Consider the following 545,587-nt stretch of genomic DNA (forward strand, 5'->3'; position numbering starts at 1 on the left):
AAATGTTCTGTCCTAGAGAGAGGCTCCTCTGCGCAGTGCAGATGTTCTGCTCTCCCTGAGTAGACCCTCTCCCCTCTTCCTTGGGCCTTTCACCACTGGCCAGTCACTTGCCCCATCTCTATGGGTTCCATTCACTCTATGAAATGAGGGTTCAATCAATGTCAGAGCCAACCAATTTTTAGACAGCACACCAGTGTTAATTGGGTCTCTAATCAGGGTTTACATTTGTTCATTAGCCTACAATTTTTGTAGGTTCAACTACCTGTGTAATTGAAATGAATGCAAAAGATGGAACTGACCCACTTCCTGTATAATTGCTTTATAAATACAAGGCACTAATTTAAGTCAACTCCTTTTGCTTTTAAATGCCTCACTGTCCACTTAAGTCTACTCGTTTTGATCATCAAACATTGGAGGAGCAGAGGATTCCTCCAGTAGGGCATCTCTTTTTAGAAGGAATATTTTTAGGGTGTCGTTTCAGTAGGTAGGAGACCTCCAGGCGGATTCACTTCCCAAGCAGAAAGTCACAGATCCCCATATGGGGGGCAGGGGCAGTTCAGTGTCAAAAGCCAGCTACGTCTCCAGAATGTCCATGTTGTCCAGCTCACTGCGTAGGTGGTCAACGTATTGGTTAATTTCCAACACACGATTTCGGTTTCTTTGAATTTCAGTCTTGTGAACCTGCAGGGATTGAAACAGTTGGTCCGGTTCACACTTAGCGCCAAGTCATGGTTTGTTTAACAAACCACAAGTTAGCCATAGATTGCCCCACGGACGGTCAAACAAATCATGGCTTGTTTCTGCAAAGTGTTCTGGTTTTTTGTCCCCCCCCCCAGCTGTGCTTGCCTCGTGCCTTTGTAGCTTGTTGGGTGCCTGGGGGGGGGGAATGTTAAAACAAACCATGGTTAAGGAAGGATGTTGGGTTTGCACATAATGCCAATCCATGGTTAAAACAAACCCACGTTCATAAGCCAACAAAAACCAGGGTTTTTATATCATGGTTTGTTGGCAGTAAACAAACTATAGTTCAGCTGCTGGGCAAGGTTTAATAAACAATGGCCTAGCATTCTACTGTATGTGAACCAGATTGTGTGCAGAACCTCGAAGGGGATTTCAGTGCTTGCCCATTCAAGGCAGATGCTTGAAACCTGAAGAGTCAAGTCACTAAGATGTGACTTCCCTCACTATCTTAGTTCCTCCCTCTGGGTAGCCAACCAGTGGTGCAGCTAGGTACTTTTAGGCCCTAAATTTAATGGATGCACAGCACTGCCCACCCACTCCCTTGCTTTAGATGGCCAAGTGTATTATTTCAGCTGTTACCATTTCTCTTCCCACTCCTCCCTTTCACGCTTTACAACTGCTGCTACATTTCTGCTATGTGGTGTGTTTTTTTAAAAGTTTCCAACCCTGATTTAAGAACCCAGTGGCTTTGCATTTAAAACTTAAATCATAGCCTCATCATGCCTAAAGGAATAAAAAGTCCTTAATGCTGGTTATTTACTTCTGTGAGAAGGCCTCCTACAGAGGGGCAGTGGGACTCTTCACTTACCTTCTCAACCAGTGTGGAAGCCCAGCCATTGGCTTTAGTGATAATTTCGTCTTCTCGGTTGTCAATCTTCAGGAGGTGAATGTCGTGAGAGGCGTTGACGGCGTTGACAATTGTGTCTTTGTCCACGAAAAGCTAGGAAGGAAACCAGGTGAGAGGAGGGCCATTTATTTTGGCTGTAGACAAACCACCATCCCACGAAGGGTCATCTCTTACTGATGAGTCACGCCAAGAGTGTTTTGCCTGTTCTGGTCTTAATGGCGAAAGGGGAGGAAGAGGAGGAGTTGGATCTCACCATACGAACGTCATCCGGCATCTCCTCATCAAACTCGCTCTTCACTATTTTCTCCAGTGTGTTGACGGATATCTCCAGGAGCTTCTCGTGGTGCTGATTCTCTAGATCCCGGCACTGAGCCATCGTAGGAGAAAAGGTTAAGAAGCAAAGAACAGGGATGCCTCTCAGCAACCCTTTCCTACTGTCCAGTGTTTGAACAAAAGGAGGCAGGGAAGGCTGGCCGAGGATAGAAACTAAGGCCGTGCACACATTGCCTGCTTAAAAAACAGTTCTCTCAATTCGGATCTAAGCTGGCTTGGGGGGAAGAACGCATCAAAACACAGTGGCTGGATCTACACTCACTTTTTAAACGTCATTTGAACGATATTAAACATGTTCTAAAACGTCCAGATATTTGTTTCTCCTCTGCTTCCTTTTCTGCAAGGTCTACCCGGTTTCTGGAAGGGGAGAGCTCTGCTATGAGGTATGCCTTGCAGGGCCACCCAAGATGGACATGTCATAGTGGAGAGTTTTGGCCAAACATGATCCACCTGGATCAGGAACCGGCAAGCCACTCCAGTATCCCTGCCAAGAAAACTCCATGGAGAAGACAGGAGTGCCTGGCGTGCTCTGGTCCATGGGGTCATGAAGAGTCGGACACGACTAAACAACAACAGCTCTGCAGCATTCTATGGTATCGCATTTTAATAACGCATTATTAACGTTTAAGAAGAACGTCACATGGCTATATGGTTATCAGAACCATTTTAAAACTCATTTTTAGCATTAAAAACAATGAGTGTAGATCCATTCAGTATTTCATAGAATCATAGAGTTGGAAGAGACCACAAGGGCCATCGAGTCCAACCCCCTGCCAAGCAGGAAACACCATCAGAGCACTCCTGACATATGGTTGTCAAGCCTCTGCTTAAAGACCTCCAAAGGAGGAGACTCCACCACACTCCTTGGCAGCAAATTCCACTGTCAAACAGCTCTTACTGTCAGGAAGTTCTTCCTAATGTTTAGGTGGAATCTTCTTTCTTGTAGTTTGGATCCATTGCTCCCTGTCCGCTTCTCTGGAGCAGCAGAAAACATTTCGTCAGATGTGACAGGGTAGGTTCAGGAGAGACATGGATCATGACTGATGTCATGAGTGCACCGATTCCCAAACCAGTGGTGGGAGCACACTGGATGCAGAGCACATAGGAATGTGCAGCCAGCCTCAGTTTGTGTACATTGTGACAGCAAGGACTCGGCCCTTCATGGCCCAACAAAGGTCCTTGAGTTAAACGCACTCCCCAGGAAGAGAAGAAGAAGAGTTTGGATTTGATATCCCGCCTTTCACTCCCCTTCAGGAGTCTCAAAGCGGCCAACATTCTCCTTTCCCTTCCTCCCCCACAACAAACACTCTGTGAGGTGAGTGGGGCTGAGAGACTTCAGAGAAGTGTGACTGGCCCAAGGTCACCCAGCAGCTGCATGTGGAGGAGCGGAGACTCGAACCCGGTTACCCAGATTACGAGACTACCGCTCTTAACCACTACACCACAGGGATGCTGCTTGGACACCCCAGCCCCAGTTCCCAAGCTTTTTGTACATCTGGTTGGCAGGAGTGGTCCCATGACAACAGAATTTCCTTTATGGGGTGGAAGTGTAGAGGCTCACCCCCCCTTGCTTCTCAGGGTTGTCCTCCAGGAAAGCAAAAATGCTAGCCCATTGTAATGGGTATGGGGTTACTCGTGCGTAAGTTGCCGCCTCTCCTGGCTATGTGCCTTGTCAAACCTTTCTGTCTGGACAGCCCTTCACTTCGTGGCTGCCTCAGTCGCTAGCAGAATCCGTCAGTGGGCGTTTCTTAAACCTCTTCCAACATAAAAGTTGTTTGACTCCCAGTCTCCTCCTACTCTCCCTGTGTGGAAGTCTTCTGCGCAGGGTGTGGATAGCGGAGGACCCGTACTCTCCCCGCTGGTGTCCGGTGAAGAGTCCTGGAGCCCTCTCGCCGATTCCCCCATCTGCCCCCCTTTATCCCTGGTGTTGCGCTGATTTGCTTCCCCATCTGCGGAGCTGCCTCTCTCCCTGCTGGGCCCTTCTCCAGCATCATTTGAGAGCCTCCCCTCCGCCTCAGGCTCCGATGTCAGTTCCCTGACACCCATGATTTTAGATCTTCTAAGACCTCTGAATGCGGATCTCTGAAGGACTCTGAACTATACTATCTTTGTCTTAGAGTGTAGAAGTGAGTATTAGCTAGTTATACTCTGCAACGTTATTATTTTATCTTTACTTGTAATCTACCAAAAGATGTGCCTGCTTTTTAGCATGTTCTTTATGTTTTAAAAATAAATTTTTAAGAAAGAAACTTTCTCTTGTACTGTGTGTGCCTATCCGGGGGAATAGCTAAATCCAACGCCTAACTTCTTGGTTGCGCTTTACTACAGAATTTCTGCCTGCAAGTTTGTGGAAGCAACTTGTAGTTTGGGGTTAACTGGTAACAAAGGAGCACAGCTGACTCCCTTGAGTTGTGGCTTCAGGTAACCCTGGGACGAGGGAGTGGTGGCAGCCTTACCAGTTCTGTTTTGTCCTGTTTCTGAAAAGTAAAAGGGCCTACCAGCCTTGCTTCAGAAACCTGCTCTGGACGGAGGGCAAAGGCAGGTGAGAGAAGGGCAAATGGTTGGGGACCCGGTTACTACATGGCCTCGGTCCAGGATATCTGAAGGAGCGTCTCCACCCCCATCGTTCTACCCGGACACTGAGGTCCAGCTCCGAGGGCCTTCTGGCGGTTCCCTCAGTGCGAGAAGCCAAGTTACAGGGAACCAGGCAGAGGGCCTTCTCGGTAGTGGCACCCGCCCTGTGGAACGCCCTCCCACCAGATGTCAAAGAGAACAACAACTACCAGACTTTTAGAAGACATCTGAAGGCAGCCCTGTTTAGGGAAGCTTTTGATGTTTGATGTATTACAGTATTTTAATATTTTTTTGGAAGCCGCCCAGAGTGGCTGGGGAAGCCCAGCCAGATGGGTGGGGTATAAATAATAAATTATTATTATTATTATTATTATTATTATTATTATTATTATTATTAGTGGAAATGCCGCTATTACATTATTATACCACAGCAGCTCTTCAGATAGGTCTTGGCACAAAGAGTGAATGGAGAGGAAAGTCCTGCAGTTCTTAGTGGCCTGAGAAATGCTTCCAAAACTGAAATCAATCCTGGCCCCTACCGCACAGTAATGAGAAGCAATTGAATGCCATACAGTGTGGACAAGCCAGCTCTGTTGATCCGAAGCAAAGCGCCCACCACCATTTGCAGCTCTGTGCAAGCGACAGCAAAAGGATATATTCCTTGTTCGTTTTCTATAAAGTTCGACACCAGGTCAGCGATGTTCCTTTCGAAATCCTTTATCACTTCCTTAGCAAGAAAAGAAAAAGGGAAATTAGAGGGCAAAACTGAGTTTAACTCAAAACAGTTTGACTCCCACAAGTTTTAGAAATTGGGCCTGAAACACACAGGAGAATCTACTTTCCTGTCATTTTTGCTGACTATTTAATTTATTTATTTTTATTAATGTAGTTAACCAAATATATATACAGATAATGCTTTAATGTAAGAAAAACTCACAGCGGTTTACAAAAATAGAAAACGAAGCATTAAGATTCTCAGCAAAAACCAGGTTGCAGCAGGCATTTAAAAACATTCAAAAGATGGTTAAAATCAGCTTTAGCTAAAAAGACATAAAACACATGTAACTTCCACATGTCCAGACAGGCTCACCTAAATAAAAATGTTTTAAGTAGACTCCAAAAAGAATATGGTGAAGGCACCTGCCTGATGTCAACCAGCAGGAAGTTCCAAAGCTGCCATCACACCAAAACATCAATTTCTTACAAGTGTGGAACAGGTATTACACGACACCTTTAACAGCGCCAATTCCACAGATCCAAGTGGTTGAGCAGGTACATATGGGGGAAAGTGATCCTGTAAGTACAGTGGTGCCCCGCAAGACGAATGCCTCGCAAGACGGAAAACTCGCTAGACGAAAGAGTTTTCCGTTTTGGAGGTGCTTCGCAAAACGAATCTCCTATGGGCTTGCTTCGGAAGACGAAAATGTCTTGCGAGTTCCTGCGGGTTTTTTCCCCTCCCCCCCCTTTCTAAGCTGCTAAGCCGCTTATCAGCTGATCCGATAAGCTGATAAGCCGCTAAAAGCTGCTAATAGCGCTAATCCGTCAATGGGCTTCCTTCGCAAGACGAAAAAACCGCTAGACGAAGAGAATCACAGAACGGATTCTTTTCGTCTTGCGAGGCACCACTGTAAACTGCTCCCACACTATTAATGGCTTTTTGCACTAACAGCAACACCTTGATCTTGGGCTGGTATCAAGTGGGCAAAACCAGTGCAGGTCTCACTCCTGCCAGCAACCACGCTAACTGCAGCTTCTGATACAGCACAGGGAGGCCCCACACAGAGCGCAGTACAGTAATCCAGCCTTGGAGTCCCCAGCACCCGAACGTCCGGCTCTGCCAGGTTCATACCTCCAGCTGATCAACCAGCAGCATCTCCTCAGACATCAGCACGTCCGAGAGCTTTGTGATTTCATAGTTGTATTCAGCCAGTTTGATCTCTATTACTTGGTTGTCGTTGAGGTTCTGAATCGTATCTATCACCTGTGTGCTCAGCAAGAGACAGAAGGTTAGCAGCTGTTGCCCTGTGGCAGAAATAGTTCATTTTATTCATCATTGGTGGTGGTGGTGATACTCTGGTGCACACAATGGGAATGTGAAGCAGTGACTAAGTTGTTAGAATTCCTGCTCCGTGATTGCAGTCATAGGATTGTTGTCTTTCACGTAACGGTGTATGTTTTGAAGTAGGAAGTGACGGAGACAGGATGTTTGTGTTACTGTGTTCCGTGAAGTGGGACTATTGTCCTTGTTCTTTTTCTCTTTGCTGTCTGATGCTAGAGAGAGAGGGAGCCATGTTGCAGTGCTCCGTGTGTATTTATATGTAAATAAAGTAGATTAGCCAAAATGCTGAGTTGCTGAGGTCTGTGACGCAAGCTGCAAAGACTCTGCGGATCCCTAAGTGTGCCAATGTCTGTTGGCATCGGTCACTGTGATGTTTGGGCTGAAGAAAGCTTTTGAAGCTCCCCAACGATCGACCAGGAGGGAGAGAACATGCCAGTCGGACATGTGTCTCTGCCAGGGTCCTACTCGAGTGTAGGCCGAGCTCCTGACATAAGTTCCCACAGGGATTTTCAAACTGTATTCTATGAAAGCCAGACGTTCCTTCTGAAGCTTATAAAGAGTTCCTCAATGTGGCCATGGTCCTGGGAAGGGTTTCTGCACAAGCCACAAGGCCTCTGCAGGCTCCCACTTGGCGTATATTTCACTTATGTGTGCGGGGAATGTGACCCCTGGGGTATAGTGTGCTTTGACTGGCTTAAATCTAGCTAAAAGTGTTTAGGGTTAGGTACAAGTCAATTGAAAACAAAATACATCAATTTAAACAGTTTGTTGCCTTGGTTTAAGTCAGCACCTGATGGTACTTTCAGGATGTGATCCTTTGCACAGTCACGGGGAACGGTTACTAATGACATTCTATCCTGCCTCCCCACTGTCCCCCAGAAGTTCAGGATGGTATACATGACTCCCCCCCCCATTAAGTCCTCACAACAATCCTGTGAGCTAGGTCAAGCATAGCGAGAAGGATTAAGAAGTAACATCCCATCTCGAGGATGTAGCTTCTTCATCAGATGTGGGGCTGACTCCCTGGTCGCTTTGCCTGCCTGAGAGGTTTAAGCCCTTGCTACAGTATTGACCAGGGATGCGGGTGGCGCTGTGGTCTAAACCACAGAGCCTAGGGCTTGCCGATCGGAAGGTCGGCAGTTCGAATCCCCGCGACGAGGTGAGCTCCCGTTGTTCAGTCCCAGCTCCTGCTCACCTAGCAGTTCGAAAGCACATCACAGTGCAAGTAGATAAATAGGTACCACTCCGGCGGGAAGATAAACAGCATTTCCATGCACTGCCAGAAGCGGCTTAGTCATGCTGGCCACATGATCTGGAAGCTGTCTGGGGACAAACGCCGGCTCCCTCGGCCTATAGAGCGAGATGAGCGCGCAACCCCAGAGTCGTCCGTGACTGGACCTAACGGTCAGTGGTACCTTTACCTTTACAGTATTGACCTGTAAAAAATCAGAACTAAATGGCTGCGGTGGAGCGATCCCGGTTTTAATCAAAGATGGCTCAGTTTTCTAATCACTTACAAGTGGCAAACCTATGGTCCTCCGAAGGTTGTGGGACTCCCAACTCCCATCATCCGCCTTATGCTCACTGGGGCTGATGGAAGTTGCGAGTCCAACTGCGTTCCCCATCCCTGACCCGAGGTCCCTTGTGTACCCCATGATTCTTCTCTTCAAAGTCCCGCAGGATTTTGGAACACTGCTGGTGGTTCTCTTCCAGGGCTTCGTTGAGGCACTCATAGAAGAGGGCGACCTCAGCCTCTCGCTTCTCGTATTGCTTCAGGCCGTACTCAAACAGGTTCTCGCAAATGGCCACAAATTTAGTCTTGTATGTGAAGCTGGAGTCAAGGAGAGAACTGAGTTGTGTTTGAAAAGGAAAGGAAAAAGGCTTGTGTCTGCTTCCGCTGCCTTGTTTGGGCTGTTGCCTCCTGTTGTTGGAGATCACTATGACTCACAGTAGCCCTCATAACAAACAAGAAACCCCACTCCAGAGAACATCCCATTCTCAAGGTTTATCACCAGTTCTGTCCCAAAGCAGAAAGGATGTATCTCAAAAATTTATAAAACTTGTTACAGTGGTGCCCCGCAAGACGAATGCCTCGCAAGACGAAAAACTCGCTAGACGAAAGAGTTTTCCGTTTTGGAGGTGCTTCGCAAAATGAATTTCCTATGGGCTTGCTTCGCAAGACAACAATGTCTTGCAAGTTCCTGCTGGTTTTTTTTTTCCTCCCCCCCCCTTTTTCTAAGCCGCTAAGCCGCTTATCAGCTGATCCGATCAGCAGATAAGCCGCTAAAAGCCGCTAATAGCGCTAATCCGCTAATCCGTCAATGGGCTTGCTTCGCAAGACGAAAAAACTGCTAGACGAAGAGAATCACAAAACGGATTCTTTTCGTCTTGCGAGGCACCACTGTACTGGCGTGGCAGACCAAAGATGAGATGGCAAAGGTGACAATGACAAAATGGGCCATAGATATCAGTTACAACATAGAATTGTCTGTATGGGAAAAATTATCGGCTGAAACCATGAATTTCTCTGCCTGTTATGTTATTAAGGAAAACCTACAAAAGATCATGTACCTGACACCTAGCACATTAGTGAAAATGTATTTAAAAGGGTCTAATTTATGCTGGAAATGCCACGAGGTGGAGGGAACCCTGATTCATATGTGGAAGTCGTGTAAATATATTAGAGAGTATTGGGAAATGTTCCGCACAGAATTAAAAAAAGATTCTAAAACTCACATTTCCCAAAAGACCAGAGGCCTTTCTATTAGGGATAATAGGTGATGCCATTCCAAAAAAGGCACCCAATATCTTTCTGTATGCAGCAGCTTCAGGTAGGATAGTACATGCGGAAGAAGAGATACTCACTAAGGAAATTTGGTAGAACAAATTGATAGAATACATAGAATTAGTAGCCATGATCGTGAAACTAAAGAATAAGGATTAGTTAAAGATAAGAGAAGAGTGGAGGTATTTGGGAGATTATCTTAGAGGGTACAATATACAATTTAACCTACAAGTAGGGGTTAACATATGAGCAGCAGATAACATAAAAAAAGGAAGACTTGAAATGATAATGGGAGAAATATCAGGATATGCAGCAGATCAAGATTCCCCTAGAATGCCACAGAGAGATGGATTAGGAAGTCTTAGGAAAAGAGATGGGCGATGAATACTGTATGATGTGTGTATAAAAACTGTTAACTTTTTTTTAAAAAAAAGTTGTGTGGTGTTTTTTTTTAAAAAAGGATATATCTCCAGTAGCTCTGGCACTCCAGGCAGGTAGAGCAGTTTGGCTGCTTCGGGATCGTCTGCAAACATGCTGTCAAAGAGGAAGCTTCCGTTCAGATACTCCACGTAAGCGCGCTGGAGAGAGAAGCAAGGAGGCAGGAGAGAAATAACAGGAGCGAGCTGGCAGTCAATCGCACCAAGCAAGCAGGAGTTAACTCTTCATTAGCACAGGCGTGTCCGGCCTAATGAGCGCAGCAACTCAGATCTTGCCCCCATGAAGTGGTTGCCACGACTAAAGGTCCCCGTCTCCCCACAAGCGTCTAGGTTCCCTTCTCTCCAGGGCTTTCCCACAGCAATTGGAGGCTGCACATGCATGGAGGCAACCTCTCCTCCACCCTTTTCATGCCTCTTCTGGTTCTGGGAGGGGAGCTTGTCACAGCAGAAGAGGGAGACGACACCCGTGACTCTTCAGCAGCCTGACTCATCTCTGCCTCTTGGTCTCTCTCCTCTCCTGCTTCAGCTTCTGCCTCTGATTCTGGGCTTCTCTCTGTCACAGACTCTCCCTGCTCACTAAGCTCTGTTACCTCTTCAGCTTCTGACACCTCCTGTCTTCTACCTTTGACCACTCCCTGGACTCTGGGTCTTCTTCCCTTGGGGGTTCCCCAGCTGGTTCCTCCCACCATTCCTCTGCGTCCAACCAGTCAATGACAGGGAATCAGAAGAAGATAGTTGCCCAAAGGAAATGGGGAGAATCTTATGCCTTAAATTCAGATGGTTCTGTGAGATGCTAAGAAGAAAAATAAAAGGGCCGGGGTCCCTTAAAATAAATAGCAGACCAGTTAACACAACGAAGAAATGCATATTGTGGAATATTTAAGAAAAGAACCACCTGTCTTCCAAAAATAACAAAATAAACAATGTATTCTTTCACAGTTCATCAACCCTCAGCAGACCATATTGACTTGGAGATCTGGTCATTTGAGGACAATAGGGCCAATGTGGTATAGTGGTTAGAGTGTTGGCCTAGCAGCTGGGAGAGCAGGGTTCAAATCCCCACTCGGCCATGAAGCTCACTGGGTGACTTTGGGCCAGTCGCTGCCTCTCAGCCTAACCTACTTCACAAGGCTGCTGTGGCTTAAAAATTGGGGGGTGGAGGGAGAACTATTATGCCACCTTGAGCTCCCTGGAGGAAAAGTGAGAGGCAATGTGAGACAAACATACATACATAGGTAAAACCAGAGGTTGGAGAGCTTCAAATGAACAGAAGAGAAGTTCAAACGGGTGTGGAGTTCAAATGAGGCCTTTTAGATCGCTCTCTGCCCCAGCCCCTGCCTCTTTCCTTAAAGGGAGTCTCCAGGCCTTGAACCGCACACTCAGTCTCTTCCATCTCCCTTCTAGGAGGTTCCTGTTCTCAGCTAAACACCTGCCCAAGTGGGGGTCAAGACATCCAGGCATCTATAAATCTCCCCATGATTCCCTCTGGCCAACTGAAGTCTTGTCAACAAGGTAGAAACTGATAATATTAACAGCAAGGAGCTGAGCCCTATGGAAAATGGCGCCAAAATTACAGAACCTTTTCCTCACTTTGGTTAGCTCTCCGGAGACAACCTCTTTCAAGCCATTAATTAATTAATTGAATTTATATACCTGGAGGTCTCAGGGCAGTTCACAGAAAAGATCACAATATAGAAAGTCAAAATAAAAACAACCCAATAACACACGCACCCTCCAAAAAAGAGCCACATTTTAAAAGGGTATAGGATGTCAATCAGGTCAACCAAAGGCCTGGTTAAAAAGGAACGTTTTTGCCTGGCGCCTAAAGGTGTATAATGAAGGCACCAGGCGAACTTCCCTGGGGAAAGCATTCCATGGATGGGGAGCCACTGCAGAGAAGGCCCCGTTCTCGTGTATGAACTGTTTTGTACGAACTGTTTGGTTTAGCTTTCCACTTTGTGTCTGTTGAATCCACAACTGTTTTCTTACTGGTTCTTATTTCATATATCAGTGTTCAGAGACCAACGCCTATTCAGGAGGCTGAAAGGGAATCCAGTATCTGTTGGGTTCTCTCAACATCCCTGCGATCTACATTCCTGCATTGCAGGGGGTTGGGCTACAACTCTATGATTCTACAGACGGCCCAAAAAGAACATACCTTGTGATATTCCACCTGTTTCTGTTGGGCATCCAGAACCTGCTGCTTGGCCAAGGCCAGAGTTTCCCCATGTCTCATCTCCTCGATGGCATACTGGTATTTTATCAGGGCCATCTCTCGCTGGGAAAAGAAAACGGGGACAGGCAGCTTAGAATCAATGGCCTAGCAACTGATGGACTATGCAGAATTGGCATAACTGACACACAAACTATGTGATAAGGATAACTGTGACTTTAAAGATGAATGGGAACCTTTTACGAAATATTTGAAGAGGCAACAAAACGAACTGGACTCTTTGGCAGCTTTTGAATACACATTCACAAACTCTTTATTATAATACATAGATCATTTGAGGATCTTTACAATTTTATAACATGCAGATAGAAAGATATGTTGAGAAACCAGAGAAAGGAGCTGAGGGAAGTCTGGGGTGGTGGTGGGAGGGTGGGTTTTCTGTCTAGGGGGGAGGGGGAGGGGAAAAATGGAGGAGGAAAAATGTGGATGATGTATTTTCTTAAAATTACTGTGTTGAAATTTATAATATTTTTTTTTTTATAAAAAAAGAATCAATGGCGTAGCTAGCCACTCGGGTGCCCAGGGCAGCGCACACACCCTGCACCTGGGGGCGGAGCAAGCCACCAGTGGGGGCAGGGCGAGCCAGCGCAGGGTGCAAAGCCCCTCCGCTGTCTCCCCCTCAGCTGTAGGATGGCTGAGGGAGAGGCGGTGGGCAGACGCAAGCCCCACGCTGCCGATTTAGGCAGCGCAGAGCCTGCAGGGGCCCAAGCAACCCCATCACTCCCAGGAGAGACACATAGCTCGGGCACACTGCAGGCCCCGCGGTAAGTGCCAGCCCCCACTGTGTGACGCCCAATGCCGGCCGCATTTCGTTGCATTTGTTGTGAGCCCTAAAAAGTTCCATGAGCCCAAATTTTATGTTTTTTATTTTAAAAACTCATATTTTTGCCCTTTTGTCACCCCCCCTCAGGGATGACACCCAGGACAGCCCGCATCTGCCGCATCCCTCTTCCTACTCCATTGCTTAGAGTAAAAAGGTAAAGGGACCCCTGACCGTTAGGTCCAGTTGTGACCGACTCTGGGGTTGCGGCGCTCATCTCGCTTTATTGGCCAAGGGAGCTGGCATACATGACTAAGCCGCTTCTGGCGAACCAGAGCAGCACACAGAAACACCGTTTACCTTTCCGCCGGAGCGGTACCTATTTATCTACTTGCACTCTGACGTGCTTTCGAACTGCTAGGTTGGCAGGAGCAGGGACCGAGAAACGGGAGCTAACCCCATCATGGGGATTCGAACCGCCGACCTTCTGATCGGCAAGCCCTAGGCTCTGTGGTTTAACCCACAGCGCCACCCGCGTTCCTACTGTTTAGAATAAGGGCTGTCAAATCTCAAGGCAGGCACCTGTATGGAGAGGAGTGAGGAGGCAGCCTCACCGGCTTTCTGGCACTTGGGGTAGATAGGAAAGCTAAAACAGCAAGAGATAAGGGGCTGAACTTTTCCATCCTTACCGAGTTGTCATCTACCAGTCTAAAATCCAGGTACACAAGGTCGGGGAGGTAAGCGGCGATGAATGCGGAATATACTTCATTTTCGCACACTGGGTTCCCAGTGAGGTTCAACGTGCGCAGGTTTTGGAACTTCCTGAGATAGATCACCTGTGGCAAGGTGACAGAGAAATAAAGAGAGCCATGAGGACAAAATATTTATGGGGGAAATTGAGATTTTCACAAAAGATGAACAAGAGGAAAGGGGGTGTTCTTTGTTGAAAAATGTCAAACTTGGAGTCATTAAATACTCGCAGACTCTTAGACTTTTTACTGAATGAGAACGAGATCCTGCTGAGGTATCTCTTGTGGTTGGTGGCCCCCTGGTTCAAAACACAAATGAACCCAGCAAAAATAAATTATTACACGCTGATGCACACAGCACACATTGTAACTTCTGGACCAAAAAAACCTGAGTACTGGTTTCTTTCTGAAAGCAGATCCATCCCAACAGACGGAACCATTAAAAGCAAGGATCTTTGCTGCACAGTTGCAGTTATGCCATAGGTTGTGAGGGAACCCTCCCCCCCCCCGCAAGTTTCTAAACCTCATGGATATCAAGGGAAGCTAAAACAACCAAAGTTTCATCTGCTGCAAGCATCACATCTATCCAGGTTCTGGGAAGGGCATCCTCAGGCAGTTTACTAGTCTAAAACTACAATCCACAGGAAAATGCATTTTTACTGTCTTGCAGTGAAATCCTATGTGTGTCTACTCAGAAGTTAAAGGGATACCACAGCAGTGGAATTCACTAAGAGGTAAGATTTAATATGGAAAACAATTTCCCCCATTTCCCCTTCTCCTGTTGAGCATGAAACAGCCTCCATGTACAGTGGCGTGGGTTGTCAGCACCCGGGGCAAGGCAAGTAATTTGCGCCCCCTAGCCCGTGGATTTGCACCCCCTAACCCGTGGATTTGCGCCCCCTAACCCTAACCCCCAGATGTTGCGCCCGGTGCGGCCGGCCCCCCCTGCACCCCCCACGCTACGCCACTGTCCATGTACACCCTTCCCCCCGCCTACACACACGCTTCACCAGGGGATGGGGAGAAAGATCACCACCACAGGTGTTCACTGGGGGTTAAGGTCAACTCCTTCAACCCCTTGGAGAGGCAGTGTGGTGTTGTGCTTAGAGTGTCAGACCCAGCAGGCCAGGGTTCAAATCCCCCTTCAGCCATGAAACTCACTGGGTGACTCCCTTAGGCCAGGCACTGCCTCTCAGCCTAACCTACCTCACAGGGATGTTGTAGAGGATAAAACGAGGATGGGGAAAACCATGTGTGCCACTTTGAGCTCCTTGGAGGGAAAAAAGTGGGATATAAATGAAATCCATCTATCCATAAAATCCTCATTTCCAACTGTAACCAAGTGATAAGTATGTGTAACAACATCTGCCGACACTGCTGTCTCTCTGCTCTTGACTTTCTTTCCCTCTCCCTATCTACTGCTGTAATTTCTATTTTAGATAACCTCTCACCATATGAGCCTACCTGGACCCTGCTGTCATCATCTTTTTTGTAAATAATAATAATAATAATTCATTTTCAATTAAAGACATTCAAATGAGTAACAAATTGGATTGAATCTCGACACATTAAAACACAAATAATAAAACCAATTATACAATCCGAATTAAAAAAATTCAGGGAGGCTTCCCACGTTCTGGATGTCGGGAGAAATTTTCTCACATTTTTCCCCTGCTTTCTGGACTGTGGTTTCCCCTGCAATCATCATCTGAGGCTGTTCTCTGCCCATGAGAAGTCCTTAGGGCTGCAACACAAGAGTGGGCCTTTTCTGTGGTGGCTCCCTGCTTGTGGAATGCTCCCTCCAGGGAGGTTTGCCTGGCACCTTCGTAACATGTCTTTAGGTGCCAGGAAAAATCATTCCTCTTCTCCCAGGCCTTTGGCTAACAATCTATGGCCTTTTAAGCTGTGTGTAGGGGCTTTTGTGTTTGTTTGTTATTGTGGTTTGTGTTTTTAGATTCTTAACTGCCATATGATCTTCGGATGAAGGATGGCGTAGAAATTTAATAAATAATAATAACAATAAGTTATGAGGTGGGTAGTAGGGAAGATTTGTCTGTGTTTTACGTTGCTTATGTAACTCTGTTAAGGCACCATGCATTGTGTGATATGAATAAAAACAGTGGGATACTTTTAAAGAAGAAAAAGGAAGAATTGGTTCACCGTTCACAAATTTTAGCCTCTCAAAGCCCATTCTCAGCCCCTCCGGTCCCTGTTTACTGGCAGACAGTTGCCTACAAGTCCTGTTTGCCCCTTCTCCTTTGTTGCATCCTTTAATTACTTCTTCCTCTTTACTGCACTGTGTTATGATTAGAACAGGGTACCTAAGAAGGCAATAGGGAGGTGGACAGTGCTGTTTCGGATAAACCGTGACTACTACTGGCACCAGATGTTATTTGGGCCTAGTGAAGCTACTGGAATTTAATTTGTTAGGCTAGTAGTTTCAATGGAGGACTGCTAAATGTCAAGGCAAGAGCTTTGAAGACAGACTGAACACCCCCTTGGCTGATTTAGCTCTCCTTGTAAATATGCAGCTACAAACAAGCATTGGGTGTGCCCTAGGGGCATGATTTCAGTCCACACAGGAGAGTTATATTCATTTAAAATACTGATACCCAGCCTTTTTTCAGTCTGCAACAAGGGGATAAAATGCTAGCCTACTGACAGTGATGTTGAATACTGTAAAACACTATATATCAATGTGGCTGCAGCACAGAATTCAGAATTCATGCCGGCCTTTTTCTGGATACTCTGTTCCATAACCACCCTGTTTTCTATCCATCTTCATCACCAGTAAGCATTCTGTGGCCAATTAGCACAATCAGTCTTTACTGAGCTGTTTTGCACACATCCACCCCCTTCAGAGTTTATCTTTCTAACCACCCTTTTTTGTCCTGCTTCAAACCTCTAGAGGAGTTCCTTCAGTGCTTGCTTATTCCTTCTTCTTGGGTGTAGATGGTGCTGTTTTGGAAACATAAGTACTGACACTGGGTGAATGAGTTCACTCTGATTGTACACTGAGCACAGATGTTTTCTACAGGGAACCAGGCAGAGGGCCTTCTCGGTAGTGGCGCCCGCCCTGTGGAATGCCCTTCCAGCAGATGTCAAAGCGATAAACAACTACCTGACATTCAGAAGACATCTTAAGGCAGCCCTGTTCAGGGAAGTTTTTAACGTGTGATATTTTACTGTATTTTTGGTTTCTATGGAAGCCGCCCAGAGTGGCTGGGGAGGCCCAGCCAGATGGGCGGGGTATAAATAAATTATTATTATTATTATTATTATTATTATTATTATTATTATTATTATTATTTCTAGTGATTACAACAGGAGATTTACAGTAGATGAAGAAAAAAATCCTGCTCCAACAGCGACTCACTAGATGGCCATGGGCATGTCACTCTCTAAGCTTCAGATCCTCGGCCATGAAATGGAAATGACCATCTCTGCCAGAGAGGTGTTGGAGGACAAAGAAAAGTAGCAGCTTCAGCCTCCATATGTCTACTTAGAAGTAAGTACCACTGAGTTCAGAAGAGAGTAACTACCGAGCGAGAGTACACAGGATTGCCACTAGAGACTTTATACGGCTTTATTAATTAAACTCTTACATTTTCCAGAGTTTGTATGTTATTATTTCCTATAGAGAAGACTTGAAGTTCTTGGAGCGTGTCCAGATTCTCGATCTTAGAAATCCTGTTGTTGTACAGACTAAGATCTTGCAATTTAACGAGCGCATCTAAGCCTTCAATGACTTCAATATTGTTGAAGGACAAATCTGGGGGAGCAGAAAAAGAATGTGGGAGGCAAGAGCTCTGAGAAGGAAACCATTCAAATCCTCTTAGGGAACTCTTTCCTATTCACAGAATCAGTTTTTCTCTCTGTTGGAATCAATAGGTAGGAGGTGACTTAGCCCTCCCTGGAACTTCTTGTCCCCTTTTAAGTATCCTATGTGCCTCTTCTCCAAGGGGAGCTGCCCTACATTTTGAGAACCACTGTTCTAACTAGAATGTTTCAAATGCATATAGGTTTCAGAAAAAAACATTATTTTCTATCCTGGTTCTGTTTTTCCCCCAACAGGAAATCATATATCTAGCAAATATGAGAAAGAGGGAAGACTCTGAAGAGAATGTTGTTTGGCCTTCTTCTAACAAAAGGCAAATTGATGAGGTCATTCTGTCTTTTCAAGGGGCTGGAGTGGAAACAAAGTGGAGGTCAGTTTGGCTGGGAACAAAAACCGTCTCTCATCAGGCAGTCTCAAATGCCATCTTCATTCTAGCTGCCATTTGATGGCTAGTATGGAATTACCGTATTTTTCGGCCCATAGGGCGCACCGGCCCATAGAGTGCACCTAGTTTTTTGAGTTCAGCGCCCCCCAGGCTTCGGGCTTCGCGCAGCTCTCTGCAAAGCCGTGGGAGGGCTGCACAACTTCTCAGCTTCCAGAGAGCTGCGCGAAGCCCGAAGCCTGGGGGGCGCTGAACTCAGCGCCCCCCAGGCTTCGGGGTGCAGGCAGCTCTCCACAAGCCGTGGGAGAGCTGCACGACTTCACGCAGCTCTCCCACGGCTTGCGGATAGCTTCCTGAAGCCTGGACAGTGAGAGGGGTCGGTGCACACCGACCCCTCTCGCTCTCCGGGCTTCAGCGAAAGCCTGCATTCACCCCATAGGACGCACACACATTTCCCCTTCATTTTTGGAGGGGGAAAGGTGCGTCCTATAGGGCGAAAAATACGGTATTATCTTCAGAGTTTACAGGTTCTATTCAACTAGGCTTTACTCAGTGTGGACCTATTAAAATTAATTGGCGTTCATTAATTTCAGTGGGTCTATTCTGAGTAAACCTTAGTTGAATGCCACCCTATGGCACCAGTCTCTATCCTGCACAGGCAAAATTCCTGATCAACACTCAAATAGAATTTGCGGTCAAACCCAACTAATGTCAACTTGGGAGGGGAAAGCTAGCCAAGGAAGCTTCAGGACCTTGTCTGGAGTAGCATATTGGGGGCTGCTTGACACATGATACAATTCCAACATGGAAATCACTTCCAAAATACACCAGGGTGCAGCCACCAGCTGGAATGAAGTGAAGGTTGCTCTTAATTCCTACACAAAAAATTCACAGCATTTGTTGTGACCCTGAATGCAACCATCTTACCCAGCCAGACCAGATGAACCAGAGTATCCAGTGCCTCTATCTTCTCAATGATGTTGTTGTCCAGCTGCAATTTTGTCAGGTTCTTGAACTGCCAGAGGTTGTCAATCTTCAGGATATCTGAAGCCACAGGAAGGGAGAAGTAGAATCATGCAGGTGTTCTGGGTGGCAGTTCCCACCATATGTAGAGATAGGGAAGAAATTTATTCAGCTTTCCTTTTAAAGCTAACCTACTTAATTCACACTTCCCAAACCAATATGTGGACCGAAATCTGCCTACCCTATGAAACTTGCACTTCTCCCAGTTTTGCAATGCAGGTCTCAACCCAAAAAGGCATACCAAAAAAGTGTAAATTAGGAAAGAGTGCCCACAAAAATGCATTACATTAGGGAAAACTGTGCACCAAAAATGCATTATATATGAGGAGAAATGCACACAGCAACAATGTTTTGTGCAGACTTTATTTTAAAAAAGCTCTGCACGATACTATCTGATGTGGAAATGGGGCAACCTAAACTTAAGATAGGAAATCTGAGACACTGGAATTCATGGATTTGTCCATCCCTTGGCATAAGTGGGAGGAGCAGAGAAAAGGGAGAGCTATGGGAGAGCAGGAGACTAATAGATAGCAGAGGGTGATGAAGCTGGAGGAGCAGAGATTAGTTCAAGTATCTTCACAATCCTGCCTAAAAGCGGATGTTCAACCACTGACTGTCCACATGGCAAATCTCCATGTTGCAAGGACTTTGTAGTAAGAGCCTTGATTTATTTTTTTAAAAAGTCCCTGTTTTGTATTCTGATCCTTACTTCTAAAATCAAGCTGCAGTGCCAAGACATCTTTGAAATTGATGCCCTCTTTTTTGGCCAGGAGGCCTGCTTCTTCTTGAGGTCCTTGCTCCTCGACGGCCTTCTGCAGCATCTCGTCATCGATTACATTGGGCTCTATGCTATCATACAGTCGACTCATCTTGAGCAGAAGACGTGCCCCGCAAGATTAGAACTCAAATGGATTGCCCTGGCCTGTCGCAGACACTGAAACAGAATGACACATAATGCCTCATTCACATAGTAGGAGCTTCCGGGAGCTGTCCACACCGTCCGCATAATGCCCACCTACCACGCCAACATACAGTCTACCAAACTATCCACTCTTCTACGCATATCCCCAGCTGGCGCCTCATTCTTCTTATATATGGAGATAGTACAGGCAGCTTTGTGTGAAAAAAGGGATAAATCATGGAAGACATGGATGTCAGTAATGGCAAGTGAACAGAACCTCCATATTCAGCAGCACTCTACCACTAAAAATAAGGCACTGTGGACAAGCAATGAAGGAAGGCTATTGCTTCCAGGCCCGCCCTCTGAACTTCACAGCTTCTGTCAGGAGTTGGCATCCTAGTGCCAATTCAGTGGGAGAGCTAACCCTGTTTTTGCTACTCCAGCTCTCTGCAGTTCATGCTGATTCCCTTTCAAAGTGTATGAACGGTGACAAGAGCAAGGACGACTAGCAGCCTCTGCACACTTTGCTCTCTCGCTTTGGGTGGCGGTGTGGGTTGAGCCCAAAGGGTGACAGCAAGTTAACGAGCAGTGGTGGCAGCAGCAAGAACCTAGGAAGAGCTTGCTGGATCAGGCCAATGGCCCATCTAGTCCAACATCCTGTTCTCACAGTGGCCAATCTGATGCCTGTGGGAAACCAGGAGAAAGAATTGAGCACAATAGCATTCTCTTGTCCTGTTGTCCCAAGCAACTGCTATTCAAATACAGTGGTGCCTCACAAGACGAAAAGAATCCGTTCTGTGATTCTCTTCGCCTAGCGGTTTTTTTCGTCTTGTGAAGCAAGCCCATTGACGGATTAGCGGCTTAGCGCTATTAGAGGCTATTAGAGGCTTTTAGCGGCTTTTAGCGGCTTATCTGCTGATCGGATCAGCTGATAAGCGGCTTAGCGCTATTAGCTGCTTATCTGCTGATCGGATCAGCTGATAAGCGGCTTAGTGCTATTAGCAGCTTTTAGCTGCTTTTAGCGGCTTATCTGCTGATCGGATCAGCTGATAAGCTGCTTAGCGGCTTAGAAAAAGGGGGGGAGGAGGAAAAAAACACCAGCAGGAACTCGCAAGACATTGTCGTCTTGCGAAGCAAGCCCATAGGAGATTCGTTTTGCGAAGCACCTCCAAAACGGAAAACTCTTTCGTCTAGTGAGTTTTCCGTCTTGCGAGGCCTTCGTCTTGCGGGGCACCACTGTACATTATTGCCTCCAACCGTGGAGGCAGAGAGTAGCCATTGTGGCTTGTAACCATTGATAGCCTTCTCCTTCGTGAATTTGTCCTTTAAAGCCATCAGGTTGCTGGCCTTCACTGCCTCCAGCGGAAGCGAATTCCATAGTTTAACCATGCACTGCATGAAGAAGCACTTTCTCTTTCCTGTCCTGAATCTTCCAACTTTGAGCTTCATTGGGTATCCATGAGTTCTAGGGACATGAGAGAGGCAGAAAAATTTTCTTCCATCTGCTTTCTCCATGCCATGCATAATAAACTACTGTCTTACTCACCTTTTCTCTGAACTAAGAGGTCCCAAGGACTGCAACCTTTCCTCATTAGGGAGTTTCTCCATCCCCTTGATCATTTTGGTGGGCCTTTTCTGAACCTTTCCCAGGGGCTCAACAATATCCTTGTTGAGCTGAGGCAACCAGAACTGTACACAGTTTTGGAGGAAGAGGAGGACCACAGTTGGCTGCCTTACACTGAGTCATAGAATGAAAGAATTGTAGAGTTGGAAGGGACCCCAAAGGTCAAGTCCAACCGCCTGCAATGCAGGAATCTCAGCTAAAGAATCTATGGCAGATGGCCAGCCAAACTCTGCTTTAAAATTTCCCATGGAGGAGAGGTCTATCTAGCTCAGTACACTGACTGGCAGCGGCTCTTCAGAATTTCAGGCAGGAGTCTCTCTCAGCCTTATCTAGCTGGGGTCGCCACCTGTCCTGTATAATACAGGATTGTCCCGTATTTCAATGTAAAATGCTACGTCCTGTATTGATACCGTTTTTTGCCCTATATTTCAGGACTTCTCGTCGGCCATATGGTGTTAAAGAAGGACAGAACTTTCTTTATGTATGCTACAACAGCAGCAAGAATACTCATCGCAAAGTATTGGAAGACACAAGATTTACCCACTCTGGAAGAATGGCAGATGAAAGTGATGGACTACATGGAATTGGCGGAAATGACTGGTAGAATCCGAGACCAGAGAGAAGAGTTGGTGGAAGAAGATTGGAAGAAATTTAAAGACTATTTACAAAAGTATTGCAAAATTAATGAATGTTAGAATGATGTTTGAATGAAGTTAAGCGGTTTCTAGCTGTAATGATATAAAAGAATATGGAAAAATAGGATTTTTAAATAGGTAAAAATTTAATGTTATAATATATTAAGATCAAAGATCAGGATAAAAGGAGGGAAAGAAATTGCTGAATTAATTAATTGAATTGGAATACAAAAAAGGGAGGTATGAGGAGGTCAGGGAAACAAGAATATGAATGTAAGCTATGGAAAGGTTGATTTTTTATTTTTCCTTTTTTATCTTTTTTCTGTAAGTGTACTCATTTTGTATTTTTATTTTTGTCTTTTATTCTTGTATTTTTTGTTTTTATGTAATTCCTTTTTCTGAAACTCTAATAAATATTTTATAAATATATATATATATATATTTCAGGACTTCTCTCTTTCTCTCTGCCAAGTTAGGGATCCTCTCCAAATGCATGTGTTTGAAAGGGTGTGAGACAGGTCATGTATTTGAGCTCTGGGGGGGCCAAGCACAGAGAGATCTACAAATTCATGTGTATCTGCATGTGCTTGTGACAAATTCCAGAGGGGCCATCCTGTGAGGCTGCAATAGAGCGTAATAGATTGCTTTGAAGTCACATCAGCATCAGATTAAAATAAAATAAAATCGCTCCAACCCATATTTTGCCGGAACAAAGGCGGAAAGGCTACCTGGAGATGCCATCGGGGACTGAATGTGGGCCCTTCTGCTTGCAAGGCAGACGTGCTGCCACAGTCCTGCCCTACTGAGGACCTACTAAGGGGGGGTGTCCACTTCAGACACCCTCCCACCTGTCAGTCTGGAGCTGGAATAGCTCTGCTCCCCCCCCCCCCAAGCTGGGCGCTGTTGGAAGCAAGATGCTGGCTTGGCTCACACAGAGGTGGAACTTCGACCTGCCATTCTTGCAGCTACACCGATAGAACTTCTGCCTGTCATACAAATATGAAAGGTGTAGGACAGCAAACAACGACAACACGTGTCATATCTACACATCCTATCCCAGAACGTCCCATGCCCAGAGGCACCGAAACCCCACCCAGCCCCGGATTGCTCAGCAGGTTACCAGCGCGTCACTTGACCAGCTCACACTGAACCCACAGCCGCCTTCCTCTAGCCTCCCCGAAGGTTAAAAGCTCGGATTAGGCCCCGTTGCTAGGGATGCAGCGGCCGTTGCTAGGGGCAGGTGGCGCTTCCCGCGCCGGCCCACCGGGCTTCCGTCGTCACGTGTGACGCAGGTCGGCCGGCGACAGCGGCAAGCAACCTCGACTCACGTTCGCGTGTTTGTGTGTGGGGGCGCGAGAGAGAAGGAACCAACCCGAACCAACTCGCCCAACCAATGACAGGGCGCATAAACAGCCATTCCCCCACCAGGATTGGCTACTCGATCCGAGCCTTCCAATAGGCCGCAAGGTTTATTATTATTTTTTTGAGAAGGCTTTGTCCAATAGGCTGTCTCCGGAGGCGGGACTTATCCCTCCCCTCGCTCCCACCCCTCGCCCTTTCCCTCCTCCTGCTTCCCCGACGCCCGACAGCATCGAGGCCGGGCAGCCTGGCCTGACAAGTGATTGGCGCTCGCGCTCGCTAATGAGCGCTCGGCCTTCGGGATCGGAGCCCGGGCGACGACATCGCGGGGCGGGCTCTGCTGTGGGGAAGCGGAGGTTCTGCTTGGCCGGCGAGGCCTGTCAGTCACGAGCCGGAGGCGGGGCTGAAGAGGTTTGGGCGGGGGGGGCATGAGGAGAGGAGGCTCCGAGAGGTGGAGCGGGCGGGGAGGCCGGTCGGGTTTGTTGTCATCCCAAGATGGAGTTTCTGTTGGGCAACCCTTTCAGCACCCCGGTGGGGCAGAGCCTCGGTAAGAGAGGGGGCGGCCGAGGGGAGCGGGGCAGGGGGGCAGGCCTGAGGCGACGGGGGGGGGAGACGGGGGGGGGAGAAGCCGCAAAGGCCCCTGTCAGCGGGCCAGGGGGGAATTTGGGCAGACGCAGCTTCTCCCTCCTGGGATGGCAGGAGAATTGCACCTGAAGATGCACCTGAAGCGGCTTCACGGCCCTCCCCGTCCTGGCCCCCTCTTGACCCACGAAGGGAGCCCCAGGCCTGCTTGGCGTCATTGGCCAACCCTGAACCAGGGATGGAGCTGGGAGGTGAAAGTCTTTCCTCTCCAGCGTCCTTGTATATATTTTATTTTAATTGCTGCCCTTGGTGAATCATTGCCTATGCTCTCCTTCCCAGCCTGTCAGTCTGCTAAGTTTGTCCCTGATGGCTCTCTCCCCCCCCATAAATATTATTATTATTATATATATAGCCATGTCATATGCCTCAACTTTAGTCTTTGCGGAGGGTAATTGTATTATTGGTGATTTTTTAAAATAAAATTAAGCAGTCTCTTCTTTTGCTGCAGCAGCAGCTCAAAAGTGACATGCAATATTTTAAGCAAAAAATAACAGTACAGACATTTTAATGCATACCAGGAGCCTTGTGAGTCACTCTGTGATGACAGCGTGTCCTAAAAGGTGCATTAAGGACCACTGAATGAACAGATAAAACTATCTGTCATCCCTGGTTCTTTTCCTCCTGGTAAAGCATTGGCCCCGTTTTGACCTTTTGACTGTGGATTTGAGATGAATAGATTGATATAGTTAGAACTACAATATATGGGTTCCTTTGTGGGTTCTAATGAATATAGGCCAGGCCATACTGTATCCTCTAGCTGTCCCTATTTTCTGGCCTGTGTACCATCACTGTGCTTATTTTCTCCCTGTGTTTGCATTTTGAGGATGCCTTGCCAAAATGTTATTAGCCTGAGGTTGTTAGTTTTGTTTGAAATATTTATATGCCATCTTTTAGGCCAAGTACCCTTTCAACGCAGCTTCTGTACAGTATTTAAATAATAAATAACAGCAATATGCCTCTTAGGAAATCATCATGCGATTCCCAAAAAATGAAACTGTAAAACTACCCGCCACAGCAGACCTAATCATATCAACAGAGTACTGTTGAAAACTAAGACTTAAACATCTTGTAGATAGTTAAAACCCTAGTTGACTGGAGTTATCACTAATTATGTTTTATTTGTTATTTACATGGTTCTCTCCTTCCACATCTTATTCTCACAACTATCCTTTGAGGTAGGTTAAGCTGAGAGAGAGTGACTGACTGACTCAAGGTCACCCAGTGAGCTTCATGGCTCATTGGGGATTTGAGCCCTGATTTCCTGGTTCAACACTAACTATGCTGCCACACTGACTCTCTATTATTCATGATCCAGCCCTCTTCCCTGGTCTTGTCCTCATGAACATAAATTTATGTGTGTGCACAGTAAAGTGTGCCTTACTGTGCACAACCTGTCATTACATACCTTGAAACCGCTGACATTTGTTTGAACTGTTGATAAAAGGTTACAGGAGGACTTTTGTTTTTCTAGTATATCTGCTTTTCTAGTATATCTGCAACTTAAAGAGCAAACACACCCGATCCTTAAAGAGAAAACACACCCAATTCAGGCAGCAAATGTTTGGGGTTGGAAGAGTGGCAGTGAGGTTGGGAGGTTAGAACTGTGTGTACAAGAATCCTGCCCTGTATACAGTAGAGACGATTGCTGGAGAATGGCAGAGCTTGTTTCATTCACAAATACTCCTGAAAGCCAAATACAGTGGTACCTCGGGTTACAGAAGCTTCAGGTTACAGACGCTTCAGGTTACAGACTCCGTTAACCCAGAAATAGTACCTTGGGTTAAGAACTTTGCTTCAGGATGAGAACAGAAATTGTGCAGCGGCAGCGCAAGGGCAGTGGGAGCCCCCATTAGCTAAAGTGGTACCTCAGGTTAAGAACAGTTTCAGGTTAAGAACAGACCTCCAGAATGAATTAAGTTATTAACCCGGGGTACCACTGTATATATTTTTGTATTTCTGTTAGCCGTTTACATGACCAAACATACAGCATACTTTAAGAAGCTGTTCTGTAAAACCCAATTAGGATCTCAGTTAAAGGTTGCATTAAACACAAAGTTCTTCATTGCTTGCGTAAATGGTTATACACATGGGGCAAGGCACAAGTCAATGGGAGTTCCATAGGGTTTGTTTTTTAACTACTCCTTTAAAGCAAGCCTACTGTTCTCCATTTTGCTAAAAGGCACTGTTCTGTCACCAGCATTAAAATAAGATTCAATTGCCAGTTTGAGTGGTTTCTGTATGCAGGACAGGGGAACCACCTCATCCTTTGCCTCAGGCAGTTAAAAACCTTAAGCTGGGATGTTATGTTCAAGGCCCTATTTTTAGCTGTGAAATGTTGGAAGATATTGGGGAGTAAAAGAGGAACTGAGGATGCCTAGGGTGCTCTGAGGTGGGGTGAGTCAAAGAATGAAACTGGGAGGAAAGGTGGGGTGGGGTCAGATAGGTCAACCTGACATGGAGGAATCTCAGGTGTGTGTGTGTGTAGTTTTTATCACCGAATCATCTCAAATAAGATCTCTTAGGAAGTACACCGAAAAGCATGTCTAAAATGATCAGAGAAGTTAAGAATGACTTCCTGACTGAGACACACTTGAGGAGAGGCTGAGGTTTTCTCGGCTTTGAAAAGCAATGACTAAGTGAAAGTATAGAACTATGATTGCAATAAAGAAGCCTTGTTTCAAAACACAAGAACCTGACTGGTGGCATTGATTTGCAATATGTGGTTGATTTTTTTAAAGGGAAGCATTGTTTTCATAATGCAGACTTTTACCTTACAGAACTGGTTGCCATAGGATGGGGGTGGTGGTTTGAGGTTGACAATTTAAAGATGACTTTAAAGAACCAAAGACTTTAGCAAATGGTGGATAATATTGCCTGCCAGTGGCTTTTACCCGTCGTAGAACTTCCATGTTCAGACTGATCCCTCATCATCCTTGAACCATCTTATTGGACTGGGGTTGTGAGAGAGGACTGTTTGACTCTCATAACCAAGGGGGGGAAATGAGGTGGAGGAAGTTGGGAGACAAGAGCAGGTCTGAGGAATATACAAACAGAGGAAGCCACCTTACAGCAAGTCAGACCACAGGCTATTTAGCTCAGCGACTACTGTGCCTTTCCAGGGTTTCATCAGAGACATTCTTAGCCCTTCCTGAAGATACCAGTGACTGAATCTGAGATATTCTGTGTTCAAAGCAGATGATATGGCTCAAGGAAAGTGAACATGATTGGGCTTCACCAACAGCATCCAGGTGGGCCCAGAGATGAGGCCTGAGTCTTGTGGCAACTGTTCCCCTCCATACCATGAGAATAAGATACTGGCCACTTTTGTGTTCTGGTTGTAATGGCAATGCTTGGCCTAAAGCATTATTGTGCAATAATGTGATTATTGGGGGCCCTGTTCCTGCGCTGTGCCTCTTCTCTGACTGCTAGGTTTTGTTGTGGGGAGCTGATTGTCCATGGGGCAATGTAGCCCCCTCAGTTGCTTGGGAAACAAATAGCAGATACTATCCCATACGTGACAGCCTAATAAAGGAACAGTCATTTTGTCATAGGGGTCCAAATAGTCTTAGACTCGCCTCTGGTAAACTGCTGCACTTTGTTTAGTGGGAAATTGCTGTCCAGCGGGGGGGCAAGGACTTAAGTGAGCATGCTGTTCAGTGTCAGGAATTTCAGTTTCCATCCTGGCTCTGGTGCTGACCTTTCCTGTGACCTTGAAAAAGGGGCTCTGAGAATCCATCTATTTAAACTGAGACGTTCCCATAGCTTTGAGGAGTTTTTGTTACAGTACAAGTACTGTTAAAAGTCGTGGGGTGTTCTGTGCTCAGTTGAAAGTCCCAAGGGCAGCTTGGGGAAAACTGAAAATCTCTGCGCAGTGCTAAGCCTAGATAAAAGTTGAGAAGTAGTTCTCTAGGCAGCTTTTTTTCTTCTTCAAACTTTCTGTCTTCAGGAAACACTTTCCACATCTATTATCTTCCAAGGACTCCCTGGGCATGTTCTTGGGTACATTCTCTTTTCAGTGGGCAGACTTGATGGTTCTCTCCATTAACCTATGGGAGCACACCCAACAGTTTCTTGCAGCTGCTTGCTGTCGATAATGCAATAGAGTAGAATTTTGCAATTGTTGTTGTGTAAGTCATCTTCTAGAGAAGCTTGTGTGCCCTTAATGTTTTTGCCCTTGAGATTTCAAGAAACCCCAGAGTTCCTGGGAACTTAGATTTAAAACCACTGCTGTGTGGTGGTGGTTGTTAATTCCTATTCCATTAGTAAGCAGCAATTCCAACCAAATCACCAGGCTGTGTTTTTTAAATGCTTCATGTGGTATTCAACTAATTTTTACTCAGAGTAGTCCTGCTGACATTAACAGACCTAACTGCTCTTTAATTTTGATAGCTCTGCTCTGAGTAAAAATGAGTTGAATGCCACTCTTATTTCTGTTTCAGTTTTGCACATATTCATCAAACAAAAGCAGTAAGAAAAACAGAGCATACATTCTGTTTTGTGTCCTAAGAATAAATTGTTCATCAGTCCAATAGCATAACATAAATAAAGGATTGTCCGATTTGTTATATCTTTTCCAAGATATGTTGGTAAAAAATTGTTCAGCCCAAAATATTTTTCCAAGGAAGTGTGTGTATGGTGGGTGGACTCCAGACATGCCTTTTCTTTGTAGGAGATGAAGCAAAATCATTGTTTTGTATTGTTCAGATAATAAACTTGTGCCTGTAAATGTTTTTTGTTGTTGAATAAAATGTTCAGTTCTTCTTGATGGTTCAGTTACTTGTTGCTTTTATTATAGACATAAATACAAAGTGTTGTGCTCATTCATTCATTCATCCATCCACCCATTCAATATTTCCAAGTTTATCTTTATTTCTGCATTGGTTGTATATTAATTCAATGAAGCCATTGTCTTTGTTTATCAAATTGTTAAAATTAGTCCCAGTGGTGGAAATACAGGTGGTTCAAGGAAGGGGGTAGTGGGAGACATCATTGCTAGGTTTTGTTCCTCCAGCTTACCCCCAGCACGAAAGACCAAGGAAGACATAGTTCTGTATTTTTTAAAAATACCCAAGTACCAAAGAGCAGTTTCGTTGACCCGTTCTGTTGCCAAGTGCATCCAATGAAGATGAATTTGAACCTGTTCAGGCTCAACCCTCGAATCGCTATGTCTTGCAACTTGGGTGGGGCAAAATGCTTGATCCTACTGTTGCTAAGACTTGAAAGGTTTTATATATTAACTATACCCCACCTTTTTTTGCTCCCCATTTGCTGCAAGCAAAATATAAGGTGCCCCTTATATTTATTATGAGACATTTTGATAGTGGGGTTTCGAGTGAGTTGTACATAATAAATTGGATGTTTGTCTCCAGTGGCAAAGATGCTAATGGCCTCAAAGAGAAGGGATTGTATGTTAAAAAATTCGGCCTAATTCTGGGGCTGCGTGATGACAGTTAAGCAGGCGGCCCCTTAGAAGAAGCAAAGTTGCCGCCTGTTTTATAATTGCCAATGGTGTTTTTCTGGAGCAAAACCTCAGCTGAAGTCTGTCTGGCTTCACAGTGCTTTGCTTGTCTGATGTTTCCATGGTTCTTCCTGCCTGAGTGTGTGAGGCACAATTATTTGGCTGTTGCATTCATTGGTGGCTCTCTTGATGCTGCGAAACACAGAGAATAGTTTCATTTGAGCATATTGCCTTGGTCTCAGCTTTGGTCTCTGCAGTCAAACTCCTGCGGCCTCCCATAATTTGAAAAATATATATTCAGGGCTGCAAATTCATCAGCATTGTAGTTTCTCTGCCAGGAAATAGCACTGGTTCACAGGAAAAAATAATTGGATGTAACAACGACTTTAGTTAAATGTGAGGCCTGCAAAACCCTTTTAGAGAAGTGTTTAGGAAGAGCTGAGACATATGAGACACATTTATTTTTGTTTCTGAAATGCCTTCCCACTCACAGGTTTTTGCAGTGTCTAACAGAAAGCAATAAAAAATTATATGAGGATCAGTTAACAATTAAAATACTTAATAGAAAATCACTTAACACAACAGCCTCTGGCAAGTTCACATCAGTGATGACAAAATTCTGCTCTTGCAAGATTTTTGAACAAAAAAGATCTGATAAAATTCCTGAAAAAGAGGGAGTTGGCCAGCTGGGCCTCATTTGTGTGGGGTCACAATGATGATACCACCGCTGAGAAACCCCTCTCCTTGGTAACTGTTTGCTGGGATTTAGCTGGTAAGAGCAGTCATAAGTCATCCTCAGCAGCTCTTAAAATATGTGGGGTTACGTTAAGGCAAAGATTCTTCTTCAGCTGTTCTGGAAATAAAGGAAGGTTGTGGAACCTGCCCTTCCAGATGTAAAGGGACTCCAAATCCCATCAGCTCTAGCCAGGATGGCCGCTGGTCAGGGATATTACATCAGAAGTAGAACAGGTGGATGGATGTACCTTGCCCAAAACAGCCTGATGGGACCAATGGTGGTGTGGATTAGGCCTGTGGGCCAGAGGTTCCTCACCCCATGTTACATTAATATCCTGTCACTCCCTATGGTAGAGCTACCACAGTGAAACAATCATTGGAGAGCTTTTTATATTTCCGATCGGGAAGCTGGAATTTTCATTGTTGCTGTATGATTTACAGAACTAGGGTTGCCTAATCTTCTACACGGAGATTAGCTTGCGTTTCTGCAGTGAATAAGGCAATGTTTTTCTGTTGTAAAGCACTTAAGTGACATTACGTTTGGGACACGATTTATGCTCAAAACTTGGCTTCCTAATATTCTTGTCGGCTGCTATTATAAGCGTACCCAAAATGTGCCTTGATCTTAAAGTGCTTTAAGTTGTTTAAGCTTTTTTCAGATCAGCTTTCAGTTCGTGATAATGGATTATGCTACAGAGGAAATCCTCGTGAATTGCAAATTAAATCTTTGTCAAATAATGGATTGGGTGGCTTTGGGGTGCATACATTTGAAAGGAAGCTGGCTGCTCAGTATTGTGTATGTTGTATCTCCAGTTAATACTATGTGTTTAAAGCTGGAATTAATTTGTAAAACTGATTGTGTTCTTTGGATTTTTCAGGCCACATAGTTGAGTAAGGTGGATGTTTTAGTTGTGGTGTGTGTGTGTGTGTGTGTGTGTGTGTGTGTGTGTGTATGTGCAATACCTACCCATCCTCTTAAAATTTGAGGACTGTCAACAGATTCCAGCCAAGCAGCTGCCATATTTGAATTAGTTTATTTCTATCAAAGTAAGTCATAATGCAGAAATCATGGAGAAGGCACACGGCTCAATGGAAGAGACCTGTTATGTGTGCAGAATGGCTTGCATCAGATCCATGGCACCTTCTGCTCAAAGGGCTAGATGAGCAGTCCTGCTGGATCAGGCCAAAGGCCTGCCATTGTTCAGGATTCTGCCATTGCCAACAGGATGTCTAGGTGAAGATCACACAGGGAGATCCGGGTGCAACAATACCTGTGATTCCCAGCTACAGCCATACCGAGGCATTCTGCCTTAGACAGTGGAGGTAGCCATTCATAACCTTACCCTCCACAAGGTACCAAGTGATGGAAAAAGCCAGTGTGGTGTAGTTGTTAAGAGCAGTAGATTCGTAATCTGGGGAACTGGGTTCGCATCTCCGCTCCTCCACATGCAGCTGCTGGGTGACCTTGGGCTAGTCACACTTCTCTGAAGTCTCTCAGCCTCACTCACCTCACAGAGTGTTTGTTGTTGGGGAGGAAGGGAAAGGAGAATGTTAGCCGCTTTGAGACTCCTTTGGGTAGTGATAAAGCGGGATATCAAATCCAAACTCTTCATCTTCTCTTCTTCTTCTTTCTGTGCCAGACAGTCTGCTGCCAGTCAGAATAAACAGTACTAGGCTAGTTGGACTCATGCTCTGACTCCCTGTTTTCCAATTATTTTCACTGGGCAAATCAGTGTCTCTATTTTACAGGGGGGGGGGTCTTTGAAGACATGGTTTTTAAAAATTCAGAATTGCCCAAAGATGACTGTAATAGTAATAGGGGTTGCTCGTGCGTAAGTTGCTGCCACTCCTGGCTATGTTGCCTGGTTGAACCTTTCTGTCTGGACAGCCCTTCACTTCGTGGCTGTCTCAGTCGCTAGCAGAATCTGTCAGTGGGCGTTTCTTAAACCTTTTCCAGCATAAAAGCTGTTTGACGCCAAGTCTCCTCCTACTCTCCCTGTGTGGAAGTCTTCTGCGCAGGGAGGGTGTGGGTAGCGGAGGACCCGTGCTCTCTCCGCTGGTCTCCGGCGAGGAGTCCTGGAGCCCCCTCGCCGATTCCCCCATCTGCCCCCCTTTATCCCTGGTGTTACGCTGATTTCCTTCCCCTGCTGATGAGCTGCCTCTCTCCCTGCTGGGCCCTTCTCCAGCATCACTCGGGAGCCTTGACTCCGCCTCTGGCTCCAATGTCAGTTCCCTGACAATGACTGAGCATACTTAGTGGCTACAGACAATTGTAAGAAAAAGGAAAGTGTGTGTGTATAATGGAGTTTCCTTTAAGAAGTTATGGTTGGCTGGCTGGAACCCTGAGCAGGAGCACTGTGCCTGGCAACATTTTGTTGCACTTAACATTTGTAGCTTACCATATCCAAGTTGACTTTTAGATGGCTTGTTTGTTGAGCTATACCCTGCTTTGTACCTAGTTTGCTGGCAAGTTTGAAGACATTGGTTATTATTATAATTATTGGCCTTAATTCCTGTTTGATTGTGGAGAGGTTATACAACACGGCATCAGTGCATTATCCAGTCCATTTTCCCATCACTTCCCTTATTGCAAAATGTTCCAATTTGGGGAAGGAAGTAGACTTGTTGCACAAGGGCAGTACATCGACTTTAATTGTGCAACCTGGTATGTGATCAACTGTCACTCGAAAATGCTGACATTCTCGAAGCACACTAGGCATGCAAAATTGTAATAATCATGCACCTTTTTGCCCCACCTCGATTTCCATGTCCTTCCTTTGTTGATTCCCTTGTCCCAGTTTCTGGATTGTAAACTGTGGAGCAGAGTGGAGCAGAACCCTAACTGTTCCCCCTAACTGTGAATAAATGTGACAAATGTGAACCCTAACTGTTCCCTCATTCTTTGTACATGAGTGGTGCTCTAGAAAAGAAATAAACTGTGGCACACCATTGGCCTGACAGCACTTAAGAGGAGAAGTAGAACTTCCTTCTTCTGGTTACCTGGAGGTAGTTCTCACATGACCGTGGGCGTGTGGCCATTGACCAGCCTGGTGCAAATCATTTTCTGAAGCTTGGCTTTTCATCTGGAAAAGAGTGAACAAATATTTTGCTTGCTCTGTTTTGTTTTAAATAGAAAAGGCTACAGATGGCTCCCTACAGAGTGAAGACTGGACACTTAACATGGAGATATGTGACATCATCAATGAGACAGAAGAAGGGTATGTCTGTCTTTGTCTGTCTGTGACTATGGATAGCACAGGGGGGGGGAGCAGAACTGCTTGCTGTGTGCTGGTGTGAGTGTTGTTGTTGTTGTTTTTAATCAGCTGGGTGTTACTGCGCTGGCATTCCTTTTCACCAGAAGGTGTTTACATGCAGTGTTATAGTTCATTTGTAGAATGCCTTATTTGTAAGGTTTGGTTTCCATAAATTCCAGGAGGGCAGAGCACTCTTCTGCTTATGTTCTGCTTGCGGGTTTCCCACAGGCACCTGTTTTACCACTGCAAGAACAGGATCCTGGACTAGGTGGGCCATTGGCCTGATTCTTATGTTACCATTATCCCCTCTTTCCCTTCCCCACATAAGGGGACAATATGTTCACCTGAGCACTCCAGGGAAATTATAAAGACTGCATGTTAAGGAAAAGCCACGCAGTTATCGACAAAGCATAGCTCGGCTTCTCTGCTTGTCACAGATGGTTCTGAGCTCCCCCTTCTGAGCACATTGATGGTGCCAGGGTCAGCAGAACAATCCCTTTCTTCTCATAACATTGTTTGCATCTCCGCTGCCACAACAACAACAACAACAACAATAACAAAATAAATTAAATAAATAAATACTTTTTTTTTTTATACCCCGCCCTTCCTGGCCAAGACCAGGCTCAGGGCGGCTAACACCAAATATAAACACAGTAAAAACATTAAAAACAAAACAAAAAACAAAATAAGCAGGTGATTAAAATATAAGTTAGAATACAGTTTAAAATGCAGCTTAAAATGCATCCTCGTTTTAGTGGTAGCCTATAGATCAAAGCCATAAGGAGAGAAAACGTCAAATATTCAGTGGGGCCAACTATCCATGCTGGTCCTACGTGGGCCAGCAAAAAGAGCCAAGGGAAAATTTATATATAAAATCCCATATAAGGGGTTCCATAAAAATAAAATTAATGAAGCGGGGGGGGGGGGGTTAGACTGAGTCCAGCCCAAAGGCCAAGTGGAACAGCTCCATCTTGCAGGCCCTGCAGAAAGATGTCAAATCCCGCAGGGCCCTAGTCTCTTGTGAAAGAGCGTTCCACCAGGCCAGGGCCAGAGCTGAAAAGGCCCTGGCCCTGGTTGAAGCCAATCTAACCTCCTTGGGGCTCGGGACTTCCAAAGTGTTGTTATTTATGGACCTTAAGGTCCTCCACGGGGCATACCAGGAGAGGCGGTCCCGTAGGTACAAGAGTCCTAGGCTGCAGTACTAGTCTGGTTGCATCTGCCTGGCCCAGAACAAACTCACTTGTTTTTCGTTGCATTTGAAGAGGTTCAAAAACTGTGGGAAAGGTACAGTCCTAGTTTTTTTAAGCACACTGACCTGCAGCTTAGGAGTCTCCTCTGCCCCTTCTCCTACATGTCTGGAAGGAGGCATTCATAAACTTTCCCTCTCACTCAACCAGTTTGACTTGCTGACCAGAGCAGCTAACTTTGGTTGTTTGAGACAAGCCAACTCCAAACCATGGTTTACAAAGCTGACTTTTTGAAACTTGGTTAATGTGAACCAAAGTTCCCAGTTTAGATTATTTGTTAAGCTGTAGTTAATGAGGAGCAGAAGCCCCCAAACTTCTCGTCCTGTGCAGCTGAAAAGCCAAAGAAGGGAGTGTTAAGCACAAGGGCTGAAGGATTGCTGCAGCTAATTTTTGCATGTGCATATAGCACTCAAGCATGGTCTCGGGTGATGTGCAAGTACAGTTTCTGTCTCCAAACCCTGAGGGTTCAAATAATGTGCACTTGAGCTAACATTAGAACTGCAGTATTGCCTTTACTGTGAGAAGTGCACTTACTTGTAGCTGTCCCTTATCTGTGGCCCTGTATTTTCCCCATCAGCCCAAAGGATGCCATCCGAGCACTTAAGAAGAGGTTGAATGGAAACAAAAACTACAGGGAAGTAATGCTGGCTCTAACGGTGAGTAGCATGTGCAAGTGGATGTGATTCAGGGGTCTGTGTTTGGGAGACCTCCAAAACAAATCTTCTCTCCCCCTCTTCCCCTTACCAACTTGGAACAAGAAAAGGTGTGCAGAAAGTGGCAGTCTTCTTAGACAGGCATGTGATTTATAACAATCTCATCTGCAGCATCGAGCTGCATGAAATACTAACAGGCTTCTGTAGCCACATTGAAGGAGGAAGATTTAAGGCCAGTGGTCCACAAATGATGATTATTATTCTACTTTTTATTAGGCTCCTGGGGCCGTAGGAGCCAACTCCTAGGGGCCCTTGGGGGCTTTGATCCCTCCATAATAAAATATTTGTGGGAGCTGAGCCCCCACAAAGTTGGTGGGCATTCCTATTCAAATGGTGTGTGTGCACTGTGTCATGTGATAGATTATGTGGGCCAGGGCTTAACCTGCGCCCCCACAATATTTTATTCAAGTTGCCTCCCTTACTGGAGCAGTTCATCGATATGAGATCCACTTGTATATTAGAGTTTTCATTAGGATAACCAAATTTTACTCATCAGTGCAGATAGGGAATTTTGTGACCAGTTCCAGAACTAAAAGTGAAAAGGTAAAGGACCCCTGGACAGTTAAGTCCAGTCAAAGGTGGTTATGGGGTTGCAGCGCTCATCTTGCCTCAGGCTGAGGGAGCCGGCGTTTGTCTGCAGGCAGCTTTCTGGGTCATGTGGCCAGCATGACTAAACCGCTTCTGGTGCAACGGAACACCGTGACGGAACCCAGAGTGCACGGAAATGCCATTTACCTTTGCACTGCAGCAGTACCTATTTATCTACTTTCACTGGTGTGCTTTCAAACTGCTAGGTTGGCAGGAGCTGGGACAGAGCAACAAGAGCTCACCACCATCATACAGATTCGAACCACCAACCTTCCGATCAGCAAGCCCAAGAGGTCTAAACCACAGTTCCAGAAGTATAAGAAGTAAAGCCCCACCATGTGGAATAAAAGTGCTCTAGTGCATCTGATCCACTAGAGACTTTCAAATTAAGAATAATATTTTCTGTGATTGCCAGGGCTCATGTCTTTTTGTTTCACAATTTTGACTGGCCTTTGGTGGACAGCCAAAACAGGTTGGGCACCAGGATTCTGTGGGTACCAGAATTCTGTGTCTCCAAAACACAAAGTGACATCAGGAGCAATTCCCCATTCACCCGGGGGGGACGGGACTATCTACACATGGAAGTGGGGTGGGCAGTTGTTGCTGCAGTGCTCCAAGCATTTCAGAAGTGCAGTGGGTGCACTTGGAGAAAAGCGGTAAGGATTTTTCCCTTCACAGCACTGAGCTTTGGAGGTAATCAGAAGCCTTGTGTGATTGTGGGGCAGTTCCCCACCTCCCCTCTCCAGGACTGAGCTTGTTCTTCTGCATTTACTGCACAGAGCTCCTATAAGAGCCAGTTTGGTGTAGTGGTTAAGAGCGGTAGATTCGTAATCTGGTGAACCGGGTTCGCGTCTCCGCTCCTCCACATGCAGCTGCTGGGTGACCTTGGGCTAGTCACACTTCTCTGAAGTCTCTCAGCCCCACTCACTTCAAAGAGTGTGTGTTGTGGGGGAGGAAGGGAAAGGAGAATGTTAGCCGCTTTGAGACTCCCTCGGATAGTGATAAAGTGGGATATCAAATCCAAACTCTTCTTCTTCTTCTTCTTTGAAACATAGTGCCCAAAGAAACCATAGTTTTTATCCCAGTTGGGGATGTCCCCCACCCCGAGCTGGGAGGAAGGCTAGGGACTCACCATGCTCCCTAGAAAATGGCAGAACACTGGCCATGGTGAGTGAAATGATTAATCCCCTGGACTAGCACCATGGGCTACTCCTTTCTCAAAGTGTCCCCACGCCCCTGGACATTAGCTACTGTCCATGGCAATGAATTTCTTCCTTGCATGCGTTCACCAGCTTTCTTTGCTCCACCAGTAATGATGTTTTTTCCCTACACACAGGTACTGGAAACGTGTGTAAAGAACTGTGGCCATCGCTTTCATGTCCTAGTAGCAAACCGTGACTTCATAGATGGTGTCCTGGTGAAAATCATCTCTCCCAAGAACAACCCACCCACCATTGTCCAGGATAAAGTACTTGCACTAATTCAGGTCTGTCACTGAGCTTTTGTTTCTGCCTTCTGAGTGATAAGCAATATTAGTCAAAAGTAGGTGCTCTCTTTCTCTCTATGTTTTAATTTTTATTATTATTGAAACAATACAAACAACAATTAATAGTTTATTGGTCACCAGATGCAAAGCAAAATACAGATGTGTATAAGGCAGAAAACAATTGCAACATGTGAAGTTAAATAGCCAAATCAAAAAGATGTTTGAGTTATAGGGGTCTAGGTTCCTCCAGGTGACAGTTAATAAAATAAACAAACATAAATCAATCAGCATTGAAAGTATCTTTTTAAAATTCCTCCTTGCATCACTCTACTGTGTTATGTAAGTTTATCAGCCAAAGCCAAGTACCATACTCTTAACTTACCTTTTGTGGGTAGTCCATCTGCTTGCATCCTTCCAATGTACCCCCGGCTCCACAAGGAGGGGGTTTATCAGATTCTTACAAGGGAGATCCCTGTTTGACCCTCTAAATAAAGAGAGCAAAGCTAATCCCTGTTCCGTTTCAAAACCTCTGCGAAGGAGATCAGTAAGGCTTGCAAAAATGTCCTGCCAACATTTCTGTGCTTTTTGACACTCCCTCCAGAGATGGATCAGCATACCAAGAATTTGACATCCTCTCCAACAAAGGGATGATTAATACTGTATTTTTCTCCCTATAGGACGCACTTTTTCCCCTCCAAAAATGAAGGGGAAATGTGTGTGCGTCCTATGGGGCGAATGCAGGCTTTCGCTGAAGCCTGGAGAGCGAGGGGGGTCGGTGCGCACCGACACGTCTCACTCTCCAGGCTTCAGGAGAGCCCCGTCGCCAGCCCCGCAAACTCGGGGGACAGCGGGAGAGGCGCAGCGCGCCTTTCCCACTGTCCCTCGACTTGGCTAGAAGGCTGGCGGGGGGGGAGAAGCCTGATCCTCCCCGTCGCCAACCCCGCAAACTCGGGGAACAGCAGGAGAGGCGCAGCGCACCTTTCCCACTGTCCCCCGACTTGGCTAGAAGGCTGGCAGGGGGGAGAAGCCTGCTCCTCCCCATCGCCAGCCCTGCAAACTCGGGGGACAGCGGGAGAGGCGCAGCGGGAGTCTTGGTTGACCACAAACTTGACATGAGCCAACAGTGTGACGCGGCAGCTAAAAAAGCCGATGCAATTCTGGGCTGCATCAATAGGAGTATAGCATCTAGATCAAGGTAAGTAATAGTGCCACTGTATTCTGCTCTGGTCAGACCTCACCTGGAGTACTGTGTCCAGTTCTGGGCACCACAATTCAAGAAGGACACTGACAAACTGGAACGTGTCCAGAGGAGGGCAACCAAAATGGTCAAAGGCCTGGAAACGATGCCTTATGAGGAACGGCTAAGGGAGCTGGGCATGTTTAGCCTGGAGAAGAGGAGGTTAAGGGGTGATATGATAGCCATGTTCAAATATATAAAAGGATGTCACATAGAGGAGGGAGAAAGGTTGTTTTCTGCTGCTCCAGAGAAGCGGACACGGAGCAATGGATCCAAACTACAAGAAAGAAGATTCCACCTAAACATTAGGAAGAACTTCCTGACAGTAAGAGCTGTTCGACAGTGGAATTTGCTGCCAAGGAGTGTGGTGGAGTCTCCTACTTTGGAGGTCTTTAAGCAGAGGCTTGACAACCATATGTCAGGAGTGCTCCGATGGTGTTTCCTGCTTGGCAGGGGGTTGGACTTGATGGCCCTTGTGGTCTCTTCCAACTCTATGATTCTATGATTCTATGAGAAGGGACTGTTTTCATCTTTTCCCTCCTGCACCATGGTCCCAATGAGAATCCTTTCTCTCCTCCCCAGCATCCTCCAACATTTGGGACCAGGGCAGGGGGTGGACTGCCCAGTTGGCTCCAGAATGTCATTTGGCTTCTAGAAGTCTGGAAGCAGCAGAGTTGCTATTTTTGCTTACAGCCTGAAGCAGAACATCAGTTACTGGCTGCTGCTAAATTGTCCGTGTCTGGAAGCAGCCCAAAATGCTGCTGTGCCGTTAACGTGTGCTTTTCCTGGCTTTTCGCTTGTAAATAAAAAATGGCACAACGCTCCAAGGCAGTGAGAATTGCTTCTGCAGGAAGGACGCCTTCTGCTGTAATTTAGGGACGATTCCTTGGAAACTGGCTTGGCCAATTCGGGTGGATCTTGCCAATCAAAGACCAAGTTCCCTCTGCTCAAGTGGGATTGGTGGCGGAGAATTGATGACTTTAATTACCGTATTTTTCGCTCTATAAGACGCACCAGACCACAAGACGCACCTAGTTTTTGGAGGAGGAAAACAAGAAAAAAAATATTCTGAATCTCAGAAGCCAGAACGACAAGAGGGATCGCTGCGCAGCGAAAGCAGCAATCCCTCTTGCTGTTCTGGCTTCTGGGATAGCTGCGCAGCCTGAATTTGCTCCATAAGACACACACACATTTCTCCTTACTTTTTAGGAGGGAAAAAGTGAGTCTTATAGAGCAAAAAATACGGTAACCTTGTTGGAAGATGTAAGAACACAAATAATGATGCACTCACACAGCAAGGCTTTATTTGTGTGCTTCCTGAGAAACCGATCCATGAGAATTTTCTTTTTTTGCCCTTAAGTGACATATAAATTTTATGAATTAAATGAATCGTGTACTTCTTATTTCATTCACAACTTTGTTTCCTTACCATTGATACATTCAGAATGTTTTTAACTGTAACTGCTTTTAGATGCTCTAATTCAGGCACAGGCAAACTCGGCCCTCCAGATGTTTTGAGACTACAACTCCCATGATCCCTAGCTAACAGGGCCAGTGGTCAAGGATGATGGGAATTGTAGTCTCAAAACATCTGGAGGGCCGAGTTTGCCTATGCCTGCTCTAATTGCTATTGTTTTTAGAATGTTCTTGCTTTCTTCTTGTTTTTACATTGTGTATCTTTTTGCTGCTCTGGGCTCCTTGGGGCAGGATATAAATTCAGTAAATAATTACATTTATTTACTACATTTAGTACATGTCCTGATGTGGCACCCTTGAACTTTCAGTTGACCCTTTGTGGCCTTATTAGAAACCTTTGGGGCTTTTCTCAGGCTTTCACCCCTCCCACAGTCACCATACAGCCCTGAGACAATGTGATTGAAGAAATACTGTTCACGTCTGTACAGTCGTGCCTTGGTTGTCAAAAGGAATCTGTTCCGGAAGTCCGTTCGACTTCTGAAAACGTTCGACAACCAAGCCACGGCTTTCGACTGGCTGCAGGAGCTTCCTGCACACAATCGGAAGCCGCGGAAGCCTCGTCGGATGTTCGGGTTCCAAAGAACGTTTGCAAATCAGAACACTCCCTTCCGTGTTTGCGGCGTTCAGGAGACAAAATGTTCGAGTCGCAAGTCTCCAAGGTACAACTGTACTGTATACTCTCAAGAAATGTGTACTCCTTTAGAGTAGAAATAACAGACCAAATTCCACAATAGAAGGGAACTGGATTGAGTTCCTTGTGACACTCTCTGTTTCTTTTGCAGGCCTGGGCTGATGCCTTTCGAAGCAGCCCTGATCTAACTGGGGTGGTCCACATTTATGAAGAACTCAAAAGAAAAGGGATTGAGTTTCCAATGGCTGATCTGGATGCTTTGTCTCCAATACACACACCGCAGAGAGTAAGTGGCAGTGTTGTCTGCTTTTCTTCCTTTTTTTTGTAGAGGAGGAGAAACAATTAAAGGATCCCTGCCTTCTGCCTTCCCTGCCCTTTTGGCTAAAGAGCATGATAACGACAGCAGCACAATCTTTCGGTGAATACTGTATATCTGAGTGTTTGCACATTGTTCTCTGCTAGAGCGTTCCTGAAGTTGACCCAGCTGCCAGCATGCACAGGTCCCAGTCTCAGCAACGGATGAACTCCAGTTCCTATTCATCTCCTTCTCCAACGGCGTACTCTGCTCCTCAGGCCCCAGCTTTGAATGTGACCGGCCCCATCACAGCAAATACAGAGCAGGTATTGTCTGAGCAGGTACTGTAGAAGGCATTCCCACCTCCAGAACCTTTTAAAAAATCAGACCGTGAAATGCATGCGGCTTCTGTAAAGGGTTGCATTTCTCTCCCCCCACTTTTAAAAATAGATTGCACGACTGCGGAGTGAACTGGATGTTGTTCGTGGAAACACCAAGGTGATGTCTGAAATGCTCACAGAAATGGTCCCTGGGCAAGAAGATTCATCAGACCTTGAGTTACTGCAGGTAAATGTGTTGTAACCAAAGTATAAACATAGTAGATTCAGGGCAGGAGAAAGGTTCCCCACCCCCATCCGTTTGCTGCCGCAAGGTATGATGATGGCTACTAGCTGAAAAGCCTTTTGAAATGAGTTTAGACATGTTTGCAGGTGGCCATTGGCCCTGGTGGCTAAACAAAGACTCCATGTTCTCTGAATACCAGTTACTGGGGATCGGGGGGGGGGGTCATGAGTAAGGGTGGGCTGTTTCCCTCATGTCCTGCTAGCAGACTTTTCAGAAACCTCTGCTATAAGAGGCAGAATGCTGAACTCATTGGATCTTCAGCCACAGCCACACCATACTTTTAAAGCACTCCTATGCTACTTTAACCACCATGGCTTTTTGCAATGAAAGCTGGGAACTGCTAGGGTGTTCAAGGGTCTATCAGCAACTCTCAGCACCCTTTACAGTGTCCAGGATTTGGGAGAAGCCATGGCTGTTAATGAGGACTAAGACTGGATGTCGTGGCTGAAGAAGACTGTTCCTGGCAACCTCAAAATCACTGGATGGAATAATCATTTTTAACTATAGCTGCTTTTTAATTGCAATCACTTTCAGAATGTTTTAACTGTTTTAGAACATTGTTGCTTTGTTCTGGTTTTTGAATTGTGTATCTGTTCACTGCTCTGGGCTCCTCAGAGAGCAAGGGTGAGATATAAATTCACTAAATAACAGTCTCTGTTCTGATCCAGCAGGGCTCCTCTGATTTTTTGTGTTCCAACCCCCTGCCAATAATAATAATAATAATAATAATAATAATAATAATAATAATAAATTTGTTCCCCAGCCACTCTGGGCAGCCTCCAACAAAATATTAAAAATACATTAAAATGTCAGACATTAAAAACTTCCCTAAACAGGGCTGCCTTCAGATGTTTTCTAAACATCAGATAGTTGTTTATTTCTTTGACATCAGATGGGAGGGTGTTCCACAGGGCGGGCGCCACTACTAAGAAGGCCCTCTGCCTGGTTCCCTGTAGCTTTGCTTCTCACAGGGAGAGAACCACCAGAAGGCCCTCGGAGGTGGACATCAGTGTCCGGGCCGAATGATGGGGGTGGAGACGCTCCTTCAGGTATACTGGGTCAAGGCTGTTTAGGGCTTTCAAGGTCAGCACCAACACTTTGAATTGTGCTTGGAAACGTAGTGGGAGGCAATGCAGAGTTGGAAGGGACCATTTTGTCCAACCCCCTGCAATGCAGGAATCTTTTCCCAACATGGGGCTTGAACTCACAACCCTGAGATTAAGAGTATCGTGCTCTACTGACTGAGCTATCAGTTCTGTTCTATCAGCTTACCTGGAAAAGGAAGGGGCAGTCTGGGAATCAGTGTAACAAGACGGTTGGTGGTTAGCAGTGCTATTTTTCTAGAAAAAGAGGTGCTGGAACTCACCATGAACGTCTTCGTCTTAGAATTCCAGTAGTGCCCATCTGATAGCTGCCAGAACTGAGTTCCGGCTGGAAAAAAAGCCCTGGTTGTTAGTTGTTACCCATCAGAAACCCAATAAGCAGCTAAATAAAAAGGAAAGGTTTTTAATGGCATGCAACCAGGCGCTGCAGCAGAATAGAGACAGACAGGCCCCGCCAGCCCTCTCCTCTCCATCTGAATCCAACCTTCTGAAATGTCACAATCTGGCTCTGAACTGATGGGATCAAAGCTGACATGGTAAACTCAGCCCTCAAGCTGTGAAAGCAGCTGCGGGAAGCACGAGGTGACACTTGTCCAGGTGCCGAGATGCCAGGTCAACGAGGCTTGTTTTTCTTCTCAGGGGTGGGGGTGCTGATACCACCAGCAGCATGGCTGTCCTCGAATGAATGTTTATTATTACGGCTAAACAGGCAGCATAGTAAAACCAGAGTTTCAGCACAATTTTTTACATAAACATTAAACTGGTCAAAGTGGAATTTAACAATCAATATACTAATTAAATGGATTGAAGATATGTATCCTTACATGGCTGTCCTTAATCATGAATTTCCACTCCGAAGGGGGAGGAATGCAAAGAAGGAGGAGGCTAATTCTTGTATTGAAGGCCAGGGCTTCTAAAAGTGGCAGCCTTGGGAAACACTGCTAGGTACAGCTTGGCTACGGAGGCTTGGCTGGATTTTGCAGTGGTTCAGAATTCTATGCTGCTAAAAGGCTGTATTCCATGGTATTATTTACCTTATGCAAATCTGTATGTATTTTAGCTTAATTTATCGTCCTTTAGTTAGTCACCTGGAGTTGCAAAGAGCTTCTTACGGCACTGATGCCCAGACCACAGGAAGTCTCTTGCCACTACTGTCACCCCTTAAGATCCTCTTGCCCATGAAGTTATATCTGCAGCCATAAGGACTAGAAACTTAATTTTTAAAGAATTGCTGAGATGTTTAAGAAGTTGAACTTTTGAGCTCAGTATTACACCCTGACCTGACCGTTTATGCGGAAGCCATGTCGCCCTGGCCCTAGAGCCTTACTGTGATGGCCTGGGAATCCGATTCAGAGGCTGAACCGGAGGAATCCCAGCCTGCACAGGAGTCCCCGCCTCCAGGGCTGGCTGAGCTGGGGCAGGGCCTTGATTCTGAAGCGCCTGCACCTGTGCCGGATCCTCAGGAGCAGGCACCAGGTGAATCCACTCTGGCTCCGGAGGTGGTTGAGGACTCAGTGCCTGCAGGTGAGTCTCCCCCTGGGTCCAGTAACCCTTCAGCCTCTCCTGAACTGCAGAGGCTCAGGGCAGAGAGGTGGAGGGAACTGGTTTCTCCCAGGAGGAGTGCTCGCCTTAAGGCCAGGAGAGGCGGGTCTCCTGGGGGCCGGGACCGCCCCTGGCCTCAGAGAAGATAAAGCCAGTCAGCCCGGTCCCAGGTTGCGGGAGCAAGCCCGGTCCCAGGTTGCGGGAGCAACGTCGTTGATGAGCTGTTTTGGCCAGCATCCAGTCCTGTTCCCCCAGAGTTCCTGTCCTTGCCTGGCTCCTCGCTTTAGATCCTGCTTCCCCCGTGGAGGACTGTCTGCCGACCCTCAACTCAGGTCCTGGACCTCGCCCCACAGTAACCTCCCCCCTGAACCAGCACACTTACGCTAGATATCTTGACAGATAACACAGGCCTTATAACCAGAATTAAATATATGGAGTTCTTGATTGTTCTGACCATCTGGCAAATGAGCATTCTGCCCTTCTTTTCTGCCTCCTTACAACACAAGGAAGGGGGTAATCTCTGCTGAAAATAAACCCACCTTTACCAGTACCCCCACCACAACTACATTGTAGAATAGCACTGTTAACCTTACTTGCGATAAGGCACCTTTTTGGCAAGGGCTGCCCCTACATGGCATGATGTAGTTAGTGTGAGCAGGCCTATTATATCTGGGCTCTGACGACTGAAGCTCCCCTGTGTTGTAACTCTTGGACATCATCTCTTCCCCTTGAAGTTGCAATGATTCATTTCTCCCAGGAGCTGAACCGCACCTGTCGAGCCATGCAGCAGAGGATCGTGGAGCTCATCTCCAGGGTGTCCAACGAAGAAGTCACAGAAGAGCTGCTTCATGTAAACGACGATCTGAACAACGTTTTCCTCCGATACGAGAGGTGGCTTGCTTTTCCTCAGAAGCTCAAATAGTTGCTTGCTTACCCTTAAGTGTGGCTTTCCCCCCCTCACCGAGTAGTTCCTAATCTTTTTGAAAATCAGCCTTTTTAAAGTCCAGGGTGTATCCTGTATCAAGAGCTTAAATTCATCTTGCTTGTTTCCCATACTCTGTGCATTAGTATAGAGACAACTGAAACCGTGAGTCATTCCTTCCAAATGCTTCTTTCTTGTAGTTACCTGCCCTTTAGCACATTTCTGGAGCTATTAACTATTAACTCCTGTACCAGGTATTCTCTTGTCGTCTGTAATATTGTCTTCCTCCCTCTCAGGATTTAGTTTAAAGCTCCTGATCATTATTTATTTATTTATTTATTTATTCATCTATTTGATTCATTAATTTAGTTCACTTACTCATTAGTTAGATATCTCTTTCAAATCAATCGTCCTGATTCCATGCTGTTGATGGAGCTAGAAGCCCCCTTTGATCCAATCTAGCTAAGAGAGCTGGAAACACCTGCTGCTGATTTCACTTGTGGGGCTCTGGCTGCAGGTTATCCACCCCTGACCTATACCAGCAGCCTTTTGTAACCCATGATATACTTGCAGATGTTTTGGACTGCAACTCCTGTCATTCTTGACCATGGGTCATACTGGCTCAGACTGATGGGAGCTGGAGTCCCAAACCTCTAGAGGGCACCAGGTTGAAGAAGGCTGGCCTTCAGCATTGTAATGGCAGGTTTTGGGGTGAGAAAGTTGGATGGGGTTGCTTCCAACCATTCCTAGAGGTGTGACAGTGCAGCAACCCTTGTGATCATATGCTGGTCTCTGTGGCTACAGTCGGCTTCCCACCACCCCAGCCGGAAAAAGACAGATCCTTCCTTGTGCATCCTGGGTTTTGTCATAAGGCTTGCACCTTTCAAAATTGCTACATGCCATTTTTAATCTCTCCTCTTTTTTTGTCTGCTGTAGATTTGAGCGATACAGGTTGGGTCGGTCTGCACAGAACGCAAGCAACGGGGTGAGTCCTCCTGCTGGGATTCTCTAATAAGACAGGACTGTCCAGTGCAAAATTGCTAACCTTGGGCTTGGCAAAACTCAACCTTGAAAGTGAGGTGCTACTGCTGCTGCAAAGTCCTTGCCAGAACACTTTCTGATATTTGTGATGAAGTTTGGAGCCCCTTTGCTCTTAAATCAATTGCATTTAAGTAGGTAAATGTGAGGTGGTTTGCTTGCAGGTTACAAAGACAGGAGCAAGCTGAGCTGAATGGGATATACAGAAATGATCCAGATATCAAGCTCTTGAGATGGTTTAAAGGGTTATATCTTGAAAATAAGCTGAGATAGGAATCGGTGTTTTCCCTTTGCATGAGCTTCAATTAAACCAGGATGCCTCTAATTAAACATAGTTTCTTGTTCCATCCAAACAGGGAAATCATGGTTTACCAACTTCAATATCCTGGCTTGTTCCGAAGCTGGTATCCATAGTTTCCCAGTTTGGAAACAATGGTTTGCTGAAGATTTTCTGGTTTGATGGTTCATACCATAAAGAGAAAGGTAAAATAACTGTCTGTGTGGGCAAAAGACTGACATTTAACTCAAATGCTATCAAATGTGTTTCATTAATCCCAACAAGACTGCCCATTTTATTTCTCCCCCTTTCCTCCCCACTGCTTCTTTTTTCTCCACTACCTCACCCAAATTCCATAAGCAGAAAACTCAAGTATATTAACTTTGCATTTTGGACAAGGAAAGGATTTTGCAGAACTTTGACCTCTTTGGCTGCAGTATGATCGGCGAGGAATTAAAAAATGGGTTTAGAGTATGAGGGTCTGTATAGTTAGTAAAAAAAAAAGAAGAAACACCACCCTGTATAGTATTAAAAAATTGACATCTTTCCTGATATGCTGTCAGAATAAATTATACAAATGAAGTAAATGTTGGACTAGAAATTCAAGAAGCCAAATTCCATACCTGGTGTTGGAGACAGAGAGGGAGGTAGATTCCCATAGCTTTCTCTGTTCTTAGATAGAGCAGCCTTCCCCAAACTTGTGCCTTCCAGATATTGTTGTGCTTCTGCCAGCTCAAGCCACCATGTCCAATGGTTCCCAATGATGGGGGTTGTTATCCAGTCACAGCTGGAGGACAGCAGGCTGGGGAAGGCTGGCGTAGGGCTTCCTGGATTGTAGCCGTGTTCGAGAAAGGCTCTGCCTCTCTGACTAGCACTGTCCCATGGAATGCATCTACCTTATGTGACCGCTTCTGGTGTCCCAATTGGCTCAGCAGGTTCTCAGTGAGGTGACTGAAGACAACTTAATAGACCTGGGGCCTGGCTCCCCGGCAGTGGTCAGTCCCATGGTTGGAAACACGGCGCCGGCATCCACACTTTCGACCCAACTCGCCGGGCTTGGTATGTGTTTTGCCTTTCCAGGGGTGCTGGGAACTGGAGTAGTATGGGGCTAGTCCACAGCACACTCCCCTGGAGTTTCTTCCATGTTTCAGGTTCCTGAAGAAGGTCACGTGGCTCTGACAAGTAGTGCTTGCAGTTAAGGGTGGCGTCCCATCTTGTCCTGGAAGCTTATGATGTCCACATCTGTCCATCTTATAAACAGAGTGGAGTCTACTGCTCTTTTAGCAATCCTGCTCAAATGGGATTGTCTGAGCCAAATTGCAGGTCATGATGCGCTGAGTGCTGAGTTAGGCTAACCCCCCCTCGCTGCATCTGCATCATACAGTTAATGCACTTCGCTTCCCCCCAATAGAATCTTGGGAACTGTAGTTTACCCATCACAGGGCTACAGTTTCTAGCATCTTTAACAAACTATAGTTCCCAGGAGTCTTTGGGTGAATCCATGTGCTTTAAATGTATGTTGTGGGTGTAACCTCTGTTGCAAAGCGCCCCTGGACATCAGAGGGGTGAGGAAGAATGGGGGTGCTTAACCCTTTCCCCTCCACTAACTCCCTTTCCTTTAGGGAAACATGTTGTCTTTTCTCTCTCCCCCTCCTTGCTGAAAAAAAGGGCTTCAGATCTATGTTTGCCACACAAGCCTAGATGTTGGGATTCTGTGGGGAGGTGGAGAGTGAGTTTCAAGGGCAAAGTAGCTGGTGGATGAAGCATCCCCTCCCCTCCCGCAGCTTCTCTGCTTCACATCATCCCCTCCAGAGAATATATAGCAATGGAGACGTAAGTAGCCAATCAGCCAACGTTTCACAAAGCTGTGCTTCCATGTTCAGTCTGATGCTTCCATCCACTGGAGATGCGTAGCTGTATGTCCAACTCTAGACTCGGTGGTTGGGAAAGGGTGCTGCAGGTGTGCCTAGAACCAGTCTTTGGGTCAGAGCAAAATGTTCAAAGCAAAAATGTGCCTTCTTCTATCTGGCTGGCTCATGTGGCGGCTCTGGCTTTCTCCTGCAGCAAGGATGGGGAATCGCAAGCGTGAAGGCCAAAAGCAGCCCCCGAGACACCTCTTATCTGGCCGCTGAGACTCTCACAGGCCAGCCCTGTTTTGAAGCCTTCTTGAGTGTTTCTGCTTGGCATGTGTCCTTGGAGTCTAGTAATGGCTCTTTCTTGCCTGAATGGAGGCTCGAGAGGGGAGTTTGGGAGTAGGAAGTATTCTCATTCATTGCTCTGCCCATTTTTGCCTCTTGCCTCACCCACCACTAGCATGTGATACTCCCCCCCCCCCCAATAAAAAGTTGCTTGAAATTAAATATGGCCCTTGGGGTTGAAAAGGGTTGTCCACTCCTATCCTTAGCCATATTGTTTCCTTTGTCTGCAGATATAGGCGCAAACAACGTGAGCGGAACACTCAGCTCCCTCCAGCACCCCAACCCCCGGGATGACTTCGACATGTTCGCACAGACGAGAGGCAGTTCACTGGCTGATCAACGCAAGACGTATGTTGGGCCTGAAGGAGGGAGGTGTGGGGGACTTGGGTGGTTCTCTTAAGCCCTCAGAACTGGCTCTGTGGGGCACAGGCTCAACACAGTCTGCTCTGAGCCAGGCTCCTGTGGGGGCAGAAATTAAGGCCAAGAGGACAGTGGCATCGTGGTCAAAGTGAGATTTGGAGCAGAGGCTCCCTGTTCCACAGATCAGTCTCTCAGCCACTAAGCTCCTTCAGTGCATTCGTTCTGCAGCCCACCTCAAGGGCCCAGAGAGGGTCAACCATGTGTTAGCTGCAGAATTCTGATTTACAATTCTTGCCCTATCCTGGGCCATCCAGAGTCTGTTTTAATAAACGGCCTGAACTGGTCCATTGTACAGTAACCCTGGCATGCCAATAATGCCCAGAGGGTGCAGGTTGTGTGTGTGTGTGTGTGTGTGTGTGTGTGTGTGTGTCTCAGGGTGACAGCTTTTCCATGTGGAACTGAATGCAGCATCTCCCCCTCACCAACCCATTATTTTGGAAGGCACGGTTAGTGTGCTTTCGCCACTACCCTGAAGGCTGGCTGGCTGAATCCTGGCCTCCAAAGGCCTACCTACCAGAGATGCCCTGGCATTCAGGCACCAGGGAGGAGATGGGTTATTGTCCTTGGTTCTTTAGCTCCACCCAGTGGCTGACTAATGGGCAGGTCTTCACGTAGTGAACTGCTTCTGTCCTTTTTGTGTGGCGATCCTAGGTTTTGTGAAATCTTTCAACCGTTTCCCCTCCCTGCTCCGATTTCCATCGGCTGTAGGGAATTCAGGAGTGGAGTTGAAATTAATGACGAGATCAACCATTTGCGATGCTGCTTCAGTTTAGCCTTTTTTGTGTGTGCGCGCGCTAAGCTGTTAGGCTGAAGGACCCTTCGGTGATGGTCAGTGGCTAGTTTTGCAGCCTGCATGAGATAAGATTGCACTCTCGACCAGGTTTGCAGCTTGGGATTACTCCTGGATCCGACACTTCTTCTAGACAGGTGGCGTCCACGGTCGCTTTTGACCAGCTTTGGCTGGAGCACCAGCAGCCGTCTCTTCTAGCACAATCTGACCTGGCTTTGGAGACCTTAGTGGTGCGCCATGACGTAGTCGTAGAGCCTATGTTTTATGTGCACACAAGGAAGGACCTCAGTGATGTTTTCATTGCATTTACATTTAAAATTGCAGAATTGGGCAGCGAGGAGCTTGGGCAAAGCCAATTTTAGAATTCCTTCTCCATCTAGGAGGAGAGACCTGCTTTGTTAATTTTTAGTCCGCAATTTCTTCAGGTGGAAAAAGGCTACTAGCTACAGAGGGAACGGGAAGGGGACTCTAGAGGGTAAGCACTTTTTTATTTTAAAAAACCCTTAAAAACACCCAATGCTTGAAAACGTAGGATCAGCTGCTCAAGCCTGAGGCTGCTGTTTGTTTTTGAAAAGAACAAATGACAAGAGAAACGTATAAATGACTGTGCTTGGGGCTTAATATTTTGCTCCTCAGCGTGAAACTCTTATATGGAGGCACTTGGCAACACTCCTGGGACTTCAATTTATAGATGACATTCCCGATGTCTTCCGTTCTTACTCTTGCATTTGCTGCTGCCTGGGTATTTGCAATGCTCATCGCATTGCCCCTCTTCTGTTTCAGCGTAACATACGAAGACCCCCAGGCTGTTAAAGGGCTGGCATCTGCCCTGGATGTTCGGAAACACAACGCAGGAGGGGTAAGTCGCTTCTCTGCCCTGTTGCATTGCAGACAAAGGGGGGTTGCTCTCAAGCTTTGCTGAGAGCGTTGAATGCGACTCATGTGTTTCCTTCAGTCCTATCCTGAGATTTTTGTGTGCGTCCAGCTTCAAATTGCAGAAAAGAGCTGTGAAGCACGTGTGGTCAGTGGTGCTAAATTGTGTTTTCCTAGAACTTTCTAAGGTTTGAATACTTCATGCTAATTTCTGGAGAGAACTGACAGGTATCTAGCCTGACGTTTCTCGAGAAGATTACCTGTTTCCCCCCAGTTACGTGTGTTAGCAGCACACTGAACACTGACCCAGAAAGCAAGCATAACTCTTAGATTCTCTGGCTTTGTATGGATAAATATAAATTATAACTTGTGGTCGGTGCAGGTAACCTGCTTCTTTCCAGTGATCTGAACTGGGAGCATGAATGGTCTTCACTGAAGACTACCCTCTATTTTTCTTTTTGGTCGGGGCAGTGATTCTCTCCCCATTCACCTCTCTGGATGAGGAATCCCGATCTCTCTGTACATTCCCATCCTTTGGGTGGCAACATTTGTCCTTTGAACTCATCTTCTCATCTTTAGTGTTCTGTTCTCTTGGGAGAGAGCACATACATTGCAGCAGCATTTGACCTGGCCTTATCCAGGGGTTTCCTTGCACTCCGGGTGGGGGCATGGCCTTCCTGGAGGGGTCCTAAGGTCTGAGTGTGTGTGTAGGAGTGGGAAGAGCTGTGGGGCATGATGGAGAGAAGGGATTTTTATTTAGATAAATAACCTATAAGAATACAATGTATGTTATGAATATCACTACTAGCATACATATAGAAATAATAAGCATGATACTTTTTTCAGAGATTGTTCCATTTATATTTCCTCCAGTATCATATAAGGGTTTATCTTGTATTCTCACACTCCAGTAAAATGTGTTTTCAGGTTTTGTTTTTGAATCAGCTTAACGTTTCTTGCAGGCGACCTTGGAAGGATATGTATCCTGAAAGGCGGGGTATAAATTATTCTATCGAGTCAATGAATGAGTAGTAGACAGGTGGAGTCTGGAAGCATTTCTGACTGGCATAGGCAAAGCATATTCTAGAATGTAGTCGTCAGTGTTCTTCAACCTTTTATTTGTAAACCCCCCGGGGAACTTTGTGATCAAGCAGTTTATAAATTTCTGGAAGCAGTGAAAGGCTGGCCGGGAGCCAAAACTAGGCTGAATCCTGATAAGACAGAGATGATGGGCAATTCCTGTGTCTGTGAATTAGGTGTACAAACTGTTTTGTGAGGGGTTGCACTGCCCTTGATGGAATAGGTTCTTAGTCTGGGAGTGCTTCTGGATTCTGATTTGTCACTGACTTGCCAGGTGGCTTCTGGTGTACTTAAGCTCAACTTACACTGGTCACCAGCTATGGCCATTCTCAGACCAGGATAGCCTGGACCCAGTTGCCCATGCTCTAGTGACATCCTGCTTAGACTGCTGCAATGCTCTATTTGCGGGGCTTCCCTTGAAGGCAGTCTGGAGGTTGCAGCTAGTGCAGAATGTGGCTGTCAGGTTGGTAAGAGGTGCAGCCTGATGGGCCCATGTGTCACCAGTCCTGACAGCTCTGTGCTAAAATGCTGGTGGATTGCCAAGCCCAATTCAAGGTGTTCATATTGGCAAGTACCTAAATGAGCAACTCCCCCAGTTTCAACCATCTTGGGCCCTGTGATCATCAGGGGGAGGCCCCTGTTGCTGGTGCCACCTCTGTCACTGACCTGTGAACAAGTCCTTCTCAGCGGCAGTTCCCTGTTTCTGGAATGCCTTCCCTAGCGAGGTGTTTCTGTTTCTACCCTTATTGACTTTCAGGAAAGATTTAAAAACCTTCCTGCTTACCCAGCAAATTTGATGGTTGAAATATACTGGCTATGGCAGCCTCGAAATCAGCTACTATGATGGGAGGGCTTTTAAATGTTTTTAAATGTTTTTAAGTATTTTAAGTTTGTTTTTGCTTTAATTCAAATTGCATTGCCATAACGCTTTGATGCCAGGCTCCTTTGGAAGGAAAGACAGGCTAGAAATGTAATAAATAATAATTCTGAGAAAGCTCGCACCTTGCAGCTGGATGAGCATCCTTCTCTATTAACCTGCGCTCCTGTTTGATTCATGCTTTGGTTCCCTGGGCTGCTTGTCTTTCCCCCATCAGTGTAGCTGTTATCAGCCTACAGCGTTGTCAGTTCAAAGGGCTCCTCTGAGTTAACCCAACAGGGTCAAAGTGTGCAAAGACGTGCATGTTTTCAGACTTCACCCTCCTGCCAAGGTGTCCTCTGGCCATTTTGCTCTCCAGTGTGTTCTCCAAGTGTTGGTGAACTGTAGCTCATTGTCAAAACAAAATAAAAAAATTCCTTCCAGTAGCACCTTAGAGACCAACTAAGTTTGTTATTGGTATGAGCTTCGGTGTGCATGCACATTTTCTGTCATCAGTGTTTTGTTAGAATATTCAGGAGGATCCCTAACAGATGAGAGAAAATACATTTCACAAGAATAATTGAAGCCGGTGCAGGGAGTTTACATTGCCTCTTGGTTTGGATAGGGATGCAAGGAGAAACTGCTTCCTGACTTTTCTAGAAAATACCACACATAGAGTCATTTAAAACATGTATGCTGACCTGTTCATTAATTGGCAGGCCTGTGGAGTGTGGAGGCCAAAAATGATTTTCTTCTGGCATGTTGTTTTTAAATCCTTGCAAACGGGATTACAGCCTAAATGTCCCATTGAATTTAGTAGGACTTACTCCTGAGGAGCCATTCATAAGGATTGCACTGTTAAAACCTTAAGCTGCCTGGGTTCTGGTCGCTTAAGGCAGTGCACAGCACCTTACTGTACCTCCCTGAACAAGCTTGATCTCATGAGATTTTAGAAGCTAAGCAGAGGCATACTTTAGTAATTGGTGTGGAGACCTTAGAACAGCAGTAGCTAACCCTATCTTATTGCTTTTATATTGTAAATTGCGGTGAGGGCGTGACTCCAGGCGAAAAGGCATGAATTTAGTAATATTGATGTATCTTCATATAAGGACGACTTGACAAGTAGTGTTTACCTGACCAGAAACTCATTTATTTGTCTGAAAAGAGTTTTTGCCTTGGTCAGAGGGTTCCAGGTGGGTAACTCAGACAGCCACAAGCTGCCACTTCCTGGGGCAGTGTGCACCCGAGGGGAAAAAAGCCCTCGAAAATTCTCCGGCACTCTCAGATCACAGTAGTTTGCTGGCCAGAAAACTGAGATTGTCACTTGGGAAGAGGATGAGACTTCCTTGCAAATCAAATACACACACACACACACACACACACACACACACACACACACACATTTTGCCAGCTTGTATGCCTTTACCTATCAGAAAGCATGGTGTGTTTCAGAAATGATCTACCTTTCCTTCCAAAAAAATTTCCGCTTGAAGATCTGAAAGTTGGTTTGGTTCGGGTTGTTGGTTTTTGTTTTTACTTGCCACAGGTGAGTAATAATTTACAGACCTGGGATGGGTGAAGTGGTATCTGAAGCCTGGAGGTCATGGGCTCGTCTTCAGGAAATGTTGTAATCTCTCCATCTCGCTGTTGCTTTGCCGTCTCCCTGTGTCCCCCCACCCCCCAACACACCTTTTGACTTTTTAATGGGAATTTCTGTTCTCAACACAGAGGAGAGGTAAAAGTGGCAGTTCAGACATGGATCCCATAGACAAGTGGCTAATGACGCAAGGAATGGTGAGGAGGATTTCGCCAGTCGAGTGACGCCCCACCCCCTTGTTGTCCTCACCCCCATCTCCTCCTCTAAATAGCATAACCACCCTCTGTTTACCTGTCACTCATCCTGTTGAAAGAACGCAAATTGGACAGTGCAAGGAGGTGGGGTCCCCACCTGTGAAGGGGTGGGGAAGTGGGACCACTGGCCAGGGTTAGGAGACCTGGGGATAGATATTTTTCAACGGGGATGTGTGGCAGCGAAGAAACATGTATGTTACCATGTTTGTTTCCAAAACTCACATGGACCTCTCCAGTTCCTTTCACTGTCCCAATTTTAAAAAGAGAGAAATATATATGTGCAGTATCCACATTTCCTCCAAAACACAAGTTCTGCTCGTTAAAATGGGGAGGGTTTGTGCTCGTTTTGCAAAAAATAAAATAAGCTTAATAGCCTGCCCCTGCAGCACTAAGCAGTATGACCAGAAGCTCAGACCATATTACACTGTTCAACGCTTCCCTGAATTTACTCTCGGCAAGAGTTCTGGAGCAGCGGAAACAGAAAGAGGCTTCCAAGTGGGTTTCCTGCAAAACAGAGGAGTGTATCTGCTGGACTAAATATGGCTGAACATAAATGCAAATATGTTGTTGGGGCATCCTCTTATTATTTTTTAAATTTATTTTTAATTTGTTAGATTTATATTCCACCCTTCATCCAAAGATCTCAGGGTGGTTCGCAAGATGAAAAACACAAGATAAAATCACAAATAAATAGTTAAAACAAAAAACAACAAAACAATAGCCCCCCCCAAAAAACATTTAAAAGTCTGTAGAATATTAATCACCCAAAGGCCTCATGGAAGAGCAGAGAGCAGAGCTTCCATGCTGTGCTGCATCTGGGAATTGATGGTTGAGCCATTTCCTCTAACCAGGGAATCTTGGGAACTGTAGTTGTCAGAGGGGAACTTAAGAGCTCTGCACCCCAGCACCCTTGCTGCACTACAATTCCCAGAGTTCTTGGGCTGTGATGGGGTGGAGCTATGACAGTCAAAGCCTTATATAGCCATTCTAGTGTAGATATACCCCTTGGGTGATTTTTCTCTTGGTGAAAGCATATTACTAGCTAAGGCTAAATGTAGTCTTACGTCCATGGGGACTTGGACTATACTTCCATAACCCCCCTTAAAGGTAAAGGAACCCCTGACCATTAGGTCCAGTCGTGGCTGACTCTGGGGTTGCGGTGCTCATCTCGCTTTACTGGCCAAGGGAGCCAGCGTACAGCTTCCAGGTCATGTGGCCAGCATGACTAAGCCGCTTCTGGTGAACCAGAGCAGTGCATGGAAATGCCGTTTACCTTCCCGCCGGAGTGGTACCTATTTATCTACAGTGGTGCCCCGCAAGACGAAATTAATTCGTTCCGCAATTTTTGTCGTCTAGCGAATTTTTCGTCTTGCGAAGCACGAAATCCCATAGGAATGCATTGAAAATCAATTAATGCGTTCCTATGGCCAAAAAAAGTTCAAACAAAGCCAAATTTGGTACAACAACAGTTTATTAACTGCTCTTTAAAGTCACACATACTGTAAAGAGCAGTTCAAAAATTTAAGGGAAAATAAATTAACTTTATAAACAAAACATGTCTTTGTTTTTAGTCATTGAAAAAAAGTCGCGAGACGTTTTCGTCTTGCGAAGCAAGCCCATAGGGGAAATTCGTCTTGCGAGGCAAATCGCGAACGGAAAAAACTTTCGTCTAGCGAGTTTTTTGTATTGCGAGGCATTCGTCTTGCGGGGCACCACTGTACTTGCACTTTGACATGCTTTTGAACTGCTAGGTTGGCAGGAGCTGGGACCAAGCAACGGGAGCTCACCCCATCACGAGGATTCGAACCGCTGACCTTCTGATCGGCAAGTCCTAGGCTCTGTAGTTTAACCCACAGCACCACCTGCGTCCCTAATCCCCCTTAGCTCCTCGGAAAACATGGCATCCTGGGAGCAAAGTATCCAAGCAGGGTGACAGTTTAATATAGTGAAGACAGAGCCCTTGACCCATCCTGGCAGAGGCCAAATGTGTGTTTTCCTTCAGCTCTGCAGTTCCGGTGCCACAATGGGAGCCAAGCAGGAAAAGCTTTGAAGGACCTTGCACCCTCACTTATGTTTAATGTGCCCTGAACTTGAGTAAGAAGCAAAGGGTGCCAAGCTGTGACTCTAGAGTGCGGGGAGGGTGTTTGGACTACAGCTCCCATCAGTCCCAAGCAGCGTAGCGAGTGGTCAGGGATTTGTATTCCTGCAACATCTAGAAAGCCATGGCTTCTTCATCTCTGCTTTAGAGTTCCCTTTCCTTAGACTTGCAACTCAGCTGCCTTGCAAGAGATAAAACGTGGGACTGAGTAGGGTTGAGGGCAGGGGAGTGCACACAACTGAGAGGCAAAACAGAGTATCACAGTGTTCCAGAAGCTTCTGCTGCCTCCCCAGGGAGAGAACAATCACTGTTGGTGAACACCTTAGGAATGAGGGGAGAAACTAGATTCAGTTAGCATTTAAAGGCGAAGCCTAATTTATACTTTTCAAAACAAATGCACAAAGCAAAACGCAGCCGTCCTTCCAAATTTGCACTTTTCCGAATTGCACAACGCAGTTCTCCAGCCCGGTAATGTGTGCAAAAATGCAGCTACTGTGGTAGTGTCCATAAAAAATGTATGTATTTGTCATAATAACATGAAAAAACTGCATTATATTAGGCAACAGTGCTTTGCAAAAAAAAAAAAAAAGTGAGCGCAGGAGATGTTTGCACAAACAAGCCGGTGAATTCCAATGAGGGCTTTTAACGAATTGCAAACTGGTGTGGCAATGTGGAGAACTGAACTTAAGATCTTAAAGATGATAAACTGAGTGAAACCAAAATTGACAAATTCAGCCACTCAAAGAGGGTATGTGCAACCCTCTGTATCCTGATGCCTCTGGGATAGCTCAGTCAGTAGAGCATGAGACTCTTAAACTGAGGGTTGCGGGTTCAAGCTCCACATTGGGCCAAAGATTCCTGCATTGCGGTCCTTCCAATTCTAGGATTCGATTCTCTATTCTCAAAAGGTGACAGCACCTCCCTTTTCCTGTCCAGGGAGATGAGTGGGTGCATGGGAAGATGCAGAAGAAGGAAGCAGAGAGCAATTCCATGCCTCAGTCCTTCTCTTACAAACATCAGGTGTGTTTAGGGAGTCTGTTTTCCAACTCTCCCCTATTGTCACTCATCCTACAATTTGGTTCTGCTTGGGTGCTGTTCCCAAGGGTCAGAGAAGCCCAGAGTATGTTTCTCTCGCTTTCTCTGCTCTATTTAAAATTGATGGGGGGAGAGTACAAAACTCTTCCTCCTGCCCTGCACATATTTGCTGCTGGCTTGTGTTTGTTCACTTTGGGAAAAAGGATACTGCAGCCTTTGTGTCGGCCATAACAACTGTAGGGGACTGGTTTATTCCCCCTTACAGGGCATTTTAACCTTGTTTGTTTTTAATACGGATGTATTTGGCATCCCTTTAGAATCTAACTAATCCGTAACACAGTTTTCTGTCTGAATTAGCGGTAGCTCTTAACCGTATCCATTAATAGAGTACGTAACAGAACTGACAAACTGCAGGAGTTACAAGTGGCCTAGTACAGATGGTTCTACTCAAGTATGGCATGGTTTTCTGCTGAGGTAAAGCAAAAAAGTTTATATTTTAATATTGTCTCTTGGACCAGAAATGTTGCTCAAAATACCCTCTTCTAAAATCAGACTTTGCCAAAGAAATTAAAAAGAATGCATTCCCCTCACCTTTGTAAACTTCAGTTTTTGGTGTCATTTCATTCCACCAAACTATACTAGAATTCACGTCCCCGGTTTTATCCCATATGGTGGTTCATTATGGACCTCATCGCAAACCAGATGTTGGGAAGCTGAAGCATAGTTTGCTGTGAGATCTGAACTGGCACACCATGGCTTGCACTTGGCCATGGAGCCTGAATCCAAAACCATTGTGTCAACAACGGCTTGGCATGATGTCTGAATTGGCAAGCCATGGTTTTGACCAGCAAATATCTGATACTGCAGCTTGACCCTGTTCTGCAACCCCAGATCTGCACAGGACAATAGCATTATTAAAGTGGTGGGAGTGCTCTTGCCACATTTCATCCGAGACAAATTGTTCCCTTTCCAGGGTTGAGCTTGGAGAAATGCCAGTCCTGTGAGTTTGCAATGCAAGCCAACTCTGCACAGCACTGAGTAGCTGGCACCCGTCCCTATATCTGGACCAGGTTTGGAATTCCTTTAAAGTAGCTGTCGATTAAAATGACAGCGAATGAATGTTTTTAAAAACTTTAGAGGGAATGATACAACCTGTTGGAAGGATGAGGAGAGTGTCAGGCTTGTAACCAAATCAGTATGCTATGTATGCATGTTATTTATATTGCGCAAGCTGGTAGAACCTGGGCTTGCAATCTCTTTTTCTCCTGCTTACTCCCACTTGGTTACTTTTTGCACAGCCTTAAGGTGAGGCTGGCACTGTCTTAAGAGCTGTTGCTTGCTGGCCCAATGTAGGTCACTATCAGGATATCAGTGCAATGCTTTCTAGAGCTTCCCTCTTCAGGTCATGCCAGTTGTCGGAGCCAAATGAGGATGCTGCTTTTGGAAGTGCATCTGGAAAAGCTGTATCCTGCAACCTGGATGAATTGTGCAAACAAGACAAAATTAGTTTTGGGTACTTGCCATATTTTATGTAGTTCTGCTGCTGCTGCTGCTAGTCACTCTAGCAGCTGGATCACACTGCTGGATCACACCAATAACCCGTCTAGTCTTGCATCCTGCTCTTACAGATGCCTCTGGCAAGCACATAATAATAATAATAATAATAATAATAATAATAATAATAATAATAATAATAAATTTTATTTATATCCCGCCCTCCCCAGCCGAAGCCGGGCTCAGGGCGGCTAACAACAATCAAAATAGTCCAACATTTTAAAACATTCATTATAAAATTAATTAAATCAAATTAAAATCAAATTAATGGCAACCATCAAGCAAGATTTTGTGCAGATTGCCAGAGGAGGGGGTCAGGCTGCGCCCTGACAAAAGGCCTGATGGAACAGCTCTGTCTTGCAGGCCCTGCGGAAGGATGTCAGGTCCTGCAGGGCCCTAGTCTCTTGTGACAGAGCGTTCCACCAGATTGGAGCCACGGCCGAGAAAGCCCTGGCTCAGCAGGACTTGAGCACATCAGCACTCTCCCTACTTGCGATTCCTAGCAAATGGTTTTCAGAGGCATCCTACCTCTGACAGTTGAAGTAAACCATAGCCATAGCCCTGTCCTTCTTTTCCAAAGCTATCTTAAGTTAGCAGCCCTTGCTACATCTTACGGAAGCAAATTCCACCTGGCAGAGCACATCTCCACTCCCAAGCCCAGGAAATTTCACCGGAGAGGCCTGGGCTCAATGGTATCTTCTCTTTATTCTCAAGGCCTAGAAGCTTGCATGCTTTACTTTTTAAATGGCCACGGTTCTACTCCGGAGTGGTGGAATTCACAGAGCCCTGTTTCATGGTTCTCTTAAAGAGATGTGTTGGGTTCCATGATGAAACATCACAAGCTCGGCTACTGCATATTTTGAAACTAAAGTGCCTTTCAAGTGTTACAGTGAAGAGGATGGCTAATCTGCAGTGGAATCGCACGAAACATTTGGCCCTTAAATGTTTGGGAGTTATCCATCATTGGGTCCATGTTGAAGCTGACAGCTTATCCAGTCTGACTCTGGTGATCTCAAGCAGCTGTTTTCAAAGCTGTGGGGTTTTTTTGGAGATCCCCATTATTCCTAAAGACCAGCTTTTCCCATTTTCCCTGCAGTGTTGAGCCACAAGAAAGTTTTGAGTAGATTTTGGTGAATACTTATGAAGTCCTACAGGGTGACCAGGACACTCCAGAGGCCTGGGCCCTGTTCTGTTTGAGCTGCCTATGTACCCTGGAACATAGGACCCAAAAATCCTTTGTAGCCCATGGAAGTTCTGTGGGAGACATGCAGAGGTTTCTTGTCTGCATAGAACATGGACTTCACCAGTCTAGCTCAGCATTGTTTACTTTGGCACTGGCTCTCCGGATCACAAGCAGGGAGCATTCTCAGCCCTACTGGAGATGCAAGGATTGAACCTATGCTCTCAGCCACAGAGTTGTAGCCTTTTCCGTGGAAAAGGTGCAAAGTTGGACGTTCCACTTGTCTAAAAGAACCCCTTTGGATATATATTTTTTTTTAAATCTGATATTGTCCTCTATGGATTTACTCAATTCACATGATTTTATTAGCATCATTATTAGGCAGCTTATATGCCAAACTGGTTTCTAAGTGGTTTATTCCTCTCCAAAACAGAGCTGGGAAAAATCCCAGCCACCCAATGTCTAATGGTAGCCCCAGTGAGAAAATGGCAGTGCGCTCTCCTCCAACGCAGGTCAGGGATAGCACCAGGAAGTGTGACGCTGGTGCCTGCAGTCCTACCCATGTTGACTCAGACATAAGCCTCATTGAATTTGACGGGGCTTACTTCCCGGTCATTTGGTGTGGGATTGCAGCCTGAATCATCCCTCTGAGACATTTGCAAACATGGACACAATGACTAGCAGAGGTACGCCCATAACTTTCGGTTCTAGCTTTCCATCCTAGTGCAATATAGCACTGGGAGCCTTTGCTTATGCAGAAAAATACTACTTCAGCAATATGAATACCACAAAAACACTTGGACCCATAGCTAAGTTTAGTAGCATTAAATATAAAAAAATCCAACTAAGGGACAGTTAAGTAAAGGCTCAGCTGAGCTAAGAAATGTTGGTGGATTCCTCCATCTATTTTAGTTCCTCACCTCACGCCTGCTTCTTCTATTCCCCCACTGGGATTCATAAGGGATTCCAATAATTCCTGTCTCTATAAGGCTTGAATATTGGACCTAATGCATTTCAAAAGCTTGGGGGGGGGGAGTCCTATTGCTATTCTTGTCTCTTCTCTCCTCACCTTATGCCCCTTCCTCAGCTGGTCCATCTTGCCAATGAAGCCCCAGGCATTTGTTCCTAAAAAGATCTATCCATTATTATCCCCGATTTGGAAATTTTGGAAGACCTGCAAATTTGCCATTTCCCCTCTTATCCCAGCCTTTTAAACACAACACATTTCTATTAATATACTAGCCCACCTGTAACCGGCAGAAGCTCTCTAGGGCTTCAGGCAGGAGTTTTTCCTAGCCCTACCTGGAAATGCTAGGAACTGAACCTGCGACCTTCTCCACGCAAGCCAAATTCTCAGCGACGAACGGAGGCTTAGTTCTACAGAAGAAATTGCCAGCCGCCTCCTTCCATGCACAGAGGAAGGAGTGTGCAAACCTCATCCCCGTAATGCTAAGCCACGTTTTCATGTTGCTTCTGAACCAGACCCAAGCCTTGCACCTGCAGACCAATGACCCTGTCATTGGTGCAACTCATTTCTCCCGTCTCCATTTCTTGATCTCTTGCGGTGAGCAATGGGGCATGTCACGGATACCTCTTTCTTTCATGTTTTGGATTTCACCTCCTATCCAGCTGTATCTAATATTCCAGCCTTAAGAGAACCAGGTACTTCAAACTCTGAGCCATGCTGGCCCTTCCCTCAGATACACAGCCAGACCCCGGCCATTTCACTCATCGCAACCTTTTTCGTTTGCCGAGATGTTTTCTTGCTTCGCTTGTTGCTTTATTTGTGGTGTTGTTGTTGTTGTTGTATTGCAATTCTTCACAGCAGTGATACATCTCACACAGCGTATGTTTTTTTTCTCCAACCCCCAACCCTCTTTTTTTTCCTTTCCTCTTTCCCTCTCATTCTGTGGCCATGATTGTGGATGTGTTGTGTGTCCTTGTTTTATTTTTTGCCTGCCTCGCTCTATCTCTTTGCTGCACTCCCTAGATTCCCGTCACACAGTCCTCTGTCATGGATGACATTGAGGAATGGCTCAGTACCGACGTGGTAAGACTCTCTTCTTTTGTTTTGCTACTTTTTAAAAATTTCCTTTGATATGTTTCTGCATAAGAGGCTGCGCACATCGCTCCTCTCAGTGGGAAAAAGCAACACCGTCTGTGAGCAGCTGTGTCCGTATTAGCGCTGTGGGATTCTATTCCGCGGCCCATCCAAGCGCCCCTATTTTCTAGGGACAGTCCCGGGTTTACAGAAGCCGACCTGGTTTCTGATTTGATCCCAGAATGTCCCACTTTCCCTTAGGACGTCCCTATTTTCATCAGAGAAATGTTGGAGCGCATGTAATTATGTGACCCCCCCAAGCCAAGGAGATAAGTAACTATGCAGCCTTTAGAAAGACATCTGAAGGCAGTCCTGTATAGGGTTTTTTAAAAAAAATGTTTCAAGAGAAGAAGAAAAGTTTGGATTTGATATCCCTCTTTATCACTACCCGAAGGAGTCTCAATGCGGCTAACATTCCCCTTTCCCTTCCTCCCCCACAACAAACACTCTGTGAGGTGAGTGGGGCTGAGAGACTTCAGAGAAGTGTGACTGGCCCAAGGTCATCCAGCAGCTGCATGTGGAATGGGAAAGCAGGCAGAGGGGGAGGACATGGAATGGAGTGTTCTGGAAAAGGGCATGGCTGGCTGGCTTGCATTCTGAACAGGAGCGCTCCAGCTTGCGATGTTTTGTTCCCAATCCTGCAGGGAACTGCAAGTGCATATTTACACATGAACACTCCATCCTACAATAATTAATAATAATAATAATAATAATAATAATAATAATAATAATAATAATAATAATAAATAATTCTTTATAGCCTGCCCTTCTGGCTGGGCCTCCCCAGTCACTCTGGGCGGCCTCCAACAAAATATTAAAATACAGTAATGCATCAAACATTAAAAGCTTCCCTAAACAGGGCTGCCTTCAGATGCCTTCTAAAAGTCTGGTAGTTGTTGTTCTCTTTGACATCTGGTGGGAGGGCGTTCCACAGGGTGGGTGCCACTACCAAGAAGGCCCTCTGCCTGGTTCCCTGTAACTTGGCTTCTCGCAGTGAGGGAACCACCAGAAGGCCCTTGGAGCTGGACCTCAGTGTCCGGGCAGAACGATGGGGGTGGAGACTCTCCTTCAGATATATTAGAATCTTATTTCCACTTGATTCTGCAGTGTAAGTAGACCAGACCATCCCCATGAATGAAACGGTAGAAGGGACTGCATCTCTAAAGGTGAAGAGCCATGAGCATCAATAGCCTCCTCTGTGCTGGGGTGGGGGGGGGAAGGAAGATTCCAAAAGCAGTCAAAATACCCACCTTATAAGGAGCAAGCCTATCATAACAGGGAGAGGGCTAGGCCGCAGCCTTTCTCTGTGGTGTGCTAGTTTCTACATGAGGTTTTGTTTTGCTTCTCTTTGAGGGGCATTCAGCAATCATGTTTATTTGCCTGACATGCTGTGCAGTCCATTCTGCTGCATGCATAGGCCAGGTCCAGGAGATACAGCCATAGGCGAGGCCATAGGCTGAGGTAGGGGAGGAAAGTCAGAGGTATGTGTAGGGATCATATTTATTCATTCCCTCCCTCCCTGCTGCTATGCAAGTAAGTAGCCCATCAGCAGGGAGGGGAGGGATTTTAACTTAGCCCTCTTTCAAACATACTAGTTTACCTAATGAGAACTCTCTCTCTCTCGCTCATGCACCCCCCTCTCTCAAGTGGTACCCGTATTTTTCGCTCTATAAGATGCATCAGACCATAAGACACACCTAGTTTTTGGAGAAGGAAAACAAGAAAAAAATATTCTGAATCCCAGAAGCCGGAACAGCAAGAGGGATCGCTGCACAGCGAAAGCAGCGATCCCTCTTGCTGTTCTGGCTTCTGGGATATCCTCACAGCCTGCATTCGCTCCATAAGACGCACACACATTTCCCCTTACTTTTTAGGAGGGAAAAAGTGAGTCTTAAAGAGCAAAAAATACGGTATATCCCAGAATCTGCTTAACCTCCCCTGCCCACCTGTTTAATTCGTAGAATGGCTCTCTAATTCAAATGTGTATTTGGTGGGTGGTATATATATATATATCTTTATATCTGCATATGGAGACTGATTTTGAAAAATAAACAGAGCAAAATATGGTCCCTCCCAGATATTTTGGGCTACAACTACCTTCAGCTCCAGCTACCATAGCCAATAATCAAGGATGATGGGAGTTGTCACCCAGAACATCTAGAGGGCAAAGCAACAGCTTTCCATGTGTGTGTTTTTAATTTATTTGTAATATTTTATTAAGGCTTTTTGCCATTGAATTGTTACTATTAGCAGTGGTTGCTCTGAATGTAGAGTCCCGAGCTGGCCAAAGAAAGGCAGGGAGGTGTGCCCGAGTTTTTGCACGTGGGCCGAAATGCTGGAGCTGGAGGTGGGACTGCCCTGGCTACTGCCCTGAGACGCCACCAGGCAGTAGGTCCACTGTGCTCTTGATCCAAATGATCATGCAGGGCCGGCCCTACAGTGAGGCAGAGTGAGGCAGCTGCATCAGCTGCCCTGTTCACCTCTAGGCTAGCCTGCTGCCTTCAAGTGCCATGGAAGACACTAGTCTTTCATCAGCACTGGAGTAAGATTCAACTGCCAGCCCAAGTGGCTTCTGTATGTTCCTTGTGGGAGGGCACCATCCTGTCCCTCAGCTCAGGCAGCAAAATGTCTTGAGCAGCCCTCAAGATGTAGCTCTGTTTGGATGTTCAAAGCATCAGGAATCTCCAGGCTGAGGGAGGAGAAAGTTTGGAAGAACACCACATGGATGAGGGGAAATTAAAAGAGGAACCAGGGATTCATAAACCACATTAAGCCGAGGTGTGGACAGACCCTATGATACCTCCCTCTCCCCCTGACCCAAATCCCTGGAGCAGGGGTCTGCAACCCGCAGCTCCGGAGCCGCATGTGGCTCTTTTACACCTTTGCCGCGGCTCCGGGGCGGATACTAGCGAGGGGAGGAGGCACATTGTGCGCCCCGACACTCCCTACTGTGGCGGGCACTGTACTGGCTGTGACGTCGCATGGGGGCGGTGCGTGCGTTAGTCACGCACCATCCCGACGTCACCTTCCCGCCCGCTGTCAGATCGCGGCTCCGGAGATATATTTGTTTTAAATGTCGCAATGGTTTTGTGGCTCCCAGGTTTTTTTTCCTTCGGAAACGGGTCCAAGTGGCTCTTTTTGTCTTAAAGGTTGCAGACCCCTGCCCTGGAGCAATCTACTTTGGGGTGGCGGAATGCAGCAAATGAAGACGCAGCTTTTAAAAATAAATGAGAAGAACTTAATTATTTTTTAAAGCCCTTCTATACTGCTTTTCGTTTATAAAGCAGTTCACAATCTTTACATGAAAACAAATAAATAAATAACAACAATTGAGCCATCCAAATAGTCATTACACATAATTACAGCAAACACAGTAGCTGTATAAAACAACAACAAACAAAGCAAAATCCTCAGTGTCGGCAGTCAGGAGATTCCAGGGCAAACATCAAGGTCTTTAGCTGTCTGCAAAAGCATCCCATTGCTGAGAATTGCCTAATCTACATAGGAAGCTTGTTCCAGAAAATGGGAAAACCAAACTTTAGTAGACCACGGTATGATCAGGAGGGCTCTCCCTGCAGATCACATGCCTGATAAATGCAAAAGAGGACAGAAGACCTATGGCTGCTCCAGCCTTTAATTTTGCTTGTGAAACTGCTTGCCGTTTTGTGCATGAAGGCTTTCAACCCACTGCTCAGGGGCACACTGTGGATTCTATTCCAACTTTTTACATCCTATTATTTTTCCTATAATTGATTTTTATTCCAGACCTTGGGCTGGAGTGGCGGTAGGTTGGGGAGTCACTTTTCCAGCAAATGTTTCTTAACGACTTCTTGGCTTGCCCGTGTGATGAAGAACTTGCTTGCATTCCTGTAGTAGTCCATCCATGGCCCCCTTTTTAGCGGAGGTGTAAGAAAAATGGTTATTTGGGGTCCCTGTTTTGGTGTGACCCTGACTTGAGTTGGAAAAGGCCTGTTCTCCTCCTCCTCTGATGGAAAGGACAAGATAGTGGAGACAGCCACTGCCTGTGGCACAATTGTATTTGTTCCTTTCAGAGAAGGAATATTGGTTGGTCTAGTTTTAAGGTGTGTACATCACACTAGCTGTGTACATGCCATCAACTGACTTTAATGGTGCACCTGGTTATTTTGATTGCTCCGTTCCAGTGTTGGAAGCACCTTAGAGGTATGAACTAAGCAGGGACTTTCTGAGCATGTGCTGATATTTCTTTTCTCTTCCCCACCCCCGCTTTCATTCCAACTGCAGAAAGGAGACGAACTGGAAGAAGGAGTGACGAGTGAAGGTAAACAAGCAAGCATGTGGGAGGGGGAAAACACACACACAAACTCAAGTAAAATTATTGCAAGGCACAAAGCCACCTGCAGGACTCTGTGTGTTGTGATACCTTGTGAATGCAGGGGAAAAGTTCAGAATGTGGCAGGCAGGATGGTCTTTAAAAGAACAAATACTTCTTAGTTGTTTTAAGAAACGGTGTATAACAGAATGAAAAATAAGGGAATTTTTTTTTTTTTAACAAATACAAAGTTGACATCCATGGCAGAGGTCGATTGATTCAGCTGGGAAAACTTGTCAGGACAAATATGTCTTAAATGGTTTCTGAAAAGTGCAGAGAGCGAGCAGTTTCCTGTTCTCCAAAACAACGTGGCCATGTGGGATACCTGCATACAGTGGTGCCTCACAAGACAAAAAGAATCAGTTCTGTGATTCTCTTCGTCTAGCGGTTTTTTCGTCTTGCGAAGCAAGCCCATTGACGGATTAGCAGATTAGCGCTTTTAGCGGCTTTTAGTGGCTTATCTGCTGATCGGATCAGATGATAAGCGGCTTAGCGGCTTAGAAAAAGGGGGGAAAGGGAAAAAAAACAGCAGGAACTCGCAAGACATTGTCGTCTTGCGAAGCAAGCCCATAGGAAATTCGTTTTGCGAAGCACCTCCAAAACGGAAAACTCTTTCGTCTAGCGAGTTTTCCGTCTTGCGAGGCATTAGTCTTGCGGGGCACCACTGTATTTCCTTGCCGCTCCCTAAAAGTTATGCAAAATGGGAGACATTTAATATTTTCTGCAGTATTCAGCTTTCTGCAGTATTCAGCTTTGGGGGCAGATGGGGCTCGTCAGCCTGGGAAGGAAGCCTGTCTAGGAGAAGGAAAACTTTGATCCTACGCCTCCGCTATACTTGCGGCTATACTCATTCGTGAGAAACCCCAAGAAAAGAAATCCATGCCTACTGCCTTGGAAGATATCTTCAGGAGAAGAAAAAGCTAAGGAGTAAACCCTACACAATTAGGGAGTGGAGTCCCTAAGGCAGTTGAATGGCATCTCGTATGCCTTCTTCCATTAACTCCTGCAGCCAAATGTACTCCTCTTCTTTCCTTTGGACCATATCAGCAAGGCCAAGAGGACCACATCAGCAGCCCAGGACCTTGCGCCCTGGAGAGGTCACTCTGCTGCTGCTGACACAGCAAAAACAATGTGGGAGCCAGCAGATACGAGTTACTGGTCTCTGCAGCCACAGCAGGTGCTGTGATTCTTCTGCAGTTTGACTTCACCCCCAGACGTGCACTTCATTGTCTCTCGAGACAGGTGGATGCCAACAAGTTGGGGGCAGAATTTTATTTGAGGCAGAGAACACACAGCCTAGGATGCATAAGAGCATACTGTTTTGTGTTTGTTTGTGTGCACAAGCAGTTTTTCCTAGGAGCCATTATCAGGGCAATCATCCCTTGGAGTTCAATCAAGCCCTTCTTGCAGAGAGCCAATGGGCTCTGATTTCTGACAAGGGAACAGTGGATCACACCCCACATTTTTTTTAGGTATCCCTGGCTACACTGGTGCCCTCCATGTATTTTGGACTAGCAACTCCCTGTTGGAGTTCATAGTCCACGTGCAGCTTGGCAAGTGAGCAATTAGTGTTTTGACTACAGGCTAGGGAGACAGAGCGCAGGAGAAATTTGCCTGGAGTAACAGCTCGGTGATTGGCTGAGGTCTTTCATATAGGCAGCATGACCTATGACATTGTTTGGCTAGTTAGGAGTATTCTGGAGTGCTTGGAGAGTGACGACGTTCATGTCTTTATATAGTAACTTGTATATAGCTTGTGAGTTTGCCGCCGTATATAATGAACTACAAAATCAAGTTGCTAGTCATCAGCTTTGTTGCTGATCATCGTCCCGACTGAGCAGTCTCGATCGTTGCCTGGGAAAAGCTGCACTACTCTGCTAAGTTGTGCATCATTGAAGAAGTTCAGAGTTGAAGAGACTGGTCCTAGCAGCATGCGAAAGGACTTCAGAAAGTGCTCACAGGCTTTGGAGTTTTAACACTCCCATCATCCTGTGCTGGCTGGGACTGATGGAAGCTGTAGTGCAGACCATCTGGAGACCACCAGATTGGCCAGGGATGTTTTGGGGCGGCCTGAGGGCCACACCCCCTTCTGGGTGACAGCAGTGGTGGGCATGGGCAGAGGTAAAAGTGGGTAGAGCAAAGAATGTGAAAGTGACCTTTTCCCAGTAGATTCATTTCATACATACATCCACACCCCTTTCTATCCTCCATTCAGGCAAGCAGGAAGCATAATCAGAATTCAAGGAAACATGGCTGAGGCTTGGGAGAGTCCTGAGGGCCCGACAGAGAGCCTTTGCCCCCCCCCAAGGCCTGAGGTTCTCCATTTCTGTTTTAGGGCATCTGCCACAGGAGGCCCTTTTGCAAGGGGGGGGGGAGGCAGTTTTGCAGAGCTGCATAGCCCCCGCAGGCATCCTCGTGCCATAGCTTGCGGCAAAGTTCCTTTAGCCCTAAATCGCAACGTAAACTCTTTATTATGTTTAAAAATCCTGCAGAGTTTGACAAATTCCTAGAGGAGCGCGCCAAAGCTGCTGAAAGGATCCCCAACCTGCCCTCGCCACCTCAGGAGGAGCCCACGCCACCGACGACGGCAAACCCCCCAAGCAAAAAGAAGCCGGAGCGCTCGGAAGATGCCCTCTTTGCCCTGTGACGCTCCTTCCTCGGCTCTTCTTCCCCGTGTGCGTGTGTGGAGGAAGGCAACCGCACAGTCCAGTGGCCTCCTTGTGCTCTCCAGCTAGCGACGAGCTCCCTTTGCCCCTCCTCGGTTCCATAGATGGCCTCTCGTACCTCTTGGAAGCGATCCAGCCCGAATAAGCTAACATTTCACAGAGTATTTACATCCAGCCTTGTCATTTCCATGGCTGTCCTTGCCCACTCGCTAAGCTCCTTCTCTCTCGCACCCACCCACCCAGGTCAATACCAAGACCCTCTCTCTTTTTTAATAATAATAATAATGCATGAATTCTTTCTCATCTCACCTCCCCACATTCCTGGCAGACCCAGAACAGAGTTGTGCAGAGGGCAGTCCTGTCTTTGATTTAAGCCAAAACCTCCTTTCTCCTGCAAGCCAGTCCAAAGTGCAACATGCTTGGTGCATCTCTGATAGTGTATAAGTATGTTTAGGTGCCTGTTTCTCAAGAACCGGCGTAGCCTTCCCATAGGTTGAACACAAAAGAAATTTATCGTCTTGCTACAGTCCCAGAATTTGGCGCCATGCATTGCCTGTTCCCCCTTCCCAGCTAGGTTGTGGATCTTTTTCGTGGGATGTTTGTTTGGCTTTCTGCCCTAAGGTGGTCAACTGCAGTGAGGATTGTGACCTGGCTCTGATAGGTAGGCCGTGTTTCTTAGCGGGTACACTGTCTCTACAAGGGAGAAGAAGCTCCCCCCCCCAAATGGGCAGTCTTTAAAGTGGTGTCCGTGTTTGTCAGGTGGACTCCTGGCACACACATACCAAAGGCCTGTTTTGCATGGGTGTATGTGAGACGCACACACGCACGGACGTGGAGAGGGGTTTAGAATAGATCCTCTGTCCTTGCCGCAGAGCTTCAGAAAGCAGAGGTGTCACTGAGAATCCTGGGAGTACGATCCGGCCACAGCTGGGCTGCTGCGTGCATTGCAAGGAATGTGCACTTTAAATTTTGAATGGGGAAGCTTCAATGAGTAGCAAAATACAGTGTGGTGCATAGTCTGGAATGACGACCCTTGTTGGCACCTCGGCTGCTGCGTTCTAAGTGATGGCTTTCCCCGTCTTGTCTGCGTGCCCCTCTGCCTCCGCTAGCACCCCTGAAGTTGCTGTCAGGATTTCCAGGCTGTGCCAAATTCTCGACAGCGTACTTGTCTTTGGCTTCTCTGGCCTTCCAACAAATCCCAAGTGGAGTTAGAGAAGGCAGAAGTGGCTCTTTTAGTATAGGAGTTGATCTTGCTTGCTGTTGCTTTGCTTTGCGACTGCCACTTTCTGGGCCTCCATACGACTGGTAACTTGGGGTGATGAACCTGTATGGGTGTTTTGCCTGGCGGAGAGAGGTGCTCTGAGCTGGGAGCACCCAACGCGATCCACTGACAATTTGGTGCGTGGTTTCAACCTGTCCAAGGGTCCACCCAGGAGGAAAGTAGCAACTGCCCCCCTTCCTGGGAACATGTCACGTATTTGTGCAAGATTAAATCAAACCACGGGAGTTGCGTTCTGCTTTGTGGTGGAACTGTCTGTCATATATGCTTCGACCTCCTGCCTTGCAGTTAGTTCTGCTGTTTTGATCCCAGGTCCTAGTCTTGATGATTGACTTGGTCCACCCCCATGCAGCAGGGTGATGTGGTAGAGACCTATGGTAGCTGAGTGGGCTGCACCACTTCTTTGTTTTAAATATTCCGTACAAATCAAAAGCCAGCGCAGCAAGGCAAAGGAGTGAGCTGGAATCTTTTCTTGTGACAGTGTTAGGTCTCTATTTGCTATGAATGTTTACAAGGAGGAGTATTCAAAAAGGGCCCTCTAACAGCCGCAGTCTGAAATGATATTGCCCCATTCTGTTACCTCTTGCACCGTCCGCTCAGCGGACGTATGCTTTTAAAAGCTCATGCAACCGGAAGCCCTGTTTTGGACGTGGCTGTTTGATGTGTTGTCTGGCCCCATGTCTAGTCCAGTTGAATGGTGGTTTCTCCACCTGCCTGTCTGGATATTGTGGCACTACTCCTAAGCAAGAATGTTTGGGTAACCTCTGTGTGTGTGTGTGTGTTGCATGTTGACCTTCTAACACTGTGATCTGGCTTCCTGGCTACTTTAAGAAGGAGGACCAGGTCTCTAGCACAGGGCTCTGTCTCTAGCATGTAGAGTAGAAACCAGTTGTGTCCATTCCATTGCTTTGTAGTAGCTCAGCACTGGGAAGCCTGGGACCCTCCAGATGTGACTGAACTGGAGCTCCCATTATCCCTGATCACTGACCGAGAGGGCTGGGGCTTATGGCCGTTGGATTCCCAGCAACAGCTCGAAGGACCACAGGTTCCCCATCCCTGTTCCAGCAGCGTTGAGATCCCTTTAATGGTGGATTTGTTGCAAGATACTATGCCAAGGAGGAGAAAAGCAGGCAGCCATTGCCGGCTGTTTTGGCAAAGCGGAGAAGAATCTCATCCAGTCTAGGCTTGGTGAGAAATGAAATGACTTAGTGTCAGAGAGGTGCGGACATTTTTGCTTCCACCCTGCCTAGGTGCTCCCCAACAGGGGCAGTTCCTGCTGCAGGAGGAAGGTCCCTTGGCTCAAGAGCCCTCGGTTGTTCCCGCGACGACCCAGCTCTTTCGCCTGCAGCTAGATGCCCTCGGAGCAAGTGAACTTAGGTTTCTGGCTATGTCCTAGCACAGCCTTCCCACAACCTGTTGCTTTCCAGATGTTTTGGACTGCAGCTCCCAGAACATCTGGAGGGGGACCAGGTTGGTCTGCAACACTCACCAAACACCTGCCAGAGCTTTTTTGGGAGTTTCCCTAGCGTCTCATATCCCAATGACCTCCCATTGCTTCCTTGTGATGCCCAAACTGGGAAGTTGAAATTTAAATATATTTCATCCCTTTGTCCTTATTTCTGCCCTCAGTTTTACTTCCTTGCTCTCCAACCATCTTCACCATTGCCGTATTCATAGGGGTGAAGAGAGAAGGGGCTGTCTATTGTATTAGAGGCCAAAAGTGAGGGAAGGCTCTTGACCCCAGGTGGCATAAATCCACGAGAATGTGGGACTATCCATTTAAAAAATAAATCCCTTATCTGTGTTAGGAATCACTAAATGACACTAAATTATTGTTGGGATCCTTGCTCAAACACTAATGAGGCCCATCATTTAGGCTTCAGATATTTATTTTTGGCCTGATCCTGTAGGAAGTTTCTTGGCATCACCTCCATTGAAGTGAGCGGGAACTTGTATGAGAGAAATCCCTGCTGGATTGGGACCTTAATTGTTACCTCCCTTCACCTGTTCCTTTTTTTTTTAAGAAACACATCTTCTACAGCATCTTTATTAACACCTCTGTGTTCTGAGGTGTCAGAACAAAGAAAATGAATTGTTTCCGTTTAAAATATATTCCATGTGTGAGGAGGTGCATAGCATGTTCCTTCTCTACCACCAACCCTCCCCCCTTTTTTTAAGTGTTATGTGTAGAATTCAAATCTGTATAAGCCTGGTGCAATAGCAAAACCTGTTACGAATTCTTAGGCTATGAAGAAATTGTTAAATAACCACGTGTGTGCCGGGGAGGAGAAAGCACCTTTAAATTATAACGAAGTTTCTTAGAAATGGAAAGTGACCATTTGGCCATTGTCCTGGCCATACAGCTGTGCGGTTGTCACCATCCTGGTTCCTTCCAGATGTTTTGTACTGCAACTCCCACCACCCATCTGGGTCTGATGGAAGTTTTAGCCCAAAACATCTGGAGCACACAAAGTTTCCAGAGACTGGCCTCCAGCATCTGTCTCTCTGTCCCCTATCTGCATTATACATTTAAAGCCGTATCATATCACTTTAAATAGTCATGGCTTCCCTCAAAAAATCTGGGAAGTGTAGTTTGTCCAGGGTGCTGAGAGGAGGCCCCTATTCTTACAGAGCTATGATTCCCAGAGTTCCCTGGGAAGAAGGAAGGGTTGTTCAACCAAACTGGGAACTGCAGCTTCGTGAGGGGATCAGGGGTCTCATAACACTTCTCAGCACCCTTAACAAACTGTATTTCCCGGGATTCTTCGGGGGAAGCCATGACTGTTTAAAGTGGAACGGCTGTGATTTAAACTAATAGTGTGGATGGGGCCATAGCCTTTGGGGGAAACAGTGAAACCTTCCAGCTTCCAGGAAGAATGGGGAAAGAATGAAACGGGGGCAAGGAGGCTTCCAGCCATAGCAAGAAGCCCACGTTCTTTCCCATTCCCTAGTCGGAGACCTTCCTCTCTGGAGCATTTGCTACCAGCTACTGTTGGCCCAGACCTCAAGCCTGCTGTCCACAGCCCGGAACTGGTTGTGCCAGCGCAATGGCTCTCTGTAGCTGCTGCATCTTGGTAATCTGGATAAGAAGATAGCCGTCCCGTTGACACTACTGTTACAGCAGGAGAAGCTGTGCCTGGCCTTTTCCTGTCACTCCCCATCCCTGTCCTGAGAGGACAGGCAGAGGAGGAACAAGAGGGGTCCAGGGATGGGGAAGCACTTTTTCCTTTGTAAATGAAGGTTGCTGGGGTTCTAGTTGGCTGCCAGCCCTTCATCTGGGTGGTGGCTGGCAGATCAGTAAAGAAAGCGTCTCCAACAGAGGAGATTGGGATATTTTAAACCTTTTCATTGCACTTTCCCCCTGCACAGACAAAAGACATCGAACCTTCGTTCAGTTTAGCATTTCCCAATCTGGAACCTTCCAGATGTTTCAAACTACATTGCCTCCAACCGGCTGGGGCTGATGGGAGTTGTCGTCTAAAACTGGGGAAGGTCTGATTCAGTCCCTGTGAGGATCAAAGAGAGGCGAAAGCATCCCCTACTGGTACTTACTGCCAGGATAAGGACAACTGGTGCAGGGCATGGGATCCCCCGATGAATGGCCTATTAACCCCACAAACTTTAAACCTTTGGCTCTGTTTTCGCTGCCGTGTCTCCCGCCCAAATGATCTCTGGGAAATGCCTGTCTGCAAAGAGGTGAGATGCATTCAGCACAATTCACGGCACTCTCCCAACGCAACAGTTCCCAGGGCTCTTTTTTTGCTGGGGGGGTGTGCAGATCATAAATGATGATTTTTGAAGTTTGAAGCGGTCTCAATCCAGTTTAAAATGTCTCATGTGGATAGGTGAGCTTGCCACTAAACCACAACTCCCATCATCCCTGACCATTGGCCATGCTGGCTGAGGCTGATGGGAGTCCCAGCAACGCCTGACATTGCCACAGGTTCCCGATTCTTAAATAGAAGTGAGGAACTTGGGTGTTTATTTGAGCCGTCTTTTCAGGCTTAGCCTGGAAAGCAAACTTAACATGGTCTCATGACCTTTCAGGAGAGCACAGAAGGTATGGAGGAAGTATGGACCCAATACTTTGCTCAACCCTCTGGTGTTAAATGCTGACTTTAAAGTTAATAGCTGCAGCCATAGAAGCATCAACACAGGACAGCTTTGGATGAATGGCAGCTGCAGGATAGCAGTCAAGAATTTGGCCCTTTTAATTATCCAGCATCTGGCGTGAACACTTGGCCTCCTTTTAACCTCCACCCTGCTTTGATACCTACAGAAGTGGGGACCACACCTGAATTTGTGATCCCACAACACCCTTTTATAATCTCACAGGAAGTGGCTTGCTTAGAAATTTCCAAATCTTCTGTACAGTCCTTTTGAACCTTAGGTATGCAGTGACTGAACCTGCTAACTATTTGGATTTTAAAACAAACCAAACACCAATCCTGGCCTTTTGTGGTCCTAGTTCCTCATATAACCCCACACTCTGTTTCCTGCTCTTATTTCTCCATGGCAAGCAAATGCTTCTACAGAACATCCTTATTCAGTGGGGTTCCTCTGCCCTCCGAGAAAATTAGTATGAGCCCCCCCCCCCCACGTCTGCTAACTGTTGCAATAGCATCACCCCACCATAACCTGTGTCATAGTGTCTCCATCTGTATATTTTTTAAAAAGCTCTAGGCGTCTCCAGATTAAAAGTGGATAATATTTATTTACTGAAAATATTTGTTTGTTTTGTTTGTTTGGGGGAGAAGGTTGGTGGGCAGGGAAAGGGAATTAATTGTTTTTTTAAAAATGTAAAGACAGCTATGTAAAAATTAATTCTTTAAATGCCTTTAAAACTATCCTGGCTTCTCTCTCTCTCTCTCTCTCTCCTTTTTAGTGATGGTGTTCTTTGTGTGAGCGAAAACCTGCTAAATGGTTTTTGCATCAGGATGTATTAATTAACCTGCTGTCACTTAACTCTTGTCTGTCCGTTGGTCTCTGTACATTTTTTTTCTCCTTTCATTCTTGCATGTGAAATACTCCAATAAAATACCGTTAGTGCAAACCTGTACAGCGATAACGACTAGACGTGAATGTTGGCCGTGTGGTGATGGATTGAATGTATCGCCCAGTCGCATCCCAGGATTTCGTGGGTTTTAAGGCAAAAGGATCTCAATCACCTAGAGCTTTGGACAGGTATCTTTAACCTTTTCAGACCCAGGACCCACTTTTAAACCCCAACTTGCTTTGGGGAACCAAATTCTTAATCTCCTGCTGCATATTTGCATGGTGGCAGTGTTCCTGTTGCAACCTATTTTGGATCAGGCTGTGTGACCCACAAGTGGTTCTCAATCCACAAGCTGGAGACCATTGGCTTTGAACATAAAAAGGAGCTTGATGGAAGAGACCAAAGACTTGTCTAGCTCGCTGTTCTTTTCTCCCATTGGTAAATCAGATGCTTATGGCAAGCTCCCCCCCCCCTTGATTGTGTTCCTAAATACCAGCAGTATTTACTGGATGACAGTTTTAAAAACATTGGGGGGGGAGTGAGAAAAAATACTCTCCCACACTACGCAAAAATTTATAACCCTCTTATCGTGATGACATCCTTCCCCTTCCAGATAAGTGTCTTTAAACTAAAAAGTCCAAAATACTTTTTCCTATATAAAATTAAATCCATGCACCCACCCTGAATTGGGCCAGGATGCTAGTTTTGGTTTAGTTTTTCATGACTGGCCAAACTTGCAGGGCGGGGAGGGGGGGAGAGAGATTTATGCTAAGAAACAGGGCGGTGGAGGTAGTGGAAGATAATCCGGCACCTTCTGGAGCAACTAGGTTCCAGGTCATTTCTCCCCTCCCGCTTCAAAGAACTCAAAGAATTCTCATTGGAATGAAGGTAGGAGTATTGGAAACAGGAGTGTTACTTAACGTAGGAGGTACAGAAAAATATGTCCGATTAAATTGCAAAAGGCCTGCTCTGCTGCCCACTTGTCATTGATGTTAAGCAGCTGAGTGAAACCTGCTAACATTGTAAGCATTTTTTAAAAAAAAATTCCCAGAGTTTCCTATCAAGAGGGACTGACTGTTAAGCCGCTCTGTGAGACGAATCGGAATCTGCTATTCATTTATTTCTCCCATGAGTGGTTTAGCAAAAAAGTCCCTCTTCCTATGAGACTCTGGGAATTGTATTTCTTTGCTGTGCTTTCCTTCTAGAAAAAGAAGTGCCGGTACTGCGTACCCTTGAGTGACCCCAGAAAGAAAAGCACTGGCTCTGTGATGGGAATAGGGAGCCTCTTAACAACTCTCAGCGTCCTTAACAAACTACAGCTCCCATAATTCTTTGGGAGGAAGTCCATTGCTGTTTAAGGGGGTATCATAATGCTTTAACTGTATGCCCCCCCCAATGTCCCAATTATAGTTACATTTCCCAGTGTGGTTTAACAAACCCTTTTCACAGGGAACTCTGGGAGTTGTAAGAGGGAAAAAAAAGGTAAAGGACCCCTGACAGTTAAGTCCAGTTGCAGACGACTCTGGGGTTGTGGCGCTCATCTCGCTTTACTGGCCAAGGAAGCTGGCATTTGTCTGCAGACAGTTTTCCCAGGTAATATGGTCAGCATGACTAAGCCGCTTCTGGCGTAACGGAACACTGAAACCAGAGCAGCGTCCAGAAATGCCGTTTAGCTTCCCGTAGAGCGGTACCTATTTTTCTACTTGCACTTTGATGTGCTTTCGAACTGCTAGGTTGGCAGGAGGAAGGACCGAGCAACGGGATCTCACCCCGTCGCAGGGATTCGAACCACCGACCTTCTGATCGGCAAGCCCAAGAGGCTCTGTGGTTTTAGGCCACAGCACCACCCGCGCCCCTTTGTAAGAGGAATAGGGGCCTCCTAACAACTCTCTGCACCCGTAAGAAACTACAGCTCCTAGAGTTCTTTGGGGAAAACCAGGACTGCTCAAGGTGGAGCTGCAGTGCTTTAAATGGATGGTGTGAAGATGTCCTTGGTCTGCATGAGCACCAGCTGCAATGTGACTGTCCAGTGACTTCTGTCTATTGGCTTTGTAGCCTTGTTTACTGCTGTTCTTTCCAGCGCATCATGTGCCTCCTGCGGCCTTTTGTCTGCCACAACATTCTAGTAAAATACAGTGCCAGCTTCTGTTTGGGAGGAAACTCGCTCTGACAGAGCAGAAAAGTGTGGAAAGGAACATGGGTTTAGCAAATTCCACACACAGCGAGAACAAAGCGATTGACGGCAGTAGTGCCATCCATGTACGTAACAGCTTTACAAAAGGTGTGGGTAGGTCCCTGCCCCAAGGAGCCTGCAATCTACAGCTGGGGTGGAGAACCTATCTGTCAAATATCAGATGTCATAACATGCGGTGATTGCCAGGTAGGTCCTTCCATCCATTGTGCAGCACGTCCCAAGCACCCAGCGGCTAGCTGGTTGCCGGGCGCTTGGGAACTGCGCCATCATTCTTGGCTGCTCCAATAGCACCAACTAGTTTCCACAGAGACTGTTGCAAAACAGCTCAATTTTAGCTGCTGCTTTCAGTGTTTTACATCAACTATGCATTTGCAGTTATCTATAAAAGTCAATAAAAAAAGAAATTCATCCAAAAAGAAATTCAAAATATAAATAAAACCAATTGTTGAAATTCTACACCTGTGGGTCCCAGAAGCTGTCAGCAGGCGACAGCAGCCCCACACTGGGGATGGCTTCCACTGGTCAGCTTAACCAGGTGAAGGTAGCTGATGGGTCTCTAACCCTCAGTGAGTTAGGGACTTGCCCTGCGTGCGAAGACAGGTTCCAGCGGATTCCACCTGGGAAAGTAGCCCATCTAGGAGAAGGACAACGCTGATCCTAAAGCTTCCCGCTTCCTTGCGCGATATCTTCAGGATAAGAAAACGAGTAAAATAAACACCTCTTAGCTGACAAATCAGGTGACAAATTAGCTGACGAAATCAACAGGCCTGTGGCGAAGTACTGTTACATTGCAACAAGAATAAGACGAACAATGATGACAGCAACGGAGTTCAAATTGCAAACATCGAAGGAATGATAATAAACAGTAATGACATTTGAATTGAATCCTCAAAACCTTAAAAGTCGAAACCTGGTCATAAACATAAGTACAATTTTTAAACATAAACAATTTTGTGATTTGGCCACATCTCTACTGTTATCTGTAGTACAATAGTACTTATATTGCCAATTTTATTTTATTTTATAAATTGCTTGTTGGTCATTGACCGTATTAAAGATATTTATTTATGAGTAAAATAAACAAATCCGGAGTGGAGTCCCTAAGGCAGTTGAATGGCGCCTTGCACTCCTCCTCCCGCCAACTCCTGCAGCCCAGCTGGTACCAAATGTCTTGCTCCGCTTTCCTTTGGACCACAACAGCGAGGTTGAGGGGGGCGGTCTTGTCGTCTGGGTGGCCCATGCCCTCCGTACTCCCTGCCCAGGCTTGCGCCCTGCAGAGGTTACTTTGATGCTGCTAATGCAGCAGTTTGACTTCACCCCTCTGCAAGGCAGTAATCCAACAGGTGCTGCTTTTCCTAGCACGCAGCTGCAGCAGTGAGGGAAACCTTCACCTACAGGTTCACTCTGTTCCATGCAGCTGGGGAAAGAGTGCTGAAGTTGGCACCCCACTCCCGCCCAGTGTGCATACGAGAAGGAAAAGCTTTCTGCTCATGTGCAGAGGAATTCTTGCGCGCCCGGCAAGACCCCTTAAAGTAAAAAAATTAAAAGGCCCGGAGATTTATGCTTGGTGGCGGCAGGCAGATTTGAAACGGGGAGTGTTGATGCACCTTTTAATATTATTTCATAAAATAATAGTATTTTATTACAGATAGGTAGCCGTGTTGGTCTGCCATAGTCAAAATAAAAAAATTCCTTCCAGTAGCACCTTAAAGACCAACTAAGTTAGTTCTTGGTATGAGCTTTCGTGTGCATGCACACTTCTTCAGATACATTTTATTAGTAATATTCTTTCCTTAATAGAAGAAATTTCAGCAGGTACGGCTTACATGGTTGTGCAAGAACCCTGTTGTTTTTTTCCCTTTTACATCTGGTCACCTGGTTAAGTCCTGATTAAGTCCCTGCGCTGCAGCATATTTAACACAAAGCTCCCGTTTCCGTCCCCAAACAACGGGGAACCGAACCTGAGCGGCTCCTTTAAATCCTTAACTCCGCCCCTCACGTCGACTCTGACTTTGGCAGCTCCTCGCCTTCCTCTCCACGTGGAGGAGGGGAATCCCCGCCCCCATGATGTAATCCTCGAGCCTGGGCCGTGACGCGATATCACTCCACTGCGGAGCCGCGCTGCCATTGGCTGAGCCGACTGGCACTACTGGAGGTGTTTCCCCGCTTGCTCAACTAAGCTTTCCCGCGGGGGCATTCCTGCCTTGGCCGCAGCCGATTGGCTGAGGTCGCAGCACGGCCCCGCCCACAGGAGCGGAACAAGTTTTAACTCTTTCCCTGCCTGTTTGTTTGCTCCCAGGGAGATCCTGATTGCAAAAGGCACGTTTGTGCGTGCAACGATAAACAGCCCTGCAAGGAAGTAAAGATTAAGTCTGGGTGGCTTAAAAAAACGGACATATTAATTAGGGGAGAAAGATGAGGCCTGTTGTTTATGAGAGCTAAATGGAACCTGCATGACCTAATTCAGTCTACCTCTGAATTTCAGGCATTGTGGGCAGAAAGTAGGAGAAGGACCTTCACTACTCACATGTTCAGAATGTGGCCAGCTTCTCTCCCCCCCAAATAATTTTAATTAAATTTTCCAAATTTTAAAACAAACATATCATCAAACATAAAAAGAAAACATCAAAGAACAAACAAACAGACAGACAGACAGACATATATCCTAACTATAGAAATTCCACTTTAGTTAACATTGTTAGATGACTTCCTTGACTTCCCTTGGCTGAATTTCCATATAAATCATTGTAGCAGTTTTCCAAAGCTAATTTTACATAAAATTTACTTAGTCCAATTAACATCTTTCTTTCTTTTCATTTTAACTTTTATCCATAGTATTCTACAGCATCACATATTTAAATCCTAGGCCGATTTGGTAAAGGTAAAGGTAAAGGTACCCCTGCCTGAACGGGCCAGTCTTGACAGACTCTGGGGTTTGTGCGCCCATCTCACATCTATTGGCCGGGGGCCAGCGCTGTCCGGAGACACTTCCGGGTCACGTGGCCAGCGTGACAAGCTGCATCTGGCGAGCCAGAGCCGCACACGGAACGCCGTTTACCTTCCCGCTGGTAAGCGGTCCCTATTTATCTACTTGCACCCGGGGGTGCTTTCGAACTGCTAGGTTGGCAGGCGCTGGGACCGAGCAGCGGGAGCGCACCCCGCCGCGGGGATTCGAACCGCCGACCTTTCGATCGGCAAGTCCTAGGCGCTGAGGCTTTAACCCACAGCGCCACCCGCGTCCCTTAGGCCGATTTGGTACTCGCAAGTAATTCTATTTAAGTTTGTGGCCAACTTCTCACTGAGGAGACTTTGCCTAGGTCTTATCACTTAAGACTGCAGGCTGGGGTTTGAATGACTGCAGGCTTCCACCTTAAAAGAAATCCCTGCACATAGAAAAGTAGTGCGACAGGAAGATGCTCTTCTCCTTGAGCAGCTAATCTTCTATGAGCACAGATTGTTGTTGATTTAAAGGAGCATTCACTCAAGTGAGACCCTATCTGCACAAAAGTTGAAAATCCCATCTAGGCCAAATTGAGGCCATAAAGGCAAATGACTTTCTGCTGCTCTTTGTCCTCAACAGCTACTCTTCAGGTAGACAGCCTCTGAATAAGATGCCATCCTAAATTTAATGATACCCAGTGACTGACAACTCTTTTTCTGTGAAGAAGGTCGTGACAGTGGACCGTAAAACTAGCTGACGCTATCAAAGCAAAACCCACGTGTTGCCTCTAGCCCTGCCCACCACTGGCAGGTAACTGACCCCCCCCCCAAGCCAATGTTGCCCAGAAGAGAATGTGGCCATTGAGATGAAAGAGTTTTCCCCACCCTCGTAGCAGAGCATCATGTTCAGAGGCAGTCTACCTCGGAACAGCAGGGCCATTAAGCAGTGAAATGGAATATGCTGAAAGCAGGCATGCTTATTTGACTCCTTGAGGAGGGACATTGCAACGTTTTTTGTTTTGTTTTTTAGACAGATAAAACTTTATTCACATTAGCCAATGGCCATAGCAACAGTAAAACGTTACAGTATACGCAGAAAAGGAAATTTGGTATAAGAGTACAATTTAAAGTCCTGAATCAGCCGTCAGTTAGTGGCCCTTATTCTGATTGCCCCTGATCATTACAACGGTTTATTGCTGGTTTCCCTTTGTCCCCCTATAAAGTCATCTAAGGTAGTGGCTATAGCCACATCCTCCAGCAGTGAGTTCCAGAAGTTAATTTCTGCTTTATTTGCTTGCTTGTTTTCTTTAAAAAAAAGCTTTGGGTGTAGTTTAACTCTTTAATTGTATAGAATAAAACTGTAGAGATGGAATGGGCTGAGGATGATCTACTCCAACCCCTAATTGAATGATTGATTGAATCTTTCTTTCCTCTATCATATATATATATGATTGTTCCAGTAACAAGATATTGTTCCAGTAACAAGAAGCCGAAAGCACCAGCCTGAAGATGACGAGTGAGACCTCGTCGAAACGTCGCACAGACACCCCGACTCTTACACGGGAAGACACCCGAAGACACCAAAACCTGCATTCCTATACCCGTGAAAATCTACGAAAGCATATATATATATATATATATGCAGGTTTTGGTGTCTTCGGGTGTCTTCCCGTGTAAGAGTCGGGGTGTCTAGGCGACGTTTCGACGAGGTCTCACTCGTCATCTTCAGGCTGGTGCTTTCGGCTTCTTGTTACTGGAACAGAGCAGAATCTGGTGTTTGAGTTCCTATAAATACTGTTGAGGGGTGTGGTGTATAGCCTCCAACGTTCTGGGCAGAGAGGAAGTTCCTAGATTAGTGTGCCTTTTCTTCTTTTGTTCTTTAATTACTTGAGGGATATCTTGAGTGATTTCATGAGTGATATTCTGAATACCACTGGGTGGGTCATTAAGTGTAGATTAGTTGCTAAAGCTTTCGTTCTCTGCCCAGAACGTTGGAGGCTATACACCACACCCCTCAACAGTATTTATAGGAACTCAAACACCAGATTCTGCTCTGTTCCAGTAACAAGAAGCCGAAAGCACCAGCCTGAAGATGACGAGTGAGACCTCGTCGAAACGTCGCCTAGACACCCCGACTCTTACACGGGAAGACACCCGAAGACACCAAAACCTGCATTCCTGTACCCGTGAAAATCTACGAAAGCATATATATATATATATATATATATATATATATATATATATGCTTTCGTATATTACACCCACACACACCATATATATATATATAGAGAGAGAGAGTCCATCTCTTCTGTGCTCTTGTACCTTTAAAGAGATGTGTAGAAGAGAGTTTCTGCAGGTATATCCTGTGCTGAAATTCCCTCTTCTGAGCAATTATCAATGGTGCAGGAGCCCTGACTAATTTTGCCATCTACCCTGCAAAGAGGATAAAGGAACAACCTTAATTGTAGTAAAAAAAAGCCACCTTTAGCAGATTTGACATTGGCTAAACATCTGGCTACCTAGGTAAGCTGAGGGGTGGCTCTGACCAATTCGATCAAGGGGGACTTCTCAGTGGACAGGGTGAGAATTACGCTGTTTGCCATTCTTAGCGCAGACCCTTTGCAATAAATGGGATGGTTAATTTCAGTGGTGAATATCTAGGGTTAATCATACTCGGAGAAGACTCATTCTGAATATGACTTAGTTGGGTAAATTACCCAATGGGTCTACCCCAATAATGACTGAAGTCTGGATCCAACTCTTTCTTACTTTAAGCAGTGGTTGGTTGGGCGATTTCCAGTTTCATTGTTTTTCTTTAGTTCATAGATCACAGAATTGTAGTTCGAATGCGAGAAACTCAGCTCGTTATTAGCATGTTTTAAAAATTGCACGGGTGTAATATTTTTAAGGGTGCGTAAACAAATCCTTTTAAATAAATAACCTCGTGCATTGTTTCCTTTATATAAAAAACCAGTTATGCTGAAGTTAATCTACTGTTACCAACGGTGTGGTTGAGAGTTGAGTGTCAGACCAGGAGAGCAGAATTCAGCTCCCCACTCAGCCATGAAGCCCACCGGGTATGACACTGGGCCAGTCACTGCCTCTTAGCCTAACCTACATACAGGGTTGTTGCACTGATGAAGTGTATAAAGCAGAGAACCATGTGCACCACCTTGAACTCTTTGGGGGAAAAACTGGGATATAAATGTAATAATAATAATAAATAATAATTCTTGCAAAATGATGCAAGGTGGTGTCAAATACCCCCCCTTTCCAAATTGCACATCCTTGGGTTCTGGGGCCTTCTGGGGTCCCCTTGATCAGACCACCCTCATGTCCCTCCCCTAACCCCCTTTGTGCGCAACAGGCAGAAATTCATCAGGTGCAACTTTCTGGGCATGCATGGTGGGGGCGAGGACACGACGTGTTGAATTTCCCTTTTCATCTGCTCCAAGGCCTTCCTCCGCCTCCAACACTGAGCCTGCAACCGTGCCAACATTTGCTCGGAAGTGATCCCCAGATTTCCTGCTAAGGAAGCGGAGCCTGGGACTCTTGCCGCCGGTGTTGTTGTGTCCCGCACACCCCTCCCGTCCATGTGGGGGGAGGCGGGCCGGCCAGCCCGTTCACTTCCCGGGAACTGCCAATCAAGAGAGCCAGGGTGCGTTCCCCAGTGCGGAGGCTCCTCCCCCTGCTCTCCCTCCCAGTAGCAGGTTTGAGCTCCACTTCGCAACTTGCTCTCCCTCCACCTTACAGAGCCTGCCATGGACGGGAGGGTGGCAGCCAGCAGCAGCAGCAGGCAGCTAGGAGCCACCAGCCCATAAACGCCGGGCCTCTTGGCTTCCCGATGCGCAGATGGCTTCTCTTTGCGCGGAGTCCCCGGCAGCCTAAGGAAGGCGCTTCCTCCTCCCAGCCTGTCATCCAGGCTCCTCCAGATTATTCAATCCCACATATTTTTATTTTTAAAATCAACTTCTTTTTGGCCTGCCCGCGGGGTGGGTAGGGTAGGGGTGCGTGCGTGCGTGGAGGGGGTTTCTCTAAGGAGGGGGTTGCGCGCGCCGTGGCCGAGATGAACAACCTCGCCTTCGAAGAGGCGTCTTTGGACGGCTTGGACCCTTCGCTGACTCTCCATGAATCCAGCGAGATTGACACGGCTCTGCTGAGCGACATTGACGGTGGGTAAAGGGTAGAGGGAGCGGGGGGGGGGCTGTTTCTCACGGTGCCAACCGGGGAGAAGGGAAGCAGCTTTTGCCCAGTTGGTACCTGCAAAAAAATGGGGTCTTGCATCATGGTGGAAGCCCTTTCTTGCTTGAGTTAAAGTCGGGATCTGTGGTTTGGGACGAGGGTCCTAATTTCTGTGCAAAGGGAGTGCAATTGTTTTTTTATTATTATTATTATTTCCAAAAGTGCCCTTTTGCCAAGATATATAAATATCCAGACAGCCTGTGATTTCAGCAAGAGTCAACTTCCAAATGATGTGTGCAATATTTCTCAAATCCTTTTTCCTAACCAGTTTGGATGAAGCGAGCGCGTCCTGAGCGCGCGCGCGCGCCTGGGAAGTGAGAGTTTGGGGAGCGTGTGTGTAGTCCTCTCCCACCGAGGGATCTGTTTCTCCTCAGGTGACGGGATCCCTTGAACGGATCCCGCCCCCCACTCTTGCCTTCGCGAGCCATGTGCTTTTGTACCCCGCTTGCCACCGCCTTTTGCCCATGGCAACATCACGCCGGGTGCATTTGTGGCAGGACGGGGGATCGCTGGCTTTTTGCAGAAGGGAGTCGCGAGGAGCCTGTGAGATTGCAAATATAATACCCAAAAATCCACCGCCTCCCCGTGTCCCTGGCGGGGAGCCAGCTGCTAAGGCTAAACGCCCCGCCCACTCCCCCCCGTCTGTGTGTGTGAGAGGGGAGGGGGAGGCTGACGTCACGCCTCGGGTTACTGTCGGTCATTCCCTCTTTCCGAAGAAAGTTCAGCGCGCCTTTCGCGAGGCGCCGAGGTTTGCGCGCTGGGGCGACGCTCCGCGGCTCCTGCGCTTTCGCAGCGCCTTGATGTGCAAGGTTTGCGTTGTTGTGCAACTAGGCTTGGCTTGCACCCAAGGGTGCCAACTTGAATAAAATATTGGGGAGGCCCAGGTATGCCTCGCCCCCCAGAATGGATCACAAGACGCGGTGCGCACAAAGGCAATGTACATCAACTTGGGGGGGGTGTGCCCCGGTCTCCTCAAATATTTTATGGGGGGGCGAAGGGACCTTAGCCCTGGTTGTCGTCTCCTATGATTGCACTCCACCGTCTTGCCCGCCCACCTCTTCTCTGCCTCGACTGCGCCTTTGCAGCGTGCTGGGTTTTCGTGCAAAGCACACCTCTTGTGTTTGCAGCTGTATAAGCATCTCTTAGTAATGCTATGGTGCTTTTAATGTCGCGTTGCAAAGTGCAAAGAGCGCAGGTCCCGACCTGGAGGCATATACAGTTTTTTGGTTTAGGTCCAGTTTCATTGATAACTTACCAAAAGAGAACTTTACAGTTCTGTGATTCCATGATCTATGCTCATAAATTACCACGTGCAAATTTTATGCCACTTCCTATTGTCTTTTTGCCATCTTATTGGGGGGTGATTTCTAGTGGTCATCCTGCTTCCAGAACTTCCCAGGTGAGAACAAGGGTAGAATAATATAATGCCCCTATTGATCAGCGCTGGATTTACGTACCGTATTTTTTTGCTATATAAGACTCACTTTTCCCCTCCTAAAAAGTATTGGGAAATGTGTGTGCACATTTTGGTTTAGGTCCAGTTTCATTGATAACTTACCAAAAGAGAGAGAAAAGTTCCTACCCAATACAAAGCATCTTTTCATACTACACCTGAGTAAAAAGAATACTTTCGAAATCTAATCTTAAAAAGAACAGAAGCAAAGAGAGAAAAGGAGTAAGAAAAGACGATGGATGGGAAAAGAAAAAGGCTTCTGATTCTCTGTCCGTCAGCTAAAGATAGTATTTACTCATTGACCTCCAACTATTATATTTTATATAAGCCAATAATTTTTCAATCTTCAGATCCAGATATTACATTTTCTCTTTCAAGCAGAAAAGTCCATAAGAAGTTTATAATCCTTAATAAATGTCAATAATGATTTTTCATTAATTAAGCACATTAACTTAACACCATTAACATGGAGTACATCTAAAGCACCCCGACACCACTTTAAACAGTCATGGCTTCCCAAAGAATTCTGGGAGCTGTAGCTTATTGAAGGGTGCTGCAGGCTGTTAAGAGGCCTGTTTCCCTCTCGCAGAACTACGATTCCCAGAGGTCCCTGTGAAGAGGGTTTGACTGTTGAACCAATTGAGAATGAAGTACATGGTATTGGGGCCTTTTCAGTGGTGGCTCCTCACATGTGGAACTCCCTCCTGAGGTACACCTCACCATCTCTGGTGGTTTTAGGTACCTGGTTAAGATGCACCTTTTAGGGGCAGGGGTTTGCAGGAAGAGAGACCTGATGAGATAAATGATTGCTAACGAATTCCTGTGTCTTAAGGGCTGCGTAATCCGTTGTTTTTTTTTTATCTTATTGGACCTGGTTGCAATCTGCCTTGTAACTTGTGCAAAGGAAAAAAATATCACCTAAATACATAAAACAAAATATACTGTGGAAGTAGCAACACTGGTCTACTGTGAATGGTTGTTGTAATAGTGCCTAAGGATCAGGGAACAATATCCAAGGCTGCGACTCATTGCATAAGAGGCAAGACTGCTCCAGTGCTCTGAGAGCTTAAGGGACGCATTAATTCTTGCTTTGGAGTTAGGATATTGTTGCAGTCAGGGAAAGGGCCCATCCCATTTTGCCACCTGAGCAAATTATGGAAGTCCCCCCCCCCCGTTGCCTCCCTACTGCTGCCCCACCACCATTTCTGGGGCTGCCAGAACGCCCTCTCCCCTATTGCAGAACTCGGCAGGAGCCAGGGTGTTCCACAATTTGGGTGGCAGAGCCGCATGCCAGAAGCAGTCTTGCACATCTGCCGCCTGAGGCCGGTGCTTCAACCTGCCTCATGGGTGGGCCAGCTCTGATATTACTGCCTTGGAAAAAGACATGCTTACCGTTTCCTAATGCAGGGGTAGGCAGCCTAAGGCCCGGGGGCCGGGTGCTGCCCAGTCTCCTTCTCAATCCGGCCCACGGACGGTCCAGGAACCAGCGTGTTTTCACATGAGTAGAATGTGTCCTTTTATTTAAAATGCATCTCTGGGTTATTTGTGGGGCCTGCCTGGTGTTTTTACACGAGTAGAATGTGTGCTTTTATTTAAAATGCATCTCTGGGTTATTTGTGGGGCATAGGAATTTGTTCATTTCTCCCCAAAAATATAGTTCAGCCCACCACATGGTCTGAAGAACGGTGGACTGGCCCATGGCTGAAAAAGGTTGCTGACCCCTGTTCTAATGCATGAAAAGCTGTGCCTCTGTAACAGGGATGTGGAATCTCAGGTCCAGGGGCCAAATGGGGCCCTTCAGGCCTCTAACTGGCTGTTGGGAGTCTCCCAGCCCACCCGATCCACAGGCCACACCACCACAGGTCCCGTGACAGTGTTTCTCCAACTTGGGTCCTCCAGCCACTGTTGGACTATAACTCCCATCATACCTACCTCGCAGGACCAGTGGTGATGGTTGATGGAAGTTGTAGTCCAGTGTTTCCCAAACTTGGGTCCCCAGCTGTTTTCTGACTGCAGTTTGCATCACCTCTGACACTAGTCTTGCTAGCCAGGGATGATGGGAGTTGTAGTCCGAAAACAGACCCAAGTTTGGGAAACCCTGTCCTATGGGAAGGTATGACAGACCCTCTGTTCCCATGCGTGGGGGGGATGAAGATGCTGTGCCCCCCAGCTGTTGCTGAACTCCTATCAGCCTCTGCCAGCGTAGCCAGTGGCTGAGGACAATGGGAGTTGTAGTGCTCTGAGACTGGCCTGTCCCAGAATATCTGGGCAGCTTGTGCAAATATTTTGCAAAGAAACAGGAATGGCAACAAATAAATAGATTCCGCTGCTCCCACAGAAAGCTCCTGGATAACAGACTCAGCAGATGCTGGGCTTGCCCACTATGGTGAGGTGCAACTATTTCTAAAGGGACATCTAAATGGATAGCTCAGTTGCTTAGAGCATGGTGTTGATTATACCAAGGTCACAGGTTTGATCCCCATGTGGGGCAGCTGCATATTCCTGCATTGATGATTGATTGACTCGATGATCCTCAGGTTTCCTTCCAACTTTACAGTTCTATGATTCCATGATCTATGCTCATAAATTACTACGTGCAATTTTTATGCCATTTCCTGTTGTCTTTTTGCCATCTTTTTTTTTTTTTTTGGGGGGGGTGATGTCTAGTGGACATTCTGCTTCCAGAACTTCTCAGGTGAGAATAAGGGTAGAATAATATAATGCCCCTATTGATCAGTGCTGGATTTACGTACCGTATTTTTTGCTCTACAAGACTCACTTTTTCCCTCCTAAAAAGTATTGCGAAATGTGTGTGCATCTTATGGAGCGAATGCAGGCTGCGCAGCTATCTCAGAAGCCAGAACAGCAAGAGGGATTGTTGCTTTCACTGCGCAGCGATCCCTCTTGCTGTTCTGGCTTCTGAGATTCAGAATATTTTTAATACGGTATAAGCTAAACAAGTTATAGCTTAGGGCCCCACTCTCTTGGGGGCCCTGCAAAAAAAAAATTAAAGGAAAAAAACCTGGATGTACATTTCCAAAATATAAGATAAAAAACAAATAAAATAAAACATACATACAGCAACCGTGTTTTGTGTTGTGTTGGCTCCTATGATGTAAGTCATGGGCCCCGCCTGCTCGCCTGCTCCTTAAAATATCACTGGTTTGCTCATTTCTTTATATAGGATGCCTACATTCTGCATGGACTGGTTGCAGGGCAACATGTGCAAATGGCTTTAGATACCTATTAGGCCCATAAATTACCATATAGCATATATTCAACACAAAAAAACAGTGACAATTTGTTGTTGACAAAGGACAGCTGGACATAGAAAGGGCCCCATTACCTTCAGTAGCTTAGGGCTTCATCAAACCCTTGATACAGCAGAGGGTCACTCTCAGCCCTTAGGCATTCCTGGTGGTCCTTCACTGTTGCCCTTATGCTGCTGCTTCTGCTGCTATTATTATTATTATTATTATTATTATTATTATTATTATTATTATAATACTGCCCTTCATCCAAAGATCTCAGGGCATAAAAATACAAAATAAAAACACAAAATACACAACAAGTGAGAGTAAAGAGTAAAGCGAGAGAAATTACTCCAAGGAAAATAAAACAATTCTGACCAGAAATACATCTACGCACCCCCATATTAATCAAAAGAAGAGATGGTTCCACGCCAGAAAATTCACACTTGCCATACAGGTAAATTCCTGACGAATGCAGATATATTTCATTTTGGAAATCAGTGCGCTGTACTGGCATTCAACTTTCACTAGGTAGATGTGGATTCAAACCCTTGCTCAGTCCATATGCCACACGGCTTATACCAGTTCCCTTTCTTTTAAAAATGTCAGAATGCTGGAAGAGGATATCTCTTGTCACCGTAGATCTGATCGCACTTGTTTTAAAACGGAGGCACTCAAAGGGGTTCTGCCAAGGTGGTGCTCTGGTTAGAGTATGTCAGGCTAAGACTTGGAAGACGAAGGTTCAAATCCCCCACTCAGCCATCAAACTCACTTGGGTGACCTTGGGAAAGTCACTGCCTCTCGCCTTAGCCTCCTTCACAGGGTTGTTGTGGAGACTGAATGGAGAGGGGGAGAACTTTGTACGCCACCTTGAGGTCCTTGGAGGAAAAGGTGGGATATAAATGCAATAAGTAAGGAAATAAACATTCGCTGCCTGAATAAATGGTTACTGAGTAGGTTAGCATACCAGAGAAACTCTTTGGGTCTATGCATCTGCATCCACATGAGAGCATGGCTATAATGCAGGGTTGAGGAACCCATGGGATGTTGGACTACAACTCCCATCATCCCTGGTGACATGGCCAGGGATGATGGGAGTTGTAGTCCAGCAACATCTGGAGGGCCAAATGTCCCCCGCCTTTCCCTGATTTGGGAAATGATAGCGGGTACAGGGGGTTGATAATGGTTATATGGTTAGAGTGTCAGGCTAGGACCAGGGAGACCCAGGTTCAAATTCAACCATGAATTTGTGCCTTGGTCTGCCCTACCTCCCAGGGTCATTTGAAGATTAAAGGGGAGGAGAGGCATGCATGCCACCTCAAGCTGCTTGGAGGAAGAGCTGAGTAAAAGTGTAACACATAAATAAAAATACACGCAGATTTGTTCAAGAGTCAAAATAACCCCACCCCAACACAGCATCTCTCCTCAAAGTAAAATACAGTGGTACCTCAGGTTAAGTACTTAATTCGTTCCGGAGGTCCGTACTTAACCTGAAACTGTTCTTAACCTGAAGCACCGCTTTAGCTAATGGGACCTCCTGCTGCCGCCATGCCGCTGGAGCACGATTTCTGTTCTCATCCTGAAGCAAAGTTCTTAACCTGAGGTACTATTTCTGGGTTAGCGGAGGCTGTAACCTGAAGCATCTGTAACCTGAGGTACCACTGTAAGGATGTTTGGAGACTGTGCAGACAGGCTGGTGGGCAGTAAAATCCCTATAGATTGGCCAGATCTGGGAAAATACTGGGAACCTCAGCCTGATCTTCGATCCTTAGCCCCATCTACACATAAATTTAAAGCAGTATCAAAGCACTATAAGCTGCCATGACTTCCCCCAAAGGATCCTGGGAGCTGTAGTTTGCTAAGGCTGCTGAAAGTTGATAGGAGACCCCAATTCCTCCCACAGAGCTACAATTCACCGAGTTCCTTGGGAAGAGGGCTTGACTGCTTCGCATCACAGAACTACAATTCCCAGAGTGGTTCATCTGCCTGCCCTTGTGAAATATAACAAATCTGTCTTTAATGCTCCCTCAGTAATTTGGCAGGCCTCTTTTGCAACCTGCACCTAAGAGCAACATTGGGTGTTACAGGACGCAGTTGGAATTAGGCGCCTGAGAGGGAGTGTCCAATTTGCTGCAGTCGTGTGTGTGTTGGATGGATTTGGTGCTAATCAAATAGGCTTGTTGCTTGGTTGGTAGAGTTGTGGTTTCAGTCCTGACAAAGTAGACCTGTTGTACTTTAGACTCCATTTTAGAACAATATCCTAAATATAACACACTGACAGAACAAGCACGGCTTGTTATGGGTGCCCCATAATATTCCACAATTGTAATAAATCAACCTTCTCATGTCTAATAGCTATACTTTGGAACTCCTTGCCTATTGACAGCAGGCAGGCACCATCGCTGAACTCCTTTTAGCTCCCACGTCAAATGGTTTTGCTTAGGCAATCCTTTTCAGACCTATAGAAGTTGCGTGTGTTCTCTTGCCTTCTAGCTAGTGCCGATTTTAATCTTTTAAATACTTTAATACCTGTTGTTAACTGTTTCTTAACAGATGATTTCAACGACTGAATGTTGCTTAGAACAGCTTAGAGGGGTTTTTCCTTGCAGTATATACATTTTATTAAATGAAATTTTTAAAATTGTTAAATATATCTTATCTGCAGGTAGAAAACCAGCGATGCAGCTCAGTCTTACTGCTGTACTAGCTTACTACACACAGGGAGGTTTTTCAATTATTATTATTATTATTTTAGTGAGAGGGAACATTTAAAAAGGAATCCGTCCACCTGCAATCCGAAGTTGAAATGTTCATCTGTCCAGAGTCCAGCCTCCCGGCAAGAGTAGCGATATGTCATTGGGCTCCAGCTGCCATCAACCCCAGGCTATCTTGGCCAATTTATTCTGTTTTGTTATCAGTATGAAAAGTGGGGAATTCGTGGAAGGGGATTTGGGTCGACTTTAGAAAAAAGGATTTAAGAATGAGTACTGAGGTATAAATTTTGAGGTTTATAAGGTAAAATTGGTTTTTAAAAATGAATTAAGTATAAAAAGGTTAAAAATCGGGGATAAGAACTTGTTGAATTTACAATTTGAATTGGAATATAAGAAGGGGAGGTGCGGGGAAGTCAGGGAAATATGTTATAGAAAATAAGGATTGTAAACTGTATATGTTGGGGGTTTTTTTGGCTTTTTAAAATGGAAAATTCTTAATAAATATTTATTTTTAAAAAAATATCTTGGCCAATACTCAGGAATTATGGGAGTTGTAGTCAAACATGCATCTGGTACCAATCTCTGACAGCAGAGGAGGTTGTCTCTGTTGGCAGGTTTGTATTGCCTATCAGCTGTTGTGAAAAGCCAAACACACCTTTGTGTTCTCAGGAGGTTACCTGGAGTCATCGCTTTTCTGGGGGCGGACTGTGACACGGGACAAAGGGCAGGTCCCATTTTTGGAAGCAGGGCAGTGTGTGTCTGGGGAGGCCGCCTCTGGCAGGACGGTGTGTTTGGGTGCTGCTGCTGCTGCTGCTGCCTGTGCCTAAGTTCATGTCTGCGTTCTTATTTTCCCCATCCCCTTTAGACAGATAATTCCTCTCGTTCCTTTCCACACACACCACAGTTTAACTTCTTTTATGCATCTCCTTTGCTCACCCTAAACAACACAAAAGGTCCATTGCAATAAATAAATTGTGGATTCCCAGCCTTTCAGTCTGTTCAAACTCTCTTCTTCCCACGCATTAGTAAAATACAGGTCCTTCAGTCTCTGGACCTTGCTTTGCTCAGTTTTCTTTGGTCAGTTTTAACTCGTCTATGAATGAACCTTCTCCCTAAATTTCCTGTAGCAGTAGAGAGTGTTGGCTGAGATGATTTTGGAGGACTATTCCAGCTCTTTGATTCTAGCAATACTCTTCCTATAATGAAAGGCCTGGAAACGATGCCTTATGAGGAACGGCTAAGGGAGCTGGGCATGTTTAGCCTGGAGAAGAGCAGGTGAAGGGGTGATATGATAGCCATGTTCAAAGATATAAAAGGATGTCACATAGAGGAGGGAGAAAGGTTGTTTTCTGCTGCTCCAGAGAAGCGGACACAGAGCAATGGATCCAAACTACAAGAAAGAAGATTCCACCTAAACATTAGGAAGAACTTCCTGACAGTAAGAGCTGTTCGACAGTGGAATTTGCTGCCAAGGAGTGTGGTGGAGTCTCCTACTTTGGAGGTCTTTAAGCAGAGTCTTGACAACCATATGTCAGGAGTGCTCTGATGGTGTTTCCTGCTTGGCAGGGGGTTGGACTCGATGGCCCTTGTGGTCGCTTCCAACTCTAGGATTCTATGATTCTATGAAAATGTTGATCTTCCGTCTTTCCTCCCAAAGGATCCCAGGGTGGCAAACACATCTGTAATAAAAAATACAGTTAGAAACAAAATATTTTCAAGCGGTTAAAAACATATGAAAACAAGGAAAAACAATAAACCGTGTAACCTCAAGGACTGCCTCTCCCCATTTGAAGTGCCCTGGACCCTGTGATCATCCTCTGAGGTCCTTCTTTGTATGCCTTCCCCCACTCCACCAGGTGGCAACTTGAGAACAGGGCCTTTTCTGCGATGGCTCCCTACTTGTGGAATGCTCTAGCCAGGGAGACTCACGTGATGCCTTCATTATACACCTTTAGACACCAGGCGAAAACATTCCTCTTCAACCAGGCCTTGGGCTGATTAACATTCAATGTGCTTTTTTAATGTATTTTTTGTTTTTATTTTGTATTTTTATGCTGGGGACTGCCCCAAGATCTTCAGATATACAAATTTAATAAACAACAACCAACCTTGTGTCTATATAGGCAAAGAAAGAATACAGTGATGGCATCTGCCTGGTGTCAAGTAGCAGGGAGTTCCAAAGTACAGACGCTGCAACGCCAAAGGCAGAAGAGACCTTTATTGGCTCTTTTAGGAGATTGAAATGATCTAATCGGCCTGTGTTGGATAAGCCAGTGTTTCCCAACCTTTTTTGGGCAAAGGCACACTTGTTTCATGAAAAAAATCTCAAGGCACACCACCATGCCAGATGGGGAAAGGTCACTTTTTACTTATGTAAAAAAAATTAAAAAAATAGTAACAGCATAGAAGGTCATGGTTAGGCTAGCATCCCTCTTCCAAATATGCTAGGTTTTTATTTGCAGGGACTGTTCTACATGGGAAAGCATTCAGCACTGTCATTCTCCCATCTGCCATCTGAATTGGTACTATTCTGGGTCAACTTACTCTGCTGCATGTGTAGATGAAAATGGCACCAAGTGTGGGGGAGGGGGCAGAACAGGTTTCAGATACAGGATATTAAGCATACACGTACTTCACATTGAACTGGTTGCTTGCTTTGCAAGCTTTCATTTCCCAAATGACTGCCTTGGCAAGCGCAATACCTACCAGGCTCAACGCCGGTCTCGCGCTGCCGCTTCCCGCGCTCTCAAGGACCCGGGAGGAGGAAGGCGTGAAGGGAATCCCGAAGGCGCGAAAACCTTGCGCATGCACAGGCCTTCCGCCTGCGACAGCCCAGTATGCCGGCCGAAGCGAGCGGCGATGGGATGTGGGAGGGAGCTCGCTCGCCGCCCCGCGTGTGCCTATGTGGGGCACGTTACAGCCCCGTGACGTCAGCGCCACGCAGGCAGCCAGGCAGGCAGACGGCGAGAGCCCCGCGCTGGGCGGCCTCTCCTCGCCGCCGCCGCCCCACCTCTCGCCGCCCGACTCGCCCGCCTCCCTCCCACGGCACACCAGGCAACGTCTCGCGGCACACTAGTGTGCCGCGGAACACCGGTTGGGAAACACTGGGATAAGCTAATCCTTTGGGGCGGGTGAGCAGAGAGATGACGGGCTGGTGCTAGTGGGATTGATCAACGTTTGCAACATCCTTGAAAAGGTGGAATTATATTCCCCGGATTATAATAATAAATTTTTATTTATACCCTGCCCTCTCCGGCAATAGCCGGGCTCAGGGCCGCTAACACCAGTAAAATCACAATAAAAACATAATAGGGGAGGGCGGGAAAAACCAATTTAAAATACGGGTTGAAATACAATTTTAAATGCATCCTCATTTTAATAGTAGCCCATAGATCAAAACCATAAGGGGAGGGAAACATAAGGGTCAGACTGAGTCCAAACCAAGGGCCAGGCAGAACAGCTCTGTCTTGCAGGCCCTGCAGAAAGATGTCAAGTCTCTTGGGACAGAGTGTTCCACCAAGTCGGGGCCAGTACTGAAAAGGCCCTGGCCCTAGTTGAGACCAATCTAACCACCTTGTGACTTGGGACCTCCAAAGTGTTGTCATTTGTGGACCTTAAGGTCCTCCACAGGGCATACCATATTAGAACTTGGAGCTGTTCAGAAATTGATCGGTCACAGAGGAAAGCAAGGAAAGTATTATTTCATACAACACATGATCAAGGGAAATAATGACTGCATGATTTCGGCTATGAAAATTGTTGTCAAGAGTTAAGCCATGGATGCTTTAGCTGAGATTCCAGCATTGCAGGGGGTTGGACTAGATGACCCCTTGCGTCCCTCCCAGCAATACAATTCTATGATTCTATGAAGGCAGTGTGTGTTGTGACAGAGACTCATGGAGGCAACATTTGCCTGGCAACCTTTTGCCCAAATTTAGGTCTGTAACAGTAAAAATGGTTCCTTCTTTTATTGCAGTACTTGGTGCAGCGATGGCTCAAGTGGCTTGAGGTTTGCTGGGATTGCCAGCTTTTTTTAACCACCCCAGCTCCTGTGCAGCTTAATCTGCAGAGGCTGGCTCAAAGTCGTGGGAGAAGGAAAGCTTCTTCCACTGGTTTTCGACACTGTGGACACAGGAATAAGCCAGAGTGGGTGTCTTTGTGGCCGTTTCACAACCTTGTGCAAGGCAGATGGAAGGGCTTTGTACAAAGTTTTGTTGTTGTACACCGAGCTGTTAAAAGCACAAGAGCAAGCCAGGAATTGGATTAAAGGCCCCTTCCGCACCAGACATTTGAAGTGCTGTTATGCCCCTTTAAACAGTCATGGCTTCCCCCAAAGAATCATGGGAAATGTAGTTCGTTAAAGATGCTGGGCGTTGTTAAAGGTAAAGGGACCCCTGACCGTTAGGTCCAGTCGTGGCCGACTCTGGGGTTGTGGCGCTCATCTCTCTTTACTGGCTGAGGGAGCCGGCGTACAGCTTCCAGGTCATGTGGCCAGAATGACTAAGCTGCTTCTGGCGAACCAGAGCAGCGCACGGAAATGCCGTTTACCTTCCCGCCGGAGTGGTACCTATTTATCTAATTGCACTTTGACGTGCTTTTGGTTTGCTAGGTTGGCAGGAGCTGGGAGTTGTTGGGAGTAGTTGTTACCAGAGCTACAATTCCCAGAGTTCCATCTGAAGGTAGCACAATGGGGGTCAGTGTGACTTGCTGTTAAGCAGAAGGTTGGTGGTTCGAGCCCACCCAGGGGCAGAGCTGTGGGCAGGATTCTTGCATTGCCGGGGTTGGACTAAATGACCCTCGGGGCCCCTTCCAACTTTATAATTTTATGACTCAGGGAATCAAGGTCAGGTCAATATATTTTGACACCCAAGGCAGACCCCAAAATGGTGTTTTGCCAGAAAATAAAGAATGAGTTAAGATCTACATCAGGAACAAGGGAGAGGCGGAATAAAGATCTACATTGGGATCTGTCGCTGCTGAGAATCCAGCTGCCTCCCCTTGCCTCATGGATGGGCTGTCCCTTCTGGGAGCTGTAGCTCTGTGAGGGGAATAGGAGCCTCCTAACACTCTGGGACGCGGGTGGCGCTGTGGGTAAAAGCCTCAGCGCCTAGGGCTTGCCGATCGAAAGGTCGGCGGTTCAAATCCCCGCGGCGGGGTGCGCTCCCGCTGCTCGGTCCCAGCGCCTGCCAACCTAGCAGTTCGAAAGCACCCCCGGGTGCAAGTAGATAAATAGGTACCGCTTACCAGCGGGAAGGTAAACGGCGTTCCGTGTGCTGTGCTGGCTCGCCAGATGCAGCTTTGTCACGCTGGCCACGTGACCCGGAAGTGTCTCCGGACAGCGCTGGCCCCCGGCCTCTTGAGTGAGATGGGCGCACAAACCCCAGAGTCTGTCAAGACTGGCCCGTTCGGGCAGGGGTACCTTTACCTTTACCTTTAACACTCTGTGAGGGGAATAGGAGGCTCCTAACAACGCTTGGTGGGACGCGGGTGGCATGGCGCTGTTGTCTAAACCACAGAGCCCAGGGCTTGCCAATCAGAAGGTCGGCAGTTCGAATCCCCCACGACGGGGTGAGCTCCCGTTGCTCGGTCCCTGCTCCTGCCAACCTAGCAGTTCGAAAGCACGTCAAAGTGCAAGTAGATAGATAGGTACCGCTCCGGCGGGAAGGTCAACGGCATTTCCGTGCGCTGCTCTGGTTCGCCAGAAGCGGCTTAGTCATGCTGGCCCCGTGACCTGGAAGCTGTACGCCGGCTCCCTCGGCCAGTAAAGAGAGATGAACGCCACAACCCCAGAGTCGTCTGTGACTCGACCTAACGGTCAGGGGTCCCTTTAGCTTTAACAATGCTCAGCACCCTTAACAAACTACAGTTCCCAGGATCCTCTGGAGGAAGTCAGGACTGTTCAAAGTGCTATGACAATGCTTGAAACATATGACGTGGATGTGGCCTGAGCGTGTGTCTGCGCGCATAGCTCAGTCGGTTGAGCGTGAGACTTTTTAATCTCAGGGTCCAGGGTTCGAGTTCCACGTCGGGAAAAAGATTCCTGCATTGCAGGGGGTTGGACTATGGTAGATGACCCTGGGGTGGGGGGGGGGGTGTCCCTTCCAACTCTTAACGATTCCTCTTGAAAAGGGTCCGGCTCCAGACGGGTTAAGCCTGTGCAGCTGACCTAGAGTAACCCCCCCCTCGGCCGGCAGGGAAAGCGTTAATCTGCCATGCCCGGCAGTAACCCCGGGTGCCATTCACCTTGGAGTCTGCAGCAAGGCTGAAAGACCCAGCGCCAGGGTGGTTGGCAGCCGGGCCGGCCCTGATTGGCCGAGCAGGATCACCTCATGCTAAATCCGTGATTCACAATTCCACCCTCTCATTCCAGCCAGGGAGGGGGGGGGGAGGGAAGAGGAGGAGGAGGAGGGGCGGGGGAAGAGGCTGGCCAGAAAAGAGGAGGGAGGAGGGAAGAGAGAGAGCTGGGTTTAAAAAAAAGAAAGAAAAAGAGCTAGCAATTCCCAGAGTTGTACTTTTTGCACAGCGAGGCTGCCAGACCAGGGCACTGTCTGCACGTCCCCCGCCCCCAAGGTGTGGAAGAAGGGTCAGGGGAGGGCTGCCTTTGGACCAGCCAGGAAGGATGGATTGCACTTTAGAAGGTACAACTTTCCTTTCCAGGTGTAGCTTCTGCTGCCTGCTTGGCCTCTTCTGCCCAGGTGGTGCGGCAGAAGGATGCCCGTGGAAGAGACGCTAGGATCCTTTCCACTCTCCCTCCGCCCTAGAGAACAACTCTGGATTTCAGGCGGAGGGGGCATAGCTGTCAACTTTTCCCTTTTCTTTGCGAGGAATCCTATTAGGCAGTGGCGTAGCGTGGGTTGTCAGCACCCGGGGCAAGGCAAGTAATTTGTGCCCCCTAACCCGTGGATTTGCGCCCCCTAACCCTAACCCCCAGATGTTGCGCCCGGTGCGGCCGACCCCCCCTGCACTCCCCACGCTACGCCACTGCTATTAGGAATAAGGGAATTTCCCTTAAATAAAGGGAAAAGTTGACAGCTATGGGAGGGGGCAGGGTGGGTGGGTGGTATAGCAAGGGCAGGCGAAGGAGTTTCATCTGAATTAGGAACTTTCCAGATTTGGTTACAGGTTGGTCTGCTGTAGTCGAAACAAAAAAGAAATAAATTCCTTCCAGTGGCGCCTTAGAGATCAACTAAGTTTGTTATTGGTATGAGCTTTTGTGTGCATGCACACTGAGGGTACAGATGCCAATGGAGGTGAAGGCGCTTCCTTTTCGCTCCTCAAAGTTGTCATGGTTTTCGGAAACTTACCTTCCTGTTTAACCCCTGAGAAGGAATGAAAACACATTTTTTTAAAAAAAGTTTTTATGAAACAATTGTTTCCATGCAATTTCCTGCAATTGTTTGCAGGCTGGGCTATAATATTTTTTTTAAAACAAACAAACAAAAAAACAAAACTGCAGGGCTTTTTGCTAAATTTGAATCTGCTTTAGTGTTTTAACTTTTCATATGTTTTAAAGTTGTGTTTCCCCTTGGTTTTCTTGTTTCTATCATTTTGTAAACTGCTTTCAGGTTTTTCAGCAGCGCATCGATTTTATGAAATAAATAAGAAATAAAATTTGCTTCTGCTTTTCAGAAGGGTGGAGAGCAGTACCAACCCTCTATTCTGAAGATGGGATGTGGCTCTGAGTGCTGTCACTCTGATAGCATCCATGTGGGCTGGCATTCCGATAAGTATCAGAAGTTTGCCTGAAGGGGTTTAATTTACATAGGGCTTTGTGGAGCATGTGCCTTAGTTCAGCGCTAGGTAGATTTGGATAATAGAGCTTTGCAAAATGGACTATTCTGTTGCACATAATTCCTCAGCCCTAGGATGGATGCCTGGATCTGCAGAATGCTTAATTCCCATCCTGCATCTTTGCAGAACCTTCCTGGATTTTTATTTTGGAGCAGCACTGAGCTGACTTTGGGTCCATCCACACTTTCGCTTGACCCGTGTACCAGTCAATTCTCCTGGGTCTGAGAGCTTTCCTTGTTGTTCTGCGGCTTTTCCTTGCCTAAACCCAATTTTACCTGCTTAATTGAAGCTAGGTTAAGCAACACCTCACTGTGGATTTTCCGATTTAGCAAGGTAAGATCAGGGTTTTGTTTTTTTTTGCAAAGCATAGCCGTTGAGCAATGAGAAAAGCTCCTGGTCCCAAGGGAATTACTCGATACGCAATGCATTCAACATATCGGTCAATCAAAAAAGTATGGATGAGCCCATTTGGGTGGTTCTGCTGGAAATTGCAGGTTGAGGTTTGCTGAAGTTCCTGAAATAAAATTTCCAGAGCAGTACATTGAAGACAGATTGACACCAGCACAGTTTCCTGAGGGCTGTATTGTGTTGTGAGTTACTTTCGTCAAGGTGTTGTGTGTGGCATAAAAAGCCGCATTATACCAGGCCAGGCTATTTGTCAACTCTGATGGGTTGCTCAATAAAGATGTCGACCCAGTGTGCAGCAGCAGCTGTAAAAAAAGGCAAATTCCATGCTAGGGATCATTAGGAAAGGAGCTTAAAACAAAACCACCAAAATTGTGCAAATCTATGACATGACAGCATTTGGAATACTGTGTGCAGTTCTGATTGCCTCACCTCAAATGGGATATTGTGGAGCTGGAAAAGGTTCAGAGAAGCGCAAGCAAGATGGTCAAGGGAGTGGAACAGCTCTGCTATGAAGGAAAAAAATGCAGCATTTGGAGTTTTTTAGTTTAGATAAGAGATGCCTAAGAAGTAATGTGATAGTTTGTGAAATTATACATGGCATAAGGTTTTTTTTCTTTCCACACAGTGCATAGTTAAACTGTGGAACTGCCTGCCACAGGAGGCAGTAGAGGCCACCAGCTTGGATGGCTTGCAAAGAGGATTAGACAAAATTCATGGGGGAGAATAAGGCTTTTGATGGCTACTAGCCATATTGGTTATGCTCTGAAACAATGCTTCTGAAGGTCAGTTGCTGGAAACCTTTGGGGGGGGGGAGGGAGAGGACTCTTGTGGCTGAATCCTGCATTCAGCTTTCCTTAGGGGGCATGTAGTTGGTCACAGTGAGGTCAGGATGCTGGAACTAGTTGGACTATCGGCCTCATCCAGTAGCCACCTGTTCTGTTCTGCCCCAATGGGTACTTTACTGCAATACTCCCCACCCCCCACCTGACATTCCAAATACAGTGGTACCTCGTGTTACAGATGCTTCAGGTTACAGATGCTTCAGGTTACACATTTTGCTAACCTAGAAATAGTACCTCGGGTTAAGAACTTTGCTTCAGGATGAGAACAGAAATTGTGCTCCGGCAGCGCAGCAGCAGCTGGAGGCCCCATTAGCTAAAGTGGTGCTTCAGGTTAAGAACAGTTTCAGGTTAAGAACGGACCTCCAGAACGAATTAAGTTCTTAACCCGAGGTACCACAGTATAGTCCTTTTCACGTAGTCTGAAATCCCGTTCTGGCTTGACCCAGACCTGGCTTAAACAGGGCTGCCTTTTCACAAACTTCCAGCCCCTATGCTGCTGGGCATGTGAGATGCAAAGAGCTATTGGTGCAGGATACTGATCTTGAGGGATGTGGGTGGTGCTGTGGTCTAAACCACAGAGCCTAGGGCTTGCTGATCAGAAGGTCGGCGGTTCGAATCCCCACGACGGGGTGAGCTCCCGTTGCTTGGTCCCTGCTCCTGCCCACCTAGCAGTTTGAAAGCACGTCAAAATGCAAGTAGATAAATAGGTACCGCTCCAGTGGGAAGGTAAACGGCATTTCTGTGCGCTGCTCTGGTTCGCCAGAAGCGGCTTAGTCATGCTGGCCACATGACCCGGAAGCTGTCTGCGGACAAACGCTGGCTCCCTCGGCCTATAGAGTGAGATGAGCGCGAAACCCCAGAGTCGTCCGCGACTGGACTTAACGGTCAGCGGTCCCTTTACCTTTACTGATCTTGAATGTGGAGTAGTTGGTGATGTGACCAAAGGTTGGGAGAACTGTGCTGCGGTTTCAATGCTGGAGGTTGGCACAGGTGGTCGTTAGCCACAGGAGGTCTTAACTCCATAGCAGTGATGGTTGAGAGAACGGATCCAGGCACTCCTGAGAGACCCACAATGCTATGTCTTGGGGTGATCCTGCCAAGCCTTGGCTCACACACTGAGCTTCAGCCCAGACGGGCATCTGTTTGCCATGTGATCTGCTGAACGGGAGTTGTGAAACTGGGTAACAGCCCAGGAGGCAGACATCCTAGAAAGAGGTGGCAAAGTTCTCTTTTGTGTCTGAATATAAAGAGTACCTGTCACATAGCCAAGGAGCTTTCTGAATTCTGTTTGAAGTGGTATCATACTGGTGAGAGCTGGGAGGGTCCACTCCCTTTTGTGTGAGACAAGGGCTAAGACAATTTTCTCTCCCTCTCATTCCTCTTTCTCAATTTGTTCTCTTTTGTTTCTCTTTTTCCATTTCCTCTTTATTTAAATTAGTTTTTTATTGTACTATATGTGGAAAAGTATCAATAATTGTTTAATTTTTTATTTTTTAAAAAGAGGGGTATCGCTATGCTATAAATGTATGGTGCAATTGCAGCCCTGGTCTGGCCTGTGTCCCCATTTCGCCCGTTCGTCAGGAAATTCTCACAGATCCCAGACTCCTAAGTACAAAGAAAACCCTGTCTCAAGGCTACCTTCCTTCTGTGTTTTCCAGACATGCTTCAGCTGATCAACACTGAAGATGGAGACTTCCCTGGTCTGTTCGAGGCGTCGTTCGGCACAACTGTCACCCCAGAGCCCAATCCCCATGGGCCCAGTTTGTTCAGCGGCTACCTGGAGGCCGCAAACTCACCTTCCTCCAGCTTGTTCCAGGTCCCAGCTCCACCCCCACCAAGCTTCCAACCAGTGACGGCAGCAAACTCGAACACAGAGCCCACTCCGATGGACATCAAGGAGGAGCCTGTCCCGCCGATGGCCAGCCAGCCTGCATCTCGGCTTCCGCCGACCAGGATGGCGGCTCAGAGTTTCGTCCCGGCACCCCAGACCCAATTCTCGGCGCAACCTATGGTGGGATTTCTGAATCAGAGCAGTGTTTCCGGTGAGGAGGGCGGCCCCCAGGCTTAACTGATTTCAAAAATTAAACTATTGATTTTTTAATTGTATCGTTTCTGTTTGTTGTTTTGGAGTGTGTGCCCTTTGAAGGTAGGATTTCTTGATTTTAGTTGTGCACAGAGCCAGGCAGATTGATGGTGCTATATAAATAAATGTTAATAGTAACAGTAATATACAATAAGAGGGGGCTGGGCTTGCCAACTGACCAAAAAGCAGCAGCTGGGTGTGCTCTTGTGCCCTTAGCAGCTGCCACATCTTCAGGAACTAGCAGGCGATGTTTTTCACACCAAGGAGACATCTGTCTTTCCCTGCTTGTATTGACCCACCAGGCAGCTGTTAAAGGCACAGCTACAGGGACCTGTTGAAAAGTTGGCAGCCCTAGAGGTGATTTGATGCTGCAGTGCTCCTTAGAAGTCAACGGATGACAGTCTCACTACTTCTTAAATGCACAGGGGCTTGTAATCGGGCCCCATATATAAATTAGGGATTAGGAAACTGTGGCCTAAAGATTTCAGAAGTAGAATTATTTGGAGGGGGAGGCAAAACAGACAAAAGAGACTGATCCATTTGTTGGAGGACAGACAGAAAATCGTGAGTGGTTGGGTGGGGAGCAGAGTTGCTGGAACCGTCAGCAGGAGCACTCGAGACTGCACCATTTTGTTGCAGTTGCCAATGATAAACAGAGCATTATCCTGATCTGGAGGACAGAAAGGGTTCTCAGAGGGCATCAGAATCTACTTTGGGAACCAAAATGGGTGAAGGCGTTCAGCGCTGGGGGTTTAAAATGTGCAAATGCTTTCTGTCTCGTTCTGTTCGTGGCCACTGGTCATGATAATTGCATGAAACCTCCCTTTTCAGTGGTGGTCTACCTGTGAATACCACTTGCCAGGGAACTTGGGGTCTTCCTGGAAGCTTTTCACAGGCTGGTGGGAGAAACGGAGGATGCCAAGTTACATATTCCTTGGTTCTGCTTCAGCAGGGCTGCTCTGCTGTGGTGCAGTGGTTAGAGCGTCAGACTTGGAGACCAGGGTTCAAATTGCCACTGGGCCCTGGAGCTCTCACTGGGGGATGTTGGGGGCCAGTCCTTTGCTTGCGACAACAGGGTTGTTGTGGGGATTAAATGACGGGGAGGACCATGAGCTGCTTGGAGAAGTGGATGGAATATGGATGCATTTTAGAAATAAAGACGTTTCTCTCTCAGCTCCCCAGCCAGGAGGGCATTCTCAGCCCCCTCCAAGCACCCAAGCCACGTCGCAGCAGAACCAGCCAGTGGCAATGCAAACCCAACTCCAGAACATCGCTCCCCAACAGATTCTGACTCCCCACAGTGGATCCCAAGTCGTTCAGCGCCAGATCCAGCAAGTGCCGGTGAGCAGGGGCTGCGGGGGCCCCGGATCTGTTAGTCCTCTCGTGGTGTAGTGGTTAAGAGTGGTAGACTTGTAATCTGGTGAACCGGGTTCGCTTCCCTGCTCCTCCACATGCAGCTGCTGGGTGACCTTGGGTCAGTTTACACTTCTCTGAAGTCTCTCAGCCCCACTCACCTCACAGAGTGTTTGTTGTGGGGGAGGAAGGGAAAGGAGAATGTTAGCCGCTTTGAGACTCCTTCGGGTAGTGATAAAGCGGGATATCAAAGCCAAACTCTTCTTCTTCGCGCTGACCCCTCCTCTCTTCCCGCAGGTCCTTCTGCAGCCTCACTTCATCAAAGCTGACTCTCTGCTTCTGACAACCGTCTCGGGAGCCCAGACCTCTGGCATCACCTCTCTGGGGACCACAACGGCCGTCCAGTCGACATCACTACAGATGCCGGTAATTAGTTAATGAATTTTTCCATCTCGAAATATGTGTGCACCGCTTGATGGTAAATAACAACAACCACCTCAACATGTTTTACAAAAAGATAAAACTATAAAATCGAGGGTTGCCCAAACTTGGGCAGTCCAGCTCTTTTTGGACTCCAGTTCCCATCATTCCTGACCATGGGTCCTGCTACCTAGGGGTGATGGGAGTTGTAGTCCAAAAGCAGCTGGGGACCCAAGTTTGGGAAACCCTGGGCTTAAATGCCCCACATGGTCCTTTCCATCTCTACAATTCTATGATTTACAGTACAGTCGTACCTTGGAAGTTGAACGGAATCCGTTCCAGAAGTCTGTTTGACTTCCAGAACGTTCGGAAACCAAAGTGCGGCTTCTGATTGGCTGCAGGAAACTCCTGCAACCAATCGGAAGCCGCAGAAGCCTTGCTGAACATTTGGCTTCCAAAAATCGTTCCAAAAACGGAACACTCACTTCCAGGTTTCGATTGTTCGGGAGCCGATTTGTTCAGGAGCCAAGGCATTCAGGATCCAAGGCACGACTGTACTAAAATAGTGAAATGGATTAAAATTGCCTCAGCTTTTTAAGCATCTGGGCAGGCTTGTCAAGATGAGGACAGTTTCTAACAGGTGCTGAAAAGTGTACAGTGAAGGCGCCTGTTTGATCTCAAGAGGCAGCAAGTTCTGCAGTGCAGTTGCTCCTGCAAGCCATGAGCCTTTTGTATCTTTAAGGAAATTTAATTTATTTGTGTGGTTTTTTTTAAAAAAATACTTTTAAAGTTTTTTTTGAAATTTCTGAAACCTGTTGTGGCAGCTAGACTGGTGACTGGGAGTGGCTGCTGAGACCACATAACACTAGTCCTGAAAGACCTGCATTGGCTCCCAGTATGTTTCTAAGCACAATTCAAAGTGTTGCTGCTGACCTTGAAAGCCCTAAACGGCCTCGGCTCAGTATACCTGAAGGAGTGTCTCCACCTCCATCATTCTACCCGGACACTGAGGTCCAGCTCCGAGGGCCTTCTGGCGGTTCCCTCACTGTGAGAAGTGAGGTTACAGGGAACCAGTCAGAGGGCCTTCTCGGTGGTGGCGCCCACCCTGTGGAACACCCTCCCACCAGATGTCAAAGAGATAAACAACTACCTGACTTTTAGAAGACATCTGAAGCCAGCCTTGTTTAGGGAAGTTTTTGATGTTTTATTGTGTTTTTATATTTTGCTGGAAGCTGCCCAGAGTGGCTGGGGAAACCCAGCCAGATGGACAGGGTATAAATAAATTATTATTATTATTATTATTATTATTATTATTATTATTATTATAACAGTAATAAGAAGAATGTATTGGGGGAGTGTCTTTGCCTGATTCAAGGAAAGGAATTACGTCCCCCCTGCAACTGCTCCTCCTCCCTTGCAGACACTGATGAGTGGGGGCACCATCCTGGCAACAGTTCCTCTGATGATGGATACAGACAAGCTGCCCATCAACCGCCTGACTGCCGGGAAGCCGCTGGGAAGCCACGGCAAGGGCGAAAAGCGCACAGCCCACAACGCCATCGAGAAACGGTATCGCTCCTCCATCAACGACAAGATCTCCGAGCTCAAGGACCTGGTGGTGGGGTCGGAAGCCAAGGTACGCCTGCAGGGGACCTTTATTTTGGGTGCACAGCTGTCCCCTGGTAGAGGGGGTCTCTTCCTAGAGAAGCCCGTCGGGCACCTATATTTGTGGCTTTGGTTTGGCACCGTTTGGGCAAATGTGCTTAGAAATAATTCTCTCAGGCTTTCTATTTATTTCATAAAATTTATATATTACTATTATTATTAGATTTGTATACAACCCTTCATCCAAAGATCACAAGGTGGTTCACAACCTATACCACTTGACTGTAAGAAAAATAATAAATCTCCAAGTGGGTTGCAAAAGTTATGAAGTTAAGAAACGGCTATTTACAACATTAAAAAAAAAAAATTGATGGTGAGCTAAAGACAAATTAAAACACATGCCAACATCGTTCTTAGCTGGGTAAGCTTGGTTAAACAAGCCTGCTTTTAGCAAGTGCTTTTAACATCTTTGAAAGGTTTTGTTTTAATCTCTTTGAAATATCGATATTAGTATTGTTAGCCGTTACCTTTGCTAGTGGGGGGTTAGTTTTAGGCTTTGTGAAGCTGCCTTAACCCCCTCTTTCTGAATTTGGTTATGGGTCTTTCATTGGCACTTTCACAAGTGCCCATAATACCTGTAACCGCACCTATAAGAACTTACTCGTTTAATGTGCCGACACCGACACTTTGCAACTCTGCCTGTTGATACCAGGCAGGCAACTCCCCAGTATTATTTTTGTCACCTGCTGAGGACATTCTTATTTAGACAAGCCTACCCAGATGTCTAGAAAGTTCATAGGAGTTCTAACTTGTTTTAGTGTACTCTGTGCTATTGCAGTTTTAACTTTCTGTACGTTTTAAAATTTGGCGGTCATTTTTTAGCGGTAATTTTTTGGCTTCATATCTTTATAAACCGCTTTGAGGTTTTCTGCAATCAAGTGGTATATAAATTATAGGAAGTAAGTAGGGGCCATATATTGAGTCAGTCCATACAGTCCATCTAGCTCAGTATTGTCTGCTCTGACCGGCAGTGACTCCTCAGAGTTTCTTTCCCAGCCCTTCTTGGAGATGCTGGGGGATTGAACCTGCGACCTTCTGGATGCTAAGCATGTGTTTTGCCACTGAGCTATGGTCCCTGCCTCCACTAGGTGAGCGGGTGGCACTGTGGTCTAAACCACTGAGCCTCTTGGGCCTGCCGATCGGAAGGTTGGCGGTTCGAATCTCCGCGATGGGCTGAGCTCCTGTTGCTTGGTCCCAGCTCCTGCCAACCTAGCAGTACAAAAGCACAATGTGCAAGTAGATAAATAAGTACCACTCCGGTGGAAAGGTGCACAGCGTTTCTGTGCGCTCTGGTTTCTGTCGCGGTGTTCCGTTGCACCAGAAGCGGTTTAGTCATGCTGACCCGGAAAGCTGTCTGTGGACAAACACCGGCTCCCTCAGCCTGAAAGCGAGATGAGCGCCACAACCCCAGAGTTGCCTTTGACTGGACTTAACTGTCCAGGGATCCTTTACCTCTAGGTTTCGCTCTCTGTTGGTTCTGGAGCTTAATTGGGGAGGTTCAGCCATTTTGGGTGGCGTCAGGGCCAGCTTTTGGTTTGACGAGGCCCTAAGCTACTGAAGGTAATATGTCCAGCTGTCCTTTGTCAACAACAAATTGTTGCTGTTTTTTGTTTTGAATGTATGCTATATGGTAATTTATGGACCTAATAGGTATCTAAAGCCATTTGCACATAACAGTCCATGCAGAATGTAGGCACCCTACATACAGAAATGAGCAAACCAGTGATATTTTAGGGAGCAGGCGAGCAGGCGGGGCCCATGACTTACATCATAGGAGCCCACACAACACAAAACACTGTTGCTGTACATAGGTTTTATTTTATTTGTTTTTTATCTTACATTTTGGAAATGTACATCCAGTTTTTTCCCCTTTAATTTTTTGGGGGCCCCCAAGAGAGTGGGTCCCTAAGCTATGGCTCGTTTAGCTTATACATAAATCCGGCACTGATGAAAATGTTTGCTGTTCCTGCCCACTCAGCCTATTTCTCCTTCGCTCGGATGATTCTGCTGCCATTTTGGGCAGCTGTCTCTGAGGCTTGGGCTTCCGAAAGGAAAGATGCCTCCTCTGCAGCTCTGGCCACTATGGCAAGTGGCTCTCTGGCAGTGCCCCAGGAAAGAGTTTGTGGCTCGGAGATTCTCTCGCCTGTTGGCCTCGACAGGGCTTGCGCAGGAGAACCTCCCTCCTGGGAAGAGGATAGGTCAAAGAGGAACCCCTCCGAGCCTGTCATTTCCCTCCGCTCACCCTCTAACCATGCCAACCTTTCCTGTCCGTTGGCAGCTGAACAAGTCGGCCATTTTGCGCAAAGCAATCGACCACATACGCTTCCTGAAGCAGGCCAACCAGAAGCTGAAGGCCGAGAACATGGCCCTCAAAATGGCGAGCCAGAACAACAGTGAGTTTCGCAGCCTTTGGCCCCTTTTGCAGATTGGAAACTGCAAAAGTTTGGACTTTTGGAGGGGAGGGAAGGAAAAAATTGTGAGGGACCCCCAGAACACGTGCTGGATCCTATCAATACAAGGATCCCAGGTGGTGGTCTCTCATTCATTGGTGGTTTTTAAACAGAGGTTGGGTGGCCATCTGCCAGGGGTTCTTTGCTGTGATTTGTGCATTGCAGGGGATTGGAATGGATGACCCACCCAGCGCTGCAATTCCATGATTCTGTGACTGTTGCAAGGAGCAAAAGCGTGGTTGCCCTGGGGGGAAACGCAAACAGCTGCCCCTTCCGAATCATTGATGTTTCTTGGGTGGAAGCAGAACTTAATAACAATATTATTATTATTATTATCATATGACTAGATTGCCCCAGCTACTCTGGGCGGCTTCCAGCAAAACATAAAAACACAATAAAACATCAAAAACTTTCCTAAACAAAGCTGCCTTCAGATGTCCTCTAAAAGTCAGACAGTTGTTTATTTCCTTGACATCTGGTGGCAGGGCATTCCGCAGGGTGGATGCCACTACTGAGAAGACCCTGTGCCTGGTTCCCTGTAACCTCACTTCTCGCAGTGAGGGAACCGCCAGAAGGCCCTTGGAGCTGAACTTGCTTTTGGGTGAAGCGCATTTCTCTCTGTGGTGACCATGGATTCTCCTTTTGCTCTTTCCGCCTGTCCTGCTTCTACAGAGTCCCTGAAGGACCTGGTAGCCACATGTGGTGGCAACACCCAGGACTCGAAGGAAGGGATCAAGCTAGTGGACACCCTGACGCCACCCCCATCGGACGCAGGCTCCCCGTTGCGCGGCAGCGGCAGCCCCCTCTCACTCAGCGGCACCAGTGGGAGCGACTCTGAGCCAGACAGCCCCTTCTATGAGGAGATCAAGGTGTGACCCCGAATGGGAGCAGGAGGCGGTGGAAGGGGGAATGCCTGGGAAGAGACCAGGGGGCTGGGGCTTCACCTCAGCGGAACCATGCAAAATACCATACGTCCATCTCGATATAAGTTCTGTGATGCCCTTGATCTAAGCCAATATTGCTTCCTCTGATTGGTAGCAGCTGTTCCAGGGCTTTTCCCACTTCCGAGTACCTTGATTTTTGCAAAATATTTGCACTAGGGTTGCAAAATGTTGCATTAGGGTCTTTGCACAGGAACTATCGCTGTTCCTGGAAACCCGAGGGGGGACCCCCTCCATCATTTTCTGTGTTCATGCCCCTCTTTCATTCACCACCTCTTTCCATAAAAAGAACAAAATGAAGAATTGGTTGCAGGTTCGATCACCGTATAGGACAGCTGCATATTCCTGCATTGCAATGTGTTGGACTACGTGATCCGCAGGGTTCCTTCCTTCTATGATTCCAAAGGGGTGGGAAATGATTAAAATAAAAAAGAGATAGCTTCTCTATCTGACAATTACTTGTGTATCAAAATTTCAAAATATTTAGCGTGTACACTCCAAAAATATCTAGCTCTAAAAGCAGCTGGAATCCACCTGGCTGAGAAGGCGGCAACTTGGTCCTCCCTCCACGCTGCCCCCAAACTCATCTGCTGTTGTCTGTGGCTGTTTCAGGTGAAGCAAGAGCATCAGGCGCTCTCGCCAGGCAGCCTGGGGATGCTGGATCGCTCGCGCATGGCCCTGTGCGCCTTCGTCTTCCTCTGCCTCTCCTTCAACCCCCTCTCCTCCCTTTTGGCGGGATCTCACTCGGCCAGCCCTTCGGATATCGATGGCTCCAGCCACTCCGGGCGCACCATTAAGAGCCAGAACGAGGCCGCAGGTGAGTGTGCGGCAGGGTCTTCGCCGGGGGTGAGAACCTGCAGGCCTGTGGGGCTTCTCTATACACCCTGCAGTCTCCTTTCCCCTACAGCGCCATATTTAGGCTTCCAAATCAGCCCTGTTGGAGCAAGCGCTCTCTGTTTGATGCCTGGATGTGGAGACCAAGTGTCCCTATTTTCCAGGAACAGTCCTTGGCTTTATAGAAGCTATCCCAGTTTCTGATTTGATCCCAGAATATCCCACTTTTCCTTAAAGGTAAAGGTAAAGGGACCCCTGACCATTAGGTCCACTCGCGGACGACTCTGGGGTTGAGGCGCTCATCTCGCTTTACTGGCCGAGGGAGCCGGCGTTTGTCTGCAGTTTTTCCGGGTCATGTGGCCAGCATGACTAAGCCGCTTCTGGGGAACCAGAGCAGCGCACGGAAACGCCGCCATTTACCTTCCTGCCGGAGCGGTACCTATTTATCTACTTGCACTTTGATGTGCTTTCGAACTGCTAGGTGGGCAGGAGCAGGGACCGAACAACGGGAGATCACCCCGTCACGGGGATTCGAACTGCCGACCTTCTGATTGGCAAGTCCTAGGCTCTGTGGTTTAACCCACAGCGCCACCCGCGTCCCCTCCCTTTTCCTTTGGATGTCCCTGTTTCCATGGGAGAAATTTTGGAGGGGACACCTCTATTTTCTTCGGAGAAGCGTTGGAGAGTATGAACTGTGTGTGTGTGTTTGGCCACATTCACAGGAGATGCTTGGAGCGCTGCGATACCACTTCAAACAGCTATGGCTCCGCCCAAGGAATTTTGGGAGCTGTAGTTTGTTGAAGGTGCTGAGAGTTGTTAGGGAGCCCCTATTCCCCTCACAGAGCTACAATTCCCAGAGTTCTCTGTTGTGAGGAAGAGAGACAGATTCCTAAACCGCAGTGCCTCGTGTCTTCATCCACAGACACCCCTATCGCTTGGTTCCAGTGGCTTCTCCCCACCTTGGTCTTCTGGCTAATCAACATGATGGTTGTTTTGGGAGCCTTTGTCCGGCTGTTCATTTATGGCGAGCCCGTCACACGCCCTCATTCAGAGGCTTCCATCCTTTTCTGGAGGCACCGCAAGCAGGCAGACCTCGACTTGGCGCGGGTGAGTGTGCGCATCTGTGATTTTCAGCGATTTTCATGGTTTTTAGCTTCCTGCGTTGTCTTGTCTAGCAAAGGTCCTGTGACGGAACTTCCGTGGGAGGCCCATTCTGTAAAGAAGTGTTCGTTGTGGTAGGGTTGTGGCACTGGGGACACAGGTTCAAGTAATCTGGGGTGTTGGCCAGACTTGCTGTTGACTCTTGTTCAGCTTAGTTCCCGTAGGTCAGGGGTCTGCAACCTGCGGCTCCAGAGCCGCATGTGGCTCTTTTACACCTTTGCCGCAGCTCCGGGGCGGATACTAGCGAGGGGAGGAGGCGCATTGTGCACCCCAACACTCCCCACTGTGGCGGGCGCTGTACTGGCTGTGACGTCGCATGGGGGCGGTGCGTGCGTTAGTCACGCACTGTCCTGACGTCACCTTCCCGCCCGCCACATTGTAAGGGGCATGTACGCTGGTCACTGTTTTGAACGGGAGTGAAGAACACACACACACACAAAAAAGGTAACTTGTTAATTTAACGTTTATTTCTATGAGGAGGATTAATTTTGAGGGGTCAAACAAAGAAATAATAAAAAGTGACAAAAAAAGTTATTTTTATAATGACGAGTTTTGCGGCTCCCAGTTTTTTCCCCCTTCGGAAACGGGTCCAAGTGGCTCTTTTTGTCTTAAAGGTTGCAGACCCCTGCCTTAGGTCATAGGTTTCCCAAACTTGGGTCTGCTGCTGTGGTTGGACTACGATTCCCATCATCCCAGACCAATGGTCCTGCTTGCTAAGCATGATGGGAGTTGGAGCCCAGGTTCGGGAAACCCTGCTTTAGGTCATAGGTCTTGAAGTGGTGGGTCGCGAGGCTATACCAGGTGGGTTGCGGCAATGTTGTTGCTGCCATGATGGGTTGTAGCTAAGGCTGACCAAGTCTGGGCTAGGCTCAGGGCCGGATTAAGACCTTTAGAGACCCTAAGCACTTATATATATGGGGGCACCGAAATATTTTATCTAATTCAAAATATAAACACTAATAAACAGTAAAATAAAATGGTGTTTTTTAAAATGAAATGAAACCTACAGTAAGATGGAAAATCATGTTTGTTTTTGTATACTTCCACTTTATTTATCTCCTACTTTTTCTAATCGCAAAGTCCTCGATCAGATCCTCAAAACTAATCCTGCGTGACACATCTGCTTCTATACTTAGCAAAGATAAGCAGGGCTTTCAAGTCCCAAGTTCAGAGGCAAGGCAGGTTCATCTGAAGATCAGTCCGTTTCAGAGGTGAATTGGTCCAAAGTTGTTGATAAGAGAGACAGGCACACCTCAACAGGGAAGGGCAGTCCATAAACTGGGAGCCACTGCTAAGAAGACCCTGTCTCAGGCAGCACACCGAGTTGCTCACCCTGGGGCCTTCTAGATGCAAAGCAGCCGCTCCACCATGTCCTTATAGCCTCTTTGTGCTCCCTCCTTTACAAGGCTTGTCCATTCTCTTCCGCATTTCCTCTTCAGGGAGATTTTGCTCAGGCCTCCCAGAACTTATGGACGGCGTTGAAAGCCCTCGGCCGCCCACTCCCGACCTCCAACCTCGACCTGACCTGCAGCCTTTTATGGAACTTGATCCGCCACGTCCTTCAGCGGCTCTGGGTGGGGCGTTGGCTGGCGGGAAGGGCTGGCGGCTTCTTCCGCGACCGGGAGCTCAAGGCTGACGTGCAGAAAAGCGCCTGCGACGCGGCCCTGGTGTACCACAAACTGCATCAGCTGCACATGACAGGTAGGCTTTGAGCAGAGGTCTTCAACCCTTTAGGGTCCACGGCTCCTTGGCTTAAAGTTCCAGGCATGGCCAGACAGCCCCCATCATCCCAGGCCACTGGTCCTGTTAGCTAGGGCAGTGTTTTTCAACCACTGTTCCACGGCACACTAGCGTGCCGCGAGATGTTGCCTGGTGTGCCTTGGGAAAAATTCGAAAGATTTTTTTTTTAAAAAAAAGTCAAATTTTCGCCCACTAGGCGGGCGCCGGACTGTGTCCACCCTATTTTCCATCCGTCCTGGGTGGGGATCAGATCGGATGGGATCGGATGAGAGCAGACAGGCCGTCCGCTCTCATCCGATTCCCCATAGAGAGCAGCGGGGCTCTGACATCTCCCTCTCCGCACACAGTGGTGGTGTGCCTCGTGATTTTTTTCATGAAACAAGTGTGCCTTTGCCCAAAAAAGGTTGAAAAACACTGAGCTAGGGATGATGGGAGTTGAAGTCCCAAAACAGCTGGAGGGCCAAGTCTGGCTATGTTTGGTTTAAACCAGGGGTCAGCAACCTTTTTTAGCTGTGGGCCGGTCCACCGTCCCTCAGACCATGTGGTGGGCTGGACTATTTTTTGGGGGGAAATGAACGAATTCCTATGCCCCACAAATAACCCAGAGATGCATTTTAAATAAAAGCACACATTCTACTCGTGTAAAAACACCAGGCAGGCCCCACAAATAACCCAGAGATGCATTTTAAACAAAAGGACACATTCTACTCATGTAAAAACATGCTGGTTCCCGGACCGTCTGCAGGCCGGATTGAAAAGGTGACTGGGCCGCATCCTGCCCCTGGGCCTTAGGTTTCCTACCCCTGGTAAACATCTTTGACTAAGGGTTTCGCCTCCTCCTCTTCCCACAGGGAAGCACGTGGCCGGTCACCTCTCAGCAATCAATATGGCGCTGAGTGCCGTGAACCTGGCCGAGTGCGCAGGCAACACCATCTCCGTGGCGACGCTGGCCGAGGTCTACGTGGCAGCGGCGCTGCGTGTGAAGACCAGTCTCCATCGCTGTTGTCACTTCCTGGCGGTAAGGCCGTGCGATGTGGGGTGCAGGATATTACCTCAGCTCTTCCATTTGGGCTAAGCTCGCCATCAGGTGTAGGGAACTTTGGGCTCTGCAGATGTCGCCGAACCACAGCTCCCATCATGGCTGCCCATTGACCCTGCTTTCTGAGGGTGAGGGGAATTGCAGTCCAACAGCACCTGGAGGTTGTTGTTGTTATTGCTATTTTTCTAGAAAAGAAAAAAAAACTTATTGCATTCTCTTTGAATGGCAATGGTGCAAATCTGAGAGGTGCCAGAATTGAGTTCAAGCAAGTTCCACTTGAAAAAAGCCCCATTAGTATTATTATTACTATTATTATTATTACTATTATTATATACAGTCCTTCATTGCAAGGTATCAGGGCGGTCTGCAGAATAAAATACAAGATAAAAACACAAGCAAATAATGCAAACCAAAACAACAGACACATTTAAAAGGCTGTAGAATATTAATCAGCCAGAGGCCTGGTTGAAAAGGAACGTTTTTGCCGGGCTACTAAAAATATATAATGAAGGCACCAGGCGAACCTCCTTAGGGAGAGCATTTCCACAAACAGGGAGCCACTGCAGAAAAGACCCTGTTCTCTTGTGTTGCCACCATCCCGACTTCTCATAGAGGAGGCGCATGACGAAGGGCCTCAAAATATTGATTGATCGCATTTACTTGGATGCCACAGTTCCACAACCAGCTGTGCCCAAAGCAGAATACAGCAAATATTCAAAATATATTATTGTTTTCGCAAACCACTTTGAGGGTTCTTGGTTTTTTTTACAGTCAAGTGGCATATAAATTTTATGGGGGAATTTTTTTTTTAAAAAAAACCAAGGCTTGCAAGTAGCCACTGGCCACTTTGCAAGTGGTAAGCACAGAATGCTGGAGTCACTCCCGGGGCTTCCCTGACTGGCTTTCCTTTCCCTCTTGTGGCGCAGCGCTTCTTCCTCAGCAGCGCCCGGCAGGTGTTGCTGTCCCACAGTGGGACCGTCCCGCCTGCCCTCCAGTGGCTCTGCCATCCTGTGGGTCACCGTTTCTTCGTGGACGGAGACTGGGCCGTGAAGAGCTGCCCTCGGGAGAGCATCTACAGTTCCACCAGTAATCCAGGTATGGAGAAGTGATGCGAGAGGGTGGAGCCCTGGACTTGGGGAGCAGCAGGGAAACCTGGGTTCAAATCCCTGCTTTGCTGAGAAGCTGACGGGCGACTTTCTCTCAGCCTAACCTTCCACACAAGGTTGTTGTGAGGATCAAATGGGCAGCGGCCCCTGATAGACAGGAATCATGGAATCATAAAAGACTTCGAGGGTGATCTAGTCCAACCCCTGCAATGCGGGAATCTCAGCTATGCCCAATGACCCACCTGCAGCATAAATTTGAAGCAGTGCCATTTAATCAGCCAAGGTTTCCTGCAAAGAATCCTGGGAGCCGTAGTTTCTTAAGGGTGCCGAGAGTTGTTAGGAGGTCCCTATTCCTCTTGCAGAACTACAACTCCCAGAGTTCCCTATAAGGAAGACAGATTGATTGTTTAGCCAGAATTGTAGTTCTGATCGATAGTAATCCACCTGCTTCACAATCTGTCTCCAGTTCCTTCCAGATGGACTCCCCAGCTCCATCAGCCCTTAACCATTGGCTGTGCTGCCTGGCCCTGATGGGAGTTTGTAGTCCAACAACTTCCAGGGGGCGCCATGTTGGCCAAGGGCTTCATGGGAAAGGGTTGTCCTTCAATCACGAGGGTATTTCATGGTGTGCTGTCAGGTGGTTGGCTGGCATCCCTCTGTCTCGGGAGATGGTGGAGGAGTTCACCTTTGTGAATGAAGTCAAGCTGTTGGAGAGTCACAGCGCCTGCTGCGGCTGTAGAGACCGATACGGGAGAGACATGTTTTGTTGCAGCTGAGGCAGATGAACACTGTCGACCCCATCAGAAAAGGATGTTCTTTCCCTTTCTCTCCCCTTCGCAGCGGACCCCCTGGCTCAAGTGACCCAGCTGTTCCGTGAGCATTTGCTGGAGAAAGCCCTTTCCTGTGTCTCTAGGCTGGAGAGTGAGGCGCCTGCCAGCCACGACGAGGGGTAAGAGAGGACCGGATTTCAGGTCTTGAAGCCCCTGTACATGCTGCTCTCTCTTGCCTTGGCTCCAACCAGTTCTGGTACCCCCCCCCCAAATTTATAGATGCTGAGTGAGAACATTTAAATGGTGTGTTTAATAATAATAATAATAATAATAATTTTTTATTTATACCCCGCCCATCTGGCTGGGTTTCCCCAGCCACTCTGGGCAGCTTCCAACAAAACACTAAAATACAATAACCTATTAAACATTAAAAGCTTCCCTAAACAGGGCTGCCTTCAGATGTCTTCTAAACGTTTGGTAGTTTTCTCTCTCTTTGACATCTGGTGGGAGGGTGTTCCACAGGGCGGGTGCCACTACCAAGAAGGCCCTTTGCCTGGTTCCCTGTAACTTGGCTTCTCACAGTGAGGGAACCGCCAGAAGGCCTTCGGCACTGGACCTCAGTGTCCAGGCAGAACGATGGAGGTAGAGACGCTCTTTCGGGTATACTGGACCGAGGCCGTTCGTACTGATTCTCCTTGTTGCAGATTTGGCCCAATCCCCCTTCAAACTGCCCTGGAGAGGGGATTCCCCCCCCCACCTCACTTGCTCCCAGTTTATCCCTTCCTATCCCCTTGGAACGCAGGGAGCTGCCTTATTCTGAATCGGACCACCCAGTATTTGCCCGCAGCTTTGGAGCAGCTTTGAAGGGTTTCGGTCTTTTCCCAGCCCAATCCCAGAGATGCGAGCCATTGAACAAGAACCTTTCCTGCCCTGAGCCACAGCCCTTTCCTAAGGACAGCTGCATCCATAATTTCCCGCTGAGTCGTAGGGCCTGCCGACAGGTTTTATAATCCCCACCGAGAAACGATAGGTGAGGTCTGCAATAGTCCTCTTCCCAGCTGTGATTCCCAGCATACTGCCTCCAACAGGGGAGGGAGAACATAGTTCTTGTGCCTTGTAGAGCCTTATCTTCCGCTAAGCAGAGGTCTAGTGGGTTCCTGCCTGCTTCCTGCCATTTGCAGCTGGTTTCCCAAGGGGAAGGGGGCTGTGGGTGCTTGCAGATGTGTGGGCGGAGGAGACCTTGATAGAGAATATCTGGGGAGTTCAATTTTGCAACACAGTGTTGGAAGGATAAAAAAATTCCTTCCAGTAGCACCTTAAAGACCAACTAAGTTAGTTCTTGGTATGAGCTTTCGTGTGCATGCACACTTCTTCAGATACCTTCAGATACCTGAAGAAGTGTGCATGCACACGAAAGCTCATACCAAGAACTAACTTAGTTGGTCTTTAAGGTGCTACTGGAAGGAATTTTTTTATTTTGACTATGGCAGACCAACACGGCCACTTATCTGTAACTAGTTTGGAAGGGTTTGTTGTTGATTGGGGAAACCCCAGAACTGGATGGTGCTGCTGATTTCAAATGGAATTGGTATTTGCAAAAAATGTCAAGGGGAACTTAGTTTTCTTTTGCCCCTGGAACAATGCTGCATCGTGATGCAAAAGCTTCTTGCGGGCAAAATGTGCAAGGAAAGATCCCACCTTCTTCCTGAATTACACAGGCCCCAGACTCTAAAGGAATATTTAGGGCTGAATTCTACTGGACACACCATTCACACAGCCAGGACTTGAGTGAATGGGTTTCTGGAGGAAATGGGAGACACTTGTCTGGTGTAAGGTCCAAACTGGATTGAGATGGGGCCTTGGAGAGGGTCTGGTCCTGATCTTTGGTGGTTGGGCAAGCTTTCAATTTAATGCTTTTTAAAATAAAAATAGTCATTCAATCGCATTAATAGTTTTGTGTCTCGCTTTGGGCCCTTGGAAGCACTGGCTTGGGGTACTGGGGAGGGGACTTCCTTTTGGCTGCCCCCTCCCCAACTAGAAGCCCAAACCTGGTTAAATTGCTGGAAACCGGAGCTCTGGCACCAGCGTTCATAGCAAAACTCATCCTGGTTTCCTCTGTTTGGCTGCAGGGAATTTTCTGACGCTCTGGAGTACCTGCATTTCCTCAACAGCTGTGCAGATGCCGTTCCCAGCCCAACGCCGTCCCTCAGCACCAGTCTGGATGCTGCCACAGGTGGGGAGCAACAAGCCAAGAGTTTCCTTAGGCGGGATGGGTCTGGAAGGGAACTGGAGACTTGTGGGACAGGGAGGAGAAGGAAACCAGAGGTTTATGCAGTTAAAGAGAGACTGGAGGACACTTTTGTTGTTGCCAGTGGTGTGGTCTTTCTGTGCAAATCAGGGCATTTTGCAGCGGGCGATTTGCATCAGAACATTTTCTGATTTCCTAGGGCACGCGGGTGGCGCTGTGGGTTAAACCACAGAGCCTAGGACTTGCCGATCAGAAAGTCGGCTGTTCAAATCCCTGCGACAGGGTGAGCTCCTGTTGCTCGGTCCCTGCTCCTGCCAGCCTAGCAGTTCGAAAGCATGTGAAAATGCAAGTAGATAAATAGGTACCGCTCCGGTGGGAAGGTAAACGGCGTTTCCGTGTGCTGCTCTGGTTCGCCAAAGCGGCTTAGTCATGCTGGCCACGTGACCTGGAAGCTGTACGCCGGCTCCGTAGGCTAGTAAAGCGAGATGAGATGGAGTTGTCAGGTGACTGGCAGCTGGGTATCTCTGCCCCTCCGGTCCACGGGGTTGGGGGGAAAGCTAAGGATCTGGCCCTCTGAGCCCCCCCCCCCACCTTGCCATAAGAGGTTCAGTGTTTCTGGCAGGATCCGCCTGACGCCATGTCCCTCTCCCTCCTCTAGGCACCGATCCCATTGCCCACTGGTGGGCATCTGTGGTTGCCATGGCGATCCACGGGCTGCAAGGGGATGACGAGGCTGTGGAGCGCCTGTACCCGCTGGTGGAATCGATGCCGAGGGCCCTCCAGGCCTCTGAGTAAGTGGGGTGGGGGAAAATATTAACGTGCCGTTGTTGTTTATATCCTACCTTTTTCCTCTGTGGAGCTTCGGGTGGCTCTGAGGTCTCCCTGTTCCCGTTTTGTCCCAACAACAACCCCTGTGAGGTAGCTCCCCTATGAGAGAGAGAGAGGGAGACCAGGTCAGCATCATACAATCATAGAGAGAGGGACCCCTGAGGGTCATCTAGTCCAACCCGCTGCAATGGAGGAATCTCGACTAAAGCATCCATGACAGATGCCTGTCCAACCTCTGCTTTAAAACCTTCAAGGAAGGAGAGTCCAGAATCTCCCAAGGGAAACGGGTCTTGCCGTCAGAAAGTTCTTCCTGATGTTTAGTCAGGATCTCCTTCCTTGGAACTTGAATCCATTGGTTCAGATACTACCCTCTGGAGCAGGAGAAAACAAGCTTGCTTCCTCTTCCATGTGACAGCCCTTGAGATATTTGAAGATGGCTATCATATTTCCTCTAAGTCTCCTCTTTTCCAGGCTAAACATACCTCACCTGGAGTACTGTGTCCAGTTCTGGGCACCACAGTTCAAGAAGGACACTGACAAACTGGAACGTGTCCAGAGGAGGGCAACCAAAATGGTCAAAGGCCTGGAAACGATGCTTTATGAGGAACGGCTAAGGGAGCTGGGCATGTTTAGCCTGGCGAAGAGGAGGTTAAGGGGTGATATGATAGCCATGTTCAAATATATAAAAGGATGTCACCTAGAGGAGGGAGAAAGGTTGTTTTCTGCTGCTCCAGAGAAGCGGACACGGAGCAATGGATCCAAACTACAAGAAAGAAGATTCCACCTAAACATTAGGAAGAACTTCCTGACAGTAAGAGCTGTTTGACAGTGGAATTTGCTGCCAAGGAGTGTGGTGGAGTCTCCTGCTTTGGAGGTCTTTAAGCAGAGGCTTGACAACCATATGTCAGGAGTGCTCTGATGGTGTTTCCTGCTTGGCAGGGGGTTGGACTCGATGGCCCTTGTGGTCTCTTCCACCTCTAGGATTCTATGATTCTAACTCCCTCAACCGTAAGGCTTGGTTTCCAGACCCTCTGTCATCTTGGTTGCCCTCCTCTGCACCCGTTCCAGCTTGTCAACATCCTCCTTAAATTGTGCCCAAGTGGGGATTTGAACCCTGGCCTCCCAGTCCCCAGCCTGACACCCTAACCACTATGCCAGACTGGCCAAAGACAGCAAAATCCTGCAAGGAGCTTGTAAGGAGTGTGATGGCAGCCAGGCTGCTCAGCGACATCGGCAGGGGGCTGAGTGTCGTCTCCTCCTAAAACAAACGAAGAAGAATCAAAATTGTGCAAAGCTGGGTTTTGCAACCCTCTGTGACACCTCTGTTGGCTATAGAGAACCTCCAGGTTCAGGGGAAGTCTACCTCTGAGTACTGGTTGCTGCTGTGACGTTCTTAAGCTCCGTCTTGGAGCTGGCTCCGCTAACTTCTCTCATTCCAGTCATTTTCAGAATGCATTGTTCCATAGTCATAGGGGCTAGGAACTTGAATTTAAGCAAACAAACCCTGAGCTTTTATTATTATTATTATTACTTAAAGGAAACTGGATTCTGTGGCCAAAGGCAAACCTTGCAGCTTTACCAGAGCTCTTCAGCCCACACAGAACTCTGCTGATATGGGGGGGCGGGCAGTTTCGCCCCTCCCCTGAAATGATAGGTTGGCAATTCATCCTGCTTCTCCTTTCTGCGCTGCAGGAATCCTCTTCCTCGCGCGGCGCTGCATACCTTCAAGGCTGCGCGCGTGCTGATGGGCAAGCTCGACTGCAGCTTGGGCCAGTGTGACAGAGCCGGCGACTACTTGCGAGACAGCTTGGCGGGGAACACGCCCCCCAGTGCCATCGACAGAGTGAGTTGTGGGGGCGGGGCCTGGAGGCCTGGGCGGGGCCAAGCGGGAGGCTGGGGTGGTGCTTAAAGGGGTGGGTGGAGCTAATATGTGTTTACTTGCCTCCTGGAGGCGGAGCCTGTTGCTGTTAAGGGGAGCGGGGGTAACGGCCCAGATCCGGAGGCTGGGATTCTGAATGAGGCTTTGGCGCAAGGCTAGGAGGTGGTGTTTAGTTTGCCTGGAGCAGGCACCCCAAATTCAGCCCTCCAGATGTTTTGGGACTACAATTCCCATCATCCCTGACCACTGGTCCTGTTAGTTGGGGATGATGGGAGTTGTAGTCCCAAAACATCTGGAGGGCCGAGTTTGTGGGTGCCTGGACTGGAGCTTCTGATTTGTCCTGGAGCTAAAGTGTTCCTAATGGAGCCTCAAGTTGTGTCCGCGGCTCTTGGCTGGTTGCCCAGGAAAGTGTAAAGACAAGGAAAAGTTTCTTACAGTCCTTTTTTATTTCAGTCTTTACAGAGAAAGGCTATAGAACCCGGCCTCTTGGATCATGTTGTTGTCCCGAGTGAATCTCCACCCTCTGCCTCTCCCACTTCCTCATTCTTCATTCTTATCACCTCCTCTATGTGCCCTCTGTCTTCGAGCTCTTTGCTCTCCTACTTTCAAGGCTCACCGGGTTCTGGGAGACGGAGGCTCTGGCCTGCTTTCTCATGACAACATGTCAGCCCGGTGTTGCTCTGGCTCTCCCATGATTTCCCAGCTTTCCCCCTCATCTGCCTCTGAGTTGCTCCCTCTCTCAAACCGCTGTTGTGAATCTATACTGTCTTTCTCTTCCTCCTCCTCCTCCTCCTCCCTGGAAGGGTCAGGATGGGCAGGTGGTCTCCACCATTCCTCCTCCTCCTCTGCTCAGCCCCTGACATCTTGTGGCTGAAGAGGAAAAATGTCTCCCCCTCTCCCAATTATCTGGACACCTTCCTTTCTTCAGGTTCAACCCACTTCTTGGGCACTTGTAATGGGTATGAGTTACTCGTGCGTAAACTGGTGCCTTTCTCGGTTAATTTGCCTTGTTAAACCTTTCTGACTGCACAGCCCCTTCTCATGGTGGCTGCCTCAGTCACTGGCAGAATCCGTCAGTGGGCGTTTCTTGAACCTCTTCCAACATAAAAGTTGTTTGACACCCAGTCTCCTCCTCCTCCCACTGCGCGGGAGTCTTCTGCGCAGGGAAGGCGTGGGTAGCGGAGGACCTGGGCTCTCCTCACTGATGTCCAGTGAAGAGTCCTGGAGCCCTCTCTCCAATTCCCCCGTCTGCCCCCCTTCATCCCCGGTGTTGCGCCGATTGGCTTCCCCCTCTACTGAGCTGTTTCTCCCCCTGCTGCTGGGTCCTTCGCCAGCATCATCTGGGAGCCTCCCCTTCACCTCTCGCTCCGATGTCAGTTCCCTGACAGCACCCTTCCTCCCTGCCCTTCAGTTCCAAAAATTCTGTAACTAAGAAAGAGTACTTGAGTTTTCTTTTTTTCTTTTCCTCCTCCCTCGCAGCTCCCTTTCCTTTAGTGCTGTGTCTTTTTGAGTGTAATCATGGAGGGCAGGGACTCTCTTCTGGTCAGTGACGTTTGCAAGCTGCCCTGGGAGCTTTTGTGTGTCTGAAGAGCAAGATTTGTTCATTTTGAATAAATGAACACCTTGGGGGGGGGGAGACAGTGGCTGAGGTACCTGGGTGATGGAGGTGTCCCAGCAACCCTTTAGCTCCTGCCCTCTGGGTGGAGTTTAGAATCAGGAGAGGTGCTAAGTGGGGAATGGGGTCTGCTTGAAAGACAATGAGTCTTAAGGGGGACGGTGTGGGTGGTCTGGGCCATGAGCAGTTGTCTGTCTTGGGATTTTTGCATCTGTGGGGTGAAGGGACTTTCTCAGCACAAGGGCCCATTCCCTTGTGATGAACCTTCTGGGGGCCACATGCTGAGGCAGTCGGGGGCCAGGGGTAAAAGGGGGCAGAGCAGCAGATAGCAGCATACACTAGTTTTCCGTCTATAAGACGAGCTTATTTTATTAAGAAATCTTGCAAAAAAATCAGGGGCGTCTTATACTAGGATAGTGGAGAGGTGGGACAGGTGATTGGTGGCTGCCACAAACTGGAGATTGTCAGTGCTGTTTTTGTGGATAGTTGGTTGGTGTGGCAAGGTCTACTGGCTATTGGCGTGCTATTGGCGATGTCCTCTGGCGAGCGTGCAGGCGATTGGGGGGTTCGTTGATGTGTTTGCGATTGTGCGGTTGGCTGTGGTGATGCTGTGGGTGAGCGATTTTCGGCAACCCCCCAAAAAAGCTCGACGCGTCTGGGCACTCCCCTCTGAAAATAAACTCAGCAACTGTGGACAATCCTCCTTTAAAGAAATTCAAAAACTATTGGCAATCTCCCCTCGAAAAAGCTCAACATCTCTGGGCAATCTCTCCCCGCTCCCCAAAAAAGCTGAACAACTCTGGGCAATCTCCCCCAATTTTCTCAATTTGGAGTCCCAAAAAATAGAGGCTGTCTTATACAAGGGGGCATGTTATACACGGAAAAATACGGTACCTTTGTACCCATAGACTGGATTCCAGCCACACACAAAATTCTACTGGCTCATCTCTCTCCATCCCATCATTCAAGGAGCCGTTAGTACAGCCCAGGCAGAAGTCCTCAGGGAGGGCTCAGAGCAGGGTTTCTGTGGGTCTCGACAGGGGCATGTGGTCTGTGGAGGGTCCAAGGGCTGGAGAGCAAGGTTCAAAGGGCCACATTTGGCCCCTGGTCCTGAAGTTCCCCACCTGTCTCTCTCTCTCTTTCCAAACATCCTGGTCTCGTTGTTTCTGAAGACAACCTTTCCCCACCTCTGGCGGCTGCGGAAACCGGGAGGCTGTGCAGAGGCGAGGTGGGCGGGCGTTGTGGTGGTGTCGGGGGTGCATTGTAGTTGCATTGCATGTGCAGCCAAAGTGTGCAATGCCCCTCCAGTGCAGCCCTGAGGCCGCTTCTCCCGGCGGAGGGTCGTGGCAGCAGCCCAGGGCTTGCGAAAAGAGGCAGGAGCAGGAGGTTGACTGGGAAAGACCTTGGGCTGTCACAGAGGGGTTGGACGCAGAGGAATGGTGGGAGGAACCAGCTGGGGAACCCCCAAGGGAAGAAGGCTCAGAGCCTGGGGAGGGGGGGTGGACTTCAGTGAGTGGTCAGAGGGAGAAGACTGGGAAGAGGAGGTGTCAGAAGCTGAAGAGGCAACAGGGCGAAGTGAGCGGGAGGAGTCTGTGGCAGAGAGCAGTTCAGACTCAGAGGCAGAAGCTGAAGCAGGAGAGGAGAGAGACCAAGAGGCAGAGATGAGTCAGGCTGCTGAAGAGTCCTGGGTGCCTCCCTTTCATGCGACAAGCTCCCCTCCCCACTTGCCTCCCAGAACCAGTAGAGGCATGAAAAGGGCAGAAGAGAAATTAGGGTTACACAGGCACAGTCTCAGATTGCTTGGAGAAAACCCTGGAGAGGAGGGGCTTAGGCAGCTGTGGGGAGGCAGAGATCTTCAGTCTCAGAAACTGCTTCATGGGGGCAAGACCTACTGGAGATGAGTTGCTCTGCTCATTAGGCCTGACACTCCTTTGCAGATCGTGTTTTTTCTAATAAAGAATCAACTCCAACCTGCACAGTGTGATTTACTGCTGGCTCGCTCCTGTCGTCAGCCCAACACCCTCCACCCACCAACTATCAACCCTTATTGTCTCTCAGTGACTCTTCTTCTTTGGCAATCCCTCGTAGCCAAGTAAGATTGTCTTCCATAAATATGGTTTTAACAATGAGTCCGTAAGTGATTGTGGAGGCCAATTCTGGATCCTCACGTCCTTCCACTGTGGAGACATAGGTTTCCAGGTGGGAGTTGATCACGGTGTGGATTTGCCAAGCGTGCCTTCCTCTTAGCACATTTCTCATTCGCGTCCTGAGTTTGAGTGTCTTCAAATCCCGTATTAGCTGCGGCCGGCAAAATTCTTGCAAGGATCTTAGCAAACTGTCTCTTACCAATATCCGAGGTGACCCTTCATGAATCCCAAAATGGTTTTCGGCCTTCTAGGGGGACAGTGGACATGATTTTCACCACTCAACAGCTTTCAGAAAAACGCAGAGAGCAAATCCAACCCCTGTATTTATTGATTTGACTAAGGCTTTCGACACTGTAAATCGCAATGCCCTGTGGACTGTCCTTCTGAAAATTGGCTGCCCAGATAAATTTGTGAACATCATTCGGCTCCTCCATGATAATGCGACAGCAACAATCGCAGATAGCAACGGCTCTCAAAGTGAACCATTCACAGTGGGATCAGGTGTTAAACAGGGTTGTGTTATTGCCCCAACTCTATTCATTATTTTCATTGCCATGAAATTGAAAAATCTACATAAGACATTCAAAAACAACAAGCCTGCTATCCCAGCTATCCCATCCTGGTTAGCCCCCTAAAAACTCTGATAGCCCATTTTTAAATACAATATACTCACATAGAGACTCCTTACACTGCGTTTAAAACCAAAATCGCATTTGGATAGAAACTGTTTCTCAGGCGGCTAGTCCTAGCTTTTATAACCCTGTACCTTCTTCCAGAAGGCAGAATCTGGAAGAGATCATTTCCAGGGTGCGCACTATCCTGCACTATCTCTGCAGCTTTCTTCTGGCACCTGGAAGCATAGATTTGATCCGAAGTGGGAAGAGTGCACCCAATTATTCTCTCCGCAGTCTTTACAACCCTGGACAGCATTGTTTTCCCCCTGACCGTGCAGCTCCCAAACCACACACACAGACCATCAGTTAATACACTCTCAGCAGTACAATGGTAGAATGCCATCAAGAGGTCCTTTGAGAGATGGTTTTTCTGCAGGATTCTCAGAAAATGTAACCTCTGCTTCCATCGAACAGATGGAAAGCTCTTGAATCCGCTCTTCCAGGATGCTAGACTAGGTGGGCCATGGGCCCGATCCAGGAGGTCTCTTCTCACTTTCTTGCGTTCTCTCTCTTTCTCAGGCTGTACAGTTCCTCTTGTGTGACCTCCTGCTCATCACCCGCACCAGGCTCTGGCAGCAGCAGATGCAAGCAGGGCAGCCACATGGCGCTCCCTACCAAGCCTCCACCCTGGAGCTCCGTGGCTTCCAGCAGGATCTCAGCAGCCTCCGGCGCCTGGCACAAGCGGACAAGGCTGCCATGCACAGGGTGAGTGCAGCGCTGGGCACTCTCTGCTCCCGTAAGCTCCTCATTGGCTCTGCATTGCGGCTGTCACTGTCGAGAGCGCTGGTTTTTAGTCACCCTATGAAGCTGTCTCACGCCGACTCAGAGACTTCTCCAGTCTGTTTATTTTATTTGTCCCATAAGAAGAATAGAATAGAATTTATTATTTATACCCCGCCCATCTGGCTGGGTTTCCCCAGCCACTCTGGGCGGCTTCCAACAGAAGATTAAAATACAGTGGTCTGTTAAACATTAAAAGCTTCCCTAAAGAGGGCTGCCTTCAGATGTCCTCTGAAAATCTGGTAGTTGTTCTTCTCTTTGACATCTGGAGGGCGTTCCACAGGGAGGATGCCACTACCAAGAAGGCCCTCTGCCCTGGTTCCCTGTAACTTGGCTTCTCGCAGCGAGGGAACCACCAGAAGGCCCTCGGTGCTGGACCTCAGTGTCTGGGCTGAACAATGGGGGTGGAGACGCTCCTTCAGGTCTACTGGGCCGAGGCCGTTTAGGGCTTTCAAGGTCAGCACCAACACTTTGAATTGTAATTGAAAACGTACTGGGAGCCAATGTAGGTCTTTCAAGACTGGTGTTATGTGGTCTTGGTGGCCGCCCCAAGTCACCAGTCTAGCTGCCGCATTCTGGATTAGTTGTAGTTTCCGGGTCACCTTCAAAGGTAGCCCCACATAGAGCACATTGCAGTAGTCCAAGCGGGAGATGACTAGAGCATGCACCACTCTGGCGAGGCAGTACACAGGCAGGGAGGGTCTCAGCCTGCGTACCAAATTTATATACAGCTCGATTGCTGTTGTTTTTTATTTAAAAAAACCTTCAAAGGGGTTAACCGGAAAGATAATACCATGAAATCAACAATAATTTAAAGCTTTCATAATGTTAACGTAGCAACGGACTAGAAAGTGGTCAGAACTCCCATCCGCTTTCTCAGCATCCGAATAGACTTGTCTGTGCAGGAATTGGAGATTACACTTGAAGGTACCTGCTTGCTATCAATAGGAAGGGAATTCCAAAGTGGAGGTGTTTCCACACTAAAATATCGAGTTCTTACAAATGTGGAATGGGTATTATGTGGCACCTCTAACAGTGCCGTTTCCACTGATCAGTTGGTCGAGTGGGCAGATCTTTTAATCAACTGGTCCCAAGCTGTTAAGGGCTTGACAATGTGGAATTTGCAGCCCTCTGCGTGTTATGAGGCTCTGAGGTCACATCTGCATCATATACCATGTTAAAAGTCAAGCCCCCCTCCCCGAATCCTGGGGGCTGTGGTCTGTTAAGGGTGCTAAGTTTCAAATTTTTGCTGAAATCCTCACAGGTGCAGGGTCTGTGTCATCCTTGCCTTCCTTTTGAGGGCCAAGGGGTGTTTGTTGTGAGCATCCCTTCTTTCATTCTGCAACTCATCTCGCTGGTGGTCTGTGCTCTGCAGCCTCCCTGGGTGCCCAGCCATCAATTAAACCAGATCAGGAAGTGCAGGCAGCTGGGGAGGCTGCAAATTGCCAGAGAAATATTTCCTGTAAAGAAAAGCACACATCCGTGTGAGAGTTGGCTGCCTTGCCACGGGGAAGTCTGCTCGAAAGCCTTTGGCCACCAGAATTCTGACGGATTTCTAAATAAGTGCTCTGAGAACAAGGCAGGGAACCTGAAGCCTCTTTTGCAGAGGACAGAAACTTTAGAGACCCTGGGAGACAGATCTCGACACAGCGCTGGTTTTCGTGGCGGTTTTGGTGGGAGGCAGCGGTGGGTGGTGCTGGGGGGAGTGTGGTGGTTCCTGACTCTCTGGCCTGCCCCCCCCCAGGTGTTCCTCCATGAGGCGACGGCCCGGCTGATGGCCCGAGCCAGCCCCACCCGGACCCACCAGCTGCTGGACCGCAGCCTGCGCAGGAGAGTTGCATCGAGCATCAAAGGAGGTGAGTGACAGGGGTGTGGGCTTGGTCCATGCATGAACCACCGTAAGCTGCCTTACTCAGAATCAGACCCACTGGTCCATCCAGCTCAGTACTGCCTCCACTGATCGGCAGTGACTCTTTGGGGAGATTCCCAGCCCCACCTGGAGATGTCTTTGGGGATTGAACCTTCTGCATTCAAGGCAGGTGTTCTGCAACTGAGCTACAGCCTTTCCCTCTGAATGCGGGTGATTTCATAGAATCATAGTTAGAATGGGATCCCTAGGGCCATCTAGTCCAACCCCCTGCCATGCAGGAATCTTTCACCCAATGTGGGGCTCAAACCCACGACCCTCCGATTAAGAGTCTCATGCTCTGCCAAGTGAGCTATGTTTTGCTCTTCACACCTGAATGCCTCTTCCGCCTTGGGGCCCTGCTTGCCTCCTCTCTGGACCACCTGTAAGAAGGCAGAGAGGTGGGGGCTAGCTGAGTACATGCCCCATTTGCCCTAAGGGGCCAGTCTCCACCGCAGCACCCCACCCCAATCATAACACCTGAGAGGGTCTGTAGGGAGGGATAGTTGAAAGGGTAAAGGTGAAGGGACCATTAGGTCCAGTCGTGGCCGACTCTGGGGTTGTGGCGCTCATCTCGCTTTATTGGCCAAGGGAGCCAGCGTACAGCTTCCAGGTCATGTGGCCAGCATGACTAAGGTCATGTGGCCAGCATGACTAAGGTCATGTGGCCAGCATGACTAAGCCGCTTCTGGCGAACCAGAGCAGCACACAGAAACGGCGTTTACTGTCCCTCTGGAGCGGTACCTATTTATCTACTTGCACTTTGACGTGCTTTTGAACTGCTAGGTAGGCAGGAGAAGGGACCCCGCAACGGGAGCTCACCTTGTCGCGGGGATTCAAACCGCCGACCTTCTGATCGGCAAGTCCTAGGCTCTGTGGTTTAACCCACAGCGCCACCCGCGTCCCTAGTTGAAAGGGTAGAGCTCAGCATTAGGAGTGAAAATAAGCTGTGGGTCTCTGAATTGGTCCTGGTGCTAGACAGTGATGCAGCCTTATTAATCCATTCATTGCATTTACATCCCCACCCCATTCCTCCCCCCCCCAGGTGTCTTACATGGTTCTTCCCCTCCTATTTAATCCCCCAGACCACCCAGTGAGGTAGGTTAGGTTTAGAGAGGTGGTGACTGGCTCCCAAGGTCCCCCGGTGAGCTTCATGGCCGTGTGGGGGATTCGAACCCTGGACTCTCTCCAACATGCTAACCATTGCACCATGCTGCCTTCAGGGGGGGAATGGCCAGTGCCGGATTTACATATTAGCTAAACAATTTAGCTTTTAAATTGAAAAAAAATGGATGTACATTTCCAAAATATAAGATGAAAAACAAATAAAATAAAACTTACATACAGTTAGAGCTTAATAATTATTTCACTATTAATATATTACTTCTTAATTGTATTTCACTGTTAATATACTTCTTAATTGTATTTCAGTTCAACAATTACTTTGATAAAATACATATTTTGTTATGTGCAAATGGCTTTAGATGCTTCATAAATGACCTTATAGCATATATTCAACCCACAAAACAGCAACAATTTGTTGTTGACAAAGGACAGCTGGCCATAGAAAGGGCCCCATTACCTTCAGTAGCTTAGGGCCTCATCAAACCTCAATCTGGCCCTGGGGGTGGCCTGTCCTTTTGCGCAGGGCCACCTCTTCCTTCCGTGCCCCATCCCGCTGAGCTTCCGACATTGTTTTCCTTTCCAGCCAGCGACCACGAGAGCCAGCCGACTGCGCGAGAGCAGGCCGAGGCCCTCCTCCTCGCCTGCTCTTACCTGCCCCCCGCCTTCCTTCTGGGTCCCGGTCAGAGGATGGGCATGTTGGCGGAAGCGGCCCGATCCCTGGAGAAGCTGGGGGACAAAAGGACACTTCACGAGTGCCAGCAGATGATCATCCGGCTGGGAAGCGGGTCCACTGTCACCTCCAGCTAGAGAGAGGGGGCACCGAGGAGGACTTGTGGGGAGGAGGAAGAGAGGGAAGGCGACCCCTCTAAGCACATGGCGTGTGTGTTCTCCTGGACTCTGGCAGGCGAGACAAAGGATCTGGCGTGGCCTGCAGAAGCCTGGCCTTCCCCCCTCTTTCTCTCTCTCTAGGTAATCATTACTCTGCAGGGCTACTCTCTCATCTCCCCCTAAGTTCTGTGGGGGGAGCCCCTCTCCTTGTGGCTGTGTGTGCTGAGCAGACCTATGTGACTTGGGGGGTGGGGAGCGCAAGCAAGCAAGTGGTGTTTTCCGAGAAGGTGAGCGTGCTTATCCTGCTGTCGAAATTGGGGAGAAAGGAGATTGATCGCTGGCTGCATTGAGGCAGTGTTGGAAAAACCGGACGTCCTTGACAGCACTGGTTTTTCGACTGGCGGGCAGGGAGAAGCTAGCGAGTCCAGCGTGGGTTGCAACAGGAGCAGCGCCACCATGCAAATAAATGAGGAAAGGTTAGGAATTGGGTCCCTAAATGCATGCTTGGGTCAGAAGTATGTCCCTGGGTCTGAAAAGGCTGGAGATAACCTGCTTTTTAGAGCCATTCTGGTTGGGATGCAAGTGCATTTTGTTCAGTTTCTTGCAACTAGATTCTGCATTTTGAGACACACACACACCCTTGCAAATGCACACATGGCTTGTGGTGGCTCATTGCACTTCCATTGTAGCACCCCTATGGGGGGGCTGGCGGCTTTGCAATTGCCCAGTTTCCCATTGGCTGGCCTCTGTTCTTCTCTCTTGTCTCCACCTCCCCTGATAGTCTCCCCTACTTCCTGCCAGCAGCCCATGACAAGGCAAAGGGGACCCCTGGTGGCAAACCACCAGCACTGCAGGATGCCCCTCCATCTCTCTGGCCAGATGTGAGCAGCTTAGATGTGAATTCCTTTTCTCCAGAGCCGTCTCTGCTGTCAGACGCCTCCCGCTTTGCTCCTCCTCCGTCCTCTGAGGGCAGATGGGGACTCCTGTCAAGGGGCAGAGTGCTATGGGTCTGGGATTTTCTGGAGATGGGCCATGGGTTTTCCCAAGGCAACCGTCCCCTTGGATATTCACATGGTGGAATTGTCTCCAGGAGAAACTTTGTGCTTCAGTTACAGAAGAAAGTTCTCCTCCTCTCCACCCTTTGTAGTGGCTCCCTGTGAATGATTTGGCTATATTTTGGTGGGCTGGGAATTGTGGATTCTGGCTTGGGTGTTCTGGACCCCCATGCTAGCATGCGGTCACTGTCTTGTTACCACACCGCAGGGCGTGTGTGCATGGATTTCTAAGAAAGTTTTGCCACATGTATATTCCACCCACTCCTTTTCTGGCAGGCTTCCCCCAAAGTAGAATTCACACACAAACACATGTCACTGCCCTAATTCTTGGAGCTGCTGGCTGTGGGCACTTCATCGGTTGAATTTCTGCCTGCCGATCAGCTGTTAAAAGGCACCGGAGTCCTGCTAGAAAAGGCGGCCAGCCCATTTAAGAAAAAGCAGACTATTCTCTCTGGGGTTTTTTATTTTGTTTCACGAGTGTACAGGGAAACGATGAAAGGTCAGAGGGGCAGTCTGCTTCATTTTCTATCCCTCCAAATAGATTTTTGGTCCTAACAGCAAGCACCCCCAGTGTTGGTTCCATCACGCTGTCTGCGTTAAGGATGTTGTTGCTATGGAGAAATTTCCTCTTGCGGGGCGCAGGTGTGATGGGAGAGGCAGGAAGGTCCGGCCTAATCATGGTGGGAATATGAACTGTGCCCTCTTCAGGGCTTCTGTTGCAAGAGCATTTCGGGGGTGTTTCTGTGTGAGAGAGAGATATTAGCGCGCCCCACCCCTCCTCAATCTGCATTGCTCAGCCACGCCTCTTCCATTTAAAAGTTATTTTCATAGCGTGAGGTTTTTTTGTACAGATGATAAAATAAAAGACCTACTTATTTATACCTCTTTTGTCTGTGGCACTTTATTGAAGGAGTGGGAAAGGAATAGAGTATGCTTGAGCGGGGCTCAGCAGGTCACGGAGAGGAGTGGGAAAGAGACCCACGTGCCTCCGTTCAAATCCATGGGTGGACCAAAGACAAGTTTGCCAATGGCGGTTCGTTACGGTGGTTTGTATGAAGTCTCCAGGTTCAGAGAGGCTGTGCTCTAGTGAAGACCCAGGTCTCCAGGAGCACCAGTGGTCTTGCTTTGACGCCTTGCCTGAAAGCGTCTGGCTGGCCACTGAATGCAAGACTGAAAAGGAGGATGCGAGACTGGATGCAGCTTCCCTTTGATCCAGAAAGGCTATGCTTGGCCAAAGCAACTTTGTGCTGTCCAAACAGGCAAACCTTCTTTTCTTATAAAGACCCCTATTTGCACCCACTTCGCACTAGATTGTGCAAATTGACTCCCATAAAAGGGTTGGAACGTTGATACATCATCTGTAATGACCCAATAGTCTGTGCAAACATTCCTTTGGTAGTATAGTTGTTGAGTAGCGAAGATGTGTGAACGCACCTTCCGTGTTTAAACCAAGGGTGTGGAGCTTCTGGTCTTCCAGTTCCTGTGGACTGCGACTCCCGTCAGCCCCAGACAGCATGAACCCAAAGTCAGGGGCGATGGGGGTTGTAGTCCAACAACTAGGAGGCAACAGGTTCCACATCCCTTAGTTAAAACAGTGGATGTGATCGCTGTTGCATGGGCGTCTTCTCCTTCCTCCAAGCAGAGACGCTGGTCAGGTCCCTTGGCGGTCAATTATTCGGGTACCAGTGGGGACCATGCATATAGCATCGTTCTTCCTCTGGCGGGTTTCTGTATATGTTCACGCACACTCTCACATGTCTGCGCACAGGCTGCCTCTCTCGTTCCCATCCTGACCTTGAAATCTGCACTGCAGTCCTCGTACCTGTTACGCTGCTGCTGTTTCAAATCTTCCTCTGCCTGGAAAGAGACACTTTCCTCCGATCGATGGCTTGCCATCGTAGGTCTCAGGTGTGAGGATTTTCTAGGGGAGCCTAGTACGCTACCTCGGACTGAGGGACGCCTGAATTGATTGGATTGGCAGGCGATTGGCTCAAGTTTATTGGGCACTTACTGAATTGGGTGATTAGAGCAACTGGTTAATCTATCCTTACTCCCTCAATGGATGGGGGTGGCAGAAAAATAGTTTACTAGGGGACTCTGCAAACATCCAAAACAATTATTGAATCTTTATTGATGTTTTTGAATGCAATGACCTGATTTTTTCTCTCTCTTTTTTTTAACTCTTAAGGAAAATAAACTTCTTTTAGAAACAGCTTGTTACACACAATCTTCAGTGTGAAGCAATATACTAAATAAGAACACTAGTTTTAACATTTACAGTCTTTCATATATATTATATATATGTATATGTATACATATATATACACTATAGAATGAGGCAATATATAATACACACGATTCGCCATTTTACAGTCATTATGTACAGGATGCTATTCAAAGACAGCCAAGATCGTCGGGGTCACGATGCCGTGTGGTGGGGGGGTGGCGGGGCATGGGGTGGGGTGGACAGGGATTTCCCCAGCCTGCCCTCATAAGGTGTGCTTCTGAAACAGGCCAGCCAAACCTTGCGGGGCAAGCTGTGAGAGTAGCAATGGCGACGGCAGAGAGCGCAGGGTACCATGAAACAGACAGGTTACAAGCGTGAATCTGCGTGGTCTCTCTTAACAGGGCAAAGGAAGCCAACAGGATGCTGTTACTGATCCCATTGGATGGGTAGACATGAGAGCTTCATGGGAGCAGAGAGGGCCCAGATGTACTCCTCTTTCTGGACTGGGCAACACCAATATGGAATTTCGAAACATAGCAGCACATTCATGGTCCTTGCGCATATTCTGTACCTGTTAATTTCTGGGTCCTGTTAATAAGCGGGGAGATGATACAGCTGCTCCACGGGCGACTGCAACCAGAATACTGAACCAACGCTCCCCTCCAGGCTGACTTTCCACCCTGGAGCTGTGTAGACGGGTGTTCTGATTTCATAGCTAAGCAGAAAGAGTCCTCTAAGATCCCTTCTGTTCAGGGGATACCCTCAAAAGCAGGAGTAACTAATGTGGGAACTCTCCGTAAGTTGCTGGACTTCCAATTCCCACCAACCCCAGTCAGGGATGATGGAAGTTGCAGTTAGCATCATTTGGAAGGTGCCCTATTGGCTATGCTTGCATGTATGCACAGGAAAAAAAACCGGGCAGGTGCAACCACAGCTCAGCTTCTGTGCAAAGGAAGTAAGTGCTCAAACTTACGCTAGAAGCCTCTCTCCCATCCTCCCCCACTGCCTTTTTAGGCATTGCTGTCCACATTTCTGGTCTCATCAAAGTCCTGGACCAAAGATGTGGGAAGCTGCCCTGTGGACATCGTTGAAAGTGCTGCTCAAAGGACAAGTGAGAACCTGCTTATGGGATGGAACAAAATGATGATGTGTGTTGGTGTGCAAGCCCATTGACGGAAGGCCTTGGACTGGGCCCAGCTGCAAAGAAGAGGTCTGAGCCCGTCTGGCAGGGTGGGACCAAGGCAAGAGGCCATCTCCAAGGAAGATGATGGTGCCACCTCAAGCGAGCGACACCTTTGCTTCCCAAGAGACTTATCTTATGCTACATGAGTTTTCACAGCCCTCTGCAAACCATGGCTCTGATCTAATCCTTATCCTCAGGCGTGTGGAGGGGTGGCTTACTGGTCCTTTGGCGGTGGCTGAAACCATGGTTCTGGTGGCACACGGTGAGGTCCAGAGAGAGCTGCTTCCCCTATAGGTATACTGACTGCCCCAGGCATGCCAGACTCCCTTTAGCAGGAGCTAGGGTGAAATGGGGGTGTATGGTGGAAGCTTTTCCCCCTCCCCACTTCACCAGGAAAAGCTTCAGCTGCTAAAAAGGTGTTGAGGCAGCTCTGGGTTGGAATCATTTAACAGGTTTGGGGAGGCAGCAACAGGGTCCCTTCAGAGTGCCTAGCTCCCCATCCGGGTCAGGCGCTGAAGGGAAATGCCTTGGGCCTCAGCCGAGCCAGGATCTGCTCAAATTCTGGACACGCCTGCCACAAACTCCAATGGAAGGTGAGATGCACTGGCATGGCTAAAGCACCAGGAGGGAGGAGTGTGCCCAACCGTCTCTGTATGTTCCCTGTTCCCAGAAACCACCCAGAGGAACAGAGAAATATTCCCATCCCAAAGAAGTGCCAATGTGCGTTTGGGAGTCGGTGAAACCCAGCGGGGAATCTGCTTGGAAAGTGTGTGGCGAAACCCCTGCGCAGGCCGGCAGAGGCGTGCGAAACTCTCCCTCCCGCCCCGATCGAACTTCGCTAGTGTTCCGCGAAACTCGTTCCCCCTTTCCTTTAAATCCCGCAGAGCCTGCAAGCTGCCTCGCGAGTTTCGCTGCTGGTGAATGGCGGGGGCGAATCCCAATCGAACTGAGCTAGTTTTTCTCCAAGACGACCTTCCTGGGTGCCTGAGCCGCCTTTTCCGCGCTGGGCAGGAGGGCCGAGATGGGGGTCGGCCCCAGATGGGGACTGCAAATGGGGTCGGAGGGAAGGAGGGAGGGGCGGCGAGGGGAGGACGGGGGGACAAAAGCCAAACGAAGGAGCAAACGAACCAAAGCAACGCGGCATTGTTTCAAAAAAACATCGGGGCGCTTCTTTTTACAAGCTGATCACAGATATATACAAACACGCACACGCACACGCACGCACACCATGAGGTTTGAAGGCAAAAATAGATCAGATCAGAAAAAAGAGACGGAGGAGGAGGACGAGGCGGGCTCGGAGAGTCCGGCGTCTGGGGGAGAAAGGCAAGGCGACCTGGCGGGATGCTTCGCAGGAGCCTTTCTCCCCGGCTGGCCTCCCCCCTCGCCCGCACCTTTCCCGTGCGGAGAAAGTCTGGAAAGGTGAACTCGGACCGGTGCTGTTGGGATTTCAGATTTCCGATGAAATCTGGCCGAAGGATTGCAAGTTCCAAAGGGTGGTGCGCAGGTAAGAGCCTCGAGATTCACTGCGAGGAGGAGAAACGCAAAAGGGAGAGGGGGAAAAAAGAAAAAGAAACCCCCCCTAACAAACTCCAGGCCAGGTTTTGTCAGTAGCCGTGTCCCAGGTGGAAGATGTTAGCTTATCAGTATTGGTTACAGCTCCTAAGTAAGGGAACCGGGGGAGGCGGGGAAGGAGGAATGAAAACGTGGAGCCGGAGTTTCTCTTCTCTCCTGAACCGGCTCTGGGTTGCTTTCAAGAGAAGGGCGGGAGGTGCAGCGAGGATCAGAACCTGCAAGTGGGTTTTGGTTTCGGTGCCAACCTGGAGAGGCTCTTGGAAAATGCCAGAGGAGGAGGAGGAGATCGGGAACCGGAGCCGAGGTCCTGCGCCCCCCCCCCCCCGGCTGAACGCCAGGAGATGCTTAGGAGTTGGGCTGGAGTTCTGTGCCTTTCGGGGGTGGGGTGTCGTCTCGGTGAGAAACTGCAGGCACCTAAGCGAGCTGGAGCGAGGGGCTCTTCCGCGCGGCGGCCGGGGCGGGGGGGTCCCCATCCTAGAGTACTATTGCAAAGGAGGGCGGATGGGCTGGAGGGTCGGGCAACCGGGCCGAAATACATTCGCTTTGCCTCTCCCCTGCAGAGTTCATCTTGGCTGCAGCCGCTGCCCGAGGCTGGCGACCGGGTGGAGGCGACGGGTTTCCCTGCTCCGCATTACAACGGCTGCTTCTGCAAAAAAATAAAATAAAAATAAGAGAACGAAAGGTGGGTTTATCCTTTGCACAGCTGGCCCCTTTCTGCACCTCCAAAGGCATATATATAATATAATAAGCTCATATAAGCAACGCTTAACGCCTCCCCCACCCCATAAATCCGGTCCGGGCTTTTGTGGCCGCCGATTGGCTGGCGGGCGGGGGCAGCCCGGTGGTCTTGACGCAGCCCGGGCTGGTGGCTGACAGCTAGAGGACTCCCTTGGTTCATTCATGGGGAATAATTCATGTTGCTAAGGCTCGCCGTGCACCTCCCGCAGCCCCGGATAAAATAAATAAATAAAAGCACAGCCCTTGACAGTCTGCAGAGATGTGTTTATGGCCCCCTCCCCTGACTTTCCTCCCTCCCTCCCCTCCTTTCTTTCCTTTTTTTTAAAAAAGGAATCCAGTCTGGTGGTTTTTACGCATCGCGAGGGGGCAGCAAAAAACGCATCCATCTCTCGCGCAAGCTGGCTGCTGTGGAGGCGAGCTCACAATAGCACTTGCCTTGCCAGTTTCTCTCCGGGCGAGTTCCCGGGTGTCTTATTCCTAACCCCCCTTTCCGCCCCCCCGCCTCCTTCCGCTTGGCCTGCATTAATTGGTACCGCGAGGCCCCCGGGCCTGCCAGACGCCCACGACTTCTCACCCCACCCCACTCTTGACACCGCAAGCGCTTTGCAGCCTCCCGTGTGCTATTTGTGTGCAGGCATAAAAATGCACACGGCAAAAATAGGAAACAGGCAGGAAGAAGGAAAGGGGCTTGGGGTTTTTCCCTCCTCCCCTCCCCCCCTTTTAAAGTAAAAATAGAATGGATGTTGCAGCCAAGAAGCCAATGTTGCGTAGCCGCTAATGGAGATCAGGGGCATTTTTGCACATTGCAGCAGTGGCACGCTTGGGGGATGCCTCAGATAGTGCGGAAGGGGCGCCCAAGGCCTGTATCCCCTTGCAGGCAAGGCAGGCATCCCTCCTTCTGCTGCGTGCTGGTGGAGGGCAGGGCCAGAGGGGAAAGGGGCTGGAGCTGCCTGTGGCTCTTCCCTTTGGGCAATTGGCTGTGTTCCCAGCCATGCAAAAGGCAGAGGATTTTACACCCAGCAATGCCTGCCTTGCCAACCTCTGGCCAGGCAAGCAAGAGGCATTGTCAATGCCCAAGGACACATTCTGGCCAGGCAAAACCACCCAAGGAGCAGGGCTGGTAAAGGGTTGGCTTGGGGAGAGTTCTGAGGGCCGCATGGAAAGGCTAGAGGGCCAACACAAGTTTGTTCCAATTTACTTTTTCAAGCGTACACTGCAAACATCTTAACTGTACTCTTAAAAACCGCACTATGTGAATTGGCCCATGTGAGTTGCTGTGTCCTTGACTGAAAATTCATCCCAGCTATGGATAAACAAGGGAGGCTCCTTATCTCTAAACTCCAGCCTGCCCCCTCCACCATCTGCTCGCATACAAGGAGGCAGTGTGGGAGAATAAAATCACAGAATTGTATAGTTGGAAGAGACCACAAGGGTCATCTAGTCCAACCCCCTGCAAGGCAGGAATCTTTTGCCCAACAGGGGGCTTGAACATAAGACCCTGAGATCAAGAGTTTCATGCTCTACTGACTTGAGTTATCCCAGCTGACAAAAACTACTATCTTACCTTATAGGGTGGTTGTAAGGGTTGCATGTGGGATAAGGTTTAGGTAGTGCTTTGAACGCTTAGAAAAAGTGCTGTGCAAATTCAAAGTATTATGACAACGTAGGCATCACAAGGTCGAGAAATGCAAAGCTAAAAGGGTGTAGAGATTTAAGCACCACAGTCCTGTGAGGAGCAACTCCCGGCAGAGGCTTTGTGGGGTGGGCTATTCTATGTTCAACTTGTTTAACTTTTCAAAGCAACAACAGAACATATGGAAAAAGGTCTTCACAGAAGCTGCACGCAAACACAAATTAATCTGAAGGGGAAATTTATGACAGACAGAATAGTCTGACTCCATGCTTGAATAACAATGTGGAGAGGGGTGCTGTGAGTGCCACCGCCCTTACTTTCAAAAAAGTTTTTTTGGGTGTTTGTGTGTGTGTGTACTGGCTTGGTTAAAACGGGGGAAGGAATTGGCAGAGGGGCTTGCAGATTTCATTAAGCCCCTTCTCCAAATTAATGGGTTCGCACATTCACTGGGAAGGGAAAACAAAGGAAGAAGGGCGTTCTGATTCTCCTTGTTTTAAAAGTTTTTTTTTTTAAAAAAAAAAAGCTTTGAGGCCCATGCCTTTGTGGAAGTCGGTGGAATTCCAGGTGGACTGTAGCTTTTGTCAGATTTGCGGAGGGGAGTGTGTGTGTGTGTGTGTGTGTGTGGAGACCCCCGCCCCCTGCAAACAGGTCAGGCTCATAACGGCTGCCGTGGGGGTCAAGGTGAGGCCTATGATGTTCAGCCGCTGGACTTCTTTCCTGCCTGAGCTGACAAGGGAGAGACACCCCTCAGCCTCTCGATTTTCTGTCTCAGGAATGCCTGCCAGCCTGCCTCCCCAGATCCCCACCTGGGTCTCCCTCTCTCCTCCTTCTCCCACAGCACCATCTGCTTCAAATTGCAGATAACCAGGTGCAACCCTTGGCGTGGTGTTGGGAGGGTGGGGAGGAGGAAGGGGGAGAAGGCAGGAAGCCCTCGCCATGGTGATTAAATTATGTCAGAGGCCTGGTCAGCGGTTACTAAGGCAAGACAAAAGGCCTTTGCTCCAAAAGGCTGTCTCCTGTTTCCTTGACGGTGGGGAAGGAGGAGGAGGAGGAATAGGACGTGGCAGGAACTGCAGCAGGCGGTGTGAAGGAATGGCGTCCGCCTCTCCACAGCCGTGGCCAGCTTGCTCCCCGTCCTGACAGGGATGGGAGGCGAGAGAGGGTGTTGCTTGCAAACACAAGCTGCCAAGAGGAATACTGCAAACGCTGCTGACGTCGGGCATGCAAACCCGCTCCTGAGAGGCAGACAGGCGTGTTTGGGGAGCTGGCTGTGATGTGGGTAACAGCCACCCAAAGACTTCTGGGTGCTGGCCTTAGCGCGACGGAGGCCTAATCCTGATGGCAGGCAGGCAGGCAGGCTCAAGCCAAGGAGGAAGGCAGCCTTTGGAGCTGAGAGGTGCCCGAGCTCCCCTTGGCCCAGAGGGTTGCTGCTACTTGTTTTGCCCAAAGTAGTTTCCGGCTGCTCGGACTGAGAGTGCAGGGTTTGAACACGCGCAGAGTTCCCTCCACCCCGCATCCCTAATACTAGAACTCTGAATCACCGAGAGAAGTTGATGGGAAGGATATTCAGGGAGGATGAAAGAAAGGAGGTCTTTCCGCGAGGCATGATTAAGTCACGGCGTTTGCCATAACAGGATGTGGACTGGCTTAGACAGGTTTAGAAAGGGGATTAGACAAATTTGTGGAGGAGGAGGAGGAGATTTAAAAAAAATTGGGACAGATTTATCAATCTGCATACACAATGTACCTTTAGAGCACATTATTTCCCTCAAGGAATTCTGGGCGCTGTAGTTTCCCCCTCACACAGAATCCCCATCAACCTCAAACTAAGCACACATAATTCTTTAGAGGTGCAAAAATGTGCTTTGAAGGTGCTTTAAAGATATACTGCGTATGCAGCCTTAGTCATGTTGCTAATACAGAGCCCTCATAGTCAGAAGCATATCCCCGAAAACCAGTTTCTAGGCTGCAACAGTGGGAATATACCACTTCCATTCTCTGCTCGAGGGCTTCCCAAAGGCTTTTGGTTCACCACTCCTGAAAACTGGAGTTAGAAGGACCTTTGTCCTAATGCTGAAGAACCACTCGCATTTTCTTTGTCCTGAGCAGAACAAGGCAGAGTGTGTTGTGTTTATTTTAAAGCGTCTAGGGGCAGAGACGCTGCACAGTGCCTCCTTTCCCGAAAGGAAGCAGTTTCCAAAACACATCAGTTTCAAGAACAGGAGCGCTTTGAGCACATGCAAAGTGCCCCCCTCTTCCAACTGTAAAAAAACACACCGAATTCTTAGGGAGAGTGGAAAAACAAATGCAAATGTTAACATGCAAACCCACACAGCCCGGGCACACACATTTTTACACCCTTCTGTTCTGGCAGCTGGCCAGGAGGATGAAATTGTGGTCAAGCCAGCCTGATCTTCTCCGGTCATGCGGAGGGTTTGAGAAGGCCCTGGGCGATGTGTCATATGGTGCACCCCTTCCTTCGAGGGCTCTGGAAGGCTCACCTAGGGGCAGTGGCTGTGCTCCAGGAAGCTGAACCTAGTGGTTCGCCAGCTGTTTAATTTATCACAATACCCCAGAGCGGTTTTAGGTTGGAGGCACTGTAGGGAATTAAATGGGTAGCCAGGCCCAGCTGCCTGGGGCTGTTTGGAGTGATTAGCCAGGGGGGGGGGGAAATAGAATAAATTAAGGGAAACCCAGGGCAGGCATCAGCCATGGGACCTGCCAGGGTGCTGGGATCCTGGCTGCTGCCAGGAGATGCCAGGTGCCGTTGCCAGCTCTGGCCAGGTGGCAGCTCCAATTGCCTGGATAGGGAAGATAGCAGCACGGCCCCTGCTGCCAGCATGTGTGTCCGTGCATATAAAGCACCCAGAGAGAGACACATCAGAATCCTCTGCCAACGTAACCCTTTCTGTGCAGAGGAAAGCAAAACGCTGCAAACTTATTCCCTGCGTTCCTGGGAGAAAGGGGCATTTGGAACAGGCAGGAACTGCCTTCTACCAGCTGAGCACTGTCTACACTAGAGATGGGCGAACTTCAGTTTCTCATTTTCCCAATCTTCTGTCCAGTTCTGCACATTTCCATACCAGTTTGCCATTTTTTTAAAATTAAAAAAATGAGTCCTCATGAAAAGTCACCAGGGTTTAAGTGTGAATTACTCCTAACACTTTTTTATTATTATTAAAAAAAGAGATTTCCCCAAGTTTACACACACAAATGAGGGGGGTATTTGTTTGTTTGTTTTTCTTCTTGTTTTTATTATGTATTTTGTGTGCTTTTTTAATGTTGTATTTCTGTGTTGTGAACCTCCCTGAGATCTACAGATGGAGGGCGGTATACAAATTTAATGACTAATAATAAAAACTGAGAAATAACTCACAGTCTTGCAAGGCAATACCACAAACAAAACATATCTTTTCGTAGGAAGTTTTCCCCTAGTTTACACGCTAGTAGGCAATTTCTCCCACTATAATGTATTTTTGTAGATATGAAAATACTAATCTTTTTTCTGTATTCTTTTTGGGTGTTTTATCTTCTTTTTTTCTATTCTGTTAACTGTTTTTTATTGTGTACTTTTATGTGTTTTGTTTTGTATTTTCCCATTTTTGTAGTTTTTTTTGGTTTTTGTATTCTATGTTTAAATTTTGAAGCTTTTGATTGTTTAATAAATATTATTTTAAAAAAACATATAATGTATTTTTGAAAGTTTTTTTGCGAGCATTTCTATGCACACTTTTCCTTACTATGTTACTATGTTCATTTTTGTACACGTTACTTGGCTGGAGAACCGCAACGCAAAATTTGGAGAGGCGTGAATTCCAAAGGCAGCTCTGTCTTGGTTCGGTTTGTGTGTATTGTTTGGGTAGTGCAAAAAGTAGTTTCACCTTTAAAAGGTAAACTGAATCTTTTTTTCTACCCCATCCTTACACTACGCAGACTCTGACTGGCAGCTGGTCTCCAGGATTTCAGACAGGGATCTCTCCCAGCCATACCTGGAAATGCTAGAGTTGAACCTGAAACCTTCTGCATATAAAACAGCAGCTTTATCACCAAGCTATTCAATGCGCTACTCAATGGAACGTACTACTGTGTAGACTTGTGTAGGATTGTGAACTTGAACAGAGAGGGGCAGAGAAATTACCGTATTTTTCGCTCTATAACACGCAGCCGACCATAACACGCACATAATTTTTAGAGGAGGAAAATCTGTAGGCATGCCACCCGTAGGCATTCCCTCCATAACACGCACAGACATTTCCCCTTACTTTTTAGGAGGAAAAAAGTGAGTGTTATGGTGCAAAAAATACGGTACATCATGGAAATTCTACTCAACCTTGTCCCTGACTTCTGAGATTTCAACTGGCAATGCCTACAGAGTTTCCCCAAGGCAATCTTTGCAAATTTAAGGAGTAGAAACTTGCTTTTTTCTTTTTTAAAGGAAGGGCAGGGGAGAAGAAAGGTAAGCAATCTGAGCGCCTAAGAGGTTGCTGATTTCTGCATCTAGTACAACTTTGTGCATAATCTCAAGCGCAGAAACTCACCCCCTGGGCCACAGAACCGGGACAGAGAACCTGATTTGCACACAGAAAACTTCAGATTCAAATTCTGGGTGTATCTGTTTCTAAAAAGCTTGGAATTGAGAAGGCATCGTTGCCAGAGCGCCTCTGCCAGCCAGTTGACCATCCTTCGTTTTGCTGACTTACGCTGGTCTGATTTAGTGGAAGGCAGCTCCTGATGGCCACAGCCAGGAGGGCAGAGAGCAACAAACCCCCAGAGATTTCCCCTTGTTGCTGAAGGTCCGCTCACCTACCTTATGTCTAGGGCAGTTCAGCAAGAAGGTCTCTTCACTTAACAAACAACCTGCAAACAGAGCAGAGGAGCAGTAGTGAATGGGGATCCCTGTCTTGCACTCGAAGCTCATCGCATCCATTAGACACATCCGTGTTTCTTTCCCTGTTTTATCTTCCCTCCCAACCTTCTCTGCTAACGTGGCCTCTCATGCACAACTCTTAAAAGCATGCTTTTCAGCCCTCAAAACCAGGCCCCTTCAAGCAAAAAGGGTGGGGCCGGGATTGCAATTTCTCCCCACTCCAATCCGTTTTGTTATTGAACCCATGGTGGGTTTCAGCCATCTTTCTATTGTGATGATCAATGGCTGCATTCTCTCCCTTGGCAAACTAAGAGTGGTGGCCGGGGCAGATAATAATAATAATAATAATAATTTTATTTATACCCCGCCCTCCCCAGCCAAGACCAGGCTCAGGGTGGCTAACACCCAAAATAAAATAATTGATTGAAATACAACTTAAAAAACAAGATTAAAATATAACATTAAAACATTAAAATGCAGCCTCATTTCAGTAGAAACTCAAATCAAAAACTTTTTTGGGGATGAAAACGTCAAGTCTTCACCAAGGCTAACTATCCAGACTGGTCCTACACGGGCCAGAAAAAAGCCAGGGAAGTCCCTAAATAGGAGTTCCATCACAGAAGGAGAAAGGAAAAAAGAAAAATGGGGAGGGAATCAAATTGGCCCCAAGCCAAAGGCCAGGCGGAACAACTCTGTCTTACAGGCCCTGTGGAAAGAAATCAGATCCTGCAGGGCCCTGGTCTCATGAGACAGAGCATTCCACCAGGCCGGAGCCAGTGTTGAAAAGGCCCTGGCTCTGGTTGAAGCTAATCTAACTTCCTTAGGGCCCGGGACCTCTAGGGTGTTGCTATTTATGGACCTTAAGGTCCTGCGTGGGAGGATAGATGACATCCTGCAGAACAGCAGCGACCAACAGCTGGTTTGGGAGCAACATCTGGGGCACAGCCCGGCCTGCGACAGGTCGCACCAGGGGCACCACTCCAATTTTCAATGTCGCTTTTTTTTTTTTAAAGGGGGGTTGTTGTCTTTTTTTTAAGGAGAGAGAGAATTCAGATAACCATATCTTGGTATAGTATGCCCAGATGTGAATTAGCATTGTGGGTGTATGCAATCCACGCCACCCGCTTGTGCAAGTCAAGAAACATGCGGGGAATTCTTCCACTAACGTGCTGCCTTCAGGATGTTGTGGTGGCTAGTTCCCATCAGTCCCAGCCAGCATGCCCAATGGTCAGGGGTGATGGGAGTTGTAGTCCAGCAGTATCTGGAGGGCCCCACATTGGCTACATCTGAACTACAGACCCCCCCCCCATTTTGTTTGAAACAGGAAACGATGGTTAATGGCTTTGGGACAAGCCAAGATGTGAACCTGTGCTTTGAAGATGCCGTAATATCCTGGGACTTGTTCCAAAGCCATTAACTGGAGTTTCTTGATTTGGGTGCAATGGGAAACCGTAGTTAATTGAGAAGTTTGTTGGCTGCAGCCACACCTGCAAGGCTCATTTATAGCTGAGATAGACTCAACCAAACCAGAGCAAGGAGAGTAAGAGGCAAAGTTGGCTAAATGTTTAAAAAATGCATCACATGTTGCAGGTTCAGATGTTGACACATGATGTTGGAAGTCTGAGGTCAGGATTTCTCAGGATTTATATATAAATATAAATAACCCCAAACAGGAGTTGTGGGGTGGGGTTGACTGTATTTTCCTGAATTTCCTCCTCTTCAAGTTGCTGTTTGCACTGAAAAAAGGTGTGTGTCAGGTACAATGGAACTTCGGAAGCTGAACACCTGTAATCTCAACTGTTTCGGCTCCCAAATGATTGAAAACCGGAAGTGACTGTTCCGGCATTTGAATGATTTTCGGAAGCTGAATGTCCAGTGCGACTTCTGCAGCTTCCGACTGGCTGCAGGACGCTCCAGCCAATTGGAAGCCACACCTTGGAAGTCGAACATTTTGGAAGTCAAATGGACTTCCAGAATGGATTCCGTTTGACTTCCAAGGTATGTCTGTATTTTGTTCTAAATGAAGAAGTTTCCTTAGCTGCGAGTGTATTCTATAGTAGACAAAAGGTGAAGTACTTCCATCTTCCCCTGCCCCAGAACCTGACATGTGATGCAAAATCTGTTGCTCCCAGTGGGAATCTTACCTGTATCAATGGCACATATGTAGTGAAAGGTTTGGGCACACCCCTTATGGCAGCAGCCAATGGTTGCTCCTACTTGCTGACAACTGGAGCATCTCTGCGGTCAGCAGGCGAGGGGAAGAAAAAGGGAAAAAAGAGGACCCCATGAGATCTAGCATCATGGCTGTTTGATTTCACAAAGGTAGCTTTAGTTTCGTTTCAGCAGGGAGGTCATCCTTAGGCCACATGCTTCCCCGTTGCTTGCGGGAAGGTGGAGCTTGTTAGCTGTGCCCCCAGATAGTTCTCCCTGCCCCAATCGCACACACATTTCTATATTCCCTCAAGAGGGAGTGCTGATTCTCATCCTGCCACTGTGGGGCAGAAAGTGCATTTTATTACGCAGCCCTAGCCTGTCGTAGGTGGTTAGCCCCCATATGAACGACAGCAACACTTATCCCAACACTAATGCCACAATTTTATGTGTGTTGTGTGTTGCATCATTGTGACCCCTTTCCTTCTCTGGGGGCTGCTTGTCACGACCATTTCCCTCCTCTCTTTCCCTTGCTGCTGTTTGTTTTGATTTGGATAGCTCAGTTGGTTAGAGCAGGCATAGGCAAACCTGGCCCTCCAGATGTTTTGGGACTACAACTCCCATCATCCCTGACCACTGGTCCTGTTAGCTGAGGATGATGGGTGTTGTAGTCCCAAAACATCTGGAGGGCCGAGTTTGCCTTTGCCTGGGTTAGAGCATGGTGCTGGTCATGCCAAGGGTGCGGGCTCGATCCCTGTATGGGGCGGCTGCCCACTCCTACACTGCAGAGGGTTGGGACTCGGTGATCCTCAGAATCCCCCAAAACTCTACAGTTCTATGAATGATGTAATATATGTTGTTGTTGTTTGCTGATCAAGTCGCACGATGATGTCATACACACTCAGAATCAAAATTTACATGGCTCACTGCAGAGAAGCAGAAGGTGGGAAACGGTAACTGAGAAACAGATCCAGACCTGGGAACAAAACAAGCAGATGATGCCAGCCAGCACTGAAGCAACACAGCTCAATAATACATTTTGCAACCTGGAATGCAGACCAACTGGTGCCCAACCAGCCATCTCAATGTATCATTCAGGTCCCAGTGCCTGCCTTCATCTATCCCCCCACAGGTCACTTCACCTTGCGGCCTAGTGGTGATAGATAATGAACATTCAGCTCAGCCTCTATGCATAAACCTATTGAAACAAATTCTGTCTCCGTCAAATCTGTGCATGCACAGAGCTCTTGGTCACGAGAATCGGAGGTTAAGATCACATACTGTTCTCCTACCGGGCTTAAGGTGCGTTTCATTGGTGCCTGACCATCGTTTGCGCAGCAGAGAGGATTCTGCAATGCATGTAAGCATTCTCATCTGCTACTGCAGATCCAGGTTCAAGGTCCTCGTATCAATCTACAAAGCCCTGAACAGCTCAGGTCTAGGGAACCTCAAAGGCCGCCTGAGCTGTTGTATCCCAGCTCCATCACTGAGATCACCTGCAGGAGCATCGTTGGTCATCCTCCAGGCAGGTAAGGCTCATTTGAAAGTGTCCTTCAGTGTCCTTGGATGAGTCTTGTGGAATAATGCTCTGCCAAGAGCGGTTCAGCAGGCACCTTCTGTTTCTACTTTCAGTAGAAAACGGCTGAAAACTTTCCCATTCCATCAGTCCTATGCAGGCAACGAAGAATTCATCTTTCCAGAACAGCTGTTTTGCAGTTTAATTTTTTTTTTAATGGCATTTATTGCAGGGTTTTATGTACAATTGTTGTAAACAGCTCTGATTCCTTAAGAAATAAATTCTGGCCATTGTAAGTCCTACAGCATTCACATTGCATGACTGACGGGAAGAAGGTGAGCTAAAAGCCTGAACAGCAAAAACATCCAAGGGGTTGTTACCTTGGAATAAGCAAAGTTCCATGTGTGCAAGCAAGCAGGGGCATTGCAAGGTACGTAGAAGGACCTGGAAGGGCACACGACCACAACACATAAATGTGTGCAGTGCCTGTGTGCAAGTGAAGATGGAGGCTGACTGGGGCCTTGTTGGCTGTGCACTTTGCAGCAGGCTCAGCTACCCAGTAAGCAAAGAAAAAAGGGTTTTTTAAAGTTTATTAAAAAAGCAGTGGGGGAAGGGGCATGGATTTGAGGCTTACAAAGAAAACCCGAACCTCGACGTGCCTTTAATAATCTTCCTGAATAGAAGATAATGCCACATGTTTCAGCTAGAACCGCCTGCTTGACTCACTCACAGGTCGCTGAGTTCCTTATGGACATAGGCCACATCTGCACAATCGATTTAAAGAGCTTGGCTTCCCCCAAAGAATTCTGGGAGCTGTAGTTTAAGGATGCCGGGGAGAACTCCAGTTCCCAGAATTCTCTGGGGGAGCCATGGATTTTAAACGTATGGTGTCGATGTGCTTCAGCACTGTTGGTGGGCAGGAGGGTCTCTTGGGGCGCATGGCAGGCTAGGCCATCTCTAGCACCTCACCGCTGTTGCTCTGCCCCGCAACGTGTGCCACCTTGAGGCAGCTGCCTTAGCCTGCCTAGTGGTCGGGAAGGCCCTGGTCTTGCTGATGTTTCTTTTTCACTTTGCCATTGCTTCAGATTCCTCTGAGGTTTTCGGTAATGCTTTGGCTTTTCTAAATGTATGCATGCAGCACTAGGAAGTGCTTTTTGAGAGGATAATAATAATAATAATAATAATTTATTTGTACCCTGCCCATTTGCCTGGGTTGCCCCAGCCACTCTGGGCGGCTTCCAACATATATAAAAACATGATAAAACATTAAAAAGCTTCCCTATACAGGGTTACCTTCAGATGTCTTTTAAAGATTGTATAGTTACCGTAGTTTTCGCCCTATAGGACACACTTTTCCCCCTCCAAAAATGAAGGGGAAATGTGTGTGCGTCCTATGGGGCGAATGCAGGCTTTCGCTGAAGCTTGGGTGCTTCCCCCGCCCCAGCCCCACGCCTGGGGGAAAAAATAATCCCCCCCCTTTATTCCCCCCCCAAAAAAACTAGATGCGTCTTATGGGCCGGTGCGTCCTATAGGGCGAAAAATGCGGTACTTATCTCCTTGACATTCGATGGGAGGGTGTTCCAAAGGCACAGCTGTCAACTTTTCCCTTTTCTTGCGAGGAATCCTATTCAGAATAAGGGAATTTCCCTTTAGAAAAGGGAAACATTGACAGCTATGTCCAAAGGGTGGGCACCACTGCTGCGGAGGCCCTCTGCCTGGCTGTATGAAAAGTTTGCCTTGGAGAAGTAACCTCTGTCCTCTGCTCCTAAGGTATCCCAGTCTTTCGAAGGCCACGTGACCTTGAGGTTCAAGAAGCGTCTGAAGTGTCACAGTCACAAGAGTTTCTACTTGACAAGGTGGAGTGCTCATTTGTGGGGTTAGAAGTAGACTTCTTCCGGAAGAGTCAGAAATCAGGAAGACCAAAATTTTAACAAGGAATAGGAAAAAATTGTAACTTGTATACAGTTAAAATTGTTAGTAGGACTGGAATATCACTTGTAGTCTGAGGTCGATTTTTGGATACAATGGAGATATAAAAGATTTGGATCATCATAAAAGCTGCGGGAGGAAATGATTAATAATAGGACCCACAAAGGGGAGGATGGAAGTCCAGGCAAACCCTTGGTATCTTGTTTTTATGATTTATGTTTGATATATCTCTCTAAAACTTTAACTTGAAAAACCAAATAAATAAATTAAAAAGAAGTAGAACACTATGTCAGATCTAGAACCAGATCTAGAAGGGGGGAGGCAAGCTTTCTAGGTTTCCATTCAACTTAGGACAGAATGTGGGACTTGGTGGAACTTTAGCTTGAACTAAAAGAGACAAGCCTTGTGTTCTTATGTTCTCACACCGGGAGGCTACACCTCCCATTTAAGAGTAGCCATGAAACATCCTGGAGTTAGCACCGTAAGGCTCATAATCTATAATCCACTAAACCTGGAGTGGAACGCTGGAGTGGCAGGCTGCAGAATAAGCAATCCCATATTCTCTCCCATGAGAAGTTAGACTGGCTCCCTCTCGCTTATCTTTCTGCCGGCAGCCTAAGACCTTCCTGTTGCAGGTCTTTGAAAACTTAGGTGCAGGTGATGCTGATCGCTGGTCTGCTGTCAGCTCAGGCTGGATTTTAATGCCAGTTCTAAATGTGTTTTAACTATTGCTCTTATCTAGTTCATGTTTATTATGTTGAGCTCTACAATGATGTTTTTAGATGCTGCAAGCCTCCTTGAATCCCAACTTGGGAGAATGCCAGGATATAAATACGTTTAAATCATCATCACTGTCCACTGCATGACTTACTAGCACCATGTGTGAACCAAGTTCTTGAAGATGAAACCATTTGAATCAAATGGAAACCAAACAAAGACTGCAAGAACAGGTCACTGTCAGCCCAAGGGAACAAAACGCAGTGGGCACAGAATGTTGAAGGGCTGCTGGGAGAGGAAGGAAAGGGACGACTGGGCAAAAGGGGGATGGAATGGAGTATCCTGGACAGGGACACTTCAAGCTGCAGCCTGTTGTTGAAGGCCCCACTTGTCCGTAATTTCCTGAACCGCAGCATCTCTTGTAAAGACTGATTTTTCTCGGATTCTGCTCACCAGCCTTTTCACGACGAGTTGAGCGGTACAGCTGCAATACTCAGGAGGTGGGTTGTCGATTTCATGCAAAAATGGTTTGGCAGCAAGCAGGGACAAGGTGGGAGGAGCAAATACTATGTGAGAATGTGCCTGGGAACAGAGGCTGATAGAATGCAGACTGAGGCTGCGTGCGGACCAAACGTTTAAAGCGCGTGACTTCTGCTCAAGAAAGGGGGAAATGCAGCTCTGTAAGGGGGAAATGATAGTTGCCAGGATCCTGCGGGGAGAGCCACGCACTTTAAATGTACGGTGCATGCACAGAATGAGAACGCAAGCCAAACCGCTTCTGGGAATGTGCTGGACCACAACACGATGTTGACCGGTGGTGGGTGAAATGGCAAGGGAAGAAGATATCCAAGGTTCCTGATTGAAAGGCTGGGAGATTATCCAGCCAAACGGCCTGGACAAAGGTCAACTCTTAAGAGAGATCACAGATCACAGAATGGGAAGGTACCACAAGGGCCATCTAGTCCAAGCCCCTGCAATGCAGGAACCTTTTGGCCAATGTGGGGTTCGAACCCACAACCCAGGGATTAAGAGATGCATGGCTGCTGTGGATGCCAAGGAACCTCATGTCCTCTTCTCCCCAATGAACAAAGGTGTATGGCACCATGGTAACCTGGCCCTTCTTCCCAATCCTTTGCCTTCTGCTCCCCTGCAGACAGAGGACTTCTGAGTGTGATGACATTGCCTCCTGTTGCCTCTTTCCATCAGACACAGGGGTCCTGCTCTGGGTGCCAACCACAGATCCCTCAGAACATCTCATTTGGCTTTCATAAGTAGAGGAAGGCAGGAAGGGGATGAAGCCACGCAGCAAAACCCCCAAATGGCATCTTCCCAGCAGCAGCAACATAATCACTGTTTGGATGCTAGGAAAATGAGGGTGCCCTGTTGTACAATGGATAATTGGCACACAGATTTCACTGACCCAAGCTAGCCTGAGCGGCTTTTGTATGAATGAAAGGAATGCACAGAACGTAGAGCTGCCAGGAGCTAGTAACCATGCTGGCTAAATGGAACTTCCATGTACAAGGGAAGTATACCCCTGTATACCAAATGCTGGGGACAAGCAGCACAGAGAAGGCAATCGTTTGTAAGGCCCACGTTTGTGCTTTCCAGGTGCATTAGCCACTGGAAAGGTCTTTGGGCAGCAGCCCATAAATATAGTAACCAGATCATCACTGGTGGTGACTAGAAACTGAATGCAGGGGAAGCCTCTGGGGGTGTCATTGTCGGAGTAACCATATTTCTTAAACACAAACAGCAACACAGGGAGGCTCTGCTCAAAATGGTGCCAGGCTCCATCTTATCCTGGGGCGCAATATTCGATTCAAGGGTTGGGGGGAATCGCTTGCTGCAAACACACGGACCCTGTTCCTCCCCAGTACGCTGCTCCCGCTAAGCAATGGGTATCAAAAGGGGCACATCTACTCTGCAGGTAGCAAGAAACCCAGGCCCCATTGTCTGCTGGGAAAAGATGGGGAACTACCCAAGGCAAATGTGGAGACCCCTGGTATTTGAGCGTTCTCCTTACCCAGGCATGACAACAAACCTCTTCATCCCAGGCATGAAAATTAACCTGACTGAAAGTAGACTGAACGGCAAAAGCAGCCAAGGACCCTGCAACCCTCTAGGACTAATTTACAGTTGGCCAAGAGGCAGCATTGGGGTGAGACAGATCAGACTGTTGACTGGGCTACTTTGCTTCTTCCAGGAAAGGTTTCCCCGTAACTTCCAAGTAGGAACCAAATGCCCAACCAAACACATCCAAATCATACAGCTTTGGCCTCTTGGTCAGGATGCCCTGACCACCTCCCCAGAGCCCTGCAACCCCAAACCTTGTCATTCCTGCTTTTGCAAAGTGGTGTTGGCTTTTGGCGTACGGCAGGCGGTTCTGTCGGCGCCTGCGCCCGTGGCCTGCTCCAAGCGGAGTTTACGCTAAGGGGCGGACTCTTACCACGTCAGCAGCCATCTTTATTGCCTCCTGCAGTCCATAGAGCTTTCCCGCCACCAGGTAAACCCCAGCTGTCCACACAGCGCAGGCCTCATGGACCCAGTGCTCCTGCGTGTCCCCGGCAGGGTCCGGAGGTGGCGGCTCCGCTTTGCCGCATTCGTGCCTCCTGGGCTTCTCGGCGGCTGCGGCTGCTGCTGCCGCCACCGCCGCCTCCTCTCCCTCTGTCCTCTCATCGCAGCAGTAACAGCTTTGTAGTTTCCTAAACATCCCCCTCGAACTGGAGCGGAGAGCGCTCTGTTTCGCTGAGTCAGCGCCACTGTCCAACCTTGGCGGCTTTCCACCCGGCGTACTAGTTGCACAATTATTATCTGTCGCTTTGAGCAGCCTTTCCGCCGGAGACGGAGGCTCCTCGCCCAGCCCCTCCACTTTGATCTTCTCTTTCAGCCGCGACTTCTTCTTCGGAAGGCAGTCCTCGGGGTAGTACGGCCCGCAAAGGTCCCCCTGGTCCTTGTAGTTGGCCGGGTTCCGGCACAGGCAGCAGACCAGGCAGGTGGCGTTGAGGGCCTTGGAGACCACCGGGCCGAGGTGCATGGTGGACGACAGAGGCAGGGCGGCCCGCGGCTGCTGGAGGGACGCGGCCCCCGAAAGCCCGGCCTGGGCAGACGGAGACGAGGAGGAGCGCTCGCTATTGTGCAGCCGGGCCTCTTCGGCGGGAGAGTTGACGACAGTGCAGGTGGTGACGAACTCATCCTGCTTCTCCACCCGGACGTACGGCGAGAAGGGGGGCGCCCGGCTGTCCGACCGCAGCCGCTTGCACGACACGTACTTGAGCCGGATTTCGGGCTCGGCCGGGCTCAGCAGGGGAGCCTGTTGCGGGTGCTGCCTCTTGGTCCTGCTCTTGCACCTCGAGGGCACGCTGGGGGCCTTGCGGCGGCTGAGCCGCTTCCTTTGTCTCTTGGTGTAGCCGTTGTAGTTGGAATGGTTGGCACGCTGCTTCTGGGCCCTGGTCTGGGCCTGCGAGGACCTCCCCTCGGAGCTCTCGGCGCTGCTGAAGCCTTTGTCCTCGGCCTTTGGCTTCTTCGCCTCCCTTTGTCCCTCCTCGCCTTTCCCTGCTGCCGCTGCTGCAGCCGCCGCCGCCTTTTCTCTGGATGCATAAAGCAGAGCAGGGCTCAGGTGAGGGCACTTCTCCAGGCTATTTTTGGCCGTTCGGAAGGCCGCCACTTTCCCTTTTCGGTTCCTCTTCTTGGGCAGCAGGCCGGTGCCGCTGGCAGCCATGCCGTCACCGCTGTGCTGCAACGTCTCGGGAGATGAATAGGCCTCACCCTTGAAACAGTTGGAGGACAGTTTCTTACTGTTCATTAGTTTTCCTCTGAAGGATCTGTTGTTCGGGCTTCTGCATAATTGCTCGGCTGCTGGAGCGGCGGGAGCCTTTTGTGACAAGGCCTGGTTTAATGGCCTGGCTTCCCCCGCCGCTGGGGCTGCGCCTGCATTCTTTGAGGCCTGCTCCCTCTCCGGTGGCAGGGACGGGCTGAGGGGATTACTGTGGGAGGTGGCGGCAGGGACGGTGAAGGAGACGGTGGCTGTTCGGCAGGCAAACTTTTTCAGGTTGGGAGAGGTGATCTTCTGGACGATGGCTTCCAGCTTCAGGCCCCGGCCTTTCCTTGGGGGAAGCACTTTCGTCTTCATCGCTCCCTGGAAGGCGGCCCGAGAGGTGATCTTGATGCAGACGTCGGGGTTCTCCTTCACCTGAGGGGACTTGAGCACCACTTCGCAGGAGTTCTTAGGGGACAGCTTAGCCTTCGCCTTTTTAGCCAGCGGCATCCTCTTGAACAGGCCGGCAGAAGCTTCCGGCTTCTCGTCCTTCGCGTTGCTGCCGCTGTGACTGTTGCTCCTCAGGACCAAGTTCCTCTTTTTCGCAGGAACCGGTGGGATGAAGGCTGACTTCCTCTTCAGGCTGTGAAGCGGCTGCTCGGACATCTTGCCACCCATTCCAGGCCGGGCTTTCGGGAGTGCCAGCCTTTTGCTCTCCCTCTCAGACCTGCTTTGGGGGCTGACCTTGAAGGAACCGGGGAAGTGGTTGTTTGGCAGAACCTTCTTGGGTGGCTTGCCCTCCTTGAGCCCTGCATCCATGGCACTCTTCTCTCTCCTCCGCTTGCTGTAGAAGACCTCCTGGGTCCTGGTCCTGGAACGAAGGATCATGGACTGCTGGTCTTTGGCTTCCGTTTCAACGCCATCGGCTTCTTTCGCCTTGTGACCAGAGTCTTCGCTCTGTTCCAAATTTGAGACCGGAGGGGAAGCAGAGTTGCTGGGCTTTGGAGAAGGTTTGCCATTGGCCTTCCTAGCCTTGAAAGCGGCTCTCTGTTTCAGGACGCACGCTGTCTTCTTGCCTGACTTCTCTTGAGGGGTTGAGGCCTTTGCACCTTCCAAAGGATCTGGCATCCTGGGCTCAGTCAACGCAGTGAACGAGCGGGTACACATCCTCGCGGGCAAGCCTTCTGCTGGAAACCGGGGAGTTTGGCCATGGGCGCTCTTACTTGGCATTTCAATCAGGTTGTTTGGACCTGGGCATTTGCTGGCCACCATGCCAGCTGCCTGGTTGCCCGTGCATGGGCTTGACATGGGTTGGACGGCTTCCTCGCCTCCTGACAGCCTGCAGTGGACCTTCTTACTGCGAAGGCTCTTGCCCCTAGATGTTGGTTCTGAGGTTATTGGCACCTGCTCAAGAGAGGCTTGGTTAGTCACCAGCGAAGCTGCCAGCGTCTCGGCCTTATCTGGAAGGGTGTTTTCACTTCCCGCCACCTCCTCTTCAGGCTTCAGGTGGTGCAGGGAAGATTCAAACCAACTTTTCACTTTTGTCTCTGTGCCAACGGCTGGGCCCAAGAGGATAACGGACTGATCAGATAAGTGCGAAGGAGGAGTGGCACTCTCTTTCTCGGCCGCGTTTGCCATTTCTTCTGCTGAACCTGGCGTGTCTTGCAGGGAGAGGGCCGGGGCGTTCTCCGCTGGCTTAGGTGTAAAAGCATCATAGGTCAAAGACTTTTGTTCAGAAGCCGCTAGTTCACACAAAGAGGAGTACTCTTCAGGTTCCAAATCGGATTCTTTCAGGTCTGGAGAGGACATCATGGGGAGTTCACTGAAGTCTCCTCCTGAGCAGGACTGCCTGGTGGTGTCTTCCAGCCATCGCTCACTGTCTGCTCTGGTGGCCTCGTCGTAAGTCAGATTCTCTCCCTTGCTTGCCTCCTGCGGCTGATCGAAGCCCTCTGCTTGCTGGGGCGCCTGCTCCGCATCGCAGAGACTCAGGCAGCAAGCATTTTTTTTATCCTCGGACGTCTCGCTCAGTTTGCCAGAGAACAAACTCTTGGAAAGGTCTGATCCTTGGAGGCTCGACCCCAGCTCTTTCCACGTGTCGCTGAGGTTTTCGTCCGGCCAGTCGAAGTTCTCCATGGCGTTTTCAGAACCCACCGAATTGGCCGTGGCATTTGAGTAGCAGCTGAAGCTCGTGGCCTCGGAGCTGGAAGTGGCAGCCGAGATGTTGGGTTTGGAATTGTAGCCCACAGAGCTGGTCGTTTTCAGGGTATTTTTCGTCTCTGCTGTTGTAAACACCACCTGGGAGTTGTTGTAGACTTCCTCTGTGAAATTCTTCCCGTTATTCCCCCCCAGAGCTTTGTCCAACTTCAAGGGCTCAGCGAGGGCATTTGAGTCCCCCTGATTGGACCACGGGCTTTTGACTATGGAATCCAGGCAGGTTCTGTGGTTCTCTAAGTGGAAAGGGGATTTGTCAGGGTCTTTGTTTGGAGCAGGGGGGCTGGCCCAGCCTTTGTCTGCTTTCTCGTTGATAGCATCTTGCAAACCGATGATCTCAGAGGCGAGCTCCTCCTGAGACAGGGCGCTGAGGAGCAGTCTGGGGCAATCCCTCTCGTTGGTCACAAACTTGGTGAAGCTCTCCAGCGGCAAGCTGGTGTGGATGCTTTGGAAAGAATCGTCCGACTTGGTGGACATATCGTCCGGAGAAGTCACCGAGCACGTGGATACGGACTCGGGCTTCGCCTTGGAGTTGCTGTTGACGCGAGCTGGGCTGCGGCTCTGGTTGCAGTAAAGGAAGCTCCTTTCCAGCTGCTCCTCAGATCCACTCAGGTAATCCCCATCCTGGGTTTCAGCGTGGACCGACTGCGGGGTGCTCAGGGGGTCCGAAAGGGGAGTCCCCGCCTGCTCAGCAGAGTAACTGTTGCCTTCGGGGCTGCAGTGCTGACCCTTGAGCTGCTCTGGGGTCCTTGGCGGGTTCTTGATGCCTTTCTTCTGGGCCATCCCCGTGGACTTGGAGAGGAGAAGCTGCTGGACGGTGTTGGAAATGTTTTCGACTTGGGAGGTGAGCGCCGTGAGGCTCTGCAGGCTGAGATCGGACAAGAGGTTCTCAGGCATCTTCTCCTTCGGCATGCTCTTGCAGTTTGCGGGCGGCTGGGCATCCGGGCTCGCCCCGTCGGTCGGCGAAGGGTTCAACAAAGGCATAAAATGGCTATGGTCGGAGAGGCTGGCTGGGAAGTTCCCCGTGCTCAGAGACTGCTGGCTGTATTGGAAATTCTCCAAGTTGGGCATCAACGGGGAAGGCGTTGAACTGTACGAGGGAGACCTACCAACCGAACGAGCCGGGGAATGGCTGGAACTGGGGCTGAACGTTTGGTAATACTGGTCTGGAGTCCGCACAGGGGCATCGGCTTGACAGTAGCTCTGTCCCGGCTGGTTGTAATGTTGGTATTTTGCAAGGTTTTGATAGTGAAGGGTTTCCTGGGCATGGTGTCTTCCTTGAATGGACTGCTGCTGCTGCTGCTGTTGTTGCTGTTGCTGCTGCTGCTGGTCGTAGCTGATTCGGTTAGGCTGATAGCCATGTAGGCCCTGGACCCGCTGCCCAGAGGGCAGGCTGGTGGCATTCCCCAGAGTCCTTTCGTGCTGTGGTGGCGCTGAGGGAGCGTTGCAGCTTTTGTAGGAATGCGCGGCCTGGCTCCCGCTCTGGACAGATGTGTACGTCGAGGAGGCCGGGAACGACTGGGAATGCTGGGTGAAGTGGGCGCCCTGCGGGAACGACATGGGGGAGGCCACATCATTTTGGATCTTCTGTCTCGGGAGCTTTGGGTAGGTCAAGGTGGGCTGCTGCTGCTGCTGCTGCTGCTGGAGGTGCAGGGAGTGAGTTCGGAATGGGAGCTGAGGGGCCTGCTCATGGTATTGCCTGGTGCCAGAGGAGGCGGCTGTCTTTTTCAACAAGTTCTCCTCATATTTAGCCACCCCTCCTGGCAAGGGTTGCGGCGGCGGAGGCGGCTGTTGCTGCGGTGACCCCCAGGCTTGCAGGCCTTCCTCTCCGGAATAACGGGCCGGATAGGGACTGTTCTCTTGGACAGCGTAATTTGGGAAGGATGCCGGCCGGCCTGGGAGTTGCTGGCTGCGTAGCTGCTTATTCCCCCTGTGATATTTCTCCACGGTGCTGTTCTCCCCGTACCCCTGGTAAGGCATGGGGGGCTGCGGCTGCGGCGGCTGGGGCTGCTGCTGGCCGTAGTACTCCTTCGCCACCATCCTCTGACGCTCGCAGTGTGGCCCGGCCTGGCTTTGATGCCTGTAATTCTCCAGGCGTGATGAATCTTGCGAAGATGCCGGCTGGTAGTTCTGCTGGTTGCCATGGAAACCACACCTTTCGCGGAAGGATTGCATGGCTGGGCCTTGTTATCTGTGCAGAGCGGGGAGAGAGAGAGAGAAAGACAAGGGGGGGTTTCAAACAAATGGATTTTCTTCTTCCCTGCTTCCCACCTTTCCACCTTGCATCTCCCCCAGCCCGTCTCCCCTGTTTCCCTGTGCTTTAAAAGCAAATAAACAAACACATGAGGCGAATGCTTAAAATTATATACGTACGTGGGTGTGTACATACATAATGGATAGGCAGTATCCATTATACTGTACAGATAGCTAGATGGATAGATAGTAAACAACAACAACAACAAACTGTTCTTTCACAGCTGTAAAAAGCGTTATTCCGGTGCAACGTTCTGACTTTAAAGAAGGGATGAGGAGAGAATGGAGTCTCTCTTGTAACCCACTCCCCAAAAAACCAGGGAGAAAATTTGGCAAAAGGTAAAGCGATCAGCCTCAAGAGAATGGTGTGTGTGTGTGTGTGGACTCACAACAGCAGAAGGTGGTGGAACAATCCATACCATTTCATACTGCACCCCTTTTCTGAATGCTCCCCCGGTTAAAAAGCAAGCAACACCCCGAAGGAACAAGCATAGCACATCAGGGACAAAGGCCAGCCCCTGCGCGCTGAGCGGGTTTTCTCATTGCAGGGACCTTTTCCTGCACAGGGAACATATGAAACGCTCCACTTAGAAGTGATGCAGTCCATTCGAGGGCCTGTGCAAGGTGATTGGGAAGGTAGCAGCCAGCCAGCTGCAGGTGTGCCTAGAGGAAGCCAATTATCTAGATCCCTCCCCAAGTCCCAGGCTAGTGCACCAGAATTATTTTCAGCGGCACAGCTGAGGTTGGTAAAGAGGACATGCAACTAGGCTTTGCATGCACCAGCAAGCATGGGTCGGTCACCCATTCCGTGCTCTCTTCGAGTCAATACGAAGTCAGCAGTGGTGTCCTGGCTATGGAAGGCAGGGGTAGGGGTGGAGGAAGAAATTCGTTGTTGTTTGCATTTTGATGAGACGCAGCCTAATTTGCACTTCTTGCGCCACTATGTGAACTGAAACGCAGCTATCCTTCAAACGGTGCACCTCTCGAACCAAAGTGGACAAAAATGCTCATGGTAGGGGGAATTGCCCATAAAAATGCATATTTTTGTGGGGGAGAAGCATACAAAAATGTGGGGGAATTGCTTGCAAAGAAATGTGCTTATCAGATTGGAACAAAAAGGAGAAGCCGGAATTGACAGATTCACCCATCCTTAGCTGTATTTTTGCATCCCTCCTCCAGACATTTTCGTTGTTAAAACAGCAGAGAGATTATATCCTGATATTTCTGGCTCCTCTAATCTGGTTGCAAGGCCCAGGATCTGTCCCTTCCAGCATTTGATCCTGCAGTTTCTCAGCTCTCTGGCCTGGATGCTCCTCCTCGCCCTTCCCCCTCCTTCCCTCTCCCCATCCCCCCCCCCAATATCTCCCAAGCACCTCTCCGCAATTGCTGCAGCTCCATCTGGAATCTGTCTGCTCTTTACAACTGACGTCTATTAGGAAGGCAGCGGAGAACAGCAGTGATAAAACCATCCCGGGTTTCTGCAGTTCTCTGCTGCGCCGCCGAACAGCGAGAGCACCTGCTTTTGTGTGTTTTCAGCTGGGGATGTTGACAAGATGCAGGTTTTGCATTGAGCACGTCTTGGCTCAGGAGTGATGTGTGCTCTCCTCCCACCAACTCTACAGATCTAAGGGGAGTCTCGATTCTGCTCGCTTGGCAACATCACCCAAAGATGCTGTTATCACCCAGCCGGTGGGCTATATTTAATACCTTTCCCCAGCACAACCTGAACTTCCTCCCTTGTGCTCCGTCGCAATCTGCTGGAAGTCATGTCCGTGCGGCGCACAGACAACACGCACAGGGCAATTCTGTGCATGCCTGATGGTTTGAGCATGTGCAGATTGTGTCCTCCCGTAAAAACCTGCCTGCACACGAGAAGGCCTGCTCTGTGTCCCCACACCTTCAGGGATTAAACAAGGGGTGGGAAGAAAGCGCACAGAACAGATCCTTGCCGACCTTTGCACTCTGGCTTTCAAACTCTCTCCCCCCTGGGGTTTTCTCTTGACCTCCTTGCTATTGACCTTTTGAGGCACTACTGATTTTTTGTGTGTGTGTCTTGGATTTCTTTTTCTTTTGCATGGTTGGGAAGAATTAAGAGGGCTGGTCTGTTCTGCTGTTGCCATGATGCTGGTCCTGCCCCCCCCCCCAACTGATCACAGAATCATAGAATTGGAAGGGACCAAAAGGAGCACCTAGTTCAACTCCCAGAAATGCAGGAATCTTTCACCCAATGGGGGGCTTGAACCCACAATCCTGAAATTATGCTCTCATGCTCTACCGACTTGAGCTATCCTTTGGTGTGGTTGTGCTTCTTTGTGTGGCCCTTGCTGGGTTTTTTAAAATGTATTTTAATTGCTTTCTTAATGAGCTGCTTCAGGTGTTTTGACTTTTGAGAGGGAATATTTTAAGGCGGGAGGCGGTTAGATTGCGCCCCTGCGCTGCCCCTGCACACATGCACATCTGTATGGGCAGTGGCATCAGGATCCCTTGTTTGTATGTTGGAGATCCACAGTTCAGAGAAGGGCGACCAAAACGGTCAAGGGGGTGGAGTGACTCTCCCATGAAAAATGTTTGCAGCGTTTGGGACTCTTTAGTTTAGAGAAAAGCTGAGTTAAGAGGCAGCACCGATATAGGTTTCTTAAATTATACATGACATGGGGAAAATGGGCAGAGAAAAATCCTTCTCCCTGTTTCCAAAACATGAGAACTCGTGGATATCCAATGAAGCTGAAGGGTTGGAAGATTCAGGGGAAATAAAAGGAAGTACTTCATTATGTGACACATAGTTAAACTTTGGCACTCGCTGCCACAAGAGGCGGTGATGGCCACCAACCTAGGTGGCTTCAGAAGAGGATCCAGCAAATTCATGGACGATAAGGCTGTCAACGGCTATGAGCTACAATGGCTCGGCTCTGCTTCAATGGTCAGAGACAGAAATGCTCCTGAATGTCAGCTGCTGGGAATTACAGCAAAGAAGGTTGTTCTTGGGCTCACATCCTGCTTGCAGGTTTCCCGCAAGCATCTGGTTGGACTAGATGGGCCATTGGCTTCATCCCGCAGGCTCTTATTATTTTCTAATAATAATAATAATAATAATAATAATAATAATAATAATAATAGTCATACCTCGAGTTAAAGACGCTTCAGGTTGAGCGTTTTCAGGTTGCGTCCCGCGGCGACCCGGAAGTACCGGAAAGGGTTACTTCTGGGTTTCGCCGCTCGCGCATGCGCAGATGCTCACAATGATGGCATGCGCAGAAGCAACGAATCACAACCAGCGCACGCGCAGACGCAGGTTGCATTCTGCTCAGGTTGCGAACGGGGCTCCAGAACGGATTCCGTTCGCAACCAGAGGTACCACTGTAAAATAGCAATTTTATTATTTGTACCCCGCCCATCTGACTGGCTTGCCCCAGCCACTCTGGGCGGCTTCCAACATATATAAAAACCATAATAAAACATCACGCATTATAATGATGCTCCCACCCTTTTTCCTCGCCGCTTCTCGGAATGTTTTCTTTTCTTTTCCATGCGCACATGCACACCCTGACTGGGGGAAGAGAATGTAGCTGCCTGGGTTGGAACCCGACCAGTCATCCTCTAGCTTTGCTGAAGCCCGCAGGCTAGATGCGAGCTACGCCCGCCTGCCGCAAAAGATGTGCCCACACCTGCACGAACATTTGCACACAGAACAAGGTAGGTCGCGCTTGACACCCAGACTGTGGGCAGCAGCCAACTGAGCACTGCCATGCAAAATGCCGCGAGTCCCGAGGTATCGCTGGGATGGATGAACAGGAGGGAACAGGAGGTTGGCGTGGAAGAGGAGGTGAGGCTGGGGAATAGAGGCTGGAGGAGGGAGGGGTGTCTCCCTGCCAGGATCTGGCTGCCTCGGTTGAAGAAGCAGGACTCCCACCACGCTCCTTCCTTCCTGGGGAAAGGAGAGCAGCAACAGAATCTGGGAAGGGTGTCAGCCCACCGCTAGGGATGGAGCAAACAGAGTCAGAAAAGGGAGGCACAACCTGGTGTCAGAAGAAACAGATACAGTGGTACCTCGGGTTAAGAACTTAATTCATTCTGGAGGTCCATTCTTAACCTGAAACTGTTCTTAACCTGAGGTACCACTTTAGCTAATGGGGCCTCCCGCTGCCACCGCACGATTTCTGTTCTCATCCTGAAGCAAAGTTCTTAACTTGAGGTACTATTTCTGGGTTAGCAGAGTCTGTAACCTGAAGCGCCTGTAACCTGTAGCGTCTGTAACCCGAGGTACCACTGTACATTCTTCCTGGTGCAGCAAGCATCTTACAAGGTCAGCAATCCTGCACGGCGAGAGACTTTTGGAAAAGAATGTGCTTTGCCCAGTCTTTAAAAGCTTGGCGATTGGGTGTGCCATCTCATTGGGACAATGTTGTTGCTACTGTGCAGTTCTGATCTCCTTGCCCTGATCTTGGGATTTATTGAATAACAGAATTGTAGAGTGGGAAGGGACCCCAAGGGTCATCTAGCCCAACGCCCTGCAATGCAGGAATCTCAACTAAAGCACCCATGACAGATTGGGCCTCCAACACCTGCTTAAAAACCTCCAATGAATTGCACATTGACTCCTTAAGACGTGGACCTCTGCTTCTCGCTTGGCTGGCCTCACTTTCCTTGGCCTCTAGCCTGAGTAGAGCAGCTGCAGGAAGTCATCAACTCCTGCTGAGCCTTCTCTGCCTCAGTAAATACCTCTAAGCAGAGGTTGGGTCCTGTATACCTAAAGGAGCGTCTCCACCCCAATCATCCAGCCTAGACACTGAGATCCAGCACCGAGGGCCTTCTGGTGGTTCCCTCGCTGTGAGAAGTGAAGTTACAGGGAACCAGGCAGAGGGCCTTTTCGGTAGTGGCGCCTGCCCTGTCGAATGCCCTCCCAGCAGATGTCAAGGCAATAAATAACTATTTTACTTTTAAAAGACACCTGAAGGCAGCCCTATTTAGGGAAGTTTTTAATGTCTGACGCTGTATTGTTTTTGATATTTAGTTGGAAGCCGTCTAGAGTGGCTGGGGAGACCCAGTCAGATGGGCGGGGTATAAATAAATAAATAAAATAATAATAATAATAATAATAATAATAATAATAATAATAATAATTATTATTAGGTGGCTATCCGTCATGCTTTAGCTGAGATTCCTGCATTGCAGGGGGTTGGTCTAGATGACCCTTGGGATCCCTTCCAACTCTGTGATCCTTCCTTACTCTCAAGTAAGGGGTCTGGGTGGGAGCCAGGATGCAAACACGCTTTCTGCTTGCACACACAGGAATGCTTCACTATATGTGCTCTCCATGACACAGACATGCAAACACGCACTCATGGATTGTATGGCTGCTTGCCAGGGCTTGTAGCCCACACACAGCCTCATTGCTGTCAACACAGACCACAAGTGTACATACACCCACAAAGCAGCTCATCCCCCACAAAATTTGCCTTTGGCTAAAAACTGCTTAAAGTTCTTAGCTTAAAGAAGGCTGATCGCCGAAGAATTGATGCTTTTGAATTACAGTGCTGGAGGAGACTCTTGAGAGTCCCATGGACTGCAAGAAGATCAAACCTATCCATTCTGAAGGAAATCAGCCCTGAGTGCTCACTGGAAGGACAGATCCTGAAGCTGAGGCTCCAAGACTTTGGCCACCTCATGAGAAGAGAAGACTCCCTGGAAAAGACCCTGATGTTGGGGAAGATGGAGGGCACAAGGAGAAGGGGACGACAGAGGACGAGATGGTTGGATAGTGTTCTCGAAGCTACCAGCATGAGTTTGACCAAACTGCAGGAGGCAGTGGAAGACAGGAGTGCCTGGCGTGCTCTGGTTCAGGGGGTCACGAAGAGTCGGACACGACTAAACAACTAAACAACAACAAAGAATTGCTGACTACACTCATAGACAAAAGCCACATCTCCTTGGGAAAGGCTGTGATGCCCTTTTGCCTGCTACCTAAGAACACAAGAAGCTGCCATATTCAGAATCAGACCACTGGTCCATCTAGGTCTGCACTGTTGACACGGAGAGGAAGCAGCTTCCCAGGGTATCACACACAGGGTTGTTCTCTCTCCCTCAAAGCATGCAAAACTCATGGACAGCCAGAGAAGTTGAATGTAGAAAAAATCAGGGCAGATAAAAGTAAAGACTTCTTCATGCAGCGAATCGTTAAACTATGGAACTCACTTCTGCAGGAAGATGTGATGGCTGCCAACATGGATGGCTGCAAAAGTGCTGGCAAATCTACATAGGAGAAGGCTGTCAATAGCTATTAGCCATGATGGATGTGCTCTGTCTCTACGGCTGGAGGCAGCAAACACTTCTGAATATCGGCTGCCGGAAACCAGAGGAGAAGAGAGCTCTCGGGTCCCGCTTGTGGGTTTTCCATTAGGACATCTGGTTGGCCACTGTGAGAACAGGATGCTGGCCTGGATTGGTCCTGATCCAGAACAACCTTCTTATGTTCCTAGGAAGCAGTGCTCTCCCCTACCTGGACACAGAACCTGGACCTCTTGCGTGGAAAGCCTGTGCTCTGCTACTGAGCTGAGGGCCTTTCCCAAAGGCTGTTTCGGTCCTTTTTTTGGGAGGAGGGGGGTTGCTACTGCTGGCCTGTCGCCAAAAGCCCGGCAGGTGCAAAACTTCGCCACGGGTCTAGGAGGGGGCCAGCTGCATTCTTCCCCTGCCTGGCGCGCATATCTGCAGAAATTAGGTTTTCTTCCTTTATTAGTCCCAGATTGCTTTCCCTTCCTGTTGAGTGTCCTATGGTGATCATTGGTATTTTGACATCCGCTTGCTTATTTATTTGCAAAAGTGAGTGGGAAGGAAGGAAGAAATGAAAGAAAGAAAGAAAGAAAGAAAGAAAGAAAGAAAGAAAGAAAGAAAGAAAGAAAGAAATCTGAAAGAGCCAGAGCGCTGTGGCACTTTGTGGAACGGCACGTTTATTATGGCATAAGCTCCCTGATGATGTCCGCTATGCTGCAATAAATCTGCTCCCCTCTGAAGGTGCCACCGTGCTGCTGTTTGGTGTTGCGACGACAGCCTTAAAACAAGGCAGCCTCTCTGGAGTTATCCTTATAACTGCAACGGAAGTGGCACAGATAATCAAAACCTACACACACACACACACACACACACACACACACACACACACACACACCCTATTCCTCTGGTCCGTCCATCAGTTCCCAGCCTCTCTCTCTCCCTCTGAGCTTCAAATGCATCTACGCTGCCTTACAGCTGGATCTCCTAACGCACACCAAGCAGTTGGAATGCGGAGCCAGGCATGTATCTCCCCGAAAAGACAGTTCAATTAAAAATACAGCACAGCCTCACAAGCCAGCAACCTGGTACCGGAGTGGGAGAAAGCCCTTCCTCCGCGCTCCGTGTCCCAGCCGAGAGTCGGGAGGGCGGAGGAAAGGATGTGCGTGTGAAAAGAGGCTCGGGGAACAAAGGCGGGCTGGAAATCAAAGGCAGACCCTCTGGGAGAGGAGGGCCCCGGAGCTCAGCACCAGGAGGGGCAGTGGGGCCCAGTGGCCAGCGCAGTTTGAGGGAAGGACAAGACGGGGCTCCCTTTAAAGAGCCCCACGTTTCTCTTCTCCCCGTTACAGATGCTTTTTCAAAGAGTTGAACCAATCACGGCCGAGGAGCGATGGAATGGATGGAGGTGAATGAGCAAAGGAGGGGTGAGGTGGGGAGGGGTCCAGATTGCTAAGAGGAACCATAGCTTTTGCTTTGTTGCAGCTGCCACACTGGGCTCTTTGGGCTCCTCTCTGCCCCTCTCTCCCCATTATTATCATTATTATTATTATTATTACAATTCAATTTGTAACTGCAGGTTTCAGGGCCGTTCACAACATAAAAACACAACATAAAAACACAGAATACGTAAAAACAATCCTTGCCTCCCCAACACATTTTATAAGGGCATTGTATGCCAATCAGCCAAAAGCCTGGTTATAGAAGAACGTTTCTGCCTGGCACCTAAAGGGCACCTAATGAAGGCGCCAGGCGAGTCTCTGTGGGGAGAGCATTCCACAAGCGGAATTGAGTTTCCATAAACATATTCAGAGTGGGAAGAGATGTGGAGGCCAGCAGGCAATTTGTCATTTTGTTTAGGTGCTCCAGAGCAGCCTAAACCTGCAACTCGCTTTTTATCTGCATCGTATTGTGCTTTTTTGTGGCGAAGTCTGATTGGTTGAGCTGGTGTCACGTTACAGAAAGTCATTCATGAACACTCCAGCTACTTAGGGAACAAAGCCATTAGAATATATGCTACTATGGGGGAAGGGGAAATTGGCTGGGATTAAAAGCTCACACAGGCCCTACTTAGTGAGGCAGGCAGAGCACTGAGAAATGGTCCCAGGAAGCAAGGAAATAAAGGTTTAGGGAGATACCGATAAGACTCAGACCCGATACAGAGACAGGGAGAGGTGGGAGGAAGCTGGAAAATGTTTGGGGTGTGTGGGCCAGGAAGCCAAGGGGGAACAGGGTTGCTAGGTCTGCATCCTGACAGGGCTAGAAAGAAGATTCCATTAGTTGTGGCTTGTGTGGCCACTGCAACATTGTGACCTGTCAATCCTAAGGAGCTATTGAGGCCCCAGAAGCAGCAAAAGGCAAGGCTCAGCTTTATGTATTGATCGGAGGCAACCTGCCCATCTTTTCAGGCCTTTGCTCACAAGTATATTTTTCCTCACTGGTTGGTGCTCCAGATTCGAGAAGTGAGCTGAAAAGGGACAGTGGCAACATTCACACCATATATTTATGCTCAGGACCCCAGTACCTCAAGGAATGCGCCTCCCCAAATGAACCGACCCGCACCCTGTGGTCAGCATCTATAGCCCTTCTGCATGTGCCCCCTTCACGAAAGGTCTAGAGCAGTGGCTCTCAAGCTGTGGGTCCCCAGATGTTGTTGGACTACAACTCCCATCATCCCTGAGCTCTGGCCTTGCTAGCTAGGGCTGATGGGAGTTGTAGTTCAACAACATCTGGGAACTAACAGGTTGAGAACCACTGGTCTAGAGGGTGGCAACATGAGAATGGGCCTTTTCTGCAGTGGCTCCCCATTTGTGGAACACTCTCCCCAGGAAGGCTCACCTGGCACCATCATTATATATTTTTAGGAGCCAGGCAAAGACTTTCCTCTATAACCAGGCCTTTGGCCTTAAAAATCTGTGGCCTTTTAGAAACGGGCGGGTATTTGTAATGTCACTTAGAAGATGGAGCAAACTTGGGTTTTTTCCTATTTCAGAGGGCAGGACCTAGAATCATAGAATCATAGAGTTGGAAGAGACCACAAGGGCCATCGAGTCCAACCCCCTGCCAAGCAGGAAACACCATCAGAGCACTCCTGACATATGGTTGTCAAGCCTCTGCTTAAAGACCTCCAAAGTAGGAGACTCCACCACACTCCTTGGCAGCAAATTCCACTGTCAAACAGCTCTTATTGTCAGGAAGTTCTTCCTAATGTTTAGGTGGAATCTTCTTTCTTGTAGTTTGGATCCATTGCTCCGTGTCCGCTTCTCTGGAGCAGCAGAAAACAACCTTTCTCCCTCCTCTATGTGACATCCTTTTATATATTTGAACATGGCTATCATATCACCCCTTAACCTCCTCTTCTCCAGGCTAAACATGCCCAGCTCCCTTAGCCGTTCCTCATAAGGCATCGTTTCCAGGCCTTTGACCATTTTGGTTGCCCTCCTCTGGACACGTTCCAGTTTGTCTGTGTCCTTCTTGAACTGTGGTGCCTGAACCAATGGCTTCGAGTTACAATAAAGAAGATTCTGACTAAACATCAAGAATAACTTTCTGACGTTAAGAGCTGTTTGATAGCGGAACAGACTCCCTTGGAAGGTGGTGAACTCTCCTTCCAAGTAGGTTTTTAAGCAGAGGTTGGATGGCCATCTGTAATAGATGCTTTAGCTGAGATTCATGCATAGGGATTAAATGACCCTCGGGGTCCCTTTCAACTCTACAATTCTGTGAACGTATTTCTTTTTCTTCTTGGTTTTAATGTATCTATGGGGGGGGTTGTGTGTCTGTGTTTGGTTGTAAACCACAATATAAAGTTACTATTAACTTTAATTATGATTAATAATAATAACATTTAAATCAGTGCAATATCTCTTTAAACAGCTATGGCTTCCCCCAAAGTTCCCCTGGGAGTTGCAGTTTCTTAAGGGATTTGAGAGTTGTTAGGAGACCCCCTATTCCCCTCGCAGAGCTACAATTCCCAGAGCTCTCTGTGAAGAGGGACTGATAAATCACTCTGAGAAGTGCATCTGTGGGAGGGGAAATAAAAAAATTCCTTCCAGTAGCACCTTAAAGACCAACTAAGTAAGTTCTTGGTATGAGCTTTCGTGTGCATGCACACTTCTTCAGATTTCGTGCATGCACACGAAAGCTCATACCAAGAACTTAGTTGGTCTTTAAGGTGCTACTGGAAGGAATTTTTTTATTTTGACTATGGCAGACCAACACGGCTACCTATCTGCTGCTGTGGGAGGGGAATAAGGGTCTCCAAACCACTCTCAGCACCCTTAAGAAACTATAGCTCCCAGGAACAGGTGTGAGGAACCTCAACCCTGGGGGTCAAATACAGTCTTCCAGGTGTCTCTCTCTATGTGGTCGGATTCTGAAATGTGCAAAGTGGGTGTATATATGTGGAGGGAATCCAATGAAAAATCCTCTTGTGTAAAGCCCAAAATACAGTTAACCACTAAATTAAGATTCTGTGTAAATCAGGAATCAACATGTTAGAATCTGGAGTCTACCTGGGGGAGGATTTGCTGAAACAAATTTGGAAACTGGGATGCAGAAAGGGGAGGTACGAGGAAGTTGGTGAAGTAAGGTTTAAGAAAAAAGGATTTGAAATTATACATGTTTGTTTATGTGTTTGTTTGTTTGTATTGTGTATTGTTTGTGTTTATATAAATTGTGAAAAACCAATAAAAAATTTATTAAAAAAAATAAAAATAGAATCTGGAGTCTACCAGAGAGGGCAGGCCCCAGCTTTGACGAAGACCTGGGCATGGCTGGGAACTGCCATTTTAATTTCCCACAATGCCCCAGCATGCCCAACGTAGTGTTGCCTCGGGGCATTCTGGGAAATTACAGTGAGGGCCCACAGACCCAGCAAGGTGGGTGCCAGTGCTGAAGTGCCCTGATGTGGCCTTGGGGTCTCGAGGGTTGCCAGCTGCTGACACCAGGCCTGCTGCCAATTTACCACTATCTGAATAAGTTCGCTGAGCTGCGGTTCTAGATCCCAGTTGATCCCATTCTAGATCCTATTCTAGCCCCTTCATGGATCACTGCCTTGCCGTGGCAAAGGGGCTTGAATAACTCAGAGAAGCTATGAGCTATGCCGTGCAGGGCCACCCAAGATGGACAGGTCATAGTGGAGAGTTTTGACCAAACGTGATCCACCTGGAGCAGGAACCGGCAAGCCACTCCAGTATCCCTGCCAAGAAAACTCCATGGACAAAGGCAACAGATCCCAGTTACTGAGAAATAAATAATCCAGTGGATTCATGTCTCCGTAGAACTGGATCCAGTCTGGCTGAGACACAATTTGCAAAGCTGCAGTCAACGCCGTAGATCCATGCTCCTTTCCACAGATTGCGATGCAGAGGAGCATTCTGAAATCTGGTCTCTTTGCAATGGCCTTATTCACACGTTGCAATAAGTCAGGGCTGCAAGGAGTTGGGGCGGCTGCAGGCCAAGAGGGGATACAATCACTGCAGCCTGGGCTAGCTGGAAAACAGAGCAGGCGTTCTGTCCTCCTGCGACTTGTCTGGAGATAACCACAGCCCTACAGTGGCGCCTGCACAGCAGCGGGGCCTTGGTCACCTGCCGTCACCATGGAGATGGCCTCTGGCCACTGGATGGGAAGACCAGTCTCTCTCTTTCTCTCTGTGTGAGCGTGGGGGTCGCTTGATGCTATTCTGCCTGCGCCCAGCCTCTCCCGGGCTTTGTTGATGGGGCCAGGGCAACTTTTCAAAGACGGCAATGCCTCGGAAGTTCACACGCCATCCCTGCTTGACCGTCACCCGGGCTTTTGCCGAGCGGAGACGAGAGCATTGTTCTCCACTCTTGCCTTTCTCAGAAAGGCCCAAAAAGAAGAAGAAGAAGAAGAAACCCCAAATAATAAAATAACTGGGAGTGGAGGAGCATGAAAGAACCACAAGGGATTCCCCCCAGCCCAGATTCTTCTGGGAGAAAGGCCAAGCCTGAGATAGCACGCTAAGAGACCACAGTTTAGAAAGCCCGATTCCTTTGAAAGCTGTCTTGGCAGGGGAGTCCGAGGCAGGCAGCATCCTCCTCCTTCTCTTGTGCATTATGTCACTTCCATGCTGAGCATCACTTTTGGGTCAGGGAGCATGTGAGGCAGTTGCCAGGCAACCAGCAACCCTCCTCTTTCCCCACCTGGGAGAGCAACTAACCCTTGGAGGTAAAGGGCAGAGTGGCAGGGAACTGGGGGGACGCGTCAACCCGGAGCACAATTTTGCCAAGTCATACGTGATGCTTCCGCTTCTGGGTAGGAATTAGCATGCCATTTCTGACAGTCACATGCTGTCTGATTTTCGAGGCAAGCACGCCCTGTTTATATACTCTCGAGACGGCACCACTTGCATTCTCCCTGTGTGCGTACAACTACTGCTATCAGGGTGCCGTAGTATAGAATCACAGAATGGTAGAGTCAGAAGGGACCCTAAGGATCGTCTAGTCCAACCCCCCTGCAATGTAGGGATATGCACCTGTCCTGTTCGGAGATCAAACCTGCAACCGTGCCATTATCAGCACCACACTCAACCAAGCTCAGTCCTGTAGTTAAGACAGGACCTAAGAGAGAAGTTGTGGGCATCCGGCTGTCTCGAGAGACAATGGAGTGTGTCTCAAGGGGTTAAGTCAAACTGCTGCATTAACCCCCGCAAGGCAGCAGAGGTTTGAGACCAGAGTTTTCCTTCTCCTGGTTGGGCTTCCTTCCAAACCCCATTTGCCCCTCACTTCCCTCTACAACACATGCAGAAACCACCTTCTCATCTGTTGGACCCATTATTGGTCTCATCCACTCAATCCGCCAGAGCTTTGGTTCCCTAGGAGACACAAGGGCTCAAGTCACAATTAATCCAGAAAGCAGCAGCTAGACTGGTGACTGGGAGAGGCCGCCGAGACCACATAACACTGGTCCTGAGAGATCTGCATTGGCTCCCAGTACGTTTCCGAGCACAATTCAAAGTGTTGGTGCTGACCTTTAAAGCCCTAAACGGCCTCGGTCCTGTATACCTGAAGCAGCGTCTCCACCTCCATTGTTATCTGGACACTGAGGTCCAGCGCCGAGGGCCTTCTGGCGGTTCCCTCACTGCAAGAAGCCAAGTTACAGGGAACCAGGCAGAGGGCCTTCTCGGTGGTGGCACCCGCCCTGTGGGACACCCTCCCATCAGATGTCAAGGCAATAAGCAACTATCTTACTTTTAGAAGACATCTGAAGGCAGCCCTGTTTAGGAAAAATTTTAATGTTTAATGCTGTATTGTGTTTTTAATATTCGGTTGGGAGCTGCCCAGAGTGGCTGGGGAAACCCAGCCAGATGGGCGGGTTATAAATAATAATAATAATAATTATTATTATTATTATTATTATTATTATTATTATTATTATTACTATTATTATTATTCTATATAATCCACAAATAATAAAAAGCCAACGTTAAAATCCAAAGCAAGGAAAAAGATTAGTGACGAAGAAGGTGGGTAAACCTAATGTATATATAAAGCTGCTGAATTTATTCCACACTGAAGAGACTGAGGGCGAAGTGGATTAAAAACAGGTGTCTAGAGGCTTTTTAGAGAATGCTCCCCAATTACAGGCATTTTTCGCTTATGCTCGCAGGGGCCTGGAACTTAACTCCCAGTTGGAGTCCAGTCTGGAGGGCCACAAGTTCCCCATCCTTGTCATAGGCTCACAATCCCAATGTCATGAGGTAACCAATGAGCACGCAGATCCTCTGCGTTTACTTAAATGATTGCTCTTATCCCCCAAATTCAATTTAACCAAAAAATGGTACAGGGTGAAAGGTGATAGAGGCAAGACCCGGCTCTACTGTTAGGCAAGGTGAGGCAACCACCTGCGGCGGAAGGGAGGCGGCCCTTGGCTGTTCCTCCCCCTCGATTGGAGGACAGAGCTCTGTATGCAACACAGCATGCCCTGCGACCCCAGAACAGACTTGTGATCTGGGGATGCAGTAGAGGACACTATCTTGTTGTTCAGTGTGACTGTACGCACCATTTTAGCCAAGATGCTTTTTCTGTGCCATTTCAGAAGGGCGCAAGGGCACACCAGCGAAACACTACCTGAAGAGGAACATTAGGGCGACGATGCATACGACTTGATGTGATGGTACACACCATTGAAAAACCCAGGTTGCATTTTTCTGTGGTGCTGAATCCATACAAAGGAGCGCACAGGCGCACCTGCTCTGCACCCGGAGGAATCTCAATGAGATGATGCACATTTATTGATTTTACAACGTTTTAACAATGCACATACAGTGGTACCTCGGCTTAAGTACTTAATTTGTTCCAGAGGTTCATTCTTAACCTGAAACTGTTCTTAACCTGAAGCACCACTTTAGCTAATGGGGCCGCCTGCTTCCATCGCACAATTTCTGTTCTCATCCTGAAGCAAAGTTCTTAACCCGAGGTACTATTTCTGGGTTAGCGGAGTCTATAACCTGAAGCGTATGTAACCTGCAGCATATGTAACCTGAAGCGTATGTAACCCGAGGTACCACTGTAGAGTGGTACCTTGGTTTTCGAACATCTCCGTTTTTGAACATTTTGGTTTTCGAACGCTGTAAACCCGGACGTAAATGCTTCAGTTTTCGAGCACGCCTCGGAAGTAGAACATGCCACACGGCTTCCGTATTGAGGCTTCGGTATTGAATTTTCGGGTTTTGAATGTTTCGGAACTCGAACGGTCTTCTGGAACGGATTACGTTCGGAAACCGAGGTACCACTGTACAGGGATCAGTAACGTGGTGGGGAACAGATGCAAAGCAACCCAGAGTTATGGAAGATCCAGCCGTGCTCCAGTTCCAGCACGGATTTGCAGAATTCTCCTTGCAAAACCAGAATTCAGGAAGAACAGAAGGCAGAGAGATGCGCAAAAGAAAGGAGCCGGACAGCGGATGGTATCTCTCATCCCTGCTTTCACATGAGCTGCCTGACCACCCCCCCCCATCACTGGTTGGGGTCCAGAAGGTCATCCCCTGAGGCTTGCCTGCAGCAGGTATCCTGTTGAGGTGACTCCCTCCCTTCCCTGGCCTCCTACTGGCCCTGTGGCACAGTCCTTGGCCTTGCCACCGCTGGGTCCTGAGCAGACGCGCCTACCTTTCGGCTGCTCCCTAGCCAATCTTTTAACAGCACCGAGTCAACTGTCTATGGCAGGGAGGTTAAAATCTTTCCTCCAGAGGTGGAAAGCCCTCGGGCTCCAGTTGATTTGTGCATGCAAGCCGGCTGCTGCTGCCGCCACCCCCACCCCAGGCACAAGCTCCATCCTGCAGCTCATCTCTCTCTCCACTCCCACAATTACCGGGAAATTGCTAGCCTATCTCCCAATTGCATTCGCAACGGAAATCGATAGCCCCTGCTCTCTTATGGAGTCTGAAGACCGGCCGACAGGAGAGAGACAGAAAGAGAATAAGAAATGTGGAGAGCGGGTGCCGGGCTCTTAAAAAGACCCCTGGGCCCAGGCCCATGCCAAAGACTGGCATACCATTTGCATATGCTAATTTGTTGCCTGCGTCCATGAAAATTCAAAATAAAAAAATTCCTTCCAGTAGCACCTTAGAGACCAACTAAGTTAGTTCTTGGTATGAGCTTTCGTGTGCATGCACACTTCTTCAGATACACTGAAACAGAAGTTGCCAGACCCTTCTATAATATAGTGAGAAGGTGGGGAGGGGTATTACTCAGAAGGGTGGTGGGAATGGGAGATTGGCAGATAGCTGAGATGAGCCTGTAGAAGCTCATACCAAGAACTAACTTAGTTGGTCTTTAAGGTGCTACTGGAAGGAATTTTTTTATTTTGACTATGGCAGACCAACACGGCTACCTATCTGTACATGAAAATTCAGACCAACTTTCAGAGGGAGGGGAAGCAAACTCACAGGGCTCCCTCTGAGCTTTGGGGGGTCAGTGAGTAGCATGTCCTGGGATGATGGTTTGAGCCCTGAAAGTCAGATGCAGAGGCCTGGAGCTCCACTGGCCCCTGAACCTGAGGTACCCAGCCTACTACCTAATGTGCGCCCCCCCCCCGGTAGTTAATTACAGCAGTTAGTCTGCTAAACCTTGTCAAGTCTTTCCCCAGCCGGCTTCACAGCTTGGAGAACTCCTTCAAATAATTACCAGGGGTTACAAAAACGTTTCTCAAAGTTTCAACGGATTCAGAGCCCTGCTAGGACTTCCTTTAGGGGTCCTGCGTTTCCTGGCTCACACGTGAGTTTGGCTGAAGGGGGACATTTTTTTGGGGAGGGGGGAATTGAGCCCTAGAGCTGCTTGGCCACCTGGAAAGAAAAGAAAAATCCCAGGGGCGACCCGCCCCCCCCAGCTCCTGTCTTGGAGCCGAAAGCTCAGGAGGAGGAGGAGGAGAGAGCAACTTTCAGAAATGTTAGCACAGGCATTCAGCTTTAATGCAAGGCAGAAAACATGTGGGTTTAAAAGAAAAGAAGTTCTGGGGTGAGACACGCACATCTCAGCTTTCAGCCACAGGGCTGCTACTTGTGGCAGAGGAAAAGAGATCTCTAGGGGAAGACATGTGTATGCTGCCCTTTCCTTTCCCTAACTTTCATGACAAGTAAATCTTAACAGTCAAGAGGCCTTTCTTCAAGGGTTGCATGACAACACGTGTTCTGCATCCGCCCATGACCCGAAACATGTGGGGCTGAATTTCAGATCAGCCATGGATGTACATTCCATGCTACTCAGTGGGTATCTCGTTGGCTGAGAAGATGCCTCTACGGATGAGATAATGTCACAAGCCACTTCAGTTCCCAGGATCCAAAATGAGGACAAGATAAGAGCCCGCTGGATTAGGCCAATGTCCCATCTAGTGCAGCATCCCATTCTCACAGTGGCCAACTAGATGTTTGAAATGGGATTTGCCAACCACTGTTAGCCAGCCTTCCTTCCCTGTTACCACACACACCACACACACACACACAGTGCCCAAACATTGGCTCCCAGTACATTTCTGAGCACAATTCAAAGTGTTGGTGCTGACCTTTAAAGCCCTAAACGGCCTCGGCCCAGTTTACTTGAAGGAGCGTCTCCACCCCCATTGTTCAGCCCGGACACTGAGGTCCAGCGCCGAGGGCCTTCTGGCGGTTCCCTCACTGCGAGAAGAGAAGTTACAGGGAACCAGGCAGAGGGCCTTCTTGGTAGTGGCGCCTTCCCTGTGGAACACCCTCTCACCAGATGTCAAAGAGAAGAACAACTACCAGACTTTTAGAAGACATCTGAAGGCAGCCCTGTTTAGGGAAGCTTTTAATGTCTGACATTTTAATGTATTTTTAATCTTTTGTTGGAAGCCGCCCAGAGTGGCTGGGGTAACTGAGCCAGATGGGCAGGATATAAGTAATAAATAATAACAACAACAACAACAACAACAACAACAACAACAACAACAACAATAATAATAATAATAATTCATACAAATAACACCTTTGCAAAGTGGGGAGGGGGTAATTCACAATGGGAAGGGTTTACTATGGATGGGATAAAGCTTCTCCTTAATCGGAAGTTATGCTCACGGGTGGCATTACCTTCTGGGGAGCATGGGATGTGTGGCTTCCCCTGCCTCCTGAACTGAGTCGGGAGGCAAGGGAATTCAAATCCCATGCTCCCCAGATGCTGTTTCCTACCAAGGAACGTGGAGCTGTAGGTTTCCAAGCATGGCTCTGCTTCCAGGTAGCCTATTGGCTCTTTGTTATTTGGCCTGCTTTAAAATACTTGGATCTTTTGCCTGGGCAACCATCTAGTTTGGGTCTTGCTTTATGGGCTCATGAGCGTCTGCATTCAACCTGCTTATGACCCTGCTACCTCCCCACACACTCCAGCTTCAACGCTGGGTCATGAAAAATACGGGACCTCTCTTTTCTGAGTGATGTCCTGAATGAAATTTGGGTGAATGGCTCCTGATTTTGGAGGTGCTCTAGCTGCACCCAGGCTGCATTTCCTCCCTTTTAATCTGGACTTTTCACCTCTTTTTGGACAAGGGAGGCCACACAGAGAAACCAGGTTACTGTCCGTGCTGGACAGTAACTGTCCGACTGCTCCAGCTTCAGCAGTTGAGCTTTGAAGATGTTCTCCCAGGTGTCGAGAAACGAGAAGCAAAACCCGACAGCACCAACCAAACCGCCACCCTGCAAATTGGCAATCTTGCTGTCTTTTCTCCAGCTGCTTACTGCTCTTTCGGGTGGGATTTCAACAGGGTCTTGTAAACTAAAAATAATATGTGCCATTGCCTGCCAATGATCTGCCTGGAGAGATCTCACCGTTAATATAGTGGTGCCAGAGCCATCCCTCCACAACCAGTTCTCTCTCTCTCTCTCTCTCTCTCTCTCTCTCTCTGTGTGTGTGTGTCTCCCTCTCTCCAAAGATGCTGCTCCAGAATGCAAAGCTCTTGCTAACCACAGGCTGCTCTGATGTGCCAGCTGCAAAGCCATCCACACACCAGCCGTGTCTGCCAGCATTCCAGCCTCTGACCACCCTGAAACCAGGTTATGGCAGCTTCTACCACCAACACAGCTCAGGCTTTTTTCCTCAACTTCTGATGGCAAAGGGCTGCAGCTCAGCGTTAGAACACCTGCTTTGCACCCCAGGTCCAATCCCATGTGGGATTTGCAGGTAGGGCTGGGAAGGAGCCCCTGCCGGAAACCCTGGAGAGCTGCTGCCAGCCAGTGCAGGCAATAATGTATTTTTAATCTTTGTTGGAAGCCGCCCAGAGTGGCTGGGGAAACCCAGCCAGATGGGCAGGGTACAAATAATAAATTATTGTTATTATTATTATTATTACTGAGCCAGATGGTAGAATCACAACATTGTAGAGTTGGAAGGGACCCCCCCGGTCATTTAGTCCAACCCCCTGCAATGCAGGAATCTTTGGCCCAACGTGGGGCTCGAACTCACGACCCCGAGATTAAAAGTCTCATGCTCTACCAACTGAGCTATCCCAGGAGTCTTATCCTTTCTGTTGTAAAGGTACAGCACAAGGTACTCTAACAGGGCAGTGGAAGCAAAGAGAAGACAGGTCCCTGTCCTCAGCAAGGGTGAAATCCAAGGGCTGAACTGATGCAACACAGGGGGATGCGAGGCTGACGAGTTTTCAGGAGGATTAAAATTTTAAAAATGAGGATCGCTGCAAAATGCGGAAAACTGGAAGAAGGAGAAAACTGAGAGGAGCAGAAATGGACATACCCTTTCACCCCTGACTGAGACCCTGGGGAGAAGCTGCCAGTCAGAGCAGACAATACTGGCCTAGATTGGTACACAGCCTGAACTGGTGTTGCGCAATGGCCTTGGAGAACAGGCTGTAGCTCAGTGGTAGAGCATCTGCTTTGTGTGCAGAAGGTTCCCGGTTCAATCCCTGGCACTTCCATGTAGGGCTGGGATAAGATTCCTGCCTAGAATCATGGAGAGCTGCTGCTAGTCAGTGTGGGCAATACTGGACTGCTTCTATCCCCATATGGCAGAGTTTTGCAACCTTTTTGAGCCCATGGCTCCCTTGACCAACTACATCCTTTCTGCGGCTCCCCTGTGGGGAAACGTGCCCTAAGTCTCAGGAGCTCAGTTAGGTCACCCATCCCTCGGGCTCCTCTCCTGTCCCCTCTTCCTTGGGAAACCTTGACTGCTTGCTTCAGCTCCAGGCAACCAGCACCCCCCTTGGCCAGGCCCAGAGACCCCATTTGCCTGGAGAACTTGTAGCCAGGGCTGATGAAACAAACAGCTGCACAGTATGTTTCCGAGCACAATTAAAAGTGTTGGTGCTGACCTTGAAAGCCCTAAATGGCCTCGGTCCAGTATACCCGAAGGAGCGTCTCCACCCCCATCGTTCTGGTCGGACACTGGGGTCCAGTGCCAAGGGCCTTCTGGTGGTTCCCTCACTGCGAGAAGCCAAGTTACAGGGAACCAGGCAGAGGGCCTTCTCGGTAGTGGCGCCTTCCCTGTGGAACACCCTCCCACCAGATGCCAAAGAGAAGAACAACTATCAGACTTTTAGAAGACATCTGAAGGCAGCCCCTTTAGGGAAGCGTTTAATGTTTAACAGGCCACTGTATTTTAATATTTTGTTGGAAGCCGCCCAGAGTAGCTGGGGAAACCCAGCCAGATGGGTGGGGTATAAATAATAAATTCTATTCTATTCTAATTCTATTCACATGTCTCTGGACGCGGAGATGTGAGAGGGCATCAGAGGGAGGGAGGGAAGGAAGGGGGGGCAGTGCTGCCCAGGGCACATCTGGCTACCATTCCATGCGCCCCAGGGTGCCAGGGCCCACTGGTTGAAACCCTCTGTCTTATGGGGCAGCCGCATATTCCCGCACTGCAGGGGGCTGGAGTAGATGATCCTCAGGATCCCTTCCAACTCTGTGATTCTATGCACCAATGATCTGAATCTGCCAGCTTGCCACATTCCTAAAACCGCTTGCGACCGCGCACAGGGAAACGTTTAACGGAGGATGCCTTCCTGGGGGGGACATGCCGCTGGCCCCAGTCACGGAAACGCTTTGCGTACAGATGTCTGCTAACAAGTGAAAAGAGGCAGGCCGGGCCGAGGGAGGGGGAGAGACAGACTTCTCCGTCCCTGACGCAGCAGCCAGATTTCGCACTCGTTCCTAAATTAAATTCCAAGCGGCGCTTCGACTTGGGAGCGGGTGGGGGACGTGAGAATGTGGCAGAGGCTGCCTGCCACATCCACCTCTCCTGCGCTCTGCTCTCCCTGCCACCACCCCGCTCTCGCGTCCCCCTTCCCCACACCACCAACTCCGAGAGCGTGAGCCTGTCAGCATGTCAGCTGCGGTGCTGCCTAATTGTGAGCTCCTGGAGTTTAAAGAAACCCTCTCTGGCCGACTGCCACGCTGCAAACGGCTTCGTATGATTTTATCATTAGGGAAGGGGGAAGGATGAGATGTGAGGGTGCGGCGGGAGGCGAAGATACGGGGAGCCAGAAAGGAGGGGTTTGCAAGGGGGGAAAACCACAACAACCTCCCAGCACCCAGGAAAATGGCTTTGAGACCAGGTTGACTGTATTGACTATGGTTGCGCACATTTAAAGTAAGTTATCCCTTGCAAAGGCTTCTGGGAACTGTAGTTCTCCCCTGGCAGAGCTGCAGTTCCCAGCGCCCTTCACAAACTACAGTTCTCAGGATTCTGGGGAAGAGGGCTTTAAACATGATTCAGAAGCATGTTGCCTGTGTCCAGGGATTACAGAATATCTCCAAATCAGGGGCGAGAAATTGGTTAGTCCAGGAGCCACGGTCCCCTATCAGCAACCTTCTGGGGGAGGAGCACATGTCAGGGGTGGGCGGGGCCAGAGGCAGAAGTGGGCGGAGTAAGGATCGTAGAACTGGAAGTCACCCCATGGGTCATCTAGTCCAACCCCCTGGCAATGCTAAAGCATCCAGGGCAGATGGCTATCCAAGCTCTGCTTAAAAACGACTCTGAACTTTGGTGCTGTACGCTACATTCCAGCCAGGAAAAAACGAGAGGTTCATGCACACAGGAACACAAACTTCTATCAGTGCCTACTAGCCGTGATAGTTCTGCTCAGCCTCCACAGTCAGTAATGCTTCTGAATACAGTGGTGCCTCGCAAGACGAAAATAATCCGTTCCGCGAGTCTCTTCGTCTAGCGGATTTTTCGTCTTGCGAAGCAACCCTATTAGCGGATTAACGCTATTAGCGGTTCAGCAGCTATTAAAGGCTTAGCGGCTTAGCGGCTAAAAGGCTATTAGCGGCTTAGCGGCTTACAAAAAGGGGGGGCGAAAAAAAATCGCAAGACTCGCAAGACGTTTTCGTCTTGCGAAGCAAGCCCATAGGGAAATTCGTCTTGCGAAGCGCATCGAAAAACGGAAAACCCTTTCGTCTAGCGGGTTTTCCGTCTTGTGAGGCATTCGTCTTGCAGGGCACCACTGTACTAGTTTCTGGAAAATGCAGAAGGGGAGAGGGCTCAGGCGCAGTGTTAGAAACTGAGATATGAAAGCTAGGAGCTAAACAGCACCTTAAACAGCATCTTTTGTAAGCTGCTCCAAAGAGCTTATTTGGCTAAAAGGGCAGACTATAAACGCCTTAAATATATAAAATAAAGATGAGAGAAGGTTAAAGGCAAAGGGACCCCTGACCATTAGGTCCAGCCGTGACCGACTCTGGGGTTGCGGCGCTCATCTCGCTTTATTGGCTGAGGGAGCCAGCGTCCAGCTTCCGGGTCATGTGGCCAGCATGACTAAGCCGCTTCTGGCGAACCAGAGCAGCGCACGGAAACGCCGTTTACCTTCCCGCCAGTGTGGTACCTATTTATCTACTTGCACTTTGACGTGCTTTCGAACTGCTAGGTTGGCAGGAGCAGGGACTGAGCAACGGGAGCTCACCCCGTCGCAGGGATTTGAACCACCGACCTTCTGATCGGCAAGCCCTAGGCTCTGTGGTTTAACTCACAGCGCCACCCGCGTCCCTCCTAATGAAATACCCTGTTGCAAAATGAGCCTAGAACAATGGGAGTTTCGAACACAGCTCAGGCACCACTTGTCAGCTTCCCATGGGTATCTGGATGCTGGACATGCTGGTCCACTGGTTTGATCCATCAGCTGGGCTCTACTTACACTCTTCTCTCTCCATCCTATGGGCAGGCAAGAAGTATCACTGTTCTGGAAGACATTCCAGCCAGGTCAAAGCACTTGAGGCAGCGGAGCTGTGGATGGGGGCCACGCACAGCCATAGTTAAGGACGGAGGAAAAATCTGAGTTGCTGGCTTGACTGCACTGGCTATCAATTAGTTTCTGGGCTTAAGTCAAAGTTTTGACTTATAAAGCCTTAAACCAGTGGTTTTCAACCAGTGTGCCGTGGCACCCTTGGGTGCCTTGAAAGATGGTCAGGGGTGCCATGGGCAACACTGGCCTCTGTCCCTCTTTCCTTTCCTCCCTCCTCTGATGCCCTCTTGCATCTCTGTCTCCCAAAGGCTTGTACAGCTGTTTATTGCAGCAGCCCTGGTTACAAGCTACCAGGCTGCTTGGAGGACTCCCAAGAAGAGGGGAGAGGAGGCTGAGAGAAGACTCCACAAAGGAGGGGGTTTGAAAAAGGGTGAGGGGCTACCAGTCCTGCAGGCAAGGGGTGACATAACTGAGCCCCACAGGGGTGCCACAGAAAGAATGTAGTTGATTAAGGGAGCCATGGACTCAGAAAGGTTGAAAACCTTTGCCTTAAACGGCTCAGGACCATAAAACTGCCTCTCTCCATATAAAGTAACCCGGTCTTTGGCTTTTAACTATCTATGGCCTTTTTGAGAGGGTGGGATGTTTTAATCTAGTTTTTTTAAACAAAAACAAAAAATCCCCGTATTTTAGATTTTTTTTTTTTAATTGCTGGTTTAAATTATTTATTTATTTATTAGATTTGTATGAAGCCCTTCATCCAAAGATCACAGGACAGGTTCACAACATAAAAACACAAAATGAAAATGCAAAATACATAATAAAAACAAACCAATAACCCTCTCCTCCCACAAACACATTTTAAAGGCCATAGTATTTATTTATATAAATGGTAATATATATGCATAGTATAAGGGACGTGGGTGGCGCTGTGGGTAAAACCTCAGTGCCTAGGACTTGCCGATCAGAAGGTCGGCGGTTCGAATCCCCGCGGCGGGGTGAGCTCCCATTGTTCGGTCCCAGCTCCTGCCCACCTAGCAGTGCGAAAGCACTCTTAAGTGCAAGTAGATAAATAGGTACCGCTCCGGCGGGAAGGTAAACGGCATTTCCGTGTGCTGCGCTGGTGCTGGCTTGCCAGAGCAGCTTTGTCACGCTGGCCACGTGACCCAGAAGTGTCTTGGGACAGCGCTGGCCCCCGGCCTCTTAAGCGAGATGGGCGCACAACCCTAGAGTCGGACACGACTGGCTCTGACGGGCAGGGGTACCTTTACCTTTATGCATAGTATATCTGTATGTATTCCTCTTTTTTTGCTTAAAATACTGTACGTTGCTTTGAGCTGCCACAGCAAAGAAAGTGACTAATAAATTTAATAAATAATAACAACAACAACAATAAAGTTGCATTTAAAGGAGAACTTAATTTTCATTTTGCAAAACAATACTGAAACACAGATCCAAACGCCTATGAATTTTGCAATGCAGCTCTCCAGCCAAGCAATGTGTATGATCATACATCCGTTAGGGTAGCATGGGCTGAAAAATGCAGCCACTGGCGAACACCACATGCAGAAGTGCAGAATGTCTGGCCAAACTGCAAACACAAATATTGGGAGAATTAACGCTAAAATGCTGGCGAATTTTCAAGACCACCTTTTTATTTTATTTTGAAGAATCTCCAATTGATGCAGGAACGTGGAGAACTGAACATAAAAGATTGGGGCGAATGAGAAAGGAAATCGAAACCGATATGCTTCGCCCCTCCCTCTTCCCGATTATCCGTCTCTCCCCCTTCTGCCTACATACCCATTGGTGGTTCTGCTGCAGAGGTGGCTATTGTGTTAACCGGCAACAAAGCCTCTCTCTCTTTCCCCCATTGCCGGCTCTCCAACCGGCTCTCCAATACTTGTGGGGCATGTCACTTCCCACCCATTCCAGACCTCCGCCCCCTCCCCAATTAGAATTAATTAGTGGCAGGGGAATTGAAAGAAGGAAAGGAGGAAGGAGACAGAGAGAGAGAGAGAGAGAGAATCAGGATCTGGTAAAAAAATATTCCAGCACTGCAGTGTACAGACAGGCCACAGCAGTCAGGCCTGACGTGCACAGGGACCTGGGGGGAAGGAAAAGGGGAGGGTGGCTGCATTTGAATTCTCTGTTTCTCTCTCTCTCTCTCTCTCTCTCTCTCTTTCTCCTCCACCTCTTGCAGGAGAAAAAAGGAGGAGCTGGCAGAGTCGTTTTCCCTCTCCCGGCCCTCCTCATTCATCTTCCCCGATCGCCCCTCCCAGCTGCACACGCTCTCTCGGAAATCAGCAGAGTGCAGCAGCTGTTCCTTGCACACTTCACTTGACCACAGATGATGATAAATGGAGCTGGGGTGGCGCCAAAATGGTGCGCGCGCAAAGGGGGGGACGGGGGTGAGCAAGAGGGATGTGCTGAGCGGGGGATCCCTGCTGGGTTTGGTTGAAGCTTTTCTGTGTGCTCCCAGAGTATGGGCGGCGGGTTGTGTAGGGAGAAGGGATTCCCAAAGATTCCCATCCGTTGTTGGCATCCCGTCTGCCTCGAGGGACAATGGAGCGCACCTCCGGGGGTGAAGTCAAACTGCAACACAAAAGTGACCTCCCCTGGGTGCCAGCCTGAACAGTGTGTACGGAGGTCCTGGGCTGCTCAGGCGACAAGACCCCCCTCTAGGCTTGGGAGATGTGGTCCAAAGGAAAGCAGAACAAGACGTTTGGCACCAGCTTGGAGTACAAGGCTCCACCCAACCGTCAGAGGGACTCCTCTTCAAATTTGCTGGGTTTTCCCCTTAGCCCAGTGTTCCAGTTACAGATAGGTAGCCGTGTTGGTCTGCCATAGTCAAAATAAAAAAAATCCTTCCAGTAGCACCTTAAAGACCAACTAAGTTAGTTCTTGGTATGAGCTTTCGTGTGCATGCACACTTCTTCAGATACACTGAAACAGAAGTTGCCAGAACAAAGACATTGGATTCTTATCTCATTATACATGACTAAGCCATTTTTCACCTTCTCACCCCTTGCCTTTTCCTGGAAGACCTATTGCAGTCGTTAAGAGTCATCAACAGGCTCATCTCAACTATCTGCCAATCTCCCATTCCCACCACCCTTCTGAGTAATACCCCTCCCAACCTTCTCACTATATAGAAGGATCTGGCAAATTCTGTTTCAGTGTATCTGAAGAAGTGTGCATGCACACGAAAGCTCATACCAAGAACTAACTTCGTTAGCCCAGTGTTGTAATGGTAAAAGTAGTGCAAAAGGGGAAGGGAAGGCCTTCTGGGATATATGCAGAGAGGGAGCAATGGTTTGAAAAGCTATCAGCCCTATTGGCCCTTGGACTGGCCACTTGCATGCCCAGCCTTGTTGCTCACATGTGAAATAATCAAATGACTCTCTCTCTCTCTCTCTCTCTCTCTCTCTCTCACACACACACACACACACACACAGGCAAGGGGAATCTCCATACCAGGACTCTGCCCCGAGGGCATTTGGAAAGGGTCCGTCAACTGCCATCCTGCCTCCCTCTTCCCTTGGAGAATGGAGAGATACTTATGTTTAGAAACCTCTGGCGTAGGTGAGGTTGGAATGTGGTCTGCTAGTTGCCAAGGTAAGAGTCCAAGGCCAGAATGAGACCCTTAGAGGTCGAAAGCACTGAAAAGATTATGGTACCCCCCCACCCACATAATACACTTCAGTTTTCACTAGGATATCCATTTCTATGCACGCTCTGCCAGAGTATACACATTTTTGCACACATTGCTGGGCTGGAGAGCTGCATTGCAAAATTCGGAGAAGTACGGATTTCAACAGACGGCTGCGTTTGGGTTCCCATGTACTGTTTCGGAAAGCGCAAACTGTACAAAGTCACCTTTAAATGTGAGCTGATCTGAAATTCTCCCCTCTCCCTACTTCAGCTTTAATCATCCTGCAGCAAGGTTTGAATGGAAAGAAAAATCTGCTTGCTTTTTCACCTGACTACGAGGCTCAGTGAAGAGGAAGGAATCCCGAAAGAAGGTTCTCTCCTTCGTGCCACGGGGAATGAAGCCAGTCATGTTTCTAAAACCTTTACCTCCTCTGAAGAGGACCGTGGCAACAAGCAGAACTCTGGTTGTCTTCTGGCCAAGTGTGATGCTCATTTCAGCCCCAGGAGGAATGTGGTTTTTAAAAAGGCCTGCATCTATCCAAAAGATCTCAGAAGCCCGCATAAACTGAGGTTACAGTGGTACCTCAGGTTAAGAATTTAATTCATTCCAGAGGTCCGTTCTTAACCTGAAACTGTTCTTAACCTGAGGTACCACTTTAGCTAATGGGGCCTCCTGCTGCCGCCACACGATTTCTGTTCTCATCCTGAAGCAAAGTTCTTAACCCGAGGTACTATTTCTGCGTTAGCTGAGTCTGTAACCTGAAACGTCTGTAACCTGAAGCGTCTGTAACCTGAGGTACCACTGTATTTGTTAGCATCTTATATCAACACTGTGAGTCTGTTGTTATAAAAGAGGAACACCTTAACAAGAGATTTGGTGCTTAGGATTCTAGACAATAAAGGCTTAACTCAGACGCTCCAAGTGTCCCTATTTTCCAGGGACAGCCACAGATTTACAGAGGACGTCCCCGTTTCTGATTTTTTCCTGGAATGTTGGAGGGGATGGAGTTACGCGACGTCCCAAGCCAAGGAGCTAAGTAACTATACAACCTTTAGAAGACATCTGAGGGCAGCCCTGTATAGAGAAGTTTTCTAATTATTATTATTATTATTATTATTATTATTATTATTATTATTATTATTATTATTGTCATTGAATGTATAATCTGCCCTTCCCTCCAAAGGAGCCTAGGCAGGCAAACAACAAGTGAGAAAACAATATTTTGAAACTTCTTAAAACCATTCTAGAACAGAAGCAGACTGGGAAAGATCTGAACTTACAAGGCTTGTCGGAAGTGGAAGGTCTTCAGCAAACACTGAAAAGACAACAGATAAGGCAGCCATGAAGCTCACTGCGTGCTCTTGGGTCAGTCAGTCACTCTCAGCCTTACCTACCTAACAGGGGTGTTGTGAGGAGAAAACGGGGAGGAGAAATATGTATACCATATTGGAGGAGAGGTGAGATGTAAATGCAATAAAATGCGACGCAATGCAATAAAATAAAAGGCCTGGTTTCTGTGTTGTGCAAAGCAGCCCTCCAGATATGATGGTATCTGCAGAAGGCGCTCAGCAGCAGAGTACAGATATCAATCAGATACAGAAGGGTTGAGACGATCTTTCAGGTATCCTGATCCCAGGTTGTATAGGGCTCTGTGCACCAAAACCAGCATCTTAGCCTGGTAGTTAACTGGCAGCCAGATCTTACGAATGCTGCAGAAGACGTAGACCAAATCAAGATGAAGCACGACACCCGTACCTAATAAACCCAGGGAAAGGCTAGCAGCTGATCTGTATGAATTGGGAGGTCAACCCGTTATACTGAGATACTCCTCTTTCCTAACCATTAATTCCCATGGTGTCGTTGCACAACCGAAGAACGTAATGGTCTGCTTCAGCACTCCAGATGAACTTGTGACTGACAATGAAACCCAATCCACAGAGGCAGAGTTCCACTCACTCCAGATACCTTTTGATTTTGTCCATATTACCACTAGCCCTATGGTTTTCCCAGTAGTGATGTATGGAACTGAGAGCTGGACCATAAGGAAGGCTGATCGCCGAAGAATTGATGCTTTTGAATTCTGGTGCTGGAGGAGACTCTTGAGAGTCCCATGGACAGCAAGAAGATCAAACCTCTCCATTCTGAAGGAAATCAGCCCTGAGTGCTCACTGGAAGGACAGATCCTGAAGCTGAGGCTCCAAGACTTTGGCCACCTCCTGAGAAGAGAAGACTCCCTGGAAAAGACCCTGATGTTGGGAAAGATGGAGGGCGCAAGGAGAAGGGGACGGCAGAAGATGAGATGGTGGGACACTGTTCTTGAAGCTACCAGCATGAGTTTGACCAAACTGTGGGAGGCAGTGGAAGACAGAAGTGCCTGGCGTGCTCTGGTCCATGGGGTCATGAAGAGTCGGACACGACTAAACAACAACAACAACCACTAGCCCTCACAGGTGGCAGCCAGTGACCATTCAAACTGGTAGGGTGAAAGGCAGGGAGGTCAACAGGAGGTGGCGCCAGAGCCAATGACAAGCAGAGCCACACCTTGGCTGAATGTAAGTCGGAAGGTAGGCAGGTGGGGGCTCACTGAGGGCAGACAGAGGTTGGTGGGGCAGAACTACATTTGCCCATATGGGTCAGCCTCCGCTGGTCCTGACTATACTCTTGCAAATGGGGCTGCAGAGAGAGAACTGCAGACTGCAAAGGAAATCTTGAGTCAGAATGCACCAGATATTGCTTTCTTAAGCCACAGATCAACATCGCTGAACACCCAGCGGAGAAGACTTTCATTCCAAAGCGGCTTGACCTGGAAAGAGATGCTGCTTCTGATTAAGTTGCGAATATTTCTACAACCAGCACAATTCAGTGCAGGAACGACCACGTTCCGAGTCAGGAGAGTTCCTGTCGAGCTTGGTGGGGGAAAGACAAGGGAGGGGATGGCTAATGCACAAAGAAGAAGAAAATGGAATGCCCCAATCAGATGAGACTGGGCCGGCCCTACCATTAGGGCCATTACTGGGCAGAATAAAGGCTGCCCACTCCCGAGCTACAGTCTCACACCTGAGAGAGCCAGATGTGACCTTGGACCAGTTGCTCTTTCGCAGCCTTAGCAACCTCCCAAGCCTGGTGCTGAGGATAAAGCAAGGGAAACGTTTGCAACGCCTTGAGCTCTTTGGTGGAAAGCCAGGGTGTGTGTTTTTTTTAAAGAAAAGAAAATGAAAAACATAAAAGTATAATGCAAGATGCCACTCTCTTGCAATTTTCTCTCCGGAGCAGGCAGGAGGCCTTGGCCACGGGGAGCGAAGGCCAATCTATTGTGTCTCGCTGTGCTGTCTTTTCTCATGCCTGCTCCTCCAATTCCATCTTTGAAGTCCCCCCCCTCACTTTGGTCCCCGCGGAGTCCCTCCTCCTCACGTCTCCAAGCCATTAGCCATTGTAAATAATGGCCCCTCCGCTCCCTCCCTTCCCCCTCTGCCTGCCCGGCTGTGAGGGGCGGCTGTCTGGGAAGGAGGCCGGGGCGAGGTTGTAGCAGGAGTTCACCCAGGCGGCCTTTCACAGCTCTCTCCGGGAAAAAGGCAGGGGGGCGGGCGGAGGTGGGGTGGGGGGTTGCCTCATTGCAGAGACTCATTCAGCAGCCGCCCTCAGTGAAATATTTATTCCTGGGCTGCCTAGTTCTTTCTTTTTCCAATGGGGGTGGGGAGGGAGGTTAAGAGGACAATGCGCTTTCAAGAGGGAATTATTGAGCTGAAATCACTGCAAACTATGGAAGAGAGAGGGGGGGGTGATATTTCGATTCAGAAGTTCATAACTGGCTGCACTGATCTCCACCTTCCCAGTTATCACCCTCCATCTTTCCAAGCGACTCAAAAGCGGCGGGGGGAGCTTTTCGAGGTGGGAGATCAATGATCCTATGTCTCATTGTGGGGGGTGGGGAGGTTAAAAAGGGCCAAGGCTTGAAAGAAAAGGTGTTTGCCTACATTGCAGCTGGCAAAGGGGCAGGAGTCGTTCCAAATAAGCCACCCGTTTGGTGCCAAGCGGAACCATGTCACTGCAAGGACCTGCTGGCTGGTGAAGCGGGCGTGCAATGCAGGTATTTCCTCCTAGTGAGGAGGGGTCTCAGTACAATGGTAGCTACAAGGACCGAGTGCGGGGCATGCCAAAGCACCCAAGTTCAGCCACTGGCATCTTCAAAGAAAAAGCATCCGACAGGAGGGAGTGGGAGAGACAAATGCTGGAGACTCCGGGAATCTGCTGCCAGTTACGGCCCATCCACACTTGCCCCCAAAATCCAGAGTTTCTGTGGTCAGTCGGTCAGCTTGAAGGCCATACCAGAGCACCTGGTACTCTGGTGCACAGCTTTCAAAATGTGCAATTTCTGCGCCCACCCTTAGGTTTCCCATTATTATTATTATTATTAATAATGCTATCAATGGCTACTAAAGTGGTGCCCCGCAAGACAAACGCCTCGCGAGACGAAAAACTCGCAAAACGAAAGGTTTTTTCGTTTTCGAGTTGCTTCACAAGACAAATTTCCCTATGGGCTTGCTTCGCAAAACGAAGCTTGCCCCGCAAGCTCCGGGGATAGCGGGAAGCGCAGCGCGTCTTCCCCGCTGTCCCCGGACCTCTTTTGAAGCAAGGGGCGACGGGGAGAAGATCGCTTCTCCCCGTTGCCAGCCCCGCAATCTCTTCCCCTCTCTCCCCGGACCCCTTTTGAACCAAGGGGCGGCAAGGGGGAGAAGCGATCTTCTCCCCTCCGCCCCTTGCTTCAAAAGAGGGGACAGAGGGGCGCTTCCCCTCTGTCCCCGGGCGGTCTCCATAGGAACGCATTGATTGATTTTCAATGCATTCCTATGGGAAACCGTGCTTCGCAAGACGAAAAACTCGCAAGAAGAAAAAACTTGCGGAACGAATTAATTTCGTCTTGCGAGGCACCACTGTAGTCGTGACACCTGTGTACTACCTTCGGTTTTGAATGTGGCATGGCTCTGATATTAGCTGCTGGCGATCACCACTAGGGGAATTTGCTGATGTGCTCAGATCCCGCTTGTGACGTTTCCCACAGGTATCTGGTTGGCCATGGGAAGAACAAGGTGCTGGGCTCTTGCCTGCACCAGCAATGCTCATCTTATGTTCTCGTATGCTTGTCTCAACATTTTCACAGAGCAGAACTGCATCACGAACTGAGAAATTAACAGGAGGAATGTTAAAAGGAAACCTGGCTTCGCTCGGCCAACGAACCACAGAACTGGGCGAGGGTTGTGGTTTTTGGTTTTAAACAAGTGTGGAATGAACAACACCGTCTTCAACAAAGGGAAGTCCTGCCTGTGAAGGCTGCTGTGATGGCTCTCCGCCTCCCCTCTTTGAATCATCCCCAACCTCTGTGGAGGTGTGGTGTGCAGAGGAGAGACAGAGGGAGGATCAGGAGACAGGAAATGGGACTGAGATTACATTGGGAGGTCCCATAAGCAATGTGGACAGCCAGATGCAAGGACATATGATAAGGTAGACTGGCCTTGGCTGCTGATTCCCAGGCTACACAAGGACCTTTCAGATCCTTTCCCAGAAAACAAAGAGGAAACTCTCCCCCCCCCCAAGTTTATGAAGGGCTTCCAAAGAGGACTAGACAAATTCATGGAGGACAAGAATTCTAGCTAGAATTGGCTCTGTTGCACCCCAAATGGATACCAGCTATGGCTATGCCTTCTAGTTGCTGGGAACCACATATGGGGAGAGTGGCTGTTGTCCTCAGATCCTGCCTACAGACATCTGGTTGGCCACTGTGAGAACAGGATGCTGGACTAGATGGGTCACTGGCCTGATCCAGGAGCCAAGCTCTTCTTAGGAAAAGAACAAGAGTGATTTTTAGAAAACCGAGTCTGGAGGCAAGGTTGTATTTTATACCACATACATAGTAAAGGCAAAGGGACCCCTGACCATTAGGTCCAGTCGTGGACGACTCTGGGGTTGCGGCGCTCATCTCGCTTTATTGGCCGAGGGAGCCGGCGTACAGCTTCTGGGTCATGTGGCCAGCATGTCTAAGCCACTTCTGGTGAACCAGAGCAGCTCACAGAAACGCCGTTTACCTTCCCGCCGGAGCGGTACCTATTGATCTACTTGCACTTTGACGTGCTTTTGAACTGCTAGGTGGGCAGAAGCAGGGACCGAGCAACGGGAGCTCACCCCGTTGCGGGGATTCGAACTGCCGACCTTCTGATCGGCAAGTCCTAGGCTCTGTGGTTTAACCCACAGTGCCACCCTTACCACATACATACCCCACATTTCAAGAAGGAAGGTTTCTAGCATGTCAAGTCCTCCAGCCCCATAAATCAGTAATAAAATATTACAAAGCAGTATTGAAACATCAAGAAACAAAGCAAGATCTGTGAGAAGCAGCATGTGTTATTCACGATTATCCTTATGAGATGGTCAAGTCTCTAGGACCTACTTAAAAGTGGGGAAGGAAGGGGCACGGTGTAGTTGACTGCCATCTTCCCAACTCAGGCTGGGTGGTATTTTCAACATCATGATATATCACCAGCTAAACATCACGATATACTGTTATATTACAATGTCTGAAATAAGGCTGAAGCTATGTAGAAGCATTGACTGGCTTCACGGTTTTTCCTGCGTTGTGATTTTTGCATAGCACACACACACACATCATGATTTTTGCCAGGTCAAAAATTATGAAACCGATATCATGATATGGACTTCAAACCTGTTTTGGACGACATATCGCTATATCACTCGGCCCTAGCCCCTACCCTCTAGGGCAGCGAACAAGGTCTCAAGAGTCTGATCTTACAACATGGGGAAGTTATGGGGAAGAGACGTATCTCAGTGGTAGAAGGTCTGCTTTGCAGCCTCAATTTCAATCCCTGGCCTCTTCAGGTGAGGCTCAAAAACTCCCTGGAGAGCTGCTGCCAGTGTTCACAATACTCAGCTAGATGAACCAATGGTCCGACTCAACAGCAATAAAACTGCCAGCACCTTTGCAAAGCCAAGCAGAGTCTGGTATGGTTTCAAATTGGATGGGGGACGGTGTGTTGAGATTCCTGCATCGCAGGGGGTTGGACAAGATGACCCTCAAGGTCCCTTCCAATCCTACAATTCTGAGATTCTATGAAGACAGCTACTAGTGTTCCCAAAAGTCCATCTGGGCAGAGGGGCTCCTGGGAGAGCTGTCGGAGGGGAGGGACATCGTTTCAGCCCAAGCCATGCTGTTCCTAGGATGGAAAGCCTTCCTGCATATCCTTATACAGTGGTACCTCGGGTTAAGTACTTAATTCGTTCCGGAGGTCTGTACTTAACCTGAAACTGTTCTTAACCTGAAGCACCACTTTAGCTAATGGGGCCTCCTGCTGCCGCCGCGCCGCCGGAGCCCGATTTCTGTTCTCATCCTGAAGCAAAGTTCTTAACCTGAAGCACTATTTCTGGGTAAGCGGAGTCTGTAAACTGAAGCATCTGTAACCTGAAGCGTATGTAACCTGAGGTACCACTGTATCTCAATTCAGCTAGCAAGAAACAAAACCAGTTTGAAATTGTGTGCATGCGCTTTTTCCCCTTAAGGTTACACTACACAATTATTTTGATTGATGAATGATCAATAAATGCATAGCTGGAGGTTGTGTGCTTCTGGATACCAGTGGCTGGAAGCCGGAGGAGGTGAGAGGGCTCTTTGTGTTCGAATCCTGCTTGTGGGTTCCCCACAGGAATCTGGTTGGCCACCATTGAGGACAGGACGGTGGATCACAGGCCTAATCCGGCAGGCTCTCCCTATGTCCTCATGAAGGATGGAAGCATGCTTATTTAGTTCTCGAACAAAGAGAGTTCTTACAGGGCTTCCACAGCCCTGCTCGTGAACCCTTCTACATCACCCAGTTCAAGGGGGCTCACTTCCCACAAGTCCCCTCTGCTTGCCTGCCCTTCTAAGGCCACCAGACCTCCACTTCCTGTGACCCCTTCCTGCTCCGACCTGGACCGTGCCTTACTTCCTGTCTGGATCTGATGTGGCTTTCCTTCCTGCTCCTCTGCAGTCCTGCCCATGTTGCATTCTTCGCCTCTCTCTGGGCAGCTCTGGGTCCTACTTGACAGACGACAGCCTTCCATGTCTGAAGAACCGTCAGAGGACAACCCTCTCTTGTTTGAAGCAGTCCTCTACTCAGAGGACTGTTCAGTTGAAAGACGAAAGACCACAAGGACAAAGGCACTGAAGTTGCCTATCCACAGCACCTGGCAACAGCTGTAACCCACCTGTTTAAAGGTAAAGGGACCCCTGACCATTAGGTCCAGTCGTGGCCGACTCTGGGGTTGCGGCGCTCATTTCGCTTTATTGGCTGAGGGAGCCGGCGTACAGCTTCCAGGTCATGTGGCCAGCATGACTTAGCCGCTTCTGGCAAACCAGAGCAGTGCACGGAAACAACATTTACCTTCCCGCCGGAGCGGTACCTATTTATCTACTTGCACTTTGATGTGCTTTCGAACTGCTAGGTTGGCAGGAGCAGGGACCGAGCAACAGGAGCTCACTCCGTCGCGGGGATTCGAACCGCCGACCTTCTGATCAGCAAGCCCTAGGCTCTGTGGTTTAACCCACAACGCCACCCGCGTCCCGTAACCCACCTGTTTAGAGTGTGCTTTTTTTCTAAATCTGCATGAATTATACCCTCCAACATTCCTTAAGATGAAAACAGGGACATTGCTCACACCCCCACAACTGATCCTCCTTGACACCCCCATTTTTTGCCCCGTCTCCTCCGCAGAGCATTTCCTATCAAAAGAAGGGCAAGTGCCACGACCAGAACAGCAAAATGACACAGCACACAAGCCCTCCACCAGCCTGAGAAAACCCCTTTATCTCTATTATATTCTACTCTTTGGTAGATTTACCAAAATGAAAACACACACCAATAAGTAAGTTTTAGGGCGGAAATGACTGGCAGAATCCGAGACCAGGGAGAAGAGTTGGTGGAAGAAGATTGGAGGAAATTTAAAACTTATTTACAGAAACATTGCAAAATTTTTGAATGTCGATGAAATGAATTGAAGGGGTTCTAGCAACAAGGTAAAATGTAAGATGGGATTGATAATAGATAAACTAAATTGGATATGAATTTGCTGAACCAATTTTAAAAAAGGGATACAAAAAAGGGAGGCGTGAGGAAGTCAGGAAAATAAGTTAACTAAAGATGAGTTTAAAAAAGAGGGAGTTTTGTTTTTTCTTTATGTGTTTTTCTTTTTTCTTCTTTTTTATGCTTATTGTTTGTATTTTTGTATTTTGACTCTGTATTTTTCTGTTTTTGTATTTTTTTGAATTTTCTTACTGATAAAACTTAATAAAATATTAATAATAATTAAAAAAAACAACAATAAGTAAGTTTTAGGAAGGGGCGAGATTAGACGCAGATGGCACAAAGCCACCCTCCTCTGTTCCCCCTTTCTTCCCGCCCAGGGAGGTCCTGCCCCCTGCCTGCCCCTCAGGGCCTGTGCGTCATGTGGGGCTGGGCCTTGGTGGTGGCGGCATCTCCCCCTCCTCACCTGCTCTCCCAAGGGAGGAGACCAGCAGCAGCAGCCAAGGAGAGGCCATGGAGAGGCTGCAGGGCGGTCCCTCGCAGTCGCCACTGCTGCTGCCACCGCTCAAGACAAGTACCAACTCATGCTCATCCCCAAGCTCGGCGGCAGCAACACTGGCAGGGGAAATACAGTGGTACCTCAGGATGCGAACGGGATCCGTTCCGGAGCCCCATTTGCATCCTGAATGGAATGTAAGACGCGGCGGCGCGTCTGCGGGTTGCGTTCTGCCGCGTGACATCATTTTGAGCATCTGCACATGCGCGAGCGGCGAAACCCGGAAGTAATGCGCTCCATTACTTCCGGGTTGCCGCAGAGCGCAACCCGAAAGCGCTCAACCTGAAGCACATTCAACTCGAGGTATGATTGGAGGGGCATTCCAGGATCAAATCAGAAGATGGGATGCATTTCGTAATTCCAGGGCTGTCCCTGGAAAGGCAGGACACTTGGAGGGTATGCATGTATACAAAGAAATAGCCAAATGCAATTTTTATGCAAATCAGCACTTTTTTTTTACCTATTTATGATGACGGTGCATTGCCTCAATTTGGGCCACCTTCACCTGTTCAGGCCCCTTCCTACCTTGTGATGCCCAAGACCTGATCCTGCAAAGCCCAGTTCCGGTGACCCTGCTAGCAGTCCAAGCTGCCGTCTTTGTCCCTTGGAAGCAACCAGCCAGATACTCTTTGCAGCTAGGACCACAGACATTCGGGCCCTTTTAATAATTAGGAAATGCACAAGCCTGCGTATTTCAAATGGATCAATGTAAGGCTTTCAGCACGACAGGATTTCCAAGACCAACAGAGCCACTGGCTCACCTTGTTGCTCAAGTTTCAAATGCACTCCCATGTCAGCGCACAATCGAACCAGGACCACAGCCGACCCTGCCAATTGGATCCATCTGGGGCTGGACGTTTAATCTGCAAAGTTTATTCAGCAGCACAGTTTGCCGAGATACAAAACGGAGGCTTTGCAATACAGTGGTGCCCCGCAAGACGAATGCCTCGCAAGACGGAAAACTCGCTAGACGAAAGAGTTTTCCATTTTGGAGGTGCTTCGCAAAACGAATCTCCTATGGGCTTGCTTTGCAAGACAAAAACGTCTTGCGAGTTCCTGCGGGTCCCCCCCCTTTTCTAAGCCGCTAAGCCACTTATCAGCTGATCCGATAAGCCGCTAAAAGCCGCTAAAAGCCGCTAATAGCGCTAATCCATCAATGGGCTTGCTTCGCAAGACGAAAAAACCGCTAGACGAAGAGAATCACAGAACGGATTATTTTCGTCTTGCGAGGCACCACTGTAGTTGGCTAAACAGAGGCAGCCTCCAAATTCATACACGCTTGTAAAAGGTTTTCAAGATATTTAGAACACAAAGGTGCTGGAAACCTTTTCATAAAGTGCTCCTCCACCCTGCGCCCGATATCAGACATAGGTTGGTGAGATCCAAAGTGCTTTTTTCTCAGTTAGTTGATACCGGCAAATGCCACCCCGATCGCTTGAGATAGCAGCCGCTTCGTTCTTACGCAAATGATCAGAGCCCCCTCCCCTTGCTCCTGGGCCGAGGCAGCTAAGGGGGTTCTGAAACAGCATTTTCCTGGTACTACTGCCAACCAGGGCAAGGCTAGTTGCCTTGTTGGAACCACACAAACAAAAACACAGCCTTGTTATTTGGGAGCAGGGGGAGCGGAGGCAAAGGAATTGATAAGACAGCATCGGCCAAGCTTGGTGTGTGAAATAATGCCACAAAGGCGGCGGCGAGAGAGGACTGTATACATTAGACGGTTCCCTGGTCCTCGCCTGCGTGAGGACACTTCACACACTCAGGCCAAAGTCACACCATACGTTTACAATGCCACTTTGAACAGCCATGGCTTCCCACAAAGGACCCTGGGAGATGTAGTTTGCTAAGGGGGTTGAGAGTTGTCAGAAGAACCCGTTTTCCTTGCAGAGCTACGATTCCCAGAGTGCTTTATCGCTCAATCCCTCTTCACGGGGGATAATGAAAAAGAAAGCGTGTTGCAAGCTCTCTCCCTCTCTCCCTCTCCCCCTCTACGTGTCTCAATGTGCATCCATCCCTCTTTCCCTGCTCTCTTCCATCCCTTCATCCTGCTTTTCAAACACTGGTGTGTGAATGTTTTCCTTTCCAGAGCAGGAAGCAAGGAATTCTTCCAACACCAGGGAGGTCTGGAGTGCAGAGACTGTGTTTCCTGTCCCTGTTCCCATTCTCTCTCTCTCTCCCCCCCGTCAATAAATTGCCCTCTCTGAAATGAAACCCACCCCCAGCCCTCTTGATCCTGAGGTTCACGGGACGAGAAGGGAGGGGACGACGACGACACCGAGCCCTCCGACCTCCATGTTTACGCCTTATCGCCGTTTCGCTCTCTTAATTTCCGCCTGTCACCCAGCGCCTGCTCTCGGCCTGGTGTTTTGCCTCTCCTGTCAGCCCCCTGATTACTTTCCGCTCCCTTGTTAGCCCCCACTCCCCACAAACCGTGTCAGTGTGTGGTGGGGATGGGAGCTCCTCCCTCCTGCCCCCCTCTCCACAGCTGTGCCCCGTGATTTATGTCCATCATTCCCAACCGCGTTATTAAATATTACCTGAATAACCTCCTCCACCTTCGACACCGCCTCCCCCTCCTTCACACATCCATGGGGCGAGCGGACCACCCCGGAGTGTATTTATAACGTAGCGCTCAGACCGTAACCCCTCTGGGCATAAATGGATTTACCTCTGAACATTCTCCATTTCCCCTCTGCGTCCTTTTTACTTTATTTCAATCAATTTCGCCCAACACGTCTCGCCGCGCTTTCAAAATGGGCCCCTGCTGGAATTCAAAAGAGGATTGATGCTGCCATCTATCACATGGGTGTATCATTAGCTTAGCTCTTGGAACAGAGAGGCTTAGCCCCTGATTTTACACCAGTGGGACTCAGACCGACAGGGGCTCAAAGCCTCCATTCAGTCCAACCCCACTCTGCCTCACGCCTCCGTTCCTCCATCTTTTGCTCCCCCATTCAGTCGATTTACTCCAATCATATCGCCTCCCCCAGCTCCATCAGATTATACTCTAAACCAGGGGAGGCGAGCATTGTGACCGCCAGATGTTAGCCGCCAACTTCCCACCATCTCTGACTAAGGATGGAGGAGAAATTGGATTCGCTTTCCATTTCTGGGTGAGCCCACCTAATCTACACTTCCCAAAACAATATGCAAACCGAAATGCAGCCATCAAACTTCACACCTCTCTGAATTTTGCAATGGGGTTCTCCAGACAAGGAAGGTGTGCAAAAAATGCATAGACCGGAGGTAAAGCGAGCTTATAAGTGCACAAATGAGCTGAAAATAGCAGACAGAAAATGCAGTATAGCAGGGCAAATTGCTTTGCAAAACCACGTTTGTCAGGCAAAATTGCATATGAAGATTTGCCTATTAAGAGAAATGTGCTTCAAATGCTGCTGAATCTTCGTGAGGACTTGTTTTTTTAAAAAAGAAAGTTGCAAACTAGTGGAGAAATGAACTTAAGATTGCAAAAAAGAAAAACTGAAATGGACAGATTCACTCATCTCTACCAGTGACCCATTGGTCATTCTGGTTGGGTGGAAAAGTTGCAGTCTACCAACAGCAATTGGCTACCCTTGGCCTAAACCCCAAAGGTCAGAACTGGACCCAAAAAGGCTAGAGGAAGATGCACAATATCAGATCAGATTCTTTGCACATGCAGGCCAGTGTTGTCTACTCCTGCCTTCGCAAACCTACTGCTCTCCAGATGTTTTGAACTACAACTGCCGTCACCCCCAGCAAACTCAGCTGTAGGGTGATGGAGCTGTGGAGTAAGTCTTGCCAGCACCTGATACCTGATCCTTTTTAACTGGAGGTGCAGGGATAGAACCCGGAACCCTTTGCCAATAAAGCATGTGGCTCAGTTACAGGGTTCTGGTCCGTCCTCCCCAAGTGTAGTGCATCATCCAAAATTGCAACCCAGTTACCCCTTGTCTCCCCAGAACTTTTAGTTCCTAAAATGTGCAAAATGGCGCAATCATAGAATGGAGACATGGAAAAGTCACAACCTTGTGACATCGCATCAGATGTTTCAGGTAGTGGAGGGTGGTCCATGAATACAGATGGGGCACTGTCCCACCAACCTCAGTCTGCCCTCCTCCATCTCCCACCTGCTGCCTTCTTATTTACATTCAGTCCAAGGGCTGCCCCTGGCTATCAGGGAGAAGAGGAGGAAGGGGACAAAACTAGAATTCTTTGGCTCTAGCTCCTACCTACTATTGATCTTCCAACCCACCAGTCCCAATGGTCACTGGAGAAGACCGGGACCCAGTAGATCACATACGTGGGGAGAGGAGTTGGAACTGGACCTAGAGCGACCATTGTCAGCAGCAAGCTGTGTGTGGCTGTGCATCTAGTCCTGCCCGAACAAGCTGAGAAATTTATTTATTTATTTAAATACCAATGGCACAAACTTTGGGCTCAGTCACAAACCACATAGGCAAACACACACAAATGCCCTACTCTCTCTCTCTCTCTCTCTAAGTTTGAATTTGAGTAACGTCACACATTCAGAGAAGATTGTTTTCTGTTTGAAAGCCACGATAGTTAGCATTATATTTAGCATGAACCAAACAGAGTGATTGACAGTGTGGCTTCCCCACTCCCTGCCCCCACCCCGCCACAATGCCTCACCATTTTCTGATTTTGCCTCCCCCGCCTCCAATGTGAAGCTTGCGTGCTCCGGAGCTCTGCTCTCCCAGTGGTGAAAATGAGCTCTGGATATTTTGCTTCCTGTTCCCACTGCTGCCGTGTCTTTTTCTCAGATCTACGACTCCCCGATGCCCACACACGGGTACTTATGGCTGCGTGTCCATCATTCATGCTTTGAGGATTTGTCGCAGGAAGCACTGGCAAAAGCACCAGGGTATCCACAGCAGACACGACTACAGAAGAAAGTGTGAAGCCACTAATCAAGCCCAGGCAGACGTAAGATTTAACGAGACGCCGCAAGGAGCTCTTCCTCCTAGTTTCGCAGTTTACATGGTGGATGCACATTCTGTCGGGTCGAATGCCATGTCAACCATTGATGTTACTCTCCAAGTCCCAAACCCACCCCATATTCCCACACGTAGGAGTATTCAGACAAGGTCTTTTGCTTAAAAATAAATAAATCAACACATTCATCCTTTTTTGTAGGTCAATATTTGAGCATCTCCTTTGCATGCAAAAGGCTCCAGGTTCAATCTCTGGCATCTCCAGGGAGGGCTGGGAAACCCCTGGAGAGACCATGCCGACCAGTGTGGATTATACTGAAATAAATGGATCTATGGTCTGAATCAGAATAAGGCAATTTCTTGTTTTATACATTTATTTATTAAATTTGTATCCCACCCTTTCTCCCAAAGGAGCTCAGGGAAGCAAACAACACATCTTAACAACAATTTCAATACTGATGCAAAGAGCTCAACTTAAAAGGCTTGTTGAAAAGAAGAAGGTCCTCAGCGAGGGCTTAGGAGAAGGTGCCTATTTAATATTCAAGAGGAAGGGATTCCCAAGGACAGGTTCCACCACACTAAAGACCCGATTCCTACAACGTGCGGAACAGATCTCCTGATACGATGGCATCTGGAGGGTGTTCTCACCTGCAGAGTGCACTGAAAGGTTGGGTATATAAAGCGTGAGACAATCTTTCAGGTATCCTGGTCCCAAGCCGCAAAGGGCTTTATGCACCAAAACCAGAACCTTGAACCTTGGTCTGGTGGCTGATTAGCAGCCATTAGCTACTATTTTTAGTAGCGGCATCCAAACACAAACATTTTAAAAAGAACAGTAGCCAAACTTCTCCAGGGATGGGACACGAGGAGATTTCTTGGTGACATCAAAGGCACCAGCTAATTGGCACTTTGCCACACACACAAAAACTAGTGGGAACATTTCCCCCAAAATGCAAGTGGTGTTATAGGGGCTAACCATTCAGCGATTTCTGCAGATAGCTTTTGGTGTGTACGTGCAGAACCCCCATCGAGAGGAATAGAAAAAATTCTCCTAAATGTGAAGAAATTGCTTTCGAACTCGCCCCACTGCTCTGCCTGGCTTCACTTCACCCTAAACGAGAGGGCTGGGTTATAAATCTGGAAAGAAATTAACGCACACACTCTTCTGTCATCAGAAATGTATAAAAGCAGCGCCACGCATCTGTCTGAACGTTGCTTGAGAGAAATGCATGTTCCGAGGAGTGGGGGGAATTTGCTTTGTTTTGCGCTGTGCAAATTGGTTGGAAGGGTGTGCATGTTCATAGCAGAGATTTTTCAAAGCCACAAAGGGCTCGCCTCTCCCCTCATTCCTTTCTTAATCTCCTCTCTTTGTGGGTGCATTTTTCAAGTGGGGGAAAAAAAGAGAAGAGAACAATACGCAACCCTGTAAAACATCTGTGGGCGACTTAACCCACACTGTATTTGTGAGATCGATCCAAGTTCCAGACGATTTAATCCATCGCAAAGCATTCTTCTCCAACACATCGCTCTGGGGGCTGGCCCCTACCCTGTTCCCGCCCCCACCCGCTCCAACACTCTGCAACCATTTCATCAAGAGGCGTTCCACCTCTTCTGTGAATGGAACAGCAGCTGCCAAAGACATACCCGTAGCTCAGACAAATGGAAAAGGGAGGCCAGGTGTGATTGCCAAAGCAGCAGCCTTTAAATCTTCTCCGGATAATACAAGGCTTGGGTGTACACCGTGCTCAAAAAAAATCACACGGAACTAAAGCTCTGCACGATGCAAAGCTGTATTCTCCACCCTATGCAAATTATGCAAATTGCACACATGTGAATGATTTCTCTTATTTTGCACAATTTATTCTGCTTTTGCTGGTCAGAGGGAAGAGCAATTTATTCTGCTTTTCTAATGATCTCGCGGAAGAATTGCTCCCGACGAGTGGAGAACTGAGCAGATCTTGGCAGCCCTGAGGGATAGGCACTTGATCCTTACACACACACAAAATAAATAATAATAATAAAATCCTGGCAATCGAGATGCTCAGGAAGCACAATCCTGAACAGTGACCTTGGGCTGCTTTTTCTCCTCTCCATTCAGAGATTGCAGTAACAGGATGTTGGGCAATGTCATGGAGCTGAACTGCCCCCCAGGCAAAATCTCCCCTGAGAAACTCTGAGCAACTTTGCTTAGGCTCAGGCAAGAGGACAGGAGTCCAAGCGTCTAGGTTGTGGTCTGAATACCATTTCTCCAGGAGTGCTCTATTGCAACGAGCTCACCTTGGGGGAGTGAGCGCCTGGAGGCGGTTGGAGGATGGATGGCAGCTAACAGATTGAGGTTGAATCCTGACAAGACAAAAGTAATGTTTTTGTGGGGACAGGGGGTGGGCAGGTGTGGAGGACTCCCTGGTCCTGAATGGGGTAACTGTGCCCCTGAAGGATCAGGTGTGCAGCATGGGAGTCATTTTGGACTCACAGCTATCCATGGAGGCGCAGGTCAATTCTATGTCCAGGGCAGCTGCCTACCAGCTCCATCTGGTATGCAGTCTGAGACCCTACCTGCCTGCAGACTGTCTCGCCAGAGTGGTACACGCTCTGGTTATCTCCTGCTTGGACTACTGCAATGTGCTCTACGTGGGGCTACCTTTGAAGGTGACCCAGAAACTACAACTAATCCAGAATGCGGTAGCTAGGCTGGTGACTAGGAGTGGCCAGTCCTGAAAGACCTACATTGGCTCCCAGTATGTTTCCGAGCACAATTCAAAGTGTTGGTGCTGACCTTTAAAGCCCTAAATGGCCTCGGCCCAGTATACCTGAAGGAGTGTCTCCACTCCCATCAGTCTTCCCGGACATTGTGGTCCACCTCCGAGGACCTTCTGGCGGTTCCCTCCCTGTGAGAAGTGAGGTTACAGGGAACCAGGCAGAGGGCCTTCTCGGTAGTGGCACCCGCCCTGTGGAACGCCCTCCCACCAGATGTCAAGGAAATAAACAACTATCTGACTTTCAGAAGACATCTGAAGACAGCCCTGTTTAGGGAAGTTTTTAATGTTTGGTGTTTTATCGTGTTTTTAATTCTCTTGGGAGCCGCCGCTGGAAAGACCCTGCCAGATGGGCAGGGTACAAGTAATAAATTAGTAGTAGTAGTAGTACCTGGGGAAAGAATAACATTGGCAGTGGCCTTATACTGAGTCAGACCACTGGTATATCTAATTCAGCATTGCTAACATTGACTGCCAGAAGCTTTCCAGGGGATATTCCTTCCCCACCTGGAGACACCGCAGTAACTGGGAACCATCTGAATGCAAAGTGTGACTGTGAGCTTCAGCCCTTCCTCAGGAACCCTGATGAAGAGAATGACACCTGAAAACAGTAGAGCATGAGACTCTTAACCTCAGGGTTGCAGGCTCAAGCCCCACGTTGGCCAAACGATTCCTGCACTGCAGGCAGTTGGACTCGATGAAGCTCGGGTTCCCTTCCAACTCTGCAATTCTATGGTTCCACTTCTGCTCTCAAGCACATGGCGTGCTCCTTTTACAGGGGCCATCCTTAATTCCAGCCTAGCTCAACGCAGCATCTTGGTGTCATCGTTTCAAAATATCTCAACTATATAGGCAGGCCAAGCGGATGGAACAGAGCGAGGTCATCCAATCTTTTGTGGTCCAGGGTTACATTTGGAAATGTAAGAAATTCCAGTAGGCACCACAAAACACCCGTTCAAAGATGAAAAATGGGCGGCGTTCAGAACTCCCACTTCCAAAACAGGAAAAACAGCTATACAAACTAATAAAGCAGAGACAAAAAGGCAGGCTACACCCCCCCAAAACAGCAATGCCCCCCAAGCAAAGAAAAAAGTACTCAAATTCAAAAAATCGGGAGGGGTATGCGCACACCGAGAGGGGGGGGGTCTAAGGGTGCTGTTTGCAACAGATTGGTAGAGGGTTGATTTGATTCCCAGTTCCAGAACCTCATGACATTTTGTGGCACCAGATTGTTCCACAGCAGCCCTCCCTCTGCACCCCAAATTAGGCTGTTGAAAGAAAGAGGGAGGGAGGGAGGTGAGTGGCAGAAAGCAAGAGAGAAGGGAATGGCAGAAAGATGGAGAAGAGGGGGGTAGACCAGCTCACCTGCAGTTCTGGCTCCACCTATCATTTTTATGTGGCCCTTGACAGATTACCAAGGAGGGAATGTGGCCCTTGATGGAAAGAAGGGGCTCAACCCACGTCAACCCAAGGGCACTCTCCAATAAGCAGCCAAGCCTACAGCTCCATCACTTAACAGAGGAATACAGGGATGTACCTCCTAACCACCCTATCCTCATCCCACGGGGCTTAGAGCCCAAACCTGATCCTACAGTTATACACGCCTGACGGTCTGCTCTGCCTGCTTTATCCTCTTCCTCTGCAGCAGCCGAGAAGGTGGCTTGCTCGGAAGCGCAAAGATATACTGGTAAAATATCATTCTCCCACAATCTGTTGTCAGTGGTTCAGAAATAGAGCTCTGCAGCTGTGCGATATGTCAGGCTGCGCATGGTGCTGCTCCTTAGTGTCCAAATCCTTGCGTTTATACACATGTGCACAAAAGACGAGGGCTGTGTATGCGCCAAACATTTAAAGCACACACACATACCCTGCAGCATTCTGGGAATGGTAGTATGTTAAGGGTTCAAGGAGCTGTAGTAAATACCAAGGGGTAAATAGCAATCCCCATAAAGAAGGCTGATCGCCGAAGAATTGATGCTTTTGAATTCTGGTGCTGGAGGAGACTCTTGAGAGTCCCATGGACTGCAAGAAGATCAAACCTCTCCATTCTGAAGGAAATCAGCCCTGAGTGCTCACTGGAAGGACAGATCCTGAAGCTGAGGCTCCAATACTCTGGCCACCTCATGAGAAGAGAAGACTCCCTGGAAAAGACCCTGATGTTGGGAAAGATGGAGGGTACAAGGAGAAGGGGGCGACAGAGGACGAGATGGTTGGACTGTGTTCTCGAAGATACAAACGTGAGTTTGACCAAACTGTGGGAGGCAGTGGAAGACAGCGGTGCCTGGCGTGCTCTGGTCCAGGGGGTCACGAAGCGTCGGACACGACTAAACGACTAAACAACAACAACAACAACAACAACAACAAATAGCAGTCCTCGGGATTCTTCGAGGGGAGGGGGAAATGTCCTATTCATGCAGGGGGGGTCCCATTTTTCATATCAAATGGGTGCAAGAGTACTTCGACATGAAACCTTCAGGCTAAACATTGGCTTGTCATGGCGGGTGAGGAGTGAGGCCAAAACTTGATGTCCCCATAGCCCTGAGCCACCTTCTCAAAATCTGCCCAGAGCGGCTGGGGAAACCCAGCCAGATGGGCGGGGTACAAATAATAAAATTTTTATTATTATGAATCCTATAAGCAAGGTGCTGGGCTTTGGGAAGGAGGTGTGGAACTCTGGCAGGGGCCTAGAGCCCTCATGTCTCCTTCCCAAAGCGAAGTATACCTGAAGGAGCATCTCCACCCTCATCGTTCAGCCCGGACACTGAGGTCCAGCTCCAAGGGCCTTCTGGTGGTTCCCTCCTTGCGAGAAGTGAGGCTACAGGGAGCCAGACAGAGGGCCTTCTCAGTGGTGGCACCTGCCCTGTGAAACGCCCTCCCACCAGATGTCAAGGAAATAAACAACTATCTGACTTTTAGAAGACATCTGAAGGCAGCCTGGCTCAGGGAAGTTTTTAATGTTTGATCGCATTTTTAATATTCTGTTGGGAGCCACCCAGAGTGGCTGGGGAAACCCAGCCAGATGGGCGGGGTATAAATAAATTATTATTATTATTATTATTATTATTATTATTATTATTATTACTACTACTACTACTACTACTACTCCTCCTCACCCGGCTTTGGGAAGGCAGCGTGAGGGCTGGAGGCATCAAATTTTGCCAAGGGCTATGAAAAAAGACCTTGAGGGTCGCACGCAGCCACCCTGGAATATATGGTGTTTGTGCAGTTATGGTGTATCCTGTTTTGCACACATGCATACACATAGGATTTTAAATTCAAAATGTCCCATAACAACATACGGACAGCCTACTGGATCAGGCCAGTGGCCCGCCCAGTCTGGCATCATGTTCTCACGGTGGCCAATCAGATGCCTGTGAGAAACGAGCCAGCAGGACCTGAGCACAAGAGATCTCTTCCCTCCTGTGGCCTCCAACAACTGGGAGCCATGCTGCCTCCATCCAACTGTGGAGGCAAAGCATAGCCTGCATGACCAGTAGCCATTGATAGCCCTTTCCGAGAATCTGTCTGAGCCTCTTTTATAGCCATCCAAGTTAGTGGCCATCACTGCCTCCCTGAGGAACAAGTTTCAAAGTCTGACTATGCGCTGCGTAAAGAACTTTTTCTTTTACCTGTTCAGAATCTTCCAACATGCAGCTTCACTGGATGCCCACATATTCTAGGGTTATGCGAGAGGAAGAAAAGCTTTTCTCTATCTGCTTTCTGCATGCCATGCATGACTTTATAAACGTCTATCACAGGCTTCCTCAACCTCGGCCCTCCATATGTTTTTGACCTACAACTCCCATGATCCCTAGCTAGCAGGACCAGTGGTCAGGGATGATGGGAATTGTAGTCTCAAAACATCTGGAAGGCCGAGGTTGAGGAAGCCTGGTCTATCACATTACCTCTTACTCGCCCGAACGCAACAACCTGCCTTCATAGCAGAGTCGCTCCAGCCCCAGGATCATTTTTGGTGGCCCTTTTTCAGAACCCTTTCCATCTCTACAACATCCTTTCTGAGAGGAGAGGAGCAGAACTGCGCACAGAACTCTCCAAATGCGGTAGCACCAGTGGCGTAACGTTGGTTGCCAGTGCCCGGGGCCATGCAGAGGAGGTAATAGGAGGGAGGGAAATGGATGGAGTATGCATGTGCATTCAACTGCCTAACAGTGTCTGCTTCACTCAAGAGATGGCAGCCACAGATTAAAAAAGGAAGAGTCATTTCGTTGTCCAGAGAGGTCACTTCCTGGTTCTCACGGAGAAGCCGTTTTCCACGAAGCCTAGCAATGGAAGCACACGGCTATATTGAGGCAGCACCAGGTGCTGAATTTTTGCACCCCTAACAATTTTGCGCCTGGGGCAAGTGCCCTTGTGGGCCCACCCTGCTACGCAACTGGGTCACACCAAAGACTTGTACAATGGCAGTATGATATTGCCAGTTTTATTTAAACTCCTTTCCTAATGAACACTAGCATGGGAATTGCCTTTTTTCACAGCCATCAAGCACTGGGGCAACATCTTCATTGAGCTCTCCACTATGACCCCAAGGTCCATCACCTCCAGTTCAGACCAGTTCCCCAACTCTTCCCAGTACTTAGAGACGATTGCAGTTAAGTGGTATATACTGTATTTTTTGCTCTATAGGGCGCAGCTTTTCCCCTCCAAAAATGAAGGGGAAATGTGCCTGCATCTTATGGGGCGAATGCAGGCTTTCGCTGAAGCCTGGAGAGCGAGAGGGGTCAGTGCGCACTGATTCCTCTCACTCTCCAGGCTTCAGGGATAGCCGCCTGAAGCCTTAGGAGTGCTGCGCGAGTTCCCGCTGCGCTCCGCAAGCTTCGGGTTCCTTTTGCTGAAGCCGGGAGAGCAAGACTCTCCTGGCTTCAGCAGAGAGGGGGAGCTGCGCAGCACCCCTTCAGCCAAGCGGGAGGAGAAATGGAAGGGGCCCCATTTCTCCTGCCGCTTTGCTGAAGGGGCGCTGAGCAGAGAGGAGGAGAATTTCCCCCCCCTTGTTCTCTCCCTCTAAAACAAGGTGCGTCCTATGGTCGGGTGCGTCCTATAGAGCGAAAAATACGGTGAATTATCAGAATAGAATAAACGCAGCGTCCTACAGTTGTTGCTGGAATAAAGCCCCCATAAACACTGACCACTGGACATGCTGGCTGGGATTGATGGAGCCCAGCAATATCGGGAGGCCGTCAAGTTTGGGGAGGTTGTTCTAGAGCACTGGACTTCAGTTGGTGGGTTGGGACCTTGTCCAAGGCGGGTTGCAACAGGAGCACTAACACCATGCAAATATATGGTAAAAGCAGTAGGTTCCCCCCCCCCCCAAGAAAAATAGGCACCAGAACTCACCATGAAGTTGTAACAGTAAGTTGCCGGACGACTTGGGGCAGCCCTGAAGAGTTGCTGGTTCGACAACAGCCACTTTCACCGCCCACAGAGGTGCTAAAAACTACGGCAAGCTGTCTCCATAGCTGGTTGTTGTTGGTTTTTTTGGGGGGGGGTGTCGTCCCTGGTTCTGGTGCAGGTCAACTAAATGCACCCTGCCTCGCTCATTCTTTTAGATTCAGGCGGCTGGCTAGGGCAGCTCTGAAGGGTCCTCATGCAATACGTGCGTGTCTAACAGTAGAGGTCTGGCTGGGAAGCTTGAAGTCTGCCACCATCACACGGGAGATGGATTGAAGAAAAGGAAATATGAATTGGCCCCGCCCCGTAGCTGACCGATCGTGGCTAGGAGCTAGGTAGAGTCATAGATTTTTAAAAAGTGTAGACTTGCACATGCTGGCCAGCTTCTGATTAGACTTGAAATGTTTGTTTGGGGCTTGTCAGAAGTACATAAAGGCAAGAAGGTGTTGGAGGGGGGAGCGCCGGCCCACAATGGCACCCACCTCAGAGGTGCCGGAGCTGTGGTATGGCTGAAAAAAAGCACTGGGCAAAAGTTATGCATCCCCAAATGCATGTTCAGGATAAAAGTGGTTCGTAGGTCTGGAAAGTTCGAAGATGCCTATTCCAGAGGATCTACGGAGGAAGCCAGACCCTGAGGGATCCAAGCCCTAGCACAATTTTAGCAAGCATTGGCCAAAGGGACAAACTGCAATTTGCCAGGAACCAGGAGCAAAAAACCAGATATGAACAGCTGGGGTGTATGACTGCCTGCCCGCTGCTCCTAGTGTGTTTTGCTCGGTCTTTGCATTCCAGAGACTCCCCTCCTTCGTAATCTCTTGCAGAAATCCTCTTCCTGCCTTTGCAGGCTTCTTGCCACCTCCTCCTCTCCCCACCGCGATTCTCCTTGCCCGCTTAGAGGTTGAGCTCTGGCAACGGACGGCCTACAGACAGGCCTGTGTGCCAGAGATGTATCCATCTGTACCGCTGCCAGGAGAGCCCGAGAGGAGCAGACAGCCCAGTAATGAAGCGTAATGCTCCGGCGCTCCCCGGAACAATGCCGCCCCAAACCAGCTGAGCCTCCGCTGATTCCCACAGCCCCATTTGCCTCCCTCTTAGGAGATGGGGAGAGGCAAAATCAACGCAGACCCGCGCATTTTGAGAAGCGGGTTTCGCCTCTGCGACGCAGGCCCTCGCCCTGCCGTCGAGAAAGTCACGCACCTTCGCCCACCAGGGAGGAAACAGAAAATGAAAACTCAAAACGCTAAATCTATCCTGCCGTAGAGATGCATTTCACGTGATGCAGCGACCGCGGGGGATCCTCGGTCCAAAGGGACTCAAGAGAGCTCCTGCGTGGAAAAATAGGAAGTGGGGGAAACCAGAAGCAGCGAGGCCAGGAAAAAGAGAGGAGGGAGAGAGGAGAGGGCAAGCGGAGGCCTAGCCAACGGCGGAAGCCACCGTCGTAGCGCATCTCCCTTCAGGAGCCCTTCGTGTGAGGGAGGCGTTGCCATGCGCTCTGCGGGCCCATCCATCTCCTTCAGCTCGTCATGGGGTGCAGTGGCACGCCAGCTCCGAGGGAACGCTTGTCGGGATCCGCGGGGAGCGCTGCCCGCACCTCTTTCACGCTAACAGGCCCAGTGGGGGAGCCACTTATTCTGCTGCGGCGCTCCAGTTCCAGCCTCCGCTTGCGAAACAGGCAGATTAACTCCATGAGGGAGCCACGGATGACGGCTCAGCCCATGGGGATGGGGATGGTCGTAGTTGCTGCTCCCTGCCATCGTCCCCACCCTGCAAAGGGCAGCCCCCTCCCTTCAAAAGATGGATTAATTGGAAGCGGGTTGCAAGGGAGAGAACTGTTTTCATGGGCGACTGGGTGGGAGTTTAGGGATTCGGGAGAATTGCTGCTGCGAAGTCTTGCGGCTGATGTCTGATCATCTTGGCTATATGTTTAAAGAACTATGATACCACTTGAAGCAGTCATGGCTTTCCCCAAAGGATTATGGGAGCAGCAGTTTGTCAAGGGTGCAGAGAGTTGTTAGCAGGGACGGTCCAGCCATTTGGTGGGGCAAAGCCACTGCCTCAGGCTGCGGAAGGCGGTGAAGCGCCGAAATCGCATGAGAAATGGGTGCCAATATTGGCGCCACGTCTCTGCCAGAGGCAGCAGCAGGCAGCCACAGCAGGGCAAGGCAGCACTTCCTATTTCACCTCAAGCAGTCAAATGGGACGTGCCACACCCATTTCTTTGGAAGACCCCTATTCCCCTCCCAGAGCTACAATTCCCACAGTGCTTTAACAGTCAGCCCCTCTTCCTAGGGAATTCTGGGAGCTATAGCTCTGGGAGGGGAATAAGGGGATCTTCCTAACAACTCTCAGCACTCTTCACAAACTATAACTCCCAGGATTCTTTGGAGGAAGCCATGACTGTTCAAGGGGGTTTTGCAGGGTTTTAAAGGTGTGGTGTAAACATACCCCTCACTTGGCATGCATTCTTATTCAAGATGAGGCAGGGAGACCTGAGGCTTAAAGAGCAGTGTATAGGCAGAGCACCAAGTGTGATTGTACCCAAAGAGAAACTGGAACAGAAGACCTGATGGCTCACTGCTCACACTCCTAACAACTTTGTTTCGTGGCTGAGTGGGGAGCTTAACCCTGGTCTCCCAGGTCCTAGTCCAACACTCTAACCACTACACCACATTGTCTCTCCATGCAGTCTCAACCTTGCCAGCCCTGCCCAGGTAAACTGCAAAGATGAGGGTGGCAGGAGGTATGCTGCCAAATCACTGACCGCTACTTCAGCCACCCTGTAAGCAAAGTAAAATATATTACCAAATCAGACCATTGGTCCATCCAGCTTAGTACTGTCTATATTGACTGGCAGCAGCTCCCCAGGGTTTCAGGCAGGGGGAAATGCCCAACCCTACCCAGGTATGCCATTGGGGACGGAACCGGGGACCTTCTGCATGCAAACCTGGGGCTCTAGCACTGAGCTAATGTTCTTCACCCGAGAGTGGGAGGGATGGGGCAGGAGATCTGGGAGCCTGTGCAAAAACAAACAGGGGCTCAGCCTCCCCGAGCCGCGCCCTAGCAACACCCTGGCTCAAAGTCCTGGGCAAATTAAAGCTTTTCTACTAGTGATGAAAATATCACAAATATGGTGCCAGGCAAACTTTGCAGGGGACACAGGTGGCACTGTGGGTTAAACCACAGAGCCTAGGACTTGCCGATCAGAAGGTCGGCGGTTCGAATCCCCGCAGCGGGGTGAGCTCCCGTTGCTTGGTCCCAGCTCCTGCCAACCTAGCAGTTCGAAAGCATGCCAGCGCAAGTAGATAAATAGGTACCGCTCTGGAGGGAAGGTAAACGGCGTTTCCGTGCGCTGCTCTGGTTTGTCAGAAGCGGCTTAGTCCTGCTGGCCACATGACCCGGAAGCTGTACGCCAGCTCCCTTGGCCAATAAAGCGAGATGAGCGCCACAACTCCAGAGTCGGTCATGACTGGACCTAATGGTCAGGGGTCCCTTTACCTTGAACTTTGCAGAGGGAGGGGATTTCAGAGGAGGGGTGTCACAACTGAATAGGCCCTGCACCTGGCCGCGGCCACCCCATCCCTTGGCCCAGGCAGTGGGGGAACAATGACAATCCTTTTCATATTTTGAGTTCTGCCATGTTTCCTATTGCTGGTGCGAATCATAATAAGCTGCCTTAGACCAAATCACGTTTCGCTCGGCTGTGCTTTCCCCTCAGCGCTGCGACGTCTCCTCCCAGCCCAGCTGGATCCTCCTAACTGCAGATGCTTAGGAAGTGGGGAAGGCTGAATGCAGGTCATTTCCCACTCAAATCATGGGCCTCAAGCCCTGCCCCACGGCTTCTCCTCAGCCACTTCCTGTCTGCTATGTACACAGGACTCCTTCCCCCCAACCCCCTCGCTGTTGTCCTAAAGAGAAAGTCAAAAGGAGGAGAGGCATCAGACGAGAGCGGGTGATAATTTTGGAACAGGGGAACTTCCAAAAAGGACGATTAAGGAGTTAATCTGCTAGTAATAGATAAGGAGCTTAAAGACGCCGGTATTTCATTTTCCCTGGCCAAGTCTGAGATCCAGTTGTGCCTTTAAACGCCAGGCTGGAATGTACTTAGATATGACCAAAGTACACGTCTCCCCGGGGGTATTACTCGGCTGCCAATTAGATTGGCTTCCCAGACTCATCCTCTTGCAAGCTTCTTCAGAGGAGGAAAAATTGCTGCCAATCCCTAGAGCAGTGGAAGGAAAGGATGCTGGGGCTAAAGGGGGGGGGGGAGAGAGAAGATAAAGAGGAGCAGGCGGGTAAGGCTCTCCAACGCACACAATAAGCTGTGCTGCCGTTTTCCTTATGAAGGGATAAATCAAGGCTGCTTGGAGACGCGTTTCGAGTGGAGGCAAGGGTGGCCGTGGGCACAGCGTGTGAGGAAGGGAGACTCCAGAACACCCCCACCCCACCCCACTGCTTCCAGTATGGCTTTCTCATTCTGCCAATCGAACACAAGAGCGCAGTGATGGGATTTGAGCTGAACTCCTCTGACCTCCCGACCTTGACAGGTCGTGGTCATGGCATGTGTCAAATGCCAGATGCTGTCGCAAATGGGGGGGGGGTGAGAGCCAGTGTGGTGTAGTGGTTAAGAGCGGTAGTCCCGTAATCTGGGGAACCGGGTTCGCGTCTCCGCTCCTCCACATGCAGCTGCTGGGTGACCTTGGGTCAGTCACACTTCTTTGAAGTCTCTCAGCCCCACTCACCTCACAGAGTGTTTGTTGTGGGGGAGGAAGGGAAAGGAGAATGTTAGCCGCTTTGAGACTCCTTAAAGGGAGCGAAAGGCGGGATATCAAATCCAAACTCTTCTTCTTCTTCTTCTTGTGTGCCTGGTGCCCAGTAGGCTTTTACAAGAGATAAGCCGTGGCCACGATGGGGGAAGAGATCGAATTCCCCCCCCTCCTCTCTCGGAGTAATGGGAGCTTAGCAGGAAGTCGATGCCAGGAGACTTGCAGATTTTCTGCACGATTGCCAGCCAGCAAATTCATGTTCCGGAAAAGCTGGTAAACTCCAGGTTCTGCCACAAATAATCTATCAGTCTTTATGTCAGCCTGGTTTGCATAAAACGCTACGTCGTGTTTTCTTGGCCCAGCCTAAGAAGCGGGCCGTGGTTTGTTTTCTGGCAACAAACCATGCTGCAAAGCCATGGTTGGTTGCTGTCTTGTTTTAACTGCAGCATGATGTCCAAGCCTTGCCTAACCACGGTTTCTGTGGACAATCCGCCCCAGAGAGTCGCCAAGATGCAACAGGCGTGAGGCAAGGAAACAAACCACATTGGTGTGCCTTTGCCACTGCAACCCCTCCACCTGACAGATCAAGGGCTTCTAATGGCCGCATCTGAAAGAGGGCCGCACCACACAAAAAACAGCATGAAACCAGCCAGTGCTCCTGAATTCTTGTTCCAGGGATGGAACATGGACCAGAAGATGTGCATGCAGGGCATATTTCTTTCCACTATGCTACAGGGTTTGGAGGATTGAAAGCACACACCACAGACACTTGGAAATCCTGGTCCAGCCTTCAGAGTGCTCAATTGTACCAGAATAAGCTATCCGGGCTACTTTGGCTCACCCTTCGCTGAGTTCCTGCGACTGTTCCCCCACTCCGCAAACTGGTACCCAGGTGTTGCTCTCGCCGGGCTTTGCCTAAGTCTCCATCATCCAGTGACCGCGCACGGTAAGATGGCAATCTGTTGGGAATGCCACACATGCAGGTGTGGGGCGTCTTGGAAACTGTTGCTATACAAAACATTCCAAGGTAGGTCTTACTGTCACGCTTAATGACAGGTGAAGGTTTTGGGGTTTCTGATGCTTTTACGCTTTAAGTGATTTGATTTGTAGGCTTTCAAAAGGAGAAGGAAGAGGAGAAGAGGAGAGAATCTAAAAGCATGGAGAGGGCAAAGAAGGAGAAACAGCACTGTAGCTGAGAGTATGGCCACATTCACACCATGTATTTAAAGCACTTGAGGCCTCTTTAAACCATCCTGGCGTCCCACAAAGAATTCTGGGAGATGTAGTTTCTTAATGGTGCTGAGGGTTGCTAGAAGACCCCCATCCCCCTGCGAGCTACAATTCCCTGAGTGGTTTAACAATCGATCCCTCTTCCCAGGGAACTCTGGGAATTACAGTCCTGCGAGGAAAATAGGGGACCCCTTATCCACTCTCAGCACCTGTAACAAAGCTCCCAGAATGCTTTGGCGGAGGCCGTGACAGTTTAAAGTGGTATAACAGCACTTCAAATGGAAGGTGTGAATGTGGCGGAGGTGGAGGGGCTCCAATGGTCGGCACCCAAGACTCCAAACTGGCTTTGACAGCCTTTCCAACTGAGGACTCCTTCAGAGAGAGGACTGTCCTCAGTTAAGTAGCGTGTATGGCCACCCAAGCAAAGTGCCCCACAAGGCTTTTAAGGTGCTGGGTTGGTGCTCTCAAAAAGCCCTGTTCCTTTTCAGGCTGACCTTTGGGCAGCAGGAATCCATCCCTGAAGTCATCTATCCAGGAGGGAACTCATCCCTTTCTGTGCCTGCTACTGTTTTTCCATGCAAGACCCTCCTTGCTCACCCACAGCAATGAATAAATCCTGAATCTGGACCTGGTGCTTTCAAGATACGTTCCTGCAAAATCAACAAGGAAGAAAAGTACTGTACTAAAGTCTTTTGTAAGCTGCTCCAAAGAGCTTATTTGGCTAAAAGGGCAGACTATAAATGCCTTAAATATATAAAATAAAGACGAGAGAAGGTTAAAGGCAAAGGGACCCCTGACCATTAGGTCCAGTCGTGGCCGACTCTGGGGTTGCAGCGCTCATCTCACTTTATTGGCTGAGGGAGCCGGCGTACAGCTTCCGGGTCATGTGGCCAGCATGACTAAGCCGCTTCTGGCGAACCAGAGCAGCGCACGGAAACACCGTTTACCTTCCCGCCGGAGCGGTACCTATTTATCTACTTGCACTTTGACATGCTTTCAAATTGCTAGGTTGGCAGGAGCAGGGACCGAGCAACGGGAGCTCACCCCGTCACGGGGATTCGAACCGCCGACCTTCTGATCGGCAAGTCCTAGGCTCAGTGGTTTAGACCACAGTGCCACCCAGGTCCCTTGAGAGAAGGTTAGTCGCTGTTAAAATAAAGCAGCTGGGAAGTCTTGCTAGAACTCCATGGAGGAAGGAGAGAACAACTCCGGCGATTGAGTGACCTGCACTCTCCTCCTGGGCTCCTAAGGACATTTCCACCCACCATTCCTCTTTCTAACTGCCAAAATTTGAAATCCCCCAGGTGCACCGGACTGAACGAACGAACCTTGTGATGTCTCAATTAGGGAAAGTATCCTGAGCTGTGCCTGATTTGCATATGCACAGGCCGTGGTGGGTGGCGTGCGTGCAGGGGGGCTTCTACGGGAATCTTTGCCCACAAGTGATAAATGCTCCTCTTGCATTAATGAGGAGGAATATTCTGCAAAAAAGAGAGATCCATTGCTAATGGCCTTTGGTACGGCTGGGGACGGGATGCCGCAAACCAACTTGATTATTTGGCTGCTCCTGGCCGTCATCTCCAATTCAATTAACGCTCGTGCGACGCCCTCCCTTAACGTCCCCTTGTTTCCATTTGTCATCCTTTTTTTGTGTGTGCGCGCGCAGTTTCAGATTCTTTGGCGTTTGGCGTTTTCAGACTGCCTTATCCTAGCCCCCCCCCATTTCCCAAGATGCAGCCTAATGGAATAACAGCAGCTAGCACCCCCTTTTGCACTGCCAAGAACATTAATCCTCTCCCCCCCCCGCCACCTCTGGTGCCATCAAAGCAGGGGGCTCCCTTCCTGCCGGATTTTGAAGGAACAAACAGGGTTATTTATACGATGCTTTAAGAGTTGCATTACCTGGAAACCCTCGCAACCACCCGGGGAAGAAAGATCAGCCCCACTGCCCTCAAGTTGCAACTCGGATGCCTTTAAAAGAGGATTAAACGAATTCACGGAGGAGAGGGCTATTGGTGGCTACTAGCCATGGTGGCTAAGAGGCATCAATGCTTCTGAATACCAGTTGCTGGAAACCACAGGAGGGAAGACTTCCTCTTGTGTTCGAATCCTGGTTGCAGGTTTCCCCTTGGGGCATCTGGGAACAGGATGCCGGACTAGATGGGCCATTGGCCTGATCCAGCTACAGGCTCTTCTTATGTTCTCAAGGGAGAACGAGGCACCACCACCCTCAGAAGTTCAGAGGATGCCAGAGGACGCTTAGAAGCCCAGGACATGGCCTTCTCAGGGGTGGCCCCTAAGTTGTTTAACTCCCTCCCCTCAGAAGTGTGTCTGGCGCCTTTACAGATTTTGGTGAACGCGGAAGGTGCACCTCTTCATCCTGGTTTGGGACACTTAGATGCATATGGACCCAAGTCTACACACAAGCAGTCAGCTAGGTCCTTTTTGCTGAGTCACTCATTAAGTACAATACATATGGCCTTTGCGATGCCTTCCCTTGCTCCTGTTAATAACAACAATAATAATTTATTATTTATATCCCGCCCATCTGGCTGGGTTTCCCCAGCCACTCTGGGTGGCTTCCAACAAAATATCAAAATACAGTGGTCTATTAAACGTTAAAAGCTTCCCTAAATAGGGCTGCCTTCAGATGTCTTCTGAAGTCTGGTAGTTGTTCTTCTCTTTGACATCTGGTGGGAGGGCGTTCCACAGGGTAGGTGCCACCACCGAGAAGGCCCTCTGCCTGGTTCCCTGTAACTTGGCTTCTCGCAGCGAGGGAACCGCCAGAAGGCCCTCAGTGCTGGACCTCAGTGTCCGGGCAGAACAATGGGGGTGGAGACGCTCCCTCATTTTCAAAAAGCGATGCTCACAGTGATTGTCTCACAGCATAGAAGCCAAGGTTCCCGCCACAGCGGTACCTATTTATCTACTTGCACTTTGACATGCTTTCAAACTGCTAGGTGGGCAGGAGCAGGGGCCAAGTAACAGGAGCTCACCCCATTGCGGGGATTCGGACCGCCAACCTTCTGATCGGCAAGTCCTAGGCTCTGTGGTTTAACCCACAGTGCCACCCACGTACATACTGGGCCCTTAAAGCAGAATTGAAGCACCAAATAATTTTGGTAACTGCAGTGGACCCTTCCTGGACCTACAATTCCCAGCACCCTTAAGAAACTAGAGCTCCCAGGGTTTTTGCAGACCAGGGCAGGGGATGTGCTTAAATGATCTGGTGCACACGCAACCCTGGAGATCGTGTCTGCTATGCAGTTCAGCCCACCCACACAAATGCGGTAATGTCCGAAAAGGGCCTCTGTGTCACTGAGCAACCCAAGCCGTCACTGTGCAAATGCACCTTGCAATTAATATCCCTGCCACAGCGTGACTGGACCGTTGCTGGTGCGACGCCTTGGGAGTGGAAGAGAGTTGAGTTCCATGTGGGGAATCCCTTTCCGGCCTCCTTTGTTTCCTTCATGGCTCCCAGGCAGCTTTAGCAGGAGCAGAGCCGCCTCTCCGCCAATTAATCAGAGGATTTTGGTGCGTGTGGCAGGGCTAATGGCACACCAGGTGGCAGCCTGCAGAGCGGGCTGAACTTAGCGGGGAAATGGAGGCAAATGCTAACCATGGATGCCGCAAAGGCAAATGCTGCTGTTTTTCAGGAAATGCTCAATGCAAAGACTTCCTGGCAATGCTCCCGTGCCCATTGAAACCGTACGGTGCAATGGATGGTGCCTGGTTAGGGATGGGTTTCAGTTTCCATCTAAAGGCCGACCTTCCTAAATCACACTCGGCAAAGCTATTCACAAAGCAGAACACAGCCGTCCTCTGAAATTTCCACGCCTCCGAATTTTGCACTATAGTTTATACGATCTGAGGTGAAACCAGAGTTGGTCTTTTGCTTATTTTGCTTTGGTTCTTGTCTGTTTTCTGTAAGTTTTTGGCTGTTTTAAATTTGGAGGTTTAAGTATATATATGTTGGTGGGAAACTGTCGTGTGACGGGCCAATGGCTGTAATAAATACCAATCAATCAATCAATTGCACTATAGTTCTTCAGCCAGTAATAAAAATAATAGTAATTTTATTATTTATACTCCGCCCATCTGGCTGGGATTCCCCAGTCCCTCTGGGAGGCTTCTAGCAAAACATAATAAAATGTCAAACGTTAAAAACCTCCCAATACAGGGCTGCCTTCAGATGTCTTCTAAAAGTTGTGTAGTTCATTATGTTCTTGACATCTGAAGGGAGGGTGTTCCACTGCCACTGGTTCCCTGTAACCTCACTTCTCGCAGTGAGGGAACTGCCACAAGACCCTCGGTGGTCAAGTAGGAAGCACAGAAATGAGTGTACCATAGCAACTTTTTGCCTTAAAGTGCATATGTTGCTGAGAATAGCATGCAAAAAATATTTTATATTAAGAAGTTGTTTTGCAAAATTGCACATGTGATAGGCAAAATTGCACACGGAAATGTGTATTTTAAGTGAAATTGGCACAAAAAATACTGATGAATTTTCATGAGGACTTGGAGCCCAATTCTGAACTTCTTACTTTGTTACTCAACTCCTGAATCATGACTCCTGAGCTTTGCATCTGCTGATGAGCCTGTGAGATCTTTTTCTTCCTTATAAATAAGAACCCCTGTCTGTGTTAGTTGGGCAGAAGCAGGGAATTTAGACTCAATGCGAATCTGGAGCCAATTCTGTCTGGCCAGTGAATTACAGAGTTGATATGACAGCATCCATAGGACAGGTTGCTGCCTAGGCTCTGCTTAAATCCTTCCAAGTGAATGAAGCTTTAACGGTTAGGAAGTCTATCTTAATGTGTAGTTGGAATCTGCTTCCCTAAAATTTCCACCCATTGAATGAATGAATGAATGAATGAATGGATTTCCGTCACTGACCAGAGTGCATTTCCACCCATTGATTCTAAGTCTCCCCTCAAGAGGAACAGTGAAGTCCGTTCCATCATCTGCTTGGTAGCCCTCCAGATACCTGAAGGCAGCTATTGTGTCTCCTTAATCCTCCCCTCTCCAGGCTGAACATACCCAGCTACTTCAACCTTTCTCCATAGGGCGTGGCTTTACAGACACCCCACAACATTCTGGGCACCCTCTCTATATTGGCTATGGAGTTGGTCTCATACATACAAGCACTCTATCTGTCTGTCTATGTGCCTATCTACTCACGAAACCAGAAGCCTTTCTCCTGGGCATGGTCGGCCAATTGGTGTTAAAGAAAGATAGAACTTTTTTCCTGTACGCAACAACGGCAGCAAGAATACTTATCGCAAAGTATTGGAAGACACAAGATCTACCCACTCTGGAAGAATGGCAGATGAAGGTGATGGACTATATGGTTCTGGCTGAGATGACCGGCAAAATCCGAGACCAGGGGAAGGAGACAGCGGAAGAAGATTGGAAGAAATTTAAAATTTATTTTAAGAAACATTGTAAAATTAATGAGTGCTAAAATGTTATGATTATAGAAAGTAAGAGGATTACAGCGGTAAAGATTAAGTAGAAGAAAAGAAAAGGAAAAATTAGATAAAATTAAGGGGGGGATTTGCTGAAATAAATTTTGGAATTGGAACGCAGAAAGGGGAGGTATGGGGAGGTCAGTGAAATAAGTTTCAAGAAAAAAGGGATTTGAAAGTATACATGTTTGTCTTTGTGTTTGTATGTTTGTATTGTGTATTGTGTGTGTTTATATAAATTGTGAAAACCCAATAAAAATTTTAAAAAAATAATATGTGCCTATCTACTCACACTCATATATTTTATATATTTAGGTGTATACTTGTAATCTGGCCCGAGTCTTTGATAGATGCTGCCCACAAAGTTCCAACCTTCCTTTCGCAACAATGAGGATTAGGAATTACTCTTTTAAAAACAACAACAAAAGCTTGGATTCTGCATCATAATACCAGGCTCCTTGCAGTGTTGCAGTATCAGGGCCAGATTTATTTTTACGACTGTTGGCAAAACCTGAAAGCCTTCTTCCCTGTCATTCAACTCTCCCTTTGCAACACACAACCTGAAACAAGCATAACAAAGAAAGGCAGATCTCCACAGAAGATGCTCAAATCTCAGACTAAACATTAACATGATTCTAAAAGGCAATAGCGAAGAAGATTCCTTGGCTGGGAGAGTAAATGAAGCTTGTGTATGCAAAAAATTAGTTTCTTCAAAACCTCTCTTGCTAATACCTAGCTTTCTATGTGCAGGGGATTGTTTGCCCCTATGGGGCATCGGTCTGCAGCTGGTCAGCTTGAGGCCTACAAACTTGAATATAAGAAGGAACCTGCTACATCAGATCAAGTCCCACCTGGTTTAGCATCCCACAACAGCCAAACAGATGCCTCCAGGAAGCTCCAAAGCTGGGCACAAATGCAATAGTCTGTCCTGGGTATCTGGTAGACTTCTCTTGAGCATTGAGGCACCATTTGGGGTTAACATGGCTAACCACATCTATAGAACTACCCTACCAAAGATGGATATAGATATAGATATAGATAGATATAGATATAGATATAGATATAGATATAGATATAGATATAGATATAGATATAGATATAGATATAGATATAGATGATATAGATATAGATATGTGGTTCCACCTAATCCTCCATCCCACAGTCTCTGAAAAGCCTACAAGCAGAGAATGAAAGCAACATAGGAAGGCACGTAACTTAATTTTGTAAGCACTGATTGGCAGATGCCAGATTTGAACCTTTGCTGCCCTCTCTAAAAAGTAAGATTCTAGTCCTCAGGATTCAAGGTGCTGAGTAAGGGGACTAAATTAAACAGGAACATAGGAAGCTGCCTTTAGGGATGGAGAAGAAATGGGCTTGGTTCACATCTTCACACAAACTTTAAAAATTTGCACTTCTTGCCCCAACCCGCAAAATGAAACACAGCTCTCCTCTGAAATTTGCACTTTCTGAATTTTGTGATGGGTGTAGTTTGGCAACCATGCACACAGAATGCATGCAAATAATTGTGTATCTCAGTGAACCGAAGGTATAAAAATGCATTCTGTGAGGGGGAACTTGCTTGCAAAACCGCACATGTGAAAATGTGTACGAAAACGCGTTCAACAGGAGAAATGCACAGAAAAGGCTGCAAGAATGTTCACATGGGGTTCCCCACCCCTCAAAAAAAATCACAGTTGTATGTAGAAATGGTGTACACTTAAAAACGAGAAACTGAGAGAAACGAACCCACCCATTCCTGCTATTGAGCCAGACTAGCTGAGACTAGCTGGGGACGCGGGTGGCGCTGTGGGTAAAACCTCAGTGCCTAGGACTTGCTGATCCTAAGGTCGGCGGTTCGAATTCCCGTGGGGATTCGTCGTTCGGTTCCAGCTCCTGCCCACCTAGCAGTTCAAAAGCACCCCAATAGGCACCGCTTTATAGCGGGAAGGTAAACGGCGTTTCCGTGTGAGGCACTGGTGCTGGCTCGCCAGTTGCAGCTTCGTCACGCTGGCCACGTGACCCGGAAGTGTCTTCGGACGGCGCCGGCTCCCGGCCTCTTGAGCGAAATGAGCGCGCAACCCTAGAGTCAGTCACGACTGGCCCGTATGGGCAGGGGTGTCTTTACCTTTACCTTAGCTGAGTTCAATACCTGGCAACAGCTCTCCAATATTTTGCAAGGAGACCTGGAGTCCCAGTCCTACCTGGAGATTTTGTGGACTCCACATGGTACCTTCTGCATTCTAAGCATGTGACTGAGCTCCTGCCCTCCCCTGCTGTCCTGCCCACCACCCCTTCAGCAACTGCTATTAAATCTGATAAAGAGTGTCATTTGACCTGGCCATCTGTCCCCCACACAGAGGGTGGTCAGCAACCAAAACACCCCCACAGCAGGCTTTCTAAACTCTAATCTGCGGAGAACGCCAGTTCTTGACAGCAGCTCCATTTGCAGGGCACCCTGTCAGACTTGGGGAAGATGGATGATCTAATGAGAAATTCATTCGCAAAGATGTCCCAGCCCTGCTTTTGACATCCTACAAATGGAAGGGGCGGGAGAATGGGAAGTGGGCCAACTCAGAAGGCCAGAAACCCAAAGAATCGCCAGCTCAGAAGAAGAAGTTCCCACCAAAGGAGAATGGACAACCAAGGTGATTGAGTATGTTGCATTGGCAAAACTGAAGAAACTTGCGATCAGGATTTGAACTAAGAGCAACAGAGGGAATTAGAGACTACAGCGGTACCTTGGTACCCAAACGGCTTGGCTCCCGAACAAATCGGCTCCCGAATGCCGCCAACCCGGAAGTGAGTGTTCCGGTTTGCGAACGTTTTTCGGAAGCCGAACATCCGACGCAGCTTCCGCGGCTTCTGATTGAGTGCAGGAAACTCCTGCAGCCAATCAGAAGCCGCGGCTTGGTTTTTGAATGGTTTCGGGAGTCGAACAGACTCCCAGAATGGATTAAGTTCGAGAAGCAAGGTACCACTATACAGTATTGTTTTATGTTATTAGAGATAGAAGATAAGGTGTACCAGAGAGGGAGAAATAAAAACACCATGGAAAAGGGGGATGGGGTGTCAACAAAACAAAATTTAAAATGACTGTATTGAAGTGCTTATGTTAAACTTTTGAAAATTTAATAAAACATAATTTGAAAACAAAAACGAATTGCTAGCTCTTTGTAGACCAAAACAGGGGCATGCTTGAAACAGCACAACTCTTCCTGACCTCCTTTCTGCTCACAACACACCTGTGGCTCAGTGAAAGAGCATCTGCTTGGTTTGCCAAGGGCCCCAGATTCAAACTCTGGCATCTCCAGGTAGAAGGTGGGATAGTTGGAGAGTCACTGCCATTTAGTGTAGATAATACTGAGCTAGATAAACCAGTGGTGTCACTTGGGGATAAGGCAGCTTCTGATGGTCCTAAAATTATGGTCCAAGCTTTTGGGGAAGACCAAAGCTCAGTGGTAGGACATCTGCTTTGATTGCAGAAGGTCCTAGTTTCAATCCCTGGGGTCTCTAGTAGGGCTGGGAATCTCCTCTATGAAAAACTGGAGAGTCAGTGAAGACCAGGGCTTCCCAAGCTTGGGTCCCCAGCTGTTTTTGGACTACCACTCCCATCATCCCTGACCACTAGTCCTGCTAGCTAAGGGTGATGGGAGTTGTAGTCCTTACAACAGCTGGAGACCCAGGTTTGGGCTAGATGGATCCAACCGTCTGAATCAGTAGAAGGCAATTTCCTATGATCCTGAAACTGCCTTCCTTCCTTCCACCCACCCATTTAAAAGCTTGATTGGTTAAACATATACAAGGGAGGGGTGTTCGTGTGGGGGGAAAGGAATCCTAAAATAGGTCGCTGACAGTTCAGAACATGCCTCAGAGCAGCCGCCGGATGTGCGAAGTGGCAGGTTGCGCACTGCACGGCCCCTATGTGCCCATGCGCACGCATTGTTTGACACTACAGATGGCTTCCCGCTTCAAGATGTAACTACTGGAGATCCTGGCGAGGGAGCAGAACCCGTTAAGATTGACAGTTCTAGCAGCCTGTGCCGAAATGTTAAAACCCTTTTTTTTAGCTTAGTGTCGTCTGACTGGCAGCGGATCGCCAGGATTTTAGGCAGGGAACATTTCCCTGGAATTGCCAGAGCATAGCCATTATATATAGTAGCCAATGATGGCCCTCTCCTCCCTGAATTTGTCCAGTCCTCTTTTAAAGCTGCCCAAGCTGGTGGCCAGCCCTGCCTACTGAGGCAGGGAGTTCCATAGTTTAACTCTGAGTGAAGAAGCGCTTTCTTCTATATCTGTCCAGAGTCTCCCAACATTCAGCTTCTCTGGATGTCCACGATTTCTGGACAATTTCCCTGCGGACGTGTTGCCTGCCTGGCTCTTTCCTTCCTTTTGTAGGTCTTTTGGCTGCTCAAAAGCCACTTTGACCTTTGCCTCATCTGGGAGGGAGCCCAATCCTGCCACTGTTTCCTGATCTCCCCCCTTCCCTCCCTGGGGCCAGCAGTAGGGCCTCCAACTCCCAACATGATCTGTGTACACTCCCCCCTGGCCTCCTCTGGCTGGTTTCCTCAAAGTTGTCCAACCAGACTAGCAAGCTGAATGAAGACCATGTCAAAATAAAACTCCCCCCTTCTTTTCTTAAAAAAATAAATATCTATTATAGCAACCCAACAGCAGACACTCAGGAATCTGCAATGCGAGTAAATAAGGCATGTCTACCAAGCCGAAGAGGATGCGGGTGGTGCTGTGGATTAAACCACGGAGCCTAGGACTTGCCGATCAGAAGGTTGGCGGTTCAAATCCCTGCGACAGGGTGAGCTCCCGTCGTTCGGTCCCTGCTCCTGCCAACCTAGCAGTTTGAAAGCACATCAAAGTGCAAGTAGATAAATAGGTACCACTCTGGCGGGAAGGTAAATAGTGTTTCCATGTGCTGTTCTGGTTCGCCAGAAGCGGCTTAGTCATGCTGGCCACATGACCCGGAAGCTGTACGCCGGCTCCCTCGGCCAGTAAAGTGAGATGAGTGCTGCAACCCCAGAGTTGGCCACGACTGGACCTAATGGTCAGGGGTCCCTTTACCTTTACCTTTATTGTCCAAGATACACAACAGTGCAAAGCAATGCCGAAGGAAGCTGTGATATTTGGTGATACAGTACCCTTACGCACATTGTGTCTGCACACAGAGGGAGACTTTTGCCTTCCTGCAAGGAGTTGAGCGCTGTATGTGCATATCTCGCTTCATTCCCACAACAACCCAGTGTGGTAGGTTTGGCCGAGAAATTGTGGCTGGCTGACAACCAACCCGGTGAGTTTCATGGGGTGCTTGAAGGTGGGTTTCCACCGTACAATCCCACCACTCTCACCTGAAGCACCAGAATTTACTCCAACTTCATCCATCCCCACAAGGTGATGATTCTGGCTACTTCAATTCAGGGTGGATAAAAATCAATGCTGTTGTTTTTTTAAAGGATTTTTTTTTAAAATAAGATTTTTAAAATAAAACACTTTGGGAGGAAAAATCTTTCTTAAAATAGTTTTCTATTTAAGTTACATTACAGTCCAAAGACTAATCATTGTTTTAAGTTTCTCATGTGTGCTAAAACTCTTAAGGTTTTTTTTTCAATTGTTTAACCACATCAGTTAACAAACATGGATACATATGCTATAATGTTATTGCTTTAGTTAAATAAATTGTTTAAGAAAATGGATATTTTTCTCCTTCCAATAAAGTACAGCAGAAAAGTTGTCCAAATATAAACAGTTAACGTATTAAGCCTCAAAATAAGTTCATAATTATCTGTCTATGTATTTCTAATAGTATAACCAAATCAGTAATTTTTGATATAACTGTAAAAACTACTCTAAAAAATTCTTATTCCAAAAATGAGACCTTCCTCTGGTTGTCAATATTAAGATTATTCCAGTAAGAATGAGGCTTTCTGTAAAAAAAAGATTTAAATCAAGTCTTACTGACTAGTGATTTAAATCGTGATTTAAATCGATTTGATTTAAATCAAATCCACCGTGCTTCAATTCCTTGGACAAAAAAAACAGTAAGAATAAGATAGGTTATGAGTCACCAACTTGGTGCCCACAAGTGATCACAAAGGCCTTTCCTATCACCCTTGGGGTCCTATTACTCCTCTGAAATTAGGAGCGAAATTAGGTAATGGAAGGTTATCCCCACAACTCTAAATTCACAGCATGGGGGCGACTGGAGGGGGTGTGCAACTGGGGAGGGATACGTTTGGGGCAAGCATGTGTAGCCCACAACAGTTCCTTTGGCTTTCAAATGTGCCCACAGGTTCAAAAGGATGAGCGAACCCTTGGACAGGAAAACATTCTACAGGGTGAAGATAAGACATAGCATTTTTAAAGCAAGTGAGGCTGGTCTGAAAGCATTCTCTTGGCATCCTCTCCCTCCCAGAGCGAGCGAGCTCTGAAAAACAGATTCTGCAAATTTGCAGTGTGGTCAGTTTGAACCGAGGAAGGATGGAAGGTGCCCATTGGCTAGTGCCTGGGACGTCACCAGTTCATTCTTCCTGATACTTAGAACAGTTGTACAAGATAGATAGATAGATAGATAGATAGATAGATAGATAGATAGATAGATAGATATGGTTATACTTTGCAAATGAACCAATTATGGGAGGTGGGGAACGGAGTGAACAGCAAATCTGATGATGAGGGGAAGGGCAAGATTGTTAGTTGACCAGGCATGCAACTTGCTGGAAAATAACGCTAGTTGAGAAGGCAGACTTTCACTTCCTGGGACCACTCGCAAAACCTTTGATGGTTTTGCTCTGAAAATCTTACGCTTGTCTTTTAGGGAAGAGACGAGGAGCTATGTGGAACCCGGAAACACCCACCCCATGCCACCTCTGGACAGCCAGACTCTCTGAGAAACCCCCCAACGCTTTTTCCAGGTACCTCGGCAGGTGGACTGGCCCATTCCACACCTGAGCAGCGTTTCCGCATCTGCACTTCGATCGCGGAATCCCACTTGTGCTTCCCGATTCTAACACAGTGGGCTGCGTGAGAGATCACCAGACCAGAGTCACGTGGTACGCAGGTTGTCAAGGGGCAGCCGCTCCCCCCCCCCACAAAAAGGACATTCAACACACCTTTAAATCACTTCCCTAAATAACCTTGGGAGCTGCCGCTTCCCCCTTGCGGAGCCATAATTTCCCAGTGCCCTGAACGAACGACAGCTCCCAGAATCCTCCGGGGAAAGCCACGTGCCCGAAAGGCGCACTGATTGTGCTTTTGATGCGCATGGTGCAGATGCGCCCAAGGTGTGCAGAGAACTGGATGGGTGGGGGAAGGGAAGCGCCCGCCCCCCCTGGTTGGCACGATGCCTGACCACAGCCTCCCCCACCCGCCCAGCTGCTTCTTCCAGGGGAATGTGGGCCCCTCCCTCTTATCGCCTCTGCTTCTGCTTTTGCAGCAGTGGCAATGAATGCGGGCACATACCTCTCTCCCCTCCACCGCGCGGGCTCCGTGTTTGCTCTTCCCTTCCTCGGCTGTGATTGATTAAAGGATCAGGGACATCTGAGAGCAGAGGCAGAGGCGGGACTGGCTCCCTTTAGACTTGAAGAGCTTCCGTGACGGCTGCTCCAACGCCTGCCGCTGGCTGTCAGTCCGCTTTTAATCAAGGTTTGCTTATATCCGCAAAGGCCTGTCCCAGAGGGAGGGGAGGGGAGGGGGGACGGTGGTGGCGGGACGGGCAGGCTGGGGGGGGCAGGAGTGCATTAGCATGCTAGCCTCCCCCCCCTTTGTTTATCACAAGGGCCAAGCCGTCTTTTGAAATTGCAAAGGATGTGCAAAGGTGCGATGGCCAACAGAAGTGTTCCTCCGGTCGAGGGGGCAAACGCCTGCAATCTTATTCATTCTTACTACATCTACTACGTCTCTTGATGACATTTCTAACCCTCTTTTCCTCCAAGCATCTCAAGGTAGCCTACAAGGTTCTCCACACACACCCCTCTCCGTTTCCATCCTCACAACAACCCGGTCAGGTAGGCTAGGCTGAGAGAGATGGCGGCTGACTTCCAAGGTCACCCAGGATTTGAACCCTGGCCTCCCAGGCCCTAGCCCGGCACTCTAACCACTGCACCACGCTGCCTCTTTAGGCCAGATTGCCACAAGCACAACACAAGCCCATGTGATGCTCCCTGCCCAAATACCAAGGTTACATTATTTGGTGCAAGAGATCTGCTGTTAACTTATGTTGTTTCCGTGCATTATATGATGGTTAGCGGGGTGTAAGCGTTTGAGGAGGGGCCATAGCTCAGCAACTCGGTGGCTGTCCAATGTTCCCACAGAGGTTCCTACATTTAAGGAATGAGCCACAAGGTCGAGGGCAGAGCACATGTGTTGCTGCGTCCAATCTTAGGCATGTTCAGTCAAGAACCTAAGGAGAAGCTACAGCTGGATTGAGCCAATGGCCCGTCTATCAACAACTAGATGCCTGTGGAAAGCCAGCAGGCGAGATTCGAAAACAAGACCAACTCTCCCCTCCTATGTTTTCCAGCAACTTGTACAGTCATACCTCATGTTACGTCCGGCTTCCCCCCAAAAAATTAAAATACTGTGATACATCAAACATTAAAAGCTTCCCTAAACAGGGCTGCCTTCAGATGTCTTCCAAATGTCATATAGTTGTTTATTTCTTTGACATCTGGTGGGAGGGCGTTCCACAGGGCGGGTGCCACCACCGAGAAGGCCCTCTGCCTGGTTCCCTGTAACTTGGCTTCTCGCAGTGAGGGAACTGCCAGAAGGCCCTCAGTGCTGGACCTCAGTGTCCGGGCAGAACAATGGGGGTGGAGACGCTCCTTCAGATATACTAGACCGAGGCCGTTTAGGGCTTTAAAGGTCAGCACCAACACATTGAACTGTGCTCGGAAACGTACTGGGAGCCAATGTAGGTCTTTCAAGACCGGATTTGACCTGTGCCTCCATGGACAGCTGTGAGTCCAGAATGACTCCCAGGCTGCGCACCTGGTCCTTCAGGGGCACAGTTACCCCATTCAGGACCAGGGAGTCCTCCACACCTGCCCGCCTCCTGTCTCCCAAAAACAGTACTTCTGTCTTGTCAGGATTCAACCTCAATCTGCTAGTTGCCTGTTGTTCTCTAGCGGAGAGGATTCCCTCCCACCCCAACCGCATTCCAGGATTTTGGGGAGGGTGGACACAGCAGATATTAAACCTAGGGATCACATGGCTATGCTAGACTCTGCCACAGAGACCTGTGTTTGCTGGCCTTCTCAATGGTCTTTCCGCACAAACGTTGAAAACAACCAGGCTTCTAGAGTTCCATAAAATCATGGAAGGGACCACGAGGGACATCTAGTCCAACCCCCCGCAACACAGGAATCGTTTGCCCAACGTGGGGCTCGAACCCATAATCTTGAGAATAAAAATCTCATGCTCTACTGACTGAGCTCGTGCTTGGCTTTTGAAAAGCAAGCTTCTGAGCCTTTGCTACGGCCGTGAAGGTTGGCTCTGAAGGAGGTGGGCGACGCTCAGGGAAATCTGAGATGCAGTGGCAGAAGGGTGGTGAACCTTTTTCAGGGCAACCTTCTGGGGGCCGCATGCCAGTAGAGGGCAGGGCCAGAGGGGAAAGTAGGCAGAGCACCAAATGCAGATTTTTACCTGAGTGCAGCAGACCAGTATCTACACGAGCTCACACACTTCTCCCCTTCCTGGTGGCATCAGAGTTCAAAGGCACATCCCAACCCACCAAGAGCACTGAAGGAGACCTGGGGGTACTTCCAAGGGCCAGACAGAGAGGCCTGGGGGCCACATTCTGCCCCCGGTTCTAAGATTCCCTACTCCCTCTGCAATGCGCTGCTGACTTATCGAGTGTAGGCAGATGCAATATAGAAAAAGGACACCCTAGCAGGTTTTTCACCTGCAGCATAAAGTCACCTGCTTCTTCCAAGCTCCATAATCTGCAGGTGATGAATGCTCACACACACCAGCAAAACTGTTTCATCCACCTGCCCCAGACCTCTTTTTATTTCAAAAGAGCCGCACTTCTATCCTGTGGTGCCAACTTCAATAAAATTTTGGGGTGGGGGGCCTGCCGTCCTGCCCCCCGCCGAAAGGACAGACAGAGGCCAGAGCCAAGCAAGCACAGCCCAGCGTGAGGCCCCCAGACCCGGACATTTTGTACACGACTATTTTTATTCCTGTGTTAGGCATTCCGACTCAGCGTCAGGAAGAATTTTCTGATGGTAAGGGCTGTTCAGCAGTGGAATGGAGTCCCACAAGAGGCGATGGGACTCTCCTTCACCAGAGGCTTTCAAGCAGAGATTGGGTGGCTGCCTGCTGAGGGTTCTTTTAGCTGTGATTCATACATTGTAGGGGGCTGGAATAGATGAGGTTGAAGGATGGATGGCGGCTAACAGATTGAGGTTGAAAACAGACAGAAGTACTGTTTTGGGGGGACAGGGGGCGGGCTGGTGTGGAGGACTCCCTGGTCCTGAATAGGGTAACTGTGCCTCTGAAGGACCAGGTACGCAGCCTGGGAGTCATTTTGGACTCACAGCTGTCCATGGAGGCGCAGGTCAATTCTGTGCCCAGGGCAGCTGTTTAACAGCTCCATCTGGTACGCAGGCTGAGACCCTACCTGCCTGTGGAATGTCTTGCCAGAGTGGTGCATGCTCTGGTTATCTCCCACTTGGACTACTGCAATGCGCTCTATGTGGAGCTACCTTTGAAGGTGACCCAAAAACTACAACTAATCCAGAATGTGGCAGCTAAAATGGTGACTGGGAGTGGCCGCTGAGACCTTTAAAGCCCTAAACGGCCTCAGTCCAGTATACCTGAAGGAGCGTCTCCACCTCCATCGTTCAGCCCAGTGCCAAGGCCCTTCTGGCAGTTCCGTCACTGCGCGAAGCCAAGTTACAGGGAACCAGGCAGAGGGCCTTCTCGGTGGTGGCACCCACCCTGTGGAACGCCCTCCAACCAGATGTCAAAGAGAAAAACAACTACCAGACTTTTAGAAGACATCTGAAGGCAGCCCTGTTTAGGGAAGCTTTTAATGTTTAATAGGTTATAGTATTTTAATATTTTGTTGGAAGCCGCCCAGAGTGTCTGGAAAAACCCAGCCAGATGGGTGGGGTATAAATAAATTATTATTATTATTATTATTATTATTATTATTATTATTATTATTATTACCCTTGGGGTCCCTTCCAGCTCTACAATTCTATGACTCTCTTCTGTTTAGTTTTAAGCTGCTAAAATTAGGTTGGTTTATTTTTAGTTTTCTACAAACTTGGGTTTTGGGGTATTTACTTATTGATGATATTATTTCCAGTTGTTTCTAACACACACACACGTGCCATCTCTGGTGGGCCCTGGGTGCTGAGGCAGCCACAAAATTGTCACTGTGTGTGCCCAGCCAGGCCACCCAACGTGTGATGTCACCTGATGTGTGATGTCACCTGACGCAAAGAGGCCCGACGGAGCTCGTTGCAACTGCGGGAGAGTGCAACGGAGCTTGGTATGCTGTGTGACGTCATGCGCACGATGTGCATAGCGCCACACACAGGTTGGGCGCCCCCGATGTGGGATGGGACCCAGCGCACCTGTGTACGTATACAGTGGTACCTGGGGTTAAGTACTTAATTCGTTCCGGAGGTCTGTTCTTAACCTGAAACTGTTCTTAACCTGAAGCAACACTTTAGCTAATGGGGCCTCCTGCTGCCGCCGCACTGCCGGAGCACGATTTCTGTTCTCATCCTGAAGCAAAGTTCTTAACCCGAGGTACTATTTCTGGGTTAGCAGAGTCTGTAACCTGAAGCGTGTGTAACCTGAAGCGTCTGTAATCTGAAGCGTATGTAACCCGAGGTGCCACTGTATACTGAATTGTTATACTTGCCCACTTGATGTGCTGTGAGCCACATTGGGCACAATTTAGTTGGAAAGCGGCATACAAATAAACAGATGGCGATGAGGCTGAGGCTGAGCTTGGTGGGGCCAGCTCCCTTGCACCCTTGGCAAGGAGATGTATTGGCACGTCCAAAGCCAGGAGAGACCATGGACCAGAATCTCAAAAAGTTTGCTTTTTGTCTGCTGGGTAAGGAGCCTCACAAGGCTGCTTCAACAGCCCACGCCGGCAGCGACTGGATCATAGCTGTCAACTCTCTTTTTTAAAGGGAAATTCCCTTATTCCGAATAGGATTCCTCGCAAGAAAAGGGAAAAGTTGACAGCTAAGGACCGGATCCATCTCCCTGCCTCGCCCAGATGCCCAGAACAGCAGAGGAACTGCCCAGGGTACAAGTGGATGGGCAGACAGGCTCTGAGCCACGGTATGGAGAAATGTTTTTTGAGCTGCCCTGGGCCTGCGCCCTTGGCAGGGGCCAACCTTGCCAGCCCCTATGTGCACCCCTCGATGGGGCAATGCCCCGTTTGCCCTAATGGGCCAGCCCAGATCTCCCAGATCTGCCCTACCCCACCTCCCTTCCCCGCCAGCCCTCTTTCCTCCAGCTTCCTCCAGCCGTGCTGGCATGGGCTGGCACTTCCATCACGACTGCTTGGGGCTGCTCATTCAGCAGCCAGGCACAGCTGCCTGCTGCCTCGCGCCAAAGCAGGTCTCCTGCCTGCCTGCCCGCCCCTCCCCTGTCAGCTGCTGTAACTACGCAGCAAGCTGACACCCCAGGGAGGCTCCGGGAAGCCAGGTAAATTGGATGCGTGAAACCCGGGGAGGAGGAAGTATGAGGAGGGGGGCAGGGGAAAGCTTGTTGCTGGCTTCTGCCTCTGTGGGTGGAATGTGTCAGAATCCATGATGTTCCCAGCAAGGGGCCACTAGAGCTGACATTCCTTCTTTTCCCCTCCTCTCCCTGCTTCACACACACACACACGCGCACACACAGACACAAGCTGGCTGGCTGGCTCAACGGCTGTTTAGTTACCTGCAGCTTTGGAAAGTTCCCATCACACCCACGGGGCGCCTCATGCGCAGCCTGCCATTAATAGCTCCCTTTATGGGTTCTGCATAGGAGCAATCCGGCAGCCAGCTCCCTCCTTGACGCTCCGCTGCGCCGTTTCAGCATCAAATCGGCTGCCCCTCTCTTCTCGTATCCAGCAGAAAGGACGGGCTGCGGTGAAGGCCCAAGGACCAAACCCTGGCCCCCGGAGGATCACCACCTGGCCCCTGGATCCCAAAGAGGCTCCTAAGTCATCGCTTGCCTTATTCCATGCAAGCCAAAATGCCAAGGGCATGTCAAAGCAACCTCTTACTCCCATGCAAGTCAGCGTAGAGGTCAAAGGGCTCCGAGAAGCATATAGGTTGCTGGAAGCGGAGTACAGAAGTTTCTAGATGAAATAAATGCATTAGTGGTTGCCCCATTTCTCCCACACTTGGTAAGACACAGGCAAAGGGCTCTGGGAGCTGCTCTCCTCCTTTCTTGAAAGGCACTCAAGACACAGGCAAAACACCACTATCGTTCTCCCACAAAAGCTGAGACACAGGCAAAGGGCTCCGTAAACTACCACCCTCCTTCTCTGACACAAGATGAGACAGAGGCAAAAGGTTCTTTGGGACTCTGTTCCTTTTCTCCCATGTAAACCAATTCATGGCCAAGGGGCTCTTTAAGTGATGCCCATGCAAGCAAAGACAAAGGGCTCTTTAAGTCAACGCCTCCTTTAAGCCACTCGAGCTGCAAGACAGGTAAAGGGCTTTTAAAGCTATTACTCCCCTTCTCCCATCCAAACAAAGATACAGGCAAAGGGCACTGTGAGCCCCTGGCCCCTTTCTTCCAAAGATGTTGATACATTGGGAAAGGGCTTCTTAATGCAAGCCAACAGATAAGGAAAGGCATCCTTATCTCCCCTTGCTCCCAGACAGGGGCAAAGGACTCCTTAGGCCTCTTTTCTCCTCCATGAGCCAAGAAACTAGTAAAGGGCTCTTTAAGCCAGTGTTTCCCAAACGTTTTTGGGCAACGGCACACCTGTTTACTGAAAAAAAATCTCGCGGCACACCACCATTAAAGCCCCGCCCCGTGACGTCAGCGCGCAGCGTCACGCCGGGAGGGACGCACAAAAGTGAAAGTTTTTTCCCTCGGCAGCTCCTCTCAGCTGCGCTCAATCCGCCTCAGAGCGCAGGAGCGATGCCTCTCTCTGGCTCTCCCTCCGCGCAGGCTGAGGGAGGGAGGGGCGCGTGTGACCCGTCTCTGCTGGGAGACCAAACCCAGCGAGGCAGAGTCGCGCGGAGGCGCCCAGGCAGCGCTGCCGGCTGCGAGGAGGAGCGCCAGGCAGCAGCAGGAGGCGCGGCCTCTCCTCGCCGCCGCCGCCCCGCCTCTCGCCGCCTGACTCGCCCGCCTCCCTCCAGGTATCTCGCGGCACACCAGCCGATGTCTCACGGCACACTCGTGTGCCGCGGAACACCGGTTGGGAAACACTGCTTTAAGCCACCTCTCCCGTCTGCCCCAATGTGAACAGCAACCGAGGGGGGAGTCAGAATTCACTTTTTTTGTCCTTGAGGCTAGGGATGTCGAATAATTCCAACAGAAGCAGGAGCAAAATTTGCCCATTTTCATTCATTCTTCCCATGTCCAGGACAAAAATAAGTCCAGCTAATACGACTGGTATTGATCACACGATTGTCCTCCCTCCTCTTGCATTGCACTTAGATGAATGAAGCAGAATAACCTAACCACAACGTAATTTGCACATTTAATTGTGTAAATTATGTAAATTGCATCATTTCACCACTGTGGACAACTAGGTGAATAAAGAAGCCAAGCACACCTGCTCCGAAGTCGAACTACAGTGGAACCATTTCTCACCCCAACCTACTTCACAATGTTGTTGGGACGATAAAATAGGATCATAACTATGTACACCACCTTGAATTCTTTGGAGGAGGGTCAACCGAGTCCAACCCCCTGAGGTGGCCACCCAACCTCTGCTTTAAAAGGAAGGAGAGTCCACCACCTCCCAAGGGAGAAAAAGAAGAAGAAGAGTTTGGATTTGATATCCTGCCTTTCACTCCCCTTCAGGAGTCTCAAAGCGGCTAACATTCTCCTTTCCCTTCCTCCCCCACAACAAACACTCTGTGAGGTGAGTGGGGCTGAGAGACTTCAGAGGTGTGACTGGCCCAAGGTCACCCAGCAGCTGCAGGTGGAGGAGCGGGGAAGCGAACCCGGTTCCCCAGATTACGTGACTACCGCTCTTAACCACTACACCACACTGGCTCTCCCTATCACTGTTCCCCTATCAAACAGTTCTTACTGTTAGAAAGTTCTTCCTGATGTTTAGTCAGAATCTCCTTCTTTGTAACCTGAAGCCATTGATTCAAGTCCTACCCTTCGGAGAAGGAGAAAACAAGCTTGCTCCATCTTCCATGTGATAGCCCTTTAGATATTTTAAGATGGCTATCAGAAGAAGAAGACGAAGGGACAAATTCTGGTCCAAACCAACTGTAATACAGAAGGTTCACCACCAGACACCCCAAAGTTTTGATCTGGACTAAAAAGCAGGTGACAGCAGTCACAAAATTAAAAGACGCCTGCTTCTTGGGAGAAAAGCAATGACAAACCTAGATAGCATCTTAAAAAGCAGAAATGTCACCTTGCCAACAAAGGTTCGTATTGTTAAAGCTATGGTTTTCCCAGTAGTGATGTATGGAAGAATTGATGCTTTTGAATTATGGTGCTGGAGGAGACTCTTGAGAGTCCCATGGACTGCAAGAAGATCAAACCTATCCATTCTGAAGGAAATCAGCCCTGAGGGCTCACTGGAAGGACACACCCTGAAGCTGAGGCTCCAATACTTTGGCCACCTCATGAGAAGAGAAGACTCCCTGGAAAAGACCCTGATGTTGGGAAAGATGGAGGGCACAAGGAGAAGGGGACGACAGAGGACGAGATGGTTGGACAGTGTTCTTGAAGTTACCAGCATGAGTTTGACCAAACTGCGGGAGGCAGTGGAAGACAGGAGTGCCTGGCGTGTTCTGGTCCAGGAGGTCACGAAGAGTCGGACACAACTAAACAACAAAAAAAGCAGGCTCAGATTTGGACCACAGCAGTGTTGCTGGGGCAATCTGCATCATATTCCTAAACACAAATCCTATATAAATCAGATTTCTGGCTCTCTGAATGTAGCTACTGCTGTTATTTAAACTGGGGGAAATGTAGGATGTGGGGCAGTAATGGGTCTTTAGCTCCTGGAGATGTTTCTGACTTTCCCCATCCATAGGTTTCAAATGCATGCGAGCATCTGTCTGAACAGAGACCAACTGCATTCCTTGGAGCGTGGGAATAGCTGGAGGGGAGGATGTGATGCATGGGTGGGTGGGAGGCACAGCGGGGGACGGCCCTGGAAGCTTGGCAGGACTTTACGGAGGTTGCAAAGTCGAGGTGTTTGTTTGGAGGCGGCGGGGGTGTGTGTGTTGTCCACATCTGGCCACCATCACAGTGCAAAGATGTGCAATTGCAGCCACTTCCCAGCTGTGTGAGTTTTCAGAATGTGCAAGGAAAGCACTCCTTTCCACGGGGGGCAGCCAACCTTTCTCAGGAACACTTGGCTTTTGAGAGAGCGCTGTGGGCGCCAGTCCTTCTGATCACTTCTCTGCCCAGTCCTCCGGATCAGTCCGGCCCACACACAGAGATACAGAGAGATAGAAAGTGTGTGTCTGTTAACTAGGCAAAACTATGTACGAAGTTGTGTATATCAGGAGATTCGCGTGGATTGCTATTTTTAAAAATTGCAGCCAAATGCAGAAACAGAATGAACTAATTTAGTACTGGGGGGGGGGATGATTAATTGGGAGAAACCAAATTGGACAGGGTTGTCCATCCTGAGTGTAGATCAGTGGTTCCCAGATTGTGTGATACAACCCCCTGGGGAGGGGCAGTGGGTTACCTAGGGAGGGGCGCTAAGAGGCAAGAAGGGCACTGGAGGTGTAAATGACGACCAGACTTTGAAAAGCTGGTAGCTTGGCATTGGATCGAGTTCAAACCTTTCATCAAATTAATTCAACTGAATAGTTTTAATTGGATTTTGAATAAACATGCAATTAATTGTTACTGTTTTGAATTTCATTGTGTTATTACCTTCCTTTGGTGGGTTGTGCAGAGAGCTATTCTGAGCCACGCTTTTTACAGGGTAGGGGGGACTAGCATGGAGCTTATGGAATCCAGGGGGTGGTGCCCTGAAAAAAATTGGGAACCACTGATGTAGACTTCGTCTCCCCCAGCCTGGAGCTATCTATCTGGTTTGAGGCTACTCCCTGATGAGAATCGTAGCCCCAAACACCCAGCCTCAAACATCTGCACCCAGGCTGGCGAAGATGGGTTCAGGCAGCATAGAGTTAAAGATGGGCAAATAACCACACCTAGTTTACGGCAGCTCCTAATGACTGTGCTTGCCCCCTTTTATTTGCACAGCTCTTCAACCTTAAGGAAATTCCGATTCCACATCAGGAAGAACTTTCTGACAGTAAGAGCTGTTCAACGGAAGAACAGACTCCCGCTCAGGCACACCGCCTTGCCCCCACAACAACAGAGGGTGTCCGGGGCACACTGGCGTCACTGTGGCATGTCGGCACATCCTGCAGTGTGCACCCACGGTGTGGTGATGTCACTCACACACATCAGGCGTGCATCATGGAGTGGAACTTTGGGGTGACCCAATCCCTTCATTGAAAATTTGTGGGTGCTTGGGCCCCCACAGCCCTGCATAGGTGGCACCTACGCTCCCACTAGAGGTGCTGGACTCTCCTGCACTGAATGTTTTTGAAGCAGATGTTGGATGGCCATCTGTTATGGATGATCTTTGAGATTCCTGCATTGCAGAGGGTTGGATAATAAATAATAATAATAATTTCAAACCTAGAGAGCATCTTAAAAAGCAGAGCCATCACCTTGCCAACAAAGGTCCGTATAGTTAAAGCTATGGTTTTCCCAGTGGTGAGGTATGGAAGTGAGAGCTGGACTATAAAGAAGGCTGATCGCTGAAGAATTGATGCTTTTGAATTATGGTGCTGGAGGAGACTCTTGAGAGTCCCATGGACTGCAAGAAGATCAAACCTATCCATTCTGAAGGAAATCAACCCTGAGTGCTCACTGGAAGGACAGGTCCTGAAGCTGAGGCTCCAATACTTTGGCCACCTCATGAGAAGAGAAGACTCCATGGAAAAGACCCTGATGTTGGGAAAGATGGAGGGCACAAGGAGAAGGGGACAACAGAGGACGAGATGGTTGGACAGGGTTCTTGAAGCTACCAAAATAAGTTTGACCAAACTGTGGGAGGCAGTGGAAGACAGGAGTGTCTGGCGTGCTCTGGTCCAGGGGGTCACGAAGAGTCGGACACGACTAAACGACTCAACAACAAAATAATAATTTTGTTTTGCACCCCGGCTCAACTGACTGGGTTGCCCCAGTCACTCTTGGCAGCTTCCAACATAATATACAAATGCACAACAACAGCAGCAGCACAGCAGCAACAGAACACCACACATTAAAAGCATCCCAATACAGGGCTGCCATCAGATGTCCCTTGAGGTCCCTTCCAACTCTACAATTCTAAATGCCACCTTCTGGTTTTCATTTGAAAGGAATCTCCCCCCTCCATGGACTGACCTCCCTCTGGCTCCCCACACCTGGACAGCTGTTTGCAGCCCCTGCTCAGGAGAGTCAATAAAGCAGCAATTAGAGGCATTTCTTTCCCCCTGCAAAGCCCCATGGCTGAGCCCAGCCCTGGCGAAAAATGTAAACGGAAAGCCAGGTGCAAGCTCAACGTGCAGCTTCCTGACACGCTGCAATGGGCAGCTCTGGGGAGCTGCAGATTCGGGAGCCATTGCGGCTAAGAGCCCATCCTCGCTCAGCAAGAGCTGTCTTCTCCAGTCATCCGCTTAATTTTGCAAATTATTTTGTGCTGGCTGAGGAAAGGCAGCCCGTCTGGTGCTCCCGTTACAAGGCAGTAATTGTTTGGAGCTGCTTATCACGCTGACGAGAGAGAGACAGAGAGAAAGAGGGAGTGAGAAAGAGAGAGAAAGAAAGAGCGCTACCAGGCAGCAGGTCTCGAGGAGACTTTAAAGGCAAGGGGATTAATAATATTATTGATGTTGTTTTTATTTCCTATCCTGCGATGCCAGGGGCATGTGCAGACCTCCCGGGAGTGACGGGGCACCAGCATGCTGCATTTTAAATAGAAAGAAAGCACACAAACACGTTTCTCGAATTCTGTTTATTGCCTTTTGTATCCCACCTTCTTCCCCAGTGGCATAGCGTGGGGGGTGCAGGGGGGGCCAGCCGCACTGGGCGCAACATCTGGGGGTTAGGGTGCGCAAATCCATGGGTTAGGGGGCGCAAATTACTTGCCTTGCCCCGGGTGCTGACAACCCACGCTACGCCACTGTTCTTCCCCCAAGGAGCTCCAGGGGTTTTCAGCTGCCCCATTTAATCCTCACAACAACCCTGTGATGTAGTTTAGGCTCAGGGGCAGGAACTGGGACAAAGCCACACGCAGTGAGTTTCATGGCTGACTGGGGATTCAAACCCTGGTTTCTCCTGGGTCCTAGTCGGACCCTCTGACGACGACAACACTCTGGATCTCAGGGATCAGACTGAATTCTGCAAATGCAATGTGGGCATTCGCATTTCACTCATTTTGGAATTTCTCCCCTCTCCTAAGTATTTGTTTCTTTGGCTCCTGCAAAGAATTTTGAATTCAATTCTACCACTTTTGCAGAGAAGGGATGAAAGAGAGGGCAGAAGGAAATCGATCGTGGTGTGTGTTTGTTTGTGTGTGTGTGTGGAGGGGAGAGGGGTGCCCACATAAGAACTAGCAACTTGCCTCTTTTTTTTTTAAAAAAAAATGAAACTTGAAGTACTTATCACTTGACCGCAGGTTCTGAATTTAGTGGTCTGTGGTCATTATTCTCCACATGGTGGGTTAGATCCAGGCTAAGTCTGCAAACCTATATACCAGCTGCCCTCTAAATGTCAGTCGCTGTCGGTTGCAGTTCAAACAGCATCTGGAGGGCACGGCATTGGCGATCCCTGCTATACACACTGACCTGAGAGTAGGTCCGCTGAATTCAGCGGGCTTTACTCCTGAGCAGGCAAGCATTAAGATCACGCTGTAAAAACTAGCCGTTGGACTCCGCTCCTGTCGAAATCAGTGGGAGCTAAGCCTGAACCAGCAGAGGCACTTCCGAAAGTCGGTATCCCGCAAGTCTGCAGCACTAAATAGTACAGCGCCATTTCGCCAGGATCCAATTACGGGGAGGAAATAAAAACGTTTCAGCGACAGAGAGCTGGAGATTCCTGCGGGAAAGCTTTGCTGCGTTGGCACAGATACCCCGGGGGCCCCTGCTCTAGCTTGCTGCCCCCTCTCCTCGCGCCCCCATTTCATAACAAAACAAAAATCCTTCCTTCCCTCCCACGCCTGCTCATTCCATAAGCAGTGATCCTCCAGGAACAGAGCTTTTGATCTTTCATCAATCACAGTCCAAATGCGGAGACATGCGCACGCACCACCAGACCTTGAGGTGCCTTGTTATTTTCTTTTCTTTCTTTCTTTTTTAATTTCAAGAGGCTTAAAGCCACCTGGTGGAACTTGTTTGGTCTCTGGGAGGAAAGGGGGGGAAAGAAAAATCTTTTATGGCTCTCTGCATAGGGGCTGTATGTGAGAGAAAAACAAACAGAACCTAGAATCTGCATTTCTTGCTCCCCTGTAGGACCGGCCGACTGTTGCAGGCTGCAAAATGCCCCTTGCTTTCCCACCGGCATTTCTACAGTCGTACCTTGGATCTCGAACGCCTTGGCTCCTGAACAAATCGGCTCCTGAACGATCGAAACCTGGAAGTGAGTGTTCCGGTTTTTGAACAAGTTTTGGAAGCCATACATCTGACGGGGCTTCCACGGCTTCCTGCAGCCAATCTGAAGCTGAGCTTTGGTTTTTGAACATTTTGGAAGTCGAACGGACTTCCAGAATGGATTCCGTTCGACTTCCGAGGTACAACTGTACTGCTGTTCTGAGCCATGGTTCAGGCCACTATGATAAACTGGGTGTCTTTTTTGGATCGGCCTGCTTTAGTCGCTGAGGGATTGGGGGAGGAAGAAGAAGAAGAAGAGGAGGAGTTTGGATTTGATATCCTGCTTTATCACTACCCTAAGGAGTCTCAAAGCAGCTAACCATCTCCTTTCCCTTCCTCCCCCACAACAAACACTCTGTGAGGTGAGTGGGGCTGAGAGACTTCAGAGAAGTGTGACTAGCCCAAGGTCACCCAGCAGCTGCATGTGGAGAGTGGAGACACGAACTGAGTTCACCAGATTACGAGTCCACCGCTCTGAACCACTACACCACACTGGCCCTCAAGGGAGAGATGTAGCTCTGCGGCAGAGCATCGGTTTAGCATGCAAGATCTCAGGGACTAGACAGATGAGGAGGTGTGCTGCCCGTCAGCTCCCTCGTGACACAAGGGGTCACAGGTTCAAACCCTGGCATCTCCAGGAGGGGCTGGGAATGTCCGCAATCTGAAACCCAGAGGCAGCACTTCCAGTCCATGTAGGCAATACTGAATTAGATGGACCAATGGACTGACTCAGTGTAAGGGAGCTTGAGGCTCAGTGTAGCGCAGTGGCACAGCATCAGCTAAGCATGCAGCGGGTTCTGGTCTCTATCCCCAGCATCTGCAAGTATTTTCCTCTTTTTGTAAAAATAAATAAATATTTTTATTAATAAAGTTTTCTTGGTTTGCAAAGGTATGCGCAATGTCTCTTTTTTCAAGTTACATTTTCCATAGGTCAGTTTCATTTGTTGAGACATTAGGGTTACATCAGGAAGAGAAAGGGGGGGAAGAGGCGGAGGGGGGAGTGGCGAGTGGGGGTGGGGGTCGGGAGGCGATGTTTCCAGTTTGCTTAATGTATGTGTGGGGTTTTGTGTCAGCATCGTTCGTGCGGGTTCTCTTTGCCATTCGCTTGTGTTCCTTTGGTGGTGAGAGAAATTGGGGTCGGTCTAGGGTGCTGTTGCTTGTTTGTGATTGGCTGCGGTGAACTTTGTTTTCGTGTGTGAGTGGGGTGGGTGTTTTTGAATCAGCTTAGCCATAAGGTGGGAAAGACCAGCGCTTTTCTCACTCTCTAGAAAAACAGGTGCTGAAACACACCAGGAAGTTGCTACAGAGACTCAACAAATGCCGGTTTGACAATTGCTGCATTCACTGCCTGCGGAGGTGCTAAAAACTATGGCAAGCTGTCTTCCTAGCTGGTTTGGGGGTTGCCCCCAGTTCTGGTGCAAGTCAAATAAATGCACCCCACCTCCCTCATTCTCTTAGATTCAGACGGATGGTTAGGGCAGCTTGGAAGCACCCTTGTGCACACATGCGCAATGGTACAGCATGGATGGAAAGCTTAAAGCCTGCTGCCGCTACACGGGAGACGGACTGAGGAAAAGGAAATACAAATTGGGCCCGCGCCGTAGCTGGACCAATTATGGTTAGGAGCGGCTAGGAGCTAGGTGGAGCCGTAGATCTAAAAAAAGAGGTCTTACACACCGAAATATACTCAGAGTCGAGAATGGATTTCATGCTCTTTATTCAGCTCATAGTGGTGAGGAGGAATGGAAGTTCCCCCCAGAATGTCTGCTTTATATACATTATTTACACAATGGGCTGCACGTGATTGGCTAATTCCGGAATTCTCCTGTAGGCCAATCAGGTTGTGGATTCGCTTCCACCTGGAGCTGGATTGGGTGGCTCCTGCAGACCAATCAGACTGCTGCATTGTTCTAGGACCAATCAGACTGCTGCATTTTGGATCCTATTTTTCTAGGACCAATCAGACTGCTGCATTTTGGATCCTATTCAATTCAGTACATAACACACACGCTGGCCAGTTTCCGTTTTGACTTGAAATGTTCGTTTGGGGCTTCTCAGAAGTATGTAAAAGGCAAGACGCAGGTGAAGGGAGCACTAGCCCACAATGGCGCACACATGAGACCTGACAGAACTGTGCTCTGGCGCTCTCCAGCTGAAAAAAAGCACCAGGTAAAAGACCTTTGTCTGGAACCTTGCAGAGCTTCTACTGCCGGCGACTGAAGCCAGATGGGCCAATGGTCCTCCTGCGTTCGTGTGTTTCCATGGCAACAGACCCCGATGGGCAAATTAGGCCCCTCTTTGTTTGAAACTGCTTTGGAATGTCGCTTGAGTCATGCCCATCGGCAGGGCAGCAGGTAATTAAGAGACGTGGGCCACACAGGCCTCCGGGCAAATTAAGATGGCAGTTGGCTGGGTTTTGCTGGCACCAGGGTTTGTAATGCACCCAGCCAACCCGTAAGCAGAGCAAAAAGGCAGCTGGGGTGAAAAGGGGGAGGGAAGGAGCAGGAGATCCGGGCCGGAGAGCAAAAGACCCAGGGCTAAAGACACACACAAACCCAGAGCCACCCCCTAACAAAGCCACTGCAAGCCAGGAGGTTACGAATCGTCCGATTGATGGGAAAAGGTTGTACCACAAAGGGAGGGTTTTGGCAAGAGCGCTTATCTAGAGGGATAAGGCTAGTGTTACTTCTGCCCTCATGCTGCCACCATGCCTGCCTCCTTGTCTCAATACCCGCTCAACCTGTATGTCTGCAGGAAACAGATCCTTGCAAATACATAACACCGGCTTGGTAGGAACCTCTGAGCTTCCACCAGTCTGAGTTTGATCTGAGCTTGGATTTATTCCTGCATGCCAGACAGGATCACCTAGTTTGGGGTGGGTGGGCAAATGCCCTTTTCAGAGGAGGGAAATGAGGCTGACGAATTGGGGAGAAACAGCACCGATAGCAGTTTAAATGAGCGATCACAGTCTGAGCTGCTTACGCTTATCCGGACTTTGGCCTCTGTAAACAGGTCTGGCGAATTTGTGTGCTGTTCTGAAATAAAACAGAAGCAGGGGCAAAATATGGGCAAAATAAACCCTCCAACTGCTGCCAGCCATACGTGCCAGCTCCTATACAGATCCCCCCTGATGTTTGGGGTTTGTTTTTTAGCGGACCGAGCCCCTTCAATATTCAGAGGACGTCTGACTCTGCCCCATAGTTCCTTGTGATGTCACCCTCTATCATCTCGAGATGGTTGTGCCTCTGCCACCCACCTAAAAAGGTAAAGGGTAAAGGGACCCCTGACCATTAGGTCCAGTCGTGACCGACTCTGGGGTTGCGGCGCTCATCTCGCTTTATTGGCCGAGGAAGCCGGTGTACAGCTTCCGGGTCATGTGGCCAGCATGACCAAGCCGCTTCTGGCGAACCAGAGCAGCGCACGGAAATGCCGTTTACCTTCCTGCTGGAGCGGTACCTATTTATCTACTTTCACTGGTGTGCTTTTGAACTGCTAGGTTAGCAGGAACTGGGACCGAGCAACGGGAGCTCACCCCATCCTGGGGATTCGAACCGCCAACCTTCTGATCGGCAAGTCCTAGGCTCTGTGGTTTAACCAGAAGGTTTTAAAACAGGATTAAGGCAAATCCATGGAGGATAATGGCTATCAATCCGAGGCAGCAATGCTTCTGAGCAGCAGTTGCTGGAAACCACAGGTGGGGAGAGTTGCTCTTGTGCTCGGATCCTGTTTGCAGGTTTGCTACAGGCATTTGGTTGGCCCCTGTGAGAACAAGATGCTGGGCTAGGTGGCCCATTGGCAGGATCTTTGTAAGGCTGGGATTGATGGGAGTCTAACAACATCCCAAGAGCACCACTCTGGCTACCCCTGGGCTTAACACCCCCCGAAGCGATGCTCCCAGCCATCCACTTCAGACTCTCTTTAAAAACCTTTGCTGTCTGTGTTCAGCCCAGGAGCTTTGTGGAATCCCAGGGGGGGGGGCACCCTGACGCTCGCCTGGGCTGGTCCCCCTCTTCTACTGCGTCCCTGGCTGCATGTGTGAACACCGATTACTGTTCTGTCTGAACGTTCTGTCTGATAACGCGCAAACACAAAGGCGGAAGGTGGAAGGCGGGGGGGGGGGAGCCATCTCCATCTCTCCCCAAAGAGGAAAGGTAACCATGACTACCTGGGACCTCATTTTAAAGCTGCACTGGCCGTGGGCTAGAGAGGCAGCACTTCCCCATTGTCGTACGTGGGGTTGTTTTTTTACCTTGACGGAACACTTTGAAAATGCTAAATCTCTGGGAAGTAGAGCTATGAAGAAGAGAAGGAAGGAGGGGAGAGAGAAATTAGAAAATGTATTAATTTTGTTTGCAAGCTCCCCTCTTATTTCTGCTCCCAGGAATGAAAGGTATTAGCTAGAAGTTCAATTGCACAGTTGTTGTTTTTTAATTTATAAAAAAAACCCTGACGACTTCTAAACCCTACCACCTTCAGAAAGCTGGAAAGGCTTCTGGCTACAATCGCTTCCCTCCCATCTCCAAGGAGGCGAAGGTGAGTGGGAGGGATGGGAAGAAATGTGGGCTGGAAAACAGGCTTACGCTCAAAAAATAAAAAAAATTAAAATGGCCAGGGGGGTTTCAAGCAACGCCGGCCAAATTATTCGCAAGGGAATAAATTACTGCGCCATTTAGCCACCTCTCCCCCCCAGATTCTAATTTCCGCAAACCCATTGGCTGGCGGAGAGTTGTTTGCTAATTAGTTTGGATAGACAGGTTTTGGGCTCCCAGGGGAGCTGTTCCCAAACTGATTACCCGTCCTTATTAAACGCTCCACGATAGGTCACTGTGATCGGATGCCTTGCTGGAAGGAACAAAGACCACAACCGCTGAAAAAACCACGGCGAGTCTGCGAGGCGCGGATGTGGTGGGTCAGGGGTACTGGTGGGTGCGTAAAAAGATTCGGGGCACACATTTCCATAAGATTTGCACATGCTAAATTACATGTGTATGTGCAAATCTGGGTCCCTGAGCAAATGAAGGTGGTGGGTGGCTGCTGCGTCTGTGTGACTGCAGTTGGCACAGAGCAGCCCTGTAATAAATGATGATGATGATGGAAGGGGTAGAGGAGATCTGGGGCCCAGTTCAAAAACCCAGGGCTTGGGACTGCTGCACCAACCCCCCCACCAAGCCCTTGCAATGGATGTTTCATACTGCGGAGAAAGAAAGATGCAGCGTTTTGTTGGATAAACAACAACAACCACCAAAACACCATGCATGCTCTGCCTACGCAGACTGTAAGTTGCACGAATCACCCAGATTTCATGGATGCCCAACGAAGCTGAACGTTGGAAGATTCAGGGCAGGTAAAATAAAGGACTTCTTCCCGCAGTCCATAGTTGATCTATAGAACCCGATCCTGCAGGTGGTTAGTGATGGCCACCAACTTGGATGGCTTTAACAGAGGATTCGAAAAATTCATGGAGGAGAAGGCCCCTGAGAAGGCTCTGCCCTGCTTCGAAGGTCAGAGGCAGAAAAGCTTCTGAATGTCAGTTGCTGGAAGCCACGGGAAGGAAGAGTGCTCTTGTGCACAGATCCTGCTTCCTGGTTTTCCTGCTTTTCTGGGTTTGCACTGGGAGAACAGGATGCCTGAAATAGATGGGCCACTGGCTTGATCCAGCCATCTTAAAATGTGCCTCTTCAGTGTGTGGGACCTGACTGGTGTGCTGGTGAGGCAGGGCATGCAATAAGAAGTCTCTTGCACTACTTCAGATCTGCTCCATTAATACTGAGAACAGGTGGCGCTGTGGTCTAATCCACTGAGCCTCTTGGGCTTGCCAATCGCAAGGTTGGTGGTTCAAATCCGCGCGACGGGGTGAGTTCCCGTTGCTCGGTCCCAGCTCCTGCCAACCTAGCAGTTTGAAAGCACACCAGCGTGAGCAAACAGGTACCACTGCAGCAGGAAGGTCAATGGCGTATCCATGCGCTCTGGCACTCGTCACAGTGTTCTGTGTGCCACAAGCGGTTCATTCATGCTGGCCACATGACCCGGAAAATCTGTCTGCAGACAAATTGTGGCTCTTTTGGCCTGAAAGCAGAGATGAGCACAGCACCCCATAGATGAATTTGACTTTACTTAAGCATCCAGGGGTCCTTTATCTTTACCTTATCATCTGTTGTTCGGGTGCTGGATGCCTTTGCCAAACTTTGGGCCTGGGTCTATGCCAGGCCATGCCACACCCTGGAGCTAGACATGCACCAAAGGCAAAAGTGGGTAGACCTTTGTCAAAACACATACTCCCTCCCATTCCTATCCTCCATCCAGGCGAGAAAGAAGCGTGATCAGAGTTCAGTGATGCTTTCCAGCAGGGCACAAAGACCCAAGGAGGGTGTGAAGCAAGGCTGGTCAGGGATGAGGCTCAGGAGGGCATGTGGCCTGGGGAGAGACCCAGGGGACAAATAAAGGAAGTCCAGAGGGCTGCATTTGGCCCTTGGTTTCCCATCTCTAGAGCAGACAGCATCGGGCCAACCGCCTGGCTCAGTGTATCACCCCCACCTGTAATATTTCCATAGAACAGGCCAAGAAACCCAAGTGGAACCTTCATGGCTAGAGGCAGTCTATCTTGGAATACCAGGCACAAAGAGCAGCAGCCACGGGCTGTCGCCTTCATCGTCACCCTTCCAGCTCCCTGGGAGAATCTGGCCGGCTGCCTCTCACAAGGAGAAAGCAGGGCGAGGTGGAATTGTTGGCCTGACTTGAGGACTTCTCCTTATCTCCTTAAATTAAATACAGGGGGCTTAATGGATAATGTTTTCAAGCCACATTCATCCTTGGCCAACCCTTTGGAGGCTTGCATGCAGGTGGCTCTCTTATGCACAAACTCCGTCATCCAGGTCAGCCAAGGAGAGGGAATTATTCCCCACCCCACCCCTGTTTAGGTAAAGGTAAAGGGACCCCTGACCATTAGGTCCAGTCGTGACCGACTCTGGGGTTGCGGTGCTCACCTCGTTTTATTGGCTGAGGGAGCCGGCGTACAGTCATGTGGCCAGCATGACTAAGCCGCTTCTGGAGAACCAGAGCAGCGCATGGAAACGCCGTTTACCTTCCCGCTGGAGTGGTACCTATTTATCTACCTGCACTTTGAGGTGCTTTTGAACTGCTAGGTTGGCAGGAGCAATGACTGAGCTCACCCCGTCACGGGGATTCAAACCGCCAACCTTCTGATCGGCAAGTCCTAGGCTCTGTGGTTTAACCCACAGCGCCACCTGCGTCCCACCCCTGTTTACCCGATGATTAATCTGATGTAGCCTTCATCCCCATCAGGGCACTGGGCAGGGACTGCCATTTAGCTTGATTTTTTTAAAAAAAGTATTCCTTCTTGCCTCCACCATCACAAAAATCACCTGTGCCCTGCTTGGAGAAGGGAAGAAGGGCCTGCCTTAGGCCAGTGGATCCCAAAGTGGGGGGCACTATCCCCAGGGGGAGGGGGTTGGCATTACCTAGAGGGATGCTAAGAGTCAAGCGGGTGGCAAGAGGTATAAATGACTGTCAGACTGGATCAAGTTCCTCGGTTTTGTTGAATTAATTAAACTAAATAGTTTTAATTGAAATTTGAATTAATTGCTTCCCGTTTTGAACGTGATTGTGCTGCTGTCTTCCTTAATGGGTTGTGCAAACCAATGTTCTGAACAATGCTTTTTACAGGGTAGGGTAGGGGATGAGTTTATGGAACTAAGGAAGGTGTGGCCCGAAAATGATCAAGAATCACTGCTTTAGGGGGGCTGGATTAGACACTACCCCTGCCATATAGCCACCCCAGGGCTTAAGATTGTGTTTGCATCACTTCTGCTCCTTGCAACATTTGGGTTATAGAACTTGTGGCGGCTTACCTGCATACAGTGGTACCTCGAGTTACAGATGCTTCAGGTTACAGACGCTTTAGGTTACAGACTCTGCTAACCCAGAAATAGTACCTCGGGTTAAGAACTTTGCTTCAGGATGAGAACAGAAATCGTGTGGCGGCGGCAGTGGGAGGCCCCATCAGCTAAAGTGGTACCTCAGGTTAAGGACAGTTTCAGGTTAAGAATGGACCTCCAGAACGAATTAAGTTCTTAGCCCGAGGTACCACTGTATCTGGTGATCCTTGTGCAATACAGTCATACTTCATGTTACGTCCGCTTTATATTATGTTCTTTCAGGTTACGTCCCGCAGCGACCCGGAAGTACCGGAAAGAGTTACTTCTGGATTTCACTGCTCGCGCATGCACAGAAGCACAAAATGACGTCACACGCATGTGCAGAAGTGGCGAATCGCAACCTCCGCGTGCGCAGATGCGCCACTGTGGGTTGTTTTCTTTTCATGTTGCGAACGGGCCTCCGGAACGGATCCCGTTCGCAACCAGAGGTACCACTGTACTACTCATCTAAGCATACAACTCGGATGTTTCACAGCTGTGAAAAGAGGGGTGCTTGTAGCACCCCGGGGTTTCCTGAGCACCTCTCCGCCTCCCCCTGTCTCATTCTACCTTGCTGCACTTCTTGCATGCATCATCTGCAGTAGCCTCTCCTGCCCTGATTTAAAAGCAAAGAGAGCATGCGACTGTTTCTCTGGTTAAAGATATACTACGAAAGGACACTTTAATTGTCCTATTGCACATTATCAACGGCTCAGGATGAAGTTCCATCAGCCACAGGGTGGGCACAGCAGGGGGATTTAGTATCTCACGGGTGCACATTTGAATGTACCTGTGCTAGAGAGGAGATGGAGAGGAGTATGGCAGACCATGGCTCAGGTGGTAGAGAGTCTGCTGTGCGTGCAGAAGGTCCCCGGTTCAATTCCCGACATCTCCAGTCAAAACAGGATCAGACAGCGGAGGATGGGGGATGGCCCTTCCAGGCCCAGGACCTTGGAGGGGCACTGCCAGTCAGAGCAGACTGTATTGGGCTAGATCAGCCTTTCTCAACCTGTGGGTCTCCAGATCTTGTTGAACTACAACTCCCATCACCCTTAGCTAGCAAGGCCAGAGCTCAGGAATGATGGGAGTTGTAGTCCAACAACATATGTGGACCCACAGGTTGAGAACTGCTGGGCTAGATGGACAGATCACAAAACCTGGGGTAAAGCAGGTTCCTATGGTAATCCTTTCTCATCTCTCTCCAACCCAGCACCAAGGTGAGACTCTTAATCTCAGGGTCATGGTTTCGAGCCCCACATTGGGCAAAGGGGGGGGGGTTGGACTAGATGACCCTCGGGTCCCTCCTGACTCTGCAACTCAACGATTCCATGGATTGAAATCACAGAGAGCAAACTTATCTTTCCATGCCCAAAAAGGTAAGAGGGATTTTCCTATATGCTACGGTCGCAGCAAAGGGTCTCATTGCAGCAAATTGGAAGAGTGACGAAGTTCCATCAAGATTAGAATGGATATAAAAACTGGCTGAATATGCGGAATTAGATAGCTTGTCAGAAAAAAATAAAAAATAAACCAAAACAGGTATTTATATCAAAATGGGAAGTCTTCAAAATTTATCTGGAAAATAATAATAGTAGCTTAAAGTCATTTGCAGCATTCGAATAACTTCAGTAGCAGCTTTAAGTATGATGTAAAACTTAAGATAGACTAAAGATTAGGAAACTTTAACTTGTTATGTGATGGCAGTGTACAACAGATGGGAAAGTGAAGTAGGGAGTAGATGGGCAGTTGGGTCTATAGAGAAAGACCATTTTTATTTTAAGGTTTTGAGATTATTATTTGATGAGTTAATGTTCTTTTTGCCTTACGTTTGCCTTACGTTTTGGTGTGCTTAAGTGGAAAAAACACACAAAAAACTTATCTTTCTATGCCCACATGCACAGAAAACAGGGGCAGTGATTTATCAGGAAACATGGACTGAACACAGGCACCTTCAGAGCCCGCTAAAAACCTTTTTGTTTTGACAAGCCTACCCAGACATGCAGAATGCAGACCTGTGTTTGAATCTGGATTTTATCTGACCATTGATTTTCATAATTATTTTTTAAAAAAATATGTTTCAGAATAGCTTTTTGAACGTCAACCCCTCCCCCCCCCCGGCCGATTATTTATTTCGTCTTTCTTTTTGTTAACTGCTTTCAGGTATATACATGGCATGAAATAAACACATGAATAAAATTCATTTTTGGATGAAGTGGATATTCTTTCTTTCTTTCTTTCCCCCCTTGCCTCTTTTAAACAAAAATAAATATGTTGAATAGGGGAGGGTGTGCAGTGAAATTGCGCACGGTCCAGTTCTAACATGAATCTTGAGATAAAAGTGGGGTTGTTGGCAGTGAACTAGTGAGATACTAAGGGGACACGAGAGAATCCCCCTACTCTTAGCTCCTGCCCTCCTCTGTGCAGAACAACCTTCATGCAGAGGAGCAAATGGCGAATTAGGAGAAGTGGGGAATCGATGGGCTTGCCACAGGCCTGCTCCCATTAAGCAATTCCCCCCAACCTACCCAGTTCCTTCCAACAATCTTTGCTTTACAACCCCGAAGGACCAACGCCTTCCTCGTTGCTCTCCATAATCGTTGGTTTCCAGGTAAATGCTGACAGCATCTCCTCCAAAATATCACCCCGAAACCTTCGCGAGACCTGCGCAGGCAATTACCAGAAGAAAGACAGGTATAAGGAGAGGCAATTACTGACAGAGAGATATAGATTACCCCCCAGCCATCGCACAAAAAGAGAGTATTAAAAAGACTCCTGGAGCGTTCCCCCGCCCCACCTCCTCCAAGGAGGCGGCTTCACCCTCCTCCTCCTCCGAAAAACCGCGAACAAGGGACTCTCTCTTATTAACGGGGCAATCTCCAGAGAATCCTTATACGCGTGAGGTGATGGGGCCCAGAAGCTGGAGTCATTAGAAACTGGGTAACTAAGGTAACCCGAGGAATCTAATTTTCCTCCTTCCCTTTAATGTCTGTCTCTTTCTTGGCAACCATCAGCCTCAGCCTCTCAGGTTTGGAAAGATGCGTCTAAAAGCTTGTTCTTTTCTCTGCTCTCGGTAATAACAGTGCCACACTCTCTCCCTCTATGTATCGGCGGGGCTTAATGGGACTGATGCACAATCCCTGCGCAAAGAAACAATCGGTGAGCTTTGATGCACGCCACGCATCGCAGGCTCCCTCTGAAAGCCAGAGACACCTCATGCGCCTGCAACAAAAGCAAGGCCTCCGAGCAGGGGCAGAGGGTGGCGAAGGGGGAGCTGGGACCCTCGGAGGATGTTCTAGATTTTTCCTCCGAAATCCTCCTTCCTTCCGGTATATCTCCAGTTCTTTTACTTAGGGTACAGGTAAAGGGACCCCTGACCATTAGGTCCAGTTGTGACCGACTCTGGGGTTGCGGCGCTCATCTCGCTTTATTGGCCGAGAGAGCCGGCGTACAGCTTCCGGGTCATGTGGCCAGCATGACCAAGCCGCTTCTGGCGAACCAGAGCAGCGCACAGAAACGTCGTTTACCTTCCCGTCAGAGCGGTACCTATTTATCTATTTGCACTTTGATGTGCTTTCGAACTGCTAGGTTGGCAGGAGCAGGGACCGAGTAACGGGAGCTCACCCTGTCACGGGGATTCAAACCGCCAACCTTCTGATCAGCAAGCCCTAGGCTCTGTGGTTTAACCCACAGCGCCACCTGTGTCCCTTTTACTTAGGGTAGAGGTGGGGAAATCGGTGGCTTCCCTGTTCTTCAATGCCATCAGCCCTGACCACTGGCCTTGCTGGCTGGGGCTGATGAGAGTTGGGAGAGCAACATCGAGATTGGCGGCGAAGGGGACCTTTGGTCTTTCACATTCAGCAGCAGCCTGTGCAAGGCCAAACTTTGGTGCCCCCCGCCTCTCACCTTCCATTCTACATATGCACTTAGTCATAGCTGTGGTGCCCTGTGGCCTAAATCCACCTCTTTCTGGAGGGCCACAATTAGCCATGTCTGGCTTATGGAGATGTAAGAGAGATAGTGTTAGAAAAGGATGCTGCGGTTTCTCAAGAACAGGTCATGCCAGACTTTTTTGATAGAGTTACAAGTCTGGTGGATCAGGGGAATGCAGTGGATGTATTGTATCTTGATTCCAGTCTGGCTTTTGACGTAGTTCCCCATGAAATTCTTGTGGAGAGGTGGGTAAAATGTGGAATGAATGATGCTAACCAGTAGGTTCAAGGAAGGAGGTTCCAATTAAACATTGGGAAGAACTTTCTGATGGTAAAAGCTGTTCGAAGGTGGAATGGACACCCCGGAAGAGGTTTTTAAACGGAGTTTGGATGGCCATCTGTCAGTGATTCTTTAGCTGTGACTCCTGCATTTGCAGCAAGTTGGACTAGATGATCCTAGTTACTAGGGCACCGCTGAGCCCATGTGTACCACATTGGTGAACTCTGAATTAGTTTAAAACGAGTAAGAGGTCTCTGCTGTGGACCTCCCCTCCAGAATCTGCAGAGCTGTGAGCAGGAATAGCAGAATCGCCAACCATCTCGGCTTTGATTCTGGGAACGAAAGGGTTTGGAGAACAAAACCTGAAGCAGTCAAATTCCTTCCACCTCAGAAAGTTGTGGGACCCAGGGGGATACGAGGAAAGAGAAGAGATCCCTTTCAATATCAGGACTGGAACGAAAGAGAAGGAAAGAAACTGGGCCTGAACATCCTGCGGCTGATGGATTTCTGCAAATGCGTATTTCTTTCGAAAGGACTTTGGATGGGAGAAGTCAATGGAGTGTATTGAATATTGGGGCTGCCACCTGATTAGCAAAATCTCTGTTAATTCATTGTATGAGTTTTGATTCATTGATTCTGAGTTAAAACAGCAGTGCTGAAGAGGGAGGAGAAGGAGAAAAGTGAACTGACTCTGCTTTTACAGCAGAGCTGGGGGAGCTAAGGCCATACAGGTATTGTTGAACTCTAACTCCCATCATCCCTGGCCAATGGTCTGGTCGTGCCAGTTGGGATGGTGGGAGTTGGGAGGCGAAAGGTTCCCCACTGCTATTTTTGAGGATTCTTATCTCATAGCTCACAGTAGAGTCTAGAAGAGGGATTCCACCCCACCCCCGCTTGGTGTCCTCCAGAATTTTTTGACCCAAACTCTGATCAACCCCTGCCAGAATAGCCAAAAGTCAAGGATGATGGAAGCTGTAATCCAAGTTCCCCCCATAAAAACAGCAGGAAAGAACCGCATGCTGGTGTGTCACCCCAAATCTCATCACTTTATTCCCATGATTTTCCCGGTTAAGGAGGCTGCAAACTGATTCCCCCCCCCCCACTCCCGGAATCAAATAAAACAGAAGTAACTGATGAACACGCACTGCAATCCATTAGTTTTCCAGAAGCGGTTTTTACGTCGTGTGAAAGCTCAGATATAGCACGGAAATTAACTGGGAAATGGGATAAATTGCCGTGTGAAGGCAGACTGAGCCAGCCGCGTTTTTTTTCCACCTGACCAAACTCACAGGGGGTCCTGCATGGATAAAATGGAGTAACATCCCATATATGTCACCCTGAACATCACAGGATTATAGAGTTGGAAGGGACACTGAGAATCATCTTGTCCAACCCACTTAAAATGAGGGAATATGCACCTGTACGGAACTCAAACCCACAACCTTGGCATTATCAGTACCACACTCTAATCAACTGAGGTATGCATTTTTAAAAAGTGGTTTATACTAAAATGCCATTTTTTTCAGTATCCCAACAAACAGAAAAGTGGCAAATGCATTTACAAATACAGTCATACCTCGGGTTGAAGTAGCTTTGGGTTGAGCATTTTTGGGTTGCGCTCCGCGGCGACCTGGAAGTAATGGAGTGCGTTACTTCCAGGTTTCGCCGCTCGCACATGTGCAAACGCTCAAAATGATGTCACGCGCATTCGCGGAAGCGGCGAATCGCAACCCGTGCAGATGCAGGTTGCGTTCACTTCAGGATGTGAATGGGGCTCCGGAACGGATCCCGTTCGCATCCAGAGGTAGCACTGTAAATAAAGCCATATTCAGTCAGCAAAGGGGCAATGCAAGCACAAAAGAGCAACATCTTAAGCCCTGCTCCTGTTGCCGTGTGGCTGTTTCCAGTTTCTCATATTTTAGGACAAACATCTGCAGTGGGAAAGCCTCTGTCAACTTCCTTCACAGGATTCTGGATCGAGCAAGGAGCCAGTGTGGGGAGTTGGAAGGAGCTGCGACCACATCCATGCCATACGTCGTCGAAAGCACCACAATGCCACTTTCAACAGTCGTGGCTTCCCCCAACTCATTCTGGGAGATGTCATTTGTGAAGGGCGCTGAGAGCTGTTTTGAGGCCCCTATTCGCAGTTCACAGAGTTCCCTGTGAAGAGGGACTGACTATTAAACCACGATGGGAACTGTAGGTCTGGGAGGCCTCCTAACAACTCTCAGCACCCTTAACAAACTACAACTCCCAGGATTCATGGTTGCTGAAAGTGGTATGATAATGCTACACAAATCTAGAGTGGAGCCTTGACTGTTGGGTGGAGCCTTGTATTTTTTTTTTTATAAAATTTTTTATTGGTTTTACAGATTTTTTAAGACAATACAAACATATAAAAAGACTCCTTCCGGCAACTCCTGCAGACCAGCTGGTGCCAAACATCTTGACCTGCTTTCCTTTCCTTTCCATCAGCGAGGACTTGGGGGGGGGCACTTTTCCTCTGGGCAATGCAGGATCTCCAGACACACTGCCCAAGCTTGCACCCCAGGGAGGTCACTTGGGTGCTGCTAACACAGCAGTTCTTGCCGACAAAGGTCCGTATAGTTAAAGCTATGATTTTCCCAGTAGTGATGTTGGGAAGTGAGAGCTGGACCATCAAGAAGGCTGATCACCGAAGAATTGATGCTTTTGAATTCTGGTGCTGGAGGAGACTCTTGAGAGTCCCATGGACTGCAAGAAGATCAGACCTCTCCATTCTGAAGGAAATCAGCCTTGAGTGCTCACTGGAAGGACAGATCCTGAAGCTGAGGCTCCAATACTTTGGCCACCTCATGAGAAGAGAAGACTCCCTGGAAAAGACCCTGATGTTGGGAAAGATGGAGGGCACAAGGAGAAGGGGACGACAGAGGACGAGATGGTTGGACAGTGTTCTCGAAGCTACAAACATGAGTCTGACCAAACTGCGGGAGGCAGTGGAAGACAGGAGTGCCTGGCGTGCTCTGGTCCATGGGGTCACGAAGAGTCGGACACGACTAAACGACTAAACAACAAGAACAACAACACAGCAGTTTACTTCACCCCTGGAGGCCCACTCAATTGTCTCTCAAGACAGTTGGATGCTAAAAAGTAATAGTAATAGTAATAGTAATTATAATTATTTTATTGTTTATACCCCGCCTAGCTGGTTGGGTTGCCCCAGCCACTCTGGGTGGATACTTTAAACATCAAGTGCAAATGGAGCCTTACACTGAGTCAGACCATGGATCCACCTGGCTCAGTGCTGCCCGCACTGACTGGCAGCTGCACTTCAGGCAAGGGGACATTCCCAGCCCCGAGTGGAGAAAACAGGGACTGAGCCTGAGCAAAGCAGATGCTCTGTGGTCCTTCTCAATTTCTAAAGAGGGATCTCCTAGCACCTCTTAGCACCCTTAACAAACTGCACTTCCCAGAATTCTCCTTTTTGGGGGGTGGGGACATACAATGACTGTTTATAGTGGTACCGCAGTGCTTCGATTGCATGGTGCCGAGGTGCATGTGAGAACAGAGGACTCATGTTTGTAAAAGGTAAAGGTAAAGGGACCCCTGACCCTTAGGTCCAGTCACGAATGACTCTGGGGTTGTGGCGCTCATCTCGCTTTACTGGCTGAGGGAGCCGGCGTACAGCTTCCGGGTCATGTGGCCAGCATGACTAAGCCGCTTCTGGTGAACCAGAGCAGCACGCGGAAACGCTGTTTGCCTTCTAGCCGTAGTGGTACCTATTTATCTACTTGCACTTTGACTTGCTTTCGAACTGCAAGGTTGGCAGGAGTAGGGACCAAGCAACGGGAGTTCACCCCGTCGCAGGGATTTGAACCGCCAACCTCCTGATCAGCAAGTCCTAGGCTCTGTGGTTTAACCCACAGCGCCACCCGTGTCCCATGTTTGAGGGGGGACCAAAAGGCCTCATTCCTTCCTATGCACTTCCCTCTTCAACCCCAGCCCCCCCCCCCCATAATCCTCTCCCCTTGGCTTGTCTGGACAATGTTAATGCATCTTAGCCCTCCCGGCATCCCTTGACGCCATACAGTTGGGCGGCTGCGCCACTGCAGACCGCTAAGCAAATGTAGTGCAAATGAGACGCCGGGTTTTCATTTGCACCCAATCTCCCTTTCTGCGGCACCCCCGAAGCTGACCTGTTCGGTCCTGCCCCCTCCTCTCCACCGCTGCTTCGACTCCTCCTTCCCCCTCACCATTGCTACGGGAAGAGCCTGCGACGCCACCTCCCCACTCCTCGGCCCCGCTACAAATCAACGTCCGCTCGCAGCGCCGTTAGACAGAGTCTCGCCGTACGTGCTCCTGATCTTAATGCCTTCCCAAGAGGAGGCCGGGGAGAAGCTCCTTCCAGCTGCCAGTCCAGGAAGGCCGCTGTTGCTACCACCCCAGTCGGTCGGTACCAGTTTGTGGCTGGGTGCTCTCTCCCTGGCTGTGGCCTCAGGCTCCAGAGAGCCAGGGTTGCACAGTGGTTGGAGCATCGGACTAGGACCTGGGAGGGACCAGAGTTCAAATCCCCACACGCAGCTGTGGAGCTCAGTGGGGCTCCATCTGCAACATACATTTAAAGCAGTACCACTTTGAACAGTCATGGCTCCCCTTCCCCCCCAAATAAAACAATCGTGGAAACTGTAGTTCATAAAGGGCGCTGAGAATTGTCAGGAGAGCCCTAATCCCCCATCAGAGAGTTGCAATTTATCTGTTGCTTTTATACCCAGAGAGGCTCACCTGGTGGCATCCTTACATGTCTTCAGCTGCCAGGGGAAAAACCCTCCTCTTTACCCAGGCCATTGGCCATTAAATAATCCATGGCCTATTAAAGCTGGGGGACGGCGACTGTTATTATGATTATTTTATCGTGTGCTATTTATTATTATACTTTTGTTATTATGCTCTGTAAAATGTGTTCTTAATGTTGTATACTGCCCTGGGATCTTTTGATAAAAGGTGGTATATAAATTAAAACAACAACAACACAACAACAACAACAACATCACACCCTCCCTTCCTCATTTAATTCCCTGCAACAACCCTGCAATGAGGTAGATTAGGCTGAGAGGCACTTTGCAGAGGGATGTATGTGTGTGTGTTGGTACTCAGGTGTGTGTTTCTGTACTCAGGTAATATTTACATCCATTGCTCTGCCCACATTCCCCTCTGGCCCCTGCCTCCACAAGCATGCGACCCTCAGAAGGCTGCTCAGAAAGGAACTCATCCCTCGCTCTAGAAAAGGTTCCCCGTCCGTCGTATTGGGATGTGCTGACTTCACCTTTGCAGCTGCCGACACAGCTATGAGTTTGCCGAGCCTATTTTTAGCCTGCCGCCTTTGCCACACTTCTTCCGCTGCGAGACAGGAAATGCTGATGAAGTTGCTAGAGGAGGAAGAAGAAGAAGAGGAGGAGGAGGAAGAAGAGGAGGAAGAAGAAAAAGAAAGGTTCGTTTGGTTCTTCCTCCACAATCCCAACCGTCTCCAGTGGGGTTTGAGTCCAGCATCGCAACGACCTCCGTCTCTGCTGCTCACGGTGATCATCTGGCCATGGATGGAAAATGGAATTGACTTGCCTTTCCCTGCCCAATGGGCCAAACCAGATGGTCAGCTGCAGTCGTGATCCTTTGCATGCACAACAGTACCAGGGCAGTCGTAGGTTGTCCTGTTTGCACTTGAAAAAGTCCCATGGTGGACACGCAGCTCTGTTTCCACGTCCTGTAACGGGCTGCTGAAATCCTGCAGCCTTTTGCATCACAAATATTCCAGAGATAGGTTGGCTTTCTCTTGCACCGTCGCAGGGGGGTGCCCTGCACCCCAAAAGATGGCAGTGATCAGCAACATTGGGGAAGCATTGCCGAACAACTGATGAAGAAGAATGATGTGTGGACGGTTCAGTAGAAACCCAGCACGAATGCGCTATCATTTGTAAGTGTTGTTTTTTTATTTAAACAATCAAGTGGTATATAAATTTACGAAATGCTTCAGTGCATGCTGCACAACATATATGCATTCAAAAAGCATCTGGAGGGACCCTTTCAACTGGATTCAGTTAATATATTCTGGGGATCTACCAATAAACAGAGTATCTCCTGCAGTCTGCCCTCCCCTGAACTAAATAGCAGCTTCCAGGAAGCCAGATCACATATCCTTCAAGCGTCCTGATTTTCCCAGGCCATTCCTGGAATGACAGAAGCCATCCTGGCTTCTGATTTGATCCTGGAATGTCCCGTTTTCCCCTTCCATTGCTGCCACTGAGTTTGGGGAGGAGGATGGGCTGGTGCTTGCAGCTATGAAGATGTTAGCCAAATGGAACTTCCATGTCCAGTGGCAGAGTACCTTTGAGTACAAGATGCTGGGACAGACAGCAGAGTGGAGGGGGGCTGTCAGGCATGTCCTGCTTGCAAGCTTCCCAAATAAAGGCTATTAGACCAGGGCCCTGTGGCCCTCCAGCTGCCACCCACCCCCGTTTATCACGCATTCTGGCTAGGTTTGATAGAGACTGGAGTGCCAATAACACTCCTGGAAGAGGGTGGCAGGTCCCCCAGCCCTGCAACAGAAAGAGGGATGCTGGTGCAGTGGCGTAGCGTGGGGGGTGCCAGGGGTGCCGGCCGCACCGGGCGCAACATTTTGGGGGGGCGCGTTTGGCCGGCCCTCCTCGAGGAAGCAGGAACCCCACTGTCCTCGGACCTCCTCCGAAGGCTGGCGGTGGGGCGGAGAGACCTCCTCCCGCCGCCAGGCTTCGGATGGCTGTCCTGAAGACTTGTGGTGGGAGCAGTGGCGTAGCATGGGGGTGGAGGGGGGGCCTGCCGCACCTGGCGCAACATCTGGGGAGGCATGGAAGAGACTCGAGTGCTAAAATCCACGGGTTAGGGGGCGCAAATTACTTGCCTTGCCCCGGGTGCTGAGAACCCACGCTACGCCACTGTGCTGGTGTACACATGGACCTCACTCTGATCCTGCCAGGAAACCGCTGTGGACCTGGGATAGCTCAGTCAGAAGAGCACGAGGCTCTGAATCTGAAGGTTGTGGGTTCGAGCCCCAGGTTGGGCAAAATATTGCAGGGGGCTGGACTAGATGACACTCGTGGCCACCTCCAACTCTACAATTCGATGTATTTTCATGTCGCAAGCAGCCCTCTGGAAACCGGGTGGGTCAGCCTTCCCTGTTTTGCCTTGGGCATATTTTCCTTCTCGTCCCGAGCATCAAGACATCTCGTTTGATTAAAGATGGGCACTGACCAAGCATGACTGCCATTATTAATGACACAACTGGAGAGTTCCAGTGGGGCCTTGGCAACGATGCCGGCCACTTGGTTTCTCCCCCCACTTCCTGGGAAAGGCTACGTCCTGCAGCCCCACTGCACGGATGCTACCCCGGGGATCCCATGGCCTTTCAGCAGACAGCAAGCGGAGCCGGCGGTGGCCGCCGTGGTGGGCGCCCATTGCTCCACCGCCAACACCTCATTTATATGTCTTGATTGCACCTTATCAGTCCTTCCCAGAGACGGGCTGACTGCGGGATGCCTCAAAGGTGGCGTCGCAAGCCCACTCCTGATTGTAATTCTACTTAATTGGCCCTCCTTGCCAAGGGTAGATAGGCACAGATATATAGATCCTGCTCCGAAACGTTTTGAAGAGGGCGCGTTTGTAATAAGAGTAATAATTCTCATGAAAGGATTGCACGTCAAGAACCCATCAGCGCCAGCAGGGGAGGAAATCTTACCCCGCCCTGGCTCTCTCCCGCCCCCCCCCCGTAGCCTCGAAGCAGCAGGCGGGCGGTGGCAGTGGGGAGAAGCGCCTGCTGACTGATCCCGCTGCGGCTGTGCCCTCGCATGAGTTATGAGATCATTTGCCAACCTGTGGAATCCATAAATCGAGGCTCCCTCTTGGCCCATTACGCGGTGCTCCGATGGTGTCACGTTCCTCCGTTCGCGCCCGTCCCTCGCCAGCTCCAGCAAATCGCAGAGGCCAACATTTTCAATTAAGGAAGAGGAATAATTGCAGGCAGGGCTCCAGGTTTCGAGTTGGGATGGGGAAAGGGGGCAAAAATGTTTCACTCCCCGCTTCGCAAGCTGCAAAATGTCTCCGGAGGGGGCGTTCCAGAGGCTCGCTGCCTCCCGATCTGTGGCTGATGTGCTAAAATCATCCAGGGGGAATCTTGAGGGATGCTGCTTTCGATAATGCTTATCATGTCAACTGCTGCTCAGGAGGCTTTGGTCCTGGGCTGCCCAAAGACCTTTGGACTCACTGAGTGGTAGCAAACTACACAGTGCCCCCACTCCCCGAAGAAAGTGCACGCAAATGTCTCTTGCAGGTGTGGGAACCTGGTGCCCTCCATAAAGTGCTAGACTACAACTCCCATTGTCTCTGATTGCACAGGCTAGCTGGGGCTGATGGGAGCTGGAGTCAAACAATATCTAGAGAGCCACTGGTTCCCCTACCTTAGAGACCTTTTGTACTGAACATACAATGAAACATGGAATCATAGAGCTGGAGGGACCTCAGACATTGTCTAGTCCAATGTGTCTCAAACTTGGGTGGACTACATCTCCCATGATCCCTGTCCACTGGTCCTGCTAGCTAGAGATGATGGGAAATATAGTCCAACAGCAGTTGGAGACCTGAGTTTGAGAAACACTGGTTTAGCCAAACCCCATGCCGTTGCAGGAAACTGACTGTGACCACATCCTTTAGAGGCAGCTGTGCAGCTTCTGTTTGAAAATGTCTGACTAAGGGTGGCCCACTACCTTTCAGGTAGACTTCTCCACCAACCACAGTTCCTCTGCCAAATAGCCATCAGAAGCATCTTCAGATTTTCATGATATTGGGTGAAAAATCCCCTTTCTTGTCATTTGGAGACCGCTGATTTGGGTCCTGCCTTCCGAAGCAGCAGAAAACAGATTTGCTCCAACATCTATATCAGGAACAAGGAAAGATTCTTCAGCCTGAGGGCCACATTCTCATCTGGATGACCTTCAGAGGGCCATGTGCCAGTGGTGGGCGGGGCCAGAGGCAAAAGTGGGAGGAGCAAAACATGTAAATATTACCTCTCTATGGTAGGCTAGTTTCTACATGTCCCTCTCTATTCTCCATCCAGACAAGCAAGAGGCACCTTCTATCCAGGCAAAAACTCTCAAGGAGGGCAGGAGGTAGGGCTACTGGGGTCTGTTGCCCAGGGAGGATTCTGAAGGCCAGATAGAAAGAATTGGAGGGCCACATCTGAGTTCCCCACCCTTGATCTAGATGAAAGGCCTTCAGAGATTGGATGATGGGTATCATATAAAGGTAAAGGACCCGTGACCATTAGGTCCAGTCGTGGCCGACTCTGGGGTTGCGGCGCTCATCTCGCTTTATTGGCCGAGGGAGACGGCGTACAGCTTCCGGGTCATGTGGCCAGCATGACTAAGCCGCTTCTGGTGAACCAGAGCAGCGCATGGAAACGCCGTTTACCTTCACGCTGGAGTGGTACCTATTTATCTACTTGCACTTTTGTGCTTTCGAACTGCTAGGTTGGCAGGAGCAGGGACCGAGCAACGGAAGCTCACCCCATCACGGGGATTCGAACCACCGACCTTCTGATCGGCAAGCCCTAGGCTCTGTGGTTTAACCTACAGTGCCACCTGCGTCCCGGGTATCATATGGCCTCTTGTTAATCTGACTTGGTATATAATCCTATAGCGGGTCCAACTCTTCGTCTGCCTAGCCCAGCACTGTCTGCTCTGACAGGGACACAGACAAAGATCCCCCACCACATTCTATCTGGAGAGGCTGGAGGTTGGACCCAGGACATTCTGCATGAAAAGCAGGTGTTCTACTGCTGCATCAAAGACCCTCCGCTCTGCTCTTCCATGGGCACCCCAAAGCCCAGGCAAGTGCTTTGCCCCTCTGCCCCTCCACCTATCTGAAAAGGAAACATAAGAGCTTACTCAAGGCGCACGAAAGGCAGCAAAGCTTTCTTTGGCTCCCTTGGGGAGAACTTTGCCAAGCTGGTTCTTCAAACAGGTTTCCCAGTCGCTGTCAGGCTGGAATTGGAGAATGCCGCTGCCTCCGAACTTCGCAGATGGATCCCTCGCCCCTGCAGCTAAACCGCAGGCACCGCCTTCCTTTCCCCCTTGCCGCTGGCTGCCACCCCACCCCCACCTCCTGCTTCCAAATGATAATTTATGACCCTCTGACCCGCTCCACCTTCTAAATCAAGCGGATCAATAGAGGAATCAGACAATCCTTTTAAGAAAGCAGCTCATCTGCTCATTTCCAGCTAATGATCCTTGGTCCTCATAGCGCCAATGTCTGGGCTCAGACTCAGAAGGGAGAGGGGGAAGAGAAGAAGATGGAGAGGGGGCTCAATGCCATCGGAGCTCACTCCCCCCCCCCAATTGCTGCAGAGATTTGCCACCCCTCTTGGAAAAGCAACCCTATCCTACAGGTTCTCACTGCTCTGAATGACTCTGCAAGCCTTCTCTCCCTTGCCGACTGGCGAGCTCCCGTCGTCCTGGAGGGTTCTCTCTCTCCAGAGTCCTCACCTCCTCATCAATCTCTCTGTTCCTCCCGATACCCTGGTTCCTTCTTGCCTTGAACCATCTTCCCTCCCCACCCCTCCTCGATCATCTTCTTGTTGTTTACGCCTCCCACAGCTGGCAATGCCTCAGCATCATCTTTCCCTTGCCAACAGAGAAAGAGAGAGAGAGAGAGAAATAATGATATCTATCCAGGGTTTCATTTGTGGCTGAGTTCCTGGTCCCAGAGGACACGAAGTGTTGCATCTGCGCAATCTCCCAGCCCCTGCCAGCTACGAGGATTTAAGGAGATGCCTTTAGCCGGATCGCATCTCCGATCTCCCTTAGCCTACGGTTCCCCAAATTTCTGATACTTAGGGGGAAGGTCACCTCCCAGCTGGGCTACAGCAATGCACTGCACATGGGGCTCTCTTGAAGACAATCCAGAAATGCTGATAACTGATTGACACCAGAAGAAAGGCTTTGACTAGATGACCCTTGGGACCCTTCCAACTCTACAATTCCATGATACTAGGGGGAGCCAAGTTGGCAATGTCCATATGTTGATGGACTACAACGCCCATCTTCCCAACCACTAGCCATGGTGGCTGGGACCAGGGTTAGTTGTAGTCCACCCAGCAACATCTGGAGGGCACAACATTTGCTAACCCTGGTCCATATTATGCCACCTTCGCATATTAAGTGGTGCCAATGTGCTTCTGGGCTCAATTCAAACTCTTGGTTTTAGACTCTAAATTCAGATACCTCAAGGGCTGCCACATGGAAGAGGGGGCAAGCTTGTTTTCTCCTGCTCCAGAGGGCAGGACGTGAACCAATGGCTTCAAGTTACAAGAAACAAGATTCCGACTAAACATCAGGAAGAACATTTTGACAGCAAGAGCAGTTTGACAATACAATGGTACCTCTGGTTACATACTTAATTCGTTCTGGAAGTCCGTTCTTAACCTGAAACTGTTCTTAACCTGAAGCACCACTTTAGCTAATGGGGCCTCCTGCTGCTGCTGCGCCACCGGAGCACATTTTCTGTTCTCATCCTGAAGCAAAGTTCTTAACCCGAGGTACTATTTCTGGGTTAGCGGGGTCTGTAACCTGAAGCGTATGTAACCTGAGGTACCACTGTAGAACGGATTCCCTCAGGAGGTTGTGGGCTCTCCTTCACTGGAGGTTTTTAAGCAGTGATTGGATGGCCTTCTGTCATGGATGCTCTAGCTGAGATTCCTGCATTGCAAGGGATTGGACTAGACGACCAGTTCTACAATTCTGTGATTCTAAATGGCGAGGCACCAGCCTGCCATCTTGGCTGTGAGTCCTGGAAGACCTGCTCTGTGCCTTGCTGGCCTTTTCCCACCCGGCCTGGGACAGCGGGGCCCGGACTGACTCCAGCTTCAAAAGCTGAGGCAGCTGAACAGACTCTTGGGGTGGAGTTTCATTTAGTGGGCTCTCTCCATGGGTTCCAACTGAGTGCCAAGGAGCGGTTTTCCTCAGGGGAAAGCAGCGGCTTGAGGGAAAGTGTGGGTGAGCCCTGAGAGAAATCAAAATCGACAGGTTTCCCTTTTGCTAAACCTGAGTACACCTTTGCTCCCTTGTGATTCTGCTGCTCATATTTTGAGCATGGGGGTGGGCAATCAGTGCCGCCCCAAGAAGCAGCGAGCAATGGGCACATCCAACATGGTGGTTCGTGTTTCCAAATTGTGCATAAACACAATTTGAGAATCACGGACATATGAAGCTGGCGGCTATTGGTTGTGTTCGCACGTAGCGCTAAGCCAGGGGCCACAGTTTTTTTTCAGAAGTGGTGTTTGCAACCCTTCTGTTTCCGGGTGATACAGGAAGGCACAACTCTCCAATCTTGTTCCACATACAGCCGTACCTTGGTTCTTGAACAGAATGTGTCCCGGGAGTCCATTTGACTCCTGGAACTGTTCAAAAACCAAGGCACAGCTTCCCATTGGCTGGAGGACCACGCCAGACATTCGGCTTCCGAAAACCGGAACACTCACTTCTGGGTTTCAATCGTTCGGGAGCCGATTTGTTTGGGAGCCAAGGCATTTGAGATCCAAGGTACGACTGTAAATTGAGATACAGCCCCTCCCTCTCCACTCACCTACAACGCACCTCAACTTCCCCTTCTCTAGGAATGTACCAGACTGCATTCGCTGGTCCCCACCGGAGCAAAGAGTGCAATACATCCTGCAATCTGGTCCTACAATGCAACATCCCCTTTGCACCTAAAATAACAGAACAGCCATCATCACGGCCAGGCTTTAATTTTGGCTTGGGCTTGTTTGCGACATCCGCTACTACCCATCCCAGAACATGAATCCTGTAATCAGGGTTATGTGCTGGGTTATGTACCAACAAGGAAGGAAAGAAGCTAGAAAACCAGAGATGATTCCCAGCAACACAACACACCGTGAATAAAATGGTGAGCTCGGGGGATGCAAACCAAAGGCCCATCAACTACAGTGGTGCCTCGCAAAACGAAAAGAATCTGTTCTGCGATTCTCTTCGTCTAGCGCTTTTTCGTTTTGCGAAGCAAGCCCATTGACGGATTAGCGGATTAGCGCTATTAGCGGCTTTTAGCGGCTTATCGGCTTATCGGATCAGCTGATAAGCGGCTTAGCGGCTTAGAAAAAGGGGGAAAAGGAAAAAAAACCCGCAGGAACTCGCAAGACATTTTCGTCTTGCGAAGCAAGCCCATAGGAGATTCGTTTTGCGAAGCACCTCCAAAACGGAAAACTCTTTCGTCTAGCGAGTTTTCCGTCTTGCGAGGCATTCGTCTTGCGGGGCACCACTGTACACTACCACGACCAGCTAGATGTTCCCCCTCTGGGCAGCTCACAGGCAAGAAGCACAACGCCGATAGCCTTCCTCTGTCGATACCTCCTAGCATCCGCGCTCAAAGGTATACTGCCTCTGGGAATGGAGGTTCTATTTATTCTATTTAGCTGTCATGGTTAATATTTATTTATTTCGAGTATTTGTATGCTGTTCTACAGCTGGAAAGTCTCCCAGACTGGCTTACATGCAAGACTGTCCCTGCCAGCAGGCTAACAATCTAAAACACGCAACACAAAAGGAAAAAGAGATGCGAGGGAAGAGGTGGGGAAGCAAACTCAAGCCCCAATTTTTGAAGTTAAATATTTGTTTTTGTAATATGGCTATAGCACGACCTATCCTCCATGAAGAATTGGTCAAACCCTTAAAAAAAAAAAAAAACCAAGGTAATTTTCTGCGTATGCCTATAAGGCTCTCTACATATGCTCAGGAACACAGACCAGATGAGATGGACACACACACACAGTAGATAGCAAGCTCCAGTGTGCAGAGAAAAGATCGGTTCCCGTTTTACCACACTTTCTGGGTGAACTGGGTCCTGTTCCGACAGCTCTCATTTAGTCCAGCACCCTGTCGTCCCAGTGGCCCGCCTGTGGAAAACTGGCAAGCAGGGTTCGGGCACGAGAGCGCTCTCCCTTCCTGTGGCTAGTAGGCCTTGGTAGCCCTCTCCTGCACGGATTTGTCTACTCCTCTTTTAAAGCCAACCAAAGTTGGTGTCCGTCCCTGCCTCCTGCGATGTTCTCCTCTCCTGTGGTTCCCAGGAACCAGCAGGCCCAAAGGGTATTGAAAGCAGGCTAGCACAGACCCCCATCCTGACTATCAGCAGCAATCACACAGAAGGGGGGAAAGGGTGCTTTGTGGGTATCTCAATGCTCCAGCCCCCCATGAACCCATTCCTCCTGCCCTGTACCCCTTCTCGCTGTTAACAAACAGGGATACTATTCAACTCCCGGTGATAGAGCACTGGCGACGAGGCATGGAGGAATGGGCAGAATAATAATAATAATAATAATAATAATAATAATAATAATAATAATTTATACCCCGCCCATCTGGCTGGGTTTCCCCAGCCACTCTGGGCAGCTTCCAGCAGAACACTAAAATACAATAACCTATTAAACATTAAAAGCTTCCCTAAACAGGGCTGCCTTCAGATGTCTTCTAAAAGTTTGGTAGTTATTTTTCTCTTTGACATCTGGTAGGAGGGCGTTCCACAGGGCGGGTGCCACCACCGAGAAGGCCCTCTGCCAGGTTCCCTGTAAGTTGGCTTCTTGCAGTGAGGGAACCACCAAAAGGCCCTCGGTGCTGGACCTCAGTGTCCAGGCAGAGCGATGGAGGTGAAGACACTCCTTCAGGTATACTGGACCAAGGCCGTTTAGGGCTTTAAAGGTCAACACCAACACTTGAAGGGCAGAAGACAACTGCATCTCTTCTTACCTTGCCAACGTCTTTGGGGAACAGGACACCGGGCAAGGCGGGCCTTTGGTGAGATCCTGCAGGCTTTCCCTTATGTTCTTAGACTTCGGAGCCTTTTCAACAAAAGGGACCAGAAGCATCTCTAGGCTGACAACTGGCAACCTTAAACTGAGCAACCCAGAGAGGCTCATGGGGGGGACAGGGGACAGACGAGGAAGGCTACAGGCACAGAGATCTATAAACGGACACCACTGCTTTCACAGCAAAGAATATTGGCATCCCATAGTTCCACACAGACCAAATTATGGTGCTTGTGTGAGTGGGGGGACACATTTCTCCCGGGACCCCCCTAAATACCTCTTTGTCGTTATCTTGAAAGGTTACAGGAACAGCTGCACTTGTCAGCTAAAACAGTATGTTACATGCAGGGGGTGAGGTGATAATTTGGGTATACTCCGCATGTCAGTCACACTAGAACACTGGGATGGAGATATTTTATCTATCATCTATCTATATATATATAATATGTGTGTGTGTGTATAATATATATTCCACACACTATATATAAATACTATACTATATATACACACATACATATACTTTCTATACAAACATACATGCACACACAATATCTGTAGGGCTACAGATTCCCCATTGTGCATACACACATACATACACACACACACATTTTTGTTTCATTTAACAAAACTGATATGCTGCTTGTACATCTAGAACCTCTAAGCAGTCTTTTAAAATCAAAACAAGCATTCAGATTGTCAATAAAATACAAAGTTAAAAACTGGTCTTTTAATAAAGAAAATACCATTAGAATAAACTAGAATACATATTTGGATAGAGTTGCCAGTACAATAACGTTTTTAGCAGCCCTTGAAAAGTAACACACACACACACACACACAGTGAATACCTGTGACCCTTCAGCTGTGGTGGACTCCATCTCCCATTATCTCTGACCATTGGCCAAACTTGCTGTGGTTGCTGGGAAATGTAGTCCCACAACAAATGAAGTGCCACAGGTTTGCCATCATCCATCCATCCATCCATCCATCCATCCCAGATGGATAGATAGATAGATAGCTAACAGGATATATAAATGCAGAGACAAATACAATGCACTGCCAGGGTTTCTAAGTGCCTTCCATGCATTATATTTACTGGAATAACTATCCAGAAACCCTTTAGCCATCCTACACTTGCAAAACGTACTTTATTAATCTAATAACGGGGCCAGAGAGAGCCCATTTAAGTCACAATTTTTAACACAACAAGGTGAGTTGGTCCCCCATTGTGAGATGGAACTGACCCTCGCAAAGGAGCTGAGCCCCAGAGAAGGACAGTGTGAGCAATGCACACTAGCAAGATTTTAACCAGGTGTCTCCCAAAGGCGCCATCAGGACAGTGATTATTCAGGGACAGGGACCAGAAACGGGGTGGGCAGTTGGAGTGCAAGGTGAGTTGAAAGCTGCCTGTGTAAAGAGGCAGTAGAGTGGTACTGCTTCTGCTGGCACAGCCAGGACGATAACTATTCAGGGGCTGGGACGAGAAACCAGGTGGAGGGTCCATGTGCACGTTGAGTTAAAAGCTCCTTGTTTTTTTAAAGCAGCAACAGGATGGTGATGTTGTTGCTGTTTCCAAACTGTTTCCCAGGCAGCTGTGGCTGCCAGAACCCAGCGGCGCTCTGAACGGCTGGCCTGCGAGAAGTTCAAGTACGCCGTAAAGCAGAAACCCAGCCTCCCTCTCAACCTCTTTTTTTTCTGAGGAGCTGGGCAAGGAGAGGGACGCCTCCTGGAAAGGAGAACAGCCTGGCGCAGAGAACTCCAAAGGCCCCCGTCTGACAACCGAGGATTGATGGATTGCCTGCCGCGGAAAAAACCCTCCCCCTCTTCCTTGCCCTCGCTCATTTCCCTTTGGTGTGCAGCAGAGAGAGATAGATAGCGCCTGTGTGTGTCTGTCTGTGTGTGTGTCTCCCTCTCCTCGTCCTGCTTGCTTCTGGAAGAGGCCGAGGCAGATGGAAAGCAAAATAAATCGGAGGCAGGAGGATTTTAATGATGATCATTTACAGGAGAATTGGAGGGTTCCCCCCCCCCCCAGTAGAGGGGAAAGGCTGGCCATCACTCCCTGACAGGGGAGGGAGACTAGCTAAGTGGCAGAGACCAGCTCTGCATGCAAAAAGCTCTCCTGTGATGTGATAGCCGTCTTGAAATATCAAGAGGGCTGCCACATGGAAGATGGAGCAAGCTGGTTTTCGGGCTGCTCTGCAGGGCCCAAACTAGTAGATTCAAACGGCAAAAAAAAAGGGGAGATTCCGACGAAACATCAGGAATAACTTTCTGAGGGCAAAGGCTTGTTTGGCTGCGGAACCGACCACCCCAGAAGATGGCGGACTCCCTTCGTTGGAAGTTTTTAAGCAAAGGTTGAGTGGCCATCTGACGGGAATTGGGGGTCTCTCTGAACTCTGTAGTTCTATGTTCAATCAGTGGCACCTCCAGTTAAAAGGATTTCATGTAGGATAAGAGGGCTGGGAAAGATACCCCTCACCGCCTAAGCCCTGGAGGCTGCGGTTGGCTATGGCTCCCTCACACAGCTACAATTCCCAGAGTTCCCTGGGGATTGACTACTATGGGAACCGCAGCTCTGTGAGGGGAGTCGGGGTTTCCAAGAAACTCTCAGCACCCTTAGCAAACTACACTTCCCAGGATTTGGGGGGGGGGCATAGGACTGTTTAAAGTGGCATGTTACTGCTTTAAATCATGCCCTGTATTGTCCCATTTTGGGTGCTGTGGTCTTGCTCCCCCCCCCGCCCCCCCCAAAGTGTGTCTTTTGAGCTCCGTGGTCTTGCATGGGTCACGTGACTCGTGCAGGACCACGGATGGGAAGATACACATCCCGGTTTGGGGACCCAACATGTTGGAGGTATGTTTTAAATGCATGGTGCAGATGGGGGCCTTATGCCAAGCCTATATTGTCCACACGGACTGGCAGAGGCTCTCCAGGACAAGCGACATTCTCGGCCCTAACTTGCCAAACCAGGGATCGAACCTGTGGCCTTCTGGGTGCACTCAGCTGCAGCTTTTCCTAAAGGGAGGCTATTAGATATTAAGCGACAATGGTTCCAATATTTCGAAAAGGCACCACCTGCATGTAAATTCAATCAATGGATTGCTTTGGAGGCTGATGGTGCAGGGCTATTTCACAGGGGTGACTTTTCCTGGGAGGGGTGGGGAGGGCAGGTTACTGGGAGGGAAGGCAAGGAGACCCCTTGGGTGGGTCTTTCGCCCCCCTGATGTGGCCTCCTTCATCAAAACAGCTGGCTTGGAGCAAGCCCCTTGTCCCCCGACAGAACGGCCAGCTCTGCCCGGATCAGGTCCCGCCACATCCTGGGATCTCCGGATGAAAGGCGCCAAGCCCTATTCTTATTCAGTGCAGCGGTGCCTGAAATTAAACCCTCTCTACCACTGTGGGCTCTCCTGATACCTTGTAATGGAATGGGGGCGGGAGAATCAATCACATACGGCCTGTACCTTCATTGTCATTGTCAATACGCATTCCTCTAAAGGGGCGGTAAAAGGCTCAGATCACCCGCTAGTCCTTTCTCGCTAGAAACCCGTTCCTCTTTTCTTAGCCTGGCATGCAATGATCAGAGCCAACACTTGGCCAGGGGCACCATCTTCTAGGGACCGAGCTCTTTCGCGCCCCCCCCCCATATTTTGGGGGTAAAGGTAAAGGGACCCCTGACCATTAGGTCCAGTCGTGGCCGACTCTGGGGTTGCGGCGCTCATCTCGCTTTATTGGCCGAGGGAGCCGGCTACAGCTTCCAGGTCATGTGGCCAGCATGACTAAACCGCTTCTGGCGAACCAGAGCAGCGCACGGAAACGCCGTTTACCTTCCCGCCGGAGCTGTACCTATTTATCTACTTGCACTTTGACGTGCTTTCGAACTGCTGGGTTGGCAGGAGCAGGGACCGAGCAACGGGAGCTCACCCCATCGCGGGGATTTGAACCGCCGACCTTCTGATCGGCAAGCCCCAGGCTCTGTGGTTTAACCCACAGCGCCACCAGCGTCCCATATTTTGGGGGAGGGCCCCCCATGTTCAAAAGAGGCAGAGGAGGCTGAGTGCAGAGCCAAGAGAGTCTTGACTTCAGTGGCCAGCTCCATCCCCTCCTGCTGTGAAGGGGAAGGAGGGAGGAAGCAGCCCCTGGTCTGTGGTGGCAGCCGGTAGAGGAGAAATCCCTGACCATAAGCTGGTGCCTCTGTTCCCTGTGTCTTATGGGCCCAGTACAGTGGCAGGGCTCATTGCTGGCATCTCTCCCCTCCTCTCCAGGGTTAGAAACTCAGATATATAAGCTCAAACCTCAAACCTGGGTTACGGTCACCACAATGGAATGATTGTTCCTTCCAACAGATTCCATACGTTCTCAACTACATTGTTTGACTGTAGCTTGCTCTTACAACAGTATGTTTGTCCCAATATGCAAGAAGGAGGAACACACACAAGGAGAATGGAAATGGTATTAACTATGGACCAAGGAAGAGGTTTTAAGACGGTGGTCACCAGGCTGACGACTGAAAATATCCACAAAGTTGCAGTAGGACCCACGTTAGTAGCAAAACGTACCTGGCTAGTTTCGAACAATGCTCCTCTCATCCACCTGCCCTTAACCTGGCATTCCAAGTGTCCGGATTCAACCCTCATTTCATAAGATTGTAGAGTTGGAGAGGACCCTGAGAATCATCCCGTCCAATGCCCTGCAATGCAGGAATATGCAGCTGTCCCATTCGGGGATCGAACCTGCAACCTTGGCGTTATCAGCACAACGCTCTAGCCAACTGAGCTATCTTGCAGTGTTCCCACAACCTCCATGAAAGGAATTGTCCTATTCAGGGTAATTAATGAACTTAAATGAGCTGTGACCATTAACTTCAATGGTTCTGCTCTGAGAAGGCCTTAGCAGAGCATGCAACCCCCTTTTATAAACTGCTTTCAAATGTTTTATTATAATATTAAGCGGACTATAGCTTGACCAAATCAATAAATGACGTAGCTTGACTCACTTGCATGAGTGATCTCACCAAAGGATTCTGGGGCAGTCCCTTGCTTTTTGCATCTAACCCCCCCTCCCGCCCCTTCTTATTTAAGGGGACCAATGGATGGTGCCTTATCCAACCTAATCCTCAAAGTCCTGATGCCAGCTCTGCCTGCAAAAGATGGCTAAGGGTCTTCTTGGCTAAGTTTTAATTACAGCTGCGGAACAGCAGGCGAGGTGAGGGAGGGAGGGAGGGACAGGGAGACGGTCTCAACTTGGAAAGGTCACAGCTAGAGCTCTGCATAAAAACAACACAAATGCTCAGACCCAGGCAGTCCAAGGCAAACCCATTTCTGCAATTTGTATAAAGGAGGCAAACACGATACATTTCCATTGCTGCATATTTCACATAGTTCATTCCGGTTTTGCCCATCACAAAGAGGGGGAAAGGTGCTGGAGTTGCTCTTGTCAAGCAATCTTTTCCAGGCCTTACTCAAGGCTTCAGTCGGTTTTGCCCATGTATCTTCCCAGCCATCCATGTGGGCTAGAAACTTGTGCTTTTAAAAAGGAGAAGGAGAAGAAGGAGGAGGAGGAGGAAGAAGAAGAAGACGAAGAGGAGGAGGAGGGCTGTGGTTCTCAGGAAGGTAGATGATCTCTGTACCCAGGACCACAACTGCTTTTTCTTTCCACTGACACAATCTCAGCATCCACACAACCCTGCTGCACTTTACAGGACAAGCAAAATCTGACCAGCATTGCCACAAGAAGACGGAGTGGAAGAAAGAAGTTCTCAGAAGCTGTCTTCTCATTTACAAACCAGTTGTTCATGAAAAGTGGCCTCGGAGGTCCTGCTCTCTCCATTGCTCACACAAGAGACGGGGCCTTTTCAGTGGTGGCACCATAAGCATGGAACTTCCTCCAGATGCAAATAGGAACACAGGGAGCTGCTTTACACCAAAGTCAGCTACTACTCAGGTATAGCCCTTCCTTTAAGTAAGATGCTAGTCATCATGGTCCTGAATGAAGAGTTGCTTTTAAACATGCTGCCTTTTACCACAGCAGCCCATCTAGCTCAGTATCATCTACTCAGACTGGCAGCAGCTCTCCATAGTGCCAAGCAAGGGCCTTCCCTATCCCCTACCTGGACATGCTGACAGGGGTGCAATCTGAGGCCCTCCGCATGCGTACCCTGCAAGTGTCCCGAAAAAACTGAGACACCCCTTTTTTCTCGCGAGAGAACAGCGGCCATTTTGGCTGCTGCGATCTCGCACAATTTCGTGACACCATTTCCCCTCAGAAAACATGGGGGGCACAATCTCGCGTGCCACTCAAAAATGCACGTTTTGGGGCACTGTGCCCCACAAAATAGGGTTTTTGGGGGAACCGCAGTGCGAAATCGTGCAAGATCACAGCAACTAAAATGGCCGCTGTGCCATCGCGATAAAAAAACCAGTAAGATGGCGTCTGGGAAGATGGCGTCCCGGATTTTGGTTTCAAAGTGTTGAGGGGTATGCTCCATGCAGACTTGACCTCTCAGCCACTTCTTAATTCTCCTGGCTTCTTCAGATCCCTTACACCAAGTTCAAGAAACACCCCTCTCTTCCGAAACGTAACCCTGGGGAGGGTGCTGGATCTCGAAGAACGAGAGCTCTAGCAACTCACTCTAATGAGTACCACACAGTGTTAACAAGGCCTTCTTACAAAGGCAAAAATAGAGTACAGGGCTCCGAAAATAGGGACTGTTGCTGGTAAACAGTGAGCAGTCGGAGCATCTGTTCTCGTTCTGCGGCTACCCTGCAATCCGCCAGAGCCCAGGGTGCCTCCAACAACTGCCTTCTCCCGTATAAAATCACTGGGCCACAAAAGTGGAAGGGACCTCGAAGGTCATCGACTCCAATCCCTGACTCAGTGCGGGTTCTGCAAGGCAAAATGCGACTGTGCTACAGCACCCCTGGCTGCCCGTCCTCTACTACCCTATACCTCCAGCCGAGAGCTCAGCATTTCCCAAAGAGCTTTCCACGTCGGGAGGTTTCTCTGAACGTGAGCCAAAATTCCATTTCCTGCCTTTTGCAGCCGTCGGTTCTGATCCTGAATCTACAGAGAACCAGTCTGCTCCGTCACCCGCACAGCAGCCCGTCGGATCTCTGAGGACAGCTTCCATAATCTTCTCTTCTCCAGCTCTTACACACCCAGCTCTTACAACCATCCCTTGTAGGATTTGGCTTACAGAACACTCCTCCTCCGGACGGTGCTCTGGTTTGCCAGCGTCCTTCTTAAAATGTGGTGCCTAGAACTCCAGATGTGGTCTGAACAGCGCAGAGCAGAGTGCAGCTACCACTTCGTTTCCGAGCACAATTCAAAGTGTTGGTGCTGACCTTTAAAGCCCTAAACGGCCTCAAAGGCTCAGAAGACCTGAAGGAGCGTCTCTACCCCCATTGTTACCTGGACACTGAGGTCCAGCGCTGAGGGCCTTCTGGTGGTTCCCTCACTGCAAGAAGCCAAGTTACAAGGAACCAGGCAGAGGGCCTTCTCGGTAGTGGCACCCGCCCTGTGGAACGCCCTCCCACCAGATGCCAAGGAAATAAGCAACTATCTGACTTTTAGAAGACATCTGAAGGCAGCCCTGCACAGGGAAGTTTTTAATGTTTGATGTTTTATCGTGTTTTTAATATTCTGTTGGGAGCCTCCCAGAGTGGCTGGGGAAACCCAACCAGATGGGCGGAATATAAATAAATTGTTGTTGTTGTTGTTGTTACATGCAAGTCCAGATTGCGTTGGCTTTTTTAACTGCTACATCACACCACTGGCTCATGTTTACTGGCATTACCTGCTTCAACATTTCCAGAGTCCTTCTCTGATTTCCCCTGCTGCCTGGGTTACGGCTAACGGTTGCCTGGGAACAGGCCACCCAAGCTGTTTTTTAAAGGTGATTCTTTTCCAGAGCACCTTTTGAGGCCTCTTGTTATGTCCGAGGTGGGGGGGGGGGGGATAGGGAGGGGGGCTGGAGTCTGCTTATGTTGTTTCCACTGCCTGGCTATTTATTGTGTATCTCCTTGTTTTTGTCCTTTCCCGGCTGCCTGGTTCCGATGCTATCTGTTTGGTTACGTTTTTCATCTGCGTTTGCTTCTGAATTTCAATTATTGGTTTGTGGGCTGCCTCCGTTAGACCCGCATGCCGAAAAGGCAAGGTACAAACATTTTTAATAACGCATTTCAGAGAATTGTGAAGCCACTGGATGCTGGGATTCTTCTCTGCGTCAAACTCTGCCTTATTGGAAATCAGATTTGCAAAAGAGGGGTTGGGAATTGCCCCGTGAATTGCCCCCTCTCTTCTCAGGGAACAGATATGGCAGCTATCTGGTCACTCAAGGGTCTTTCCAGATGATCTCCCCACAAAATAACAACCAGGTTTTAGTCTTAATGCTAAAGCGGCCTTCCCCAACTTGGTGTTGTGACCCCAGAATCCAGCAGCAATCCAGACATAGTGTCGGGTGTGTGTGTGCAGAGTTGCAATCTAAGGAGCCGGGACAAGGAGCAGGAATCAGTGGCGTAGCGTGGGTTGTCAGCACCCGGGGCAAGGCAACTAATTTGTGCCCCCTAACCCGTGGATTTGCGCCCCCTAACCCTAACCCCCAGATGTTGCGCCCGGTGCAGCCGGCCCCCCCTGCACCCCCCACGCTACGCCACTGGCAGGAATAGATCCAGGACTCTGGGCCTGCTGCTGAGGACTGGAGAGACTACCAAGACTAACGGACAGGAGACCCCCCAAGAAATCTCCTGTACAACCAGACCCAGGACCCTCACAGGCACCTTCCCCCCAGGAACCAAATGCCTCCCGCAGGATCTCACCGATCCAGCAGAACTGGGTGTGTATCAAAAGAGAGGCTGTGGAGTGGAGGACTGAGAGGCCAGAGGGGGCTTCTTACATTGTTAAGGCAAAGCAAGCAATTTCTGGTCTGCATATGCAGAGCACACATGTTGTTGTTGCTTGCTTGCCTGCCTGCCTGCATCATTTCATAATGTGTCTGACCTGAAAGATCGTATCTCCCTACACAAACCTGCCCAGGTGCTACAATCCTCAGGCGATTGCTCACCTTACTGTATTTATTTATTTATTTATTTATTTATTATTAAATTTACATACTGCCCTTCATCAAAAGATATCAGGGTGGTTCACAAGATAAAAATATAAGGAAAAAGCACAAATAAATAGTTGAACCAGAAACAACAAAACTTAGTTAAACCAGAAACAAAACCAAAAACAAGAAATAGTTAAACCAGAAACAACAAAACCTTCTTTGGAGGTCTTTAAGCAGAGGCTTGGCAACCCTATGTCAGGAGTGCTCTGATGGGGTTTCCTGCTTGGCAGGGGGTTGGACTCGATGGCCCTTGTGGTCTCTTCCAACTCTATGATTCTATGATTCTATAACACCCCCTACCCCTCACACACGAACATACTTAAAAGGCTGTAGAATATTAATCAGTCAAAGGCCTGGTTGAAGAGGAACGTTTTCGCCAGGCTCCTAATATATATATATATATATATATATATATATATATATATATATATATATATATATATATGCTTTCGTAGATTTTCACGGGTACAGGAATGCAGGTTTTGGTGTCTTCGGGTGTCTTCCCGTGTAAGAGTCGGGGTGTCTGGGCGACGTTTCGACGAGGTCTCACTCGTCATCTTCAGGCTGGTGCTTTCGGCTTCTTGTTACTGGAACAGAGCAAAATTAAGGAACAAAAGAAGAAAAGGCACACTAATCTAGGAACTTCCTCTCTGCCCAGAACGTTGGAGGCTATACACCACACCCCTCAACAGTATTTATAGGAACTCAAACACCAGATTCTGCTCTGTTCCAGTAACAAGAAGCCGAAAGCACCAGCCTGAAGATGACGAGTGAGACCTCGTCGAAACGTCGCCCAGACACCCCGACTCTTACACGGGAAGACACCCGAAGACACCAAAACCTGCATATATATATATATATATATATATATATATATATATATATATATATATATATATATATAGAAGGCGCCAAGTGAGCCTCCCTGGGGCCAGCATTCCACAAACGGGGAGCCACTGCACAGAAGGCCCTGTTCTTGCGTTGCCGCCCTCCGGACTTCACGGGGAGGAGGCACACGAAGAAGGGCCTCAGGTGATGAACGCAGAGTCTGGGTCAGTTTATATGGGGAGAGGTGGTCCTTCAGGTATTGCCATTTAAGGCCTTCTCTAGGTCCCATCAACATGAGAGCCATGCGTGGTGGTGACACGAGAGGCAGCTTTTTTTTTTGCTACCCCCAGATGGTGGGATTCCCTCCCAAGAGAGGCTAGACCAGTTCCTTCTCCGTGATCCTTCCGCCAGCTAGCTAGGACTCTCCCGTTCAGAGACGCCTTTGGAAACTAAGGTGTAGACTCGCTGTCAGGTCAAACTGGGTTTTAAATGTGCTGTGATGCCTTTGAATTATGGTTTGTTCACTAGCTTGTTTTCGTTAGATTGCATTTTTAAATTTTAAACCAGCTGCCTTGAATCCCAATTTGGGAGAGAGCCGGGACAGATTTGCGTTAAATAACAATAATAGAGATAGCACTGTTTAAACCCCCGTACCTTTTGAGTCTTGCACACTGACCACCGGCCTGCTCCGCCCCAGACAGAAAGCCACAGTCCAGTAGGAGTGAGAAACACAACCGTCAGTGAATGCAGATCCCACGAGGGTTACGCTCTTCAATTAGGGTCCTCATTATAAGACTAGAAAACTCCACTCTGTCGTCTGTGCACATAACACAGAAATCTCCCCCCCTCCCTCTTCCCCCTTTAAAAAGAAGAAAAGGAGGAAGGGGGAGGGAAGAGGAGCGAAGATGAGGAGAGCAGCATCTTTAATGCAAGAGACGGGTCTGCTGAGATTCAGTCTTATTTTGACTTTCATCTCGAAAAGCTGCCTTGGGAATCCATTAAGCCCAATTTAAATCGACTCTCCGCCCCCACAGTCCTCTCCCCGCCTCCCCTGCCGTTCTGGACTTCTGCTTCCCTACGAAACAACAACAAACAACGTCATTAAAATAAATAAACGGGGAGAGCGGGGGGGGGGAACCCTCCCTGAGCAGGTTTTTGCTCATCAGGTATTGGGGGGGTCAAACGGACCCCAAGTTCAGAGCAGTTTGAGGAAACAGTAACATGGGAGGTGCATTTGATGATTCCAGTTTAGGGCAAACAATATGGAACTGGGGTTTATGCTACAAGGGTGGAATCTGGAGCCTGTGATGCTCAACAGCCTCCCAGAGTTATGGACGACAAACACCATCAACATATGCAGTTACAATACGTCAGGGAAGGGCTGTAGCTCAGTGGTGGAGCATGTTTCTTGCATTGCAGAAGGTCACAGGTTCGATCCTCTAGCTGCTCCAGGTAGAGCTACAAAAAGGTTTTCTTTTTTGCCAAAGCCATTGTAGCAGCCATAGCAAACTGAATTGCGCTCCTTGGGTTCAGATCCTCACTCCGTGAAATTCCGTTGAGTAGCCTTGGGCCTGTCTGTTTCTTGCTCTTATAGCCTAACCTACCAGACTGGGTCGCTGTGAAGCTCAACATGGACTGACCCAGTATGCACGTACATTACCCATGAGCTCCCTGAAGTAAGAGATATCAGCGAGATTTTTAAACCTATCTAACTGCATAATATTAAAACTGTGACATCCTGTTTTGCGGCTTGGCAGGCATTTAGCAAGAGATTTGCATCTTTTCGGCCCCAGGTCTAAAGTCAGAGGCTGTTTTGGGTTTAAATGAGAAAGGGTAGGTTCAATTTAAGGTCCAAAGGCCAGTATATCCACGATTAAATTGCAAAAGACGAAAACAAACCCACCCCTCAAACAAACCGAAAACAGTGTGCTTTCAGAGCGTTTGTGGACTTTACTTTTTCCATGCCTTGCAGCACTCAGAAATTATATACTCCCTGAAGAATAACCACATGCAATCTGAAACACAATAGCAGGAGGCAGCTATTAACCTTGATAGCAAGAGATGGAACTGCCATGTTCAGAGGCAGTCTATCTCTGAACCCCAGGGGCTGAGGTCAAAACAACCAAGAAAGGCCACTTGTGCGATCCCTGCCTTGTGGGCTTCCTGGAGGCATCTGTCTGACTGCTATTAAAAAGAGGCTGCTGCTGGGCTAAACCTGGAGCAAAGAGCCTTTCCCCCACCTAACTGCACACAGCTGGCCTACAAACAGCAGTCTGTCCACTACGCCAAACACTGCAGCTCTGCCTTCCTCTCCTCATTCTGAAACCTGCCCACCTGTCTCCTTTGTCACAAACCCACCATTGCGACGATTTGTGCATGCCACAAAGTTTCGTCCCGCACCTTCTCCTTGCTGCCTCCCTGAACGGTGCATTTTCTGCGCCTTTCCATCGATGGATTTACATTTTTGTTTTGTTTTAAAAAAAGGTTCAATATTTGCAGGGTGAATTCCAAGCGAACTGATGCGCCCATCCGCACACAGCGACACAGGTGCAACAAACCTATCTGCTCCCATCCGGGTCGCCTCGCTTTGTTGGTTTTAATAGGGTTGCTCTGGAGTGGAGGCTTTTTGTGGATCTCAGCCACCACACCTGCGCCAAACGCACACAATTGCCTGCTCTGAGTAGCTCTTCAATGGCAGAGGGTGGACGGCATCCTGCTGCTATGTCATAGGCTGGCTGGCAGTTTGGCTCTAGCCGATTCCCAGCTCTCCTCCTGCAACAATACTTCAACACCCTGCATACATTTCCAGTTTCTTCCTTTTCGTTTTCTGCAACAGCAACAGCAGCAGAAAAAGAAAAAAGGAAGGAAGATCACGGAGGCTCTTTTGTAGGCTGGCGACGCTTCCTTGAGGGTCTGGAGAGCCCGTTTATTTATTAAAAAATAATAATCGTGTCAGTGGGCGGTTTCTGTCGGGAGGGGGCAAGGCATTTGTCATGGGAAAAAGAGAACCCCAGGGAGACCTCGAGAAAATCTCTCTCTCTCTCTCTCTCTCTCTCCCAGCATGCCCCCCCCGCCCTGGGGGGATTTCCAAATGAACCATCACAGCTGTACAGTACAAATGCTAGCTACAATTTATGGTCTTCCTAGCTCAGAGGAGAGACTGATTCTCTGGGAAAAGGAACCAATGGGGAAACACATCGATCAAAGCCACGCATGGAAACACTGGCGAGAGATAATGGGATGCTGGGTCTCCATCCGACAACTTTACTGAGACCTTACGAAGGCATCATCCAAAATAACCTTCAATCTCAGCCTTGCCACCAATTTAGCATTCTTTGAACTTCCGTTAGTTTTTTTTAAAAAGCCACTCTCCAGAGACACCAAACATCTCCCCCAACCCTGCATAAGAAAAGAAGCATCCCTCCCCAAAACCAAACTTCTTTTTCACGCCTGCACTTGTGCGTCCAACCAGATTTAGAAAGAACAAGCGAACACACGAAAGGAAAGAAGGAAGGAAGGAAGGAATGCTGCTTGCTCGGAATTCTGCAAGGAAAATCCAGAAGCCCTTTTCAAACAATCCACTTGGAGGGGAGACAATGCTCACCAACTCTGCCAAAGCCGAAAGACCAACGCGGCTGTCTCTGAAGTGCTCCCCCCCCCCCCAATCTCCCCAAAGCACAAATGGCGTAAGCAAGAAACATAAAACCAAGGGGAGAGGGAGGGCAGGGGACAGGGGCTGGGTGGGAAAGAAAGCGAAGGGAGCTGATGAATGGAGCGACCAGCGTGCAGCCCCCCCACCAAAGAGACATCAAAGCACCCCAAAGAAAGATCTCCTTTCGCCCTACCTGCAAGCTCTCCTCTTCTTCTCTTCCGTCTCCTCTTTGGCGCTCCCTCGCTCTTTTCCCTTGCCGTCCTCCCAGAGCAGAGTGGTCACAGATTTAGATCCTTTAGGAGGGGGGAAAAACGTGGGGAGAAAAATATGTATATAGCACAATTCTTTTTTGTTGTTTTTATTTTTTTGTTTCCCCCTTTTTCTCTCTCTCTCTCTTCTTAGCAACCTCTTTGAGCTCCTTCAGTAGTCATTATTCATAGACCACTAGGGGATAGGAGGTAATTAGGAACGGCCCCTTAGCCTGCAGTTTGAAAATTTAATGCCAGGGGTAGGAATGGTGAACATGTGTGTGGAAGAGGAAGGGAGGGCGCGCACGGCTGTGTGTGTCGTGGGGGGGGGCTGATTGGTTGGCTGCAGGCTGCTAAAAGGGTGGGGGGAGGTTGTGCTGATGGAGATGAGGGAGAGGTGGGGGGAAAGGAGGGGAGAGGATACGGAGGGAGTGGTTTCAGGGTCTCTCTCTCGGTGGCACTATAAAGACATCAGGATGTCCAAGGAGATTGAGGGACCAGCGGTGGCAGATTTTTCCTCTCTCTCTCTCTCTCTCTCTCCCCCCCCCCTCCTGTTTTGTGTTGTGAGTGGGTGGCAGCCTTGTCGCCGGTGTGTGATGTTTGTGATCCGTGTGTGTGCGTGCGTGTGTGTGTGCCAGGAATAGCAATCAGAAACAGAGGCAGCCTACGAAGCATAAAAGCGCCATCACGCAGGGTCAAGAAAAGCTACAGATTTAAAATATGAAATGGGAGAGAGAGAAGGAAACACCCTCCGCAGTAAGGAAGGGGAGGCAAAAAAGAAGAGGAGGAGGAGGAGGAATTTTTAAAAAGGAGGAGGAAGGTTGGGGGGGGGTTGGGGAGGGGGGGTTGCCCTCCATCAGTCTAATTTGGCCACAGCCATCCCTCCTCTCTGAAATGTAATCCCACGCATGCACAACAAAGCCACGGCGGTTGAATGAGCAGAGCGGTGTGAAAGCTTGAATGAGAGAGGTCTGGCTTAGGGAGGTGGGAGCTGCGTGGGAGTGTGCGCTGGGGAGGAGGGGGGGTTGCGATGGGGGAGAGGGAGGACCAAAATGGGGGAGGGAAGGGGCCTGGGGGAGAGGGAGGCATCCTCGTCCCTCCACACCGGGAGATTCTCCTAACTGCGCGCAGCTGCAGCCCAGGCAGAGACTGACACAGCAGGCGGAGGAGAGGGGAGCTTTTTGGGGGGTGGGGGTCCCTGCGTGGTGGTTGGGGGGGGGAGTCATGCGCGCAGCCCGCTGGCAAATGAGAGCCGAGGGCACCTGAATTCCCTTGGGTGGCTGCGGGGCATCAGGAAGGACTGAACGACAGAGGTTGAAAGCACAGAGCTGGAAGGGACCCCCAGGGTCATCTACTGCGCCCCCCCCCGGCAATGCAGGAATCTTTGGTCCCATATGGGGCTCGAACCCACAACCTAAGAGTCGCACGCTCTACCGACTGAGGAGGAATAGCCTTCAACCATTCTGGCCATTTCCTACCATGACCCACACAGAGCAGAGGGGTTTGCCCTCCTCACATCGTTTTTTACCGGGGGGGGGGTGTTGTAATTCAGACAAGTGCCCAGTTCCCTCTGGTGCCCCCAAAAGTGGCAGCTGCAACACACTAGCCAGAGCAGGGTCCGTCTGCTCACTGGCAGTGCACCCAGCTTTCCCAGAAGGCTCCCACAAAATCTGTCCGGCGTCTAACTTTCGTGCAACGATCGAAGTAATTGTTTCTGAGCCTTCGCCTTCCTGCAAAGAAACTGATGACCCCACCTTCCTGTTTCTAGTCATACAACAACACTGTATAAGGTACCTCAAGTCAGGCGTTCCCCAAACTGGAACCCTTGCCAGGCATTTTAAAGACTACAAATCCCATCAGCCACAGCCGGAAGATAGGCGTTCTGTGTTGGAGAGGTGGGTGTTGTAGTCCAAAAACATCCAGAGTGTACCAGGTTGTGGAAGGCTGCAACAGGGTGAGAAAAAGTGCTTGGCACATGGTCACTGAGTGAGAAGCAGGGGCGTAGGAAGGGGTGGGGTGGGGTGAGGCCCACCCCAGGTGTCATCCCTGAGGACGTGACAAAATGGCACGCCGCAGGGGGCGGCACTTACCGCGGGGCCTGGCCTGCAGTGTGCCCGCGCCACACTTCTCTTCTGGGAGTGACACAGTGGCTTGGGGCCCCGCGCTGCCCTAAACAGCAGCATGGGGCTTGCGTCTGCCAGGCGGACTCAATGGTCAGCTCGCTGCACTGCCCCCCTGGGCAGATTCCCTCGCCCCGCCCGCAGATCTCCCCCTGCCAGAGCAGCTAGCTACACCCCTGGTGAGAAGGAACTGGAACCCGGCTCTCTCTCCAACCCTCATCAGCCCTTCTGTTTGTTTATTACATTTATTCATCACCCACCCTCCTAGGAGCACAGGGTGCGTACAGCTCAAGATAAACAGCAAAATGTCCCGGTAAATAAGCACACATGCAAAATCACCATATTTATAAAATAATAATCATGGACTGCAAGAAGATCAAACTTATCCATTCTGAAGGAAATCAGCCCTGAGTGCTCACTGGAAGGACAGATCCTGAAGCTGAGGCTCTAAGAGAAGACTCCCTGGGAAAGACCCTGATGCTGGGAAAGATGGAGGGCACAAGGAGAAGGGGACGACAGAGGACGAGATGGTTGGACAGTGTTCTCAAAGCTACCAGCATGAGTTTGACTAAATTGCGGGAGGCAGTGGAAGACAGGAGTGCCTGGCGTGCTCTGATCCAGGGGGTCATGAAGAGTAGGACACGACTAAACAACTAAACAACAACAAAATTTATTCATTTATTCGAGTTCTGTCCCATCCGACAACATAAGAAGAGTGTGCTGAATCAGGCCAGTAGCCTATATAGGACAGCATCCTGGTCTCACAGTGGCCAAAGTGATGCCTGTGGGAATTGTGCAAGCAGGATTCAAGCACAAAAGCAACACTCTCTCCCCCTGTGGCTTCCAGCCACTGGCCTTCAGAAGCATTTCTACGCCCGGCTGTGGAGGCAAAGCTTAGCCATCAAGACTAGTAGCCACTGATAGCATTATCCTCTGTGAGTTTTTCTTGTCCCAATTTAAAGCCATCCAAGCTGGCTTTACTCCAAGGATCTCAAGGTGGCAGCAGATTTTTTATTCCCTCTCCCGGACCCCGTGAGATAGGTTAGGCTACGAGGCTCACCCAGAGAGCTTCATAAATGAGTGGGGATTTGAACCCTGGTTTCAGAGGACCTAGCCCATACCTCTAGCCACTGAAACCCATCAGCTCTCAAATTCACTTTGCATTTTAAGCCGAACCTGCCCCATTTGCAGTTCCTCAACCATACATGGTCCCATGTACCCGAAGGAGCACCTCCACCCCCATTGTTCAGCCCAGACACTAAGGTCCAGCTCCGAGGGCCTTCTGGTTGTTCCCTCACTGCAAGAAGCAAAGCTACAGGGAACCAGGAAGAGGGCCTTCTTGGTAGTGGCACCCGCCCTGTGGAATGCCCTCACATCAGATGTCAAGGAGATAAATAACTATCCAACTTTCAGAAGACATTCGAAGGCAGCCCTGTTTAGGGAAGTTTTTAATGTAAAGGTGCGCTGTGGCAATGTAATGCAAAAAAGGAAGGATATTAAGGAGCACGGCTTGTGGAAAATGTGCATGGTAGGCAAAATTGAATACCAAATGTGTATATTGGGATAAATATAAACTCAAATACTGACAATATTGTTGCGAGGACTTTTGAACAAAAATCACAAGTTGGTGTGGAAATGTGAAGAAGATTGGAAAGCAAGCAAGAGAAACTGGAATGGACAAATCGGTGCATCCCTGGGTAAACAAAAATATCTTCAGTTGATGTCTAAATCCCAACAGCAAAAGGGACAGGTGTCAACTTGAGTTGGAGACCACAGAAAACACATGGCCCAATGATCCTTAAGAGCACGGGCGTCTCGGCCTGTTTCGACTCCTGAGGCAGGAATATTCCACTTCCTGTCCCCTCCTGCCACCACACCCTGTACCACCACTTCTGCCACTATTGGCATGCCCACCCTTGACAAACTCAGTGAGAACCAGGGTGTTCCACAAGGCATTGCCACTCACCTCCTCTGCCCCAGGGGTGGGGGAAGATGACCAGCAATGTTGAGCACAGGAAAGCCTTCTTCCTGCTGGTGAGAAGGAGGTGTTCCGGTAGTGGCAGGGCGCTGCCTCTTGGGACTTCCACCGCCTGAGCCAGGGGCTTCACCCCACCTCATCAGTGGGCTGGCTCTGCTTGAGAGAATCATGAGCAGAGCATCCCTTATTGTTCTGGACACGGAGGTCCAGCTCTGAAGGCCTTCTGGCGGTCCCATCACTGCAAGAAGTGACGTTACAGGGAATGAGGCAGAGGGTTTTCTCAGTAGTGGTGCCTGCCTTGTGGAATACCCTCCCGTCAGATGTCAAGCATATAAACAGCTATCTGACTTTTAGAAGACATCTGGGAAGTTTTTTAATGTTTGATGTTTTGTTGTGTTTTTGAATATTTTGCTGGAAGCCGCCCAGAGTGACTGGGGCAACCCACTCGGATAGGCAGCATATAAATAAAAAAATATTATTATGTTACAGAATGGGTCAGCTGGTTTTGGGTGGGCGTTCCTGTGGATAGTTGGGCCCTAAGCCATTTTGGGCTTTATAAATCATTACCAGATCCTTGAATCTGCGAGCTAGTAGTTCACGCTGCCAGTGCAGGACCTTCACTTAACATCATAGTTGCTGCAATTCTGCCCTAGCTGCAGCTACTTCCAGACTGTTTTCAAAGGCTGAGCACATTGCAATCACCTATACATGTGGTCAGCAGAGCACAAGTGCCACTATAGTCACTATACCACACGACTCTCATGATTTAATGTAATAATGATGGTTTGCTACAGCAGCAAAGCACAAGGTGCTTTTCAGAGTAACGCATGTGAAAATGATGCAATCTGTGGAACATGAGCCTACGATCCAAAGAAACCACGGAACAAAAGCAGGGGGTTGGCGGGCTGCTGCAGGGCATCCCAATTCCAGTTCTATAGGAACTGGAGATCTCAGCCACCAGATGTCTGGCACACGAGCCATGTGGGCTGAGAACATGGAAACAGGAGCAGTGTCAAGTTTCAAAACAGGAGAATAGCAAAACCATAAAGTTTAGGTACAAAAGCTCTATTGGTTAGAACATGGTGCTGATAACACCAAGGTCGCAGGTTCGGTCCCTGCATATTCCTGCACTGCTCAGCAGTTCTCAACCTGTGGGTCCCCAGATGTTGTTGGACTACAACTCCCATCATCCCTGAGCTCTGGCCTTGCTAGCTAGGGGTGATGGGAGTTGTAGTTCAACAACATCTGGGGACCCATCCGTTGAGAAAGGCTGGATTAGATGGTGCCTTCCTACTTTACAATTCTATGGGTCTATGAACCCAGAGTCTTCCTACTTCCCCTTGGGGTCAAAGGCACCCAATCCTACTTCCTATACCAGTTGTGCGGCAGGTCGGATGCATCCCAGAGAGGTGATGGTGAGGACTGCAAAACGTTTTGCAAAACTTGGGAGCCAGCCAGATTTAGAACTCAAGGGAGAGGAAGGAAAGGGACCTAATATCTTAAGCTCACAGGTGAGGTCACTTTTCCAGCTTGCGGGAGGGGGAGGGGGCGCAGAGCGGTCAAGGACCAAATAGAGTTGTGGTCAGGGCCAAATGCAAAAGTAAGTGTGGCTACAGGCAAAAGTGGGTGAAGCAACAAATGCAACTCTTACCTTCGCACAGCTGGCCAGCTGCTACCCAAAGGCCCTAAGTTTCTATATATCCACACATACACCTCTGCATCCCCTGTCCAGGCAATCAGGACGCATTATTTTGACACAGCCCAGCCAGACAAAAGCCCTTGAGAAGGGTGAAGAATGTGGGCTTGGCAGAACCCCAAGGTCAGGAGAGAAGGGAGGGTGGAGGGCTACAATCAGCCATCAGGCCTGAGATTCCCCATCTTATTGGATCTCCTGGCACTGGTCCCCCCCACACCTTCTCTTCCCCACATGCATACAATCGAAAAGCAGTCAGGGAAGGCTCCAGTCTCAATGAGAAAAGTGGCGCTGGTGATGGGGGTTGATACTATCTCCCCGCACTGACTTTCCGATCAGAATCACTCACCCACCCACCTGCTGAAGCTGCTGTGAGCTCCTGCGACTATCAGCAGCGGAGGTGGGGGGGTTTGTAGGCACAATATCAGTACCCTTTTCTGCTTGGGGTCCTAGCAGTTTGGGTGGGGGGAGTCTGATCATGTAAATGCCATGGCAGGAAGGTTTAGACCCCCTTCTCCCAGCACCACTGTTTTGAACAACATTGGAGCCCATTTTGCCTGAGTTTTAGTGGAAGGAAGGAAGGAAGGAAGGAAGGAAGGAAGGAAGGAAGGAAGGAAGGAAGGAAGGATCAAGAGAACACCAGACTTCTCTGACCTGGTGTTCCTGGACAACAACAGTCTCTGCCACTGGCAGTGCTACCTGGCGCAGGTGGGAGTTCAGAGTCCAGTGACATCTGGAAGTCCACTAGTAGGGAGAGGATGTAGTGGACCATCTTGGCCTAGAGCTGGTGTGGGGATGCTTTGGCCAACCCAGATGTTGCTGGCTTGCAACTCTCATCACCACTGACCATTCTGGGGAGCCCAAGGTTCCCCACTCTTGGCTTAGAAGAAAGACTAGTATTGCTCTAAAGGAATAAGCACCACTTCTTCTACACCAAAAGGTATACTGAAATCTCAAAGGGGGAGTCCAACCATTTGGATTTCTACGGCGGCTGCGTATAGACTCACAGTGGGACAACTGTCAACTACGGGAGTAGACAGTTGGGTTTACCACCTGCGTATGTGGAAAGGGAAACTTTCTCATGCCCTTCTCAGCAGCTGACTGGAGACTTTGGAAACCGGATAAGTGGGGACACCCCCAATGCAGTTGCATTTGTTCCTAAGGTAAGTTTCTACAAAGGATGGAGAACCCTGTGGCTGGATCTGGCTGGAATACAACTCCCATCATTCCTGATTATTGGTTGTGCTGGCAGGGGCTGATTGGAGTTGGAGTCTGGACAACTCATGACTTTTCCCATTTATGCTGCTGTATTAACCAGCCCCAGGCAAATCTCCATCCCGATTTTGCCTCCTGTGGGACTGCTTTGTTCTTGGTTAACTTCCTCATTTCTACTGCCTTGCAGCCGTTTTTCAACATCCAGCTCTCTCTAGGGCAAATCTCAGAACTTAAGAAGCTGCCTTCTACTGAATCAGGCCATGGATCTAATTCAGTGTTGCCAACCTTGACCGGCAGCAGCTGTCCCAGGTTCCAGACAGTCTTTTCAAGCCCTGTCTGGATATGTCAGGGATTGAACCTGGGACATTCTGCAGACAAAGCATGAGATATGCCATAGAGTTGTAGCTCCACGCCTAAAACTAAAGTAAGACACCAGTCCTCATTGTTACGAATAAAAGAGTAAATCAAATGGAGCTGAGCCTAGCAAGTCAGGCCATTGTTCCAGCTAGCACATCATTGTGTGCACTGATTGGCATAGGATTTCATAGAATCATAGGGCTGCAGAGTTGGAAGGGACCCTGAGGATCATCTAGTCCAATCTTCTGCAATGCAGAAATATCTCTAACATTTGCATGGCTGCCAAATGACGTTCTCTGACCAACAATAACACATATTGCAAATCCCAGTCCCACCTGAAGATGCTGGGAATTGAAATTGGACCCTATTGAGTTCCACCATTGAAACTGAGCCCTCCTTCTGATGGGGTGCCATTGCAATGGATCGATGTTGCCTCTGCTGCACATGCAGGTGAACACATTAGCATAAACCCTAAAATGTCATGCCTAGAGCAACCTGCCATTCACACCCGCTGCAGCTGCTGAAGTAGCTTCTGACTGCAAGACAATTACGTTTTCCAAGCAGGTCATTAACCAAAGGGTTGCAGCTCTCTGGGCTTTTCAAATCAATGGCGGGAGGGCTGGGCCACGGAAGAGAAATTATCGCAGCAGAGAATGCTTGGAAGAAAGCTTTCAGCTGTAAGGAACAAGTTGGGCAAAAGCTGGGCCGCAATCTTTGGCTGAGAGAACGGGTGTGTTACAAACATGCCCCAGATCTCCTTCTGTGTGGAATATCGAGGGGTATGGCCCTCAAGGCTGCCTGCATGGAGTAGTGGTTGGAGTGTCAGGCTAGGGCTGAGGAGTTCCGAGTTCAAATCTCCATTCGACCACACAGCTCACTGGGTGGCCTATGTTTTCCCCTAACCTCCCTCACAGGGCTCTTGCAAGGATTAAAAAGGGTGACAGAGAGGAGGACTTTGGTTTTACTGGCTTCGTTTATTTATACCCCGCCCTTCATATAAATCCCAAGGCTGCCTTAAGCTTCCCAGAGGAAAGTAGAGGCAAATGCAACCCAATTTTTAAAATTAAAAATGGTTGCAGGCAGGCTAAGGAAAGATGGGGTCTTGACAGGGCCGGCTCTACCATTAGGCAAACTGAGGCAGGCGCCTCAGGCAACTGATTTTGGCTGGCACGATAGGGCAGCAAATTGCTGTCTACTTAATTTATTACTGGGGCATTTTTACTGCCGGAGAGAAGGTGAGGAACTCATGAGATACGTGCCTCAGCTGTTAAAATGACTTGGCTGGCCTTGGGTTATAGGCACCTTGACCCGGAATGGGAGGAAGCAAAAAATGACCTAGCCCACCTTGACCCAGAATGGGAGGAAGCAAAAAATGACCTAGCCCACCTTGACCCGGAATGGGAGAAAGCAAAAAATGACCTAGCCCACCTTGACCCGGAATGGGAGAAAGCAAAAAATGACCTAGCCCACCTTGACCTGGAATGGGAGGAAGCAAAAAATGACCTAGCCCACCTTGACCCGGAATGGGAGGAAGCAAAAAATGACCTAGCCCAGGCCTAGATCTGAAGAACAGATACATCTGCGCTATACATTTAAAGCCCAACTATATTGCTTTGAACAGTCATGTCTTCTCCCAAAAATTCTTGGGAGCTGCAATTCCCAATGTTTAGAAACCATTCCGGCAGCCATTTTGGCCAGGTGGCAGCTGGAGCACGTTGCTGTAATAAATGGCATTATAAGTAATTGGCCAATACCTGAATCTGTTTAGGAAACAACAACAACAGCCACCGCCATTCCTTCTTCCGAGGGAACGCTGGGAATTGTAGTTCTGTGAAGGGAGCAGGAGTGTCGTCACAACTCCCAGCACCCTTAACAAAGCAAGAGTTCCCAGAATCCTTTGGGTGGGTGGCGGGGAGCCACGACTGCCAAATGTGGCCTATTAGTGCTTCAAAATTATAGTGCAGATGCGGCTTTGCTCATGAGAAAAGCATGACACGGCGGGAGGCAAATGCAGGGAAATAAGCCTGGCCTCAGGCCATTTGCCATAGTGGTAGTCCCTCCTAACCTATTAGTTAAAGGCTTTGCTCCATGCAAGGCCAGATCTCTATGAAACTAAAGAAGCTCAAAAAAAAAAAAAAAGGGACAGGGGAAAAAAGAAACTAAAAAAGCTCACATTTCTTGGCCCCTAATCCTGAGGGGTCCCATAAATGACTTTAATCCACCTTGCTTGAAAATTGTGGGTCTGGTAGAGTCAATTTGAGTTGCACAACGCAAACTGACTCTTTTTTTGTTGCATCTATTTCAACCATCCCAAAGTTTGAGAGTCAGCAGCACAGACCCTTCAAATTTTCCTATTTTCCAGAGACAGTCCCAGATTTACAGAAGCTGTCCTGGTTTCTGACTTGAATTTTTAAATGATTTTCTAAAAAAAATATTAAACCTTCCCTTGCCATATGTCCAGGTTTTCCAGGACATTTTGCCAAAAATCCACCTGGACGCCATTTTCCAGCTGGAAACCCGGACGTACGGCAGCCCTAAGGATGTCGTATCCCAGGCCCTCCAAGTGTTCCTATTTTCCAGGGGCAGTCCCAGATTTACAGAAGCCGTCCCAGTTTCTGATTTGATCCCAGAATGCCCCGCTTTTCCTTAGTATGTCCCTATTTTCATCAGAGAAATGTTGGAGGGTATGGAGTTATGTGACCCACAAGCCAAGGAGATGATTGCCCAACCTTTAGAAGACTTCTGAAGGCAGCCCTGTATAGGGAAGTTTTTCAATGTTTTATTATGTTTTTATATATGTTGTAAGCTGCCCAGAGTGATGGGGACAACCCCGTCAGATGGATGGGGAATAATGATGATGATGATGATGATGGAACATGAGGTCCCTATTTTCACTGGATAAATGTTGGAGGGTATGGTACATATTTCAACAATCCCAAAGTTTGAGAGTCAGTAGCAGAGATATTGGAAAGGTGTGGCGATCTGTTGTGAAAAACCTTGTTGAAAAAGATAACAATGGTTACCCAGACCTCATTGCTGGTTGCAAAGGGGCCCACATGAAAGTCCAAGCTTCCTAATATTCTCTCTTAGGGCATTACATGCCGTGAATTTAATCCCGGTGAAAATGATGTACAGGTGGTACATGACTCCAGTCAAGCTTGCAAAAATATATCACTTGCCCGATAACAAATGTTGGAAATGTAAAGAAATTGAAGGCACATTTTTTCACCTTTGGTGGACGTGCCCAAGGATCAAGGCTTTCTGGGAAATGATATATAATGAACTGAAGAAGGTATTTAAATATACTTTCCCAAAGAAACCAGAGGCCTTTCTCCTGGGCATAGTTGGCCAATCGGTGTTAAAGAAGGATAGAACTTTTTTTATGTATGCTACAGCAGCAGCAAGAATTCTCATCGCAAAGCATTGGAGGACACAAGATCTACCCACCTTGGAAGAATGGCAGATGCAACTAATAGACTATATGGAGATGGAGGAAATGACTGGCAGAATCCGAGAGCAGGGAGAAGAGTTGGTGGAAGAAGATTGGAGGAAATTTAAAACTTATTTGCAGAAACATTGTAAAATTTTTGAATGCTGATGACATTGAAATGAATTGAAGGGGTTCTAGCAACAAGGTAAAATGTAAGATGGGATTAATAAATAGATAAACTAAATAGGACATGAATTTGCTGAACCAATTTTTAAAAGGGATACAAAAATGGGAGACGTGAGGAAGTCAGGAAAATAAGTTAACTAAAGATGAGAAATTAAGAAAGAGGGAATTTTTGTTTTCTTTCATATGTGTTTTTTCTTTTTCTTTTTTGTGTTTAATGTCTGTATTTCTGTATTTTGTAATTTTGTATCTTTTTCATTTTTGTATTTTTCTAAACTTTTCTATTGATAAAACCTAATAAAATAAGAAAGTCCAAGCTTCCAACATCTCTCCGATGAAAACAGAGACATCCTATTCCATCATCATCATCATCATCATCATCATCATCATCATCAAATGTTACTGATTATACTCTGCCCATCTGACTGGGACGACTTCTGTAAATTCAGGACTGTCCCTGGAAAATAGGGACACTTGGAGGGTCTGAATTTCAAGGCCCCCAAAATGCAGGTCCTGAAAAAAATCCCAACTCTACCTCTCTTTTGAACCAATGAAGGCAATGAAGGTCCTGTGTGAGTGCCTGGAGGCGGTTGGAGGATGGATGGCGGCTAACAGATTGAGGTTGAATCCTGACAAGATAGAAGTACTGTTCTTGGGGGACAGGAGGCGGGCGGGTGTGGAGGATTCCCTGGTCCTGTAACTGTGCCCCTGAAGGACCAGGTGTGCAGCCTGGGAGTCATTTTGGACTCACAGTTGTCCATGGAGGTGCAGGTCAATTCTATGTCCAGAGCAGCTGTCTACCAGCTTCATCTGGTACGCAGGCTGAGACCCTACCTGCCCATGGACTGCCTCGCCAGAGTGGTCTGGCTATTTCTGGCTATCTCTCGCTTGGACTACTGCAGTGCGCTCTGCATGGGGCTACCTTTGAAGGTGACCCAGAAACTACAACTAATCCAGAATGTGGCAGCTAGACTGGTGACTGGGAGCGGCCGCCAAGACCATATAACACCCGTCCTGAAAGACCTACATTGGCTCCCAGTACGTTTCTGAGCACAATTCAAAGTGTTGGTGTTGACCTTGAAAGCCATAAATGGCCTCGGTCCAGTATACCTGAAGGAGCATCTCCACCTCCATCGTTCTGCCCAGACACTAAGGTCCAGCTCCGAAGGCCTTCTGGTGGTTCCCTCCCTGTGAGAAGTGAGGTTACAGGGAACCAGGCAGAGGGCCTTCTCAGTGGTGGCACACACCTTGTGGAACACCCTTCCATCAGATTTCAAGGAAATAAACAACTATCTGACTTTTAGAAGACATCTGAAGGCAGCCCTGTTTAGGGACGTTTTTAATGTATGAAGTTTTATTCTGTTTAATATTCTGTTGGGAGCCACCCAAAGTGGCTGGGGAAACCCAGCCAGATGGGCAGGGTATAAATAATAAATTGTTATTATTATTAGGTCCACCACTGTCTCTACGCACACCTGCACCGCCACGGATGATGGCCCTTCCACCCAGGCCAGTCTCCAGTTCTGCAGGAGGAGGGAACCCCCTGACACCTCTGCTCTTCCACAGGCAGGAGAGGAAGAGAAAGGAATGCAATTGTCCTTCCTCCACCCCTCTTTCCCAAAGGTTTCTCTCTTCTGCAACAAAAAACCCACCTCCCTTTTCTTCCCCAGCCCCTCCTGCGGTGACCTGGGCCAAATCTCGAGTACAGCCCTCGTACCTCGTTTCCATGGAAAGGGTGAATGGCGGATCCTTGCCGGCAGCCTATTAGAATTCCTTTTATTCCTACGGAGGGGCAGCCAAGCGAAGGGAAAGGCTTTAGATGCGGGCCTAATGGAGCCCTGGGGAACGGGGGGGGGGGATTTGCACCTCCTTGCTCGAGGAAGAGCGGGGGGCAATTGAGGGGTGGGGGCTGCGTATTACCGAAAAACAAATTCCCATGCAGGTTGCTGCTCCTTCCCACCCAGACCTCATCCCACCCTGCTTTCCCTCCCTGAAGCCATCAGGAAGCATCAGGCTTGCAGATGAAAACCAGCCTTTATTTTTAAAAGATGTTGGGAGAGGCCTGCCAGCAACGTTCCCAAGCCAGGAGCAGCGGAAACCTCATTCACCTCTGGCGGCCTGCTCACTGGCCTTCCAACGCCTCGCTGCCTCTTCCCTCAGCCAAGAACACGGCTTGCTTCATGAACGGCAAAATGCACGCCTACCACGCAGCGAGGGGCCGCCCATGCTTGCCTACAAAATCCAGGGTTTCTGCAATTGGCTTGTCACTTTGAAGTCCATGCCTAAAAACTAAGGCAAGCTTGCAGGATCAGGCCAGTGGCCCATCTAGTCAGCATCCTGTTCTCACAGTGGCCAATCAGATGCCTACGGGAAACCAGCAAGCAGGCACTGAACACAAGATCATTCTTCCTTTCTGGGGTTTCCAGCAACTGATATTCAGAAACATTTGCTGCCTCCAGCTGTGAAGGAGAGGAAGTAACGGCTGGGGCTAGTTACCAGCAACAGCCCTCTCTTCCATGAATTTGTCTAACCCACTTCAAGAAGGCCATCTAAGCCGGTGGCCGTCACTGCCTCCGGTGGCAGTGAGTTCCACAGATTAACACTGTGCTTTTTATCTGTCCCGATTCTTCCAACATTCTGCTTCATTGGATCCCCACAGATTCTAGCGGTACGAAAGAGGGAATCTCTGGCACACCGTTTTTAAAATGTGGAGTTTCTGCATCGACCCTCGTGTTTTCCATTATTCCCTCTTTCCAGAAATGTTCACCTCCAATCCTCATGGACTGACTTTCCACTCATCGGAGGGGGCACTGGGTCAGACAAAAAACGTCCACACACTACATGTAGATGTGGTTTTAAGAAGACCAGAGTTCTTTTTTTTCTTCCTAAGAGAATCTGGCTTTAGTGCAGGGGTTGGGCTAGATGATTATCAGGGGGCCTTCCAACTCTACAATTCTATTAAAAGCTTTGTGGAAAAGATGGGAGGAAGGATTTCCACAGGGATGGGAGAATGAGTGTCAGTGTTTCCGAGAGGACTTCTGGTGGAGCATGGAAGAAAGCCTAGAGTCTATCAATGGAGAAATATGGGGTTCTGGGATGGGGTCCCCAGCATTAGGGGTGCATGAAAAAGGAGGATCAGAATTGGGGGGTGGGGGTGGGAAACCTTCCGTCCTCTCTGTTGTGCCAACCATCTAAATCTACCGTATTTCATTCCCCCTCTTTCTCAAGATCTCTAAAGCTCGTTCTTCCTGGCAACGGCTAATGCTTCCTAATAAATGCATTTCACATTTGACTAAAACACAGCGCCTCTCCACTCGCAGCTTCCTCGTTCTGGTTCAATACGCCCACCAGACCCTTCTGAAGCACCTTTTCCCTCTCTCTCCCTCTCCCTGACTTAGGAAGCTCTCTCTGTCTCTCTTGCTCCAGAGCCTCCCAGCTCTCACCGCTAGGAAGAGCTGACAAAAATCCAGGCAAAACCTCTCCGAGCGGCCCCCGCCAGATCTCATGTAGTGGCTTTCAAACCCTGCCCCTCTGGGGAACCCTTTGCACGTCAATTTCTCTGCCAAGGCGCATACGTCACAAGGCTGCTGCGCATTGCAGGAGGTTCTGGGGAGTGCAGCGGGGTGCATGCTCGGTTCACGGGGAGAGTGCACTCGCCTCTTGCACCTCACGGCCACGCCATGCGACCAGGAATCACTCTGCATTCATGCACCAGCTGTCCTCTGTTTACCAGGGGCTGCCCCTGTTTTCTGGAATGCTTCTATACTGCTCAGTGGCGTAGCGTGGGGGGTGCAGGGGGGCCCGGCCGCACCGGGCGCAACATCTGGGGGTTAGGGTTAGGAGACGCAAATCCACGTGTTAGGGGGCGCAAATCCATGGGTTAGGGGGCACAAATTACTTGCCTTGCCCCGGGTGCTGACAACCCACGCTATGCCACTGATACTGCTTTATATTTTAGGGAGGGGGGGAGAGAGAGAGAATCTCAAAGCGGTTTACAACACTTTAAGACATCAAATAAAACAATCCAGAACAAAAAAACAAATTATAAAATAATAGTCTTATGGCCCTTCAAAGCTTCAAGGAAAATATTTCAGATCCTTTTCCAAGTTTTGCTCTCCCCATATCTCTTTACCTACTTACTTCTGGCGGGGGGGGGGGAGGGGGGTGTAGGTCACAACCACTTCATGGATTCTGCCAAAGAATCGTGGGAACTTTAGTTTGCCCTTTGCAGAACTACACTTTTCAGCACCCTTAATGAATTACACATCCTGAAAGTTCTTTGGGGGAGACAATTGGCCTTAAATGTACTCTGAATGTGGATGTGTCCTAAATGATAGCATTTTGAATTTGTGCAAAGCACTTTTCGGGGGGCCCTGCAATTTTGCGAGGCACCCCAAAACACATGTGCCGTGCTTGCGTCTTCGGGGCTCTGTGATATCACGTGGGTCATGTGACTCGCACAGGAGCACAGCCGGAAAGATGTGCATCCCGGTTTGAGGATCCAACATGTTGGAGAATATGGCATCATCCTTATCATTGATTAAACCCCCCTTCACCCTAAGGTCCCAGGGCAGATCACAACATTAAAAAGCAATACTAAGACACAACCGACAACCATAAAAAGGAGGTTCCTTAAAATATACACCTCAAGTGTCAAAAGCCAGGGCAAAAAGGTGCGTGTTCAGCACTCGCCAGAAGCTGTACAATGAAGCTGCCATGCACACCCTCTTTAGTGAGGGAGTTCCACAGCTTAGGAGCCACCACAGAGAAGACCCTCTACTAGGCCACCCACCCTGAGCCTCTGAAGGCAGAGGAAGTAGTAAGGGGACCCCCTCTGCTGATCTCTGTAAGGAAAGAGGCAGTCTGGTTTGCTCCCTCGGACGGTTGTGAACTCTCCTTCCTAGGAGGTTTTTATGCAGAGGTTCGATGGCCATCTGTCATGGATGCTTTAGCTGGAATTCCTACACCGAAGGGGGTTGGACTACATGGCATTTGGGGACGCAGGTGGTGCTGTGGGTTAAACCACAGAGCCTAGGACTTGCCGATCAGAAGGTTGGCGGTTCGAATCCCCGCGACGGGGTGAGCTCCGGCGGGAAGGTAAACGGCGTTTCTGTGTGCTGCTCTGGTTTGCCAGAAGCGGCTTAGTCATGCTGGCCACATGACCCGGAAGCTGTACGCTGGCTCCCTTGGCCAGTAAAACGAGATGAGCACCGCAACCCCAGAGTCAGCTGCGACTGGACCTAATGGTCAGTGGTCCCTTTACCTTTACCCTTACCCAACTCTGCAATTCTTTTATTCTACTTCCCTGGAGAACTCCATTACGAAATTCGGAAAACTGAGGATTTCGGAGGGAGCTGACTGTGTTTCAGTTTGCAAAATTGTGTGCCGCCTTTTAAGTTTGAACTGCATCTAAATTCTCCCCCTTGCCTAATTCCTCCATCTAATCTCCTTTGACCCCAGGTAACTTTCCAGGTCACTGTCCCTTCCTGCCCCGCTTTCACCCCATATCCCAGTATCTCCCTCCTTCTCCATGTGCTCTCCTTCCCTTCCTCACTCTATTCATCACCCAGCCAGGATTTAAATGTTCTGGGTTCAAGTTCTCGATCCACCTCCTTTTACTGCCTCCAAGTCGCCCCACCGGTTATAATAATAAAAATAATTTATTATTTATACCCCGCCCATCTGGTTGCCAGCATCCGTGTTCGATGCCAACTGCAGGTGCCAGAGCTTGTGTCCAACGCAGAACGGCACTTAGGACACCGAGGAAGAGGCACAACGGATGCGGACGGCAGCTTTCAGGAGCATTGCATGATAATTAAAATGCTTCTTGAGATATTTAATTGATGAACCTGCTTAACTGATTAAACACTGCAGCCGTAAAAGTTATTGTTATTTACAGGCGACTCCACGCTTATGTGGGGGTCATGTTCTGGCCCTCTGTGCACATAATTGACATGTGCATAAAGAGGGGGGCGACCCACTGCACCTCTGGCTCGTGAGGAGACTGCCCCCAGAGCTCAAAAGGGACGTTCTCTTTGGCTCTGGGGAGGGTACCCTCATGAGCCAGAGGCACAGCGGGACTTTGTTGGGGCTCTTCCAGGTTTCTGGCACCATGCATATACATGGTTGCATGTGACTTGAATGTGGGGGAATGCCTGTATTTCCACCACGCTTTTCTCCCAAGCTGGGATTCGGGGCAGGCTACAACAGAGGGAGGGCTGGTGTGGAGGACTCCCTGGTCCTGAATTTTGGTAACTGTGCCCCTGAAGGACCAGGTGCGCAGCCTGGGAGTCATTTTGGGCTCACAGCTGTCCATGGAGGTGCAGGTCAATTCTGTGTCCAGGGCAGCTGTCTACCAGCTCCACCTGGTACACAGGCTGAGACCCTACCTGCCCACAGACTGTCTCGCCAGAGTGGGGCATGCTCTGCTTATCTCCCGCTTGGACTACTGCAGTGTGCTCTGCGTGGGGCTGCCTTTGAAGGTGACCCAGAAACTACAACTAATCCAGAATGCGGCAGCTAGACTAGTGACTGGAGTGGCTGCCGAGACCATATAACACCGGTCCTGAAAGACCTACATTGGCTCCCAGTATGTTTCCGAGCACAATTCAAAGTTTTGGTGTTGACCTTTAAAGCCCTAAATGGCCTCGGCTCAGTATACCTGAAGGAATGTCTCCACCCCCATCGTTCTACCCAGACACTGTGGTCCACCTCCTAGAATCTTCTGGTGGTTCCCTCCCTGCGAGAAGTGAGGTTACAGGGAACCAGGCAGAGGGCCTTCTTGGTAGTGGCACCCGCCCTGTGGAATGCCCTCCCATCAGATGCCAAGGAAATAAACAACTAACGTTTAGAAGCCCTGTTTAGGGAGGTTTTTAATATTTGATCTTTTATTGTGTTTTTAATATCCTGTTGGAAGCCGCCCAGAGAGGCTGGGGAGGCCCAGACAGATGGGCGGGATATAAGTAATAAATTATTATTTTTATTATAATTATTATTTTACAAACACCATTAAAAAATACAACATAATAAAAGCAAACTAGCTGAAAAGCAAGAGTTAAAATACGTTGAAACACATTTAGAGTCAGCAGTTAAAATCCATGTTGCCCTGACAGCAGCCTAATGTTAAAACACAATTCAAAACTGCAGTGCGATTTCTGTTCTCCTCCTGAAGCAAAGTTCTTAACCCAAGGTACTATTTCTGGGTTAGCGGAGTCTGTAACCTGAAGCATCTGTAACCTGAGGTACCACTGTACTGCATTTAACCCCTTTTTTGTACAATTAAGCATCGCCTTCGCCTTAGTTTCCAAAGGCCTGTCTGAACAGGAAGGTCTTTGCCTGCTGGCAGAAGATAACAAGGAGGAGGCCAGTCTAGCCTCTCTTGGGAGGGAATCCCACAATCTGGAGGCAGCCACGGAGAAGGCTCTCTCTTATGTCACCACCAGCCATGCCTCTGATGATGATGGGATTGAGAGAAGGTACTCAACTGAGGATCTCTGCGCCTTGGCAAGCTCATATAAGGAGATACTGTGGCACCTCGGGTTACAGACGCTTCAGGTTACAGACTCCACTAACCCAGAAATAGTACCTCGGGTTAAGAACTTTGCTTCAGGATGAGAACAGAAATCGTGCTCTGGCGGCGCGGCGGCAGCAGGAGACCCCATTAGCTAAAGAGGTGCCTCAGGTTAAGAACAGTTTCAGGTTAAGAACGGACCTCCGGAACAAATTAAGTTCTTAACCCGAGGTACCACTGTAATGATATTTCGGGGCATGGCATAGAGAGCTTTATGGGTCATAACCAGCACTTTGTATTATTGGAGATGTGACCCAGGATATCCTACGATGTCTGTTTCATCGCGGGGCAGAACGCAGAAGATCAGTTTACCCATGATGGTGCTGTAACACCACGACCACGACACTTTACTACTTGGTAAAACAATAGTCTTCCCACCCTCATCGGTACTAGGCCATTCCGAACGGGCTTGCGTTTGAGAGAATTAACGTGTGCAAATAGAGCGGCCCTCCCTCGGATGGATTCTGGCAACAACTCTCTGCCCCCAGGCGCCTCCTCTGCCGGCTTAAGCGGCAAGAGCCAGGTGCGAAATGGCTTGCCGCAAGCAAATCGCTCCGCAAAAGGAATTGCATCTGTGCCCTGTTCTGCAGCCCCACCTCACAGCCTTCGGAGCCATCCGCTGATCCCCATCAGCCCCAAGGGAGGCAGAGACAGGCACAGGATTGCTTGTACCGGGGACGTTGGCGGCCATGTATTCATAGGCCCCAGGAAACAGGGGTGGGAGGGAGACGCAGAAAGCTCTCTCCGGCTTCCGAGTCACGGCCAGCCACTAAGCCACCCTCCTCCTCCCCTCGACCTCTCTCCCCTATCTGAGCACTTTTGCCATGACAACAGGCCTGTTGCTCTTCTCTCTGCCATCTGTTCCGGCTTGGGCATCGGCAGAGATGCGATGGGCATTAGCCTCGGTCTGGCTTGGACACCTCTCTGGCTACTTGCCAAAGCCAGAGCATTAGGACCTCGGCTGCAGCTGCAGCCCTTGTGTTTTTCAAAGATTTGGGACATGCCTTTAAACCCATTCCTCCTACCTGCAAACTGACTTTTAATAGTTTTTTTTTTCCTTTGGCCTACCCCCCGCAAACCCGCAGGAGCATAGGGATACTGAGTTAGCCTATTAGCCCATCTGGCACAGTATTGCATTCGCTGACTAGCCCAGTGGTTCTCAAAGGGGGTGGCGTGTCCCCCCATAGCCTGCAAGTGTCCTGGGAAAAACGGGACACCCCATTTTTTCTAGAGAGAGAACAGCAGCCGTTTTGGACGAGAGCTTACCAGCACCCTACCCTATTGCAGGTAAGAAGAAGAGTGTGCAGTGACAGGATTAATAATAATAAATCTTATTATTCATACCCTGCCCATCTGACTGGGTTTCCCCAGCCACTCTGGGCAGCTTCCAGCATATATAAAAACATAATAAAACATTTAAAAAACTTCCCTATACAGGGCTGCCTTCAGATGTCTTCTAAAGGTTGTATAGTTACTTATCTCCTTGGCTTGAGGGCCGCGTAACTCCATAACCTCCAACATATCTCTGATAAAAATAGGGATGTCCTAAGGACATTCTGGGATCAAATCAGAAACCGGGACGGCTTCTGTAAATCTGGGACTGTCCCTGGAAAATAGGGATATTTGGAGGGTCTGAGATATGACATCATTAGGGCTGCCATACGTCCAGGTTTTCGGCCGGAAAATGGTGCCCAGGCGGATTTTCTGGAAATTGGCAAAATGTCCGGGGAAACGCAGACATATGGCATGGGGGGGGGGAGTAGTTAATATTTAACATTTAAAAATTTGAATAAAGGCTAAAACTTAGATTTTATGGGGAGAGGTTCCTCAAAAAGCTCAACAACTTTATATCCTTGAGAAAAAGCAGAAAAGCTTTTGGGAAGACAGTGTGGCAATCCTAGACGTCAAAGAGCCCCCTCTATACTGGTTCTGAAACTTGTGATTTGGCTGCAGATGCTTCCACACCAACCGCTGTCTGCTCTGCAGGAGAGGAGGGCACCTTGCAGATACCAATCCTGGCGCACCATGTCAGAATCAGGCCTTCGGTGTCACATGGGAGTTGGAGCTCCAGACATTGGGGGGCACCAAGTTGGGGAACGCTGCCCTGCACCATTTTAGCGATGGGTCATGTTATGCACTGAGTTGAATAGGATCCAAACTGCAGCAGTCTGATTGGTCCTAGAACAATAGGATCCAAATTGCAGCAGTCTGATTGGTCCTAGAACAATAGGATTCAGAATGCAGCAGTCTGATTGGTCCAAGAACAATGCAGCAGTATGATTGGTTGGCAGGAACCACCCAATCATGCTCCAGATATAAGTGAATCCACAACCTGATTGGCTTACAGTAGAATTCCAGAATTAACCAATCATGTGCAGCCCATTGTGTAAATAATGTATATAAAGCAGATACTTTGAGGGGACTTTCATTCATTCCTCCTCACCACTATGAGCTGAATAAAGAGCATGAAATCACTTTGCGACTCTGAGTATATTTCAGGTCAGAACCTGCACCCCCAAGCTGAAGAGTGTGAAATGACAAACGGTGTCTTAATGCTCAGGGCCTTAATGTTCCTGCTCATGGACTGAAAGCCCATGCTCATCAATGGGGCGCATGGGAGCAGCCATCTTTGCCGGCCCAGAATGCCCCAGGGAACAACATAACATCATGACATTTTGCTATATTCCCATGGTGTGATCTAGCTCATCTTTTCAAAGGGAGGGATAGCCGGACTGCTTTAAAAGTGAGGGAGAGAGATCACCGCCACGTCGAAAGGTACACCCACCCTTACCTAAACCTGCTTCAGTAGGTCCATCCTTCCACAAAGATTAATGCCCCAGAGCTACCTACTCCCCTTCCAGGCCCATCTGGGCCTCAGGACCTGGGATACCTCATTCAGGAGACCAGGAGACTCTTAATCTCTGGGTCGTAGGTTCAAGCACCGCGTTGGGCAAAAATAAAAAATACTGCAACACTATGCAGCCTAGGACCCATGTACCTATGGGACCGCCTCTCCTGGTATGCCCCGTGGAGGACCTTAAGGTCCACAAATGACAACACCTTGGAGGTCCCAAGTCGCAAGGTGGTTAGATTGGTCTCAACTAGGGCCAGGGCCTTTTCAGTACTGGCCCCAACTTGGTGGAACGCTCTGTCCCAAGAGACTAGGGCCCTGCGGGACTTGACATCTTTCTGCAGGGCCTGCAAAACAGAGATGTTCTGCCTGGCCTTTGGTTTGGACTCAGTCTGACCCTTATGTTTCCCTCCCCTTATGGTCTTGATCTATGGGCTACTTTTAAAATGAGGCTGCATTTTAAATTGCATTTTAACCTGTATTTTAAATTGCCCCCCCCCCATTATGTTTTTACTATAATTTTACTGGTGTTAGCCACTCTGAGCCCAGCTCTGGCCGGGGAGGGCAGGGTATAAATACAATTTATTATTATTATTATTATTATTATTATTATTAATTGCAAGGGGCTGGACTAGATGACCCTGAGTGTCCCTTCCAACTCTAAAATTCTATGAGCCATGGGGTGTCCTTCACAGGCCTTTTCTTGCTCTCCCGTTGCCTAGCTGAGATATGATGGTGCCTCTTCCTTGCCTGGATGGAAAGATGTGAGTTTGGATGTATAAAAGTACAGCGGTACCTCGGGTTACATACACCTCAGGTTACAGACTCCGCTAACCCAGAAATAGTAACTCGGGTTAAGAACTTTGCTTCAGGATGAGAACAGAAATCGTGCTTCGGCGGCACGGCAGCAGCAGGAGGCCCCCTTAGCTAAAGTGGTGCTTCAGGTTAAGAACAGTTCCAGGTTAAGTTCGGACCTCCAGAATGAATTAAGTACTTAACCCGAGGTACCACTGTACAGTGGTGCCCCGCAAGACGAATGCCTCGCAAGACGGAAAACTCGCTAGATGAAAGAGTTTTCCGTTTTGGAGGTGCTTCGCAAAACGAATCTCCTATGGGCTTGCTTTGCAAGACAAAAATGTCTTGCGAGTTCCTGCAGTTTTTTTCCCCCTTTCCCCCCTTTTTCTAAGCCGCTAAGACGCTTATCAGCTGATCCAATAAGCCAATAATCCGCTAAAAGCCACTAAAAGCCGCTAATAGCACTAATCCGTCAATGGGCTTGCTTCGCAAGACGAAAAAACCGCTAGACGAAGAGAATCACAGAACGGATTTTTTTCGTCTTGCGAGGCACCACTGTACCTGGGTTTTTTTTTTGTTTTTTTGCATGGCTGGACCGTAGCCGATGGCACTGATGTCTCTTCCCATGCCTGTTTTTTGCCTCTGGCCCCATCCGCCTCCTCCTGCCTTGTGGCACTACCCTCTGAACATTACCCGCAAGGCAAGGCACCCCTCGGACTATTAAAGGTTTCCCCATCGCCTATTCTGGAGAAACTCACCTGGCACTGAGAACGACGCCACTTGGTCACCAGCCAAATGTGTCTTTTTTCATCTCGGCCTTTAACAATGCCAACCAGTATGTGTCTACTCACAATAAAGCCTAGTTCAGTCTCCCAAGAAAATGTAGATATTCAGGATTGCGGCCTAAGCTGCCAGATTTGTGTACTGTTTTAAATGTGGTCTTCCTTGTTTTCCTGTTGGGGTTTTGTTTGTTTTTGGCCGGGGGCGGGGTGTTTTAGGAGGTTAACACATTGCTTTTATAATATATTTTTTAAAAACACACACACACACTGCAAAGCATTCTAAAGTCCACAGATATGGCAAGAAATGGAAGGGGGGAAAACTACAGTTGCCCTTCACAAAAAAAAATCACTTTTTTTTTGCAAGAGAAATGCAGTATCAAGGGAGGGAAACCTGAGGCGTCTGCACCCAGTGAGGAACATCTAAGCAAAACGACACCCTGAAATCTCATTTTAAAAGACTGTTAACAGACAACTGTGGGTGTATGTATGAAAAAAAACACATATGGGGGGAAAGAATGAGCACCGATAGAAAAAAAAAGGAGCAACGAGGGACGACAGATCCAGCCCCAATTGCACCCTGGTTTTTAAAAGTCATTCCGGTCTTAGTCTGTGTCCCCGCTCCCTGCAGCAGAGGGGAAGATGCGAGGGATCTGCCGATTTTATTCCATGCACGGTGCGCTGAGCAATTAGGAAGGCGCTGCAAATTCAAGCACACGGCAGACAGGACCGGATCCATCAAAGGAAGAAGGAAGGCCTATTGGGGAGTTTTTAAGGAGGGAGGGAGAAGGGGAGAGAGAGAAGCGATTGGAGAGGTGCTGGAGGATACACGCCAGCAATGACAGCAATAAAACTCCAGCGGCAGAGCAATCTGCTGGCACAAACCACCTTCTCTTTAGCGTGATGTACTGAAGCTAAATGGCCCCAGGCGTCCAAGCATAGATCCTTCCTCCTTTCCAACCTCATCAAGGAGCCAGCCAATATTTTTTTTAACAAAAAAAAAGGGGAACCCACCAACCCCTAGCCTCCCAGCAGATGTACCTCTGGGACTGTACTGCATCTTCCGGGTTTTTCTCTCCCCAAAAAACCTTCCTGTATTAGCAGCGACCTTGCAGGGGGACAAGCCTTTGTGCACAGCGCTGGATCTCGCCCGTCACGCTCAATTTGCACAAGGGGTTGAAAGCTCTTTTCCCCTGCCGAGGCTCAGCCGCGGACATCGCCTCCCACAAACGTGACTAAGCATCTCTGGGTTTGGTTGGTTTTTCAGAAATCGAGCCGCGGCAGAGACCGAACCTTCAGCGGTGCCCAGGAAAAAGCACTGTTTTCCTTTGCGCCCATGCCGCACTGTTTCCGCACTCCTGTGGTTCGCCTTCCTCCAAAAAAGCTTGAGTTGTTCGCTGTCTGCTGTGGCAAAACTGCGCAACTCGCAAAATGTACGTCGTTTTGTAAATTGCTCGAGTTACGTTGTTGTGTTCCTCTGCCCCACGCATCTCAACGCAGAAGGAAACACAACACAAATGGTGGCGAGGGAAGACGTACTCAGGTACGCATTGTTTGCAGAATGCAAGCGGCAACAGCAGCAAATACTGGTCCTTTTTGGTGGATAAGGACATAAGGAATGCCTTGCGTCAGGCTGGTGGCAGCCTTAGTCCAGCATTCTCTTGTCATAGTGCCCAACCAGATTCCCGGGCACAACAGAACTCTCCTCTCTGGTAACTGGCATTCAGAAGAATTAAAGTCTCCAGCGGTGGAGGCACAGCATAGCCACCGAGGTCTCTCTCCTCCAAGATAAAACTGCATTGGAAAACTTATCTGTGGGTCCTCCACGGTGCAACTAGGAAGGCAGGTGTGAAAGTTTTGCTAAAGGGGCACCCAAATTCGCACGGGCTACCAAGCCAAGTTCAGGGTCTTCCTACTAACATGTAATCCTTATACAACTCGGGACCAGGTTATTTGAGAGACCCCAAGTTGATCGCTGCAGTCTGCAGCACAATCTCTCCAGCAGAAGCTGCCCTGCAGCAGCTCAGAGCAGGGCTTTTAGTGCCGTTGCACCTGCCTTGTGGAATAGCATTCCTGTTGAGATATGTCAGCAGCTCCGTCTGTACTTTCCGGAAAAAGTTGAAGACCTTTTTGTTTCGACAGGCTCTATCTGCTGGGGGTCTTTAACGCAAGTGTCAGGGTTTTATTCTTGTTTTAAATATATTTGGGGTAGGGTTTTTTTTGCGGTTTTAACTGTTTTTAATCACCTTACATGTGAATTGCCTTAAGGCAGTGGTTTAGAAGGTGATTAATAAATTACAGCATTTTCCCATGTATCAGACTATATTTTTTCCTAAATTTTTGAAGCTTAAAATAAGGGGTCGCCTTATACACGGATGGTACACAGTGCATTTTCTTAATTTTGAGTCCCCCGAAATAGGGGGCAGCTTATACACGGGGGAGTCGTATACACGGAAAAATACGGTAATTGTACTAACAAGAATAACAACAACCCTCTTCATCTTTCCAAAGGAGGAGAGGGGAATGACAACTCTCCCCTGCCGTATTTCCACAGAGACTGGGCGACAAAGACATTTACGCAGGAAGAAGGCTGCCTCTCTCCATACACGCCCCCTTGGTTGGAAGCGCTGACCCCACGTAGAGGCCGTGCTTCTCCCCACAGCCCTTTGTTGCTTGGTAACAAAGAAGGAAAAATAATAATACAGCCAATGTTCCTTCTCTCCCTGTCCCTGCCTCTCTCTTCAGAAGAGTCTTTGATGCACAACCGCTGCCGTTCAGGCAGCCTAAACGTCACGTGGGACTCGCGCGTGTTTAAATTTCCAGGAGCATTTATTAGTGGCACTCAAGCAGGTCTGCCTGCCTGGACACCCCCAAGGGAAGAGAAACTGACTCCATTTGCAGAGTGGAGACTGGGTGGGACATGGGGGTGGCACACAGTCTTGCGAGGAAGGTGCCGTCCGAGGTCTTGACGGAAGCGCCATAAGCTCAGCTGCAGGTGCCAGCTCCCTGGAGCCCGGGGTGCCCCAGCACCCACAAAATTCCTCACGAAGGGCACCCACAAATTTCAGTGCCAAGGCCATGAACACTGCATGGCACCCAGGACCCGGGCACCCGCGGCTGCAGGGCCAAGCTGGCACTCCTGAGCTCAGCAGTGGAGCAGCTGCATGCAGATGGCCCCAGGTTCAGTCCTCAAATCATAGATCTGTAGAGTTGGAAGGAACCCTCAAGCATCATCTAGTCTGACCCTCTGAAGTGCAGGAATCTAAACTAAAGCACCCATGACAGATGGGCATCCAACCCGTGTACAGCTGGCAAAAATCCTCTGCCAGGCACCATTTACGACCGACGCGAGTCCAATTCTGCCCATGTGGAGATCTTTGGCTGCTGGCTTGGCGACTGATATCTCTGTTTGGCTGGCCTCTCCAGCTTTCTTTAGCAGTTGAGAGCTTATTTGCTGCATTTCTAGCCCACCTTTTTCTCCAGGGACTAAATGGTTCACCCTCCCCTCCTCAGTTAACCCCCACAACGACCCTGTGAGGGAGGTTAAGAGGCTGTGACTGGCCCAAGGTCACCCAGTGAACTTCAGGGTGGAGTGAGGATTCGAACCCTCATCTTCCAGTTCCTAGTCCAACACACTAACCGCTACACCACCCTGGCTTCCTAGCATTATTCTGCTTTGGGGCAGCTAAATAAATTAAGTAGGTAAATAAATATGGGGAAAGCAAAATGGCACTTAGAGAAGGATCTGAAATATTTTCCTTGATGTTTGAATCTGTTTTATTCTGGATTGTTTTATTTGATGTTTCAGTGTGTTGTAAACTGCTCTTAGATCTTTTTCCTTTACAATGTAAAGCAGTACAGAAGTGAAATTATTATTATTATTATTATTATTATTATTATTATTATTATTATTACTACAGTGGTACCTCGGGTTACAGACGCTTCAGGTTACAGACTCCGCTAACCCAGAAATATTACCTCGGGTTAAGAACTTTGCTTCAGGATGAGAACAGAAATTGTGTGGCGGCAGCGCTAGGCCCCATCAGCTAAAGTGGCATCTCAGGTTAAGAACAGTTTCAGGTTAAGAACGGACCTCCAGAACGAATTAAATTCTTAACCCGAGGGTACCACTGTATCATCATCATCATCATCATCATCATCATCATCATTAAATTCCAGTGCAAAAAAAAAAATGGTGAGGAGACCTTCCATTGTGACCATAACCAAGGTTGAAAGTGCCATTTGGAGATTAGCTTACCCATCTGAGTTTCTAACTCTGACCCCCTAACGGAAACCCTGGATTCAGACTGTTGCAGCATCCAGCTGTCAATGGTGTGGAAAGTGCAGAAGACTCCTGCTCTTCCAAGTTTGGTTTCTGGAACTATCGGTATACTTCTATAAGCCGAATCTTTTTATTAAAGAGCGGGGGGGGGGGGGCAGGGGCAAGAGAGAACAGACCCTCTGTTCTACATGCACCTCTACCAAGGCCAGGAAATGTGGCGTCGGTGACAGGCTAAATGAAACGAGCTGGAAGGAACTGTCATGGCGTTGTCTGAGTGTCTAGCAGTTGGGTGAGACTCCATATGCCACTTCCCAGGGCATCTGTACAGAGAGCTTCAAGGAAGAGGCAGCCATATGGCCCTATTCCTTGCCCCACCCCATCCCCTCTCATATCCTGCATCAAGCAACGAGAAGGTCCATTTCTACATGCCTTTTACGCCAGTGCTCGATTTCATTCTGATTCGTTGGGATCTCACCCAGTGAGGAATCACTCTGGAGCTATTGGGTGTGATCCCATGATCAGAAATACTCAACGACAAGGGAGTCCAAGAAGGATGGGAGTTTCTAAGAGGAGAAATATTGAAGGCCCGAATGCAGACATTACCAACAATAAAAGAAAAGTGGGAGGCAGAAAAGGAAACCAGTGTGGCTGCATAAGGAGCTTGCAGATGAGCTGAGGCTTAAAAAGGGCATGTATAAGAAATGGAAGAAAGGGGAAATCAAAAAGGAGGAATGTACACAAGTAGCCAACAGTTGCAGGGAGAAGGTCAGGAGCGCTAAAGCTCAGAATGAGCTCAGGCTTGCAAGAGAGGTTAAAAATAATAATAAAAGGTTTCTTTGGCTATGTTCGAAGTAAGAGGAAGAGCAAGCAAGTGGTAGGTCCTCTGCGTGGGGAACACGGAGAAATGCAATTGGGTGACAGAGAGAAGGTGGATCTATTCAAGACCTACTTTGCCTCTGTCTTTGCCCAAAAGAAAAAAATTCCTTCCAGTAGCACCTTAAAGACCAACTAAGTTAGTTCTTGGTATGAGCTTTCGTGTGCATGCACACTTCTTCTGATACACTGAGACAGAAGTTGCCAGATCCTTCTATATATAGAAGGATCCATATATATATATATATATATATATATATATATATATATATATATATATATAATATATATATATATATATATATATATATATATATATATATATATATATATATGCAGGTTTTGGTGTCTTCGGGTGTCTTCCCGTGTAAGAGTCGGGGTGTCTGGGCGACGTTTCGACGAGGTCTCACTCGTCATCTTCAGGCTGGAGCTTTCGGCTTCTTGTTACTGGAACAGAGATTCCAGTAACAAGAAGCCGAAAGCTCCAGCCTGAAGATGACGAGTGAGACCTCGTCGAAACGTCGCCCAGACACCCCGACTCTTACACGGGAAGACACCCGAAGACACCAAAACCTGCATTCCTGTACCCGTGAAAATCTACGAAAGCATATATATATATATATATATATATATATATATATATATATATATAAAATATATATATTTGCTTTCGTAGATTTTCACGGGTACAGGAATGCAGGTTTTGGTGTCTTCGGGTGTCTTCCCGTGTAAGAGTCGGGGTGTCTGTGCGACGTTTCGACGAGGTCTCACTCGTCATCTTCAGGCTATGAACACATCGGACTACCAAGCAAAACTATCAAATCTACACCAAGACCCTACCTACCAACCTATAAAAACAGATCCCACCACCTATCTGGAAAAAACCACCAAATCCAAAATAAAAGCCTCTCCTATCAGTGAAGAAATCCAGCTAAGAATCATCCCCAGAGAAAAATCATCCAGATGCCCCAAACTCTACGGTCTCCCCAAGATACACAAAGAAGGAACACCACTCAGACCAATAGTCAGCTCCATAGGCTCACCTCTACAAAATCTCGCTAAATTTCTCGCTAAGCAACTTCAGCCCTATGCAGAATCCATCGCTTCACACGTTACTAACTCCTTCCAGTTCATAGAAACAATAAAGAAACAATATCTACATCCCGATGACCTACTTGTGAGCTTCGATGTTGTATCTCTCTTCACTCAAGTGCCCATTAATGAAGCCTTGACAGCCATTCAAAACAAATACAACCCCCCCCCAAATACATCCTGGACCTGACCAACCACTGCCTAACCAACACGTACTTCATCCACAATGGACAAAGATACAAACAGATAGAAGGAGCACCTATGGGATCACCCCTCTCACCGGTCATCGCAAATTTGTACATGGAACACTTTGAAACCAATGCTTTAGACAAGTCAGAACACAAACCCAAACTTTGGCTCAGATATGTTGACGACACCTTTGTAATTTGGCCACACGGGAAAGAAAAACTAGATAGCTTCCTCACACATCTCAACAGCCTACACCCCAAAATACAATTCACTATGGAAATAGAAGACAACAACCAACTCCCCTTTCTTGACGTCCTAATCTACAAAAAACCTGATGGCTCCCTAGGACACACTATCTACCGGAAAAAAACACACACCAACCGCTACTTACATGCACAATCACACCACCACCCTGCACAAATAAACTCCGTAGCCAAGACTCTCATCTCCAGAACCAAACGCCTGGCTGACAAAGACCACTTGACAACTGAGTTACAGAATCTCTCAAATGTGTTAATCGCCAATGGATACCAGAAAAACAGGGTTACGAAGCTAATCCAAAAAGAAACACCCCCAAAAAACCAAGACACAGAAGAAAACAATGGCATGGCCCTCCTTCCTTATATCAAGGGCACTACAGACAAAATCAGCAAAATCCTCCATAAACACAATATCAAAACAGCCTTCTGCACCAACCAAAAAATAGCCAATATCCTCAGAAACCCAAAAGACAAAATCCAGCTGGAAAACCAAGGGGTCTATGAAATACCCTGCAAAGTCTGCCCAGCCACGTACATTGGACAAACAAACAGACGAATAAATGCACGTATCGCAGAACACAAGAATGCCGTCAAAAAAGAAGAAAAAACTTCCTCTCTTTTCCAACACATGAAAGAAACAGGACACGAAATTAATTTTGCAGATTCCAAATTGCTCTTTAACATGGAACATCACCACAAGAGAATAATCATGGAAGCCATCGAGATAGAGAAACACCCTCACAACATGAACAAGCGTGACGACACGTCCCGCCTGCCAGACATCTGGAAATTAGCCCTCCCCACAAAAACCGACACCAGAACCAGAGGCACACAGAACGCCGTCACCAATCAACCACACCAGACCCAAACCCAGACCCTCTCCACAGACATATTACAGATTCCATCCAGTAGCCAAACTATAGTGGCACCTCCGGATGCTGCACCCCCCTGCAATCCCTACACAGATCTGGCTGGCACAAGGCACAAAACCATAGCTCGCCCCTATACACGAAGCCAAGCCAGAGCACAACTAAATGCAGCACAGCCATCTTCTCAGAAAAACTCTTCATAAGCTCAAGAGGTCAAGACACGAAAGCTTTAGCAACTAATCTACACTTAATGACCCACCCAGTGATATTCAGAATATCACTCATGAAATCACCCAAGATATCCCTCAAGTAATTAAGGAACAAAAGAAGAAAAGGCACACTAATCTAGGAACTTCCTCTCTGCCCAGAATGTTGGAGGCTATACACCACACCCCTCAACAGTATTTATAGGAACTCAAACACCAGACTCTGCTCTGTTCCAGTAACAAGAAGCCGAAAGCACCAGCCTGAAGATGACGAGTGAGACCTCGTCGAAACGTCGCACAGACACCCCGACTCTTACACGGGAAGACACCCGAAGACACCAAAACCTGCAATATATATATATAATGTGTGTGTGTGTGCGCGCGCGCACACACACACACACTTCTTCAGATACACTGAGACAGAAGTTGCCAGATCCTTCTATATATAGTTGCCAGATCCTTCTATTATATAGAAGGATCTGGCAACTTCTGTCTCAGTGTATCTGAAGAAGTGTGCATGCACACGAAAGCTCATACCAAGAACTAACTTAGTTGGTCTTTAAGGTGCTACTGGAAGGAAATTTTTTTTATTTTGACTATGGCAGACCAACACGGCTACCTATCTGTAACTTTGCCCAAAAGGAAAGTGATGCCCAGCCCGGTGATAACAGAATAAATAATGTAAAGAGGGAGCTGCAGCCCAATATAGAAAAAGAGGTAGTAAGGGAACACCTAGCTACTTTAAATGAATTCAAATCTCCAGGGCCTGGTGTGTTGCATCCAAGGGTACCAAAGGAGCTTGTGGATGTACTTTCAGAGCCTTTGTCTATTATCGTTGAGAATTCTTGGAGAACAGGCGAGGTCCCTACAGACTGGAGACGGGCAAATGGTGTCCCCATCTTCAAAAGGGGGGGGAAGGAAGACCCAGGTAACTACCGACTGGAGTGAGCTTGACATTTGATACCAGGGAAGGTCCTAGAACAGATAATTCAACAGTTGGTCTGTGAGCATTTAGAAAAGGATGCTGTGATTACGAAGACCCAGCATGGGTTTCTTAAAACGAAGTCATGCCAGACCAATCTGATTTCTTTTTCTGGTGGAATTACGGACGTGGTGGATCAGGGAAATGCTGTGGACATAGTGTATCTTGATTTCAGTAAGGTTTTTGATAGAGTCCCCCATGATATTATTGCAAGGAAGCTGGTAAAATGTGGGTTGAATGAGGTAATGGTTAGGTGGATTTGTAGCTGGTTGACTGACCAAACACAAAGAGTACTCATTAATGGTTCCTCGTCATCCTGGAAAAAAGTGACAAGTGGGGTGCCGCAGGGTACTGTCCTGGGCCCATTGTTGTTCATATAATAATAATAATAATAATAATAATAATAATAATAATAATAATAATAAATTTATTTATACCCTGCCCAGCCAAGACTGGGCTCAGGGCAGCTAACAACCAATAATAAAAACAAGTTGATTAAAATACAATTTAAAAAACAAGATTAAAATACAACATTAAAACATTAGGATTCAGCCTCTTCACAGGAGGAGAAAGGAAAAAGAAAGAGGAGGAGGGGATTAAGTTGATTCGAAGCCAAAGGCCAGGTGGAACAACTCTGTCTTACAGGCCCTGCGGAAAGAAATCAGATCCTGCAGGGCCCTGGTCTCATGAGACAGAGCGTTCCACCAGACCGGAGCCAGTGTTGAAAAGGCCCTGGCTCTGGTTGAGGCTAATCTAACTTCCTTAGGGCCCGGGACCTCTAGGGTGTTGCTATTTATGCACCTTAAGGTCCTCCGTGAGGCATACCAGGAGAGACGATCCCATAGGTACGAGTGACTTGGATGAAGGAATTGAGGGGATGCTCATCAAATTTGCAGGTGACACCAAACTGGGAGGGGTAGTTAATGCTGCAGAAGGCAGAATCGAGATTCAATATGACCATAACAGACTGGAGAACTGGGTGCAAGCTAACAAAATGAATGTCAATAGGGACAAATATAAGGTTCTGCATTTAGGCAGGAAGAACCAGATGCACAAATATAGGATGGGGGAAACCTGGCTTAATGGCAGTACATGTGAAAAAGATCTAGGGGTCTTGGTGGACCACAAGCTTAACATGTGTCAACAGTGTGATGCAGCAGCCAGAAAAAGCTAACGCTATTCTAGGCTGCATCAACAGAAGTTTAGCGTCCAGATCAAGAGAAGTAATACTACCACTCTGTTCTGCCTTAGTCAGGCCACACTTGGAATACTGCGTCCAATTCTGGGCACCACAGTTTAAGAAGGATGTTGACAAGCTGAAACATGCGCAGAGGAGGGCAACCAAGATGATCAGGGGTCTGGAAACTAAGCCTTATGAGAAGAGCTTGAAGGAGCTCGGTATGTTTAGCCTGGAAAAAAGGAGACAGAGGAGATATGTAGCCATCTTTAAATATCTTAAGGGCTGTCACATGGAGGAGGGAGCATGCTTGTTTTCTCCTGCTCTGGAGGGTAGGACTCAGATCAATGGCTTCAAGTTGCAAGAAAAGAGATCCCAACTAAGCATTTGGAAAAACTTTCTGACAGTGAGAGATGTTCGGCAGTGGAACAGTCTCCCACGAGAGGTGATGGACTCTCCTTCTTTGGAAGTTTTTAAACCATCGTTCTCCCCGGACACTGAGGTCCAGCGCCGAGGGCCTTCTGGCGGTTCCCTCGCTGCAAGAAGCCAAGTTACAGGGAACCAGGCAGAGGGCCTTCTCGGTAGTGGCGCCCGCCCTGTGGAACGCCCTCCCACTAGATGTCAAAGAGAAAAACAACTACCAGACTTTTAGAAGACATCTGAAGGCAGCCCTGTTTATGGAAGCTTTTAATGTTTGATGCATTACTATATTTTAATATTCTGTTGGAAGCCGCCCAGAGTGGCTGGGGAAACCCAGCCAGATGAGCGGGGTATAAATAATAAATTATTATTATAATATTATATAACCTCCATCCATCTGTCATGGATGCTCTAGCTGAGATTCCTGCATTAAAGGGGGTTGGACTAGACGACGCTTGGGTCTCTTCTAACTCTTAGATTCTGTGATTCTAAGTGCTGATGGATTAAACGCCAACAACCGACATCTGAACAGCTGCAATGAAGACACAGAACGAAGCCTGGAGGAGTGGGGAGAGAATCTGGAAAATTATTGTTGTGATTTGGGTGGGTGGGGACCGCCCTAGGCCCTAGAAATTATTCAATTGTACAATTGTGATTATTTGGAGAATTGAAGGAAAGATTGCAGGCCAGTTGAAAAATTCACACTAAGCTTCCTTTCCAAGCCAGCACCTCACCTGACATAGAGGCGTTAACATGAGAAAAGGTGTTGATGGCCTATCTAAGAGCAGTCTTGGGCCTGGGCAGACAGAAGTTGCCAAGGTGATGGGGTGTGTGAGAGAGAGGTGACAGGAAAAGAATGCCTTGAGCTAGGTTTGTGGGAAAGAAGGGAGAATAAAGATTGAGATCCATCTTGGGCAGGCTGGCTGAAGGCTGGCTGGGAGAGATGCCTCGGACTCCATGGCTGCCCTGCTGTGGGGATCAAGCCCTTCTTGAGATGACCATGTTGTAAGCTCTGGAATCCCTCCATGCAGACTGAAGGCGTACAGACAATTCCCCATTTGTGCGGGGGTCAACATATGTTTAAGTGAAATCATGTGTATTTGAAACACCATTGAAAAAGCCTGCAAACACCCCACCGTTCCACCCCTTCTTGTGACATTTTTGGGTCACTTCCAGGTTTGGCACAATGCATGCAGTCATGGTTGCGACACACCTAAAATGGCTTCACCTGTAAATATGTGAGTAAACCACATTTCTTAAAGCTACGACAGTCTCTGCCGTATGCTCAGTTCTCCAAAGGAGCACAGAGCTTGGTTGAGGGTCCAAGACCCCTGGAATCCCATGCACAGTTCTGAAGGCACCGGGGTGGCCAGTAACATTTGTTGGGATCCCACCCAATGAGGAATAACTTTGGCAGGCGCTGCTGGATTAAATGCCAACAACCAGCACCTGAACAGCAGCAATGAAGACACAGAAAGAAGTTTGGAGGATGGGGGGAGAAACTGCAAAATCATCGTGTTATCACTATGTATTTGACATTTGTGCACTACCCTTCTGTGTGCCTACCAAAGGAGGCACCTGGAGAATATCTTAAAAGAAAGGCCAGGTTGAAAGGGGAAGGGCTACTCCTTGAGTTTTTGGGGTCCCCAAAAACTCTGGGGCTTTAACCGTAATAATAATAATAATAATAATAATAATAATAATAATAATAATAAAATAATTATTTATACCCTGCCCATCTGGCTGGGTTTCCCCAACCACTCTGGCTTCCAACAAAAATACATCAATGTCACACATTAAAAACTTCCCTTAACAGGGCTGCCTTCAGCAGTCTTCTAAATGTCAGGTAGTTGTTTATTTCCTTGACATCTGGTGGGAAGGCGTTCCACAGGGCGGGTGCCACTACCAAGAAGGCCCTCTGCCTGGTTCCCTGTAGCTTTGTTTCTCGCAGTGAGGGAACCACCAGAAGGCCCTCGGAGCTGGACCTCAGTGTCTGGGCAGAACGAGGGGGTGGAGACGCTCCTTCAGGTATACTGGGTCGATGTCATTTAGGGCTTTAAAGGTCAGCACCAACACTTTGAATTGTGCTCAGAAACATACCGGGAGCCAATGTAGGTCTTTCAGGACAGGTGTCATATGGTCTCGGCAGCTGCCCCCAGTCACCAATCTAGCTGCCACATTCTGGATTAGTTGTAGTTTCTGGGTCACCTTCAAAGGCAGCCCCACGTAGAGCGCATTGCAGTAGTCCAAGCAGGAGATAACCAGAGCATGCCCCACTCTGGCGAGACAGTCTGTGGGCAGGTAGGGTCTCAGCCTGAGTACCAGATGGAGCTGGTAGACAGCTGCCCTGGATACAGAATTGACCTGTCCCTCCATGGACAGCTGTGAGTCTAAAATAACTCCCAGGCTGCGCACCCGGTCCTTCAGCAGTATGTACCAGCACCTTGAACAGGGCCCAGAAGCAACCAAAAGCCAACAAAACATAGAATCATAGAATCGTAAAGTTGGAAGGGCCCAGGGTCATCTAGTCCAACCCCCAGTTATTTTTAAATGGTCAGAGAGTTAGACGTTTGTGCTAATCCCATGCCGCAAAACCTCAGGCGCATGTACAACACACCCATTTTAAATGTAAAAGTTTTAATTCAGGGTCAACTGCAAGCCTCATTTTTGGCTCGGACTTGATCCGCTCAGGGTCACTGTGAAGGACACATGGCAGGCGCCAGGAGACCAACAGAACTGGCGCTGCTACAAACATCTGGGGCTTTTAAAAACCGGAAGAACCTGGGATTTTGTTGCTGCTGCTAAGCTGTGCTCCTGGAAAAGTTATCCTCCCCCTGGAGAAATCCGGTGAAACGTCCGCAATTTCTCAGTCACAAACAGGGTGGAGAACCGAGAGGTCATTTGCGCAAAGCTTTAGTCCAAATGGCCTACTGAGGGAGAGATTAAGGGCATGCGTAAAAGTCATGGGACGTGGGTGGCGCTGTGGGTTAAACCACAGAGCCTAGGACTTGCTGATTGGAAGATTGGCGACGGGGTGAGCTCCCATTGCTAGGTCCCTGCTCCTGCCAACCTAGCAGTTTGAAATCACGTCAAAGTGCAAGTAGATAAATAGGTACCGCTCCGGCGGGAAGGTAAACGGTGTTTCCGTGCGCTGCTCTGGTTCGCCAGAAGCGGCTTAGTCATGCTGGCCACATGACCCGGAAGCTGTACGCCGGCTCCCTCGGCCAATAAAGCAAGATAAGCGCCACAACCCCAGAGTCGGCCACGACTGGACCTAATGGTCAGGGGTCCCTTTACCTTTACCTTAAAAGTCATAAACCACACGGAGGAGGAACAGGGAAGGAAATCTGGTGCCCTGGGGGGGTCCTCCTTCCTCCCCCCCAAAGGGAGCCCTTGCTACGCTTGCAGGCGAGCAGGAGAGCGCACCCCCCCAGCTTATAGCTGCAGACTGGAGCTGGAAATGAGCAGGTAACAGGATCCGCTAAGCGGCGGGCGCTGGAAGAATAAAAGCAACCATCTCAGAAGAGTCGTAATGAATCCGTAGCCCATTAGTGCACCATTAAAGATGTGGCGGAGGCGCACCTAGGGAGAGTGACATCCGATGGGAAGGCCTTCTTGTGGGGATCCGCCAGCCTTCGTGGCCAATTTATGTAGTGGCATGTAATCTGCTCCAGTTATAGGCGGCCCGTGTGGAAATGTCACTGTGCTTAGAAGTCATTAGCTGGGGACGCAGCTAGCGAGAGACAGAGGCTGGGGACGGCTGGCGGGGAGAGAAGGATGGGCGGGGAGATGAGGCAGAGATAGGGAAGGGAAGGAATTAATTTAATTAAAAAAACCTTTAGAGCCTGCCTCTCGATTTGTGCGGTTTTGGGGCTTGGCAGAGTTACCGAGAATATCAAGCAAGGAAAAGGAAGGTTACTGGATTCTTTTCTCTTTGAAAGGAATAAGAAGAAAAGAGGCGGGGGGGGGATACTTTTCATGTATGGGCAGATAAACCCCCTCACCAACTTTCTCAGTCTCAAGACAATCCAGTTATTTACTGACAGTTTTACTGTCCCCCCCTTCCTTTTTTAAAAGATCTCTCAAGCTCCTTTCAACTTGATCTCCATATCCTGAATATGATTAACACCCGTCATTTGCAGCCGACGTTCTGGCTAATAAATGTAACATTAGACAGAAAAAAAAAACATTTGGCTCCGTGGTGGCGTACCCGAGGAAATGTTTGTCGGCGGTTAGACTTCAGAGTTGGGCATGGAGGAGGAGGAGGGGTCGTGCTTTGTCCTCACTTCTACATGCCCCCCACCCAATATGGCAGTTTATTTTTCTCCTTGGGAGTAGATAACAATAGCTAGTTTTATATAGGATTTCTCCTATATAAAGGGTGCATCGCTATTGATAGGCACTAGACCCAAACTCTGATACTGGTGGCACAGCACTGCCTTGTGTTCTGTCTCTTGGTCACACTAGGATGTGACGGAACTGAGTTATGGAGAGAGAGGAGCCAATGGTGAATAGAGACTAGCTTTAGCACTGGATACATAGGATTTTGGTGGATTCCTCACCCCCACCCTTTAAAAAAAAAAAAAAAGCAGAGTCACATATCCTGTTCTGCAGCGATAACCAATGTTTACCACTTCCATGTGTGTGGCCGTCGCTGCAGCAGCCTCTCAGAACTTCCCAGACGCTGTAATAAAAATTGCTCTTGGATTGCAAAAGCCGGAACCGGGTTTATGTTTTTGTTTTGTTTTAAAGCTCTGGCCCTCCTCTCCAGTTGATGCAGAGTAAGGGCACGGAGAGGTCACCCTGCAGGGTCACATGGCCCACGACAACAACCGAAAAGCAGCTTCCCATTGGCTCCCTGCAAGAAACACTTTTAAGCAGAATGTCAGCACTGCTTTCTGTTAACCTTGACATCTGATCGATACATCTGTAATTGATTGTTACTGGCTGCCTCTGCATCGCTTGGGCATCCGGGCTGACTCCTGTGGTCCTGATGCTGGCCGAGAGCTTAGCATCTGCATGTGCCAGGACTGGCTACAGGTTTTTGGGGGCCCTTGGGCATGGGGTGCCAGGGGGGTCCTCACCCCCTGCTCAAACCACTCTCCTTCTGCACCCTTGGCCCTTCCCTTTTCCCTCTGTGCTTTTTTACGTTCTCAAATATTTCCACCCTTTCTCTAGATTAGCTAAATCTATTCTAGGCTGCATCAGCAGAAGTATAGTGCCCAGACCAAGGGGAGCAATAGTTCCACTCTGTTCTGCCTTGGTCAGACCACGCCTGGGGCACTGTGTCCAGTTCTGGGCGCCACAATTTAAGAAGGATGTTGACAAGCTGGAAGGTGGGCAGAGGAGGGAGGCCAAGAGGATCAAAGGTCAAGAAACCAAGCCTTATGAGGAGTGGTTGAAGGAGAGCTGGAGATGTTCAGCCTGGAAAAGAGGAGACTGAGAGGAGATATGAGAGCTATCTTCAAATATCTCAAGGGCTGTCACATGGAGGAGGGAGCATGCTTGTTTTCTCCTGCTCTGGAGGAGGGTAGGACTGGGACTGACTGGGGTTAAGTAGTTTTATCAATCACTAGCCAACCTGCATATTCGCCCTTTCTGAATCTGAATCACCTCTGCTGATCGAAATCCTGTGGCTGTTCCATGTTTCAATTTATTGTACAGTACTGTTGTTTTAGGGACGCGGGTGGCGCTGTGGGTTAAACCACAGAGCCTAGGCCTTGCCAATCAGAAGGTCGGCAGTTCGAATCCCTGCGACGGGGTGAGCTCCCGTTGCTCGGTCCCTGCTCCTGCCAACCTAGCAGTTCGAAAGCACCTCAAAGTGCAAGTAGATAAATAGGTACCGCTCCGGTGGGAGGGTAAACGGCGTTTCCGTGCGCTGCTCTGGTTCGCCAGAAGCGGCTTAGTCATGCTGGCCACATGATCCGGAAGCTGTACACCAGCTCCCTCAGCCAATAAAGCGAGATGAGCGTCGCAACCCCAGAGTCAGTCACGACTGGACCTAATGGTCAGGGGTCCCTTTACCTTTACTGTTGTTTTAACCAGGGCAACATTTGGGATAGAGAAGGCACTGTGGGGGGGGGGGAGAGGTTAAGCGAATGGGACAGAGCAAGGAAGAAGATGAAATAAGTTACATTTGTGGTTAACTGGTTGGCAGAGGAAGAACTGGGCCTGTTGACAGCTATGCAGAAGAGGAAAGTTTGCACAGAACAGCTTCTCAGCCCACCTGGCAAACTCTTCCACTCCACTGCTTAATTCGCAAGGGCCCTGCTGTCTTCGGTTGCACCTATTCACCTTGACTTAGTGCTTGTCCTAGTATCTGGGCGGAAGGCAAGGCAGAAGCAAGGCACTGAGAATCAAGAAGCCACGTTGGGTGAAAGATTCCTGCTTTTCAGGGGTGTTGGACTAAATAACCCATGTGACCCCTTTCCAACTCTGCAATTCTATGACTCTATGATAAGGTCGGCGGTTCGAATCCCCGCAATGGGGTGAGCTCCCGTTGCTCGGTCCCTGCTCCTGCCCACCTAGCAGTTCGAAAGCACGTCAAAGTGCAAGTAGATAAATAGGTACCACTCTGGCGGGAAGGTAAACGGCGTTTCTGTGCACTGCTCTGGTTCGCCAGAAGCGGCTTAGTCATACTGGCCACATGACCCAGAAGCTGTACGCCGGCTCCCTCAGCCAGTAAAGCGAGATGAGCACAGCAACACCAGAGTCGTCCGCGACTGGGCTTAACAGTCCAGGGTCCTTTCACCTTTTATGATAAGGCTCCACCCTCAGAGCTTCCCCTTAGCAAGAATAACTTGCATCTGGTGTGGAGGCAATGCCTTAGTAAGTGCTGGCTAAGTGTTCGTCCTGGTTCCTGCCCGTTTTTGACTATGCACCTGCATCTTGTGCCTTTGATCCTTGGGCATACAAACAACTTGCCTCGAAATCCGGATCCTTACTGCCTGGGAGCCTGAGGCTTAGGAGGAAGTCCTTTTTCACAGAGTACATAGGGAAACTATGGAACTCCCTCCCCCAAAAGGCAGCAATGGACACTAACTTGGAAGGCTTTAAAAGAAGATTAGACAAATTCAGGGGGAGGGCTATCAATGGCTATGCTCCAATCCCATTGTTTGGAAACCACAGGAGGGGAGAGTTGCTCTTGTGCTCAAATCCTGCTCACTGGTTTGCCACAGGCATTTGGTTGGCCACTGTGAGAACAGGGTGCTGGACTAGACGGGCCACTGGCCTGATCCAGCTACAGGCTCTTCTTATTTCCTTATGCCAACCTCATTCAAGGTGCAAGTTGGCAATTGGAATTATTATTATTATTATTATTTATTATTTGTACCCCATCCATCCGGCTGCGTTTCCCCAGCCACTCTGGGCGGCTTCCAACAAAAGATTAAAAATACATTAAAATGTCAGACATTAAAAACGTCCCTAAACAGGGCTGCCTTCAGATGTCTTCTAAGAGTCAGATAGTTGTTTATCTCTTTGACGTCTGATGGGAGGGTGTTCCACAGGGCAGGCGCCACCACTGAGAAGGCCCTCTGCCTGGTTCCCTGCAACCTCACTTCCCGCAGGGAGGGAACCGCCAGAAGGCCCTCGGAGCTGCACCTCAGTGTCTGGGCAGAACGATGGGGGTGGAGACGCTCCTTCAGATATACTGGACCGAGGCGATTTAGGGCTTCAAAGGTCAGCACCAACACTTTGAATTGTGCTTGGAAACGCACCGTACTGTATTAACCCAGATATAAGCAGCCCTTTTTTTCCAAATTCAGACCCTGAAAAGTTAAAGTGCGGCTTATATTCAAGACCTGACAAAACAGCGCAGCTCCCCCCCCCCCAGAAGCAGCCTGGGAGCACAGGGCAACAGCATGCAGTCCGCCTGCTGCTCCCAAGCCACTGGAAAGAAGGGGGAAGGGGGAAGCCCCCCCCCCAGGAAGCAGCCCAGGTGTCGTCTTTTTTTCTTTTTCCACCTTCAATTTTAAAGATACAGCTTATTTGCAGGTGTGGCTTATATTCGGGCCAATACGGTAATCTTGTCAAGCCCAGACATCACCGGATGACCCAGGAGTAGCTGGTTGCAGGTACCCCCTTCATTCCTTCCACAAAAGGTGCTTGCTTCTCAAAAACTTTTCTTTTTTTTTTTTAGTGACAAGAGAGCCACCTTCCCTTTCCGGCGCATCAAAGCCAAACAAATAACCGCAAGCTATCGAGCGTCATTAATTAGCGGCAGATGGCAAGCGATGACAGGTAGCACCATACCTGCGCGTTGCGTCCCCCTACTTAACAGACTTGCGCTCGGAGGGTCTCCCGGTTGCAGAGCTGGCTTTTTGCCGGCTGAACGGGGGGGCAGCCTCTGTCGCACGTTCCCGTTTTGCAACTTGGGGCAGCGCATGTAAAGGCATTAATGACAGATGAATGCCAAGCTGGGGTGGTTTTGCATTAGCACAACAGAGGGGAGGCAGGCAGGGAAAGGGGGGGCAGGCAAAAGAGCCCTTTGTAGCTCAGACAATCAGCCGCGTTTTCAAACGACGCTGGAGAGATAACACCGCAAAAGTGGGGGAGAGCCTTGTGTCTCGCTCCTTCTTCCCGCAAAGGATTTACTGGCGGCGCATTAATGGGGCTGTTCAGTATTCCGCTCCAGACGGCGGATAATGCCTTTGCCAAACTAACTGCAATAAATTAATTAAATTAATCTGCTGTGCTGCGCCTGTCCCCACCCGACGAGAAAGCTGTGGATGAGTAGAGCTTGCCACTTTCTCCTCTTGGCTGGCGAGCTCGGGAATCTGGCTTCACCTCCTTCTCTCCCCCCCCCCCCGCTGCCCCCCCCGTGCTCCCGAGTCTTCAGCCCGGTACGCCACCTGCCTCATTCAGCTAATCGCCGTCCTGGCAGTTTAGATCACATTAGTTTCCCGTGTAATTAAGACTGTCCAGGAGGGCACGCAGCTGCTTCGCCCGGCCGTTCCCTCTTACACGTCAACGTGCCTCCTGCACAGATAGGTGCAATTAACCAACCCTGTTCACAGTCATTAAGCATTAATGCACCTCATTAGCATAAGAACTGGAAGGAAGCTTTGATGCGGGGGGAAACCCCGTAGGAGAGAGAGAGAGAGAGAGAGAGAGAGAGAGAGAGAGAGAGAGGTACATGCAAGGCGGCAACGCAAAGGATCCGGCCCCCAAACCTCCTGATGAGGTCAAACAGACAATTCGGCTGCCTCTCCAGAGCAGAAAACGCCACCTTTGCCTTTATCCATCTGCACATGAGGGTTGGGCTCCCTAGATTTCCCTAATATTCAAGGAATATGGGCAACTGTTAAGCAAGGCAACTCGCAGAATATCATGGGCTTCTGTGTCCCTTTCGACATGCTAAACTCAGGGAGCATGGCACAGAAAGGTGAAACCAATGGCACCTCTGACAAAGAACTTCCTGCGTTGTCAAACTCAGCCATATCGCGAAGTTTACGTGTGTGCATTTGCGCGCTAAGCTCTCTCCGCGAAAACACCATGCCACATTCCTCCAGGAATTAGCTTCGCTTAGATGCAGAGACGCCGTGCAAGAAGAGTTCGAGACAGTTGCACCAATGCCCTTGGAAAATGGAAATCAAAATGGCCGCTGTTTCATCGGTCAGGATGGGCAAACCATGGTCCGGGTGGCCACTCTGCTCATCAGGACGCCAGCATAGCAGGGAGGGTGAAGGAAGCTGAATATTCTTCTTAACAGCTGTCCAGTTATTTAAGTAAAGTTGACCACACAGTCAAGGCTTCACAGTACGGAGCACAAAGCTTTGGGCAGTCGGTGGTTGTTGACTGCGGGGCTCAGGAACAAATGCACTCCCAGGAAGTTCTAAAGAGGGTTGATGAATGCTATCCTTCACCTTTCCATAACAAACAGAACACAGCAGTATGAACTCTTTACTGACGTCAATCACACGACTAGGAATGGGCAAATCTATCCATTTTGCCTTCTCATTTCCCCCCAGTCTTTAGCCCACTTCTCCAAATCTTCGCATCAGTTTGCTAATCTTCCCCATGAAAATTCATCAACCTTTTAGTGTGAATTTTCCCAGCCATACTTTTGTGTGTGTGTGTGTGCCTAGCAATTTCCCCCAATTAAAAGCATTTTTGCTATATCATTTTCTCTCTGCAGGGGCATATCAATGCACATTTCACTCTGTACCCATTTCGTACCTGTCGTTCAGCTGGAGAATTTGACGCTGCAAAATTCGAAAAGGTACAAATTTCGGAAGGGGGGGAGATGACGACCGTGTTTCACTTCGTGCACCGTTTCGGAAATTACGAACCAGGCAGGCTCCACCTTTAATGTGAACTGAATCAAATCCCCCACCCCCTTCCTTATGTTTTTGTTTTCAACATAGGGAACCAGCCCGTGTGCGTGTGTGTGTGTGCTTTCAGGGCCCTATCTGTGCAGCCGGCAGCCTTGACCTTGCAACTCTGTAAATGCTTAAGAGCTGTTCCAGATGCAGAAAGGAATCTGTGAAGGCCAGGGCAGAGACTGGTACTGGGACACTACCTCTCTTGCCTGCACCCAGTTATCCCCCCCACAAAATCACATCTGTAAAATGCAAATGAGATGAACATGGAACGCTATGGAGTATTGCATACCTATGTAAAACTGCACTCAATATGTGTTTGTGTTTTTTAAAGAACCAACACCTGGATTTCTAAAAAATGGGAGAGCTGAACGACCAAGCCAGCCCTAAGGAGAGGCACCCCCCCCACACACACCTTCATCCTGGGAGAATGATGGACACTGACCATGACCCGGCAGGGGCTGGTGGGTTTACATCGGCTTGCTCCTTTCAATTTGCTCTTGCTTTTTTCTTTTTTAATGGGGGGGGGGAGAGGCCTGCAATTACAATTAGCCAGGAGAGCAGCAGGGGTGGGCAACAGGAAAGCCAGCAGCTAAGGGAGGGGTGAGGCTCCCCCTTCCTCGGTTGCTTTTCTGAAAGGCCGGCTAGCAGCTTGTAGCATTTGCAGGTCTCTGCCTATTGTGCTGTAGAGAACATCTGAGCAGACACGTTCCTTCAGGCACTGGGGTTTTATTGTAAGCCGTTTCAATGGCAAACGAAGGGGGAAGGACGGAGGAGAGGCGGAGAAAGGGAGGAAGGGAAGGGGGTGGGCGGGGGGAGATGAAATACAGCCTTGGGAGAGGGAGAGAGAGGGAGAGAGAGGAAGAGAGAGATTGCACGCCAAAGAGAGAGAGGTGGAGAGGAGGTTTCGAAGGCAATCAATGACTCCTTGTTGCTATTACTCAGGTTATTGGAAGGCAGTATCCCTCCCGCGGCATCGCTTACCCCATAGCTGTGACTTTGCCGTAGCGCTTGGGGGGCTCGGCTCTCTCTATCTCTGGCACCAGCCGGGCTTCTTTGTCATTATTGGCTGAGATCGCAGAGGTAGCAGCCAGCTCTCTCGGTGCAGAGAGATTACTGCTTTCTCTTCCTCCCCGCCTCTCTCTCTCTCCGCCCCCCCCAGCCCGCACTGCCACTTTGGCAGAGTCGCTTTGCTAAAAAGTGGCGGGGAGCTAGGTAACCGGTTGTTGTTGTTGTTTTGTCTTCTCTTGCAAAGGCGAGAGGCAGGCAAACTATAGAGTTGCGGGCTGCTCAGGGCAAAAAGGTCTTGGCAGGATCTAGTAAGAACCCTGCTGGATCAGGCCCTTAGCTCGTCTAAGGTGACCAACCAGCAGGGTTGCCAGCTCAGGAGCATCCCAGACCCTAAGATTTCAGGGCGCAAACCTGAGACGTAGAAGCAGTCCCATGCGATATCACGGGCACAGGCCCTGGAGACGGAAGTTAATTGGGAGAGGCAACTGAAGGGGGGGGGAATCCCCCAGGGTATCAATGCTGTAATGCACAGCCTGTTTCTGCTGGGCTGATACCTGCAACCCGCATGAACAGTCTTCTTAACGTTTTTTTAAAAATAAAGGCACTCTCGCGCACCTGGAGACTCAAGCCCGACAACTGCCACCTGGAGGGCGGCAGGAAACCTGGAGACTTCAGGTCAGACCTGAAGGTCTAGCAATCCTACCAACCAGATAGATGCTTGTAGGAAACACAGAAGCAGAATTTGAGAACAAGAACACTCCCCACATAGTGTTTTTCCAGCCACTGGCATTCATAAACATTATGGCTCAGACCATCGAGGCAAAGCATAGCCATAGAAGCTATTCATAGCCATATCCTTCATCTATTTGTCCTGTCCTCTTCCAGAGCCACCCAAATTGGTGGCCATCACTTCCTACTGTGGGAGGGAGTTCCATAGTTTAACCAGGCACTGAGTGAAGAAGTACGCTCTTTCGTTTGTCCTGAATCTCCCAGCATTGAGCTTCGTAGGGTGTCCATGGATTCTAGTGTAACAAGAGGAGGAAAGCCTTTCTCTATCTACTTTCTCTGGACCATGCATGCTTCTACGAAGAGCGGGCTACGGGTTCCGCAACGGATTTCAGCAATCCGCACCAGGTCTTTCAGAAAAGCCCGCCCAGTGTGGCCAGGGCTTGTCAGCCTCGTCTTGAAAAAAATGCAGAATCAGTGCTGCCATCAACCAGTCCTTGGCCAGGCCTGGAAGGTTGCAAAAAGCCAGGCCTAGCCTCTGCTGGAGACCAATGTGCAGGCCGCACTAGGCCTCAGCTCATGTGCAGTTTTTGGAACGGAGCTGGAATCTTCCGGGTTCTGAAAGTCATGGTAGAAACTGGACCCTCCATTTCCAGATCAAATTCTACCTAGGTTGGGATCTCCCTTGTCCTAGTCCTGGCCTTCGACGGCAGTAGCTTTGTTCAGAGACCTACTGTATCTCAGGGGTTTTTTTTTTATTTTATTGGAGGAGAGTTCCTTCACACAGCTCCATCTACAGTAAGCGGTGTTGCAGCCCTCTGTAGAGCCTCCAGGTTCAAAGGCAGTTGCCAATGGAAATCGAGCTGTTGTTATTGCTGTTGTTGTTGTTGTTGCTGAAACAGCAGGAGAGGGCTACTGCCTTCTGACCTGCTTGTGAGCTTCCTGGAGTTGTATGGTTTGGCCATTGTGTGGGCTAGAGCAGGAGCAAGGAACCTTTTGCAGCCTCAGGGCCTCATTCCCTTGCAAGCGACCTTCTGAGGGCCGCATGCCGATGGAGGCCAGGCCAAGGGACAAAATATGCTGACAAAATGAACGTACAGTAGCCTGATTTCGACACACACTCACACAGCCCTCTCTGTCTTCCACCCAGGCAAGCGAGAGTCACCATCAGAGTTCAAGGACTTGCTCCAGTGTGGAGGAAACAATGAAAGATCTGGGCTGGTGAGAGAAGTGTCCTGGGAAGAGACCCGATGGCGAGACAGAGCAGCCTGGCAGACCACCTCTGGCTCCAGACTTGACGTTCCCTACTTTAGGACAACATGGCTTTGGCCCACTTTACCTGAAGGAGCGTCTCCACCCCCATCGTTACAGGGAACAAGGCAGAGGGGCCTTCTCGGTGGTGGCACCCTCCTTGTGGAACACCCTGCTTTCTGATGTCAAAGAAATAAATAATATTGACTTTTAGAAGACATCTGAAGGCAGCCCTGTCTAGGGAGGTTTTTAATGCTCGAGGTTTCATTCTATTTTTATGTGTGTTGGGCGGCATAAAATGAATAAAATTATTACTATTTGGGCCTGTTTCGTCCCGCCTCGCCCTCTGTTTGAGAGATATAAGCTTCCACCTTGAAGCTCCGCTGGCACTCAAGAGCCACCCGTCAAACGATGAGCAGGCTGCGGCAGCCGTTGGATGCCAAGCTGAAGCTTGGTTGACGGCAGGTCCCGACACGAGACTCTCCTTCTAATTCTTTTTTTCATCCGAGAAGGGGATCCCGGCGGAGCGCCGCATGCCGGGGCTTGCCGCCCCCGTCGGCTTTGGCCAGCTGTTAAAGGAGAGGCCGCCTCGCGGAGAGAGAGACCTTCACCACCCTGCGGCCTGCGCTGAGATTGGCAGGAGAGGCTTCCTTGCGCTCTTAACACCTGCAGGAAGGCGAGAGGCTGGATGGAAACAGGAGGGCTGGCAGATGATCTCCCCGTGCCAGAAAGCTTGAGCAAACGAGGGCTTTGAATCCTCTGCTCCGGCTTGGAAAGATACCAGCCCTTAATTCATGCGCTGGAGAGGGGAGAAGGGAACCGTAGCCGGACGCGGAGGGGGCTGCAAAGACGGGGAAAGGCAAAATCTCTCCCGTTTCGGTCGGGAGAGGAAAATTCTAAATGATCTCTCTTAGGCTGGCAGTTTGAGAAGAGAAGCGGGTGGCGGGGGGGGGAACACACCCAACCAATCCTATTGTGCCCGGCATAAATCTTTGCGCCAGGGCCTTCACGCCTCCGCGCTATTGATAAAGCGAAACAAGTCTTAAATGTTTAATGAGCAAATAAACCTGTTAAGGGGATATGATTAACGGCCTGCCTCGGCTCGACATTTAAAGCGTCCCTGCTGCACCTTTCGGTGGAGGTGGGCGGCTTTGGGCGGGGGAGGAAGCCGGTTTATTTTTTCAGGGGGGAGAGAAGCATTCCATGTGCCGCGCACGGAGGGAGACGGGAATTCTAACCATGTCCTTTTTGCTTGGGAGTCGTAAACGTGCCGGGCGAGTTTATGTTATTGCGGGGGGCAGGGAGGAGGCGTAAAGGGGAAAAAGAGAAGAGGCCTTCTTTTTCTTCTTTTCCCCTCTTTTGCAACGCGGGAAGGAGACCACACAGCAGAGGAAATTGCATAACAGGCAGGAGGTGCCAGCTTGCCGGTGGCTAAAGGAAGGGAGGCGAAATCTCTGCCCACATGCCAAAACTTCCATATTTACTCTTCTACCACCCTGCCTCCCAAGCAGACAGCAGGATTTCTGTCCGAGCTGCCAGTGCCCAGCGGCTCAGAGGGAAGGTATCTCCCTGGCTTTGCCCACCTGCCAGAGGCCTCAACAGCTGCGCCGATTGTCCGGCATTCTGGCTGGCCAACAGGATGCCCATCTGAACTGCCAGGGCCCGGTAGCTGGGGGAGAAAGCAAGCCGGGCTCTGCCTGAGGCTTCTACCGCTGCCCTCCCTTTTCCCAGAACCGCCAGAGTTTATGTGCCAGAGCCCTCAGCAGGGTAGCTGTCTGCACGAGCCTTTCTAGAGGCACTTGAACCGCAGCCAAGGAAGCTGGCAGCGGAATCGCTCGAGGAAGAAGCGCGTCGAAGGAGGCGCGCTGAGCATCAGCTGGAGATTGTGAAAAGTTCGGCACGTCAATTTGTGGCAGAGGCATTTTTGTTTTGAACGAGACTGCGTTGCTCCTTGCCGCAGGCAGAAGCGATACGTATGCGAGTACGGAGGAGAATTGCGCTGGGTGCACGTATTTAAGGAAACTGAGCTAGGCACCTACTGTTGTACCACTTTAAACCGCCATGGCTTCCCCCAAAGAATTCTGGGAGATGTAGTTTGGGAAGGGTGCTCATAGATGTTAGGAGACCCCTGTTCCCATCAAAGAGCTACAATTCCCAGAGTGGCTTAACCACCAATCTTTCTTGCCAAGGAACTCTGGGAATCGTAACTTTTGTGAGTGGAATATGGGGCCTCCTAATAAACCTCAGCTCACTTAACAAACGGCACTTCCCAGATTCTTTCTGTTTAAAGTGGTATGATCCTGCCTTAAATGTACAGTGGTACCTCAGGTTACATACACTTCAGGTTACAGACTCCGCTAACCCAGAAATAGTGCTTCAGTTTAAGAACTTTGCTTCAGGATGAGAACAGAAATCAGCTCTGGCGGCGCGGCAGCAGCAGGAGGCCCCATTAGCTAATGTGGTGCTTCAGGTTAAGTACGGACCTCTGGAACAAATTAAGTACTTAACCCGAGGTACCACTGTTTCGTGGTAATGTGGCCCTAATTCACACCTCTCAGATGAAAACATGGATCAGAACATAATTATCCTTCAGGTTTTGCACTTCTCCAAATAGTGCAATTGTTTTCTTCGTTCTCCCTCTCTCTCTCTCTCTCTCTCTCTCTCTCTCTCTCACACACACACACACACACACACACACACTTTCATAAATGTGTGTTTCAGGATAAAATATGTTTGAACTCGTAAGTGTTCTGGTATAGTGCAAGGGGCTGTAGCTTGGTAGCAGAGCACATGTTCTGCATGCAAAAGGTCTCAGGATCAACCCCTAGAATATCCAATTAGGAGGATCAGTTAACAGGTGGTGGGAAGGCCTGCTTTCTACCTAAAACCCCGGAAAGCCATTGCTAGGCGACTTGCTGGTATGAGGTATAACTGAGCTGTGCTCCCTGATGAGATGATAATGCCATTTGAAAGATCTCCATGGGGTTTGAGTGGGATTGCTCATCCACACATGCAAGTCATAACATGATGTTGAGCTCCGAACATGCCTGTGTGAATCTGCATTGTGTCGCTCCAAAGAAAGCTTAAATTTGAAGGAAGCCTTTCTTAAGAGCTCATAAACAGCTCTCCTCTGCCCTGCCTTCGCAAATACCCACACTGCCAATTCTAGATGTTGTTTGCATCTAAATTCTCCCATGGTGTCTGGTCCGCATTCTTCCTTGGTGAGAGGGAAAAATGGAACAAACTTAAAACTATCAGGAACACAACAGATTGCAAGCCATTCCATTCCCCCAAGTCTTTCCCAATTGATCTATGTTTCTTTAAACGCTGGTGCCCATATAGTGTGTGTCTCAGCTTTCCCTTACACTTGGGGGAACAAATTGCACTCTGTTTTCTGCTACGTGAGATCCACGCTCACAGACATACACTGCAAACAAACTTCGAAATGCAAAATCATTGCCTGCAGCAGAGAGGATTGATCAATAGAACATTCACACCTATGACAATGAACGGAATCAGAGTGTTTCACAAAACATCCCACAAAATGTCTAGGTTTCGTTTTTTTCAACGTTTTTGCTTTCATCACCCAAAACATAGGAACTTTGGAAGGAAGCTGCCTTATACAAAGGTTGACCATTGTTCCATCTAGGTCAATATTTGTGTAGGTTGATGGCAGTGGGTCTCCAGAGATTCAGACAGGGGGACTCCCACAGTTATTTCCTGGAAATGCCAGGGCTTGAACCTGCAACCTTCTGCAAGCAAAACTGATGTTTGGCCACTGAAAAACTACCCTTCCCCTTTCCTCTCACATTATCCTCCATTTCCCTTCACAATGGCAGTGCTGATGGGCAACTTCCCCTCTCAGAAGTTGGAATATGTATGAACATCCCATAGCAATCTTGGGGACAACTGACCACTTTCTGGTTTCAAATCCCTTTTCCAAACTCATCCTTAGCGCCGACAGCCCTGAGGAAGATGGATCAATGGTCTGACCGGATATTTATTTTATATTTTAGAAGAATTTATAGACAGCTTTATCAAGTAATACCTAAGGGGTGTACCTAGAAGAGCTTGAAACAACCATCCACATACAAATATAACGAGCGGAATTTAATCATGGCAGCTGCCTGTAATCTCACCATTTATTGGTTTATATCAAATTTATAGACCAGCCTTCCTCCAAGGGTCACAGGCGGTTTACAGCATAAAAATACATTAACACAATACCCACTGTGGCTCAGTTGGTCGGACTGTGGTGCTGAGAACACCAAGGTCACAGGTTTGATCCCCATATGGGGGAGCTGCATACTAATAATAATAATAAAAAAATTTATTTATACCTCGCCCTCCCCAGCCAAGACCGGGCTCAGGGCGGCTAACAACTGATATACAGTGGTACCTCGAGTTACATACGCTTCAGGTTACATATGCTTCAGGTTACAGACTCTGCTAACTCAGAAATAGTACCTCGGGTTAAGAACTTTGCTTCAGGATGAGAACAGAAATCGTGCTCCGGCGGTGCGGCAGCAGCAGGAGGCCCCATTAGCTAAAGTGGTGCTTCAGGTTAAGAACAGTTTCAGGTTAAGAATGTACTGCCGGAACGAATTAAGTACTTAACCCGAGATACCACTGTAAAAACAAATTGATTGAAATACAACTTAAAAACAAGATTAAAATACAACATTAAAACATTAAAATGCAGCCTCATTTCAATGGAAACTCAAATCAAAAACATTTTTGGGGGGATGAAAACGTCAAGTCTTCACCAAGGCTAACTATCCAGACTGGTCCTACGTGGGCCAGAAAAAAGCCAAGGAAGTCCCCAAATAGGAGTTCCATCACAGGAGGAGAAAGAAAAAAAGAAAGAGGGGAAGGGGATCAAGTTGATTCCAAGCCAAAGGCCAGGCGGAACAACTCTGTCTTACAGGCCCTGTGGAAAGAAATCAGATCCTGCAGGGCCCTGGTCTCATGAGGCAGAGCGTTCCACCAGGCCGGGGCCAGTGTTGAAAAGGCCCTGGCTCTGGCTGAGGCTAATCTAACTTCCTTCGGGCCTGGGACCTCTAGGATGTTGCTATTTGTGGACCTTAAGGTCCTCTGCGGGCCACAGTCCTGCATTGTGCACGTGTGTGTGTTTGGAATAGATGATCCTCAGGGTCCCTTCCAACTCTGCAATTCTATGAATCATCTATGAATTATAATACCATACGAAACAATAACCCTTACCATTTCACAGCAAGAACAAGGCTTCAAGAGGATCACCAGCTTTTTCCGCTGGAATACGAGAGCGCTCTCCCTTCCTGTGGCTGGTAGCTATCGATAGCCCTCTCCTCCATGAATCTGTCTAATCCTCTTTTAATGCCACCCAAGTGAGTGGCCATCACTGTCTCCTGTGGCAGGGAGTTCCGCAGTTTAGCTATGCACTTTGACCCCTAAACTCATGCCCCATTTTCTCTTGTTGCAAGAGTCGCCACATGACTTCTGCCTGTTTCCATTTGCAAGGAATTCCTGGCTTTCTGGTTCCTCAGCCTGGCAAATCATGGCCCATGTTTCTGTTTTCTTCTTCCTTCATTTTAGGGGATGTATGAGTTGTTCGGGAGAGTTGTTTAGCGTCGTCCAGATTCTACTCCAGGGAAGTTAAATTTCCATGGGGGGGAAGGGATGCATCTTCTCTCCCTAGCACGCACATTGCTAAACGCATGCGCACGAACGTGAGGGAGCCGTTCAGTACGCAGCCTGCCATTTCAAATCCTCCTGCAGCTGCCGAGGTGAATTCTGAACTGCTGGCAACACATCACAGGCCAATTACGATTTTCAAACATACTTTTAACCCAAAGAACTTTCGTCGTCCTGGATGTGAAATCGCTGAAGGGGAGCCTATCACAGAATAAATGAATCAGGGAGAGAGAGGACTGTAGCTCAGTGGCAGAGCACCTTGCAGGCAGAGGGTTCTGAGTTCAAATCTTGACACTTCCAGGTTCAAGGTTCAAGCAGAAGGTAGCAGGAAGGACCTCTGTGTGGGATGCTACCTATGAATGCAGCAGACAGCGGGAACTGGCCGGATTTCAAAACAGAAATCTGCTAAAGCTAGCAACTGAGAAAACACAGAAGGAACAGAGGAACAACCAGAACCAGCGGGACTTATGGACTGCACAGTTTTCATATGGCAGAACCCATGATGCAGTGTGACAGTCAGTGATAAAGCATGAGAAGAATGACGGTGCTTAGTTATACTGTAAATCCTATGATCCATTGTCCTGAAAGTTAAAGAACACGGACAAAAAACATCCAGGGCCTTAAGAAAAGTAACTGAAAGCAAGGAGAACCAGGCACACAGAATTTTAAAACAGAACTCTGCTAAAGTCATCAGTTGAGAAAACACCGGAGAAAGTGACTTACAACCAGAACCAGAAGAAATTAAAACTGGTGTTTGTGCAGCTTTAATACTGCAAAAGCCATGATGTAGGGTGACAGCCAGGGAGAAAGTGTAATGAGAATGGCTGTGCTCAGTTAAGACTACAAGTCCTATGATGCATTCCCCTGCAAGTGAAAGAGCATGCCCAAAAGACATTCTTGGGTTAAGGCCAACGACGGAAAACATGGAAAGAACAGACGCACAGCGAGAACCAGACAAATTTCGAAACAGAAATATGCTAAAGCCATTAACCGACAAAAACACGGGAGAAAGAGACGTACAACCAGAGCTGGCAGAAATCAAAACTGGGTAAGAGATTTCCTACGGCAGTCTACTGCTTGTCTACTTCTACCACCAACCGTCACCTGTGAGATCCTGCCAATCTGTGTACTCAACTAAGACCAGACAGCAAAGACCCTTAGGAGAATTTTGGTTTGGTGCAACTCCTTCTGCTGGGGGGTCAGGCTTTTAGACGGGATAGGAGAGAGAATAAATATAAGGGAAAATATATTTTTTTCGGAGTTCAAAATGGTAAACCTAGCGAGGGAGCCATGGAGACCACCTAGTTCCTGCATGCCTTGGATACAAGCAGATTGTTGTCTTGAGATAACAAGCTCGACATGCTGCCTTCCTGGTGCCGTAGGACTCCAGCTCCCATCAACCCCAGTCAGAACCGTCCTGGATGATGGGCTACCCCAGCACAGAGCCACACAACGAAGAGTCTTTAGCCATGTCATGGAGACGAGCTTGGAGAATTGGAGGGTGTTAAAGCACACCAGTACAAGTAGATAAATAGGTACCACTCCAGCGGGAAGGTAAATGGTGTTTCCATGCGCTGCTCTGGTTCGCCAGAAGCGGCTTAGTCATGCTGGCCACATGACCCGGAAGCTGTACGCCGGCTTCCTCGACCAGTAAAGCGAGATGAGCCCCAGAGTAGTCCACGAATGGACCTAATGGTCAGGGGTCCCTTTACCTTTAAGAACACATCTAGACAAACCAGTCTTTCCCAACCTTCCTCAATGCCTTCCAGATGTTTCAGACTACAATCTCCATTGGCCTCAGGTTGGGAAAGGTCAGTGTGGTGTAGTGGTTAAAGCGTCAGACTAGGACCCGGGAGACTTGGGTTCAAATCCCTCACTCGGCTACAAAGCTCACTGGGTGACCATGGAAGCCAGTCACTTCCTTTCAGCCTAACCAACCTCACGGGATTCTTGTGAGGATTAAATGAGGACAGGGAGAACAGAGGCGGAGACAGCTGCTCCAGTACCCGGAGCGGCGCAATGCTGTGCACCCATGAGGGGGGGCTGGCCGCCTGTGGCAAACAGTGAGCATATCGGGGGCTCCCGCCCACGGCAAGTGTCCCAGGGGTTCAGGGCAGCGATGCCAACCCCCCCAGGGATGACACCCGGGGCAGATCGCATCCACCGCACCCCCCCTTCCTCCGCCCGTGAGGGAGAACCATGTCTGCTACCTGGAGCACCTTGGTGAAAAAGATGGGATAAAACAAATTTAAGGCTGGTCTGCTTCCAGTCGTTATCACTTTCCTATGCAATCATCCACCAAGTCCACCCTGTGCCAATTCTACACTATTATTCACACTGGATTTTTAAACATACGGCCTAAACAGCCTTGGTCCTGTATACCTGAAGGAGCGTCTCCACCCCCATTGTTCAGCCCTGACACTGAAGTCCAGTGCAGATGGTCTTCTGGCGGTTCCCTCATTGCGAGAAGTGAGGTTACAGGAAACCAGACAGAGGGCCTTCCTGGTAGTGGCACCTGCCCTGTGGAACGCCCTCCCAGCTGATGTCAAGGAAATAAGCAACTATACAACCTTCAGAAGACATCTGAAGGCAGCCCTGTACAGGGAGGTTTTCCAACGTTTGATGTTTGTGTTTTTATATATGTTGGAAGCTGCGCAGAGTGGCTGGGGCAAACTAGTCAGATGGGCGGGGTACAAATAATAAAATAATAATAGTCAGAGCTATTTTTGTAGAAAAAGCGGTGCTGGAATTCACCACGAACACCTCCCTTGTTCTCTTATAATGGCAATGACTTCCAGATGGGGGGGAAAGCACTGATAATTTTTGTTGTTATATTTCCCTCTTAAACACACCTTTTAAAATAGACAGTGGTACCTCTGGTTATGAACTTAATTTGTTTCAGAGGTCCGTTCTTAACCTGAAACCATTCTTAACCTGAGGTACCACTTTAGCTAATGGGGCCTCCCGTTTCTGCCGCGTCGCTGGCGCACAATTTCTGTTTTCATCCTGAGGTAAAGTTCTTAACCCGAGGTACTACTACTGGGTTAGCGGAGTCTGTAACCTGAGGTGTTTGTAACCCGAGGTACCACTGTATTTGGGAGGTGTTTGTAAATCACTAAGAGACATAACCTTTGGGAAAGTCAAAATCCAGTGCAGAGTGAAGTTCTTATCTGGACAGAAGTGGTTGGGTTGGGTTAGGTTAGCCGGTCTCTGGATTTGCAGACCTTGAAATCCCCAGCATCTCTTCTTAGAAGATTTGTCCCTGCGAAATGTTGATATGCCAGCTGAGTGTTTGCTTCTCCTCCTCTTCTTTTATGTCTCCTTGCTTTTTGCAGCCGCCTCTTTCCACAGATCTTTCTTCTTGACCCCGGGGGGTGCGGCAGAGAGTGGTGGTCTCTGCTTTCCTCCAAAGCCACTAATTTGGAGTTGTCGCGTCTTGCGAACTCTCCGAGAAGGCGGCTTGGTTAAGCAGCCCCCTTTTAACTGACAGGGGTTGTCCGCTCTGGACAAGGTTGCCTTTAAAGTTCACTCATTATACAGCTCGCAGCCAGCCTCCCTGTCGGATGGCGATGCCGCTCCACAAAGGATGAAAAGCCCAGCAGTGGCCTTTCTCCGATTGGCTTGGCTAAGCACCACCAGGCAACCAGCCGCCATTTCCTTGATGGGAACTGAGAGAGGGCAGGGGGACAAGAGGTCAACAAAAAGGGCAATGAAGGAATTCTGGAGGGGCCGCCCTCCCCTCTCCCGGCTTTGATAGGGAAGGCGAAACCGGCAAGTGGGGAAGCGAGGAAGACATTTTCCAGCTTGGAAAAATCCCACTGGGTCCAGGTTGTTTAGCAGAGGATGCAGCAATGCATTCTCGGCTGTGTTGTTTGTCATACCCTCCAACATTTATCTGATGAAAACAGGGACATCCTGTTTAACAACAACAACAACAACTTTATTATTTATGCAACAACAACAGCAATTTTATTACTGATACCCTGCCCATCTGACTGGGTTGCCCCAGCTTCCAAACATATATAAAAACATAATAAAACATTAAACATTTTAAAACTTCCCTATACAGTGGATGCTCGGGTTGCAAATGTGATCCATGCGGGATCCGTGTGGGTTGCAATCTGGTGCATCTGCACATGTGCAAAGTGCAATTTAGCGCTTCTGCGCATGGGCGACCGCCAAAACCCGGAAGTAACCCGTTCCGGTACTTCCGGGTTTCAGCGGGTCCATAACCCCAAAAAACGCAAGTAACCCAAAGTATGACTGTACAAGGCTGCCATCAGATGTCTTCTAAAGGCTGTATAGTTATTTCTCTCCTTGGCTCAGGGGTCACATAACTCCATACCCTCCAACTTTTCTCCAATGAAAATAGGGACATCCAAAAGAAAAGCAGAACATTCTGGGATCAAATCAGAAACTGGGACGGCTTCTGTAAACCTGGGACTGTCCCCAGAAAATAGGGACAGTTGGGAGGGCCTTGTTTATAAGAACTTCTGGTCCACCATTCTGTTACAACAGGGACCGACCTGATGCTGCAGGAAACCTGCAAACAGGACCTCCCGGTGATGCAGAGATAAAACTGCTAGCACATTTGCAAAGCTAAGCAGGGTCTGGTATGGTTTCAAATTGGATGGGGCACAGTGTGTTGAGATCCCTGCATTGAAGGGGTTGGACTAGTTGACCCCCGGGGTCCCTTCTACGATTCTATACCTGCGCATAACAAGAGCATTCTCCGGTCCTGGGCTTTCCAGCAACCGGTATTCAGAAGCCCTACTTCCCTATATAGGGATGTTTTTAATGCTTGATGTTTTATTATGCTTTTATATTTCTTGGAAGCCACCCAGAGTGGTTGGGGCAACCCAGTCACATGGGCAGGGTACAAATAATAAAATTATTGTTGTTGTTGTTGTTTCTTCTTAGTACTGCCCCCCAACTGTGGAAGCAGCGCACAGCCATCACGGCTAGTAGAAAGCCTCCATTAATTTGTCCAATCCAATTCTAAAAAGGTGAAAGATTTATACGATCTGAAGAAAAACTCTAAAGTACAGTGGTACCTCGGGTTACATACACTTCAGGTTACACATGCTTCAGGTTACAGAATCCGCTAACCCAGAAATAATACCTCGGGTTAAGAACTTTGCTTCAGGATGAGAACAGAAATCGTGCTCTGGCGGCGCAGCGGCAGTGGGAGGCCCCATTAGCTAAAGTGGTTCTTCAGGTTAAGAACAGACCTCCGGAACGAATTAAGTACTTAACCAGAGGTACCAATGTATGTCTAGAATTGTCCAATCCAATTCTAAAGCCATTCCACTAGGTGGCCATCACTCCTCTTGTGGGAGTGAGTTCCACAGTTGAACAGTGCTGCGTGACAAAGTACTGCCTTTTATCTGCCCCAAATCTTCCAATATTCAGTTTCGTTGGATGTCTACCAGTTCCGGTGTAATGCGAGAGAGAAGAACGGCACTCTGGGGGTTTTTTTTGCCCCAGACTTTCTAGACACCTCCATGCTTTCAAGCTCCATATCTGAGCGCTGCCCCACATTTGTCTTCCCCAGGAAAAGCTGCTCTTTAGCGCTGAATCGGAACAAACAGCAATTGGGCTTTCCGTGGACTGCTGTTTGCTCTGATTCAGTGGTAAAGATTGGGTATTTTGCAGAGGAAGCACAGGCAAAAAAAAAAAAAAAATAGCACTCAGGCACTGATCTTTAAAGCATGGAAACACAGCACAAAATGAAACCTGGATGAGCCCTCAACTAAAGATAGCTTCTTGCAAAATAAGGAGAATCAGAACAAAGGTTTCCATCAAGTCTAGCATTCTGTTACCAACCCTGGTCAGGCAGATAATAACATTTAGGTCACCACTCTGGAGACTGTAGCTCTGCGAAGGGAACGGGAATTATTCATGTCTCTCCTGCTCCCCACGAGCGGTTTAACGTGCAATCCCTCTTCCCACGCAACTCTGGGAATTGTAGCTCTGCCGTGGGAGCAGGGGAGCCTGCTGACAACTCTCCACACCCCTACAAACTACAGCTCTTGTTGGGTGGGGTGGGGTGAGCCATGACTGTTTAAAACGGTTTCAGGGCACTTTCAATGTGCGGTGTGGACTCTACCAAAGGACCTCAGGGCTAGGCTTGGAACAAGACCCGTTCTCACAGGAGTTAGCAAGGGGGAATGGGAGGAGGGGGAAGCTAGGACCCTGGGAAAACTGCACCACTGTGGCAGAGGCAGAGCCTATAAAAGGGGCTGTGCAAAAGGCTGAGGAGAGCAGTGCGCTCAGCTCTCAGGCTCTGCAGGCTGGAACTGGCGGCTCTGAAAGGCAAAGATGAAGCAGCCACCATTGCACTGAGGGCCTCCATGCGGGGCTGATGGTACCATAATATGACTTACTGAAATTAGCACTTCTGAGTGCATAGCACATGATGTCACTGCATGATGTAATCGCAATAACTCTTACGACGAGCCTGCGAGGTAGGCTAAGGGGGCGATTCCCCATGTTGCAGGCAGCTGCCCTCCCACCCTGCTGGCTCCCTTGGGTGGTTGCGCTGTTCAGGGCACTTGGGAGTTGTGGCCCAAAAGATTCCGGGCAGAATGGGCACCCGGTTGGAGAAGATTGACAGGGTGAATTTGTGGCAGAGGCAAGGTTTGCACCCCAATTGCAAGAACGGCCCATGAGTAGACACTGGGAGAAAGCTGGTAGTGGAAGAAGGGACATCGTTAACCAGGACAAAACGAGGCTGAATGTCATGGAGAGAATACATCCTTCCTGGCATTTCGCCCTGGCCCTACCATTGGCAGGTGGGACATTTGTCCGGATCACAAGATCAGCAGTCGTGGGCAGCCAGCTCCTTGGCGGCTTGGCCAGGACAGTTGGGTGGGAAGAGGAAACGCTTAACGGGTACAACCGAGACTCCAAATTAAGAGCAGAAGCCTGGGGGGAGAAGCAGAACCCCGAAGATGGAGTGGGGGGAGAGAGAGTGAGCTCAGGCAGCGCTGAGATGCTGCATTTGCTGCCCCGGCTCTCCCCCGGTGGCTTTGCGGTATAATCTGGGGCTCGTTCCAGCTCCGCCGCAGCTGGAGGCAGCAGGTTTGTCAATGGCATTTGCTGCCGAGCGGCTGACATTGAACACAGCCAGTCAGAACATCTCACTGGCAGCAGGAGCAGAGGCACCATCAGCAGCGAGCGGGAGGGAGGTGTCGACTAGAAAGTGTCAGCCAGACAGCTGCTGCCTCCTCCTCCTCCTTTCTTCCTTCTTGGGGTGTGTGTGTGTGTTTCCACCACCCCCCTGTTTTGTTTGTCAATCAAACAGATTGCTTCTCTCTCCCTCTTCCTCCCTTGCCTTCCCCTTCTCCTTCCTGCAGCCCAATTGTTTCTGCTCCTGGAAGATAAGGGCTCAACGCTGGCTAGATTTGTATAGCTTAGCTGCATCGTGGAGAGATGTCGAAAAGCAAGGAATTGTGTGTTTTGGTGGCTTCCCTCTGTCTCTCCCCCTCCCGCTTCCCTGCCTTCCTTCGCACGCACCCCCAACCCGTCCCCCTCCTCCTCCTCCCCATCCTGATCTTTTGCCTTGAGCTACTTTAGCCTCACAGCTCTCTTGCTATTTAATCTCCATCTCTCCCTCTGGGCCCCGGGAGGGCTCTGTCGCATCCTTCTCTTCGCACCAGCTGTCTGGAGAGAGGAGTCCTTCTGACATCCCCTCGGCCCCTTGGTACCTCTTTCCCCCCTCCCTCCCTCCCTCTCTTCCCTTTCCTCACTTCTCCTTTCATCGTCCAAAGGAACAGTTCAAGGCAGAATCGTGAGGCAGGAATGAAAGCGAAGAGAAGGACAGAGCCTGTCTTAGGTACCAGGTTCAATCCGCCCACGTTCCCAGGTAGGGCTGCGGAAAGATCTGTCCCTGAGAACCTCTGCCAATCAGCAGACCAATGGTCCGTGTTTATTCTAAGACAGGTTCCTCGTGTTCCCACATCTCTGGGGAAGCACCGCAGCTCTGCGGGTTCAATTCTCGGTGCAGGGCTGGGAGAGGCACCCACCCACCCATTCGAAACCCTGGAAAGCCATTGCCAGTTAGGGGCCGTTCACAATTCCACTTTCCCTGCCACTTTCCTTTGCCCCTGCTCCCAATGCTGAAACGTCAGTTGGGTTTGCTGGGGGTTGATTTCTGGTCCAGTTCGAAGGTAAAAAGCAAGGGCGAATGGAAAATCACTCGGACCAGCGCCCCAAAAGCATGAGACAAGCAGAAAGCTTCTAGGACCTGTGGTTTTTTAGGCACTGGGCAACCAGAATAGTAGGTGTGAACACTACTGTATGCTTGTGAAACATGGGCCACTTATAAACGGCATCTCCAACTCCTTGAAAGATTCCATCAACAGTGTCTCCGAAAAATTCTACACATCACTTGGGAAGTCAGGTGAACTACTGCCAGTGTACTGGGAGAAACAAAGATCGCCAGTGTCGAAGCACTGATTCTTCAACATCAACTTCGTTGGACTGGTCATGTTGTGTGGATACCTGATGCTCGTCTTCCAAAGCAACTATGCTATTCCAAACTTAAAAATGGAAAGCGTAATGCTGGTGGTCAACAAAAGAGGTTTAAAGACTCTCTCAAGGCAAATCTAAAAATTGTAGTATAAACATTGACAACTAGGAAACACTGGTCTGTGAGCACTCCAGTTGGAGAACAGCCTTTACCAAAGGTGTCATGGGCTTTGAAGACGCTCGAACTCAGGACGAAAGGGAAAAATGAGCTAAGAGGAAGGCATGCTTGGAAAATCCCCACCATGATCAACTCCCATCTGGAAACCTATGTCCCCACTGTGGAAGGATGTGTGGATCCAGAATTGGCCTTCACAGTCACTTACGGACTCATTGTAAAAACCGTGCTTATGGAAGACAATCTTACTCGGCTATGAGGGATCGCCAAAGAAGACGTCTGAGCTAGATGAAGCAGCAGCCTGACTCAGGGCAAGGCAGTTCCGTACACTCAAATGCCAAATCCAGGAGACCAACCAGACTCCAATGTGTGCATGTCTTTGCCACTCTGCTCATGGTAACTGGCTGCCCTTGCCCCCATCTGCCATACCTTCAGGAGGGCCCATAACTCGGTGGAAGGGGCACATCCTTGGCATGCTAAAATTCTCAGGGTCAATCCTGCATTCCCAGTTGGAAGGGTCAAGGTAGCAGGTCATGGGAAAGACTTCCTAGAATGAGAACTGTAGAGTTGGAGAGTCCAGAGGGACAAATGCAACACAATTTCCTAAGTTATCAAAGACTATTCCAGGAAGCCCTAACCATGACCAAGGTGGCAACTCACATGAGTGTGGCACCGAGACCCTTTCCCCCCAGCCCAGTTTACCATGAGTCCCATGGAAACGTCCTGGCAGGAGGGGAAGGAGGGGTGGGAAAAGATTGGGGAACTGGAGGAGCCCAACCCAGGGGAGGAGACCTGGAGGAGTGGGAGGGGATCAGGACCTGGGGGAGGTCTCCTCTCTCATTGCACCAGAACTCCTGGAAGCTGAATGATGGAAGATTCGGGACAGGTAAAAGAAAGCAGCTCGTTCTCAAAATGTCTAGTGAAACTTTGGAACTCACTGCACCAGGAGGCAATGATGCCCACTGCCGTAGACTGGCTGGACGCAGAGGAATGGTGGGAGGAACCAGCTGGGGAACCACCACCACCCCAAGGGGAGAAGACTCAGAGCCCGGGGAGTGGTGGTGGGACAACGGTGAGAGGTCAGAGAGAGGAGAGGGAGAAGAGGAGGTGCCGGAAGATGAAGGGGTAACAAGGCTTCTATGCAATCCTACTTGGAGTAGGGGCTTGAACCTGCAACAACACTGAAGGCCCAAGAACCAATGGGATTTCTCCTTTGGCAGAAAGATCCTTCCTGTGGACTTGCTGGGTTCTGCATTAATTCTCCAGCCCCCGGGGAGCTGAGAAAAAGCAGCTCTCTCCTTTAACTCTGGAGCATGGCACCAAGTTAGGGACAACGCAGCTCCTGAACAAAGGGTGAGATCCAGTCAATTAATTATGCTCGGGGTGTGTGGGGAGAGCGAAAGCAGGGGGGAAAGTCTGTCTTTATTGCCCTTTCATGCCTCCAGTATAGATTTTCTCTGCTCGTCTCAAAGGGACAATAAAACCCAGCTTGGCCTTTTTACTTTTACTTTTAAAAAGCCTCCCCTTCGCCCTAGTCTGTCTGATTTTCTGCAAACTGCTGTGTTTTGCTGTGCAGAGATGTGCAGCAAGAGCTGTCAGAACCCAAGCCTTGGAGAGCAACACCTGAAATGGATGCAGTCAAGGTCACAGACGCCGGCCTATCTGGCAAAGTGGCGCAAACCGATGAGGCCTCTGCGCCCGACAAAAGCAATGTCTCCCGGCAGAAAACAACCCAGCCCGCCCGACTGAAAGCCCTTTCATGATGGTGGTGGCTGCTAACGTGGGTCGGCCCGGGCTGAGTAGACTACAACTCCCAGCAGGCCATGTGCCATCTTGATTTGAGCAGCTTCAGCAGCCGCCGAAATCAAGATGGCACATGGCCTGCTGGGACTTGCAGTCTCCGAGAGTCGGGGCACATCGAGACGGGTCCGCTTCCGTGCAAACAAAATGGCTGACTGGCAGGGTGCGATCGGGGCCTTAAACCTAGCCGGTCGGCTTGTTTCGACATCGACAAAAGCAATTAAAAAAAGAGATTCGCCGGTATTGTTTCAGCTGGCATTGATTTGCACCAGGAGATATCTGGAGAACGGTTTGCCTCTTTCATTTAAGGATGCCAAAGGAGTTGTACCGCCTAACATCTGAAAGCTGAAAAACAGACACACTCGCTTGGCTTGAGCGTTTTTTCAACTGTGTTCCGGGGACCTTGGGATTCCTTGAAATCTGCTCCTCCACAGCAAGGTCAACAACAGGAGACTCGCTTCCATCGCAGGTAGCCAGTCCACAGCTATTGATCCACCGCTGAAATGGAGGAGGTGCATGCCAGAGTGCACTCTTGAGGCCAGACAGCACGTGACATTAATTGCATGGAAGCAATTAGCATAGACATTAAAAGAAAAATAGCCACCAGAGAGACTTGTTAGGACGGAGGGGTGGGGTTGATTCTTTGCCCCTGGGATATGGCTCTATTAAAATATCCACTGCGCCACCCACACAATAGCTCCCTCCAGACCCATGTCACGTTTGAATCTTCTGCAAGCCACCTTGGAGATCACTGGATCGAAAGACGGAGTATAGATCTCCCAAGCAAATAAATGCAGCTGAAAAAGCATGAAGTGGGAGGCATGAAAGGGAGACGTCTCCTCAGCAGAGATGTCGACGTGGTTTTGAGCCGATTTATTATATTTCTTTGCCGCTTTCCCTTCAAATGAATCGCAAAGCGGCTTTCAAACAACAGAGCCATCACAAATATAGAAGTGTACACAGGATGGTGAACAAACCATCAGTAAAGCAATCACAAACATCGGAAGGGGTTTGCCAAAGGTATAGTGTCTGAAAATCGCTGCATTAGGAGAACAAGGAATTTCACCATTAGACGTGGATCTCAATTAGCAAAATGCAGAATTCAGGTTAAGTATCATGGTTCCTGCCTTGCTGAATCCTGCTGAATCTGGCAGTTGTAACAAAGTCAGCTTAAAAAAAAGAAAAATCTGTTGAAAACAACCACAGCAGGCTAGGAAATTTTCATCGTTGTCATGTTGAGAGGCACTGGATATTCTCACAAAAATCTGCATTATTGTTTATTATTATTATTTAGCAGCGTTTTCACAGTCTTATTCCTATCCATCTACATGTCCCCAGTGTTTTCTTTAGCCAGTCCTTGCCATCTCAAGTCCTACAATACAGGGTGCAAACGAGAACAAAAGATACGCATAGCTGAGAACTGTAAAACGACAGTGCAACTTCTATACTGCAAAACCCATCATGCACCGCGACAGCCAGCTAGAAAGCATAACAAGGACGACTGCGCTTAGTAAGGCTACAAACTCTATGATGCACCGACCTGCAAGTGAAAGAACATGCAGAGAAACATCTAGGGCCTTGAGTTAACGCAAATAGCTGAAAACAAGGTAAAACCAGACACCCTGCGGGAATCAGCCGAACGGAAATCTGCACAAGTCATCAACTTATAAAACATGGGAGAAACAGGCACACAGACATAACCAGCAGGAATTAAAATTGGGCGAGAGATTTTCTGCAGCCATCAACTGCCTTTCTACCTCCACCACCACCTGCTCTCCCCGGCAAGAGTTTGCCAGGCAGACCCCATGACTCTCAAAGCAATTAAGCCAGCTATGTAATCAACGAAGACCACCAAGTGAAGACCCTTAGGCAGGTACCTTGGCATTGTTGCAAGTGCCTCTGCTACACATGGATGGACCTTCTGTAAAACTCAGGCTGAAGACATCAATGTGAGCTCAAAAGGATAGGGGGAAGTAGGATGTAAGAAAACAAAGGAATGCTTAAAAATGCAAAATGGCAACTCTAGGATGGGAGCTCTTGAGGTCTGGCAAGACGTGGATATAATCAGATAGGATCTAAGTGCTTGCTATCTCAAGATAAGATACTCATGTCTGCAAGGAACCTTAGTAGGGCATTAATAAAGGTCCAGCGCTGAGGGCCTTTTGGTGGTTCTCTCGCTGCGAGAAGCCAAGTTACAGGGAACCAGGCAGAGGGCCTTCTCGGTGGTGGCACCCGCCCTGTGGAACGCCCTCCCACCAGATGTCAAAGAGAAGAACAACTACCAGACTTTTAGAAGACATCTGAAGGCAGCCCTGTTCAGGGAAGTTTTTAATGTTGAATAGGTTATTGTATTGTATGTTGGAAGCCGCCTGGAGTGGCTGGGGAAACTCAGCCAGATGGGCGGGGTATAAATAATAAATTATTATTATTATTATTATTATTATTATTATTATTATTATTATTATTATTATTATAGGAGGCCAGACATCTGCAGGCATGCTTCCCACCAAGCGCAGAAAGGAATAGTCAACATGGTACCCTTGGAATGTTGCTGGATTCCACCTCCTAACATGGCCAAGGGATCGGGAGTGATGGGAGTTGGGAGGAGGGATCAGGAGTAATCGGGAGATGGAGGAGGACACCAGGCTGTGGAAGGCTGATCTACTGGGAGGCTGATCTACTGGGGCAAAGACAGCCCCGCCCCGCCAATCTCAGTCTGGCCTTCAGCCACCTTCCTGGTTTCTGAATTGCACCCAGTCTAGGGGGTAGACTTGACTGCCAGCTTCCCCTTATTTCCTTGTTCTGGCATTGCCCCTTGCAGAACTCAGCAGCGAGCAGGAAGGGGGCCAAGCTAGAATCAGTGGACTCCAGAGCTCTGGATGGCATGGGCTCCACCAGTCAGAGTTGGAAGGGAACAACCCCCTGCAATGCAGGAATCTTTTGCCCAACGTGGGGCTTGAACCCACGACCCTGAGATTAAGAGTCGTCACCACTAAGGCTGGTTCGTGTCTCCAGGAGCATGGAGGATCCAAAACACTTTGACATCAACTAGTAGGATTTTTATTTCCTAGGTTACTTTGGGCTTAAGTTGCTAAGCATTCACCATCCACGCCAGCTCGGGTAAGATGAATGTGTCGATTTATATTGGCGCATCATTTCTGTCTCTTATTCTATACAGTGGTACCTTGGGTTACATACGCTTCAGGTTACAGACTCCACTAACCCAGAAAAAGTACCTCGGGTTAAGAACTTTGCTTCAGGATGAGAACAGAAATCGTGTGGTGGCAGCAGGAGGACCCATTAGCTAAAGTGGTGCTTCAGGTTAAGAACAGTTTCAGGTTAAGAACGGACCTCCAGAATGAATTAAGTTCTTAACCCAAGGTACCAGTGTACATTGCTTTTCAAACACCTTAGTTCTCAAACGTTTTGGCTCCCAAATTCCGCAAACCCGGAAATGACTGTTCCGGTTTGCGAACGTTCTTTGGAACCCGAACGTCTGACAGGGCTTCCGATTGGATGCAGGAGATTCCTGCAGCCAATCAGAAGCCGCACACTGGCTTCCGGACATTTTGGAAGTCGAACGGACTTCCGGAACATATTCCGTTTGACTTCCAAGGTACGACTGTGTATTGTTTGTTTGATTTGCATATGGCCTGATGAAATACCCTGCTGCTACACTTTTGGGTGATTAGTTTTTATTTTATTTTATTTTCAAGCAACCGTATATTGAACCAGATCTTTCTTCTGCCAAGCCCAGAATTCCCTGCTCTTAATTGGCAATGGCTTTCAGAGACTTGCGAGCCGCCTTTCCTAGCCCTGGACCCTTCTAATTACAGGTGCTCAGGGCTGAATCTGGGATCCTCTGTATGGGAAGCATGTATGATGACAACCGAGCGATGGTCCGTCGTCTTATTGCTTTTCAATGGCAGCATCAGCGATATTATTGTGTGTTGCCTAGACAGTGGTAAAATCCTGCCCGCTCTCCGCCTCGCCACCTTTTGCGACGCAGCCTGGCACTTCTAGGTCTCTTCCGGAGCGAGATCAGGCTGCTCTGCCGTGCCCTGCTGAGAGAACCCGATGCCTTGCTGCTTACATGCTGGGTGCGCAGCGCCTGCAGAGAGAGGGAGAATGTCTGCTGAGCTCCTGTCTCTTCACTGGTGCAGCCTGCGCACATAGGTCAGACAGCCTGTGCAAGGGAGGACGAGGGCAGCGAGCGGCAAACAGAAGGGACCTGGAATGAACAACGCCATCGGAGGCCATGCGGCCTGCATGGCTGCAGACATCTTGCTTTATGTATTTCTTTCAAAAGAAGGAATATACTGCATCCTCTAGTTATCTCCCGCTTGGACTATTGCAATGCGCTCTACGTGGGGCTACCTTTGAAGGTGACCTGGAAACTACAACTAATCCAGAATGCGGCAGCTAGACTGGGGGCTGGGAGTGGCCGCCGAGACCACATAACACTGGTCTTGAAAGACCTACACTGGCTCCCAGTATGTTTCGAAGCACAATTCAAAGTGTTGGTGCTGACCTTGAAAGCCCTAAAGAGCTTCGGTCCAGTATACCTGAAGGAGCGTCTCCACCCCCATCGTTCTGCCCGGACGCTGAGGTCCAGTTCCGAGGGCCTTCTGGTGGTTCCCTCACTGCAAGAAGCAAAGCTACAGCGAACCAGGCAGAGGGCCTTCTCGGTAGTGGCACCCGCCCTGTGGAACGCCCTCCCACCAGATGTCAAACAGAACAACAACTACCAGACTTTTAGAAGACATCTGAAGGCAGCCAGTTTAGGGAAGCTTTTAATGTTTAATAGACTATTGTATTTTAATATTCTGTTGGAAGCCGCCCAGAGTGGCTGGGGAAACCCCGCCGGATGGGCGGGGTATAAATAATAAACTATCATCATAATCATCATCATTGCAAATGAAAACAAAAACAAAGCCTCAAAGAGGTTTACTGGAAAAAATTAAGCAGTAAGGTTACCGGGGAAAACAGTTCATAGAATCGTAGAGTTGGAAGCACCCCAAATGTCATCTATTACAACACCCCTGCAGTGCAGGAATCTCAGCTAAAGCATCCATGACAGACGGTCACCCAACCTCTGCTTGGAAACCTTGAAGGAAGGAGAGTCCACAAGCTCCCGAGGGTCCCGTTCTACGGTCAAACAGCTCTTACTGTCAGAAAGTTTTAAAGCAACTTTTGAAAAGCATTCAGAATCAGTGAGAAGCTAAACACAGATCCGAGCACAGGTCACTGTTCTAGATATCTGGGTAAAGGTAAAGGTACCCCCTGACCATTAGGTCCAGTCATGGGCAACTCTGGGGTTGCAGCGCTCATCTCGCTCTATAGGCCGAGGGAGCCGACATTTGTCCGCAGACAGCTTCCAGGTCGTGTGGCCAGCATGACTAAGCCGCTTCTGGAGAACTAGAGCAGCCCACGGAAATGCCATTTACCTTATTGCCAGAGCAGTACCTATCTATCTACTTGCACTTTGACGTGCTTTCGAACTGCTAGGTTGGCAGGAGCAGGGACCGAGCAACGGGAGCTCACCCCGTCACGGGGATTCGAACCGCCGACCTTCTGATTAGCAAACCCTAGGCTCTGTCGTTTACACCACAGCGCCACCCGTGTCTGGGTAGGTTTGTCTAAAGAAAAATGTTTTTAGCGTGCAGTGAAGGCGCTTGCCTGATATCAAGAGCCAGGGAGTTCCACAGTATAGATGGACCATTAGGGGGCTGGAACAAAGAAGCTGCCTTATACCAGGTTAAACTATTTGTTCATCTCGCCCTGTAAGGTAAAGGTAAAGTACCTCTGGACAGTTAAATCCAGTCAAAGGCAACTATGGGGTTGCGGCGATTATCTCGCTTTCAGGCCGAGGGAGCCAGTGTTTGTCCACAGACAGCTTTCTGGGCCATGTGGCCAGCAGGACTAAACCACTTCTGGCATAATGGGACACTGTGACGAAAACCAGAGCGCACGGAAATGCCATTTACCTTCCCGCCACAGTGGTACCTATTTATCTATTTGCTTTTGAACTGCTAGGTTGGCAGGAGCTGGGACAGAGCAATGGGAACTCACCACCATCATGGGTATTCGAACCGCGACCTTCTGAATGGCAAGCCCAAGAGGCATGGTGGTTTAGACCACAGAACCACTGACGTTTAGCGCTGTGCCACATACCCTGACTGGCAGCAGCTTCCCAGCGTCTCAGGTAGAGTAGGGTCTTCCCTGCCCCCTGCTGTTTGACCCTTTGCGAAACATAGGCTCAGCACTGACCTACAGCCCCTCCTTAAGGAAGGCGACTAGGCGAAAACATGCTTTGGGGAACTTGATTAAGTGGGCGTTGCTAGGGGTACGTCCATGGGCCCCAGAATTTGTGTGTGTGCCCCAAATGTTTCTTGGTGCGCAATGAATTCAGAGGAAACCGAATAGAGAGGATGATCTCGGTTTCTGGGTAGGATATTAAGTTGGGGAAATAAATTAATTTAAGAGGACTTTATCTAGAGATGATTTGGGCTTAATGAATGGGACTAATTGAAAAGGAATTGAATTGATTTGGAGCAGGATCTGTTGGGAAATTAATTGGGGACAAATGAATTGAGTAGGAACTGATTTGGGATGATTTGGGGGTGGGGGGCAGATTAATTGTGCTTATCTGGGGCGATACGGATAGGAAATTAGCAGGCTCGCCTTGTGCCGCCATTCAAATTCTAAACCTGCGTCTGTGCATAGAAAATGGCAGCGGCAGATGGGATGCAAATTTTTGTCCCCTTGCCCCATGCCCGGCATCTTTCGATGCCCCTGGTGATTTGGAACGGAGAAATGGCAGATGGGGAAGGGTTAAGCACAGGCACTCCTACACAACTGCTTCTCACTTCAAATTCCACCTCCCCATGTGGCTTTGCACTTTAAGAATAAACACCGGAGTCCAGCTGCTCACGTTTGTTGCGACTCATAGTTATCCCCTGGCTCAGCAATTCCAAGTTCAGGACTGCATTCCCAACATTTCCCAAGAGAAAACAGGGATACCCTTGTAGCGTCACTGCTCTCATGCCCAGGGCCTCTACACTGTGCTTTCCCAAAGGCTCTCCTCCAACCACGGCAGGCTGTATTCATGGACTCTGATCTGCAGTAACACTGTCCTGTGCTGATTTTCAAAGCGGCTCCTCTTTCTTTGGGTTAAAAGGTACACCAAAAAGTGAACGTTCTTGTCCCGTACTTCGTTAACAGCAGATTGAAATTGACCTACCCGGCTGAGGGGTGAGAAATGACAGGCTGCATACAGCACATTGCTCCTTGGGGCTCGCGTGCATGAATTTATGCACACGTCCACTAGAGGGGAGCTGAAGCCTCTCCACACTGGCGGGTGCTGCTGCCGGCACAGGGATGGCAAACCTGGGGCGCCCCAGACTCCAGCTCCCATCTGCCCCAGCCAGCAATGACAATGGTCAGGTATAGGACTTAGAATCATAGAATTGCGGAGTTGGAAGAGATTATGAGGGTCATCAAATCCAACCCCCTGCAAGGCTGGAATATGCCGCTATCCCATTCAGGGATCGAACCTGCAACCCTGGCGTTATCAACACCACGCTCTGACCAACTGAGCTATCCAGGGAGCTTTCGCCTAGCAAAAACTTTGAGAACCTAAAGAAGAAAAGTCACTTTATCCAGGGACCGCCTGCATTTATATTGGACTATTCCTACCTCTTTTTCTTAATGGTGCCTGCTCTTGCGCAGGCTGCGCAGAAAAAGCATTTTGCTTCTTGAAATTCGTTCCGATTGTGCAGATAAAACATAACTGATCGAATTCTACAGTAGGGTTACCAGACGTTCCCGGGAACAGTCTCCAGATTTGCAAATCTGTCCCCGGACAAATTCCGTCCCCGGAATGTCCCCAGATTTGCAAATCTGTCCCCGGGAAACATGGCAGTGGCAGCCTCATAGAATCATAGAGTTGGAAGAGACCACAAGGGCCATCGAGTCCAACCCCCTGCCAAGCAGGAAACACCATCAGAGCACTCCTGACATATGGTTGTCAAGCCTCTGCTTAAAGACCTCCAAAGTAGGAGACTCCACCACACTCCTTGGCAGCAAATTCCACTGTCAAACAGCTCTTACTGTCAGGCAGTTCTTCCTAATGTTTCGGTGGAATCTTCTTTCTTGTAGTTTGGATCCATTGCTCCGTGTCTGCTTCTCTGGAGCAGCAGAAAACAACCTTTCTCCCTCTTCTATGTGACATCCTTTTATATATTTGAACATGGCTATCATATCACCCCTTAACCTCCTCTTCTCCAGGCTAAACATGCCCAGCTCCCTTAGCCGTTCCTCATAAGGCATTGTTTCCAGGCCTTTGACCATTTTGGTTGCCCTCCTCTGGACACGTTCCAGTTTGTCAGTGTCCTTCTTGAATTGTGGTGCCCAGAACTGGACACAGTACTCCAGGTGAGGTCTGACCAGAGCAGAATACAGTGGCACTATTACTTCCCTTGATCTAGATGCTATACTCCTATTGATGCAGCCCAGAATTGCATTGGCTTTTTTAGCTGCCGCGTCACACTGTTGGCTCATGTCAAGTTTGTGGTCAACCAAGACTCCTAGATCCTTTTCTCAGCAGCCCGGAGCCAGCCTAGTAGTGCAGCTGGCTCTGGCTGGCTTCAGGAACTGCTCGCTGCTGTGGCACCCGCCATTTTTCCTCGCCGGAAGTCCCCATATGATGTGCCTTGTGCGCAACAGAACATATGAGGATTTCCGGCAAGGAAAAATAGCGGGCAACATGGCAGCGAGCAGCTCCTGAAGCCAGCCAGAGCCAACTGCGCTACCAGGCTGGCTCCGGGCTGCTGACTGCCGCTGCCGCCACCACTGCCGAAGGGGAACCGGGGACATTCAGCGGCACAGATCTCCTGCCCTCTGCCCCTTTGTTTTGACCAATCGGGGGAGGCTCAGGAGTTATGGGCGGGTGGCCATTGCCCAGTTTTTAAAAAACTGCATGTTTCACAGGGTGCGAAAGAAGGGCTTTGCACCTTGCTTGGCAGAGAAACTGCGCCTAGTCACGGGCAGGCAACGCGCTGTTGCCCAGTTTTTTTAAAACTGCACATTTATGTTTCACAGGGTGCAAAAAAGGGCTTTGCACCTTTATACAATATGCATGTGTGCTGGGGCCCAGGGTCTTTTGCCTCACCATCCCCACTGCTGACTCCCTCTTGCTACTCAGCTTCAAAAAAATAATAATTTAAAAACCCCCAGATTCATTGAAAAAAATCTGGTAACCATATTCTACAGGATGTGGGGTTAGCGCGTGAAAAGTCCAGACCCAAGGACCCCCAGGCATGCATGTCCAGATGGTGGAGGTGTAGGTGTCAGGAGTCATCCAGGAATCTTCACCTGGTCACAAGTGGTCAAAATCCAGGTGAAAAATGCACCTGGCTAATTTCGAACACTACACCCCAGCCGGCCTGGCCAATGTTCAGGGACGGTGGGAATTGCAGCCTAACCACTTGCACAGGACAACAAGTTTCCTACCCCTGGTCTAGCAAGATGGCTTTAAATAAGAACCAGCCAGTTACATGGAGAAGTCTATGTCGTGCCTATTTGTCAGGCTAATTAAGGAACCTCCAGCTCCAGAAGCAGTATACCTGAGAGTAACAGATACAAGGGAACAGGCTCACTTGTAGGGCTCACCTGCAAGTTCCCAGAAGCATCTGGCTGGCTGGTGTTGCACTGGCAGAGGAAAGCAGGTTGGGGTGGACCTTGACCCAAAGCAGCCCTGACTCGAGGCCAGAGGGTGTGGACCGTGTTTACCTGTGTTCACTGAACGGGAGACGCATTCCCTACGCAGGAAGCATGGCCAGGTCAAATGCAACTTTTAAAACCAGCACGTAGATTTGTCGCAATGCCCTTATGCGCAGGAATTGCATACACACAGACAATATCTTTGCAGTTCATGCACACCCACACTGAAGGGTACGCATGTGCAGTCATGACACATGGGCTTTTCACGAAGGGAAGATGCACAGCGGCCCACAGGGCTGAAGCAACTACACTTTGCACATGCTCAAAAGACACAGAGCGGTTTATCACCAGATCAACAAATGGCAGCTGTATGCTAAGCTATGTGAGTTGGGGCATCCCCTCTTCAAAAATCTCTTCTTCCAGTTATATTTTGTTAAATTTTCAAAGTTTCACATATACACTCCAATGCATAATATTTTTTCTTTTGTTTTGCCAACTTCCCACCCCGTTTTCCAGTGTTTTTATTTCTCTCCTTTGTTGCACCTATCTTCTATCTCTTATACCATGACCAAAATACAATAATCTCTCATTCCTTCTGTTGCTCCGAGTTCAAATCCTGCTCACGAGCTCATCGTACCATCCCCTCTTCAAAAATCTTGCCTCGTCTGAGAACTCAGGGAAGCCTTAGGCAACATTCCCACCCTCATCTGCCATGTGAGGATAATCTGGTCTACCTTACAGGACTGTTGTGAGTGCTTACTAAGATAATGGGAAGCTATTTTGAGCTTCTTCCCTAAACACTATATGCATGTTAAATTTTATTTTTAAAAATTATGGCATTAACCTTTTTTTTTTTTGCTAAACCATCCAGAGAGCTTTTGTTAGCTGGTGGTACAGAAATACCGAAAAATAAAATACATAAGACGTGCTATCTTTATCATCGCCATTTCCTCGCTTGCCGCGACGATGATGGATGTTTATAAATCGCTGAGGCTCACCACAATGCCATAGCACTAGGCAGCAACGTTAAAAACAGTCCCTGAAATTAAAATGTAAAAGAAAACAAAACCAAACGCTGCCTGCGAGCAAACTCATCCTTCTGGGAAAGGGGAATAAATAAATAAACAAAAGCTTTCGGCATCAGAAGAAACCGTCTGCAAAAAACGAAGCAGCCTGCCTAGCGGGGCACTGTGCTCCCCAGACCACAATACCGCTGACGCCATCCGCCCCCATTCTGGGGCCGAGCAACGGATTCGGAAAACACCTTCTGGGGCCCAGGCTGAGCTGTGGGGCGCCCTTCCGATTTCTCCGCCTGCACGGTTGCAAGGAAGCCTGCAAAGCCTCTTTCAAAACAAGGCTTTCCAGCTGCAGGCCTAAACCCGCAAGCCCAAAATCACATCTCGCCTGTCATTCAGAGAGGCCCCTCTTCCTCCTTAGGCCCCCTGAGCGGGTTTGGGGGGGGGGTTGCGACTGGGAAAGCAAGCTTCCTTTCCAGCCCCCTCTTGCTCACAAAGCCCTGCCTGAGAAACTGAATACCCTTCCCACCCGACCCCCATCGCTCCCTGGACTGTGGTGGTGAGCTGGTCAGCCAAGGGCAAGGCCTCTGGCAGCACCCACCTGCCCCCTCTGCAAGGTTGGCATTTTGACTAGGACCCCAGTCGGTGCCAAGGGTGCGAGCCACGTCCCCCATGGCACCGGCTGGCTCCTGGGTGCCAGGACTCGTCTGCCCCAAAGCCCTTGGCACCCTACACAAACACACCAAGCCAAGAAACAAGCTGCTGTCTGGACTCCCCCTTTCCTTTCTTCCTCTCCCTCGCCACTTGGAGCTTTTCTCCCTTCTGCAAAAAAACAGCTTTTTCTCTTCCTGGAGGCAAAGCAAAACAAAGCGGCACACTCACCAAGCCTCCCTCCGCTGCTGCTAGGCCCAGCCCCAGATGATATTTTTCGCTTGTCTGCATTCCTTTTCTGCCCTCTCTCCAGCGGCTGGTCTCTGGGGAAGGGCCCTCTCTCAGCTTGGGACCCCCAGAGGACAGGCCTGGCAAGCAAAAGGTCCCGGGTTCAAGCCCTGGCGAAAGGGCATGGCAATGGGGAAGCCCCTGCCAGCCAGGGTCAACAGAGCTAAGGGGAGTCAGTGTGGGGCAGATTCCTGGGCTCTTAGGTGCACGACTTGAGGAGGGTGTCCCGGACTCTGAGAGTCCTACTCCAGCGTAATTCAAACAGGGCACGTACCACCAAGAATAACCTCACCATATGTTACAACACCACCACCCCCGAGACCACCTAAGTTGCAGCCCACCACCGTAGTGCAAAAGAGGTGTGGTTATTTGATTCCCGTCCTTGCCCACGCGATTTGGCCCTACCCTGGATCCTGAACGGATCTTTCACTTGGGTACTTTGTGGGTTGGGGGAATGCGAGAGATCAAGCCAAGGCCACCCGTCCTCCCCGCATCCCTCTCTTCATCCCGCTCCGTGTACGCGTTCCCACGACCGCCTCCTTCCCTTCCGCGCCCATCGTTCCAGCGCCGCCGCCGTCCCCCAACCTCCCCGATCCCCGCGCTCCGTAACGCGCAAACGCCGCTACCCGCGCAAGCAGCAAGAATGCGAAAAATGCGCGCACGCGGGGATGGCTCTGCGGGTCGGTGCGCGCGGATCTGCACCTCCTGGCCCTGGAAGGCTGGTTTCCCCCCCCCCTCCCTCGCACCGTGCGATCCTCCCAACGCGCGCAGCAAACGGGTCCAGGAGGACCAGACGTGGGTCTTACCTCGCGTCGCCTTCCCCGCAGCCCTCAGTGCGCGCAGGGAGCCGCCTGCTGCTGTTGCCGCCGCCGCTGCTGCCGATCGCCGGGGAAATCCGTGCCGGAGCCAGCCATCCTCCGAGGCGGATCCCGTCCGCTGCGCGCTGCCCGCGATCCGGAGGCTCGGGAGCGCAAGAGAAATCGGGGAGCAACGGAGAAGGCTGCAAGGTTGGGGATGGGGCGCGAGGGGGTTTTGCGTGGGTGGGGATGGGGGTCGTGTGAACGGGGAAGGCGAGCCCGGTGCAGCCCCGTCAGCTCGCCAGCTTAAGCGCAGCGGCGGCGCCCCCGGGCCGGGCCCTGATCCTCGGCGGCTCTGCCTGCTGCTGCTTCTTCTTCAGCAGAGCCCGTCCTTGCCATAGCGCGGCGGGGAAGTGAAATCCCACACTGCACAGGAAGAGACCGAGGGAGAAAGAGGGAGGGAGGGAGCTGGCGGGGGGGGGGAGAGAAGAAAGTTCAGAGGCAGAACTGGATGCTGTCGGAAACGCACGCTCCGATTTCCCCCCGGGGTGGGGGGGCTGGTGGGGGTGGCGGGGAGAGCCAGGTGGCCTTGCCAAGGGCAACAGTGCCACCTGCTGGGGGGCTCGCGGCGCTTCTGTGCTCCCCGCCCCCTAAGTGTGGGGGCAGGGAAAGGCTGCTCAGACTCCCCTCCGAGGAAAGCTTGCGGCGTTTCCTAGTTCAGGGCAGGTTTCCAAGCCTGATGAAGAGCGGTTGAAGGAGCCAGGTACGATATGTTTAGTTAGAGTTGGAAAAGAGATATGAGAGCCACATGAGCGTAGCCAGGATTTTTGTCGGGGGGGGGGGCAGAACCTCAGTTAGTTAAATATTTTTATTTATCCCCTTTTTATTTTCCCCCTTTGGCTACACCCATGGAGAGCCGCCTTCAGATATCTCAAGGTCTGTCACGTGGAAGAGGGAGCAAGCTTGTTTTCTCCTGCTCCGGAGGGTAGGACTCGAACCCATAGCTTCCACTTACAAGAAAGGAGATTCTTAAAAAAAAAGCACCCGCTTTTAACCCAAACATGCATTTGGGAACACCCGAATCTTTCGCAGTATATTCTGCAGGAAGGTCATGCTTCTCCAGCGACCCACCTTGAATCAGGTTGGAGACCCATAGATTCCTCCCCTCTCCTTTTTCCTTATAGGGGCCAACAGCTCACCTCTTGTAAATCGCTTTGTGTCTCCTTTGGCCAACTCTTTCCCCTCTTCTTAGAAGACAGCAAGGATTCTTTTTCCAGTCCTCTTGGATTCGCTGGTGAAGCTGCTGAATCTCTGGGAGGTGAAAACAGTGACATATACTCTGAGACAGCGGAGAGCAAAAGTTAGAGCAGGGTGGATCTCCTAGTAGATCTCTGGCTAATTTGCAGGGGATCCCCAGGGTTTGTTGACACCCAATTGTTCCACAATAGTAACAACCTTTTGCTGACGGACAGTGGAGCATCAGGGAACCAGGAATGGTTTTTATGGGAAAGGACTGAGAGTTTACTTCTTGTACTGAAAGCAGAACTTCCTGAGCCACTGATTTGTGCATAAAAGGAGCTTGCTGGGTTATACCAGTGGCCCATCAAGTCCAGAATCCTATTGCCACAGAAGCCAGCCTTTGGGAAGCTTGCAAGCAAGACCTGAGTCCAGGACCCTCTCCCCTCCTTTGGTTTCCAGCAGCTGGGAAACGGGTGGCGCTGTGGTCTAAACCACTGAGCCTCTTGGGCTTGCCGATCAGAAGATCGGCAGTTTGAATCCCTGTGACGGGATGAGTTCCCGTTGCTCTGTTCCAGCTCCTGCCAACCTAGCAGTTCAAAAGCAAGTAGATAAATAGGTACCGCTGCGGCAGGAAGGTAAACAGCGCTTACGTTTACGTCATGGTGTCCTGTTGCGCCAGAAATGGTTTAGTCATCCTGGCCACATGACCCGGAAAGCTGTCTGTGGACAAACACTGGCTCCCTTGGCCTGAAAGCGAGACGAGCGCTGCAACCCCTTAGTCGCCTTTGAGTGGACTTAACTGTCTAGGGCAGGCATGCCCAAACTCAGCCCTCCAGATGTTTTGGGACTACAACTCCCATCATCCCTAGCTAACAGGACCAGTGGTCAGGGATGATGGGAATTGTAGTCCCCAAAACATCTGGAGGGCCGAGTTTGGGGATGCCTGGTCTAGGGGCCCTTTCCCTTTTACCTTTACCTGTTCAGAAGCACATAGACTCTGACTGTGGATCGTTGACTCCAGCTGTTGGACCCAGGGATTCTGGTGTAGAGAGACAACAATGATCTTGGAAGCTTGAAGTCTTCCCACCCACCCGGTTCGAAGAGATGCCAGGAAGCTGAGCTCTTAAGAATCCCAACTCTAGTGAGGCCATCTTCATAACATCATCCCTCTAAGGCCAAAATTGGGGTGCATTTGGGGTCAGGAGATCAGGACCATGTCAGGTAAGAAGAGCCCATACGAAGCAGGATTTATGGGACCGCCTCTCCTGGTCTGCCCTGCAGAGGACCTTGAGGTCCATGAATAATCATAGTTTAGAGGTCCCAGGCCCTAAGGAAGTCAGACTATCCTCCACCAGGGCCAGGGCCTTCTCAGTGATGGCTCCGATCTGGTGGAATGCTCTGTCCCAGGAGACCAGGGCCCTGCAGGATTTAACTTCCTTCCACAGGGCCTGTAAGACAGAGCTATTCCGCCTGGCTTTCAATTTGAACTTGGCCTGATCTTTTATTCCCCTTCCTTCCATCCCCTCCCCTTTTTATAAAGATTACCCGCTCTGGTATCCCACAGCTAATTCTCCCCTGGTCTCCTCGCTGGCCCAAATAGGATTAATTTAGCCAGCTAGCCCTGGTGATCATCTAACGTTTATTGGATGGATTTCCCCCCTAAACTGATTTTTGAATTCTGAATTTATTGTTATTCACGTTTTATATTGTATTTTATGCTGTTTTTTGTTGCATCGATTAAGTGTTTTAAATTTGTTGTTAGTCACCCTGAGCCCGGTTTTCTGAACCAGGAAGGGCGGGGTACAAATAAAAATTATTATTATTATTACCTTATACTGAGTCACACTGTTGCTCCATCTCTGGCACTGACTGGCAGCAGCCCTCCAGGGTTTCAGGCTGGTGGCCTCCCCAACCCTACCTAGAGGCAGATGTCACAATTGACCTTGAAACTTTCCCCATGCTGAATGACCACATTTGCCCTGCTTGGGGTAAGTTGGAGCACATGCTAAAGACCTGGGAAGTCCACGATTCCACAAAGCGTGAGCGATTAATTTCACTGCACGCAGGTGGTATAGTGAGAATAAAGGTTTATTATTAGAAGGACGCAGGTGGCTCTGTGGGTTAAACGACAGAGCCCAGGGCTTGCCGATCGGAAGGTCGGCAGTTCGAATCCCCGCGACGGGGTGAGCTCCCGTTGCTCGGTCCCTGCTCCTGCCAACCTAGCAGTTCGAAAGCACGTCAAAGTGCAAGTAGATAAATAGGTACCGCTCCGGCGGGAAGGTAAACGGCGTTTCTGTGCGCTGCTCTGGTTCGCCAGAAGCGGCTTAGTCATGCTGGCCACATGACCTGGAAGTTGTACACCGGCTCCCTCGGCCAGTAAAGCGAGATGAGCGCTGCAACCCCAGAGTCGGCCACGACTGGACCTAATGGTCAGGGGTCCCTTAACCTTTAATTATTATTATTATTATTACTCTGGAGATAAGGCTCCAACGCCGTTCCCACAAGGTCAGGATCAGGCCACCAGGATGGGCTCCTCGCATTCTCCTTAGGCATTCTCCTTAGGCACTGCTAACATTTTCCTGCCATCTCTAGCTGTCAGCTTCATCAGTCGAGTCGAGACATCAGCAGGTACCTCCTTGCCATCAGCCACCATCTGCTTTCCTGTCTGGCTTCAAAAAAGGAAAGATGAATGAGAACCCCGAGCGAGCACAGCTGTTAGAAGCAAGTCAGATATGAGGCGCCTCCCGCTGAGACCCGCAGACGGATACTGCGTGCGTCTACTCAGAAGTAAAGCCGACTGTGTTCAAAGAAGCACCCTCGGGATTGCAGCCTTCGCATTTTGCGGCGTTGAGAACATCAGGAGATGCTACTAGCCCAAAGATGGAAAGAACCAACAGCCCCAACAAGGGAAGAATGGCAAGCCCAACTTCTGGACTGTGCTGAAATGGCAAAACTGACTGGGAGACTCAGGAATCAATAAGATAATGACTTTAAAAAAGAATGGGGGAAATTCATAACTTACTTAGGAGACCATTGTAAACAAATAAAAACATTAGCTGGACTTTAAAACTAACTTGTAAATAAATGAAAGACAGAGCGTTCCACCAAGGCGGGGCCAGTACTGAAAAGGCCCTGGCCCTAGTTAAGACCAATCTAACCACCTTGCGACTTGGAACCTCCAAAATGTTGTCATTTGTGGTCCTCCGCGGGGCAGACCAGGAGAAGCAGTCCTGTAGGTACATGGGCCCTAGGCCGCATGGGGCTTTAAAGGTCAAAACCAGCGCCTCAAACCTGACCCTGTAGTCCACCGGGAGCCAGTGCAGTTGGTAAAGCACTGGATGAATGTGATCTCGCGGCATTCTGCACCCGCTGGAGTTTCTGGGTCAGGAGACCCTACAACCTCCCGAGGGAGACAGTTCCACTGTCAAACATCTCAGACTCTCCATTCTTGTATCCTGAAGCCATTGGTACCCCCCAGAGCAGGAGAAAACAAGCTTGTTCCCTGCGACAGCCCTTGAGATAGTTGGACTATCCTATCTCCTCTCAGTCTCCTATTTTCCAGGCTAAACATACCCAGCTCCTTCAACCGTTCCTCATCAGGCTTGGTTTCCAGACCCTTGATCATCTTGGTTGCCCTCCCCTGCACACGTTCCCACTTATCAACATCCTTCTTAAATTTTGGTGCCCAGAATTGGACGCAATATTCCAGGTGCGGTCTGACCAATTGGGACAGTCGGAAGGTATGTCTCTGGCTTGCTCACAGGCCACACCTCCTTCCCAGGCTGGCTGGAGCATAGCCTATTGTACAAAGGTTAACATCCCATCCATTGCTATGGTCACTTTTTGCCTCTGGCCCCAGACACCCCCTGGAAGGCAGGCCCAGAAAGCTGCACCTGCAGGGATGCACCCCCTGGCTGAGAAAGGTTCCCCACCCCTATTTTAAATGGCTAGAGAAGGAGGACAGGTCTAGAAGAATAAAAGATAATATAATTATGATGATGCGGTTGGATTGCCAGGATAAAAATAAAAGGCAGCTGACTGTTTTCACCTTGGATGTTTGTAAAAATGCCGTTCAAAATCTGTTTAAAGGGGTGGGTGGGGAACCGCAGACAAGCAATTTCTACTCAAGGAACGATTTGAGCAACAAAGGAGGTTTTTTTGTTATTAATCAGGACACTGATTCCTAGTACATAATAACCGAAGAATTAGGAAAGGGCAACTCAAATAACAACCTACAGTATCAGCAGATAATAAGTTTTGTAAGTGCATTATTCAGATCAAGGCACACAACAGCATTAGAAAGGTGTTTTATAATCTAATCAAAAGGTTTCATTATCCAGGACAGAACAGATATTATTAAAACAGTTAATAATGGGACACTCTTAGAAGGTCAAGAGGAAGTGTGGCTTGCGGATGCAGTTTATGGATGAAGAGCGGACTGTTTGTCAATGGCCCCAAACGCTTGCAACTTGTTTGTTGGTTTTTCTACCAAGTTCCGTGACATCACAGAAGTTCAGCCAATGGCTGGGACTGAGATTCGCTGGCTGCTGTGGAGGTGACAAGGCAATTTTAAACCTGCTGTATATGCAGTGGCGTATACGACCTTGCAGGGCCGGCACAACAATGAGGCCGGGTGAGGCACGTGCAGGCTCCAGATAGTTGCCTTCTCCTCTGCTGTACACTATCCACCCACTGCTTCTCTCTGGCCTCCTTTTACCCCACTCACTGAGGCAGGCTTGCGAGGTGGAGGTGGGCAGACTGCAGAGGAGCAGGAGACAGGGGTGGGGAACATTTTCTGTATTGCAAAATAGTCTGGCTCCCTGTCCTTCAAATGCTCAGCTCGGTCATCACCACTCCCTGCTCATCAAATGACCTGTCTGTTGATGGGGCGGGAGGGACAATTTGCAACTTCATCAGGGTACTAGGCCAGGGGTCTGCAACCTTTAAGACAAAAAGAGCCACTTGGCCCCGTTTCCGAAGGAAAAAACAACTGGGAGCCGCAAAACCATTGCGACATTTAAAACAAATATAACATGCCTTTATCCGTGGCTGGCCTACCGGGGGTCCAAAACAGGGACATCATCTTCCTCCTCGCAGTCGTAGACCTGCATGCGCACCGCTGCCCTCCGATCTGACAGCGGGCGGGAAGGTGACGTCGGGATGGTGCGTGACTGATGCACACACTGCCCCCATGCGACGTCACAGCCAGTACAGCACCCACCACAGTGGGGAGTGTCGGGGCGCACAAATCACCTCCTCCCCTCGCTAGTATCCGCCCCGGAGCCGCGGCAAAGGTGTAAAAGAGCCACATGCGGCTCCGGAGCCGCGGGTTGCTGACCCCTGTACTAGGCTGAAAAGCCCCTCCCCCCAATAGCCCTCAATCTATTATTATTATTATTATTATTATTATTATTATTATTATTATTATTAAGCACCCTTTATCAAAAGACCTCAGGGCGGTGTGCAACGTTAGAGACACATTACAAAACATCAATGATAACACATAGTAAAAAGCATTCTGACAGACAGCCTAATAGTAAAATATCCATAATAATAACAGTCCTCTGCTTCTTGGGAGAAAAGCATTGACAAACCTAGACAGCATCTTAAAAAGCAGAGACATCACCTTGCCAACAAAGGTCTGTACAGTTAAAGCTATGGTTTTCCCAGTAGTGATGTATGGAAGTGAGAGCTGGACCATAAAAGAAGGCTGATCGCCGAAGAATTGATGCTTTTGAATTCTGGTGCTGGAGGAGACTCTTGAGAGTCCCATGGACTGCAGGAAGATCAAACCTCTCCATTCTGAAGGAAATCAGCCCTGAGTGCTCACTGGAAGGACAGATCCTGAAGCTGAGGCTCCAATACTTTGGCCACCTCATGAGAAGAGAAGACTCTCTGGAAAAGACCCTGATGTTGGGAATGATGGAGGGCACAAGGAGAAGGGGATGACAGAGGACGAGATGGTCGGACAGTGTTCTCGAAGTTAGCAACATGAGTCTGACCAAGCTGTGGGAGGCAGTGGAAGACAGGAGTGCCTGGCGTGCTCTGGTCCATGGGGTCACGAAGAGTCGGACACGACTAAACGACTAAACAACAACAACCTCACACTTTCACAGACTGTAGATTATCCAATAGCCATGGACCTGGGTAAAGGTGAATGTTTGTTGCCTGGTGTCTAAAGACACGTAATGATGGCGCCAGGTGAGCCTCTCTGGGGAGAGCAGTCAGGGAACCACCACAGAAAAGGCCTGATCTCTTGTTGCCACCCTCTGCACCTCTTGGGGAGCGGGGATGTAGAAAGGGCCACGGGTGACAAGCACAGGGTCCGGGGCGGTTCATATGGGGAGAGGTGGACCTTAAGGTCTTGAGCCTTTATAGCACTTCGAATTTGGCCCGGAAACTAATCGGCAACCAATGCAGTTGTGCCGGTTCTGTTTGTGTCTAGTTCTAGTCTGCCTTCCTTGATGCTGCCATAGTCTTAAAAGATAAAGGGACCCCTGACCATTAGGTCCAGTTGTGGCTGACTCTGGGGTTGCGACGCTCATCTCACTTTATTGGCTGAGGGAGCCGGCGTACAGTTTCCGGGTCATGTGGCCAGCATGACTAAGCCGCTTCTGGCGAACCAGAGCAGCACACGGAAACGCTGTTGACCTTCCTGCTGGAGTGGTACCTATTTATCTACTTGCACTTTGAGGTGCTTTCGAACTGTTAGGTTGGCAGGAGCAGGGACCGAGCAACGGGAGCTCACCCCGTCGCGGGGATTCGAACCGCCAACCTTCTGATCGGCAAGTCCTAGGCTCTGTGGTTTAACCCACAGCGCCACCCAAGTCCCTGCCTTAGTCTTAGGGGAGCCAGAACAATTTGCTGGGGGTGCAGGAAAGGTGGGGAGATGAGACTGCAGAAGTAGCGAACCCTTGGCCCCACGGTCTCATCTGCCCAGACTGCCAGGCCAAGGCGTTGTCTACCCTTGCCTTAAACACAATTGCTTCCAGTTCAGGAAAAGAGCCCCACAGCAGTTTGGTGCTGCCAGCTGCTGTCAATCTCTTCCTGCCCCCTCTGATCCCCTTTTCCAACGGAGGGGGGGGGGAGAGAGACATGTCTGATGGTGGGGTTTCAGGAGGGCTCTGAGCCTTTCATTGCAGAGCAGCCTGTGAGCTAGACGCGGCTTGCAAAAGGCGTCAAGGTTCCCTTCCCCTGCTAGCCACCGGGCTAGTGTTTCTGGTCGCTTGCTAATTTTGTTTAGCATCTCGACAACAACACGAAGCAACAAACAAACAACAAAGTCAGCTCTAATAAGCCCCAGCCGTGTCACCATAGTAACAGAAATCAGAACCACTTCAAGGATCCTGTTGCCTGGGAAGACGATAAAATGTTTTCCATCAATTGCTGTCGGGAAAGTCACAGCTGATAAGCCAGGCAAAGCCAAACGGAGGGGAAAGCAGGGAGCTGTATCTAGTGCGATGGTGGGGAGGAGGAGATCTCAGATTAACATGTCCCCCCCCACATACCCCACCCCTGGACTTGGGGGGGGTAGATGCAAGCTCCAGGAGCAATAACCACAAAGGCGTCCTGTCCTGATCTTGCAGGCTTTCTTTTTCCTCCTGTCTGTGATGTACAGAATTACAAAGAGACGTCTCTAATAATAGAGAACCCCTCAGCACAAATGGCTTTAGGTTTCCATTCGTATGATGGAGCTCCTTTCATCTTCTTTGAACCACATGCAGAGCCGCTTATCTGCCATGAAATCCTGAAACGAGTATTCTTCCTTATGGACTAGAAACGTTAAAGAAACGAGAACTGGTCCCCAGTCAGGTGACATATATGAAATCAAGGGGCGGCGGGGGGTGGGGGTGATTCTTACAACAATCATTCTTTATAACAGCTATTCTTTAACATTATCATCCACAACAGCATTATTAATTAAATTTGTATACTGCCCTTCATCCAAAGATGACAAGGCAGTTCACAGCACAAAAATACGAAATGAGAACACTAAAGAAATAATAAAACAAACCAATAACCAAACGCGGGTCTCCAGCCGGTGTGGCTTGCAGTCATATGACCAGTGGCAGAATGGGATCTACTGTTTAAAGAAAAAGTTTAAAGAATATCTACAGAAATACTGTAAAATTTATGAATGTTAAATGGACGTTGGATGGAAAATAAGCGGTGTTGGTAAAAAGATTAATAAGAATATGTAAATATAGATTGATAATGAGGGAAAATGTATTTTTAATATAGGTTAAGATCTTGAGTAAAGTTAAGGATAGAGGGTAAGGATTTGCTGAACCAAATATCAGAGCTGGAATACAAAAAGGGAGGTGTGAGGAGGTCAAGAAACTAGTGATGAAGTATAGGATATGAAAACTCTAATCTTTTTTCTGTTCTGTTTGTTGGTGTTCTTTGTTCTTTTTCTTTTATTTTGTTAAATGTTTTTTTTTAATTCTGTACCTTTATTAATTGTTCAATAAATATTACTTTTTTTAAAAAAAGAATGGGATCTACTGTTTAGATCACTGAAGGACTGCAGTGCTGCAGCCCTTAACCCACTCCTGCTGTCAGGTGAGCTTGGAACAGCAACAGCAGCAGCAACAACAACAACCACCTGCCCATCTGACTGGGTTGCCCCAGCCATTCTGGGCGGCTCCCAGCAAAATATAAAAACACCATAAAACATCAACACCAGCTATGGAAGCATCAGCCTTCTCTGGAAGGCACGAAAACCCTAAAACTGGGGTTGCAGGTCCCACACCTGTACACTAGAGGGCACTGGAGAGCATATGCCCCTGCAAGGTGTTCATTGCTCTTTTCAACCAGAAAGAATACAAAGTTATCCTGTTTGGGTTGGGACTTTGCCTAGGCAATGATATACATTGAAATAATGCATGGGGAGGGGGAGGGTTTTTTTTGGGGGGGTCACACTGTGTAGCCCACCTGGGCAGCACGTGCACCAGACATATGGGCATAAGAAGATATTGTCCCTTTTAAGTGGGTCATCCCTGATTAACAGAAGCCGCATTGGCTTCTGATCCCAATCCCAGATGCCCTGAGCACTGGACCAAAAGACGCACGTCTTTTTGGTCCCACGTTGTTGCATAAATCAGTTGGCTCACACCAGAGCACAGGACCCAGAAATAGAACCGAAAGGTGCGCCAACTTACCTTGGCACTGTGTGACGCCCACTCTTCTGGCTGAACGCACGACTAGGGTCGCCAGGACAGGAGCATCCCAGGCCCTGAGGTTCCAGGGCCCAAACCAGAGACCTCGGAGCACCCCCAGTGATGTCATAGGGTAGTCCTGGTGATGTCATGGGGCGGTCATTAAGCTCAGCACATTAAACATTAATTACAGCTGTTGAAAGCATGTCGTTCAAATAAAAATAACAAGAATTCTAACAAATGAGCAAATGCATCACTCACTGGTTGGAAATTAAGATAGAAACCTTTGCTCAAGGCAGTTGTTCCCATGCTTGTTGTGAATTGCTCTTGTGAACGGCCAGTGTTAATGGTGCAATTGCCAGTCAATTCTGTATACGTTCAATTTCCTTTCCACACACACACACACACACACACACACACCACTCTTGTCCACCTGGAGACTCAAACCCAGGGGTCAGCAAACTTTTTTCAGCCGTGGCACGGTCCCCCGTCCCTCAGACCATGTGGTGGGCCAGACTATATTGGCGGGGGGGGGGGAATGAACGAATTCCTATGCCTCACAAATAACCCAGAGATGCATTTTAAATAAAGCACACATTCTACTCATGTAAAAACACCAGGCAGGCTCCACAAATAACCCAGAGATGCATTTTAAATAAAAGGACACATTCTACTCATGTAAAAACATGCTGATTCCTGGACCGTCCGCGGGCCGGATTGAGAAGGCGATTGGGCAGGATCCGGCCCCCAGGCCTTAGGTTGCCTACCCCTGCTCAAGCCCTCCCACTGGAGGGGCAAGGCAAACCTACAGAGTTGAGGTCAGACCAGGGGATCCGTCAACCTTAGATCTGTGGGTGCCAGGAGACTTGAGGCCCAGCCCCCCTTTATCAACAATCTCAACAATGGGGAGCCAAGTTTCAATGAAGTTATCGTATTTTACATTCCCCCTAAGCAAGCTCTTGTGGTAAGTTAAGCCAGCCTGGGGCTGATGGCAGTTGCAGCCCAAAATGTCCGGACGGCGTCAGCTTGGCAAAGGCTGAGTTAATCTCTCAGAGAAGCCGTTTTCCAAACTTGGCTAAACTATCCCTTGACCGCAAATCCTGACGGTGACTTCCAGGGCTGCGCCACCTCTACCCGGCAGGGAATTCCTGCTCTCCTTGTGGAACAGCTGGCCCTGCACGTTGCGGTAGGAGCTGGAAAAGCAGAGGGCTGGCACCCAGTTTCCTTGGCATCCAGGCCAATCTGCTGTAGGCCTTTCAGCTCACTGCTTCATCCAGCCCCTGAAGCAGGACTGGCACAAAGGCCTCTGCAGATGGCAGAGATGTCTGGAGCCAGTCCAGGCCAGATTCCTGAGTGCTGGTGCTCCTCTTGGCCCCGTGCTTTTCTGCCGGACCTTTGAACACAGCAGAGGGATCGGCAGCAATGTAGATTATGTGCAGCAAAGTTATTTCGTCCTGCAATTGAGCCTAATAAGGCAGCCAGTGGATGCTTGCGGCGCAGCCACATGGAGACTATGAGGCACAGCTTTGGGTTTGTGTTCCGATCCTCCTTTCTCCGTGGGAAGGGATGGGTCAGGTTCCAGCACCGTCTGTGCAGTGTGCCAACAGTAGCGTAGCGTGGGTTGTCAGCACCCGGGGCAAGGCAAGTAATTTGCGCCCCCTAACCCGTGGATTTGCGCCCCCTAACCCGTGGATTTGCGCCCCCTAACCCTAACCCCCAGGTGTTGCGCCCGGTGCGGCCGGGCCCCCCTGCACCCCCCACGCTACGCCACTGTGTGCCAGCCCATAACCAGAAATCCAAGGTGTGCAGGATGGAATATAGTTACACACTGGGGCAAAGGGAGAAAGACTAGCATTATAACTGGGAAAACTAGCTCGAAAACCCCCCATGTCTGAATGCACCCTTTGTCTAACCGCTCCTGGTTCCCACGCAGGGCTCAGCCCTGCCAAACAGAGGAGGGGGAAACAATGGGGCTGGGAACAGGGAGACAAAGGTCTCTAATGAAATCTGCAAGCCCTACTGCCTGATTCAACCCCCTCCCAGTTTAACGGAGGGAGCTTTAGGGAGTAGCAAACCATGCCTTTTAAAAAAGCTGTAGGTAAGGGTCCTCTAGGGAAAGGTGAGTAGCCCAGTGCTGGTATCTCCTCCCGCCTCGCTGGTAATTTAAGCACTCAGATAATAGCAGGGGCGGCAGAGAGTTGTCAACTGCAGTTTTAAGTCCATTTGAAAAGACCCATACTGAAGCAGGTCTAGGATAATGCACTTGAATTAGCATAAGGTATTAGATTGTTTGAAAACCAGATTTGCATTTTAATAACATCTCTACCCGAGATCCTTGGTTGGAGTGGTGCTGAAGCAGTCAGCAAATTGCGGTCCCAGAGGCTAGCCCAGGGGTCCCCAAACTAAAGTCCGTGGGCCGGATAAGGCCCAAGGGACTCGTTTATCCGGCCCGCGGTGACCCCGCTGCCTGCTGCAGCTGCCCACTTACTGGCACTGTGCTGCACAGCTACCCACTTCCAGGTTGGAGGAGCACCGGAAATAGCTTGTGTGCATGCGCAAGCATTATTTCCTGTGCATATCCAGGTTGGAGGAGGCCTGTGCACATGCACACAAACTATTTCTGGTGCTCCTCCGACCCGGAAGTGCACTAGAAATAGTGTGTGCACATGCATATGGACACGTGCTCCTCCGCCCTCCGCCCCACTGTGCAATCGGTGCTGGAGACACCGGCCTGAGGTGTGGTAAGTTTGCTGACCCCTGGACTAGTCCTTGTTGAATGTCACTGTTATGTACTGAGTTGAATAGGATCCCAACTGCAGCAGTCTGATTGGTCCTAGAACAATAGGATCCAAATTACAGCAGTCTGATTGGTCCTAGAACAATAGGATTCGGAATGCAGCAGTCTGATTGGTCCAAGAACAATGCAGCAGTATGATTGGTTGGCAGGAACCACCCAATCATGCTCCAGATATAGTGAATCCACAACCTGATTGGCTTACAGTAGAATTCCAGAATTAACCAATCATGTGCAGCCCATTGTGTAAATAATGTATATAAAGCAGATACTTTGAGGGGACTTTTATTCATTCCTCCTCACCACTATGAGCTGAATAAAGAGCATGAAATCACTTTGCGACTCTGAGTATATTTCAGTCACCCGCCTTTGCCAGCAAGGCTCCCACCCACCCACGCAAACACAGGACAGAGGCCTTTGGGGCTGGGAGTTTGCTTGGGAAGTGATGCCCTAGCAGAGCTGGGAACTGCAGCCCCCTTCCCCACCCACGCTATGCTCAGGAGGCAGGTTTCTTTCATCTCCACAAAAGGCTCCATTTGATAAAAGCCAGAGCTATTTCTGACGCTGCCCACTGTCACCGAGTTAAAACCAGTGCCTCCCTGACTCAGCCAGGTCCTCCTGGACCCGAACATTTCTTTCATTTGCAGAGAAGGCTGCAGGTGCCTGTGGCCTCCGTCGGCGGACAAATAAGCAGAGATCTGAACTGAATTCCCCGCTCCCCACAAGCTCAACAGAGATGGGAAAGTGCTGTCCATCACAACATGCCTCCCTGAGCTTTGAGCTTCTAAAAAGCAGAGGTGGGGAGCCTGTGGATTCTGCAATAAAATCGCCTTGCAGTGATTTAAAGGCTGCTTGCGTTTGTTCAGGTTAGAAAACAAAATGGACCCTCTGGTCCTGAGCTACGTTATCGGCAGGTTGCAACCGAACTCCCCGGCTGCGAGAAATGACAGGCTGTGGGCACCACATTGTTCTTCAGAGTTCGCATGGATGAATCGATGGGCACGTCTGCTGCAGATGAGCTGCATCCTCTCTGAAGTCACAGATTGTCAGGGACAGGCAGGGCTCCAAGGTGTGTGGAAGAGGCAGCAGGGCCAGAGGCTGATTCAGGGGAGGCGGGTGGTGATTTATGGGGTTTTGTGCAAAGCAGGAGGAAGGGAAGGATGCACCAAGAGTGGAGAGACAGTGCCTGAGCAGGGGCAACAGAAAACCCTCCATCCTGTCCTCCACTGTCTCCACGGACCAGGAGGGGTGTGAAGAAGCAGGCAGAGCAACAACTTCCGTGTAGGAGAAGACGCCAGTTGCTTCTGTGCAGTGGCGTAGCGTGGGTTGTCAGCACCCGGGGCAAGGCAAGTAATTTGCGCCCCCTAACCCTAACCCCCAGATGCTGCACCCAGTGCGGCCGGGGCCCCCTGCACCCCCCACGCTACGCCACTGCTTCTGTGTGCCCCATCAGAGGAGGGTACTTAGGTTTGGGCGTAGGTGTGGCCACGCTGTTGCTCCAACAGTCCTGCTCAGAGCACAATTCTCAGGAGGGGATGCCAGCTACTTAGTCACCAGAAACATGTGCAAGGCGCCATCTTGTCACGGTCCAGTTCACAGGCGATTGAAGTCCCGGCAGGGGACGTCGGGACCGGGGGCAAGATGACAGGGTGGGAGCAGGAAAGAGGGTCCAGAAGCCAGGAGTCGGGAAGCCAAGAGTCCGAGGGTTAGAGAGCTGGGAGTCAAGAAGCCAAGGTCCAAGGGTCAGAGAATCAGCAGTCAAGAAGCCAAGGGTCCGAGGATCAAGAAGAAAGGAGTCAAGGAGCCAAACGCAGCAAGGCAGGGAATGTGTTGCTGTGGCAAAGAGCCGAAGGGAAATGCTGACCTTATTATTTTTTATATATATAATATTTTATGAGGTTTTATCGATAGAAAAGTTTAGAAAAGTACAAAAGCAAAACAAATACAAAATACAAAAAGACCAAAATACAAAATACAAAAATACAAACATTAAGCACAAAAAAGAAAAAAGAAAAAACACATATAAAAGAAAAACAAAATTTCCCTCTTTCTTAATCTCTCATCTTTAGTTAACTTATTTTCCTGACTTCCTCACGTCTCCCATTTTTTTATCCCCTTTTAAATTTGGTTCAGCAAATTCATATCCTATTAGTTTATCTATTATTAATCCCCTCTTACATTTTACCTTGTTGGTAGAACCCCTTCAATTCATTTCATGGAAATGCTGACCTTATATCCCTTCCCGACTCTTGCCACCAGGTGCTGTGAGTTACCAATCGGCCTCACCTGTGCAGCTTCGCCTTGCCTCTTCAGAACAAATTAGGAAGGCCCCAGTCCTGGTCACAGGGCCTGGCTCCTGCACACACACCTGAGACATCTGCAGCCTGCAGTGGGACCTGTTGGGCATTCCTGCAGCTGCAACGAACACCGCTGGGCCTTCTTGCAGTTGTAACAGGCACCCCCCCCCCAATGTTGAGTGGAACCCAGTGTGTGTGCCATGCGTGCATGTTCTGCGCACCTCAGGAGCTACTATAAGTGTATGCTTTGTCAATAAAGAATTACCGGTAAACTACTGGCCGTCTGTCCTCCTTGGGCTGGGTGAGCTTAGTAAAGATTGGAGCAACCTTAACCTCTTCCATTCGTCAAATCATGCAAAACAAGGACTGGTTGGACACAGAGAAATGGTGGGAGGAACCAGCCAGGGAACCTCCAAGGGAAGAAGGTTCAGAGCCAAGGGAGTGGTGGTGGGGCAATGTTGAGTGATCCGAGGGTGAAGACAGGGAGGAGGAGTTGTCAGAAGCTGAAGAGGCAACAGGGCTAAGTGAGCGGGGAGAGTCTGTGTCAGAGAGAAGTCCAGAATCAGAGGCAGAAGCTGAAGCAGGAGAGGAGGGAGGCCAAGATACAGACAGCAGTCTGGATGGTGAAGAAGCCAGGGTGTCTTCCCCCTCCTGCTGAGACAAGCTCCCCTTCCCTCTGGTCTCCCAGAACCAGAAGAGGCATGAAAAGGGTGGAGGAGAGGTTGCTTACACTCAGACACAGCATCCAATTGCTTGGGGGGCGGGGAACCCCTGGAGAGGAGGGGACCAGCAGTTGTGGGGAGGCAGGGACCTTCAGTCTCAGCAACAGCTTCAGAGGGCAGGACCTACTAGAGATGAGTTGCTGCGCTCTTTAGGCCTGACACTCCTGCGCCAATCATACTTTTGCTAATAAAGAGTTAACTCCAATTTGTACGGTGTTACTCACTGCTGGGTGGAGGCAGGGCCCTGCTGTTGATCCAACAGTCCAGCTCAGAGTACAACCCCGGGGAGGAGATGCCAGCTAGTTGGTTGTCAGAACTTACTACTATAAGCAGGTGCTTTGTCAATAAAGAATTAAACTACTGGCTGTTTGTCATCCTTGAACTAGGTGTGCTCAGTCTACAGGTGGCGCTGCTAGAGAGGGGGAGACCTGTGTGTTCCGGACTCCAAATTTCATCAACCCCAACCAGCATTGACAATGGTCATGGGGGATGGGAGCTGTAGCCTAGTGACGTCTGGAGGGGCATGGCTTCCTTGTCCCTGCCTGAAATGGCACTACTGTGCTGTTCAGATCACTTGGGTGTTTATATTTCACAGTGTGCCCAGTGCACACTGCTCTAAAATTTTAAAATATTCCGCACCAAAGAAAAGGCGGGTTCTGCAATCGGGCTCAATTATGCAGATGTGACCATTTCTCTTTAAAAAATATGGTGAAACATGTGGATGTTGGAAATAAGTCTCATTGATGCCTCTGGGCCACCAGGTGTTGTTGGACTACAACTCCCATCATTCCTGGCTCTTGACCAGGCTGACAGGGGCTGATGGGACTTGGAGTTCAGCAGGGTGTGGAGGGCTACAGGTGAATCTAACAAGTTTAGTTTCTCATCCCCCACCTCCACCCCAGGTCATAAGTTCAGGTTTCCACATCAGTCTGCAATTTTATTTTTTTATATATATATATATATATATATATATATATATATATATATATATATATATATATATATATATGTTGTTGTTTAGTCGTTTAGTCATGTCCGACTCTTCGTGACCCCATGGACCAGAGCACGCCAGGCACTTCTGTCCTCCACTGCCTCCCGCAGTTTGATCAAACTCATGCTAGTAGCTCCAAGAACACCATCCAACCATCTCATTCTCTGTCGTCCCCTTCTCCTTGTGCCCTCCATCTTTCCCAACATCAGGGTCTTTTCCAGGGAGCCTTCTCTTCTCATGAGATGGCCAAAGTATTGGAGCCTCAGCTTCACGATCTGTCCTTCCAGTGAGCGCTCAGGGCTGATTTCCTTCAGAATGGAGAGGTTTGATCTTCTTGCAGTCCATGGGACTCTCAAGAGACTCCTCCAGCACCATAATTCAAAAGCATCAATTCTTCGGCGATCAGCCTTCTAATTTACATTTCAAAATATTCATTTAAACAACCTTAAATCAATGACTTCCCTTCTTCTCTTTCCATGGTTCATTGTGCATACCACACATCCCTGCATATTTTACATGAACTAAACCATTCAGTAATCCATTGTTACATCCCTCAATACTTATTTACAATGTTGAATTTATCTTAATGCTACCAGCATTTTTAAATAAACACAGTTTTCACCCATATATTCAGAAAACATTTTCCAGTCTTCTTTAAACGTACATTCTTCTTGCTCTTTTATTCTATAAGTTACCAGTCTGTGAGCTGCACGTATTCCATCAGTTTAAGTTGCCATTCTTCTCGCTCCTTTTCCATTTTAGGGCTAACCAAACACGGGCCGCAATCGTAGCATGCATGCATGGTCTTTTTTGACACCTGGGAATTTCCCTCTGAATTATCCCCAACGAAAAGAACTCTGGTGTGTGTTTTTTTTTGGAAAGGTACTTCTAAACTGTTTGCAAATTTATTTTTAAAGCCATCACAAAAACTCATCAGTAATTTTCTCCTAACTCACATGAATATACACATTTTTTTTGCAAAGCAATTTCCCCTGATATGATGCATTTTAATGCTGGTTTCACTGCCGTGTGCATTTTAATGTATTTCCCCCTCGTATGCGCACATTTGGTACATGCTGCCTGGTTGGAGAACTACACTGCCAAATCTGGAGAACTGCGAACTTCGGAGGATGCCTGTGGTTTGGTTTCACAAATTGTTTCGCAAGTTGCAGATTTTGTAGGTTCACCTTTTAAAATGGACTGGATCGAATTTCTCCCATCCCTGATTTAGAGATGGGCACTGTGATTTGCCAACAAAGGTCCATATAGTTAAAGCCATGGTTTTCCCAGTAGTGATGTGTGGAAGTGAGAGCTGGACCATAAAGAAGGCTGATCGCCGGAGAATTTATGCTTTTGAATTCTGGTGCTGGAGGAGACTCTTGAGAGTCCCATGGACTGCAAGAAGATCCAACCTCTCCATTCTGAAGGAAATCAGCCCTGAGTGCTCACTGGAAGGACAGATCCTGAAGCTGAGCCTCCAAGACTTTGGCCACCTGATGAGAAGAGAAGACTCCCTGGAAAAGACCCTGATGTTGGGAAAGATGGAGGGCACAAGGAGAAGGGGACGGCAGAAGACGAGATGGTTGGACAGTGTTCTTGAAACTACCAGCATGAGTTTGACCAAACTGGGGGAGGAAGTGGAAGACAGGAGTGCCTGGCGTGCCCTGGTCCATGGGGTCACGAAGAGTCGGACACAACTAAACGACTAAACAACAACAACACTGTGATTAAGCAGGAGCCATCCACGTATGTAGAGAGAGCCAGTGCCTTGCAGGGGCTCCTAGTCCCCTCTCAGCCATTAAGCTCATAGGGTGACCTTGGGGACCAGTCACTGCCTCACAGGGTTGCTGCAAGGATTAAATGGGGGGTAGTGGCACGAGGAATCGTGCAGGCCACCTTGCAGTGGCGTAGCGTGGGTTGTCAGCACCCGGGGCAAGGCAAGTAATTTGCGCCCCCTAACCCGTGGATTTTAGCACTCGAGTGCGACCGCGCCCCCCAGATGTTGCGCCTGGCCCCCCTGCACCCCCATGTTACGCCACTGGAGCTGGGGGCGAGCGAAGGAGCCAAGGACCCCCCCCCCAAGGCTCAGCAGGAATTTATTAAATTTATTATTTGCGGAGCCCCCGCGGGCCGAGGCAGCCGAAGCCCCCTCCCCTCGGGCGCCCCCCCGCCCCCTCCTCTCCTTGGGCTGTAGGTGGAGCTCCAGATCTGGGCTTGACGAGCGCCTCTCCTCCTCCCGGCTGGGTCCGGGGGCTTCCAGCCGTGCTCCGTCCTCGCCCCCCCCCCCGCGGCTGAGACTTGCGCTGAGAGCCGGAGCCAGCGGCGCCCCCTTCTGCTGGGAGACCCTCGCATGCACGCCGGCTTCCTCTCGGAGGGTTTTGGGGAGCGAGGCCCCTCGGAGCTCTCCCCCCTCCCAGTCGGCAGAAGCAGCCGCCGCCTGTGGCTGGGCCAAGGGGATGGCGTCGGCGTCGGGGTGCGGAGGCTGCCCGTGCCCGACCAGGCGTTGGTGGCGGCACTGCTGCAGCGGCTGCTCCTCCTGCGAGCAGTGAGTGGAGCGCAGCTGCAGCGGCGGCGGGGGGCGCGCGCACGGTAGGGCGCAAGGCTGGCGGTGGCGGCGGGGAGCCCGGCGGAGGAAGGAACTTGTCCCTTCCCTCTGGATTCGCGCCCCCCCCTCGATGTTGCGCCCGGTGCGGCCGGCACCCCTGGCACCCCCCACGCTACGCCACTGCCACCTTGCAGAAAAAGGTCGACTAGAAATGCAATCAATCAACAACATAAATGAATATTCCGAACCATTTCCAGCTTGTAGTGTTTGTGAAGAGGGGCCTGAGCCCGGGCACGGATCCAGACCACGTGCCGTTTTCCATGTGCCCTTTCTACTTCCCTGACCGCTAGCCTTTGTTCTGCATCCTGCAAACCGAGCGTGGAAACAGCTTGGTCACAAGACTGCAGCGATGGGGGAAAGGATAGCATCAGTGCAATGTTAAATTCACCTTAAGGGTGCCATAGGCACTTGGATGCATTAGGTGGCAGCATAGATCAGGATTTGGCATTGTGTCCAGCAGAAAGCAAGAAACTGAGGGCAGGAATAAGGTGATGTTTCAGAGGCTCTCTTTGAGTTTTCTGTGTTCATTAAAAATAAAGGAAAGGCGAGCCTCTAAGTCTGTGGTTCTCACTGGGTGTGGCGCTCCATACTGGTGTGAGATGACAGGATGGCAAGTGTGGCTGAAGATTCAAGGACATGGGTAGGCAAACTCAGTGGCATAGCATGGGTTGTCAGCACCCGGGGCAAGGCAAGTAATTTGCGCCCCCTAACCCGTGGATTTGCGCCCCCTAACTCTAACCCCCAGATATTGCACCCGGTGCGGCCGGCCCCCCCTGCACCCCCCACGCTACGCCACTGGGCAAACTAAGGCCCGGGGGCTGGATCCAGCCCAATCACCTTCTCAATCTGGCCTGTAGATGGTCTGGGTATCAGCGTGTTTTTACATGAGTAGAATGTGTGCTTTGATTTAAAATGCATCTCTGGGTTATTTGTGGGGCATAGGAATTTGTTCATGTTTTTTTCCCTGCTGAAAAAGTTTGCTGACTCCTGTTCAAGGACAATCCAAGAAACGTCGCAAGCTGTACAATGGCAAAGGATGACGGGGGTGAGGGTGGAGATTTGATTTGGTTCGTGTGCAGAGGTCACCCTGCCTAATCCAGACATTTTGAAGCGACTTAACAAAACAAAATGCAGCCTTCCTTCCAATTCTGCAGTGCAGTTCTCCACGCAAGTAATGTGTAAAGATAAATGCACGTATTAAGGTGAAATGCAAAGAAAATGTGCATATTAGTGAAACTGTTGTGCAAAAATGCCTCATAAGAGGGAAAATTGCTGTGCAAAATAAGAAATAAATGCATACATCAGGATAAATTCTTCTGGTGGCTTTTTGTTCTGTTCTTTTAATCTCAGACTGTTGTCGAAATGCAGAGAACAGAACTTTAGACTGGAAAAACGAGAAACTGAGAGTAACCGCTCTTGACAGATTTGGCCATCCTTGCTGGAGCCACAGTGGCAACAGCTGGTGCAGAGAGCTTTTTCACAGCTCATCGTGTCCAAAACAGAGCTGTGTATTATTTCATTTTTTGGGGTGGCATATCCATCCTCCACTGGGCGAGATTAAAAGCTGGTTTGCGGAAATGGTGTTTTGTCAGCCATCCAAGGCGTCATTTGTGCTGTTCCCAGGCCAAGCCCTTACCCAAGGTAGGATCTTGTCAGCTGCCGACAGCTGCCTGCCCTTCTCCCTAGAGCGAGGGGTTCCATGGGGGGCTCTAAGAGGGAGGGGCTGATGGGGCAGATAGCCTTGCCAATTGGCTCTTGGACGGGAGCCAGTGACAGATGTCGAGGGTGCGCAGAACATCCCATTTTGCCAGTGGTCCCTTGTAGCTCACAAGCAAAGATTTTGATTTGTAATATTGTTATGGATTTTGGGGAGGGGCAGGCTCGCGTAATCTCTTTTTAAAAAATAAAAATTTGATCATAGATAGATTTGATCCAAGGTGGATCAAGGTGCATAGATTTGATCCAAGGTGGGAAGAGTGCACCCAGTTATTCTCTCTGCAGTCTTGACAACCCTGGACAGCATTGTTTTTTCCCTGACCGTGCTGCTCCCAAACCACACACACAGACCATAAGTTAATACACTCTCAGCAGTAAAATGGTAAAATGCCATCAACAGGTCCTTTGAGAGATTATTTTTCCAGAGGATTCTCAGGAAATGTAACCTCTGCTGTGCTCTCTTCATCAGGTCTTTGCTGTTTTCTCCCCAGGTTAGCTCATCTCTCAACTCCATTCCCAGAAATCGAAACACCGAGACCTGTTCCACGCACTTCCCCTCAATAATAAGTGGCTTCCTCCTTCCATTCAAACTCAGGTGTAAATCTGTAAAAATAAATAAATCATATTTCTTAAAGCTACAACGGTTTCCGCCGTATCTTGATTCTCAAAGGAACGCAGGCTCTATGTGAGCGCCTGGAATCTTGCTACTCCTCAGCAGCGAATGTGGGTGTCACCCAACCTTTGTAACAATATGCAATAATTTAACTGTATGCACAGTATCTTACCCCAGAGGGGATTGGACAAATTCATGGCCAATGAGAAGGCTGTTGTGCTCAGGTCCTTGGGCTTCCTGTAGGGATCTGGTTGATCATTCTGAGGACAGGATCCAGCACAGCTCTTACGTTCTGGCAACAAAATGTCCTGGGTTGGCCTTGTTTATGGACAAAAGTTGGATGGGGGGACCACACATTCGATGGGGGGGCAATACTCTTGGGTTTCCCCAATCTGACAGGTCTATAAGGCTTAGAAGTAGCCCAAGTTCGTGTTTCCTTCCGCTTCAAGGAACGAAATGCTTAAAATCAGTTTTTACTCTTCTCCGATGACTTCAACTATAAAACTGTGCAACCTGTTTGGTAATGTTGATCCGTTTGTCATGATTCAGAGGAGCTCTAAGGCCCGTCTGCTGTCCAAAGCCGGTTTAGGGGTCCTAAATTAAAGGGGGCACCAATGGCACCCGAGCGTTGGGGGGTTGCAGGAGGGGGAGTGACTAAGCTCCATTCCTCACTCCCTTAATGAGGCTATTTTTAGAAGGGTTTATGTCTATATTGAGGATCAGGTGCTCGCTAAAAATAACTCCAGAAGCTCATTGCACCGGAGACCGCAGAGGCTTTGCTGACTCCGGAATGAGTCATGTGATGGATGAAGCGCTCTGTAGCTTTTGCCAAAGCTTAGTGATGAAATTTGTATTCCATTTCTTTAGAACAGAGCAAACTCCCAGTACTTGCCAATTCCAGAGAGCAGCAATACCAGGAGATGACCGATAGTCTTCCTTAAGCGGGAAGGGTCCTAGCTCAGTGAAAGGGCCTTGGGCATGCTAGTCGATGATCTCCGGTGGGCTAGGGACAGAGGTGAAAGCTGTTTCCTGGTTCTGCTGGATCTCTCAGCGGCTTTTGATACCATTAATCACGGTATCATTCTGGATCATCTCAAGGGGGTTGGGAACTGGGAGCACTGTTATACAGTGGTTCCACTCCTTCCTCCTGGGCTGTGTCCAGAAAGTGGCGTTGGGGGATAAGTGTTCGAACCCCTGGGTCCTCACTTGTGGGGAGGCTCAGGGGTCCGTCCTCTCCCTCACACTTTTTATCATCTATATGAAGCCACTGGGATAAATCATCAAGGGGTCTGGGTGCACTCTTCCCACCTTGGATCAAATCTATGCTTCCAGGTATCATAAGAAAGCTGCAGAGAGAGTGAAAGATAGTGCGCACCCCAGAAATGATCTCTTTCAGCTTCTGCCTTCTGGGAAAAGGTACAGGGTTATAAAGACCAGGACTAGCCACCTGAGAAACAGTTTCTATCCAAATGCGATTTTGGTTTTACACACAGTGTAAGGTAGTCTCTGTGGGAGTATATTGTATTTAATTATGGGGTATCAGAGTTTTTAGGGGCTAACCAGGCTGGGAGAGGAGGCTTGTGGGTTTCTGAATGTCTGATGTAGATTTTTTTCAATTTCGTTGTTCTTTATGGGACAATGACAATAAAGATTATTGTATCGTATACTGATGATACCCAGCTCTACCTCTGCTTTAGTAAAAAAAGGCGAAAGATTTATACAATCTGAAGAGAAACCAGAGTATCTACCTCTCCTTTAAATCAGAACCAGTGAAGGCAGTGAATGTGATGTCTCTGCTTTTTAAGATGCTGTCTAGGTTTGTCATTGCTTTTCTCCCAAGAAGCAGGCGTCTTTTAATTTCATGGCTGCTGTCACCATCTGCAGTGATCATGGAGCCCAAGAAAGTAAAATATCTCACTGCCTCCATTTCTTCATTTCTTCATTACTTTCAGTACTTTCAGTACTTTCAGCCAATATCCTGCTCATTTGAGCCCAGGAAGTATCTCAGGTCGGGGTACCTTCCAGTGGTGCGTGGGGAATTCAGGAGGTTAAAGTGCCCTCCAGATTCTTAGCTTTTTCACAGAATGTACGGGGAGCTTGATGAGTAAGAGGGAAATAAATTAATCATTTGAGGCAACTCCATGGAAAGCTGAGTCCAGTGTGTGGCTCTTTCCTGAAGCACACCTTGCCCTTTGGAACACTCTGACCCCCATCAGGTAATTGCAGAGCCTGCAAGGCGGCCGCAAGCCTCCGCTGTCTGGAATGTGCGCTGGGGCTGTGGGACAATGAGCATGGAGCGCAGGCTCCGCCTCGGAGAAGAATCTGTACCTGGGTGAAGAGATCTTTGAGTGGGCTGCAGCAGCTGCTGCCTCCAGCCACAGGCAGCTTTTCAGAGAATCACTGGAACACGGCGTGCAGAGACATCTGGCAGCAAAGGATCCAGAGCATCTCCTACCAGAATAGCCTGGCTATTAATTTCAACAAGGGTTGTGACATATTGACCTCTTCCAAGAGAGCAGCAGGAATATGTCAATGGCAGCGAATTTGAGGGCGAGGCCAAAGAGGGGAAAGTGTGGGGTTTCTGGGTAAAGTTTTAAAAGTTTTAAAAGAAAACAGAGAGAAGGGTTTTTACAACAGATGAGAAATTAAAAGATGGAGCTTTAAAGAAGACACGTAGAATAAGTACATGGGTTAAAATAACCAAGTCCAAGTAACAAATATTAGAATTATCTGATTGTCAAGTATAGTTCCAGACTTGCTAGACTTGGAATGAGGGTTATCTTATAAATAATGATAATGATAATAATAATAACAATAATAATACCTGCCCATCTGGCTGGGTAGTTGTTTTTCTCTTTGACATCTGATGGGAGGGCATTCCACAGGGTGGGTGCCACTACCGAGAAGGCCCTCTGCCTGGTTCCCTGTAACTTGGCTTCTTGCAGCGAGGGAACCACCAGAAGGCCCTTGGAGCTGGACCTCAGTGTCCGGGTTGAACGATGGGGGTGGAGGCATTCCTTCAGGTATACTGGACCGAGGCCATTTAGGGCTTTAAAGGTAAGCACTAACACTTTGAATTGTGCTCAGAAACGTACTGGGAGCCAGTGTAGGTCTTTCAAGACCAGTGTTATCTGGTCTCGGCGGCCACTCCCAGTCACCAGTCTAGCTGCTGCATTCTGCATTAGTTGTAGTTTCTGGGTCACCTTCAAAGGTAGCCCCACATAGAGTGCATTGCAGTAGTCAAAGTGAGAGATAAACAGCATGAACCACTCTGGCGAGACAGTCCATGGGCAGGTAGGGTCTCAGCCTGCGTACCAGATGGAGCTGGTAGACAGCTGCCCCGGACACAAAACTGACCTGCGCCTCCATGGACAGCTGTGAGTCCAGAATGATGATTGAAAATGATGAGCTGAGTGCAGGGTTGGGACCAAAGATGGAGAAGAAGGGGCACGACATGGCCCCCACCAGAGGTACTAAAGTTAAAGGTAAAGGGACCCCTGACCATTAGGTCCAGTTGAGGCCGACTCTGGGGTAGTGGCGCTCATCTCGCTTTATTGGCCAAGGGAGCCAGCGTACAGCTTTCGGGTCATGTGGCCAGCATGACTAAGCCGCTTCTGGCAAACCAGAGCAGCGCATGGAAACACCATTTACTTTCCCGCCAGAGTGGTACCTATTTATCTACTTGCACTTTGATGTGCTTTTAAACTGCTAGGTTGGCAGGAGCTGGGACAGAGCAATGGGAGCTCACCCCAACACGGGGATTTGAACCGCCGACCTTCTGATCAGCAAGCCCTAGGCTCAGTGGTTTAACCCACAGCGCCACCCACATCCCCAGAAGTCCTTTACGCTGTCTATTTTAGCTCATTCAGGCGCATGAATTGATGGTGCATTTTAACTGCTAGGTTGGCAGGAGCAGGGACCGAGCAACAGGAGCTCACCCCGTTGCAGGGATTCAAACCGCTGACCTTCTGATCAGCAAGTCCTAGGCTCTGTGGTTTAACCCACAGTGCCACCCGCATCCCCCAAAACAACACATTAATCTTTTGAAAATATGCTTGTGTCATACACAGACAAATACCATGCAGTATGGATATTATTCACAGTCGGACGTGTTTTTTCTCTCCCTTCCCATTTTGAATTTACTCTAGTGAAGCTTCCCCAGCCGAGCCTCCTGCTAAACCACTCTCAGACTCTGCAAATTATTAATAACAGGGAAGCTACTTCTCCTCCTCTTTCCCAAATGATTATGCATCCACCTCTGCCAGCTGCTGCCCTGGTGTCCGTGCGATCACACGGCAGAAACCCACGTCACCTTGCCCCCTGGTTCCATCTGCTTTGTGGGATCCTGGCAATGCTTGAGGTTATTTAGCTGCTGAGAGAGCACCACTGTTCCCCACCTCAAGAGAGAAATATTAGATGGTGACACAACATTCCTGAAAGATTAAAGAAACGGGAGTAAACATATGGTACCAAGGCAACAGCACACTCCCACTCTGCCTAGGCAGAGGGACCGCTGATGGAGAGAGCAAAGCTATAATGGTGGTTTTTGTCCCTGTGAGGCAAGCTTCAGATGTCAGAATGGCAGCATGCTATGAATCAGGAGCAGCACCATCGACTTATGCGCCTGAATGAGCTAAAATAGACAGCATAAAGGACTTCTGGGGATGCGGGTGGCGCTGTGGGTTAAACCACAGAGCCTAGGGCTTGCCGATCAGAAGGTCGGTGGTTTGAATCCCTGTGACAGGGTGAGCTCCCGTTGCTTGATCCCAGCTCCTGCCAACCTAGCAGTTCGAAAGCAGGTCAAAGTGCAAGTAGATAAATAGGTACTGCTCCGGCGGGAAGGTAAACGGCGTTTCTGTGTGCTGCTCTGGTTCGCCAGAAGCGGCTCAGTCATGCTGGCCACATGACCCGGAAGCTGGACGCTGGCTCCCTCGGCCAAGAAAGCAAGATGAGCACCGCAATCCCAGAGTTGTCCGCGACTGGACCTAATGGTCAGGGGTCCCTTTACCTTTACCTAAAGGACTTCTAGATTCCTAGACTGTCCCTATACCTTCGACCTCTTTGCTGACCTCCCTAGTGCTTTAAAGTTTAGACCAGGCATAGGCAAACTTGGCCCTCCAGACATTTTGGGACTACAACTCCCATCATCCCTGACCACTGGTCCTGTTAGCTAGGGATGATGGGAGTTGTAGTCCCCAAACATCTGGAGGTCTGAGTTTGCCTATGCCTGGTTTAGACTGATATGCCTCAGGTTGCTTCATGTTTGCAACTTCCTCCTCATCCTCACACTTTGTGGGGGAGGAAAATTTGAACCCCTGTGACCCACATATGAGGGATGAACAACAAAAGAATTGGCTGGGTGCCCAGTTTCAAAATGTGGGGTTAGACTCCCTCTCCAGCAGAATAGAGCCCCCAGTAGCAGAGTTTGGCATCACAAAAATCAAGCAGCGTTATAGCTGTCATATAGGTTGTCAGACGCTCTTATCCCATTTAGTTGCATAAAACTTTTACTTCTTTCTACCCATCGTGCAACGAACAGACCACACACTGCTAGGTAAGTAAAGAAAATGCTTTACTTACAAATCCAAAGGTCAGATTTGTGCATTTATCAAAGCAGCGGTAAGGAGAACACAGGCAGGACATTCTTGGGTTGAAAATACAGAAAGATGGCTTCAAACACGTGCTCTAAGCTTGGAACAAAGCATAGACATGTTTTTCCTGGTGGGTTACATGGCGCGGAGAGAGGGGGACAGGAAGAGAAGTCCCCACTTCCTCCGTCATGGGAGAAGAGGGGGCTTGACCTAGCTGAGTCTAGGAACAGACCTCTTTGGCCTTAACCCCTTCATGCACTAACTAGCTCTCATGCATAGTTATGTTTGACTGCAAGCTGTCACACTTTGCTCTTACGCCTCAAGATAAGAGGATCTATCTTCTGAGAAGCTAAACTGGCTGCTTTTGTCTTGCCTAGATTAGTTAGTGAGGTTAGAACTGGAAACTGTTCTCTCCAGGTTATGTACTTCCTGGAATAAACACCTTATTTTCTTACTCTGCAAGCATCTTTCTCTGTGATTGCAACAGGTGAAGTCTCCTCTCTAGCGAAATTCATAAGCCGTTCTCTGCAGCTGAGAGAAGATTCATCCATCCCTTGCCATTGGCAGAGTCATCTCTAGGGACTGCTGAGGTTTGTCTCTGCAGCATGTTCTGGTCTCCGCAGCACATCCTCTAGGTGGCGCTACCTACAAAGTGGTGCTCTGGGGCTAACAAGGACCTCAGTGTGGCTCTGTGCAGCCTATAGCAGGGAGTAAAGCTCTGCTAGCACCTTACAGCCTCCTTGGAAAAGAAGTTGTTTTGCAACCGCTCCTCCCGCCATTGGTACATTTTGCATGTCCCCTCCCCACACTTCTTCACCCAGAGTCATGGCACCTTGGTGTTCTGCCTGCTGCTCTCTCCCCACCAGTTTTCACTCAGCTCCATCACAGGTGTAGCAAATACAGCAAGAAAGATATGCTGGCGTCAATGAGCTGTTCAAGACGTCGGCCACTAGAGGGAGCACTTGGCCGTCCTTCCACACCAGATACATAAATAGCTACAGGCTTTTGAAGCAGACAGAGCGTGATCAGTTCTCAGGTCATTTGTGGGTGCCCTGACCCTCCGCCGAAGCAGAGGCTGGTTGCCTGCACATAATGTGCTTCACTCCTGAATTAAAGGAGCTTTGAAGTGCTGTTCTGGACAGAGATGAAGAAGGATAAAGAGTTGCACAAGCAGGCCTCACTCATAGTTTCTACATCAGCAGTAACGAAGGGCAAGCCAAGAATATACTGCAGAATGGGGGGCCCACTCTTGCTCCCCATAAAAAGGTGGCATCCTGTCTTATTCCTTTGCATTCACTGCCTGGAAAATTCAGTTGGGTCCTAGCAGGGAAGGTAGCCATTGCCTTACAGTGGACCATTTTGATTGGCGGAATTGGCACCACTCCTTTGTTGCCATGTAACGCCCATTCTGCATTTGTAAGAACTCAATCAGCCTCTGCACTTCAGAACTCCCCACCTATTGAGATCAAGAAGGCGTCTTCAGTTGTACTCTTTTTTTGCGCCTGCAAAAAGCACTCTTGTTTAGGCGAGCCCACCAAGTTGCTTAGAAAATGCTGGCAATTTTAATATGTTTTTAGTATTTCAGCTTTTGTGTCTTTTAAAGTGGGGTTGTGATTCCCCCGCTCAGATTTCTTGTGTGAACCAGTTTGACTTTTGTAAAATAATTTTTACAATTAAGCAGTGTATACATTTTATGACAGGGATGCGGGTTAAACCACAGAGCCTAGGACTTACCGATCAGAAGGTCGGCGGTTTGAATCCCCATGACGGGGTGAACTCCCATTGCTCGGTCCCTGCTCCTGCCAACCTAGCAGTTCAAAAACACATCAAAGTGCAAGTAGATAAATAGGTACCGCTCCGGTGGGAAGGTAAACGGCGTTTCCGTGCGCTGCTCTGGTTCGCCAGAAGCGGCTTAGTCATGCTGGCCACATGACCTGGAAGCTGTACGCCAGCTCCCTCGGCCAATAACGCGAGATGAGCGTCGCAACCCCAGAGTCGGCCACAACTGGACCTAATGTTCAGGGGTCCCTTTACCTTTATCGTGTTGCCTCTTGCTCTCCTGTTCTCTAAATTAAAAGTAGTAATAATTTATTTATTTATTTATTTATTTACACCCCACCCATCTGGTTGGGTTTCCCCAGCCACTCTGGGCGGCTTCCAACAGAATATTAAAAACACAATAAAAGATCAAACATTAAAAACTTCCCTAAACAGGGCTGCTTTCAGATGTCTTCTAAAAGTCGGGTAGTTGTTTATTTCCTTGACATCTGATGGGAGGGCATTCCACAGGGTGGGTGCCACTACCGAGAAGGCCCTCTACCTGCTCGCAGTGAGGGATCTGCCAGAAGGCCCTTGGCGGTAGACCTCAGTGTCCGAGTACAATGATGGGGGCGGAGACACTCCTTCAGTTATACTGCACCGAGGCAGGGGAGTTGCTCCACCCCCTAGATCATTTTGGTTGCCCATCTCTGAACCTTTTCCAACTCTACAATACCCTCTTTGAGGTGATGAGTGCGGAACTTTGAAGTACATTGATCTCTATTAGGAACAGCATCCCCTATGAAAGGAACAAAATAAAAAAAATCCTTTTATAGGCCTAGTTGCAGGTAGGTCTGCCGTAGTCAAAACAAAATAAAAAAATTCATTCCAGTAGCACCTTAGAGACCAACTAAGTTTGTTATTGGTATGGGCTTTCGTGTGCACTTAGAAGTGTATCTGAAGAAATGTGCATGCACACGAACGCTCATACCAATAACAAACTTAGTTGGTCTCTAAGGTGCTACTGGAATGAATTTTTTTTATTTTGTTTTGACTACAGCAGACCTACCTGCAACTAGCCCCATGAAATGAATTAAAGAAGAACGCTGCTTGCCACTCCCAATACAGTTGCTCAATCTATCATATCACTTTTATCCCCACAATAGTGTTACACTGGAAGGAGAATCTGATCCGGCTAAAATTCCCCTTGGAGTAGGAAATCTTGCCTCCGTTAAAACCCAGGTACGTGTATTTTTTTAAGCTGCAGGGGCGGCCAGGAATTGTGCTCCAAATTTTTCTGCTTTCACAGCAGAGTTTCTGCAAGGCCGCTGAGTTATGAATTTGTTTGCTCCTCCGCCAAATGCAGATTCTTGCCAAATGCATTTTTTAATCAAAGAAACAGCATGAGTGGTGACGGCCACGTGGTGCTTGCAGAATTTCTCTCCTGGCCTGAAGCTCTCAGTCTTCAGCCTCGAAGCAGATTCTCTTGCAAAGGCTTCTGGGAAGCGTCTCATGTTCCAACTCAGGAAGGCTTTCCGGAGGCGTTCCAGCTCTTGCTCAGCCGCCCTGGCGAGCATTGATTTGTGTTATCCCCTGCAGAAACAATAAACACACACCTTTGTCTCTTCGTTTGCCTATCCTTCACATGCCAGAACCATGTGCCAATGGAGAGATGATTCAGCCTAAGACCGAACACATGGCAAACTATTGGAACAAGGTTCCATTCCCCTGGGTCCATCTCTCCGCCAACCCAACCCTGATTTGCAAAATCTTCCGTTGCATTTCCTTCTCGCTCCCCCCCCCCATCTTTCAGCTCCGTAAATGTTTCCCCCAATAAACCTTCAGTTAAGCTCTCTCTGCTGGGTCCTCTCTGTAAGAGGTGAAGAGTAGAGGAAGCATGGATCGTGGCCACTGATCTTCTATGGCAAGGCCACAGCTCAGACCTGCAAAAGGTCCCAGGTTCAGCCCTGACATCTCCATGTCCGAAACCTGAAACCCCTGGAAGCAAGAAGAATTACTGACAAAAGAAGAATGGAGGATGAAATTGATAGACTATGCAGAATTGGATAAACTAACGGGAAGAATTCGAAACCTGCGGGACCAGAGATTCACAGAAGACTGGTGTAAATTTAAGGACTATTTTAAAAGTAATTGTGATGACCAGATTACGTTTGTAGGTTTGCAAGAGGTTTTGTGAGGTAAATTATTTGAATTATTGCAAAAATGGTTAAAGAGGTGGATTGTGAGTTAAGATAATTAAAGGCAATAGGAATTTAAGAAATGTGGAAGAAAAATGGTGGATCATCAGAGGTGCTGATGGAAGTCCAAAAAGATTGTATAAGATGTGAAGTTCTGTGGAATGTATAATAATAGGTATGTTGAAATATATATATAAATCTGAAACCCCAGAGAGCTGCTGCAGGCCAGTGCAGGCCATACTAAGCTAGATGTTGCTATGGTCTGACTAAGTACAAGACAGATTCCTTTGTTCCAGAGCTCAGTGACAGAACCCAGGGTTGGTTTGCAGAAGGTCCCATATTTAAACTCCTGACCCCTGACCCCTGGGGAAAGGTCCTTAGCTCAGTGGAAGAGTATCTGGTTCTCAGTTTTAGTCCCCGTTGCAGAAGACAGCATCCGTCTCATAGTTAAACTATGAGATTTTCTCCCACAAGGGGTAAAGATGGTCACTAACTTGCATGGCTTTGGAAGAGGAACAGCCATGTTCTGTCAAAGAGCAAGCCAGCAGTAAATCACACTGTTTGAAGTTGGAGTTAACTCTTTATTGGCAAAATCTGACTTGGCGGAATGTCAGGCCTAATGAGAACAACAGCTCATTCCTGTTGGGTTTTGCCCCATGAACCAGTTGAGTTGACAAGACTGAAAGTCCCCATTTCGCCCGCAGCTTTTCTAAGCAATCGGCGTCATCTGGTTGGCCACTGTGAGATTAAGGTGCAGGACTAGATGGGCTACTGACCTGATTCAGCTTAAGGCTCTCCTTATGTTCTTATGCCAAGAAGAGGGCTGGAGGAAATATGTTGTTTTTGCTTAGTTGTTTAGTCCTGTCCGACTCTTTGTGACCCCATGGACCAGAGCACGCCAGGCACTCCTGTCTTTCACTGCCTCCCGCAGTTTGGTCAGACTCATGCTGGTAGCTTTGAGAACACTGTCCAACCATCTCGTCCTCTGTTGTCCCCTTCTCCTTGTGCCCTCCATCTTTCCCAGCATGAGGTTCTTTTCCAGGGAGTCTTCTCTTCTCATGAGGTGGCCAAATATTGGAGCCTCAGCTTCAGGATCTGTCCTTCCAGTGAGCACTCAGGGCTGATTTCCTTCAGAATGGAGAAGTTTGATCTTCTTGCAGTCCATGGGACTCTCAAGAGTCTCCTCCAGCACCATTATTCAAAAGCATCCATTCTTTGGCGCTCAGCCTTCTTTATGGTCCAGCTCTCACTTCCATACATCACTACTGGGAAAATCATAGCTTTAACTATACGGACCTTTGTTGGCAATGTGATGTCTCTGCTTTCTAAGATGCTGTCTAGGTTTGCCATCGCCTTTCTCCCAAGGAGCAGGCGTCTTTTAATTTCGTGACTGCTGTCACCATCTGCAGTGATCATGGAGCCCAAGAAGGTAAAATCTCTCACTGCCTCCATTTCTTCTCCTTCTATTTGCCAGGAGGTGATCGGACCAGTGGCCATGATCTTCGTTTTTTTAATATATACAATAGGAAAAAGAGGATAAAAACCAACCTGGATGTTGTAGTCATAAATAGCTTGCAGACTCAATTCTAGGATGTTGGAGGCTGAATAAGTTCCCCAGAAGAACTGCAGGCAACCGGTGACACACCTGAGCTGTCATATCCTCCGACATTTCTCCGGTGAAAATGGGGACGTCCCATTCCATGATGATAATTTTACTATTTATACCCCACACATCTTGCTGCATTGCCTCAGCCACTCTGTACGGTTTCCAACATATATAAAAACATAATAAAACATTGAACTTTTTTTTAAAAAAAATTCCCTATACAGGATTGCCTTCAGACAGCTCAGGGGTTGGATAATTTCATACCCTCCAACATTTATCCAATGAAAAGAGAGACATCCTAAGGAAAAGTGGGACATTCTGGGATCAAATCAGAAACCAGGATGGTTTCTCTAAATAAGGGGTGTCCCTGGGAAAAAGAAACACTTGGAGGGTCTGGGGTTCTGGGACAAAAAAGCAACAGCTGCTCCCTATCTTGGCTGTTACCTCTGTATAGGATTGTGTTGCAACCAGAGGTGGATTTAGGTTTGATGTGGCCCTAAGCTACTGAAGCTAATGGGGCCCTTTATATGTCCAGCTGTCCTTTGTCAACAACAAATTGTCACTGTTTTTGTGCTGAATATATGCTGCATGGTAATTTATGGACCTCATAGGTATCTCAAGCCATTTGCAGATGCAGAATGTAGGCACCCTATATATAGAAAGGAGCAAACCAGTGATATTTGATGGAGCAGTCTAGCAGGCGGGGCCCATTACTTACATCATAGGAGCCTACACAACACAAAACACTGTTGCTGTATGTAGGTTTTATTTTATTTGTTTTTTATCTTATATTTTGGAAATGTACATCCAGGTTTTTTCCCCCCTTAATTTTTTGGGGCCCTCAAGAGAGTGGGGCACTAAGCTATAGCTTGTTTAGCTTATATGTAAATCCGGCACTGGGTCTGCAGCTCTCTTCCTCCACATCAAAAGGGATTAGCCTGCGTCGGCTGAAGGCAAGACTTTGAGTCTGAACCTTCTGACAGCACCCAAGAAAGGGTTAGCAAGTAGCTGGAAGACAAAACACGTTGTGGGAGAATTGCAATGGCTGATTAAGACCTGGGACATCATGGATATGAATAAATTGAGATAATATGTTCCTGCTCACTGGGGAAGAATGATTATGCAACCAAATCTTTAGTTTGGTAACCTTTCAGAGATTTTTGGAACAGCGCATGACAATATAAATGCACCCATCATAAGGCTCTTCTTCTTCTGAACTGTTTTAATGAGGTCTTATAACCTTGCAGCTGTGTGCTCTTTTTAAAATTTTATTAATTCCAGGAATTGTAGTTTAATGTGGGTCTGTTAAAAAGTATGTTAATGTCAGGGGCTGGCTGGACCGGGGCGGAGGAAGGGGGTGGTCTGTCCTGGATGTCATCACTGAGGAGGGGTGACATTTGGCGCACCGCCCACTCGTGACTCCCAAGCATAGCCTGAGCTGTCAGGGGAAGGGGCAGAGTGGCGTCACCTTGCCAGCGGCCTTCCCCCCTTCCCCCTTCATTTTGACAGCTCAGGGGAGGCTTGGGAGTCATGGGCAGGTGGCACGCCATTGCCCCCCCGGCTCCTGGGCTGCTTCCAGGGGAGGGGAGCCTCCCCTGAGCTGTCAGAGGGATAGAGAAAGCCAAAGGTTAGATAGCGGACATGGCGTTCAGACAGCTGTGGCTTGACTGTGGGTGGAAGTGTGCTTCACACCTAGCAGTCATTCCTTCATCCATGCTTCTCCATGTGGCCTAAGGGTCTCTTCCCAGGCCACATGCCCTCTCCATCTCCACCCTGTGCCCTCCTCAAGTGCTTTTGCTTTTCAAGATTACAGCCCTTTGAGCTGTGCTCTTGGATTTGACATCCCGCTTTATCACTACCCTAAGGAGTCTCAAAGCGGCTAACATTCTCCTTTCCCTTCCTCCCCCACAACAAACACTCTGTGAGGTGAGTGGAGCTGAGAGACTTCAAAGGAGTGTGACTGGCCCAAAGTCACCCAGCAGCTGCATGTGGAGGAGCGGGGAAGCGAACCCGGTTCACCAGATTACGAGTCTATCGCTCTTAACCACTACACCACACTGGCTCTCTTGCCTTTTGCTCGCTTGGATAGGGAGAGAGGTGGGAGTGGGAGAAAGGCCCGTAGAAAGCTGTGGCTTTGGTATGACTGCAGAGCATCACCTGATATCCCACAATGGCTGGGCAAAATTTAATTATGAAAATATTTAAATCTTGCCTTTCTGCTCCTCTTGGGCACCCCCAAACTGGCTCACAGCATCAGTTAAAAGGATATATCGCCCACCCTCAGGAAATCCCCCATGGATGTTCAGGTGCTGGCATGAAGGCAATTGCTCTCTTCCACTGTGGTTGCCTAAAAAACTGGCACCTGGAAGCAGAGGTCATTTCCCCTCAAGCTGTTAACCATGTAAGCTCTGGGTATCCTCACAGGAGCATGACTCCTCACAGGGTCCAGTCAGAATCTTGGGAGGCAAATTTTGGCACTGCACAGGGCGCCACTGATATTTAAACCCACAAGGTCCACCACTGTTGGGAGTATGCTGCCTCTTAAATGTGAAGGTTTAACATGGTTACCGTGGCTAATAGCCATTGATAGATATATTATCCATGAAGGTATTTAGTCCCCTTCTATTCTTTAAAATTTTTTTTCATGCGTTTTCCATTTACACATCATGTTTCCTCCACCTAGAATATTTATTTACAGATTTCCCATCCTAGTATTCCACAACATTCATAATAAGCCTAAAGTTTGCTGCATTTCCTTTTATTTATCCACCTTTCTTTCATCTCTTTCATCCCTTTATTACATTTGACTGCTGCTCGTGTGATTACCCCTAAAGGTAAATGTAAAGGGACCCTGTGGCACCTAGGGCTTGCCGATCGAAAGGTCGGTGGTTCGAATCCCCGCGGCGGGGTGCGCTCCCGTTGCTCGGTCCCAGCGCCTGCCAACCTAGCAGTTCAAAAGCACGTCAAAGTGCAAGTAGATAAATAGGGACCGCTCCGGCGGGAAGGTAAACGGCATACCGTGTGCTGTGCTGGTGCTGGCTCGCCAGATACAGCTTTGTCACGCTGGCAACATGACCCGGAAGTGTCTCCGGACAGCGCTGGCCCCCGGCCTCTTAAGTGAGATTGGCTGTCAAGACTGGCCCGTACGGGCAGGGGTACCTTTACTTTTACCTTTCATCTCTTTCATCCCTTAATTGGTACATTTGACTGCTGCTCGTGTGATTACCCCTAAAGGTAAATGTAAAGGGACCCCTGACCATTAGGTCCAGTCGTGGCCGACTCTGGGGTTGTGGCACTCATCTCACTTTATTGGCCGAGGGAGCCAGCGTACAGCTTCCGGTTCAAGTGGCCAGCATGACTAAGCCGCTTCTGGCAAACCAGAGCAGCGCACAGAAACACTGTTTACCTTCCCGCCGGAGTGGTACCTATTTATCTACTTGCACTTTGACGTGCTTTCGAACTGCTAGGTTGGCAGGAGCAGGGACCGAGCAATGGGAGCTCACCCTGTCGCGGGGATTTGAACCACCAACCTTCTGATCGGCAAGTCCTAGGCTCTGTGGTTTAACCCACAGCGCCACCCGTGTCCCTGTGATTGCCCCTACTTGTAGGTTAATTCTAGTATTTTTTTTAAGTACTCCCTAAAGCTTTCCCATTTGTCCTTTCATCCAAATTTCATCCAAATTTCTTATTTTGGCTGTCATACTGGCAAGTTCTGCAAATTCTGCCAATTTATGTATAGCCGTTGTTCCTTAGCTGGGATTTCACTTTCTTCCAGCGTATACTATTCTGACCACGGCTATTGCATAGAGAAACAAGTTGCATGCCTTCCTGGGAATCTCCTCGCGAATTATGCCTAGTAGGAAGGTGCAAACACGCCCCAAAATATCAGGATATGGTTTATAATGAGCGTAAAACGATCTTTAAATTTACATTTTAAAAAAAGCCTGAAGCCTTCCTATTTAGTTCCCTTCTGCATCCTCTAGCCCAGTAATCTTTCACATCTTGAAACCTGGGACTAATGTGCAACTGGGGACCCACTTCTTATTTCTTTACCTTAAATATGCACAGTAGTGCTGCTGCTCTTGTGACTCACCTTACATCAAGCTAGGAGTCCTGACTCACCAACTGCAGGCCATATGCTCCAGGCTACCTTACAATGGTCTGCCAGTGCTGAGGCAACTGAGACTCCCTTACCTGCAGAATTGCTGTCCAGGGTCCTGAAATGCGGCGTCTGGACCTCTGACTCAGCACCTTTGTTGCTGTCCAGGGTCCTGACCTTGATCTTGATGTTGGATAGAAACTAAGGAGTTTCCAGCTTTAGGAGATACGATAAAAAAAGGTTTACAAATGGGTAAAAGCTTAACGGTAAGGATTTGCTGAACTAACAAATTGAAGTGGAATACAAAGAAGGGAGGTATGAGGAGGTCTGGGGAAATAAGTGCAAGGAAGATATGTTATGGGAAATTATTTGTTTTTAAACTGTTTTTATGTTGTATTTTGTATTTTGTTTCTTTTTATTTTTCATTTTCATTGTTATATTTTAAAAACTTTAATAAATATCTTTTTTAAAAAAAGATCTTGCACAAAGCTTGCCTGGGCAGCCCTGAGTCTGCTTCCAGCCTCTGTTGTGGTTGCCACCTCCATGTAGCAATACAGTATCAGGACGTGCACAAGGGAAGTGTGTGTGTGTGTGTGTGTGTGTGTGTGTGTGTGTGAAGATTTAAGAGGGAAACCAGTGTGAGAATGCCAGAAGTGAATTTGCAATAGGCATTTATTAATTTGCAGTTTTTTTGTGTTTTTTTAAGCGCTCTCCATAACAAATGTTCCCTGGGCAGCTTGCACGATAAAAAAGCAAGGAGGGGAAGAAAACCCTGCAATAACAGTTGATGCAAAGCAACAGACCAAAGAAATAAAAGGGTGGAGCTCGATCAATTTAAAACCAAGAGCAGTAGGATAAAATCCACAGTATGAAAATCACAGCATAGTATCATAGAATTGTAGAGTTGGAAGGGGCCCCCAAGGGTCATCTAGTCCAACCCCCTTTAATGCAGGAATCTCAACTAAAGCATCCATGGCAGATGACTATCCAACCTCTGCTTAAAAACTTTCAAGGCATCAGGTGGACCTTTCTGGGGAGAGCATCCCACAGGACATAAAAAACGTCCGTTTGGGGATTTCACATGAACAAAATGTAGGAAGATGTTCCTCAAAGGCAAATTGGGAAATTAAAATCGGACAGTTGGGAGGCACTGATTCCCCAGGCGCGGGGTCTGTTGCTGGTAAATAATAATAATAATAATAATAATAATAATAATAACAACAACAATAATAATTTATTATTTATACCCCGCCCATCTGGCTGGGCCTCTCCAGCCACTCTGGGCGGCTTCCAAAAGAATATCAAAATACTATAATACATCAAACATTAAAAGCTTCCCGAAACAGGGCTGCCTTCAGATGTCTTCTAAAAGCCTGGTAGTTGTTGTTCTCTTTGACATCTGGTGGGAGGGTGTTCCACAGGGAAGGCGCCACTACCGAGAAGGCCCTCTGCCTGGTTCCCTGTAACTTGACTTCTCGCAGGGAGGGAACTGCCAGAAGGCCCTCGGTGCTGGACCTCAGTGTCCGGGTAGAACGATGGGGGGGGGAGACGCTCCTTCAGATATACTGGACCAAGAGAGAGATAGCATCTGTTGTTTAAGAGGCACATTTATTTCCCCCCAAACATCCTGACTGACTTTTGCAAGACCCGAAGGCCATCATAGCTCTGCTGCTGCTACTGCTGCTTGCAGCAGCAGCACCAAGCCAAATGTCACCCACACATTCCTCCTGCTGCTTCCTTGCTTGCCTTCGCGCAGCTGGAGGCATCTCTCTCAGAAGCAGAGAAGGCTCCCTGCAGCCAGGAGAGGGTATTTGGCCCAGCTGCCTTTCCTTCGCCTTCAGCTCCGCCACCTGAGGGCTCCTGGTGTGAGGTCTTTAAATAGGCACCACCGAGTCCATCTTCACTGGAGTTATTGACTGCAAAGGCGACCAATCTGTTTGATCCAGGCCCCCTCCAGGCTGGTTTGTAAGGTTGTTATTGTTATTGCAGGAGTATTCCGTAACACGCCATCGAACCAACGACAGGGCATTAGTGATGGATTCATGCTGGAATGTCCACATCATGTTTTGCTTTAGGAGTTTTCCAGCGATGTTTCTGGCAGTGTTGCTGTATTGCTGGCATCTGGAGAGACATTCTGGCACTACCATGGGGGAAAAGAGGAGCAACACACAGCCCAAATATTTGGGTTATGAAAAGTTACAAGATTTCAGCAGGAAACTGTAGCCCATGCACTGATGGAAAACTAAGCAATACATCTACCCTGAAATTTTGGCAGTTGCAAGCAGCCTTGGAAGCCCTGATCACCACCAAGTACCACTGGCAAAGCAGGTTCCTTCTTATACCAATAAGCTGTGATTCCTGCCTGACAGGGGGTTGGACTAGATGACCCTTGTGGGTCCCTTTCAACTAGGGTTGCCATATTTCAAAAAGTGAAAATCCGGACAGAAAAGTTGTTGAGTTGTTTTTGTTTTGTTTTGTTCTTGTTTTGTTTCTCAACTGTTTTGTTCTTGTTTGTTTCTCAACTGTTCTAAGTTGTTGAGCCAAAATTGGACGGTTTTGAGCTATTTTTGAGGCAAATACAACACTGCCGACATCGGTTGCCGTACGTCTGGATTTTAACTCCAGAGCTCTATTATTCTAGTTCTAACTACAGTGCTGAGCAGCAACATCACTCCAATCCGAGCCAAACGGCTGAGTTCAGAGAACACCATTTTAATCTCCCACAATGCCCTTGACGTAGCATTGCCCTGGGGCATTGTGGGAAATTAAAATGGCAGCCCTCAGATACAGCTGCCTTGTGCTGGTTGGAGTGCCGGTGATGGTGGGGGAATGAAGGGGTGGAGGCTGCTTCCAGATTCTGAGGGAATTTTCCAGTGTTATGAGAGAGGGAGAAAACCTTTTCTCTATCTACTTTTTCCTACTCTGCAGGGTGAGCGCTAGGTCTCATCAAACAGCCAAGAGAAGATGCTGCACCACATCCATAATGCAGCCAACTTCCTGGTCCATGCGACCTTTCCAGGAGAGGTGATTGGTTGTGGGCTGATTGCCCCTCCCTCTCTCCAGGCACATTTGCGCCATCACCAAAGGAACCGCCAGTTGTTCCCTGTCCGATATTAAAAACACAAGACTCTGAGAAAGGGAGGTGTGTACTTTTCTTTTAATTTTTATTGAATTTTACAAGGAGAGGAAGAGAAAGAGAAACAAAGAACAATGCATAACACTGTAAACACATTTATATACATGTTTTCCAAAATGCAAACTAAAAAAAAAAATCTTATCTGTTTTAATTATCAGTTTTTATTCATCCATTATCCGTGTTTAATCTTGTATTTTACTCAGATGTTTTATCCTATGCTTGTTTCTTTGTCCTTATTTGCTCCAACATTTATCAGTTTTAAAAAAATAAAAATCCTAACTGCTATTTTATTTATATGTTGTTGTTTTTTATCCTGGTCTGTGACCGTAATAAAGTTCATTCATTCAAAAAAAGACAAAAGAAAAAAAGAAATACCTTTCATAACCAATAATATTACCAAATTCATGCTTCAAACCTTGCAATATATAAATCCTAGTTAAAATATTATAAAAGACTTTTCACGGGCCTCCTTGAGCTGCTGGGTTTCCAGGAACTCTCCATTCCCTTTTTGCAGGGATCCACTTGCCCAGATAGGGGAAGAATGTGCCCCAGATGGCAAGATGTACGGGTCCCTAATTAGAGACCACACTTGCTTCCAAGAAAAACAACTCTGCCTTTAAGCATGCAGAGAGAGCCAGCTGTGCTCTGGAGGTGCATTGACCAAGCAGTCCCCATCTGCAGAATCCTGGCGGGTTTACACAAACAGAATGATTCGACCTCTTCATCACAATGGGGGCAAATGCCTTCTCATCTTTCCACATCTGTGCATTCTTCAGAATCCCAGCAGCCCGCTGTGTGAGCAGAACAGGCAATGAGTTGCCCTCTGAAGGGCCTTGTTAATGCAGGCGAAGCTGGAAGGCTGGGAGGTGGAAGGGCCCTTTGTGCCTCATCGGAGGCTGCTAAAATTAGGCCCACGGCTGGTGACAATGGCTTCATTGAAGGAACTGACAGTGTAGAGGTGTGATGCAGGACACAAATGATCAAGGGACCTTGCAGAGAAATGTGTTGGACATGCAAAGACAGCCGCCGCTATTTAATTTGGTTCTCCAATGCAGTGTTTTCCTACAGGTTACATAGCCTCCAGTATTTTCATCCGCAAAATCGGGGCACCAGAAGAGGCACGTCTTCCTTTCCAGAGCTCTGGCGCTCATCAGCAGAGTGCGCCAAAGCTCTGGAGTGACCCTGCTGCCTCACACCACAGTGAGCACCTTTTGCACCGACGCTCTGGCACAAGGGCTGGATCTAGACACATCCAAGAAGCATTTCAGTTAAGCGCATTGAAAACTTTGTATGAAAAAGCAGGTTGGCAAAAGCGGAACTCCACAGCGCCATCTGGTGCCACAGTGTTATAATGAAATACAACACATATAAAGCGTTTTTTCTTTGCCAATGTAGCTGAGTCCAAGGACTTGTGCCGGAGCATCAGACCAAAAAAACAGGGCATTTGGGGATGCAAACAGGATGATGATAACAATAACAATAACAATAACAATAACAATAACAATAACAATAACAATAATAATAACCTGCTCCCCTCTAGTCTCAGAAGGGCGGTGTGTTGGCTGGGATCGCCCACTGGTGAAAGGAAGATGTTCTGACACACAGGGGAAGGCCTGTGAATTGTGGCCAAAGCCCAGGTTCCAAATTAGGAAACAAGGTCAGGTTGGTTGGGCGAACGGAAGGGGCCAGAGCAACAAGGCCGCTCGGACTGGCTGCAGCTTTTCAGTTTCAGAGAGCAGCCTCTCCGGCTCCCATCCTTACACGGAAAAAATGGAATCTTCTGCAAATGAAGCAGATCCTATGCCTCTGAGTGATGGTGTGGTCCCTCTTCTATGAAGGCCCAGAGGCAACCAGGAACCTGGAAGGCACCCAATTCCCACATTCCATCTTAAACCTGTGCCAAAATGCAGGCAGCATCCATGTCTCCAATATCAAGCAGTTTCTCCCCTCTATCCCAGTTGCCCAACCCAAATGGCTTTGTTTACCATCTAGCCCGGTGTAAAACTTCTGCAGAACACGGAAGTTTGCACACTGTCTTGTTTGGCTGGTGAGAGGGTGTGTGTGAGAGTTTATGCAGAAACTTGTTGTTGTTTAGTCGTTTAGTCTTCGTGACCCCATGGACCAGAGCATGCCAGGCACTTCTGTCTTCCACTGTCTCCAGCAGTTTGCTCAAACTCATGTTTGTAGCTTCGAGAACACTGTCCAACCATCTCGTCCTCTGTCGTCCTCTTCTCCTTGTGCCCTCAATCTTTCCCAACATCAGGGTCTTTTCCAGGGAGTCTTCTCTTCTCATGAGGTGGCCAAAGTATTGGAGCCTCAGCTTCAGGATCTGTCCTTCCAGTGAGCACTCTGGGCTGATTTCCTTCAGAATGGAGAGGTTTGATCTTCTTGCAGTCCATGGGACTCTCAAGAGTCTCCTCCAGCACCAGAATTCAAAATGCAGAAACTACCCTATCGTATAATGCAAAAAACACCTGCAAGAGAATAGTGCCCCTGAACATTCCTGGCCCGGACAAAAGGCACCTGTTTATCAGTCCTGAATTACAAAGATCAGCTCTGAAAGAGAAGGTTTGTGACATCAAGTCTCCACTTAGGAGGACATAGGCGTGTTGTCCCTGAATCTCACCAAGGGTAAGGGGGGAGGCCACTCTCCTTGATAAATGCAGCAATTTCCGGGTCATTCCATCATGTTGGCTCCTCAGAGGCTATTAATACCATCTCCTTGTAAATAGGAAGGTGGCCTTAATTAAGAGGCTTCTGTTTGTCTCTCATGACTCGCCTCATGTTGAGATGAAAGGAAGCATCAAGACCGTAACATCTCTCACTTTCTTCCTCTGCATCTTCATCCGCTTGGGAGCTTGGAAGGTGTGAGAGTGACTTCCTAATGAAGCTCAAGACTCTCCTGAGTCATGCTTCACCCTCAAGGCAATTTGGTCACCAAAGAAGAAGAAGAAGAAGAAGAAGAAGAAGAAGAAGAAGAAGAAGAAGTGTTTGGATTTGATATCCCACTTTATCACTACCCGAAGGAGTCTCAAAGCAGCTAACATTCTCCTTTCCCTTCCTCCCCCACAACAAACACTCTGTGAGGTGAGTGGGGCTGAGAGACTTCAAAGAAGTGTGACTGGCCCAAGGTCACCCAGCAGCTGCATGTGGAGGAGCAGGGAAGCAAACCTGGTTCACCAGATTATAAGTCCACTGCTCTTAACGACTACACCATACTGGCATCCTGCTCTTCCTTTGTGCCCTTCAGAGACATGGCCTCCTCGGCTTTGCTCGGTGAGGCTGGTCAGAGCAAGCTGATCCAGGGGCCTAGGCCTGAATGATCTGTTACCTGACCAGGAGGAATGCGGAGAAGCCAGGAGTGCTTTGAGGCCTTCACCAGAGGGAGCGTGATGCAGTTTCCATGCCGCCAGTGCTGTTGCCTCCACCCTAACCCCAAAGCGCCCCCCTTTCCCTCTTAGGTCCTATAATGGTTGGGAGTTACTCGTGCGTAATCCTGCTCCGTTTGAGCATTAGATTGCCTGGTTAAACCCTCCAGACTGCACAGCCCATCTCAGCATGGCTGTCCCTAGTCACTTGTAGAATCTGTCTGTGGGCGTTTCTTAAAGCGTTGCCAACATAAGAGTTGTTTGACGCCCAATCGTCTCCGCCTCTCACTGCGCGGGAGTCTCCTGCGCAGGGTGGGCGTGGGCAGTGGGGTGCTTGGGCTCTCCTCGCTAACTTCCAACAAAGAGTCCTGGAGCCCCTGCACCTCCCTGTCCCGTTGCTCTCCTGGATCCCTGGTGTTACACTCATTCTCTTCCCCTTCTTCCCAGCTGAGTCTCCCTCTAGCGCTGGGACCTTCCCCTGCAGAATCAGAGACCCTCTCCTTCTCCCGTGCCTCTGATGGCAGTTCCCTGACAGGTCCTGCCCAAATTTTGACCAGCGGGGTGTTGGAGGGTATGAACTCAGCCCTCACCAGTCCTGACCTCAGCCCTCCTTCCGCGGTTTTGCCTGGATGGAACTTGTCCCTCGACTCTGATAAATGCCTCTTGCTTGACTGGAGAGAGAGAGAGGTGCGAGGGCCAGGTAGATTGGTTTTGAGGACCACATTCAGCCCTCAGCCTGAGATTTCCCCAACCTGCTGTTCAGCCTTTCTCCTGAGAGCTGTGTGAGGAGGCCTTCACTGGGCCAGCCAACTTTGTGGGGAATGAGGACCAGGGGCGTTTATTTTGGATGCCGTAGTTAACCATGCAAACGTTCCTAGCTTTAACTCAACAAATCCACGAAAGCAATAAGAAATCCAGAGCAAACAAACAGAAAAACACAACAGTTCAGACTTCGTGGTCTAAATATTTGTGAGGGAAGGACGAGCCGGCGGCCTTGACGTTTTTTGGCCGTCTTGTGGAAAACAACATTCCAAGACTTGGGACAAGTGGCTTTTCATCTTATTTATTTTTTGCTCAGAAGGAGAGGTCTGGCGTGAACAAGATTTGTGTGGTTTTGATCAACAGATCCACATCTACAGGTACCTGAGCGTAAATAACTCAGCGAAATTTACAGAAAGATGTAAGCAAGCAAGTGATCTTTCTCTCTCTCTGGGGCAGCTGCGGAATGTCAAGCTCAGGCTAACACTGAACAGCAGCTGGCCATGAAACTTACTATGTGGCCTTGGGCTACTCACTGCCTTTCAGCCTGGTCTACCTTGCAGGCCTGTTGTGGAATGCTCTCCTAGACAAACATTCATGGTGCCAAGATGGTCAGCATTTAAGTGTCAGGCTAAGATGCCTCACTTTTCCCAGACTTTGGGCTTTTAGCATAGATCATATTGTGGTACTGCTCATTTTTGAGTGGTGTGGGGTAGAATTTGTCCTTTTTATAATGAACAATTTTAGACATTCCTGTTCTTTTGTATTTTTAGTCTACATTTATGGTTTTACATAAGTGATAAGCTGTTTTGTATATTATATAAGTTGCTTTTTATAGGGAGTGCAAGTAATAATGGTGATTATTATTTTTTAACTGTGACTGCTTTTAGATGTCTTAAATTGCAATGCTTTCTAGGACATTTCAATCTGTTTTTATTTTACAGTGGTACTTTGGGTTAAGTACTTAATTCGTCCCCTTCATGGATCACTGCTCCATGATCAGTGCAGATGGTGACAGCAGTCACGAAATTAAAAGACGCCTGCTCCTTGGGAGAAAGGCGATGGCAAACCTAGACAACATCTTAAAAAGCAGAGACATCACCTTGCCAACAAAGGTCCATATAGTAAAAGCCATGGTTTTCCCAGTAGTGATGTATAGAAGTGAGAGCTGGACCATAAAGAAGGCTGATCGCCGAAGAATTGATGCTTTTGAATTATGGTGCTGGAGGAGACTCTTGAGAGTCCCATGGACTGCAAGAAGATCAAACCTCTCCATTCTGAAGGAAATCAGCCCTGAGTGCTCACTGGAAGGACAGATCGTGAAGCTGAGGCTCCAATACTTTGGCCACCTCATGAGAAGAGAAGACTCCCTGGAAAAGACCCTGATGTTGGGAAAGATGGAGGGCACAAGGAGAAGGGGACGACAGAGAATGAGATGGTTGGATGGTGTTCTTGAAGCTACTAGCATGAGTTTGATCAAACTGCGGGAGGCAGTGGAGGACAGAAGTGCCTGGCGTGCTCTGGTCCAGGGGGTCACGAAGAGTCGGACACGACTAAACGACTAAACACACACACACTTAATTCATTCCGGAGGTCCGTGGATAACCTGAAACTGTTCTTAACCTGAAGCACCACTTTAGCTAATGGGGCCTCCTGCTGCTGCCGCGCCGCCGGAGCCCGATTTCTGTTCTTATCCTGAAGCAAAGTTCTTAACCTGAAGCACTATTTCTGGCTTAGTGGAGTGTGTAACCTGAAGCGTATGTAACCTGAAGCGTATGTAACCCGAGGTACCACTGTATTTTTGTTTTTAAATTGTGTGTCTATTTGCCACCCTGGGCTCCTCAGAGAGGAAGGGTGGGATATAAAATCAATCGATCACCATTGTTATTATAGTTATTATTGGTAAAATACCACTCTGTTCTCTTTTTATAGGCTTGGCATACGTCAGGAAAAGTCCTGATATGTCCTGGTTTTTGGTTGTAAAAATGGTGTTGGGGGGGGGATTTTTGCTGAATTGTCAAAAATTCATGGATTACTGAGTAGTATAGCAATGTGATGGAAACAGCAGCAGAAACAACTTTGCAGGGGTCAAGGAATACAATCAATAGTGTTACTCAGCTTAACAGCCTGAAATGGGAAGACTACAAACTGAGGTGACTTTGTAGGCCCCAGAACCCATAATTGTCCATTGACACTTCGACTTAGCACCAGTGTGAGACAGTGACAGAGTTATGACTGGCCTCCATCCTGTTCTCTGATATGACTTTTCATAAAAGCGATTTGCGAATTCAGGCTGCAAAACAGTGTGTGCTGCTAGTGGCAGCGTATAGCTACTTTTCGTGACAATATATTGCTATAGATGTGAGGGGAACACCCCCCCCCTAAATTCTAGAAATTAATAAATGGTAGGATTTTGATTATTTGGAGTATCGAAGGGAAGATTGGGATGGGGCAGGTGGATGGCATGGCCCTGGCACCGAAATTTGTGGGTGCCCAGTCCAGGGTCCCACAGAGCCAACACCTATGGAACAGACATTGTATCATACACATTTTGGTCCTCCAACACCAGGGAATGGCCAGGAACAAAAGCCAGGGGGAAGGCCCTGCTGTTCACCACCATCTGCCACCTGAGGCCATTGCCTCACTTGGCCGAATGATAGGGCTGGCTCTAACCAAAATAGTCAGGGAATTAGAGTTCCATCTTTATGGGGAAACATGGAAAGGTCTGAAAGTTTGGGGTGGTAGTCCACTAAGTTTTACTCTGAGCAGTCCCACTGAAGTCAGCGCACATCACTAAGCTGGGCGCAGTTTTGCCGAAAACCAGCTCCATTAGGCACCTCCTGCCCCTGAACTGTGCCAGCTGAACATTATAAGAACAACTGTTTAAAAACTGATTCCTTGAGTTTGCTTTCTTCCTCTTCCCTTCCTGTCCTTTCTTCCTTGTGTGCCGTGCTTTTTTATTTTTTATTTTCGATTGTAAGCCTGCGGGGCAGGGACTGCCTTATTGTAGCACCCTGCTTGTGGTTAACGCTTAGCTGGAATGAAATATTCAACGCAGCAATAGAGAAATTAAAATAATTATTTATTTGTCAGACAAATAAATGAGAGGCACAGTGGTATATGGTTACCAAGCTCTGGCCTGGCCTCCTGCCATTATGGCCAGCACTTATATTCCCTTAATCCAGCCCCCTTTGCTCCTCCTTTGGCTGCCTCTGTCCAATCAGCCTGATTGAATTTCCTATTGGCTGATTGCTAGAACCAATCCTAGAAGATACACCCATATCCTCCTGTCCTTATATGGAACACAAAGAGCTATATATTGTTACATCTATAAATGACAAATAAGTAGTAATATATCTTACATGTGTCTCAACAAGGCATCTTAATTACCAGCTCACCTCTTGCCCTCCTTGCCCTATTGCCTTCTAAAACAAATGGTTAATCTTAAATTTTTATCTTAAACATATGTCAAGGATCTTGAGTTTCACATAAACAAATGTCTGACAACTAATATATCAGGACTGCTCGGATGGCGTCTTCTTGTCTGGCAGGGCTAGGCTGGTGGCTGACTTAATTTAACTCTTACAACTATATGAAATCTAGCATTTCTTAAATCCTTTGCATAATTACATTTAAGACAATATATTTAATACATAACATAGGTAGCCTTTTAAAAGGAATAAGGCCTTTATAAAGTAGAAAAGGAACTTAGTAAAAAGGAACACAGTAAAAAACCGCTTTAAAAGAAGCCTCTCCAGTTTACATTCCCCCCCCCTTCTCCAGCCAGCTGCTTTTCCCATTAGCTCTTCCCAACATTTATTGCCCTTTTAACTCTCTTCAGTTTAAGAAAGAAACAGCTTTAAAAAAAGACTTGCCAGCCAGATGCTTCTCCATTTGGTCTTTAACCTTGGAAAGAAGATCTGGCTCATTTTACTGGGAGGCACATTGGCATTATTTTACTATTTACTCATTCCTAATTATTTATTTCTGCCTTTTTTATCTTCTGTAACATATAGGGTCAGTGTCCTCACTCAGTCTGTAATTCCAGCTTTTACGACTTTGAGAATTGTTTTCTGCTATCAATCAAAGGGGCCCTTGTCTAGGAGAATAAACATTACCAAGGTTGTAAACTGCTGGCTTGAAACTTTTGAAAATCTAAGCTCTCTCTTTAATATACAAGTCCTGATCAAACATTAATAAAATGCAGGCTTATGCCTGATGCCTCATTCCCCCCTTTCAAGCTCAAGGACCTTCATCCCAAGTGTCCTTGATAGCTTGACCTTCATCATGTTCCTGAGGTAAAGCTCTGTATAGGGCCATGATATGAGGTAGAGTTTCATTTGAAACCATCTTGCTAATTGTACTTCTAAAACATGAAATGATACATGGCATCATACATAAAACCATTACCACTACTGTCAAGAAAAACAAGCAAGACAATAGTATCCCTTTGAGTCCTGTGACATTAGGTAACCAATTGGTGAGCCATCCCATATCCCATCCTTCCCATGTTTGTACTGGGACATGTGCTATATTCTCCATCTTTGTGGCCAACACACGGATTGCCTCACCATTATCTGAAATGTTAAAGCAACAGGCATTCCCTGTCAAGTTCAAGACTCCACATAGGCCTCCCTGCTTGGCAAGTACATAATCCATTCCCATTTTCAGCTGCAAAATGGCGGCTCTACTTTCATCCAACTGTTGTGCAATAAGTCTCAAACTCTGGGCCGTTGCATTGGTTACAAGTTCCACTACTGCTTGCAATCGAATTATTCTGTTTAGATTATAAATAGGATCCCGTGCCCCTTGTATGAGCTCACCAGGATTCCAGGAGGCAGGATCATAATAGGCTATAATGCGCTCTGGTGGCCAATCATCAGTACCGCTCCAACTTTGGGTACTTCCTCCTGCTATATGAGAAATATCAGCGTTTCTTCGTGTACGCTTGGCCAAATTAGTGGGCATAATCCACATTGGTGGTAATACCCATCCCAGGAAACAAGTCCCACTCCATTTGGAGGGGAGTTTCTTGTATGCCCATTCTCCACATATCCACCACAACCATCGGGTCTGAGGTTTTTGGTACGTGGAGTACAGAAGGCGAAATAGCAAAAGAGGTAGAGAGTTCACAGTGCAGTATGTTAGATTGCCTTTTTCTGTCACAGTTATGTTCCATACCACTTTCCATGCATGAATAAAAGGAGGTGCACAGGGCAAGGCATTCCGAGTTCGATAGGTAGTACCGTGTGCCCAGGTATTCTTAATATTATCCCAAGTATAGCGACAATGAGAAGAGCCTATCATGGTAGAATCAGCTGCATCTGATGATTTATGTACACAGAATTCCCCTTGTACAGGTATAACTCGTATTGGTTTAGTTGAGTTCCATCCGGGGAAATTCTGTATTTCTGTTTGGTGTGGTATTTCGCTTACCATACCAATGGCATCTAATGGTATCGGTAATAAGGGCATACCTCCCTCTGAATCATCTGGCCCAAGAGAGCAAACAAGGCAATTGGTCCTATTTGCAACATTGGCTACCATTTCAGCTAAACCTACCCACATATTGTGGTCATGGCGGAATCCATATTTAGTCAATTTGGTCAGATTCAAGGACCCTTCCCCTTTCCAAGGGATCAGGATTAATAATAAAATCATGTTGATGTCTAGCATATGCATTCCTTCCACAAAAGATTACCTTATTGTGATAGCAGATAAATATTAGTCCCAATATAATTCCCCCAGTGACAGAAATGGGGAACCACCAAGACCAAAACATATATCCCGAGGATCCCCAATGAGTAATATCTCTGATAATTGTTCCACAAGGGGGGGGCAGTCAATTAATTGTATAAGAGAATCTTTCCTTTCACAATCGCTGGTTCAGATGCTCCTCAAGCTTCAGGCGTGCGCAGGTCAGCCAGCTTCCAGGTTGTGGCTGCAGCAGGCCGGTCGTCTAATGTTGCCCGTGACCTAGCCCGTTCCTGGTAGGGCTAGATACAGGGGTTTTTGGAGAGAGTCAGTTTAAGAGGATTAGAGGGGTCACCTTTGCACGTCCAACTGCCTTCGGACTTCTTCAGACGGGAGTGATGAATCCAGGGGGTCACCTCAGCTACCTTCACCGCTGTTGGAGTAGAGAGCAAGACGGTGTAAGGTCCACGCCACTTAGGTGCAAGTGGATCACGTTTCCACTCTTTCACCCATACGCTATCGCCAGCCTGGAACTGATGAATCGGCTCGGCAATGCTGCACGGCGTGCGCTCGAGGGCCCACCTGTTAAGAGAAACAAAAACACGGGAGAGAGATTGCACTTGTCCCTGTGTCACATGGTCTCCTATTTGTTTAAGGTCAACTGAAATATCCTGAACAAAGGAGGGCGGTCTCCCATACAGGAGCTCAAAAGGTGACAACTTAAGTCTTTTTGTGGGTGCACACCGAACACGAAACAGTGTTATGGGTAACACATCTACCCATCCCAATCCCGTTTCCTGGGTTAATTTTGCCAATTGGGTTTTCAGAGTCCGATTCATTCTTTCAGTTTTCCCTGAACTCTGAGGCCTATAGGCTGCATGCAGTCTCCATTTCACTTGTAGGACTCGACATACTTCTTGTACTACTTGATCAATGAACGCTGGCCCATTGTCACTTCCAATGCATCTAGGTAACCCAAATCTCGGGATCAATTCAGTGAGGAGTCTCTTAGTTACCTCTCGTGCCTTTTCAGTTCGGGTGGGAAAAGCTTCAACCCATCCGGTAAGAGTATCCACAAACACAAGGAGATACTTGAATCCCTTAGAAGGGACCAGCTCTGTGAAGTCCACAATTAGGCTTTCCATGGGGACATATCCCACATGTTGGATTCCAGGAGGTTGTACCGGTCCCTGCCTGGGATTGTTTTTAGCACAAAGAACACATTTCTGTGAAATGCAAGTTGCTAATTGTGATAGATTAATAATATACAACTTCCGACTGAGACTCTCTCTGGTTGCAGTACCGCCAAGGTGAGTAGATTCATGATAATTTCTTACAATTGTGCCTGCTAGATGATGAGGTACATAAATCCTATTGTCTGGCAGGATCATCCAACCGTCCTTCACAACCGCTCCTTCCTGTTCAGCCCACTTCCTCTCTTCTGGGGTATAGTGAGGTTTAACTTCTTCTGGAACTACCTCTGGTATGAGGGCTGCTATAAATCCTCCCACAGGCTTTTGGGCTGCCTCTCGAGCTGCTTTGTCAGCAGCATGATTTCCTCTGGTTATTGGATCCCTTCCTCGTCCATGACCTTTGCAGTGCATTACAGCAATCTGTTCTGGAGCCCATACTGCTTCTAACAGGATTTCTACTTCACGTCCATATTTCAAGGCCTTCCCGTGGGCTCCTATTAGACCTCTTTCTTTCCATAGAGCTCCATGTGCATGCAGGGTTAAGAAGGCATATTTAGAATCAGTATAGATGTTTGCCTTACATCCGGCTGCCAATTGCAGAGCTCTAGTTAAACCTATAAGTTCAGCTTTTTGTGCTGAGGTGCCAGCAGGCAAAGCTTCAGCTTCCACAACTTCCTCATTGGTGACCACAGCATATCCGGCTCGTCTGGCACCTTCATGCAGGTAACTGCTACCATCAGTATAATATACAACATCTGGATTTTTCAATGGTTCATCTTTCAGATCAGGTCTACTGGAATAAACTTCATCCATTATTTGGAGACAATCATGTGATTCTTCATCATCTACCTCTGGTAGGGGCAGCAAAGTCGCTGGATTGAGCATATTCACTACTCGTAGATGAATCCTGGGATTTTCACACAATAGGCCTTGGTACCTAGCCATCCTTGGGTTCGTTAGCCAATAACTACCCTTATATTCCATGAGTGTCAGGACAGCATGAGGTACATTCACGTACATCGTCTGGCCGAAGGTAAATTTATCAGCTTCTTTGACAAGGCTTGCAGTGGCCGCTACTGCCCTTAGGCATGGAGGCCATCCTTTTGCTACTGAGTCCAATTGTTTTGACAAATAAGCTACTGGACGGTTCCAACTTCCTAATCTCTGGGTCAGGACTGCCGCTGCAATCCCATTCTGTTCATGTACATACAGCTGAAAGGGTTTTTCTGAATTAGGCAGTCCAAGGGCTGGGGCCTCCATAAGTCGTTGTTTGATAACTAAAAAGGCTTGTTGCTGCTCAGGTCCCCATACGAATGGGTCCTTTTCTGCACCTCGAGTGCTTTCATGTAAGGGCTTGGCCAGACTGCTGAAATCAGGTATCCATAGTCTACAAAACCCTGCTGTTCCCAAGAATCCTCTGAGTTGTTTCCTTGTGGTGGGTTCCTTGATAAGGCAAATAGCTTCTTTCCTCTCTGGTCTCAATGCTCGTTGTTGGTGTGAGATGTCAAAGCCCAAATATTTGACCTTTTCTAAACATAACTGTGCCTTTTTCTGGGAAACTCGATAGCCAGCTTGCCAGAGCAAGTGGAGCAGTTCCTCTGTACCTTCTTTACAGGTATCAAAATCCTTTGCTGCTAGTATAAGGTCATCTACATATTGCAGAACCACCTTTTCTCCAGGTATTGAGGGGTAACTTGTTAGATCCTTCGCCAAGGCAGTGCCAAATAAAGTTGGGGAATCTTTGAATCCCTGGGGCAATCTTGTCCAGGTTAGCTGGCCTTTTGTTCCTGTCAAAGGGTCTTCCCACTGGAAGGCAAATATAGGTTGGCTCTGTGGTGCCAGCCGGCAACAGAAGAATGCATCTTTCAAGTCCAATACAGTAAAAAATGTTGCTTCTGGTGGGATCAAACTCAGCAAGGTGTATGGGTTTGGTACATTTGGGTGCAAGGTCTCGATAGCCTGGTTTACGAGCCTCAAGTCCTGCACTGGCCTGTATTCATCTGTCCCAGGTTTTCGAACAGGCAAAAGGGGTGTGTTGCATTCTGATTGGCAGGGCTTAAGCAGACCATATTTTAATAGGCGGTCCAAATGTTTCTGGATGCCCTCTGCTGCTCGCCGGGGTAAAGGATATTGCTTTACAGATACAGGGGTAGCCATAGGTTTTAAGGTTACTACAATTGGAGCTATATTCTTAGCCATTCCTGGTGGGCTATTTTCGGCCCATACTCCTGGTGGCACCTGTAGGGTTCGGAGGAGCTTGTTTAACTCTGTATCCAATGTGGGTTGGACTTGCAGGGCTGACATTAGGCGCCATGATTGTTCCTTAGGTACTGAGAGGGAAATTATTCCTGCTGCCTTTGATGGCAGTTTCATTTCTGGACCTCGAGGAGTGAAGGTGATTTGGGCCTGCAATTTGGACAGCATATCTCTACCTAAGAGAGGTATTGGACACTCAGGTATATACAAAAACTGATGGGTTAAACGATGTCCCCCAATCTGGCATTCCAAAGGTTGGAGGAAAGACCTCTTAGCTGACTGACCAGTGGCACTTTTAATGACTACACTTTTGGATGCCTTTTTCTGCAATAGTTCTGGGAGTACTGAGTATTCAGCCCCAGTATCAATCATAAAGTCTATTAAATGGCTTCCTAATTGAATCGTGACCGTGGGCTCCTGGAAGCCTAACTTTATGGAGTCCGGTCTTTCCTAGTCTTGGGTAAAATCCTCCTCTGCCAGTCCAATGAAATTGTCTCTACTCTGTCCTTGTCCAGGTCTCTGATATCTTCCATTTCGGATCATTCCCCATCCCCGTCCCTGGTTTCTTGGGCCGGAGCCTGGGCCTAGGCCTGGGCGTACTTCTTCCAACCTCAGAGGTTCAGGACATTCCCGCTTCCAATGACCCTCCTTCTTGCAATTCGCACATTGATTCCTTCCCAGTGGTGGATTCCTTCCCCGCCCTCTTCCTCCATTTAAGGGGCGGTAGTCTTGCTTCACTGCTGTGGCCAGCATTACCATCTTTTCCTTCTGCCACTTCTTCTTCTCTTGTTTCTCAGCCTCATCCCTATTCCGATAAACTCGGCGTGCAATGGCCATAATTTGGCTCATCAGCATCCCTTCCCATCCTTCTGATTTCTGAATTTTCTTACGAATGTCAGAAGCGCACTGGGCCACAAATGTAGCAGTAATCATTCTACTGTTTTCAGGGGCTTCAGGGTCAAAAGGAGTCCATATACGATAGGCTTCTTGCAGCCTCTCTAAAAAGTCTCCTGGACTCTCATTTGGTTTCTGTTCTACTTCTGAGTCTTTAGACATATTAGTGGGCTTCTGGCATGCCCTGCGGATACCTTGCACAAGCGTCTGGCGATAGGTGGTAAGTCTGGCCAGGTGAATTACATTGTTTGGATCCCAATTAGGATCTTCCAAGGGAAAGTGGTCTTGGAGATGACGGTCAATATTATAAATATTTCCCACTCTGGCCTGCTCACGCAAATATATCTGTGCCTTTTCAATTATGTCTCTCCTTTCCTCAGTGGTGAACAGAGTATTCAGGAGCTGGCGGCAATCTGTCCAAGTAGGACTATGAGTGTTTATTATTGAAGTCACCAAGTCCATCATAGCCTGAGGTTTTTCTGCAAAAGATGGGGTGTGTGTTTTCCAATTCATCAGATCCGTAGTTGTGAATGGAATGTACTGGAGGGTCGAAGTTCGAGGTGGCCGTGGTCCGGGTTGCCCGTTAACCAGCACAGGCTCCTCAAGTGCATCAAATACTCTTCTGAGAGGGGCTAGTACGTGATCTTTCTCTTCGCTTTGCTCTAGGGGCCTCAAATCATAGGGGATGGTATTTGTCCCAAGGCGTTCTTTTAGCAGCCTTATACGCCTGGCTGTATTGCTTGCTGACCGATTAAGGTCTCCCTGTAACTTCTGTAATAATTCTCTAGGACTTGGATGTACAGGAGTTTGGGGTAGGCAATCAGTTATTCCACTAAAAGAGACTGTAGATGGAGTTCTACTGGGACTCACAGGTGGAATAACCACTTCTGCTTGGGCTTTATTATAGGCCTCCAATGCCTCCTGAAGATATTTATCATAATCTATCAAGGAATCAAGTTCTGTGACTCCAGCCCCATTATTCATTCCACTTTCTTGCCTTGGGGTTACAACTGGTGGAGTGTTTGGATTAGGCTCCCTTCGATGTGGAGCATAGGGTGGAGGTGGAAGCAGCTCTTCCTCTGGTCCCTCAAAAATGGGTTTGAGTTTATTTGGCAAGATTCCTTTCCTAGCTTCGGCTTTTACAGCCAATAATTTGCATCGTTGGACTTTGCATTCCCTTATCCATGGAGGATTTTTATTTAATGTGCTCAGCCAAGAATCTATATATGAAAATTGTTCTGGGCACCCTCCAGTTTCTTTGGCGATGTTAGACCAAAGTTTGCTTACTAAATTTATATCAAAGGTTCCTTGAGATGGCCATTCAGTATTTTGCTTCGGCCACTCTAATTCACATAACGTTCTCAGGCGCTCTGGCGTCATTTTGACTCCATACGCCCCTGAGAAGGCTTTCTTAAAATTATTTAACATACATTCAAGAGGTGTATTTCCCCCCTTTGAACCCCCAACTCCCATTGTATGGCCCTGTGAAGTATCCACTCAGTCACTCACACACACACTTCGTGGGTTTCCTTGCCTGGTGAAGTCGCCTTACCAGGAACCGAAGTACTGCCCACTCCACACTCAGGTCAGCTACAGATTGCTCTGTACTTTCTCACACATACAATGCGCTAGATACTTCACCACACACTCTACCTCCCATTCTTCCCTTTTCCCCCACCAGACCACCATCTGATATACCCAACCACCTAGCGTACTCAGTTCCCACTTGCTGAGACGCAGAAGTTTGATCAAGACTTCTCTTCCTCCCAGTTAATTGGAGGGCCAAAAAATCCCTTTGTGCACTTACCCTTGGTTGGTTCCGTTTCCCCCCGGTCCGTCGCCGCCAGTGAGCAGGGTATCAGACAGATGAGACTTCTGCGTTCCCCTGGAAAAAAACTTTCCAGTGCGCGCTGGGTAGGCAGTGAGTGGTCCTCTCTCTTGTACCCTGCCCAGTAGGGCGAAGGGGCTGCGTTCCAGCAGACCACTTATCCGAGTCGCAGGCACCATAAAATGTAGCACCCTGCTTGTGGTTAACGCTTAGCTGGAATGAAATATTCAACGCAGCAATAGAGAAATTAAAATAATTATTTATTTGTCAGACAAATAAATGAGAGGCACAGTGGTATATGGTTACCAAGCTCTGGCCTGGCCTCCTGCCATTATGGCCAGCACTTATATTCCCTTAATCCAGCCCCCTTTGCTCCTCCTGTGGCTACCTCTGTCCAATCAGCCTGATTGAATTTCCTATTGGCTGATTGCTAGAACCAATCCTAGAAGATACACCCATATCCTCCTGTCCTTATATGGAACACAAAGAGCTATATATTGTTACATCTATAAATGACAAATAAGTAGTAATATATCTTACATGTGTCTCAACAAGGCATCTTAATTACCAGCTCACCTCTTGCCCTCCTTGCCCTATTGCCTTCTAAAACAAATGGTTAATCTTAAATTTTTATCTTAAACATATGTCAAGGATCTTGAGTTTCACATAAACAAATGTCTGACAACTAATATATCAGGACTGCTCGGATGGCGTCTTCTTGTCTGGCAGGGCTAGGCTGGTGGCTGACTTAATTTAACTCTTACAACTATATGAAATCTAGCATTTCTTAAATCCTTTGCATAATTACATTTAAGACAATATATTTAATACATAACATAGGTAGCCTTTTAAAAGGAATAAGGCCTTTATAAAGTAGAAAAGGAACTTAGTAAAAAGGAACACAGTAAAAAACCGCTTTAAAAGAAGCCTCTCCAGTTTACATTCCCCCCCCCTTCTCCAGCCAGCTGCTTTTCCCATTAGCTCTTCCCAACATTTATTGCCCTTTTAACTCTCTTCAGTTTAAGAAAGAAACAGCTTTAAAAAAAGACTTGCCAGCCAGATGCTTCTCCATTTGGTCTTTAACCTTGGAAAGAAGATCTGGCTCATTTTACTGGGAGGCACATTGGCATTATTTTACTATTTACTCATTCCTAATTATTTATTTCTGCCTTTTTTATCTTCTGTAACATATAGGGTCAGTGTCCTCACTCAGTCTGTAATTCCAGCTTTTACGACTTTGAGAATTGTTTTCTGCTATCAATCAAAGGGGCCCTTGTCTAGGAGAATAAACATTACCAAGGTTGTAAACTGCTGGCTTGAAACTTTTGAAAATCTAAGCTCTCTCTTTAATATACAAGTCCTGATCAAACATTAATAAAATGCAGGCTTATGCCTGATGCCTCATTATTTTGATTGTATATAAGCCACTCTGAGAGTCTTTGGCTGAAGACTGGGGTCCAAATGCTCTCAACAACTAATAATGATCTAGGTCCATTAATTTCAATAGGTCCACTCTTAGCTGAATACCACCCTTCGTTTCAACGGCTAATTGTGGGCAGAGGGGAGAGGATTTCTGCTCATGCCTGTTGAGGGAAAGGCTAATCCTCCCCAGCCCGTAAACCACACACTGTGGTCCTGATATCCCTTCACACAGCACACTCTGCTGCTGCAAGGAGATGTGAATATTATGTCTTAAGAAACCCAAAAAGATAAAGGACCTCTGACAGTTAAGTCAAGTCACAAACGACTCTGGGGTTGCGATGCTCATCTTGCTTTACTGGCCAAGGGAGCCAACATTTGTCCACAGACAGTTTTTCCGGGTCATGTGGCCAGCATGACTAAGCCGCTTCTGGCGAAACCAGAGCAGCGCACGGAAACACCGTTTACCTTCCCGCCAGAGTGGTACCTATTTATCTACTTGCACTGGTGTGCTTTCGAACTGCTAGGTTGGCAGGAGCCGGGACCGAGCAACAGGAGCTCACCCTGTCATGGGGATTTGAACCGCCGACCTTTTGATCGGCAAGTCCTAGGCTCTGTGGTTTAGACTACAGCACCACAAAAGGGATTAGAGAAATCTGCTGAGTAGAAGGGAACGCCAATTGAAGCCTAACATCTACCCCTGAAGCTCACCTGATACTTCCATGTTCAGAGGTACTCTACCTTTGAATATCAGTCGCTAGGGGTGCTGGGATACCTCAGTTGGTAGAAAACTCTGACCTTAAACTTCCACTGCCTTGTGGCATCTTCAGGAGAAGGAAAGGCTAAGAAGTAAACCCAGTCTCTAAATAAGACTGTTGGATAGCACCTTGTCTGCCCTCTTCCGGCAACAGATATATTTTGTCCCCTTATGTTCCCTGGTCAAATGGCATTTTCTCCCCCCCCCCCACCTAAAACATCGCCTGATGCCTTCGCATTCCTCCAAAGAGATGGAAAACAAGATGTGACGTTGCCTCTGAGAAAGCAGACATCAACAGCTACCGAGCACAAAAGCTGCTGTGTGTCCTGATTCGTCCGGAAAGAGCTGTGTGACGCACCGATTCCCGGTGGCTGGAATTTAGCAGCTATAAAGACCTCTGTGTGCATAAAAGATGTACAAACAGGAATTCCAGCAGGTGCCTTGCGGGCAGGATCCAGGGAGTTAGGCAACCCGGGACACAAACAAACAAATCACAGATCTCTGGGAAGATGTTAATGGTTGACATCTTCTCCTCGAAGGCTTTTATAAGGACCCTTAATCAATAAAAAGGATCTCAAGGAGCAGAGATAGAGCATCCCATTCTGCCACCTGAGGGCAAAACAGGTCGGCAGGTCTCTTCCGCCTCTTGTGGTTCCGCCACCTGAGGCAGCTGCCTCAGCCTGCCTCTTGCCCAGGCCGGCCCCGTCAGGGAGGATTAGCAGGGGCCACGGACCATGACTTCTGAGTCTGCATCTCTTCAACTCCCATGGCTCCTGGATTTCGGCCTAGAGTTTTAGAGGCTGGGTGGGCCAGTCCGACAAGCCGGCCAATCCTGCAGTCCTGCTGTTATGGTACTGAGTTGAATAGGATCCAAATGCAGTAGTCTGATTGGTCCTAGAACAATGCAGCAGTCTGATTGGTCCGCAGCAGCCACCCAATCCAGCTCTAGGTGGAAGTGAATCCGCAACCTGAGAATCCAGGTATTAGCCAATCACGTGCGGCCCATTGTGTAAATAATGTATATAAAGCAGATAATTCGGGGGAACTTTCATTCCTCACTACTATGAGCTGAATAAAGAGCATGAAATCCACACTTGACTCCGAGTATATTTCACTGGCGACGAGGATGGGATCCAGCCGAGCTGACCGCCACACACAGCACCTACTTATCTTCAGCCTCCATTTTGAAGTTTACAAAACTGCTCCAGAGTCAAAATTACAAGAGTGCTGGATAAGTGGAGCTCTGTTCCTTCAGAAACCAGGCAGGCATCTGCAATCCATGTTATTTTGCCCGCCTGCTGAAAATGGCTTGGCTTTGCCAAGTCTTTTTAGAGAGTTAATTGGATTTGGCGCCCGGTTACTTTTTCTGATTGGTTTCTGGTGGTTTCTTGTACAGCACCGTGATATTTTTGAATGAGCTGGTGGTTTCTAAGTATTCTTATGGATGAAAATAAATAAATACATAAACTTCAGACGGGTGGAACAAAATGTGATTGCTTTTTTCTGAATCATACAGAGTTATACGCTAGACTCCTAAGCACACCTACTCAGAGGTTTGTTTCCTGTTTGCGAAATGCCTCCGTTGGATACAACCCAATAAGTCTTAAATAATAATAGTCAGTAGTAATAATACTGATGTCCCACAGAGTTCAACAAAGTTTGTTCCTCAGGTAAGCGTGTAGAGGGAAAAGCCTCGTTTTTTAGGGGTCCAGGGCAAACATGTTGAGCTTTTTTAGGGGGAGCCAAACTTGTTGAGCTTCTTGGGGGGCAGCAGTGATCTACCGGTAATCTACCACAGATGTCCAGTGATCTACCGGTAGATCACAATCTACCTGTTAGACGTGCCTGACCTATACAAAAAAATTCAAGAATTCCTCTGGCAGTTGCATTCCAACCCCACCAAAAAAGAGAGACCAATTTGAAGGGGTTGTGTGCGCTCAGAAAGGCTCTCCACTGAAAAATTCACTTCGTGTACCCTGGTTCATTAAGTGCTGGTTTTCGTACGCGTAAATTAGATAAAATGGAATTTTGTAAAGGAATTGAGGGGGAGTTACGTAACACTTGCCTTTAAAATGCAAATTCGTGGAGTGGGTTTCACAAAGGGCTTTTCACGGTTCAATTTAAGGTGAACGAGATCTCAGTAATAATAAAAAAATAAAAACAGATTCATGGGTCCTGTTCGTTCCCTTTTCAAATAGAATTGCCTTCGCCCATCAATGTGCCCCCCGTTCATTTTGCACTCAGGAGAAATGGGTTTGATCAAGAGGCACAGAGAGTGAGCTTTGCAATTTGTCAAATCCATTTGCCCTCCCTTCCAATGTCCTGGAAAAAGCACAAGATGGTAATATGTGTGCCCCTGCTATTTAACCCTTCCTCTGCCTGCCCCACTCTTCCCTGTGCTTGGTGCCTAAGGTGACTGCCCCAGTCTGTCCAACGGTAGGGCCAACCCCAATTTGATGGAGGGAAATTGGTGCTTTGTGTGTGCCTCAAATGACCCATGCAATCAAGGCCGAGCTAAGTTCACAATGTCTGCTGCTTGCTGAGGTCAAAGGAGTGGATAGAGCTCACAGGGATGGGAAATCACCTGCAACCCTATGGGATTTCTTGGCTTGACTGTCCAGCCTCAGGCTTAGCATTGATGGGACAACAGCCAGCCAGCTTCTAAGGGGCTGGGGCAGGGGAGATTGGCTGTCAATCCACGTGGGGAAGAAGGATGTGCAGCTGCAAAACAGCGATAGAGGATCAGAGGGGTCAGAATCCAGGGCAGAGGTGGGGAGCCTGTCGCCCATTTGATGCTGCTGGACTACAATTCCCATCATCCATGGCCACTGGTCTGCTTGAGGCTGCTGGACTGCAATTACCGTCATCCATGGCCACTGGCCTGCTTGAGGCTGCTGGACTACAATTCCCACCATCCATGGCCACTGGTCTGCTTGATGCTACTGGACTACAATTCCCATCATCCATGGCCACTGGTCTGCTTGATGCTGCTGGACTGCAATTCCCATCATCCATGGCCACTGGCCTGCTTGAGGCTGCTGGACTACAATTTCCATCATCCATGGCCACTGGTCTGTTTGATGCTGCTGGACTACAATTCCCATCATCCATGGCCACTGGTCTGCTTGATGCTACTGGACTACAATTCCCATCATCCATGGCCACTGGTCTGCTTGAGGCTGCTGGACTACAATTCCCATCATCCTTGGCCCCTGGCCTGCTTGAGGCTGCTGGACTACAATTCCCATCATCTATGGCCACTGGCCTGCTTGACGCTGCTGGACTGCAATTCCCATCATCCATGGCCATTAGCCTGCTTGATGCTGCTGGACTACAACTCCCATCACCCCTAGCATTGGCTTCCCTGCTGCTGCTGTACTACAAATCCCATCATTCCTGACAATTGGTCATGCCAGCTGAGGCTGATAGGATTTGGAGTCCAGCAGCCTCTGGAGAGCTCAGTTCCTGATCATAAGGGACAGGGAGCAGAAACCCAAGCAGTGCCTTTGCTCCTTAGATAGGTTACGTGGACCTAGGAACAAACCTCTTCCTGAGACCCCCCAGAGGGTAGCTGCCAATCAGAGGAGACAACACTAGTCTAGATCAGTGTTTCCCAACCTTTTTTGGGCAAAGGCACACTTGTTTGATGAAAAAAATCTCGCGGCACACCACCATTACAGCCCCGTGACGTCAGCGCGCAGCGTCACGCCGGGAGGGACGCACGAAAGTGTAAGTTTTCAATTTTTTCCCCTCCCCCTTGCCGGGGAACCTCCAAGCTTTGGGGGGGGGGGAGGAGGCAGCAAAGCGAGGGACTGAGGGACGGCGGCAGCTGAGGCGGCGGCGGCTGTTGTGGTGGTGGCGGCGATAGCGGGCGGAGGAGGGGGCAGCGGCGGGGCCGAGGTGGCCGGCGGCGGCGGGGGAGGCGGCGGCGGGTGGAGCAGGAGGGCGGCCGAGGCCGGTGAGGGAGTAGGGTTGCCTGGGGCTTGAGGAGCCGTCGCTGGGAGTTGCTGCTGCTGCTGCTGCTGCTGCTGCTGCTGCTGCCTGGACATGCCGGCCTCCTCCTCGTCCGCTGTCTCGCGCTCCTCCCTTTTGCGCGCGCTGCCCCGCCGCCGCCCCATTGGCTGGGTCCTGTCAGCTGATCCTGTGTTATTTCCTGTGTGTGTGTGTGAGGGGAGAATGGAGAGAGAAACCTCGGCACCACCACCGCAGAGCCGTCCCCGGCTCGACGCGGATCCTCGCCGCCGCCGCCTCTCACCGCCCGACTCGCCCGCCTCCCTCCCACGGCACACCAGCCAACGTCTCACGGCACAGTAGTGTGCCGCAGAACACCGGTTGGGAAACACTGGTCTAGATAGACCAATGGTTTGACTCAGGACAAGGCAACTTCCAATACTCCATCACCAACCTAAAGGGTTTGGGGAGAGTTCAGCCCAGACGACATAGCCGTTGGTGTCGAATTTCAGCCAGAAAAACAGATATTTGTTTGCCTGAATGTGTCTCCCGTTGTTTCTCGCTGCAGGACCTTTGCCCAGTCCCTTTCTCAGAGCCTGGCCCAGCTCGCAGGATTGCCGTGAGGATAAAATGGAGCGGGGAGAGAGAAAGAGTCGCATGCGCTGCCCTGAGCTGATGGGAGAAAGAGGTACGAGAAACACGATTAATAAATGAAGTTTCCTGGCAAGATTTCTTTCTGTTCCCGTTTCGCTGGCATCATGGAAAGCAAAGGAACCCCAGGTGGCGCGAGTTGCCAAGATGGATTCAAGAATTGCTCACAAGACTCCTTGTTGCTGGTGCCCTTAATAAGCCCATAGCCATGGGGTGGTGGGGACAGTGACCCAGAAAAAAACCCAAACAGTGAAATTAAGGAGAGGTTGCTGGGCTTTTGCTGTTGCTGTTGTGAAGGGATGGTGGTAAAGGTTTTCCAAACGATTGATAGGAAAGAAAGGACCTTTCCAGGGCATTTCAAGCCCATGGCTTGAACCTTGGGAACTGTAGTTTATTCTCCACAGCGCTATAAGTCCCAGCACCCAGAACATACCACAGTTCCCAGGATTCTTAGGGGGAAGGCATTTGCTTTAAATGAATGGGGTGAATGCAACCACAGAGAGATAGATCTGGTCCCCCCTCTTTTTAAAGGAGAATTCAGAGTCACCTGGCGGAGCCAACTGGCATCGGGTTCACAGCCGACGAAAGAAAAGGCAGATTTCACATTAAAAACACTCCGATGCCTCTTCGAGAGTCATGGAGATTGCTGGGGCCTGTAGTTTGTTAAAGGAGCTGGGAAGTGTAGTTTAGGGAGCTACAGTTTAGGGAGGTTTTTAATGTTTGATGTTTTATCACATTTTTAATATTCTGTTTTTAATATTCTGTTGGGAGCCAGCCGGATGGGTGGGGTATAAATAACAAATTATTATTGTTATGTACTGAGTTGAATAGGATTCAGAATGCAGCAGTCTGATTGGTCCTAGAACAATAAGATTCAGGATGCAGCAGTCTGATTGGTCCACAGGAGCCACCCAATCCAGCTCCAGGTGGAAGTGAATCTGCAACCTGATGGGCCTCCAGGAGAATCCTGGAATTAGCCAATCACGTGGCTCCATTGTGTAAATAATGTATATAAAGCAGATATTGTGCCATTCCTCCTCACCACTATGAGCTGAATAAAGAGCATGAAATCCACTCTCGACTCCGAGTATATTTCTATTATTATTATTATTATTATTATTATTATTATTATTATTATTATTATTATTATTATTATTAGAGGACAGCTCCCTTTACAAATCACAGTTCCCTGGGATTCTTTGGAAGTAACCATGGCTGTTAAAGTACGATAGGAATGGTGTGAATGTGGGTAGAATCAAAATGTACTGAATTTGCAGCTGTAAGTTGCATTGATGGCCACCAGTTTATGGGATGCCTTTTAAAAAATGGAGGAAAGGCTATCAGGCACCGTGGCTTGATTAAGTACAACCTCAATGTTCAGAGGCAGCAGGTCGGGATGGCATGGGGATGAGGGACCAGCTCCCTTCTCTTGCGGGGGCCCAATTAGTGCCATTGCCTTCCGTTAAGAGTTTAGGTGTAATCCTTGACGCCTCCCTTTCCATGGAGGCGCAAGTTACAGCAACGGCCAAGGTGACATTTTTCCACCTTCGCCGCATCAAGCAGTTGGTCCCTTACCTTTCCCGCCCCGACCTGGCCACAGTGATCCATGTGACGGTCATCTCCAGGCTTGACTACTGTAATTCGCTCTACGCGGGGCTGCCCTTGAAGCTGTCCCAGAAACTCCAGCGGGTGCAGAATGCTGCAGTGAGGCTCCTCACGGGGTCTCTGCCATGGGAGCATATTCACCCAGTGCTTTTCAAGCTGCACTGGCTCCCGGTGGAGTACAGGTCATATTTAAGGTGCTGCTTTTGACCTTTAAAGCCCTTCACGGCCTAGGACCCTCGTACCGCCACTCCTGGTATGCCCCATGGAGGGCCTCAAGGTCCATAAATAACAACACCCTAGTGGTCCCAGGCCCTAAGGAAGTCAGATTAGCCTCAACCAGAGCCAGGGCCTTCTCAACATTGGCTCCAGCCTGGTGGAACGCTCTGCCTCATGAGACCAGGGCCCTGCGGGATCTGATTTCTTTCCACAGGGCCTGTAAGACAGAGTTGTTCCGCCTGGCCTTTGGCTTGGAGCCAATTTGATCCCCTCCCTCCCTCTCTTTCTTTTTTCTTTTCCTTCTCCTCCTGCAATGAGGCTACATTTTAATATTTTAATGTTCCATTATTTTAATGTTGTATTTTATTTTTGTTTTTAAGTTGTAATCATTCTTCTTGTTTTTATTATTGCTTGTAAGCCGCTCTGAGCCCGGCCTTGGCTGGGGAGGGCGGGGTATAAATAAAAAATTATTATTATTATTATTATTATTATTATTATTATTATTATTATTATTTAGAACCTCAATGTTCAGAGGTAGCAGTATATCACAAAATATTAGCTGATAAAGAGGATTGCAATGCAGAGAGGGTTGTTGATTTCCTGGACCAGGTGGATTCAACTTCCATCAGCCTCTGCTAGCATAGCCAGTGACTAGGGATGATGGGAGTTGTAGTCCAACAGTGGTAACAACCTGTGGTGGTCTTGTAGTAAGGTTAAAGCTTACTGGGAATCCCATGACTGCAAGTACGGATCAGGAATCCTAACAGTTACTTGCCCAAAAGTGGGGGGGGGGGAGCAGAAGTCCCAGCAAAGGAAGAATGGATACAAAAACTTATGGAACATGCAGAAATGGCGAAATTTGCCGGAAGAATAAGAAACCAAGATAACAAACTCTTTATAAAAGAATGGGAAATGGTTTATTGAATATTTACGGATAGAATGCAAACAGATAAAAACATTAGCAGGATTAGCGTAGCAGCCTGCAGCTTTGTAAGAGTATATATTTACAGTAGATAATTAAAGGAGTAAATTAAAGGAATTTGGATATGCAGAAGATATGAAAAAAACGAATTTAAGGAACTGCAAAAAGAGGGGGAAGGAAGTCAGTTTTTGAAATGTTTAATGGATTATAAAATTAATGACATGTATAAATGTGAAAAGTATAAATAATAAACAAAACAAAACAAAAACCCCAATGATAATAACCAGAGAGCCACAGATCACCCATCCAAGTCAATTCCACTAAGGTTCTTGTTTCCTCTGACTGGTAAATGGAACATCCATGTTGTTCAGTCTACGTCTGAATAACAGAGCCCTGTGAGCAGGGCCGGATCGAGGTTTGATGAGGCCCTAAGCTACTGAAGGTAATGGGGCCCTTTATGTGTCCAGCTGTCCTTTTGTAGCACCCTGCTTGTGGTTAACGCTTAGCTGGAATGAAATATTCAACGCAGCAATAGAGAAATTAAAATAATAATTTATTTGTCAGACAAATAAATGAGAGGCACAGTGGTATATGGTTACCAAGCTCTGGCCTGGGCTCCTGCCATTATGGCCAGCACTTATATTCCCTCAGCCCAGGCCCCTTGCTCCTCCTTTGGCTGCCTCTGTCCAATCAGCCTGGTTGAATTTCCTATTGGCTGATTGCTATAACCAATCCTAAAAGATACACCCATATCCTCCTGTCCTTATATGGAACACAAAGAGCTATATATTGTTACATCTATAAATGACAAATAAGTAGTAATATATCTTACATGTGTCTCAACAAGGAATCTTAATTACCAGCTCACCTCTTGCCCTCCTTGCCCTATTGCCTTCTAAAACAAATGGTTAATCTTAAATTTTTATCTTAAACATATGTCAAGGATCTTGAGTTTCACATCAACATTGAAAGATCTCCTTCATTTGAAGGTTTCTAAACAAATGTCTGACAACTAATATATCAGGACTGCTTGGATGGCGTCTCCTGTCTGGCAGGGGGGCTAGGCTGGTGGCTGACTTAATTTCAGGATAAATACAACTCTTACAACTATATGAAATAAGAATCTAGCATTTCTTAAATCCTTTGCATAATTACATTTAAGCCAGCATATTTAATACATAACATAGGTAGCCTTTTAAAAGGAATAAGGCCTTTGTAAAGTAAAAAGGAACTCAGTAAAAAACAGCTTCAAAAGAAGCCTCTTCAGTTTACACCCCCCCTTCAGCCAGCTGCTTTTCCCATTAGCTCTTCCCAACATTTATTGCCCTTTAACTCTCTCAGTTTAAGAAAGAAACAGCTTTAAAAAGACTTCCCAAAAAATGCTTTCTTTCTGCCAGCTAGATGCTTCTCCATTTGGTCTTGGCCTTTTAACCTTAGAAAGAAGATCTGGCTCATTTTACTGGGAGGCACATTGGTATTATTTTACTATTTACCAACTATTAATTATGTTTATCTCTGCCTTTTTTATCTTCTGTAACATGTAGGGTCAGTGTCCGTTCTCAGCCTGTAATTTCAGCTTTTACGACTTTGAGAATTGTTTTCTGCTATAAATCAAGGGGCCCCTTGTCTAGGAGGAAAACATTGCCAAGGTTCTGTAAGCTGCTGGTCTTCTGCCTGGCATGAAACTTTTGAAAATCTTTAAGCTCTCTTTAATATACAAGCCCTGATCAAACATTAATAAAATGCAGGCTTATGCCTGATGCCTCACTTTGTCAACAACAAATGGTCGCTGTTTTTTGTCTTGAATATATGCCCTATGGTGATTTATGGACATAATAGGTATCTAAAGCCATTTGCCCATGTTGCCATGCAACCAGTCCATGCAGAATGTAGGCACCCTATATATAGAAAGGAGCAAACCAGTGATATTTTAGGGAGCAGGCTAGCTGGCAGGGCCCATTATTTACATCATAGGAGCCTACACAACACAAAACAGTGTTGCTGTATGTAGGTCTTATTTTATTTGTTTTTTAGCTTATATTTTGGAAATGTACATCCAGGTTTTTTCCCCCTTTACATTTTTTGGGAGCCCCTAAGAGCGTGGGGCCCTAAGCTATATAGCTTGTTTAGCTTACAGGTGAAACTTGAAAAATTAGAATATTGTGGGAAAGTTCCTTTCTTTCACTAATTCGACTTCAAAGGTAAAACTAATATATGAGATAGACTCATGACATGCAAAGCGAGATATGTCAAGCCTTGATTTGTTGTCATTGCGATGATCATGGCATACAGCTGATGAAAACCCCAAATTAACAATCTCAGAATATTAGAATATTCAAGGAAATCAGCAGAACAAGGATTGCAAATTGAGCAATATTGGACCTCTGAGAAGTAGAAGCATATCTTGCTTTGCATGTCATGAGTCAATCTCATATATTAGTTTGACCTTTTAAGTTGAATTACTGAATTAAAGGAACTTTCCCGCGATATTCTAATTTTTCTAGTTTCGCCTGTATACATAATTCTGGCACTGCCTGAGAGGTTAGCGAGGCTCCGAGCAGGAGACTAGGGGGATCATGGCTGAGTGGGGATTTGAACCGCTGCGCCCCCTTTTTTCCGAAGCAACTGTAAAAGTCACACTTTTGTCACACACCCTGTCCCGGTTGCACTGCCAGCAGGTCAGCAATCTCAGCGTGCTCTGGAAGAGAAGAAAGGTCAGCCAAGATTTGCCAGGCGCCACGTGCGAGTCTCCAGCTCCCAATCAGCCCACTTTGAACCACTCTCTGCCTGTGTACAGTACAAAGTCCAGGCCTGCCAGGAACCAGCTTAAATGAATTAGCCAGTCTCTTTTGAGCTTCCACCAGCCCAAGAACGAACAATCTTGCAAAGGTCAGTGTCAGAATTCTAATATCTGTTTCTCTCTCTCTCTCTCTCTGTTGGAACTCTTTCATACGTCCCATACGCTCCGACCATTTACAGACCCTGTTTTTATTTTTCTATAAGATTTACAGGCATACAAATCGCAAACACACAAATCACATGCATTTCCAATATAGGACTCATATATGTTTGACTTCCCTTCTCCCTTTTGTGGTTCCTTTTTAAATTTATCTTTTTTAAGGCTGCATTTTCCACATTTTTAAGCCATTCTTTAATTTCTCTTGCTAGCGTTTAACTGCTTGGTTTACATTAACCCTGCTAATTAACTTACTTGCATACAAGAATTTTTGAGATATTCCACAATTTCCCCCCAATCTTTAATAATTTCTTCTTCTTGGTTTCTTATTACACCTGTTAAATGGACCCTGTTTTCTGCTAAATCACCGTCTCACCAGTATGCCCTGATTTTTGTCTTTAGTGTTTTGCTTTATAATCTTTATTTGTAACTTTTTTGTGTGTTTACTGTGTTTCATTTTGCTCGAGATGCTTATAAAACCACTTGATGGATGTTTCCGAAATGTGAAGCTGTATATAAATTTGCTTTTAAAAAAAGTATGTGATGAAAAGATAACCACCTCATCTTGTAAATCGGGACACAAACACGGGTGCAGGTTCAGAGGAAGCTTACAATATTGTCAGTCAAGCCGCTGTTGCAAAAAAAAAAAGCAGCTAATAAATTTAATAAATAATAATAATAAATCCTAATAATGTCTACTCAGAAGTAAGTCCTGTTGAACTCACTGGGACTTACTCCCAGGCTAGTGGGTTTAGGGCTGGAACCTCCCCAACACCCAATTTTTATTTACGTATACCTTTTTTAAAAAACCTGTAACGTGTGCATGACAAGACACGTGTTTACCGCTGCACCAGGGAGCAGGGCTTGTATTCTGTCATGAATTGGAGGCATCATGCGTGAAGCTGCCGAGACCCTCCCCCTGCACACGTGCACGGAGGCTGACCCGAAGCTGTTTCGATTCATTCCCAAAGAAGCCTATTTTCTGCCCGAGGATCCCCGTCCCGCGCGGCTTGCTGGGTTTTGCAGTTCGCCTCGAAAAGCTGCAGCCGGCGGAGCCTCGAGGGCGTGGGTGGAAGAAAACTACATTTCCCAGAGTGCTTTGCGAGACGCTTGCCGCGACCGGGCAACCAGGAAGCTCCCCCTTTTGCAAATGGCATTGCATCAGCGTGCTCAACCCAACCTCCCTCTCTCTCCAGCTCTATCCTTCGGGAATTCCTGTGCGAATTTTATAAAGGTGCAATCATTTAAGCTGCAGTCCTGAATGCATCTCTCGCTGTGTTCTTTGGATTGCTGCGAAGGGCTGAGTAATGTGGATTATAGCCAGGTATCTCTCAATATATGTATGCATATTTTGGAAAAAAATGATTGTATTTTGATTTGCAAAAAGAGGCGTTTCCTAAATGGATGCAGCCAGCAGGGCTTCAACAGAAAGCAGCAGCACACGCTATTTCCTTTTGCTGGGCTCCCGTGGAAGAAGTTTTGCATTCAGTGGCTTTTAATGTTTAAGAGAAAGAAAGAAAACTAGAACTCTCCCAGGCAGAGATACCCAACAAGAGTCTGGCAGCAGGCATAAGAAGCTGCCTTAAAACTGAGTCAGAGCATTGGTCCATGTAGCTCAGGACTGCCTACACTGGCAGGCAGCAGCTCTCCACAGTTTTCGAATATGGCTGGGGTTGAATCAGGAGGTCTTTTTGCATGCAGAGCAGCAGGCGATATCCTCCTGTTCTGCTGACAATTTTAGCATTAGGTGAAAGCCATTTGGGGGAAGCGGATGGCACTGTGGTCTAAACCACAGAGCCTAGGGCTTGCCGATCAGAAGGTCGTGGTTTGAATCCCTGCAATGGGGTGAGCTCCCGTTGTTTGGTCCCTGCTCCTGCCAACCTAGCAGTTCGAAAGCACGCAGTGCAAGTAGATAAATAGGTACCGCTCTGGCGGGAAGGTAAACAGTGTTTCCGTGCGCTACTCTAGTTCGCCAGAAACGGCTTAGTCATGCTGGCCACATGACCCGGCCTATAAAGCGAGATGAGCGCACAACCCCAGAGTCGTCCGCAACTGGACCTTACTGTCAGGGGTACCTTTACCTTTGCCTTTTATGGCTGTTAAAAGTACAGTCATACATTGGGTTACAGACGCTTCAGATTGCGTTTTATCGGGTTGCAGACAGCCGGAAGTACCGGAACGGGTTAGTTCTGGGTTTTGGTGGTTGCACATGCACAGAAGTGCTAAATCACAACCCGTGTGTGTGCAGACGCACCGCTGCGGGTTGCGGACGCTGCGGGTCGCAAACGTGCATCCTGCACAAATCACATTCGTAACCCGAGCGTCCACTGTACTATAGGAATGGTGCGAATGTGGGTAGAATAAAAATGTACTGAATTTGCAGCTGTAAGTTGCATTGATGGCTACCAGTTTATGGGATGCCTTTTAAAAAATGGAGGAAAGGCTACCAGGCTCCGTGGCTTGATTAAGTACAACCTCAATGTTCAGAGGCAGCAGTATATCACAAAATATTAGCTGATAAAGAGGATTGCAATGCAGAGAGGGTTGTTGGTTTCCTGGAGGTAGCTGGTGGACCTCTGTTGTGTTGTAAACAAATAGGTTTCTTGGAGGTCTTTTTGCATGCAGAGCAGGCGATATACCCTTGTTTTGCTGAGCAGCCACAATTTCAGCATTTCCCAGTCTGCAAAGGGTGCTGTGTCTTGTTGCAACATCCTGTAACTTTCCCTCTCCTCCTGCGCCCTTTGTGTTGCCTTCATCAGTTATCTTTTCAGGGAACTCTACGCTCCGCCCCCACCCCAAGCCTTTCTGAGGCTATCTTGACCTGGGAAAACATGTACAGTATTTCAAAGTTGGGGAGGAAAACCCACGTGGGTTAAACTCGCCTCCTGCTGCCTGGTGCCGAAATTCTCATCTGGGAGAAAGCAGCGCCCCGTAAGTTTAACAAATTTGTGCTTTGTTGGCTTAAGAGCTGTGTGTGCTTCTTGCTTTCTGAGCAATCACCCTGACTTGCTTTCAGAGGGAGATGAATCTGGCAACCTTACAGGATTTTTTCACAGTGCAGTCCTGTGTAAATTTATTTGGTAGCTAAATCTTGTTGTTTTCAGTGACGGTTCTCGCCGAGATGAACCTGTTCTCCTCCAGATGTTGTTCTGCTCCATAGAATCAGAGAATTGTAGCATTGGGAGGGACCCCCAAAAGTCATCCAGTCTAACCCTCTGTGTCAGGGAACTGACATCGGAGCGAGAGGCGAAGGGGAGGCTCCCAGATGATGCTGGCGAAGGACCCAGCAGCAGGGGGAGAAACAGCTCAGGAGAGGGGGAAGCCAGTCAGTGCAACACCGGGGATAAAGGGGGGCAGACGGGGGAATTGGAGAGAGGGCTCCAGGACTCTTCACTGGACATCAGTGAGGAGAGCCCTGGTCCTCCGCTACCCACGCCTTCCCTGCGCAGAAGACTCCCGCGCAGTGAGAGGAGGAGGAGACTGGGTGTCAAACAACTTTTATGTTGGAAGAGGTTCAAGAAACGCCCACTGACGGATTCTGCCAGTGACTGAGGCAGCCACGATGAGAAGGGGCTGTGCAGTCAGAAAGGTTTAACAAGGCAAATTAACCGAGAAAGGCACCAGTTTACGCACGAGTAACTCATACCTATTACACTCTGCAATCCAGGAATCTCAGCTAAAACATCCATGGCAGATGGCCGTCCAACCTCTGCTTAAAAACCTCCGAGGAGAGAGAGTCCATCACCTCCTGAGGGAATCTGTCCCACTGTCAAACAGCGCTTCCTGTCAGAAAGTTCTTCCTGATGTTTCGTCAGAATCTCCTTTCTTGGAACTGGAAGCCATGGGTTCAAGTCCTGCCCCCACCATCCCTTGCTCAGGCTGATAGGAGCTGGCGTCCAATGACATCCGTAGGACCACAAATTGCCCCTGAAAGTGTGTTGTTTAGGCCTGCAGTCTTAGTGTGCTTCCATTTGACCTTTCAATGGAGCGCTCACCCTGATTTGTTTACAAGGAAATTAATGGCATTACATCAAAGGAAGTGTTACTCACACTTTCCAGTTCATTTTCACATAACTTAATGCAAAAAAATTCTGATCTTTTGGAGATGTGTTGCCCCAGACCTCCCAACCAATTCTAAGTCTGCATGTGATTGAATCCCACCTGAGAATAGCGAAGTAAGTGCCTTTTTGTTTTCTGAAGTGTGGTGTAGTAGTTAAGAGTGGTAAACATGTAATCTGGGGAACCGGGTTCGCTTCCCTGCTCCTCCACGTGCAGCTGCTGGGTGACCTTGGGCCAGTTTACACTTCTCTGAAGTCTCTCAGCCCCACTCACCTCACAGAGTGTTTGGTGTGGTGGAGGAAGGGAAAGGAGAATGTGTGCCACTTTGAGACTCCTTCGGGTAGTGATAAAGTGGGATATCAAATCCAAACTCCTCCTCCTCTTCTCTTAAAGATGGCACCTTTGGTGATATATAAAAATATGAGTGAAATAACAACCAGCTTTCGGTTTGCGTTTGGGAAAGTCTGTGCTGGAACCTTCTGCCATTGTTTCTCCCCACCTCTGTCTCTCCAGAACTGAAAGGTGATAAATCGCTATTTCTTCTAAGAATTAATGGAGGCCGTTCTGCTGGGGACTGGGTGCCTTTTGGGTTTCTTTCTGGGAACAAGGGCCTTGGGAGATAATTGTGAAAATTTGGCAATGAACTTTGGAGCAAAAAGAAGTCTTACGGCATTCACAGGGAGCATGGGTTGTTGTTTTTAGCTACACTGCGGACAAAGAACTGAAGAAAGAATGAATACCTTTTGCTGACTTTTCCTTAAGCTAATGCTTGGTTTGGTGGAAGAAGGTGGACAGAGAAAAGTACCCCGCCCCCCAACACCATAGCACTAGAACTGAATGCTGGAAGGTTCAGGACAGACAAAAGAATGGATTTTTACAAACAGTGCATAGTTAAACTGTGGAACTCACTGCCACATGAAGTGGCCTGGATGAAAATAAGGTTAGACAAATTCATGGAGGATGAGGCTGTCAATGGCAACTAGCTTATGATGCCCGGCTCTGCCTCCACGGTTGGAGGCAGTGATGCTTCTGAATATAAGTTGCTGGAGAGCATGGAGGTCTTGCGTCCTTCTGGTTGGTCACTGTGCTGTTGAATTTTCATGAGACCGTAAGAAGAAGTTTGCAAACGGATGTGGAAAAGTGATTAAGAGTGGAAAACGAGAAGCTGAAATCGACCAGGTCACCCATCCCTGCTTGAAGCTCAAGCACATAATGCACATTTCCCTCTGGGCATATTACAGTGGCAGATGTCCAGATTTCACTGGCAATGTGCTTTGGATTGTAAGCAAAGGGTTTATCTTTTAAAAAAGTTGTAGCTTGGGAAAAAGGAAGGTAGGAGCAGGGGCCCCAGAACCCTTTGCAGAAGACTCCATGGACTGCCACGCAACAGGGCCCTTGCATTTCTCAGCACATAACACTACAAGTATTTTTGGATCAAATTATCACAAAATTGCAAGTATAACTGGCACGGAGGTTCCACTAAATACCATTCATAATTGCCTTGTGGATATCTAAAGGAACTTGGTACTAAGGACGGAAGGAAGTTAATTTCTCCTCTGCTGCTTGCAGACCCTTAATAGTTTTATACCTAGGTAAGCTTAATACATCTCAGCATAACAGTGGGGTTAATATCAGCTGTTTAAAATTCGCTCCACCGCTCAAGAGATGGTCGGATAAAATATGCTAAAAATGATGGGGTGAAGTAAAATACAACAGGTTGTTTTTTCCAGAACCTCGGCATAAGCACATCCTGTTGCCAGTGGCCTGTCTAGGCCAGCATCCTGTTCACAGGGACCAAAAGGATGTTCCAGAGGTCCTACAGGTGTTACTAGAAGGGCTCCCCCCCCTTCTGCTTGGTTGTGAGTTGTCATTGAATACAACCTGGGATGGGCTGTGCAAGGCAAAAATTGCCAGAGTCTTGCATGTTCTTACAAGAAGAGGAGCCTTGGGCAGGGAGGGATATACATAATTATAATAAACCAGGGCCTTCTCAGAAGTAGAGCATCTGCTTTGCATGCAGAAGACCCCTGGTTTAATCCACAACATCTCCAGGTGGGATTGGCAATGTCTCATATTCTGAAACCCTAGACAGCGACTGTCCACCTGTGTGGACAATGCAGAGTTAGGTCTGACTCAATATAAGACAGCCGCTTATGTTCCAGAATGCGGCAGCTAGACTGGTGACTGGGAGTGGCCGCCGAGACCACATAACACCAGTCTTGAAAGACCTACATTGGCTCCCAGTACGTTTCTGAGTTGGTGTTGACATGGACCTAAACGGCCTTGGTCCAGTATACCTGAAGGAGCGTCTCCACCCCCATCGTTCTGCCCGGACACTGAGGTCCAGCACCGAGGGCCTTCTGGCAGTTCCCTCCCTGCAAGAAGCCAAGTTACAGGGAACCAGGCAGAGGGCCTTCTTGGTGGTGGCACCCACCCTGTGGAACGCCCTCCCACCAGATGTCAAAGAGAAGAACAACTACCAGACTTTTAGAATACATCTGAAGGCAGCCCTCTTTAGGGAAGCTTTTAATGTTTAACAGACTACTGTATTTTAATACTTTGTTGGAAGCCGCCCAGAGTGGCTGGGGAGACCCAGCCAGATGGGTGGGGAATAAATAATAAATTATTATTATTATTCCTTACCCACAATATTGATATGTATGGGTAAGCCATGGTTAGCATCCCAGACATTCAGACCAACCGTAGTTTGTGCCCCTTCTCTGCTTCCACCCCCCGTTTCCTGAGAACCCTAAGATGTTTCCCAAAGAACGGTACGCAATGGTAGATCACTGTTCCAAACCATGGTTCTTTTGGTACATCTGGAATGCAAAGTATAGTTCAGAGTCTCAAGTATGATTAGCACAAACCACCCGGTTCGTGTTTCATCTGAAGCAACCCTGTGTGGAAGCTCTTGCTGGGCGCTACACATACTTGACCCAACTAATTTCCACTGTCCTTTGCAGGTTGATCTCTCGGCCATGTCTCTGCTCCTTGATTTCGTGGATGTGACCGACCCCAGCTTTGGGATAGCTGTCCTCTGCATCGCCTTTAACCCTCTTTTCTGGAATCTGGTATGTTTTGTCTATTTTGCCGATTCACTGACCGGGAGTTGTATTTTTAGTTTTTCTGCCTATGGTTTGGCCTACTTCTGCACCAGCACTTCCTCTCTTAGTGAACTTTTTCAATGAGCGATGGGTTTTCTTTGTTTCCTCCTCCAGTGCTTGAATGCCCTTGACTCTTTGAACTCTTCCTTTGCTTTCTCCCGTTATGATTTATTATTATTATTATTATTACTGTTCTGAGGAGACACAGAGGCTGCAATCAATTGCTTTTACTCTGCCATGATTGCACGGCGCGGGGATTGAAAAGCCAATCAATTGGAAAGCGGTGAGCTCAGGATCGTGCTGGCAAGCCACAGTTGATGAGCTCTGCAGAGGCAAACAGGAGTGCACAAGAAAATGTTTGTCCAAGACCTGCAAATCTTAAGACTGCCTCTTTCCCGTGCGAGTCAACCTCTCTTGACTTGGTCTTTGTCATGTACTCGGGCCACAATCCTCCGTCTAGCTCAGAGGCAGACACCCACCCCTCACAGGACCACCAAACCCTTCTTCTGTTTGGATGATAGCCCTGCAGCCATCCCTCACTGCCTCCATGCTGTAGGAGCCAGTGGTTACAAACTAGGTCTCTTTAAAGGAACAGACAGCTGCTCATATGGGGTGGGGCTAAGAGGACCAGGCCATCCAGCCTTCAGCAGATCTCAGAAGAGTTCAGCATGCAGCTGAGGCAACAGATCTCCCAGAGGGAGTCCTAGCAAGCTCTCTCTGCTGGGAGCTCTCCAGGGTGCTGACAAGATGCATTTTTGCTCCACTGTGCATGCCGCCACCCTGGTCAAGATCTGGCAGTTCCGACTTCATGTGAGAGGACTGCCTGACTTCCCTTGACCCTGCTGTCTGGGCTGCCCTATAGGTGAGTGTCATGGTGCTGACACAGCTGTCCTGGAAGTAGGTGTGACATCCTTGCTCCATTTGCCTGTCTGTGTGTGTGTGTGTGTGTGTGTTTGAAGTCCACTCAGCAGCAGTGAGGGTGTAGAGCAGCCTTTCTCAACCTGTGGGTCCCCAGATGTTGCTGAACTACAACTCCCATCACCCCCTAGCTAGCAAGGCCGGAGTTCAGGGATGATGGGAGTTGTAGTCCAACAACATCTGGGGACCCACAGATTGAGAACCACTGGTGCAGAGTCTTCACTGCAGCTGCCCCTAGGCTCTAGAATGACCTGGTGGTGGATGCCAGGAGTAACTCCGCCTTTTCACGCTACGAGACCCAGCCTATTCTGGGCTTCTCTTGGTAGCCAATCTGAGAGAAGGACGGTGCTGGGTTTATTTATTTATTTTTCACTAGGTGCTAGATTTTTCCTTTGTTGCCCAGTTTTTGCTGTCTAGCAACCAAGAGAGCTACAGCCCTTTCCCCCAAACTCAGTAGGAAGGTAGGAAGCTGCCGTGTCTACTGATCCATGTGGCTCAGTGTTGCCTGCACTGACTTCCAGCAGTTCACCAGGGCTCCCAGCCCTACCTGGAAATGCCAGGGGGTGAACCTTCTTTGTGAAAAGCTCACGCGCTACCACTGAGCTTGGGCCCTTCCCACCAGCCTTCTAGAAACTTCTATTTCTGCCAGTCCCAAAATTCGACGGATGTTTAACCTGGGAAGGAGCCTCTGCAGCTACCCCTGAAGTTTCACTTTGTGTAAGTGCTGGCGACCGCTCAAAGTGATAGCTACAGGGGCAGCCAGAAGCTCAAGGCAAGAAGGGGCATTAAAGTTCCAATTTAGCAGCAGCAAGATGACTAAGAGGAAATGAGCTTCGCTAATTTTCTGGAGCCCCTCTAGTCTCATTGGCGGGGCATTAAGAAGTACGAACAAACGACTAGAGCCTGAGCAGGATATGCCACCCACCATGCCGAGATATTAGATGAATTACCCGCAGCGGCTGTCAGGAAAAAAAGAAGGCATTGACAACAGAGTTATCGGAACAAAGGGAGGGAGGGAGCAAGTGCTGAGGGAGGAATGGAAGCTGGGTAAACAGTTGGAGTCAGATGACTTCTGGGATAGGGCAATGTTTTGCTTTTTACCTTTGGTCAGTCTTTATTGAGTTAAAATGAATACATCCATACAGTATTTGCCATTACATGCTTAGACAGCATAAGAAAGAGAGAAAAGAAAAACGCGGAATAAGGACAAGTGTATAAAGATCAAGGGAAAAAAGAAGAGAAAAAACAGGAAGATCATTTTGGGATGTTCATCTTCACCACGGAGATTCTACCCCATAGCAAGAGATGTAATTTATTCCATGTTTCCAATTTTTTTTCTTAATCTCCTTCCACGTTTTGACATAATTATCCTCATATAGGTTGATACTTTTTCTTGAAATCCAGACCCCTAGATATTTTAATTTATTCTTTATCTCTAAGCCTGTCATTTCTTGAAGTACTTTGTTCTCTTCTGTACTTTTTAGTTGGCATTTTAGTTTTTGAGTAGTTTACTTTTAGGCCTGCCGTTTTTCCAACGCCACAGGAATACTTTGCTTCGGATCTTGTGTTGTTATTATTAAGCCATCTGCGAATGCCCTGACTTTATAGGATTCCCCCCCCCCCCATTACAACTCCTCTGTCATGGATGCTTTATGGTCCTTGACCACTGGCTATGCTGGCAGGCAGGGTGACAGGAGCGAACCAGCAGCAGAAGGCATGAAGTAAGTGGAGTTCCCCCTTTATTAGAAAGAAGAAGAGAAAAAAACCAGGATCTGTGCAGGAGTGTCAGGCCTAATGAGCACAGCCACTCTTTTTTGGTAGCTCTTGCCTCTATGAAGCAGTTGCTGAGACTGAAGGTTCCCACAGATGCCTAAGTCTTCTTCAGGGCTTTTCACCAGTAATTGGAGACTGCGCCTGTGTGACGCGTGACGCCTGTCGCTGCCCATTTCATTATTTTTTTAAATAAAATATTTATTAAAGGTTTTAGACAATATATCACCAACCACATAAAACACCGTCACCAACATAAAACAAACAGAACAGAAAAAGCAAAAGATTAACACACAATAGATAAAATACAACATAATTAATTTCCAAAAAACCATATTTCCATAACCTTCCTTTAGGACTTCCTCACATTTCCCTTCCCTGCGTTCCCAGTTATAAGGTTAAGTCAGCAATGCTTCACCTTCTTTCAACTCTTGCTTTGTAATTTTCAAATATTATGTCTCCAATTAAAAAAAATTTTTTTAATCAAATACTTGAGTATTTAAATTTGACATAATATTAATTAAAGTTTCATCCTTGTTCATATAAATCACTTATTTTCATACTTCTTTCAACTAGGTTACTGATGCCAAGTTATTTTCTATCCTGCATCATCTTAACATTCATACAATTTACAATGTTTTTGCAAATAGTCCTTAAACTTTTTCCAATCCTCTTCCACTATCTCTTCTCCCAGGTCCCGGATTCTGCCAGTCATTTCTGCCAATTCCATATAGTCTATCAGTTGTGTCTGCCATTCTTCCAGAGTGGGCAAATCTTGGGTCTTCCAATGTTTTGCAATAAGTATTCTTGCTGCTGTTGTCGCATACATAAAGAAAGTTCGATCCTTCTTTAACACTCTTTGGCCGACAATGCCCAAAAGGAAGGCCTCTGGTTTCTTAGGGAAGGTATATTTAAATACCTTTTTTAACTCATTTAACTCATTATAGATCATTTCCCAGAAAGCCTTAACCCTTGGGCAAGTCCACCAAAGGTGAAAGAATGTTCCTTCAGTTTCCTTACATTTCCAACATTTATTGTCTGGCAAATGATATACTTTTGCAAGCTTGACTGGGGTCATATACCACCTATATATCATTTTCATAATATTTTCTTTCAAGGCATTACATGCCGTGAACCTCACACCGGTGGTCCATAACCTTTCCCAGTCAGCAAACATAATGTTGTAACCAATGTCCTCTGCCCATTTTATCATAGCTGATTTAACCGTTTCATCCTGAGTGTTCCATTTTAACAGCAAGTTATACATTTTATAAAGTACCTTAGTTTTAGGTTCTAACAGTTCTGTTTCTAATTTCGATTTTTCCACCTGGAAGCCTGTTTTTTTGTCCATATGAAAAACCTCCCTGTTCTGAGCATAATGTAACCAATCTCGCACTTTATCCTTTAATTTCTTAAAACTCTGCAATCTCCAGATGTCTCCATCTTTTTCTAATATTTCCCAATATTTCGGCCATTTGGCCTCCATATTGAGTCTTTTCTGAGCCTTAGCTTCCATTGGTGACAACCACCTTGGGGTCTTATTTTCTAGTAAATCTTTGTATTTTGTCCAGACATTAAACACTGCCTTCCTGACAATATGGTTCTTGAAAACTCTATGGACTTTTACCTTGTCATACCACAAATATGCATGCCATCCAAAAGCGTTGTTGAACCCTTCCAAATCCAAAATATCAGTGTTCTCCAGAAGCAGCCAATCTTTCAACCAGCAGAAAGCTGCTGATTCATAATACAACCTTAAGTCTGGCAGGGCAAACCCCCCTCTTTCCTTAGCATCAGTTAATATTTTAAATTTTATTCTGGGCTTTTTGCCCTGCCAGACAAATTTAGAAATATCTCTCTGCCACCTGCCGCTGCCCATTTCAGCCCTCTCCTGATCCTGGGAGACGAGGGTGGGGAGGGGACAGGGAGACACCCAGGCCTCTTCACCAGCCAGATTCACTTCTGCCTCTTGGCCTCCCTCCAACTGTTCACCTGCTTCAGCTTCTGCCTCTGATTCTGGGCTGCTCTCTGCCACAGACTCTCCCTGCTCACAAAGCCCTGTTCCCTCCTGAGCTTCCCACACTTCCTTCTCCTGGTCTTCTCCCTCTTCCCACCCATCATTTCACCCTGGCCTCTGAGCCTTCTTCCCTTCGTGGTTCCCCACCTGGTTCCTCTCGCCACTCTTTTGTGTCCAACCAGTCCCAGGACACAGGGTCTGATGGGAGCTGGGAGTCCAGCCACGTCTAGAGGACCTCAGGTTCCTTCTCCCTGAGTGAGGAGGAGCTTGGTTGAGTAGGAGGGTTTGGAGAAGACATCTGTCTGGAGCTCTGGTGAGCGAGTGCCCACTGAAGAGCACAAGGAGAGCCTGCTAGATCTTGCCACTGCTTGTGGGGAACCTGGAAGCAGGATTTGAACACAAGAGCAACTCTCCCCTCCTGTGGCTTCCAGCAGCTGGAACTCAGAAGCATTACTGCCACTAAGCATGGAGGCAGAGCACAGCTGTCATGGCTAGTAGCCATTGATAGCTTTCTCCTCCTCCAGTTGCCTTGTAAAGCTATCTAAGATGGTGGCCATCACTGCCTCCTTGGAAGAAATGGTTGTAATAACAATAGTAATATTTTTTTATTTATACCCCGCCCTTCCTGGTTCAAAAACCGGGCTCAGGGCAGCTAGCAACAAATTTAAAACACTTAATTGCAAAAGCATCATAAAATACAGTATAAAAACATGAACAACAATAAAATTCAAAATTCAGAAATCAATTTAGGGGAAATAAGCATTAGATAATCCCCAGGGCTAGCTGGTTGAATTGGTCCTACCTGGGCCAGCGTGGAGGCCAGGGGAGAATTAGCTGTGGGGTCTCAGAGCGGGTGATCTTCATAAAAGGGGAGGGGGAAGGAAGAGAAGGGAAATAAAAGATCAAGCTGAATTAAAAGTAAAGGCCAGGCGGAATAGCTCTGTCTTACAGGCCCGACAGAAGGAGGTTAAATCCTGCAGGGCTCTGGTCTCGTGGGACAGAGCATTCCACCAAGTCAGAGCCATCACTGAAAAGGCCCTGGCGCTGGTGGAGGATAGTCTGACTTCCTTAGGGCCCGGGACCTCTAAACTATGGTTCTTCATGGACCTTAGGGTCCTCTGCGGGGCAGACCAGGAGAGGCGGTCCCGTAAATACAAAGATGGTCCACCCCGGAGACTGGATGACGTTCCAGAGTGCCTGAAGTATCTTCATAACTTAGCCCAGCGGCGTTGTTCTGTTCCTGACCTGACGCACCCCCCATTTCATCCTTGCAGTTTTGGAAAGAAGAATTGAATACGGAATGTGGAAAGATGTCACACGGAACATGTACCCATGCCTTCTTCCTTACCAGTTCCAGCTGGGCAAGGTGCATGTGGCTAGGAACTGGAACAGGAAAAGGAGGCTCACATTCTAGAAGGGCAGTGTGGTGTAGTGGGGTTAGAGCCTAACCTATCTCTCAGGCTTGTTGTGCAGATTAAATGAGGAGGGAGAGAACACATCAGCTTGTGCCCCTTGGAGGAAAAATGGGATGTAAATGCAATTGAAATTCATTCATTCATTCATTTACTCACTTACTCACTTCCTGATCAGAAACAGTGAGCTGTTATCAGTTGCCTGCAGGGAGTAAGGCCATTTTGGAAACTGTTCTTCAGAGCCATTTTGATGTTGATGTCTAACTGTCACTGCTCACTTTTTCGCGGAGCGATTGTCCCCACACCAGACAGCGAGTTAAAAGGGAGGATTGTTCATCCCATTCCTTCTGGCCTTTTGATTTCAGAAATAGAGGTGACCTTTCTCATACCCCCTTTTTGGAATAATGACATTTCCAGAGGGTGGTGGTGGTTTGAGGCTCTTGAATCTGCCTGGGAGAGAGATAGAGAGAGACGCTGGCGGTTGAGACTTTCTCTCCCAGGCTGAAAGGCATTGATCATCGACGCTTTGTCAACCCCACGGCTGTAAAGTGAGCAAGGTTCTAAGTAGGCTAACTCATAACTCCGACACCTGGGGATGCTGGACAAAAGCTTTGTCGACTGCTAAATATAGTTTTCCAATGACTCGGCATGTCTGAGTTATACACAAAGGTGCGACAAACTGGGTCATTCAACTGGAGATATTTGATGCATCCGTGGATAGGATTCTGCCCCAGTCGCAGACATCAAAACTGTGAGTGGGCTGAGGCAATACACTCTTATTTTGTGGGGGGCAGCAGGGCTGGCTATCTTCCCCCCTTCTTAAGCTCCCCTCAAGCAGGTGTCCTTTTGCGGTGAACTGCAGCCGAGGAGAACCGCTGCTGCGTCTGGCAAATAAAAGGCAGAATGGAAAAACCATGTGTTACATCCTTGGTGAAAGCAGGGAGAAAGATGAATGGCATACTTAAGATTATTAGGAAAGGGATAATCCTTTTTGGGGGGGCTTCCAGGAGGCATCTGGTTGGTGCTCTTGAGAAGCAGGATGCTGGACTACGTGGACCTTTGGGTAAGGTAAAAAGGTAAAGGACCCCTGGATGGTGGAAGTCCAGTCAAAGGCGACTCTGGGGTTGCAGCACTCATCTCGCTTTCAGGCCGAGGGAACCGGCATTTGTCCACAGGCAGCTTCTGGGTCATGTGGCCAGCAGGACTAAACTGCTTCTGGCAAAATGGGACACCTTGACGGAAACCGGAGCGCACAGAAACGCCGTTTACCTTCCCGCCGCAGCGGTACCTATTTATCTACTTGCACTGGTGTGCTTTCGAACTGCTAGGTAGGCAGGAGCTGGGACCGAGCAACGGGAGCTCACTCCATTGTGGGGATTTGAACTGCCGACCTTTTGATTGGCAAGCCCAAGAGGCTCAGTGGTTTAGACTACTGCGCCACCCGCATCCCTTGGGTACCTGTCTCTTGGTCACTCTTTCTTGTTTGCTCACCATGTCATTCGCCAGCAGGGGGCACTGGAGGAGCAACATACTTTCTCCTTCCCTCAGCTTCGAACGCACCCGGTTGATATTATTCCCCTCCCACCCACTTGGACGCTTCTTCTAATGACATTTTACAACCAAGCACTTGAGGTTTGTGGAGCGAGAGAGAGAGAACAGAAACATTATTTATCAGTTACCTCTCTCAGTTTCCTTTTCTTATTTACCTTTGATGAAATAAATGACTGGGCACCACTTGGCGTGTATATTGTGCTCTGTGTTATTTTGTGTGTGAAAGTGGAAAGCAGGAATCGGCACTTTAGATAATGGCTTTGTCTGTTGGGACCAGATTCCTGGAACTCATTAGGCACTCCAGTTCCTGCTGGGTGTTTGCAAATGGCTTTGGAAAGGTTCCTGACAACCTCATTTGGGTTCTCGTTAAAAGGCCCGAGCCATTACCAGAGGACGTGGGTGCATGCCAGGGCAGGTGGCTGAGTGCTGCTGAGATGACTCTTGGGACGGCCTTATTCCTTGTGCACCCGGTAGATCACTGCAATGTGCGGGAAAGTATCTCCTGCAAATTCCAAAGAGCTCAAGCTTGTTTTGTAGTACAGTCATACCTCGGGTTACAGATGCTTCAGGCTGCGTTTTTTTTGGGTTAAAGGTAAAGGTAAAGGTACCCCTGCCCGAACGGGCCAGTCTTGACAGACTCTGGGGTTTGTGCGCCCATCTCACTCAAGAGGCCGGGGGCCAGTGCTGTCTGGAGACACTTCCGGGTCACGTGGCCAGCGTGACAAGCTGCATCTGGCGAGCCAGCGCAGCACACGGAACGCCGTTTACCTTCCCGCTGGTAAGCGGTACCTATTTATCTACTTGCACCCGGGGGTGCTTTCGAACTGCTAGGTTGGGTTACGGACCTGCAAAAACCCAGACGTACCGGAATGGGCTGCTTCCGGGTTTCGGGGGCCGCGCATGCACAGAAGCGCTGAATCGCGCTTTGCGCATGCGTAGAAGCACCGAAGCGCATCCCACACATGCACAGACTCTCCGCTGTGGGTTGCGAACACTGCAACATTTGCAACCCGAGTGTCCATTGTACAGTAGAACCTGGGTTCTCAAATGCCTGGTTCTCAAAATCTGAAAACCCGGAAGTAAGTGTTCCGGTTTTCGAACAATTTTCGGAAGCCAAACGTCCGGTGCAGCTGTCGGCTATTGTTTCCGGGGCGCTTACACCAATCAGAAGCTGCGCCTTGGTTTTCGAACACTTCGGAAGTCAAGTGGACTTCCGGAACGGATTAAGTTTGGTGCTTTTGTTTTTGCTATTTATTTTGCGTTTTTGTTTTTGAGGCTTTTTCGGTTAATTTGTTTTTTTGACTGTGTGAAGCCCAGTTCAGCTACTGATTGATAGATTGTGTGACTGTGGAAATGGATAAAAGCCCCCCATCCAAGCAATGAGTATCATCAGTGCAGGGAAGAAAAAGAAATAAATTTTCATTTTTATCATCTACAATGCTGTCTTATTTCTTTTATAGTACATTTATTTCATTTTATGGATCAATGGTCTCGTTAGATAGTAAAATTCATTTTAAATTGCTGTTTTAGGGGTTGTTTTTAAAAGTCTGGAACGGATTAATCCCTTTTGTGTTACTTTCTTTGGGGAAGCGCACCTTGGTTTTGGAACGCTTTGGTATTGGAACGAGCTTCCGGAATGGATTAAGTCTGAGAACAAAGGTACCACTGTATTGCCCGGTCAAAATTTATGAAACCAATGTCACAATGTGGGCTTCAATTTGCGTGGCCCCTTCCTAGGACCCAGCTCCTTCCTCCCCTGCCTGCTTACTTCCTCTTCTGGATCCAGTGTTTAATGGGGTCTGGTAGAAGAAGAAGAAGAAGAAGAAGAAGAAGAAGAAGAAGAAGAAGAAGAGTTTGGATTTGATATCCTGCTTTATCACTACCCCAAGGAGTCTCAAAGTGGCTGACATTCTCCTTTCCCTTCCTCCCCCACAACAAACACTCTGTGAGGTGAGTGGGGCTGAGAGACTTCAGAGAAGTGTGACTGGCCCAAGGTCACCCAGCAGCTGCAGGTGGAGGAGCGGAGATGCGAACCCGGTTCACCAGATTACGCGGCTACTGCTCTTAACCACTACACCACACTGGCACCCCTGGCCTTCTGAGCCTGCTCAGATCCTTCCCCGGGGCATTTGACTCTGTCTTCCTGTCCTCCTCCCATTCCTCCTTCTGATCTGGCCACCCACTCCCTGACACCTCTGCAGGTCCACCTAGTCCACTACGATGCCTCCAGCAGTGGCCAACGAGAGGTCTCTGAGAAACTGCTAAGGACGGCAAGAGAGGATGCAGCCATTATTATTATTATTATTATTATTATTATTATTATTATTATTATTAATACCCCGCCCTGCCCAGCCAAGACAGCTGCTCAGGGCAGCTAACAACCAATATAAAAACAAATTGATTGAATTACAGCTTTAAAAACAAGATTAAAATACAGCATTAAAACATTAAAATGCAACCTCATTTCAGTGGAAACTCAAATCAAAAACGTCTCACATTGCCAGCCCCCAGCCCCTGGTTTTCAAGGCTTGCTGTCTCTGGACATGAGAGTTGCAGCCAGATGTGATGGGTAGTAAAAGCAGACCAACTTTCCAGGAATTTACCTTTCCCCTTTTGCAATGGTCTCCGAGCTAGAGGTCACTGCCCAGCCTTGTAAATAAGCCAATGAAAATTACTAGCCTGCCTTTTGTTTTCCACTAGCCTGCAAAGAGGCTAGAAAGTTTGTGTTTCTCTGCTGGCTGCGACCCCCCTCCCTCACAGCAGAATTTGAGTGATACTTGTAAACACAACAAGTTGTGGAGTTGTTGTTAGTCGTTTAGTCGTGTCCGACTCTTCTTGACCCCCTGGACCAGAGCACGCCAGGCCCTCCTGTCTTCCACTGCCTCCTGCAGTTTGGTCAAACTCATGCTGGTAGCTTCGAGAACACTGTCCAACCATCTCGTCCCCTGTCGTCCCCTTCTCCTTGTGCCCTCCATCTTTCCCAACATCAGGGTCTTTTCCAGGGAGTCTTCTCTTCTCATGAGGTGGCCAAAGTCTTGGAGCCTCAGCTTCAGGATCTGTCCTTCCAGTGAGCACTCAGGGCTGATTTCCTTAAGAATGGCTAGGTTTGATCTTCTTGCAGCCCATGGGACTCTCAAGAGTCTCCTCCAGCACCAGAATTCAAAAGCATCAATTATTCAGCCATCAGCCTTCTTGTGGAGAATATTGTTTGTGGAGTAGACAGGAACAATATTAAAGAATATAAAACTGTGTGGGGAAAACGATGACAGTTTAAACAGTACAATGAGAATGATTGGAAGACTTGTCAGAAGCCTTTTTTATTTAAGTGTTTAATTAAGTATTAATTAGGAAGATTAAGGGGTTTTTTATGTACGTAAATTTGCTTTTTCTTCTTTCTTTTTTCTGTATTTTCTTCTTTTTTCTTAATTGTTTTTTCTTTCATTTTCTTTTTGTAGCATGGGATTGCAAATTCTTTGTATAAGTGTGTAATTTAAATTAAGAAAGATTATTATTTTAAAAAAGGGAAATGCAGGCCAGTAATCTCTTTGCGAATCACTTCTCTCTCTTTTTTAAACTATGCATCTTAGTGGAAGAGTGATACACAGCCCCAGTGTAGGCAGCCAGCCCAGAAGCCAAGCAGACAGACCAGTGGAAGGGAAATGAAGTGAGGTATCTCTCTTTTGCCAGTCCCATTCATTTCATGCGATTTCATGGGATTCTAGGCACTCACCTGTATGGAATTCCTGGTCACCTATGGTGACCACTCTGGTTGCTAAATGCCAGGGTGTCACTCTTATAGCAATACCATCTTTCAGGCAAAGCAAGCAACCCCCCTCTTCTGCAGCAATATAAAATAATGCGTCCCTCTTTTGTTACGTGCAGGCTTGTGGCTGTCGTTACAGAGGAAGGCTGAACACGATTTGGTTTAAAAAAAACCCACCACCAGTCACATGGATTCACTCCGTTCTGACGTACATAGCTCAGTTTTGTTTTGTTGTTAATCCCATTGATTTTAGAGCGCTTGCCAAATTGGAGGGGCACCGGCGAAGGCAAGCACATTCTGGCAGATGGGCTTAGCCGTTTGCAGGCGAGGTGCGCTCCCTGCTGAGAGTGGTGTTCTGTTTGGTAAAACATTAACTCTAAAATGTGATTTCTGCTTACAGCATGGCACTTTTTTTATACAGTGGTGCCCCACAAGACGAATGCCTCGCAAGACGGAAAACCCGCTAGACGAAAGGGTTTTCCGTTTTGGAGGTGCTTCACAAAACGAATTTCCTATGGGCTTGCTTCGCAAGACGAAAATGTCTTGCGAGTTCCTGTGGGGTTCCCCCCCCCTTTTCCCAAGCCGCTAATCAGCTGATCCGCTAAGCTGCTAAGCCGCTTAACAGCTGATCCGCTAAGCCGCTTATCAGCTGATCCGCTAAGCCACTTATCAGCTGATCCGCTAAGCCACTTATCAGCTGATACGCTAAGCCCGCTAAGCCGCTAATAGCGCTAAGCCGCTAATGGGCTTGCTTCGCAAGACGAAAAAACCGCAAGACGAAGAGACTCGCGGAACGGATTCTTTTCGTCTTGCGAGGCACCACTGTATATATAAGCGATGGGAAGCAGGATCAAGGAGGTTGTATCTGCAGGGGAATTCCAGCTGGAGAATGGAAGGAAGAATCTGGGATCCTTCTCTGTTTTAGCTGTAGCTGGAATGTCCCCATGCCCGACATCATGGATGATGTCAGGAGCAGGAAAGGTGGGTGTGGTGAGCCCAAAACAGGTTGCAGGGTTGACCTCAGACTCAGGGCTGGATTTAGGTTTGATGAGGCCCTAAGCCAGCGGTTCTCAACCTGTGGGTCCCCAGATGTTGTTAGACTACAACTCCCAACGTCCCTGAGCTCTGGCCTTGCTAGCTAGGGGTGATGGGAGTTGTAGTTCAACAACCTCTGGGGACCCACAGGTTGAGAAAGGCTGCCCTAAGCTACTGAAGGTAATGGGGCCCTTTCTATGTCCAGTTGTCCTTTGTCAACAACAAATGGTCGCTGTTTTTTGTCTTGAATATATGCTATATGGTAATTTATGTACTTAATACAGTGATGGCCAAACTTGGCCCTCCAGCTGTTTTGGGACTACAACTCCCATCATCCCTAGCTAACAGGACCAGTGATCAGGGACGATGGGAATTGTAGTCCCCAAACAGCTGAAGGGCCAGGTTTGGCCATCACTGACCTAACAGGTATGTATCTAAAGCCATTTTCACATGTTGCCATACAATTAGTCCATGCAGAATGTAGGCACCCTATATATAGAAAGGAGCAAACCAGTGATATTTTAGGGAGCAGGCTAGCAGGCGGGGCCCATGACTTAGATCATAGGAGCCTACACAACACAAAACACTGTTGCTATATGTAGGTTTTATTTTATTTGTTTTTTTAATCTTATATTTTGGAAATGTACATCCAGTTTTTTCTTTCTTCAATTTTTGGGGGGGCCCTCAAGAGAGTGGGGCCCTAAGAGGGAGCAAATTGAGCAGGGGCATTAACCCCGAGTGCGTATTTGTGGAAATCGTATATGTCTGTAAGTATTCTCCACCTGGGAGTTCCTTCATGATTGAGAATGAAGGTTCTGTATACAGTGGTGCCCCGCAAGATGAATGCCTCGCAAGACGGAAAACCTGCTAGACGAAAGGGTTTTCTGTTTTTGAGCTGCTTCACAAGACGATTTTCCCTATGGGTTTGCTTTGCAAGATGAAAACGTCTTGCGAGTGTTCCGATTTTTTTCCGCTTTCCCCCCTTTTTCTAAGCCGCTAAGCCGCTAAGCCTTTAATTGCCGCTAAGCCTTTAATAGCCGCTAAACCGCTAATAGTGCTAATCCGCTAAGCCGCTAATAGGGTTGCTTCGCAAGACGAAAACACCGCTAGACGAAGAGACTCGCGGAACGGATTATTTTCGTCTTGCGAGGCACCACTGTAGTCTCAAATGAGCCAGACTTTTGCATATTCTCGTTCTGCTGAGCAGGCGCGTGCCTCAATATTTGTATATGAAATACAATCAATATAACCATGCTGCGTGCAAAATCAACATCGCCATCATTTGAGAGATATTTTTAAGCAAATCGCCACATACCCCCATCCCCCCGCAAAATGTGTGTGTTGATAGTTAGCATCCCTTGAGTGTTTAAACCGGTGCTATTTCTCTAGAAAAAGAGGTGCCGGAACTCAGCACGGACGCCTCCTTTGTTCTCTTATAACGGCAATGGCGCCTACCGGAGAGGGGCCGGAACTGAGTTCCAGTGAGTTCCAGCTGAAAACCCCCCGCTGCTTTATATACAGTGGTACATTGGGTTACATACGCTTCAGGTTACAGACTCCGTTAACCCATAATTATTACCTCAGGTTAAGAACTTTGCTTCAGGATGAGAACAGAAATCACATAGCGGCAGCAGGAAGCCCCATTAGCTAAAGTGGTGCTTCAGGTTAAGAACAGTTTCAGGTTAAGAATGGACCGAATTACCGTATTTTTTGCTCTATAAGACTCACTTTTTCCCTCCTAAAAAGTAAGGGGAAATGTGTGTGCGTCTTATGGAGTGAATGCAGGCTGCGCAGCTATCCCAGAAGCCAGAACAGCAAGAGGGATTGCTGCTTTCGCTGCGCAGTAATCCCTCTTGCTGTTCTGGCTTCTGAGATTCAGAATATTTTTTTTCTTGTTTTCCTCCTCCAAAAACTAGGTGTGTCTTGTCTGGTGCGTCTTACAGAGCGAAAAATACGGTAAGTTCTTAACCCGAGGTACCACTGTACTTATATGGGCTTGTTTAAATTGCAGATTAAGGCGGAAATGAATGGGTAGAAACACGCAAAACATGCATGGATTGGGAACAGGTAGATTTCAGTCTATCAGTGAACTAATTGACTGATTGGAAATATGCAGATTTCTCCAGCCCAGTTTCTCCCTCTCCTCTCTGTTCCATCTCTGCTTACCTCCCTTTCTTTGGCGCACAGGTGGCTTTAGGTAAACAGGGACTTGTAGGTTTTCCTTTTTGCTGACGCGGTTCTGTATGCCATTAATGCAGGGTAGTTGGTGTGGGGTCTGCACGATTTGCATTGTGCTATATAAATCATGATAATGCTTGGCTTCCCCCGTGATGAGAATCATTTAAAACCGACGTCAAACACTTTGATCTTCTCAAATTGGAAACGTCACATTTTAGGTGTATTAAAGCAGTGCCCTCTGTTACGGTGTTGTTGTTGTTGTTGTTGTTGCTGCTGCTGCTCCTAATTGGGTGCAGCTGTGGGACACCGTTACAGGAGCACAAAGGTTGCTAATGGGGGAACATTAGGTACCCTGCGAAGGGTGATGAGCTGGACTGATTCCCTGGGGTGCTTGGCATTCCAGATGATGCTGGCTAATCACCGTGTTGCTGCCTCTGGCTGGTCATTTTAATGGCCTATAACGTTTTATTTTCGTCCTGTATTCAGGATTTCATTAAGGGTGCCTTAATCAACGCCTACCGCACTGGCTTCAGAGAGGTGAGCAGGGAAGCAAAACAACCTCAGCGTGGTTTTGATTGGCAACTGGCGGGCATTAACAGTGGGGGGGATCTAGATTTAGTATCCTAATCGGCCGTGCGGCTAATGAGGAGAGCAGAGCTAGAATCCAAGCGAGGCAATTATGGAGGGCGGAGCCATGTTGTCTGGGGAGGGGTATGGTGGTTTGGGGGGGGTACCACCGCCATACTATGGATGGGGAAGAAATTTGGTTTGCACCTAACTCGCCATGGCTAAGGTGGCGTGCTAACAGCTGCCCTGTGACATTCATGCTTCTCTGAGTTTTGGGAAGCAGCTCTGCAAAAATGTAAGGTAAAGGACCCCTGACCATTAGGTCCAGTCGTGACCGACTCTGGGGTTGCGGCGCTCATCTCACTTTACTGCCGAGGGAGCCGGCGTACAGCTTCTGGGTCATGTGGCCAGCATGACTAAGCCGCTTCTGGCGAACCAGAGCAGCGCACAGAAATGCCGTTTACCTTCCTGCCAGAGAGGTACCTATTTATCTACTTGCACTTTGAGGTGCTTTTGAACTGCTAGGTTGGCAGGAGCTGGAACCGAACAATCCCATCACGGGGATTCGAACCGCCGACTTCTGATCGGGAAGTCCTAGGCTCTGTGGTTTAACCCACTGTGCCACCCGCGTCCCTTACCTGCAAAGATGAGATGTGTACAAAAATGCATATGGGAAAGGGTGCATAACGAGGCATGCGCATACCTGGATTTCAGGAGCCAAAATGCTGCTTCTGTGCAGCCTGCAGCAGGAGCAGTGATTGTTTTAGAGAACTGTTGCAGCTTGCCTTCATTTCCCCCACCCCAGTGCCCTACTCACAGTTCTGAAGAACATTCCAATAAAGTGGTACCTCGGGATGCGAACGGGATCCGTTCCGGAGCCCCGTTCGCATCCTGAACAGAATGCATGGTGCGCGTGCGCGGGTCGCATTTTGCCGCTTCCGCGCATGTGTGTGATGTCATTTTGACCGTTTGCGCATGCGCTAGCGGCAAAACCTGGAAGTAACACGCTCCATTACTTCTGGGTCGCCGCAGAGCGCAACCTGAAAAAACTTATCCTGAAGCGTATTATTTATCCCAAGGTATGACTGTACTAAGAATGGTCTGTGTCAGCATTAAGAAAAATAAATAGAAGCCAGCCTATACAGTCATACCTCATGTTACATTTGCTTCAGGTTGCGTCCCGTGGCGACCTGGAAGTAACAGAAGGTGTTACTTCCGGGTTTCGCCGCTTGCGCATGTGCAGACGCACAAAATGACATCACGTGCATGCACGGAAGCGGCAAATCACGACCTGCGCAGACGCGGGTTGCGTTCTTTTCAGGTTGCAAATGGCCTCTGGAATGGATCCCGTGTGCAAACAGAGGTACTACTGTATATATTTGGAGTGTCCCTGGATCAAGCGACTTTTCTTCTTTAAGTTCTTAAAGTTCTCGACCTAGCTCAAGGTGGTCATCTGAACTAGCCAGATGTTTAACTGAGAATCATTCACCGTAAGTCCATCACTTGCAAAATAAGGCTTGCCTGTGGGATGTACAATAAGCAGTCAAATACAACATTTCCTGTTTGCCTAGAGCAGACATGCAGGGGAATGTTGGTCCAGCCAGTTGAACTTCCTGTTACACCTGGTCTGGAGCATCCTTCCTTTGCATGTGACCAGGTAGGTGGGCGTGACCCTTCCAGACCTAACGAAAGGTCCAGTTACGCTGCCACCTTCCTCTTTTGATGCCCTTTCTTCTCTTGGACTGCACTGCTGGCTCTCAGACAGCAGCATGTGGGATGAGTTCCCATATAGGATGAACTCAGACCCTCTTCTGTAACTCGTAAGCTAAAGCCTGCCTTCAGGGATCTAGCTGTGAACTGAATGTGAGTAAACTTCTTATTACTGTTGTGTCTTTATTCTTTTAGGAGGGAATCAAAGGGGTTTCACCAGGAATAATAGAACTTAAGAGATTCTAACGCAGGCATAGGCAAACTTGGCCCTCCAGCTGTTTTGAGACTACAATCCCCATAATCCCTGACAACTGGTCCTAGCTAGGAATGATAGGAGTTGTAGTCCCAAAACATCTGGAGGACCGAGTTTGCCTATGCCTGTTCTAACAAATCTGCAACTAGCTTCCTGCTGTGTAAAGAGGGGAATGTACTCTGCTGTATGAATAAACTCACTAGCGTGAGTTAGGAAGGATAATATTTAATCAATATATCCTCTCCTGCTACCCACAACATTCCCACATTGCTCCAAAATGGCTACTGCAACATTGGTTTAAGGAGCCACTCAGTGCCTAATTTATGTATATATCTGAGTTTCTAACCCTGAGAAACAGAACAGTAGAGGGGGGGAGCACATTGCCAGAGTAGGTGCCATTGTGTTATTGCTCATCGGATTATGCTCCCAGCCGCACGCATCCTGTCCCCCTTCCTTCCAAACTCTCAGAGGCCTCCTGATCGATTGAAAACTCTCCGCTATAGCTTCTCGGCTCCATTGGGAAGGTGTTTCCTGTGAGTTGTGTTCTTGCTGAACATTATTTAATTACTTCCTGCATTTGAAGTTTCTGCATGTGTGCAGGTGACAGTTCCCGGGTGCTGCCTTGCCTTATGCGAGGGCAGGTCGCTGTTTGACAGGAGACAGAAACGAAATCTTCAGGAAGCGCTCCTGAAATAATATCACTGACCAGGGCCTTCCGTCTCCAGCTCATTGATTGATGAAGCCCCTTGGGCTTCTGTCTCACGTGCTTTTAGCATGGAACAGGTAAGAGAGATTTCACCTGACGCAATAGCTCCCTAAGACGCGGAAATGAGGAATGGATCCTCTGTCTGAAATTCAGCAATTAGACAGCAACCCTCGAAGATTGGGCACCTTCACGTGGCAGAAGCCGCTCAGTCTAGTTAGAGCGCTCTCCTGGAACCTATTAGACACAAACGTGCAGCTCCCACAGTCTTCGAAAAAGTCAATTTATACGATTGCGGGAGGTGTGGCAGGGAGATTGAATTGCTGATAAGCCGGGCTGGGTGGGGGCAAGTTGCAATTCCCTGGGTGTGCAAAGAAAAAACAACCATGGAGGTGGTGTTGGGTACAAATTCAGTCTCCACTATCTTTTTATTAAGGGCAAGTTTCTGTCCCTTATGAAGGAATGCTCGAAAGTGCGTGGGCAATGACAGATGCCAGAACAGCAGTAAAACAAGGTTTGCAGGAGGTGCAGTTCCTTGCCCCCACCCCAAGGTGAGCAATGCTGGAATGAAGAAATAGGTGACTCTCAGTAGGGGGGCAAGGCAGGGACTTGGTGAGGTGCGGCCTGACCCAAAACTACAAATATGAGGTGAGGCGGACATGCCTCACTCACCTCCATATGTGGTGAGCTGAAATTCCTCCGAAAGGCGTTTCTTACTGAGAGATTTCCTGAAATTTCTCTCTCTTTTTTCCTCACAGCCCCCAGAAAAGGAAGAATTTTCTCTGCCATGTTTTGTGTGTGAGAGACAGAGAAAATAAAAAAAATCCTTCCAGTAGCACCTTAAAGACCAACTAAGTTAGTTCTTGGTATGAGCTTTCGTGTGCATGCACACTTCTTCAGATACACATCTGAAGAAGTATCTGAAGAAGTGTATCTGAAGAAGTGTGCATGCACACGAAAGCTCATACCAAGAACTAACTTAGTTGGTCTTTAAGGTGCTACTGGAAGGAATTTTTTTATTTTTACTATGGCAGACCAACACGGCTACCTATCTGTAACCAGAGACAGAGAAAGACAGTGATGGTTTTTCTCCCAAGCAATCAGAGACTGTGTTGGCGTGCGACCAATCTCTGCTCTGCTCTTTTCATTTCTCTGAGAGTTCTGGCAAACCAGGGGAAAGAAGAGCGGCAGGAAGGGGAGACTCCCTGGCTTCTTCAGAAACCTGCATTTTCTCTGTCTGCTGGGCTGCCTCCTCTCCTGCCTCTGAGTCTGGACTGCTCTCTGCCACAGACTCTTCCTGCTCACTAAGCCCTGTTGCCTCTTTCAGCTTCCAACACCTCCTCCCCCTAGTCTTCTCCCTCTGACCACTCACTGTCGTCTCACCACCACTTCCTGGGCTCCGAGCCTTCTTCCCTTGGGGGGGTGTGTGTTATGGACCTGAGTGCAACAGCAACTAGTATTCAGAAGCATTTTCTGCCCCCCAGCAGTGGAGGCGAAGCATTGTGGTTAGTGGCCAGTGACAGCCATCGCTGTCTAATCCTCTTTTGAAAGCCATCTAAGTTGGTTGCCATCACTGGTTCCTGCAGCGGCGAATTCCACAATTTAACTATGTGCTCCACAAAGAAGTGCTTTCTTTTACCTGACCCGATGCTTTTCGCAGAAAGGAAGGAAGAAGAAAAATCAGGTTTTGAACCCCAGTTTCCTTATCTCTTCCTTGCATCCGTGGTCCTTGTAGGCACTGGCAGCCTGACCATTACGAGATGCCCGTCCGTATTTAACCAGCTTATTATTTTACAATTGTGACTGTCAGTGACCACAGAGAGCCCAGAGTTCATTTTGGGCCACTTTTCTCCCTTCTTGGCAGCTTGGCTGTTTTGCTCGTATCGAAAGGAGCGTTGTTTTCACTTTTGAAAATTCAACAATACGAGGCTTTGGCTTATCAGTCCATGAATGAATATAGCCTAAAAAGTTGTGCTGTGGGAAATCAATTAGACTGGATTGACTTCACTGTCCTCAGCCTGATGTGGATCTGACCTAGGGAAACGAGGCGTTCAGAAAGTAAACAGATATAGGTTTCATGAGGTCTAGGATGTTGTTTTGCCTTTGCACCTGTCCCTGAGATTATTTCTCAATGAGCCCACTCTTTAAATCCACACATGATGTAATAGCTTGATAAGGTTTTAATCTCTCTAATAGTCTTCAATGTGATTTGCTAAAAGGCCCGTCTCATTACCTAGCTTAAAGCCCCCCCTTTTTTTGGCACATGCTCCCATGCAACAGAAACTGGTAGTAAATGTTCCCCAGTGGTCCCCAGTGCTATAGCAGGTTCTCCCCCCCCCCGACCCTGAAGCAAAAGGTTGTTTGGGCCAGCTCGTGGCGAATCGGCTTCTGTGGTCCTGCCCCTCAGTTTGTTGGGGACGTGATTCAGCCGATTCCCGTGGCTTCTGAGATTTTGCTGGGTGTAAGCATGCTCTCTTTCAGACATAATTCCATACTCATAAGGACTAGAAACTTCCTTTAAAAAAACAGGGGGGAGTGAGAACTTCTAAGGACTGTGGCCCAGTGGCGTAGCGAGGGTTGCCAGTGCCCGGGGCAAGTCAGGTATTGTGCCTCCTAACCCATGGTTCCTGTTAGGGCCAGGTGACAGCAGAGATGGGGGAGGAAGGGTCTCCCCAGCAGGGAGATGAAAGCTGCAGAGGAGACAGTGACAGCAGCCATTTATTTTATTTTATTTTATTGTTATTTATTTCACTTTTTTTTTTACACCACTTGATGGTTTTTTTAAAAAACAAAGTGGTTTGTTTTTCTTTTGGGATTTTGCACCCCTCAAATGTTGCGTCTGGGGCAACAGCCCCTCTGCCCCCGTACGACACTATGACACTGTTGTGGTCCCCTTCCTCTCCTGAGAGCCATGGTGTGTTTCTGTGAACGTGCAATATTTTGGCATCGCCTTTATTCCATGCCGCCAGAAGGAGACATCTCCGAAAAGACTGTAGGGTGGAAACAATTAACTCAGAAACAAGGCTCCCGATCACGTATTCTCTCCATTCAGAAGGAATGTGATTGCGGCATATAATCTTGGGTAATTGTTAGTAGCGAGTTGAGTACTGTTTAAGCAGCCTAATTAACGTCGCTTAATTGGCTCTTGGTTTGATGAAGATTGCTTGGTGTTCCCTCGCCGGCAGAGACACCTTGAACGTTCCTATACGATAGGACTACACGTAGGACATATTTTAAAGAGGCTCATTAGAGATTTCATGCAAATATCATCTTCTCTTAATTGCCAGCTTGTACAAATTAATTAGTACATGTTTTTCTTTTTTCTCCCTCCCCCCCTTTTGTTCTGTTCCCCGGTCTGCCCTCCTCCTGCTATTTTTACTAGCGATTAAAATTATATTCCCCCCCCCTCTCTCTCTCTCTCTTTCTCATTGACAATGAAACGTGGTTCGAGATGGTAGTACAATGAGAGCAATGGGGAATGCTTCTCCACTGAGGAAAGGGTCTGTTCAGTTTTGGCGGTGGCTGGATTTGCGGCCAACTCTGTCCTTAACTCCTTGCGAATTATTTTTTGCAGGCGACAATCATGGCAGCTTTCCCACTTTTCACAAGAAGGCATAATTGGGAGCCGTCTTCCCAATAAGACTGGTTGCTTGTTCCATTTCCTTAGCATTTCTCTGCTAACTTCCATGTTTCATTTGAGTGTCAAGCCTTCAGGGGATTACGATCCCTCCCCCTGTGGCAGTCAAAAAGCAGATAACCAAAAAGAGTTCTTACCACGTCATTTATTCAGTATTCACATGATGGTGTTGCTTCAAGTAAAGTCCCGCTCCCTCAGTCCCTTCTAATCTATGTCATTCCTGCAACCGGCTGGTCAGTGCTTTTCGGCCTCTATGTTGTCCACTGATACCCATTGTTGCAGTGCTTCTCAACCTGTGGGTCCCCAGATGTTGAACTACAACTCCCATCACCCCAGCTAGCAAGGCCAGAGCTCAGGGATGATGGAAGTTGTAGTCCAACAACATCTGGGGACCCACAAGTTGAGAACCGCTGCATTGTTGTGTCACACTACACTCACTGGTGTGAATGAAATTTAGCGCAGCTGGCTGGTATGTCGTTCAAAACCTCACAGCTCCGTGATGCAACTGGGACTGCAGAGCCTAAGGAACATTAGAAAACCGGTCAGAAGCACTAGTGCTGCAAACAAGAAAAGTCGCTCAATATTCACCATGTCTGGATGCTCCCTTCATCTGGCCCTGAGTTGTTGTAGAATTTATTGACTGATTGGTCCTAGACATTTGCATCCCGACTTCTTGCGGCAAACTTTGCTCAAAGCAGCCTCTGGGAAAGAACTGAACAGATTTAAAATGCAATCCTAACTGTAGTAAGTAAGGGTCGTACCTTGGTTTTCAAACAGCTTAGTTCTCGAAAGTTTTGGCTCCCGAACGTCGCAAACCCAGAAGTGACTGTTCCGGTTTGCGAACTATTTTTGGAAGCCAAACGTCCAGCGAGGCTTCCGCAGCTTCTGATTGGCTGCAGGAGCTGCCAGTCAGAAGCCCCGCTTTGGTTTTCGAACATTTTGCAAGTCGAATGGACTTCCGGAACCGATTCCGTTTGACTTCCAGGGCACAACTGTAATAATCAAACAACAGCAAAAACAAACAAACAAACAGTATTATATAGGTATAGAGCTGGGCTACATATCAATATATTGTCCCAAACTGGTTTGAAGTCCATATTGTGATATCGGCTTCTTAATTTTTGACTGGGCAGTACCGTATTTTTCGCCCCATAGGACGCACCGGCCCATAGGACGCATCAAGTTTTTTGGGGGGGAAATAAAGGGAAAAAAATTATTTCCCCCCCCAGGCGTTTGTGGGGCTGGCAGCGGGGAGAGGCGCTCTTTTCCCTGCCGCCCACCTTCAGATCAGGTCCGGGGACAGCGGGAAGACGCGCTGCGCCTCCCAGCTGTCCCCGGAGCTTGCAGGGCTGGCGGTGGGGTCTCCCCGCCGTCAGCCTCCAAACCACTTTGGGAGACAGCGGGATGGCGGCGTTCCGCCTCCCTCTGTCCCCCGACCTTGTGGGGCTGGCGCTGGGGCTCTCCTGAAGCCTGGAGAGCGAGAGGGGTTGGTGCGCACCGACCCCTCTCGCTCTCCAGGCTTCAGCGAAAGCCTGCATTCGCCCCATAGGACGCACACACATTTCCCCTTCATTTTTGGTGGGGAAAATGTGTCCTATAGGGCGAAAAATACGGTATATTGTGTATCGTGTGTGTGTGTGCTATGCAAAAAACACAATGCGGGAGAAAACCGTGAAGCTGGCCAATGCCTTCCTTCTGACATAGCTCCATCCTTCTTTCAGAGATCATGGATTTCCGCTTGCGTGATGCAACTTCCTGCCCCTTCCCTCCCCTCCCCACCCCCAGTGTGCCCTGCATCCTCCCAAAATCTGCTCTTTAGAAGACACCCTCTCCCCCCATCCTTGATCTCTTTTGCCTGGCTGGAAGGCACCATTGGATTGTGACAGTTCTCAGCTGTTTGCCAGAAGGGAAGTGTGTGTTTAGAAACTCCTGGTTCTTCCTGGGCTGGAATATAGCCTGCTGCCCAGAAGTTGGTCTCCTCTGTTCCTCCACTCAGTGCCTCTGGCCCTGCCCAGAACTGATATGGACATTAAATAAGTTGGAGAAGAGTTTGGATTTGATATCCCGCCTTTCACTCCCTTTAAGGAGTCTCAAAGCGGCTAACAATCTCATTTCCCTTCCTCCCCCACAACAAACACTCTGTGAGGTGAGTGAGGCTGAGAGACTTCAGAGAAGTGTGACTTGCCCAAGGTCACCCAGCAGCTGCATGTGGAGGAGCGGGGAAGCGAACCCGGTTCCCCAGATTACGAGTCCACCGCTCTTAACCACTACACCACACTGGAGTTCTTGTTATTAAATACACCAAGAAAAAAGCACACCAAGAACTCTGGCCAATAAAAGTTTCATTAGTGGGAGTGGTCCCTACTCACAAATCAATAGTCAATTGTAACAAAAACTTGTTGTTGTTTAGTCGTTTAGTCGTGTCTGACTCTTCGTGACCCCATGGACCAGAGCACGCCAGGCACTCCTGTCTTCCACTGCCTCTTGGTCACACTCATGCTGGTAGCTTCGAGAACACTGTCCAACCATCTTATCCTCTGTCGTCCCCTTCTCTTTGTGCCCTCAATCTTTCCCAACATCAGGGTCTTTTCCAGGGAGTCTTCTCTTCTCATGAGGTGGCCAAAGTAGAATCATAGAATCATAGAGTTGGAAGTGACCACAAGGGCCATCGAGTCCAACCCCCTGCCAAGCAGGAAACACCATCAGAGCACTCCTGACATATGGTTGTCAAGCCTCTGCTTAAAGACCTCCAAAGAAGGAGACTCCACCACACTCCTTGGCAGCAAATTCCACTGTCGAACAGCTCTTACTGTCAGGAAGTTCTTCCTAATGTTTAGGTGGAATCTTCTTTCTTGTAGTTTGGATCCATTGTTCCGTGTCCGCTTCTCTGGAGCAGCAGAAAACAACCTTTCTCCCTCCTCTATGTGACATCCTTTTATATATTTGAACATGGCTATCATATCACCCCTTAACCTCCTCTTCTCCAGGCTAAACATGCCCAGCTCCCTTAGCCGTTCCTCATAAGGCATCGTTTCCAGGCCTTTGACCATTTTGGTTGCCCTCCTCTGGACACGTTCCAGTTCGTCAGTGTCCTTCTTGAACTGTGGTGCCCAGAACTGGACACAGTACTCCAGGTGAGGTCTGACCAGAGCAGAATACAGTGGCACTATTATTTCCCTTGATCTAGATGCTATACTCCTATTGATGCAGCCCAGAATTGCATTGGCTTTTTTAGTATTGGAGCCTCAGCTTCACGATCTGTCCTTTCAGTGAGCACTCAGGGCTAATTTCCTTAAGAATGGATGCATTTGATCTTCTTGCAGTCCATGGGACTCTCAAGAGTCTCCTCCAGCACCATAATTCAAAAGCATCAATTCTTCAGCTATCAGCCTTCTTTATGGTCCAGCTCTCACTTCCATACATCACTACTGGGAAAACCATGGCTTTAACTATACGGACCTTTGTTGGCAAGGTGATGTCTCTGCTTTTTAAGACACTGTCTAGGTTTGCCATCGCCTTTCTCCCAAGGAGCAGGCGACTTTTAATTTCGTGACTGCTGTCACCATCTGCAGTGATCATGGAGCCCAAGAAAGTAAAATCTCTCACTGCCTCCATTTCTTCCCCTTCTATTTGCCAGGAGGTGATGGGACCAGTGGCCATGATCTTTGTTTTTTTTTATGTTGAGCTTCAGACCATATTTTGCGTTCTCCTCTTTCACCCTCATTAAAAGGTTCTTTAATTCCTCCTCACTTTCTGCCATCAAGGTTGTGTCATCTGCATATCTGAGGTTGTTGATATTTCTTCCGGCAATCTTAATTCCGGCTAGGGATTCATCCAGCCCAGCCTTTCACATGATGAATTCTGCATATAAGTTAAATAAGCAGGGAGACAATATACAGCCTTGCCGTACTCCTTTCCCAATTTTGAACCAATCAGTTGTTCCATATCCAGTTCTAACTAGCTTCTTGTCCCACATAGAGATTTCTCAGGAGACAGATGAGGTGATCAGGCACTCCCATTTCTTTATGAACTTGCCATAGTTTGCTGTGGTCGACACAGTCAAAGGCTTTTGCATAGTCAATGAAGCAGAAGTAGATGTCTTTCTGGAACTCTCTAGCTTTCTCCATAATCCAGCGCATAACAAAAACTAATCCATTCAAAAGTATGTATTCTGACAAGGATTACAAACTCAAATAGAGATTACAAACTCTAACAGAGATTACAACTGATATGGGGCTCTCAGAAGGCTGCCCCAAAGGGAGTATTCCCCTTGAGATGAGAAAAGTTTCCCCAGCCCCTAGTGTGAGAGATTCCTTCCCATGGCTAAAAAGTCCATTAGGTCCAGTCGCGGATGACTCTGGGGTTGCGGCGCTCATCTCGCTTTATTGGCTGAGGGAGCCGGCGTACAGCTTCCGGGTCATGTGGCCAGCATGACTAAGCCGCTTCTGGCAAACCAGAGCAGCGCACGGAAACGCCGTTTACCTCCCCACCAGAGTGGTACCTATTTATCTACTTGCACTTTGACATGCTTTCGAACCGCTAGGTTGGCAGGAGTTCACGCTTCTTAATTGTTCCTTTTTCGAAAGCATTGCACCCGGACTGTGGACTGCCATTTAAAGATGCACAAATACCTTCCTTCTGGCACTCGCACCTCTCAATGGATGCCTTGTTTGTCTCCGGCTGCACCAGCCCTGAAGAACTCGGAAAAGTGCCCCATGCAAGCGAAACTTCAATTCATCCTCTTCCCTGCAAACGAATCATCTCTGTTTGGATGCTCTTTGATCATTACTGCTTTCAGACTCCAAGAATCGGAGCAGAATCCATGTCCTCCACGTCAGAGCGCAGACGAGCAGCTTTCTAGGAAAGAGCAGGCTTGAAGGCTGTCAGGGACTGTTTGTTCAAGTTCTTCTGCCTCGGGATGCAGTTGACTATACTTAATTTGGTTCTGCAAATAACACTTATTTGTGCAGACTTTTCATCTTCGCACTGTTTTCCCCTTGCAGACTTCAGACAAAAGCAGACAAAGAAGACACTTATGCAGTGGTATCTTGGTTCTCAAACTTAATCCGTTCCAGAAGTCAATTCCAAAACCAAAGCGTTCCAAAACCAAGGTGCGCTTTCCCATAGAAAGTCATGCAAAATGGATTAACCCTCTTGGGCTTGCTGATCAGAAGGTCGGCGGTTTGGATCCCCGTGACGGGGTGAGCTCCTGTTGCTCGGTCCCAGCTCCTGCCAACCTAGCAGTTCAAAAGCATGCCCCCCCCCCCAAAGTAGATAAAGCATGCCCCCCCTAGCAGTTCGAAAGCACGCCCCCCAAAGTAGATAAAGCACGCCCCCCCAGCAGTTCGAAAGCACGCCCCCCAAAGTAGATAAATAGGTACCGCTCCAGCGGGAAGGTAAAAGGCGTTTCCGTGCGCTGCTCTGGTTTCGGTGTTCCATTGCGCCAGAAGCGGCTTAGTCATGCTGGCCACATGACCCGGAAGCTGCACGCCGGCTCCCTCGGCCTATAAAGCAAGATGAGCGTCGCAACCCCGGAGTCGTCTGCAACTGGACTTAACTGTCAGGGGTCCTTTACCTTTTAAAACAGCAATTTAACATGCATTTTACTATCTAACCAGACAATCAATCAATCAATAGCTGAACTGGGTACCACACAGTCACAAAAACAAAAGGGCCACAAAAACGCAAAATAAATAGCCAAAACAGACAGACCTCAACGTAACACTCAAAACGGAAGTCAAATCAGAAGCGTAACTCTCAAAACGGAGCATGTTCGGCTTCTGAAAAAAGTTCGCAAACCGGAACACTTCCGGGTTTGCAGTGTTTGGGTTCCAAGGTGTTTGAGAACCAAGGTGTTTGAAAACCAAGGTACCACTGTAAGCATAAAGACACACACAGATTTGTGGTTCCGGGTTAAGGCTGATGAACCCTTTCAGCCTGAATTCAGGGAAAACTAGAACTCATAGATATCCAGAGAAGCTGAATGTTGGAAGTTGCTGGGTATCAGAAGTGGAGAGAGTGAGAGCAGGATCAGGCCTATGGACCTGCAGGTTCTTCTTAGGTTCTCAAATCTTCCAGGGTCTGCATGCAAGGGGGGGGGTCGTCTCTGGAGCCCCTGTAGTTTGCATGCTGCAGAGCTCCAGAGTGCAGTTTGCTTTTCCAGTAACGATAAAGGGGAGTTGTGTTTAAGGAGCCTGCTTCATCCTCCTAGGTTTTCCTGCTGCTGAGACACAACATCCCATTCCCAGTCTCTCTTTCTGCTACGCCAAGTGCCCGTGTGATTTGTTGCAGCAATAAGCAAAAGAAACTCAGATATTTCCCTGCCTGGAGCTGCTTACAGAGCTGCTTTGTGGCCGAGTGAAGAAGCCAAACGTAGGCTTAGGATGTGCTCTACATGGGGCTGCCTTTGAAGGTGACCCGGAAACTACAAATAATCCAGAATGCGGCAGCTAGACTGGGGACTGGGAGTGGCCGCCGAGACCATGTAACACCGGTCCTGAAAGACCTACATTGGCTCCCAGTACGTTTTCAAGCACAATTCAAAGTGTTGGTGATGACCTTTAAAGCCCTAAACGGCCTCGGCCCAGTCTACCTGACGGAGCATCTCCACCTCCATCCTTCTGCCCAGTGCCAAGGGCCTTCTGGCGGTTCCCTCACTGCGAGAAGTAAGGTTAAAGGAAACCAGGCAGAGGGCCTTCTCGGTAGTGGCACCCGCCCTGTGGAACGCCCTCTCACCAGATGTCAAGGAAATAAGCAACTATCTGACTTTTAGAAGACATCTGAAGGCAGCCCTGTTTAGGGAAGTTTTTAATGTTTGATGCTTTATCATGTTTTTAATATTCTGTTGGGAGCCACCCAGAGTGGCCGGGGAAACCCAGCCAGATAGGTGGGGGTATAAATAAATTATTATTATTATTATTATTATTATTATTATTATTATTATTTATTAGAAATGCTTGCAGGGTGCACATGAGCAAATATGGTTGTGGAAGGTTTTTTGTGGTGGTGGTGCATGAAAGACGGGTGGGAACGGTGACCCTTGAGCACATGGCTCGTTCCTGGATTTCTTGAGGTGTGTTTGCCTGAGGAGTGATCCGGTTTTCATTCCAGATCTCTGCGCCTTTGCCTTCTGTGCTCTGAGTTGGCAGCATTCCCGATTGCGTCTTCCCTAATTCCTTCCCTAATTCCTTCATCTGTTTTGTTGAGCACGGGGGCTGCATCCCAGCATACTCCTCCCTTTTGCCTTCAATGATGCACCTGCTCATTCTGGAATCCTTTCATTCCTTATTTCCTGCCTCCATTAGTCAACGGCATCCTTGAAGGCTGCTGGGGCCTTTGGACATCATCAAGGCTTGTCTTGCTACCCTTCCGCTGCTGTCTGTTTGCCATAAGAACCCAGCTGCAATGCAACTGCAATTCTTCAATAAAGAATGGGAATTTTTAAAATAATTTATCTAGGAGGCCACTGTAAGCAGATGAAAACATTAGCAGGATTCTAATAACACTTGTGGGACGCGGGTGGTGCTGTGGGTAAAACCTCAGCGCCTAGGACTTGCCGATCGTATGGTCGGCGGTTCAAATCCCCGCGGCGGGATGAGCTCCCGTCGTTCGGTCCCAGCTCCTGCCCACCTAGCAGTTCGAAAGCACCCCTAAGTGCAAGTAGATAAATAGGTACCGCTTTACAGCGGGAAGGTAAACGGCGTTTCCGTGTGCTGCGCTGGTGCCGGCTCGCCAGATGAAGCTTTGTCACGCTGGCCACGTGACCCGGAAGTGTCTCCGGACAGCGCTGGCCCCCGGCCTCTTAAGCGAGATGGGCGCGCAGCCCCAGAGTTGGACACGACTGCACCATACAGGCAGGGGTACTTTTACCTTTTAATAACACTTGTAGTGTAGCAAATATTATGGACAACATGGAGAGATTAACATATGGATTATGAAATAATTTGCAGTTGAGAAGGTGGACAATAGGAGCCATGGAGGGGAAGGTGGGAAGTCCAGAGATCTGGAGAAATCTCTGAGAATATGGATATGTAATTTGTATTGTTATAATACTGTATTTGTAAAATCAAATACCGTAAAAATTACTTCGGAAAAAATAGAGAAATTCACTACCAAAAAAGAACTCGGTTGCATCCCTGGAACCAGTGATGTACGCAGAAAGACTGTTGTTGTTGTTGTTGTTGTTGTTGTTGTTGTCGTTGTCGTCGTTGTCGTCGTCGTCCTCTATACACCCTCCCACTCAACAGCTCAGGGATCAATGCTGTTTTGATGGGGCATGTGGCCTGTTCTTCTTTGGCAGCTTCCAGATAACATTAGCACCTGTCTCCCCTTGTGTTGCCCTTCAATTTTCAAAGCTTGCCTCTTCCCTTTTTATGTCATACAGTGGTACCTCTGGCTACGAACGCTTCTGGTTACGAGCTCCGCTAACCCGGAAGTAGCTGCTCCTGGTTGCGAACTTTGCCCCAGGATGCGAACGGAAATCGCTCGTCTGAGGCCCCATTAGTGAAAGCGCTCCTCGGGATAAGAACAGTTTCAGCTTAAGAATGGACCTCCGGAACGAATTAAGTTTGTAACCAGAGGTACCAATGTAGTGGGAATTTTTATATAAATGGATAGACACTGGTGGATAGCTCACTTGGTTAAAGCATGGTGCTGATATCCCCAAGGTCACAGGTTCGGTCCCCAAGAGGGACAGTTGCCTATTCCTCCATTGCAGAGGCTTGGAGGTGATGATATTCAACTTCCCTTCCAGCGCTATGATTCTATGAGAACAAGATGCTGAACAAGATATATTGGACTCCAACTCCCACCAGCCCCTGCCTGCATGGCCAATGGACGGGCATGATGGGAATTCGGGTCCAATGATATATCTGAAGGACAGCAGGTTGGGGGGTGGCAGGTCTAGATGTTAATTGCTGTCCTGTTGGCTTTCTTGGCTGATAGTTGAGTGTTTTCTGGAGTAGTTTCTTTAGATCGGATCCCTCCCTCTCTTTAACTGCGGGGGCCCATATGAGAAATCCATGTGCCAGATCAGAGAATTCCTTTGTCGCCGGAGGGGTGCATGTGTGAAAATCAATCTCATTTCAAGGAAGTTCACCATGCAAAAATCAATGCCTGTTAATCTTGTCATGTGGCCTGGGAACGTGTCCTTTGCGTCTCCTGTTGTTACAGTAGATGATGAACACCAGACTTAGACGTTCAGTTCTAAAGACGCAGCAACGGATCTGCTAACGGGACCCAAATATATGCAGAAATGTGCATGGGGGTTCTCATTCATACACACAATAAGACACCCAAAATGTCAGTGTGATGACCTGGGATTCGGACTTGGAGGCTGAACCTGAGGGATCCCAGCCTGTACAGGATTCTCCGCCTCCACAACCAGCTGAGCCGGGGCTGGGGCTTGAGCCTGAAGGGTCCTCACCTGTGCTGGATCCTCAGGTGCAGGCACCAGCTGAGTCTGCTCTGGCTCCTGAGATGATGGAGGACCCGTTGCCTGCAGGTGCTCCACTCTCAGCCCCGTCAGAGGAAGAGAAGGTTGCCTCTGGGTCTGGTAACCCTCCAGCCTCTCCTGAGCTGCAGAGGCTCAGGGCAGAGAGGCGGAGGGAACTTAAGTTCTCGCAGGAGGAGTGCTCGCCTCCAGGCCAGGAGAGGCAAGTCACCTGTGGACCGGGGCTGCCCTAATCCTTGGGGCAGATAAAAGCCAGCCAGTCCCAAGTTGCGGGAGCAACATTGTTGGTAGCCTGTTCCTGCCTGCACTCTGTCCTGCTCTTCTGCCAGAGTTCCTGACCTCACCCGACTCCCTGCCTTGGACTCAATTCAGCTTTGACGGACAGCCTCCATACCGCACCATCAACCTCGGACTGGACTCGGACCTCGCCACATGGTTAGTCCTCGGGACCAGCACAGTCAGCCAAGTAACACAAGCTTTTGCCTGGCCGAAGGTCCCGGAAATGCAGTTCTGCTTTGCACATCATTTTTTTGGTGATCTTTTAGAGCTGTGTTCTCTCGTGCCTACCAGTGGTGTACATTCCAGCCAGGCAAAAAACTGGATGGTGATAGCCAGGCATAAGTAGCCTATGATCATGTAAGCGCATGGCTGTTGTTGTTTAGTCATGTCCGACTCTTCGTGACCCCATGGACCAGAGCACGCCAGGCACTTCTGTCTTCCACTGCCTCCTGCAGTTTGGTCAAACTCACATTGGTAGCTTTGAGAACACTGTCCAACCATCTTGTCCTCTGCCGTCTCCTTCTCCTTGTGCCCTCCATCTTTCCCAACATCAGGGTCTTTTCCAGGGAGTCTTCTCTTCTCATGAGGTGGCCAAAGTCTTGGAGCCTCAGCTTCGTGATCTGTCCTTCCAGTGAGCACTCAGGGCTGATTTCCTTCAGAATGGAGAGGTTTGATCATCTTGCAGTCCATGGGACTCTCAAGAGTCTCCTCCAGCACCAGAATTCAAAAGCATTAATTCTTCGGTGATCAGCCTTCTTTATGGTCCAGCTCTCACTTCCAGATTGCTGCAATTCATTATACAGTTCTACCTCGGGTTAAGTACTTAATTCGTTCCAGAGGTCTGTTCTTAACCTGAAACTGTTCTTAACCTGAAGCACCACTTTAGCTAATGGGGCCTCCTGCTGCTGCCGCACCGCTGGGGCACAATTTCTGTTCTCATCCCGAAGCAAAGTTCTTAACCTGAAGCACCATTTCTGGGTTAGCGGAGACTGTAACCTGAAGCGTATGTAACCTGAGGTACTAGTGTACATGGGGCTGCCCTTGAGTACAGTTTCTTAAGGGTGTTGACTGAGAGTTATTAGGAAGCCCCTGTTCCCCTCACAGTACTACAGTTCCTAGAGTGGCTTAACAGTCGGTCCCTCTTCACAGCGAACTCTGGGAACTGTAGCTCTGTGAGGGGAATGGGGGGGGGGTCTCCTGACAACTCTCAACACCCTTTGCAGCTACAATTCCCATAATTCCTTGGGGAAAGCCATGACTGCTTAAAGTGCTGTAATACTACTTCGCCTGTGTAGTGCCAATGGCACCTTAGTCTGCAGATGTCCTGCTCTGATATACAGCTGGCATTAAATCCCATTTGGAGCAGAACCTTTATTTTTCTGAAAGGGGAGAGGGCGTTCCGAATTTTTCAAATTTCAAAAAAAGAGGAGTGCTAAAAAGTTGTAACACAAATTCGAAAGATATTTTGCTTAAACAAATATGATTTAGTTTTACCTGCTAAGCAAAATGTGTGCACAATGGCATAGAAATCGTTAAAGCCGATTGTCAAGTACTTGCAGTCAGTAATATTATTTTTATTCGTCATTGTCATTATTTAGCAGTACCTGACATTTTCAGAAGGCGCGATTAAAATTATTTGGTTTTCCGAAAGCAGTGCTTCTTCACCAGGCAAGCTGAGTATTGTCTAGTCACAAAAGTAATAGCAGATTTGAATTCCCCATATCCAAAAATCCCTATTTTTAAGACCCCTTGCTGAAGAAGTTTGTAAAAATTAGGTTTCACTCCCTAAAATGATACAATCTACGCCACACACAGAGTTGTGCCAAACAGCTATAAACAATGATACGATGTGCACAGGTTTGTCCAGAATCGACCTGGTCACAAGGGCGGTCATAGCTGCTGTTGCTTTTGCTCATGCCCTGGGGTCATTGTGATGGAGGCCACGTAAGGACCTAGACAGGTAGATTAGCGCAGAGCAGGAGAAATCAAAACCTCCCCTCGTGTGTATTTGGCGTTGGAGTGTACGTTTGCAGTAAGCCAGAGATAAAAATGGAACGGCATAAAATAGAACGGGGGCTGAGTTTGAAAGCCGAGATGGCATAAAATTAAAATGCAACGTGTTTCAAAGCCGGGACCGCTTGGCTGATGGAGAAATCGTATATCCATGTCCCCGGAACAAATACTAAATATGAATGAATGGCAAGGATATATGGTCTGCGGAGCACGGAAAAGCGATCTGGGCTATTTCCAGCTGATTAAATTGGAGAGGCTGAGCAGCTTTCCAATTAAAAAAAGGAAGAAAATGGAGCTGGGGGGGGCGGGTGTGGAGAAGCCACCACACTCATTGCAGCCAGGATGTTAAATATTTGATGTGATTTTTTTTTGGGGGGGAGCCATTTTATTTTCTAAATGTCATCATTTAATGTTTATTTATTGCATTTATCATTCCCCTTTCGCTCCACGGAGTTCAAGGGGGTGAACGTGGTTCTTCACCCCTCATCCTCATTGAATCCGCACAGCAGCCCTCTGAGGTAGGTCAGGCCAAGAGGCAGCGACTGGCCAGCAAGGTCACCCAGCGAGCTTCAGGTCGAGGGAGTGGGATTTGAACCCTGGTCTCTCCCAGGTCCTAGTCTGATACACTAACCCAGGCATAGGCAACCTTCGGCCCTCCAGATGTTTTGGACTACAATTCCCATCATCCCTGACCACTAGTCCTGTTAGCTAGGGATCATGGGAGTTGTAGGCCAAAACATCTGGAGGGCCGAAAGGTTGCCTATGCCTGCTCCAACCATTATGCCACAGTTGCTCCTAGTACCTAAATAACAGCAATGGAATCATCCCGTGAATCTGTTTTGGGAAGTGGCATCTGCTTGTCTGCTGTGGGAAATTATTCTGGATTAGATGAGCCTTTGGTCTGGTTCAGCAGTAGGTTTCTTTCTCCTGTGCTGCTCCACATCCTCCTTTATGGCTTTGGCCTGACTGCAATGTGTCCTTTTGCTAGGATGGTGCCTCTAACATAGAATCATAGAACTGTCGAGATGCAAGGGACCCCAAGGGCCATCTAGTCCAACCCCTTGCAGTGTAGGAATCACATCTAAAGAATCCCTGGCAGATGGCCATCCAACCTCTGCTTAAATACCTCCAAGGCTTGTGGCCCTTGGGTGAGGAGGCCATCCAGATATAGGGCCTCAACAAGCGCCCAGAGGCCTTACCTGATCAGAGTGAGGCACCTGGAGTATGAGGATAAGGTGCTGAAGCCCAAGGCTTTGTTGATGCACAGGAAACTGAGGCAGTGCCAGAGAAACCTGCCAATGGGCAGGAAACCACAAGAAGGAAGCAGCTGGAGGGAATGATTCATTGTTTCAGTTGTCTCTATACCGATGCACAGAATATGGGAAACAAACAAGATGAATTTGAGTTCTAAATACGGGATGCCAAATATGATATAACAGGCATTACTGGAACCTGTGGTGGAATAGAATCATAGAGCTGCAGAGTTGGAAGGGACCCGAGAGTCATCTAGTCCAACCCCCTGCGATGCAGGAATCTCAACTAAAGCATCCGTGGCAGATAGCTACCCAACCTTTGCTTAAAAATCTCCAAGAAAGGAGAGTCCACAACCTCCCAGGGGAGACTGTTCCACTGTCAAACTGCTCTTACTCTCAGAAAGTTTCCTGATGTTTAGTCAGAATCTCATTTCTTGTAATTTGAAGCCATTGGTTCGCATCCTACTCTCTGGAGCAGCAGAAAGCAAGCTTGCTCCGTCATCTTCCATGCGACAGCGCTTCAGATATTTGAAGATGGCTACCCTATCACCTCTCGGTCTTTTCCTCTCAGGCCCAACATATCCCAATCCCTCAACCGTTCCTTGTAAGGCTTGGTTTCCAGGCCATTTATCGTCTTGGTCACCCTCGTCTGTGCGCATTCCAAGTTTTGTTTAATATCCTTCTTAATGGGGTGCATGCAGTTCCCACCCCACCCAAAGGCAGCTCTAGAACAAGTGCTGGTATTGTTTCTGCGCCCCTAGATTACAGCATCAGAACCAGCCATCAGGGTTTGCAGATTTGTACTTGGTTTTCTAACCTTGTACCGTAGCATCGTTCGTTCCAAGCGACACTTTTGACAAGCAAAATGATTTCCCATCCGAGGCATCAATAACTGGCTGCGCATTCTTTTCCTGTTTTTGCCTGCCTGCCTGTCGAATGATGTGGCGCCATTGCTCCCCGTGAGTCACCAGCCTGGTGTCAGTCGTTGTTGGTGCAAAAAAACGGCCAACCCTTACCCGGAGCTCCAGTTATAGCAGCGTTGGTGACGCACGCCTCCTGTGCCCCCCCGTCCCCCCTTTTCCTTTTAAATTGAATTTACAGCTGCAAACTATTTACGCCGGCAGAAAGGAGGAATGGTACATCTGCACTTGATCACTCTGCCATTGCGGAGCCATCCTTTGCAATTGCGGAGCCGTCCGTTTACATGAGTAATCGAATCAGCTCGCAGGCTCTGGGTCTGTTGCCTCGCAATGCCTGCAGCAAATCTGACTGGTGGCTGGTTTTGCCCTCTGGCAGAAAAGATAACCTGCCCATATGCTTTATTCCTCCCCGGGCAGAATGCAGTAACGTCGTGGATATTTACATCTCCCCCCCTTTTTTTTTAGCTCGAGGGCCACATTATCGCACTTCAAGGACAGAGATGTCAGGATGCTCAGCATCCTAAACAGACTACAGTTCCCAGAATCCTTTGGGGGAAGCCATGACTGTTCAAAGTGTTATTATCATGGTGCTTTCGATGTATACTGCGGATGGAGTTGTGGGGGTCACACCACCAACACAGCTGCTCCTGGTGCCATTTGCAGAATCAACCCTCAGTGTGCACCACCCAAAAAAACCCATAGGGAAAAAGAAAGAAGCTGAGCTTACTGTCGTTGCATAGGGTGATTCCGTCCCTGCAATAAAATTGCATAGATTTTCTCTTCTCCAAGAGAAACGCATGTTTGTTTGTTAAATGTCTGCTCTGCCCTCCCTCCCAGAGGAGTCTAGGGCAGGAAACAACAAGGTGCAGCAATGCAATTAAAACAAAACATTAGAAAAAGAAAACATTACGAACACCTAAAACACCTTGGCCCAATGTACATGGGCCCCATATTTCAGCCTGGACACTGAGGTCCAGCTCGGAGGGTTCTTCTGGCGGTTCCCTCACTGTGACAAGTGAGGTTACAGGGAACCAGGCAGAGGGCCTTCTTAGTGGTGGCACCCGCCCTGTGGAACGCCCTCCCTTCAGATGTCAAGGAAGGCAGCCCTGTTTAGGGAAGTTTTTAATGTTTGATGTTTTATTGTGCTTTTAACATTCTGTTGGGAGCCGCCCAGAGTGGCGGGGGAAACCCAGCCAGATGGGCAGGGTATAAATAATAAACAATAACTATTACAGTGGTACCTCGGGTTAAGAACTTAATTCGTTCTGGAGGTCTGTTCTTAACCTGAAACCTGTGCTTAACTTCAGGTACCACTTTAGCTAATGGGGCCTCCTGCTTCCGCCGCACGATTTCTGTTCTCATCCTGAAGCAAAGTTCTTAACCCAAGGTACTATTTCTGGTTTAGCGGAGTCTGTAACCTGAAGCGTCTGTAACCCGAGGTACCTTTGTATTATTATTTATTTATTAAATAAATAAATAAATAAATAAATAAATAAAATTGTTCCCCTCTGAAACATTAGTTTCTCTGCCCACAAACAAGAGTGGAGACCTTTGGGAGTTCATTTTTTAAAAAAATAATAATATTTATTAGTTTTCCAACAAATTAACACAACACTACAAAAAACCAAAAAAGAAAAAACATACAATAATACAATACAATACAAAAAAACAACAACAACTGCAAAGCACTAACATACAACTAACAAAACAGAACAAAAACCATTTAAAACACAGTCCAATTTCAATATCTTATCTTTCTTTCACTAATTTCCACGACCTCCTCACACCTCCCTTTTTGTATTCCGCTTCTATTAATTGTTTCAGCAATTCCTTTCCATCTTCCTCTCTTTTCTATCCTATAATTGTCTTAACACATTCTAACCTTATTTTTCCCTTTAATGCTCTAATAATCTATTTATACTTAATTCCTTATAACATTTCTACTAAAGCCATATAACTTCATTCCAACATCTTTCTAACATTCATTAATTTTACAGTATTTCTGTAAATAGTCTTTAAACTTTTTCCAGTCTTCTTCCACCGACTCTTCTCCCTGGTCTCGGATTCTGCCAGTCATTTTCACCAATTCCATATAGTCCATCAACTTCATCTGCCATTCTTCCCTGGTGGGTAAATCTTGTGTCTTCCAATATTTTGCGATGAGTATTCTTGCTGCTGTTGTTGCATACATTTAAAAAGTTCTATCCTTCTTTAACACCAATTGGCCGACCATGCCCAGGAGAAAGGCCTCTGGTTTCTTAAGGAAGGTATATTTAAATACCTTTTACATTTCATTATAAATCATCTCCCAGAATGCCTTAATCCTTGGGCACGTCCACCAAAGGTGAAAGAATGTACCTTCAGTCTCATTACATTTCCAACATTTATTATCGGGCAAATGGTAGATTTTTTGAAGCTTAACTGGTGTCATGTACCACCTATAAATCATTTTCATTAAATTTTCTCTTAAGGCATTACATGCCGTAAATTTCATACCTGTGGTCTATAATCGTTCCCAGTCAGCCATCATTATGTTATGTCCAACATCTTGTGCCCATTTAATCATAGCTGATTTCACCGTTTCTTCCTGAGTGTTCCATTTCAACAGCAAGTTATACATTCTTGACAAATTCTTAGTTTTTGGATCTAACAATTCTATTTCCAATTTAGATTTTTCCACCTGGAACCCAACTTTTTTGTCCAACTTGTATGCCTCCAGTATTTGATAGTAATGGAGCCAATCTCGCACTTTGTTTTTCAATTTTTCAAAGCTCTGTAATTTTATTCTCTCTCCATCTTGTTCCAGAATTTCCCAATATTTCGGCCATTTGGCCTCCATATTGAGTTTGCTGTGCCTTCGCTTCCATTGGTGACAACCATCTTGGGTTTTCCCCCCTAACAAATCCTTATATCTTATCCAAACATTAAACAATGCTTTTTTAACAATATGATTTTTAAATGCTTTATGTGCTTTTACCATATCATACCACAAATATGTATGCCATCCGAATACATTGTTAAAACCTTCTAAATCCAACACTTCAGTATTTTCAAGAAGCAGCCATTCTCTCAGCCAACAAAAGGCAGCTGATTCATAATAAAGTTTAAGGTCTGGCAGGGCAAATCCACCTCTTTCTTTAGCATCCGTTAATATCTTAAATTTTATTCGGCTTCTTGCCCTGCCAAACAAATCTAGAAATATCCTTCTGCCACTTCTTGAAACAATCCATCTTATCCAAAATTTGCAATGTTTGGAACAAAAATAACATCCTTGGCAGCACATTCAATTTTATCACAGCAATTCGACCTAACAATGATAACTTCAAATTTGTCCATACTTCTAAATCCTTTTTCACTTCAGTCCAACATTTTTCATAATTATCCTTGAATAAGTTCACATTTTTAGCAGTCATGTTAACCCCTAAGTATTTCACTTTTTAAACCAATGTTAGTCCTGTCTCCTCCTGAAACTTCTCTCTCTCATTCATAGTTAAATTTTTTTCTAGAACCTTGGTTTTCATCTTATTCAACTTGAAACCTGCAACCTGTCCAAATTCTTGAATCAGTTCCAATACCCTTTTAGTACTAGGTTCTGGCTCCTGTAAAGTCAATACTAAATCATCAGCAAATGCTTTCAATTTATACTGTTTAGCTCCCACCTGAATACCTTTAACCTCTTGGTCCTTTCTAATCATATTTAGCAAAACCTCTAGGACCGATATAAAAAGCAATGGAGAAATTGGGCAACCTTGTCGTGTCCCTTTTTCAATCTTAAACTCTTCTGTCATCACATTATTCACAATTAATTTTGCCTTTTGTTCTGAATAAATTGCACCTATACCATTTTCAAAACCTTGTCCTACCCCCATCCCCTGTAAATTCTTCTTCATAAAACTCCAAGAAATATTGTCAAAGGCTTTCTCTGCATCCACGAATATCAAAACTGCTTTAGTATTGATATTCACTTGTAGTTTTTCTAGAATATTAATTATATTCCTCGTATTGTCAGACAGATGTCTGCCCGGGAGAAAGCCCGCTTGGTCTGTATGAATTTCTTCTGCTAACACCTTTTTTAATCTTTTAGCCAAAATATCTGCGAAAATTTTATAATCCACATTAAGCAGCGATATAAGGCAGTAGTTCTTGAGCTGTGTCTTTTCAATCTCTGTTTTTGGTATAAGTGTAATGTAGGCTTCCTTCCACGACTCTGGTGCCTGTCTTCCTTCCAATTTTCATTGCAGACTTCCTTCAATGGTTGTATTAACCATTCTTTCAAAGATCTGTAATATCTTGAAGTCAAACCATCTGGTCCTGGAGATTTGCCTAATTGCATATTTTGGATGGCCCTGACCTTTGGGAGTTCATTTGCACCCAGCTCTGGTTGTTTCCAGGCGACAAAATTGGGAAGTTGACTGATCTGGCCAGCTTGCACCCCTAAGCATTCCTGTCTCTGACGCACCTTGTTTTTTGTTTGTCCAATCAGGTAGCGAGATGGGAGTACAGGACCCAGTCGCTCACGCGTCTCTTCCGTTCTCCGTACCTGGCCTGTTACTGCCTGGGAGCTGTCATCGTGTCCCTCAATTTCCTGCGGAGCCACTGGTAAGGAGCATTCTTTTGGGCTAAATCCGGCCGATATTGGCCGCTAGACACCGGAAGTCGTGGCCGCAAGGGGCGTTGGCCACATTCACACCATACATTTAAAGTGCTGTGGTAGCACTTTAAACTACCACAGCATCCCCCAAAGAATTCTGGGAGCTGTAGTTTTTTTAAGGGTGCTGAGAGTTGTTAGGAGACTCCCCATCCCCCTCAAAAAACTACATTTCCCAGAGCTCCCAAGTGGACCAGTATCAAGTGCACGTCTGTCAAGATGGCTGTCTGTCATGGATGCTTTAGCTGAGATACCTGAATTGCAGGGGGTTGGGCTGGATGACCCTGAGGGTCCCTTCCAACTCAACGATTCTATGATTCTATAAATTTATTTACGACACTGCCTGTTGTTGTTGTTGTTGTTGTTAAGCATTTCACTACTGCCATTTTAATAATTAACTTTCCCCCAAAAAAATAACCATTAGTGGTTCTTTTAGTATAGTTTCTGTAGTTAGGAGGGATTGTTGTAAATTTTTGCAATGGATAATAAAGGAAAGAGAGGAGAAATATATCGTTTTGCACTGATTGTTCCTGCTGACTTTTTCTCCTGCGGGAAGCAAAACATATCTCTAGTGTGCTATTCGAGTGTTTACAGAATTCCCTGTTTGGAGAAGCATGGAGGATTATCTGTGCACATAGCTGGCAGGTCAATTCAACTCCCCTATCTGCGATATGACAAGATAACGCCTCCCACACCGCCCCAGCTTGCTCGTAATCCAGTATGAATGATGTACTGTACATTATGGTAATGTGTCCTCAGGTGTTCTCGGTGCAGCAAAGGTAACTAAAGAGGCAGAAGCTGGCTTCTGAGCGGCTTTGCCGAAATCCGCAGTGATTTCAGGGAGCTTTTATCTCTCCTTGTTTGGAACTGGTTCTGCGGGTGTCCGAGGTGGGATCAGTGCACCAGGCCAAGGCTGGATCCGACCAAGAGCTTAGGAACCGTGGGGTCCACAGCCCATCTTGGACCCTCTGCCACCTCCTGCCTGAAAAGCCACACGCTCTGCCACCAAGGTTGGAGCAGAGGGATAGAGGAAAGTTCTTCTTTCTCTCCCATAGTGCCAGATGCGGGGAGTTTCAGGACAGATAAATGGAAGTCCTTCTTCACGCGGTGCGCGGTTAAACTGTGGAACTCACTGCTGCAGGAAGCTGCCAACTTGGATGGCTTTAAAAGAGGACTGAGCAAATTCTTGGAGGGGAAGGCTAATAATAATAATAATAATAATAGTAATTTTATTTACCATATTTTTCACTCTATAAGACGCACTTTTCCCCTCCTAAAAAGTAAAGGGAAATGTGTGTGCGTCTTAGGGAGCAAATGCAGGCTGCGCAGATGTCCCTGAGGCCAGGAGAGCAAGAGGGATTGCTGCTTTCACTGCGCACTGATCCCTCTTGCTCTCCTGGCTTCAGCGAAAGCAACGCAAAGCCTCCTGAGCGAAGAGGGAAGACCATTTTCTTCGTTCTTGTTTTCCTCCACTAAAAACTAGGTGCGTCTTATGGTTGGGTGCGTCTTATAGGGCGAAAAATACAATATACCCCACCCTCCCTGGCCAGAGCTGGGCTCAGGGCGGCTAACACCAATAAAATCGCAGTAAAAACATAATAGGGGAAAAAGAGAGGGAGAAAAAAACCCAATTTAAAATACAGGCTAAAATGCAATTTAAAATGCAGCCGCATTTTAAAATAGCTGATAAATCAAGACCATAAGGGGAGGGAAACATAAGGGTCAGACCGAGTCCAGACCAAAGGCCAGGTGGAACAGCTCTGTCTTGCAGGCCCTGCGGAAAGATGTCAAGTCCCGCAGGGCCCTAGTCTCTTGGGACAGAGCGTTCCACCAAGTCGCGCGGCCAGTACTGAAAAGGCCCTGGCCCTAGTTGAAACCAATCTAACCTCCTTGAGGCTCGGGACCACCAAAGTGTTGTTATTTGTGGACCTTAAGGTCCTCTGCGGGGCATACCAGGAGAGGCAGTCCTGTAGGTACGTGGGTCCTAGGCCGGGATGGAGGCAGCAAATCTTCATACAAGCTACGGCCCCCTCCATAAGGCAGACCTCAAACAACCCCCCGAAACCAATTCCTAGTATTTGTGGGTGAAGGGGGTCAGGCCACAGAGCTCTTGCAAACTGCTGAGATAATTCCCAAAGCTCAATGGCCTCAGTTCATTACAGTGCAGACCACCAGCCGATTTTATTGGCAACGCAGCATTTTCCTGGAACTCTTCTGCGATAGGATGCAATTGGATCATAATTGATTCCAAGGTAATGGTAGGTTCAGGGCTCACTCGGCTTATGTAACAGGCAGATAAGCGTGTTTGAGTTCCTCCTAGGTCAGTTTCGCTGGAGGAAATCTTGTGGCTGTTTGCTTTTCACTTTTTCCGGGACTCTCTATAAACCGTGCTATCAGCTTCCGGACATAAACAACACCTGATAGTAAAAGGAGGACTACTCTGTGTGTACAAAGCCTTGTTGCCGGGCTGCCAGCAAACTCAGCTGGTGGCTTTCATAAACGGCTGAAGGCTTGCAAGCCAATATATCAATGGAAGCGTGTAATCAATGGAAGCGAGTGGGCAGAGAATTGGCTTCCTGGTGCCATTCTGATCTGTCTGATCTCTCCTTCCAAGCAAGAGATCTGTGGACTCAGCACAGTGAACCTTCCTCCCTAATGAATCTTGGCCGACTGCATTGCTTTTAAGGCACATATTTGCATACATGGGCGTAGCCAGGGGGGCAGTGGTCACCCAATCAATAAAAATCAATAAAAAATCCTTAGCAAACTGAGGTCCCCACCCAACCCCAGAAATCCTGGCTACGCTCATGTTTGCATACCCTCCGATGAAAGTAGGGACATCATCATCATCATAATGTACTCTTTATACCCAAACCATCTGATTGGGTTGCCTCAGCCACTTTGGATGGCTTCCGACATGTATAAAAACATAATAAAACATTAATAATAAAACAATAAAATAATAAACAAATAAACAAATAAATAAACAAACCTTCCCAATACAGGGCTGCCTTCAGATGACTTGGGGGTCAAATAGCTCCATCCCTTCCAACATTTCTCCAATGGAAATAGGGACATAGAATCATAGAATCATAGAGTTGGAAGAGACCACAAGGGCCATCGAGTCCAACCCCCTGCCAAGCAGGAAACACCACCAGAGCACTCCTGACATATGGTTGTCAAGCCTCTGCTTAAAGACCTCCAAAGGAGACTCCACCACACTCCTTGGCAGCAAATTCCACTGTCGAACAGCTCTTACTGTCAGGAAGTTCTTCCTAATGTTTAGGCGGAATCTTCTTTCTTGTAGTTTGGATCCATTGCTCCGTGTCCGCTTCTCTGGAGCAGCAGAAAACAACATTTCTCCCTCCTCTATGTGACATCCTAAGGAAAAGTGAGACATTCCGGGATCAAATCAGAAACTGGCGGTTTCTGTAAATCCAGGACTGTCTTTGGAAAATAGGGACACTCAGAGGGTCTGGTAATATGCTTATTTGCTTGGATAAGAGGCTGGATTTGTGTTGTTTTGGGGGTGCTGGCCTCATGGTAATCTATAATCTCCTGAGTAGGGTAGGGGGTCCTATTTGGTTTACTGTTCTGTGATTATCTTTAACATGAGAAAATAACCTATAAAGGACCACTGGATGGTTAAGTCCATTTGAATTCGACTCTGGGGTGCAGCACTCTTCTCGCTTTTAAGGCCAAGGGAGCTGCCGTTTGTCCACAGACAGCTTTCCTAGTCATGTGGCCAATACAAATAAACCGCTTCTGGCACCACAGGGCACTGTGCTGAGTTCCAGAGTGCACAGAAACTCCATTTACCTTCCCGCCGCAGCAATGCCTATTTATCTACTTGCACTGGCGTGCTTTCAAACTGCTAGGTTGGCAGGAGCTGGGACAGAGCAACAAGAGCTCACCCCGTCACTGGGATTCGAACCACACACGTTCCGATCGGCAAGCCCAAGAGGCTCGGTGGTTTACACTACAGCAGTACCTATGTCCCAAATCATATATCTATATTGTTAAAAGGGACACAGGTGGTGCTGTGGTGTAAACCACTGAGCCTTAGGCTTTCCGATCAGAAGATCGGCGGTTCAAATCCCCGCAATGGGGTGAGCTCTCGTTGTTCGGTCCCAGCTCCTGCCAACCTAGCAGTTTAAAAGTATGCCAAAAAGTGCAAGTAGATAAACAGGTACCGCTCCGGCGGGAAGGTAAAAGGCGTTTCCGTGCACTGCTCTGGTTCGCCAGAAGCGGCTTAGTCATGCTGGCCACATGACCTGGAAAAAATGTCTGCGGACAAACGTCAGCTCCCTCGGCCAGTAAAGCGAGATGAGCACCGCAATCCCAGAGTCGTCCGCAACTGAACTTAACTATCAGGAGACCTTTACCTAAGAAGCTAGACTACTGTACAACAGTTAAATTCTCATTCCCTGCTCTGCCCACTTCTCCTCTCTGACCCCGACCACCAATTCCATGTGGACCCCGGAAGGTTGCCCCGGAGGGGGCGGGAATGTGGCCACTGGACTGCAGATATGCCCCCATCCCTGCCACGGGCAGTCAGACGAGATCTGGAAGGCATAAGGCTTGGCGAATGCCAGTTTAGATAACAGGAGCGAGGGACGAATTCTTGAGCAACGTTTGATGAGCGCCAACTCTGGGCATGACACACGTTTGTGCTCTTTGAGTAGTAGGAACATACGCAGAGGCAGAGAGAGGCCGAGGGAAAGGGCAGACAAAATGGAAGGTCTGCGTTGTAAGTGGCACCCGCTTGGCTAACGCAGGCCCGGTAATCTGAGCGTCTGGTTACGTCAGAAAAGCAAAACTGCCTTTCTGTGTCATTCCTTTGATTCCTGCCCCCACCCTTTTTTATTTTCTGACTCACCAAATGCCTTTCCCAAAAGATGCACATCTACCGAGTCGAATAAAGGCAGGCTGTGCATTAAATAAAATTGCTGCTTTACATTCATCTGCCCTTTCCAACATCTTGCTCTTTTCGGTGAGCTGAGTGACGGCTACAGATCGTCTCGCACTTCCTTTTACATGAAAGGGTTTTCATATTTAATGGCACGGGCCTGGTTGTGTTCTTCCTCTAGAGTAAGAATGAATAAGGCTGGTTATGGTTGGGTTTTTAAAGACATATTTTTTAATTATTTTCACAAGTTTTTCAAATTTACTTGTATTTCAATACAGTGGTACCCCGCAAGACGAACGCCTCGCAAGACGGAAAACCGCTAGACGAAAGGGTTTTCCGTTTTGGAGGCGCTTCGCAAAACGAATTTCCCTATGGGCTTGCTTCGCAAGACGACAGCCCATAGGGAAATCTCCGGGACAGCGGGGAAGCGCAGCGCGTCTTCCCCACTGTCCTCGGACCTCCTCCCGCCGCCCGGCATCGGAACGAAGCTCCGACGCCGGGCGGGGGGGGGAAACGCCTCCTCCCGCCGCCCGGCATCGGAACGAAGCTCCGATGCCAGGCGGGGGGGAACGCCTCCTCCCGCCGCCCGGCATCGGAACGAAGCTCCGATGCCGGGCGGGGGGGCGGGGACACCTTCTCCCGCCGCCCGGCATCGGATGGCTTTCCTGAAGACTTGGGGTGGGAGGAGGGTTTTCCTTCCCACCGCCAACATTCAGAATGCTGTTCTGAATGTTGGCGGTGGGGAGGAAAAACCCTCCTCCTACGCAAGCCCCGGGAACAGAGGAGAAGCGCTGCGCCCCTTCCCCTCTGTTCCCGTACCTGTCCTGAAGGCTTGCGGTGGGGAGAAAAGCCCTTCTCCGCACCGCCAACCTGGCAAGCGGTTTCCCTAGGAACGCATTAATTGATTTTCAATGCATTCCTATGGGAAACCGTGCTTCGCAAGACAAAAAACTCGCAAGAAGAAAAAACTTGCGGAACGAATTAATTTCGTCTTGCAAGGCACCACTGTATATGTCTTTTCTTGAATTTTGACTTCCCACCTTACTTCTCTGATGTTCTTATTCCTACCCGGTGTTTCCCCCCTAAAAAAAAAAGTTTAGGGGTACTCTCATTTTCCTACTCATATGGAAATACTGCCCCTCGATAAGGCCAAACTTAGATTCACAAAATGTTTAGGGGTATGTGTCCCCCTGCGTACCCCCAGAAAAAAGCACTGTTCCTACTGCTTCATGAGAGCACTTTAATCCAGTGCTTTTTTATTGGGGGGATGCATACTCCTGAACATTTTGTGAATCTAACAGGAGAAGAAACTAAAAATGTTCAAAAAAATAGTTTTTTTCTCTAGCACGATGGCAAGCTGCCCCGGTACCCTCATTCCCAACCCCCCAACACCAAGTGACCCCAGCTAAACCTGAGACGAAACCCAACAACTTCGGGCCAAAAATGACCCAACACTGCCGTTTGCAATTGACGTTTTGCTGGAATCGCTGCTTACCGCATTAACTGGAAAGCTGAGACCCGCCAGGGTGGCGTAAACCCCCCCCCAAAAAAGGTGTTAATTGGACCAAGAGGGAGAGTTCTCATTGGCTGGAAGGGGGCAGCTATTGTGTCTTGACTGCTTTCCACCTGCTTCCCGCCGGTAGGTGTCGGAGCCAAGCCTTTCATAAGTCCAATACCTGGCGCTTTCCTTAAGAAAACCAGCCTCTCCCGCGGCCCTCGCTGCCAGACTGTTCTTTTCCATGGCTGATAATGACTCTGCTTTTCTAACAAGCCCTGCCTGGGCGTTACGTGTTATTTGGGTCAGTATGTAACTGTTATCACAACAAGCGCCCTTTTCTTGGCATCTATTTCTCCTCTGCCCGTATATTCCCTTGCTAAAATTATCTCTCTCCTCTCCTCGTTGGGTCAACCCCGTCCAGCCCCTCCCTGGCGTCCACTTCAGCTTGGAGCTCCTGAACCTTAAGCCAGGCTCGAGAGGGAATGGTCCCTTGCATGGTGGACTCCAGCTGCCATCAGCCCCAGTCAATGGGGACAATGGTCAGGGATAATGGAGGCCGGGGTCCAAACAGCATCCGGCAGGGCGCCATGGTGGCGGCCTCATCAGTTTGGCTCTGCCTGTGATTGGTCCCAGTTCTGCCTGCACTTTCCAAGCACAATTCAAAGGGTTGGTGCTGACCTTTCAAGCCCTAAATGGCCTCAGCCCAGTATACCTGAAGGAGCGTCTCCACCCCCATCATTCAGCCCGGACGCTGAGGTCCAGCTCCGAGGGCCTTCTGGCGGTTCCCTCACTGCGAGAAGCCAAGTTACAGGGAACCAGGCAGAGGGCCTGCTCGGTGGTGGCGCCCGCCCTGTGGAACGCACTCCCGTCAGATGTCAAGGAAATAAACAACTATCTGACTTGTAGAAGACATCTGAAGGCAGCCTTGTACAGGGAAGTTTTTAATGTTTGATCGCTTAAAAAAAACAAAACTGTTGGGAGCCGCCCAGAGTGGCTGGGGAAGCCTAGCCAGATGGGTGGGGTGTAAATATATTACAGTGGTACCTCAGGTTAAGTACTTAATTCGTTCTGGAGGTCCGTTCTTAACCTGAAGCACCACTTTAGCTAATGGGGCCTCCTGCTGCCGCCGTGCCGCTGGAGCACGATTTCTGTTCTCATCCTGAAGCAAAGTTCTTAACCTGAGGTACTATTTCTGGGTTAGCGGAGTCTGTAACCTGAAGCGTATGTAACCTGAGGTACCACTGTATCATCATCATCATCATCATTATTATTATTATTATTACAGTCCCAGAGCTGGAGGTCAAACCATGTTGCATGATAATACCCAGAGATCCCTTATGTTGACAAGGCTTGTGCTAACCGTAAAGCAAAGGCGGTTGGTTGATGGCTCCAGCTGAATTTTTAACAGATGTCACCAGCAAGATTGACTACGGATGCTGGACTGATTCCATCCGCCGAGAAAGTCGGTGTTTGTTGTTATGGCGCAGAGCTGCAAAGTTTATTTACCAGTTCTGAGGGGACGTGGGGGGGGGGGGCGGGAAGAGAAAGAGACCTGAGTTCGAGCGCTGTGCAAATAAAAACTATTCTTCAGAAGCCACAAATCATTACTCTGGGAGAAAATGGCCCATTACCCTTTGCAAACAATTTCCCTCTTCTCCGTAGTCAAAACACCAGGTGGCCTCATACAAAATTCGGATGGATGGGGCCGCTTGTTTGCCTAAGTCGGTGTTTCTCACACTGGGGTCTCTGTCTGTTGTTGGACTGCAACTCCCATCGTCCATAGTTGGCAGGACCAGTGGTCAGGGATGATGGGAGTTGAGTCCAACAACAGACGGAGAGGTCTGAGTTCAAGAAGCACTGGCCTAAGCATTGAAGCCTGAGCAAACGGGGGGCATGGGGGTGTGGCCTTGAAAGGGGGTCTCCAGCGGCTTATCTGCCAAGCCTTGAGCCCAGAGGGGAATGCCTTGGGTCTGCCCTCAGGCACCAGCTATCTACAGTATTGTTTGCTCCATAAGACGCACTTCTTCCCTCCTAAAAAGTAAGGGGAAATGTGTGTGCGTCTTATGGAGCAAATGCAGGCGGGAGGCTCTGCTCAGAGCTCCCTTTAAAGAGCCGCACGGAGCGCGTGTGCAGCTCTTAGGGGCTTTTCTGCGAGGTGGAAGAAGGGACTGACGGGCTGCCCTCTGTCCCTTCCCCCACCTCCCAGAAAAGCCAGCAAGAGCCGCTGCCAGGCTCTGCTCAGCGCTCCCTTGCAAGGGCTCCCTTTCGTCCCTCACCCCGCTTTGCTGGGAAGCCAGCAGAACAAGAGGCGCTGCGCAGCTATCGCTCTTGCTCTGCTGGCTTCAGCGAGAGATGCGCAGTTTGCTCTGCTGGCTTCTCAGTGAAGCGGGAGGAGGGATGGAAGGGTTTAAAGCAAGAAAAGCGAGAGCCGTGCTGTGCTCCCGCTGTGCTCCGGAGGCTTCGCGTTGCTTTCGCTGCAGCCAGGAGAGCAAGAGGGATCGGTACGCACCGATCGCTCTTGTTCTCCAGCCTTCACTTGGCTTGAGAGGCGCTGCGCAGCTTTCCCTCTCTGCGCAGTGCCCCTTCAGCGAAATGGGAGGAAAAATGGAAGGGGCTCAATTTCTCCCGCTTTGCTTGAGAGGTGCTGAGCAGAGAGGGAGAGAATATATTTTTTCTTGTTCTCCTCTAAAACTAGGTGTGTTTTATGCTCAGGGCGAAAAATACGGTAACTCTGCCTAATGGTAGAGCCGGTCCTCTTGCCCAGAGCCGAGTGAGACTGTAAGAAAAGACTGCTACCTCAGACCAAAGGCCTGTCTGATCCTGCACTCACATCTCGCATGGCCAACCAGAGGCATCTGAGAATCCCACATGCAGGATCTGACCTCAGCAGCCCCTCTCCCTGCTTGCGATTCCCAACAGTGTGGAAATAGTAGACCTAGGGTTGCTGTCCTGGTCTGATCCCACTTCAGACCTGACGCTTGCACTGTTTTAGTTTAAAAATAAATACTGGAAGTTTTCCAGAAGGGGCTTTCCGTTGTTTACCACCACCTTTCCCTAAATATCTAATTTTAGGCTCCAGCTGTGGAAAATGTGTTGGTGCTGTGCCCGATATGTGAGCTATGTGAGCTATGCGATATTTTGGAAGTGTGAGGGGGGGGGAGGACCAGATAACAGAGCAAACCTTTCTCAACTCCTGTCTGAGATGGATGTTTTTGATCGGGACTCAGTTGCCCAAGATCACAGGTGGGACCAAACTATCTGCCAGCCTCAGGGAGTTGTGTACAGTGAAACTTTCCACTCATACGGCAACCCAGGGGACTACCATATGAGAAACAGGAAGAGCTCTGTTGGCCAAGGAGGATGCGGGGCCAGGAATGAACCCTGTGGCCTTCTCCCATATATTGCTGGTCTCCAGCTGCCATCACTTCTAACCATTGGTCATGCTGGCTGCGGCTTATAGGAGTCGGAGTCCAACAGCATCTGGAGGTTTCTCATCTCTGCTGAAAAGCTCAAAGCACCATGGAGTTTTCTTGGGATAATTTCAGGAATCTCTGTGGGGCTGACTCAACATTGTGCTCCAGCTGGCAAAAGAAACTCAAATATTTGGCCAAGATATGAAGCTCTTATATCGCATGAAACTAGAGCTGAAAATGCTTCCCATCTTGGTTTTTAAAAAAATAATATTTATTGGTTTTCTATTTAGTAATACAATATACATTCACATTATTATTATCTACTTTACCGCTCTGGCTCCTTAGAGCCTATCAACTTCGTTCCCTCTCGCTTCATGGCTTTCAAAATTAACCTTTGTATCATTGCGTTTTGTACATTTTCCAGTTCTAATTACACTCATATATAGAATTACACTCATAAATATAGAAGGGGAGAAAATTTCTCTTTACAAGATTTGGGACAACCCTGCTAGTGATGTTAATTGCTTACAATAATCTTTCAAATCTCGTATAAATTTACTTCAATCTTTTTGGGATACTTGATCGTGCTGGTTTTGAATTTTCCCTGTCAGCTTTGCCAGTTCTGCAAAGTCCATCATCTTCATTTGCCACTCTTCTTTCGTTGGTACTTCTTGTTGTTTCCATTTTGGGGCTAAAAGGGTTCTTCCCACTGTTGTTGCATATATAAACAGTCTTTTCTCTTCCCTTGGTATCTCAAAACCCACTATGCCCAATAAAAAGGCTTCTGGTTTTTTAACAAAGGTATTTTTGAACATTTTCTTTAACTCATTGCATATCATTTCCCAGAAAGCCTTTACCACCACATGTGGTAGAAGATACCTTCCTTTTCTTTACATTTCCAGCATTCATTCGTTCTTATACAAAAAATGCTTCCCATCTTGTAATCAGTACAACCACCCTGTAGAGTAGAGCAATATTATTAGTGGTTTGGAGTATTCCTTATTTAATGCATATTGCTAATGCTGTTTGCTACTGTTTATGGGGCTGGTGTGATGTTTTTGTTTCTCCGCAAGTTGCATGTCACATGAAATATTAAAGTATTACATCATCTCACTCTCATTTTACCCCACTATGGTATTAAGTATGTAATAATAATAATAATAATAATAATAATAATAATAATAATAATAATAATAATATATTATTTATACCCCGCCCATCTGGCTGAGTTTCCCCAGCCACTCTGGGCGGCTGCCAACCAAGTGTTAAAAACAATACAGCATTAAATATTAAAAACTTCCCGAAACAGGGCTGATTTCAGATATCTTTTAAAGATAGGATAGCTGCTTATTTCCTTCACATCTAAAGGGAGGATGTTCCACAGGGTGGGCGCCACTACTGAGAAGGAATATATGTACATACTTTTTTCCTTTAATATAAGCCGCTTGGAGACTTGTGGGCGACAAGCAACTAATAAGATAGATACAGTTGCAATCGAAGTTATTCAACCCCCATTGCCAATCAGATTTCTTATCAAAATTTACAGATGTTCAGCTGCTTGCAATGAACAAACGAAACAAGAGCAATTGAAATAGCTCAACACAACGGACGCTTTAAGTGGTTCCCCCAAATTCAGCTGAAAATGCAACTTGGGGAGTTTGAATAATTTCCATTGCAATTGTAAATATCCCCATTTTTGCAGAAAGGGAAAACTGAGGCTGAGAGAGACTTGCCCAAGGCAGTCTGAGGAGTTCGTGGCAGAGGCGAGAGTCAAATGGGGAATTTTGCACTTTGTGTGTTTATCTCCAGCTAGTATCCTGCACTGACCATGCTGTCAGGTCTACGGACCCAGAAGGGTGGGCTCCAAACTGCAACCGTACTATGCTATAAGACCCACTATCCTGTAATATTACATATGAGCCTGTACAAGTGATAAAGCCTAGGATGGCGAAACAAGACTAATATTCCTGAAATCCTTGTCTTAGACTCTGTGAAAGGATTCTGTGGAACTGTAACAACCCTTCATGTGGATTATTGGACTCTATGAACAGACAGGTGGACCTTATGCATGAACTGACTAGAGAATGATTGATGGGGTCTGTGTGGAGAGGGTAACAACGTTCAGATTTTTGGGCATTGAATTACAAGAGGATCTATCCTGGAGTGTCAACACAAGGGGGCTTGTGAAGAAGGCGCAGCAGAGACTGTACTTTTTGAGAATACTAAGGAAAAACCATCTTCCGCAGAAACTGCTGCTTGCCTTCTATCACTGTGCCATTGAGAGCGTGCTCACTTATGGCTTATGTGTGTGGTATGGAAGCTGTACTACCCGGGACAGGTTGGGGTTGTGCAGGGTTGTTAGGGCAGCAGAGAGCATTGTTGGCCGCCCACTCTCCACCTTAGAGCAGATTTATGCCACAAGGTGCCATAGGAAGGCACTGGACATAGTAAAAGATCCATCGCATCCTGGTCACTGTCTCTTCGAGCTCTTGCCGTCGGGACGGAGATACAGGACGATGAAGACAAGAACGAGCCGTCTTAAGAACAGCTTCTTCTCCAGAGCGATCTCGGCCCTGAATGGGAAGCCTGGACTTTGAAAGTCATCTAATCTCCCTTGCTGTATTATACTGTATTGTTTAATTAGTGTTTTTATGGAGCAGTCAAGTAATTTCGTTGTCCCCGATGGGGGCAATGACAATAAAGATATTATTATTATTATTATTATTATTAGAATGAACTGATCCACTGGGTCTTGTGTATTTTCCGTTGAACTTTATGAGACTTCCGTTGAAATCTACAATTTGATACAATGAATAGTATATCTTATTTATTTAAAAGTACAGCCGGTTACGTCTTGTGTGTTTATTCAATATGCCTTGGTAAGCAGACAGAGAGCAGAGAATGAGACAAGATAACCAGGAACTGCTGGTCTACCTCTCCTCTCCTTGCAGTTTCACAGAAGCCATGAAGAGCCAGCCCAAACTGAAGGCCCTGGATTCCCTCTTGGCGCACTACACCAGCGTAGCCCTGATGTCCGTAGGCATCGTGTTTGTCACTTCCAGCTTCCTGGCCCTGGGATTCATTGGAACATTCTTGGGTAAGGCTAAAGGTCGCTTTGCTAGACTGCGTGTTTATGTATTTGTTGCTTGTTTGTTCCATATATCTGTTTCCATTCCAAACTGGGATGCAAGGCAGCACCTACGGCATTTTTAATTTTTACTGAAATCATTTTTATTTTTGAGCCTACGGCATTTTAAAACATCCGCTATCAAATACAGAACGATGAAAACAAACGAATTGGAAGCAATACAGTGGTACCTCAGGTTAAGTACTTAATTCGTTCCAGAGGTCCGTTCTTAACCTGAAACTGTTCTTAACCTGAAGCACCACTTTAGCTAATGGGGCCTCTGCTGCTGCCGCGCCGCCGGAGCACGATTTCTGTTCTCATCCTGAAGCAAAGTTCTTAACCTGAAGCACTATTTCTGGGTTAGTGGAGTCTGTAACCTGAAGCGTATGTAACCTGAAGCTTATGTAACCCAAGGTACCACTGTAATTAAAATACATCCTGGTGCAAACGTCAACAGACATGAATCTGACACCATTAAGTTAGAGATGCGTTAACAGAAGACCAGCATTTAAGCTCAGTTGGTAAGAGTGTGAGACTCTTAAACTCAGGGTCGTGGCTTCAAGCCTCACGTTGGGCAAAAGATTCCTGCATTGCAAGGGGGCTGGACTAGGTGGTGCCTTCTAACTCTGCAATTCTATGCTTGTTCCCAAAAGCCTGTTGGATCGTGAATGTCTTCACCTGTCAGCAAGGAAGGAGCCAAGCTGGCTTCTATAGCAAGGGAGGTCCACAGTTGTCAGGGGGCAGCCACCGAGAAGGCCCTCTCCTGTGTCCCCATCAAACGTTCCTGTGAGGGTAGCAGGACTGTGAGAAGGCCCTCCCCAGAAGATCTTGAAACCCAGACAGGTTCATGTGCGGGAATATGGTCTTTCAGATAACTTGGACCTAAGCTGTGAAGGTAGCTTTAGGTAGCCCTTTCTCCAGTGACTAATCCCTTAATCTAGAGGCCTCTTCCAAACAATGGAACTAGACTTTGCCTGTGATCTAGCACTCCACAGGTAAAACGACACAATTACAGGGGAAGTCCACAGCTTGTTGTTTTGTTTCACATGGAGTTTGTGACAGTTATCTTATTAGCTTGATTTGTAATCCACTTTCCTTTTTTTAAAAAAAAAATTATTGGTTTTTCACAATTTATATAAACACAGACAATACACAATACAAACATACAAACACAAAAACAAACATGTATAGTTTCATATCCTTTTTTTCTTAAAACTTATTTCACCGACCTCCCCATACCTCCCCTTTCTGCATTCCAATTCCTAAATTTAATTCAGCAAATCCTCCCCCTTAATTTTATCTAATTGTCTAATTATTTCCTTTTCTTTCCTTCTACTTAATCTTTACAGCTGTAATCCACTTACTTTTTATAGACATAACATTTTAGCACTCATTAATTTTACAGTATTTCTTAAGGTAAATTTTAAATTTCTTCCAATCTTCTTCCGCCGTCTCTTTCCCCTTGTCTCGGATTCTGCCAGTCATCTCAGCCAAAGCCATATAGTCCGTCACCTTCATCTGCCATTCTTCCAGAGTGGGTAAATCTTCTGTCTTCCAATACTTTGCGATGAGTATTCTTGCTGCCGTTGTAGCGTACATAAAAAAAGTTCTATCTTTCTTTAGCACCAAATGGCCGACAATTTCCAGAAGAAAGGCTTCTGGTTTCTTAGGGAAAGTACATTTAAGTACCTTTTTCATTTCATTATATATCATTTCCCAGAAAGCCTTAATCTTTGGGCATGTCCACCAAAGGTGAAAAAAGTACCTTCAGTTTCTTTACATTTCCAACATTTATTATCAGACAAGTGGTAGATTTTTGCAAGCTTGACTGGGGTCATGTACCACCTATAAATCATTTTCATAATATTTTCCTTTAAGGCATTACATGCCATAGATTTCATACCGGTGGTCCACAACTGTTCCCAGTCAGCAAACATAATGTTATGACCAATATCTTGTGCCCACTTTATCATAGCTGATTTCACTGTTTCATCTTGTGTATTCCATTTCAGCAGCAAGTTATACATTCTTGACAAATTCTTAGTATTGGGTTCTAACAGTTCTGTTTCTAATTTGGATTTCTCCACCTGGAAGCCAATTTTCCTGTCTTGTTTGTAAACCTCCATTATTTGATAATAATGGAGCCAATCTCGCACTTTATCTTTCAATTTCTCAAAGCTCTGTAATTTCAGTTTGTCTCCCTCCTGTTCCAAAATTTCCCAATATTTTGGCCATTTGGCCTCCATATTGAGCTTTTTCACAGTTTTTGCCTCCATTGGCGACTGTAATCCACTTTCCAATGCAAGGATTCTCAAGGTGAAAAACAACAGTAAAAGGACTGGTGGGAGGAAGAGATGAAAAATAAACACAACAGTATTGATAAATCCAAGCACAGATAACAGCAAAGGAAGAAGTAATGGTAGAATGTCCCTTTGTGCCTTGTAATAAACGAAAATCTGCCCTTATTCCCTTATGGGGGACACAAGAGCCCTTATAGAATCCTTTGTAGGTTCTCTATCGTTCAGAGAAAAGAACAGAGGCCAACCAGAGAATGTTGAGAAGCACAGCAGCTCGTAAGCCTGATCTTTACTGAACTGTTGCAACAGGGTGCTCCCCTCACACGCAGGAAATGAGGAGGACCCAGAACAAAGGTGTGTCCGCCCTCATATAGACATTTTAAATTGGAGTCCAAGACCATCCCCCAGACACATCATACCTACATCATAGAAAAGGCAGTTTACAGCAGAAATCTGAGTGCCTTGTTTACCTCCTGTCGTTGTTTACCTCCTGCCTGGCAAGTGAACTGTTAATTCTTACTTGACTGGATACCCTGGGGAGACTGGCCAGTCTTTTGTAATGATAAATACTTAGTTCCTGAGCCAGGTCACAGGCTCACCCTATTCATACACAGATATACCCTTAAGACAGGATTTGTGAAGGCTAAGTCAATGGGGAGGCTTTTCCATTTTCCTTTGACGTTGCAGAGAAAACATTTGGTCAGTTGGGGAGTCAAAATGGTTCCAGGGCTGTTTTCCTGTGCTGCTTCAGACATGTGGTTTATATATTTATGTACGTGTTTGCTTGGTACATTTATGAACATTTATTATATATATAAGACCTTAATTTTTTTTATTTCAGTCTCAACAAGCTTAAATGTGAAACTAGAGCAAACTGTGTGTCTCTCTCTCCTTATTTCCAAGTGTTCAGCAGTGCCAGTTTCAGACTACTTTGCGGACTCTGGGGGCAATCTGTGGGCTTTGTTAGACATTAAGTTAGAGAGAATGATAGAACACCCATTAACAACTATTACCCTGGTGGGTGATTTCAGTGTCAGAATGAGAGGTAGTAATATTGTTATGGCAGAAATAATTGGTTTGCTGAATGAGGACTTGGAGGACATATCTCCCAGAATATTGAAAGGTAAGACTACTTCAGCAGTGATTAAGCCAATCAGCAAAGTTAAGTGGGGACGATGCAGAACACCAAAATAAAGCCAACTTCATTTTTTGCATGTTGTTAGAGCAGAAATACAGGGACAGAATCATAGAATTGTAGAGTTGGAAGGGTCTGCAATCTTGTCCAACCCCCTGCAATGCAGGAATCTCAGCTAAAGCATCCATGGCAGACGGCCACCCAACCTCTGCTTAAAAACCTTCAAGGAAGGTATTATGAACTGAATTGAATAGGATCCAAAGGGCAGCAGTCTGATTGGTCCTAAAACAATAGGATTCAGAATGCAGCAGTCTGGTTGGTCCTAGAATAATAGGATCCAGAATGCAGCAGTCTGATTGGTCCACAGGAGCCACCCAATCCAGCTCCAGGTGGAAGTGAATCCACAACCTGATTGGCCTACAGGAGAATCCTGGAATTAGCCAATCACATGGGGCCCATTATGTAAATAAGGTATATAAGGCAGACATTCTGGGGGAACTTCCATTCCTCCTCACCACTGTGAGCTGAATAAAGAGCATGAAATCCACTCTCAACTCCGAGTATATTTCAGAAGGAGAGTCCACAACCCAGGGGAGACCATTCCACTGTCGAACAGCTTTTACCACCAGAAAGTTCTTCCTGACGTTTAGTCGGAATCTCCTTCCTTGTAACTTGAAGCCATGGGTTCGAGTCTTCCCCACCACCTCCTAACCATTTTGAATCCCCCCCCCCCAGTAAAGCTCCTAAACTGATAGTGGGCTGGAGTGAGGGAGGAGGAGCATAGGTGCATATGCAAATTAAAATAACATTGGATTGAGCACCTTTGCCTTCCACTGGTTCCCTACAAAGGCCTCTATTCTGATCCTATTCATTCCTCTGGAGAAGTGATACCGCAAGCAAGGGGAGATTGACACTTCCTTGTTCCCCCTTATCTGTGGGATGGCGAGGCAAAAGTCTGGGAGATCTGGGTGTGGGTTCAGGACCATGGATAGTTCTCCTGCAACTGCAGCTGAGAAGTCTGGACTAAATGTCAGAGCCGGCTGGCAGAGGTATCTCCTTGGGGTTCACGGGTGAGTAGGTGGGTTCTGATGCCCACACACCTTCACAGCAGGGAGAGCAGGGCATGAATCGCTCCTTGAGGAGGCATGGCAGCTCTCTGGGCTTGTGTCATCCTGTGGTGCAGTGGTTAGAGTGCCAGTCTAGGACCTGGGAGACCAGGGTTCAAATCCCCTACTCAACCATGAAGTTCACGAAGTGACTTTGGAAGCCAGTCCTAGCCAATCAGCCTAGGGTTGTTGTGGGGATTCAATGAAGGTGAACCATGCATGTCACCTTCGAGAAAATGTGTGATATAAATGCAATTAATATAAATCATCATCATACTAAGCACCGCCACCATGGATTTGGGAGCCCATAACTGTCAGAAAACATGCATTTCCTCCCCCAAGCTGTGCTGCACACCCTATGTCCCCACCCACCCCATCCTCTTACCAGTGGGCTTCATTTTGCATTGCACTCTCTCAACAGAAACAAAAAAAATCCTCATCTCCCTTGTTGGTGGGACAGGAGATGCCGCAATACGATCCTTGATCCGGTACAGTGGTACCTTGGTTTAAGAACAGCTTAGTTTATGAACAACTTGGATTAAGAACGCTGCAGGTGTTTTGGTTTGTGAACTTTGCCTTGGAAGCAGAACATGTTTTGCTTCCTGTCGAGTGTGTTTCATTTGTAAATTGAGTCCTCCGCTGCTATGGGAAAGCACACCTTGGTTTAAAAACGGGCTTCTGGAACGGATTAAGTTCATAAACCCAGGTACCACTGTACTTCATTTGAAGCCATCGGGTCTAGAACCAGGCGACCTTTGGTTCTGTGCACAGCCGCCTAAAGTTGGGGTCGACCAGGGCTGCAAATTGGGGCTCCTCCCTAGGAAGTAAAGCTGAGTTTGGGAGCCTGTGGCCCTCCAGATGTTGTTGGGCTTCAACTTCTGTAAGCCCCAGCTATCCTGGCCAGTGGTCAGGGCTGGTGGGATTTGAGTCTTAGGAGCCACAGATACCCCAAGCCTACAGCAAACAGGTCTCCGTGATGGCACTGGCTCTGCCCATCCGAGCTGGTCATTGGCTCTCCTAAACAGGAAGTGGTCATAGAATCCTAGAGTTGGAAGAGACCACAAGGGCCATCGAGTCCAACCCCCTGCCAAGCAGGAAACACCATCAGAGCACTCCTGACATATGGTTGTCAAGCCTCTGCTTAAAGACCTCCAAAGGAGACTCCACCACACTCCTTGGCAGCAAATTCCACTGTCAAACAGCTCTTACTGTCAGGAAGTTCTTCCTAATGTTTAGGTGGAATCTTCTTTCTTGTAGTTTGGATCCATTGCTCCGTGTCCGCTTCTCTGGAGCAGCAGAAAACAACCTTTCTCCCTCCTCTATGTGACATCCTTTTCTATATTTGAACATGGCTATCATATCACCCCTTAACCTCCTCTTCTCCAGGCTAAACATGCCCAGCTCCCTTATTTTTTTTTTTTATAATAATTTTTATTACATTTTTCCAAATTACAAAAAGAATAACATGCCCAGCTCCCTTAGCCGTTCCTCATAAGGCATCGTTTCCAGGCCTTTGACCATGCCGGCTGCCCTCCTCTGGACACGTTCCAGTTTGTCAGTGTCCTTCTTGAACTGTGGTGCCCAGAACTGGACACAGTACTCCAGGTGAGGTCTGACCAGAGCAGAATACAGTGAAGTAACAGTGCTAACAGTTTCCTGTTCAAGAGCTGGGACTGACTTTGCCTGGGGTATGATCCTCTTTCCTGGCTTTGCCTCTTGGCTTGTTTTCTAGCTCCTGGTTCTCTCTGTGGCTGCCTTTGAGGCATCCCTCCTTCTGCCCCACAACATGTGGGGTGGGGATTGGGGTCCCCTTTCCTAGACACCATGCTGTGCTCCTTTGTAGTGGAGATCAACAAAGGCTTTCCTGCCACTCAGCATCCAATAACCCCTCTGTTCCATCTGAAATCTTTTTCAGATAAATCGGTTCCATCTGAAATCTTTCTTCGGTCTTGGAAAGGAGGTCAAAAGTTGTCGGGGTTTCATCCTTTCTTTCAGGCACGCAGATTTATGTAAGTCCGGTTGCATAAATTCCCATCTTTTCCATTAAGCCTCTGGCAGGTTTAACCCCTTTGCCCCCGTCCCCACCTGAAATGGAGCCCTTTGCAGATCAGCTTTTGTATATTGTCAGCTTCTCTTTATCCTTCTGCCTTCCTTCCCACCCCACACCCTGAAACCCCCTGCTCATCTCTTCTACCACCAACATTCAGATTGTAAGCTTCCTGGGGCAGAGACCTGTCATTGTGGAATGGGGAGTCCTTCCATTATTCCTTGAAGTGCCGCACACCGTGACAGCTCTACATTAATGGAAATGGAGGATTGGGTCTTTTAAATGAACCCACCTGCAGGCAAGCTCTTCAAATCGTGAAGATGTGTTTTCCGTTTATTTTAATACACAACGGGGGCCGTGACAAACAGGAGAGGAATCACCTTCCTTACTTCCTTCCCTCCCACCTTGCTGGGCGAAAAATTGGGGTCGGCGCCATCTTAAGCAAGCGTAGCGGGGTCTCCAGCTTGCTTGCGGAAGGTCTGATTCATCGCAGCCGGGATGACTTAACTTGGGTGTCATTTCCGCTGAAACGCAAAAACAGGTGAGTCAGGATGAGCCTCAGAAGGTGTGACCTCACCTTCTCTCGGGGCTTTTTCTTGACGCCGAAGATGCTCATAAGCACAGCCTTGGCAGACAGGGAGAGGCATGTTCTCTGCCCGCAACAGCCGCATGGCACCCGGTTAGCAGGGCATGTCAGTGGTGCAGCTGGATTTGGAAGTGGGAGGGAGTTATCCTGCTATGCCTCGTTCCGGGACAATTAAGCATGTGCGGAAGCAGCCCAGAGGAAGATGCTCAGGAACGCAGGAAAGCTTCCTTTTGTGAATTCGGAGCTTTGGTCCTTGCAGCTCAGTATTGCACTGACACGCAGTAGATTTTCAGGGTTTTAGGCAAGGAGCATTCGCACTCCTGCCCAGGGTTTGAACCTAGGTCCTTCTTGCAAAGCACATGCTCTATCACTGAGCTGCCTTTAAAATACCGTATTTTTTGCTCTATAAGACTCACTTTTTCCCTCCTAAAAAGTAAAGGGAAATGTGTGTGTGTCTTATGGAGTGAAGGCAGGCTGCGCAGCTATCACAGAAGCCAGAACAGCAAGAGGGAACGCTGTTTTCGCTGCGCAGTGATCCCTCTTGCTGTTCTGGCTTCTGGGATTCAGAATATTTTTTTTCTTGTTTTCCTCCTCCAAAAACTAGGTGCTTCTTGTGGTCTGGTGCGTCTTATAGAGTGAAAAATACAGTATATCAAAGCCCTTCTCCTTTTAGGTAAAGATCAGAAAACGACCCGGATGGTAACCAGATTCTGTGTACAGATCTGTAGGCACAGACCATCTCCTGATTCAAACTAGTTTGTTAAGAAAATCCCCAAACTCGGTTCTGTGGTTAACTCTGGGTCAGCTCTCTGTGGTAGTTTATCTTAAAGTTTTAAGTGTCTATACGCTTGTCGCATTTATGGATTTTAAATTTATTGTTGTGCATTGTTTTAGTTGTTTGTTTTCTGGGACTGTACCCCCAAGTGTGTTTTATAAGCTGGTCTCCGACCGTAATAAATTATCTATCTATCAATATCAAAGCCCATAATCCAGCTCATGTCAAAAGCCTTCCAGAGGGCATGGGGTTAATGAGGGGCGCCAGAGTGGGCAGGGAAGGGAGCTGAGTTCCACATGTGGGTCTGTGTCAGGGCGCAGGTCAGCACAAAGAAGCAGGGTCCATTGTCAGTGAAGTAATAATAATAATAATAATAATAATAATAATAATAATAATAATATCTTTATTGTCATTGCCCCCTTCGGGGACAACGAAATTACTTGACTGCTCCATAAAAACACTAATTAAACAATACAGTATAATACAGCAAGGGAGATTAGATGACTTTCAAAGTCCGGGCTTCCCATTCAGGGCCGAGATCGCTCTGGAGAAGAAGCTGTTCTTAAGACGGCTCGTTCTTGTCTTCATCGTCCTGTATCTCCATCCCGACGGCAAGAGCTCGAAGAGACAGTGACCAGGATGCAATGGATCTTTTACTATGTCCAGTGCCTTCCTATGGCACCTTGTGGCATAAATCTGCTCTAAGGTGGAGAGTGGGCAGCCAACAATGCTCTCTGCTGCCTTAACAACCCTTTATTCAAGGAAACGGCATGCAAATCAGCAACACTTCCCAGTAGGTCTTGCCCTGTGTTTTGTGTTTTTTTCCTGGGGGGATAAAGGGGTGCACATACCCCTAAACGTTTTGTGAATCTAATGAGAGAAGAAACTAAAAATAAAAATTAGTTTCTTCTCTAGCACGGTGAATTGTCAGTGTGTGAAGCTGTGTGGAATGTGTGGAGCTAATACAGGGGTGGGCAACCTAAGGCCCGTGGGCCGGATGTGGCCCTATCGCCTTTTCAATCCGGCCCGTGGACGGTCCGGGAATCAGCATGTTTTTACATGAGTAGAATATGTGCTTTTATTTCAAATGCATCTCTGGGTTATTTGTGGGGCATAGGAATTCGTTCATCCCCCCCAAAAAAAATATAGTCCGGCCCCCCCACAAGGTCTGGGGGACGGTGGACTGACCCATGGCTGAGAAAGGTTGCTGACCCCTGAGCTAATACATGTTCTTTGTACTTTTGTCCATTTACTGTATTTATTTTTCCTGATTCGATCTATACAGTGGTACCTGGGGTTACAGACGCTTCAGGTTACAGACTCCGCTAACCCAGAAATAGTACCTCGGGTTAAGAACTTTGCTTCAGGATGGGAAGAGAAATCGTGCAGCGGAGGCACAGTGGCAGCAGGAGGCCCCATTAGCTAAAGTGGTGCTTCAGGTTAAGAACAGTTTCAGGTTAAGAACGGACCTCCGGAACAAATTAAGTACTTAACCCAAGGTACCACTGTAAAATGGTTATTTTCTTGAGTCAAAATGAAAGTGCCCCTAAACATTTTTTTTGGGGGGGGGAGCACTGGTCTTGCCCCTATAGAGCAGTTGCCAGGACTGACGGTCCCTGCCGTCCACACTTTCTAAGGCTCCTCTTCTCCCAGATATTTCCCAAGCAGTCTCAAACTGCACCTGCGCACCTCTGGTCTCTGTTCTGCTCTCGTTATTCTGCATGTTCTTGGGGAGAAGGGAGCTTTTTGCAGCCACAGAGGGAGGCCCCCCCAGGATTCCTCAGCTGCCTCTTGACCTGAGCAGTGAGTGTTTGATCGGTGGAACTCGCTGCCACCGGAGGCAGCAACGGCCACCGACTTAGATGGCCTTGAAGAGAGGGCTGTTGATGGCAACTAGCCCCACCAGTTACTTTCTCCCCCTCGCAGTTGGAGACAGCAATTCTTTTGAATCCCCAGGAAGGAAGAATGATCTTGTGTTCAGAGCCTGCTTGTGGGTTTACCTTCCTGCCACAGTGGTACCTATTTATCTGCTTGCACTGGCATGCTTTCAAACTGCTAAGTTGACAGGAGCTGGGACGGAGCAAAGGGAGCTCACCCCGTTGCGTGGATTCGAACCGCCGACCTTCCATGAGATCACCTTTTTTGCCCTATCCCAGACCAGGGACCCCACCCCACCCTAGCGCAAAGACCCCTGGTTGTGCATTGAGCTCCCTTTGGCAACAACCACACTGGAGGAGGGAGGAAGAAGAGTTGACGACATGGAGCGAGGCTCAAGCCACAGCCTCCATCCCAATGCAGCGAGGCCCTGCTTAAAGAGTCTTTGGGATATGACGGCAGCAGAGACTGTGCAAATACCTGACTAGAATAATACATGCAATGATGGGGTTTCTGTGCCCGCCAGATGTTTCTGGAGAGACGTTCCCATCCCCTCTGTCCATTGGCTATGATGGCTGGGGCTGGTGGTAGTTCTCTCACCTGAAGGGTGCCATGTTGGCTACTGTTGTTTCCTAATGAGGCAATTAGAGCTGTCTCTTATATATCTTAGGATTAAAGCACTTAACATGCGCTAGGCACCAAGGGCTCTTTAATGTAGGCTGAAAGGTTGGAGAGGCACATCGTGAATCACTCTTACTAAACCACTTCTCTGTGGCTTCCCAATTTCCTTCACAGTAGGGGTAGCTGAAGGCCTCAATTTTGCAACAGTTGGGGATCTTCACTTTGACCTCATGTGGGCCCATTTTCTTTCTTGAGTGCTGGCTAATTTTGTGTGCGTGCTTGAGCCAGTCAGTAGGGCAGCTCCCCAGCACTTTCCTCCTCATTGTTCCTCCACAATTGGGCCCATTGTGACAGGGGCTGGCACTCCCTGGAATCCTACTTTCCAACGCCTAGTTTTCGCGAGATGCTTGCCCTATTTTCTGCCGTTCCTCTTGGTTAATGTGTTCTTGGAGGGGAGTAATGAGGTTTTCGTGGCAAAGGTGCAAGCAGGAGAGTGTGCTTATGAGTCGCGACTATCTCAGCTCTGTGTTAATAGTATTTATTCCCGCTGTAAACACATAAAAAAACAACAACTGACAAAGATTTTGTGGCACTGTGACTGGAGCAAAACCATCATGTCCTCTCCTTTTCCCTTGTTAAGTTATTAGTAAGAGAGATCGGGAATCAGCTAAGACTCAGTGGGCAGCTTCACAGAAAGGTGGAAGGACTTGGTGCCTCAGATTTCCTGACTAGAAAAGTGGTACCAATCTTGTGTGGTCGTTTGCATTACTACCAAAATGGAGAGACCATCAGAACCCTTTTGACACAACTAACCTGTATTTCTGGGCCTGAAGAAGGCTTAAATCAGGGGTGGGGGGATTTCATGCCTGGAGACCAAATGTGGCCCTCCAGACCTTTCCGTGTGGTCCTTGAAACCCTCCCCAGAGCATCTCCCTGACTGACTCGGCTTCGTAGCTTCATTGCCTTTTGTCGGATGACAAACTCTGATGAATGTGGTGTGTAGAAACTAGCCTTTTGTACAAATGAAACATTTGTTGCCGCGCTCAGTTTTGCCTCTGGCATGCGGCCCTCAAAAGGTTTCCCAGATGGGAATGTGGGAGCCAGTTTGGTGTAGTGGTTAAGAGCGGTAGACTCGTAATCTGGTGAACCGGGTTCGCTTCCCCGCTCCTCCACATGCAGCTGCTGGGTGACCTTGGGCTAGTCACACTTCTCTGAAGTCTCTCAGCCCCACTCACCCCACAGAGTGTTTGTTGTGGGGGAGGAAGGGAAAGGAGAATGTTAGCCGCTTTGAGACTCCTTAGGGCAGTGATAAAGCGGGATATCAAATCCAAACTCCTCCTCTTCTTCTTCTTCTTCTTCTTCTTCTTCTTTGCTTGAGAAGGATTCCCACCCCTGACTTAATCAGTCTGTCAAAGACATTATTCTCTTATTCATTCTCCCTCTCTTTCTCTCTCTAAATGACTTGGATGGGATGAATGGAGGGGATGCTCATCAAATTTGCAGATGACACCAAACTGGGAAGGGGTATATAATGCTGCAGAAGATAGCATTTAGATTCAAGATGGCCTTAACAGATTGGAGAACTGGGCGCAAGCTAACAAAATGAGTTTCAACAGGACAAATGCAAGGTTCCACAAGGAAGAACCAGAGATGCACAAATATATGATAGGGGTCACCTGGCTTACTAGCAGTACATGGGAAAAGGATCTAGGAGTCTTGGTGGACACAAGCTGAACATGAGTCAACAGTGTGATGCAGCAGCAAATCTAATGCTCTCCTAGGCTGCATCAACAGAAGTATAGTGTCCATATCAAGGAAAGTAATAAAAAGGTAAAGGACCCCTGGCAGTTAAGTCCAGTCGTGAATGACTGGGGGACTGCAGCGCTCATCTCGCTTTACTGGCTGAGGGAACCGATGTTTGTCTGCAGACAGTTATTCTGGGTCATGTGGCCAGCATGACTAAGCCGCTTCTGGCAAAACCAGAACAGTGCACGGAAACGCCGTTTACCTTCCCACCGGAGCGGTACCTATTTATCTACTTGCACTTTGACGTGCTTTCGAACTGCTAGGTTGGCAGGAGCAGGGACCGAGCAACGGGAGCTCATCCTGTCGTGGGGATTCAAACCGACGACCTTCCGATCGGCAAGCCCTAGCCTCAGTGCTTTACACCACAGCGCCACTCTATTCTGCCTTGGCCACATCACACTTGGAATACTGTGTCCAATTCTGGGCACCAGAATTTAAGAAGGTTGTTGACAAGCTGGAAGGTGTGCAGAGAAACCGAGTCTTTTGAGGAATGGTTGATGGTATGTTTAGCCTGGTAAGGAGGAGACAGAGAGAAGATGTGATAGCCATCTTCAAATATCTCAAGGGCTATCACATGGAAGAGGGAGCAAGCTTGTTTTCTCCTGCTCCGGAGGGTAGGACTCGAACCAATGGCTTCAAATTACAAGAAAGGAGATTCTGACTAAACCTCAGGAAGAACTTTTTGTTGGTAAGAGCTGTTTGACAGGGGAACAGTCTCCCTCAGGAGGTGGTGGACTCTCCTTCCTTAGAGGTTTTAAGCAGAGATTGTCAGGAGTGTGTGCAGGAGCCAGGCCCTGTGACCAGTAAGGCTTCGCAGGACTGGGGCCTTCCTAAGTTTGTTGTGGTGAGGCAAGGCATGACCGCACAGGTTGGTAACCGCTTGGTAACTCACTGCACCTGGTGTCAAGAGCTGGGAAGGGATATAAGGTCAGCATTTCCCTTCAGCTTTTTGCCACAGCAACTCATTTTCTGCTTTGCTGCGTTTGGCTTCTTGCTTCCTGATTCTCAGACCTTGGCTCCTTGACTCCTGGTTTCTTGACCCTCAGACCCTTGATTTTGCGACTCCTTGCTTCTGGACCCTCGGACCCCTGACTTCTGGACCCTCATTCCTGCTCCCACCCCGCCATCTTGCCCCGGTCCTGACGTCCTCAGCCGGGACTTCGATTGCCCGTAGACCGGACCATGACAGAGGTTGGGTGGCCATCTGTCAGGGGTGCTTTAGCTGAGATTCCTGAATTGCAGGGGGTTAGACTGGATTACCCTTGGGGTCCCTTCTATGATTTTATGATTCTCCCCCCCCCCTTTAAATGAAGGCTTTTCCAGTAGATCAAAACCAGAAACCTTGGACCAAAGTTGGCACCTCATGTGGTGTAGCAACAAATGGTCTGACAAGCCATTTCTCTCAATCCTTACTGGCAGCGTATCTCAAGAGAAGGCCTCGAGCATTCTCACAAAATGACCAAGCATATATTCACAGGAGGAGCCCAACAGCCCTCTCTCCCCGGTGTTGGCACACAGAGACATAAGGCCTCCAATAGCCATCTTGGCTACCAGCCATTGATAACGCCATATCCTCCCGCGAATTTGCCTAATCGTCTTTCAAAGCCATCCAAGTTGGTGACCTTCTCTGCCCCCAGTGGGAGGGAGTTCTGCAGTTGAATGCTTGTGCTGTGGGAAGAAGCCCTTTCTTTTTGCTGCCCCAAATCTTCCAGCAGTTTAGCTTCGTTGGGTCCCCACAAGTTCTAGTGGGAGTAGGAGCAAAACGTCTGTCTCTCCACTTGCTTTTTCAATACATACAGAAATGGGGCAACTTCTTCATAGATCTTCAACATCTCTAATTTGGCCCGTGCAAGAACGCAGGCTTGGACTTCTCATTGTACACAGGAGTTTATTTCTCCCTCCTTCCCACAACCCCTCTCTCCAAACTCACATATTGATGGACAACACGGACACACTCAAAAACTTGTTCCCTTCCTTGTAACTTATTTCCACTTAAGGCACTGTTGGTTTTGGTCCAGCACAGCTGCCTGCAATTTTTTGAGATCACAAAGCTTAGCAACTGCTTTCTCCTTATCCGTACTTTCTTCTCCCCCCAATAATACTTTGCTCCCTTTCTCCTTTTGTTTCCTCCTGCCTGACTTCAAAAGATTTGTATATTACTAGAATTATGTTCTGGAATTCTGAGGAGATAAGATGCTCAGGATGTGCAACCCATGTCATGAAGCAAATCCTCTCTGAAGCATCCGTGTGCACCGAAGAAGCTGATATTACGGGGAGGAAAAGAGCAATTTTCTTGCAGGAAAACAGAATAATGATCCCTTTGTTGAGAGCAAAGTAGCATCAGATGTGTTGCCAGCCTGCTCTTCAGGCTCCAGCAATCAGCAGGTTTGGTGTCAGTAAATCTATAAGATTTGTATTGGGTTATTTCTCCCCACCTTGGGAATTGGATAAATATTCCCTCTCTCCCTCCCACCCATTCTTAAGGCTTAATGAATTGAAACTGAGGGAGTTTGGCTTCCCCCAAAGAACCCTAGGAACTGTAGTTTGCTTGTTTTTTCAGACAAATTTTATTAAATTTCCAGAAATTTCACATATACATTTCAATACAAAATGTTGTTGTTCTTTAGTTGTGTCCGACTCTTCGTGACCCCCTGGACCAGAGCACGCCAGGCACTCCTGTCTTCCACTGCCTCCCGCAGTTTGGTCAAACTCATGCTGGTAGCTTCGAGAACACTGTCCAGCCATCTCATCCTCTGTCATCCCCTTCTCCTTGTGCCCTCCATCTTTCCCAACATCAGGGTCTTTTCCAGGGAGTCTTCTCTTCTCATGAGGTGGCCAAAGTCTTGGCGCCTCAGCTTCAGGATCTGTCCTTCCAATGAGCACTCAGGGCTGATTTCCTTCAGAATGGAGAGGTTTGATCATCTTTCAGTCCATGGGACTCTCAAGAGTCTCCTCCAGCACCAGAATTCAAAAGCATCAATTCTTCGGCGATCTGCCTTCTTTATGGTCCAGCTCTCACTTCCATACATCACTACTGGGAAAACCATGGCTTTAACATGGCTTTTACGGACCTTTGTCGGCAAGGTGGTATCTTTGCTTTTTAAGATGCTGTCTAGGTTTGCCATTGCCTTTCTCCCAACAAGCAGGCGTCTTTTAATTTCGTGACTCCTGTCACCATCTGCAGTGATCATGGAGCCCAAGAAAGTAAAATCTCTCACTGCCTCCATTTCTTCCCCTTCTATTTGCCAGGAGAAGAAATAGAGGCAGATATTTATTTTACTCTGTCAACTTCCCATCCCATTTTCCATGGAGCTTTTTTTTGGTTTCTCCCCCTTGCAGCACCCTATCTTCTCTTTCTTATATCATAACAATAATAACAATAACCTCTGATTCCTTCTGTTGCTCATAGTTCAAATCCTGATCGTGAATTCCATCACGCCGTAATATTTAAATAGTCCAGGAGAGAGACAAAGGCTTCCATTCTTCCATAAAGCAATCATCCTTATGGTCTCTTATTTTTAGCTGTTAACTTGTGCCGATTCAGCATGACTTTACTTATTCATCTTTCCTTGGTGGGGACTTCTTCATCCTTCAGGAACTGTAGTTTCTTAAGGGTCCTGGGAATTGTAGTTCTCTGAGGGGTGAACTACCATTCCCAGGATTCTTTGGGGTTGGAGGTATCCCTGTTGAAGTCATACAAACCTACAGTGGACCCTCTGGATACGAACTTAATTCGTTCCGGGGGTCCGTTCGCACCCCGAAAATAATGTAAATAGAGGTATGCTTCTGCACACACACGTGGCGTGATTGAGTGCTTCTGCGCATGCGCAAGCCACGCAGAGTGCTTCTGCGCATGTGTGTGCTGCGAAACCTGGAAGTACACACTTCCTGGCTTGCCGTGGCCATAACCTGAAGATTTCATATCCAGAGGGATACATAAGTAGAGGTACTTTAAATCTATGGTACAGATATGACTGATAGATTATTATTTTTTAAGCTGCAGTCCATTTCGAGCAAAGCCTCGATCCTTTTCAAAGGCAGCCCACGTATTGCACGTCACAGTAATTCGAGGGGATGTCACTTAAGACATAGGTCACTGTGGCCAGATCCGATATCTACTCAGCAGCTGCTGTTGGCATTCAGATCATTGCAGTTCAAGGGTCCTTGAAACCACCCACAGACCCTGCTCATCTGCCTGAACTTTCTGAGTGCTGTGCCTGGACATGGGTTTCTGTTATAGGCCCCTTTGAATGTTTCCAAGAAAAGTGAGATGTCGAAAGGTTGTGCCCGGCTAAATGGGGGAGGAAAAGAATGCAGGAATCTTAATGAGTTTTCTCTCTCTTTCTCAACAAATCAAGGATTCTAAAGTGCACTGGATATCAAAAGTGCTTTCGAAAAGTAGAAATTATGGCCTTGGAGTGAGTCACGTAAAACACGACCCGGTTCGTTTTGCCCCCCTCGCGCTACGAAGTTGACACTTCTTTTCAAATCTGCGCTTAATTGACATTAGCAAAGTGTTTCCAGACAGCGGGCTAAAAGGCAGCCACCGAGAGAACAAAGCGCTGTAATTTGTTACTATTACTACCTGGGTCAAATTGTCAATTTCCCTGGCCTCATGCCGTGTAAGAAACGCATTTCAACTTCCAAGAATGAATGGCCTCCTGTCCGATTAAACACACACACACACACACACAAACACAGGGTCGTTGCTATAGGCGGCTAAGTGGGCTAATGACATAGCAGGGGAAAAAGTTTTACCCGCCAGAGACAATTGCTTTCTGTTGCCTGGCAATCAGAGCTGCAGCCCGCTGAGTCATACTTTAGATGGGCTTGGCTGGTATTGTGTGTTGCCACTTGGAATGCCAAAAAAGCCACCAAAATGCTTGTTTCACGGTGTTGGGGCAGGTGGTTTTTGCTTGCCATTTTGGGGGGCTCAGTTTGTAGCAGGAAGGGATCTGCGGGGCTCGATCTGACCTGAGAAGCAGAAGAGTCCCTTGTGATCAAACGCCCGGAGCCCAGGCTGATGGTTTGGCTACCATCTCGTCCCGGAGCCCAGGCTGATGGTTTGGCTACCATCTCGTCCCGGAGCCCAGGCTGATGGTTTGGCTACCATCTCGTCCCGGAGCCCAGGCTGATGGTTTGGCTACCATCTCGTCCCGGAGCCCAGGCTGATGGTTTGGCTACCATCTCGTCCCGGAGCCCAGGCTGATGGTTTGGCTACCATCTCGTCCCGGAGCCCAGGCTGATGGTTTGGCTACCATCTCGTCCCGGAGCCCAGGCTGATGGTTTGGCTACCATCTCGTCCCGGAGCCCAGGCTGATGGTTTGGCTACCATCTCGTCCCGGAGCCCAGGCTGATGGTTTGGCTACCATCTCGTCCCGGAGCCCAGGCTGATGGTTTGGCTACCATCTCGTCCCGGAGCCCAGGCTGATGGTTTGGCTACCATCTCGTCCCATCAGCATCTCCCTCTAAGTTAGGAAATGATTGTTCCCTCTCCTGTGCCTTTATCACCGCTGTGGATTAGTCTGCCATGCAAATTATGGGTCACCTAAGAGAATTTCTAAAATTTAATTTTGGAATACTCAGTTTGCAGTTTTCATATCCCCTTTAGTTCATTTTGCATCTCTTCCCTCTCGGTGTTACCAAAAGGGAGTGGTCAGATCTGTCCGTTTGAGCTTCTCATTTTTTCAGGCCTTAGTTTCATTTCTCCGCATTTGCACATCAGTTTGCAATAAATATAATAATGATGATAAAATACTTTTGGAAACCTGTCGGGATTTTAGTGCAGATTTCCTGAATAGAAGCACTTTGTACTGCAACATCTTGTAGCAGATTCCACTTTGTCTTGCATTTTTATATTATTGTTACTTTTATCATCACTCCCCCTTCACCTTTGGGGATCGGACAGGCGATAAATCTAAATCCCAACTAAGTACATAAACATCTCCCGGGCTCTCTCTCTCCTTTAGCAGCTACCCACATTCCCAGTAATTTTCCTTTCTGCCCTTATCTGCCTTCTCTTCCGAAACGGACGTCTCGCAACCCTATCTTGCTGCAACAGGCTCTCTGTTATGTCCAAAGGTGGAGGGGAGGCAGAAGAAGATGAGAAGTTGCTTTGCAGGAGGTCGGTGGTGCATTTTGAGAAACCCAGCGCATCCGGAGCCCCAGTTAGCTTAGCGGAAGTGAGAACCTGTTCCTGGAATTACATACCCTCCAACATTTCGCCGATGAAAATTTGTTGTTGTTTAGTCGTTTAGTCGTGTCTGACTCTTCGTGACCGCATGGACCAGAGCACGCCAGACACTCCTGTCTTCCACTGCCTCCCGCAGTTTGGTCAAACTCATGCTGGCAGCTTCCAGAACACTGTCCAACCATCTCGTCCTCTGTCTTCCCCTTCTCCTTGTGCCCTCCATCTTTCCCAACATCAGGGTCTTTTCCAGGGAGTCTTCTCTTCTCGTGAGGTGGCCAAAGCCTTGGAGCCTCAGCTTCAGGATCTGTCCTTCCAGTGAGCACTCAGGGCTCATTTCCTTAAGAATGGAGAGGTTTGATCATCTTGCAGTCCATGGGACTCTCAAGAGTCTCCTCCAGCACCATAATTCAAAGGCATCAATTCTTCGGTGATCAGCCTTCTTTATGGTCCAGCTCTCACTTCCATACATCACTACTGGGAAAACCACAGCTTTAAATTTACGGACCTTGGTCGGCAAGGTGATGTCTCTGCTTTTTAAGATGCTGTCTAGGTTTGTCATTGCAAAGCGATGAAAATAGGGACATCTTATTCTACATCGCGAAGCTTCTCGCACCTTAGATCTCTCCGAACATTGACATCCTATACACATTGATGCCGGTCACCCTGAGCCAATGGCAACCTCTCCACTGAACCTACCTCACAAGATTGTTGTAAAAAAAGAATGTGTGAGGGAAGGGATCACGTACAACACCTTCAACAGAAAAATGTAATGAGTCCCTGTCAGGGGAAAAGGCAGGAAATAATGATGATGATGATGATGATGATGATGATGATGATGATGGAGGAAACTGTGAGAATGATCAGAAACATAAGGTAAAGGTAAAGGTACCCCTGCCCGTACGGGCCAGTCGTGTCCGACTCTAGGGTTGTGCGCCCATCTCACTTAAGAGGCCGGGGGCCAGCGCTGTCCGGAGACACTTCCGGGTCACATGGCCAGCGTGACAAAGCTGCTCTGGTGAGCCAGCACCAGCGCAGCACACGGAAACGCCGTTTACCTTCCCGCTATAAAGTGGTACCTATTTATCTACTTGCACTTAGGGGTGCTTTCGAACTGCTAGGTGGGCAGGAGCTGGGACCGAACGACGGGAGCTCACCCCACCACGGGGATTCGAACCGCCGACCATGCAATCGGCAAGTCCTAGGCACTGATGTTTTACCCACAGCGCCACCCGCGTCCCAGATCAGAAACATACCACAGAGCAAATCCTCAGTGGGACATAGTTCTGAGTAAAAATGCTTAGGATTGCAGTGTAAGGCTGCGCAGTCTTTTAAAAAATAATAATTTATTTTTGATTTTTCTAATAATAACAATTTTCTTATACATCAATATCCAGTCCAAATTTACATTGATTGACTCTCCCCACCCTCTGGTTTCCAATTGTCCCTTTATAATTTCCATTGCATGCATCCATTTAATTTCCAATTATTTTTCACATTGTAATTCTACCTTCAGTTCATAAATGCTACAACAATCCTGCTAATGTTTCCACATTCTTACAATGATCTTTAAAATAATCTATAAAGTTTTTCCACTCTTGATTAAATTTTCCTTCATCTTGGTGCCTGATCTTTACGCTTAGTTTTGCCATTTCGGAATAGTCTTATCATCTTAGTCCTCCATTCTTCTTTCACTGGTATGGTCTCTTCTTTCCACTTCTGGGCAAGTAACGTTCTGGCAGCTGTGGTTGCATATATAAATAATCGCTTTTGCTTCTTTGGTACTTCATCTCCTAATGTTCCTAGTAAAAAGGCCTCTGGTTTTTTAACAAACATATTTTTGAACATCTTATTCATTTCATTATATATCATTTCCCAGAAGCCTTTACCTTTTTACATATCCACCACATATGGAAAAAGTACCTTATTTTTCCTTACATTTCCAACATAGATTAGATGAGTTTTTAATACATTTTAGCAAGTTTTACAGGTGTTAAATACCATCTATACATCATTTTCATATAATTTTCTTTCAATGAGCTCCATGCTGTAAATTTTAAATTTTCTTTCCACAGCTTTTCCCATGATTCCAAGTAGTATATTATACCCTATATCTTGTGCCCAGATGGCTGCACAGTCTTTACCCAGTTACCTGTGAGTAGGCTCCATTGACTACAATGGGACTTACTTCTGAGTAGGCAGTGTAAGGCTCCATTTACAATAAAGGAATAAACGCTCCCTGCATTTCCTTTTAAAATGGCTGGCTACTGCAAGATTTATCTTAAGGACTACTATAAACTTGATGAAGTTTAGAATGTCGAGATTCTATAGAGAGAAAGGGTTGCAGTAATATAAGATTAGAATAAGAAAGGACTATGACGAATTAGAGTTGGAAAAAACATTTATAAGTTGCTATAAAATTTGGACATGAGGATGCAGAAAGGGGAGGTATGGGGAAGTCCGAGGAAAGAAGTTTATGAAATGACATTATGAAATTATACTTGTTTGTTTGTTTGTTTTCTTTTTTGTGTTTGTCTGTTATAAAAACTTTTGTAAAACTAATAAAAAATATTATAAAAAAAAAATAAAATGGCTGGCTACTGAAGTGTTGCAATTAAATAAAGTGGACCAGTGACATTTTCCTTCAAAATTATAGGAAGTGGCTTCATATGCCAGCTTCACCATTTCCTTCACTCGGTGCAGGAATTTTATTTTAAGGATAAACAGGACTCTGGTTTTGCACCTTACGAACATACGCACATCACTTTTAATTGAATGAATTTTATTATTACGGTCACAGACCAGTTCCTGCTCACTTACAGTATCAGGAAAATCATAAAACACAACAGGAATACATTGAATCGTAATTGGGTGTAACAGAAACAATTCAGATATAGCGGCAGTTAAAAATATATATTAAATCTTGATCACTAAAATATAACCTAAAATTGTCATTTAAAACCTTAATCATTTTGGTAGTACAGCTTGTTCCCTGAGTTTTATGGCAGTCGCACAGAATTTGGCCACCCTTAGCGTGATCTCTGGGTCCTTGTCCTCTACTAGGAGTTTTAGACATTGAAGTTCAGACCCATTTGGATTTTTTTTATAACAGGAGTGATAAATACTGAGCGTCTCTCCCCGTAGAAACGGCAGCGTAGCAAGACATGAGAGACAGTTTCTACCTCCATCAAGCTGCAGGGGCAGACTCATTCCCCATATGGTTTATCCTTGAATCTGCCCTACCATCACTTTTAATTGTTCTCTGGGACATGGAGGGGTGGGGAAAAGGAAACAGGGACCTTCCGGGATCAAATCGGAAACTGGGGTGGCTTCTGTAATGCCAGGGTGTCCCTCTTAAATTGGGACATGTGGAATTAAATCAGAAGGAGCAACCTTTCTCCTTGTGCATTATGGATCTTGGAGGGAACGTCTACTGAGACTTTTCTCCGGCACCTAAAGGAGACATGGGTACCATGTTGGCAAACCCCGCCTTAAGCCTTGTGTCTGTTTCTTTTCTAGGGGACTACTTCGGCATCCTCATGGAGGCAAAGGTGACGTCTTTTCCATTCAACGTGTTTGACAATCCCATGTATTGGGGCAGCACCACGATCTACCTGGGCTGGTCCGTCATGTGAGTCCATCATGTTTCTGCTCTTTTCAAACTTATTTACCGTATTTTTCGCTCTATAAGACGCACCAGACCACAAGACGCACCTAGTTTTTGGAGGAGGAAAACAAGAAAAAAAAAATATTCTGAATCCCAGAAGCCAGAACAGCAAGAGGGATTGCTGCGCAGCGAAAGCAGCGATCCCTCTTGCTGTTCTGGCTTCTGAGATAGCTGCGCAGCCTGCATTCGCTCCATAAGACGCACACACATTTCCCCTTACTTTTTAGGAGGGAAAAAGTGAGTCTTATAGAGCAAAAAATACGGTATTTATTACATTTGCAGTGATACCTTGGTTTAAAACCATAATCTGTTCTGGAGGTCCAGTTGTGAACCAAAACAGGTTGTAACCGAAGACGCGATTTTGCCAATGGGGCCTCCACCCCCCAAAAAAATAATTGGTTGTAATCCAAAATAAGAAGGGTTGTAATCCAAAAAAGGGACACACACTTCAGGGTTTGATGTGGTTGTAATCCAAAATGGTTGCAAACCAAGGTACCACTGTATTTATACATTTCTGTTCCATCTTTCCTCCTTCTTTTTTTCTACGAGACCGCCTCTCCTGGTATGCCCCATGGAGGACCTTAAGGTCCACAAATGACAACATTTTGGAGGTCCCAAGTCACAAGGTGGTTAGGTTGGTCTCAGACTCATGCTGGTAGCTTCAAGAACACTGTCCAATCATCTCGTCCTCTGTCGTCCCCCTTCTCCTTGTGCTCTCCATCTTTCCCAACATCAGGGTCTTTTCCAGGGAGTCTTCTCTTCTCATGAGGTGGCCAAAGTACTGGAGCCTCAGCTTCAGGGTCCCTCCAGTGAGCACTCAGGGCTGATTTCCTTCAGAATATATAGGTTTGATCTTCTTGCAGTCCATGGGACTCTCAAGAGTCTCCTCCAGCACCATAATTCAAAAGCATCAATTCTTCGGCAATCAGCATTCTTTATGGTCCAGCTCTCACTTCCATACATCACTACTGGGAAAACCATAGCTTTAACTATACGGACCTTTGTCAGCAAGGTGATGGCTCTGAGCTTAGCTGCTGCTTTGTGACTGCCTTGTGAAGGTTCATTGGCATCCTGAATTTCAATAAATCTAGCCTTTTTTCCTTCCTTGAACAGAACACAAGTTTTTATAGGCGTTCCCAGCTTGGACAGGAAAGCAGAGAAGGTTGGCAAGACATCCAACCTTATATAATGAAAGCTCTGCTTCTGTTTTTGCTGCCATCCTCTGGGAATACTGTACATGGCATCAAGCGGAGCATTCAGCTGGCTTTCAGCTTTATTTTGAGAAACTAATCAAGTTTCTAGCCCTTACGACTATGAAAAGAAAAGGTCATGGCCACTGGAATCTTGAGGAAAGAGATTTCTGGCTGTTGCAGGAAGAAGCTTAGTATTACTATTAAAATTTGTATACAGTGGTACCTCAGGTTAAGTACTTAATTCGTTCCAGAGGTCCGTTCTTAACCTGAAACTGTTCTTAACCTGAGGTACCACTTTAGCTAATGGGGCCTCCTGCTTCCGCCACACGATTTCTGTTCTCATCCTGAAGCAAAGTTCTTAACCCGAGGTACTATTTCTGGGTGAGCGGAGTCTGTAACCTGAAGCGTATGTAACCTGAGGAACCACTGTACTGCCCTTCCTCTGACAATCAAAGGGCGCTTCATGACATAAAAATACAAATGTGTCTCTAGCACATTGATTTAAGTTTAGCTAGCCGATATTTTTTTCATACTTTAGCTTAAGGCCACTGACAACCAGTAGGAAGAAACTGGTTGTAACATCCTTTGAAGTTCTCCAGTTATATGATGGAAGTACGGGCAAAAAAGGCTTTTCCCCTGGAAATCTCCTTCATGCAAGGGAGTGGGGGAAGATGTTACGTCAGTCAAAACGTTTTACTGAAGCTTTTGGGGCTTCTTTTGTGCAAACCTGTGTTCTCCTATCTACCCTTCAGATAAGTAGGCCTGGTGTGATTCTGGCATCATTGACCCTAGCTGCAGCTCTCCCAAGATGTCAGGCAGGAGGTCCTTCCTGGCCTCACCATTCAAGGTCCTTTTCAACTGGAGATGACAGGGGTTGAGCTGTGTCTCTGTAGATCTTCTCCTCTGGGCTTCTGCTCTGGCTGCTGTTGAGAGTCCTTCAAGTACCTAAGGGAGATTTGAGGATCTCCCTCTTTCCCCGCCTGCCAGCTGTTCCTGCTTTTCCCACACACACACCCCGCCCTATAAGGTTTTCGTTCCTTGACCTTGCTATGGACCTTGGTTGGTCGCTGTTGAGGGGCCTGGTATGAATTTTTCCACTTGGCAAATTGGCACCAGCCACTTGGTTTTCGCCTACCTCGTAGCAAATCGTCACAACTTTCTTGGTATTGCGGTTAGGCATTGGTATTGGTATTGTTTTGTAGATGGAAGAGGGGAGGTAGTGCCATCACCTGCCCCGCATATTGAAGGGTAGTCTGATAAAGGATTCCAGGGGGCATGGCCCTGTCTGAAGCCTAAGGAGGTGAGGGCCTAAGGCACGCCCCCTATCGGTGACCCCGGGGGAGTTCCTAGTTGATGTGCATCAGCAGGACTCAGCCAATGGTGGTTAACCCTTCCCGGACTTCAAGCAGATGGGCTGGAGTCGGATATAGTCGGTTAGGACCAGTGCCTAGGCCAATACCGTTCATCACCTGTAACCAATAAAGTTGTGGCCTTATTTAGCCCATTAATCTTAATAATTTTGTCATGTGTCTTTATTTCCACTGGGGTGGGGACGGGAACTCACCACACAAATGTTAACCTACTTCATAGAATGCATCTAGAGCCAAATGATCACAGTGCATGTGATCTCCAGAGCTGGAAAGGTGAAACATCTGCTTCCTGGTCTCCTCTACAGTGGTGCCCCGCAAGACGAATGCCTCGCAAGATGGAAAACCCGCTAGACGAAAGAGTTTTCTGTTTTGGAGGTGCTTCGCAAAACGAATTTCCTATGGGCTTGCTTTGCAAGACAACAATGTCTTGCGAGTTCCTGCTGGTTTTTTTCCTCCCCCCCCCTTTTCTAAGCCCCTAAGCCGCTTATCAGCTGATCCGATCAGCAGATAAGCCGCTAAAAGCTGCTAATAGCGCTAATCCGCTAATCCGTCAATGGGCTTGCTTCGCAAGACGAAAAAACTGCTAGACGAAGAGAATCACAGAACGGATTCTTTTCGTCTTGCGAGGCACCACTGTATAACCATGTCCTTAGCAGGAAGGACGCAGCAGGGGATGGGGGGTGGAATTGACAGCGCAGGCCCAGTGTATCCTCCAAGTCAATTGGATGACGCCAGAGGAGACTGCGGTAAATAGATCAGCAATTTCACTAAATAGGAAGGTCGACTGAAGGGACTTGGGGAACTGTCAGTACAGTGTAGAAACAGGCTGCTCAGAATAACAAAAAAGCTTTTAAACCGGCCGATTCTGAGGCAAATGCAAAACACGTTCCTCAGCAGCGCATGGCCAGCTATCGTGTTACATGCACCCCATTCTCTGAAGTTTGAGGGGGTTCAGTGCATGTCCTGAGTTGGTTTCCTTGGAATGAAGGACTGCTCTCTACCAAGCTGGTGTGGCGTAGTTGTTAGAGCGTCAGGCTAGGACCTGGGAGGTCAGGGTTCAAATCCCATCCCAGCCACAAAGGAAAGGTGGATTAGGAAATGTAAAAATAAACAAAATGAACTATATAAAGTACATTAACTGTGCAAGTTGGCTGCGGTCAGTATTTTTGCTTGCAGGTGCCAAGAGTTTGGCTGTTTTCCCATTTTTGCGTCCTGAAGCAAAAGGCTTTTAGCTGCTGGGTCTCTGTTCTGGTGTTTGGCCTGTCCTTATTTTAGGATTATCTGTTGTTATTAGTATTACTACCACTACTTGAGCATACCTATTAAAGCAAAGAGCACTTTCCCCATTACATGAATGTTCTCTACTGATTCGTGTCCTGCGTTAATGTGTTCCCCGCGGATAATATTAACTACGAGAGTCTTTTGTTCGTTGTTCTCTGACTGCTACACACAGGGTGTCAAATGGATGTCCCCGTTTTCATGGTGGTAGAATGCATCATCCGTGGTCAGTCGGTAGTAACCACAGGGAACAGAACAGACAGTACTTCCTTGCGTTCTCTCTAGGGCAGAAGTACCCACTCTATTTTGATGTGTTCATTTTTGAGCCCCAAACAAGCACAAAATAGTTTTGTGTATTCATCAAGCCTTTATTTCCCCCCACCTTTCAACCCAGAATCCTAGGGTAGTGTAAGAGCTGGGATGACCTTGCTGTTTATGAATTGGTGAACAGAACCTATGAACCATGTGTCTATCTATCGTGGTATTGTCTGCACATTGAACTGGAATCTACTCTCCTACATTTCAATTCCCAACATTACCCAGGTGCTCTACCTGGGAATTGCAGCTCTTGGACCACGAGGGATGTTTTGCACCTGAGCAACGGAGCCACGAGAGCAAAATGTATACCTGAAGGAGCGTCTCCACCCCCATCATTCAGCCCATACACTGAGGTCCAGCGCCGAGGGCCTTCTGGCGGTTCCCTCGCTGTGAGAAGTAAAGCTACAGGGAACCAGGCAGAGGGCCTTCTTGGTAGTGGTGCCTGCTCTGTGGAACGCCCTCTCAGCAGATGTCAAGGCAATAAACAACTATCTGACTTTTAAAAGACAACTGTTTAGGGAAGTTTTTAATGTCTGACACTGTATTGTTTTTAGTATTGGAATTTAGTATTGTATTTAGTATTGGAAAACAATCGGAAGCCGCCCAGAGTGGCTGGGGAAACCCAGCCAGATGGGCGGGGTATAAATAATAAATTATTATATTATTATTATTATATAAAATGCAGGAGTGGTGAACTTGTTGCCTTTGGATGGACTCCAAGTCTCATCATCCCCAGCCGCCATGGCCAACAGTCAAGGATAACAGGAGCTGTGGTCTAGCAACATTTGAAGGGCCCTGGATTCAGCAGCCCTGCTTCATATATTTCATAACTCCTTCCACCCAGTTGCTTATTCTGCCTCTTCTCTGCATCTGTTTTTAACAAGCCTCTTTCTCTGGTTTTGAAGCATCTCTTTCTACATGTTTAAATCAGGGAGTGTCCACAGAGAGGCCCAGCGATGAATGATTGCATGCACATCTGCGGGTGCCACTGAGACCGTAAGTCGACGAGGTGGTGTTGGCGGCAGATCCGGCTCGTATGACGCACTGACTCTCTCGCACACATCTCTGGCGTTTTAATTGGCTGCTAAACGAGCCCTGCGATGAGCTGGCAATGCCGTGAAATGAAAGCAAAGCTCATGGGGATGGAGATGATGAAGTCAGAGAGTAGTGGAATAAGAGATATCCACAAGGCGGGAAGAGGACCGGTTCCTGAAACCACCTTGAAAGCTTGTTGTTGTTGTTTAGTCATTTAGTCGTGTCTGACTCTTTGTGACCCCATGGACCAGAGCATGCCAGGCACTCCTGTCTTCCGCTGCCTCCCGCAGTTTGGTCAAACTCATGCTGGAAGCTTCGAGAACACTGTCCCACCATCTCATCCTCTGCCGTCCGCTTCTCCTTGTGCCCTCCATCTTTCCCAACATCAGGGTCTTTTCCAGGGAGTCTTCTCTTCTCATGAGGTGGCCAAAGTCTTGGCGCCTCAGCTTCAGGATCTGTCCTTCCAGTGAGCACTCAGGGCTGATTTCCTTCAGAATGGATAGGTTTGATCTTCTTGCAGTCCATGGGACTCTCAAGAGTCTCCTCCAGCACCAGAATTCAAAAGCATCAATTCTTCAGCAATCAGCCTTCTTTATGGTCCAGCTCTCACTTCCATACATCACTATTGGGAAAACCATAGCTTTAACTATACGGACCTTTGCCGGCAAGGTGATGTCTCTGCTTTTTAAGATGCTGACTTAAGATGCTGCTGAAAAGCTGGACAAGTGCAAATCCCTCTCAGAAGAAATTGGCAACAAGGAAACCCAAAATTCTGTGATTGGCCTAAATTCTCCTCAGGAGGTTCCAAAAAATGCTTCTCCCCTTTGCTCTGAAGGCCCTGTGTGGGCATCCATATGACTGGCACCATGGCCACATTCACAACGTACATTTAAAGCGCTATGGCGCCACTTTTAAGTTTCCCACAAAGAATTCTGGGAGCTGTAATTTGTTAGGGGTGCTGATAGTTGTTAGGCGCTCACAGAGCTAAAATTTTCAGAGTCAGCTGTGAAGTACAGACCCTCCCAAGTGCCCCTATTTTCCAGGGACAGTCCCGGATTTACAGAAGCCACCCCAGTTTCTGATTTGATCCCGGAATGTCCCACTTTTTGTTAGGACGCCCCTATTTTCATCGGTGAAAAGTTGGAGGGCATGGAGTTATTGTGACCCACGAGCCAAGGAGAGAAGACTCCTTTAGAAGACATCTGAAAGGAGCCCTAAATAAGGAAGGGTTTTTTTTTAATGTTTCATGTTTTATTGTGTTTTTCTTACGTTTTTCTTGCTGCAAGAAGCCAAGTTACAGGGAACCAGGCAGAGGGCCTTCTTGGTGGTGGCACCCGTCCTGTGAAACGCCCTCCCACCAGATGTCAAAGAGAAAAACAACTATCAGACTTTTAGAAGACATCTGAAGGCAGCCCTGTTTAGGGAAGCTTTTCATGTTTAATAGGTTATTGTATTTTAATATTCTGTTGGAAGCCGCCCAGAGTGGCTGGGGAAACCCAGCCAGATGGGCGGGGTATAAGTAATAAATTATTATTATTATTATTATTATTATTATTATTATTATTATTATTATTATTATTATTAATGTAGGAAGCCGCCCAGAGTGGCTGGGGCAGGGACAGCTCAGTCAGATGTGTGGTTTACAGTATAAATAATAAAATAACAGTAACGACAACAATGGAATAGGAAATCCCTATTTTCATCAGAGAAATGTTGGAGGGTACATATTAAGCCACTCTGGGAGTTGTGACTCTGCCCAGTGTCTCTTCAACCTGCATCCTGCAGCAGAGACATTTCTGGGTGGGTTGGCAGGCACAGCCCCCTGTTTTCACAGAAGTCCCACAAGCAACTTACAGCTGTGGCATCAGGCCCAGAGCTGTAACGATCATGGGTGACTTAGAATCATAGATTTGGAATAGACCACAAGGGCCATCGAGTCCAACCCCCTGCCAAGCAGGAAACACCATCAGAGCACTCCTGACATATGGTTGTCAAGCCTCTGCTTAAAGACCTCCAAAGAAGGAGACTCCACCACACTCCTTGGCAGCAAATTCCACTGTCGAACAGCTCTTACTGTCAGGCAGTTCTTCCTAATGTTTAGGTGGAATCTTCTTTCTTGTAGTTTGGATCCATTGCTCCGTGTCCGCTTCTCTGGAGCAGCAGAAAACAACCTTTCTCCCTCTATGTGACATCCTTTTATATATTTGAACATGGCTATCATATCACCCCTTAACCTCCTCTTCTCCAGGCTAAACATGCCTTAGCCGTTCTTCATAAGGCATCGTTTCCAGGCCTTTGACCATTTTGGTTGCCCTCCTCTGGACACGTTCCAGTTTGTCAGTGTCCTTCTTGAACTGTGGTGCCCAGAACTGGACACAGTACTCCAGGTGAGGTCTGACCAGAGCAGAATACAGTGGCACTATTACTTCCCTTGATCTAGATGCTATACTCCTCTGCTTGCCCTCTGCTTTCCAACACAAGTGGGAATGCTGTGATTCAGTTAGGAACCAGGGCAGGCAACTGTCGTGCCCCATCTCGGCCGCTGCTTGTCTCATCGCCGTCGCCATGACGCCCAAACACCAAGGCTGTTTCCTTCCACTCTGTGAGAACATGTTCTGTATGACTTCAATAGAGGGATGGATCCAGTTTCCCAGGCTTTAGCTCAGCATCCTCAGAACAATGTTTCAAACACTCAAGAGGTGTAATCCTTCTCTCTGCAGGATGTTGCAAACAGAACTGATTTGGCTGTTTTATTCCTCCCGCTATTACCTACCTTTGCAAGTAAACAGTCGCAGCATGTAATAGGGGTGGCACTTTTTAAAACAGCCACAGGTTGTTTGCTGTTGTATTATTTATTTATTTATTTACTTGTTTGTTTGTTTATTACCCACCCCTTCACCCTAAGGTGAAGCCGTTTGAAACAACTTCCAATCACAAAAATATAAAGAAGGTGGGTGCAAAACAATATACACCCCAAGTACCAAAAGCCAGGGTAAAGCTTTCGCCAGAAGCTGTGCAGTGAAAGTGCCAGGCACACCTCTGTAGGGAGGGAGTTTCACAGTTTAGGGGCCACCATAGAGAAGGCCCTGTCCCCAAGTCTCTGAGGGTGGAGTAACTACCAAGAGTGCCCCTGTCAATCTCAGCCCGCGGTCTTTCGGATATTTGGGGCATGAGTCATTTATGGCTTTAAACGCTAATGTGAGCCTGGAAATGAACCAGCAATCAGTGCAGTTGTTTTAAAATGGGTTATATGAGATCTAAATGGAACCCCAGCCAGTATTCTACTCTACAGTATTGGCACATTTGCAAAGCTAAGCAGGGTCCGGTATGGTTTCAAATTGGATGGGGAACCGCGTGTAGAGATTCCTGCATTGCAGAGGGTTGGAATAGATAACCCTCTGGGTACCTTCCAACTCTCCAATTTCTGTGATCTTATAAGTTGCTTCTCCACAAACCAACTGAGGCAAGTGAAGAGAAAGAACTAAGAGCAACCAGGAGATAAAAGATAAAGGACCCATTTGAGAAAATATAGAAAGCCTTAATTGATTATACAATTGTAAAAGGATAACGTTTGCTTCCTGCCCTTGATATAATCTAGACTAAATTACCTTTCAACTTATCTTTTTATCTTGAAGCCCTGTAGGGAAGAATTTTATAAATAAAACTCCATAAAGAAAATACAAAGGAGAGAGAAAGTATTAAAATTATCACTATATATAGTACTGAGCTGCCTTAAGCCTGTTATGTCAATAATTCACCCCTTGCAAAGAAAAGGCATCTCTGAGGAAAACAGGATGAAGCAACATTTTGAAAGAGCCAGAAATCCAATGCAATAGAATACTCATTTAAAATTAAATCCTGCTTGTGCTACGCTTCATTTCAAAAGCCTTCCTGAATAAAACATGTTTTCAACCAGGGATGGGCCAAATGCAGCTATCTGGCCCTCGGGACACGCTGTGATTGTTTTTGCACAATGGAATGTGCCCTTACAGTCTGATAATGCCTCTTATTTCCTAGAGGGAGGAAGTTCCACAGTACAGGTGCCACAACTATGAAGGCTCTGCTTCATGTGCTTACGGATGTAACTTCAGCGAAGGAGGGCCCATTCCCCATCCTGAAGGAACAGGAAATGTGGAGCTCCAGAAAGATCTTGGTCTGGCAGTTACCTTAACTGTGCAAGGTGGCCTCTGTGGGAAAATAACTGGACCTGGTGAAAGGCATCTTCCTATGATCAGTGGACTGGGAGACCCCCTTATCAATCAATAGACTTTAAATCAATGAGACCCCCTTATCCCTGCATCCACTGGATCTGGAAGCTGAAGGAGGATGAGGAATAGTTTTCAAGAATAGGTCTGAATCAGGCTGCCTCTCACCCAGCGCAGCTCAACCTCCCCTAATGCAGAAGGCGAAAGGAACAGTCTGAGGCCTTTCAGTACCAACACTGACCCTAATGACCCCAAGCCAGGGTGACCCCCCCCCTTTCCATTTCCTGAAACTCCACTTCAGAAGTGAGACTCTGGTGGTCATGAAGTCCCTGCTTGCTGTTAAAGCCACGTTGAGCTTTGGGCTGTTACCAGAACAACGCCTGTCTTCAACAGGAGCTGTCCAAAGTCCTGTAAGGCCTGTACCAACCTCCTGAAGCATCCAGCCGCCTCTTGTTTCCTGTGTCGCCCAGCCTGGCTGAAATAGGGCAGCATTAAAGCAGAAGGGAGGGAAGCGGGTGGCGCTGTGGGTTAAACCACAGAGCCTAGGGCTTGCCGATCAGAAGGTTTGAATCCCCACGATGGGGTGAGCTTCCGTTGCTCGGTCCCTGCTCCTGCCAACCTAGCAGTTCGAAAGCACGTCCAAGTGCAAGTAGATAAATAGGTACCGCTCCAGAGGGAAGGTAAACAGCGTTTCCATGCGCTGCTCTGGTTCACCAGAAGCGGCTTAGTCATGCTGACCACATGACCTGGAAGCTGTACGCCAGCTCCCTCGGCCAATAAAGCGAGATGAGCGGCACAACCCCAGAGTCGGCCACGACTGGACCTAATGGTCAGGGGTCCCTTTACCTTTAAAGCAGAAAGGGGGACCTGTTGGAGAACTGAGTCTTCACCCCCTTCCCACTGGCCCACCTTAGCCCCCCCCCCCCCGGAAGAGGAGAGTCCCTTTGTGCTCATTTCCCTGTTTGCAGCGAATACTTTCCCTTGAAGAAGAAAAAACTGTGTTTACTGAGGAGGCCTGGAAATGAGATTGCAAAAAGGGGAGAGAAACATGATCAAAGACTGATCACTCGTATTTATGATGGTTCTCTCTGAAAATAGTTGCTTCCTGAATAGCCGGAAAAGTCAATCCAGCTTTTCTTCCACTCGGCCCCTTGACGCCACATTGATCGTTTTCTTCCTGCACGCTAGCTAACAAGGTCAGCCGCTGGTTTGGGCCCCTGAAGCAAATAAATGTTTTGAAGTAAGAACCCAACAGGCTTTCATCTCACTGCCTGCCCGGAGCGTCACTCAGTGGCTCAGAGATGGGATGTAATGACTTTTGCTCAATACAAGGAGCAGGTCAGGTTGATTACTGACTGGTCATGCCAGTTGTTGACTGCTGCAAGGAAGCCAGAAACTTCTCGATCTGCCACATGAGTTGAGTTTGTGTGTCCGCGAAATGCCGCCTCCTTTTCTCGAGGTCCCCTTTGCAGCCCCAAGAAAGCGGGTGGCGGCATTTTGGTTTATTTCAGAGGGAGGGATGGAATTTAGAGGGTGGTGGGTTCAAAGTTCGCTGGAATCTTTTGGGCTCCTTGGAGTTGCTGGTCGCTGTTTTGCTGCCATCAGACTGCTGTTCTGGAACAATGCCATGCCAAAATCCTGCTGGGGCACTCTCAGACTAGAGTCAGGGGAGATGTAGATGAGTTTAGCTTCCTCTGCCCTCAAGATTCACTTCTGCTTGCCTTCTATCACTGTGCCATTGAGAGCGTGCTCACTTACGGCTTATGTGTGTGGTACGGAAGCTGTACTACCCAGGACAGGATGGGGTTGTGCAGGGTTGTTAAGGCAGCAGAGAGCATTGTTGGCTGCCCACTCTCCACCTTAGAGCAGATTTATGCCACAAGGTGCCATAGGAAGGCACTGGACATAGTAAAAGATCCATCACATCCTGGTCACTGTCTCTTCGAGCTCTTGACGTCGGGACGGAGATACAGGACGATGAAGACAAGAACGAGCCGTCTTAAGAACAGCTTCTTCTCCAGAGCGATTTCAGCCCTGAATGGGAAGCCCGGACTTTGAAAGTCATCTAATCTCCCTTGCTGTATTATACTGTATTGTTTAATTAGTGTTTTTATGGAGCAGTCAAGTAATTTCGTTGTCCCCGAAGGGGGCAATGACAATAAAGATATTATTATTATTATTATTATTATTATTATTATTATTATTATTATTATTATTATTTATTGACCCCCCAAATCTGGATGTATTTTTACCCCCTTTTTTGCATATGAGCCTGTCCCCAACGCGGGTGGTGCTGTGGGTTAAACCACAGAGCCTAGGACTTAATGATCAGAAGGTTGGCGGTTCAAATCCCCGCGACGGGGTGAACTCCTGTTGCTCGGTCCCTTCTCCTGCCAACCTAGCAGTTCAAAAGCACCTCAAAGTTGAAGTAGATAAATAGGTACCGCTGCGGCGTGAAGGTAAACAGCGTTTCCATGCGCCGCTCTGGTTCGCCAGAAGCGGCTTAGTCATGCTGGCCACATGACCCGGAAGCTGTACGCCGGCTCCCTTGGCCAGTAAAGCGAGATGAGCACCACAACCCTAGAGTCAGCCACGACTGGACCTAACGGTCAGGGGTCCCTTTACCTTTACCTGTCCCCAAATTTGGGTCAAACTATGGCCTCAGCCCAAAGATTTGGTCCAACACTAGCAGTGCTTTTCTTCTTGGTCCACATAGAACATAGGTAGCAACCAGACCATTGACCCGCCTAGCTGAGAATGGGCTGCACCAGCAGCAATCTAGGGGGGCTTCTCTCCCAGCCCTCCCTGGAGATGGCAGGGAATGAACCTGGGACCTTCTGCATGCAAAGCAGTTGTTCTGCCGTTGAGCTACAGCCCTTGCAGTTGTCAGATGGCAGCTGCTCCCAGAAAGCTCCAAACCTTGAGGTCCACCTGACCTGGTTTAACAGACCAGCAGAGACCAAATATTGTATGGGGTTGATTGGCTGCTGCCTGGTGTGACACTAACCCCTGGAGCACTTCAGCAACCCCTTTTATGTTGACTTCGTTGTTTTTTAAAAGCGGCAAGTGGAAGTTCAAATAAATATACATGATCCACCAGATTTTAATCCCAATTGTTTAGTGCAGTGGTACCTCAGGTTAAATACTTAATTCGTTCCGGAGGTGCGTTCTTAACCTGAAACTGTTCTTAACCTGAAGCACCACTTTAGCTAATGGGGCCTCCCGCTGCCACCTTGCGATTTCTGTTCTCATCCTGAAGCAAAGTTCTTAACCTGAAGCACTATTTCTGGGTTAGTGGAGTCTGCAACCTGAAGCGTATGTAACCTGAGGTACCACTGTACACATGAGCTCAGTTTGCATTACTTGAGTTACCCATGTATGGTTGCTGTCGAAACATGATCAAATAGTTCTTTATTCTAGTTAGGGCAATGGTTTTCTGTGTCCTTCCTTCTACGATGGTGCCTGCCGTCACAGATATACGCACTGTCTGTTTTTAAAAAATGTTTCCCTTACATTTAACCTACTTCTGGGATGCAGCTGCTTTGCGTCGTGGTCTCGTATGATACGAGTTTCTTCTCTTCGGTATATCATATCAAAACTCATGTGGGCCAATTGTTTACCTGGCAGTTTCCACATCTGTGACTTAACCTTATCATCAGACTCCAGCATCTAAATGTCCTTCCCTTTCCCACATTGTTAGTGCGTCTCGCTCGCCTGCCATCCTCCTCGCAGCAGCAAAATTGCCAATCACCAAGCGCTACCTAGATACTGTTTTTTGGTCATTCTCATTCATTTGTCCTCTCCGCTGTGACCCATTTCTGAAGTGGCTAACTCAGCTCGATCTGAGGAGAGGAACTTGATCAGGGCTTTCATCAGAACAAAACAATCCTCTAAGTGGGCTTAGACACAAGCTCTGTCCTCTGCAGGCCCTGGATTGATCAAAGGAAGACACACGTCACGTTGAGACGAATCCGTCGCCGGCCAATGAGGAAATGCTTTCTCCAAAACCCTGGCAGAGAAGCGACCAGCTTTCCTAGGATGCTAACTTAACATCAAGTCAGGCTACGTGCCCATTGAGCTAGGGGTTTTTAGCTCTTTTTGGAACTGGATTTCTGGAGTTAATGCTGTGGGTGATGCCGCCCCTAGTCACTTCTGTGCTCCCCCTACCCCCCCCCCAGCATCAGGCACACTGTCCACAAAGAGACAGAAAAAGGTCAGATTCACACTGTACATTTAAAGCTCTGCAATCCCACTTCTTCTTCTTCGAAATAATTTTTATTTGATTTTACAAATGCAAAGTAATACAAAATAGATAAATCTCGAGATTTCCCACCATCCCCTGCACAGGTCCTATTCCCCATCTTTTCAACGGCATAGTATTTCATAATCCATATTAAAAATCTCCCCGTCTCATCCATGTTATTTGCTACATTACAAGTGTTATTTAAAAACCCTGCTAATGTTTTCATCTGCTTACAGTTGTCTCTTAAATAAATCCCCCCCCCCCCATTCTTTATTAAAGTTTTTGTCTTCTTGGTTCCTGAGCTTCCCGGTCAGTTTTGCAATCTCAGCGTATTCAAGGCATAGGCAAACTCAGCCCTCTAGATGTTTTGGGACTACAACTCCCATCATCCCTGGCCACTGGTCCTGTTAGCTGGGGGTGATGGGAGTTGTAGTCCCAACACATCTGGAGGGCCGAGTTTGCCTATGCCTGGCCTATTCCAACAGCCTGACTTTCCATTTCTCTCTGATTATTGCGATACCACTTTAAACTAGTTAAGAAAGGTAAAAGGTGTGGGATGCAGAAGGTTAGAAGGCTCGGGGGCCAGGAAGTGGTGGTGGGAGAATGATGAGTGGTCAGAGGGAGAGGGAGGTGTCAGAAGCTGAAGAGGTCACAGGGCTTAGTGAGCGGGGGGAGTCTGTGGCAGAGAGAAGTTCAGAATCAGAGGAAGAAGCTGAAGCAGGAGAGGAAGGAGGCCAAGACGCAGAGATGAGTTAGGCTGGGGAAGAGTCCTGGGTGTCTCCCTGTACTACTGCGACAAGCTTCCCTCTCCAACTTGTCTCCCAGAACCAGAAGAGGCATGAAGAGGGCAGAGGAGAGATGGGCAATGTGCAGACACAGTCTCTGATTGGTAAAATCCCCTGGAGAGGAGGGGACTTAGATGACTACGGGGAGACGGCTATGGGGAGGCCTCAGCCCAGTATACCTGAAGGAGTGTCTCCACCTCCATTGTTCAGCCCATACACTGAGGTCCAGCTCCGAGGGCCTTCTGGCGGTTCCCTCACTGCAAGAAGCCAAGTTACAGGGAACCAGGCAGAGGGCCTTCTTGGTGGTGGCGCCCGCCCTGTGGAATGCCCTCCCATCAGCTGTCAAGGAAATAAGCAACTATCTGACTTTTAGAAGACATTTGAAGGCAGCCTTGTTTAGGGAAGTTTTTGATGTCTGATGTTTTGCTGTATTTTTAATATTTTGTTGGAAGCCGCCCAGAATAGCCTAGGGAAACCCAGCCAGATGGGCAGGGTATAAATATATTATATTATATTATATTATATTATATTATATTATATTATATTATATTATATTATATTATATTATATTATATTATATTATATTATATTATATTATATTATTTATTTCCGCTTCAGCAACTGATCTGTGAGACAAGACCTACTAGGGATGAACTGCTATGCTTATTAGGGCTAATAAATTTTTGCTAATAAAGAGTTAACTCCAACTTGCACAGTGTGATTTACTGCCAGCTCACTCCTGACAGAGAACCACAAATGAATGGCACCCTAATTCCACCCCCATGTGCCCTAGGGTGGGTTACAACATGATAAAGGTTATAAAGTTAAAATAAATGCAAAGCATTCAGAATCAGAAGAATAGGGTGGATCGTGAAATACACCTTAATTATTACATGTCATTTTAATGATTTTTGGTACTATTTTTATGCTGTTGTATTGGGCGTATAATTACACACCTCCTTATTATATTCTAAGAGTTGGTGGTATTTACGTAAATACTTTTATAAATAAATAGGGGGGCACATCCAGCTTAGTCTTCCTTTCGGATCTAGACAGCAAATGTACGTTGGCACTTTTGAGTTGCCCTTTTACCTCCTTCTTCCTAACCTCCTTGGCCTACATTTCTGAGCTGGGGGTCGGGGAGTCGTTCCTCATCCGATTCTGCTGACTCCTTTCCGTGGGCTTATATAACCACCTTAAGCAGCCTGCCTAATCTCAGGAGTTAGCCTCATCATTCCATCTCCAGAAAGCAAAATCACATTGTTTAACTTAGCAAGAGAGAGGGGACCCAATTAGGTCAAGAGGCAGTTTTCGCCAAGGAGAGATTGGCCGGTTTTTTTGCCAATGGCCTTATTAGGCGGACAGAGTGGGGAGGTGGGGAGAGTTTGCCACCCGATGGCAAATTTGAAACTGTGGGCACCCTCCTTCGGAGGGCCAGCGCAACAGCTTCCCGGCCCCCTGACTCAACTGCGTCTTACATAAGGCCGTTCTAGAATATTGGCAGTAAGAAACCACTTACCCGTTTCTCACCTCTTTGTCTCCTTCCGCTTTTTCAAACTCAGGCATGCGAGCCCAGCTGGTCTCATCCTGACGGCAGAGGTGGCGCTGTGCTACACAATTGCTTTGCGGTACGAAGGGTGAGTCTCTTTGGTGCTTGCGGAAGAGAATAACCAGAAGCAATTTCGTTTCAGAGAATTGTGTAGAGGGAAGAGACACTCTCCCCTCGCCCTCCCCCAGTTAACTTACTCGTGTGTGTGTGTGTGTTTTCTGCCCTTTGCAATATGAAACCGCTTTGCACTGAGTCAGACTAAGGATCCCACAAGCGCGAAATGTATTGACTGATTTGCTCACAGCATCCATTCCCTAACTTTTCCTCCAAGGAGATTGAGGGAGTGTACGTAGCTCTCCCCCCACAACAACCCAGAGAGGCAGTGACTGGCCCAAGGTCGTGGCCAAGCTGGAATCTGAACCTAGTCTAACGCTCCTAAACCAGTGTTTCTCAAGCTTTGGTCTCCTCCAGCTGTTGTTGGACTACAATTCCCATCATCCCTGATCACTAGCTAGGGATGATTGGGGTTGCAGTCCAACAACAGCTGAAGACCCAAGTTGGAGAAACACTGCTCTAACCACTACACTACACTGACTGTGCTCCCAACTGACCATGGAGTCTCTAGGCCGCAGCGGTTCTCAACCTGTGGGTCCCCAGATGTTGTTGGACTACAACCCCCATCATCCCTGACCACTGGTCATGCTGGCTAGGAATGATGGGATTTGTAGTCCAACAACATCTGGGGACCCACAGGTTGAGAAAGGCTGGGCTAGGGCTTAAGGCGGCCGCTCCCAGTCACCAATCTACCTGCCGCATTCTGCCAGATAGTCAGGCATGGGAGACCTGTGACCTCCTGATGTTAGACTAGAATTCTTTCTGAATCCCAGTTGCTGGAAGCTACAAGAGGGGAGGGACGCGGGTGGCACTGTGGGTTAAACCACAGAGCCTAGGACTTGCCGATCAGAAGGTCGGCGGTTCGAATCCCCGCGACGGGGTGAGCTCCCGTTGCTCGGTCCCTGCTCCTGCCCACCTAGCAGTTCAAAAGCACGTCAAAGTGCAAGTAGATAAATAGGTACCGCTCCGGCGGGAAGGTAAACGGCGTTTCCGTGCGCTGCTCTGGTTTGCCAGAAGCGCCTTAGTCATGGTGGCCACATGACCTGGAAGCTGTACTCCAGCTCCCTCAGACAATAAAGCGAGAGGAGCGCTGCAACCCCAGAGTCGTCCGCAACTGGACCTAACGGTCAGGGGTCCCTTTACCTTTACAAGAGGGGAGAATGCTGTTGTGCTCAAGTCCTGCATGCAAATTTCCCACAGGCTTCCGGTTGGCCACTGTGAGATCAGGATGCTGAAATGGACAGGCCATTGGCCTGATCCAGTAGGCGTTTCTTACAGCTTTTGCTCTGAACCAGCAAAGAACTTTCAGTCAATACCCGACCCGATTAAACGGCTGGCCTCCCAAACCGGCAAGAAACATTTTGTACTCCTCCAGTTGCCATGTATGATTTCCCCTCTCTCGAACCCACACACTCGTTGAAAAAGCATCTCCTGCTGCATTAATTATACGCTGGCAGCTCCCGATATTTCCAGTTCATTCATTCAAATGTGATCTGCGAAAGGAAGGGGGAGGTCTAACTCTGCTTCCTCTCGGGCTGACGGAGAAACCTCTAGGTGGTGACTAGAAGGGGAGTTTAATTACCTGCTAGCAAAATTCTTTTTATTTAGGTGTGAGAAGGAGGCAACATCCCATAACCCTGGTCTGGGGGAAGAGGAGATGTGTAGCACCCATGGTACCCTCTCCCACAACGTTCCTGTCAACCACATTCAATTTACCACGAAACTGTGGACTGTGGCACTCACTGCCACAGGAGCCAGCGACGGCCACCAATTCAGATGGCTTTGAAAGAGGACAATTTCACGAAAGCAACCAGTTGCTTCCTGGCCATAACGGCTGTGCCGTGCCACCACAGTTGGAGGCAGTTAATGCTTCTGAATACCAGTCGCTGGAAGCTGCAGGAGGGGAGAACGCCCTTGTGTTCGAATCCTGCTTTCTGGTTTCCTGTGATGGGCATCCGGTTGGCCACAATAAGAACAGGACGCTGGGCTACGTAGGCCATTGGCTTGATCCAGCAGGAACTCCTCGTATGTTCTTATTTAAGTTTAGAAACAGAAAGCCGCCTTGTCCCAAGTCCGTCCATTGTGCCTAATAGTAATAATAATAATAATAATTTATTTATATCCCGCCCTGCCCAGCCGAAGCCGGGCTCAGAGCGGCTAACAGTAAAATGATACAACATTCTAAAATAATTTCATTATAAAATTAATTCAACTCAAATTGATGGCAACTGTGATGAATATAGGGGTTGCTCGTGTGTAAGTTGCCGGCACTCCTGGCTAAGTTGGCTTGTTAAACCTTTTCTGTCTGGACAGCCCTTCACTTCATGGCTGTTTCAGTCACTAGCAGAATCCATCAGTGGGCGTTTTTTAAACCTTTTCCAGCATAAAAGCTGTTTGACGCCAAGTCTCCTCCTACTCTCCCTGCGCGGAAGTCTTCTGCGCAGGGAGGGTGTGGGTAGCGGAGGACCTGTGCTCTCCCCGCTGATGTCCAGCGAAGAGTCCTGGAGCCCTCTCGCCAATTCCCCCATCTGCCCCCCTTTATCCCTGGTGTTGCGCTGATTTCCTTCCCCCTCTGATGAGCTACCTCTCTCCCTGCTGGGTCCCTCTGCAGCATCACTTGAGAGCCTTCCCTCCGCCTCTGGCTCTGATGTCAGTTCCCTGACAGCAACCATTAGGCTAAAGTTCTGTGAAGATTGCCAAAGAAAGGAGTCAGGCTGTGCCCTGGCCAAAGGCCTGGTAGAACAGCTCTGTCTTGCAGGCCCTGCGGAAAGATGTCAAGTCCCGCAGGGCCCTAGTCTCTTGTGACAGAGCGTTCCACCAGATCGGGGCCACAGCTGAAAAAGCCCTGGCTCTGGTTGAGGCCAGCCTAACCTCCCTGTGGCCCAGGACCTCCAAGATGTTTTTGTTTGAAGACAGTAAGGTCCTCCGCGGGACATACCAGGAGAGGCGGTCCCTCCCAATGTTGTCTGCACAGACTGGCAGCAGCTCTCCAGAGACTCAGGTCTTGCTCTGCCCTACCTGGAGATCCCTGGGCCTGAACCTGAGACCTTATTTGTGCAAAGGATGTGCTCTACTATTGAACCACAACCCATCCACAGGAAGTTATAGGAGCCACTAACATCAGATCCGCTCCTATACACTCAGCTCCAGCCTTGGTCATGCTAAGCTGTGACACACAGAACTGACTTGCTTAGCAATAGTCAGAGACCAGGCTTTTTGGGGAAAGGGGTAAAGGTTGGGGGCAGAGGGCATGCCAGGGACTTGCCCGTTCTGCCACCCCAGCCTTTTAACGCCATATTCAGCCTGCATGTATAGGCAAGGCTTTATGGTTCTGTTTTGGCAGTAGGAGCACATACACACGGCTTCCCCTGGGAACTGCAGTTTACTTCTTACGAAGCTACAACTCCCAGCACCCTTCCCCCTGGTTTTCATCTGCAATCTTAACAGAAAAAGGAGGGGGGAATACAAACTAAATACAATTAATAACAATAGTTCCCAGCACCCCTAAACTACAGTTCCGATGATTCTTTGGGGGAAGCCATGTGCGCTTTAAATGTGTGGGTTTGGCGCAGGAAGAGACGGGGGCAATGGGGTTTGTCTCATGTTAATCAGTTCCTTCTTCTTGTCTCCCTGTCAAACTTGTATGCCGCTCCCGATTCCCTCTGCCAGGCCTTTCACAGAAGAAATCTATCGCCAGAAAGCAGCCAAGAGCAAATAGGCCACCGAACCCTGAGAAGAATGGCTCGGTTTGGAAGCTGGAAACTGGCCTGCCGCCGCCACTAGCTAATGGGTGCAGGATAATTTGACGGCGTGTGAAAAGTACAGCCTGACTTCTAATCATGCTTTCCACGGACTCTTCAGAAGCCTCCTTTCGAGATGGAGTTGGGAGGGAGTGGTTGTGGAAGGACCCCCCCCCCAATCCTTCACAAAGCCTCTCCCCAGCCCCAGGCGGGGAGGGGGCTTTTGACGAAGACCCCTGCCCCACCCCTGCCTTTCAGCAGCTTCCATTAAGTGTGCCAAGTCTGAATGCGTTGATTATATACCGGAGAGCGTCGAGAAAAGTGGAACAGGCAGGAGGCCTGATTATTTTATGTAACCACAGATCCCAAAAAGATGATTAATGTACATTCCTCTTGGGGGGGGGAGGGGAGAAAAGCCATAATTGCACAGGCCCGTTGAACGCACACGAGAGCTTTGCCCCTGCTGGCTTATAGGAGATGGCGTTAACCTTTTGGAAAGGGAAGCGGGGTTTGGAGCTCGTTCCCAACGCGGGAACGCCCAGCGCCACAATTTCTCATGCTGTCTTTTCATGTCCACGCAAACGTTTCGAGGTCGTTTTTCTGCTATACCCCTCTTCTCGCGGAGCTTTTCAGCCAGAGCATCACACTCGGAAGCTCGGCAGGTGTTTTTTCGTGGGGCGCCCCAGAGCTCGCAGCCGAACCGCACGATCAAAACGGTTATATGGTGTGCCTTTTGCTGGGCTGAACCATACCACACTGCAGCTGGAGAACTTGACATGTTTTGAGCGGGGAGAGCCAAGCCCCTCTCCCCACAGAAAACAAACATCTCAGCTAAACATTCTTCCTGATAAGCTAGAATTCTGTGCAGGGAGGCTCTTGCTGTTGTAGTTGTTTTTAAATGTGACAAATTTTAGAGAAGCAATTTCTCCCTTCCTGCAGTCTGAAATGGTACTTCCTGCCCAAGTGGCATCACATGACCCTGCTGCACGAGTATTTCAGTTCTCTACCTGGCTGTTCTGGTGGTGCACATTTGCACATGACTTAATTCGGATGTGTTGCGCACTCAACTTCTCAGCCTGTGAGGCCTTTTGATTCTTGCAGCAGACTCCTTGGCCTCTCTTTCTGCCCTCGAGGTCATTGGCTGACCTGCTCTGACATCACACAGTTGGAATTTAGGCTCCGAAATACGCGAGCAGCTTTTCCGAGATTAAGCCTCAGAAGTATTGTCTTTGGGCTCTTACGCGTCTCACTCCAGCCACATCCAGATCAAATCCCTCTGGGGATGTCAAAGGGGAGGTGGGAGCCACAATATGCCGATTTCCACAATTCAAGTAACATGACATAAGCCTCACAAATCTTCTCTGAGCACTTGCCCAGAATACAAAGCCGATTGCCCCTTTGGTTTGGGAAAAGTTGAAATGTATTTGATGACATTTACCGCAGCTGAGGTCACATCGATGACGGCATGCTTAAACTGGGTTCCCTAGCAGGGCTTTCCTGCAGAGGTGTGTCCCTCCTCTGCCTGTCAAACACCACTGCCCATATTTTCAGGCCAGGCCGAAAAGATGATAGAGACTGAAAAGCCTTTTGGAGATCAAAGGATGGAAAAGCTAATCAGGTGCACTTAGCAATATGAGGAATCTGGTGCCTTTTCTGCTGTGTGTACAGTTGGTGCTATAAATTCCTTCCCCTTCTTTTCTCTCCTTACTGGTGTTCATTTATGGCTCTACCACTTTCCATCAGCCTGCCATGAAAATATGTCATCCCACTGCTCTCACATTGTTTCCAAGATCTCCCAGACAATCCCCAGTATCGGCTTCTGGGGCTTATCCAAATTCCTTCCACTGCTGCCCTAACCTTCTGTGCCCCATACATTTTACCTTTCTGAACCAGCTCCAGTCACACGAACTATACTCACAAAATACCAAAAGGAGACAGGAGCTCAGGAGGCTGCCTTATACAGAGTCAGGCCAGTGGGCCATTTTGCTCAGTACTGTTTGCACTGACTGGCAGCAGCTGTCCAGGGTTGCAGGAAAGAGTCTGTTCCAACACTACCTGGAGTTTCCAGGAATTGACCTTCTGTAAGATGCTGTATGCATGGCGCAACAGACCTCTCTCTCGCTGCACCATGCTTCTATTTCACTTTCCCTCGGGTAAAATCCCCAATGGAGAATGGGTTTTCCTTTTGGGAAAACAGGTTTCAAACAAACTTTATTATAACAGGTGTAAACAAGGAGTTTTGGTTCTTCTTCTTCCACAGACATATAACAAACAATGCTGTTGCTTTTTATTAAAATGTATACCTGTCTTAAGTTATAGTTTGTATGCTCTTCAGGCTTAAGGTTAATCTCTTTTACACATCTTCCATAGATCAGACTTCTGACCAGGAACTGTTGCTAGTTAACTGTTTGCTGGCAAGGGGGGGAAATCACTCAGCAACTCAACCTGCTCAGTAAACAAACTTCCGTCACACTGTACCAGTGAGCTCTGGCCCTTCTTCGTGCTATATTAAGCAAGCTATAGCATGGAAGCCCATGTCTTTTTTTTCTAAAGATATTTATTAAGTTTTCAAAGGAAAAAAGTTACACAAGTAAAAAAATTAGACAAAAAGACAACAATAAAAAAAGAAAAAAGAAAAGATAAAAAAACATTTAAAAAAGAAGAAAAAACACATCAATCTTTCCATATCATATATTCATATCCTTGCTTCCCTGACTTCCTCACACCTCCCTTTTTTGTATTCCAGTTCAGTTAGTTAATTCAGCAGTTTCTTTCCCTCTTTATTTTTGTCTTAATCCTTTAACTTAATATAATATAACTTTGAGTTCTCACCTATTATTAATCCATTTTTCATACACCTTTAAAACATTGCTGCTTAAACCACTTAACTTCATTCTGACATCATTCTAACATTCATTAATTTTGCAGTATTTCTGTAAATAGTCTTTAAATTTCTTCCAATCTTCTTCCACTGACTCTTCTCCCTGGTCTCGGATTCTGCCAGTCATTTCCGCCATGCATGGAAGCCCATGTCAAATTTGGGCTTTATATCTTGGTAGTGTTACCCTGTTTCTCCCCCCCCCCCCCGCTTTGTCCACAGCAGTTGGACCTCAAGGTGCTGAGTGCTAAATTCCCCTGTTTGAAAAAATAAAATACAGAAGTCCAGGGTTATCTGTGTGTGTTCCTTGTTCTGCCAGATGCATCGTATGCTATGTTCCCTATTGCTTTTCGATCAGCCTTGTTCACGACTTCTTTAAAAGGACAGTATATTTAGATATCCCCCCCCCCCAGCCTCTCAACTTGCTTCATGTTGGCGAGGGCGCACAAGTCCCCCTAACAACTGAGAAGGCAAAGATGCATTGCATTATTCAGACAACGTATGTCAGGTTTCACCGGTCTGGCTTATAGTTAATGGGTCTAAATTAGCTCTCGCTTGTCGAAGGGCAAATTGGGGTTTTTTTTCCAGAAGAAGGCAGCTGCCTCCATTCACTCCAGTTGTCCTTATTTGCTAGGTCCTGCACCTCCCTGGTAAAATCACTGTCATGGTATGGTTCTGCATTTTGTGTGAGCTGTTGGTGTTTTCAGCCCTCAGAGTTCAGCCCCTAGTCTGATATCTTTTGAAAGATCTGAGTGAATAATTCTTCAGGTCCTCAACAATATATCTGTCTGTCTCCTGCTCTGACACCCTTAATGGTGTGAGACAGAGCCCCAAAGCCTGCCCTCTCAACACCAGGGTTACTGCAGTTTAGATGGCCCTGGGGTGGCATGTCAAAATTGCACAGATGCCGCGATTGAGCCAATTGGGTGCTCCCAGCAGGGGGTTCTTACACCCATCCAACCTCATTGGTGCTCAGCACCCACCCAAACTCTGTCCCGCCAGCTTGGCCTGCAGATTTCACCTTGCAGAGCCCACCTCCCCCCCCCAAACTTTGCTTGACACTAATATCAACAGCTACTCCTTTATACTCTCCCCTTGCATAATCCATAAATCTGCTAAGCCAGTGATGAAAGGAGGTGTTAAACAACAACAGATTCCAGGTCTGTCCTGTTCTTTGCAGTCAGAGGCTCGGATTTTGCTGGCTGTCTCTTCTTACAAAACGAGAAGTTTAGAATATTGGTTGTGCTTGCAGCGAGTCTTGTTCTGCTTTTTTTATATTCGAAAACAACAACACAACACCTCTGTTCCCAAGCTGCCGCCTTTGGCTTCTTAGCAGCGTTTGTTGCGGAGGATTAAACGCCTTTTGCTCCCCATTTCTAAAGAAACATTAATGTCGTCATGGATCGCTGGGGAAATTTCTAAGAATCGGGGCAGATCTGTCTGGCAACGTCTCCGCACCCACCACAAGGGTTGCAGTCCAGTTGAATCCAGGGAGAGGCACGGCGTCTGTCAATCAGCTCATCACATTGACAGCAGGCCTTTTCCAAGGTGGTTGCAACCTCGAGCAGTTGCTCTCGGTGCAAGGCATTTTGCCACCCGAGGCAGAGGTGGCATTTTTCCCCAATTCCACTTACAGAGCCCAACCACACTGGCAAATTAATCTTCGACGTTGATGATGAGGTAGCTATCTCCACCACAACCTGAGACAGCAGGACAGGCTGCAAGAGGCCATGTGGGAACAGACAGCAATGTATGGTAGGTGCTCAGAAGGAGTATAGGAATTGCTGTCCCTGGATATCCGCCGCCTGAGGCAGTTGTGGTTCGAGGACCCGACCCCCGCAAAGTAAAATGAAGACACAGGGACACATGATATAAGGTTAATGGGCTAGAAAAGGCCACAACTTTATTGATTACAGCAATGAAAAGGTATTGGCTTAGGCATTCGATCGCAAAACAAGTGGGTTTATTCACCAGGGGTTCATCACCTGTTGATGCTAATCCAACTATAGGCTCACCCCTGATGTCACCGGGGGTCGTGCCATGGCCTCCCGCCAAGCAGGCATCGGACAGAATACACGACCCCCAGATTCCTTTACCGGAATACCCCTATAAATTGAAGGCATAGGCGATGGCCACACCTAGCACTTCGACACACCACAACACATTATTCCAATGCCTAACCTACCCACCAATACCACCAGAAAGTTGTGACGATTGCTACGAGGTAGGCGAAAAAACCAAAAAGCCTAATGCCAAATGGAAAAACTCCTACCAGGCCCCCCAGGCAACCGGGGCAACCAACCTAAGGTCCATAGCAAGGCCAATGACCTAAGCCCTAACTCAAAGGGAGTGGAGGGTGGGTGACTCGCTCAGGACGACAAAGAGAAATGAGGCCGGGGAGAGGCTGGCACTGCAGCCTAAAGGCTGCTGGACACGCCCCCCCATGGCACCTGGTTGGGCGGCCACCGGGGGGCGTGAGTGCCAGCCAGGTGAGCTGGAGGCAGGGGGCAACGCCCCCTGCTAGGAGCGGTGTTCGGGCTCCCGCCCACAACCACTCCCCTCTCTTTCAGGGAGGAGAGTCTTTGCCTTGCACTGCCTAATGGTAGGGCCGGCCTTGCTCAGGAATCCACATGCAATACGTGCCATCTTGGAGGCACGACGACAGGAGGAGGGTCAGCAATTGCTAGGTGGGTGAATCTGGCAATTTCAGGTTCTAACCAGTCTTAAGTTCAGTACTACGCATTTTCCGAATCAAATTGGGTTGGTTTCAACTGAGCCCTGCTGAAAATATTGATAGTATTTTTTTTTTTTATTAAATTCATTTGGTTTTTCAAATTACAGTTTTACAATCACATTTTCAACATACAACATAAAGACAAGATTCCATAGAATCTCCTGGACTTCTCTCCTGCCCTTTATGGGTCCTATTGTTAATCATTTCCTCCTGCATCTTTTATAATAATCCAAATCTTTTACTTCTCCATTGGGTCCAAAATTCACCATTAAACTACAAGTGTTATTCCAATCCTACTAACAATGTTGCATGTTTACAATGGTTCTTAAGATAAATTATAAATTTTGCCCATTCTTCGTTAAAATTTTGGTCTTCCTGATTTCTGATTCTTCCGGTCATTTTTGCCAGTTCGGCATAATCCATCAACTTAATCTGCCATTCCTCTCTGGCTGGGACTGAAAGTATTGATAGTATTAAACCTAAGTCAGTCATCAAAGAATCGTAGAGCTGGAAGGGACCCTCAGGAACATCTAATCCAACCCCCTGCGATGCAGGAATGCGCAACTGGCCCACACGGGGATAGAACCTGCAACCTTGGCATTATCCCCATTAAAAAACCCACCAGTTTAATAATAGTAATAATAATAATAATAATAATAATAATAATAATAATAATAATATATTTATACCCTGCCCATCTGGCAGGGTTTCCACAGCCACTCTGGGCGGCTTCTAGCAAAATATTAAAATACAAGTTTCTAGGCTTGAACCCTGGCTAAAGATTTCACCCAAGCCTTCCTTCAGCCTAATGCTCTCATGATTTCATGAATCTTCCATCACTAGCTTTCCCTTCTCAATTTCAAGCTTCTAATAGCAGTGGGGTCATTTCCTTGAGCTTTGCAACCAATCCTTTGGGGACTTCATTGTGCATCACAACAACACTTACGAATGGAGCGTTGATGGAGATCTCTGCGATCCTGCCGCAGGCCAGGCCTTCAGTCTCTGCTCTGTTGCTATTTATTCAAGGGATAATTATTTTGAACCGCTGCTTCATGGGTCGAGATTAATTGGGGCTGTGTTGGCTGGAGCCGGTTCATACCTGTCTCTGTTAATTACAAGGCAGAACCGCCACTCAATGGCGGAAGAGGCCTCCTCACCCATGCCTTGCTGTTCTGAGAAAATGAAGGTAAATAAAAGCACTCGTGGTGAGATATTAATATTATCTGGTTGCTTGGCAAACGCTCTCAGAGTGACAGATGCACAGACTCTAAGCTGGCACCAAGAAGGAGCGTTTTTCAATCTGATCTGAATTCCGCAGCAGGGAGAACCCACGACCAACTTCATTTCCTTCCGTGCGGGTGAGGAAAAGCAACTTCAGATTATCAAAAGAAGAAGGAAGGGGGAGGGAAGATGGCGTTTGAAAGGTTCAGCTCTCAGTTAAAGGATATAAACTGACATGCGAGAACTGGAATGCAGACTTCCAAATTTGCACTTCTCAGAATTTTGCAGTGCGTTTCTGCAGCCAGTGGCAGACTTTGGGCTCTCAATTTTCAGTGGCACCCTGTGCGATGCTAAAATTCGCCTCCCCCCACCTCTCACACTTCGTTCCACCATGTTGTTGTGCAGCCGCATTGGTTGCGCTACCCTAAAACCGCCGCTGCTCCCATCAGCATAAGGCCAAGTAATACGTGCAAAAACTGTATATACTTGGGTATCATCTGGCCACAGATTCCCTGCCCTGATGTAAAATACATGCAGATCCACCATTCAAACAGCCTCAATGATGATCCCTGTCTTAGTTGTGCTCACAACTTCCTGAGCCCGACACCTGCTAGATTCACGTGCAGCAAAAGTGTTTGGCTTTCTCCAGTCAGGTGAGCAGTATGCCATCATTTATCAGATAGTGATGGAGAGGTTATCATGTGCCATCTTAAACAAACATCAAGATCCACCTGCAGAGTTTTGTGGGATTAGAAGCAAGGGCTCAAGATTGCAGAGCACACTGCTTGCAGTGGAGTGGAAAGAGGTACATAAGGCGTCGGGGATGAAGTATGGACTCTGCACTCTTCAGAGCGCTGGTCCATTGACTGCAGCATCAGTCAAACAGATGCCTTTGGAAGCCACAAAGCTGGTGTTACAGTGATGGTGGTGATGATGATGATGATGATGATGATGATGATACAGTGGATGCTCAGGTTGCGAACATGATCTGTGCAGGACGCACATTCGCAACCTGCGGTGCTACGTCTGCACATGCACAGGACTGGAGCAAATATTTGAATTGTTTGAAAAGCAATTGTGATCAGCAGATTACGTTAGTAGGACTGCAAGAAGTTCTGTAAGGAGGACTTTGTGAACTATTGCAAGGAAGACTTTGAGAAGAATTATTAGTTAAGGACAATTAAAACTAATAGAGAAATTAGGAAATGCAGAACAAGGGATAAAGAACGGAAAATCTTCAGAGGTTGTTGACGGAAGTCTAAAACATTGTATAAGATAAGAAGTTATGGTAAATGATTTTTTAACCTATATGTTAAAAAATGAATATATATATATATATATATATATATATATATATATATATATGACATGAGCTGAGCTTGGGGAGGAGGTCACCCATTGAAAATATGGGGAACCAAAACAACAATGTAAAAAGAGGAAGCCTTGTTGATGTTAATGGAATATGATGCTGAGATGAGCCGGCCGACAGCATGTGGCACGTGATGGCGCTGAGGGCATGGGCTGGTACCCAGCCCTGTGGCTGAGGCTTCACATGGATCCAGATGGGTTTCTTTGAGCCTCTGCTTTTGTTCTGCGTTCCTCAATGCCTTCCACCGAAGCCCAGCCTCTCCCTCCTCTTGGTTACAAAGTGATGCACTGGATGTTCCCAGCCGGGCCTCGGTTCGAATTATCGTCACCTTCTTAGCCATCTGGGACGCCAGTCCTGCAGAACATTGTGTGTTTGAAGATCCCTGAGGGGAGGGAGGGGAGGCGAAAGGCCAGGCATTCATCTGCCTTTCTGGGGTGAGAAGCATTAACATGTCCTGCCACTGTACTCAGCGAGACAGCACCATTCTCACACCTCCGGCGGGCTTTAAAAGAGGCCGGGATTAGGAAGAAAATGTCAACGGTAACCGGAGACAGCCCCCCGCCCTGAACACACTGCCGCGAAATATAGGCCATCGGCAGCAGTTCAGGAGGAAAGACACCCCTACCGTTGAGGGCCGAGCAGAGGCCACCAGCTGTTCCCGTCCTAAATCTTGGCACTGTTCCATGTATACTGTTCCGTGTACACTTGTTCCTGCCAGACATGATCTGCAACACAGAAAATGTCTCCTTGCTAGGCCTTATGCTGCTGGCCTGAACAGGGCCGTACCTACCGTTGGGCAGAGTGAGGTGGGTGCCTCAGGTACGGTTTCTGGATTGCACCGTTTCTGACTCCAGGGCTGACCTGAAGTTTTTGGATTTGCCTGTCTGCTCCCAGGAGGCATCCTATAAAGGGGAAATTGCATGCAAAAATGAATGCGTTGTGCAGAATTGTACAAATGTGTATAATAGTAGAAATGTGGTGGGAAATCCATGCAATTTTTCAGGTGCGTGCTTTGTCGTTATCTTATTGCAGAAATTAGGCAAGCTGATTTAAGGCTGGAAAGATGAGAAACTAACTGGGACTGAAATGGATGGATGGATCTCACTGAGATCCGACTGCCAATTCAGTTGACTTCTTTATGCAAAGTGTCAACTTCTCCATTGCCTCGGGTGGCAAAATATTTTGAACTGGGCTCGTCTGAAGCAATAATAATAATAATAATAATAATAATAATAATAATAATAATAATAATAATACAGTGGTACCTCTGGTTACGAATGGGATCCGTTCTGGAGGCCCATTCACAACAGGAAAAGAGCGCAACCCACAGCAGCACATCTGCGTATGCACAGGTTGTGATTCGCCGCTTCTGCGCATGCGCATGACGGCATTTTGTGTGTCTGCACATGCATGAGCAGAGAATCCCAGAAGTAACCCTTTCTGGTACTTCCAGGTCGCCGCGAGACGTAACCTGAAAGAACGTAACATGAAGCAAACATGACATAAGGTATGACTGTAATAATAATAGGTGGCTTCCAACAAAATATTTAAAATACATTAAGACATCAGTCATTAAAAACTTTCTTAAACAGGGCTGCCTTCAGGGCAACTGAGTAGGATTCGAACTCGGGTTTCTCCACTCCAGCCCAGTATTTCCAATCCACTGCTCCATACAGCTCTCTTTCCCATCTGCTAGGTTGGGGCAAGGTGCGCTGTTTTCCCCACGTGCTTGTTTGCCGTGCCTGGGAGAAAGGGTTTGGCTTTCCATGGACCAAAATGAACATATCAGGCAGGAGAGAGCAAAGGGCAGGCATTTCCAGGTAGCTCTCAGTTTATGCAGAAAAACAAACACATTTGAAGTTCAGGCAGGGCCAGACAAACATTGTATTGTGAGAGAGTGAAATGCAAGTAAACACAGCCCATCTGCAAAAGGAGAGTTTCGTGGCAATGTCAGCAAAACAAGAAGGAAGCCAGAAAATAAAAACATGCAATGTATTGCCACGTATTATTATTATTATTTTCTAATAAAAGCCTTGTCATGAGGCCTAGCAGCGTGAGCATGGAGGGCGTGTCAGAGAAAGATACAATACAATACAATACAATACAATACAATACAATACAATACGTAAAGGTAAAGGGACCCCTGACCATTAGGTCCAGTCGTGGCCGACTCTGGGGTTGTGGCGCTCATCTCGCTTTACTGGCCGAGGCAGCTGACGTACAGCTTCCGGGTCATGTGTCCAGCATGACTAAGCCGCTTCTGGTGAACCAAAGCAGCACACGGAAACGCCTTTTACCTTCCCGCTGGAGCGGTACCTATTTATCTACTTGCACTTTGAGGTGCTTTCGAACTGCTAGGTTGGCAGGAGCAGGGACCAAGCAACAGGAGCTCACCCCATTGCGGGGATTCGAACCGCCGACCTTCTGATCAGCAAGTCCTAGGCTCTGTGGTTTAACCCACAGCGCCACCCGCGTCCCAATACAATACAATACAATACAATACAATACAATACAATACAACAATCTTTATTGTCATTGTCCTGTACAGAACAACGAAATTGAAAAAATCTACATCAGACATTCAAAAACCAACAAGCCTGCTATCCCAACTATCCCATCCTGGTTAGCCCCCTAAAAACTCTGATACCTCATAATTGAATACAATATACTCCCACAGAGACTACCTTACACTGCGTTTAAAACCAAAATCGCATTTGGATAGAAACTGTTTCTCAGGCGGCTAGTCCTGGCCTTTATAACCCTGTACCTTCTTCCAGAAGGCAGAAGCTGAAAGAGATCATTTCCGGGGTGCGCACTATCCTGCACTATCTCTGCAGCTTTCTTATGACACCTGGAAGCATAGATTTGATCCAAGGTGGGAAGAGTGCACCAATTATTCTCTCTGCAGTCTTTATAACCCTGGACAGCATTGTTTTTTCCCTGACCGTGCAGCTCCCAAACCACACACACAGACCATAAGTTAATACACACTCCTCAGTACAATGGTAAAATGCCATCAACAGGTCCTTTGAGAGATTATTTTTCCAGAGGATTCTCAGGAAATGTAACCTCTGCTGTGCTCTCTTCATCAGGTCTTTGCTGTTTTCTCCCCAGGTTAGGTCATCTCTCAACTCCATTCCCAGAAATCGAAACACCGAGACCTGTTCCACGCACTTCCCCTCAATAACGAGTGGCTGAATATTCAATTTACATTTCCTAAAGGGGCGCGGGTGGCGCTGTGGGTAAAACCTCAGCGCCTAGGACTTGCCGATCGTATGGTCGGCGGTTCGAATCCCCACGGTGGGGTGAGCTCCCGTCTTTCGGTCCCAGCTCCTGCCCACCTAGCAGTTCGAAAGCACCCTTAAGTGCAAGTAGATAAATAGGTGCCGCTTTATAGCGGGAAGGTAAATGGCGTTTCCGTGTGCTGCGCTGGTGCTGGCTCGCCAGAGCAGCTTCATCATGCTGGCCACGTGACCCAGAAGTGTCTCCAGACAGCGCTGGCCCCCGGCCTCTTAAGTGAGATGGGCGCACAACCCTAGAGTCAGACACGACTGGCCCGTATGGGCAGGGGTACCTTTACCTTTACCTTTAAAGTCCACAATAATCAAATTTTTGAATGCTGATGACATTGAAATGAATTGAAGGGGTTCTAGCAACAAGGTAAAATGTAAGATGGGATCAATAATAGATAATTTAATAGGACATGAATTTGCTGAACCAATTTCTAAAAGGGATACAAAAATGGGAGACGCGAGGAAGTCAGGAAAATAAGTTAACTAAAGATGAGAAACTAAGAAAGAGGGAATTTTTGTTTTTCTTTTATATGTGTTTCTTCTTTTTATTTTTGTGTTTAATGTATGTATTTTTGTATTTTGTAATTTTGTATCTTTTTCGTTTTTTGTACTTTTCTAAACTTTTCTATTGATAAAACCTAATAAAATATTATATATATATAATATATATAAAAATAAAGTCCACAATAATCTCTTTTGCTTTCTTTAAGTTAAGATAAGTGCTCTTGCGCTCAGATCCTGCTTGCGGACAGGAAAGGCGCCACTACCGAGAAGGCCCTCTGCCTGGTTCCCTGCAACTTGGCTTCTCGCAGTGAGGGAACCGCCAGAAGGCCCTCGGCGCTGGACCTCAGTGTCCGGGTAGAACGATGGGGGTGGAGACGCTCCTTCAGATATTTGAAGGATTTGAACCCAGATCCCTCCCGGCTCCTCGTCCTACGCTCTAACCACAACACCATCACTGGCTTGTCAGAGGAAGCCAGCCGACTGTTTTGAGAACAGATGCAGGCCTTGGGTCTGTTCCAGCTACTTCTCACGCTCCGGAGTTTGCCCTTTTTTTGCCAAGTTGGCGATAATTTGGCAGGGGTTTCCCCCTCGGAAATTCCCAGGTGTGCCGTTTTGCTGCCATGCCATGTTCCAGCGCTGAGGCCTAGTGGTGAAAAGAGATTGTGGGAGTCATTGCCAGTGTCCTTGTCCTCATATTCGGTGTGTCCTCTCCAAGGCCAGTGGTAATGCAAGGAAATCCTTCTGCTACTAAACTGAGCTGAGGAGAGCTGGAAACATCATTGCCTTGCTGGCTTCAGCCCTTCAAATAGCGGAAGAGCCATGCGCAGAGGAGCTGGCGGGCCGGTTTGGAGCATATCACTCGCAGTATGAGAGGGATTACCTGTGCTGCTGAATGGAACAGGAAATCTCTTTGACAAAACTGAGTGCCCACAGGGTGACCTGACCCAGGAGCTCGACCTCAAGGCTTTTCCTCAGGTCAAATGCAATGAGTCACTCTTCCTAGGCACATGCGTAGATTATGGGTGGAAACTGCCAGTTCTGGCTCGGAGAGGAGAGGCTCCAAGCGCTGCTCCTGGGTGTCGCTCAACTACAACTCCCATCTCCCCTGCAAGCATGGCCAATAAGTCCAAGGGTGTTGGGAGTTGTAGCTCAGCAACTTCTGGAGGGCTGAAGGCACAAACGCAAGGGGAAACAGGAGAAGGAATTGATTTTTTGGTGTGGCAGCAACCAGACTCCCTGCCCATTGACATCAGGGTCACTTTTGGGTGCCTGGTAAAAACATTTTTCATTTGGCCAGCCTACTCCGGGAGGTGAAATGTTGACATGGGTTTTCATCTCGTTTTTAGCGCATCGTTGTTTTCTGGTTATTTTTTTAATAGCCGTCTTTAACAGTTTTTTTAATTGACAATTTGATTGTTTCATTCTTGTAAACTGCTCTGAGGCTTTTTTCCTTACAATATAAATTTTACGAAGGAAAGGAAAGGTTGTAAGTCAGGGAAGGAATCTAACTCGGTGGTGAAACATCTGCTTTGTGTGCAGAAAGCCCCAATTTAAATCCCTGTTGTTGCTGTCGTTGTCGTCGTCGTCATTTTCCCTGACGGGACACAAGGCAGCTTATAAATAAAAATAAGAACCACTAAAAGCATGGGAAAAACAATTAAACATTGGTGGAATCAAAAGTGTGTGTCTGGAGATGGGCTAGTGTTGCCAGCTGCAGGCAAAGTAACATGGGCAAGAGGTGGAGCCACTGACCCATGAGACCATCGGCTATTTCATTAAAGGATCAGTGGTGGTGTAATGGTTAGAGTGTCGGACTAAGACCTGGGAATCCTGGGTTCAAATCCTGCACTTGGCCATGAAGCTTGCAGACCAGTCACTGCATCTCAGTTTAACTTACCTCACAGGGTTGTTGTTGTTGTTGTTGTATGGATTAAATGAAATGGGGGAGGGCCATATACATACCCTCTAACATTTCTGCAATGAAAATAGGGATGTCCTATTATTATATTATATTATATTAGTGAGGAGGAATTAAAGAACCTTTTAATGAGGGTGAAAGAGGAGAGCGCAAAATATGGTCTGAAGCTCAACATCAAATTTAAACAAATTTAAATTGTTGTAAAAGGAATAAATATTATTATTTTTTAAAAAAAGAAGAAGCTCAACATCAAAAAAACAAAGATCATGGCCGCTGGGCCCGTCACCTCCTGGCAAATAGAAGTGGAAGAAATGGAGACAGTGAGAGATTTTACTTTCTTGGGCTCCATGATCACTGCAGATGGTGACAGCAGTCACAAAATCAAAAGATGCCTGCTTCTTGGGAGAAAATCAGTGACAAACCTAGACAGCATCTTAAAAAGCAGAGACAAAGGTCCGTATTGTTAAAGCCATGGTTTTCCCAGTAGTGATGTATGGAAGTGAGAGCTGGACCATAAAGAAGGCTGATCGCCAAAGAATTGATGCTTTTGAATTCTGGTGCTGGAGGAGACTCTTGAGAGTCCCATGGACTGCAAGAAGATCAAACATATCCATTCTTAAGGAAATCAGCCCTGAGTGCTCACTGGAAGGACAGATCCTGAAGCTGAGGCTCCAATACTTTGGCCACCTCGTGAGAAGAGAAGACTCCCTAGAAAAGACCCTGATGTTGGGAAAGATGGAGGGTACAAGGAGAAGGGGACGACAGAGGACGAGATGGTTGGACAGTGTTCTCGAAGCTACCAGCATGAGTTTGACCAAACTGGGGGAGGCAGTGGAAGACAGGAGTGCCTGGCGTGCTCTGGTCCAGGGGGTCACGAAGAGGCGGACATGACTAAACGACTAAACAACAACAACTCCCCAAGGAGGTTTGGCTGGCTACACACACACACACACACACTGCATGAATGGTAGGGGTGTTTTAGTCCAGTCTTTTATAAAAAAATAGAATGATCATTTATATTTTTCTTTGCTTTCTTTTACACCAGTTTTAACGAATGTGTTTTGATTGTAAATCACTTACAGTTGTCTTGGTAAAAAAAAGGGGGGGACAAATTGATTTTACAGATACTACTAGTATTAAAAAAAGAAAACCTGTGTTGTGTACACTTATCTAATTTACACTTCTGGTCAAACAGGTTTCGTAGGCTTTTTGTACTGCTTCAAAATATTGCAAAACGTGTTTGGCTGCAGGCAACAGTGGGACAAAAAGAGAAATATGTGTGCCAGGCAAAACCCAGGGCAATGACATCCTTGTCATACCTCATCCAGCTCACTCACGCAAATCACCTTCTCCTGTGTCCAGCCACGGGTCAATACCCACCAGGGAACCTCTCCAACTGGCTAGATCAATTCATCTCTTTTTCCTCCGACTGAAGTAGTGTTGCCATATTTCAAAAAGTGAAAATCCGGACACCAAAGTTGGTATATATGTGTGTGTGTGTGTGTGTGTGTGTGTGTTTATTAGTTTTTTTAACATATCATTTTCAACAGTAATTAAACATACTTTTACATCTTATTCAAATTTTTGACTTCCATCAATCCTGTCTGAAAATTTTAATCTAATTTCTCAGTATGCATTTCTTATCTTCCCTATTACATTTCAAACTCATAACCAATATCTCTATTTTTTCTACTTTGTAACATTTTGTATATTTCTCCTTACAAAACTTCTTGTAGTCCTACTAGCGTAATTTGTTGATTACAGTTGCTCTTCAAATAATTCATATACTTCTTCCAATCTTCTGTAAATCTCTGATCCCGCAGGTTTCGAATCCTTCCTGTCATTTTGTCCAATTCTGCGCCAAAATAGTTGATCTTTTTGTCTCCTCAATCCACCCCAAATAAATGAGTTTTTGAGCTTTTTTTAATGAAATTCGCCAAAATCTGCACTGTCAACACGCGCTGCCATACATTCGAATATTCCCAGACATTTCAGCGATTTCCGCCCAGGCGCTGTTTCTGAGGATTGAATACCGGCTATGTCCATATGGCAACCCTAAACTGAAACATCACCTGGAGTGAAAATAAATTTATGGCAAAAGCTTTCTATGTTTAATTTGTCTTCTCTTGTTAAAGGAACAGGCTGGGAAATAGAGGCGGTGATAATAGTCCAAACTGACAAGATGATTGGCCAAAGAATTTATCGGAATATCCTCCTTCCACCCCCCTCTGAATTGCAAACAGAATGCTCATTTCCTTTTCCTTGCCGATCTTTTATGATGTTGACAGCCTGGGCAAGGCAAAGCAATAATAGGGCATCCTATGATGGATTGAGCTGGTCTAGAGAGTCTGTCCACTACAGATGAGCTGCCTGCAGACATTGCCCATTCCTGATACCAATACGAGGCAATCTGGGAATTGTACCACTGCTAGAGGAAGAGGGGTCACCTAACCAGTAGGGATGCTAGCTCAGACCCTGAGATTTCAGGGCCCAGACCTGAGACCTAGGGGCAGCCTCTGGTGATGACATAGAGGGGAGGCCACTGGTGATATCACTGGGTGACCTCAGTGATGATACAGGGGCGGGCCCTGGAGACGGAGGTTAATTGGGAGAGGGGAAGGGGAGGAGGGCAGACTCCCACCCCAAGTAATTTGAAGACAGCAGTCACGAAATTAAAAGACGCCTGCTTCTTGGGAGAAAAGCAATGACAAACCTAGACAGCATCTTAACAAGCAGAGACATCACCTTGCCGACAAAGGTCTGTATAGTTAAAGCTATGGTTTTCCCAGTAGTGATCTATGGAAGTGAGAGCTGGACCATAAAGAAGGCTGATTGCCAAAGAATTGGTGCTTTTGAATTATGGTGCTGGAGGAGACTCTTGAGAGTCCCCTGGACTGCAAGAAGATCAAACGTATCCATTCTTAAGGAAATCAGCCCTGAGTGCTCACTGGAAGGACAGATCCTGAAGCTGAGACTCCAGTACTTTGGCCACCTCATGAGAAGAGAAGACTCCCTGGAAAAGACCCTGATGCTAGGAAAGATGGAGGGCACAAGGAGAAGGGGACGACAGAGGATGAGATGGTTGGACAGTGTTCTCAAAGCTACCAGCATGAGTTTGACCAGTGGAAGGAGGCAGTGGAAGACAGAAGTGCCTGGCATGCTCTAAATAACTAAACAACAACAACTTGCTAGGCTGAGGCTGGTGAGCCACATGCACTGTCGTGTGTGTGTGTGTGTGTGTGTGTGTGTGGATCCCATACCCCACAAGTGTTCCAAAAAAAGGACATCCCATTTCTTATTGTGAGAGAACAGTGGCCATTTTTGTTGCCGTGAGCTCGCGCAATTTCATGGCACGATTTGCCATGGGAAAAAATGCTTGGGGGGGGGGGCTGCGTTCTCACACAGTACCTGGGGGGAAAGCACTTGGGGGGGAACTGTAGCACGGAATCATGTGAGATCATGGCAATGAAGATGGCCGTTGTACTGAGGCAAGAATGTTACTTGCCCCAAAATGGAAAGAAGCAGAAGTCCCAGCAAAGGAAGACTGAATACAAAAACTTATGGAGTATGCAGAAATGGCGAAACTTACCGGAAGACTAAGAAATCAAGAATACAAACTTTTTATTAAAGAATGGAAATGGTTTGTTGAATATTTACCGACAAATTGTAAACAGATAAAAACATTGGCAGGATTATTGTAATAGCCTGCAGTTTCATCATAATATCGATTTAAAGAAGATGAATAAATGAGCATATTGGGTTAATTTGGATATGCAGAAAATATTAAAAAAT

The 545,587-nt window shown here is 48.1% G+C and overlaps 5 protein-coding genes and 3 long non-coding RNA genes across 21 annotated transcripts; 5 read left to right on the forward strand and 3 right to left on the reverse strand.

The window, feature by feature from the left end:
• Positions 1-303: 303 nt before the first annotated feature.
• DRC3 (dynein regulatory complex subunit 3) lies at positions 304-23,305 on the reverse strand. 3 transcript variants are annotated; one of them, XM_082199779.1, is made up of 13 exons: positions 23,042-23,305; positions 19,471-19,695; positions 18,666-18,782; positions 17,124-17,290; positions 13,459-13,605; positions 11,935-12,054; positions 9,802-9,917; positions 8,205-8,376; positions 6,345-6,476; positions 5,152-5,222; positions 1,842-1,965; positions 1,550-1,681; positions 304-681 (listed from the first exon to the last, which is right to left on the reverse strand). In XM_082199779.1, exons 2-13 carry the CDS (start codon positions 19,628-19,630, stop codon positions 574-576), a joined length of 1,566 nt encoding a protein of 521 aa, XP_082055905.1. In that variant the 5' UTR covers positions 19,631-19,695; positions 23,042-23,305; the 3' UTR covers positions 304-573. The 3 variants fall into 3 exon arrangements, with proteins under 3 accessions (XP_082055905.1, XP_082055906.1, XP_082055907.1); XM_082199780.1 differs by lacking the exon at positions 23,042-23,305 and adding an exon at positions 22,650-23,000; XM_082199781.1 differs by lacking the exon at positions 23,042-23,305 and adding an exon at positions 21,209-21,700.
• Positions 23,306-23,682: 377 nt separating this feature from the next.
• Positions 23,683-75,933, forward strand: TOM1L2 (target of myb1 like 2 membrane trafficking protein). Of its 5 annotated transcripts, XR_014213665.1 has the most exons (17): positions 23,683-23,827; positions 33,249-33,333; positions 35,194-35,272; positions 37,254-37,403; positions 40,899-41,033; positions 41,210-41,368; positions 41,493-41,609; positions 45,069-45,202; positions 46,170-46,218; positions 47,484-47,607; positions 48,977-49,094; positions 50,740-50,815; positions 54,494-54,559; positions 62,474-62,533; positions 66,848-66,884; positions 69,428-73,743; positions 73,787-75,933. XR_014213665.1 is itself a non-coding variant. In XM_082199771.1 (16 exons), the coding sequence occupies exons 1-16, from the start codon at positions 23,776-23,778 to the stop codon at positions 69,580-69,582; spliced, it is 1,596 nt and encodes a 531-aa protein (XP_082055897.1). In that variant the 5' UTR covers positions 23,683-23,775; the 3' UTR covers positions 69,583-75,933. The 5 variants fall into 5 exon arrangements, 4 of the variants coding, with proteins under 4 accessions (XP_082055897.1, XP_082055898.1, XP_082055899.1 ...); XM_082199771.1 differs by having other exon boundaries at positions 69,428-75,933; XM_082199772.1 differs by lacking the exon at positions 62,474-62,533 and having other exon boundaries at positions 69,428-75,933.
• On the forward strand, positions 68,119-68,732 carry LOC309519182. The gene is made up of 2 exons (XR_014213730.1): positions 68,119-68,260; positions 68,293-68,732. It is a non-coding gene; the product is annotated as an uncharacterized lncRNA (long non-coding RNA).
• Positions 75,934-84,715: 8,782 nt separating the features above from the next.
• Positions 84,716-133,239, forward strand: SREBF1 (sterol regulatory element binding transcription factor 1). 2 transcript variants are annotated; one of them, XM_082199641.1, is made up of 19 exons: positions 84,716-85,182; positions 103,370-103,753; positions 104,969-105,135; positions 105,445-105,573; positions 106,988-107,203; positions 109,511-109,625; positions 110,355-110,551; positions 111,236-111,440; positions 112,380-112,564; positions 114,058-114,319; positions 115,210-115,376; positions 116,324-116,492; positions 117,344-117,452; positions 119,403-119,506; positions 120,180-120,312; positions 122,042-122,192; positions 127,184-127,369; positions 129,189-129,300; positions 131,059-133,239. In XM_082199641.1, the coding sequence occupies exons 1-19, from the start codon at positions 85,077-85,079 to the stop codon at positions 131,280-131,282; spliced, it is 3,321 nt and encodes a 1,106-aa protein (XP_082055767.1). In that variant the 5' UTR covers positions 84,716-85,076; the 3' UTR covers positions 131,283-133,239. The 2 variants fall into 2 exon arrangements, with proteins under 2 accessions (XP_082055767.1, XP_082055768.1); XM_082199642.1 differs by lacking the exon at positions 84,716-85,182 and adding an exon at positions 99,175-99,308.
• On the forward strand, positions 129,734-130,615 carry LOC309519178. The gene is made up of 2 exons (XR_014213726.1): positions 129,734-129,870; positions 130,274-130,615. It is a non-coding gene; the product is annotated as an uncharacterized lncRNA (long non-coding RNA).
• Positions 133,240-134,464: 1,225 nt separating the features above from the next.
• On the reverse strand, positions 134,465-357,230 carry RAI1 (retinoic acid induced 1). 3 transcript variants are annotated; one of them, XM_082199602.1, is made up of 6 exons: positions 356,776-357,230; positions 281,486-281,585; positions 153,341-159,050; positions 146,723-146,816; positions 144,519-144,568; positions 134,465-137,986 (listed from the first exon to the last, which is right to left on the reverse strand). In XM_082199602.1, exons 3-6 carry the CDS (start codon positions 159,032-159,034, stop codon positions 137,972-137,974), a joined length of 5,853 nt encoding a protein of 1,950 aa, XP_082055728.1. In that variant the 5' UTR covers positions 159,035-159,050; positions 281,486-281,585; positions 356,776-357,230; the 3' UTR covers positions 134,465-137,971. The 3 variants fall into 3 exon arrangements, with proteins under 3 accessions (XP_082055728.1, XP_082055729.1, XP_082055730.1); XM_082199603.1 differs by lacking the exon at positions 356,776-357,230 and adding an exon at positions 290,658-290,774; XM_082199604.1 differs by lacking the exons at positions 281,486-281,585; positions 356,776-357,230 and adding an exon at positions 214,010-214,521.
• A 68,333-nt stretch (positions 357,231-425,563) lies between these two features.
• On the forward strand, positions 425,564-530,190 carry PEMT (phosphatidylethanolamine N-methyltransferase). 5 transcript variants are annotated; one of them, XR_014213677.1, is made up of 8 exons: positions 425,564-425,691; positions 432,781-432,888; positions 472,835-472,950; positions 485,771-485,916; positions 507,901-508,012; positions 524,038-524,112; positions 527,808-528,086; positions 528,137-530,190. XR_014213677.1 is itself a non-coding variant. In XM_082199930.1 (7 exons), the coding sequence occupies exons 1-7, from the start codon at positions 427,020-427,022 to the stop codon at positions 527,854-527,856; spliced, it is 669 nt and encodes a 222-aa protein (XP_082056056.1). In that variant the 5' UTR covers positions 426,912-427,019; the 3' UTR covers positions 527,857-530,190. The 5 variants fall into 5 exon arrangements, 2 of the variants coding, with proteins under 2 accessions (XP_082056057.1, XP_082056056.1); XR_014213679.1 differs by lacking the exon at positions 425,564-425,691 and adding an exon at positions 426,912-427,082; XR_014213678.1 differs by lacking the exons at positions 425,564-425,691; positions 432,781-432,888 and adding an exon at positions 426,908-427,082.
• On the reverse strand, positions 482,739-524,065 carry LOC309519183. Its single transcript, XR_014213731.1, has 3 exons — positions 523,995-524,065; positions 492,921-493,055; positions 482,739-483,777 (listed from the first exon to the last, which is right to left on the reverse strand). It is a non-coding gene; the product is annotated as an uncharacterized lncRNA (long non-coding RNA).
• Positions 530,191-545,587: the final 15,397 nt, after the last annotated feature.

This window comes from Podarcis vaucheri (assembly GCF_965113315.1).
Source record: "Podarcis vaucheri genome assembly, chromosome: 14".
Taxonomy (NCBI): domain Eukaryota; kingdom Metazoa; phylum Chordata; class Lepidosauria; order Squamata; family Lacertidae; genus Podarcis; species Podarcis vaucheri.

What these genes read in the sequence shown, in the direction of transcription:
- DRC3 (XM_082199779.1), bottom strand. Translation starts at nt 19,630, where the DNA reads ATGAGTCGACTGTATGATAGCATAGAGCCCAATGTAATCGATGACGAG. An exon ending in TTGAAGAGAAGAATCATGGG is followed by an intron (nt 6,477 to 8,204) that starts GTACACAAGGGA and finishes CTGAGCACACAG; the next exon opens with GTGATAGATACGATTCAGAA. An exon ending in TGCCGGATGACGTTCGTATG is followed by an intron (nt 1,682 to 1,841) that starts GTGAGATCCAAC and finishes TTTCCTTCCTAG; the next exon opens with CTTTTCGTGGACAAAGACAC.
- TOM1L2 (XM_082199771.1), top strand. Translation starts at nt 23,776, where the DNA reads ATGGAGTTTCTGTTGGGCAACCCTTTCAGCACCCCGGTGGGGCAGAGC. An exon ending in ATCAATGAGACAGAAGAAGG is followed by an intron (nt 33,334 to 35,193) that starts GTATGTCTGTCT and finishes TTTCCCCATCAG; the next exon opens with CCCAAAGGATGCCATCCGAG. An exon ending in AATGGCTCAGTACCGACGTG is followed by an intron (nt 62,534 to 66,847) that starts GTAAGACTCTCT and finishes TTCCAACTGCAG; the next exon opens with AAAGGAGACGAACTGGAAGA.
- SREBF1 (XM_082199641.1), top strand. Translation starts at nt 85,077, where the DNA reads ATGAACAACCTCGCCTTCGAAGAGGCGTCTTTGGACGGCTTGGACCCT. An exon ending in CAGACCTCGACTTGGCGCGG is followed by an intron (nt 112,565 to 114,057) that starts GTGAGTGTGCGC and finishes TTTCCTCTTCAG; the next exon opens with GGAGATTTTGCTCAGGCCTC. An exon ending in GCTGTTGTCACTTCCTGGCG is followed by an intron (nt 115,377 to 116,323) that starts GTAAGGCCGTGC and finishes CTTGTGGCGCAG; the next exon opens with CGCTTCTTCCTCAGCAGCGC.
- RAI1 (XM_082199602.1), bottom strand. Translation starts at nt 159,034, where the DNA reads ATGCAATCCTTCCGCGAAAGGTGTGGTTTCCATGGCAACCAGCAGAAC. An exon ending in TAAAGATGGCTGCTGACGTG is followed by an intron (nt 146,817 to 153,340) that starts GTAAGAGTCCGC and finishes TGCTGACCGCAG; the next exon opens with AGATGCTCCAGTTGTCAGCA. An exon ending in CATATGTGCCATTGATACAG is followed by an intron (nt 144,569 to 146,722) that starts GTAAGATTCCCA and finishes CTCTGTTTGCAG; the next exon opens with GTTGTTTGTTAAGTGAAGAG.
- PEMT (XM_082199930.1), top strand. Translation starts at nt 427,020, where the DNA reads ATGCATCTCTCGCTGTGTTCTTTGGATTGCTGCGAAGGGCTGAGTAAT. An exon ending in TACCTGGGCTGGTCCGTCAT is followed by an intron (nt 508,013 to 524,037) that starts GTGAGTCCATCA and finishes TTTCAAACTCAG; the next exon opens with GCATGCGAGCCCAGCTGGTC. An exon ending in ATTGCTTTGCGGTACGAAGG is followed by an intron (nt 524,113 to 527,807) that starts GTGAGTCTCTTT and finishes TCCCTCTGCCAG; the next exon opens with GCCTTTCACAGAAGAAATCT.